This window comes from Buteo buteo, chromosome 2 (assembly GCF_964188355.1).
Source record: "Buteo buteo chromosome 2, bButBut1.hap1.1, whole genome shotgun sequence".
NCBI classification, from domain to species: Eukaryota; Metazoa; Chordata; class Aves; order Accipitriformes; family Accipitridae; genus Buteo; species Buteo buteo.
Window position 1 is genome coordinate 38290467 of NC_134172.1, and position 540087 is coordinate 38830553.

Below are 540087 nucleotides of genomic sequence, written 5' to 3' on the forward strand. Positions count from 1 at the left end.
AAAAGAGAAAGGTGTCTTTGGATTGGGAAGATCTGTCCTCACGAGGTTCAAGGACAGAGCTATTACTCTTCAGGTAGCTGCACAGACAGGCAGTGATGCTAGCCTCCAGCCCCAATAGGGTAAGCCAGAGTGTTGAGAGCTGTACTTATAAACCAGCCACATTACTAATAGTTCAGTTAAATAAACTTTTATATGAGACAACTTTGAGAATAGGCTGTGCTGTTTGGCATATTCTAAGTTTAATGTGGAGTTTCAGTTTTGCAGTGTATTTCTGAGACTTCTGCTTAAGACAGCAGAAATCTCACAAAGTCCATTTTTACTGAAGGACATTAGGGGCACCTAATCTGAACCAGAAAATATGATTCAGAACTGGACCAGTACCAGTTGATTCATACCTGAAGGTTTGCAGGTGAAATGTCTTAGCTCTCTAAAACACAGCTGAAACTGGGTTTGAAGTTTTGGCTTTGACCAATCTCTTTCTAAATGGCTCTTTTGGTGATGTAAATTATTTGGGGAGTACAGAGGCAATAATACTGAGTTATAGACCGTATTTATAACTTCTGAGCTCTCAAACAAAGCCATAAATGTGCATTCCATAGTTCCCAGACAAAAATAAACAGAGCCTGCTATTTCTAATCCATTCCTCCTTTCCCTTGGTGCTGATTAGATTGCATATCCCGAAAGGGATGAATTCAGGCTCTTCTGAAGTTATTTCTTAGAGGTTCATTTGTGATTTAACGCAAATGTTTTGTAGATTTGAAAGATATATAGCACAGCTGTTCCTTCTGCATATGACAACTTTTGCCTAAGCTCTTCTGAAGGAAAAAAATCAGCTCACAGATATTCTTTTGCCACGGGATGCTGTAGCCTTCTTAAAGCCTGAAGATCATCTTCTCATTCCAGAGTCTCAGATAGGGGATGATTTTGACCATCACTTATCTGACACTAATTCCATGTTTAGAATACTGAAGGCTGGTATGTTTTTATCTTCTCTCTTAAGAAAGGAAAGACATTTCCTTGGCCAAAATGAAATATCTTGTAATGAATTCTGATAAGCCTAGAGTAACTAAATAAATTTCAAGACTTTACAAGTAATTCAAGTATCAGTGTTGCAAATAAAACAACGTGTAAGAATTTGTTTCCGCAAAAATAAATTCCCCATGTGACTTAGCTGAACCCATGCTACTGGCAACTGTCCATATTTTCCCCTTAGATGTTACATTTGTCCTTCAAAACCAAGTGGTTAACACCAAGTTCTCTGGCTTTCTCTTTGTACTGCTGTCAGCCTATTCACATGTAAAACAGTACCCCACTGCTTAATCCTTAATCTGCATTGAAATCCAGAGTAGCCATTTCAGGTTTAATGTTTATGGGTCATCTTTACCTTGGTAAAGCTGTGGGTGGTGCCTCCACAGCATCTTTCCTCTCAGTAGACCACTGCTAAAAGACTAGCTTATTAATGACTAGAGAAGTTTTATAAAGGCCAGTGCTCCCAGCAACCTCCTTTGCCATCAGTGATCTGCCTGACTCATAGGAAACATGAGCATTTTGGATTTTGCTGTTGGGAACCAATATAGGCTAGATTGAAGGACAAAAGCATGCCACAGCATCAAATCCCATTAAATAATATATGTTTTCAAATCACTGAATACATTATGGGAGTGACAAAAGCCTGAGGCTAATATGTTATGCATACAAAGGCCCCTACCTCTTCTTATTCCACACTTCCTCTCTGATTAGACCTTCAAGGCCAAAAAAATGTTAGAATTCAGTGACATTTAAAAACATGCATTGATAATACAAGAGCATTATGGTTGTGCTGTAATTGCCCCAAACCTGATCATTACAAACCCAGGTTATTCATGGTTAAATTGTGCTTCAAAGCAATGCAAACACGTAAAGATGTGGAAATACAAATCTAAGTAAGAGCAGATCTGCTCTTTCCTACCAGTAACATGATGGAATAAAGAAAGTTAGGAGGAAGACAGATTTGTGTTTTCAGTCCCAGATAGATTAAACTGATTTGTGGTGACGTTTTTCAGACACCTCTCTGTTCTTGGAAGGAGCAGAATGACAGGTTGTGGTATTTAACAGCATGCATCCACAAGAATTACTTGAAATGTTAACCTGATGCTATTGTCCCTTTTGAAACTGTAACAGTTACCTGAAGTAATCATTGATAACAATAAGTTTCCTCCAAATGTAGCCTGTTCTGATGATTTATATTAATTTGAACTGTATTGGAAGTTTAAGGTATCTGCACTATTTTGCTGTTATGACCTTTGAGGTTAAAAATACCCTACAGATATTCCAGCTTTTACTGATTTATTTCACTGCCAATTAGCAATTGATTAAAACATCTGTTTGAAAATTATAACAAAATCATCCTGTTTCTAGTGTTAATATTACCACAAATGGAGGGAGGCCAACAGCTGAGATTCATCGTGAACAGGAGGGAGTGGATTCTTTCTTGGATGATATAGCTGCATCCTGCCTTACTGCAAATAAGTAGCTACTCCAGACTATTTGTTCTTTGCCTGTGACGATATTTTTCCTCATTTTCCTAGGCCCTGCTGTATACCAGGGAAATACCCCCTCCTCTCAAAGTAAACCTTTCTTTTTTAAAAAAACTATTTTTTTGAGACAAGAAACTCAAAACAGAGGGAGCTGCAAGTATCATGCTGGTATTTTTGGGGAGGTCTGTACCGTGTTGATAGTGAGTAGCATTCTTTTTCTGACGTCTCCAAAAGCAACTGTATTATTAAAAGGCAAGTGTTAGAAAGAGGAGGATATCTGAGCTCAGAGGGAAACAAAGAAGAGCTGTCTCCATACTGCCTTCTCTCAGCAGCATGGAGGGACACAGCTCCCATGAGCTCTCATGAGCTCTACACTTCCTTGCGTTCACTGGAAGCAAAGAAACAGACAAAATGAGTTTGAGGTTCTGGCCAAACATCAGGAAACACTTTTCGACTGTGAGAGTGACTGAGCAATGGCACAGGTTGCCCGGGGGATTGTGGCATTTGCCTCCTTGAAGATATTTGAAAACCATCTGGACATGGTCCTGGGCAACTGGCCGTAGGCGACCCTGATTGAGCAGGGGGGTTGGACTGGATGAACGCCAGGGGTGCCTACCAACTTCAGCCATTCTGTGAGAAGATTTTGGCACACGTGCACTTATTTTACACAGGTCTAATTCAAGATTTCATTCCTGCCTTACAAAAATCACCTTAATTTTGAGAACAATCAATCATTTTAATCTGAAAGTTATTTTATCTTCTAAACTGGATGTTTAATCTTCTTTTTGTTAAAACGTTCAACATCAAAATTAAAGAATAAACGTGAAGTTACGGCAAATGCCTCTTGCACAGAGAGTGGATATATGGACCTGAAAGTTTTTTACACAAGCAATATTTTGACTTCCATCTTTGAGTGCTGCTGGGTTAATGCTCATGGACTGCGATGGAATCATGCATATCATTCACAGCAGGGTAGATGCTGGCAGCAAGATCCACTCCAATAAATCATCTGAATGCATTTTATGTCTCTGATGGTTCAAAAGGAGCCACTATAGTATTACAAACACTGACTGCACAGAAAAAAACAGATTCTGGACCTTAGGTCAGCTTTTCTGGGTAAAGAAATTAAGAAAACACAAACCCAAAGAAAAATTACAATAATTTACATGGGACAAGAACGTGAAAAAGTCTGGGCTACATATACACCAAGGGTCTTGATTTCAGCTGGTCTTAGCTTGTTCCAGCATTTCTTCCACGTGTTTTAGTTATTGCACTCTAATTGACCTAGCCAAATGCTGAAAGAACAGTTCACACAGCTCAAAATTAGTCTTATTCTTTCTTCTTCACAAGCCAGAGGATGAACAGAATAATTGTAGAGGCTTAATCCTGTGGAACTGTACTCCATTAGATTCCAGCATTAGGAAATAGCTGGGAAAAATTCCCATACTGACATGTGAATAGTGCAAAAGCATGAGTTTTATTAATACAATCTAATTACATTATTCACCCCTTATCTATGTAGTAAGTCAAAATCACTCTTATGCTCCACAAAGGCAAGAGTCTTAATAAAAACCAAATATTAGAAGCGTTGTTTGACAAGATGCAGCTTATGACAGAAAATGTTTTCCTTTCCTTGAAGAGCATGTCATTATGACCATGTTCACTGATGATTAATTGTAATTATTGTGTTTTGTTTCACTTAATTCCCCCTAGATAGTTTCATTGGATTTCTGCTTTGTATATGTGTGTGTGAATGTATATGTGTGTGTGAATGTATTTTTTACTGGACCCCTCACTCAAATATGAACAAGGAAAATCTTGTATGGATCTGTTTGGAAATGGTAGCCAGCTTTGTTGAAATGCAGAACATTACCCAGCTGGCATAGTGAAAGCAAATGACACTCAAGCTTCAGAGTCTTTGCGAGTATGCTTGAAAATAATTTCCTTTACATTTTTTAATGCTTCACAGCATTGCCTCTAATCATAACTAACGCTTACTTTGTGCCTAATGGTGCAAATATCATGTATGATGGCATTTTATCTGAGGTGGCATAAAAACAGTGCAAGAAATCATTAGAGAAAATGCTAAGCAAATGTGAAAAATCAGCAAAGTTTAAAATGAAATGTTCTCTCTTGACTTCATACATTCCTGGCATAATAATACTGTAGCATATCATTATCATTAGTTGTGCTGCTTGAATTAAGGTTATATAAACCAGTTGGGTATACCCTTGTGTTAGAAGGCGTTCTTGGCAGTCTGATTCCAGCACAGCTGTCTTAGCTGCACTTTTATAAGAAGCCCTGGAATGAAAGACAATATATCTAACCACCAGTTTGACCCTTTCTTCATTTTGGGTATGGGTTTGCTACATAAAAAGTTGGAGAGAAAACTTGCATTTCCACAGCTTTCCAAACAGAGGCCAGAAATGGTAAGAAATACACAAGTAGCAAGAGATGATTCAGAGGCAGCCTGAAAGGATCTGAAACCTAGTTTCAAACACTGTCCCAGGTAGCTGGGTGTTGTAGTCAAAATAGCACTTCTAGTTGGGAAAGGAAATACTTAATCATGATGACTTTCAGGTTTGTTCCCCCTCCAGTTCCAAATAGTGCTGAACTCTCACTTGAAATCAATATAGTCACAGGGAGCAACTGGCAGGATTGTGGCTTTGTGCATCTATTTTACCCTTGCAAACCATGACCGAAAGAATAATGTACAGGCTAAATCATATTTGCCCCTCTTCTCTTTCCTCTTCTCTCCCCTGAAAATAATTAGAAATTTGTGCTTGTGTCCATAACACTGTTTCATTCCATTCAGCCATTCCATAAAGCAGACATAGATAGTTGAGCTACTTTGAGTCCAGAGCTAAAATTCTTATCTTCTGACAACAATCCATATCCCATCCTCATATAAGCATTACAAACTTAGTCTTGCATGTTATATACAAATTTAGTACAGTTATAAGGGTAGAAAGATGTATATTACTACAAGAAAACAAAAACTCCATCCTAACAGGCAAATGGTACCATGCTTTTAAATTGAAGGTGCTATATTATTTGCGTTGTCAGCATGTCACAAAAACGCTCTTCTGAGGCTGGACACTGATTTGCACTCAGATTAAAATGTATAGAACCACCCAGTATACGAATATTTCCTGTCACTCTTCCACATACAGAGATTGGACATGTGCACAGATTAACGCTCACCAGGTGTCACATGCACTTTGACAACATCACTTGAGATAATTCTAAGTTTGGTGCAGGATGTCTGAAAGAACACTGCATTATTATGTTTCAAAACAGTTTGCTCACATTTCACTGCATCTGCTGCACTTACTGAACCTGCTGGCCTAAGCATAACTAAGCAGTGAGATGCTGATCGTGGTGTCTCAGAATCAGATCAACAAGACAGCCGTAACGATTAGCCTGACAAGCCATATAGTTATAGTGTAAATACATACACAGCGCAAGTATTTGGGAAGCAAACGTCAGTCATTCATTTGATGTTTGTGTATACCAATATATTTCTAATTCTTCATTTCTGTTTCACAGCATTGGACTACATGGCAGAGAGAGAATTGAAGTAAACTGAGTCATGCCTTCCGATGGAGGCATCCTTGAAATGCAAGCTATGGTTTTAAATGGCATTTGTAGTCTAAGTGAGGCAAGAGAATGTTCAAAAGAAACAGAGCTTTATTAAAAACCTCTATTTGTTTTGCAGGGAAATTTTATAACAAACAGCAAAGCCATTTTCTTTTTGTGGTAACAATATACATTACAAAGTTTTCAGAGCTGGAGTGGTGAAGAACAAGGAGATAGAGAGGAAACAGAACCTTCAAATACATTTCCTTCCTGCACACTTTCTGCTGAACTGAATTTTAATTTTATGTGGAAAATACTTGCGCCATATCTATATTCTCTTATATTCCCAGGCATTCTCTCAAAAGGAAAACCAACAGCACAATGCAAATTTTTATGCACCTAAGTGATATGTGCTCAGAATAGTGATTGGCCCCCTGTGGTATACGGAAAAAATGAAAATCTTTGCTAATTAGGCACCTTTATAATAAGGAAATTTAATGGTTACTGTTATGCAATCAAGAATGAGAATTTCTTCCATTACAAAGAGCTATTCTTCACTACTGTGCCAGCGCAACCACTAATTTTATTTTCAGATCAATAGTTTGTATGTTGAGTTAATAAATGTGAAATGTTAATGCAGTATCAAACAGCAATTTAGGCCTCTGGGTCCTAGTAACATCCCTTCTAATCAGCACACTCTGCAGTGATATATAGGGCTATCTATAGGGACAGATGAATCATACAATACAGAGAGCTGCTGTTAGCTCTTGTAATGATTCCAAGCTGGACAGGCCTCTCCAAAGAGGAGCTGACCATACATGCTTTTTTATCTTGTTTGTCTAATAAAATCTGTATAATTGTAAAACTTGTTTTCTCAAGAGATATAATGCATATTTAATATCTGTCTCAGGCCAGTTGAGCTAATAATGATTGCAATCAATAAGAAGGTCTTTCATCAGTATAGTTTTCTAATAGACACTTTAAGGGTCCCCAGCTATCAGATGAACCTACTTACAACTTGCGGGTAATTCACCAGAGACATCTTGTGAAAATTACTTAGAGGAGTTAACACTTATTTTCATTTGAAGCTTGTGAAAACCCTGCGAGATCAAGGCAAAATAAAAATATTTTATCTCTGCATTAGAATGGTAACTAGCAGGTTCAGTTTTCAAAGGCCCCTCTTCACAGCCTCTGAAATTACACAAGGAATTGTTTGCATGCCAGCTTTCACATGCAACTCAACTCAAAAACATGAGTTTTACACAGGCCAAAAATTTTTCTATGAAAACCAGGCATGCAATATTGCATTAAAAGTTAAGAGAACACATTTGAAAATTTGCCCCTAATTGTCTAGTGTGCTGTGCTTGCAAATGGATTCACTGCCAAGGTATATTTATGGGACACGTGAAAGTCATTGTTATTCTCTTTTTGTTCCTCTTGCCTCTTTAGTCATTTGGGTTCTCTAACATTTTCCATATGCAAGCGATGGTAGCAGAAGGCCTTGATGTGAGGCTGTGTGAGTGTCTGTAGCTCTTCTTGACAACCAGGCTTCTCCTCGGGGCTAAGCAGCGCTCAACAAACTCTTTGGCCGCATGAAGCCCAGGCTAGCAAGTTGTATTCTAGATTAAGCAAGTCTATGTAACCGTTTGATGGACCACAGGGTGGCCAGCTTTCCTGACTATACCGTGATTCCTGTAATGTTTTAATTTTTATTTCAAGCCCCAGGTCCTAGGACCAAGACGATCCTGGCTTTTCATCAAAGAAAATGAGTTTCCAGTCCTCTTCTTTGTGAGGGAAAGCTTGAAATTCTAACTGAAAGGGAAACATGGAGTGTGGAGCTTAAGACTAGAACTTTTGGTCTTTAAATACCCTGATTTCTAAACAAATTTTTTAATTTTTAAGGTCCAACTCCCAATTTTGGAATTGTATGCAACAGTGATACTGCAAGCTCTACCAAGCACATCATTCCTATTACCTTGCTGTTGTTATTTTTTTGAATAATGGTGTTTCTATCTCAATGGTTATTTTAAAGTGATGCTTGAAGGCCAGCCAAGGTGAAGTTTGTTCACATTAGATTTTGTTTAAACAGTTGCAAACACTAATCTGTCTAAAATGTATTACAAAGATATTATCTAGAATTTCTCATGCAGAAACCTATGTTACTTTTTACTGAAAGGTGACAGTTAAAAATGTTGATAAACTGAACCAAAGGTGCCAACATTAAACCTTCATGTGTTGTTGCTGAATGTTTTTCCCCTTACTCCATGGACAAAAAGGTAAAAAGCATCTTACATCCTTCACACAGAGGACTTGTCTTTGCAGAACTAGAGTAATTGTAAAACCATTTGGCCCGTTTCCATTCAAATTATAAGCATGTGTTTAAGATCCAGTGGAATGGCGCACACTTCACTATGTACAGCATAGTATGCGATAGCTGAATTACCATGGAAAAAAGTTAATGCTAAAAAGTTTTATTGATATGGAGCTTTAAATTTTAAATATGAACAGACAGATATTACATCATGGTATAGACCAAGTTAGATGAAAACAGAATTGTTCTGAATATTTGCCATTCTTTTCCTAACCTGGGTAGCAGGCAAAACAAGTACTAAGGAGAGAGAATCTTCTATGTTAAATACAGTGAATATAAAGCATGTGTATCTTCACATCAGTAAAGATACATGCAGAGAAGGATCATTTCAGATAAATGAAAACAAATTAGATTCTAAGTACCAAGCACCACTGCAAATTCAGTATCAGCTTTGTAAATGAATACAATTCTAGCTTTGCTACCAAAATGGTACGCGGTTTGCCTGTGGATTATCTATACAGAGATTGTTAGGACCTTGCAATATCTATAATGGAAGATTCAGTCAATAGTATAACTTTCCCATCTGATTGACTTTATGAGTAGTCATGCAGAGATCAGAGGTCAAATTCGAGACTTCATGGCAAATTTGAGAAAAATTACCTTTCATTTTAAGACTCCAGGAGGAATCCAGCCATTGTAATAGTCATTTAGAATGCAGCAGATACATTGTTATTATGCTAAAATATAAACTAATGACAAATTTTAAAAGACAGGAAAGAAATCAGCAATACAAATTCTGGTTAGCAAAAAGTTATTACAAATTATCCATGGAGATCTGAGGCAAGTATTGCCTCTGAGCATGCTTGTCCATGCAAAATGAGTCTTCACATGAAGCAATGATTCTTGGTTATTTACCCACTTAAAAATAACACTAATCTGCAGCAGAGCTGTACAGGAAAATATTCTAGTATGTAGTGCCTTAGACTACACCAATAGCCACTCTGTAGGTACTCCTTCTCCTTACACCCTTTAGACTCATATTTTAAGATCTTTTGCATGCCTAACATCAAACAGTGAAATGTGAGTCCTGGGTGAGATCTTGCTGCTTAGCTTAACTTTCCCTCCAAAAGCCTTCAGACTTACCTGCTTCTCACTGCTGACATAGTGATATAGGCAACTTAGGCTCTTATTTTAGATGGTCTATATTTTATTGTGTGTGAGAAAGATACTTGAATGCAAGTAAGATGCTGGTTAGGTAGACTCCAACCCAAAATATTTTTCCTGCTTTTACACGAAGACCTAGGTGCTGACAGACCATACCACTGCTAAATATTAATTAAACACTGATGTATAATTAGATAGAAGAGTAATTGAAAAAAGTGATTTATTATTTATGAATTATGGCATTTTAATTACACCTAGACAACTCCTAATAGTTCCTTTGAAAGCCTCTGCACTTTACATATGTGGAAATAAGCATTCAAAGATGACTTTCTATCACAGGTCCTTCTGTTTAATCATTTTAAATACTGGCACAGTTTTTCATGGCAGTAATCTACATTAGATTTTGCAATGTCTGGGTTCAGTTGAGAACTTTTGGGACCTTGCTTGCATCCCCTGTGAGAACAAGACATTTGTAATTTGAGGACTATAACACTTAGCATCATGTTGAGTGTAAATCAGCTTGCTACCTAGCAAATACTCCTGAGTATCTGCTATATGAAAATATTCCTTAAAAAGAACATTTTATAAAAAAGATCATTAAGATGTCATTGGACTTGCAGAACTAAGGTCACTTGTACAATGATTGATAAAAGGTGTGAATAACTTTTCAGACTCTGAAATAATAGCAGTCTTACAGACTGATCCTCAGAAAAGGTTAGCTGATTTTTGGACTGGAAAGGATGTAGTCTGGGGACTGGCTGCTAAGGGGCTATCGCTTGGGAGGGTTTCCCAAGATCTGTTTAACACTTTGCTAAGGAAATGCTCTTTTGACTACCTTGGGCAGGAGTGTGGCACGCCAATTTTCCACCCAGTGTTGCCAGTTCTCTGAGTGACTTCTCCAACTTCATTGGGCTGTTTGTGAAACCACTCAACGGCTTCTGCCTGTAAATACACAGTCAGAGAGCAGGGAGGAAGGAGCGTCCCACCAGACAAGGATCAGGAGCAATTACAAAACATGTGACTGGGGGCTAAAGAAGGACAAGCTAGCTCACATTCCTTGTATGCTGTGTTTTGTTAAGGGCAGACATTCCCTCTTTAGAAAAAAGCATCATTCTAAAGCCCGCCCTCCTGATGCAGTCACATCTGGGAATCCATAGATGCATACTCTTTATCACCATTTTAAAGACAGTGCTGAGGTTAAATTTCTAAAAGTAAAGTTTGACCAAGAAAGGAAAAAGAAAACTGTTTTTTCTGTACTAGCTGGAAGGAGAAATGGACCAACCTTATGACTAGTTTATCGTAAAATGTGGAACTTCTTGCTGAGATGCTAATGTTGGCAAAATTTTCCTCTGCCTTCTCTCCTTTGATATATTTGTAGGAAAATATTTACAATGAAAATACTGTCTATTCAGTAAACTGTAATTTCACAACAAGAACAAAGCTGCAGCAATTACTTTCCTATCAAGTAATTCTGTGGATTTATACTATCATTTAGCAGGTGGCCTGTTGACCTTCAGCCACTGGATAGTTCTATGTGTTGTGAAGTGGCTGTCCTTAAAATATAACATTTACCTGCTGAGAACAACATTATACTATTTATGAAACCATATAATTTCAATAGCCAAACTCAGCAAGATTTTATTGCTCTCTTCACCTGTAATTGTGGAACAGCTGACTCATCAGTCCATAATCATCACTTACCAATGAACAGCTTCACTAAAGCTCTCAAAGTTACTTGTTTTCTCATCATTCCTGCAAGCACAGCCTCTCCCCCTCGCCTCCCTCACTTTCATGGACAGTAAAAGAGCCGTCTCAAAAGGTTATAATTAATTACAGTTCAGATTAATACCAGGGAAACATTCATGCAACAAACTTTTCACTGCCTTGCTGAAAGAAAGACGTATACTTTACTAACATGAAGATAAAATAAAATTCATTAATATCTTAAAAAATTGTATGTATTTTAGCAGTCAGTTTACCTTTTGTCTAAGATGTATTAAAGTAAATATTCCTTCAAGAATGGAGACCATTTCCTCTGTTTTTCCTTATTCACTACCATAGAATACTTCTTAACAAGCTTTCATCTACCTAAGAACTTTTCCCCTTTAAATCTTTTGACAACAGACATAATTCACTATGGTCTGCAGTATTTGTTAAGGAATCAAACATCTGTGAAGCCAAAAATTTTCCTGTTTATTCCATTCCATTTTTAGTCCAGGGACAGGGGAGAAATCTTTGTATTTGTAATAGCTGAAGCTCTATATTAATATATGACTGTAGTCAAGTCATGCTTCAGGGTTTTAGTGAATTAGTTGCAAGGACCAGGAAGGAATACCCGGCCCTTTGGTATGCAACTGGAATTTGAATTTGGTTTTTTTTCCTCCTGTTTAGGCGTATGGTCTTGCAAGAGCTGGGGTTGTATCACTAGGCAGGATGGCACAGCACCCTGAGCCTCTTTTCTCAGGTGCTTCCTGGTACATGATGTTATGACTTATTCAGAGTCAGACCATTGACCAGAGTTGGAGTGAGGGAAGGTCTGGCAGGAACCCCGTTTTTTGCAACATAGAATATAGGTCACCTGTCAGAATAATCTGAATCTAACAAATTCCCTGCCCTGCAGCAAGACGAACTGTTAAACTAAAGAGCATGGTCACATCTGCAGAGCAGTAAATTAATGCTCTTCAGTGGATAGATGGTTGGAGAGTTCACCATAAATACCTCAGACTACCTGTTTTCTACTAATGGCATACAATCAGTGTATGACTGACAAACTGAAATACTTCAGGTTCACCTAAGTCATTGAATTCAATCTGTCAACAACTGTACTAAACTGCCTGGCTTGTGCTCTGCAAAAGGTCAGGCTGAACAATGTGAAAAATACCCCATGGCAAGAGGCTCTGCGAGTCTGGGGGATTTGTGCAATAGAATTTTAATCTCTCACTTATGTTTGCAAGGGAAGAATGATAGCATCATAGGGACCAAAGAAATGCTGCAGTAGAGCTCAGCATGGATGACTCAGTAAATCCAGGATCCAGGCTTCAAGAAGGACTCCTGATGTCAGAGCAGGTGGTCCTCTTCATCTCTTTTTTTTTAATTTCAGTAGAGCATGTAGCTGTTGTACCTAATCAGGTGGTCATGACAGGTATCTGTCACTACACTCAAAGTAAGTGTTGGTTATTACTCTGAAGAGACTTACCTTTCCAGGTTGTTTCCAAAACTCCTACTACAACAACATTTACTCAGAAACCTTTCCATTGTTCTTTCAATAGCATTGCTGGGGGAGATTGGGCTTTTCAGATAAGCAGTATCCTTCATTGGCAGAGCATGTGAAAGGGCAGGGCTGTCCAGAGCAGAGCTCCTCTCTGTGAATTCCTTGGCACACCCTTGGCTCTGAACTGCATGCCTAAATCACAGCAGTTTCCCAACAGCTCTATTCTATGTCAAAGTGACATCCATAGTCATTATTGTATTTTCCATGCTCCTGCCTCCTCCATCCCCTCTTTCTTTTGCTAAGGGGGAGGTCATATTTGACTTTTATAATTGTCTTGCCAATATTTCTTTGAAAAGCAAACATTTTTTTATGCCCCTTGCAAAGTGACTTACATTTCTGTGATACTGGCTTGTGGCACGCTGTTCAGATAAACCAAGAGGAATTTTATTTGAATCATAGCTGTATCTGAAGTGCTAAGAGGCGCCTAAAGGAAAAAAAAAAAAGATGGAAAATACAGACAGGGTCAGATTCTCAGCAACTAAAAACTGTTATAGTCTCACTGCTTTTGAGTGACTTTGCACCAGCTGAAGATTTGACCCATGCATTAAAAATGTTGGGAAAGACAGTTTATTAGTCATCTCAGGTAAATGGAAAGAATGCTCAGAAATGAAAGATTACGCCCTTTATTTGACTTCTTCAAAACATTTTTAGGTTTTATTGTTAATAAGATTAAAAAGGAGATGAGCAATAAAGATATTGGACCCAAGTTTATTATGAGAAAAAGTACATTTCAGGAAGAGTGCTCTCCCACCACTTAGACTGAGAGTTTGTGTACACATCCTTCCATTCACGTTTTTTTATTGCTGTTTGCCTAGGAGAAAAAAAAAAGTCCCTGTTAAAAGAATGTGAGCGGGAGTGCATTGCCTCCCCTTTCCAGGTTGCTCTGTTGTACTGATCCATGTATTTCCCATAACTGTGTAACTTTCTGCCAGTCATGATTGTAGATCCTTCAGTGGGTGAAACAGAATACTTCCCTTGAAAATAAAGCAAGTCATCCGACAAACTGCGTTCCTCCTGCCTTTTGTGGGCCATTCAGCGACTTTATTTTACTGAGGAACAAGGGGAAGTTTATAATAGGATCAGTTTTGTTTGCAATTTGTTTCTAATAGATGCCAATAAGCCGGTTAACTAGGCTCTAGTTAATGGAAATTTTATTGTTTTTCCCCCTGCAGTGCACATGACCTTTTCTTACAAGAGTTTGTGATTCTTGAAAACATGTATCTGCTGCCTTGCCTCGGGGTCTGCTTACAACAGCAGGGATATGACCATAGGCTCTTCTGAACTTGTTCACCAGCCCTCTGCTTTGAGTAGACCGAAATACTTTGATCATCCTGTCACTGGCAAATTTACAGCAACATACTGGCTTTTGTTCCATGTGTATTTCTCCAAATATAATATCTCCCTCAAGAAATCAATGATAAGCTGTTAAACTAAAGAGCATGGTAACATCCACAGAGCAGTAAATTAATGGTCTTTTGTGGATAGATGGTTACAGATTTCATCATAAAAAATGGATAAAAGATTACATATCACACAGAGCGAAACTTTTAATAACTCAACATGACTTTTCTTAATGGGTTTTATTCATTTTAATCATTATAGTGTCAATGATGATTATAGCCTTATTAGATTCTGGTGATTGAGGAGCGTGTTTATGAGATATTGAAAATCTTAGTCTGTTCGGAAGTGTAGTTGCAGTCTGTGTAGGTTTGATGTGTAACTTCATCTGCAGAAGTAGGGCTTGCCAGAAGAGTTTCAATTAATACTTTTACTAAATTGCTCCTGTCTGTAGTGACCTAGGTCACAGATGACTTAAGGATTCCACAACATCGGCTTCTCAAAACAGTAGACCAGCAAGAGTGTAAATCAAAGAGAGCTGAGGGACGAAAAAAAAAGGAAAAAAAGAAGTGGGGGTGGGAATCATACGGCAAAAGAAACCAATCTGCTTTCCTCTCTAGCAGCCACATAAGAATCTAGCCTTAAGTTATCACTCTAGGCTAGGTCTTCCTTCGTAATGATGGAGCTTTTCACATAGACTTAAGCATATATGAACACTCACAATTAGAATGGCTCTTAATATTATCTGGAACGTGAACAGAATAAACAAAGCTCTTGGAACAACACTGTGTAATTATCTTTGCATTCTGAGGGAGAATTATTGTATCACTTTTTAAGAACTGTTTTTAAAAATGCATATCTATGCTAATTCCTTTTAATGTGGACAAGAATACACCAGACCACCTTTTTTTTTTTTGGCTCTTGTTTAAAGTTTTTTTAAAGAATCCTTTTCCTTGTGAGGCCACAGATACAATCTAAACACTACAAAATGAAAATGATGCTGTAAGTTTGTTTATAATTAAAAAGGAATATTTTTAGTAATCACATGTAGCGCTCTCAGGAGTGCCAGCTTCCCCTTGCAAATCAACAGCGTTATGCACTATAAAAGGTTTAGATCAGAGCCACAGAAATCTATCTAAATCATCCCGGATTAATTAATCTTTTGGGTTCTGAAAACCTGAGGAATGCTTCAGATGCATCCTACTTCTTAGCCTCGTTCTGCCCTGTGGCCTATCCCTACAAAGGACAGGCTAGCTGGGTCTCTGCAGGTGCTAGCAGGACGCTTGTCCCAGTCACTTCTGCCTGCCCTCAAGTACTACAGGAGCTGGGAGCTCCTCCTATGCTAGGGGAATTGGCAGGACATCTTCAGAGCTGCCCATGTCCTTCCTCCTCCCCCCCATACTGCTTTGCTGGGTATGTTCCAGGTGCAGCAATAGCCAAATCTATAGCACCTTCATCTCCTTGTCTAGCAACTGCTTCTGGGCAGTGTCATGTCTCTTTCAGAACTCAGGCAAAATTCAGGGTAATCCCCAGAATCCTTTATCCTGAATAAGGATGTCAGGATTTGTCCTGCTAAGGATTCAATTAGACCTTGCAGTGCCGCTGGCTGTATTCTTTTTTGCTTCTTTTCAGCTCTAAAGCAATGCTAGCAATCTTCAAATATGTAAAAGACAGTTCAAACAGAAAGGAAATAAGCTTTTCTGTGTCTGCTGGGGATAAAACAGCAAGTGTTGGGTTTAAATTGCAGCAAAGGAGGTTTAGACTAGACATCAAGAAAAAGCACTATAGATGGCTAAAGGTACAGATAGGTACAGATTGCTGTTGGTCATCTAGGGAAGTTGTGGAAACATCATCTCTGGAAGTTTTTTTAAGCTGTCAGGAGAACTAGACAATTTTCATAGCCCATTTTAGCCCAGTTTTTTGATGATTTCTAAGATTCTCCTCCCTGTTCAGAAGTTTACACTAGTTTTGGTTGGTTTTTTTTTAAAGTTCTGGGTGGTCAAACAGTTTCTAATTTACTTCAACTTACTCCAGACTTGAGTTCTTCAATGTGAGTTTTTCAGGTACTGCATATTCTTTTCTAACCATTCAGATTGTACCAACCATCATGAACTGGCTATCAACATTTTCTTTCTTAAATCACCGTATTTGTTACTGAATAACCATACTTACAATAAAGGATTACAATAAAAATCTCATCATTATTACAGTGGCACAAATGGCCGCCAGAGGAAACCAACATGAATAAAAAAGTCTGGCAAAAATGCTTTGACTCAGTCAACATGAAGTCATAGTTCCATACAATAGCCATGTAGATCTGTTTGCTATTCTTGAGTCACTCTTCTATTATTCCATTTGCATTGCAGACAGAATGCTCCAACTGCAGACCAAGACAATAAGTGAATGAGCACTTGCTGTGTTCTTACAGATATATCTGGCAGATGACAAAATACAGACTAAAAGCCCACTGATGCTCATGTTCCTTTTCAGCATGCCAGGTATCATGTATTGCTTCAGAGGGTTTAAGAAAATGTCGTTCTTATATTGCTATGTTAGGCAACACACATGTATACAATCAAGGTAAGGGAACAGGCCTTCAGAATTACCATTCCTACAGCTCATTCACTTGATTCCTCTTTTCTTGCTAAGCCTATTGGAAAGGTAACAAATATCTCAAAGAAGGGGGAGAAAGGACAAAGCATGTTTGTTTTAGAAATGTCTGGGGATTTTTTTTAATTAATATGCCAATCACTCAGTAAGCTGCAGGGCAGACTCAGTAGCTGGGACAATCCAAATAAAGCCCACATGCTCCTGTTTCAGTCACCTCCCTTTCCTCAGGGCAGGCTTATTAACTCAGAAATGGGAGACCAGGGTTTAAAGTAGTGCTACACACTTAGAAGCAGAAATCTTTCTAGCTCTGTGTTGATGAAAAGTTGGGAATCAACCTCTCTCCCTCTCGATGTCTCTATCTGAACCATCTTGTAGCTTCTTAACTATCCTCATGTCTCTCTCGCTCTCTCCTATTTGCTATTATTTTGCAGGAAAGCTGTTGCATGCTTTCAGAAAGGACCAGCAAATATGGCCTGGGGTTTGCCATGCCCCCTGTGCCCCCAAAAAGGGGCAAACAGGTTTTGAGCCTTGAGGTGTTGCACGACTCCGTCTAGATGGATTTGGCTCTGCCCTGGTCCTCGCCAGAGAGCGAGCTCCTCCGAAAACAAAGCTGAAGAGCTGCTCTCAGCTGCTCTGCCCCGGGAGTCAGGGAACGACGCTTTCGTCTGCGGTTCTCCCATTAATCAGAGAGCAAAGCAGACTGCTCCTGGCCCAGATCACCAGTAAATTACTTCCCGCTGCGTGCTGGGGTGGGGGGAGCGGAGGGCTGGAGGTCTGCCGGCTCCCTGGCAGCCTGCTCTGCCCGTCAGGCACAGACAGGGGATGCGCAGGGGCCACCCAGAGAGACTTACGCTTCCTTATTGCCTGGCATGGGTGCGTGGGGCAGCCTTGCCCTGTATTCGCAGGAAACGCTCAGCAAATACGCCGAAAGCACCAAGGCAGAAACTTGCAAACCGCAGTCTCTTTATCCTTATGGGAAAGGCTGATAGCATTTAATAGAAAGCAAATACCTTTCTGACCTCTCCTATCAAGTTTCATAGGGATTGCTACAGACCCGGCTTTGCAGACAAGCATGGAGATGAGCATGGCTACAGGACTCTTCGGAGCAGCGTGAAATCCAGCTATCCTCCTGCTCAGCTTTAGTCATCTAATGAGCTCTCTAGCTTTTGTCTCTATCAAACATTATGAGATACTGCAAAACTTCACATCATTCCATCGGAAGATGGACCAAGTTTCTCTAGTGCCGACAAACATTACATTAGTATGTGCAGGATTTGGCCAAGCATGCTCAAGTCTGCATATGTTACCACCTAGTGACTATTCAGGGTACATTGCAGCATGTTCTGCACAACGTGATGATGTATTAGGAGAGTTGTAATGCAAGCAAATAAATGATGATTTATCAAAGTGACTGATCAATGCTATTAAATTAATATAGAACAGTATCAGCAGTAAATCGGGCAATTAAAAAAAAAAGTGCCCTGATTTCCTTAGAGAGATACACCGAAAATACCTTCTGCAAATATTTGGGTTTTCTTCATTAAGGTCGAGCAGACTATCCTATTTCCTGGAATTTGGCTGGTAGGTTCACCATCCCATCTTTTCTTCTTTTATTGAGGTAATAACTAATCGTTTCTGCTCCATACCTTTGTCATACGTAATTGCCATTTTATTGTTCCCTAAGGTCAATTTTACTAAGACTTTTAAAAAGCTGAATTTAAAATGACTAATGCCGATTAAAAGTAGGAATTCAAGGTTGCAAAGCCTATCACAGCCTTATGCCATTTCCTGTGGCTGTATTTTAAGGTAATTAAGAGCAGATCTCCCTGTAGTGCATCTTTGTAAAGTAACTGCAAGTGTATTAAGGCGCAGACCTACCTAGTAAATATGCACGCTTGTTTGTGAGGTGGGAAGATTTTCCCAAGCGTTTTTCTAAATTCTTCTTCACTTCTGCATGTGTACCAATAAAGTTCTTCCAGTTGGCTATTACCAGAATTACTTTAAACTGCTTCCCCCTGCCAAAGTCAAATCCAGGGATGGTAGCATGTCATATAGCAGTGGCTTAATCCTACCATATCTTACTCACCTGAGCAAGGCTGATACAGCTTCTGGTGGGGCTGACAATGGCTCAGGATGGCATCTCCAATCCAGAGCTTCCTTATCCAGCAGGAGAGGATTACCTTCAAACTAAAATCTCAGGTATTTCTTTGGGTCTGTCAGTGCCAGCATCTTTGGAAATCAGGGCTACTAGCTTATAAAGTTAGTGAGAAATTTTGCACTTTTGAAGTTCTTAAACCATGAAAAAGTAGGCTGTCAGTAAGCCCGATGGAGTTAATGAGCCCGGTCGCTGGGTGTGGAACTCTTAGCAAAGGTAAGGAGTTTTACCTTTCAGCAGAGCTTGCCAGATTTAGTCTATTTCTGCTTTTACTCCAAGGGTTTTACTTCTCAACCCGAAATTCACAGCTGAGAAAAATAAAGGTACATGCTAAAAGTTTCTGGAAAGACACTACTCAGCCTGTGAAAGAAAGTTGGCTAAAGTATGATATAGAGGAAATATTTTTATCGTAATTATTATGATTTTTTTTGCAGTTCTATGATGCCTCTTTTTAAAGGTACTATAAACATTATTCGAACCAGGTTCCCATTACTAGGAAAGGTCAAATCTTACAGTAGACTCACAAAGTCAGGCTAGCCATTAGTAAATAAGAGTTTATGGAAAACTCATAAAGCACCTAAAGTGCCAGCTTATGTAATGTATCTAATATAATAAACACTCTGAGGGGAGTCTAGGAGTGGAAAAAATGCAGTTTCTTATTATAAAATATTTGAACACAGTCAAGACTTTAGAAATTGATCAAACTGCGTGAGCTAGAAGGCTTTGTCACGAAGCCTGAAAATTCAGGAGACCTTTAGCTTGCTGAGAGGAAGCATTTTAGCAGACCCTACAGGGTGAATCGTTAATACAAACTTATATCCACAGTGCTCTCAGAAGTTGTGTAGGAGAGTTATCTGGCACAGCCATTGTTAGAGTCACATTACACTAACTACTGTACAAACAACTGCCTGGTTTGGGGTTACAACAACTATAATGTAGTGCCAGTAAGACCAAGTAATGCGGGAGGAATGGAGCATATCGCTCATTTCTGTTGCATAGATGCCTTTTAAAGGGAGTCGCTGAGAAAGCCGGTCATTGATGGCTGGTTGGCACTGAGTTAGACTGTTTTCCTGAGCAAGGATATTCCCACAACAGTTATAGTCACCTGGTATTGTACAAACTACCTGCACAGAGGCGTTTGATTTGACACTCCATCGTTGTGCTATTTTTGGCACGCTCCTTCCTAATTTGTGATTAACAAGGATTAGGTTGTTTTCACTTTGTAAGGGCTATTTATAGTTCAATAGGAGATTTCCCCCCACCCCTTCCCAGTCCTACAGTGCATCAATGGCACGATTTTAGTCTTAACATGTGACCACAATTATACAGTCATGTTAAGTAATTAAAAAAAAGAGCTGATTATGAAATACAACGGACTAACTAGAAACATATGAACAATGCACTGCATTTATGCAACATATTTTCTTCTAGGAGAACTAGATCCTGACAAGACTTTGTGTGATGCTTTCACAACTAGCATGCCTCCTTCAAGTGGACTATGCTGTTTAGCAGTTCCGAAACACAACAAAATCATGAGGGACAGAAACTGTAGAATAAACCTGAACTTGAAATAATAGCAGGATTCAATGACCCAATCTTTCTGCCCCTGAACACAATGGGAGTTTTAAGACTGAATTCAGTGGGAGCAGGAACAAGTCTGGAAAATAGTTATCTAAGAAGAAATTTGACTGAGGCAACAGGGCTATGATGCATTTGTAAATTCACAAGAGAGATCAATGTGACATAGGACTGTTCCCATAACAAATTAGCTGTGGGGTATTCTAAGTGGCCAGTATATAATCTTGATTTAGGATGAAGTTATTAAAAGGACTGAATGCTGGAAGAGCTGTGGTCCCACTAATGCCAGTAGCTAAAAAAAATAAATTTTGAAACTTTTTAGTAATTATTTTAAATGCTGAATGTTTGTGAATCTTCAGATAGGGACAGAAAAAGGGATTTAACCTGCCTTCATCTATATTGCAGACCCTTCAAAATAACACAGCCATGTGAGAGGCAGCAGGCAAATGGCTCTACCCAGAAATTACTGCAATACACAGGGGTCATCTACACTGATTACTGTTAGCAGTACTTTCCAACAGACAACAGTTGTATCAGGTTGAGGCAGATAGCAAGTGCACATGCGAACAGCCAGAAGAAACTGTTGTGGATTCAAAAAAAGGTATTGTATGTAATGGATCTGAATAAGCATAGTAGTCTTCCCAAGTAAAAGTGCTTTCAAAGTAACTTGGCTGGGTGATGCAAGGTGGGAGATATGTGACAGAGATGTTGGCCATAGGTCCAGGAGAATGGCCAGTAGCAGGCTGCTGATATCAGTGGTCTTGACCTCTTTGACAGGACACATGTATGTACTAAGGGTGGGATCCAAGCCCTGTACTGTCACCTATCTAAAAAAATGAGGTTCCTAGTCCAAGCTAGCCACTGAGAGAAGGAGGGTTTTCACCCCATTGTAAGACAAGAGTGAGAAGAGCTGTGATGAAATCTTCTCTGGAGGAGCTTGTCTCCTTCCAGACACAACTGCAGGAGTCTAGACAGCCAAGATGCCAAGCTTTTGGACTGCTCATGGTGCATGAGATGCAACTAATGTCAATGGCTGCAAAATACCTGCCTGGAATCTCCCTTCTCCCTTGCTATGTATGTTTGCCTACTCTGATGCAGCCATATGTTGTTAATGGGTAACTAGAGCCTGAACAGCTAGAGAGCTGGATCTGTACTTGCCTGCTTAGTTCCCTGGCTTTGTTTGCTTTCCTGGTTGTGCTCTCTTCATGCCCATTTAACTGATGCATGCAATCCATTATGCTTGCCCTACTGAGCCAAACCTGTGCTGTTCTGTTGCAATTCTCATTTACTCTTCCTCTGGTTGTCTGTCAGCAGATGGGTGCATTACCAAAGTGTTGTTTGTGCTGTTGTCAGATAGCCTCTTTCCCTATCGTTGCTCCATATAGGGTTGTAGCATGCTTTGCTGGAGCTGTATGTCTTTGCTGAGCCCCAGGAGTGCACTTAGAATAAGCACTGGGACATCAGAGTGCAAAAATCTGGTGGAGAGCCCTACATGCAATTGGCAGTTTCCAGTTCCGCATCTCCCTTGAGCAGGTCTCTCAGTTCAGCCCTCCCTTTCTTCCTCTGGGCTTTCCTCCCACACTGTACTGCCTGCCTGCCAGCCTTCAATCCAGCCCACTTTCTGCCTCAGGGTCTTCTACTAGTGACAGTTAATACTCTAAAAAATTGTGGCCCAGAAAAGTTAGTAGCAGGCTGCAGCCAATAGTAAAATGACCACCCTTTTCATCTATTACAAACCTATCCCCTACTTGCTCCCTCTCTGTTTTGTCCTCTTACTAGATACAGCCTTTGGTGCAGAGATGCAAATCTCAGCTAGCTTTGATGTCATGAATACAAATGTTGTTTTTATTAACCTTCCAAATGACTGCCACTCTGGGCCACATCCTGCTTTTAGTTAGTCAAATGCAAGTAATGTTTCTGCTTGATTTCTTTTCTGTTTTCCAGATACTTGTATGGCTTTGATATAATTTTACACAACAGTGTTCTTATTTTCTTATGCCTTTTTGATTAGTTGGTCACTTACATATTATTCTCCTTCGTTGATAATTCCTTCACCTTTATAATATAGTTTCCTACCTTTACTAAAAAGTGGAACAGGAATAAGAGCCATTAAGCATAACCAAATATAACGCAATGTACTTTAGGAAGTCATTACACTTGTTCATTTGCATTCTTTATTGCTTGTTTTTCTTATAAAGTATCAGGAAACATGCAGATTACCATTTGGTTTTATTACTTAAGAGCTCCAGCCATCCTTACTTAAGATTAAAGTCATTGTTGCCACAACAGCTCTTCCATTTCATCGCAAAGGATTGAGCTTGCAGAGAAACACATTTAGTACAAATGGCTTCTGCTGGATCTCCAAGACTCCTGCCTAGATTAGGGCAGGTTTTTAAGTTGGAAATGACATATCTGAGCTGTGATCAGTTGTGCTATCCAGGCAAGTCTATTTAAAAGCACTTTCCATTTTAAATATAGCAATAAAATACCACACTAGCAAACCTTCTTGATAAGGGTAAAAGCAATACATCCAAATCCAATCTAAATTTGACATTGCCTAGAACAAGAATTCACATTGATAAGTCAGGACTCATTTACAAGGCCATAAATGGGTGGGTAGCTATAATTTGGGTATTAAACTTGTAAAATATATTGATGGCATGCAAGGGCTAAATAAATAATTTACTACAAGAAAATTGGAAATCTTTACACAGTACTTAATTGGCCAGCCGCTCTCCTATGTTCTTGATAGCTTCCTATTTTGCATTTTTTTTTTATTTTTCACACAGTGAAATTTTCCCCATGTGTATTTTTTTCCAACTTCAGTGAATGTTCATAAGTTGCTATATTTCTGTAGACATACATGTTTCCATCTTTGTTTCGTCAATTACATTCTTTTTGACATTTTAATTTGTTTGTTTAAAAGCATGAATGAATCAAATGTCTTTTCAGGGCACGGCTCAGCTGGTGTTATTCTTAAAACTAAAATGAAATTGCCTCAGTGATCAGCCTAACTTTGAATGTTAGTTAAATCCATTTCCAGTGCAAAGCAGACCGAGATATTGTAGTTAATGGGTATTCCAGTGATCACAGTAAGAGTGGGATTGGCAGCTTTATACAAGCTGGTAAAAATCCTTATAACCACCTCACTGTCCAGTGTAACTGAGGGTAGTTGCAGTAAGGCCAATGCATTTTGGCTTTAAAGGAGTTTTGCCATTCACAGTTATTGAAAATCTGGTTCTGAGATTCCATACAGGCCCTTGGTTGACCCTGGCCTCCAAAGCACCCCGTGAGTCATGAATCAGACCTACTAAATGTATAAGATTTTATTTTTAAATCATCACACTTGCTTTTTGTTAGATTTCTCCTCTGAAAACAGACTTCCAGGGTACACTCCCACCACCTTTTCCTGTGACCCGAGGAAGAGAAGTGGGGGCTTCCACCCACCTCTCCAGCTATTGTAATTTCTTTGGGTGACCATGGCACTACTGTACCTGCTTGTATCCCTTTGATGCTCACGTGTACTCTCTATCTCTCTGATGGAGCAGTAACAGGACAAAAATGTGCCTTTCTTTTCCCCATTAGGGGTGCTGTGGTTTCTCTGTGCAGTGTCTTTCACTGATTAAAGAGTTCAACTAGAATCATAGAATACTTTGGGTCGGAAGGGACCTTTAAAGGTCACCTAGTCCAACCCCCCTGCAATGAGCAAGGACATCAACAACTAGATCAGGTTGCTCAGAGCCCCGTCCAACCTGACCTTGAATGTTTCCAGGGATGGGGCATCTACCACCTCTCTGGGCAACCTGTTCCTGTTGCACCTTCATTGTAAAAAATCTCTTCCGTATACCTAGTCTGAATCTACCCTCTTTTAGTCTCAAACCATTACCCCTTGTCCTATTGCAACAGGCCCTACTAAAATGTCTGTCCCCATCTTTCTTATAAGCCCCCTTTAAGCATTGAAAGGCTGGACTAAGGTCTCCCTGGAGCCTTCTCTTCTCCAGGCAGAACAATCCCAAATCTCTCTGCCTTTCTTTATAGGAAGGGAAGGTGCATTTGAATTCAGGTTCCTCCTAGCCTGTTTTGGTTCATTCTCATCTTTAGCCATCCACAGCAACCTACTGTGCAAAGACATGCTCTAGACAGGCAGCAGTGGTGCTTCCTGATACACACATCCTCGGACAGCTTCCCACTGAAAGCTCATGCTACCAGCAGTGTTATTTTGCTGGTACAGTCTGTACAAGTTTCCCAGGAGACACAAGGTAGAGCACCAGAGGACTTTGCAGACATTAGTGCTTCCCTGTGAGGGTTTTTTTGCCAGGGTGAAATGCCATGACGAAACACATGCCATACCACCCCAAGTCATATACCAGACCCAAGGTAAGCACCATAGAGGTAAAGGAGCAAACCTGGAGGGAGTACGGCAAATTTGGGGTAAGCAAAGGGAGAGCTTCACTCCAGCTGCTCTGGGCCACTGCCATCAGCTTCCCTATTGTTACAGGCACCCTGAGACTGCCATCTAATTCCACTTTCCAGCTGCCCTCCCCAATAAATTCCTTTTAAAATGGTAGTTATTTTTGCTCAAAATATTTCCATTGTTTCCTGAGGAATGTCACCCCCCTCCCAGCTGGGACCCTGCCCCATGGGCCGGATTGACAGCACTTTGCTTAGCAGCCACATGACCACTTTGGAGCCCAGCCCTAGCTTCAGAGTAGAATATTTTGGGGGTGAGGGTAAAGTCCAGTACTCCTTGGGTGGTGATAGAGTGGGATGTGGGTTAGGGTTTTTAAGCAATGGTTGTTGTACCCAAATTCAGACATAAAACAGTCTCTTGACTGTAGGAGAAAGGGTACATGCTGGTGGAACTTACATGCAAGGGAGACAGAAGAAAGAAAAACTCAATGCTCTGCTTTACATGTGTGTAGTACGCTGCTGCCTGAGGGAGTAAGAACCCACTTACAACCCCGCATGGATTACCCTGGCTTTGTCCAGGTGCATGAAACAAGCAGGGCCACACATCTGCTTATTTCCTCTCTGGGGATTAGAAATTGGAGGGTGGGAAATGAGTAGAGCCTGGGGTCCATTCGCACTTGCCAGCTCAGCTGAGCTGGTGAGTGCTTGAGGGGGCTGGGGGAGGAAGGGTGGAATATTATTTTATTTCTGGCTTAGGCCAGAGGTAAATGACTGCCCGAGGGAATAGGAGAGGAGAAGGTGTGCCGCTGAGTTACAGTGCCTCGGGGGGCTCCTGCTGCAATGGCACAGCTATGTAACGTGCTCCCTGGGGGATTGCATCTGAAATAAAACGTAGCCTGTTACTTATTGGCATTAATGTTCACTTACTAACGTCTTTTATTGCTTAACTCTTCTATTTTGGCGCCTGGGTAACTACTTAGGCTCTTTTAAATTCACTGGACCAAATTCAGAGATCACATATCCAGAGATCTACATAGAGTTCACAACTGGCAGAGTGGTGTGGATTGAAAGCAGTAAATTAAGAAAGTCTAGGGAGAGAGTCGTAATGAAGAAAAGGATTATGGTAGATAAGATTCCTGCCCCCACCCCCATTTACTTTCAGTCAGCTTAGCTTGAATAGGATCTTCTGTCTCCCTTAAATACTACAAATTATTTCTGAATCTGAGGTGTCTCTCAATGAAAAAGGATGCTGATTCAGAGACAGGAGTTGCTTGTGGACTCCTAGCACACTCAAGAAACCTTTGTGCAATACTTGGTATTATAACATGGAGGTCTTAGCTCTCCAGTAATACAAAGTATACAGGCAAAACAACATCATGATAACCTTATATGAGGCTTTCCATGAACTATCCCACCAGTAAACCTGTCCTCAACATGAAAAGAACACCCAATATTCAGTATATTTCCCTCTACCCTTTATTTCCTTATTTAATTACCATGAAGCACGTCACTACCCTGTCTGCGCTCTAGTCCATAACTCAGACACTATTTTTTTAGTGGGCGTTTCTCTGGGTCATTGCATCCTGGCTACATGCAGAGAAAAAAAACTAAGAAACAGTCTTTCTCATCCAGCTCTCGTGACAGTTATGGCAGCGGCATTGGTTCAAGCCCAAACACTCCCTATGCACAGCATGGGTATGGATGTCAGGGGAGGACTGTTTTGTTTTCTAGCCTTGGCTATCAGACTCATGGCTGGTTGTTGGCCATTAAGAATGCTGCTGTCAGGTTGCTTTTCTCAGCCCACCACTTGGTGCCTGTCATGCTTTTCCATGTCACCTCTCACTCATGCCATGTCTGCATTTTCAGGCCCCCTCACATCATGTGCTCACTCTCTTTCACATCCCTTTCTAGTACTTCTAGCTCCCACTTCCCATCAGTATGCATTCCCCCCAAATAGTCTGTGCTTTCTCATCTATTTTCCTTCAGATACTGAAGGTACATCCCTAAATCCTTACCAAACGACCTCATTATCTGCAGTCAAATGGTGTCTCGAAGCTCTGCTCTGCCACACTGCCCTTGAAAAAGCCATCGGACCCATTGCCTACAGTGGGCACCCCTGCTCCCCCATTAGCATCTACCCATCTGTCGTTTCCTGTCTTTTAAGAGAGAGAAAAGTCTATCTTTTTACTGTTTGTACAGCTCCTAGCACCCTGGGACCGATCTTATTGCTCTAGCCATACAAAATGCATGTAACAGTATCTTCCCCAAAAGCCATGGCCATCTTCCATAAGATTTCAAATTACATGTCAGCCCAAGGGTCCTCCCATGCTACTGAGCCATCACACAGCAGCTGGGAAGGAGAAGGAGGGAAAGGGGTCTATACAGAGTTCCTCAGTAAGGCGGGGGGAGGAGAAGAACCAGCTCTGTGTATTTAGTTACAGTTAATTATAAGTTTATGACCTTATGATGCAATTGTTGTAACTCTTGCTCAATATACTTTTCAGGCAGAGCGTGCTGAACATACAGAGGGGGTGTATTTTATGGCTGCAGTGTTTGCTTGGGCTGTGCAGATAAGAGAGCTGTAGAGAGGTCTCCACGCAGGGTGAAGCGGAGCCATTTTGGCCGAGTAGTATTGGCAGGGTCTGAGCGTCTCTGCCAAAAGAGCTTATGAAGTATAGGTGTAAGTCACACTGATCTGTCGTCCTCTGCTTTCTCTGGCAGCAGGGGTTCTTGCACTTTGAGAGGAGAGGAAAGCTAAGGGAGGGAGTAGCTGTCATAAACATGCAAGGGAAACTAGAAGAGGATTTTTTTTTTTTAAGAGAGGCAGCTTTGGAATTTGGCATTTGTTTCACCCAAAGATTTCCAAATGCCGCACAATTTTTTTTCACACAGTTCATATATATTATGCCCATTTTATGGATAAGCTAACTGATTCAGAAAGTGAACAGCAAATAGAGTGTCATTTGCAGGTCTATGAATAGATTCAGAGACCCTTGAAACCTTAATCCACTTGATCCCACTTAATGCCTTCAAGATGCATTAACAGGACAAAAAGAACTTTAATCGAAGCTCATCAAACTCAGTTTAGGCACTGTAACCCTTCTGCTTACAAGGGTAGCTACATAAAGAAAAGTAAGGAAGCGTTAGCTTGCATTTCCCTGAAAAATAAGTAAGCAGGAACGTATGCCACATCCTGCCTGGCATTTTAATCTCATCAAAGCGGAGCTTTAAAAATGGCTGTTCTTTCCCTACTGTGCTTTCCAAGATGCACAGCACAAATGTGCTCTGAACACAACAGAACTAATTGAACAATCACAGCAAAGGAGGTCAAAACCCAACAAACAGTGTAGCATCTAAAATGACTCTGGAGGATTTTAACAGATGGACACTTGTAAATCTAACAGGATTTCCTACTGGTGAGAATGCCTTAGGTAAAATTCAGAATGTCTCATTAAATTGTCAGCCAGCTATAAGGCATTGCTCATGTGAATACGAACAGCTATGCAGCTTTACTGTAAATACACACAGCCATGTATTAACATAGGCCTGAAAAGCGACATTTGGATGCGAGTTTGGTTAGAAAACCCTTTCAAAATTGAAGGAGGATCAGATGTAATGTTTCTGGCTGGGATCCATTAGAGATACAGAAGGGAAATTAAGCTGGGGGTCAGGCTTTTTCTCTCCCCATTCTCAAAGTCGTATGATTTTGCCTGCATGTTCACTTCCATGCAAATTTGCAAATCAGTTTGGTTTAGACTTCTCTAATCCATTTGCTATTGCTTTCTTGTAACCTTGCGTGTTCTTAGGCTGTTGATGAAATGCATCAACAGACTCAACACAGGTATAATAGTGCTCTGTGTCTCCCAAGTAGATGCTCTCGTGCCAAGAATTTGAATGTAGGTTAGCACAATGCAACAACACAGTGGTTGCACGTTTCCACTTTTACACGTTTGTTTTACATAGTGCCAGTGATCTGGATAAGGGCAATTAGTCTGTTTCTCACCAAAATGCTGTGTGTGCCCCTTTACCTCCTCCAGCAACCCTACTGCTTATGAGATCTGTGAGCCTGTTGTTCAAATCCACATTCCTGTACAGTCCCACTTTCTTGGTAAGAAATAGTCTCTGCTGGGTTTATTGGCATTTCTCACAGTATCTGAGTTCAAAGAAAATGATTACAAGTTAAGACAGAGCTCTGTTCTTTAAAGCACCACAGTGTATAGATCTGTTGAGTGATATATAACATAGAACAACTTCCAACTGAGGAAAGCTTAACACAGCTCGGGCTAGCTTGCTGATAGCTGCTCAGCTCCTAGAATTACTGCTTACAAACCATAAAGGCCCCAGCTTGAGTTTCATGGGGCGGGGGGGGCAATGTGTGTTGTGCACACCGCAAGTACAGCCACAGGGCGGGTAACCTGCCAACTCCCTAACCTCAGCCAAAAAATCTGGCCACTGCCTGACAGGCAGGGTATGTGTATTCGCTGTCTATCAGTGGCAGCAAAACAACTTAAAGTCAAAAAAGAATCGTGTGAAACCACCGAGTTCAGTCGCGGGAGAATAAACGTGCCAAATCGACAGGCTTGGTATCTGTTAAAACTGCCCTTCATTTCTGTGATATTTTTGGCAAGGAAACAGCCCGTAAATATAAACAGATCACTTCCCTCCTTACTGAAAAGCAGGCACCTCGGAGGGAGGAAGCACACTGCATGTTTATCAGAGTCATAAATTCTGCACAAGATTTTAGAACCAGCACGCAGGGGCAAATTTCATGATCGAGCTAAGAGACTCAAGGAAGGACAAGTTAACTGTGAGAGAAAAACACATGCAGTGTATCCCCCAAACCACAGAACACACCTCTGTTGGGGACTGTTTGCACTTACTGTGAGTAGGGGAATTGTACTGGGACAGGACACAGGGGTCTGTGATTACTGACCAAATCCTTTAGCGGAGAACAAGCCCAGCACTCCAGGCTGGAATAGTAACCATGGAGTTGTATTCCCATCCAGCATCTGGCTGGAGAGCCCTCATCTCCCCAACACCCCTCTCCCACTCCCAAGGCTCTTGTAGTCTGGCTGGCACTGGAGAAAGAGCATTGGATGTGTATGCATGAAAATGGGTTATGGTAAGATGCCCACACTGGTACAAAAATTGTGCTTGGTGTCACTGTAATTTAAAAGTAAATAGTGCACAGCGCATTGTTACACTAAATAAAGAAAATGCAATCTTCATTAAGAGTTTTAACAACAACAACAAAAAGATAGACCACCCACGCCAGGCAAGATACCTCAATACTATATTATATGTATACTTTATATTTACTGTGGTTGATCAGAAGTGTAAATTACTTTTAATGGAAAATTGTAGGGCAGCATATATTGTGATACTTAAAAAAAATAAGGATTTTGATTAAAAATGAAGAAGTTATTAAAAATCTATTGTTTAAAGACTATTTTCTGTAGAGGTTACTATTTCTTTTTCAAGTTTAAATTTTCTTCATTTTTCCCATCTAATTTTCCCCATCTTAACTGCCCGCCTTTGTTTGAATTCTGCCATCATCAAGCATATACTAGTACATTATTACTTTATGAGAAACTTAATGATACACACACTCCCTTTTATCTTTCAGCATCTTTCTCCTTTCTTCATACTTAAAAGTGTCTTTCTTTTAACTTGTTTCTAAATTGAGTGTGAAGGAGAGAAGAAGGAAAATTACTAGAGTATTAATGATGGAAGATACGCTAAACCTTCAAAACAAGAAGACCATGAAAACCGACATAAAGGTGGAGTTCCTATACTCTTTTATCCATGCCCAGTGTGTGTTAGAATTCTTTACCAGGACAAAAAAACCCTTGAAACTTTATCTTTTGCACTGGAGCAATCCTGGTTTGTGGTTATGGAGTTGCACTAGTGAAGCAAGGGAGAATCGGGCACCAAATCTCTACAGTGGGACAAACCGCTCCAACAGCCCTCAGAGCTGCAGTGGTATCCTGCTCCAGCATGCTGCTGTCCTGAGCACGCTTGGCAAGTGACTGAGTAATGTGCTGTTCTCCTACACTTTGGCAAATCAAAGAACTCTAAAAGATTTGTGAGATGTGACTCGTTGACAAAAGCCTTGTTGATTCTTCCCTGTTACAGCACATTTATCTATATAGCTACTAGCTCTCTTCTCTGCTATAATCTCTACCAGGGTGCATGGCAGAGAAGTCAGATGAACTGATCTGTAATTCCCATAATGCCCCCAGGAGTCCTTTTTGATATGACCTTTGCTACTTTATATTCATCTGGTATTAAGGTATATTTGATCAGTAAGTTACCTGTACCACAATTAATAAAGCATTTTCATACTTAAGTTCGTTTAGACATCTTGTGTGAATATTGCCTGACTCTGGCAATTTCTTATTGTTCTGTGTACTGAGTTATCCTACAGACTGTATTATTAACACTAAAATGTGAAAATGATCCTTAGATTCATAGAATCATAGCATCACAGAATGGTTTGGGTTGGAAGGGACCTTTAAATGTCCAGTTAATGGTCATCCGCTCTGCAGTGAGCAGGGACATCTTCAACTAGATCAGGTTGTTCAGAGCCCCGTCCAACCTGACCTTGAATGTTTCCAGGGATGGGGCACCTACCACCTCTCTGTAGATTCATCCCTTTAAAGAACAGCTCTATTGTAAGAACCTTGCTGAGGTCCTCTTAGTGAGCACAAATGCAAAGGGTTCAATTAGATTATCAGTAACAGTTTTATCTTTCCTAACTGTTCCTTTTATATTTTGTTAATATTTTCACCATACCAGGTCTCTGGAAGGCATCCTATTTCCGATGAGTTTGTTATTATTAGTTTTTATGGCTGTAGCATAAAATCTGAATCCAGATTTGAACTTTCCCAGATTTTAGAGGTTCAGATTTGGACTATTATAAAAATGGGATCAAGATGTGGAGCCTGAGGCATGGCTTTGAGCCTAACATTGCTTGCAAATATGGCTATGCCCTTGCAAGGTGACTCAGTAAAATATCATGGTAGGGTTCCAGGTGCTCATTTTCAGCTCATTTATTCCACATTGGACTGCTCACAAGAAAAAATACATTGTTCATGCTGTGCAAATGAGACACAGGGACTTGGTTATTTTCTCTTCAGGTGTAAACATCATCAGAGCTGCACAAAACCCCTACAGAGTACAAGGTAGTCTGGAAGTTCTTCCCTGCTAATGATCACATAGGAGAAGAAAAAGACCCACCTGTGAGACAAAGCCTGTATGTTTATCTTTTACAAGTCTATTGGCCAACAAACGTTGGATCATCAAGAGGGAGCACCTACATTTTTGCTCTGTTGTGTTATGAGCCACAGCCAGCTTGCTGCAACCAACTTCTGAGCTGACTACCAGCCACATAGCCATAAGGAGGGTAGTGACCTAGCTAATGAAACCCTTCTGAGAGACAGCTACATTACCACCCAGTCGGGGTGACACAGCTTTTAGCTAACTTGTGGTGTAGGCTTACACCTGTTGGGATTCTACCATTTAGTATATTCTGGAGACAGATTTATTGGACCCACCTGGAGGAACGTGGCTGGCTGACTTCTGAGCCTCTCCTCCAACCCAGCAGCCTCACTTCAGTTTTCTATGAGCTGCTAAGAGTAAAAGATGACCTCTTAGACAAGTAAGTGTTCATCTTTTTTATTTGCCATCTTCTCCTTTTGTATATCCCATGTGTTTGCTGTATGTCAGCCCTCATTATAACTTCATATTCTGTCATTGAAACAAGACACACAGGTGAATAAAGATATTAAAATGACAGTGGTGTGTTTGTGAAATGTAGTAACACCATTTCACATAAGGCAGGCAAGTAAGGAGAAATTAGATTTGCTTCTAGGAAGATTAGTTTGATAAAAATAAAAGTGGTGGGGAAGGTTAAATTTTGATGAGCTGTTTTTTAATTCCTAACCACATACCTCAGCTCTGTAAACAGTAAATAAACTCAACAACAAACTCTCACTGTGTGATTTTTACCTTACTTGTACTATTATTAATTGTCAGAAAGATAAGAGAGAAGCGAAGAAAGGAAGACAGAAACTAGCCCAAAAGGCTTATTTTTTTTGGGGGGGGAGGGGATCCTAATGTGCAACTTCTGCTCATACATTACCTTTTCCCTGAAAACTCATGGCTTAATATTAAGTACAGCAGTACCAAGTAGCTGATGTACTCTGCACATCAAATACAGCAAATAACTCTCCCACGTAAAGAAGAGAAAGCTTTTCTGTAATTGAGCTCTCACCAAGAAGAAAGGGGAGAAGGCAGGGGAAGACACAACTCCTGATATTATTCACTTGTTATATGCAAATTTAAAAGATTATCCGGACAGCTAAAGAACCATGGGTTTTTTTGTCTTTTTGTGGAAAAATTAGTCATTTTTTTTGGTGGTAAAGATTCATGTATAAAGAGGTAAACTCTGAAGAAATTGATTGCACTTTTCAGTGATCATATGTCTGACAATTTGTTAAAGACAGAAAGCTTTATCTTCTGTCATATTATTAAAAAGTCATAATACTCTGATAGACTTTTTTTCTGTTTTTTAATCCAAGCAAGCAGTGTGTCTGTTCTCTTTACTCATCCAATGCTTTGTCAGCAAGACAAGGAAGAATTTAGATTGTATTTCTAAGATGAATGCAGTTGTAAGGGATGCATACCACGTTCACAAAGCAAAATCATCTCACTTGGCTCTCCCTGGCTAGGGAGCATTCTCCTGAGGAGGCTGATCCTTACAGAGTTGGAAAGCCAAGAGCAGTGCCAGGTGTCCTGAACCTCCTCCCTACAATGTGTCTTGAATACACTGAGAAAATGTAGGTGCAGGGAGGAGTTGCATCTCCTTGCCACACTTCTCAGTGGGCAAAGGCTTCCAGCTGCTGTCAAGCCGGTGCTAATGTGCATGTTAAGCAGGTCCATGCAGGTACATGGTGGCAGCATACCTTTTTTCTCTGAGTATTCCAGGAGTTATTGTCTCATTGGAACAACTGTGCCAGCAAAGTGTCCCTCCATGGCAATCGTAAGGAAGGCATGCAGTAGAAATTTGTAACAAAAATATTTTGGCATTCCATTCATGCTTGTAATAATCCTTCCAGATGGCACTAGTGGGAGAAGACTTGATGCTATCTCGCTCTGTAGGCCAACCTGGCTCTCTAACTGAATCCAGGAACAGCAGAAAATAAAATGCAGTGAGACCATGTTGGCTTCAACAGTTTTTGGGCCTTGAATTAGGTGAGCTCAGCTAGGACCCAGGACTGGGAACCAGTGCAAAATCCTAGCATCCTCAAGGCTACGAAGTGTCCCAAATTAAAGATTAGTTAAAAATTCTTGGAGAACTTTTAGTTTTCCAGGTCAATTCAGTGCCCTATCTGTAGTCTCCAAATAGGCGGGTATTATAATGCCTAATGTTTAGGCATACGCCCGCAGTGCCTGAGTGTGTCTTGTGCAGCTGGCAAGGGCTGCCAATGCCATGATGTGCCCTTTTGCTCAGGAACCCAGCAATTAGGGCTTTCCTCTGGGATATGAAAGACCTGGGACCAAACCGTTCTTCTACCTCCTGGGACATGCACGCACAACCTCTTTGAAAAGCCCCGTTGCCTCAGGTGATGTGGGAAGTTAGATTCAACCACTTCGGCTGAAGCTGCTCTGCTACATGTAGGATAGTTAAATATTCAGGGTGAGGAAGGAAGGAGAAAGAACAGCCTCCAGCTGGTTGGGCCCATAGAGGGACAAGCAGCAGTACTAGTGTACCCTGTGCTACCCGCTCCCCACAAGGTCACCATTCTCTCCTCTTCCTGGAGGTCCTTCTCTGGCCCCTGACAGTGAGCGATAACTGATGCTGGGATCTCCAGGGGATCACTGGAGTGGAGAGGCAGGCGTGGGATGTGCTGCAGATGGGTGGGCAGCAGCCGGGGGAAGAAAGATTCTCCAGATGCTGCAAGCCCTTTATTTTTGCCCTGACTGGATGGCCTCACCACCCCAAGATCTCTACAGGCGATCACAACATTTATTCTAAAGAATATTTAAGTCAAACACAAAGTGACTAAACTTCAGTAGGAGAAAGGAAGGCTTTCCCACCCCAGAACTCTGTAAGAGCTAATGGACAGACAGAGCACGCCCTTGTACAATATGTATTCAGATTCCCTTGGGCTTGAGGGAGCAAAGGCACTTAATGTGATGGTGGCACCTAAGTCCTCTTGCAGAACCAGCTGTAATTCCCTACTAGCTAAGAAACAATCCCATTTACAGTAATTATACATGTGTTTACAGCATCCAGAGGGAAAACAAATAAAGCAATTAATGTAAATTGCAAAAACAAAGTGACTACTCCACATTAGGAATGACTCACATGACAAAAAATATTTTCTGAAGCAATCAATTTTTTAACAGTTCAGAAATCTTGGAAATAAAGAAGTAATTAATGATTTTTTTTTAATTTTAAAGAAATAATTAGTGAATGTTCTTTTATTTTAAAAAAGGGTGTAAAATTACTTAATCTCATTAAGATAACAAAGATTCTTCCAATAAAACTACATGCTTTCTACTGTAGGAAGATTTTGCCTTAAGAGATTTTGAAGTCCCTGAAATAAGTACACACTATAGCACATCCAAGTTCTGTGGGCTGTGGCATGTGCATCTACAATAGCTACCGCACACAATGCATGTATAGGATCTTATACGGTAATCTTGCATCAAGGGAAATAGTCTCTTTGACTTCAGTGGGAATCAGAGAGGCCCTTAAGGATTAGAAGAGTATACCATAACAGAAACAAAGCTTAGTTTAGATGTGAATCACAATGCTGCCATTGAGTTTATGCTCAGTTTAACCTATTAAACAATGTGAGATGAGCAAAAATTACTCATTTCCATACTGCTGATTTTGCAGACTTCAGAAACTCTGAGTATGAAATAAATAACTTGCTCTTAATAACTTTCAGCATGGATAATATATTTAAATGTAGGAAGATGTAAATGGTGTATTTTTATTGCATTGCTGGTTACCTCTCTGTATCAATTCAGATAAATGCGGAAGTTTAAAATTACAAAGAACTGCCTAAAAAGATTTGTCTGTTCATCACAAGTAAGACAGTTGGTAGACCATGCTATTGTGGAAGGTTCTGAAGATTGACTCAACTATATCAATATAATTAGTACTGTATTTCCTGAATGACTGGCCTGATTGTATAGCTATGTCTGTATCATAAAAATGCAATGACAAAATTGCATAGAGGAAAAGACTGGAAGTCACTGTACACAAATCTAAGTAATATTCCTCACCTTTCTTCTTCGTTAGATGGATTTCCTGTGTCAATATACCGTGTTCATTCGTAAAGACAGCACTCTGAAAAGACAAGATCATTCTAAAGGGCTCTTATCACTTGAGAAGTGTGTAGCTGCTGGGTGTTGGTTTTTTTTTTAAATAAATAAAACGAAAGTTTCTTAGAACCAATGCTTTGGGAGTTTAAAAGGTAAATTATTCATATTGCAAGACAGGATGTATAAGAACTAATTTATCTGACATATTAGGGATTGGCACGGAAATTGTTGATTATGAAATTTGTTTGGTTTTCTGCTGGCTAATTTGCTGATATGATAAATTTTTAGTAAATTGTCCTCATGCTTGGTAGGTAAAGCTGTGGTCACTTTCTGCATAGCTGCTTACATTTGTGAAGTCTTTTCATCTGTCTTTTTCTACTGGATCTAGTCCATGACCCTTTTCCCCATCAAATCTTAATTCCACATACAAAACTGAACAAATAGTAAAACACATAAAACCCTCTAATCTCTTGTAATACCTTCCATGAGCCTTAGTTTGTCTGTTTTCTCCCCTTTACTACCTTTTCACTCCAGCTTTCTTTTCCTGTATCTCTTTTTTTCTTGCCATGACCACAAAGAATTGAAACACAAGGATGTGCTCACTACCTGCAGACATATAATTTCTATGCAGAGCTGAGTCCCTTGTACTCATAACCACCTTGCCCTGGACTCTTTCCTTTGCAACATTCCCTGTGAGTGTAGCCTCCTCAGTATAGCAGAAATGGGTTGTCAAATTCTAAGGAAGCACAAACAGTCCAGGGTATCAGGTGACTATGAGTATTACTGGGGAGCATTAAAATGCATGAGACTATAACTCGATGGTCCTCTGAAGATCTCTCATGCTTAGAAATGGAGCTGCAGCATTTGCACAAGTTTCCACGTAACTTCTTTCTGAAATTCCACTTTCCACTGGTCATATATTCCTTCCTCCTGAGCTTCTGCATGATTAGACCTTTATCTGTTTTGTGGTTTGTTCTCTTTGGCTCTGCCTTACTAGAAAAATGAGTCATGTTTAAGAACAGGAGTGGGCAACCTCCAACAGTGCTTTTGCCTCTGTGAGTGGAGACAGAGACTTCAAACTTGATGGGTACACAAAATCCATCCGTGAGACATTGGACACCACCAGTTTCATGTGGGTCAAAACCCTTTTGGGTGAACTGTGACTTCCAGAGCTTTGAAAGTATTTAACTTCTTCTGAAGTCACAGCGTAGCAATCCCCTGAGCTGAAGATGATCTGTCCCTGGACATGAGCTTCTGCAGTGCCCTGCTGTTGTGCAGCAGCTGAGTGCATGCATAGTAACTCATCCTGCATGACCTATTATTTCTGAAAGAGTCAATGTACAGAGAGCTGAGATAAAAATCACAACTGATAAACAGCCAAGTGAAAAAATACTTAACGTGTTTCTAGGATTTGGGTTTTAAGTCTCACTGCAAGTGAGAGAGAAAAAGGGAGACAGGAACAAAGAGATGGAGGGAGGAAATCTTTCCAAGTCTACAAGAATAAATGTCCTCCTGAACTTTCAAAATCTCCTGTCTCAATGTGACTTCATTATCCTATTTACAATAAAAATACTGTATTATGACATATACCAACCTATAAACATAACATATATCATACATGGGCCACTTTATACCCAATCCAATTATCTGGATCTGTGCTGTAATCCATTTGGGTAAGGACCCAATTGTTTGGGAAACAGATGTTGATTTTATTTCAGATACAGTTCTGGGATTATTGTTCCCTGTCTGTTTAAAAATATTAAGTTAAATTAGATTTTAAGATATAGCATGCTTCATTGTGATTTCCACTGTAAATCCTGTTGAATACATGTTAACTTCCTGCCTTCTTACTAGGAGGGAGAGAAAATAAAACTTTTCAATATAGAATTTTTTTTCTGTGTGTGATTTTATAGCAGCATGTATGAATGAAATTTGGAACCACCTTTCAAAATAAGCTGGTAAACTTATAATTAAACAGATGACAACAAATTTGCAAAAGTCTCTCTGGAGACATGCTCAATAAGACTGCAAACTATATATGGTTTTTTATTAGTAGTGACTAATTTTTTTGGAATGGTTGAAGATCAGACTTGCAGCAATTAAACTCATAAGAGATAAAACCTCATTAAGCAAGTTTGTATACAAAGAATACTGTGCTTTAACTGTTGCTTTCCTAAAGTTAATTTTGTTTTCCATCTGCTTCTTATCTGATCAGCAAGCATATAATGAGACTGGTTGTATGAAAGGCCTGTAGCAAAAAATGTCTCTACCCCAGTGAAAAGACACAGTAAATTGGGCCAAGTGTTAAGGGCTCACTTTAAAATTTTTCATAATTCTCCATTGTTGCTTTCAAAATAATTGTTTCCAAATTCTCACTTTTCTTAGCCACTCTTCTCTCCTAAATTACTTTTCTGAATGTTGGGTGCCAAAGCTGTAAGTTGTTTCAGCCTGATCACAATATCAAATCAGTTTTAGCTCTAAGTGATTGTGATCTCCAATAGGCCCACTGTCCTGGTTTTGGCTGGAATAAAGTTAATTTTCTTCTTAGTAGCTGGTATAGTGCTGTATTTTGGATTTAGGATGAGAATAATGTTGATAACACACTGATGTTTTAGTTGTTGCTAAGCAGTGTTTGTATTAAGCCAAGGACTTTTCAGCTTTTCTTACTGCCCTGCCAGTGGAGGCTGGGAGTGCACAAGAAACTGGGAGGGGACACAGCAAAGACAGCTGACTCAAACAAGCCAAAGGTATATTCCATACCATATGATGTCATGCCCAGTATATAAACTGGGAGCAGTTGGCCGGAGGGGCACTGCGGCTCAGGGGTTGGCTGGGCATCGGCCAGCGGGTGGTGAGCAATTGTATTGTGCATCACTTCTTTTGTATATTCTATTATTATTATTATTATTATCCCTTCATTTTCTGTCCTATTAAACTGTCTTTATCTCAGCCTATGAGTTTTACTTTTTTTCCCCCTGATTCTCTCCCCCATCCCACTGGGGTGGGGGGGAGTGAGAGAGCGGCTGCACGGTGCTTAATTGCCAGCTGAGGTTAAACCACAACACCAACCAAATAATTTTCATTCCCCATTCTTAAAAAAAACCAACAAATGTTTCCAGAGATCTTTGAATGTTACTTTTAAACAGAGGTGATTCTGTTTAGTAAGACCAAACAAAGTTTTGTTCACAGTAAGTGTCAAGAAACTCAAGACATGGCCTCATATATTTCCTACTGTAGCGACCCCATTAATATGCCACCTTAATGGCCATGTACGTAATGATGCTCCTCTGGCCAGGATTAACAAGCCTTTCTTTCCACATGTTGTTTGAAGCATGTTCCTGCCATGACCTATTTGGTACGGAGGTGGGAGGGCTAGCGGCAACCTGAAGCATGAGACCATTCACCGCTGCCACTGTGGCTGGGGGGTGGGCCTGTGGTCTGTCTGCCAGCCAATTTTGGCTCTCACCGACATAAAAAAGAGGACTCCTGTGGCACTTTAGGCTCCAGAGGCTGACTGGAGAAAATATCTCACCTTGTCATGTCTGTCAGACAAAGAAGCTCTTCTTTCGGTTTCTTTCAGGCTAAGCCCCAGTTGATTCTATTCTCAAACCTAAATCCTGAATCCTTTCACTGGGCCATCAGGGAGGACTATGGTTAAGAGCATGGAGGCTGCTCCCATCCTGCCACTAGCACAGGTGCTACGAAGCTCCTTGTGAGGCTCACAACAGCTCCCGTTTCAGAAAGGACAGTGGTTGCTTTCCTGAGGTGATTCATGGAGCCAGGCAGATGCTGGCTTTACCCGTCACTAAAACAATTGTCATAAACCACCTGAGGAATGAAATAAAGAGGGCGAAAATACCTACCAGAGCAAAGGTACTGCATAAGGCAAAATTCCGCATGTTCCATAGTCTGAGGTAATAATACTTTCAACTTGGTCTTGATCTCTTACACAGAAGGGTTAAACCTCAGAGTGTGAAAGAGCGGGACTAGACATCACAGGGTTACCAGGTATACTAATTCTTTACATTATTTTAATGTAACCCAATATGTACATTTACACTTTATATACAAATCTGCTTTGTTTACTAGATATTTGAAAATCTCTTCATGCTACCAGTCATTTATTTTTTTCTCAAGGTGAAGCAGATGAGATTTTAAAGAGGAAAGTTGCATCCAGCAGCCAAAGATAGAGTTCTCTGGAGTAACAACCCATAATGCTTCCTGCTGCTGCAATTGCCATAGAAACAGAAATGCCACTTAGACTGCTCTCCCTTGTCTGTAATGAAATATTGCCACTTGAGGGGATTTAGAGGGTCGCATGCAAAGACCTTGATCCTGTGAGGTGCTGAACACACCTGGTGAGGTGCTGGGACCCTTGCTCCCATGGTATTTCCATGTATCACATCTGTTGATTTTCAAAACCAAAGGAAGGTGGGTGTAAAAAGACTTCTGAGCATGTGAGCCCTGTGTGCCTTTTAATTCTTGCTGAAAGGGCTGAGGGTTTAGGACTTAACTCATTTCCCAATGCTACTGCCTGGGACTTCTGCTGTTTAAACAGTAATAGCTCTGGTCCCTTCACAAGTCTGCTTGGTATTTATCTGAGGTTAGAATGGGTCACAGAAGGCAACCTCTGATGCAGCACAGACAGATGCCAGCACAGCACTAAGCACGTTGGTTTAAATTGCCCAGTTCTTACTATTTTCATATCCTTATTTCAATCCTATCCAGTCAGGTGGCTGAAGCATGATATATTCCTTATTTACTGCTGAAGGTACCAGAAACTATCCAGAGCAAGCAGCCAGAGAACTGTCTACAACTTAAATAAAATTTGGGTTTTTTTAGCTCCACAAAGGGATCTCATTTTTTACAGGAAAAGCAAACTGGGGCAATAATAATCAAAGTAATATTTACCCCTTAATAACTGCCTATTTTTATACTGGTGCTAAAGGTTAATAGCACTGTTATTTACTCCTCTGCCAAAAAGTACTGAAGGATAAGAAATGTAGCAGTCAATAAAGCTGAGCCGTCAGATAAATAACATTCATATTACTCTCTGACAAATTCTTTTGCTACACAGGGATATAAATAACACTAAGAAAGCAGTTCCTACATTACAAGTTTACTGATGTGTAAAATGTAATTTTAAAAAGAGCCCAAAGCACCAGGAGCACGACTCGCTGTAACATGATATAGAAAGAGATATATGGCATATCTAACACCTGTAAGGAGGAGAAACTGGGAGAGTGAGACATCTTTGTGAAGGTGGGATGCAGCACTAAAGTGGAAAAAATGGAAAGAGCAACTCCCATTCAGAGAAGCGATGATAGCTTTATGCTCTGAATGAAGCTTCAAAACAATGATGATAATGTTTCTGTTTCCACAGTCCTCAGAGGGATGGATTGGCCAGGAACAGGCTGGGTCTCATAGCAAAATTGCATTGTGTTTATGTTCAGAAAACACGAGCTCCTGATGCGACACAGGAGATTTATCTCTGAGAGTTTTCTTTTCCATAAGCACCCAGTATGGACCAGGTTGCATCTCTCCTGCAGCTAACAGCCACAAAAACAGTGCCCTTTTGGCCAAATTGTCTAGCCTTAGAATAGCACTTCGTCGGTTCAGGCCCTTGAAAGTGAAAAAGAGCACTGTTTCCATTTTTACATTGGGTTTTGGAGTGACTCAGTAAGAAGACACATATAGGTAGGCAGGCAGATAGATAGATAGACAGACAGAGGAATGTGTTTCCTAAACTAAACAGGTATAAAATATTGGCATTAGAAAAAAACGGATGTGGAAAATGGCAGCATGCATGAAATGAGTGTTGGGGGCAAGAAAGAAATGTGGAAATGTTCTTCAGTGTTGTCGATGCTTCATACAGACACGTGTCCCTTTGTAGTGTGTGTGGTGGAGAAAGAAGGAATCGCTTCATCCAGGAGAATTGTACGATTTCTTTTAATTGATCTGCCTCCAGTTTCTCTATTGCTCGCTCTTTCAGAAGGCTTTCTTTGTGATGCTTTGGCTACCAAACTATGTTGTCTGAGCTACTTATGTGGAGAACTTTGAAAATCAGTGAAATTCTCAGCTTCATCTAACAGAGATCATTAAAATTACATTCATACCATTACTACGGAGAGGCCCTGCAGCCCTTCCTGCACTCTCCTTTGCCTTCAGTCCCTGGCTGGGGGGAGCTGGTGCTGGGCAGGAGGCAGGAGTCCTCCTCAGACCCGGCTCTGCCTTGCTGGGGAGAGCTGAGCTGTGACAGTCCCATAGCTCCTGAAGGGCTCGGGGCGGGGGGCTGTGTGGCCCTGATCAAAGTGCTGTGTAACACCATCCTTTGGATGACTGCTTCCAACAGGTTTTATTTTGGAGCTTATTGAATAATTACACACACACACACCCAGTCTGAGGTGGGTATTTACAGGAGCTCTTGTCCTGCAAACTGCTGTGTGCTGTGTTTTCTGCTGTTTTGCATCATTAAAGAGAATTTCTGCATCATGTTACCTATCAATATGTACAAATTCTAAAACTTCCAATTTCCTGAAAATCTGATTTGGGAAAATGTCAGTCTTGCCTATTGTTTGGTGCAATGAACAAGCCTCTCTCTTATCACCCATCAAAGACCCCAGTGACATCTGCTCAGTGCCTGTCTTTTGTAGTGGGGAGAGAGAGGTGAAAGAAGGACAGCGAGAAAAAAGAAGGGTGGACTGTAAGCTAGTGACCTTACAGCTGAGCTTGGCTATTGCTGAGGTGGATGACTGTTCTTGAACAGTCCTGGATTTTGCTTTTTTATGAGACATAATAAAAAGATAATTTAGGTTTATTGTCCATGATATTAGTATTTTGAAATTTCTTGGAAATATTATGTTGATATTTTAAGTTCTATGTTTCCAGAACAATTGTATCTCCTCTTGCTGAATTCCAAATGATCATCCTCAGAGCATTAATAAGCACACAAAGAAATGAGAATAGGAAAGCCATTTCTAAAATGCCAGAAATGTCTTTGTTCAGCTAAGAAAATTTGTAGCACAAACCAGGAGAGGCAGAGTATTTAAACCGTAGCAGCATAATGACAAGAATAAGCAAGTGTACTGATGGTTTGGACTAAATATGTAAGTAATACATTTCAATCAGATCTTGACACTGTGGGATTATTTAGATGCAAGTGGAAAGATGTCCCTTCAGACTTTTCCATACTAATGGCAAAAGCATTTTGTAATCCAAACAACTTCTTCCAAAAAAATAAAGAAATGACTCAAATTTAAATTAATTAAGTATATATGGGGAAGTACTTCTGCAGCAGAGGAGTGAGACCTCTCTAATTTCTTTTAAAATGTGTTTCAGACATGGTAGCTGCCATAATCAAAAGGATAAATTTTGCAAACACTATGAACATATCCATTTGGGAAGTCAAAACAAATATGATGTAGACCCGTCTTTTGTCATAGATAAATAGTTCTTTTTCTAGCAAGCCCTGGAGTATTTAGAGCAACCCAGCAAAGTCCAATGAAGTGTCAACTCAAGCCAGGAGCATTATTATTTATTGTCAGTTAGGACCTTCATCACTTACCGACATCACTGGAAATATTACTGGTGATTGATACTGATGGCAATGATGATTACTCTTGCAATAAGCTTAATTAAAATAATGAAGTACTGTTGCACAGAACTTGGTTGTTGCCCAGGCAGGATAATGTATAAGCAGCACAAGGAAGTCATCAGCTCAGAGAGTGCTTCATATTTCAAGTGTGACATCGTTAGGGAAGCAAAGAGGCATTGTGTACCATTTCTCTACTATTCCTGCTCCATCTCCTACATGTGTGCATATACAAATAATTGCTGGAGTAGACACAGCAGCTATTGCCTCTTAGATATTAATCCTGACTCTCTACCATAATGAAGTGTATATTGGTCATGGTGGTGGTATTGCTGTTTTTATAAGATGCAAGTCTCCGAGAAACTTTTTCATGTCATTATTCTTCAGGGAGCTCTTCTCTGACTATTTGGTTGTGACAATTTAATTGATCTTCATCTGCCACAGTGCATAACCCATGCAGTCAAAGGTTGTAAGGGACCTGGAGGGAGGAGAGTAATTTCTGACCTCTCTTGTTCTAGGTAGCCAATGCCAGAAAAAACCCCAGGCGCTATGGTGTAACATCATCTCATTATTCTTGGGAAGTCAACTTAAGCTATTAGCTGTGCACTTAAATGCTCAGAATATAGATGTAAACTCTGAACCATCCAGGCTCGCTGAACTTGTCTCAGACCCAGGTCTCCCATAGCATGGGAAGCAGCTATAAAGACCATGGGCAGTTCCAATCTCAGAACAGGAAGATCTGCATTTATAAAGGAGAATACTGTCCCCTTATTCTAGCTTTTTTGGATCGCGTTAATTAAGACAGTAAGCTGTATAAACATTTAAGGGCAAGCTGATTATAAGGGTTTTCATAACAAGATTTGTATTTCTGGCTGGTGTGGCTTAATGATTCAAAGTGAAGCAGGGATCATTTAAAAATCATTTAAAGAATCATGCATCTGTCATTAGGTAAGACACGGACACTCATTTAGGAGGAAATTTCATAAGAGCTTGGGAAAAAGCCTCTTCTGAGCAGGTAAAACACAACTGTTAAATCAAATTAGGAGCTAAGTCTAGAGTTGCGACCACATTGTGCCATTGAGATGGTCTAATTTTGGATATTCTGTCACTTGTCCTTCCCTATTTCTAGGTCAAAGATTGATGATGTTTAATGTTATTTTGCCTGGAAGCTTACACCTTGTCCCTTTGCCTGTCCATAGCTCATGAAACATGCCAAGTATTTGTTTTGCTTCCCTGCTACTTCCCACTTTAATTCACTGAGCACTTCCCTTTGCACTCACACCAAAATTTTGAATATAACCTTCCTCTTGAATGAGAAAATACTGTAAAGCTAAGCAGTATTTTGTATAAATTACACACTCTGCAAGTGAAAAGAAAGAGACAGATGATGTCCAGATGAAGGAGAAAGGGCACAGCATAGGTACTGGTGTTACTCATACAGACCTGCAGACTCCTCCGGTATAGCTGAGGATGCACCCTCACCAGCACCATTCCAGTTGTCCCAGCTACCACTGTTCCAGTACCACCAGTGTCGTCTCGATTTATGCCAATAAATAATTTTGCCTGAATAAACTACCTTTTCTCATTAAGCCTGTATCCTATCTCTGTTAAGGGGAAGGGAACTACAAAAGAGATATGCAATCAGCTAAACAATGGTGGTTGTAAAACTGGTTTCACATAAGATGATATCAGGGTTTGAATTTTCTCGTGCATACCAAGAAAGTATACTTGCCTTTGCAATGAGATGTTTTGCTAGTTAAACACCACACAAAGTGCCAACTGCAGAGTGGGAAACCACCTGAATCGTCTCTTACAGTCATTACAGGCAATCATACAAATTGAGGTCTAATATTTCTTAAAGAAGGGAGAAATAGTTCAACTAATACAGATGCGTTTGGCTACGCATCCTGTTCTCAGTAGAGGATGGCATTTTCAGAAGATACATTTGACCCAATTTTGTAGCGCAATAAAATCTCGGTGGCTTTGTGTCTTGATATACCACCAAGAAACTGAGAAAAAGGTTGCCCCATTTAGGCCATTTGACAAACTTACAGGGAAATGCATTCAGCCGTAGTTTCTAAAGAATTGTGTCAGGAGTGGAGCAGCAGAGAGACACCAAAGGGGAAAGAGGAGAGGTGTGTGTGTCTGTTCCCTGAGAGAAGTCTTGTCAAGGAGAATTACTCAGAGGACAGGCACAAGAGAGTTTCAGCAAAGCAGGAATAAGAAGTACATTTGGTGAAAATAAAGAAAATCTGTTGTGTTAACCAAAACTTAAAGGTTAACTTGAGCTAGTATGGGGAAGGAATGGGGAAAAAAACAAATTAGTATAAAGCAACTTAGTGCTCAAGACTAGAAATATGGGGGTGATACAAAACAAGACAGCTTTACTTACAAAGCAGACAGGTGCTCAATTTTAAGTAAATGTGCTTAAGTGCTTTATTGAAAAAGAAGAAAATAGGCAACGTTTAATGCATTTCTACACAGGACAGTGGTGCATGTTATAAAAATAAAGGCTTCAAAGAGTTTCCACAGAAAAAGTAGTCCTTCCTTCAAACGATCCAAACAGAGAAAGGCTGTAAATTTTCCTTTCGGACCCCAAAAGGGTCTATGCAGACATGCTATTTATAACCTGAAGTCATCCCTTTCAATATTTGTTCACCAGTTTTGCTTCTAATATAGTGAAGCAAGGAGTCTCAAAATGCACCATCATACCTCAGAAAGAGATCCTGGTGCAAGGTCAAATATGTGGGCCAGCTAGGGAGTTAAGAAGAGAAATTAGAGCATTTCAACTATAAGTCCCAGAAGGCACCACAGAAATGTTCCTCTTTAATTGTTTTTTGAAATGCAAGTTTTCAGTTCTGCTGAACTTTTTTTCATTGTGAAAAAGAAGACTGTTCAGTAGAAAAATCTGACGACAATCACTTTTTCCTATGTTTGTCAAGCTTTTGAAAGGACAAATTAATACCAACTCTTTTCTGTCCTAATATTTTTTTTTTTTTAGGCCCAGATGCAGAACATACACATTTCATGCAAGCAGGTCATTAAAAACTGTATCTTACTGTTAAAAATTACCTAACTGTTATATCTCAAAACATAATTATAAATGCAAAGTCATGAATATGTGAGAGTATTTCTAGTGGGGCTCTGTGGAGACTGGTTCTGTGCTAAAAAAAAATATTAATCATCTTGTATTGAAAGTAAAAGTTATGAAGCATGTCTGATAAGGATGGAGGAAGTGGTTAAATAATGATGAGGATAGATCAGGTATTATAATCCTTGTAATGTGATGAACTGGAAACAGTCAAACAATATGCATTTTAACATAATTTAACAGTTTTTCCCCTGTATTTGGCACTGGTGAGGCCGCACATCGAGTACTGTGTTCAGTTTTGGGCCCTTCACTACAGGAAAGACATTGAGGTGCTGGAGTGTGTCCAGAGAAGGGCAACGAAGCTGGTGAGGGGCCTGGAGCACAAGTCTTATGAGGAGCGGCTGAGGGGGCTGGGGCTGTTTAGTCTGGAGAAAAGGAGGCTGAGGGGAGACCTTATCGCTCTCTACAACAACAGGGTGCTAGTCTCTTCTGTCAGGTGGCTGGAGATAGGACGAGAGGAAATGGCCTCAAGTTGCGGCAAGGGAAATTTAGGTTGGATATTAGGAAAAATTTCTTTACTGAGAGGGTTGTCAGACATTGGAATAGGCTGCCCAGGGAAGTGGTTGAGTCACCATCCCTGGAGGTATTCAAAAAGCACGTAGACGGGGTACTCCATAACATGGTTTGGTGGGCATGGATGATGGTTGGACTCGATGATCTTGAAGGTCTTTTGCAACCTAAATGATTCTATGATTCTATGATTCTATAATAATTTACAAGGTCATATAGGTAGGAAAAAATCAGGTAGAGAGAATGTATACTACCAACACTGGGAAAGAAGTGAATTTGGAAAGGACTGAGAGGTCACAGCAGACAGACTAGTAAATATGATTTCTCAGTGTAAAACTATGGCCAAAAGGGTTATGTGATGTTTTGATATATAACTGAGGATAAGAGGGTGATATTGTCTATAAATACAGTATCAGTTAATTCACTAGTAGAATGCTGTTGCTCTTTTTTAGTGTCCTTCCTCAATAAGGATATCAAACCATTGGTTGAGAAAAGATCTATAAGAATAATACGAGGCCTAGAAAGTTTGCCTTATGAAAGAAATTCTGTATATTTAGCTTATGAAGGTGAAATTTAAAAGCTAAATTAATTCTGGTTTATAAACATCCACCCAAAGAAAGAAGTTCTCAGTAACTCTGATGCTTCTCAATCAACAAATGCATAGCATGATCCAGGCAGCAGAAACCAAAAGCAGAAGAACTGAAACTAGAAACATGCAGGTTTTAAGGCAAACAAGGCAGATCTTAAAACAGACTGATGATAGAGGAAGAAGTTTTCCACAGCCTCATGTTTTTAAATTAAGATCAGGTTATCCACTAGTATTTGTGCTGTAGTTGAACTAAAAGCCGATATCAGCAGCTGAGCATCTGCAGTCTATGCAAACAGTCTGTTAAGATGATGTTTATTGCTCCATATAGTCTTCGCTGATTATCAATATATCGGAAGAGGACCACTGTACACGACACATCATGGTACAGGATGCCCCAGCATGTATCTGAGGAAGCAGATTTTATCAAGTACAGAAACCAAAGATAAGGTAGAAGGCCACATTTCCCTACAGACAGCATTATACAGAGGGAGAGGGAGAATAATCGTCACTGTAAGAGTGGATAGTGAAGTAGCAATGCTGCAGAGAAGGCAAAATGGTTTAGGAACTTGAGGTAGGGTCCTATCCAAATTATGTGAAAGAGCAGTATGTTGATATTAATTCTAACTGATAAATAGAAATTAATCCATACTGGAAAGATTAATTTGAACTATCCGATCATATCTGGTTCTGATCTCACTATAGCTACTCTGCAATCACCTGTCAGCACCACCTGAAATAGCAAAAAAACCACCCCCAAAACAATTAAATAAAGAAAAGAACACAGACTAAGCCAGGGACTATTATAATGGCATGATATAAATCTTACCAGGATTCTTTTGTTTTCCTATCTCAAAGATGACATAACAGAAATTGGAGAGCTTGGAAACAGCTAAGGATGATAAGGATTATGTAAATGCTTCTTATTTTGAGAGGATTTACATTAGGGAGAACACAAATTTAGCAGCTAATAATAGGATACAGTGTCATGTCTAGTATAAAGATGGGACACTGCACTTTTGGTTACCCTCTATCTTAATTAAAAAATGAAAGACAGTCAATATAATTAAAGAGCAACTTTTTAAAAAATGAAAGACAGTCAATATAATTAAAGAGCAACTTTTTTTTTTTTTAACAGTGCCTAACCAGTGCGACACAGACCCTCATTTTAGCCAAGTACTTAACAGGACTGAAAAAGGTAAGACTGTTGCCTAAAAGAATGGCTAGCAGTATCTTAAACTGAATTTTAAAAAGAGTTTTCCTAAGCATGCAAATAAACCCTCATGCCTGAGGACAAAAGCCAGCCACCAGACGACAGAGGGCTAACGAGCAGCTTCCCTAACGGAGCAGTTACTCCAGAAGGCCCCAGCTCAGCAGTTCTTCACTGGTTAGGAAAGCATGTTGAGTGGAAATGTTCAAAGGGGTAGAGAACAATTAGGTGTGCAACTTCCATCTAAAGCAGGGGGAGGAGGAGAGGTGAATGCCAGACTTCCACCAGGCTGTTGAAAATCTTCCCATGCCTGAAGTTAAGCATGTGCTTAAACACCTTGGGCTTTCACGGTAGAAATGGGACCCTGGATTAGAGGACTCATGGAGTGGATCAAGCATGGGGAGCCCTATGCTGCTGTACAATAAAGCTGAAGTGTCTTTTCCTGTTGTTAATCTCTTTCCTGTCTGTTAGCCTCAAGGCACAGTGAAGAGTTAATTGATTTTCATCCAGGAAAAGAGGACTTCGCTGAAAAGTGCAGTCATGGAATTTTTTATTTTATTTTAAGCACCAGGCACACCTGCCAGGCCTCCAATTATTCCTCAGGAGGAGAAAGTCTACTGTTTTTCCTGTGAGGAAACCCTCTGATCCAAGCACTTGTCAGAGGTTTGTACTTCATCTATGCACTGTGTTAATCTTTCTTCCCTTTTAAAACCTGGCCGCTGGTGGAGGTTTGGGAATGCCTATCCTTTTGTATAGGTGTTTAGTGGTTAGGGCGTTTAACCAGAGAAAGAGAAAGCCAGGGCTACTTTCCTCATCAGCGCAGGAAAATGTCCCCTGCAGCCCTGCTGGCTGCCCAGCAATGAGGGAGATGAGGTTTTTTGAGCACCTTGGGCTGAGGTGGCCATCCAACCTGGTCCCATCATTCCTGGGGGCTAGCCCATTGCAGAAAAGGGGAGATTCCTCCATGTAGCATCTTTTAGAAAAAAACATTCTGTGTGGGACCTCACCCTGCTGCTGAATGCTGGGGGTCTGGAAATGCTCATCAGGTCATGCCTCCTTGTTGACTTAGGGAGCCAAGTTGGTGCAAACACCACCTTAGGCCAGAGCTAACCTCAGAGTTGTGCTGCTTTTCGGAGAAGAATTGTAATATGATAATTAGGAAGCACCATTAGGAACCAGGAGGTGAAGAGAGTCGTTTTGCACCATTTTGTGCAGTGGCATTAGGTGTGAGGCTGCATGTTGAAATGTAATGCAAACATGGCTGTTGAAGCTGCATGAGGGTGCTGCCTCATTGCAAAATCTGGACCAGTTTGGGTGAAACCAAACTGCAAGATCTTCTCTGGGAGAGCACAGAACTCTCCAGTCACTCATGGACATCTACTGGTGCTGGTCTGAAAGCTCCTCAATTTGTCCTCAGCCCTAACACAGACAATATGGACATTGGATCCTCAGTACCAAACATTTCCCTCTACAGATCCACTCCTGTTGCATCACTTTACATGCAGATGAAGCCTTAAATGTACAAAATCAGTCTAATTCTTATTTGAGGTACCTCTGCCCTTTTTTAAATGGTTTTCATCAGTCATGTTTTGAACCACTGCTGCAGTACTCTGCCAGAATAGTTTTTATAGTACTACATGGGGAAATGAGACCCGCTTTGCTAAGGTTTGAAATAAAAACAAAAAAAAACCCCAAACTGAAAAGCAAAAAGCAAGAAAGATTTGTCTTACATTCAAACTTGCACAGGAGGCTATAATGGCTCTACATTTTTTCAAATACCAGCACGAGTTCTGTTGTGTGTCTTGTACCCACTAATGGATTTTAACTTTATTACTATCCAGTTTTATTGGAACTAATCAGAAGACTGTAGGAATGAAAGGACTCCCAGATTACTGAAACAGTTAATTTTTTTAAAGCCAGGCTACTGAAGTGCAAGTTAAAAGGGAGGAGCAGATCAAATCCATGTGCGGGTCATTTAAGAGCTCAGTCTCATTTTTGAAATATAGATTATCCAGGATAACATGAATTCAGCATTTCTGTGTAATGTTGGTTCATTGATTGATCCCTTAGGCCAACAGGACTCGGCTGTAGATAGATACCTAAAAACAAGTTTTAAAACTTTACCATCTTTTTATATTTTATAACCTGTCAAACAAAAACCCCAAACCAGTTAGAGGCTCTGCCTTTTCTCAAGTTCTGATTATCACAGCAGCAGATCTTCAGCAGAAATAATTTTTTCATACAACTAAATGGTAGTTGCCACGAAAGCACACGTCGAGTCATGACTCCGGAGAAATTCCTGGGTGAACAGTAGCAAAGGTGAAACAAATGGCTAACACCTGCCAAAACCTGCATGGAGAGTGCTGATGTCATCAGCAGTGCCATCACTTCGCAGGCAAAGCCTCCACTCAGGTCTTGACAGGTAAGGGTAGGAGGCTATGACCTTCAAATAGTCTATTTTAAGATGCATTTTCTGTGTGGTCTTTTTAAGTCTCACTGAAGCCTGGGCAGGACCCAGCCTTTTACTCATCAGGTCCTTATTTATGTTTATTTATAAGCTTTTCCATGGAGGTCATCCTGGTACTATGTGAGTGCATTATGTATATTAATGGCCTTGTCCTCAAGCTATGCTAGGAGTGATGAAAGTGCGATTCCTCCCTCTGACAACGGGGAACTGATGCAAAGAGGGGTGAGGTGATGGGCCAAGGTCATGCACAGAGTCTGAGGCAGAATCTCCTGTGCCCCAGCCTCAGTCTTAACTACTGCTCTTGTTTTTGGTTAAGTTATAGCTATTTACTTCAGTGGGAGCTGAAGCTTCCACGACACTTCCCAGGGTCAAGTCTGAAATGATGTATCAGTAATGTGATAGACAGACAGTCAGACGGATACACATATACACAAACTTCAGGACTAAAGCTTCATGAGCCGTTTCACAGACATCCCTGGAGCTCCGCTGGGCCCTTTCTGTGAGCAATATGGAGCTGGAGGATGAATTTCTGGCTCCACCATGGGCTCAGCATGGGAGTATTGGCAATTTATTTAACTTTGCTGCAGTGTACTGTAAAACAGACATTCTGACGCTAGAGCAACCCTGCCAAAGCCTTTTTGAACAAAACACTCAGATCAAAAGCAGTTGTTCAGATTTTGATATCCTTCATGAAACAATTGACTTTTCAAACCTTGTTACCCTAAAAATACAATACTGTACCCTAAGAAACTGTCCACTGAAGCACAGGGAAGGGGAATACCCGGTCAGTATCACAATGATGCTTAATACAGTTAATAGCAGCAGCAGCAACAATAACAAAGTATAGTATTTGCCCACTTGCCAAGGCCACTGTTTGGAACAAAACTGCACATGGAACTAGTTAACCTGTGTGATAGTAAAATACTAGCAATCTGTATTATGTTGACATTTAATAACCAGTTAAGAAAGATGAGAAAACACAGAGGAAATTGCAGTCCATCCTGAGGTATGCTGAAAAGAAAAACAGATTACTCTCATCTCTTAAAAGACTACCATGCTGTAGCATCAGAAATGATAGTCCAGGCTAAATGGCAATGGATTTAAGGTTTTGGGACACACAGCAGCTGAAATTGAAAGTAATGTGGATGAAGGTGATGTGTTTAGCCTCAGGAAGCATGGAATTAAACTGTCTGCTGGTAGGAGGTGAGAGGGGAAAAAGCTGGAAACGCAGCAGTCCCTTGTTTCAGCAACAGCAACACACAGGAAGGTGGGAGGGGGAAGGAAAGAGGGGGATGAAACCACAGCAAGTTTTCCCTTCAGTGTACCTAGCAGGAGATTAACAAAGAATATGCTTAATTATCGCTTCCTGCCCACCTGCCTAGCTCCTTCAAGAACCAGAGCTCACTCAAATAACATTCACTCCCTTGGCAAATGCAGTCCTAATGGAAGTGGTTACAAATTAACCAAGTCAGTTTGCTTCTTTTACCTAGAAGGAATTGCAATTATTTTCCTCTACCTTTTTTTCAGACCTGCTGGTGAACTTTCAGTTTTCAAGGATCAAAATCTGGATGTCACAATGGGGTAAATCAGCATAACTTCTGTTCAAGGCAGTGATATTATCTGCATTTACACCAGTCAGTCATCCATCACTTCTGGATGATCAAATTCACTGTCCTATTTACTGCCTTCAGTAATTCTGTGTTATCCTAGCCGGTGCTAGATTTATTTTGTTAATAATTCATGGGCTGCCTTCAACTTATGACTCTCTGTGCTACACAAATGATATGGAGTAATTAAACTACCTTTAAAGCACCTTGAGTGCTGTTGGCAGGAACAACAGCAAGTATTTAAAAGAATATTTAATACTGTGCACTGCCGGCATGCATGCTGGGAAACAAGCTCACATCCCAGAGCCTACCCTGGGCCAATCACAAGAGAATGGCTTAATTGGTTAATCATATAAATTACAGTCACTTAATCATTTTAATCACCATCAGCCAATTAGCTCGGAGTTATGGGCTCTGAGGTAACAGTTATGCAAATGTTTGTTCCACTGCAAGCTATTAACAGCCATATTTTCTATATCAAGCTGACAGTGACTGATGTGAAGAGGGAAGTGAAGAAAGTGAGCATTTATTTAGTTTAAACTTCTCTCCTTCTGATCAGAATGAAGCAAATTATAGGAATAGCGTTAAAATAGAGCAGTTATCTTTTTTATCATAGAAATTATCCTCCATCAGTTATGCTAGTGTGGGCACACTGAGGTGCTCTCCTACATGTTTTTGCAGAATACTACCATTGCCCCAGTGCCGCAGCATTCCTGTTGCTATTAATGAACTGTTTCACTAGTAGGATAGGAATAAATGTTAGCATTCAATTACTGGAAATCTGCAATAGTGAATGAATGCTAGTTGGTTATAGTTGATCAATGGTGGATAATTTCCTGGAACGCATGTGCAAAACCTTTTCTGTGTAACTTTGGGTCTTACCTGCTCTGTTTCTGTCAAAATCACCCTGAATTTTCATCTCCATGACCATTGTGTCATTGTGCTGGCTTAAATGACACTTACTACTCACAGCAAGGATCAGAATTTAGCCACAGGTCTTTCTCATAGGTGAAAGGGAATGGATAAGATTTTTCAATATCCTATGTTTCATTTACATTGCTTGGGTAAAATGGGGCAGCACAGCAAAAACCCAGACATAGGAAACACAGAGCAGCAGAAGCGTCATTGGTACAGTAAGACTTATGGGTGCATTGGAGCTGGGATATACAAGAGTTTTGTGTGATCAGATATCCTTTGGTATTAGCTCTGTTCAGGAAATACATTGTTCTGCCCCATCACCAACTCAGTCTCTCTTGATAGGCATACACAAGTTTCAGAGCTTCATTCCTATAATAAACCTGCTATGGAAAAAAAAAGTGTGTGTGTTACATTTGTTAACATTACTCTTTTATAGTATATGTTTATCAGTCAAAAATACACTTAGATATCTAGTAGATATAGTAGATAAAGAGGACGTGACTGCCATGATTCTTTGGCGCGTTCAGAAGTTTGTCACTAAAGGAGTGACACAGCTCTCAGAGAAACACTTTGGAGTTACAAAGCCTCACATAGAAAATGCACTTGTTATATTTGGTGTGAGAAGCCACAGATTGCCCATTCTCAAAAATGCCTCACTACCATCAAGAATCTGAGTTAAAAGGTTTCCACAAAACTCCACTAGCTTCGTAATATTTTACCTTGATTTTTCTTTGTGTGTTGTTGTTTTAAAACATTTGGAGTTGCAAAGATCCATATTTGAGGCACTAAGAGGTGTGATTACATATACACACATGTCACTGTCATCAGAGCTATGTATTATGGCTTGAATTAAGTGTGCCTACTAAGGACATCAGTAGAAAGAATAATACACGGTTTTAAGCCATGGTTATTTGAAACCAATTAACCTGTTGGACTCTATAATACTCAATTAACAAATTATTACAACATCTATTAACCATTTATTAGTCCTTTATCAGTTACTCATAAATAGAACCTTTAAGGTAAAGCATGATCATTTTGGCTATTTAAATTAGCAGGCAGTTTGGGACGATGATGTATGGATTAAAAGTAACTTCTTTCAGGACAGAGGGGCTGATCTTGTCAGGTAGAGCAGAAAAATAAAACCTCTCACTATGTATTAACCAACAGAGAAACAACTTGCAGCTGAAAAGGCTGTTCACAAAGCGTTTCCTCTTTTTGGTGCAGGGGAGGAGGAAAGAAATATATTTCCAAGTTTCAGCTCAGTATCAGTGATGCCATGAATAAATGCGCTATGTACGTATTCTAAGTACCTTAATGAACAAAGAGCTACAAATAGGTTGCCACCTCTGAAATGCAAATTTACCTGGCAAAGCTGGCGAAAAAATTGCTGCTACAGCTGCAGATGGGTCCGTACATGCAAAGTAACTCTGATGCCAACCAGTAAAGTCTATAATAAAGGCAGCCAAGTTGAATGGCAACTGCCCAGAGGGCAATCCCATTCATAACAGGTCTGTGAGCTAGGAAAATATTTGCATACAAATTTTATGGAGGAAACTGAAATTGAGATTAGAGCCTTGATCTTATAAAAAGACTAGACCAAGCAGTGCTCTGTGCCTACAGAGACAGGATCTGTCCGCGGCACACCACATAAGCACAGTGCCATGCCCGCATGGACGGCACGGCCCTGAATGGCTTGTGGATCAGTGCCATGGCTGCAGGAAAACCCAGACCTGAGGCTCAATCCCAAATAAGAAGACCAGGCCAGGAATGACATGTCCTCTCCTTGTAAAGAAATGAAATGCCTCATTTCACAGTCCCAGTGCCCCAGTGCTCTTGCATCTTCTGATGACCTCATTTGGGAGAAATCCTGAAAAATACTGAAGTGATACTTTTAAATTTCTGCCTTTAGGCAATACCTTACCTTTCTGTAGCACCAAGGAAGCTACCGTAGAGTAGCGGCATCTTTCATCTGTGTTGACAGGGTCCCCTGGTCTTTGCCGTGCCCTCAGCAGAGATACTTATGCCTGGTAAGCACTGCTTCTTCTGTCAAGGTCGTTCCGCAGCTTCACAGACATGCTTTGCCTGAAATAAATTAATAATGGAGCACACCTATCAATATTTATTACAATTACTCAAGCAGAATGTAAAACAAAGGCTTCATCCATCATCAGCGTGCAGTCAGACCATTGCAATGACCCCAGGACCAGGCCCCCAAAACCTTCACCCCCTGTTAATGGTGTTATGTCCTGTCAGAAGTGAGGGTTGGAGCTGCTCTTTGCTTCTGCAAGGAAGATGGAGCCAGGTAAAGACTCCAAACAAGAGGAGATCTTCCTGCAGAGGAGGGAGAAAGCTGCTAGGGCTCTAATTAGGCTTCCACTAAAATATTTCCCTGTGCCAAAGAGGAAAGGTGTTGTCTAGAATATTCATTTATTCTATTCGGCTGAAACCCTCCAAAATCCTTCTATGACCCACATGCCAGAGGATGTCTTTAAGATGGTGGTTGTGCAGAACTAAGCGGTCATATTATAGCCTGTTGCTTTTCATCTTTAAAAAAATAAATGCAGCTGTGATTTTGTATGTGTGTGTGTGCACTCTTTAAAAGCCTTTAGGGGAAGAAAAACATTATTTTCTTACTAGTTTATTGAACGACCACCAATTGTCATATTTTGCATCTGCTACTGAAAAAAAAGTTTTGTGGATGTTTAAAAAGGTGCATTAATGTCAGGTTTTCTTAATTTCTTTACTAGTGTTATTGTTTTCCTATCCCTACATTCACTTCAACTAAGCAGTGTGCGAGGAATGCCAGATCAGGCTTCCTGAAAATTAGGCTCAATTAAGCCAGGTGGCCTTTGATTGTTAACAATTGATTAGAAAGCAAAAGACAGATTTACAGCAAATTAGTCAATAACTGAACTTTTTTCTTTTTTTGGTAAAAGAGGTCTCCTTTCTGCCTGTTGTTATTTGTAGTATTTCAGTAAGATGCCTGTATTTATGTTACCATGTCTTGATAGAAAGGCTTTTTTTATTCTATTGACAAACCTGTCACTTAGAAAAGAACATAATGCCACTGCTGTTTTTACTGATTAGTGATAGCGTCGACTATATTAAATACGATAATGATCTTAATATATTGCCATTTAGGTACACGATGGTGCTTGTTTTCTGCTTGTAGGGAGGTCACACTGTACCACGCTATTTGTTTTCATTAGTGTGTTGAGGGCGGAGAGGTACATTGGTGCATAACCCCAGACCAGGAGCAATCTCCACTTGGGAACAGTGCTGTGCAAATGTTTTTCTCTCTGATATTTCTAACCTTACAATGAGCATGATGAATCTTTGACCTGCCTTAAGCAACAGTGTGCCTAAGGAGCGGCTTGCATCACAAACTCGATCAATATTTGTTTCAGGCATTTTAGTCCAGACAGGCAAGTTGTCTGAGGTTGTGAATACCAGCAAACACAAGTAGATGGCTAGAGTTAAATTCAAGAAAGGGCCGTGGCAGCGAAGTGCAGCTCCAGTGGAAGTTTAGGCACCTCAAGGAGCAGCATCTGAACAGTGGCTTTCTGAATCTCAGTTTTGGCCTGAATATCTGTTTGAACTGAAGTTTGGATGCTGGTACGTCCACTAGCTGCAATACCAATTACAGCTTAGTAGCAAGGTAACTCTGAGAAAGATTGTAGCCACTTCTTGTTTGAGAGGCCTAAATATTTTTGGAAATCTGGCTCCATAATCAGCTGCACAGAGAAGCATCTCAACAGCCCATCACCAAAGCACAGGCAGCCAACATGAACAAGATTTTCTGTCATTCTTCCTCCCCATCTCCCTGTCTCTGACATCTTCACCAGGCTGCAGGAGAAAATGAGCAGGTGAATGATATGCAAACCTGAGAGATGGGTGCATGGAAGAAGGCTCATCCTTGTGTGGCCTGCAGTTTGAAAGCAGATACCAAAATCAGGAAGGAAAACAGTTGGACCCTGTTTTTCCATGACAGTCAAGTTAAGAAAACCCATGACTCTCCTTCAAGCACCAGTATAGCTGGGTGAGGCTTGTCTTGGGCATGTCAAGGCATTGAGTGCACTCAACAGCTATTCCACTTTGGTACAGGGCATGTTTTCCCCACTGCCAATGCAAAGGCAATGGATGACTGCAGATTTCTTGAAGGCACAGGGAACTGCAAACTCCCCTTTGACATTCTCTCTTTGCAATGATTGCATGTATGGACTCGAAAGATGTTTAAGGGCCACAGGGAAATTAAGACAACATCACAGCTGTACTGCTTAAGAAATGTAGGAATAGAAAGGACATGGTTAAATTAATAGGGGTGTTCTGTTGTTCAGATCTGGGAACATGGAATACAAGCCAGGTCTGGCCAGTGAATGTTAAAGCAGCAGTAAAATGGGCAACATTAAAAGTATAAAAGGACTATTATAAACTCCTGATTTAGCCTTCTTAATAAAAACTGAAAGCTGGCATTGCTTCCAGTAAGGGCTACTGAAAGTGTGACTGTGTTAGTACAGGTGGGGCCAGGGGGAGGGAAAGGAAGAGAAAACAGAGCATCGGGAGAAAGTATGCTTTTATTGTCTGATTTTGGGTTTTAATAGCAAAGTTTGTAATGAAAAAAGTGTAGCTGGGTTGCTCCACTTTATGTAGTGAAGGAGAGCCTGAAGAGTCCCCACAGAGAAAGAAGAGAAGGAACTCATCTTTTTAACATGTTCCATTTTCCATCTTTAAATCCAGAGATTTCAGGCCCCATGAAGCAGCCAAGGCAGAAGTCAAACTAAGGAGAAGACAGAAGATTTTACTTTCTTCTTTTTGCACTGGCCATAAGTCAGAGGTCATTTGACTTCTCTTAAAGCTCTTTTATTGTGTATTGAGGTAAGTCAAATGACCTTGCACTGGCTATGGGCTAAAAAAAGCCAACTACTTCTAGCCCACAAGAAATCTGACTGATCATCTGGAGGGTTCCCTATCTTTGTCTCTGTTGACTGCACAAAGGCCTTCATCAGCTGTTCTTCCTCACTGAAGTCCCTTAGCTACATGCCGAACTAAGGTGCCATGAACCTGGGGATACTGTGGGACAAAACAGGACCTATCAGGTTACTGTGAGTAGCTCTTGTCAGTGTCACTTCCACCAAAACCAACCACCTCTTCTCCACACACTTTAGACTTCTAGCAACGTGTCACCAGTCAGAAACCCAAAGCGCTGATGGCCTGACCCTACCCTGGACATTGGCTAGAGACTTTATTATTAGCTTATGACCAAGAAAACTCTGTTCTGTTTGTTCTTTTTTCATACACCATATATTGAATTAACGGATGAATTTTCCCCTGAAGAACTCTGTGTTCTTCCCATCGCTCTTTCTCCTTTAACTCTTAAGGATAGCATCTAAAATAATTGAGAACTAGAGTTAAAATAGCTAAAAATGAAACAGTTGTTGACCCTGATCTTTCAACTGTTCCTTTCAATTTTAGTTACTCTTGTAAAGACTTTTAATGAGGGACACAGAGTATTTTTATTATCTTAACTAATTCCAATTATTTTCTCAGTTGTGTCACGCAATATGCTACTATTGATTAAGTTAATGCAGATTTTTTTTTTCTTAGAAAGAAGTAGGTTAGATCTATTTGTGGCTGACCAAGGCATTTGGTTTATTCTTGCCATCTCTAATTGACATAAATCAGAGTAAAATAGACAAATAATTGAAAGACCATTTCCCACCAGTTTTGAATTGGTAATGGATTTAGATTAACCTAAGTCTGCAGTAACGCAGGTGTGAATGAGGATCATTGAGTATAATTAATTTCTGCTTCCTCAGTGAACAGTACAACATATTTATCTGTATGAATGTCTGTATTTACAGGATAGGGCTTCATGAATGATTTGTCAGATCAGCTTCAGAGAAATGGTGTGATCTGATGATGTAAAGAATAAGGTAGGTGGTGTACTGAGTACCTGCCCTCCCACACAGAGTGTTCAGCATCTTGCAGGACTAATCCCTAACTGAGGGCTGTTATGATTCACATTTATAACAACCAGCTCACCCTAATAAGAAAGGAGCTACATTTCAAACTTTGATCCAAACGTAAATTGGCTGCTGGTCAATTAAACAGAAATTAGATCATCACTCACTAGGCCAAAGGCATCAACGATATGTTGATGTATTTCTCAATAGCAATTTCTCGAAATCATTCTGCAGCTGTAATCAGAGAAGGCAACAGAGGTTTGTTTCTCTGCTTTCTTGTAGCTCTGTCCCTTTTGGGTCTAAGAGGAGGCAGCTGCAGTCGTGCTCTGGTGTATGGAAGCTCTGGAGATGTGATGAAAGGAATCAGGTGACAATCTGCAAACTGTGGTGTCTGATGCTGCACTCCTAACTTGAGCAGAGTCTCATGCCTCCCGTGCTGGGTGGAAAAGTCTATTTTAGAGAGCTAGATGAAACCCCATCACTAACTGAGAGGTAGGTATGGACAAGAGTAGGAATTTCCATAGATTTAGACCCCCGAAGATAAAAAAAAGTGTGGTAAGATATAGGACAAACTGTCCCAATCACTCCTTGAATTTTAACAGAAGAAATTATGCAAAGAGGTGAGGAATCAGCATCAAGTGAGATACTAGTGCAGTAAATACAGTAATTGTTCACCAAGAATAGTATATCAGGAACGCTTTGTAAAAGGCAGGAAAAGCAGCTGTTTGATCCTATGTTCATCAGTAATATATGTCTTAAAGTCCGTGATTATTTACTATGCATCATGTTCCTGTATTTCCATTTCTATTTTATTCCAGATAATTATAAATGGCTAATATTCCCAAAAGTACAAAGCTACAATGATGTATTTTCATCTCCTTCTGAGGACTTCATGTCATTTTAAGAATAAGAAAACCTCCCCTAACTAGATCAAGTGTTTACTCCAGACCAAAAACATATTCACAACTGTAAAAGACTATAAGAGTGTCTCCCAGTCCAAAGGGTGTCTGTAGATTCCTGTCAAAGATCAAAGGACTGTGTGAAGGGCCGTGTGTATGTGGGAATCTGTGCACAGTTTATGCACTCTGCTGGATAAGAAATGCTGTGAGCATGGCTGCAAAAAAAATTAAAGAGTCCCTTTTGATTGTGTTAACCTGGTTTGTACCACCATTATCGTCATTTAACCTTTGTTTTGAATGAAAGTGTCAAGGATTATAGATAGAAAAATAATACTGGAGGACTGTTAAAATGGACAATTTTCCATGAGGTATCCATTTCCAGTGGCCTAGCAACTGCCATGAAGACTCAACAACCATATACTATATATCACCTTATTTCCAAAAAAATTCTACCTCTGCTCTGGTCTGAGTCAGGTACCAAGCTAAGGGCAAAGGTTAAGCCAGGTCATTTCAGCAACAGAAACTATCCTTTCTGACTTTAACGAAGAGGAAAGGACAGGAGATGTGGGGAAGATGGACCAATAGCTTTAATACACAGAATTTGACACTGGAGGCTGGCGAGGAAACATGGAAAAGTAGAAGTGAAGGCAAGACAGGCAGAAGGCAACTAGCTGGGTGAAGAGGGAGGATTTGGAGACTGAGAAGGAACTGTGGGATGGGAGAAAGGAGACAGACTGCATCAGAGGCACCACTGAGGTTACCAGGCTGTGCAACAGAAGCGTGCCTGAAGGGACCAGGTGGGTCGCACAAGGCGCTGAGCGGGGAGGCTCAGTCTGACTGACCAAGGAGACAAGAAAGAAGAGTCCAGATATGGGGCAGGATTGAATGGTGAACATGAGGAAGAGGGGCTGCCCAGCTCAGTGAGGAAGGGCAGTGGGGTGGTAGGATACTGCACTCTGACAGAAAGGCTGTAGGAGACCCAGCAAAGGGTTGTGCTTGAGAAGGAGAGAGGAAGAGGAAGATCTTTCCAGAACTGGAAATGGTAGCTGAGATCCCCAACCTGAGTCTTACTATTCCTCTGTCAACAAATAACTATGAAAACTGGTAAACATTTCTAGTACTAATCTCCCAAGATGATGACAGCTTAGCACTATTATTGGTTACTCCATTAACTCACCTACTAGAGGTCCAAAGGTCCGGCTCTGCTGATGACCTGTAGGAGTGTCAGTGTGATGCCATGTGATGCAGTTTGTTTTTCCATATGCTTTCCTGAAAGCCCTAGGAAATTACTCTCACAAAAGCATATTAAAAGGACTTTATTAATATAACACAGTTAATCAGAATATAAGCTAGGAAATGCCAGAAGTGCCACAACCAGCCAACTGTTACTTCTCTGGGGTGTTGCAGTCCCCACTAATAAAATATCACAACCAAAATTATAACAAAAAAGCAAACAGATTTTTGGGGGTCAATCATGCTGTGCTCACTTTGAAAATGACTGCATGGTAAGGCGAGATTTTAAAAGTTCCAAACAGAAGCAATTAAGTTGGTGAAAGAAAATATAGCTATTTGCAAATATGCCTTCTCCTCCTTCACTCTCCAGTGCAACACTACTCCTAAGGGACCAGTTAATTTCTGCATGTGTATGTACTGTTCTTTAGGTCACAGTACAGCAGACTGAGACACAGAAGTTCAAGCCAAAATTGTTTTGCAATTAAGAAAGTGTTGCAAGGTGAAGTTGTGAGGGGAAATAATAAAAAAGGAGGTCTTTAGTATCATAATTTTTTTTTTTTTCACTTCAATGGGTCTGAAGTATATGTTTTAATCTAAGGTACATGCTTGGGAAATATTGTTTTGAATTAAGTCAGACTTAGATGTTTAAGAGAATCCATGAATGAGGGGCAAAGCTATATACACTGCACATTGTGTAATGTTTTGGTTTAAAGGTCTCTGGTTATCAGAGAATAAAACTGACCTAAATCATGTTAGTCACATACATTAAGAATAAAACCTGAGAAAGGACTGACATACTTTAAGCAGCCCACATTGCGAGCACCTTACGGCTAATGGAGTCCTGCCTTACAGCAAGGAATTCCTGCCTTACAGCAAGGAATTACTTTCCAGCAGGCCAGTGAGATACCAGCATAAATTAAGACTTTTCCACTGTCACAAAGAACACTTTGGATTGAACCAGGGTCTCCTGAGTCTTAGCCCAACCTTCACAGCCCTAAGCAGTTGTATGTAAACCCCTTCACACTAACTAAAAATAGGCTAAATATATTTTAAATGGCAAGCTTTTGAGAATTGTATTTTCTCAACAACCAGCCATGGAATACAGAACAAAGCAGAGCCCAAGTGTTAATTGCTCCAACCCCATAATTAAATGCAGACATACTGTACTCTGACTGTGATTCTTGAAAGCTTGCCCACTTGTTTTTTTTTCAGTCCAATAAAAAAGAACACCATCAATTTTTTGTTTGAGTAAATGCAGTTTGCAAGAGCTGACGTGACAATAGGTCATTGGCATAATTACGATCAGAAATGCCTTCATGCATTAGCTACAAGCAAAAAAAAAAAAAAAAAAAAAGGCAGTAGTCAAGCCACTGCAAATTATTCTGCTTATTAACATCCGGTAAGCTTTAGAAAGCAGTGAACACGCATGTGTTTATTTTGCGGTTCTGTCGGGGAATGGCCCTGGAATCAGATTTAATGCATGCCTGCCTGGATGAGCCCCTGCTCTTAGTTGGACAGATGCAAGCCTGTTTGGCCCAGAAGGCAAACACTCACATCAGCACAGTACCATGAGCAACGTAATGTGCATTGCTTTGCTAGTATGTCTTCATAGCTCTGGACCAAAGGCCAACCTACATACATTCAGACCAAAGCGTTTGCAGCTAGAGCCAGTGTCACTCTTCCTGCATTCATGTCTCATGATCTAAGCCAACACTAACAGTTTTCACCTGACCCACAGCATGTAGGGCCTGCTATCCCTCTCCAAGTCTGACCTTCACTGCTAGCTCTATTTAGGAACTAAATGCAAGTTGAATATTTATGATTCAGATGTGCCAAGATCAGGCCTTTACTTCCCAATTTAATTCAAGTGGTTGGTTTAATAAACAAGAAATCCCTTCCAAAAATGGAATCAACACATTATATGCCTTCAGGGCTCGGACGCCTAGGCTATCTTCTGTTTCTGTTTTATTCGCATCCTGCACATTTGCTTTGAAAGTGAGTGTCTAGGTCTGCAAACAAAACCAAAGGTGAGATTTTCATATGATTACTTGTGGATGCTTCAACTGAACACCAAATTTAATAGGCCACTGTAACATATAAGCAATAATTTTCATTTCCTTTAGCGGGTGGGCACCATTAGGGCATTGCTCTCGTCACCACCTGTACGTCGGTGAGGTCCCCTCACATGGGTAGGAAGGCTGGGGTGTTGTTGCTCTCACTGGGGGGGGTCCCCTCTGAGGAAGCCTTGCTCATGTGCTTGCACTTTGGAAGTGCACTGAACCAAAATGCAGGTTACCCCGTGCACTCAGTCCACCTCCTTCCTCCTCGGCACCACCTATCCATTGGGCATTTACCATCTGTCTCCAGATTCCCACGCAGAGAGGGGTTGAAACCATTGCTACGCTTACATCCTACACTCAACGGACTTTGTACCACAATGGTTTCTGCTGTGCCCCAGCAGTACTGGCTGGTAATTTGAAAGGTGCTTTATGATCCCTGCAGAGTGAAATAAACTTGTATGTGAGAGGTAAAGCCTTGAGCCTGAATAGTGCTATAAAGCTGTTTAACTTTAGCAAGTTAGACAATCTCAAATAATATCCCCTTCGGGGCTGAGTAAATTCTTGTGGGAGAGGAGGATCAAGATATGGTGAGGGAAACGCTTGGTAGATGCTGTACTGCTGGCGGTGTCAGGGCTTTTGCCTGCAACACAGACCATGCACCCATTGTTCCTCCATCCGCAGGCCACTAGCCTATGCACCCACCTGTGAAGGAGCTCTCTGAGGCTGCAAAGAGGTCTTCTGACTCTCATTTGAACCTCCAAAGTATCTCTAAATCTGATCTGATGATTTCCTGAAAAGGTATACCTGGGGTTTTTTTCCTCCTTTGGTACCCAAATATAATACAGCTAGTGAATTAATCAATGTATTTTTTTCCTTCCATATCAGTACTGTATCCTGCTGTCACATTTGCATTCTGCTTTACATATTTCCTTATAAATAAGACACTAAACCTGAGGAAGCTGTGGTTGATTTAGGGAATCTCTGACACAATTCAAACGTCTTCCTGGAAAAATGTAAATCGTTCCTTTCTAAATTTGTCCTATGGTTTCGAACCAGAAATATAATTCTTCTGAAGCTGTTAAATATGGTGCAATTATTAAAAGGCTGTGGCGTGCTGAACCAAGAGGCAATAACATCACTTCAAACAGGTAAACCATCCTGTAAACTGTCTTAGAGATCCTTATTAATAACAGTAAATAATTACTATTAGTTCTATAACCAAACTGTTTTAGGCCCATGGGAATGCAGGGAGAGAGCTGACTTCTCCAGTGAGAACTGCAGCCATTATTTTGGCAGCATTGAACCTAGATTTATGGTATTCCATTAAGAAGGAATGCATTAACTCTACAACTGTCACCACTGCATTGATGTCAAAGGAAGTGCTCTGCCTGGCTTTGCTGACTTGATTGATGGAAAATAGTATATCAGTCTGGTTGCTCTCTCTCTGATGAGAAAGGCAAGTATCCTGGATCCCTGAAGCTATAGCAAAACTCCATTTTTTTTCTACTCTTGGCTAATTTTCCTGCATTCTTTGGCCCTGGTCATGGAAAAGGAAAAACAAGACAGTTGACTTTTTTACATTGCCCAGAGAGGAAGCGAACCAACAGGCAGAGAGTAATGAAGTTGAATCCTTCTCGCCTTCCACTCCAGTTCAGTTTCAAGCTTGAACTTTGCACAAACGCTATCACCACAGTGGGCCAAACTTAAACAGCGAATTCAAACAACTACAGATTTGGAGATCACTGCAGATTGAAACCCAGTCAAAATCTTGATTGCGGGATAAAGATTTCTTACCATGGATCCACTCTCCCAGCAGACTGCAAAAATGTTGGATTCATCTCTGGTGAATACTTAAAATAGCACCTATTCCTGTAGCACATTAAAAAGGCACTTATTTTTTGCAAAGCAGGGAAGTGCTGCTATTGCTCTTGAACAGACAGAGAACTGAGACACACAGGAAATGTCTAGTAAGTAAAATAACCAGGGACCATGGTCTGGCCCCGAGGCCAGGCAGCACAGCGTGGCTCAGCTCTACATACCATAGTCTCTTCTTTCCCTTCCCCACCCCCTCAGACCCAGGGTATTTGAGTCGAAATTGCCTGCTGGGAACGGTCCCTGGCACATGCTCTCCCCTGAAGCGTGTCTGTGTGTTGTCTGGAAGAACAGCAATCAGCACAGCCAGGACTGTGCTGGGGAGTGTGCTAGCAATTAAAGAGCATGGACAACTGCCGGCCTCTGCTGCCGCCCTGCTCTGCCTGTCAGGGTAGACGCAGCAAAGGGAGCTGTGTGTCCTTCCACGGACCCATAAAGGGCTCGGCGGAACACAAGCATTCAAGCCCATAAACATGATCCTTGAAACTCTCATCTAAACCTATTGGCATTTCAATTTTTAACAGCAAGCTGAACCAGATGGGTAACATTCTGCATCTGCCTATGTCCCCAGCAGCTTCAGTTGTGGCGACCCAGGATATTTGCCTTTCTGCCCTGAAAGACTTTGACCAGATCAGGGAGGGCACTATTCTTGTCAGTCAAGTCAGGAATGTAACATAAGGAAAAGACGGGATCCATGATCAGGTTCATTAAATTTGCAAATGAGATTCCCGAATGCACGCGTGCACGCACAGACAGAGCTGTGCCCATGCACACACATGCATGCACGGTCCAAGAGACAGTGCCTAGTAAAACTTTTCAGAGCCATATATGCAGCGGACAGGATCTGCAAAAAACAGTGCCTAAGTCTCTTCATGAACCAAGTGATGTCCCCATAGTCACACTGGGGTCTTAATCCTTCCCGTGTCTGATCCTGCTCCTGTCTGTGGAAGGCACAGTGGACCAAGGACTTGAAAAATCTGAATTCCTCAAAAACCAAAAGGACAGGACCACAGCTAAATTACACACCATACATAAGAGATGGAGAAATCAATAAAACATATTTTTCTGAGTTTTGTTTTCACTTTAGGTCAAGAAGTAAATTCAGATTATGGAAGATACCATTTTATCAACTTCTTGCCCATACACATTGATGGTTTTGATTCTCTGTCTTAAAAAAAAATTATAAATTTAGGATGCTTTCTGTTAGTTTTCTTCCTGTTTTATTATTAGAAATCGTCCCTGTAGACTTAAAACTAATGTTCTCTTCACAGAAATAATCTCTATTATTCATAATATTTTTGGCCTGAAATTAGTCCTTCCACAAAGCCTTCCCATCTCAGCTGAAAGATTAGTCTCTTTACCGTCTTGTTTCACTGCCCTCTTCTGTTACTCATCTGCTCATACTTCATCTCATCCAAAGCTTTTGCAAAAGCAAGGGGCTTACAATGAACTCATTAATCAGCGTTTCTGGAGTAAAGATGTGGGGAAGTCTCACCCCTGCACATCCTCTCATCATTGCTGTGCTTATCATCATCTTAAATTGGTTTGTCAGCCAGCCGCTCACCTCAGTTGCAGTTTCTTGATATGCCAGCATCACACTCCCTATAAGAAAACATAAATTATGGCATGTAGCGAGGTTCATATACCATTGAGCCAAAATAATCACTCAGAATTTTGTTACTGACATTTCCCTCACAGCCTCTTGCACAAATGGTGTTTCTAATTCAAGTTTTTACATTTTCTTACTGCCCGTTTTCATTCAAGTCTCATATTTTTATTAAATGTGAGCTATTGAACTAACTCAGTTCACTGAGTTATTTCACAAATGATTAACACAGATTATTCCAGAAACCATCATCCTATAATACTTTACCTTCTAAAATGTATTTACATATTAGGTTTCTCTAAATTGCCGCCATGTAAGAATTGAGACTGCAGCATTCTGGTGGTGCTGCTTGAAGACTACTGGTATTCACTGCATGAGAAATTCAATGTAAGCCATACAGAGAGATCATAAACATAGCTGTGTACAGAGCAGTTTGAAAACTGGTCTTTTCCACAATAGGGAGCATTTTTTTCTCCCTATTTGCTTGACCACCATCTTGCCCTTTCTAACACACTTAATCATCACTGTTTCAGAGTACCAGGCAATGTGATTCAGCAATCTTCAGGCAAAACATAGTACAGATGTGTTTGGTCAGTCTGCTGGCTAATTGATAATATATCAGCTGACAGCCTGTGGGGGAACTAGCTGCAGATGTCTCTTGTTGAGAGCCATGTAGCTGTGATGACCATTATGAGTGCATTAAGCTTCAAATTTTGTATTTTTGTAAAGAACTGACAAACTGATGGCCATTTAAATATTCCGAAATAAATATGCTAAGCATATTCCTGACTACCAGATTTTATTATCAAAATCTGCAGTTGCCAGGGTCTTCTTTTTCATATATTCATGGAAGGTATAGATGGAAAGAGGCAGCATAAGCTTTATTCGATAATATATATTTTTAATTGTTTGCATAAACCCTGGTAGGAAAGAACTCTGTGCAGCAACCTAACAAACACTCTCATCTTTCTGTTTGATTGCAGACTTCCAAATAACCATTGGCAGGACTAGCAGAACACAACAAGCATATGTGTCTCTGCTTCAGTTTCTATTGCCACGACAATTATATGTATGAAACCGGTTCTTTACGATAATAGTGCACTACCATAACAGACCCAGTCAGTTTGGTATGACTCTTCAGAGGATTTAACTTTTTATTATATTGAATCAAAAAGAAAGAAGCAATCTGACTGAATAGCTGACTCTTAAGCTAAAACATGTTTTATCCATTCATTTTTCAACAAGCTTTCAAGACTGTACTGCATAAAGTTTATTTTAGCTATCAAAAAAACTATCAAGATGTGTTACTCATTTTAAACAAATGTTCCTATTGTAGTGTCAGATTTACATGTTTTTCTGGCTCTGACTCAGATGGATTCTTCATGGGGATCAAAGTGATAAAGTTCATTACATCAGGAAACTCACTTACATCAACTTAGAGTACTTCAATGAAAGTGAGTTTCCTTTGCTGGAACAACTTAAAGTACATGCATACATTTTGATGTTCCTGGTCCCAGTCTTGTGATGTTCTCAGCCCAAATACTCTCCTTGGCTCCAGAGACACAGAAAAGGTCATGCAAGTATTCCAAGTTTATACCCATTATACACAGGACACAATGTTGAAAGTTGTAGCTTTAACAGAAACCGTAATTATTTAACTCTACCACGAGCCTGATGCATCATTCAGGAAGATTTTTACTGTCTTCTGTGCGTTCATGATTTTGTCAGCAGGCAAACACAGATTAGACTGCATATTTAAGGAGCTATATAATATTTAGTCTATTACTGCCAGCTTCTCCTACAGAATATTGTCCTAGTGTCTGAACAGTAACATTCCTTTACACCTACTCACCTCTTCATGAAAATGAAAGTAAGATCAGGTAAAGAATGTTTTAAACCATTTTTAACGGAAAAATGCAGATCCATGCATCAGAACATTTTGTCAGAAGATGTCATTTACATAAATAGTACAAAGGTTCGGGGGATCTAGAATGGAATGGCTGGTCAGAGGGAACAGGGTAAGTTGTGAACACACAGGGTCAAGTTCCCAAACACATTTGCTATGTTTGCCTCAACTATTGAAATGCTGGGTCTTCTGAACTGGAATTTTTTTCTTTCCTTTAAAACTAGTTTAGCTTGAGGCTTTATTGCGTTGCAAGATAAAAGTGAATGTCAAACACTGGGATTTTTTTTCCAGAACAGAATTCTTGTTTTCCAGCCACCCCTACCTAAGTGAGTAAAACTGGTGATGCCATCTTTTATTTGCATGAGCTTTCTGATTTCATGCCACATTATTTTGTTCGACAATATTTGCTCCTGAGCTGATTCCTGTAGCTCAAAATTACTAGTCAACTGTGTTTTCAAATGGTTAAATATTTCCACCAACAGTTGCTTATCACAAATGTAGATTATTATACAGCTGTCTAAGTTATCCCCAGATTAGCTTTTTCCACCACATGGTCTTTAATCTCTAGAGGGAAATTTTCTTTCACATGCCCACCTGGATGGAGCCCCTTTTACAGTTACCAGTTAGCAAGTACTTCCATTCTGTCCCAAAACAGATCCTACAATAAATGGAGGACATGAGGCAAAGACAGACTTGAAGCATGCAAATTGTTTTATGCCATGATTACAGACAATGTCAATCTACCACTATATTGCCCAGACAAGTACTTCCAGCCTGTGTGACAGAAATGTGCTGACCTCCACAAAGATAAGTACTCAGCAAAATGGATTATTGCAGAGTTAGAAAGTGATGGGTTGAAGGCATGTGTTTCCATGGGTTCCCAAAGTGCTAACTGTGAATATTTGTAAATGATGCGTGGATAGTTTAGATCTAAGCCTAAGTGCTGCCTAAGTACCTACACAGTTTTGCTTACCAAGTGGCTCTGAATAATGACCAGCGAAGACTTGCAGAGTTATGCTAAATACAGAGCAGTAAAGCCACATGATATTCTATAACACTTTCCTCTCTCTCTCTCCTTCCAAACCTATTTCTATGTCTGGCATTAGAACCAAACTCCAATGAGACTACCAAGCATGAACCCTTGCCATCCAGGTCTTAGCATTAAGTCATAATCAAAGACTTAAATCCAGTCCCTCCGCTGCCTTGTCTTTCACAACCTGGGGAGAAGGATCCTCTTTGAAGATGAGGGCAAATATGAGAATCACAGGAGAACAGGTGATTTTCACAATGTTGAGATGAAATCTTGCTGGAGACCCTTATGGGATTTCCCTGCCATTAAGCCAGAATCTGAAACTTAGCCAAGGTTTAGCCTTTAACTTGAAACCAAAACCCTGATTTAAAACTGATCTTGACCCACATCTGGCCAACATCTTCTGAATTTACGTGCTAAAGAAACCTCAGGCTGGTTTTGTTCTTTTTAAAGGTCATGGGCTCCTGTTTGAAAGGTGAAGAAGAGAGTGTTTTCATTTTATTAATATAGCAACTTATGTTTATATAGTATTTTTTTATTCCCCAAATCCTAAAGTTTTAGAAACCATACAAAAGGATCTCTTAATCCACTTCTGAAATACAGCTCTTAATGCAATACCATATAGCAGCTTAGTAGAGGATGTATGCCAGAAGTCTTTAATGACCACAAACAGATGGGACCTTGGTTTTAAGTTTCACCCAAAACACAGTAGCTTCATCAGCATGGTCTCTTAAACTCCAGACTGGGTTGGCAGTTCAATTCCTACTCTGAAGAGAGATTGCCACCTACTAAATCACGGATGTCACTTACGGCAGCACCAACACATTCCTCAGAGCCCTTCTGCTCAAGCCCTTGTCAGCCACAAATCTGCTCCAACCAGTGAGATGCAATATGCCTATGCTGGAAAGTGTAAGAAAGAGTGGTAAAGGGGGGAAGAATATGAGAGAAAAAACCTTGCCACCTAATCTACACTTTCTTCTTCCAAAATACAATCTACCTGTCAGATCTACTTTCAGTTATCATCTTGTTTATAAAAACCACATACAGGAACTTGCTTAAAACATAATACCACTGAGACATAGAAGTCAAGCTATCAAGACATTAAGCTTGATCAATAAATTACTTTAATCATGTATTGATCACATCATCTATTTTAAAAATAAGCGTAACAGCCCCTCTGGTAATATAAAACACGAACAAAAAGAGTATACATTTCAAATAATACCTGAATTATACCTCTCCCCAGAAATCCTAGACTCATCCAATAACATTGGCAATTCACAGAGGCTGTCTATTTTTCACAGAGTACATCAGCAACAATAAATTTCTGAATCAACCTGAATATTTTTGATGACAAATTATCTAAAAAAGTCTTTTTGCATTGTGGTAAAACTTAGACTTAGGTCCTTAACTTTTTAAATATTAACCTTTTAAAAAATATGTAGAGATGAAATACAATCCTTATGATATTTATATGGTTTATATGTATACGAGTCTGATTATGTAAGAGCAAAAAGTGAAAAAAAGATTTGTCGTAAGGGCAGATGAGACCAGCAAACAAGACCAAAATATGTTTCAAAAGACAAGGCTTGCAATTGCTAAAGCTGAAGGCTAAGTTTTTCAAGACTGACTAGCAAGTTGGGAAGCCTCATTTTTTGTATGTCCTGTAGATACACCTCTAATTTTCACTAGAGGTCTTGGCTTTGGCACTCCAAATTGCAAATGCTGTTCGAATATTTTATCTGGAAAGTGGAATTAAAGGCCAGAAAGAATGAATGAGTTTTGTCGATTTTATCTATGGTGAGCAAGTCGAAGGAGCAGACAAAACTGCATGTTGCAAGTTTTGAACTCAGCCATTTTCATCTTCCGAGTAGAAGGCCATAAGAATAATACAGGAGTTGGGTCCACTTGCATGAAACTGGAAAGCTATGACCACCATACCAGGCTAAGGCAGCTGCAGAGAAAGAGTCCCAGGCGATAAGCAAGATTAATGCTGCAATGCAAGAGCTAATGAATCTAGTCTCATTTAATTCCCTTCAACTTGATCATATACTTTGCCTGTAAAGTAGTTTCTGAAGAGCTTAGCTTGGCCCAGAAAAATTAAGAATACTGTGCCAAAATAGGAGAAACAATATCAAGTCAGCTTTTTGCTTAGTAAACTATGCAAAACCTTACTGTACAATTAAGGTACACAATCCAATTACTAAAATATGTAAAATTTAAATAATAAACTTGTAGTTTGATTAGATGAGGATATAAAAGCTGTGGTAGTAAAGTCAACATTTGAATCCATCAAGTTTATGAAAATTATACTAGCAGACCATGCATATATTACTTAAGCATGCAAGCATTACTAAAGTATTCAACATTTATTAGGGAAAATAGTGGAAGTGTTGTTTTCATCCAAAATCATATCACATATAAGCATGACCTCTGTCACCTCTGTAGTGCTAAATAAGTGAGCTTATCATGCTTAGTGGCAAATGACTTTTCAGTAATTTTCATTGTTTACTAGTTCCCGTTAAAGAAACTTTCAGGACATTATTTTTCATGCTGCAATGTATTAAAAGAATCATAATTTTACTCATGCAAACAATGACCAGCATTTTTTTCACACAGAAAGTGCAAAAGAAGGTCCACCATGCCAGTCTGCCTAACTCATGCTGAACACAGAAATGTTGTTTCTGAGCTATGAATGCCTGGTTCTATGAGAGAATGTTTCTAAGTGAAGCTATTCAGGTTTCTGCCCTGAAGCTTTCTCAGTTTGCAGACTTCAGCCTTTACTGGTTGCAATAGAAAAAGGAAATGCAAAATCAAAATTTCAGATTAGTCTTTGTATTCCATTTGTAAAAATGCATTCAGAAAAATATCTATTTTGAATCCGAATGCACCAAAACAGATGGAGTATGGATAATTTTCTCCCATGTGCTCACGTTTCTATCACAAGATTGTTTCATATACACAAAAGCAAAGGGTCATATATTATGCAAATGGCGAATAAGAAGAAATGCAGTATCAAGTCTGAGAACCCATCATGTGTAACAACACCTTGAGGGCCACTGTCAATTGCTAAAAGAAAAAAAGGTGGCTGCTGCCTAGGGATGCATATCTGCTCTATTTATGGCCCTTCTGCTTCCTTTATTATCCCAAATTGACACATTTTCCTTGATCTCTTTCTCTTGCTCCAGAGATCCATTCAAAGGTTATTTTCCCAATGAGGAAGCAAGGCTTTAGGCAGGTTTGTTATCCTGAGTTTAGCAACTGTAAGGCTAATTCATCCCTCCACTTGGAGGGGAGATATCTGCTCATCTGCTGACCACCTTAGTGTTTTTTTCAAGCCTTCCCTGTGGCCTTTGGCAACAGATTTCTGTCTCCTGTTTTCATATCAGGCAAGTTAGGCTATCTCCTCTAAACCCTGACAAGCAATGTCCAATTGCTTGAGGGTTTAAAACAGTTAAGAAAGACATTGTTTCTTTTTTTTTTTCTTTCTTTCTTCTTAGTTGCTGCTATTAGCCTTACCCTCATGTTTCAGTGAGTTTTCTCCCAGCAGGGAAACTGCCTGCTGCAGGGTGCTTTGTTGCTTTCATAAATCTCTAATTAGGTCCCTATCTGATTTAACAAGAAGTCAATCTTGTCCCCAGTCATCTTGAAAGCTTTACAAATCTTTGCTTTTTGAAGATCCCAGTGAGAAAACAGCCTCCTACCTATCCCACAACTAATCTTTTCCACTTGCTTTGAAGGTGTGTCCCAATACCCTAACCTCCTCTCTAAATAAAATCAGAGCAATTAAATAGGAAAACATTGTAACATACATTTCCATGCTCAGAGGATGTCTGCCAGAGGGTTAGGAATGGTTCCTCGCTGAGGATAAGACCCCTTACTGGCAGCAACAGGGTTCATTAAAGCAGGTACAGCTCCATGATGCTTTGGCAATATCAGGATATTATTTGAATTTCAGAACCTTTGGGGTTTTGTTGGGATTTTTTTGTTTGGTTGGTTTTGTTTTTTCAAAGGGTTAATTTACTTTAATGTTATCCAGCAAGAACAATTCTAGGCTTGACAAAAGAGGGCCACCAGTGGAATTTGCTAACATTTTCTTCACTCAGGTGTTGGTCTCTTCTTGCTTAGTGGGTATAGGAGGAAAATGGAAGAAGCAGCTGTTTAAAAGTTGGAAACACAGTCTGGAAATCGAGACCAGTAGAATACAAGCATTGATTGTGCACTTGAGTTCCCCCCTTGGGCTTTTAAAAGGAAATGTAACATTTCCAGAGTCTGAAGAGAGTATTTCTGTACATGTAACACAAGTGGGATTAAAAACAAGCCATTTCCCTGATAGCAAAAATTGAAACAGTCATACTCATGTTACACCCCTCCACAACTTACATGACCACTTCTTTTGTGGATTTTGTCCCCAAGGGAAGCCCATCTTAACCCAGTGGTTGGCCATGAGGCCCATCTTTCTCTGAAGCTTTCAGGTCAAGTGCCAGGGATCTGACAAGATTAATACGTCTTTCATGAAGTCATGCAAAGCACACTGTGAGAGGTGCTGCGTGCCCTCCACTCACTGGATCAGGCCAGTAGGAAACTAGAAAAAAGTGTACAAAACAGCAAGAGAGCAAGACAGCAGACTGGAGAAATTTCATGGTGTGCTTTCCTTGTTGTCACACTCTTCTCTCCACATCCATCACTTACTGCTGTGTATGACAGGAGGGAGAGCTATATGGTCAGACCTGACCTGGTGCTTTTCTATTTTTACACAAGACTATAGCTCAAAGAAAACTATTTCACAGGAATTGTTTCACTGCATACATATGAGCAGACAGTCACATAGGAAACAAATCACAGCATTTACTAACAGCCATATTAACATGAGGTGCAAACTTCGAATTTTTAAAGATTTCTTCTCCAAGCAATTCTACAAGCACTGTTGAGTCTGAACAGGGAGGAAGGAAGGGCGGGAGACACAGCTGAGAACATAATTCATGTCAATAAGAACTTTGGTTCTTGACATCATTGAGACAATAGACCCAGAAGTAACTTCTATTGCTATGACATAGCAGTAAGTGCCAAAATCCATCAGAAATGCACCTGTATCTCACATTTAGCTATCACCAGGAATTAGTACTACAAATCATTAGTACAAAAAGCTAAAAAACCCACCTGAAATCATGAAGGACAAATGTATTGAATGGTAATCACTGCATCTTTACAAGGCCAGAGCCTCTGTTTAATACTGAATGCAAAGAAGACGACAAAGATCCAAAGATGCTGTCACACAGCCTGTAGTGATCCCGACTGTGAAAGCCAGTATCTGGGTGACTGAGCTTGAATATGTTTGTTAAAAGTATTCTCAAGGTTGAATTTTCACTTTTTCTTGTGAACTGTTTGACAATTAATTACTGTTGCTGTCAGCAAACAGCACTTTTATTTCCCTCACTTGAATATTTCAGTCTTCAGTGTTGAACATTGGAAGGGAGCTGGAGCTTGCATCTCTGCTGCGCTAAAGGGCTGGCCAGTCTCGGACATGTTCTCCCATCATAACCAGGTCTGCTCTTCTCCTCCTCTTTGGAAAGTCAGCTGGCTCATGCTTCCTCAGCATTGTTCTTCAGGCACGTTTTCCACTCACCAAGACCACACTTGTGCAGCAGGATGCCACTGGCATGGTTAGGCCAGGCAGGGTGGGAGAGAGAGGTGTCTTTGGCCAACATAGCAGCACTGGCAGAACCTACCAAAGTAGGTGATGCTCCAGCAATAAAATTACACTTCTGCTGGTGTAATGTGTCTATAGCTGTCCAAAGCAGAGCTTTGCCTGTGACAGTGTGTGCATGTAATGAGTGCTTTCCAGGTTGTAGTTTTTACCAGTATCACTAACATACGCCCCATGCAGTTGGCCAAAACACTCATGGAACTTTATCCAGGATCACATCCAGCTTTTTTATGTGCGCATATCTCTAAATATCAAAGCTAGCCACCTTCTTCTAAAAGTAACACTTGGGACATCACCAGTGCTAAGGAGGAGCAATTAGGATATTGATGTGCAAATGAGCGGACTGACTAAAATCTCAGGTTAACTCTAATTTAAAAGCTACTTGGTAGAGAAATTGTCAGACACAGCAGGTCACTTCTTTGGAGCTTGGTTTTGCATGTCAATACACAGCATGCTCCCTCCTTAAAGGTAGATGGTAACTGAAGAAGGAACATAAGGTAGCCAGGGGCTCTTTTGAGGAAGGTCTTTATGAGAACAGAGATTTAATTTGGGGGGGTATAAGGTCTGTGAGTAAAGACTTTGGAAAATTCCTACATATTGAACATGCAGACTAACAGTGGAATAAAAATGAGATTTGTCACCCAGCACTGTTGTGGAAGCGCATCAAGTGTATTGCAAGGGGCTCACCCATGTGCAAGACATTCTTTTGATCTAAATCAGAAGAAGCAAAGTATAAAACCAGCTCATCAGCACACTAAAGGGTCAGGAATCCTGTGGAAAGAACTGTAGACACATTCACACATTATAGCAATACTGATGTCATGTGTGACAGTGATGAGCTATAAAGAAGGCGTTGGAGGGATGCACCCATTTGTGATCCCACATACAAAAACCCTATGAATGAAAAAACCCAGGAAATCTATTAAGATATATTGGATCTGTTAAAAAACTTGCATTCCACAATAAGATAACAACAGAAAACTGACATTTCTGCTGCCTGGCTCTTACCTCCTGTTAGGTACATTGTATTGTTTCCAAGCAGTGACAAACAAAATTGAACATTTCTCCAAAGGTCACGTCTATCACAGTTTTTATTTTCTCATTTGATTTAGTGTTTTAGGGTCTTGTTATTTATTCTATTTTACCTATTCGGTGAAGTAAATCATTCCTCCTCTGGATAGAAACCAAATGTTATTTATAGAGTTGAGTGAATATTTCACAGCAAATAGCCTATCAAGTCAATTCAAATTTTCCTTCTGTTCATTATTTGTTTATGATCAGCTTGCTATTTGTTATGTCAAATTAAGGATAGTAGTGCAGCCTAGATCAATGGAAGGTTTAGGCTGTCATGCACAAAATCATCATACTTCATCAAGTTACAGCAAATGAAATTATTGCCAGTTGAATTCTAAGTATATTCTGCTGCCCATTAGCACAAAAGTTTTCAAATAGGACATTGCCACTACATTCAGGGTGGCCTGGCAAAGTTTGCCTTTCACCTTGATTAAGACTATCACGACTCACAGGGCCCCCTACTAAGGGAAACACATATTTGTAGCACCCAGTACGGTGTCAGACATCAGCTCTTTCCCACAGTAAAAAGCATTAACATTTAACGACTCTGCATGCTAGGAAGAATTTCTGACTTAGACCCCTAACTATTTTCAGTCTGGCTCCTTCTACGCAGCTGGTTTGGCCACCAGAACAGATCTTTCACCCAGAGCCTGTTTTTTGCTGGTTCTGGTTACTATAGCATGAATAGAAGAAAGTTTTATTTTAGAAAGGATAGTTTACTCTTTCACTGAGGACCCGGGCATCTCTACAGTTGTGAAGTGGTCCCTTTGTGGGCAGAACGCTACAGTGAAGCCACAGGTTTCTAACCTCACCACAGGGTAGAGGAGCATGAAGCCATCTCATTGCAGGCCAGCATGCTTGGGTGTCTGTGGGAAACACCTTGGTAGAGGATGCACAGAGAACCAGAGCTTGGTCCCTGTCCCTCCCCAGAGAAGCTCTGCCCTCAGGAATTATGCTAACATGTGCTTTTGTACATGACAAAAAAACCATACTGCGAAGAGTCCAACAAGGGGCCATGGAGATGATGAAGGGACTAGAGCATCTCTCCTTGTAAGGAAAGGCTGAGTGAGCTGGGACTGCTCAGCCTGGAGTGGGGGCTGAGTGAGGATCTTATAAATATATATGAATACCTGAAGGGAGCATGCAAAGAGGATGGAGCTTCTGGGCTCTTTTCAGTGGTGCCCAGTGACAGGACCAGAGGCAATGGGCACCAACTGAAACACAGGAGGCTCTGTCTGAAAATCAGGAAAACTGAGCACAGGCACAGGTTGCCCAGGGATTGGAGTCTCCGTCCTTGGAAATACTCAAAAGCCATCTGGACATGGTCCTGGGCAACTGGCCCATTCTGGGATTCTGTGGTTCTTCCACACACCTGAGGTGGATTCTTCCACACAGGGGTGGCAGACAGCTACTCGGCATAGTGGTGGCTTCAAATTTCAGCAATGGGTTGTCCTTGTTTACCTCTTCATCTATGACAATGTTAAATAGACCAGGTTCCTAATTGTGACCCTGTAATTCCTGACTTCTAGCTATTTAATATTTGGCTACCTTTCATCAACAAATTTGTTGATCTTAACTCAACTTTCAAGTCCAGACAATTTGACTCTCTGTTAATTTTTGAGAGATCCTATCAAACAGTAATACAATTCAGAAGTCAGCTATACTCTTCATATTCACTATTTCTTGCAGAATTCTTTGGTTTAATGATACAATCTGATTTTTATAAAACACCTGACACTTTTTGTAACTTGAAGAGCCACATTCCAATTTGAATTGTGCCACAAAAATTAATGTGGGAGAAAAAGTCCCATCCTACTGAAACAAATGGTAAAATTTCCATTGACTCCAGAAGCACTCAGATTTATTTACTTGCTTAAGGTAGAACCATGTCCACCTGGCACAACTCAAGTCAAAGATGGAAATAAAGATATGTGCATGTATCAAGAATATCCACTGCAGTTTTTCTCCTTCATATTCATAAAAGTACAATACTTTGCAGGTCTGCCATACAGCACAGCTGATGAACATGCCTATGCTATGTTAATTCTTCCCATAGAGGTAAGGAAGTCCACAGGAAATAGAATTACCTTCAATATCATATGCTTTTTAGTAAATACTTCAGCAACATTCTTTTAGTACAGTACAATTTGTTAGCCTTTATGGCATGCAGTAAATTAATAAGACCTACACACTGATTTTTATTACTTTAGGTAGAAAGATCACAGCCCTCTCAATGTAACTGAGCAACTGTAAATTACTGTTAACAACTACATGAGAGAGAAGGAAGTAGAAAAGTCACCTCCACATTGATGATTGTTTCCCATTTTTCCTTTGTGGGTTTTAGGAAGGGAAGCTTTCAAATAAAATAAAGAAATAAAACAAAGGGGAGAGTAATGGGTTGGAAACCCTGTATCTCTACCAAAGCTGCTGGGGACTTTGTAGCTCACCATCAAAGGAATTCCTTACAACTAGCAGGATTGTCAGCCATTATGTTGTTAAAATACATTTTTCATGAATGTAAATGTATTTTGAAATCTTTTAAAACCCAAGGTCATAAAAACAAGCCCTCACAGAGAGCAGTTTTTAAATCAAGTTAATATATCTTGTTGCCAGAATAGTAACCTGGTTAGCTCCATAAGAATACAAAGCTAACTGAGTATTGCAACTCCTGTATCAGAAAAACAACTATTTAGGCCAGTATCAGTATGCTTCCCAGAGTGAGCATTTACAATATGCAGAATATGGTCACAGACATGACATTTCACCAAACAGAAAATACATTTCAGTATGGATCTCACTTCGGATGACATAAAGACAATCCCCACAGAAGTCCATGAATGTGCTTGGATACAAAATCAATGTCAGTAAGAAGAGGATCAGCTCCACACTGCTGGAAGGCTAAGGCTTGCGATCTCACACTGATCTGATATGGCACAGGTAGAATAACAAACAGAGGTTTACAGAGCAGTGAAAAATCAGCTCCTCTGAAAGAACATACAAGATCTGTCTACACCAGCAGCACAGTAGGAGCAAATCTGGAAAGCTACACAGTTGGTTTTGAGGAGCCAGTGCCCACGCTGCATGTGTTTTGTATCTGGACCTTTCTCCAGACCAGCTGCAGCCTGGTCCTGTGCACAGAAGGCCCATGAGCAAGTCAGAATGCCAGAGACAGACCTGGAGCACCATCCTGCTCTGTAGCTTCATCCGAACAAAAACCCACTCACTTACTCTGGAATCGCTCTGCAATGTGAATCCAAGTATGGTAAATATGGTCAGAAAATATGCTGTAATGCAGGTTCCTGCTCTGGACTACATCACTGGTTTAGGCACAGCCTTAGAGACTGATATTGGTGCAGCTGTTTTTGAAGTATGAGTGAGAGAACACTTGATGCAAACTTAGTCAAAAAGTCAAAAAGCCAATTCAGGGAGCAGGAGCAAGGTACAAGATGTTAAAACAAGAGTGAATGTGGTGACATAAAATCCAACCTCCTTAATGACTTGACTACACAGTGTGTATAACACCTGTGTGAGTATTAGGGGTTGCAAAGGTGCAAGAGAAAAAAATGTGGTTCAAACGGAGCAGGAGAGCCAAGGGAGACAAAACACACTAGTTAACAAGGAAAAATAAAATCATAGTAATGGCTGGGGCGGAACCATATGCTGCCTTTAGGGATGAGAATGATGTGTCTCTGTGGATGATGTTTTGGGACAGAGAAAGACAAGCACATTCAGGTGTGATGGAAGAAGTGAGGAGGAGACCACATGGCAGAGTGGCTATGGGAGGAGGCAAATGAGAGACACTTTGTACAGACTGTGATCTGGAGGCAACAAGCAAAAGAGAACTGTCAGAGAGGGAGAACTGAGAACCAGCAGCAAAAGAACCAACAGAAAGGTCAGGTTTATACAGACTAAACTGAAGACGTTTCTTTGTCCACCTTGGAGGTGCCATGAACCAATATGAGCAGATATAGGCACCTAAGAAGTGGCTGAAGATGGAAGAGAGTTCTAGAAAGCTCAGAAAGGTGCAGGTACTGCTGGACATGTGGGACAGCTGATGTGTGAAGGCATGCAGGTCCCTGAGCCCACTGCCACCCGTGGTTGGACTCTGGTCATTGATAGGAGTTGGGCTGGCAGAGAAGGAGGCAGCAGCTGTAGAGCTGAGGGGTCAGGCACAGCAATAGAGGATGTCCCGCCTTGGATCACAACTTTGTCCCACCGGGTTCCACTCTTCACCTGCAGCCATACTCAGTACCCAGGGCATCAGAAAAGCAAGCCTCGCAGTGCTTTGCAATGCATGTTTGAATAGATGTGGTCTAAAGTGGCTAGAGACGAAATAATTTTCTGCCTGCTATTTATATCCTTAAGCATAAGATTTTATTATGGCTTGTTGAATAGCTACACATTTTACCGAGCCCTTTAAAATAATTCCAAGAATTTGACACACTGGTTTCCAAGAAGAGAGCAAAGAATTCCAAAAGGTGTTTTACATGCTGTGAAATTGCAGGTTCTTTCCTTTGTTCTAAATTTACTAGTAATTAATTTCCTCTAGCAATCCCATATTTGAATCTTGGCACTATAAAACTGAGGGGCTGAACACAAGCCTTCAAAGGTAGACGGCTGACGGGCTGATGCAGAGTGCCCTGTAATAATGCAGATTTTATTTTTTGAGGAAGTGTTTGGGTAATGTTCTCATGATAGCCTAAGTGAAAAACTAGCATCTGACTGATGAAATAAATAAAAGAAAACCAAACAGGGATTTACAGGGAAGAGTTTCTAACTATATTTAGCCTGTCCACGGAAATGATATGTATTTTCCTCAGTTCAGCCTTCCACCCTATATTTTCAGGCACAAAGACACTAACCTAAGTTTACTTTCCAAGCAAAAGGGGACACAAAATGGAAATAGTGTAAGCAGTGAAAAAAACAGATTCATAACATTTTTCACTGTTACTAGGGTAAGGCAGAACTACACGATTAACTTCCCTGTGTCTAACACCGGTATTCTGTTTTAAAACACACATACCTACGTTATACCCTTATTTATATACCTGTCCCCCCAAAGTTTGTGAGATCTTTAATATAGAAAGAATCTAGTCTATCGCTTTTAAGACCTTTCCAGCTGCAGCAGGCTTGCGCTGAAACGGCTCACACTGGTTTCAGCAATACTTAGTGGTTTTTTCCCCTTTTGATATTTCTGTCTCCCCATCAGAAATAAGTTGCAGTTTTGCTGCTTGCTTGATTCAGAAGAAAAGCAAACCATTGGCCAGGCTGAAATCAGCTGAGAAGTAACGCACTCTAAAATGTGAAAGCCACTGAAGTACTATAGCTCTTCTATACTCTAGGGTGAATCTCACCATCTGCTATGTTTGTGGCTGAGACTGACCTCCCTTTGTATTAGACAAAAGTAATTGTGGGGATCAAAAGAAGTTTAAACAGGGAAAAATGCCAAGTGCCAACTTTGCAGGCTGCACACAATTTCTGCACACAAACCAGCAAGCATCCATGAGGCATTTATTTTTATTCAAAGGCGATGAGTATTTTACAGCCTAGCGAAATCCTCTTCACTGAACACTTCAGCTCTGGGATCCTTCTCCCGCAGATACAAGCGTCTGCTTCCCAATTCTCTCCCATGTACGCTCTTTATCCAGCCAAGGATGAAAGCCACCAACGAGCAGAGAGAAGTAACTCTTCTCCAAATTTCCAAGTATGAACTATTTTTCTAATTCCCACACTCCGGCACTAAAGAGGCTCAGCAAACATGCCAGACTGCCAGTCACCAATTGCCTGTTAACATCTATGCAGAGGAAGGGCACTATTTCCAAACCAGGATCCTGCCCCTTCTCGCAAAGCAATTTTCTACTGAGATTTCTTACTAAGAGGAACCCAGTAGCTTTCCTGCAAGTAAATAGCTCGTTAAGGCTGGGAGTAGGGTTTGTGTGCAAAGACTGTCCTATGCAAATCAGAGCTGATGAGCACTTAACTAATCTGTTTACAGACCAGAGCTGCTGGGCAGGCCTCAGCGATTTTCTATCAAAGCAAGGAACCATTCTTTATGGGCATCTGGTTGTCCCTGAATTGGTAGTTTAAGCATATACCCTTGCTTCAAAGAAAGATCAAAGGATTTATTACTTCTAAATGAGTGCATTATTTCCACTTACTACTTTCTTGTTTGCAATGTGTTATTAACAGCACCATGGCAGGGTTACCTTAAGACTCGAGTTTCTCATAGATTCCTGAACGTGATTCTAGATATTACACGTAGGCTATAATACGCAGGCTGTTATATAGATGGAGAAGGAAGCAAAATACCAGCAAACAGATTAGAACACCCACTTGTGGAAAATGGATTTAAAAAAACCAACAGAGCAAACCAGCTATATTTTAATACAAGGAAATTACTATCTTTCATTTTTCCTGTAAATGTAAACAATGAGTCTGTTTCAAAATGACAGCCATAGATCAGTGGACAGAGCCAGTTTTGGCTCCTCTTCATATGAAAAGAAACACACATCGCTCCTACTCTCAGAAAAAGCTGAGATACCACAGTCATGAAGTAGCACAACGACCAGTTCAATGAACAAATTCTTATTACCCCATAAATGCCTGCCATCCCCATCCTTTTGGCTTACTGTTTATAGCTCCGTTTACTTATTAAGTCTGGAAGAAACAAGGGAGACACATTCATTATGTGCTTTCTGGCACTATTGGGAGCACATGGAAAGCAAGAAAGACCTAACATCTTATTTGCACGCTCACTGAAAGCCTACAGTCAGCTCGGGCACAGCACTGGAAAAGGAATTTTCGGGCGGAAGCGCAGAAGTAGATTCCAGGCAGCCAGGGCCAAGGCAGACAAAGCTGCCAAAACTAGAGCCACAAGCAGCCCCAGGGAGAATTTGGAGAGGCTGGTGTGATGTTTATTGCTCAGACAGCAGAGCTGGGTGGTGCGATGTGGGACAGGAACTGCATTCTGCTGGCTGTGACTTTAGCGGTGGTATCTAAAGATGCATGCGGACTCAGTGTCTCTGTCTTTATCGTGGTGCTGGAGGGAGTAGATTGCGGTTTCCTTATCTGTTTTACAAGGAACCACCTTCCCCTGATAGACTAGTAGGTCGCACAGCACAAGATGTTGCCTGCTTCTCCTCTTTTATTAAACACTGACTCCGTTTGCATCCACATAAGCTAACACAGTTATCTACCCAGGGACAAGCAAAGGAAAAAAGTCATAGTAATAGGAGGTAGGGACTGGATCCAATGGCTTTCCACTGAGAGTAACATGTTGGCATCAGGTCCTGTGACCTACCGATCTCCATTTGCTTAGCAGTGTTTTTCTTCCCTTCTCCTGACAGGGACCAAAAATTGCCTATTTTTGAGCATGAACAGCAAATGTAGCTGTAACACAGCCAAATGCAGGAAAAAAATTACCAATTGCCATACTGTGGGCTTTTGGTGCCATGCAATATATAGGTTCAAACAAGGTAGAGCTTGTATGAAAACCTTGTAGTAGAAATGGAGAGGAATCCAAGAATATCTTAAATCCATGTGTCTGAAGCTCCAGCTTCAATCACCAGTGAGTGATTGAAGTTAGTCTTTTTTGTGGACTGCAGACTGACGGCTGCGTGACACAATTACACAACACCAAGGGGACTGACTTGTTCTAGGCATTGTACAAATGGAGGAAGAGAAAAACGGCACAGACTGCCATGATGATGCTGTAGAACAGCTAACAGCTACAACGTCCAATGCATTAGTCTACTAAATATTGGTCATTGAAAGCTTCCGGGCTCTATAGCCATGGAATAACATGACTGGAAATGAAAAATGGCCTACTATTGCTGGCCACAAACTAGCCAGTTTAGGTACTAGAAACAGCCTGTCTACAGAGCACTGCTGCCCCAGTATTTACCCAGCTTCCCAGGAAGCCTCTGGGACTAGAGAGCTGTGCATATACAAACAAGCTAGCTTACAGCTGGCGCAGGTATGCCTGCAACCAGTGATTACAGCCCAGTTAACACTGTTAAATCATTTGGAAGAAAGCACTCAGAACAAAGTAGGCAGCTCAGAGATTTTAAGAAGTATACCTTAAGTTACTTCCCATATCACTTGCTTCCCTACAGCTGTTAGTGCTGTAAGTAGCCTGCATAAATCCAAGCTAGTTTTGTCATGCATCTCAAACTGGAAGACAGACAGCAGCAACACTTGATTTTGGCCAAATAATGCTTACATCTGACCACATTTGAAGGCTATTACTTTTGTTTTACTTGTCTGATTACACCTTTGAATTTCAACAAGGCAAAATACAATTCATTTCTTTTATAAAAATATTATAGGGACTGAAATGTATTGTAACAATATTTGCAGTTCTTTCCGGGGTAGCTGCATTACAGGTACGTGCAAACTTATCTTTTTATCAGTTGTATTTCAGTTGGTTTTGTCCAGCGCTCCAAGTCTTTTTGAAATCAGTGAACTTCATAAAACATATGCTAGCACATTTATTATCTCCATATACAGCATTTACTTTAACAAACAGAACACTGTCATCATTAATGGAGGCTCAGTAAAACTAAATGAAGAAACAGACTGAGTTACCTCTGACCTCAAATGAAAATCCCGACCTCATCTCAGGGTCAAGGTCAAAAGGAAGAGTTGGGTGTAAATGCAGAAAGAGCCAGACGGCTTTTAATTATACAGTAGTTATTATGAGACATTTAGTACTTTAGAAAGGTTTATCCACCTGTTTCAATTTACCCCAAGTGCTCACAATCCATGATGAATGCCAAAACAAAAAAAAAAATCACTGCCATACGGATGCCTAGTTCCATGTCATACATCTATTGAACACACCAACCATAAAAATATTAATTCTTTGTCCACCTAAGAAAACTTTGTAACTGTTGCTATTATTCTTATTGGAAAAAAATTAATGTGTAACTGTGCCAGCAGGCAGGACGGGTTGTGACAGATCACATATAGAAAGCAACACATCTTAAGAATACCAGCAGCCTTTAAAGACCATACATCCATTATGCTGTTGCACAGAATGGCAAAGACATCCTTGCTACTGAAAGCCTGAGCTTTTCAAAAGCACCATTTATTCTAATTTGTAGACATTGAACTGAACTTCTCCCACTACTGAAATACAATTTTTTGGTTTTGCAAGGCTTGCAGTAAGAGCTCTAAGAACTTGATACTGAAGTCAGAAAAAAGGCTTCCCCTCTGCAAGTCCCCTAAACTTTAAGAGGGTCTTGCCAAACCTTAACTCTGAAATACTGCAGAGAACCCTAGCTCCACCTGTTGTGTCAGTGCACAAAGAAAACGCAACAGAGGTTTCTGAAGTGCTTCAAAGTTTCCACAACTTATTAGGCAGCCTTGTAAAGACAGACAATATTCTCAACTTTTCTTGAGAAAAGCTGAACTATATTTTTATATGAAGGAGGAGAAGACAGTGAGGATGATGTAAAGCCAAACTGAAAGCAACAGATATCACTACCGTCAAGTTAGTACCCTCAGAGTTGTGCCTGGATAGATCTGGTCTTACAAATCAATCTGGTGGACTAAAACCATAGAAAGACATCCATTGCATAAATACAGTAGCCCTTGTACGATGCTAGCCCTTCTCTGCTTGCTCCAGGGGCGGCCCCAGTCTTTCTGCTCCATAAACTGTTTAATAAAATCCTCTTGTGGCAAAGAGCCAGAAGATTTAAACAGCTGAAAAGACAGGTAGCTCTGTTCTCAGGGAGGCAGGGACAGCAGCTATTCTGACCACCTCAGCATCTCTCTCATCTGCTGTGGGACAAGGCTGGGATGGAAACTGGCAATATCAACTTCAGCAGCTCGTGCTGGCTCCTTCCTCTCACAGCCACCACCCCATCTTCTCATAATCCTGATGCCAGTAATGTGGCACAATCCCTACCAGAGGGATGTGCTTGAGCTCCTCTGGAGCTGCATCTTGGCCACATCTGCACTGGAATCACATGGGCATTCAACACACACTGTGAAATCTTGGCAGTATTGTACTTATGGCAAAATTCCCATTGATTAAAGCAGAGCCAGAATATCACATATAATACTTTTACTTGGTCAGAATACCTCCTCTTCCTCCCGAGGCTTGTAAGAACCATAAATAAAGTTAAAGCAATATAGTACTCAGCAGTTTTAATAGAAGGCCTCCTCTGTTAAACGACCACCAAAAATAGTTGCTGAAGACGGGTTACACTGAATCATAAATGAGAGAAGGCTGCTTAGGATTTTTTTTAAAACCATCACTACTTTTATTGGTTGTCAATGTTTTCCTGTTAGTCAATAAATGCATTTGATATAGGTGAGTTTCCAAAGTAAGCATGATGGGAGGGCTAGTTTAACATTCAAACTCATTTAAAAAGACGTTACCTCAAGTTTCCCTTTGGGACATTTACAAAATATGCAGTTAATTTGTTGCACCTAATTTGTGTGTATGCACTGGGAGGTAATTAGTGTAGAAATTCAAACAATTTTACAATCTTTCTGTTCAACTCAACAAATTACAGTTTTCAGCACCTGTTTCTGGCAGTGACAATAGTTTTAGTACTTGCTTAATTTCCACAGACCAGAAGTATTCCCCAAGCAAGACACAGTATATACATATGCACATGCAGAATAGCCATAGCTATCATGAATACCACCACCATTATATGTATCCAGTCACATAATATTCCACTGCAGAATTAGAAAAAAAAAATATGTATTCTAATATAAATCGTATTACTGGCTTCAGGTATTGGACATCATTAAAGGTTTCAAGGCACTTTCCATAATAAGACTTATTTTAAAAGTTGTTTCTAACTTTGCCAAACTAACTGCTTGTTCTAAAACTTTACATGCTGGCTGTCTGCCCTGAAGCTGGGGTTTTGGGGTTTTTTTGTTTGTTTTTAATTTCAGCCAAAATCCTCCTCCAAGAAGGAGACCACAGAATATTTTGTTGGTTTGCCAAAATAGCATTCTGGCAGCCTTTCCTCCAACTTGAGCACCCTATGCTTTGGAGTAGGAATTTAAAATTTGATCAGAGGTTGTGGGGGAGGAGAAATGAACCCCAGGAAACCTAAGCTACAAGCCTTTGGGAGAAACATAAAAATAACAGCGAAGTTTCCACATGCTTAACAGAGACTTTATGATTTCAGAAGCTAAAAGCTTCAAAGAGTGTGTGTCTGAGCATATTCTCTTCCCTCATGGCTCCTAACATTTATGTGTGCATATAATGTCTTCAGAAAATGATTACACTTCCTGTAAGCCCAGGGTTACAGGTAAACCCAGGGTTACCAGCAAACGCATTCATAGCAAACACTGCTACAGGCTGGGGTGGACAGTAGAAGGAAGCATCTCTCAGCAGTCCTGCTGATGCCAGCCAGATCTCCAAGTCAAATACAGAGGAGACAAACTTAATGAGGACTCTCCTACAATTCCTCACTTAATCCATTATAAAACTTCCAAATGAACAAGGATCCTACTGGCAAAAACATCCTTCACTGCTTTACCCCAAATTCATTACCAAATTAGATCCATCCTTTGTATTATGTGAAGCAGGAGTCCCATAAGAAAAAATGTTATAGTATGTGATCTTGTTATCACAGGTCGAACCACACATCTGCAACTATGGTTCCACGTTTCTGTGTCTTCCAGCACTTGAGTGGTTGACTGTGCAATTTTAATAGTTTCTACTGAAGGTAGTTTTGTGCCTAATTTCTGAATGAATGCAATCCTGTAGAAACAGTAGTTTTATCAAAAGAGAAACAATTTTTTTAAAAGTAAGATTGCTCCCAGTAGTCCTACACTCATATATAACATTAACGAGCCCCAAATCCCTGAATAACCTAGAATGTCAGTTTTCAAAGAAAACTGAAAGGAGAACAGATCAACCAGTACTGTTTAAATTACTTTTGTATGTTACTAATGTGTTAAAACATAATCTCCAAGTTCTCAGAAGATTATTCAGAGACTCGAGCTAATTCAAGCACACAATTTTGTTACCCAAATGTGCATATATAAAAGGATTTGTCATACAACCAAAGTAGGAATGTAAATGCACATACTGACGATTAAGCCTAGAGCCTGCAAATAAGTCTGAATGTGAATAGTTCTAGCGAAATCAACATGAGTATTTGTATTCATAAAGCCAAGCGTGCACCTGTACTTCTGCAAGACCAAGGAGATGGTGAATGGTTAAGGCAATACATATGCAAATATATTACCATCTGCATTTCATGACAAGAGCTCTTGAAAAGCTTGGTTTTGCAAGATAATCTGTAGAAAACCAAGCAAATTGTAAAATAGGACCACAAGTTTTTGCTTAATTGTGTGCGTACAAGAATGCATCAAAACAAAAAGCAAATAATCATACAGCAATTATTTACCAGTATAGATTTTTATTTCTTTTCAAAATAATGGCATTTGTTTAGATTTAAAATACTTCAGTAATTACCTAAAACAAATGTACACTTTGTTAGAACTTCTGGCAAGTGCTGTTCTTGAGTTCTGAAAATGTGTGACAGAATACAAGAAAATATAAAATTGGGTTAGCAAAATACAATAATGGAGCTTTACAAGAGGGACACACATTCTATGTTATTTTAACTAAGTCTATCAGGTAAACATGCTGTAACAGCTCTCCACTTAGAAACGCGTGCCTATAAACTTAAGCTGCAACCTGAATCCCAGGAAAAACTCAGTACTGATCAACTCAAGGCTAGTAGGTCCAAGGAAAAAAAAAATCCATCTCAAGCTGTGTTTCTTCATTGAACAAATCTTCCCTTTTTCCATAAGTATTAATTTTTAATTTTAATAGATGGCTATATATCATAAAATCACTATATAACATTCTCTTACTATTCAAGATTCACCTAAGTTTGTAGCCATAATGTAAGTTATTTTTATATGCAGTTAAGTATTTCATAAAAAATATTTACTTATTGCATCTAGTGAAAAAAAACCTTGTATGCTTCTTAAAAAAAAAGAAATCACTGTATGGCTAATTGCCAAACAATCCTTTCCTCTGGCTTGCTTTTTCAAGAATTATGAAAAAACCCTGGAGTTCATTGTGATCTAGACAACCAAAGAAGATTAGTCTGTATGGGATCAGGATGCACAGTATTTGATTACACCCACATACTTCTCAAACAAGCTATAAGGATTAAAAAAATGTGGTTTTTTTATTGTGTCCATTTCCAAAGGACAGCTCACAAGGTTTCCTCCTCACGTAAAAACTGGAACACAGCTGAGAAGTCTTTCAGGGCATAGCCTTTTGCACACATCATCCTGTAGATCTGATGTGCCTGAGATCCCAAAGGAACTGGCGTCTTTGTGTTGGTGGCAGAAATCTGGGCCAAGCCAAGATCCTGTGAGGAGGGAGAAGAGGGAGGAAGAGGGCAGAGGGGAAGAACAGAAGGAAACAAAAAGAGAAAAAGTCAGGGGAGAAACAAGGATATAAATAGTCATGTACATATTATAGGTTATTTGGCTTCCATTGTGAAGAGAACTCTGCTGCCAACAAATACAATACTCCAGCCTTAAAATTTCAGTCCTGGAAGAAGGAAGTCTTGTTTAGTTTTTAATTTTAAAAACAGTAACTCAATGTTATTCAACAGAAAAACCTCAAACTTTGCAAGGCAGGCAACCTCCTTCAGGACAGGAGGAATTTTAAGATTCTGGATCACTATATAACCTGGTAGCAAGACTCAGACTCTTTTTTCCCACTTTGTTATGTCATCTCCAAAAATAAAATTTCCCTAGCTATTCACTTAAGCATTTCACATAGTTTCTAATGGTATCATTTTCTTGTTCGGGCAAGACAACATCTTGCTTTCTAAAAACAGGTTAAAAATCAAGCAGGAGGGATTTGAATAACAACAAAATTGAAGAAACTTAGCATACATACATTTACTGTAATGTGACCAGTTAATAGCAAAATGAGAGGCATAGGCCACTTTCTGAATATGAATGGTTTGCAGCCTAACTGGAAGGATGTATTAAAGAATTCCTTAGGGGACTCTCTGGGGTCTGCTACAACCCAAGGTTTTCTTTAATGACTGAAGATAAAGGGATACAGAGAATAATTCTACTGCATTTTTAAACACTAAATTTGGGGCAAAAAAAGGAGGAGTGGTTGCAAAGAGGATGAAGTTGAAACCTGTCCTCCAAGAGTCCTTGGTCAACTACAGCTATAATCTGAAATAAACAGGACTGAACTCAAAGGCAGGTACCAGGTACTATGACTAACTATAGTTAGCTAGAAATAGTCAGCTGCACACATGCTGGACAGAAATGACAAGCTAGGCTGGAGGATGTCTTGAATTCTGTGCTGAATTAGACATAAAACAAACCAAAGAAGGAAAAGCTAACAAGGGCCTGGATATATAAACAGATCTCTTGTTTAAGTATGAAAGTAGTGTCTGCACTCAAGGTTGCCTTCATAAAGTCTTGCTAATGAAATCGATTTTGCAGTCCACATTTCAAGAAAGTTGCAAAAAAACCTCTCAAGTGTTACTAGGAAATGTCTGGATTTTCTGCCCATCCAGGACTATGGTGGTTTATGGAATTTGCTGTGGTTTTATTTTTTTTTAAATAACAAATCTTTGATACAGAAGAACTGAGAGACTGTAGTGCTGCTGAGAGCACCTTTGGCTTCTAAGGGATGACTTACAAGACAGGTCTTTACTTTCTGTGTGTCTGGATTTGAATTAGCACACGGAAATTCAAGATCTTACCCTACTCTCTAAATGTCACTTTGATCTGTAAATCGGCTCTATAAAGGTCATTCTGATACAAATCAGAATTATAGTTACTTTTCCTATTACCCTTGAATGACTTCAAGATCTAGGAAAATGGGAAAAACATACGTATCGGATGTCACAGGATCCAAAATATTCTTCATCTGCATCAGGGCAGATCATTCCTTCTTGTCTAGCAATTCTGTTGAAAGACTGATGACCTGACAAATCTACTAACAGTTGCTTTAACCTCACTTACAATAAGATATTCCATGACATATTCCTAGCCCTCTTCTCCTAGGTTTAGAAGAACCCTCCTTGTGCAACCTGTTGCCATATTATCCATTTTATTCAACAAAGCTTAAATCATGTCATGGAACAGTAGAATGGCAAAATCATCTAACTCCAAACTAGTGAAGGTGCTTGGTTTTGTAGTGGTGACTGTGAGCTGTTTCTCTCTGAAGGGGCATTCACAGAAGCAATCCCTGAAAATTCTGAATAGAATGCTAGCACAAATACAATTTCATAAAGCAGGTCTATTCACTTTAATAATGAAACTCTGGCTCCAAGATGGTTGAAACATCAGACATCTCCTCATTAACTGAATGGACGAGGACTTCTGACTCCAAAGTGCGGGAAGTTTGTTTTGGTTTTTTAAATCCCATTCCATATATTAGAGCTTTGAAGAAAAAAAAAATACAAAATGCAAGTAAAGCTTATCTTTAGCTTCAGGTTGTGAAGTATTCTGCACCTTTTCCCTTAAGGTTGGAGATTCTTCAAGTGAAATAGTACAAAACAGCTCTGAAAGAAATTTGCTCTTTGCTGACCTTTTTGGAAAAGTAAAAATCAGTCCATAGCTTATGGCTCCTCTCATACTCTTTGGAACCGACAACATCTTCCAGATGTCTCACTGTACTGCCTATTCTAACCACTTTTTTCTCAGCTTGGAATCGGGAAACAGATTCTCTTTCAGAATCTGCTTTCAATGCTCATTTTGGAAATACCTGGTTCCTTACATTTATTTTGCAGTTCACGTAAATGAAACTGCCATTTGGAATAAAGCCCAATGGCTGTCTTGACATGAGTCAAGAATAGTATGATATAAATCTAGCTCTTCCCAGGATTCAAAGAAGACATTTAATTAGCAACTGTGCTGTGAATGAAAGATGGAACTTCTGTCCTGCAATGCCTCGGACACAAAGATGGCAAGGGGAAGTAAACTAGATCTTTTAAATGCAAAATCTTTAGAGCAGGTTTCACATTAAGTTGACTAAATTCTATGTTTCAACATCAGATTTCAGGACTGAAGAGCTTTCCAGAGGTGTCTGACAATCTTTTCTGTCCCAAACACTAAATAACAATCCTCTGGTTTTGTTTAGGAGATCCATTCCTGACAAAATATTTTTAAGAAAGCCTTTGACTTCTACCATATCTGATATGTGAGCAGTAATTTGAAGTTTAGTAACTGTGTTTAGTGACTGTGTTACTGAGTCACTCTTAGATATTTTCATTGTAGAGTACTTTCTTCTCAACCTCAGGGTTGTACCTACCTCTTTCTCCCCTGAATATAGCTTTTCTTTTTTCTTGAGTGGCAAAAGCGTGCTCCGTATTTCCCAGAAAAAAAGTTCCCACCTCAAACAGTTCATAAACTGCATGATATGTCACATACCAGGATGAAATGGATAGTAGCAAAAGTCTGTCCACAAACTAAGGAGCAGCGTCTTAAAAGATGTCACCACTGCACCAAATAATACCCTGAACATGATCACCTGTCTTGGCTACTTACTCATTCAAGTAATTTTCTGTCTATGTAGAATAACATAGCATTGTTCAACAGGCACAAAAGGAATTCAGTGTCTTTCCTTCTTACTGAAGATTCCAGCCTAAAGAAGGCACTCTTCAGGATGGGCAGGAGAGGCATAGTCAGAAGAGGTGAACAGCAATTACAAACCTCTCTGAGGAACTCTCCTCTTAGTTATCACTGACGCTTTATAACCAAAAGCTGGCACTTTCAACAGGCACAAGCCAGGCTGCTATTCCTCCAGTGAAAGGAAGATCTTTCAAGGCAGCTTCCAGAGGAGATGAAGGTCCCTCTTAGAAGCAGACCAAAAGAAAAAAACCCTTTACAAAGAAATTTAAAAGGGAGGGAAGGAAATATGTGCCCCATCACATTTATACAATGAGGTTATTTGGGACAAGAGTAAGAGTTATGAACCATGAGTACAGAGACTGCAGTGTGAAACAGGGCACAATAGCCAGAACAGATTCTGAAAACAGCATACAAGATGGAAACAAGAGTTTGAGGCAGGGCCAAGATCAGGTTGCTTATTTCTAATCAATAGCCCTTGCAAACGCCAAACAATAACCTAAGAAGTTTTATAAATCAATAATTTAAATAACACTTTATTGTCTCCTATGTTCAATGATGTGAACATGACATAAAAACTGCTGCTTTACAATATTTTAACACATCCCTCAAAGAAATGAAAGCTCCTGGTTGTTGGTCCATAAATGTAAAATGTCGCAGGCCAACCACTGAGGGGTTTTGGGCCATGCAGCACTAGCAAAATTTTTTGGTGCTACCATATGCAAAACACTCTGGACAGAATTTCACTAATTCCACTAAATGTACAAACGCACCAATTGACATAAATCAACTGCAAAACGACAAGAACAGTATCAGTAGGCAGGTATTATGTACAGGAACTCCAGCACTGTGGAGATTTGCATGACAATATCTGAGTTTGATCACCAGCTCTGAGAAAGTTATTTTAGTTTTAAGTGCTTAATTTCCACTGTATGTGGAAGAGCTGAAAATGGCCAGAATGCCTAACCCGTTGGGAGTGCTCATAAACTGTTATGCCTAAAACCTGTCCTGTATGAACTCAAATGCATCCCTCAGGACAATAACCCCAGGAAACTAATATTCAGTATGAAATTATTTCCTGCACTTACATGCTTAGATGAGAAATCTCTTCCAGGGATGGAATAGGCAATCATTGTGCTAAATATTTGCAGAAGTAGTTCAAGAGTCAAGAGTTCTATAGCTCCTTCCTCCAACTGTGTGTCCTCATCAGTGGGACACAGAGCCTTGACCTCCTTGCCGACTTTCCTCTGGCCTCTAAGAGCTTTGTTTTCCTGACCACAGAGTGACTCAGGACAGTGCTTCTCCTAGAACAGCCAAGAGCATGGCAGTAAGTGCACTCTCCTGGGATGGGACAGCTGTAGGTTACAACTTCCTCACGCTGAGAGGGACCTAAACCCAGATCTCCCACTTTCTGGACAAGTGATTTAGATTACTAGGTTATTACTCATAACAAGCACTACTTCTGCCACCCACAAAGACAATTCAGGAGAGCTCACAGCATGGTGCAGATACCTGCAAAAAAAGTCTGCTGGGGTGTGGGTTGAAACCTGTCTGCTTTCTGCATTCTTAATGGCCTTAGGCAGTAAGACAAGCACATAAGCAGTTGGCTTAGCAAGAGAAGGGATGCTAGAGGCCATGTCCAATAGCACAGTTTAAGGTATATGGAAGAGATTGAGCCCAAAGTCTTAGAAGCTTATGCCATTATTCACACCTAATTAGGTCACCTGCATTTCCCCAAACTGCTCTCTTGAGCTTAGGCTCCTAAATTCTAAAGCAGTCACGCAAGAGGCACCTAAATGGCTTGCTGAGCGCTTGCCATACATGCAAGTCAATCAGGACTCCTGGATTAAGGCAGAACTCAAAAAGACAGTGTGTATAATTTCATTGAGTGGCTCAGCATTAATAGTAGCTAGAAATAGGCTGCAGGCTAAGGAAAAGCCCCCTACACAACTCATTAATTCAGAGCTACAGTAAGAGGTTGGGTTCTCCTTTGTTCATGCACACATATTTCCCTGTAACCGTAAATTTTCACTGAGAAAAACATTTGCTAGAAGCCCAGAGAGAAGCAACTTCACGTGCAAATGTTACGTACCTTAGCCATGAGTGTTGTTCCAAAGCCTCCTTGATAATTATTAGCAGATGGTACACCTTCCATCACTCCAGGAACAGGGTTGTACGTGTCGCTTGACCAACAGCGACCTGAGCTCATATTCAGGATTTTGGCCAGCAGCTTTGGGTCAAGGCCTAATCTGTCAAAGGTCAAGGAAGAGAAGTGTTAATGTCAAAATGCACAAGACATGGGTGACTTGCTTTATATCTTAGGACCCTACCATCATTCCTCTCCCTTTATTATAAGTCATGAAAAATGACAGAGTATTGATATTGGGGGTAGGGATGCTGTATCTTAAATTAAAGAGCATCAATCCACCATTTAAGCAGTAGGTTTTCAGAGCTTTTTTCCTTTTGCACTAAGCAAATCCCCTTCACCTAGCAATTTTGAAAGTGCGAGCGAAATAAAGGTCCTCTGAGACAGCAGTTCCCTTGTATTTCAATTACTAAAAGGCATTCACGTTCTGCTACCTACTAGGTCACATGCTTGTTTTTCATATCGAAATTATATTCTCTAAAGCTGAACAAAGCAAAAAAATCACAAGCAAGTGCGGCAGTGTGAAAGTACTTGTGCGATGTGTTTATACGTGAATGCTTGTGCATTTTTGATGTAAGCAAGATAATGCAAATGATCCTGCTCTAATAATGTGAACAAAAATGCTACACTTCTCCAAAAATATTACTGTTGTATACATCTGCACATTCTGTGCTTTGCTATTATTAAATCTTCATTACATACTCCTGCTTATGAGGCAAGTCTGCCTCTCACTGTGACATGTTATCTATTCACAAACATACATTATAGTTCTGGGTCAACTGTTGATAAGGTTACTGATCCTGATAAAACAAAGCTTGTCCAAGTAGAAATGTCTTATGTTCTATCATGGAGCTGACGGCATAAACTGTTGCTCAGTGTAGATGCTGAAAGTTCTTCAATATTATAGGAAATTAACCCTCTTATGAATTCACATTTATGCTGATACTAAGTTGCAAGTGTAATTTTACACCAATAGCATTTACACCAACGACGAGGAGCAGCAGCAGTTTATCTGGCCCTGTACAAATGTTCAGTTACGCTCATGACAGAAAAGAAAGTAAGGGAGTTATATCCAAGATGAGGAAAGGACATTTTAAAAGGGATATATCACAACCTTCTGTAAAGGTTTTTTATAGAAGTCAACACTCTTTACATTAGCTCTTATACCACAGACTTTTTGCAGATCTCCATAGCCATGGCAATCCTAACACTGCTTCCAGGTGCTGTAGCACCCAAGGTTTTAATTTGTAGATGAGAAAAGCTCATGACCAATGGAATAGTTGCTAAAATTTATGTCTATTTATTCCAGCAAGCATTTTGTATTTGAAAAACTATATTTAAGACAGCGGGCCCTGCAGCATGGTTTCTGTTCTCATAATGGCATGTGTCTCCTGCAATTCTGCCCTCCCTATGCAAAGCCAGATCTCTTTCTGTACCGCAAAGGTAGCTTTTTAGCACTACTGCTGTGCACTCTTATTTATGAATTGCTGCAGCAGTCCCTGGAATTCAAAGGAAAGTCCCCTGCTGGACTGAATGGGATCAACCTTTATTCTCCTCCCCATTTTTTTCCAACCTTCTGACTCAACTGAATGCTTTCAAGAGCCATTTGTTTAAAAAAAATATGTATTTTCCAGCACCGATATGTTTTCACAGTATTTGCATTGTACTTTTAACTTGCATAGTGCATCAAAGTCTTCATCAACAGCCACTGTGAATAACTGCTTTAATTGTTGTCATTCAAAAAACCCACATTGGGAGCAGACAACGCCTGAGCTTTGAGATACACAGAGGTTGCTTTTTTGACCAAAACAAATCTCTTGGCTTGTTTGTTTCCTTATCATTGTTACATCCAGATCAGTATTTTTAGCAATATAGTGCCTGCTTGTGCCATATCTAGCTGCATGCACAGGCCCGTAATTACAGCTGTGAGTACACCGCAAGACAGAGAGCTTATTATTTCAAAATGCATATAATCCTCCCACAGAATGCTCTTCTTACAGTGTTCCAACTACCCCTCTGTGAAAGTATACTTTAAAAGATATGTGTGTGTCATACAGATATGGAGAATATTGTCTGCACTAGGTCTGGCAAATTTTTGCTCTAGGAAAAGAAAAAGGAAGACAGTGTCAGTTTAAATCCCTGCTTCTTCAAATTTCACTGCTCTTAAACACCATGCAGATTCTCTTCAGGAGACCTGAACCTATTTTTTTTCTCCTTTGCAGCAAGTGTATCATTAATAAGAGCAAGTTAGAAGTGCTTTGCATTTCATCTTTCTGAGGATTCATTCACTGGTGCATATATAACTGACAGTTAAAATTAGACATATATTAAAGTCAGTTACTGAAGAAGTCCTCTGTCTTCCACTGTGCCCAAAGCTTGTAATGGTCTGAAACCAGCTAGAATATACAGTAATTGTCATTCAGTGAGAGTCTATCCTAGAAAGTCATGCTTCAGTGGAGAAGACTGAGTTTCCATTTGAAATCAACAAATTAATCCAAGACAGGTATCTGAAAGGGCAAGTTTAATAGGAAGCAGCTACTGGGCTCTCAACCATGATAAAATGTTATTGCTGTTTCCCTGTAAATTGGCTGGGAACATATGATACTCTCTGCATAAAAGCTCCATTGCTGTTCAAGAGATATACTGCTCAAGCTATCAAAATGATGACAGTCTGCCAGTCCCCATAACAACTTGCCATTGGATGTGGCAAGAGCTTGTGCATGCCCGTGTGAATTTACAATTACCAAAATGTTCTTCTCCTTTATACGCAGAAAAGAAGCCCGTGTATTAACTGTACTTATAATAGAGCAAAAACAATTGCTTCCCTCAAATCAATGCTTCTTCAATAACATTCCTAATGAACTGAACAGCAGAAACTCAGCAATGGACACACATACAAAAAAAAAAGGTTAAAATAGGATCCCTTTGAGCCGCTCCTCAAAACTCAAGTTTTGCTGAGCTTTGATAAAACCATGTACTGAAATTTTCATACACTCCACCAAGAGTTCAGTCTGGAACAGACAGAAAAATTGAAATGGCATCTCACAAAAAAGACACATCCTGTCTGATTTTAAGGTGTAACAGCTGAAGTAGCTGAACTGTTGAGAGTTTCCCATCTCAAGGTACTTCGGATAAATACCATATGAAGTTGCAAATATTCAAGCAGAACCTTAGGACCCTTCTACCACAGCTAAAAATGACTTTGTCGTTGGCGTTTTAAACAAGGTAAGTGCTTTCAAGTGTCATTACTAATCTTCACAAGACTCAGCTATAGCCCCATGCCAAAGCAGAGCCACAGTGCTCTTGGAGGAATTATTTTTCACGGTGCTCTTTCTAAAATTTGCAGTGGAGGTGTGCCTGGGTCTAATCATCCCTCAGCCTGCAGCATAAGCTCCTCTTTATGCTGTTGACTCCCATTTCTGCTCATGTCTTCCACCTACAGCCCAGGGGTGCTCAAAGAAGCCAGATCTAGAGACTGAAACTACATTTAGACTCAGCATCAGAGGGCAAAGTTCTTTTACCGTCTTTTCACTTTATGCATTTAAAGAGCAAGCAGGCACAAATCCATATACAGTAAAATTCCTTAGGAAAGAGCTGTATTTGCAGCTTTTGGCATAAATCTGGGTGCCACTGCAGTCCCTTCTCATAGAGACAACTTTCTCTGCTGTTGGAAGTACGAAAATGATTTTGCAGTGAGGTTATTGCCACAGAGTCCTTATTGCTCTCCTGGTCCCTTATATCCCAACCATATTAAGCAATCTTGCCCTGTCTTGTGTCACCACATAACCCTTCCCTGAGTCTGTGCAGGCAGCTTCTGAAGGGACCGCAAACAACTTCCATCTGACCTAAACACAAACCAGGTATCAGCAGTATTTCATTTCTGAACTTTATTTTGCTAGTATTAGACATTGTTTCACTGGAACTCAGGGCCTAGTAAAAGAAAGTCACTGACACTGAGATGATCGGCAAAAAGAAAAAGAATAATAGTCTCTGGCTGTCGACAGCATCACTTTATGTTTTTATTTCTTATTTGTGAAGTTTACATGTACTCTGTGTGTTGGTTTGACACAGTAAGTCACTACAGTATTTTGCAATATGCACATTATCCATAAAACCATATAGCAAAATCTGCTCAAGATTTTTCTACTGACAAGTTGCACTGTCATGCTAGAAAAAAAGAAAATACAAATGACAATGTGAATTCATTTCCAGAATGTCTGCCACACCTTCTAACTTTTAGTAGCAACATTCCTAAAGCATCAGGAAATTAATGACAAAAACAAAACATAACAAAACAGGCATTTCAGTGATCAGAACTCAGGATGGATTATTTTTTTAAAATTAGTTACAGAATCTAAACCAAATCACTTCTAGTGAAAATGGACACCTTCATTAGTAAATTAAGATGATTAGTAAACAAATATGATGTTAAAGTAAAGTAGAAAAGCAAGTGAAATATAAATGCAGAAATTACATAGCAATATTGCCTATTTTTCTGGGAGTTTATTGTGGAATTTTTGCTCTTTAATGTCAGTTTTCCTTCCTCATCACCACATTCTATTTGCTACTTACGCTGAAGTTTGGAAAAATTCTATAATTTCAAATATAAAATAAATAAAACAATAGCAAATGCAATTTAAAAATCTGAAATTAATAAAACAGTAACTCTCTGCTTCAGAAAATGAAAATTTAGGCTGCATGGTTTATGAAAAAATTAGAGAAGAAGTGGTTTATAAATAGATTAATATCACCCTGTTTTGAAGACTTAGGCTCAGAGTATATATTGGTTTCTGGAAGGTGCTGTAATATGACTTTCTAGTTACATCTCGTTCAGTCAGCAATATTTTGAATAATTAATTATCCAAAGTCCCTAAAACTCAAGATTTAAATGATGTAGCAGATATACACAATGCATGACATCAAGATATTTTATATTCTATCTAAAAGTTAAGAACATGTCTAAGCTCCACAATTCCTATTATGAATTTTTTATATTTGCAGTGTCCTTTACCATTATTAGGTCAGACTCAGACTTTCTTCACCAGATACGCATCAATCTAATAAATCAAGTTCAGCTTCCTACTCTCTCCAGACTAGGCAGCCACACTATCCTTTCAGTTTTAGACTTGAAAGAAAACCTAGTAAATTTATTAATATAGCAAAATTCTAATAATTAGAATTACAACTGTTAACTTGTACATTAGAAATTTGTACACATCAAAAGTGGAAAGCTCTTATTCTAGTTACAAGCAGAAGTCATCTTCTCCATGATTTAAATAACAGCACATTAAAATCAATGCAAAGGGTTCTAAATTACTTCATAAAGCTTTAAATTACTGCCTCTGTCTTAAACCTCATGCAGTTTCAGACTAAATGAGATTCTGCACTTAGTACAATTTGGGTTACAATCAGCAGGTTTCTTGTACAATAAGTACAGTTCCTTCTTGATTATCATGATTGTAGGGTAGGAGGGTTTGTATATTGCTACCTTCACACTGTAATTTTGCTTACAAATGCTGAATACAAATTCAGCCAAAATTTAAACTGGAAAAGGACAAAATGAAAAATGAAAATTCTAAACACCTTCAAGCTACAGTGACTGCAGACATCAACTCATTCTGCACAGGGCTTACATGCACAGAATATCTGTTTTCCAAACCTCTTGATTTTATCTTCAATTTTAACTCTAATCATTCATACAAATGTAGATAAAAATATAATGAAAAATCAGTTGCATATGCTTTATTAAGTGAACCATGACTTAAAACAGAACCTGATGAAAGCTTTACACTACACTGGATTACAATAGTTGTAAACAATGCTACTGTTTCTATTATGGCTTGATGCAGACATGCTTCAGTATCTTACAGACTCTCAATTTTAAAATGTAAATGGTACAGGATATTGATAAACCAATTAGCACTGATGCAAAGCAAATTCCTCTTTTATCTCAATTACAACATGACAACTTAATAGGTCAAGATAGTCTAACATCTGAGACAAGGGCAATTCAATAAAACAACTGCATCTTGATATGGTAATTAAGAGGAAATGTGAATCCATTACATTGCCTCGTGTATGTGCGCATATGTAGGCATTCTTTTTTATTTATTTAAACATTTGATGCCCTCTTGCTGTTTTTATAGTGTATCAAATCCACATGAACACACGGTCTAAAGCCCAGTTGATAAGTATCTACAATATCTGTAGTTTCAGCAGGCCAATTTTAAGGATGCAACTGTGCAGATAAATAATTCATGAAGAGCCCTTAAAAGATACACAATTGCAAGATAATCTCTTCAAATATAGGACTTTTCTGTCTATAAATTTGCAAATGATTTAGATCTGGCTAAAATAATTTATGAAAGGTTCAAATACTGTGATACTGAACTGCTACTTGCATGCACTCTATTAGAAAACAAAATCTCAAAGACGACAGCAAAATAAATAGGTTACAACTGGAAAAGAAAAATAATTTTGTTTGAATATGCTGCCACTTACAAGTCAGATGTATCACCTGCTAGAAAAGAAATGGTACTCTTAGCATTGACAAGAGTGTAGTGGAGCATACTCCAGCTTTTTGACAAAGTAGGAGTTTTGGCAGTTAGGACAAACTGCATTGATAAAGTTGAACAGAAAGGTAGATGTTCTTTTTTATGCTTTGATCTTAATTTGATATACACACTGTGCTAGAAGTTTTACTTTACAATATATTTTGGAACAATTTAACAAAGTAAACAAAGCCAACAAGGGCCATATGGGAGTATAACACTCTGAATACACTGTACATTAGCTTAGAATACAAACAAAAAGTTACCTCTATATTACCTCTGCATGTTTATAATGCAAGACAAACATTATTGTACATTGCACTACAGCAGAACAAATAAACTCTTAACTTCAGATGCAGAATGCAACAACCTATACAGCCAATACAAGAGAATATTCCAGTTCTGAAGAGCCCTACTTTAGTTAAATAACCCCTTTAGCATGTTAATGACTTTATAAGATAACTTCTGGCAAAAGTTTATCTATGCCACCTAATCATCATCTCAGTGAAAATCAACTGTAAAACACAAAAACTGTTAACACAGAAAAAATGCTTCAATCCAATACAAAAATCAAACAAACCTGATTCCAAGATTCATAGTCTCAGCAGTTCCAATCATACTGATGGCCAAAAGCATGTTGTTGCAGATCTTTGCAGCCTGAAAATAAGTTAAACCATCAATTAGTTTCTGCATTTTCATAGATGCAACGTGTAGGAATCTTCTTTAACTAGGTCCGGGACAGTATGATCAAATATGTTCTGACAGCTCTCTTCTAAAGGTAGCACCAGTGAGCACAGATCTACGATAGTATGAAGTTAGTGAAAGCTACCCTATGGTTCCTTCAGAGATTAGGAAATACTTTTTTTCTTAGTACAGTAGCTCAGTTAGTATACGTGGCATGTAGGGGCTCCTTGTCCTTCTGAACATTCAGTAAATCTAAATTCAGAAGAAACAAAATCAAAATCTTTGTCATGTGAGAAGTACATTCTCAACAAGTTCATGTGGAGAAGCACCAGGACAGACAGCCATACAACATGCTGGAGAAGAGTGCCATGAGGTTATTTTATAAACACTTGGTTGAAGACAAGTAAACAAGCAAACAAGTATGAAGATATATTATCATGCATTTAGTTCTGGAATAAAAGAGTAGGTATCATTAAAGAAAAAAAGCAACAAAAATAAAAGACTGAGACAACTTGTAACCCCTCAGGAAGCATTACCTGTCCAGTTCCAACCTCTCCACAGTAGACGACATTAGAACCCATGCACGTCAGCAACTCTTTGGCAGCATCAAATTCTTGTTCCACTCCACCAACCATGAAAGTAAGGTTTCCAGCTCGAGCAGCTCCAACACCTGCATCAAGACAACATGGGATTTAATATCACTGTTTTAAAAAAAACTTAAGTAGTTTACCTTACCAGTAAGGATCTGATGATGTAAAATTTATGTGCTTAATACTTCACTTATGACGAACCTCTTGAAGTCTATGTAAAAGTAAGCTTACAGTTCCAGTACTTACAAGATCAGAGATCTTAATTTTCAAACATTTGATGAAGATAAAGCCACCTTATCTTTCAGGCATACTGGCAGATAAACAATTCAGAAGACTTACAGAAAACTGGCAATGTCACTCTTTACAGTTTCACATGAAGAAACAATCAACCCTTCCTGCAATTTTGCACCCCACAAAATTCACCGTATCTGAATTACTAAATAAAATTTCTGTTTTGTTAAACTAGTCTTCACATACGACTACTGACAAACTATTGCTCAAAGTTAACTCTGCTTTTACGAGCTTTTTCCAAATCTAGGCTAATTTTTAACAATGCTTCCTGATTTTCGTAATTGAACATCTAAAAGTCACAGGCATATAAAACCAAGCCTTCTGAATCTCTGCAGTTTATTATGTTTCTAGTCTGAAGCAAAATTCTACTTAATCTGAGAAACTTTGAGTTTGTTTCCTACACATAACACATATACAATGATGTAAAGAACTATGTAAAAAACAATGTAAAACTGATTCACACACAAATAAACACATTACTCCCAGTTTTATTCCTGTAAGTCTGTCCTGTCTTTACCACAGGTCAGTAAGCACACACCATAGTTCTTTGATTAGACAGTCCCTAAGCACAAAACCAGCAAATTTTTCCTGTGATATTTATCATCTCCATGAAATACTCTATTCCTTAAAAGAAGCCTAATTCTAATATGAATTACTCATACATCCTTAATCTCCTCATCCCCAACATTTAATGGGTAGAACTGCTAGGAAAATTTGGCCCAAACTGATGAACACATCAGCTTCCTCACTATTTTTGACTTCAGCAAGAAGCATAGCCACTATAAATTTTCTGTGCTATGCATCCAACTTTGGTATGTTAGGATGTACAGCTACAGATAATGACCTACTTTCAAATTAAACATGCTCAACTAGGTACAGTGTTCTTACAGAATGCCCAAGTGAAACAGTTTGTTCTTCCTCCACGTGGCGGACTATTTTGTTTCTATAGTAAGTCAGGCTGCTCTCCAGCTCACAGTTCTTTGTCACCAGAACAGCTCAATGTTCTTTGTCACCAAGTAGCTACCATAATAAACATTAATAAATGTTTCTATTGAAATAGTTTCCAGAGTGTAACCGGAGCTGCCTTCACTGATCTAGATGTTGTGTAGCAACAAATGAAAATGCACTCTTAAAAAGCTTATCAGTTGAAGACAGAGCTTTTTTAAAAAACAAACAAACAAACAAATCTAATCCCAAAGAGCAAAAAAGTTATTCTGTTAGAAATATATCTCACTTAAACAGGACATTTCTGTTTTCCATGTTCCCCATTAACAAATGAAATTATGCAATAAAAAACAATAGAAAGAGAAAAAAAATAAGGCCACAACTAAGCCACCATGGCAACCAAGTTTGTGCACTAAAAGTTCTGATAAAGTGGGCAACCACAGCAGGCTAATCAGAGCTTCTCTCAACTTAAAGCCTTAAGACCATGTACGTGTTGTATCACAGCTAAAGAATGAAGTGGTCAGTAGTGAACTTTGCTTCTGACATCAAGGATAGTTACACTGCAGCTCCTCACACTGAAGAATTTGAAGAATTTTTGTTTGCTTTCCCATAAAAATTTCAATTGATGCAGTCTCTGTGCAACTGCTCTGTGTGACTATGTCTAGAAATGCCCCTTTTTGCATCTATCAAGTATTTATTTCCCCCATCCTGCCTTCCAACATGCATCATCTTTTGAAGTTACCGAAGAATTTCAGACAAATTTGACAGATCAAGGTCTCAAAAATAGTAAATACCTATCAATTATGTGAAAATAGGCAACAGAGTAGAGGAAAGAGGCTCCCACTGATGAAGTAGCTGCTCAACCTATATTACAACATAGAATCACAGGATTGCTGGGGTTGGAAGGGACTGCTGAAGATCCTATATTTCAACCCCCTTGCTCGAGCAGCGTCAGCTGGAGCAGGTTGCCCAGGACCATTTCCAGTCAGCTTTTGAGTCTCTCCAAGGATGGAGACTCCACAGCCTCTCTAGGCAACTTCTTCCAGTGTTTGACTACCTCACAGTAAAAAAGTGTTTTCTTGTGTTTCAGATGGAATTTTATGTGTTTTAATTTGTGCCAATTGCCTCCTGTACTGTCAATGGGCACTACTGAGAAGAGTGTTACTCCCTCTTCTTCATTCTCTCCCATCAGGTTTTTATAAACTTTGATAAGATCCCCCCTGAGCCTTCTCTTCGTGCTAAACAGTCTCAGCTCTCTCAGCCTCTCCTCATATGAAAGATGCTCCAGTCCCCTCATCATCTTCATGGCCCTTAGCTGGACTCACTCCAGTAAATCTGTATCTTTCTTGTACTGGTGAGTCCAGAACTGAAGCATCCAGAAGAACTCAGTCAGATCCGCATCTTAAAAAAAAAAAAAATCAGTCTATATATACAACACTGTTGACGTATTGAAATATCTACAGTGGTAAAGATCTTCCTGCTCAGGTTGAGAGACACCCTATTTGCAGCCAATCCTTAAATCTCACTTGAACAACTCCTTCCTGGGCAATTCACAGGAACTGGGCTAAGAGCAAAGCCTAGGTTTAGAGCTAACACAAACAGGTCATTGTCATCTTGTTGGCTACCAGTTTACTATGTACATGACCGCAAAGATTGCTACATTAATAAACACAATGATTTTCATTCCATTCCTCTAGCTATTTTTATTCAAACCACATAATGGCCTTTACCACTAATCCTGTGATCTGACCTGCAGCAAATTAAGTAGACAATTTAAGTCAAAGCTTACAAACAAAATCCAGTACTATCCATCATAGGTCAATAGCCTTGTATCTAGATTACAGACTGCTAAATAGCTTCAGAGAGTCATTTATTAGAGCAAAATTAATGCTGACAATAGTTTTCAGCTGGTTAATCTTCTGACAGCTGCACTCTCTCACTTGTTCAAACACTTACATTTCAAGTAGAAAAAAATAAATTAGTTAAGTAGAAAAAAAAGAGCAATTTGTTGTATAATGCAGAAGGCTTGGAAAATTCTCTTTTTAAAAACAAACCCCTGTTTACTTCATGGTAAATTTTATCATCTAGGGTCCATGCCAACTATCAGCTATTTTATCAGAGTTCAACAAGCAATGCAGCAAATCTATAACACTGGCAATTTAAAAAAATTTGGCAGGGAGTCTAGCAGTGCAAGAACTGTAACTTCAGCTAAAAATAGAAATAAAAAAATCATTAGACAAGAATGCACAGCTTTATTTCACAATCACAGATTCCATACCAACAACCCTAGCCAGAAAAGTATTATCAGCTTCTAACAGTAAAGAGAGCAATAGAGAAAGTAGAGCAGTTAGTATAATTTTTCATCTTTTGACTTTTTTAAAGATCTCTTACCACCTAAGATAGTGCTTTATGTACCACTGCTGATTAGGGTCAAAAGTCCTTCAGAATCTATTTGTTCTTTCCAAAATACAAGAAGCTTCTTCTCATCCTCAGGGAATGGTTTTCTGAGAAACTGTATTTGTGATTAGTGTGTGTAAGATTTCCTCCGCTGCAAAGCAAGACTGCTGGAGCCCACGGCTGCAGTCCTACACGTGGCTTCTCTAGGATGATCCCCCCACACCTGAGGGCAGAATCCTTTAAGGAGGTCACACTAGCAGATCCCACAGAGTAGCTCAACCCCAGGTCAGTAGGTCATAACACCATCAGTTTTTCCCAGAGATATAAACTGACAGGAACAGGTTTGCAGATAAATATGATAAGAGATGTAGCTAGTGAGGGGGCATGAAAAAAAATTAATCTGGGAAAATGCATGGTGAGAAGTTATAGAGTAGCATTGCAGTATGGCATAGCCACCTGGAGATGGGTTTCCCACTCTGGTACTAGAAGGTTTTGGACTAAGATCTGAAAATTTTTTTTTTTTTTTTATCAGAAGAGGTTTACAAAGAACAGCTCTTCAAAGCATCCTGTCGCATCTGACTGAGTTACTTGTGGGGCAAGGATTAGTTCAATCCATGTGCTTCTCACTTTGATTGCCAACGGATTGCTCAGTGAACCTGATGCAGAGCAGTTCCTGAGTTCAAAATTTTAGATGAAAACGTGAGTGGAGGCTTAGAAGCCCTCATATGACAGTAGCAACTGGTTGCAGCTATCCTGGGACAGTTTGGACATGACCTCAAGTTTTAGCCTCCAGGCCAGGCAGCCTAGCTCAGTAGCCACCCTGCCCTTCCATATTCACTTTTCTGTGCTTATTACAACAGTATTTAACATGTTGAAAAAAGTCTTGTAATTTGCCACTGATGTTTCCAGTTAAAAAAAAAAAAAAAAAAAAAAGGCTTATCTCTATAGCTACATCATTAAAGCAGCTAGGTTTCAGTCAGTTTGCTTATTAAGAATACAATTTGCTAGAAAAAAGATGTTAACGTAAAGATGTTACATGATAGTATCTGCTTTTGGTTTCAGTTTTATTACATATCCGTAAGAAGGGCAGAGTGCAGATGAGTTAAAACAAGCGGTACTATAAGGCTACACATTATAGCACCATCACAGTGGTGATGCTGAAAACTGTTACACTGCTGAAAACACAGAGCACCCAAGCATATCCCTGGATCAAAATATTTAAACCACTGTTGTGTTGCTGACAAAGTTGAGAAGAAAAACTGAAACAATGTGAATATAGCTGCTTCAGAGACTCCAAAGGACAAGCTGGAGATGAGAGCTGTAACATCAAGATGCTTAGGCAAAAAAAAAAAAAAAAAAAATATCTATTTTGTCACTTTTCTATTCAACATGTAGTCTATTGAGCAATTTTAACAACTAATTTTGTGACCTAAACTGGATAAAAAAAAATAAACAAGAAAAACAATGCTAGAGTTTTAGTCCTCTCTCCTGTTTTACAATGTTGCACCCTCAAATGTGAGTTGAGGCTTTGCCTGTTAGGCTTTTGGAAGTGCAAAGAACACTGGTCCTTTATTCTGATATTTTTGCAAAAATGCAGCTTAAGCAACTGTAGTTGCCTCAAACAAGCAGTTTCTTGTCATGTTTGCTCTCTTTCAGATAGGCTGAACTTGAGAGCCTGCATCTGTGTATCTTATGTGTGTGCGTTTTTAAGGGTTAAGCAGTTCTTTTTAAGTACCTGCCAGCTCACATGAAATACTTTCTCTTTTGCAACTCACAAAAAGTTAAACCAAGATACACACAGAAAGATTAACTGAAAAAGTTACTATTGTTTTGCTACATATATAAATCCAAAACCAATTAAAAGGCACGTATAGGCAAAATCAGCTACAAATCCCAACTGGAAATAAAAGCAGAACATTTTAAATCATACTATAAATTTAAAATAACCACGAGGAGACTAGTTATTTTATAAAATATAAATAGGGTATCAATTTTTTCTACTTGCTTCGTAGACAATGTCTGCCATCCTCAATCTATTTCCAGGAAACAAGTAAATGGTACAGTCTTAGAAAAAAGAACCCACAACACACTACCACTCAAAGGGCTTGTGTTTCTCTCTATTATAAAAATCAGCATCAAAGCTAGACCTATGAAGCTATTCTGCTGCCGTATAACTAAAACACAGTAAATCACTTAATTTGCTCAAAAGAACTTAAATGTTTTAACCAGTCTGCCATCAGCAGAGATAAAGAAGAGGGCCGATGGGACCGGGCTGCAATGTGAGCCGTCTTTAAAATGCAATTGTTCTAATCATTTTCTACAGATGCAGCCTCACAAGGGGCTGCTGTCACAGGGACCATTTACGACTTGTTATGGTGTCTCTATTGTTTACCAGCGACATTCGCTAAAAAGGCGACAGCTGGGATGGAAAGCTGCTCCTCAACGAACAATATAATCCCGTGAAAGTAATCAACAAATTTAAGGGTGTTAATTAACTTTACACTTTATCATGTTCAATTAGTTGTCCTTTCTCGAAAAGATTGCCGTGCACAATCGGTTTAGAGCGTGCCATGTTTGATTTGTAAGTGATCACTGTTTCTGTTTCAAAGTCCATGTCAGATGTTCTCTTGGGTTTTGGTGACACAGATGAATGGCTCTGCACATGTTAGGGGGTGATCTGGTTTAACATAAACCAGCATAACATAACCCCTTGTTAACGTACCGCTGGCCTTTCAAGAGCAAGAACAGAAACACCCGTGCACACGGACGCACACATACATGCACAAAACCCCTGCGGCAGCATCACAGACAACGAGTCAAAGTTTCGTTTTTGCTGAAACGCAAAGACACAAATAAATGGGCAATTTTTCATCATTATATCTCAAAGCAAGACTTGTCTTTTAGGGGCACGCTTGGGATCATTTCTTCCCAGCAAGATCCCTAGTTCTGGCGCATTATGCACTATGCACAAGCGCCTTCGTACATTTTACATAATACACGCTGCCTTTTCTAATGGCAGCTGAGCAAACACTGGGTAGATGCGCTAAGTTCTTGTGTATATCAAATTTTGTGGTGGCTCTTAAATGCCTGTACTGCATTTATAATGGCAAGGATTCTAGAATAAAGTTGAATTAATCTATTATTAAAATTTGCCAGTTTCCCTTTAATGCACTGTTCCTGCTTGCTAATGGGACAAGGCAAAGCTCATGATGAAGAGACAACATACTTGGAAGTACACCTTAATGAAAGTCATTGCTGCTTCTCTCCTCATAAATACAGCTTTGCATCACCGTACCTCATAAACTACTGATGTTTGAACAAAAATGGAGATGGAGGTTCAGGTCAGTGCTTTGAAGATTTATACAACGAGCACTCAGTATTACTCCAGACAAAAGCATGCTTAAGAAAGTAGAAGCATCTCTTTTACAGCATAATCCAATTATACATTAGATTATGGCTGTACAAAGAAAAAAGCCTAGTGGATTTTTATTCTGCAGCAACAGGCAAATTAAATACACATTATCATCATTATTTTAAGCAGTTACATTGTACATAAAAACAAACTGCAAAAAAACCCACCCACAAAACAAAACAAAATAAAAATGCAAAGAAAGCCCAATGGAAAAGTTGTTAACTCTGAAAGCTAATAATGAACTAGGTTAAATATTTAAGAGGAAATTATAGACTATATCAGAAATAGCTGAAACCACAAAACAAAGCAGTAGAAAACATTAGTTTTCTGCTAGGAAGAAGATCTGCAGGGAGAAGGGAAGCGGTCGATAGATCCTTAAATTGGACGCAATAGCTGTTCTTCTATCCCAAGTTGGCAGCTGCTACATTTGCAGACCCGGTTCATTATTTACCCATAATGACCATCAAGCTCCAGTCAAAGTCAGATCACAACAACTGTCAGCAGCTCTTTTAATTAGCCTTGTTTGAATTCAGATAAATATCACAATGGCCCAGCTTCTGCTGAAAAAGCAACAGAAGACTGCAAGGAATAAGCTGTTCTGACTTCCTAACAAACAGTATTGTGAAAAAATCCAGAGAACAAAAGTGTGGGATTTTTTTTTTAATTGAGGAAGTGATGGTGATGTGCATATTATTATTTTTCCCTCACATGATATTCATACCACAACCTACAATTCCTGTTTAGGGGCAAATTTGTGCATTTCAAATGCCAATCCAAAGCCTTACTCCACAATCTAAAAGGTAAACTTTAAGAGATGGTTTACAGGTACTAATTAAATCTCTAACCTCTGTGAAATCATATGTTTTGAAAAACTGAATCAGAATTAAGGAATGCACATATTAACAGGATTATCCTCTCTCCTAATTTATCTCCTTCTGTTTGTTTATCCTCAGGGAACATAATCTTCTGTTGCATCAAGCCACTCTCATTCTCTCTGTGTCAGCAGCAGAATAATAATTCCCTCCTCCTCCTCCACCCCCCCTCCCACAAGCACAGGCAAGAATGAAGACGAGTGGATCAGACTGTATGCATCAGCATTAATGCTCCATGCAGCTATTTTCCTAGCAGTAGCAGAGACTGAAAGAAAGATGCAAGAGAGGTGCACAATATGCTACCTGCTCTGGGCAGCCCAGCATGAGAGGGAGTAATTAAACAGATTTTGCCTCCTAGAATAATATGAAGGTAGAAGATGCAGCCAGAGACTGCTTTAATAGCCTTTCTTTAGAACTTCCCTTGCTGTCATGGTTGGGTCCCTATTTTGCTATGTGCTGTCTGAAGACAAAAGACAGTACCAAACTCTCCAGTCCCACATGCCAATCTGAGAAGTGCTGCTGTACATGCAAGGATCTTTGGGGAACTCAAGGAGAACATACTTAGGGATTTACAGGAATCATGAGGATACATGTATATAAACAATAAGTACATACATGTGTTATAGTAGCAGAGGATATCCCTTTTGGGCACAGAAAAAATCATGTAAACATCACGAGGAACTGAAAGTAGAAAGTAGCATAGAGGGAAGGATAAAGAACTGATTAAACAAAATAGGCAAAATGGTAATGAGAAGCTTTATGCTTTTAAAGGAAGCCCCAAGTGGAATTGCATAGGGATTAGTAGTTGAACTTGGCCATGGATGCTGGAATAAAATCTTCAATCTGATTTAGATGTATTACAGAAGGACACCAAAACACAGAAAAGAATATGTCCTCTCAATAAATCATGCAAAAATTGAGTAAAAGCTGTTGTTAAGTCAGTTTAATATGAGCGGAATGCACCAGGAAAATTTTACAAGACAGTATTAAGTAGCAACTGATGCCTCCAAAAGGATTAGCCAAAGAAAATAAGTTGCAAAAGGCAAATACACACAAAAAGATACTTCAACTTTTTCAAGAGAAGTACAAGCTGAAAGGCCTCATGAGATCATTCTGTCTGCAGTTTTTTTTAAAGCATTACTTTTAGTTCTAGTCATTGTAATGTCAAAGAGAAATATCAAAGCACCTGAAAAGTTACCAAGTAAAAAGGTTAACAGCACTGCAATAAGAAAGGAAATAAAGTACAATTGGTTAAACTATTTGCTTATTTTTAATACCCAAAATACTGTATCAAAAACATTTAAAAACAGTAGTTCATGCCAGTCATCTTTCCTGTTCTCTCCCTTTAATCCATACTCCACCATTAAAGCCCTAGACAACAGAAAAAGCCCTTAGGTGTTCTTGCTGGAGTACCAGATTTAGCTTCTCCTTTACTCATCCCTAATAATCTAGATACATGGTCTAAATCTCATTTGGGGCTGCAGTCCTATGCAGAAATATTAAAACTTAACAACAATTGCAAGTACCTACTGTTGTGGACAGCAAAACTAACTGCATAGAGCTTAGCACAGTTCAAAACAAGTATTTCATTCTTTATCTGAACATCAGCAAGAGGGCTGGACAGCCAGTGAAGAACAGGAGCAGTATATTCCATATATCCAAGATACCAAAGTTTCAAAGCAGACTTCATGACAGTCCAAACGTAAAGCACATGGCACTCAGCTATCTGGTTAACCATTGCTAGGTTCTGAGTAAGTGCAGTATCAAATACAATAGAAATATCAAATACGAGAGAAACAAAGAAAATAACTCATCATCTTCTTGCCCCACACTACTGTTTGAATTTCTAGTCTTTTAGGGGAAGTCCAAAAATGAAACATGAACATGCACACAGCTTCTCAACTACGTGGGCTAGTGTTAACCCTCCACACAACTAAAATTCAGCAGACAGGCTCTAGTACAATTGCCCTCTTGCCCGGATAAGGCTTCAAGTCCTAGAAATAAAACTTCATCTCAATCACACAGTGCAAAAACAAGAATAAATTTTGTCTGGCATTAGAAAGGTGACAGAGCTGCATGTTTAACACCCACTGAGGTCATCACAACCCCACTTTCTTTAGAAGTTTCCACTCTATGCAGAAGAAAATAGACTGTTATGGGACTATTGGAGAAATGTCCCCTTAGAAAAAGAGAAGGTAAAATCCCAGAAGAGCTATTCTATCTAACTAGAATCCACAGACAATACCAAAATGAACAACATCAAAACCTCAAAAGCTTAATGTTTGTGTGGGATAGCAAAAGCTACGAATAGACCCAACAGTCCACCTTGGCATCACAGCTTTTCATCTCATCTGTTTTGACCGAGCAACATGCACGCAAATTCATGACCAACAAAACCAGATGTGCGGCCAACCTTGCTGAGCTCTGTAAATTACAAAAAGCAGTTAGCCATATACCACCACATTTGCAGATTTTGCTAGTTGGACTTGAATGTCTCTGTCTGGAAAGTATGAAATACGCATGCATTCTACCTTAACTCCATAGCAAAATGCAAGTATGTATATACAGCACTGTGGAATAGATATATAATAGCTGAAACCCTTTTATTATAACACAAACCCAAGAATCTTTGAAGGAAAAATAAACCACAATTTTTTAATACTATTGTTTACATATTTCTCCCGTATTAATACAACCATAACAAGATATTAATCCCCTTTTACAAAAACAAAATACTTGAAACACTTTAGTCCTTTATGATTTTCATTACCATGTTACCCTCACATAGGGCCCCCAAAGCAACAAAACACTGAAGCATGTTTTTTTGCTGAATAATGAAGGCATTAAGCACATTGCTAAAATAAATAAATAATCACACTGAGGTACACATTTAAACGGCACTGCTCAACAGGTACGAGTTCAAGTGTTCTTCTTAATAAAAGGATTGCTTCTTAGAAAGCCAGCTGCAGAAGCCTAAAGTCATGCAGGTAAATTTCTGTTGATGCATTCATTAGTCCTTTCCTGTTACGTAAGAAAATAAAAACATTGTAAACACAGAAAAATAAAACAAAAAGCATTAAAATGGGGTGTAGCAGCATAGCATACCTCTTCCTAAGCATTTCTGGTTTATCCAGGAGCTGAAGATGTAGCAATGCCATACGCCAATTCCAAGCAGTAGGGGCATATTTACATTCATGACATTTAAAAAGTATCTAGTATTTAATAGCAGGAATCTAAAAAAATTTTAAAATAAAAGAGCAACGTATAGCCAGAAAGAAGTGTCAGGCAGGTAATTTTAAAATAAATTCATCTCCAGTATTTTCTGCTAGAGAGTTGCCCAGCCGTGGGTTTTAATTTTACCTGGTTTGGGTACAGTCTGACAGGACAACTGATATAGCTTTACCAACTGAAATCGGAAAGAAATGCTTAAAAAATAGGACTGAAGACTGCATTGCACATTTTGGAATGAACTTTTGAACCTTGTCCTTTAAAGTGTCATTAGTGGTATGAGACCAAGAATTTTTTTTTGATAATCTGAACCACCATCAGAGTACATTGCTTCAGTATGTCTGTCCTTTCTGCAAGTGCTTCAGCATTGAATCTTGCCTCCGGATACAGTAAACAGCCCACACAGTCTATCTTTCAGCTTCTCCTTTAAAAGATATGCTTATTTTAAAGCACGCCTAACTCTACATCCATAAAGTAACAAAGCATTTTCTGCTGCCCAGTTTCAGCATATTCACAGTTAATTCTCAAAGCTTTTATTTGGCACTGAAAAGTCAAACCAGTATAATAATGCAAGATGACAACAACTGCTAGAAAAGCAGCCTAAATTGGAAAGATACAGAGCTTCCATTTAAGGAATCCCTTCGTTATAAGGCCTTTCCCAGTTCTATTTCCTGTTTAAGGATCCTCTGCACATAATTCTATTATTACTCCTCTGCAAAACAGATAGTGTATCTCTTTCAGAGAACTAGATTTAGCATTGCCCTCCAGCCTAAAATGCAATGTACTTTTCAGTGTTCTCAAATGTACTTGATGCAACTTATCCAATGAGTTCAAACCCTTGTAACTTAATTAAAAGTCATACTTATGTATGAACTAATTCTAAGTTTAGTATGGAATTATTTTTAAAAAAGAGATACTATTTTTATTATTACTTTTATTGTTTCAGGATGAGCAAATATGCAATCATATGGTTTAAATTTACAAATCTTTACATGCTCCAAATGCTGCACTTTCATGAAACAAAACACATTTTCACATTTAACTGTACTGAATGACACCTTAAGGAGACCCACTACAAAATAATTCGTGTACCTCTTTTTCCCCCATTAATTGTAACTATTCCAACACTACAACTTAAGCAATTTTGCACAAAAACAAATTAACCTTTTTTCTTTAATGTAAAGGTATCTAAAGTCAATACTTGCCCTGGTCATCCATTTAAAAAAAAGAGTGCATTTTGCCTATGAGCAGAATCAAGAGGGTAACAAAGTTAATTATTTCTCATAATCAGTAATTATGATTAGATAAGAGAGTCTTTGGTAATGAACTGCTCTAATGATGGAGGACCTCCATCCTAAGAAATATAATAGTACATTAACATAACTGTGTATGCAAAGTACATAGAACTGCTGCCACAGTTAACTTGTCATTGAATGATTAAATAGGAATTCATAATTAGAAAAATCCACAGTGTAATTTATTGGCCTTCCTGACAGTTCTGGTTCATTAGAAGTTGATTACCAAACAGTGACCTCTAGTGGCCTACTGTTTTTTCATGCTACCTTGTTTCTCTTGGCAGTTTTAGCTGCTCTTCAATCTGAAAAAAAAAGTCAGTTTGAGGAATTTAAAATGTTTCCCTCCAAAATTCCTTTTTTTAAATTTCTCTTAACATATATAGTGTGCTAACTGCTTCAGAAAAAGGTTTCCCTTTCTGTAACCATTTATATAAAAGTATAAAAATGTACATATATGTGAAAAAAACCCCCACTTCTTAGTTTTAAAGTTAACACTGAGGTTAACACGGTTCTCATGCTAATTAATATTTATATAATGATTAAACATAATGTCTTCTAGAAAAAATATATAATATATTTTTAAAAAATCACTTCTCTAGTGTCAGTTACAAAGACCTTGAGAAGCTCATACTTCAAGTAAGCCTTTGTATCTTAAAGTGAAGTGCCTCTAAGCATTGCCTTTGAACGAAAGTCACTTTTGCACTAAAACAAATTATAGTGGCTCAGATGGAAGTGGCAGAGGACAAGAAGGGAGAACAGTCCTCAATTTGCTGCTCCAGGTAGGAGAAAAAAAGCCCAACATTTCATATTAATTGCTAAACACATGCCCTGCAATACTCAAATTTCATTTTTAAAGAACACAAATTTAAGTAAGACTTCAGTTTAACTGTAAAATCTTTTAAGCATTAGTGAGTGGAGACAGTCTTCTATTTTAAAATTTTCCATTATGATAGATACGCTTTTTCTTGCACTAGGACAGTGGCTAATATTATTTTTTAAAGTATGAATGTTTTTAACAGGAAGTAGCACATCTGAAACTAATACAGAAGCCCCTGAAACACAGTATTAAATAAAAATCCACACTCAATGAATACAAGCAATTTAGATTTCAGTTGTTTTCGTTCTGCATCTTGTTCTTTCTCCAACGCTAACATTTTATAAATGATGCATATGCATTTTTCTTTGCTTTTGTCTAACACAGAACTGGCTACAAAAATTATGACCCTTTATCAGAGAGAAGCTAGAAAATAAACCACATAATCCTGTTTCACACATAAACAGATTTTTCTGAGAGAACTATTCCAGTCTCCCAAATGGGGAGAAGTCCATCATTCTCGTATGCTGGAAACAGCTTTAACAATTGCTATAACCAGAGAAATGGATAGCTACAGGATAGAGATCCCCACCCTGATTTTCATGTATGCGTGTGCCGATGCGTGCATGCACACACACAGAATTCTAGCTGTTTGTGGCGATGATTTAATATAGTGACTGGATAATGAGCTGTGCTCCCCGCAGCAAGTGAATCACCATTTAATGCTATTATCAACAGTTCATGACCCACCGGCATGAAATGTCAGCCTGATTAATCTGAACACTACTGACCTCAGAGAGGAAAAGCTACCTTATTGTCAGAATTTAAAATATAATAAAACCATACACAGAATATAAATACCAGATCAAGCAAAGCCATTAAGAGAACCTACTTTATTTTGCTCTACTGTTTCTTTTAAACTTGCTAAGGCACTTTTTTTTTTTTAAATAAATACTTTTGTCTAGTCAAGCAGGAAGCAATCCATTAGGACCTATTATTTTGATGTACAGTGAAACATTTCAAAATGGCTGTCCAAATACAAACCCCAGGTTGATACAAATAAGAAAAAAAATTAGAATATGCTAGTGTAGGACTTGCTACTGTCAATTCATATCAGGAAATGATCAGAAATTATTGCTTTTCTAAGGTCAATGAGGCAATAAAAATACCGATCTGTAAACAGGAAACAGTTTATATGAGTGATGCTGCACAGCTCATAGAAGAAATCTACCTTAACTTAGTAAGACCAATACACTTCAAGAAGATTAGAAACTTGTGCCAGCTATATTCATGAATACAAGGGGAACAGCCCCCCCCCCATTTTATCACTTTTACAGTGAAAATTTTTTCTTTTGTAATTCAGTATCATGATTCAGCCCCACTCAACACAATTTTTATAAATATATCTATTCTCTGTGGAGAATAAACCATGAAAACAAGAAACAACACACCTTTTACCAGTCACAATGAGGGTAGTACAATTTTGCTGTATCTTGTCCACATCTCTTTTTAATTTAACCTGGCTAGGAGCCTTATAAAAAATGCAGAACTTTTAAGCCAGCTTTTCAGGATTCTGTACATCACAGTATATAAATAACCCAGGCTGAAGCTGGTAGGACTACACGGCATTTATCTGTCAAACTATATTAACTGACACAAGCATAGTAACTACTATGGTTTATTGTTAAAACACAGTACTGCAAAATAGCTGAAAACTGCTGCAGTTATTTTTAAAATGAAAACCACAATGGTTTTACCCTCACTTTGTATCATTGTCACCTGGCACTGAAAAGGTTAAGGGATTTTCAGGACAAGGGACTGGAAAAGAACTGAGTGAAATCCCCAAAACTGCCGACATATGAACGGAATGACCATGGGTGAGACGAGAATGATCACTCCAAGTATTGACTTATAACCACTGGCAGCCAAGGGAAGAACATGTCAAACTGACTTGACTAAAACTTGGACAAAACATGAACCGTGATGTCTGAACTCCCAGTTCAGAGCTCTGCTGGAAATGTGAAGAAGGAATAAAGGAATTCTGGACACTTACACAGGAAAGTAATTCATGCTGCCAGCACAGACATATGTTTAAGCTTTGCTTTTCCATTCAGAAACCAAACAAGTTCTTGTATGCCAGTTGACTAATAAGTGTTGGCTTGTTTTGCAAAGGCTGTCTTATGTAGCTGCAAATACTGCTAGCTGCAGTGTGCCCAAACGGCTAACAGTATCTGACAGCAGTTTAAAACCTCTCCTGCACCCCTCCTCTGACCTTACAGAGGGAAAGAGGGATTTGCCATACAGTAGCACAGCCATGGCGCGCTCACTCTTGTAAACATCAGACCTAGTAATAAGAAGCGTTAACACAGAGAGGCTGTATTTAGGTGTCCATCAAGCACAAACTGTACACCTGTCTGCTAGGATGCCCCAAATCCTTTCTATGTAACTGATGACCACCTTCATGATCATGGTGCCCTCTTACTCTATTGCAGATTGGCTCACCTATGAGTCTTGCAGTTAGATTGTATCTTCTGCTCTCACAAAGCTGTGTAGCACTCTTTTGCTACGCAAAGCTGCTTTGCCTCTGTCGTTCCTCACTGTCCACCCATTCTACGAGCCCTTTTAGAGACTCTGTTTGCCATAGTCATTTTTGTTCTGTTTGAGTATATCGCTTTTCACCACTTTTGCCTCCTGGAGAGGAAGAGGAACAAGGGAGTGGGGGCTTGTTCTTCCCCTTTCTGAACAGCTCCTTGACACAACCAAAGTCCAGCAACAGAGCAGTCCATTCAGACTAAGGTCACAACCCTCCACTGTCTTGACTGCGTTGGGTAGATGCTACAAGTCACATCAAGTGGCAAATTCTGCATACAAACACAGTGTCAAAGATACAACATGTATTAAATAACAGTTTAACCACAATTCCTATGTTGGACAGACAGATTCCCAAACCATCTTAGAAATATCTTGAAGGAAGGCAGTAGTGGCTTACCACAACAGTGGCAACATGGAAGACAGCTTCGATGCTGAACTTAGAGAAAAAAGAGACCTGCCATTCTTGCCTAAAGGCAGGCAGATGACAATCAAATAAATCCAATTTTCCAAACCCTGTGTAGTTCAGTCCACTTTATTTACCTGTTGTGTTATTTTCTTTGGCTTCTACTCTTCCTCATCATGTAAGAGGGGCATATAAGAGAACAAAACAACCAAAATGTGATAGAAAGATGTTATTTGTAACTCAAGCATTATAAATAAACTCAGTAAAATTGCAGGTATCAACTCTAGAGTGGACGTGCATGTAGTAATAATCAAGGAAAGATATAACTAGGGTTTGCAAGGTGGAGAGGCAAGGATGGAGGACAGAACTGCATCCTGTCTAGGAATACAGTTGAAAGGAAGGACCAAAACTGAAGTAGAGAACCTACATGATTTATACACTAGAAGGAAAGAAACAGCCATCCTTAAGCGTAAAGAATTTTCTCATCTTGAGCCACATTTATTTTCTATTTTCAAAATTTTTGATATAGAAAAATCAGATTGCATTAGAAATGCACTGAATCATATGTACTGAAGAGACATAATTATTGTTAATACTGAAGAAAGAAGTCAGAGAGTAGCCCAAAACTTCCTGTTTTCAAGTATTCTCTAGAATATTTTGGCATGCATGTAATTAGTTCAATAGATTTGGACCGTTTTTTCCTCCTCACTCGCAAAAAAATAATGAGGAAGCAAGAACCTGGAATAAACAATGTAATTTGGCATGTTTTCTACCTGGTTTATAGCTATCTATAAAATGCCCAAGATCATTCTGAAATGTTAGCAAAAGAGAAAACAGTGGCTAGAATAATTTTTTAAAGTATGCTTTTAAGAGCTCTTAAATGAAAAGAAAAAAATACATTTGCTTCATAAGGGGATAACATTACAGTTTCAAATTAACTTTTTAAGTACACAGGAGTGTAGATGAAGAAAGAAAGCACTTGCTTGATATAAACACAGAAAATAAATTTTTAAAGAGGTTATCCTGCAATCTTTCTGTGCTTACTCTGGTCTTACATTATGTAATTAGGAAGCATTCTTTTTTTTGCCCCCAAATGTAGCCCAGTCAGAGATTTGGGCTTTCATTCATAAAGAATGATAAGGAAACAAGGAAGGATAAGTGAACTACAGCAATTTATTTCAGAATACAGATTTAATTCTAGTAAACACTCTCAAGCAGCAAAGTTTTCCTAATTTTTTTATTGTCTCTTCTCTTAGATTAAAGGGGGAATCATGTACATGAAGTATGGCTCTGGCTCCTGCTGTATCCCTTATTCATCAAGATACTACAGTTCATTGGGGGCTTTAATAAGGAAAATATAGAAATATGATCAGGTCAGTACTTAATATAAACTTTTTTGGCTACCTATCCAGAGTGTCAGCAGGAAGTCAATCTGTGTTCTCTATACTCAGAAACCTCAAAAAAGAGGCTTTGATGACACCTGCATATCCCTTTTCCTGAAGAGTGAGCAAAAGAAGGAAGAGAGAAGAGTTGTTTATTGAGAAACTTACAAAGCCTGTTTAATTCTATATAATTTTAAATAAATAACTGCTCCAAATTTGAATTTAATATTCAAAATGACATCAGAAATTAAATGCCTGAACCAGTTAGTGAGCAACTGGCATAGAAGTAAAGCATCTATACCAGAAATTACTAAAATTGGCACAGACTATACACAAACAGTAATCAGATCTGCTAAACACAGCCTTAACATTATGCTCTTATCAGGGAAGGTAATCATACCTGCTACAACATTTGAAATACCAGCCTCTTAATCACTATTGGCTAAACATATGAGGTGCATTTTGACATTTCAACAATTCAATTTGCTGTGTGTACAGTACAGTTTTTCAGACTACGTTCCCTGTCTCTGTGCCGCCTCTACATATTTATATCAAGTACAACTCCTCACTTCCTTTGTGCAAAATCCACACACTAAAAAAAAAAAAGGGATCAGAATCACGTACAGGAAGCAAAGATGCAGCACTTACTTTTAAAAAAGCTGTTTTCTATCTTGTGTCAAGGGTTAACTAGAACTCAATATAGGAAACAGTAAAATGATTATGTAAGCATCTCCAAATGTTGCCAAGTCTCCCTTCTTGAGGTAGCTGTTCAATGTTTTGATTAGAGATTTGCACCATTGTTCCAGGAGAGATGGGTTGGTCAATGGTATTTCTCAACAATATTACACTTCAATCCATGCAAAAAAATTTAAAATGACAGGTTAATGTCCTAAAAGGACATTTCCAGAATCACATGAAGTGCACTCAAAAGGTTTTTGCTTATTTAGCATATGGACTTACAGGGATTATATATACATCAGACTTAAAATATTTCCCCACCCCAAAACAATATATGTAACAAAAATTCAGGGTGGCAAGGGAAGAGTTTTGTCAAGTATGTTCTCTACATGCCTACTTTTTTAATCTGATGGACACAAACCAGTGATTTGCTCAGTCATCATTGCTGTTTGAACAGAAATGCTTTGAGGTTCCCATTCTACAAGCCAAATCTTGTGAGTTTTATATTGCAGCATCACAGGACTCAACAAAACTTGTAACTTGTTAGTTCAGCCTTCTTTGATGAATAGACATAAAAATTAATTAAAAGGTTTAATGGCATTATTCCACTTCTTTCAAAGTGGAACTTTTTGTAAATCACTTATTGCATGCTAAGCATTTATTACAGTCAATAAGAAAAAACCCAAGTAAAAATGTCTAAAGGCTATAAAACAATCAAAGTGGTCTTTATTTTCACAATTTCTCTTATTCATTCTCCATTCATATGGAGTTCTTTTAAAAGAGAGAACCCTTTCTGGACAGTCTCTGAGTTGGTTATCAAAATGCTCTTGATAAAAAGAAACCCACCCATCCCTCCAAATTGTGAAGTTTTTGGTCTTACTTTAACAGTCTAATCTGTCTCTTCTTGACACACAAGGGAACTCATATATCCTGCAACAGAACAAGATGGATTAAACAGATAAATTACAATACAGTTGATTCCAGACAGTGCCAGAGGGGCACCAGCCTGTCAAATCCATGTGCAGTAGTTCAGGCAGGGAATTCGAGCCATCTTACAGAGAAATGGAATAGGGACCCAGCATTAAATTAGCGTGCTAGAGCGGACTCAAAGACTGAATCAACGGGATGTTTTGTGAGGCTGTTTCACACTGATCTCACCAATACAGAGTCCTCTGTGCATAGGAAGGCCTTTGCTGCTACCAAGTATCCTGAACTTAGTTGGGTACAACATACTCCTTCATCAAAAAAAGACTCCAGCCTGAATATAGCCAGGGTGCAGAAGTCCAGGCAGGGAATCCCAGCCCACCTGCAGAGATATGAACCATTAAATTACAGGGTCCCTCTGCTACCTTCAAATTACAAAATGGGTAGAGGAGAGCCTACAGCTAGGTTGCCCTGACTTGAGAGTGGTAACAGAGCAGGGCTACAGTAGAATTAGGCATGACTGTTAAAGGTACCCAAGCTCTCAGATGTGGAAGGTAGGGACTAGATAAAGGTTGTGATAAGAAGAATCATAATCATAAGTGACAGGACTAACCAAGTGAGGAAGGCAGATAAACCTGGTGGCAGAATCGACTGGTCAGGTTTACAAAGGCTGAATGCTACTTGCCAGAAAGAAAGAGAACACAATAAGAAGAAAGGGACTAATGTTCAACTTTGACATAGAATTTTTTAGAAAAAAGGTAAAAGTTAGGGCTACTGATTTGATGGAAGTCTGTGGATGACTACCCCATAGGAACAATCCAGACACTGATGCCTGAAGAACAGTAGAAAACAGGTCTCTCCTCCAGCCTCCCCAAAATAAAGTAAATTAATAAACTCAGCGAAGCAAGAAGATCCTTAAGAAATTAGGATGGCTAGGGATACTACATCCAATAAAAAAACTATTCTTAGTTCCCTCAGTTTGTGGGGGTTTGCATACATCAAAAAAGGGACTGCCCAAATCAGTAGCCTGCAAGTTAGACAGCAGGCATCTACTTGTTTTGACTACATCAACTTGTAAACAGGAAAAAGTAACTTCAATGAGGACAGAAATAATAAGCAGATGAGAGTATGTAACTCCCGTTAGTGGTTTTATTACTGTTTTCGGAGTGGAATGACCAGGATTCTAAACTCCTGGTGAACAGGAACTTTCCTAAGTTTGGGAGGGGCAACAAAGTTTAAATCTATCAACTTAATGCTTAGTGTCTGGGGCTCAGGGATCTTAGGACCAAGCAACTTGGAAGAAGAGAGGGATAGACCTAATTTTTCACATCACTTCTTGGAGCATGATAGAGGAAGAGATTTCTAGTATTACGCATATTCTTTTCCTACCTATACAGAATATTTGCACGCACTAGCCAGGTAAAATAGTTGTTGCCTCAATTGTTACTTACACTTTCCTTCACAGTGTATTTCCATGAACTGCTCTGCTTAACAAAACCTGCTGAATTTAGGATACAGCAATATTAGTATCCATGGAAGGGATACAGGGAAAAAAGCTCTAGTACTTTGTCTTACAAAAGTATTAAGTGCATAAAAAGGCATTTCTGTCACTGACTGGGCATGCTTGGTTAGATGCAGAAATATAGGTATTGAAACTAAGCATGTAGAAACTAACACCAAGTGATAGATTTCCAAACAAAATGCTGGAGAACAGGTTAGTCCTGTCCTTGTTAAAGGATGGAAAAAGCTTTCAGAAGGTTCACTCTCAGTGGTAAAGCAGCAGCTATTTAACAGAAGCAGGTTTCTGAAGCATCTTAACAACTCTCACTGGTGACTTGTTACATCTTACCACTGGTCCCTGCAGGTCCTGTACCCTGACAGGCAGAATGAAAAGATTCTCTAACGGGGCCACTGGCTGTCAGAAGCCACCAGCTGGCCTGCCAGGGCTTTGCAATTGCAGAGGCCAGCTGACAGTCTGGGTGTTGCTGACCATGCTGAGAAACGTGCCACCCAGCTGCTGTGTGGTCACGTCCATCTGGAGATCTCCAGCCAGACAAATCTCTGGGCCTGTCAGATCTCTTCAGCAAGCCTTGTTATGCAAATTCAATTACTCAAGTGTGCCCTATTACTGCTGGCTAACTGCTCCTAGAACCAATCTCACACTGACAGTCAGCTCACATTTTTACCCACCAAAAGTACCTCATTTATTCTTGCTCAACTATTCCCTTGTATCATTAAGGCAGAACAGACAGAGTCCATAGTACTGTAACCTCTCTGCAGTGGGTTACTATTCCTTGCAAAGAGCTTAGAGAGAAATTAATTTAAAAACATACAGCATCTAATCAAACATGAGTTAAAGCCACACTATCTACATAATTTACCACTAGAAACAGGAATTATAAAACTTTGACAGAATTCTAGCTCATGTGATGAGTATTTTAAAAAGCAAACAAATAAACATGAAACACAATATTCAGGAAAGCAGTGAATTGTGCTTGAGGTATTTGCTTTAACACAGGGCTACAGGTAATGAAAAGCAAGATTTCTCATTTTATCTAGCACACTGATGTTTAGGTTTTTTCAACTAACAGGACTGCTGCAGCAATAACCACCTACTTCTTTCACATGTTTATTTATTGAATCTAATTTAGATGTAGTCTGAGCTATTATTTAGTTTTCCCTGATGTAGAGATACGAAAGATTTTATTTAGAGCATTCATCATGTAAATGCAACAATGTATAATAGAAAAGTTTGGTGAAGATTTAGAAAGGAAGAGTTAAGCATCATATTGTTGATTTGCTCAGTATATAAATAAAGGTTTCCGCTCAAAACATCATTGTGAAATTGCATGCCTTCATTTTGAAAAGTTATTCAAAAGCTGACATAGGAAGCATTAGCAGATAAAACACTGTTAGCTAGAACAAACTAGTGTAAGTATCTATATCTAGCATATAAGCCAAATTTAAAGTATTTGTGTATTTTCAGTATTTGTGTGTTTACTTTCAAGTAAAATAAATATTGTTAGTGAACAAGAATACTGGAGAGGTTTTCTAAAGCAACGAATGCAGCTATATTGAGTACAAGGCTACAGCATGGTAACTTAGCTAGATCAATATGCAGTGTGTTTTAAAACCAATTCAGGTCTCAGGGCAGATGATAACAAACCAATCCAAGTCTTCCTAACCTAGTTCTCTTTCCCTTCACAGGAATGAAGTTGCCTTTCCAAGTGTTGATTCATCTTTTCAACTCCTTTCAACAGTGAGTTTCGGTAAAGTGAAAAGGTTTGGGGGGAGATTTACTTAAAAACCTTATCATTTACCCTCAAAAGGTTTTATCTTCAGAAATGGCTGCTAAACAAACTTTTTAAAAACCACTGTTGGAAGACTGTGGGGAAAAATATTAAGATGCAATCGTAAGTCTATGAGTTGATTAATGCCTAGGAATCTGAGCTGTTGTGAAGGAAGATATGAGTCAAGCTTTGGGAGAAACTGGAAAAATGGCACAGCACACCGTGCTGGCAGAACACTTGGCATGAGCAAGGGAGATGGGAAGAAAGATACATTTGAGAGAGAGGCATTGCTGTGTTAATTCTTGAAAGGGGAAGACGCACAATGCAGACAGAGATCAGAAACCAGAAGAAGGATTCCAGGAACATACTTTCAGCAGACTGCAAGAAATGAAGACTTTAGGTGAAAGATAATAGCAGGGATACAAAGAATCATGAGAGGCCAAGGAGAAGTTAAAATACACAATATGCCAAGGCCTGAGATGACTGGGTCATGGACCAGGGCCATACCAATAGTACGGGAAGATTCTCAAACAAATCTAAGTGAAATGTCTGCAGTATTTAGAACACACCCAAGTTCTTGGAAAAAGAGAAACAAAAGTCAAATATGATAGTAGGACTGGAGTTTGAAAGAGAAAAGGACTAGTGATGGGGAGGGACACAGCTGACTAAAACTGTACAACAGCAAAACCTTTCTCAGATTGTAAAATAGTGGGAGGGAGATGGAAAGATGTTTTTGCAAAACAGAGCACATGGTAAAGAAAATAAGACACATCTGCAAGTACACCAGAAAATGGATGTTTGAATTCAGAACAAAACTTTTACAGACAGAAAAAGTGGTTTTTGAAACAGCCTCATGTTTATTCTTAAATTTTTATAAAGGTACCCAAATTCAATTGAGCAAGGTAACTCAAGTAAAAACTTAACATCCTTACTGATGGATCCTAAGAACTGGTGTAAACAACCCCAAAGAAGTCAGGAAAATTACCATTCCCAAAGAAAACTATTTTTGTTGAATTGGGCAGGGGTAGATGGGAAAAAGAACGAAAGAAAAGTATAATGGAAATGCACACTATTGGCACATCTGGTTTTGATTTAGGAGCACTGCTTTTGAAGGAGCTTTAAGAGCCTCATTCCTAATGAAGCCAAACACATTCTTGTGAAAATCAACTGAGGGATGAGCATGGAACTCACACCCCTCTCCCTATCCTCTCCTTCTTAAGGAGGTGGCATGAAAAAGCATTTTCTAAAAAAAAAAAAAAAAGGGAATCTGAGAGAATACCAGATCTAAAATGAGTTTCATTCTACTTTCTATCCACATAAACCACAGTATCCCTATTCAGGGACAAATTAGCACTCTGGGAAAGTTTTCTTTCATTGAAGTAATCTTGAATGACACCTTCCAGGCAAAACAATATGGACAGCTCTGATGACACCATCCTCAGGCTATTGGTGTCTGACAAAACCAAGTCAAGTTTGCTACAAAATTTCTGTAACAATAATGCAAATATTGTTGTCAGACTCAGGCTATTCTTCTCTATTTATGTGACATTAACATTTATTTATTACAAATCAAGATACAACTTTTAAAATGGAAATTAAAGAAGCAATACTGATCCATATTCCATTGGCAAAAAAGACATGGACAGATAATCCAAAAATAGTTATTTCAATAAAACGGAGAAAATCTAATGTCAGCTAACTCGGTCACCTGAGAAGTACCCTTAAGATGATAGGATTCCATCACTTGGTATTATCCAGTACTGATCCAATCCTAACTATATCAACTAGTAATTTCACTTTCTGTATTCCTTAGTCACAGAACTAACAGACAAGCTCCTAATAGTTCAGTTTCTTGCTAAAAAAAAGGGCATAACTATTTCCCACCAAGAGAATGAATGCAAGTAGACATTAGAGAAATAGCTCCTTTTGTTGACTCTTTTATTCCAATCTCTTGTTCCTAACCAGAAGTAACAAGAGGTGCACTGCACAGGTAGTTCTACACCAAGCTATAAAACCACTGTGGTTTTCCTCCAAAAAATGCCAAAGAAATCAGAATGTCTGTTCATGCAATTCTCACAGAAAATTTTATTCCTGCATTATGCAGTATTCTGCACTGATGTTTCACATGAAACACCAGCTTTAAAGCTCACATTGTCAAAGGTTCTCATTAAAACTGGTTGAACAGCTTAGTCTCCCACACACATACATTCAAAAATTCCACAGTCAACAAGAGTCAGGGGGTTCTTTTTTTTGATCTGAAAGGCTGAAATCCTACATGAGAATAACATGAAAATTATTTATTCTTAACTTCTGTCATTTCCTAGGTGCCTGATGCAGTGAAGTATGAAAATGTATATGCCTCCTAGATTTTTGTTTAATCATGTCTAATGAAGCTGTGGGTGTTCTTGGTAGATATTTATACTGATTTAATTCTTTACTTTAATCCTAACAAGCTTCTGCCCTAAATGATAACTTATGTTAGTGCATTCATTTCATAGATTAATACTGCACAGCATTAGAAAAAAATTGAGTGCTAGTTTTTAGTTTGTTGCCTTAGAATTTGGTTGATTTCCCCTTTGTCATTATACTTTGAGAAAAGCCAAACATGGACAGGCTTTTTATTCAATCTGCACTGTGCCAGTGTATACTTCCACCACTACCTACTTTCAGAGATTTAATTTTTAAAAGGAAACTATTGTTATTTTCATAATTTTCCTTTGTTTCAAATTCCATTTCAACAGTCTGAAAGTCTCCCCATTTTAGGTGCATCCTTGTGAAAGCAGTACAACTAGAATATGTTAGCCATAAAGCTGTGTGTCACATCCCTCATTTCTATAATGGATTTACATTTTAGTATTATTTTTTCAGACCTGCTTCTTCTATACTCTTAACATTTATTTGTTTGGTATGCTGATCCATATTAAACAGAAGCTTTCACTAATTAGCATACGAGGATATACAGTGAGTGGCTTTAAAAAAAGAAAATGTCTTAAGTGCATTCAGCTAACTCAAAATCAGGAGCAATGAGGAGTTAATCAAGTGTTTTTTCCTTAGTGAGTACCGTTTTATATTTATCAACACTGAACTGTATTTGACTCCATGCTGCTTGATCATGTATCTTAATTTGTTGCCTTACAAATTAACTGAATGTACTTTCATCATCATATCTCCCAAACCCCAATGTATCTTGGTCTTTTCTACTCTCAAGTGACCAAAATAATTTTGAATGACTTGTAAAAGATGAAACTCTTTTCCTCTTTTTTCCCAGATAACTAGTTCACAATGTGGAGATTAAATTGTTGGGGTGGGAAGGAACTCTACCACCCATAATATTTCTAGATTCACAGAGTGGCAGCAGGTAGTGAAAAGTGCAGAACAGAAAGGAAGAATAAGATAGCTGTAGTTTTCCTGATCTGAAAGCAGAGGCAGAGCTCAGAGAGATTAGAGAAGTAAATCTCTCATTAGATCAGAATCGGTTCACTTAGGGCCACTGCCACTGATTAAAGGGCATTTTAAAGGGTTAAAAGGAGCAACCTTTATGTCTAGCAAGAGCTTCCATTCATCTGGACTGCCAGAAAACATTTGGTCCTCTCCTTTTGTAATGATTCACTTTGGCTACCTAGCCTGTCACATCCAGTCACCTTACTGATGGCAGCCAGGGTTTTTCCTGGGCTCACTGGAATACTGTTGAGACAGAAGAGATCCTTTGCACTGAAGGTGGCTTCCGCATGGTGTTGGGATCCTTTCAACAGCAGCTGTTGGGTATCTGCTGTACCTCTCCCACATTCCCAGCAACCACCATGCTTCTTCTCAGAGCCTGTTCTCATAAAGGAATTAAGAATAGTCCCAATCTATATACATATATTAAGAGCAGACATCAAATGGGCCCAGAAGAAGAGAGTATCTGTGTGGGCCTGAATGCAATTCTTTCAGTGTTTAATTTGGTGCAAAAACCTAGCTCATTTGCTTTTACACAATTTTAAACCTTTCTATCAAAACACAAGCCAAAGGAAGAAGATAACAAAGTAGGAACACGTTATGTTCCCTGCCTCAGCTCATTATGAGCAGAGTGCTGAATGTTTTCTGTGAAAACCATTCCTTTATGTACGTGAGATTAATAATGGAGTCTGTAAGGTCATTCTTCAGCAATTTTCAAGTTCTCTGAAAACTGAAGTGGTCAAGTCAGAAATATAATCAAGGCAGAAACAGAAGGATGTCTATGACAAGTGTTCACCTTGTAAAGACACTATGACAAGTAATTTATTCCAAAACAGATGGGAGCCGTTATTTCCATATAGCAAGATTCCATTCAACCTGCACTAAAACCCACAGATACAGTTAATCTGCAAGATTTTAACCCATGTGATCCAAGCACAAGAATAAATAATAAACACTTCCCAACATTTCACAGAACTTGCCCAAAGATGAACTGTAGACTTAAGACTTTGGAAAGAAAAAAAAAATAATTGCAGACATAGGCAAGGACATGGCCTAACAGAGGCATTTGTAAAGAGGTTGCAATGGACAAAAATAATTTCGACACTGCAATTAAGAAAACAAAACCAAATTTTACAGTGGCTCCCTCCAAAAGATATACAAATCTCTAACATGCAAAAGAATCAGGAGTTGCTCCCTCCTTTATCATTAGGTGAACATTCAGGGACAGATTTTTTTTCTCCATAAAATTTGATATTTTCACTTACCTTCCATTCCGCCTATCTAAAAAGAACATTTAAAAAGACTAAAACACAGGGGCACAAGAACATTTACTACAGATGTATCTCTGCAAATTGTTCTGCAGATACAGACTGTATTACAATAACGACTACTTAATAAAAATGCATTCTACTGATGTAGATCTGCCTCATGAAATTCTGAACTTGACTTATTTTTGTTCCAAACTTTTATTTGTACAATTTTGACAAAACATTAGTGCACCACTACTGCAGCTTTATTACTTTGTAAAAGGAAGTCTGGGCAAGAAATACACAAGTTCACTCTGTACACAGACTTTTCATTTCTTCCAGCTCTGCCCTTGATTTTACATTTAAATATTATCAAAACTGGGTAATAAAAAATCCATAATCATACTGAATTATTTTCCAGTTTTTAACCTTGTGCCAGTGTCACTAGATTTCTGCACTGAGCATGTCTACAGCACAATCTGCACTTCTTGTCGGACAAACAAGCCAACTACAAAACAAGCTAACTCACAAACTCAAAATGTACAACCAGAGCAACATAAAGTTCCAGTCCCTTTTTAGAGCTCAGGTATTTATGTAGTACAACATAGTCTGACATATAAGCACAACTTCAGACACTACCAATAATGCAATCAACCCCAAAAGCCTTTAGTTTCCTTCTGAAAAGAATGCTCTTGAGAAAATTGTAATTCTGATCAAGATATAAACCACAGAAGAACAGACATCCAGGGATATGGGAGCATTCTTGGGAGCAACAAGTATGATTACTACCTTGATGAAAAAAGGACAAATGATATATCACCCAGTTGTGAGGCTGATGCCAATTACAAATACATCTTTTCAATTTCAGTCATGTTCTCTGGCACAACAATTCCTTCAGAGTCTCTGAGGTCTCATATGAAAAAATGTTTATGCTAACTAAATCTAAGAAATCTGGATTTAGCATTTTTGTTGTTTGAGCAAAAACTACAAGTCACACTTTCCTCTGCAAGGTTGCTTTGGCCAAACAGGCTGTTATCTGCGATTTGTATTTTTAACCATTTAATGGGCAGCATTAAGTAGAAAGATTTAAATGAAGGCACTATCGGTATACTTCCCAGTCCAGACAAGCCATATCTTCTTTATGGCAAAGGAAACTCTTAAGTTTCTCCACTGCTCCCAGCATCCACTACTGAACTTTGATGAACTGTAGAAAAGAAGTTACGAGTCACAAAACCTATGAGTGAGGAGACAAACATGGAAAAAAATCTGCAATATCAGGAATAAAAGATGATGGCAAACTACAGAAATGGCTTGAAGCATATTTGCAAATAGGAGACTGGGAGGAGAAAATGCAGAGTCACAATGAGACCCAGGAGACCTCAGTCACAAATAGGAGACCCAAGGAGATCAAGGAGAGAGATTTATACTATCTGAAGTTTTTCTTGCATGGGAGAAGCACTTTCCCTTGAAACACTTCACTGAAGGAAGCTGAGATGACACCATATGGCCACCTGGTCAAGGCAAGGAAGAGTGGGCCAACAGAGGGCTATCATTAAAGAAGTCAAGAGACATGTACAAAAAAACCGTCAAAGTGACAGCTATACCACAGATAAGATAACTCACTAGGGAAAAAAAAAGGACAGTGGATCAGAAAATTTAATCTTGTGGAATGACAGGCAGGAACTTTTTAGTCACAATTTTCAATCATTCTAGATAAAGGAAGCTTCATGCTGGCCCCTTGAATGGCTTCTTTGCTATTTGTTTTGTCACATGTTACATGCAGTTTTTCTACTCTGGCTGCTTCCATTCTGCTGTGGAGTACAGCTTCCTGCATCAGTTTCCAAACAAATTGAAATCCTACAGCAGGCTCATCTTAGCTTCAAAGCAGGAAGCACTGTATTAAATTTCTTGCCACTTACTACACTGCCTTTTAAGGTTCTGCTGAACACACAGTCTGTGGGTCATAGGTTTGGGACAGCAGTACCATGCAACAAACCATGTGCCAGCCTCCTGCAATTCTCCCCAAACCTCTACTGCAACAAGCCCACCATAATGGTGGTTTGATATTACCCCTTTCACTAGAGCAGCCATGTCCTCCTTTTTGTCCTGTCATTCTGTCATCCTGTTTATGTTGATCAAGTCTCTGCTCTAGCTGTATTAGCTGAGGGATCTATTCAAACGAATAGCTGCTCTGGCCAGCCCCCTGCCAGCCACACTGGATACTCTAATAATTGCAGCAAGTGCAAGAGGATAATAATCATTAGAATAAACGCTATCCTGCAGTCCTAGCAAGGACAGAGATGGAAATGGACATTTTATTAATTACCTATTTCCCTTTGTTCTCAAGAGCAACATTCCAAATCTGCTCTCATACTGCATCCATTTCTCTCATGTTTAATGACTCAAAGTTGATAGTGCTGGTCTTGGTGATAAAATAGAGCCACTGTCAAAAATGGAACCCACAGGAGCATTTCTATAAACATCTCGCCAGCCACCAGAGAAGGGAGTAGATGAACTTCGGTAAAGTCACCTTAGCTGTTACAGTAAAATTGCATGAGTTACATAAAGAAGGATGCTTGTGCTCTAGGTACTCTGGAAATACTGTGAAACCTCAGGTACCAGAACTGGAGGCTATCTCAGGAGGAATGAATTGAAATATTCCTTAAGATTCATCACTCCAGTGAGTCACAACATTCACTCAAGCAGTACTTCTCCAGCAAGAGTGTAATAGTGACCCACTGCATTACTCTCGGTGATCTAAGCTGATTTCACAATATTTACCATTTTTTCTAGAGATGTTCCTAATTATGGATCTAGCTATACAAGAGATTCCCTTCCATTGACAAATATAGCCTCCAACAAATACCATCTACCATATTAATCTACCAACAGCAGATTTATGTATGCAAGTTATGGAAACTGTATGGCAGTTACTCCAAGATTATGGATTTCAATCCTGTGAAAAGAAAATTAAAGAAAAGAATATGAAGTCACCCACTAACTACAATGCATTCCAAGCTAAAACAGATCATGTGGTTTTCCCCAATTATAAATAAAAATAATTCCTTATAAACTAAGCAAGCTCCAAATGAAGACTTTTATTATATTTTCTGCTTTAAAAATAAAGCAGAAGCAGCTCAATTATTATGGGAAGGAAAGAGGACTTCTGTAACACTGAAATTCAGGTATAAAGATTTACAGCTCACGTATTGTTCATAGTCAGAAAGGGGTTGACTATGTGACCTGTAGCAAAATACATTGGTACTGCTGGTAAGACTTATAACAAATGCATGTGTGCTGCAGCCAGTGCTTCTGCTATGCATTTTTCAAAAGAGGTTCTTATAATCTTTTAGCTCTAGTTCAGTCAGAAATTAAAAGAAATTAATTTCTGAGACCCTATTAGAAGTTCTTCCAGATAGTATTTTTTAAAAATATTATTTTTATTATTTTTATCCAACTTTCATCAATTACTCGTGCACCAGTTCATGAGAAAAAGTTATTCCTTTGTTCATCCATTCATAGAATACCTTAAGGTCAAAGATTCAGTAGCAATAGCTTACTTGCATTCTGGCAGGCCTCCAGGACAGTGTTTTTGCTTTATCTGGCCACTTACTATCTTCTAACAGTTAAAAGGGTCTTCAACAGAAGTTACTTTGCATTTCCACATGATATTGTCAGGAATGCAAGGACGCTTCTTTTAAATATCATGTATAATTAGATGAAAAGCATTACAGAATAACACAATTTGATCTCATTACACTTGCTGCCAGACAGAAAAAAAACCAAAAATGCAGCAAACTAAATTTCTAGGGAGAGATAAGAGAGCATATTTCTTAATATCCTCATGTTAAGAGGGTTACTGAAGTATCCCTCAACACATGTAAAAATGTGGTCACAGTGCCATAAATTCAGAATGTGGGAAGTGTTGGTACTAATTACTGGTATAGAACCTTGACATTAGACACTGCAAAAACCAAGCATCAACTAGACTAGCTCTTTGACAGCAAAGAGGTAATTATTAGGCTTCCACTCTTAAGGAATTCCCAGCACTTATTAATGCTAGCACACAAAAAAAACCCTGATCAGAGAAGAATAGAAGCTTTTTTTCACTGTGATAACATGACCCACCTCTAAGAAAAAGATTACATATAATCAGACAACAGAAGACCCACTTAACAACTTTGTCATGGGTTTGCTATAGATGACCTAATCATATAAGCATTTTTCATTTTCACAGAAGCATCCAAGGAGGTGATTGACTAAAGTTAACAGTTTCTTGAAGGCTGCAGAGTTAGAAAAAGAACTATATATTGCCTATTTACTTTCCTTTGGCTTTGTCACAATCTATCCAGGCAAAGACAAGCCACCAAATTTGTGACTGAATCCATGCAGCAAAAACCACATGCTCAAAGAAATTATAGGATCATGTATCAACTTGTCTGAATTCTGGATCCCAAACACAACTTGACATGCAAAGCCTATTTTCAAAACTACTTAGATAATGAGAATCTTAAATCCAGCTGGCACTGTTTATTATTTTAAGACCAATTCTGAGACTCTCAGAACTGTTATGTTTAAAATTCCAACAACATGTCTAAGTTATAGTGTTTATGAAACAAGACACAGAATTTTCAGATCTGGCACACCTCAAAAATATCAGGACTGACTAGAAAAGTACACCTACAAAGAGATTTCATTCTTCCATGTGCTTCTCTTCCCTAGTATTTTCGGATATAACTCTGGCATCTGTATCTGACCTCTGCACACTGGCTACAAAACCTCTTCACTGAGAGAGGACTTTGGCACTGAACCTGGTTAACCAGATAAAGGTGGTGGAAACTTCATCCTTGAAGGTTTTCAAGACTTAACAGAAGAAAGCCAAAGCCTACCTCATCCAATCTTGGCAACAGTCTTGCTTCAAGGGGGAGGCTGGACTAGATGACCTCCAGAAGTCCCTATAAATCAGGACTTCTCTGAAAATGAGACACCAGGACAGTATGTTGGTATTTCTTTCCCAGTGAGTGACAGAAAACATCCCCCTTAAACAGGCCAGATTTCAGAACACCCCTGGCATGCAAGAAGTAGTCTGGGATGTGCTAACCAATATTGCTTTCTATATTTTCTAGTTTTGCAATGGTTTCTCTGGTCGTTTGTGCTCAGGGCTCAAAGCCTTGAGGAAATCAAATTCATCCAACAGGTCCGTAGTTTTTCTATTAGCCAAAGCAAGCTTAAGATTAACAAAGCTATTCCTTTATGATATAATATACTCATTCGGACAAACTACTCCCACAAAAACAAGACGTAAGAGCTTCCCATTCTTCATTTGGAGAGAGACACAAACCCTTGGCACTTTGTGTTCATCAGTACAGAATTCTCCAAGCCAGCACCCATATGCATACAGTCCCCTCTCTTCCCTGTGACCCCCTTTCCTGGTTCCAGTTAGTAACTCTGGATCTGTCTTACCTATGTGGATGACACTTCAGCTTTTTCTTGGGCAGTCCGCAGTCCAGCAGTGTCACATTCTCACCCCAATACTCATTACAGCATTTTCTACTTAGATATTTTTCTTCAGAGCCCACCTGTCTAGGAGAGCTGCATGCTTCAGAGACTACATGAAGAAAACGACAGATGAAGCAAAGCAGCATCTTCAGCATGCTGCTCTCACTTTTAGAAAAAATTTCCCCCAAAAAAGTCAAGCATCCCCTGCTCGCCAAGAAATTTTAGAAGAAAATTTTAAGCTAAACTAAGATTTCTAGGACAGTCTTATTTCTCCTCGCCTTTTGACTTCCTGCCTTTAGAGAACGTTCTTCCTCCAAAACAGTCTCCAGCACCTTACTTGCCTGTCCATTTTTACTGGGGCGTACATACCTTTCCCTCCTCGCTTTCTTTCACCATACACATCCATGCCCTCAGTCATTCAAATTGGCCTGTCAGTAGAAGAAAACCACATTGTTCAGTAGTTCATTGTCATTCAGTATCTACAGCTCTCAACTGCTGTCTTCTAGTTGCTTCCCATGCATACCCTGGATAAAGTACTGATTACTCCTACTGTTTGATACTCTTACTGTTGATTACTCTCACTGTTACTCCATTGGTCTTCAAAGGATACAGGTTATTTTCATAATACAGGACACAAGTGTGTCACTGGAAAAATAAAGTTAACAGAGGAACACAGACACATAGTTGATACTATGTTTAGAACTCAACCCCCCCCATTCAACAGACTGTGTGGAACTGACACAGAATATCAGTTTTGCAAAAAATGGTTAACAAATATTTTTTCCACTGTCTAATCATATTAATCTGAGTTTCCTATAATACGATACATTACATATATAATAAAAATGTTATTTAAATATAATTTCAAAGCTATCTCAGTCTTGTGAGGCATTGCAGTGTTGCAACTTTTAACCATTTTAACAATTAAAATGATTTTACACAGACACAAAGTTTGAGATCACAACATAATTAAGTTACTGACAAACTGAAAATCTATCAATTCTCGTTTCTATAAAATTTTTATAGTAGCAACAAAAATTATTTCACTAGATAATCATTAATGCAACAGAAATAATTCAGCAAGAAGGTAAGGTGTATGCTACGACAATTACTGTCATTTTATGGCTTCAATACATATTTGTGTGGAAGGCTGAATGCAGTAAACACATCAGAGAACATCTTATTACCCAATAATGCACACAGTCAGCTACCTCTTTGGCATTATAAAATGGTTATTTTAGGTTCTTGTTGTTGTAAGGAAATTGTACACTTTTTGTTGTTCATTTTATTGGGTCATTTCTGGTATGTAAGGTAGGGCACTGTAAGATAAGAGAAAAGAACACGGATATAAATGCACACATGCATGCTATTTAACATGTCCTATCTACTAGCACCTAAAAAGTATATAGTCCATAGGTGAGAACTTTAAACAGTTTATGTACACTATTACTTGCTTGAAACATTATTTCTGAAGTCATGAAAAAAAGTCAAATTAGGAACAAGCAATGATGTACTTAAAATTTCAAGATCAAATGTTCTCAGCTTACTAGTTGTCACTTTATTTAATAGGTGTTTTATTTTTAAGACAACAAAAAAAATCCAGAAGTATTTATATCAGCGACATTGTTCACAAGCCAGCAAAGGACAGAAATGCATGCTTTTCCAGGACGCGTATTATTCCTCCACGAAAGGAAACGCCTTGCTTTTTGGACTAATGAGCGGAGTATTTTTAGTTTTTTCAACACAGTAATAATCTGAATCAGACATCGAAACACACACACACAAGATGTTCTCTGACACCTTCTCTTCCCTCTTTCTTGTCAAATGAAGTAGGCCACAAGACCATAAAAGAATTAAGATTTTATATTCCAGTTGCTCTTGAATGGTTTTTACTCCAATAGCCACGTTTCCCTCACTGTTCAACACTGCAACCACTTGTTTCACAAACACTCCAACCAACACCCCACTACCACACAGAATAGTTTTTGTTATTAGAGTTACTCGGTGTCCTGGGAGGTGGAAGTTCTGCAATCTCACCACACTTTATCTGGTCAGGCATAGCCCTGAGCAAAGGTACAGGAAAGTGTAACTATGGGAGAAAGACTTTCGAAATGAGTAACAGGACTGACCTTTGAAAAGTTACTGTACTTCTTGAAGACACTGTTCCTAACTGTTCTCAGTCCTGCTCCATTATCCAACATAAGCCAGCTGTGAATTCTGCTTCTAAAGCAGATTCTGCAGATTCCAGTTTTGAAACTTGCTGGGGCTTCTAAGGTTTTTACCTTATAATCTCTTTACTTATCTATTTTACATCCAATTTACAAAATTATAATTCTCTAATCCCAGAAAATGGTGAAAACAATGGTCCTGGCAATCTACTTGAGAAGTTTCAGGGTGTTTTCTACCGAAGCAGCTTTAATTTCTTCCTCTACATTTACTTCCAAGCAGATATGAGCTGGAGGATAAACCAGAGGTTAGCAGTTTCATATGTTATCACTAGTGTGGTATCTTTACTTTGCCACTAACTAGTGTTTTGTTTAAAAAATAAAATGAAATAAAAAATTTGATTTTGTTTTATTTTACTAGTGGGATTCCAGTACATCTGCTACAAATTGAGAGTCTTTGGGAACATGAAGACTTTTTTTTCCCCTTTAAGAAAAGGCCTTTCTGTACTTTTTGAAATTGCATGTAGGGTTAAAACAAAATATTACTAGGAACATCAACTGCAAAAAATCATATGCATAGACACAACCTTTGCATACATGTAGATGTATCTTAAAAACCCCAAACTTTTGACAATAAAGTAGCCAAACATTTTTCAGATTTTCTGAAGAACACATGCTGCATATTTAAGCATTTCCATTTTTACTGACCCAAGCCAAAAAAATTTACAAACAGAAGGATGAAAAAAAATTAGAAGTGTCTATGTAGGAAATAACTCTTGTAAAGTTTAAAGCAGTAAGTACACAAATACTATAAAATCCAGCCACTCTAAAATGACTGTAGCTTAACTGATTGTAGTAGTTAAACATTCCCATTAGACACTTATACTGAATTTTCTATTTTAAAAAATATGTTTCTCAAACCACCTTAAAAATGGGCAAAGCAATACACAACACTGCTTAGTTTTGACACATGTGTACACACATGTATGACCCAAGTCTAATGAAAAGTCAAAGAAAATTCTGTTTTCTGAAGTCATTAAAAGACATTTTAGTACTTTGTTCTTCCCCTTTCTTCCCCCCACTCCCCAATTTTTATCTAGCCAGCTCAAGCAATGTATCAGATCTTAAATGGATACTACTCTTATTTTTTTTTCCTTTATCCAGACATTCTTGTTTATCATCTCTGTGCTTTGAATCCCATAGCAGCTCTCCACAGCAGTGGTGTCACACTGAACTGAAGCGGTACACAAGGAATCAAAACTGTGTTATGGTTAAACAGGTCTATAAGCAAACCACTTCAACTTACAGAGATTCTTTCCTCAGCAACCATTATTTTTAATGAGGCCAGTTTACTTTTGGAATCTTGGCAAAAAACAGTCATTTACTCTAGTCCTAGAGCAATGACTGCAAACTGGGCAAACATAAAGATTACATGCAATGTAAAATCTGCATGTGCATATCATTACACAAAAAACCCATGATGTGCTGGGAAAGAGGCCTGTCAAGCTATCGTGTTTGTTAATGAAAAGAACAGTTTTATTCCAAACCAGTCTACTGTATCAGATTTGATAGAACAAGTGTTAACTAAATGTCGTGCTTAAAAGCTTTGATGAGAAAATCTAACACGTTAAACTAAGAAACAGTTCAAGGACAGCAGGAGGCAATTCCAGAACACAGGCGCAATCTATAAAGGCAAACTACCACAGCTTTTTGATGTTAAGTAAGTAGTAATATCAGTATACAACAAAGCTTAGAGGCAGACCGTTGTATCAAGTTTAAAAGTTTAATATCCAGGGTCAAAAGCCTCAATTACCTATTCTACTACTACTTTTCTTAGTGAGGAAATCAATGTTAAAGTATGATTTGCTGAAAGCATTACTTAAATTATCACATGGGGGTTTTTTTATTCCCTTGGTATCTGAATTTTTAGTATTTTGGTTATGCTGCATCTCAGATACTCAGGCTACAGCAAAACATATAAGTTTGGAATTCAACAAGGTGGGAGGTCAGAGACACTTACTTTGAAAACATATACATTTCTTAAAACAGGTTATGCCCATTAAGTGTCCTAAGAAAAAGGGCAACAGCACAAGAGGAGTGGCACTTAGTAGAACTGCTGATAAATTACTGCAGTAGCACTTCAAATTCATCCATTTCAGGAGAAAGTATAAAGGTACACATGCAAAAAATACAAAACTGGGGGAAAAAATCCGCTCTTACTCAAAATAAAGATTTACTACGTTTTTGACTACGTTATTGTATTAAATTTGTCAAACAATCTACGCAACATGTTACTGGCTATTTACTAATTTAGTTAATTGGTGAAATATGATTTTCTAGTTATTTTTTATGGGTATGTGCTTTCTTTTGTCCATTTATAAAAGAATATGGAGGGTATGATTAAATGGTAATTGGAAATGGAGGAAAGATATCTTTTTAAGGCAAAAGAGGAAAGAAGCCCAACTTCATAATTGTACTTTTTCATCTCTATTTTGAATATTACCAAGATATCTTTGCACTCAACACAGAAAACCACACAGATTCTTCTATGTATTCTATGCCACTCCACAGCTTTTAAGAAATTATTGTGACCGTCACTCTGGATGAATCTAAGCTCATTCATTAAGTTAAAAAAGAAATAATGCTGTTGCTACTACCTTACCAAAGCAAAAAAAGTTTAGCCAATACCCTGACATGGCAATAACACTTTTTACCTTTGTAAACAAAATATAGAATTAAATCACTTTGGTTTTTAGCAATATTAATCATCAGTATCAGATATTCTAAACTAAGCCCTAAAAGTTAGAGAAAATGAATGGGGTAGAGGGGAGAAATGCCTTCTGTACAAATCTTTATGAATTACCAGTTGCCTATTTTGAGCAGGCTGGGCTGCAATGCCACCTGGTGGCTTAGAAAAAATAACAGGTTTCTGTTTGAACAGTGCTTAATGGCTTGGAAAATATGCAATATTCTATAAAAATACCAAACATGGCAACAATGTTTAAGTTAATCATTTGCATTTCTTAGCTAACAAGTCTTTTTTCATTCTGTTGCTCCTAGTGTGCAGTATTTTGAGTTTTAAAGTTCACATGTCCGGATCTAACTTCAGCTGGAATTTTACAATTGTTTTCAATTGTGAGTTGAACTTGCCGATGAGTATATTATACTGTAAACAGTTGTACACATACACACAGAGTCTAATTCACACAATTAATGCCAAAAGTCGAATTTTTCCCCATTTGAGGAAAAATCAAATACCGCAGAAGTCTAAAAGGAGGGTTACTGAAATGCTTTGTAAAATTACACTGTATAATTAATTCCATAGTAAGAACGTTTTTATGGTGTGTGTTGGTGACCTTTTATTACCATCAAGTTCACAATGCTGGTGGGCTGCCTTTTAATCCCTCTGCAGACAAAGGCCCTAAATAAACACAGATCCCTTCCTGGGAAAAAGTCCTCTCTGGTTAAATGGTAAGGAAATGAGTAAATCATTAGTAATCTTTAAAGCCAAAGCTATAAACTCAAGTTACCTTAAGTTAAAATGAAAGTGTCCTGCAAGAGTTTCAAAGTTCTGTCACAGATAGAAATCTCCAGCTCTTGACTCCAGACTAGGCGCCAGCTGATAAACAAACAATTTAAGTCAAGAGCTGGAGAATTCCCAGCTTTTTCATTTAATGGCTTTGGCCAAGAGTATTTATTGCCTCCAGTTTTATTCTCACTTAGCTCTAAGAGGAAATTTAAACTCATCATTATCTTAAAGCCCCATATGGGCCACAGTCGACTCACCTGATAGAGCTCCTTTTACTCTGCATAAGTTCTACTCCCCACTAGAAGTGATGTAATAGTGTAAACTAATTAAATGTAGTTTTAGGCTGACTTTTTAATAGGCTAAATAAATTTTGTTCAATATGGTTTATATTCCCACTTGGGGCAGTAATGATTCCAAAAAATTTAACTTTACAGTTTCCAGCCTAAACTATTAGTAGTTTACTCCATAAAGGACAATTGAAACAAACGAACAAACAAACAAACAAAGAGTCTTCAGAACAAGAGCATCCAACTGTAAAAATCAACTGCGTTGAAAATTCTTTGCCATAAACTGATTCATTGGCACCAAAAGGTACACAGAATTGTGAAAAAGCAGACTGCGTGACAATTCCAATACTTCAAACAAAACATTTCAAGAATGCAGGGACATACATGCAATTAAAATTTGGTGTTTAGTATTTGTTCTGGTTTTAGAACGAAAATAAGCAAAGCTACGGAGCTGGAAATTAAATATTAACTAAGCATCTGTGGTTAAGCCAAGGTGTTGAATGTGGTGAGCAAGTCCAGCATGGAAATATTTTATCCTAGCTCAACAGGAAGATAGCATCATCCTGTGCCGCAGATACCACCTTCCTCCTTCTTCTGTTCTAAAAGTATATACTAGGAGGAGGTTAGATTTCTTTAATACAGATTCTAATGCTTATTTCCCCTCAGAGATTATTCAGTCCATCACAATTTAGATTCAGCACTTGCATCTCATCTCAGGCATCTCCCCTTAATAAAACATATTTGTCCTGTATATTAATAGTTTAGAATCTTTTCACTTAAGAAATAAATTTCACAAATGTCAGAGATGGAGAACTGTGCTTAGCAAAACGTCTGACTACCATTCCTAAAGGGTTAATAGAACTTAAACTTGAAACCAGGAGGTTGTATTCCCCTCCCACCCGGCCCCCTCCCCACAAAATACTTTCCTAACCTGACTTGGCTGAAAAAGCCAATTAATTGTTCCAGTGTCTGCCAAGACTTCTTACTCCTTTAAAAATGCGGATAGTGTTTGAGACAGCTGGCTATTCCAAACCCAGGTAACACCCCTAAATGTGGAAAGAATGAGGGAACATGAATTATGATTAGTATTTTAAATGGATTTATAATGAAACTGACAGACAGATATCTTAAACCTACCGTATTTCCAGCATATATTATTTAAAAGGAAAAACACAGTGTCTAGATGTCTCTGCTGCTCCACTGAGTATATGGAAGCAGTTTAATGCAAATTGTGCTAAAATACGTGGAAGTAGTTTTTCTATCTTTGTTAGGAACTGATAGTACAGACACTATGATATCATGTAAAACACACACACACAAAGCAACCACCAAGTGACAGGCAAGAACCTTTCTGAGCCTGAGCCATTGCAAACCCTGCAGAAACTAGTCATTTTAGGTCAAGTTAAGGTCATTGGAAGGCAGAGAAAAGAAACACTTATGACAAGTTGTATGCCAAGTATCTGGCTTAGCATTGAATGGAGAACTGCAATTAAATCCTTAATTACTTTTTTAAATGAATAAGAGGTCTAAAATGTACTACAGTGCTAGGGAAAGCGACAAAAAAAGACCATAAAACGTTTTGCAACATCTCTGCTGATTACGAAGCTCATACTAAGAAATTGCTGCTGAGCTGTACATGAATTCAGTGTAAAGGCGAAGGAGAAAATGCAACATTTATTAACAAATATTAACTGTTAATAACTAAAACACTAATTCATATAAAGTCATATGCTTTTACTGTGTTGTAATAACGTGAGTTACTCTCTTACAATCTCTTACCTTTTAGAAGGGGTAGCAGTTATTTATATTTGTTCATAGCATTTCCACTATCATCAATTAATACACCAGATTTATTGTATGTCTTTCCTGTAACTTCAGATTTAAGCCACACATTTTATTTTTTGAAATAATCTCCCATATGAGTTAACAGGAACACTTGAATGGAATATACTTTGTGCACTTTTGAAAATCCTTCTACAGTGACCATGTACACTAAAACACAAGTAACTGTGAGCCAATATTGACAATTTCTGAATACTGGGAAAAATTACAGAAGTTTCCACAAATATATGAAAATTAACACAAGAAAAGAAAATCAGGGACTGTTTGTTTGGGAGCACGTTTACATCTTTCTGGCTATTTTCAGTTTGTTTGCTTTTTTTTTTTTAAGGAAAAATGTTGAGAGCCTATGTGCAACACTTACAAATAGGGCCTTCATGCCTGAACTGTGACTCCTCCAGCTTAATTTTCCCCCTCCCTAAGCTTAATTTCCATGCAGTTTATTTAAATACATAAAAACTACAGAGTTCTATCTCATCATAGTGAGTACTTATTCATAGAGACAATTAAATTTGTTGCCTTTCATAGGAACTATCTGATTAGGGAGGAAAAGTAATGATGGGCTGCGCAAATTAGCTCCAGAGTTCTAAAGTATCCAAGTTGTATTGCCCTCTGAAAACACATCCACAGCTTGGGAAGTTCAGATCCAGTTGAAGGAACACACACAGGTGACCAAGAGTAGGTAGATACCTTCCTAGTGAACATTGTCAGTACAGATACATAGTCTAATAACACTTGGCAAAGTTGCAGACAAAGTTCAGTGGTTTCAGCAACCTATATGAGCATTAGGAACAGTTAAAACTCCACCCTAAAGCCACGCACTAATAAAAGAAACACTTCTCCAGTCTATGCCAGGTACTTACAGGCAAGTACCTTTCAGCTAATAAACCTTCTCCAGTTCTCTCTTCCAGTTCTCTCTTCCAGGGCAACAACTGGAATTTAGAAAATGTGTTTTATTTCATCAGCCAGTGTAGAAGATACTCAAGCTGTTATAGAATAAATTGATAGAAATTCAAGAATGTTCATTCCCAGCTGTGACCTCATAAGAAACAGCAATATACCTACTAGAGTGGATGAAGGGAGAGGAAAAATGGACATTATTTCTGCTTCAATTAGAGAGTTAGGAAGTGAGGGACATAATTTAAAGTGAGTCAGTCATTGCTGTGCTGAAGAGACATAAATAGAGTAGTAACGAAACATAACAACTTGCAAAGCCTAAATACATAGTTCTGCTCCAAGGTCATGTCTGCAGGAGATACTACTTTGAAAATAAGCATAAGACATTCTAACCCAATGCATCCCATTTCCAAGAAAGGCAGAAAGGAGTATAAGTCATTGTGCTACGTTGTATTTCAACAAGGTTTAAATAATATATCAATAAGGTTAGATGTTCAAAATAGCAAACAACAAATCCTTGAACTTAGGTGACAACAAATAATAAGTCCTCTATGTTTAGTTTGGGATGAAGGGTATTTCCAAATAATTAAAACAATTAGCTTATAGCTGCATGAAAAGTCCAGCCAAATCATTCCCTGGATGTCAGCTCCACATACTGCTTTGAAATAACTTGTTTCAAAGATAGTAACTCAGTAGTTTAAAACAGACAGATTACCCCACAGACACTTAACAGACACTGAGGACACACCTCTTCAATTTGCACTAAATTCCCATCAAAATGGATAGATTAAGTAGATGCTTAAGTGTTTTATGCTGAATTGGAGCTTTATAGATGTGCTCTATTAAGGCATTTCTAATGATTTTTTTTCCCATGACTGCATATAGTTTAAATTTCTTGATCCTTAGCAATAAAGGGATACCAGTGAAAATGTTATTAAAACAAAAGTTTTGATAGTGATGAACTAATCATGTGTCTTGTGACATTTGCCGTTTCTGTAAACTTCTTTTTCCAGAGTCCAAGGCTGAAAATAGCAGGTTTTAATATATACTGAAGTTTTTGCCTTCAGTGCTTTTAAATATTAATGCCAACAAACTAAAAATAAACTAATAAAATTTAAAATGAGTTGTCTCTAAAACATTCAAGATTTGGAATGTTTGACCTATGAATTCATTAACATCTGGAATTAGGAAAGAAAAAGCAAGATGGAGAAGACTTTCAAATGCTTCAATGGGATCTAATGCCCTATGGTTCAATAAACTGTTGGTATCTGCCAATATAATTAATTATACTCATGCTTCCCTTCTCCCTCTTGTTAATAAAACAGAAGACAAAATACAAAGTAGTTTTATTACTTGTTTGTCCAATCAGTAATCTGCATGAACCACCTGAAAAAAGAAGACCTCAAAATGATGAGTACACAAGAAGCTGCCAAGCCACATATCCTCTCCCCACTTTGTTTTCCATTGAGTAGCTTTTTCTTGTGGGTAATTCAATAGCAAAGAAAAAAAGCTATTGTACTTTACTGCTTCTTGCACAATGTGATGAAAGATCTCACTCAGAAACTTGTTTTCTATTTTCAGCTGTACTATTTGGTCTAATAAAAGCTTCTACCTCTCTGTACACAATTTCCCTTCTTTGTATTCTTAAACCACGATGTAAAAGATCATTGGTACTGTGTTACTATGATTAGTACTGAAACATTATAGATACGCATTACTCGTGTGGGAAGAATTTAATTAGCATAATAATACAGTACTATGGCAAGAATTTATGACTAAAAAAAAAGAGTTGGAATTCCTCTGTGGTTCAGCATTCAGGAGCAAGGGAAAATGGCAACTGACACCATTTTTACACTCCAAGGATTACTGCACCCGAGCAGTAATTTACACACATACCACAAGAAATGGCAGAGCCATAGGAAATGCCACTCTTAACCACATAGGGTTACATTTGACTGACAACTGCATTCGGCCTGTCTTTTTCCAATTAAGCTCCAGTCTGTTTCCTTGGTTGGACTGGCTGGCTTGAGGCCTCTCAACAGAACATTCACTGTATGTTATTGCATCCACTCTCCCCCAAAACCTTTTGCTGCCAGAAGCCAGGGGATGCTTCCTCAAAGTGTGTCATTGGGTAGGGGCAGGCGAGACAGGTGGGTAGGTGGGAGTAGATGTGTGGCATGTGAGTTTTGGGAGCAACCTGAAAAAGCATGGGTTTAGTAACTTTGACACACCCAAGGAAGGGTTAAGTACCTACAAAATAAAATAAAAAGCACCATTTTTCTTTCATTATATAGTCTGACCAAAAAGCTTCTGAAACCAAAATTAAATAGTGTGTTCCCTTCCACACCCCAACATACACACTCTAAAACAAATAATGGCCAAACTGATTTAAATGAAATTCTGTAGAAGAATTTGTGCTTGGATGAAAATGGCACATTTCAGCCTGAAGCAAAAGTAAAACCGCCAAGTTATAAACCTCTCAAAGGGAAAGTTTATAATGGAAATGCCAACAGACCCTTAACTATAGTGGAGCTGTTAGGTGCCAACATATAAATAATTTTAGTTTTTGTGGTCACTTACGATAAATTAGATACAGTGCAAGTGGAAACAGTAGGTTTCTCATTCAGTAAACAGTAACGGCCAAGAGTGCATGTTTGGATTTTTAGACAAGTATAGCATAGATTTGATGCTGGCTCTGAAATGGTGTCTATAAGGGACGTTTGGACTTTTTAAAGTAGTAAGCAAGCCATATTCTGAATTCTTGAGGGCTTGTAAAATAAAAACTCCTTAACAAGCTTTGCTGCCTACTGTTTCAATCTTCTAAGAATCCTTTAACCCAGTTACCAAAAAATGCTCCATTCAAGATTGGTATAATTGTCTACTAAGTAAAACAATATACTAAGTAAGTAAGTGCATATAGTCACATTTAGTGTTAAGAATTGCTAAGCATACTAATACAGTGGGGAAAAAAGTGCCAGTGACCAAACAGTAACAGATTAATCACCTCCTTCTTTATTAGGTGTGCCAGTTGCTGCACCACAAATAGAAATGCCTTCCTATAGTCCAGTTCATTCTAGCACAGGAATGATGCATTTAGGTGATCGGGTATGTTCATTTTGGCCCTGGGAGGCATTTATTGCATTGTTTCACAGCAGTCAAGCCCCACGCCTTAGCATGATATGTTGAAGCAGTGAGGGATGCTATTAGTGCTCCCTGCAGGAACTTCCATCTTGGAAAGGGTGGGAGCCCTCAGAGGCAGCCACGATTCACGCTGAGGCTGCTAAGAGGATGCTCCATCTCAGGAAACTCTCCTGCTTGCCAAATGCACATCAGCTTCTCATTTAGCGCCTCCGCTGCAAAACCTTCCCACTGCCCCAGCATCACTCCTAACTCACCACTAATATAAATTCTAAGATGAGTATCTCCAGAAATAGGAAAGCTATATGCACTCATAGTTTAACTAGAGCTCTATTACAACAATGTTTCACATGCTGATAATGCTACCGAAAACTCCTTTCTCCAATTGTCCTCCAACTTTTAAAAGAGAGAGGAAATCTCTATTCTTCCAGCATACTCGATGTAAAATGCCTTATTCAAGACAAAAAGCATTTAGCTGCTCCCAAATACTGCGTTCGGACTACTAGCAATTGTAGCAATTCTGGGAAATAGTTTAATCAGAAAATGTTGGACATCAGAAATCAACCAAGTTTGAAGAGCTAACTATGTATAGTCATATACCTGAACAGATTATCTAACAAGTTACTTTTATATTGATTCCTGAAAAGTCATGATTTTAAGCAAAACCAGGAAATCTAACACAAATGAAACACAAGTAGTACACTGCTCAGCCAGAGCTAAAAGTCAACATGACTTTCTCTGTACTCCCACTGGCAAATATACTAAGAGCCACGAGCCACACATTCCCACCATACATTCTCAGAAAGCAAAGAAAACACAAGATTGAAAACAAAATTACAGCAAAATATGTTGTTTCTGACACATATGGTTAAACTATATAGTTACCGAGTAACTAGGATCTTACACAGTTTCCAGCAACTCATATCAAATAAAGCAAATGGATAATGATTACATGTCAGCTTAGTATTGTTGCCAATGACCTAAAGTACACATTAAAAAAAAAACACATTAGTTTACCAACAGTTAAACAACATAAAGGGATACTATCAAATTATTATGTGGATTTATTTAAAATATGTAAAGATTTTAATAAAGTGTTACACAGTGTTTCACACTTCCCCCTCTCCTCCCTCTTCCATTTTACTGCAGACAAGTTTAACATTCTTCCACAATACTGAATAATTAAAATATAACTGCTTACAGAACCAGGAATAGAAACTGAAGGGTCAGCATTATGGTGACACTTCCATGCGTTATTCTATTCCTGTCAAGCCACCCTTTAACTCTTCTCATGAACAGATACAGGTTAAAGCTGTCTAAGGTCTATGAAATTCCATGCACTGTGTCCCAGCAAAACTACAGGAATGAAAATGATGACTAAGTTTTAAGGGTTAAAGCTGTAGGTCAAATACAGTGCAGTAAGTAATTTGTTTTCACTTCAGGTCCCTGGGTTTAACCCCAGCCAGCAACTAAGCCACGCAGCTGCTTGCTCACTCCCCCTGCACCCACTGGGATGGGGGAGAGAATCAAAAAAAGTAAAACTCATGGGCTGAGATAAAGAGAGTTTAATAGGACAGAAAGGAAGAAAATAATAAAAATTATAATAATGATAATAATAAAACTGACTATAATAATAAGAAAACAATTAGAATACACAAAACAAGTGATGCACAATGCAACGCTCACCACTCACTAACTGATACCCAGTTAGTTCCCAAGCAGCGATCTGCCCCTCCCTGGCCAACTCCCCCCAGTTTATATACTGGGCATGACATCATATGGTATGGAATACCCCTTTGGCCAGTTTGGGTCAGCTGTCCTGGCTGTGCTCCTTCTCAACTTCTTGTGCCACTCCAGTGTTCTTGCTGGCTGGGCATAAGAAGCTGAAAAATCCTTGACTTAGTATAAACACTACTTAGCAACAACTGAAAACATCAGTGTGTTATCAATGTTATTAACGTTATTCTCATACTAAATCGAAAATATAACACTATACCAGCTACTAGGAAGAAAATTAACTGTATCCCAGCTGAAACCAGGACAGTCCCATGTTGTGCTTGGCATAAAGAGAACTGTAGTTAAAAACTTTTCCGTCAGCTCTGGAACTGCATGACTCTCCTCTGTCCTCTGCATTTCAGTAGATCAAAAGGGTGAGCCAACAGGACTAAATACCGTTGGACAAACTGAAAGGTGAATGTTTACATAGTTTATATGCTCACAGCTGAATCTAAATTCTTATCAACAGTAAAAGGCAATACTGTTTCCCTTATGCTTTTAATCATATAAATCATGTTTTTTTAAAATGTGGTTGGAGGAGGAAGAATTGGGAAATCTTGATATTTTTATGCACTCTCTGTGGATTAACCAGGAGCAGTCCTGCTAAGGACAAAAGCCCAAGCTATTGAATTCACTCACAATTGGCAATACTACAGTAAGCACTATAAAGATGGAGTAATTTTCAGGTGCTTGTTTAAAGCACAGAGGGAGTACTTCTGCTAGAACATTCCCCCCTTTTTTATTAGCACAACTTAAGAGACTTGTCAAAACAAAAGGTGCCCTCCACTACAAGAGAACTTTCTGCAATGAAGCAGTGACTTAGAATGGCTCCGGATCGTCACACATAAATCCCATCCTTGCCCAACTCATCACCATGACTTTAAAAAGGAAACACAAGCAACCCAGAATACTAGCATCATTCAGATGGGGGTCAATAGAAGATAAGCATTCATTCTTACCAGTCCTGAATTCAGCCATTTAGAGGATCAACAAACAATTTAATTTCAAAGGCCTGCACTACAAGACAAGGGCAGTTGTCCCTGCCTGCAAAGTTCCCCCCATTTGGGTTTTGTTTTGTTTTGGTTTTTTTTACTTCTTTAAAATTGTTTAAGTAAGTGTTTAATGGGCCTACAAAGGAGTCTTCTTCAACACAGAGTAGTTTGCATGAATGTGTCCTAAGACTTTGGTTCAGGTACTTAGGATGTTAATGTTTCTTCTCAGGTGTCTAGTGTAAGATTGGCAGATGTCCCTTACTGAATAATAGACAAAATTAAGTCTTCAGTGGCCCAATCTACCTAAGTAAGTCAGGTTTCTCTGGACTGTTTTGTTTTTAAACAACAGGAATTGCACCCGCAGACTGAAAAAGTCTGTTTAAGGCAACACTGAACTGCAAGTACAACTGCTTTGCATGAAGATTCAGAATAAGTTGCCTTTTCTCCAGTGATACCTCCAATGCTTGTAGCTGGTGGGGGCTGTCCCCACACTGAAGGCTGCTGTGCAGGCACAGTGTACTCCCAGTTCTACTCTGTGCTGCGCCTTCCAGTTTGTACTTCCTGCTCTGGTGTGCATGGTGCTGAGCTCGGTGCTGACACGTGTGCCATCCACATTTAGCATAGTGTGGGATTAGGACTCAGGAGGAGTCAGGGCATTATTAAGGTCTGGTGCTCATCATCCCCACTATCCCAAACATGGGAGTCACACTAGGTTTTTTGACTAAATGAAAAATACACAGTGTGAACAAGAGGCTCTGTTTAAAGAGCAAAAAGAGAGAAAAAGAAGCCTATGAACATTTAAAACCAAAACAAACTTTGTAGAAAGCTTCAAAGTCATCACTGCATTCCAGAAACATTTCCAAACACCACCTGCAACTCCTTAACTTTAAAAGTTCTCCAGAAAAAGCAATCAAAATTCAGAAAATGAAATAAATTAATTTTTATTCCCTAGGACTTACGATAGGCTGAAATTTGAAAATCTTTCTTACTCTGTGTATCTCAGAACACTTGACAGGATGAGCCAGATACTAGCATTAAAGTAACCACAAGCAAACAGAGCAGCTATTAGGAATGCAGTAACAGCTCACATACAGCCGTGGATATTAGAACCAGTTTTACTGAGATGAGGAATGTTGGCTCTAATTCTGCAGTTATCCCTTACTCTTTTTCAAAGAGTGCCACAGGGATTTTTAACTTCCATCTGGACAGTTTTCCTTTAACTGTTTTTGAACACCATGTGTGAGAACACAACAGAATTGTAGACATTAGAGATGGAAAAGACCTATTAGATCATGTAGCCATCCTCCTGCCAGTTAAAGATTTTTCCCTACAGAATAGTTCCTAGCACTTTGCCCAGTACAGTTTAAAGCATGTCAAGATACTTGGCTTCAACCATCTCCTTTGGAAAAATTATTCCACAGTGTATGAAGAATGTCATTAGGAAGTTTTTCCTGGTAGACACAGCATGCATTTTTCTTTCCTTAATAATTTCCAGCCTATTATTCCTGGTTATATCCCACTGGGCTAGCCTGAATAACTCATCTTTACACCTTCGAATAAATGGAGACAGATATGTTTCCCTACACATTGGTCACAAGTTGGCCAGACTACACACAATTTTATAGCCAAAATATACACTATACTTTAATAAAATCAGTCATTCCACCCTTTTAGTCATTGTAGGATAATTGCCTCCACCCCAGTGAACATTTTTAGATGATACTCTCAACAAATTTGTTTATTCTTCCTTGCCTTCGCTACCTTTTGCATTCTCCATAAAATAAAATAAAAAGCATAATAGACTCACAGAAGAAAAATACCCTTGCAAAGTCAGCACACCAGTAAATGTGCGATCTAACTCTTCTGCAACAGCAGCTGCTGCCAACCATTGTGATTGCTGCACAGGGTTTGTACTTCCTCCCTCTCCAGTGTCAAAATATGCATTTTGCCAATGTGCAACATTTTCAACACCTTCATTCCTTTCCATCTTCTCTCCAACAGAAAGTGTCTATTAAACTAGCTTTATTTTGAGAAACATAAGTATTGTTAAATAGTTTAAAATGTAAGTTATTAGGAATCAGAAGCTTTTTAAGCATCTCAGATTTCTAAGTATTTCTCTGTCCTCATTTCAGCTTCCTTAAATCAGTTCACCCAATTCTTCCCTTTTTTGTTATCAGTTACTTCCTGCATTACTTCTACCTCATTTAAATTTCAGAATAACTCAATAACATTTTTCATACTAACTTTAACATTAAGGTTGTACTTTGTAATTTCTAGTAGCATCCCTGGATCATAAATTTTGCAAAAAAATTAGTATGATCAGATGCATTCAACAAAAATAGAAACAGAGAAATTAAGAAACATGTCAGGAAAGAAAAGATTAGACAAGACATGGAGTGACTGAGGAAGAGCAGAAGAAGTAGTGAGGTGATAAATGCTATGCTCAATATGAGGGTCAACCCATCACATCAGCACAGAGAACATTGTGGCCATTCTGAGTATACACATTCAGGCTTTAAAAATAAAGCATAAAAGCATAAATCCAGAAATAACAATGGAGCAAATATTGCTATGCCTTTAGATCTTTTCCTCATCAACAAGAACACCTGCCATTGAGGAGGATAGATCAGAATTATTGGTTCTAAATTCATGAACCTGCTTTGTCTTGACAGTGTTTCAAGGATCCTAACAGATACTCCGATCATTGCATTAGCAGTCCGAAAAGCCAAAACCAAACAAAACCTCTATACCACTGAATACAGGAGATTCCTTATTTCATGCCTTCTGTTTATTAAAAAAGTACATAATCTCTCAAATTAGAGACGTTGACTCAACCAACCAACTCTTCCACTCCCCTGAAGTCGTAAGATTACATTTCTCTAAAAATGCACAAAGCTAAAGAGACAAAGTAAGCACAACCTAGGAAAGCCAGTTAAAAAGTAGCTCTACGAAGGCTCTCCAACAAAACAGAGGTCTATTAAAGCAGCTTTACTCTGGCAAACATATCAATGATGCTACCTTATTACAGTAGAACTTACAAGCTAAGAGATGCAATGTTTGAACCACTCTACTATTTTTTATTATCTAGTCTAGTCTTACAACATCTTTCAAATCATCTTTGCAAGCATTAGCGTGCACAGACATAGTCTTACTCTTCCGCAAGGCCCTCTCCTCTGCTTCCCTTGGAAAAGATGCTGCACTAAACCTTCAACATTCAAATAAGAGAAACACATTCACCAGTTATTCTGTCTGGCCTATTTAATCTCAGCTATCAGTCTGATCATGCCATTGAAATGCATTCACTTCTCCAGTTCCGAGATGTCCTCTTTTTTTTTTTTTTTTTTTTTTTTAAGCTGGAATCATGAAATATATTGCTCTTTGAAAGGAAATCAACAAAAAGATCTACACAGTATTTCTAAACAATCTTTTTCTTTGCTCCATGTTAAGCACAGATCTGGCCATACAGGGAATAAGTCTGCAATTCACCCTTCAAGGAGTCACATTTTAGTTTACATTACCAGAGAGCTGAAGCCTCAATTTGTCAGTGTTACTACTAATATTCTTTCCATCACTTAATGGTTAGCTGGAGCTTATGGAAGCAGTACTATAGGATGAAACAGTTTGAAATGACAGCTGGAATAGAAACTCTAACCTTTTCTAACCAGCTCCAACCTGGCAGGGGGGTTGGAATTAGATGATCTTTAAGGTCCCTTCCAACCCAAACCATTCTATGATTCTAGCATGACAACAGTTCTCTACATGACAGCTCTTATTAACAATTAGCAATCTGACTTTTTTTTCTGTGACTATCTTGGCTAAGGGGGAAAGATCAACCTAAGTTTCATTATTGGATCTAAAGAACCATACTTATAAAAGAATTGAAAACAGTTTATCTGTACTTCCAAAACAGAAAAGCAAATCAAGCTGTCACACCTTTTTCTGAAGTTCCAGCAGAATGCAGTACAACGCATTTTGAGCAGAAGAGGAGCTGATACAATGTCAAGAGTCAGTGGAAGGGAAAACAAGTTGAAAGGTAGTATCTGAACACTAACAACGCTTACAATGAAGAAAGCATCACATGAGAGATAAAAAGAACATTTCACCCACTGTACTCCAGACAATGCATATTTTGTATACTGAATTAAAAAAAGAAATGTTACAGCAGCAGCAGTGAAACCACCAGTAAAGTTTGCTCTGGATTGCAAGGTGAGAATCTGTATCATACTTTCAGTGAAACCAGCGGGAGGACAAACTCGAGACCATTCTTAAAGGCTAAATTTATATCCCTTACTCAGCCAGAAGTGTCTTCAGCGCCAACATAAGTCGGTTTTAAATATGCTTCTGTGATAATATATGCTTAAAAATCCTTTTATACATACAAAGATGCAGAATCCAATCTTCGCAAAAAGATAAATTTACTCCTCTAGATTAAAAAAAAATAGATTAAATAAACACGGATTTTGAAGATGTTTCCTCATTTGTCATATGCTCACGAATCAGGGCAGCACTGGGAACTGTGACACAACTTTCTCATGGGACCTGCAAGAGATCCTAATCCCAGGGTAAAGCAATTGCTATCTCTAGACAGCATTAGCAGCATAATCTGCATGCAACTACTGGGATGAGAAGTATTTTCAAAAGTCAGTTAATACAAAATAACACTATAGTAACTTGGTGCATCAACTTCACTTAATGGGTCCTGACTGTAAGCTGCAAGTAATGCTGTAGTTCAATCATATGAAGAAGATGGCAAAACTACATTGGGCTCTGAAAAAGATGAAGGGGAAGAACCTTTCAGGGGTAAAGCTGCAAACAAGCCACTAAAATCTGGCACTAATGCTAGGCCTTAAGATACTTCATTCACAATGTCAGGACAGGATTAAAATCACCACTATTTCTCCATAAGGTTTATAGACCAAGCAATTTTCAAAATATAATTTTGTTTGTGAAATAACTTGTTCACAGTGCAGATGAACTTAACATCCATCAGGCAACACCCAAATACCTAAAAACACAAGTGGAATTGTCTGCCAACAACAGCTAGTAAACAGACAGGTCTAAAGAGGACAGTTCAGGCACGCTGCTCTCTCTTCCTCCTCACTGCATCCCACAAATGCCCTCCCTTACACTCCTGCCAAGCCTATTGCATTGCACAGCAACAGAATAATGCCTGCCAATTTCTAGAGAGCTGAGCATACTTCTCCATTTAGTGTTTTGTCTAAAGGCCAACAATGCAGTCAGGATGTACAAAAATACCCCAAAGACTTGATGTGTTAGGTCTTGAAAGATGGAAAGAACAAAGAATAACAATAAAGCTTTTTCCAATATACTTAACTTCTCCACGTTTCTAGCAACTGCCCACTTTAACCATGATTTGTACAGAGTGCTCCTTGGCATTCATAAACACATTAGGTACTAGAAAGCTAAGTCTCCGTTCTTCCCCCCCTCCTTCAGAATATCACTCAATCTGTAACTGACATTAAACACCAAATAACTGTATTTAGATAAACGACTAACACCAAAAAAGCCATCTGTAGTCAACTGTATGTTATCATATTAACCTAGTCTTAGCATCACCATTTTCTCAAGGAACAAAAACCCTCAAAACAGCTAGGGTTGTTTTGGAATCAAACTTTTCTTTCTTTCTTTCTTTGTAGTTATAGCATAGTCAACCTTAAATCAAAAACTTACGGGTAGAAACAAATTAAAGACATTTCTAAAGGATAAATAATTCCCTCAGGTAAACAACATATTTGGGGGAAAGTGATTGAAGGGAACTACATAGAAGATGTCAGAATTGCCCAACTGATAGGTAGAAGGCCATCTTGTGTTTAGAAAAGCATCGGGTAGATATATAATCTACCCCCAACGTATTTTTTTCTGTGGTTTTTATTCCCAGGCTGACAAGTTATCTAACTTTATAAAACAAGGACTAATATTCTGGCTGGGAAGCAAGAATCTTGTCTTCTCCATTATATTCTTCAATATCACCTACCTGGGTCTTTCTACTTTCTGTTCACACTAGAATTTGGACGAAAATTTTGGCTTCTAGTGTGTAGCCAAATCCTGTCTTAGTTTTCAGTTGAAAATTAAAAAGATGGTTAGTTTTTGCTCCTCACTCACACTCATCTTCATGACCTGAAATTCAGGCTATGCTCTTTCTAGCTTGTGCATCATACCTTTTACAAATTCTGTAAGGCCAAATTCTCTCCTACCCTTTGCATTTTTATTCTCTTTCAGGTATAACTGTCTTAATTACCTCATTAAAGACAAGAAAATAAAGCATTCTCACGACGCCACTTGGATTAATTTTTAGAGTGCATTGTAAAAAACCCAAGATTTTCCCACACAAAATGGGTTTTCCTCACCTTCTAATTCTAGGGGTTTTAGAGAAGAATTCAATAATCATCTATGGTTCTGTTTTCAAAATATTAATTTTATGCTTCTGCTCTCCTCTGTACACAAAATAAAGATTTCCCTTCTCTATATTATTTCTTAAAAGAGATGAAATACTCAAGAGATCAATAGTTAGCAACTTTCAAGAATAGACAAGTATCACCCACATTCTTCAACTGTTATAAAACCAGAGGAAAGCTCTGTTTTTTCTTGACAATGAAATTCTTTATTCCCCCCTTCATTCTCTCCTTTTTAATTAATGAAAAAGCAGCAGAACTGCTTAATGGTAACCAAACAGTCTTTCCCTAACGGAATGAGAGATGGAGAGTAAAGAGATGTGAATACCTGCATAAAAATACAACTTTATGAAAGAAGTTAAATTAAAAGGACCACTGTACCATACCATGGGAAAGCTCAGTTTCTCCAGGTCTAACACAAAAGCATATTCCTAAACCTTAAAAATATTCCTAAAATAACATACATTTCTTCAATGTAACGGAACAAAAAAAAGAATACTGTATATATAGCAAAGAAAAGCAACTTGTACCAACAAGGGTACAAACTCATGGCTGAGATTGCAAACAAAGAGACATGTCCAATATGAGGTAAACTGTTAATGAAGACTTACCTCCAGAAACTGGGGCATCCATGAAGACAGCTCCCATTTTTTCAACTGCTTTGGCTAATTCTTTTGAAACTGCAGGGTCTATAGTACTGGAATCTATTAGCAATGAGCCTTTCTTCACTTTCCTAAAATAAAGATTAATTATTAAGTATTTGTTGCACAAGACATCTGCAGCTATTACCATGGCACTGGCTTTCCTCAGCAGGATAAATGTACAGACACTTTTTGGTACACTAATAAACACGAAGTTTTAAACTCTATTGAGCAAGACCTGCTCATATATACTGCTGAGTATATATACTGCTGAGTATATATATGACACAGTTTTGAAGGAATTAAACCACAATAAAACCTGAACACAAAAAGGGATGTTCTTCCTAAACACTATTATAAAGAAATTACACAAAAAGGGTGCACTAGAAAAACCTGCCATCATGCAAGCTTGAGCAGTATATCATATAGAGATCATATAAGATGCATTCTAAGCAACTGAACTAAATGTTGATACAGCCTAAAATTTCATATATAACAATACAATTTTCTTTCTCTCTATATACAATATCTTAAGTTCTTATCAGAATAGCCTGACTGCATTCTTCTAATTATTGCTACGATTTATTCTACATAAAGATCATACCTAACACCACAAAAGCCCACTGGAGATTTAAAGCAAAGCACGGAGAAAAACATTAAGTCTTCCCACTGATAGCTAGTAAATTTAGGCAGAAGAATTGCATCCCAAACTGTAGAACACAGAGCGTTGTATATGTGTTTAAAAAAATGCATTTAAGGTAAAATTTTTTAATGCCCTCAACAATAAAAAATTTATTATCTTTTTATCCCTCTTTCCATTTAATTGCACCATGATTTCATGTCCACTGGCCCAGCAAACACCATGAAATCAAACAACGTAATTTTTCAGTCATAAAAAGGTGAGTAATTTAAAGCTACATATGACAGGTGAAGAGCTTTGCTGCACCTTGCATGCTGTTGGCCGTACAGTGAATTTCACTAAATTGAATTACCTAGATTGCTGGAAATAGTCTGTCAATATATATGTACAGTTATGGACCCCCCTGTAGCTCCAGACTCAAACAGTGACCCATACACAGAACTTGTCCTTTTTTACAGAAGGGATGAGCTGCTACAGTTAGTTTGGACACATGCAAATGATAACCAGCATGGCAGATACAGTACTACCTCATCTCTCCTTACGTTCAGAACAAGAAGCAGTGGCACAGGCTCCTTGGTAACACAGCAACATGACTAAGTTAACCCTTCAACACTGCAGACCATCAATGTTTTCTTCAGTAAAGCTTAAAAAGCTTCAGAAAATGATCAAAGTCAAACCACTCACCAAGGACCAGGTCACTCAAAGCGACAATTAACCACTACTGCCATATTACACTTCCTTCTCTTGAATACGGAGGCTGAGAAACTGCAGCAGCACAGGACTGCTTTCCACATCCCCTGTTCCCTGCAGTATTTTCCACATCTAAGTAGTCAAAAGATTAACTGGCTGTATTATACCTGTAAGTACTGCCAATCGGTCTTCAAAGCACCACCATCCTGGATACAGTTCTCCCACAGCTGTTTGCCCAGCTTTGTGGGACTGATCCAATTACCCTTCTTCCCTGAAGGGTCTAAGCTACAGATACTTAGATCTGCTCAGTCCTACTTTGTGAGGAATTAAATTACGGACAGTAAGTATAGGAAGCAACTATTATTTCCTATATTGCAAGGAGAACAGAAATCTCTCTCCTCTATTTCATTTTCTTATCACTGCACTTTAATATCGCCTACAATCAATAGCTAAAAAAGATGTCATCGGTTTTAGACAATCTGCTGTACTTTTGTCTTCTGTATGTTTCTTCCTTTACATTATTAACCTGGATAGCAGTAAGATCCTACATGATCCTCAGAGGTATTGAGTAGCCTTAGTCAGCCTGCCAGGAGCAGTGCACATGTGTCCAGAAGAGCCTTTTAAATACTATTTATTTTTTAATTTGGCAAGTCCAAAAACTCTGAGTATTAGAATTCTGCAAACTACGGATTTTAGGCTCAGTGGAAATCCCTCCACAAAAGTTAAAAAAACCTGTTTCACATTAAACAAACTCTTTAGATATTTTCTTGTGTAATAAACAGACAATAAGAGTAGAAATCAATAAAGCTTTGTCAGCTATTCTACGTTAACGCACTTTATTACCATGAGATACAATGGCATCTCTTCAGAATATTTCATTTATAGGATTTCAAGTTAAAGAAAGAAGTATTTGAGCAAATAATTGTTGCCAGCAAATATTTTAGTTATACTTGTCTGTAGTACATTACATTATGGTAAACGAAACACACAACTGAGAAGAAAGATAATAGTCAGTTAAGTTGCCTCAAATTCACATAAATTATTATTCTACTGAAAATAAATTTAAGACTCTAGCCAAAACCCATTCAAAAGCAAGCACAGTTTAAGAGAACTCGTGTAATCAGAATATCATTAGTGACAAAACAGAGGAGAACATCAAGTTAAGTGCCCTGAAGGCACAGCAAGAGTTACACCAACAGCAATCATTTGACAAACACTGTAATACAGCCTTGAGTAGGAGTGGGAATTCTCCAAACTACAAAAAATTCTTACTTTAGAATTCCATTTGCTCCTGTGTAAACTTCTTTCGCATTTGGACTAGAAGGCAGCATGGTAATAATTCTGTCTGCTCTTTCTGCTACATCTGCTGGGGAATCTGTTACCTTTTAAAGAAAAAAAAATTATGTAAGCTTACAATTCTTGAAAAAGAGATATCAAACATGTTTGCTCAGTTTGTTTTTAGTATTCGCAGGTCACCAGTCACAACTAAGCTAGGTAAAAATTTAGAACACAAGAAAAACTGCCCTCCTAATGAAAATGTTAATTGGATCTAGTAACAGAAAAATAAAACAAATTGAAAAGGATGTCCTATCGCAGAAGTTCCTCCAGAACATCCATCAATGGGGATGCTTGCATCCCATCAACCCATTCATGAATCTTCAATTCACAATAAACCATGCATCTATACAAAATATTGCTGTATATTTCTAAGGAGGGACAACATGAAGGACCACAAAAATCTCACTTTTTTTCTTGTCTTATATACAGTATTGGAAGAGAGAAGACTGAGTAAAAAAGAAAAAGTTACTTAATGCACCTCTGAGCCTCACATTAAAAAAAAACAGATAAACTAACTGATGTTTCTCACAATATTACAGTTAACATTTTTAAAAAGGAAAATTACCAGCTCAAGCATCCTTCACCAAAAAGATCTGAACAAGTTTCAAAATATATTGTTAGGTATTGGCTGTTAAATAAAAATACTGAACTTTAAAGGTATATTACCTTCCCCAGTTCATTTTCAGAGGCAGGCAGTACGGTGTTTAAGATACATACACAACAAGTGAAATACTGACAGCTGATGTAGTGAGTTTTATAGAGAAAGCATTTACCGCTAAGATTTTTGTCCAATACTAGTTTTAAATAATTCATTTATTTAAAAAATGCATTGTTAACATATTCATAGCTCAGGGAAAACAGCAACAAAAAAATACAGCTTATTCTTTTATCTTTAGCCCACGAGGATCAAATCTGATTTCACTCATTTGGGTAGTTTTACTGGAAAGAATTAAGTTCCAAGCAGGAAACAAGATGAGCAGAAATTAGATTTTGTTTGTGGATAGGGCTTATAGTATTTATTTTGCAGTTATTTTTGCTGAATGACGAATAATGTTGCAATGATGTATTCTGCTAGGTATATTATACGCCTTGGGTTTTTAAACTTTATGAAATATCTTCAGCAAAATTCTATATGCACTTCTTACTTAGTGTTCATTAATTAGAATTTCCATATCACATGGCTTTAGGGTTAAAGGAATTGCAGTTTAACAGCTACCTGAAAATTTCGTTCCTTTCCATAATGTAGACAAATCAACAAATTGATGACCTCATTTCACCATTCCTTATCTATTCATAACTACAGGTATTTGTTATCATTTTTGTTAGTTTTGATACAAAAGGCCTTATGTAAATATATTCTCTTTTTATATACAATGTGTTCATAAGGTCTCAGCATCAAAGAAATCATGTTATATACATTTTTAAGAAATGCTGAATAACATCTTGAAGGATTTCTGGGGTACAGAATAAGAAACTTCTTGATTTCTATTTGAATTATAAAATAAGTAAGAGTAGGGAAGACTAGATACATTCACTGAACAAAGCTCTCAAAAAAAAAGTAAAGGAACTGACACAGATGGGACTTAGAAACATGCAGGTTTTGTTTTGAAAGAATACTACACAAAACATCTGGTATACCACACAGTTATAAAAGAAAACACACCCTAGTCTAAAGAACAAAGGTTAGGAGGAATAAATGAGGCAATTATAAGCAGAAAAGCTTCTATATCTGATTAGTTAATTTTATGACTTGCTTCCCTGGAGACCGGAGAGCCTAGCTCTTTATATGGGAGTATGACACCTTTGTCTTTAGTTCTGAGTATCTCTAGTTTGGTTCAGTCCCAATGTGTATTATTAGAGGAGGAGAGAGGAAGTGTGTAATTGGAACCTGAATTTATATACGTCTTCTTATTTGAAACTATTATCTCCAGTATTCTTAGAGGTTTGCAAGTTATCAGCCGACGACTCTGTGGCCCATTTTCATCTTTCAACCAGGAGCTGAAAAACATACTATATTGGGCACACAAAAACTACATCAGCCTCACATTTCCACTTGGCTATGTAGATAGGATATAGCTGGATTTTGGTTACAGGTTTAAACAATTCTTAAGCAACATAGACATACAGAAGACATAGCACAGTAGTCATCTACGCAGAAGTTAACATCCATGTCTTTCAAAATACTAACATGCCTTTTACATGAAGAAAATGAGATTAAAAATGTACACAGACTGGGACAGTACTTCCACAACCACACAAAGGATAATAATTTTGCTACCTTGAAGTAAGTAGCAAAAAAAGTGGGCATTGAAGTGGGAATTGTCATTCTTGGCTTTTTGGCTGTTAACAAATATGATTAATAATCCCAGAGAAAACCTACATACCTGGTTCAACAAGCAGCATACAGAATATTTTTTTTTTATTTGGGTCTTCCTGTCTCAGAAATAAAGTTGAATGATTTGAAAGCTATTAAGAAACATTAAGCATTTGAAATCATTCAGAATATGCATGTAACTTTAAAAACATACCAAATACTATTTGCCGATTACTAACATAGACCATACTGTCTCAGAGTAGAAGCCCACCAAGTTCCATACATGTTCTGATACTTGCCAGTTCAAGCAAACTTTTGCAGTACGCAACTGGATCAGGGAGACTTTTCTTCATACTGGTCATTGGTTTATGCCCTTCAATATGCGCATCTGCTTATATTTGTTCCAAAATTATTTCCTATTTTTTCTTTATATTTACAATAAGTCAATTAATAACTCTGCTTTCCCAAAATGCCATTCTTACTGAATACACCAAAGTAAGCTCTATTTTTATGCTGCTTTATGCATCAGATGACTTCAGTCATGCTCTCAAACTTCCAAATCTGAGATAAGATTCAAAGATATGTAAACTGAAGCAAAATAACTGTGCGACACATATGCATTCTGCTGTGTGAGAAAGAAAGTGATGACTATGTGGAAGGGGAAAGACAGTAGAGTGTGGAGGCAGCCTGCTTGCTCACAGCACTGTTCAGTCTTCTCCCTTGTTTGTAGTCTTGCAACTTTCTCCAAGTTTCACCCCAAGTGGTTTCAGATAGGATGAATCATAGAATGGTTTGGGTTGGAAAGACCTTAAAAATCATCTAGTTCCAACCCCGCTGCCATGGGCAGAGACACCTTCCACTAGACCAGGTTGCTCAAAGCCCCATTCAACCTGGCCTTGAACACTTCCAGGGAGGGGGCATCCACAACTTCTCTGGGCAACCTGTTCTAGTGTCTCACCACACAGAGCTGCTCCTGCTCAGCCAGTTTTCCCCTTATTAATCACCATGAGCAGGCAGGTGGCTGCCTCCAGACATATACTACCTCCCAGTTCTTTACTTCAGAGGCTAAAGAAAGTGGAGTCACAGACTATGCAGGCTTATGATCAAACATCCCTCATTCTCCATATACCTTGGTAGTAGCACTGACTTTAAACAATGGACATTTGACAACATTTACTGTCTCTTGGTGGGCATCTTTTCACCTCTGTAACACTCCTGATGGTTTTACCCTACCAGCCAGACCAAAGAGAAAGCAGCCCTTTGAGCCCAGTGTTTCTTCTATAGCAGTTTCTACAAGCCCCCCTGGACCCACAAGTTTCCAAATGCTGAAAAAAATGTTGGGGTAGGATTTACACCTATAGATCAAGAAGAAGAAGTTATGTTCACTTATTTTCTTTAAGTGTGTTTTATTTGCATTTAAGCCTACCCATGTATTCTCTTCGTGATTTATGATCTTAAAACATAATTTGGTCTTTATTTTTAAAAGCATTATAGTTCACCTTTAATATCATGTTAAGTCTTGCAGTGGATGCCAAGGATTCTATTACTATGGCAATAAACTATCCAAATGGGCAGCCACAGCAAAAAGATCCTACTGGAGAACATGAATTAAAATACAACCAATTGTTCAAAACAGACTTCCTTTCCACTTGCCCAGCCTCTTACTCAAGACAGGTCTGGTTCAGGCCTGAGGGTCTCAGCTGCTTTAACAATATAAAAACAGTAGCTAGGAAAAGAAGCTGAAAAGCTTACTTCGCCGCTTAAGGCCTAGATTCTGTAATTATTCAAGGGGAGCTGCAATTAATTATCAACAGGTGCACTTTATCATTTTATCTTTTGGGAATCTTGATGTTACCTCATTATTTAAAACAGCTCCAATTAGCTCCAACAGTTTAGACTTTCAAGGCATACGGTTCCTCTGCCTAGATCTACCTACAATTTCCTTGCCACTGCTGGAAAATTCCTTCCTATCCTCTACACTGTCACATCAGAGTATTATTTTTGCATTGTTTTTTCCTTACTTGAGTACATTCTTTTGTTTCAGTGTTTTATGCACCTATCCATCCACCCACAACTATCTAAACTGCTATACCTTAGAAGTATGTAAAAAACATTCAGATATGATTCAGACACTTAGAAATGACCCAACCATCTGAGAGACTGAATGGGCTTCTGGGTGTATTAATGGATCAACAAAAGCAATAGCACTGACTGGAACAGGGCCAACATTTTGCAGGGTATGTGGCAGGAAGGTAAACCTCCTTAATGTGATCAATTTCCTTCCCTCTTTTTTCCTTTTCATTCCTTCCTCTTCTCTCACCGTAACCTTCCTCACCTCCAAGAGAATAAGCACTTAAATAATTAGATTTTTCCCCTGCCCCTGAGGACTGCACCTTGAAGCAGCAGGAAAGCTCATATGTCCCTATAACCCTTACAGCTATGCCAGCAGGAATTTTTAACTAGGGTCATTTAACCTGAAAAGGTCAAAGTAGGAACCAGATGAAAAGCAGCCCACTGGCCATCTAGACCTGGGGGAGGAGGAAGCAGGAGAAAAGGAGGTGAAAGAACAGGCCATCAACCTACTCTCATAAAAAGGGCGAAAAAAACAGCTAGAGAAGTCCAACTAGGTAGCAATTCTGGCTAACAGCATGAGAAGTCCAACAAGGTAGCAATTCTGGCTAACAGCATGAAAATTGCTTAGGGTAGAATCACGTCTTTGTCCAGATGAAACCTCCCAGATTCAGATGTTTTAGTTCCGATTGTGATCTTAACCAAGAAAAAACCCAGATTATTTAATTGCATTGCATGCAAGAACCATTCAACACTTACAGTTATTGTTGGAATAAAGAAAGTTTATTACTATACCTGAGCACCCAAGTCTTGAAATTCTTTGCAAGCTTCTGGGAACACATCATATGCAATAACTGGATATCCATGTTTTACCAGGTTTTTTGCCATTGGATTTCCCATGTTACCCAGCCCAATGAATCCAACTGGGGTTTTGGAAGCCATTGCCCTAGAACACACTGATTTCAAAACAATAAATATCAATATATTTGTATTTTAGAGTAATGCGTAACAATGATGTAATAAAAGCTAGCATGTAATCTGTTTTCATTGATTTAAACAACTTTACTGCTTAAAAATCATGAATCTTATTCTACATAATTTAAACCATAAATTATAGCTCACATTGGGCCACATATACCATCCCAGAATGATTTTTCTACATATCAAAGAAAAATATTTTAATTAGGAAAATGTGGGTGTTTCAAAAAGTATAGTAATAATCAAACTTCAGCAGCATCCCTGAAAGCTAAGGTCTGAGAAGAGCTCAAAATATGCAGCCTTGTCTGTATTTTATTATTTGTCTAAAACGTAAACTGGATATGCAAAATCAAATTTTATACGTATTTTACAGCCTCCTTATTTACAACTTTGGTTGCAGCCTTGGGATACAGTACCTGTTCTCTAGAAACGGACTGAGGCTGCCACTTTACTTCATGCAGCCCCTCACAGATAATAACTCGACTCTTCTGATCCTGCACTCAGATACAAGCCACTAACCTAAAGGCGAAAGTCTCCATAATAAATCATTGCAAATCCTTTGAGCCATGTAATCACAGTTCAAAAGCAAATACTGAAAACCAGACAAACTATAGTGTAAATACAAAATTATGAAGTCTTTACAGAAATAACCCCTATATTCTATTTGCTGTACTACCAAGACAGAAATATAAAGCATAGCCCACAATCTGTGGAAAACAGTACAGTTTCAGTCCGTTACTTTTTACAAGTAGTTAGCGAGTATCAAATGCTGGACAGTAAGTAGCATTGCAGGCATTCATCTAATGCAATCACTGTCTCATCACTCTAAACACTCCTAATCCAAGAGCAGCACAATTTGGCAGTGCCGAGATTTCTTTGCCAATTACACAAAATAATTTCTCCTTTACGACAAAGGAAAAAGTTATGCAGAAAAAACACTAAGGCATGTGGCAACTAAGCAGCCAGAAACAAGGCTAACTAACTACGGAACTGCTGTAACTCTGAAGTGCACTTACAGAAAATGTGCCTAAGCTGGATCGAGACTCTAAGAGGTCTCAATGCTTAGCAAAGAATCCTCTCTAGGCCAATAACACTTGATTAATCATTTTAAAGTCTTTCTGACTTTAAGCTCCTTCTTAGCCAGCAGTGGTCATGCTCTTTCATCTGCAGCGCTATTTTGGAAGTGCCACATTTAATAAATCAGGTTTGTTGAGAGAACTTTGGTCTGAGACAGTTTCCACAGATGCCTGCAGCAATTACATAGCTAGAGAAGTAGCACAATTTAAAAGAAAACTGCACTGGGAAAATGCTTAGTGCAAACTGAGATAAGTCAGGAAAAGAGCACATTGCTTTTTTAAGAAGTGCTACATGTCAAATCTAGGGAACAAATGAACAAAGAGCCTAAAACACCATCATCAGCCATAGTAATCATCTTGGAGTCTTTTCTTCTCATAGTTTCTATGAGTCAGTCTTCCCCAGTACACCACTTAGGCTAATCTAAAATTGTTCGTTTTGTTAGCCCGAAGCTTCCCGCCTCCTGAGAAGGTTCAAGTCCTGGTTTTCAGCATCTTTGTTTCTCTACCCCTTAATAGACCCAGTGGGTCTTATTTACCTTGACTTCAGTAAAGCTTCCAAAACAGCCCCCTCTAGTATCCCAGCAGCGAAATGGGTAAAGTATCCACTGGACTGCACTGCAAGACTGCCTGATGGAAAAAATACCGTCTGGACTGTTGGGCTTAAACAACAGTGATCAGTTGTTCAAAGACTAGCAACAGTCAGTCATGCATGGTCTTCCTCACAGGTCAATACTGGGGCTGCTGCTGCTTAAAAATGTCATCAGTGACTTTGATGATGGGGCATAAGCACCCTCAGGAAGATCATGTGTGAGACCAAACCAGAAGGAATGGCTGAAAAACTGCTGGGCAGGGCTGCCATTAAGAAAGACGGGAGAAACAGGCCTCAAGAAGTTCAACAAAGACAAATACAGTGTCCTGTACTCGGGGCAGGAGACATCATTGCAGGCTGAGGACTGGCTAGACGTGTTGCAGCTCTGCAGAACCTGTGGATTCCCACAGACAACAAGTTAAGCATGAGTCAGTAGCGCATCCTTGCAGCAAAAGGTTAATGACATACTGCGCTATATTAGCAAGAGCATACCCAACAAGTCAAAGAAATTGGTGATTCCACTCTACACAACACAATACACAAGAGATGTGGCTGCAGCCAGCCCAGCAGACATCAAGTAATATGACTGAAGAGCTGGAGAATACGGCGTATGAGCAGAGGCTAAGGGAACTTTGTTTAGCTTGGACAAGCAAAGGCTAATCGCAGTCTTCTACCACCTGTGGAGTGGGAGGGAAGAAGAGTTACAGAGCAAATGAAGCCAGATTCTTCACAGACGTGCACAATAGGACATGGGGCAATGGCCAAAAGCTGCAGAAAGGGAAATTCTGGTTGGAAATAAGAAAAGCATCCCTGATGAAGAGAAAGGTTCTGCCCTGGAACAGGCTGCACAGAGAAGTGGTGGAACCTCCATCCTTGGACCACCCTGAGCAACCTGATCTAGCTTTAAACTTAGCCTTGCTTGCAAACCTCAGTTTTCGTTGTTTCTGTGAATTCCAAGTAACCTCGCCAGAAGCATAAAACTGGCTACCATGTCTAGGCTCATTCTTGTAGACTCTTCACTTTTATCCCGATCTCTTCTTTTCTCATACTAGCTCATGGACATCTAACCATCACCTCAAACTAAACATCAAGAAATCTCTTAATCATCTTCAGAAAACTTTCTTGATACCTTTTTAAACATCAAGAAATCTCTTAATCATCTTCAGAAAACTTTCTTGATACCTTTTTTCTGTATCAGTGCTGACACCAGCAATGATGCCTGTCACTTATACCTACAGCCTATAAGACCCACCCATGATCTGCTTAAATCTCACTGATTCTTCCTTCATATCATATCTGAGATCTCAGCTACTTCAGAACCTGGCCACCTGCCTCAACTTAACAGACATGATCTTGCCTTGATCTTTATGGAAATATTGGGAATTGAGAAGGACATTTTGCCCATGCTACTTTCTGTCACTCCTCCTCTGCATTCTGCCTTACTTTTCTCTACCATGTCACTTAAGACTGCTTTGCTTTGACTACCTTTCATGGCTATCATCACATCTTACTATTAAGACATCAACTGGTAATTGGGACTGCAATGACAGGCCTATTGCCAACAAGCATTTCTATTACTTCTCTAAGGCAGCTCTTCACAATGTAAATATCCATGAAACTAACTCATTCTTCTACTATAAGGCCTTCCTTAAAAATCTTCATTTTGCAATATCCCCAGAAGCCATAGCAACAGTTAGGCTAGAATACGAGGCAACATGCTGATCAGTATTATGAGGTTTGTGTCACTGTATTCTATTATTTTGTCTGTCTCTGTTGATTTTCTCCTGTCTTAGTTCACGAATCAGGGAAAATTTTCTGTTCTGTGCTAACTACAACATATTCAAATCCACAGGAGTTGGGACCTGTTAGAGAAATAGTCCAATTCCTGACTCAGTTTCTGACTTCTTAGTTTGGTTTAACTTTTCACAGCCCAGTGTTAAATTAGCCACTTTAAAATGATATAATTTGATTAACAGCTTTGAAAAACCTCCAGATCCCCCAGGTACTCAAATACAGGAAAACTGTTTTAAAGTACTCATGAAATTAGCTAACAGAAATACCTAATAGAGCTGATTTCAATTAAATTTGAATCAACTGCATTTAGAATCATGGCATATTTTTTAATGACTATATAAGACAGTGGGGGTTTGCCAAACAGAGGATATTTAAGAAGACACACATCTTCATATTAAATGAAACTCCACGGGTGCTATCATGGAAAGTGATGTCCAGCTTGAATATCCAGGCACTGTTTACCATTTGATACATGGCACAGGCTCAGTTTTGAAATAACTGTATAATTCACACATCTAAGGATTGATATTCTGCAAACCCACATACACGTACGCTTAACTAATCCCATCAATTGTATAAGCATTTGCAGAAACTGTCCCTGTGGTATTGAGTCCATTTTACTTCAGCCATAAAATCTACAGTAACCTGCTGCCATCACATGGCTGGAAAAATGCCCAGTCCACTTTCAATTTCTAACAGAGGGCAGAGCATCAGAAGTAGGAGCAATAGAAGCTACTTTTAAAATAATCACTAATATCATGTGCAACTAATCCTCCTTCACTGGGAACAGAACCAGGAGCATAGGTTAATCTATAGATCAAGTTAATTGTGAGCAAAACCAGCTACAGCTACACTGACTCCAAAGAATTTGTGCCTTTCCAAGGAGATTCTTCATTATTCTCTTGAGGGAACATGTGCTTGCAGAGCCCTGTGCCTATGAAGACTCCATTGATGAGGAGGATCAACTTATGACGCTCTTGCCATCTTGAGGGCTTACAGACAATACAGATAAAAATTACTTGCTTTGAAAAGTCAGCCTACAATAGAAACACTTGACCTAATCTACAATTTCACAAGAATTTTACTTTTAAAATAATTTGATTAAAAAATCAGCAAGAGTTTATGAATCTCTCAATGACTTTTCTTGAACAAAATACATTCATCAAGAGAGTAAATTCAGAAATGCACAGATTGCAGTCCTGTCTTTGGAATACCTGCCCTGTCAATGACCTACTGAAAGCAATTTTCTTTTTAACCTCAATGATGACAGTTACAAGTTTAGATCATTTCAAATGTTTACATTTCAGTTTACCTCCCAAAGTAATGACTCTCACAGTTTCAAGAAAGAATTTCAGCTCCAGTGGTGCCTTGAATTCACTGCAAATACTAGACTGCACAGACACTATAATATGCAGTGCAGAGGACATCTCTTTGTATTCAAATAAAAAGGAACTAATAGCTGGATAGGACCATGGACAGTAGAGCTGGAAAAGGTCAAATATGCTTGTACTCTGAGGGAAAGCACAGTCCAACTGGCCAAGAACAGGACTGAGAAACCAGTAACTCTCAAATTGTAATCTCAACTATATTACTTACTTTTTGCCTTTATAAAACCTATTTTGAACAATGTTCAACAAAATGTCTCGTTCCTAGGATGGAATCCCTAGCTCCACAGTCAAATGCAACTGATAAATCTGGCACAAGGGATAATAGCCCACATGTTCCTGTCCCATATGAATTTCCTAATCAGAGTGGTTGCAAGTCATATTAATATTCTTGATCTCTCTGGATCGGTGAATCTTAAGCTCTTTTCCAACCCAGTAGATGAGATTTAACAGGACGATGGGAAGATGCCCAGAGGAAGCTCAACTACTAAAGTTGCTGGGTTTGCTCAGGGCTTTATGAGAGAGTACAGTTGCATATGAAGTAACCTGACAAGGAGAGGGAAACATGATGACAATTCATTATGAGCCACTAAATGAAGGATTTTACCACTGACTTAGCATCTTAAGTTCTGGTTCAAGCACAACAGAAGACACCAGCCCTTTTCTCCTTCCTGCTTTGAAAGAAAGGATCAGAGACAGCTTCTGTGTTTTGTGCAGACTTCTCTATGGAAACTCATAAAACCTGTACTGAACTAGATCCTGGAGGGAACTAGATGGAGAAACATAGAAGTTAGAGAGGCAAGCTGTACATGGGCAGAATCAGGTCTTTCTGCTCCTAGAAGCTTTGCCAATGGAATTTAAATTGCCCCAGGGTCACAGGCTTTTAAAGGTTATGCAATGATTTTGAGAATTGCACTCTGCCAAAATCATAATTTAAGAAGATTACAAGACCCTAAATTTGGCCAGCTTTACATTGAAAGCATCCCACTTGCTCTTCCTTGCCTCTGTAAAGGTCTGCTGATGAAAAACAGACATTCTATCTTATAGCAGTCTTCTTACCTCATTTTTCTTATCTGTAGCCATACCTCATTAAATGTTTGCTAATACATTAAAGACAAAAACATGTATTAAGTACTTTTCATCTAAAAGAGTATCAAGTGTGCACTTGATCCCTTAATTAAGTAATGTGCTGGACTTCCGAGCAGCAGGTCTTTCTGTCATAATCCTTGCTTAGTAATTAATGCTGCTCTGCAGCAGCGCATGGAATCATTCGACAGTTCAAACACAGCTCCTGCATCAACAAAAGTACTATTTAACTAGTAACTGAATGGGAGCCTACTACTCATCCAAAACTATTTGTACAGACATTATCATTCTCCAGCAGTGTACTGTCTTCTTTGATGAACAGCTCCCTCAGCTGATGAATCTTCATTCACCAGAAAATCTTCCTTTCTCAGCCACGATACCTCATTAACCCCCCCTTCATCCCCCCTAGCAGTCCCCAGGAAGGATCTCTCCACATCCATCAAAAATGTATTTTTAAGGTCATACACACTCTCCATGAAGCACCTTCGCCAGCGACTGCCAGCTGCAGATCACAAGACTACATGGTCTGTATCCAACTTGCTAATACACAAACATACATACCCAAGATGCTCCTCCAAAATATTCCCTCGGCTATTTTCCTCCTAGATGATTTAACAGTCTCTGGTATAAACATACAGAAGAAACAATCCACCATGGTCTGCACCAGCTGCAAAGAGCAACTGACCAAGGAACTACGGAGCATTCAATAAGTGAACGAAGACAGCCTGCTCATTACCGAGCTGTGGTGTTGGACAGCTCTCAGAGCTGGCAGTTCCTTCACTAGAATGGCATTTCACTCAGAGCGACAGTTGATGAAATCACTACTCAAAAGACAACTTTTAGACTACTCAAAACTAAAGAAAAGGATGGCAAACCTAATAAACACATTAGAGATGGGGAAACCTCAACGTATAACTAAGCAGTAGAGCTTAGCAGTTAAGAAGGCTTAATGCTTAGACCTTCATCCCATAAACACTTCTCAGAGTCAATAGGACTTTCAGCGCAGTCACTACTGACCAAGTAAATCAGAGCTTAAATGCTGTAGGTGAAATTCTGTTCTATGGAAGTTTCTTGGGAGAATCACAATTTCTCCTTAGACTTAGTCACAGTTTCTCGTTCAGGTCTTCAGGCACAGACAAACTATATTTTTCAACTTTAAGGGCCAGTGGAGTGTTTTGGGTTGCTTTTCACACCTGTGCTCACCCTGCAATTTCCCTGCAAGGGAAATGAGATCCCTTCCATCTTCTCTACATTAAACATGACCGTTGGAATATTGACCAAGACAGCGGATTTCAAAGCTCTTACAGAAATATCTGACAGCTACCATGCACAGAGAGTTCAAAATACATTGAAAGTTACTGCTTTCAACTGTGGTATCACAAAAGGTACTAAATACACAAACAGGTCTCCTGTATTTAATTTTACTAGCATGTGACCAATATGCCTGCTGCACCTGAGCTACTATTTAGCACAACACCAGAGCTGCCACTATAAAAAAAATTATGCATTAGTGGAAAAGAGACAGTCAAGGAAAAATAACACTGAAAGCTAATTTCAAAATTAAGTCTCAAACACTTTTTGTTGATCAGTTTAAATGAGGTTTAAAGGGGAATTACAAATTTTTAAAAGTTACTTACTTAAAAGTAATTGAGTAATTCCTGAAACACTTTGTGAAATGCCAAGATTTAAGAACCATATGCCATTTAAAATAATATATTTCTTCCACTTTGCTACTTGAAAAACCTGCACCTATTTGTCGGGAGCCTAACTATACAGTGACATACATAAGCTCAGACTGCTATCAAAATGACATTGAAAAGACTGCTGAAGGTATATTTTCAATTATCTACTTCAGCAGCTAAACTACTTGGAAACAGCAGCGTGATTTTCAGGACTCTGAAAAGGGAGAAAGTCTAGGGCCAGTTCTGGAAATACATTCTTCCTTCACTTGCACCAACAGGACATTCAAAGGTGTTTTTGCTCCTTCCACTGCCCATGAATCCACCATATGTGCGAGTGAGTGCCTGCGGAGCTGGAACAGGAGGAAGTGCTGCTGGATTTACCTTCGGTGTAAGGAAAATAATAGGATACAATGATCGAGAGGGTTGAACGGCCCAAATCTAGGTAACAGGTACTGCCAACATGTCACTGGTGCCACAGGAAGCACTTGTGGGCTCCGATAATTTCCAGGCACGCTACTTTAAGCAAACGAGTGAAACCACTTATTGAGCTAAGCCACTCCGACGCGCAAGCACGGCCCCAGATAACGCGGCAGCGGGAGCCGCTTCGCGGGAGCGCGCCCCGCCCGCGATGGCCCCCCCAGCGCTTCCCCGGGGGGTCCCTCGGCGGGGGCGCCGCACGGCGAGGCGGCTCCGGGGCCCGCCAGGCGCGGGGCCGGCCGCTGCACCGGGCCCGTCGGGCGCGGAGGGCCCGCGGCCGCCAAGGGCAGCGCGGCAGCAGCAGCGCTCCCCGGCCGAGCCCCTGGAGAGGCCCGGCCTTTCCCCGCCCGGCAACGACCGCCCGGCGGTCAGAGCCGAGCCGCTCGAGCCGAGGGGAGGGGCAGGTCCTTACCCATCGCCGCACGGGCGGCACGCACCCGCCGGTGCCAGCGCCACCAGCCCGCAGGTCCCCCGAGCACCACAGCCGCGGCCATGCTGCGCCCCCGCGCCGAGTGACCTCCGGCCGGCCGCCACCCGCCCCGGCACCTCCCCGCCCACCGCCCCCGCGGCGTGAGCGGCAGCCGGCGCAGCCAACCACAGGCGCCCTTCGGCGGGACCCAGCCACTGGGAGCGCAAAGCCTCCGCCCCGCGGCCGGCCGGCCCCGCCCGCCGCCCCGTGACGGACGGGGCCGGCCCCGCTCCCCGCGTCCGGAGCGCGGAGCGGGGCGGGGCGGGGGCCGGGCAGGCGCTGGGGCATCTTATTGGGGCAGCGGAGCTGGCGGCGGGGCGGTGGGTAACTGTGTCCCGCTGCCCGCGGCTCGCCCGGAGGAGGTGTTTCTTGCCGGCCCTCCTTCTTGCTTGCGCCTGCCCGCTGTGGCCTCCCCTTCCTGCGCCGCCGCCGGCAGGGAGGCTCGGCCGGGGGGAGGGCTGGGCCGAGTGTTTGGCGGAGGCGGTTTGCGGCGCGAGGCGGTGGGGACGCGCGGCCCCGGCCGCGTGAGGGCCGAGGTGCCCGCAGCGGGGCGTAAACGGCGCCCTCGGGCTGAGGGAAAAGGCCGCCTTGCACTGTGTTTGCCTAGTCAGATAGCAGATAAGCGTTGGAGTTTATGACTGGCTTCGTCGTTGTGGTGGGTTGACCCTGGCTGGATGCTGAGTGCCCGCCAAGGCCGCCCTATCGCTCCCCTCCTCAGATGGACAGGGGAGAGAAAAATACAACAGAAGGCTCGTGGGTCGAGAAAAGGACAGGGAGATCACTCAGCAATTACTGTCACAGGCAAAACAGACTTGACTTGGGGAAAAAATAAATTTAATTTATTACCAGTCAAATCAGCATAGGGTAATGAGAAATAAGAACTAAGTCTTAAAGCACCTTCCCCCCACACCTCCCTTCTTCCCAGGCACAGCTTCACTCCTGGATTCTCTACCTACACCCCCCAGCAGCGCAGGGGGACGGGGAATGGGGGTTTTGGTCAGTCCATCACATGTTGTTTCTGCTGCTCCTTCCTCCTCAGGGGCAGGGCTCCTCATGCTCTTCCCCTGCTCCAGCGTGGGGCTTCTCCCACAGGAGACAGTCCTCCATGAACTTCTCCAGCAGGAGTCCTTCCCACGAGCTGCAGTTCTTCATGAACTGCTCCAGAGTGGGTCCCTTGCACAGGCTGCAGTCCTTCAGGAACAGACTGATCCAGCGTGGGTCCCCCGTGGGGTCACAAGTCCTGCCAGCAAACCTGCTCCAGCTTGGGCTCCTCTCTCCACGAGTCCACAGGTCCTGCCGGGAGCCTGCTCCAGCATGGGCTTCCCATGGGGTGCACCCACCTGCTCCAGCATGAGGTCCTCCACGGGCTGCAGGTGGATATCTGCTCCACTGTGGACCTCCATGGGCTGCAGGGGGACAGCCTGCCTCACCACCTCACCATGGTCTTCACCACGGGCTGCAGGGGAATCTCTGCTCCGGCACCTGGAGGACCTCCTCCTCCTCCTTCTTCACTGACCTTGGTGTCTGCAGGGTTGTTTCTCTCACATATTCTCACTCCTCTTTCCCAGCTGCAGTTGTGCAGGGTTTTATTTTCCCTTCTTAAATACATTATCCCAGAGGCACTACCACTGTCGGTGATGGGCTTGGCCTTGGCCAGCAGTGGGTCCAACTTGGAGCTGGCTGGCATTGGCTGTCGGACAATGGGGGAAGCTTCTAGCAGCTACTCACAGAAGCCACCCCGGTTGCCCCCCCTGCTACCAAAACCCTGCCATGCAAACCCAATACAATTGTGCCCAGAGCGTAGATCCCAAAGGCCTAACACAGGGTTTATCAACATCAATAAGATTTGTATTTGAACAAGCTAGCAAAAGCTGTGCTGCTCACCTGCGGCCCAGAGTCTGACAGGGCTTGGAGACCTTGCTGGCAATATGGGGAGAGCTTCAGGCCCCTCAGTGGTGTGAGGGAGCAGGCCAGGCTCTGAGGGAGGGCAGGCTGGAGGCAGCTGAATGCTGCCTCCTCGGAGCAAGGCTTCAGCTCTAGTCCTGCAACTGCCACGTTCATCTCTCTTGAACAAAATAGTTAACTTCTTTTCCTGACAGAAAAACTTGCCTTAGTTTGTTGTGGAGGAATGCTGGGTACTCCCTCAGTCATTGGGTTACCCTTGTTAGGTGAGAGCTTTTTTTGTAGCTGTTATGTAGTATCATTCACAGACTTCTGGGAGAATGTAGTCATCAGGAATAGATCTCAGGTCTCACAAAGACAGCTATTCCCTCAGTTATATGTTAGCACAGAAAGAATAGGCTTAATATATGAGCTTGGCTCTTCTGTCATGACCATAATATATTTTTTTTATATTTGCCCCTATAAAGCAATGGATGATACACAGTTAAATTAACCCAGCTCATCATAAAGGAATTTTGTGGGCAGCGAAGAAGGCTGTTGTTATATAGTAGATTTACTCTGGCATGTGTGAGTGCTGCCACTCAACAGGCTGATCTCATACCTTTACCTAGTTGCTTCCTTCTCTCATTGCCTCTCAGCTGAGCACTGAGACAGAGTGTGACTTGAGAAGAAAAAAGATCCCTGCAGCTAAGGCAGTGGAAAGAGACACACAAAACCAGAAACTCTTTAATTTGCTAGCACTTTACAAAACATCTGAAGCCCCAGAGACTCATATATACCAATATTTTCATAAGCTTACTTGTCTCTTCCACCGTGCCATTTGACGAGTGCTAAGTGAATGAAGCTACTGAGCTATGTTTACTTTTCTCCTCAGTGGTGACAAGGGTGACGACCATCTTGAACACAAATTTTGTTGGGATGAGAAGAGGTGTGATTCTTCATTGAGGCAGCTATGCTGGCAGAAACCTGTACTGAGGTGTAGTCCAAATAAGGTCTTTGGAAGTCATTAAAACCTGAATTTTACATGTAATCACACAGAACTTTGAAAACATGGGGGGGTTGCCTTCCAGCCTGATTCTTCACTGCCTTACATTTTCAGAGTCATTGACCCTTTTCCAACTCTCTGTAGACTCCTATCGAGTCTGAACTGAGTTAGAAAAGTGATTAATTTTATTGGGGGGGGTTTAAGAACAGACAGGTGGTTCAAGTGAAGAGTCTAATGCAACACTCAGTGTGGTCCTTGCATTCAGATTTTTAACTCTCATTACAAGATGCAGCTTTACCTGCATAGCTGCCTCTTTCTCCAGACCTTTATCATGTCTAAGAGGGTTTTATTTGTGTAGGTATAAATAAAACATTCTTCGTTTAAAAAGTGTATGAGGAGAATTTTACTTTGTACCAGCACAATAAAAATACACTATAATCAATTCCAAACAAAGCATGAGAAACTGGGAAAAGGAGACTCCTATTGATAAAAGTGTAGTAGACTTATTTTACTTTGCCAACACACCTGTGAATAAACTTAGACATAAATATAGACTTGTCCACTGTTATCTTACTGTAGTTTTTAAACTGCTTTTGTATGGAACATGCTTTTGCAGACACATGAAATTCCTTGAGATTAGATTAAATGGAATCTCTGCTCATGTAATGAACCCTGATACAACTGATATTAGTAGTTTAGTACTTCTAAGGTAGCCAGTATGAAAAGGAAGCATCTGCAGGACGAGGTGGTACTGGGCTACTGTATTGCAGAGCATTTGCAGAAGGGAGAAAATTAATAGTTTGCTGGGGTTTTTTTCTCCAAAATGCCCTCTAGTGATGTTTGAACTTTTAGTAGGCTTAAAGTAAAGTTAGCTCATTTTGTTAAAAATAATTTTGCCTTTCATAAAAGTTGATCTCACTATAAATTAAGCCATCCTAGTTAATTTTGTTTTGTGTGTTTATTTCTTTGCCAACCTAATCACATTCTTTCCACACAAAATGAAGAAAAAAGCTTTGTTAACTTAAAAATAATCTTGTTTTAAGTAAATACTCATGAAAGCTTTTACTGATATTAAAACGTAGGATAAAAATGTTATGGTTTTTTCCAGCAAAGCAGCAGTATCTCCTTACTCACACCTAGTAAGATACAGTTTCATAAAGATTTGCATGTGATGATTTCTGAAATTGTTAACTAGTTAAAATGCAAATAAACTATTATTTGTATAGCTTGGTTCTACAATTCATTATTTTTTCCTGGTGTTAAGAATGGGGATACATACCTCATCTGAGTGCATACAACCTCTACTTCTTAAAGTAAAATGCTTTAATGTAGTAAAGTCTAAAATTGTCTGTAAAAATAAATCCATTAGATATTTTAAAATATCTTGAAGTGCCAAAAAAGCTTTCCAGAAATCGGTGATTACGCTGCAAACATGGCACAAAGGCAAACTGTTAACAAGTGTGCCTTTGCCAATAGTAGGAAGATTGCCAACATTTAATTGGCTTTAAAGTTTTGTTCTATCAATGGTGTATTGTATCTTAAAAGCAGTAATGCCAACCTTATGATTTAGGCATGAAGTGGGACCTCAAAATATCTGACTGATTATGGCAGGAAGGAACTATTTTCTGAAGGAAAATTTGCTAGCATATTTGTTGCTCTAGTGTACATAGAGTTTGGTTTTTACAACACATCAAAAGGAACAGTATAAAAATTGTATATGAGAATGACAAGTAGTAAATATATACCTGGTACATATCTGTTTTCATCGGTAGCTCTTACAGTGCTTTACAAAAAATACTATAGATGTCATTATAAGAACTGATCTTATAGATGCCAAACCCATTTAAGTCATTGTTACTCCCCAAACCTAGGTATACCTGGAGCTCCCTCCAGTCAGTCCAGTCAGTTCAGTTGCTTTTTGACAGCTTTCTATGCTGGACCTGTGAAATGAGTAGGATTTTTAAAAAATCCCCACTGCTTTTGTCCCAGCTGCTCATCCCTGTCCTTGCATTACAATTTACAGCCCTCTCAGGTATGCCAATATAACTGCTGTTAACCCACATCCTTACACTCACCTGTTTTACAGTCTACCCCCACAAACGCTTGCACTGGCACACTGGTCCTTACTCTCGAGGGACTGAATGGGCCAAGCTGGAATGAATGAGTGGGACAGAAAACTCTGAATCAGCTCCTAAACTACTGGGTATTGGTAATGTAAAACCAAATTCATGGTCATGGGAAGACTAATGAGGTTCCCAGCATCATACAACACGTCAGTGACAGAAAAGGGAAAGAAAATGCAACTTTCTTGACTCTCATCATATAACCATGTCATACCCATTACCATTATTGCCATGTTTATTAAGCCACATTGCCTTGCTAGTATTAACACATAGTTACCATATCGTCTTGCTTTGTAGCCTGCTGCTGGCACATTTCCGCAGGATCTGAGAAATGTGGGGAAAAAGATACAGTACCTTTATACTGCATGGTCCTGTATCCCTGTATCCCAGTTTGCTAGATCACCTAAAACCTGTGTATATTTACTTGCATCATACCCAATGAATGCTTAGTGTTGTTGTAAATCTCGACCTTTGTGTTTAAGTGACTGAAATTTATTGTCTTAGCCTGTAAGAACTACGTGGAGGCCTTAGGTGTGCTCCATAACATTTGTGATGTTGTAAGATGCATATTAAAACATGAGAACTTGTCAGAGCACTCATAATACAGAAAGCAGCTGCTATTGATGTACTACAGAAGTTTTCTACCTGTTGGTACATTGTGCCCACTAAGTTCCAGGATATGTAAAGAAACATAAACAAACATGTAAATAAACAGAAAATAATGTAAAGAAGGGTCCTCTTTTCATTCTTAGTGATGAAAATGTGGCCATCTTAGTTTGCTTTAAAGGTCTCACATAAAAAGACAAAAAAAAAAGAATTAAAAAACTGCCTACAAACACAGAAAATTTATAGTATTTTTTGTCAATTTGCATTTTCTTAGATTTAAGGAATTTTTTTCCCTTAATAAGGAACCACTGAAAGCAAAGGGAAATATACACACTCTGTCAAATTATGCTAAGGGTATCTGGATTCACTTTCAGAGCCTCCCCCTGACTTTAACTCTATTGATGCAGGATATTTACATTTGATCAGGTTTTTTTAAAATTGTCCAATTCTTTTGGGAGATTTCCTTTTCAAGACATGGAGTTTTACAGTCTGGCTTGATAACTAAGCACAATTTTCACTGAATTTAGTGAGAGTTACAGGCATATGACACCTGTAAAATGGGACTCTTATTGCAGAGTGATATTTAAATTTGACATTAACCCTACTTAGTGTAGCCAAAAGAAACTACAGTGGATGCAACAGCACATTTGAGACTTGAATCGAAATTAATTGGCAGCCAAGCCTACAGTGTTTCATTCCTCCTTCTAACCTTTCATCTTGCATTTGTTGTGTTTACTTCTCTGCATTGGAGAGCTTTCATAATGTTTGTAAAATGCAATAAAAGTGCAGTGGAGCTGCTCAGGAATCCCTGAACTGCAAACAGTTGGAGCTGGGAGAGCATTCCAGAGAAATATCCTTGCATATTTCCTCACTGACTGGTCACTGCTGGAGACAGACTACTGGGCTAGAGGGACCTTGAGTTCAATATAATATGACATTCTTCACGATTGTAAATATTCAAATTGGGATCTCAGGGCAGCATTCATTTCCTAGCTGTGTGCACTTTGCTAGATAACTAACTGGAATGTATAAGCAGCAATACAAGTGGTTATTTTTGCCTACAGAAAAAAAACCCTTGTGTAATTTGAACTGCTTTATTTCTTGCTGAATTGTATGATATATTCTGCAGCAGTATGTAATTTAGTAATAAACCATGAGCTGAATATGTGTGATATTTGGAATATTGCGTATACTTAAGGGAAAGCAAATTCCAGGCTTCTGTATGAATGTAGCGCCCTGGGGGAACATAGAAACTTTGTTTTGGTGTGAAGACTTACTGCCTGTTTTGTCAGAAGCATTTGTGCTGTAGTTTGGAAAACAGTTGCACCTCACTGGGACATCAGGTCGATCTTAGAACAGGCACATTACTACAGGGTACCAGTGCGTATGTATTTGTGCTAATTGATACCAAGTTCAGTTAAGCACTAGAGTTTTTGCCCTCTTTTTAGCTCTCATAAATCCCATTAGGATGTTTAGGCTAGACTGTGCTGACTGGGTTCCTCAGAAGAGCTGAAAAGATTCAAGTACCAATTTCCTGGAAGAATTCAATCATCCTCTTCAAGTTCTCTTCAAAATCCCACCCAAGTAGAATGCAGTAGAGATACTTTATCTAGCTGAATTTCATGGAAAATACTGTGGTTTTCATCCAAAGAACCAGTCCTTTTAATCACAGCATTTTTCTAAATGGAATGGTTGCAGTTCTGGTTATGAGGAACTTCAATCACTACTATCTTTTACAAATAAGTAGGATGTTGTATGTGGGTGACTGCATACAGGTTGTACCATGAACAATATAGAGCTGTTCCATTTGGAGAATTGACACCAAAAAAAAAATTAAAGTGTAAGGACAGTTACTTGTATAACATCTGCACTGGTTTTGGCTGGGTTAGAGTTTATTTTCTTCACAGTAGCTACTATGGGCTATGTTCTGGATTTGTGCTAAAAATAATGTTGATAACACAGGGATGTTTTCGTTACTGCTGAGCAGTGCTTACACAGAGCCAAGGCCTTTTCTGCTCCTCACCCCACCCCACCAGCGAGGAGGCTGGGGGGGCACAAGGAGTTGGGAGAGGACACAGCTGGGACAGCTGACCCCAACTGACCACAGGGATGTTCCGGACCATACGGCATCATGCTCAGCATATACAGCTGGGGGAAGAAGAAGGAAGGGGGGGACATTCGGAGTGATGGCCTTTGTCTTCCCAGGTAACCATTTCTCACTTCTACTCTTCCGATTCTCTTCCCCATCCCACTGGAGGAGGGGAGAGAGTGAGTGGCTGCATGGTGCTTAGATACTGGCTGGGGTTAAAACATGACAGCATCTCATAGCAATTTGGGGTTGGTTTCATTTTTGTATTTCAACTGAAAAATATGTTTAAGATTATTTTAATGGATTTAAAATCTGTCAATGTTTGTGTACAATAGCTTATTTTCACATGCTTATTTCACATGACATAGAAATGCAAAGAGGAGGATGACTTTGGTTCAGATTTAGATGAACAGCTTTTGTAAAAGCAACAGAAGAAGGAAACAAATTCCAGAAGAAGTATTGCTACATATGATAAATATTTGGTATCAGTCATAGTAATTTTATTTTTACTTCTACCTGCAGTGCACTACATATTGAACATACTGATGGGTGTGGGAATTGCACAAAACAGTCACACAGAAAAGAAAATGAACATGGTAGGGCAACAGGGAAAAGCAATGTGGAAAAGCTACATGGTAAGTTGATCTCAAACTTAAGTAGTCGAAGTAAGGATGAGGTAATTGTTGCCCAGGAAAAGATGCATGCATATAAGCCACAGAAAAAACAGTTACATTTTTCCCAACCAACATATGTATACCAGTCTAAAAGCATCAACCTCACATTACTCTGATAAAATCCTGAACTAACCTCCTTATGATATAGAAAGAGGCATCGTGGCACTAACTCAGTCCTTGGGTTTTCCTACACCAAAGGGTAAAGCACATTGCTTCAGAAACATTTTCTTTGTGTGGCATGCTCCTGAGCAAAGTCTTGGCTTTGCCAAAATGGGAGGTGATCTTGCTCCTATTGACATTCTTAAGAGTTTGTTCCTGATTTTAAAGGAAGCAACCTAAGGCCCCTGGAGAAGCAAGGTGCATTAGGGGATATTCCTTATCACTGGCTTGCCAGAAGAATTAATACCCAGGAACATAACTGTCCTGGTTTCAGCTGGGATAGAGTTAATTGTCTTCCTAGTAGCTGGTACAGTGCTACATTTTGAGTTCAGTATGAGAAGAATGTTGATAACACACTGATGTTTTCAGTTGTTGCTAAGTAGTGTTTAGTCTAAAGTCAAGGATTTTTCAGCTTCTCATGCCCAGCCAGCGAGAAAGCTGGAGGGGCACAAGAAGTTGGCACAGGACACAGCCAGGGCAGCTGACCCAAACTGGCCAAAGGGGTATTCCATACCATGTGACATCATGTCCAGTACATAAACTGGGGGGAGTGGAGGCGGGGGAATTGCCGCTCGGGGACTAACTGGGTGTCGGTCGGCGGGTGGTGAGCAATTGCACTGTGCATCATTTGTACATTCCAATCCTTTCATTACTACTGTTGTCATTTTATTAGTGTTATCATTATCATTATTAGTTTCTTCTTTTCTGTTCTATTAAACCGTTCTTATCTCAACCCACGAGTTTTGCTTCTTTTCCCGATTTTCTTCCCCATCCCAGTGGGTGGGGGGGGAGTGAGTGAGCAGCTGCGTGGTGCTTAGTTGCTGGCTGGGGTTAAACCATGACAATAACGTACTGCAGATAGAGAGAGTGATTAATTAACTTTTGACAAAGAGACACTGTTACTGAAGTAATATAATTCAATATAAAAGAACCAGCTTTTATTTTCTATACTTGGTTGCAAAATTTTGACTCAATTTTATATATTTTGTGCATGCAATTAATAATAAATTTAATTCCTTTGGAATTTTAGCTATATAGAGGATATAGGAAACAAAAGGACAGAGAAGGCCTTTACAAGAGCAGCACACAAATCAATGTGGATCAGAATATCTCCTCTATTCCACACAAAGACAAAACTACTGCCATTATTGTGGTCCTGTATTGTCTGTATTGCCTGCATTGCCTAGACTGTCTTGTCCATTGAAAGATTTTTGAAAGGAATTTGTAGTAAAAAGATTTTGAATGTATACCACCATGAGGCAATTAGTTGCAGAATCTTTATTTTAACAAATCTCCGGTTCTGCCCTATTGAAAATTTAAGATGAATACACTTTGTGTAACATTTAAGAGCTCTAAATACAAACCACACATTTAGTTTTAAGTCTAGCACTGTAATTTCACTATCTAGCATGCAGACCTATGGAATAGCTTGTTTATTATTAATTTTGTTTGAAATCTCTGTTATATATGAATGCATTTCCCTACTGCAGACTATTTTTATAGGTTACTTTTAACTAACAGCACTTAAGTAATAGTTGCAGTGAAAAAATTGCAGAAGAAAATATCAAATAACAACACTTTTTAGAAGGAATATTCTGCTTGTTCATAAAAAATGATCCATGTTTCATCTGTGCTAACTATGATATGAATTCTAGTAGAGCAGAGCCACTAGGGTATTGGTCACTGAAACAATAGGATCATTTGTAAAGGTCAGCATTACAGTATAAGAGCTCTACCAAAACAACAACAACAACAACAACAAAAGGGGGTGAGATGCAGTAATTTGCTTTCGTAAAATAAGAAAAGGCTAACCTTTTGTTAATGTACAACTTACTGAAGTTAAGAAGTAATTTGATTCTTGTTTTCTGAGCTGGGAGATAAATTAAGAGCTTACATTACACAGAGAGAGATGTTGTTTACACTAAAAGTAATCAATTAAATCTAATTAAGAAACACATTTAAGAGTCCCCTAAAAGCACATAATACTAAACTAAGATGTGGCTATGATTTTAAGCCTAATGCTACAAGTAATAATCATTAGTACCACTAGTAATAATAAAAATAACAATAGCACCACTAATAACAAATGAATTTACTCTGGACCCCTTGAATATAACGCAGTATAACTGAAATGCAAATCTGGTCTATTGTGCCTGCCTTTTGATACCTGACAAATTCTAGGAAAAAATGCACAAGAAAAAGACATCATGACAAGCTCCCAAAATCCAGAGTTGTTGATTTAGGAAAACCAGTTTTCTGAGTCAGACTTCCTCATTATTATTAGTTCTGTAAAACTTACATAGTATGGCTGCTCATGTATACAAACTGATGCTTTGATTTACAAATAAGATGGAATAAAAAATATTTTCCATGACTGATTTGTCTGAAAGAAAAATACTTTTTGAATGTTTTTTTTTTTCTCCCAGTAACACACTGTCTTCACTGAACATGAAATCAAACTTTGGTTTGTTACTATTAAAAACGAACATAAATGTATCATTATCACTAGAGTAATATAATCCTATTATCATTTTATTAGATAAGCAGTGACAATGTTGTGTTTGTAATAGCCTCTAGAGATACAATAAATCTAGCAGGGGAATGTCAGCCTGGTCCAAGACAGATTAAATGTAGAGAACTGGAATATAGTTCCCAGTAAACAAACACTTTAAGGTCAGGAGGTCGTACTTGCTCAGCTGTTCTTCATAAGCCCTATTGGAAATAACTTTCATACCATCACTGAGTGTATTTCATGCTACCTAATAATGCTGAGGGCCAAGTACAGTTGTGATATAAATGATTTCTAAGTGAAGTATTGAGTGTAAAATGATCAAAAAGCAATATGTAAATGGCAAATCAGGATGATGTTAGACATCCAATGGGTGCAATTTGTAAGATCTGCTCTTCTGTGGGGAAAAATTCATCCCAATTGGAAGCTTGTGCAAATTCACATTGACACATGAGCTGAATTGGCCCCAGCAACTCTGTGATTAATACAACAAAAACTAAGGCTAACTATGTTTGAATTTAGAAGAGCACTAGGAAGAATATTCAGCCAATGAACTCTCCCTTGGTGGTAGACTAATTGCAGCACAATGGGGACCACAAGTCAACAAAGGTCTGGGAAGGAGAGAGAGAACTACAGACTGAATTTGCTTTTGGCATCTCTTCTAACAGAGAAAAATTCTTGGATTCCGGGAATGCTAAAATAAATATATATAAATGTGCAGTTTATTATGGGTAAAGTTCTCAAAAACTGTTACGATAACTTGGTGTCTATCACCCAATTCTAAGGAAATGCTGCACTACTTACAGACAATATTAGTAACAGATATTGTTGACAAGACCAGTCAGGTCTCAGTGGTAGGATTTTAGCAGGCAGTTTCATAAAGCCTTAAAAAGTCTCCTTCAGCACAAACATGGTATATTCAAAATATGCAGATATACAGACCAAATGCTGCCTACTGACATATCCCAGTAACGATCACTGAAATGCACACTGTAAAAACAGATTCTAACTACGGTGTTTGTGTACAAAACACTTATTACAGGCCCAATATATCCCTTGCCATGTAGTGAACTGAAGCCATATGTCATGGCTGTGACATTACTGTGTTTGTAAAACAGTAAGAGTTGTTACCCATTTTAATATTGTAATTTATATTTTGATTGAATGATTCCAGTTCTAAAACACAACAACATGCAATCACACTTTGGACAATATTGCTAACTTTGCTACATTATAATGTAAAATATTTATTAGCAAATGGGAAAGCCATTTATTAAATGTTTCTTTTTGTAGAAAGTTGTAGACATGTAAGAAATGTAATAGTCCAGTATTCTGCCTTTTAAAAATACTCCTTATACAAGGAAATTAATTTGTAAAATAAGAAAAGGTATGAAAGTTTTACAAAAAATGATAGGATATATGTGGTAAAAATATAGTTTGCATATCTAAGTGGTACTGATCAAATAAAATCAGAAAGACTGCATTACTTTCTGTATGTAAACTAGCACAGCAAATGCAACATACTCTTTCCTGTACAATGTTAGGAGACACAATAGAATAACAAATAATCAGGGGATGAATCAAAGACAAATTTTAATTTTAGCACTGTGCTTCCTAGTAATTGATTTGTACGTAATGTATGTAACAATATGGTTATTATTTTTTCATAGAATTTAAGAACTCATAATGTAGAAGTTTCAGAACTCAAGCAGTAAGAGAAGGTGAGAACCTAGACTCAAGATCTGTTGACTGAGAAGTTTTCTATACAAATAGCAACACAAGCAGTTTAGACCCCTCTCTGAGCTGAATGTGGGGCGATGGGGAAAAGCAGTGTGAGTTGCGCTCTGTCTCAAGTCCCAGCCCAAGCACAACCTCTCACAAGTGTGCTGCATGAACTGAGAGCCCTTCTCCTCGGTGCTGAGTCAAGTGTGAACACGAACTCCTGCACCAGTTGGGTGGTACTGGCTTCGGCAGGGAGTTGTGGAGCAGCACCAAGCTCCCCAGTTCGAGCACATGATGAGATAGATGCAGCTGCTCAGGGAGCCAAGGAGTGAGAAAAACTAGAAAGTGGCAGAGACACAAGAACTGCTAGAGCCAGGATAGGGGAGCAGGAGACAGCATTAGTATGAGGACTCCGACATCTTTGGATCCTTTGAGAAAAATATCTACCATTATGAGAAAATAGGAAAGCTGCCAAGCTTGCAGATACAGTATACAGGCACTTCTGTGCTCTGTCAGCGGTGGCAGCCAGTGCTGGAGGGGGACCCAGAAGGGGATACAAGAAGCACGCTGTAGGTAGCTGTGGAAAGTGTCTTTCTACTTTCAATCCCTCAGGGTTAAGCACTGTGCCCTGAGGTACAAGAACTTTGAAATCTCATTGCTTGTTTGTTTCCTGCCACATGCAGTTTTCCTGCCTCTGAAAACAAAATGTTGGTCATTTGGGAGCTTCCTATTACCTTCAGATAGCAAAGATAAAAGACTGGGAGAAACAGTAAATCCACCAAAGCATACCATACAAAGGTATTTACCTGTTCTATATCTGCTAAGATTTAAGTGACACCTACTCAGTGGTCATTTACATGCAGTTCTGTGTATGCCAGTAAGAGGTATGCTAGACGGAAAAAAAATGCTTGCAAACATCATAAATAAGAAATGAAACACTCCCCCAGACCTGGGTCTCCAGTGCACATATATTAATTACACACCAGAGAGTAAAGCCTCAGTATGTGCAAGCATTTAATTCATTATTTGCATTTATTAAAAACATTCCTTTTCACTTTAACAATACAGTAACCCAACGGTGAAATAACAGCAATTCAAATGCGGTCATTTACAGACATGCGGTTTCTTATGCCCATTGTACAGTGCAGCGCTGCCAAGTCTCACACCTTAGGAGTAAGCTCTTGCTCTCTCCTCTGTCACACACGTACATGCACACACATACAAAATTTACATGTCTGCTCTCACCTATACTCTTTTGGGAAAACCCACAAATTTCATCAATCACACTCATACAGATTTAAAAATCCTGGCAGCTTTTGAATAGCTTTTCTTCATCAGCTGCAATTAAGTGTTGGAAAAGAAATCCAAAATATACAGAGAGAGACTTTCTCCTTAATAGGAAATGCTAGCAATAGTATGTGATTTCTAATATGTTCCAAAGTTTTGCCACGCCATCTTACTGGAAGGCAAAGTCTGCATGCCCTGTGATTAGATTTCCTTAAATGCTGGGCAATTCAGTGTTGTCAGCCATAATATAAAACATTATTTATAACTATTTAACTGTTTTAAGAGTATAGTTAAATAGCTTTCTGTAACGTGATCTTAAAGCAGTTGATTAAGTGTGCTTTACAACATGACCAGAAAGAGCTTCCGATTAGTGACATCGATACATATATTTTACATCTCACATGGCCTATACTTTTAAAAGTTGGGAGTGTTGAAATAGGAGTCAAACCAAAATGAAATCAAATCATTAGAACCGAAGCATTTCCTTACCACACTTCATCAATATCATCATGTCACACCAATAGATTGAATATGCACAACATAAAATACCTTTCTCTGGTAATAAAACCTAGAAATATATAATTTTTCTGTCACTCATACAAAGCAAAGATGGGCCTCAGGGGGAGAATTCAGGGTTGGATCCAAAACTCATCATGGCTTTGGTTCAGGCTGTAACACAGAAAGTAAACAGAAAAAATGTTAGGCTCTGGATCTGAATAAAAGTTCAAATATATCCGAGGTTAAACAGATGTGACGGGGACTTATTTCTAATTTCAAGGCTATAAATTGCTAAAGGAGCTCACAGGTTTAAAAAGACAGTGTAGTTACGAAAATAGTAAATGTTTTCCAAATATGCAAGACTGTTCCCTGGGAGCCTGTAATTGCCCCACACTTCCTTTGGCAATTCCGGTTAGCTGCTTACACTCTTTATTCCTCGTTCATCTTGTGCCTGAAGAGGGACTAGTCTCATCCTGGCAAAGAAAGTCCCAGTATAATTACAAAGCAGGGGAATTTTTACATCCCAGACTGAATTTCAAACTTCTTTGAAATCTAGTAATGTTCAAAACCAGTGACTGCATTCACATACATTTTTACCTTATTTAATATTTCTATCAAAACCACAATTGTAATTTGCCATTGTATATTTTTCCTCATATTTATGCACTTCAGAAATTGAGATACTAAGAAAAGGGTTCAGCAAGCTTTTTATTTCCAAATAAATACTTCAGTGAAATGTATTTTGCCAACAAAATGAGACATGTATTATTTGGGAATTGTACATATAGATACAAAGAGACAGAGAGAACTGATTTTTTTCAGCCTTAAGAAGAGAAGGCCACAGGGAGACCCTACTGCGACCTACAGCCCGCTAAGCAGCGGGTGTAGAAAAGATGGAACCAAACTCTTTTCAGAGGTGTACAGTGAAAGGACAAGAGGCAAGAGACAAAACTGGAACATGGGAAATTCCAATTTGATATCAAGAAACTTTTTTACAATGAATATTTTCAACCACTGGAAGAGGTCCTCTAAGTGACGGTGGAATCTCCACCCTTGGAGACATTCAAAACGTGGCCGGGCAAGGCCCTGAGCAACATGCTCTCCTTTGACCTTCTCTGCAGGTCCCTTCCAACTTCCATGGTTCTGATTCTATGACATACATAGGGAGAACTGAATCAAAAAGATACTTGACATTCACCATTTTTTCCTTAAAAAACCACCCAAATATTGCCTAAACACTGATTCTACATGCTTAGAGTACAATTCCGGTATACATGAAAAGTATACAATTTGTTGTAAAATACTGGCTTGGATGAAAACAGTTTCCAGTTACTGAAATCAGTGGGGTTGAAAAGGTGAAAATCCAGTCAGAAGGAGATGGGATTATTGCCATCATACCTGTAATAAGCTTTTCTAACTGAATTAGTGTATTAGTGTTAGTGAGTCTGACAAGACTAGGTATTCACTAGAAATGCTGATATCAAACTTCTTTTTTATTTTGCAATTTTAAATATTTGGTGGAGTGTCGGGGGATGCAACGAGCCTACGGAATTCCTGACAGTTCGAGAACAGTGCGACCTTGAGCAGCTTGTAGTGTATCCTTGAGAGTCTGGAAAGATCCAAGAAGACCAGTACAAAAACAAGATAGTGATAAGAAGAACCGTCCTAACGAACTCACCAATCATGAGTTGTTAGTTACTAACCAAACCAATCATATACTAACACATACTCAAAAGAAGGGTATAAAAAGGTGTGTTAGAACAATAAAGTAGCCATTTTGCATGATCTATTACTTGTCGTGTCCGTCTCTACCGCGACAAATGGTGACCCCGATGCGTCTGAGTGAACAGATCATTTAAAGGCAATAAATCCAGCACTAGCAAGAAGTATACCGGCGGCGACGAGCGCTGCGAAAGAGTATACGGGCAGCGAGACAAGCTGCGGAGACGGAGCCCGGTGAAGCTGAGAGCAGTGGAATCTGCCTGGTCCGGACCTGAGCCTAGACACCTAATAAGGTGAGCCACCGGGGACAAAACTGTTAGAATGGGGCAGCAATTAACACAAGAAAAGGAGACGATTTTGTCTACCTGGAAAGCTCTATTAAAAAGAAAAGGGGTTAAAACCCCAGAACAAAGCTTGAAAAGGATTTTAATATGGTGTAAGATGCAAGGCTTTCAAGCCACAACAGTTACTGCATTCAGTGTGGGTGTGTGGCAAGCAGTGGGATGGAAAATGTTTGGTGAAATCTCTAAAGGACAGAAAGAGCTGTGTATGTTGGCGATCGTATGGTGTCTATTACGCGAGACCCTGAAGGAATGGACAGCAGAATGTGATGCGAAAGATCAGCAAAAGAAAGCTGAGGACTCTGACAATGTTAGCAATGAAAAAGTTTCTGCTCAAGTAACAGCTGCAGCCAATGCTGCAATCTCAGCAGTTGCGGGCAGAAAACCCCTCATGGGCAAAATCAGATCATACCCTTATTCACCTCCTCCTCCTCCTACGCCATTAATTACTCTACCGGGCGATGAGGGGCCCTCCTCACCTACTGGTGCGGCGGCAGAAGGGGTGACTCCATCAGCCCCCGCCGAGGAGAATGATGTGGCGATTAACACCGAGCCGGACAGTGTGGGCCGTACTGAAATTGAGGGCCGAAAGGACGGTGAGAGTCAAACTGAGTGTGAGGGCCGAACGGAAAGTGAGAGCCAAAATGAAACTGAGGCAGAAAAATCTCTAACTGACACTATGCGATCTCTGCAGCTCACAGATAAAACCATACCGAAGGAACCCCTGCTGGGGGCTCTCCCTCCATCCACAATAACTGTGGTCCTGAGATCCCCTGATCAGTTCTGGGAGGGAGTTAGAAAATATGCTGCCGACTCTGGCAACTGGGATCTAGTAGAACGCCTCAGCCCGTGCTCTCTAACACCGGCGTTTCTAAAGCCTCTAGATAAAGCAGCAGAGGCTCCTGTTACATTTCCTGTTTTCAGAGCTGCTCCAGGCACAAACCGGCACGATGAGCACAATCCAATCGGCTGGAGAGTAGTGCAGGATTTGCAGAATAGAGTACAAAAATACGGAATCAGTTCTCCTGAGGTGATGCAACTTATTCGTATAATCAGCACAGATCTGCTGTGTCCTTATGACGTTATGCATCTAGCACTCGTGCTGTTTCAGCCCATACAATTGCACGTATTTCAATCTACTTGGAGGCAGATGGCACGCACAGCAGCACAGCAAAATTTACGACTGCTACAGGGTGACCTGAGATTAGGCCTTGGAGAGGATGCTTTGCTTGGTGAAGGGCAGTATAGTAGCCCTCAGCTGCAGGCTACATGGCCTCCGATGGCTCTCGAACAAGCACAAAATATAGGCCTTATGGCAATGAAGCGAACCATGGACATGGCAGCTCCGAAGCAAAAATATGCCACTATCTGCCAAGGCCCCACAGAACCCTTTTTACAATTTGTAGAAAAAATATCTGCCGCCCTGGAAAAACAGGTAGAAGATGAGGTCTTAAGGCAGATTCTATGCAAACAGTTGGCAAGAGATAATGCTGATGAGGACTGTCAAAAGATCATACAGGCTTTACCAGGAGATCCTTCTGTCCCTGACATGGTAGCTGCATGTTCTAAAGCTGGGACACTGGAACACACGGTGACCACCATAGCCAATGCTATGAGAAATTCTGGAAAGTGCTGTGGGTGTGGCAGTGAAGGGCATATCAATGTAACTTCTCCACACAAAACATCACCAGGTCACATTTGTGCGATGGTTTCGACCCCCTACCCACCAGTGACAATCCCTAAAGGTACTCGTATTGCTCAATTTGTTCCTTTTTCGAGTTCTATTTCAAGAGCAGGACAGCAACTGCGATGCGATGGAGGCTTCGGCTCTACGGGACCCCCTCAGTTCTGCTGGTCTCAGACTGTCTCGTCATCCCGACCATGTATGACGTGCACGCTGTCGAATCACGGAAGATCGCCGACTACAGTAAGGCTTGCAGGGCTCCTGGACACCGGAGCCAATGTGACTATTACTGCCGATTGTCTGTGGCTGTCCACCTGGCCCACAGAGGAGGCTGGTATGGGAGTAGTGGGGCTGGGAGGCTCTGCGCAAGCAAAGACGGCAGACACACCAGTTCTGATTACCGATCCTGAGGGCCAACAAGCAGTTATTAAACCATATGTGACGGCAGCTCCCCGCAATTTATGGGGGAGGGATTGCTTGTCGCAGTGGGGGGTGAGAATTACCACGGATTTTTAACGGGGGCCACTGTGCTGCAGGGTGTTAGACAACCCATGCTTGTTTTAACCTGGTTAACAAATAACCCTGTGTGGGTGGATCAGTGGCCCCTACCAATTGAAGAATTAAAGGCCCTGCAAGAATTGGTAGCAGAACAACTAGCTGCCAGACACATTGAACCATCTCACAGCCCATGGAATACTCCAGTGTTTGTGATAAAACAGAAATCAGGTAAATGGTGATTTTTGCATGACCTGCGGTAAGTCAATGCTGTCATGGCCATGATGGGGGCTCTGCAACCAGGCATGCCTTCACCTGCCATGATCCCTCAAGATTGGGAAATCATTGTCATGAACCTTAAGGATTGTTTTTTTACAATTCCATTAGCTTCTCAAGATGAAAAAAAATTTGCATTTTCTGTGCCTTCTATCAATCATGCGGAACAAGCAAAAAGATATCAATGGAGAGTTCTGTCGCAGGGCATGAAAAATTCACCAACCATTTGTCAATGGTTTGTTGCACAAGCTCTGTCACCTGTAAGGGAAAAATTCCCCACTAGTTATTGTTATTACTATATGGATGACATTCTGTTAGCATCAGACAACAAGGAGCAGTTGAATGACATGAAAAATTTGGCCACAAATTCGCTACGACAATATGGGTTGGTTATTGCCCCTGGAAAAGTGCAAGAAATAGCACCCTGGAAATATTTGGGAATGGCAATTACAAACATGCAGGTTGTGCCCCAACCTGTGAAACTTAATCTTGCGGTTAAGACACTCAATGATGTACAGAAATTAATGGGATCCTTGGACTGGATCAGGCCCTATCTTGGACTGACCAATTCGCAGTTACAACCTCTATTGGACTTATTAAAACATTCCAATGATCCAACAGAACCCAGAATATTGAATACGGAAGCGTTAAATGTAATTCACATGGTGGAACAATGTATATACTAGAAATTTGTTTCTCGAATTGATCTGTCTTGATTGGTACAATTCTTTGTGCTAATTGCCAAAACTGTGCCATTTGGTGCTTTGGTGCAGTGGAATTCTGAGTGGGATGACCCATTACGTAATTTAGAATGGATGTTTTTGTCATTCCAGCCATGAAATACTGCTCCTGGCTTGTTTGAACTTATTGCTGATGTAATCATAAAAGCCAGAAAACGCTGTGTAGAACTAATAGGACGTGATCCAGCTACGATTGTTTTACCTGTTCAAAATTGGTACTTTGAATGGTGTCTGGCAAACAATTATGAGCTGCAAGCAGCTATGGCGGGTTTTCAAGGACAGATTTCGTATCATCTACCGTCGTGCCCGCTCCTGAAATTTGCTCAAGAAATACCATTTGGTCAGAAAAACTTAAGCCAGTTGGAACCTGTGAAAGGCCCTACTGTCTTCACAGATGGTTCTGGAATAACGGGTAAAGCAGCAGTAGTATGGTATGAAAACAACAACCTGGAACAGCAAAGTAGTGCATCAAAATGGTTCTCCACAAGTGGTAGAGCTGCGTGCAATGGCTGTTGCTTTTTCTATTTTTTCTACTCCTGTAAATATTGTAACTGACTCAGCATATGTAGCTAATTTAGTTTCTCGACTAGACAAAGTGGCTTTGACCATGTCAGACAATCAATTATTATTTGATGTGCTTTTAGAACTCTGGAAAAGTATTCAACTACGAACAGAACCTTATTTTATCATGCATATCTGGAGTCATACCACTTCACCAGGTTTTTATACGGAAGGTAATGCCAGAATAAAAAAAAACCAAAAAAACAAAAAGGGGGAATGGTTGGGGAACTACCATAGGCATGCTTAGATAAAGCAGTTTATGTTCTTAACTTTCTCCGTTATGGGGACAATTCTTCCCTACCTCCTCTTTCTCAACACTTCTCTCTTTTCAACACAGAATTTACAAAAGGGTATCAAAGTACATGTTAAAGATTTAGTTACTGGTCAGTGGAATTGACCATGTGAGCTATTAACCTGGGGGCGAGGTTATGCTTGTGTTTCCACAGATACAGGCCCACAATGGACTCCCGCTCGATTTGTGTGACTGTCATCATCTGGAACATCCCAGAAGGTGCGGCAATATAAATACCACCTCAACCAAAAAACTAAGTGTAGGTCACCTTGGCCAATATAACAGGTCAAGATTCTCTCTGTATTGCAACCGCACCACAAAGCCCATGAACCAATAGACAGGATGGCTATGACTCGTGCAGCGCGCCTGGCCAGCGAGCGCATGCGTCATAGGTTGCAACTGAGGCGGATTTTGGCACCCGCTGGCCACGTGTGTTGAAATCCGTTCCTCTGCAAATGTATAAATACCGGGATTTTCCGAAGAGCATCGGGCTGGTGTACAGCAAGGCCATCGTTGCCTCCGTGGGGACGCCCACGCAAAGCTGGCACCTACCGATTGCTGGGCTGAGTTCGCAGAGCAAGACAGCACAAGAATGTACAGATGGTTCATCTACCTCACAGTCCTCAGATGGACGTAGTCATGGATACCGCCGCAAACCAAAGAAAACATCTGGATGACCCTGGCTGATGTGACCGGACAAGATTGCTTATACCTTAGTACAGTAACACCAAGCAATCCTTTTTTTGCAGGTTTAATAGGGGGTTACACTGACATCAACAGAGTTTAAGAACTTATTGATGGAGACCCCTGTGCAGCAGGTCATGGACTCAATGGATGGGAATGCCTGGTTTCCACGAATCGGGCATTCACCCTCATTGCCACCCCAGGAATCACAAATTCTGGGGTCCCTGAATACAGACTGGTGTAGTATTATCTGATTTACTGCTAGACTTTGATAGTGTCAGACATGCTACACTACAAAATAGAGCTACAATTGATTTCTTGCTTTTAGCACAAGGACATGGTTGTGATGAGTTTGAAGGGATGTGTTGTATGAATTTATCCGATCACTCAGAATCCATTTTCAGTAGTATTCAACAATTAAAGAAGGGAGTCAGTAAGCTGACAGAAAGCGATGAATTAGATTGGCTGACGAAGATGTTCGAGGGTTGGGGATTGTCTGGATGGTTGATATCTCTGCTCAAGACTGTGGGGGTAGTGATCTTGGTTGTGATAACTATGCTCCTGATGTTACCCTGTCTTTTCAGCCTTCTGCAAAGGGCCCTGCAGAGGGCAGCCGGGACAATATCTTTAGCACAAATACAAAAAGGGGGAATTGTCGGGGGATGCAACGAGCCTACGGAATTCCTGACAGTTCGAGAACAGTGCGACCTTGAGCAGCTTGTAGTGTATCCTTGAGAGTCTGGAAAGATCCGAGAAGACCAGTACAAAAACAAGATAGTGATAAGAAGAACCGTCCTAACGAACTCACCAATCATGAGTTGTTAGTTACTAACCAAACCAATCATATACTAACACATACTCAAAAGAAGGGTATAAAAAGGTGTGTTAGAACAATAAAGTAGCCATTTTGCATGATCTATTACTTGTCGTGTCCGTCTCTACCGCGACAGTGGAGAATGTAGGCAAAGATAGAAAAATAGTAGGTTTTTTTCTACTCAAGAGCAAGTTTTCCAAAAGATTTATATCACATGGATACTATCATGAGATACTATCTCATGATACCTTCTTAGAAAATTCAGGCTGACTAGGGGACTCAACCATTAATTCTCAGAGCAAGTGCAAGTTTCACCAGTTACAATCACATATTTCTTGATTCAAATCTTTGTACCAGTGCAAGCATATTGATTGTTGATCCTAGGATCACAGTGCATAACTTGTCCATTTGGATAAAGTCCTTCATTTCTCAAAGGAACAATAACAAAATGAGAAAAGGTTCTGCACCATCTTTGTGTAGAATAGCTATAAGTTCTAGAGCGGTAAGATTGGCATCTAAACTTAGGATACATATACATACATGAGAACACTTATTAAATCATACATTTATTTCAGTAAGAAATGTTTTTAATTTGAATAATTGAAGAAATATTTTTATATTATATATATTATAACCACTATATATGTGTGGTTAAGATACAGAGTTTAAAAATACATTTTTTTCCTGAAAATTGTGGACATAAGTACAAGAAAAGACAAGATTATTCTTAATTTATTTTTCCTAATATTTACACTGTACATGTGACAACCAGCAATAGTAGTTTGTTTTACCTCTTACATATTCATTTAGCAGTAGAAATAATAACTTAATACTGAATTATGACTAAACCATAACTAACTCTTTTGACTGAATGAACTAAGCACAGAAATACCTCAAGTTTCTTAAATAATAATAATAATTTTTTTTTAAATTAGGAAACAGAGTTTTTTTCCAGGCAATCACTGTAAAAACTGTTAGCTGCCAAAGAACATCTTTATTTCAAACTTCCTATTATATTCCCATAAACCAGCATTATAATGGTGTTAAATGAAAGCAAAACTACTTAGTCTCACAACATTGATGCTCCCCAGCTAGTGACTGTAAACCCCGAGTTCTTCCCAAGTCCCAGCCCACATGAGAACAGCGTCTTGTGACCCTTAGACAGCTCTTTATCAGGTCATACAGAGCAAAGAGCAGCGAGGAGAAGAAATGGAGGATAGAGATAAGAACAAATAGCTCTCCCCACCTCCTTAGAAATATTTATTGCTTCTCTGATTAATGTACTAGTTTCATTTTCCACTACAAAAGTTGATATGGTCTTAAAGGAGAGGGTGCTGCACATACATTTCTTCCAAAATGATCTGTTAGTACAATGCAGGGAATGTATTGCTTTCCAGGAAAAATGGAATATATGGGTGATATAGGACATCATTAATTGTGTGTACAGATCAAAGGATTACTTATTAACCTGTGATACACCTGAAGACATAAGATTGTTTTCAGAAACAAGAAGCACAAACCAGAAGCAAGTACAATGAATAACCTTAATTACTTAAAAGGACAGTTTCTATGCTCCTGCTTAGTTTCATTTCTGTTAGGACTGACCATGAAAAAGCTGGCGAACTTGTCAAAAACCTAAGTCAATAATTCTAATAATTAATTCTATAATATAATATTAATTCTAATAATAATATTATGTCACTCCACATAATCAGTTTGCTGAGAATACACATGAAAACATTTAAGAAACAGTAGGAGCAAAGAGGTAAAGGTGGTCTTGGAAGACAGTCTGTGGTAGTACCCAGCGCTGGCTGTACTGGGAGAAGCCTCGCATACCGACGTTACTCAGCCCCGTTACTCTGGTAAGTGATCTGTGACTCGACTTTGGGTGAAAATCAAGTAGAGTCAGCGTACTGATGATGTAATGTGCTTTCACAGAGATCCACCAGTGTACGCAGGCAGGAGAGCTGTGTGTAAGCATTTACGGTCACTCTCCTCTCACCCCTCTGCTTGGGAAGACCTGTGAAGGCTGGGAGATTAATGGTGGCGACTTACAAGGTGCAAGCACGCCTGTGTTTTGGAAGTGGGACCGAGGAGGAGATGATTAAATTAGGGTATGTGAGTATTGCAGAGGTGATGTTGTAATAACGAACGTGAAGGGTGGGAACTGTGGTAGGGGGCAGGTGCACTTTATGGAGGTAACAGCTGCACGGCTCTACACGCTCCGGCAACGCAGCGCTGCTCGGGCCCTCAGGCCTCCTGACGGCGTGTGCCGCTAGGAGGGCGCGAAGGCCCGAGGGGCCTCAAGCCGAGCGGGGCGGGCCTCGCCGTCCCCCGCGGCCGGCGCCGGCTCCAGCCGGTTCTGGGCGGGCGGCCCGCCCCCGCGCGGGCAGGGCCGGGGCTGGAAGTGACGCGAGTGGGCGGGGCTGTGAGGCGCTGATGGCGGAGGCCCCATGTTGATGTCCCTGGCGCCCTCTGCGTCCGTCTAGGTAAGGGGCCCTCCCGGGCCTGGCTGGGGGGGGACGCGCAGGTCTGACACCCTCTTTCCTGTCGGCCTCCGGCACCCACTGGGGCGGGCGGCGCCGTTAGGCCGCGGGCCTCCGTCCTGCGCCACCGGGACGCCGCCCCCCCCCGTTCCCCCAGCTGTCTTAGGCCGGTCGTAGCCGGGAGGGGAGAAAGGGAGGGGCGGCGGCGGCGGCGGTGGCGGCCGTTGCGGGGGGAGCGGGGCCCGTGCGGGCGTGCTGTGGGAGGCGGCGGGGCTCCCCTCCCCGCCGCGGCGGCGAGCGCGTTGCGGAGGGCCGGAGCAAAGGTGATCCGCGGCGGGCAGGTGAGGCCGCGCCGGCCGCTGACGGGGTAGGGGGCGGCAGGGAAGGGGTGAGAGGCGACAAGCCGCAGGCCGGCCCCGCGGAGCGGGGGAAGGCAGGACAGGTAGAGGCCGGGGCTGTCAGGTGCGCCCCGTCCTGCTGGAACGGCAGCTGGAGGACTCTGGTAAGAGCTGGCTGGGGCGGTGCGGCTCGTTCTGCTTTTGTTTTTCCTGCCTGACGAGCTTTTCCTCCTTCCGTCCTTTTCGGTGCGTAAAACCGAACACGTCGTTCAGCCTCCCAGAGGGAATCGCTTGTCATGTCAGTAATGAAGCCTAAGCGTAGCTCTTCCGCCTTCTCCTCCTCCTCTCCTATTTCCCGACCGGTAGCTGTAAGCTAAGTAAGCAAGCACCCAGCATCCCCTAAACTATCCTTGAACTGTAAGTAGATCTCAGCTTCACCTAAGCTCCGGGGATTTTCCTGCTGGGGAACAGTAATCCCAGATGATTCTGCTGGTCTGTACAAATTCAGATTTGTGAATAGTTCTGCTTTGAGCTTGGAAACCAGCATCTCTTTACTGGTTTCACTAAGGCTAGTACTCAGCCGTGGTAGCTGGCAACCAGTGTGCAGAAATGAATGTTTGGGGTTTTTTATTGGTGTGGGGGTTTTTTTGTTGTTTTTTTTTTTTTTTTTTTTAATATGTGCTTAGAATAAACTACCCAATTTTTAAAGCAGACTTATTTAAAAAAGTTGAGGGTTTTTTGTTATTAATACTCTGTTTGCTCTTTTTGTGCTTATCATGGGTAATGAAAACTGAAACAGTCTGTTTCATGTCAATATTATTTGGCTTCAGGTACTTCTAAATTACTAAAAAGGAATGAATTTTGTGGCACTCAAAAAAAAAATTAAGGCTATTCTGTTTCTTTTAGAATTGTAGAAACTGCTGCTTCATACCATGAGAACTATCTTAAATGTAATCCTCTGTTTTAAGAGGTGTGGGAGTTTTCAGGGTTTTACTATGCCGTAAAATTTCCTATGCTCTTCTGGACTCTGAAGCTAGATAACAGATAGGATTTATGTGTACCCTATTGTGACTCAAAAGTTGTCTTTTGATCTTTACTGAGTTTGTTGCTTGTAGAAGTTCTTGTTTTTGTCCTTCATATCTGTTAATCTTTGCAAGCTTGGCATTTTATCTTATTACTTGTGTTGTTCAGGGTACAAACCTGCTTTTTATTTAACATCTGATACATAAAAATAATGTCATGGCTGCCTATGTGTACTTCATATGTTACACTAAATTGGGCGGTAATATGCTTAAGCCTAAAAAGCCTGTTTACCTTTTCCTTGTTGTGAATGGTGAATACCTGTTTACTTCAGAGTGCATTTTATTTCAGAAAACATGAGCTCTTTGCTACTTACTTTTTAACTGGTGAAGAGAAATTTTAAAAGGCTGTGGCAAATACACAGACAGCCTTTAGTCTTTGAATTTCCTGAGCTTTGCAGTGGCCCATCCCTTTTTGGGATTGGTTTCCACATGTATCTTCAATAAAAGTAATATATTACGTCACACACTTGGCAGTTACCTCATTCAAGGTGTGAATTTGCTTGGTCAGTATAAAATTACTTTTAATAGCAATTGCAAGATTAGGATGGCTCATTTTTCTAGAAATGTGTTACATATTTAAGGCCCCAATCCTTCTAATGTCAAATGTTTTGACAAACCTGTGATAGTATGTTGAAATCAAACACTTGAAACTTCTCAGTTGTCCACCTTATATTTTTGGCAGATATTGCCAAATCTGAGGAAGGGACGTTCTTCTTCTGATTGTGAAGCATCTTGCATTGCTGTAATTTTTAGCACTATGTATCCTGAATGAAGTGGTGAATGGAAAGCATGTTTAAATGCTTTTGCAGTCCAACTGATTAGTGTTAATCCATCAAACTGCATGCATACCTGTCCTGGTTTCAGCTGGGATAGAGTTAACTGTCTTCCTAGTAGCTGGTACAGTGCTACGTTTTGAGTTCAGTATGAGAAGAATGTTGATAACACACTGATGTTTTCAGTTGTTGCTCAGTAGTGTTTAGACTAAAGTCAAGGATTTTTCAGCTTCTCATGCCCAGCCAGCGAGAAAGCTGGAGGGGCACAAGAAGTTGGCACAGGACACAGCCAGGGCAGCTGACCCAAACTGGCCAACGGTGTATTCCATACCATGGGACGTCCCGTCCAGTATAGGAACTGGGAAGTGGGGGCGGGGAATCGCCGCTCCGGGTCTAACTGGGTGTTGGTCAGCGGGTGGTGAGCAATTGCACTGTGCATCATTTATACATTCCAATCCTTTTATTATTACTGTTGTCATTTTATTAGTGTTATCATTATTAGTTTCTTCTTTTCTGTTCTATTAAACCGTTCTTATCTTAACCCACGAGTTTTACTTCGTTTCCTGATTTTCTTCCCCATCCCAGTGGGTGGGGGGGGAGTGAGTGAGCAGCTGCGTGGTGCTTAGTTGCTGGCTGGGGTTAAACCATGACAATACCTAAATGTTCCTGCTATCATTGAAGTCCATTGTTTATGGTAATGAAGCTAAACATGTAGGGCTGAGAGCATATGTGTTACAGTGAGAACAGTAAAAGATGCCCACAGACAGCTAAACAGAGGCAAGAGAACTCTTGAAGAAGAAGAAAAAAAACCAAACCCCAAACAAACCCCTTCTGTTTAGATAAACTTTGTTTTTTAAAAATGTCTTAAAATGGAACTTTGTTGCTTTTACTGAGAGGGGAAGAAAAACTTTGTGTATAAAAATGCTGTGAAAAGCACTGAGCAGTACAGATTTTGAGAAAAGTTTAAAGTAGGGAAAATTATGGAGCTTTGTTTCTCCTTCCCTGCCAAATCCAGAACCATTAAGAACATTTCATTAAGTTAGAACCCTGCTTTGTTTTCACACCACCGCTTTTATTTCCCACTTTCTGCTGCTGTATCTGAGATAAAATACTGGGGGCATTCAGCTAAGCAATCCTTTCTCTCCATCTTGATGTCATCACTGAAATGACTGCCCTTTTATTCTGAGAGGTGATTGTTTAGGAGTGATGCTGAGGCAGTGCACTTTGGTGGACCTAGCCTATAGCCATCTGTTTTTTGAACAGAGGAACTAATTGTTAGGTTTCTCTGTCTTGTATATTTCAAATAGATGAATTTTTCTAACTTATTTTTCCACTATATTGAAGTAGCAATTTCTACAATTTTGTTACAGATCAATCATGACATCCTTTCAAGAAGTTCTGTCTTCAGCTAACACTTTGCAGACTTCCAATTTTGCACATGTGATTTTTCAAAATGTGGCAAAAAGTTATCTTCCAAATACACATCTTGAATGTCACTACACTCTGACTCAGTTTATCCATCCTCATCAGAAAGACTGGGTTGGTATTTTCAAGGTAAGTAAAGCTGCTTCTATTGCTATTTCTCAAATGTTTACTGTCTTCTCTCTTAGCAGTTAAAAAAAAAATTAAAAAAATTCCCTACAACAGTAAAAGCTCTCTCATAAACTTAAGTGGAACATCACTTAAGTGATGTATTGGTTCCTGCTACTAGACTGTTAGTTTTGTAACAAAGATCAAACTGGAGATCAAAACTAGAGGAATGAGTACATTTAAAGTCTGCTGGAGTAAAGGGAAGGTGTGATGCAGTGGTGTCATGCAGAATTAAATGAAGGTGATTTGAGAAGAGATGCCTGGGCATAGAGTGATGTTGTGAACAGGACTGTATGAAGAGTGTGAGCCAGAGTAAGTGTGAAATGTGTGTGGAAAGAACAAAACCTAAGCTAGACATATCCTGAGCCGCATCCCTGACTCATTTTTGTTGCTAGAACAGGCTGAACAGTATAGATCACCAAAATTATTCGAAACAGACCCTTGAAAAAAGGAGGAGGAGTGAGGCCACATCTAAGTTATTTGGAGTTATTTGTAAAGGTTAATAAAATTTCACTTATGGGATTAGAAATTGATTATTTCTTACATCTGCCTCTATTTAAGACCTTAATCTATGTTTCTTTGTCAATATAACTCTAGTAGATGATGCTTAAATTCCTTACTTGAATGGTTAACAGAAGTTTTGATTCGGACTTTAAAGAAGTGATGCTTTGGCAGTGGGAGAGGGGGTAACAGCCTATCTTGGTACTGGAAGACCTTTCCCTTAGAACTGTCTGCTGTTTAAGAATGTAAATGCTTGACTTCATTGTAATCTGCAGATCACCATTGGATTGTTAGTCTTTATTCAAGATGAATTACTCCTCTGCAGAATAGAAGTACTGTGCTCTGTAACAAAGCTGAAGCATTTTTAATACTATATGCAGTGATTATACGGTCACGAAATTGTGTGAGGAAGGCAATAACGTATAAACAGGCACATTTCTCTAGTTGGAAGTTTTTAAGAATATGTGTGTAGGTATCTTGAGCTGCAAAGTTTTGACAGTGTAACTGAGCACACTTGAATGTTTAGTTGATGACATTAATGAAACTAAAGAAAATCTTTATCAGAACTTTAAAGGGTGCTGTTCATATTACATGTATGCATTTTGAAATTATTTAGATGTAACTGGAGGAGCGAATGTTGTGGTTTTGTTGATCTAAATGAGGGAGGCAATCAGACAAGACCCTAAAAATACTAATTAGGAAAATTAAAAAAAAAAGTGTGAAAGATTTTTTTCTGTGACTACATGAAATGCTGTGTACAATGTATAGGTAACTTTTTGATTTCATCTTGACTTAATTTTGAAATCTATCGTGATGATGGATTTCATAAACTGTTGAGGTATGAGTTTTTATTCTGCTTTAGCAGCGGCAGGTAATACAACTTTGGCAGTCTTTAAGGAACATGTTGAGCTGGCATGAGGTAGTATTACTGCTGAAAGAAACATCTCCTCCTTTTACACAGGGTGGCTTATTTCTTGTGCTTTCTCTACTTTATGTGGAACAAGCTCCTGTGTGATGAATCAAATCAGGGAATTGATTGAGGTTCAGACCAACATTTTGGGACTGGATTTTTTTAAATGGAATTCCCCAACTGAATTTCCAGTTCATCTGATTCTCATCAACACAAGGGAAGGAAGCATTATGAGATGGGGAAAAGGATGAAAATTGTTTTCTTTTTGTGACTACGTCAGCTTATACTGAATGTTATGAATATACTGTCTTAGTATAGTTATAGTACAGTGAGTTAAATGGAGCCAGCTGTCCAACTGTATCTGCGTCTACAAATATGTATGTGTATGAGTAATGTTTACGGTAAAATGAATTGTGAAAATACAGTCATCTTGGGATAGATAATAGACAGAAGTTGTACTATACTGTGATCTGAGTGTAAAAATGAGTGAGTTGTAGAGAACTCATTGTTCCTGGACAGTCAACAAACCACGTGGAAGTAGTTTGAAAACTGGTGAAACAGGCAGGGGTTTTATCATTTACCTTTCTAAAACATAAGAGGAATGTGAAGGTTGTGATGTGAAGGTAAAGTGATTTTCAGCATTAAAAAAAAAAAAAAGGCAAATCTTGACTGATAATGAGAATAATTAACGGCCTTCTGTATTGGCCTAGTATGCAAGGAAGGTGAGGCTTCTGTGAGAAAACTCAAACCATCGATTCACTGACTTTATGTAGCAGGTATAGAAGTCCACCCTGTCTTTCTGAGGTGAATAAATTGCTTAGCAAACAAACCTGTTTAAGCTGGTGTAATTTAACCTTTGCCTGGAATTGCACAGAAAGATACTAGTGTTGTAGTAGTGAATACTGAACAGGGGAAAGAGGCACCTAGTTTAAAAACAAACAAATAACTCCCAGCCAAAAAAAACTAGTGATAATTTCCGATTAGTATAGAAAATAAGTATGGAATAAGATTTCCCCCCCCGCCCCAGGAACATTGTGTTGTTTTTGTTTCTAATGTTGACTTTTGTTCCATTTCAGGGGGCAGTGGCTTCAACTGTATTGTCTTGTGTTTGCTCAACCAGTTAGCTAAGAATTTTTTTATTGAACTGAACAAAGAACCTTTTTAAGTGAATGGTTTTCACTTAGGTTGCAAGTGCAAGTACGTTTCTTCAGCAGCAATGATGTCTTGAGTAGATATTGGTTATTTATATCCTTATATTATCCTGTTTGGTTTGCTAGTCCAGCTGTTTGTGCAGCTGCACAGTGAAATGGATCAGGGAAGCAATCTGCCAGAAAAATACAGCTGCTTCTCCCCCAGCTTTTACCATTTTATTTCACAGCTGGTTTGGTTCTTCAGCTTGATCACTGTGTGATGCAATGGGCAACTGTGCTGGCATCACTGTGACGGAAACAAGTGGACTAGGAAGGTGTGTGGGAGAAGGGCTGCACCTACTGTATTGGCATGGGTGCCTAATGTGGAATGACAATTGAAGCTTCTTTTCAAATCTTTATTGAGGTCTGTTCTGAAGAGCAGCTTTTAAGGGTTTGGCTTGTCAGTTTGTTTCCTTTTTAGATGGAAATGGAACTAATGGTTCCAGAAGCAAAACTCGATTTCATATACTGACTCTTTAATTTCTAGCTTGTGAGTTTTTTAAATGTTTCCATACTATGCACTACATGTCTAATAGACTCTTTTTATTCCATGTACATTTGCATTTGTGATTGTTGTAGTTGCCATCAGTGCTGTGCAGCATACATGAAAAAGTGATGTTAGAAATGGAATCCTTGGTAGAAGCAGTAAATTGCTTAGGGTTTCTTTCTGTGTGTCTCATCGTGGTTATTTATTAATTTATGTGTTTATTCCAGAACTTCATTTTGCTTTTCATTGTATCAATCTTTTCCACCTGATATACATTCTTGTTCACTTGCTAGGCTTAATGCTTCTGAGTTCCGCCCCCCCCCCCCAGGAATGTTTCCAATTTTCTGTGTCACTGATTATTGGCTTCTGTTTTGTACTATGAAAAGATAATGGCTTCAATGAAAGGTACCACAGCAGGTTCCTTCATGTTTGCAGTTGTTTATTTACAGATATCTTCTCAAGGATAGTTTACAAAGCAACTTAAAATAAGGAGCCAAGGCAAGATAAAGTACTGCCTCCCTGTTCTCCATCAGAGGCATCAGAAAGGTCTTGTTGGTAGGTAGAATAGGTCTAGAACTTCAGACCTGAGCTAGGGGTTTGTGGCATACAGCGTTATGACAAAGGACTAAAATTGGCAAACAAATAACAGTTCCTCTAAAACTTAACAGATTCTACCAGCTTCTCTGCATATGCTGTAGATGAAACATGTCGTTTGTTGTTCTCAGCATGATTTAAGTTGCTAAATGTTGAACTCTTTTAATGCTGAGTGTAAGACACTTTGTGGTGGTGGTAGTAGTTTAAAACTGTTCCTGAGAAAGTTGTTTTCTATTGTTCAGAAAAATGCGAACCCAGTGTTCATAAACCGAAAGGGTAATGTTGCATATAGGAGAATTATTCCAAATATACTAGTTTTCTTACAAACTAGGTGTATCTAAAGGCATACACTACTTTTGGGATTGGACCTTTGGCAAAAACTTGAAGGGGTGGGAAGTACAATAATGAAGATGATGCCACCCTTCACAGCAGAAGTTCTGAATATGCAGCATTTGTGTTCTTTTTGCATATATTCATCCTTCTTTTTTCTTCCTTGTCCCCTACAGGAGGCTTAAAACCAGGTTTTGACTCTATCTTCGAATCTGTTGTCTTTCATTGCTGCTATTTCTTTTGGCTTTTGTGACATTCTGGAGGGTCATCTGTAATCAAGTGCCAAAAGATCTTCATCAGTTATGTCCTTGCTTGTTAACCAGAAAAAGAAAAGGCAGTTTTGCAGATAAGTACTGGTATAGCACTTTGCATGGACATCCTGAGCCCAAGTCCCTCTTTGTACAGTTTTATGGGAACTAGAATTTGAGATCGGCTTTCCCTCTATTGAGAGTTTCTGTGCAGAAGAACCTGGTTGTTCCTTGTGTGGAGTCAAAGGGGAGAAAGCTTATCATCCTTGATAGATTTCATAGGAGATATGTATTCCCAGAATGATCCAAGACCAGTGTCCCCTCTTTATTCTTGTCTGCTTATCTCTGATTAATCAAAATCTGGAGAGGCCCTTAAAGTAGTCCAAATCTAAGCCTTTGAAATGAGGAAAAATAATTAATATGTGCACTACATCTGGTTGCAGAAATGGCCTTTCTGGTAGGTAGTCCTAATCTCTGGATGGGGAAGTCTACATTTTGTGACTTCATTTCACAGGAAAGTGAAGTAATCGTATGGCCATGTGATATTTTTTTGCATTATTAATGTATAATGTCCATATTTGCAGAAGTACTTGAAAAAACTGATTGGCTTTTAGGAAGCAATGCTTACCCCTCTGTCTAGGGCATGTGTGTGCAAATAGGACTGACAGGTGTTAAGTATACAAGGGAGGCAGGTTTACTATACGTCTCAAAGGCACAAGGAAAGAATGTTACGGGCATAATAAAGATACTGCTTTAAGAGAGTAGTGTTAAAGGTGTGGGTGTTTGTGGGGTTTATCATAATGCTTTCTGAGGATTTAATTTTGCTGAGGCCAGCATGCTGGAAAGACCTGCGATACCAGCAGGTAATCTTACATATGTTAAGCTAGTAGTTTTGGTCTTGCTGTGTCATTAACTAATTACTCTGTCAAAACTTTTCTGTTCCTCAATTCTAGTTGGTATATTTTTCTAAGTAAGCTACATTACCATTCTTCTAGGGTGTCAATATAAGTTATAGACATGCTTTGGTATTGAGTGCCTCAGTGTACTCCTAGAGAAGAAAAGGAAATCTTTTATTTCTTAATGTCCATATTTTTAATATCCACAACTTAAAAATGGTGATCTGATGTTGTGGTAACTTAACATATGGAAAAACTGAATAACCAGGATTGGGAAGATCTTAGTAATTTACCTGAATGCAAGATGTGTCTGCTTGCTCTGAGAGAGTACTCAGTATTTAGGAGGTCACAGCTGAGCTAGTGTTTGTGCATCAGTGCAGTACCTGTATTTACATGTAACTTAATTTCTGCTTTCCAATGTACTGATTTATAGCAAACCTCAGAATTAACTTGTCTGTGGTCAAAAACTTCTGTAACAGAATTTAACAGTGGATTTGATGGACACCTAAGAAAAAGCTTGGTGGTTGTGTTTTATCAAGACAATATAGATATGTTTTTGTATAGTGCTGTGGGTTATTTCGTTTCCTTTGGACTACAAAGTACAACTTGTGTGAGTCATTTCAATGTCCTGATTTTGTTGTAGATTGATTATTTTTTTTAAGATGTCACTCACTCACATATGTACAGACGATGTTCTGAAGTATAGCGCAACAGGTGGATGTGTTGTTGACCACAGGCATACAGAAATATTTCTGGCATGGAATTGTCATTGCACAGCAGGGTATGATAGATACAGGAATGTGTAGTGGACAGTATGTCCTGTTGTTAAAATAATTTGGAATAGAATTACTGGAATTCAGGATGTTTTGAGAATTGCTATATCCACAAATTAGAGTGTTTCTGTTGGTTTCTGATTTACCTTCTTCAGAAAGACATGTTGTAAATAACTGAGATCAGTCCATGGCAACGTTGTTTGCTGTTTCTATACTAGATAAAGAGGATAATCTGGGTTTATGTGATGTTACCTTTGACAAGAAATTTTAATGTTTAATTCCAAGCGTCATTAATTTTCTAAAAATATTTGTATAGATAGGTAAAACACTCTTAATGCAGCAGAATGAATACTGCTGTTCTTCCAGTTGCGTAACAGCTTTCTGAGGCCAGGGAAGAAAATGCCAAGTGAGTTTCCCTTAGAGTGGTGTTTCTTTAAAGCACTCTCTCTCAAGATTGAGTTGACTGACTTTACCAAGGCATTTTAAAAGGACAAAAAATGAAGAAAATAGAAGAACAGAAGTGTTTATTTTCCACGTTCATCTGAAAGTCAAGAAATTAAAAATGAAGTTTGAAATAATTTTTACACTGCAAACACTGTGCAATTGTAAGGCAGAGCTTTCTTCTTAGAAAAGCTTATGTTCCTTGTAAGATGAATCAGATGAGAGTTAAAGGAGACACAGCAAAATAAAATCGTTACTATTTTTCCTCAGTAGTATATTTAGTAACTTATTATTGGCATACAGACAGGCACACAAATTGCGTTCCTCCCCTGTTCCCCCATTTATTTTTCTAGTCAGCTAATTTTCTTCTAGCTATTTTGTGGAAGTGTACTGTGGGGGAAATGTAAATATGGGAAAGCTAATCCCACTATGTGGCATTGTAGTAAGAAAGGGGCTTGTATCTGTGGGGCGACATAGAAGAAGAAAAAACTTCCATTATGACTACATGCCTATTTATTAGTAGAAGGAAAACCTGTCTGGTATGAGTATTGCGGACAGTTGAGTTGTCCCTACTTGCCCAGCCAAATTGCGAAGTACTTGGTGTTAGACATCTTAACCTTTACCAGACTTCAACATTTCCACTGTGACTACAGAGTTGATTTATATGACTAAAAAGTAGCTTATGATGTCCTAAATTGAAATAAGCCTTCTTCCTCAAAAGTAGGAAATAGGAATATAGTGAATGGATTACTCTGTAATGACCTATTAAAGCTTTCTATTTTATGGAGGGAGAATTAAATAAAGTGAGGTTTGTTTAACATGTTGTTTGTACGTAATAACATAATCTGGATGTGATGTTTTTGTAGGAGACGTTTAGTCATGTTTTTGGTTTAAAAACCTGGGTTGAGAAGATGAAAGTAGGATTTGGTTTCTGGATTATTAATCTGTTGGTTAACATCTGGAAAGCAAGAGGGTTGGAATTTATGCACAGCTTTCTAATTTAAAAATGGATTTCTGAGTGGAGTTTTTGAGAATTAAATGTAGAGAAATAGAGAAGATAGAAGAACATGTTGAATACCAGGTTAGTAGAGACTTTATTTCTAATTCTGATTATAACAAGGAATTTTTTTTTCCTGTTGGTTTAGGGAAGTTGCATCATCTAACTCTTATGTGCTCTTCTACCTAAGAAATACGGGTGTTAATATTTTTTGAGTTTTTAAATCTGAGCAAAATGTTTTCATAGTTTTCAATGAATTCCTTAAAAACTAATGGTATCAGCACAGCCAGTCAATGCATCAGATGATGGACTTAAATTCAGAGTTCACAAGTCTTCTGTGTTGTTTGACAAGTCATTCTCCTTTTTCCCCCCTCTGAACTTCAGCAGATTTTGTGCTGGACTTCTTGTGTAATTTGTAATGTTTGTGTGCTTGAATGTGGATATTGTAATGTCTGCCATTACACGTGCCAAGTTTTTAAATGAGACTAGTAAACTCTGCCTCTTGTATTCCTCCTGGCTTACACAAAGTTTCACAGTGTGTCCCACTGAAATTTCTCATGTATTTGAGATTTCTGATGGTAAGAAAGTACTAGTGTGCGTTTGTTTCAGCTTTAGCACTTTGATTGGAACTTGGTTTTGTGTTAGTTGACAATACTTTTTGTTTGGTGTGTGGTTTGTTTTTTTTTTTAAATTGGTATGTGAAGTTATTTTCATTAAAGGAATTCCAACTGAGTTTTTGTACAGCAACAAAGTCTGTAGCTGTTTTGATCCAGATGCTGTTTCACTTGAGTTGCTTTCATTTTGAGACTCTTACTCTAATTTTTTAGTGCTTCTGAGTCAAATGCTTTTTCAGTTAAAAGTGTCAATTATAAAGGAAAAAGTATGTTATAAAAGTATTTGTATCTGGGTTCTTTGTATGCCTTTGTAGTTAGCATTCTAATGAAAGTGTGGCTTTTTTAATGTTGGTTTCGCATTTTAGTACACTAGAATATATTCTTCATTGCAAAATTGGACTGTAACTTCGCATGAGGCCTAAACAGGAATTAAGTGTGGATTTCCACATGTTTTCCCTAATTTCCAGTTTTTTAACAGCTTTTAAGTTCTAATTTTTAATGTAAATAAATACACTTGCAGCTTGAGTAGTTAGATCATAAGTTTTTAGAACTTGGTCTGTAAATGAAGGAAACAAATAATTAAACAATGTAATTGAAGACTTGATTTTAAATATATTTTTATAATGGATATAATTTCTCTCAGTGACTACTTTTTTCATTGTTACTGAAGGTCAAATACAGAAATGAAATTTGTGAATCTTTCTTACAAGCATTTGTGTGTTTGGTTTATTTTTAATGTTTTCATGAATACAGGTGCTCACTGTTAGTCTTATCAGCTGTTTTGGCAGTTGAAATGGTCAAACTCATGTTCTTACAGGCCTGAAGATTTTTCTCTGATAACAGTAAATTACTTTGCACTTTGTCTGCCCTTGTTTTCTGATGCTTTGTGCTGGTGTTATTTTTTCATTTTCTTATTTTTTTGAATAGAAATAATACTGCAAGATGCTAGTAAATTAAATACTTAACCACTTATTTCCATTTTCTACTTTAGTGTAAAATTGTTAGGGTTTTGTTCATTTGTTTTAAACTTTGAGACAACTAGAATTTGAATGATGTGAAAAATGGAAGACTTAATAGATAAAAATTTGTGGTAAAAGTTCTATGGAGCATTTAAATAGTATTTAAATAGCATCTGCATTTACTTTTTAACATGCGTTCATGTTCCAGTACAGTATTAGAGAGAGTCTGGTCACAAACAGCCCTGCTTCCTTCTATTTTCATGCTGAGGGCTTCTAAACATTGGAGAATTTCTCTGCTTCTTCTTCTTATGTTAGAGTTGGAAATTAAAGTCTGCGTGTGAAATTTTTCTTCTACTCTGTTACTGTTCTGGGATTTTCCTGGAGACTCCTGCATAGATAAGCTTGGAGATGTGAATAATCAAAGTAGATTAGGATTGGATTTTTTTCCACAGAGTAGATTCTTGTGTTCCTGCTGTTGCAGAGCAAGTGCAGTGGGGTCAAAGGAGCCCCCTCACCCCAAGAATTGGACCATCAGCTGCAAAAGGTTTTGCGAGGTGGCAGGATATCCTTTCTCTGCTACTTGAACATTATTCTATGAAGAAAATATTTCTGAAAATGAAAGATTAGGATTAATTTATCTGCTTTTAGTTTCACAAAACTTACCTTTGAGTTTTCAAAGTATGAAATTAAGGAATATGCTGGCTAGGGAACTCTTTTTAGTCTGTGCTCAGTTATTGCTACCTCTGAATTCTATAGCTTTCACAGAAAGTGGCATTTAAGAAACTAGGGGTATGCAATAAGTAAATACATTTATTTTTTAAAATGTTCTTTCATGTTTTCTCCAGTGTACAATACTGATTGATACTATTTACCCTATGCTAACTGTATTTAACAACACCTACCTGTTGAATCATCCAATTTTTTGAATCCTGCACCATTACCAGGAAGATACAAATTCTTATGTTTATGAGAAAAGCTTCAACTTGCCTTTTTTCAGTATGTCCCAAGCAGAATTGTATGGGCCAGTTGCTGTAATGGTCTTAATTAAAAAAAAAACCCCAAAACCAAAACCCAAAACACAACAAAGAAACAACAAAAAAAGACAACAAAACCACCTTACATGGACATTTGCCTTAAATAGCAATTTTAATTCTGTCAATGTAGTCCAGATAAGCCCTTCACAATAAATGGGTTCTTGTGGGGGATCTGGACTCTTATCCCTCTCTGGAGACTAACCTGGAAGATAAGTCTATATTAATTATAGCAAGTTTTGTTGCTTTGATCAGCAGTCAGAGAATTCTCTGATTTCTTTCATTAAAATGAATATAGGAACATGAAAATATTTTCCCACGCCAATATGCCTGATGATGATGCTGTTAATTTTGCTTCCAGAGGTACAGTGTTTCGGTTTTCGCATAAAATCACTGTGGGTTTTGTGACAAGTATTTCCATCTTCCTCTTCATCATTTTCACTCTTCGTTGATTTCCTCTGTAGCTTTTACCACTACTTTTAGTTTATCTCAACTTTTATTTCCTTTCCCTTGAGCAATCTTAAAATTTCTTTATATAGTTTTAACCCTATTTTTAGGCAACTATTGGTTTTCCTTCTGAGCTGAAAGAAATATATTTGTCAAAGGTCGCATTTAGGTCATTGCTGAGCCATTCAATGTATGTTTATAGTGTTGTATCTGTGATAGCATTATCTGTTGCCATAGAGAAGGCTATGACTGTGTAAGAGTATTTTGTATTTCTGAACTACTGTGCACTTCATACTAGGCTTATTAAAGAGAATATTGTTGAAAGATACAAAATACTAAAATAAAAAAACCTGTTGATAGTTTGGGGTTTTGTGGTGTGGGGTGTTGGTGGTTTTTTTTGTTGTTTATTTTTTTTTTTTACGATCTAGATCCTGGACCTAAAACATCCATTACTTAATTTTGTATTTATTTTCTTCTCAGCATATCATTGCTTTGGTTTTGCTTCTTGTTTCTGTCATCTAAGAAATAATCCTATGGAAGTTAATGATAATTATTAAGTAGGAAAGGCGATGAATAATTTTACTATGTTAACTTGCTTTGCTGCAGAATACACAAACTTCCCCTTCTTAAATGCGTGCAACTGCGAGGAAGTAGATATTTGTTCATATTTCCTTCTCTGCGTTGTCACTTTTTGACGTCTGCAACCTGTAGCAGGGAAGAAAGACCCTCATCTTCTGAAATCCTGTGCAGTGAAAAGATCTGTTGGGTAGCCCACACCCACTGATAACTTGTGTATACCCCATTAAGAAATAAGTGGATTCTCAGGATCATAAGTGTGTAAGATCGAGAGCTTTGGCAGAGGAAGCAGATGATGGGTGACAAGAAATAGGGGGAATCGCTGGAGAAAATACATGTGGGGTAAACTTCCCGGGGTATTGCCCACTAGCTTGTCATGTGTACGCTTTACTAGTAGCCCATAGATTAGTCACACTTGAAAATATGGCACCTTCTGAGAAACAGGCCAGGAGAGTTATTTGTTGTCTACACAGTTACTTTTTTTGTTTCTATCGGTATGACTAAAGGTTTAAATGACCTTAAAAATATTCCTTGAGTAGATTACTGTTACAGGTAAAGTATTCATAAAAATAACTTTTGGTTTCAGAATAGATTATTAAATTTGCAAATCAACATGTGGTATCTAAAAAACAATAAAAATGCTACAATCCCAGAGACAAACTGAATCAGAAGTTGAGTTGATCTCCTGGTGGGAGCATTTTTGTTTTTATATTCACTGGATTTTGCTCCTTCTCTCTACATTTTCCGAAGTGTTAATTATCAGAAAGAAGGATGTTATTTTACTTGGAAAATAGGATCAGAATCAGAGTGTGTATGTTTGGGTTTTTTTTAACCAGTAGGATGAAAAGATTACTTCAATTCTGTACAGTATTTGGTCTGGATGTAATAATTCAGTTTCCCTTCTGAAATTAGATAGAGCAAGATGGGGACTTGTCACTCATTGGGAACTACATTTAAAAACTTATCTTCTTTCTTTATTTAGGGCAACAAGTACTGGTATATGCTTCCCTTTTCTGAGGTATAAGCAGGTTCAGCAAAAAAAGGGGTATTAACATCCGAGTTGGATATGAAGACATGGCTAATGTGAAAATTTGCAAAACATTTTTCCTGTGAACTTTTGTCAAGAAAAAATTGCTTTTACTCCCCCTTCAAGTTACTGGAAGAGCTTTACTTGTTATTTCTCAGATATTTAACAGCGTGGGAGTGACACTCTGAGGAAATGTCATTTCACTGACATCTTTAAAAGCTCTTTGATATGAGATATCATAGAAATATTCAAAATTTTGGCTAAGAATAGGCTTAAGATGTAGTAGGTGATTCCGTTGTGGTGGGTGCGTCAAGAGTCTGCACTGCTTTTCTCTAATGAATGTTGCCTTAAAGAAGTGACTGTAGTTAGCAAAATCAAAATTTCATCTGGTTTTGGTGCTGTTCATCCTTGTTTTTTAAGAATATAAAGAAGGCCTGATCATCTTGGACCAGTTCTTTTTTTCCAAACATGAGCTTTTCGCCACACCTTTTAAGGCAAAGTGAAGAAATATAATGGACATCTGTGGAATAATCTATTTTTTTTTACTAATGCTAATAATTAATTTTCATACATGAAATGTATGCCTGTATACATGTATAATTGCTATTTGATTACTTTCAGTTCTGCTGTTCTCTTTGCTTATCTAAACGTTTTCTTTTTTTTTTTAATGCTGACAACTTAAAAAAAATCAGTTCTTAATGCTTTTAAAATACACTATTGAAGTGTATCCTTTGTAAAGGAGGATTTGGTATGAACTTGAAGTTTAGAAGTCTTGTCTGTTGAAGTAATAGAAATCATGATTGGTAGCTTCACTGTTTTTGGTGATCGGGTTTTTTTTTTGTGTTTTTTTTTTTTTTTCTTTCCTCTTGAAGCATACTGTCTTACTTGATAAAAATTGGTAAACAATTTGTCCCCTTTTCTCTTCTTAACTCTTCCAAGACAGTATACCCAATTACTTATAAATCATACTACACGTAGCTTTTGGCAAGGTGGGGTTTTTTTGGGTTTTTTTTTGGTCAGTGCATTAACATGGATATATTTCTTCTCCTTTACAGTTACACTGTTATTAATATACAGCGCTTTACAGGGTTTCAGGTTTAGATGCATGTATTTCAAGCTTGTTGGAATATGTTTCTTCAGAGGATAACATTTCTTACTGTACAGAACTGCGCTCTTATGAAAAGTCTGAAAGCAGATGTTGCAGTTAGTGGGAAGACTGTACCAACTTAGCTGAGTTAGGTTTTCATGCAAATTTTTTTTTTTTTCCTTGCAGACATAGCATGTATGGGAGAATTAGCATTCCAGTAAAATGCTAGTCTTTAATATTGCAGAAGTTGTCCAAAATGTGCTAGTTTATCCCTGTCAAATTTGGCCTTTTCAGTAGAAGAGTGGTATTTTTTCTTTCCTCGTTTTTGTTTTCTGATGAACCTGCTGGACTGTGGATACAAAATAGCATTGGCAGAATTTACACTAAGAAAATCTCACTATAAATTTCAGAATTAATCTTTTTTTTTTTTAATTTTTAATGTAGTAATGTGTATCTTTATAAAAAAAAAAAAGTACCAAATAGTAGTTTAACGTATAGAGAAAACTGTCTGGTGTTTTAATTTATATAGACCCTTTTATTGCCTTAGACCCATTTATTGCCTTAAGTAACAAGCTTAATAAAATTCATGCTAAATCTTTGACATGCTTGTTAAAATATTCCTGATTTGTAAACATTGTTAAGTATCTTTTTATTGCATGTTGAAGCAGAAATATGTATATTACAGTATGTTGTAAAGGCCAGACCATGATACCTTAACTATGTATAACAAATTCTTCTGCTTAATGTTTTCTCTTTCTTTTTTTGTTGTGGTTTATTTTATTTTAGGTTGGTTGGAGTACTGCAAGAGATTATTACACATTTCTTTGGTCACCTATGCCAGAAAATTATGTGGAAGGATCAACTGTTAACTGTGTGCTGACTTTTCAAGGTGAATGTAAAGCAGTATCTACCTGTATTTTCCAGCCTACACAGCTTTTTAAATGCTTATCTGTTCGTTACAATGCTGAGGGTTGTTGTCATGGTTTAACCGAACCAAATAAATTAACTGTTCTAGACTTTTACAAACATAAATTGGAGGAGAATTTTCCACACTTCACTGTGTAAAGTTCAGTTTTATTTTAGATGTCAAGGAAATTTTAAGGGGAAGCATGTGACTTAGTATGTTTTTACATAGTAATGGACAATATTCATGACTGATAGAGAGAGAAGCTGTGCTGGAAACTATTAAAATACAGAAAGCGACTGTTTAATCATCAGCAAGGTTTTTTAACCTTGGCATCTTAATGCATTGTGTGTTTACATTGTCTTTAGTCTCTGGACTTGAAACATCATTCTCAATGTAAAGTGATTCTTTTCAAAGAATAAATAATGTAGGTGATGGTTTGGTAAAGGTTCAGAGTAATCGAACGGTTGCAGAGGACCTTTTGACAGTGAGGAATTGGTGAAAATGGCTGTAGTTTTTAAGAAAAGAATAAATAACAAAATGTTGCACCACTGTACAAATCTATAGTATAACTGCATTTTCAACACTGGGTAGAGATCAGATACTCTCCCTCCCCTTTGCAATCTCAGAAAAGATCTAGTAGAACAAATGAACAAAGCGCAACACGGAAGGTGAAAGTTAAGAAATAGCTTCTGTATAAAGGCGTGGAGTTACGAAGAGGAGAGCCACACTCTTCTTATTAAATATAAAAAGGGACAGTGGCCATGGATTGTGGCCTGTGAGGTTTATGTCTGCCATTAGGAACTACTTATTTACCAAGAGGGAGTAGTACAGTGCTTGGAACAGGTATCCCTGGTTTGGAAGGATGGGAATTCCACACAGTTGCTTAGACACAGCCATGGTAGTCTCAAACTGGTGCTGACAACAGTCTCTTGAGTGGGAAATTGGACTAGGTGACCTTCAGAACTCCATTCTGCCAGGTTTTTCAGCCTGGGAAAGGGAAATAATGGGAAGCGACTGATGTCTCTAAAATCAGCTACCCATGGCATGAGTGGATTATCCATTGTTCATATTTAAAGAAGTAGGAGCCATTGATGTAAGCTACCAAGTGACAGGTTCAAAACGATGATAGAAATGATACTTGTATAACACAGTCGATATGCAGAACTTCTTGCCACAGGACATTATGAATGTCAAAAATCTACACACATTCAAAGCTGCATGTAAAAAGAGCACCTCCATTACACTTGTTTAATGCTTTTCTGCTGACTAGCAGAATTTTACGTACCATCTTATATTCTTTTTTTGCTTCCCAGAGTTGGTTTTAGTCTTTGTGTGTGTGTGTATTTATTGCTTAAAATACATAGAAAAAAATAATAATTGAAGTCCTGAAATGACTAATGCATTAGCTTGTTGTCTTGTTAAAGCTGCAAATAGTAGCTGCAAATAGTGATAGCTTGGATGAGTTCACTGTTCTTTCTCTTACGCCAAGTCATTTTTTCTGATGCGTTTGATGATCATATCCACGTGATCTGACACTTTTAAAACCTTGAAATCTTTGAAAAGTACGTGTGCTCTGTAGGAACTGGAAGTAAGTCATTAGTTTCTTTTACGGTTACCAGAATTCATTGAATGAATGAAATTGGGTTGGACTGAAACTGAAAGTGACCTAGAAACCTAGGACTCTACATGCCATTATTAGTCCTTTGTACTTAGAAATTTTGCCACACATGAAGAGACCAGGTAACTGTCCCATCTGTTACATTCCGTGCTGACAGTCCTCTACTTTTACAGAGCTGCCAGATTTAATCTCTATTCAGATAGTCTCCCATTTGGCAAGATATTTTAGTGCTGCTGAGATGAGATCATTAGAGCTTACAGGAGCTTAATTAACTGAGATAAATAGTAGATGTTGTGCAGCATGCTTTAAATATTTATTTCCTTTTTTTTAAATTATCAAGTAGGTGTACTGGAAGAAAATAATCAGGAATCTGTTCTCTCCAGTACATGTTAGATACAAGAAAGAAGACGTTAACTAGTTTTAAAATCACTTTGAACCAATATTAAAACTTGCTGGAGCTGCAAAGTAGATTGTTCTGAATTTGTTTCTGCATAGTGTCACCTTATTTAAGCATTGAATCATGTAAACGGAACTGCAGCGCTATATAGGAAAGTGTAGTCAGGTCCAAAAGCACAGAATCCTGAGGTTTTGTGATTTGTAAGACAAGTAGCTAAGAGTGCTGGGAATAGTCTTCCAGGAATCTGGAATAAAAGTTGATTAATAGAAATTAATCATAAAGTTAGAAAGGGAGCAGGTTGAATTGTGGTGAACTATGAACAGAAATGGGTGACATCACCTGCTGGATTGAACAGTGGGTGAGGACTTAGTATGCTAGTATCATACTCAAGCTGGCTAGGGTATCTGATAATTAAGTGTTCTGAATAAAACCAGTTGGTTTTCTTACCGTTAAACTGGGTAAGGTGTGGTTTCCTGCATTTACTAATAAAGGTAAAAATCTCATTAGTTCTGGAAATGATTGTTTAACATCCACAAATATTACCATGTGAATCTAGGCGATGTGAGAGGCTTGATGTTAAAGCTTTAGTGGGCAACAGTTCAGGTGAATAGTCACGCAGAAATTCTTCTGAAATGATACGTTAGCAGCATGCAGTATTACATAGCTACAAGAAAGATGACTTATTCTTACCTTGCAAAGTCTAGAACATAATTTTTTTTTCATTTTAAAAAAATAAGCTCTTTGTTAAACTCTCCTGCCCCCAGCTCCCCCCCCACCCCCCAGCACTTGTATCATCCGTTCAGTGTTCCTGTGCTTTGGCATTTAAAAATAGCAAAAGTAAATTGTGGTTGGTGCACAAAAAACATGCAAAGAATTGAACCCGGTAAAACTGCAGATGTCTTGTCATTGCATGTTATTCTTTGTTGTCTTTGGTTGTATAGATATTCCAAGGCCAAAAAATCGCTTACTCTTTGTTCTGTGATTGTACAACAGTTACATAGTAATGTGGCCCTGATCCAGCTTCAGGGCATCTGATTGCTAATGATTCTGTTTCATAAATATATAAACAGCAGCTATTACCTAATGTATGTAAGGTGATGTGTACATACAGCACCTATTACCTGCTACTGTTTTGGTGTTTGTTTTAAAAGCTAGAAGAAATTGTTGGGGGATGAAAGTTACTAAATAGAATGAGTTTTGCTTTCTGCTGTTTTGATGATTTATCTGTGCCTTACTAAGGTAATGAGCATAAAATTCCTAAGTCAAACGTGATCTGATAATCTATTTCCAGATGGAGACTTGTATGTTTGTGTAGAATGTTTCTTCAAATATGAATTTATTTTGATAGGATATTATCTACCAAATGATGATGGAGAATTTTACCAGTTCTGTTATGTGACTCATAAAGGAGAAATCCGTGGAGCAAGCACACCTTTCCAGTTTCGTACCTCTTCCCCTGTTGAAGAATTGCTCACCATGGAAGATGAAGGAAACTCTGATATGTTAGTGGTGACCACAAAAGCTGGACTTCTGGAGGTTTGATTCAACAATTCTTAAAATGTTATCTTCTTATTTATTTTTTTTATATATACATACATACATTCACAGGTATTGAAGAACAAACCAGGAGGAAGAAGCCTACATATGTATGTGTAATGTATACATTTCTGGCTTGTTCTCCAGTATTTGATTGGAGTTCAGAACATCTGCAGATTAAATGAGTAAAGATTTTAAACTGGTCACAGGCATGGTATAGCACTAGGCATAGACTGGGAAGCCGTAAGAGAGTAGTTGTCCATCTCTCACAGTTGTACTCTCCAACTAACTAGAGGGGGGAAGATACCCTTTGTGTGAAGTGGTGCTTGTTGTAAGTAAAAAAAATTACAGAATTAGTATACTTTTATTTGTGCGCAAGTGAAGGGCCCTGGAAACTAAGCTGAATAATGGCAGGTGCCCAAATATATTAGAATAGCTCTTGTTCTGTTTAAAGCAGTGTTATGTGTGTCATGTTCTTTGTTAGATGGATGTGGTTAGACTTCTATGCTTACATCCAGAGTCAAGATGTTTCCATTTGCTTGTTGATATTTTGTAGGCTGAGAACTACTTAAACCCAACCAAACAACAAATAACAAAAAACCCAAACCAAACCCAACAAAAACCAAAACCAAACCAATCTGATTGTATGAGTTGCATGTTAGAAAACTGCTCGCTACAGTTTCCTTATCTTGCCATCAAACATTTTATCCTTTTCTCAGTTGCATCTAGGCACGTACATGCATATATTTGATTTACAGATCTCAAAATTTAGGGATAAGAGACTTAGTACGGAGATACATCTGGGATATTTTTGCTTTTCAGATATGTACTCATAGTGCTAAAATTAAAGAAAAAAAATTTCAAGTGTTTTTGATTATCTTTGTTCATAGAATCATAGAATGTTTGGGGTTGGAAGGGACCTTTAAAGGTCATCTAGTCCAACCCCCCTGCAGTGAGCAGGGACATCTTCAACTAGATCAGATTGCTCCGAGCCCTGTCCAGCCTGACCCTGAATGTTTTCAGGGATGGAGCATCTACCACATCTCTGGGCAACCTGTTCCAGTCTTCCACCACCATCATCATAAAATATTTATTCCTTATATCTACTCTGAATCTATCCTTTTTTAGTTTAAAACCATTACCCTCTGTCCTGTCACTACAGGCCCTACTAAAGTCTGTCCCCATCTTTCTTGTAAGCCCCCTTTAAGTACTGAAAGGCTGCAATTCATGGGCCAGTCCTTACTTTTGGCTATGTGTGTGTGTGTGTGTTCATTTTTTTGGTGAAATTCCTCAAACATTGCTTTAGAGTGTGCGTGTGTGTCTACACTCAGCAGCCATTTTTTCACCAAGCTGTTGTCGTCATAATTAGCTCCTCCATAGTTGCTGTCACTTGGGAACAGTAAAGGCGCTTCACTTAAGGAGGGAAAACTTGAATGTAGATCAAGACACTGCAAAGTGTGCTGTCTAATGGTAATGTAGCACTACTCAGTTAAAGCAGTGAAACTTCAGAAATTTGGGAGTAAAGGGAAAACTGTAAAATAACAGCCAGAGGGGACACATTTGTGCTTCCGTTCAAACACTGGACTAATTTGTTACCACTTATTTGATAGGAATGAAGGGGAGAAGAATTACCAAAACTGAATGTTTTTGTTTTTACAGTTTAGAATTGAAAAAATAGTAAAAGAAAAAGAAGAGCTGTTAAAGGTAACTTCTGTTCTGGAAAAGGAAACGGCACAACTCAGAGATCAGGTTGAAAGACTGGAAAAAGAACTTAACCATGAAAAGCAGAGATGTGACCAACTGCAAACAGAGCAAAAGGTTAGTTGTTTAACTGATTAAAGCTGACTCATAATGTCTGTAATTCTCCTTTTTCAAGAACCAGTTAAACTGTGTGAAAATCAGCTATCAAAACTCCTCAGCAGTTAGATAGACATTTACACTGGAATAGGTCAGTTCCTATTAACCTTCTGCCACTATTCCTTTTATGTCGTAAAATGGTTAAAATATTTAAGGCTTTTGGTACCAGGCTTGGTAAGATAATCGATGACAACTGTTACCAGATGTTTGACATTTAACTGTGGAATTCGTAGTGGAAAGTAGTTGATAGTTTAAAGTTGGCTTACATTAACTTAAAATGGAGTTAAAAAACTCCTATTAAGGAATAACTACATAGAACATAGGGTATCGAAAATGGTAAAAAATTTTGCTATTAAAAGCAAAGATCAAGACTTAGCAGAGAATACTACTGCCAGGGCATACAAAGAGTAAAAAGTAAGTAGTCACTTCTTCAGAAGGCTTCAGAAAGGTCTGAAGATTTTCAAAGGGAAAAGAAGCACAAACCTAAAAATCAATTTAGAGTGTTAATTGATAGTGAAAATATAAATCTAGCTTAAACCAAAGCAAGCTTAATTTGGAATTCTACATATGGTAAGGAGGAAATCTAATATTATAAAAAAGGCACAAAAAAGTTGGACCTAATCTATTTTTAAGCTGCTGCTTTTTAAAAAACAACTTTTAGGAGAAGATTAAAAACATGTGGGAGGGAGGTGGTGACATGGACAAATTTGAAGTAATGAAGCCTATATAATTCAGCTGTGGACAGCAGTTAATAGGCTATTTCTTATTACTAGTATGTATATGTCAACAGTTCTGTGTGATACACCTTTAATGGGAATTTGAAACTGTTGAAACTTTGTAGTTTACTTTTGAACAGTCATAGTGAAATGTACTAGAGTGTTGGGTAAGGAAAAAAGAAAGGATAAGATCTTGGTTAGAGAAAATTTTTCCTAGAAAAGAATGATTTTAATTTCAGGTACATGGGAGAACTAGCTTAAATCGATGAGATGAGAATTAAATACTTAAAAGTATGCATTTCATAGATTTGCAGAATCATAAGCTTGGTCGATAAATCTGAATGAGCTACATAGATACCCTTCATTGGTACTTGAGGGTATCACTTAAAAAAAAGTTTGAAAGTAAACTGTCAGTTTTAATCCACATTAGCTTTACAATGCTGTATTAGAACAATTTGTCATATTGTATTTTTATGGCTGTCCAGCAAGGGTACAGTTAGACTGTATAGGAACAAAAATGTCTTGATACTTTCTCGCATTTTACTGTGAATTTCTATAATAAAAAATAGTTTTGACTTTAAAATACTAGAACTTAGCAATTAGAATTTAATTTCAGGATTTATTTTTTTTTGGCCTTGTATTTTGTTGAAGTGATGATGCAGTGTGAAGAACTTCTCACTTGTATTTAGCTGAGCTATAAGTAGACATCTAATCTGAGGCTGATGCAGCTCTTCACCTGTCTAGAATACTAGTTTTCTAACTCATGCAGTTATTTTTTGTCTCTTAAGTCTCTGACACTGTCTTGTTTTACATATTTTATGTTCTATTCTGTTTTTCACTTTTTTTACAAAAAGAAACAAATCTGCTGAGTTGAAAAACCTTTCATTTGTTTATATTCATAAGCAGAATATAAATTGAGTGTTACTTTTGAAAATTAAACAAGCATCTACTAAATTAGATGCAATAAGTTAACTTTTTCATCATTGGAAAGTTTAATAAACAATACTTTATATGTGGCTTTCTCTCTAAACTTTCCAGTCTTAAAGATGATTTCCCTTCTTGCTCTCCTTGCCCCCCTACCCCAATACATGAAATACAGCAGTGATTCAAGGGATTATATGATTTATCTTTGCTGGCAACATGTATAGTGTGTTAATGGATTGATTTAAAGATTCCCAAGCAGCAGTTACGCAGCACTCAGTTGGATTACAGTACTTAGGTTTTATTTTCCTTGTAGTTTGTTTAAAAACAAACAAAACCAAACCCCCTCAAAAACCCTAAACAAAACAACACCCCCTCCAAAAACCACCAAAACAAACCCTCCAAACCCCCCCCCCAATCCCTCAGCTAATCTAGTCAGCTTCATATGATGTAAATAATTATTATTGGCAATAACCTAAACAATGCATTCACTTTGATGTTTTTTTCTGTAAGACTACGAGGGATAACCTTGAAATGCTAAGTAATCAAAATGTATTTGTATTTTATGTAATGGCAGAATGTTCTGCTGTACTTAGTATGAGCTAGGTTGTTTTGGCTTGGCTTGCTGGGTTTTTTTGCCTTTAAGTTACAGAATGGTTACCCTTAACTAAGTAATTCCATGGGTTTTTATTTTCTTCTTTTATTCCTAGTGCTCTTTTGTCATGTACAGCTGGATTTTTAGTTATGCTCTAAACTTTTGATACATAAATAGATAAAAAGTGGAGTTGATGAATTTAAAATTTGTATTTCTTAAAATGTTTAACTTAAGTAAAGGTTTAACTATTTGGAGGTCTGTTAAAAAATTCTTACAGTATACTTTAGAGCATATTAGGCTAAAGAAAATTAATAAAGCAAAATAGCCCATATAAGAAAATATAATGATTGTAAACACTACATATCATTAACTTTGTAGTTTGAAGAAGCTATAAGTAATAGAAATCTTTATTTCTATTGAAGCTAAGGCACATTTAACCCATCTACAGTCTCCTAAGAACTTACTAATTTTTTTTCCTTTTTGCAAGTACTTCCATCAAGAAGTGCACAGGTAATGCTTCTGCTTGTCTGAAGAGCCCTCTAGAAAACCACAGTAGTACAAAGTACTGTATTTAACAAGCAGCAATTTGCATGAGCAAAAGAAGTGGATACGTCTGTACAGAAACATACATTTGATTCTAATTGATTGCAGAGCTCTTTATGCTGCTAATGTATTGGCAACTACTATTTGTTTATTACCATTTGTATTGTGATAAGGGGGTCCTGGAGTTACAAAAACCTTTAGCCAAAATACTTGTCAGTCTGCCCTTTTCCTAAAAATCTTACTCAGTTTCTTCAGAGCACATAATATAAGTATCTAAGCTTGTGTCTTTGTCTTGTGATCAAATACATTATTAAGCTACCTTACATTTTTATAATTGAATTGAACAGAATGTGGATGTTAGGGGTCATAGTACGTAAGTTACCTTACTGTGATACAGTGTAACAAATAGAAGGTAGACTAATGATGGAAAAGCTCTGAGTTCATAGTATGAGAATGTTTTGTTAAAACACAGTTCTTTTATCGCCTTTTTATTCATGTTTATTTGTATGCCTACTTTCCTCTTTTTGGTATTGATTTTTCAGGTCTTTGCACAAATAGCTCAGGAGTAGTTTGGATCATTGAGAAATGTCTGTAGAAATACTGATTTCTTAACATAGACAGGATAGTTGTTGACAGATGGTGTCACAACTATATCCCAATTAGTGTTTTCCTTCCACTCTTGATTATTTGATCTCTCTTCCCCACCTAGTTACTCTCATAGAATTCAGGGCAGTGGAACTATTGTCTTCCTGTCTGCATTTTGTCTAGTTGGGATGCTTTGTAAGCAGTCTTTTAGAGGCTCTTTGGCGAACATATTAGGAAGAAACAAGCTAAAAGTAGATCAATCTTTTAAGAACATAGCATACTAAACAATCTCTTCAGGTGTAATACAATCAGTGTTCCACAAAGTTTGAATATTGGGCTCTATGCATGTTTTTAAGTGGTGAAAAGATTCCCATTTCTTGAGTTTTAAAAACAGGTGAGTTCCTGTCTTTGTAGCACTTCAGACTGTAATGGCCACAACAAACTACAGATTTCAGTTTCCTAACAGTGCCCATAGTCTTTGGAGATACAGAGTTATTTGTTGCCTTCTTATGAGGTAACCATCTCATTTCCTACCAAAGATAGGAGGAACAAATGGATTCAAGACATAAAGTGATAATGTGCTATTAGAGTTGTTGAAACATAGCTTCTGATGCATGTTACAGTGCTCTAAGTCACTGCTTGACTCCAAAGGCTTCTATTTTTTTAAGGTTTGGGTTTGTGGGTTTTTTTTTTTTTTTTTTATTTTATCACATTTGAGTAAAAATACCTGTATTTTTAGTTTGTATTCAACACATTAATGGTTCTGCAGACAGTTCTCTCGGGTTGTCATCGCTGCCATCACAGAAAGAGTATTTGCAAGACACGCAGTTCTGTGCTAGTCGGTGTTTGCACTCAGAGGGAACAAGCTCTCCAGCCCCACTGTTCTTTAGTGCACATTTCATATGTTATGATTATTACCATTAAGTTGTATGAACTATCCTGCCCTGCCAAAGCTTAAGATATTGTAGAACTTGGACAAATCAATTCTTTACTTCTTTTGGGTTGATCTTTTTCTCTTCTCTTATGCAATGGCTGCATAACACAGTATATAGTTGTTCTGACAAGGTCAGTTTAGGGAGGGGATAAGTGATTCTTTCCTGTTCTCTCCTTTCTTCTCCTGTCCCTCAATATGTACACTCTTTTTAGTCTTCTGAAAAGGGCTGTATTTTCAGTTACAGGAAAACATAGTATTCCTTTGCAGCATTTTTCATGCCAGTTAAACCATTCCTAGACTTTTTTTTTCCCCCAGATGACATTAAATTAGCTCTTATAGAGTCTGAAGGTTTAATTTAATCTGTTACTACTCTGTGTGGGAATTCAGAGTAAATGTGAAGTTATTGGAAATGTTTCAGAAATGCCAAATCTTTTCCTTTTAACCTTCTGTTAGTGTTTCAGAGTTAATTAGTTTTTACTAGGATGATGTTCCCCGATAACATACTTTTATTTAGTATTGTATATACAGCTTGCAACTCTACTAATATAACACTGTTAAATTAATGATGTAATTACTCGCTATGATTATTTTACTTTAGAAGATGACACATGATACATAGTCACCAGAACTGTTTCAGGTTGCTCTCACGTTTCAACTGTTCCTTTGGTTTCCTACTGCAAACTTGTTCAGTGGTATATACTCATGTATGTTGAGTCCCATTAGCTGCTTTTATATGAATATATTGTATTTTTTGAAACATTGAAGAACATTGAATCAAAACCTGAGTGTTTATATCTAGTTTTTTCTAGTCTATATCTTACGCATTATGAATATAAAAATATATACCTGTGTAAATAAAAAGAATGCATGCTTTTTGGTCTTTGTAGTCCCAGTTTTGTGTGTACTTAAACTGTGTGTAAGCTTGCCGGCAGCAGTGTATTTACCTACTGTTTTAGGATTTAATATTACTGTGCTGAACAAGAGAAACATGCAGCAGTCATTGTGTCAAGCTTTCATTGGTTGCTCTTCTGACACTGCCACCATTCAATTTTGTGAAGACAGGTTTTGTAGTTTCTGTAGAGAGCAGACCTTGCAAATGAAGCTTTTGCAATCATTTGTCTCCCTCTAGTGGGAAAAGAGTATTTCTGAACTGATTTCTTTAACGTTAGAGTGGTGACAAGTCTTACTCCTGTGGCAGTAGTTTCCATAGATGTTTAACTTGAGTCAGAAGCAACAGATTTGCAGATTAACAACTCATTCTTTGATCCTGTGAACATCTGAATAGTGTTTCTGTTACGACATTGGCATAAATTGAGGCAGAATTTAATTTATTGACTTGATAAACTTGTTCTTTCATGCTTTTTGAAAGTTTGGTTCATTTAACTTTTAAGAAGTGGGCTAATTCATGTATCTGATGGGGAGTTTTAATAGGACATCCATCTGAATCCACATTCTACTGAGAGGTTCTACCTGCACAGTAGCTTTATTCATTGGAGAATTTTATTCAAATATCAGGGATTCATTTAAGCTGGCTTTTGATGCCATTTTATAGGGAGAGTTTCTCTGGTTAGATAGTGACAAAATGCTGTTGTGCAGTGTGGTATGTCAGCAGTACAAGTGCTCAGTTCAGACTGCATGCATAAAAGTAAGTGAATCCAGTGTTTTTTCAGTGCCTCTTTAAATCAAGCTATGTTGATATTGTTTATGTATGCTGCATGTGTGAAAATTTGGTGATCAGGGAGATGCATTGTTTTTTTTTTTTTTTAAAAAACCCAAACAAACCGCAAAATAAAAAGCCACCCAAAAAGCAAAAACCCAAACAACAACCAAAAAAAAACCCCCTAACCCAAAAAGCAAAACCACAACCCCCCCCCCCCCCCAAACTCCATCTAAATAATGGAGTAATTTTATATAGTTATATAAAATAATTTATATCTACAAATTTATATATACAAATTAAACACTCAAAATTGCTCAGATTGGCACCAGCAGTTATAGCACCCTTGGGTGCTGTAAACATCCTATGAAGAGAAGACCCTGTTTTATTGGTTTAGTGACTGTTCTGTCTATGAATCTTTCTTGAACTGGTTAATTGAAATTTATTTCACTGGATGATTGAACAGATTCATTTGAGATATTCTGTACTTCAAGTTATGTATTCATGAGAGTGACCCTTTGCAAAAGTCTTAGCTTATAGTGAAATTATAACATGTTTTAAGAAATTAACATTTTGAAATGTAAATGCATGCTGCAAAACTGTAGGGTATATAAATACTTCAGCTTCCTCCTGCAAAAAACTTGCACATCTGTAGTCTTTGTGACAGTAATTGGGTGACTGATGTTACTTCGATATTTTTTGATCTGCTTAACAATGTTAGTTGAAGAGATTAACACAATTGAATTACCACTGCAATATCTTAGGTTTTGGAATAGAGAGACTTCAGTGTTTTTTAGAGCAGTATTTCTATTGCCAATCATAGTTACAAACATAAAGCTTAATATCATTGAGTTTATTTGGAATTGATTTACTGTTTTACATTACTGAATGCTTAAGTTTTATTTAGAAAGAAAAATTACAACTTGAGGTTTCCTTTCAGTACATTCAGGCCCTGTGTTATGAGCACACTCAGATTTTTGCAGTGTCTGCAATGGTGCTATGTTGTGCTCATCATTTCTTCTCTGAGGTCCTTTAAAAAGATAATGATGTTAGGCAAGTGTTTTACACGGTTCTGTTGGAGCTGCTATGATGTAAATGGGATAAACAAAAGGTTCCTGCAGATAATTCATCTAGATCGCCTAAATTCTCTACAGGGTATGAAGCATAATGGTTCCCCTGACATCAAATTACATCCAGATAAATCAATCCAGCTGAAAGGTGCTACTGCTTTTTTTTTTTTCTTGTTTTGTTTTAAATAAATTGCCTTGTATTTGGTGAATTGACTTCTTTGGTTTCTGAGTTGCATAGCTAATTTTTTAACCTTTCATTCTTCTTTTTCATTACAATGTATGCATTCTGTAAAAAGTAAAATAAAGATTGCAGGTATTAGCTATTAATCAAAGGTGAATGCTTTAGGTGTGGAATGGCTTTTAAAAAGTGGGTAGGGAGTTTTACATGTTAAGGGAAGATGAAGCATTAAAAAAAAACCTGCCTGTTGCGATACTGCAAGATGTCACAGCTGGAAATAGTCTTGGGTTTTATTTTTTAAGTGTTCTATTCTGTCTGTTGGATCTCTCTCTGACTTAAGTAGGTTTGAAGAATGCGTTGCGTATGTTGATTCACAGGAAGGGATGTCTGTACCACCTTGCTTCCATTAACCAGGCTATACTCTGAATTATCTTACTGGTGTTGCATTAGAAGAAAGAAGTATGTAGGTAAAGCATGTTGTTCTTCATTGTTGAACATACAGGTTTTTGCTATAGTTTTCTGCTATAAAAATAAGAATCTATAAACTTTACGGCTATTCTACTCTTAAATGAAAGATTAGTCCTTTTGCAGCAGAAGTTTAATAAATGGATTTTAAACATGTTTCGAAGAAGAGCACAGGCATGATCTTTGCATATTCTTTAGATAGAACTTATAATAGCTTTATGAGGTTTCCATCAGTGTATTTACAATTAGGTTACACAAACCTAAAGCAACTGATCCGTAATTTAGAACTTCTTGATGCAAAAACTCTGTTCTTTCAGCAGCTGTTTGTAATGCACCGTAAACAAGTCAGGTTTTGTGTAATGGCACTTCTTTGCAGGGGGGAGGACAGTGTTTTATATGATTACAATAAAATTATTTTTAAAATAATCAGTCTTAAATCTTTTGCCATTTTAGAATAGCAATAAAGATTTTGGTGCCCCCATCTTTCTTCTTGTTCCCTATTTGAAGGTACATAAAAAATTTCAAAGTAGAATTTTGATAATGGGGAAAATAAATGCACGTGACAACTACATTAAATCTTCTTTGTTTCATTTCACTAGTGAGACTCCTAGTAGTTGTAGGAATTTTTGTTTTGCTAGCTTTTTGTTTTGCAGCAGTGAGGCTCACTTAAGTAATTTTTGGCTGCTTATTCTGGCCTTTGTGGTGCAGTTTGCTTACCCCCTCCACCCATAGGGTTGTTGCAGCTCTAGGGAGTGGGGACAGGGGAAGCTGCATTTGTAACTGGATTAAAAATACAATTCAGAGTAAAAATAACCTTGAAATTGTTGGGTGTTTTTAAACTAGTCCATTAAAATGATTCATGCTGTTGCTGTGCTTTTTCTTTCTGTTAAGAAAATGGGAAGAAAAGATATAATATTTGTAGATATACCAGATAAATTGAGAGAAATTAAGTAAACAATAATCACAGAAAGTAATTATCTTATTTGTAATAGAGGTTGTACATGTAGTTGATGTGTTTATTATATTCTTCCCCTTTAGACTCCTCCTAAAACACAGTCAACTTTTACCTGTAAAATAGTCTTAAGAGCACTTATTTTAAATTTTACAGGCTCTGAAACTGCTGTAACCAGAGTGTATGGGACTAGGATTGCAGCATCTAAATTGAATTGCTAAGAATTCTGTAAAATAACAAGTCGTCTCTAAAAATTAATCCTTTTTTTTCTTTCAAAACTGTAAGCTTTAGTTGTATCTAAACAAGTTTATTAGGTGAGAATCTGTTAAGTATGGAACTTTTACATTTTAATACCATGTCCCTTTAGAATAACTAGCAAAGCAGCATCAATTGTAATGCTGTTTGTGGAGTGAATTTTTTTCAGGCTATTAATTCCTTTTAATATATGTTACCTTTGGCAGCCTGTTTGAACTGTTTGTACAGTTTGTATATATAATGTATCAGATTAAATTCTTTTGAAGGCACTTGGGTTACAACAGTTACAGTTATACCAAAGTGGTGTTTAGAGAAAACACAGATATGCATTGAAATAGACTTTTTACTATACTAGACTTTCAAAACAGGGGCAAGTAATTAGTCTCCACTGCACTAGGGAAGGACAAGCAGTTATAATGTTTGTTGTTGCTGCTGGTTATATAGCAAGTTTTACTTGGAATACTGACTTTAATTAAAATATCCTGCCTTCATTACACCAAGTACATATATTTCTGGCTGCAGAAAACTGATAGCTCTTCAAAAATAAAGACCTTAGGAAAATTGTGGGTCATCTTCTCCAATGCTGTTTTCAAGAAAGATGGTACATTCATGACCCCTTGAAATTCTTTATTATATTAAGGCATATAATAAAGCCGTTTAGAGTTCAAATATTTGTAATGTATTAGTCCTCTTTTTTTTTTTATAATAGCATATGTAAGAAAAATAAAAATCTACTTTATGTGCTGGTATAGTGTTTAGGAAGTGGTTGAGTCATCAGTTACATTTGCCACCCCTCATAATTCAACACCTCCTCCCCCCCCCCCCCCAAAATCATAATGCCCAAACTTCTGTTTGGTCGCTTGTAAAAGTGGGGCTCAATTACACTTGCAAACAGTGTATTTTGACAATTAATGAGTAAAACCAGTCCTCATTATATTTTATTGTACTTAAAACATTGTTAGTTAGGTTGGAATCTGGCCAGTAGGGGTTCTCTGTAAACTCTGCCTGATGTGTTTCTCTTGATGTAACAGTACAGTCTTGTTGTTTCAGGGCATTAAGCTTTGTTTAAAAACTAATAGATGAACTAGTGCTTTAATCTTCTAAATGTAGAGCAGAAAGACAACTTGTACCGTAGTATCTGCACGAACACTAAGTCATGCTGTAGTCAGGCATGTTGGTCAGTCTGTCTTGACCTTGTTTACAGTTTGATTCATACCACTGTCATGGTCAATACTAAGATGAGCTTTATTGAATTTTGATATCAGAATTAGTAGCATATTATCTCAATATGTGTGTTCTACTTTAGTGTTATTAATTTCTTAAGAAAATAGTATTGGGTTATTTAAGGTGACTTGACTTTAAATGGCCATTTTTCTGTGGTGGAGATGACATTTAGCTGTCCATCGCCTTAGAGTGATGTGGATGTTACTGTAACTAGATAATTAATGCAATACTTAAAAGCGGCTTCCCATCTTGTGTCTGTCAGTTTTCTGACAAAGGAATCTGTTTTTGGTGTTGTAATCATCCTCTGTCTCAGCTTCCAATATCCAAGACATAAATCCTGCATTGTTTCATGAGCTTCCGTGAGCTTTGTGAGACCTTCCGTGTGTTCTAGCTAGGAGAATGTAGTGTAGTAGCTAGCTCTTCATCAGGAGTTCTTCCCTTTTTTTTTTCTCCTTTTGCCTGCAGTTGTCTTTACTGTGGTGTAACTGTCGAGTCAAATGCAAGCTCTCCTTCTTAAGTAAAAGAAAGTACAAAGAAAAATAGAGGTTGTTCATTTTTTCTAAGCTAGGCAGTCAATGGTTAGTTTGCAGAAAGGAGATGGGCAAAAGATATGAAATATAGCTTTGTCCTATACTCTGAAGTCTTTGGTAGTCTCTGTGTAACTGAATGCTTGCGCCAAAACCAGCTCCTTATTGACTCCTTATTAATATATTAACTGTGCATAGCAAGTTTAATGTATTTTTATATATTCAATATATGTATTTATATAGACTTGAAATGGGCTTGTCGTACATTATAAGGAAGAGAAGAAATCTAATGGCCATGTTTTAGCATTAATTCAAATAGCATGTTGTAGTTCTGAAGATATGCATTCTTAAATAACATCTGTTTGCAATTTTTTTTAAAGAATAATGTTCAAGCATCAGAAGCTCTTAAAACTGAAGTTGATGATTTGAAGAAGAAGCATGATGAGGCTGCTTCAAAAGTTCTCCAGCTCGAAGAAGATATCATGACTGTTACTCAAAAAGCCATTGCAAAAGAAACTGAGTTAGACAGGTATTTAGTAATTTTGTTGCTACCTTATTCTACTGTTTCATTCCATAGGTGTTTTTTCAAACTAACAATTTTAATGTATGCATTGTTTTTCTATATTAATAGTTCTGTACTATTAATTTGTCAATGTCTTAGTCTGAAGGACAAACTGAAGAAAGTGATGCTTGAGAAGGAGCAACTTGAATGTGGGTTAAAGACAGAAAAGGATGAAAAAGAACTTTATAAGGTAACTTTATTCCTTGTACCTGTATGCACTGAAATGAAGTGGTTTGAAATAAAGGTAATAACGTTTTATGGAGAAGTCTGATAAATTGAATTTATTAAGGAAAAAAGGAGATGGGTAACTTCTGTGAACAGATTTTTAAGACAGTTATAGATGTTCTCATATAAAAATGAATGAGGAAAATAGCATCTGAATTCATTCCATGACATAAAAAGGTCTCTAAGAAGGAGAATGGATCACCAATTTGTTAAAATGCAGGCATAGTAACAAAAAATAATAGATGCTAGTGAGGAAGTTCTTCAGTTATACAGTGCGTCACCCAGTAACCGGTTTTTTTAACACGCTTTTTTATAAGTAAATTACTTTTTACTCTTCTAAGTTCTTGCTCCAGACTATGTTTTCTAGATCCCTATTCTTGAGTCTTGTGCATAACTCTGAGAAGCTTTAGTAGGAGCTATATTGCATTGATTTTTACTAGCATAGCTGATTGCTTTTTTGCTGGCATTGAGATACACCCATATTTAAAATAAAATATAGTGCCCACCTCAAAGGCAAAAAAAAAAGTTTTTATATGCCAAAATAATGAAATCCTTAGGTTGTATGAGACAAGTCAAGTGTATTTAAAAGTTTATTTTTGTTCATAGGAAAATGTCATTATATGGCAGACAGTATTAGATATATACCAGAAGTAATAAAATCTCAAAACATCTTTCACAGGCATGGAATCTCTCTATAAATAAGCAACACAAATCATCTAGTCTGAGTGGACAGCACTTGAATGCAACAGTTGTCCTTTATTAGGCATAATGTGATAGACTCGATAACATGTTAAAAACAGCTCTAGAGTTGTTAAAGTAGTTTACTGTCTTTGGAAATGAATATTGCTGATATAATCCTGTTTGCTTATATGATTGCAGGTAGATACTACTAGAAGTTTAATTTCTCTCTAGTTTTCTTCAAGTAATTTCTTTTTTGCTTGTCCTTGGTTGTCTAGCATTTGTGAACAGGAAGAATTCTGAACAGCTTAATTTGATGTGGACAGAAGTCAGGGCCTTAACTTCTAGCTGTAGACTGGAGCTGTTGTTACATGATCCAGCTGAAAGAATTCTAGCCAGAAAATTTGTGCTGGAGGGCAGTGATATTATCAAATGTTTAATTTTTCTCTTTACCTGTTCTAATCCGTCTCGGAGATGAGTTAGAATTTAGTGAACACTTAAATGGACAGGTGAACAGTAGTTTTCATAACGTGGAAGAAGAGTTTGACGTTTTTTAGCATCATTACAGATACACTTGAAGAATACAGAAATAGAAAACACCAAACTAGTAAAAGAAATCCAGACGTTTAAGAATTTGGATGCAAACAAAGAAAACATGATATCGTATTATAAAGAGGAGGTTGGCAGATTACAGCTATTTATAGCTGAAAAAGAAAATATGAAGAAAGCTTTTTTGGTCTCCTCGTCAAACAAGGTAAGCATTGCTAATATAATTGGCCTGGTTTAAAATAAACATATCTAAGGTTGTATGTGTTTGACAAGACAAAGGAAGAGGTTGAAGATATCACCAGGGTATAGGCTGAGAGGCAAGAGGATTATGGTTTTCTCAGTATATGCAGAAAATGAGCAAAAGAGTGAATTTGGGTTTAGTTTTGCAAATTCTGAGCTTGGTGAGATCTCTCACGTGATGAACTGTGAGATGAACTATACATGAAAAAGGAATTTGTGAGTTCAGTAAAAGTGCATCAGTAAAAGTGGTGCACTCCTCTGAGTTGCTTTTAACTTCATTTAGAAGGAAGGAGATTGAGGAAAAGAGAAAAGTTAATAACGTAGCTATGTTGAGACTGCAGAGGTTGATGGAGGAGAAAAGAGGAGACATCGAAAGATGTGCTGAAGGAATTGTTAAGTAAATGTACTGTCAAGATATAATGATGTAAAACCTGAGAAAAGATAACATACCATATAAGTAGACTAAATTGACTTGAGAACTCAGCAATAAGAGTGCCAGTAGGACTTCTAAGGAAGAGGTGACTTTTGCTACACAGTGTGGTAGCAGTGTGGTTAGCAAGCAGTGTGCTATAGTAGGAAAGTGAAATTGCTGAAGAACTGGTATCTATGCTGCCAATGGTCTGGGTGGGGTTACTTCAGACTAGTTTTAGTGTGGTGCTGTGGATAGATGTATTGGGTTTCTGTGGCAAGGTTTTGGTAGCAGGGGGGCTACAGGGGTGGCTTCTATGAGAAGCTGCTAGAAGCTTCCCCTATGTCCGACAGAACCAGTGCCAGCTGGCTCCAAGACAGACCTGCCGCTGGCCAAGGCTGAGCCCATCACCGACGATGGTAGTGCCTCTTGTGATAAAATATTTAAGAACAGAAAAACCCCAACTGGGCAAGAGCGGTTGCAGCTGGAGAGAGGACTGAGAATATGTGAGAGAAGCAACTCTGCAGACACCAAGGTCAGTGAAGAAGGAGGGGGAGGAGATGCTCCAGGTGCTGGAGCAGAAATTCCCCTGCAGCCTGTGGTGAAGACCATGGTGAGGCAGGCTGTCCCCCTGCAGCCTGTGGAGGTTAACGGTGGAGCGGATACTCACGTGCAGCCTGTGGAGGACTCCATGTTGAAGCAGGTGGATACTTGAAGGAGGCTGTGACCCCATGGGAATCCCACGCTGGAGCAGGCTTCTGGCCGGACCTGTGCAGAAAGAATATCCCATGCTGGAGCAGGCTTGCTGGCAGGACTTGTGACCTTGCAGGGGACCCACGCTGGAGCAGTCTGTTCCTGAAGAACTGCACCCTGTGGAAAGGACCCATGCTGGAGCAGTTCATGGAGGACTGTCTCCCGTGGGAGGGACCCTGCGCTGGAGCAGGGGAAGAGTGTGAGGAGTCCTCCTCCTGAGGAGGAAGGAGCAGCAGAGACAGTGTGTGATGAATTGATGGAAACCCCCACTCCCCATCCCCCTGTGCCACTGAGAGAAAATCAGGAGTAAATTTAAGCCTGGGAAGAAGGAAGGGGTTGGGGGGAGGGTGTTTTTAAGATTTGGTTTTTTTCTCATTATCCTACTCTGATTTGATTGGTAATAAATTAAATTTTTTCCCCAAGTCAAGTCTGTTTGCCTATGATGGTAATTGCTGAATGATTTCTCCTTGCCCTTGTCTCGACCCATGAGCCTTTTGTTATATTTTTCTCTCCTCTGTCCATTTGAGGAGGGGAGTGATACAGTGGCTTTGGTAGGCACTTGGCATCCAGCCAGGGTCAACCCACCACAATAGAATACCTAGTAGGTGTTTGCTCCTGATGTACGTCTTCCTGTTCCGTTTCATCCAAAAGGAATGCAGTTTCTGTGCCCTGAGACTGTTCTGTCCTGTGATCTACAGTGTGATAGGCAATAATGGAATTTACTGGGAGTTTTGCTTCACAGATGACTTGATCCAAACTGGAGAGTTAATTTAGACACAGCCTTTGAGGCCAGCATGGAAAAGTCAGATTGACTTTCTAAGTGACACTATCTTGTGTATCTTGCCAGTCTTCTCACAGAAGAAGCAATCTAGATCTTGAAAGGATAGAAGTTGCATTAATGTGAGTTATGAATGTAAAATTTAAGTAGAAAAGTAGTGCTGTTGAGAATGGAAATAGCAAGAGGACAAAAAGGACATGCTATCTTGCTTTAAGATACATCTTATCTTGTTTTAGTCTCTTGACTGCTTTGCAGTTTTGTTTCTGAATGTGTTAAACTACTACTGTATTTTACTTTGAAGTAAAAACATGTAGGGGGTGTGTGTGTGTGCCAGTACCGAAGCAACCAAACATTTATGCCATTTATTAATCTTGGAAGTGCTTGTGATGTTTCTGGTGGGATCATTAACATTGTTTTACATATTTCAGTAAATATCAGCAGTTTTACAGTGTAACTGATCCATCATGTGCTGTAAAAATAGCTAAGGGACAGGACTTTGGGCCATTTCCTAGTCCATCTTCATAAATGTTTACAAAGTATATTAGTGTTCCTCTGGACTTGCTATGCTAAGTGATTATTAAAAAATTAACAAATAATGGACTAGAGATACCTGAATTTATGTCTAGACTCAAGAATATGAGATGCTTATGTCTTCAGGAAGACCAGAGGCTGCGAGTAGTTTATAGTAGCTTTAAAATTTTTAAAATTTTTTTTTTGGTGATCCTGAGCTTCTCCGATGAATGAGAGGCCAGTAGTGCAGCTTGATCAGTTGGCCCTTGGACTGCCCTGTGGAGCTGCAGCAGTGCTGAGAGTCTTAGTGGTGCATGCTGCAGCTTGCTCTTCATTACTTTTTGTTCTCGGTTCCTTCTGAAAAGCTTGTTGTGCAAGATCTTGGGAAATGGAGCCATGAGAAAAATACCCCAAAGCTGCTTTACAGTGTCTTACGTCAACTAATTGTAGGCATTGTAAGACTTCCTACTCTGTTGTTACCTGCAGTGTGTTACTGTGGGATGAACTTTGGTTTTGAAGCTGGATGACCGTTTGTGCCTGTCAAGAGTTCTATGGTGATAAGAACAAAGATATTCTGGAAAACAGACTTTTTTTGGTGTATGGTTAAAACTAAAGCTGAAAATAAAAATCTAGTATAGATAAAATAATAATAATATTTAAATTTGCCTTTATGTCATAGTGAAAAAAGTTTGCACACCATTGTTAGCAAAGAAGGCAAATGGGGAAAATGGTACTTTGTGTACTAACTTCTTGATTTAGTGGTTTTGCTAAAGTCACCAGGAAAACTTGGTTTTTCTTTCAAATGTTTGTAATCCCTCTACCAACATTTATTTAAGCTTTGAATTAAAAAATGATGGATTCTCTTCCCTCTCTTCTCTTTCCTAGGAGGATGCAAGTATTTTAAAAGAACAGCTTCGGAAGGCTGAAGATCAGATTCAGGCTAGAAAACAAGAAGCTGTCCTAATGTCAAAAGAGCTGAGCGATGCAGTAAATGTGCGAGATAAGACGATGGCCGATCTTCACAGTGCACGTCTGGAAAATGAAAAATTGAAAAAGCAGCTTGCTGATGCTTTAGCTGAACTGAAAAAAATCACAGCTTTGAAAAATGAACAGGTAAATCATCCGTACTTAGTACTGAAATTTATCTGTATTTATAAAATCTGACAGAGTTAGCTTTGCCAAGGTTGGGGAATAAAATATATTTCTGGATGATTAGTACAAATTATTATCAAATTCTCTTTTGGCACTTAAATGAAGTGCACGTTAGCTGATTTGGAAGGTTGGTAAGAAAGAAGATTTCTGCTACTACTTACAGCAGCTCCCCTCCACCACGTTATTTTCACAGAATAATACAGTATTTATCTGTGTTACTTTGAATCCTCTCCCTTTCTTAATTCTTTTATGTGAGCCATAGTAGCATTAACGTTTTATTCAGATAAGAAAAATGATTGGTAGAATTTTTTTTCATAATGTTCTTTCCTCATTGATGGATTCTTTCTTGATTCTTACGAGTCCTTCCAATATTTGTGGTCAAAGTTAATTTGCTTTAGTATTTATCAGTATAAAAATATTAATGTAGTGGAAACTGTCCTGACTTTCTTTGTCTTGGATAAAAATCTAATGAGGTAATGTAAGTTTCATCATTCTGACTTAAGTGAGCTTTGTACTGGATCTTCTGTGTCTGCAACTGCATTGGATTAATTGGCTACTAGGATTACTGTAATGATGTAGCAGTTTGAAAAAATATATTGAGCTGAACAGTAATTAAAATAGTGCAGTAAATATGAAATGAATAGTACAACCATCAAAAGAACTATTATATTGAAAATATCCAAGAATTACATATTTTCTAAGAATTTCAGTTATATACAATGTCTTTGAAATGCATCCTGAAAGAAGTAGCAGATCATCTGAGTGACTCAAGTTACCAGAAAGTATCCGAATACAGCATATATCCAGTTGGTAAATGTAGTCTGCTTAGCTTGTGTATCAATGTTACAGCTCAATTGAACCACTTCCAGTAGAAACATAGTGAGCGTGATGGAATACAGTTGTGGTCTGTCCATTTTTGCCACATGGTTATACTTGGCTGTAAGATAGCTAGAACACCTTCTGGAAGGTGTTCAGACTTTTGGTATACGTTCAGACTTTTGGTATACATTAATCAGCCTATTAGAATAAGAATCCTTTTCACCTGCTTCTGGTATTATCCCAGTGCCTATTTAATCCCTCAGTGTGTCCTGCTAGGAATGAAGTTCAGCACAGATGCTGCCTCTCTCTGCTGTACTACTGTATTCATTTCCTTCCCACAAATAAAGTAGGAACTTCTTCTGTACTTACATAGAGCATTATGCTTTCTTTAATTGAAAAAAGGCTTTTTGGGAAATAGTGGTATTTGAACAAAAGGGAGAATAGTTTCTAATTTTTTTTTAAGGAAACTTCAAACACAGTGGAGCATGAACTGCGCAGAGAAGTTGAAGATCTGAAGCTTCGCCTGCAAATGGCTGCTGACCATTACAAGGAAAAATTCAAAGAATGTCAAAAACTTCAAAAACAAGTAAACAAATTTACAGAACAGGCAGTAAGTAGAATGGGAGAAATTACACTTGCTTTTTGTAACTTTTCAGCAACTATTTAATTTCCTTCTGCAAAACCCAGTGCTTTTAAAAGGATCAAAACATGCAGTAAGCAATGGCTGTTGAATTTACCATTTTCTTCCATAAAGCTAAATTACTTCTATGATTCTTTTTACATAGTTGTTGAAACCAAGCATAGGATTTATAGTAGCTGGTGTATGTAGAAAGCTAACAGAGTTTGGCTGAACCTGTAAGTGTAACATTGTTCAAGGAAGAGTTTTGAAACCGAAGCAGGGAAAAATCAATAATTACTACCTCTGTTCAGTACCACTACCACCATAAAAAACACGCCCAAACCCGAGACCCAAAAGTGGGGCAAATGGAGAACTTGGAGGATTTCAAAGTGAAGTGGGATGAAAGCTTCCACAACACAGTATATAGTTGTATTCCATATGTATTTTGTATTCTTACCTCTGTTCTAAACTTTGTTCCATAAATAAATGGGGCTTTTGCAATGATGATGTGAGTCTTATGCCACCTAGTAACTGAACCTGTTAGTGAATTTCAAACAGGTTAGAGAGCAGAGCTCTGTAGAATTTTGTGAAAATTAGTGACTTTGAGTTGGAGAGGAGCTTAAATGGGGAAAAGGCATATGAGCAATAGCAAGATGTACAAATGTGAATTCTTAAGAAAAACAGACTTAAGCATTTCTGCTGTCCACAGAACAAATGGGGTAGTTACCCAGCTTTGATCCACAGATTGCTTTAAAAAGTTGTCTTCTCATCCAGAAGGTCAATGGTGAATGAGGTGTCATATCAGAACGCCTGTGGCTTTTCCTTAAAAATCTTCCACATCTTTGGCTATGTTGTACATCTGATCACAAACACCAGAAGTCCAGCACTCTTTAGTAATGCAGACTCCATTTTCTAATGGAGTATTAAAGTTGATGGATTTAAGTGTAACTTTTTCTCTAGAAAATGAGATTTTTCTAATAATTTGCTTAGAAATTACTGCTTCTAGGGAAAAATAATTTTATAAGGTAAGATTATAAAAATCACAGTCTGAGGCAATTTCAGTGTTAGTAGAATTAAGTATGTTTCCATATTATTATTATTACCTCCTGTTTTAATGAGCAATTCCATCTAGTCCAATTCTGGAGGAGATGATAGTGCAAGATACATGTTACTTTGTGCTTTGGCTTTCATTTAATTAAATACCAAAACAAAATTTCTTTTCACAAAGAAAATTGCAGGGCATCAACAGAAACTGACAGATGCATCTAACATTGAGACAGCTACTGCCGTTGTTACAGACAAAAAGTTGTCTGCATCTCCAGGTATCAACAGCTTAAATTTTGTCTATTTGTATCAGCCTGAAAGTGTTGTCTAATAGTATTTATAGTATAAAGTAGGTGGACTTGTTCTGTTTTAGCTAAAGCAGCGATTAGAAATGTGAAAATTCATCTAAAAATCTTGTGTCTTTTTTCAAGTGGTAACATTCCTAAATAGCTTCATGTATCTTTTTAAAACAGTTCAGTTGATATTTGTTAATGTCTGTAGGACTGAACTCTCAACTTTTTGTTTGATAGTTAACACAGAGTTGGTTTTGCCAAGCTAATAAACAATTAGTTAAAAAAAAAATCCTCCCCAAATTTGCAAGTTGTGTACAATAGCATGGTAATTTTGAAGGCATGTTATAATGTCTATCCACTGTAGCATTCTACTGTAAAATGAAATCTACTGAAAGGTTCTGATTATTTGATGGCAAGGTCAAGTCTATAGACTATTCTCATGATTTATAGGCAGCAGTGGTTTATTAGAAAACGTTTAACTAGGTTATAACTTTTATGAACTATTAAGTTCTTAAAAAACTGATCTTCTAAAACATAAACATATAATAGGTTAAAACTAAGCCTGGCTTATTATGCAGTTTAAATTGATAAATGCCAGTAAATGCTGACTAATTTTGTTTGTGTTTACTTTATAATTCACACATTCTTTCTGTCTATAGAGACTATGGGTTGTAATTTCTGTCAGTTTCCTCTTGTCTTAAGTAAATACAAGTGTTCCCTAAAACAAATGAAATCCCAGCAAGCTCAGTTACAGTATGTGATAGGTTGAAGTAGATTGCTGGGGTACTTCATGTTTTTACAGAAGAATAAAATATCTAGCATGATATCATAAGGCACATATTCGGGTGTTTACTTGGGAGCTAAGGGGAGAGGTGTCGGTCTGGTTTTGTTTGTGTCTTTTGGTTTGTGGTTTTTTTTTTTTTTACATTGACCTTTGTAGTATGTATGTGTATATTTATGTTCATCTTCAGTGTGTGAGAGAACTGAACACAGACTTGTCAGTGTGACTGCTGATCTTATGTATCACTAGCCACATGATACTGATTGTCTGTGATTAACTATTTGCTTAGATAACATGGAGTGCTCTGTTCTTATTGCACTGTCAAATTTGGCTTGTCATCTCTCTTATACAAACTGTATTTGTGGAACAAAAAATCAATTTTCTTGTTTTTTCTTCAATGTTCACAGTTAGCCCCATTTCATCTGACATAGTTTCGGAATTCATGGTAAAGGAGCAAGTACGTGAAATGAATAAAGAAATTGCTGAGAAAACAGAGAAGTATAAGAAATGCAAGCAAATGTTGGCAGTAAGTAAATGGCTGCTTCGGAAAGTTGAACAGAAAGTAGCTGTAAGTGCTAAGTCTTAAAACCCACAAAGCCTACCGAGCTGAGTTGCCTTGCTTGTTTTTGTGATAGACTGCGATTATGGTAGAAATCTTAACGTTAGAAAACACATTTTTATGAAGTCAGCTCTCGATTACCTGTGGTGTTAGAGAGTCCAGACAAGGACCCCTCAGGAAAACCTAGCTGTAGTAAAACAAATGAACAAAACTACTACTATTTCTGTACTTAAGGTTTTGAATACTTTTTTTTGTTGTTGTGTTATATTTTAAGAGTAGTTGCTTTTATAAATCAAATATAGCATGTTGCTATAAGTCAGGTGATGTCTGGAACAAGTAAAGCAGTGTTTATCTGATATGCTGTTCAAGTGTAATAACTGCTCCATATCTGACTGTCCTCGCCTTTTACAGTGTTTTGATGTCCAAGTGGGTGCTGCCTACTACCATGGGCTCAGTCATACATAAAGGCATTTATATGGTTCTCTGGACCGAAGTTGGTACCAGTAGTGCTGTAGCCACAATAGTAATTCCCTCTCTGTCAGTTCTAATTTGATTTTCATTTAACCAGTTTGGATGTATGTTGATGATGGAGCATTGCATCAGTGGTGCTGGTGAAAAGTTGACTGTTGTGGAATTGTTTAAGAAATGCTTTCTGGATGTCGTCTTGTCTCTGTTCATCTTGTTTTTCTTACTTATCACAATGAGATTATTCTATTTTAATGTGCTCTCTAATTCTGCTCATTACCCTGTCTATGGAGAGCCTGTGTTAGCTTCTGCAGGCTATTTCTTCTATAGTGATGCTTGAGGAAAACTTTGCCTTTGACCTTCTGGATGAAAGATACTTAGGTTGTAAAAGGTGCATGAGAAAAGGTTTTGTATTGAAGTGAGACACTTGGAAGGATAATCGTGATTACAGTGTAGTATTAGGATACTAAGAAACCATGAAGCTAAAGAGGAATATCAGCTTGTTGAAAACTCAGGCAAGGAAAAAATATGTATTGAACATCACTTACGCAGTGTTCAGTGGTCCTGTACTCTTCAAAGTCTTGAGTCAGGCTTGGTTTCTTGCGGAAGCCATTTGTAAATGGTCTCGTTCTAAAAGCATGGAGTTATACCATGTCATTGTTGGGGGTGGGAGGGGAAATCTCTTAAAATTGTAAATATTTCATGCCATGGTATAAACTACTTTAGGACGAGAAGATGAAATGCAGTGTTTATGCTGATGAACTGGCTAAACTGGAGCTGAAGTGGAAAGAACAAGTGAAGATCAATGAGGGTATAAAATTACAGCTAGCAGCAATGGAGGATCAGTATAAAGTAAGTTCCAGATTTTGTTTATGACAGTGAATGGTATTCTGTTCTTAATGTAGTTACTCATTTCTAATAGTTCAAGTAATGAAGAGTTTTAATGGGAAAAAACCACTAAATGTGTTTTTGCTGTAAATAGAAATTCTGTTTTGCACTTTTAGAAACAACAGTCTTGTAATGCTGCTTTTAAGTTAAGACAGATCTGCTAAGTATATTACCAAGTGGCTGTCAGTCTTCTAATATTGTGGCTTTAGACAAACCTCTAAATGACGTTAATCTTGTATTACAGGAAAAAAAGGACTAGAGAGTTCTAATTACCTGTTGCTTACTATAATACTAACAGGAATATTGATTGGCGTGTTTGTCTAAAATCTGCATGCTGCATTACCAGTGTAGTAATGTCTAATGCATTTTATCTGAATTAACTAGAGAGATACATGATGAGTGATATGTTGTTTTTAAAATTATCATGAGAGAATTACTTTAATTTGGAGCATCTCAACTGTAGTCTTAGTAGAGTGATGTAACACATGCACCAGAAAGACAAGCATAATGGGCAGCTTTAGCTTACAAGGGGCCTTAATCTTTGAGTTTGTGATAGTAGTACATATGCTGAAGTGGCTTTTTAGGTCAACAAGGACAAGATAAGAGCAACACATTTCCATAAGACCAGCTTTTATGCTTGTTCTCTGTCTAATGGTGATAGTGCAGTTGACAGGATAGAATACTCTGTTGCCCATTTTTGCCTATTGTGATGAACAGGGATTAAATTGAACTGTGACTATATCAGTTCTAGTAGGAACCCCCTTCCATTAGAAATTACAGCACTTTTTCTTTATGAAATACTGAATTATCTACAGCTCATTTCAACACTCTAGGCTGTCCTTTTTTGACACTTTTCAAAGCTCTAATTTCAATTTTATAAAATGTATGAGACTTTCCAATTTATTTAGTTTTACTAATTAGCAGTGATCAATTGCCATGCATGATTTAATGTAAAATAAGTTTGTTCTTAACTTCTCAACAGCAGGAGTAATAAATAATTGGTTCTAAAATTGAAAGCATTTTGACTGCAGTTCAAAACTTGTTATCATACAGGAGGGTGCAGGTGGTGGAGAAAAAGGTCAGCTTTTCTTCCCAGTCAGTAGATTTCTCTCTGTTGACCTAAACTAGGAGAGGGAATTTCAGAATAGAAAAAAAATTGATACATAACTGTGCAGAGCATTGAGCTTATATGCTAGAAAAACCAAGTGGAGAGGCAGTCTCCAAAGTAACCAGAATCCAAGTAAAACAGCCCTTTGTAGAGAAGATTATTTAAAAAATCATTTTGAAGCAAGGAGGAAGCCTGGAAGAATTGTGTAGTATGTCAGTTGCATCTCCTCCCAGAGGACCCAACACAAGGTAGGTGTTCGTGAAACAAATTTAGGTAGGAGGAGGTTTTGGTTCTCTCAGTTCTGTGGTGGGACATAAGAGCTGGAGAGAAGTGAATGAAGTTACTGAAATGCCAGTGGAATCCTTCAGAAATACTGAGATGAGGCTTGCAAACCTTCAACTGTTTCTGGGCAGTGGTGTCCCTCCTGCCATTAGTATCACTGATACTACTTGTTTTTAACCCAGGATTTTATCATTTCACAACTGTTTTCTGAAAACCAGCAAGAAAAGGCTGCTAATGTACTGCTATTATCCAGTAGATAAACTTAGGGAGAATTGTTGGTTTTTATTTGTAGTAGTGCTAGATGTTAGATGTAACTACAGTAGACAAAATGATTTCCATCTGAAAGATGAATTTAATCACTGAACTTTGTTTTCACAATATAACATGCAGGGAAATAGTTTCTATTCACTAATACAAGAACCTTCTTTTCATTTAGGTTCAGCTGGCAGAAAAAGAGAGACGAATAAAGGAACTGGCATCACAGTTGGAACTCTTTACCAGTGAGAAGGTATTGTCAGGATTCCTGTTAAATTTTATACATTAACACTTGTGAGGCTCTTTGGTTTGAGGAATTGGAATTTATTTTTAAGTGAGAATTTGTTTACTCTTTAAACATACTTTACCATATTTGGATGTTTTGCCAAAATGAAGTAGTATTTTAAGTTAAAAGTTCTGTTAATAATAGTAATACATTTTTTAAAAAATGTATGACATAGTATACCAACTTGCCAAAACTGACTCAGCCTTTGAAAATAGTCATTTATTGTTCTGTAACAGTGTTCTACAATATTTTCTACATATAATCTAACAAAAATATTACAGTGTCAAAAATTATTTCTTTGTTCCTGTCTAGAATGATATTCCATCCAGGATCTAAAATAATTATTTCTGTTTGCAGATAGGGATTACTCTGTGTAAATTAATAAACTGAGATTGCAGCTAGCTACATGGTTCACAGAGCATAGGAATTCCTACCAGTTTTTGTTCTATATTCCTCTCTAATCTCGGCAACATCCCTGTTTTTCTGCGTTTTCAGTGGACTTCCAAACTCCTTCCTGCTTTACTCCTTTTATCTCTTAGTGAAAAGAGGTTCAACCCTGTTGTGTCTAGAGGCTGATACCAGCTTAGTGCATGTGCTGCTTGGCCAAACAGAAAAGATTATTACGGAGTTCATGCTGCAGCCTTTCTGTCCTCTAAGGGAGCATCAGTTAACAAAACTTGCAGGAATTTAATTTCTTTGAGACAGACTTTCTCCCTGATACTTCCAGGAGTTACTGGCTGACAGGCAGCACAATTAGTAAACCTTAGTCCCTTTGGAATCCTGGCATAAGACATGAATGGTACATACCTAGCTTGACAGTTTATTTTTTCCATCACTGGATAGGATTATTTTTGCTTTTATCCAGTGTTGTCCTATAACTAGAAATGTAGACATTTTAGCAGTATAATCTCCAGGTTTTTCATGATGTGTGCATACAACCAAATCCTTTTGACATCTGCAGTTCTCTTATTGACTGCTTGTAATAATAAGAGCAGCTTGACATGTGACAGTAGTGACTTCAGTAAACTACAACTGGAAAAATGTCTTTATCAGAAAAGAAAGATACACAAACAGTACTCGGATTTTTAAATATGTGATAGAAAATGGACTGCTACTTTCGAGAGTTCACTGTCTAATCAAATTCATTACCATTACTGTTAAACCAGACATTCTGAAATATTAATGTTAATGTTCTAATGTTGGAAGTACCTCTAAGGTATTATATGGCAATTAATCAAAGCTAGGTTTTACTGAAAAGTGAAATAATAAAATGTCTTTATTACATTCAGATAGTATTGCATGATATTGTGGAAAAGTTAGGATTGTTCACATTACTTAAAATCCAGTATGAACAGATACTTAGTAAAAACAGGAATTTGTGTACTGATAAATTGAAATTAAACTAATTTCAGATTAAGCTAGTTAAGTGTTTTGTAAAATTCTAGATTCTCAAGTAGTTGGTATTTAAATTATCTTTTTTTTTTTTAAACCAAAGATGTAATTTTCAATAGATCTGTCTCATTTTTCTAATTCAGAAGAAAGCAAAATAAAAGCTGAGTTTTGATGAATCTAGTTTAACTGGAGGGAGTAATTTTAAACACCACACAGAAGATGGAGAACAACTGTAGTAATAATGTATGGAGCTTATAAAAGCTTGGAACTTTGTCTACCAAATTTATATTTCTTACAAAGAAGAATCAAAGTGCCTTGCTAGACAGGAACCATGATTTAAAAGGTTAAGCACAGTATAGTAAACAGCTTTTCAATTTATACGCCATTATCAGTGTTTGTTTATAAGTGTCACCAAACATAGCATGCTAAAAATGTTCATTTGCTGTGTCTTCAAACCTATAAGATTACTTGGTTTCTATTTTACTTACACACTTACATAGACTTTAATTTTAAAAATTTTTTTAAAAATCAGTCTCTATACTAGCTATCCAACTTCTGGCTAAAGCTATTTTACAGCACCTTTTTACAGTCACTTTGATCTACATTCTGTTTTAATCTTATGTTATGCTAAAATTAAGAGGCAGTGGCATTAATATTTTATTTCTAAACTGCTTCCATATTGCAGAAGAAATTGATTTTAAAAAGGAAAATCTTAATTTCACTGATAATGAATAGTTCCTGCTTTGTATTGAGTAATGATGAATTATTTAGATTTTACATGCTCACTAAAACTTTAAGATGTAATCCTAACCATTTAACCTTAACCATTTCAATCATATGTGCAATTTAGTCTGTAAATCTTCAAGTAACACTAATGTAGTTTTACATCATATCTATAGGAGCATATTTTACTTGGAGGATGTTAGGCAGAAATTGTGTTATCCTGTATTAGAAGGTTTTTCTAAAAGAAAATAAATAGCATGCTGTTTACAGCCAGTGCTCCAGAAAAAGATAACTTTCTGTAAGCTGCCTTACCATTTGTAGATAATTTTTTCCTGTTTGAAAATGACTTTATGATGTTGCAGTTGGAGTCTAAACCTTTTATGTCTGAAACCTGATAGTACATATATAACAGTAAATTTATAATTTCCATCTTTTTTCATTTGAGTGGTGTTTTGTTTTCAGAATAGTTATTGCTACTTGATTTTTTGCATTTTTGTGTTCTAGAGTTTAGGCTGAAGTTTACCTGTTTATAAGAAAAATATATTGAGTTGTGCCTTTTAATAACTGAGACATTTTACTTGGTAGCTGAAGTCTTGGTTTTAAGATTCAATTTAAAGTCTTTTGGCGAAAAGGCACGTTTCCATCTTTTGAAGTTTTTGTTAACATTACGTTAGCAAATATGAACCCAGAAGAAAGTGCTAACCAGAAAGAACAAAATGATTGGAAAGCCTATCTCTCTTAATCTCTATTTTTTAATGATTATTTTCATTTTTACTTCTCAGAATTTTTTGCTTTGTTCTGAATTGTAAATGGCATATTCATTTTGGATATTCTTGGCATACATGCTCTCTCCCTTTAACCCATTTTAGTAAATGGAAGGATAAGAAAGACTTTTCTTTGGATAAATTACAGCTGATGCACTGACTGCGTTTATGTCACTTTAATTACTGTCTTTTAACATACATATTGGCTTACAGTTTTAACGGTTTATAAGTTATAAAAACCCTTTAGTAGTTATGATCTTTATGGATTATATGCAAGAGTCTAGAATTCTAAGTATATTAATTTTTTTGAAGAGTTCTGTTTTGAGCTTTTTTCTGAAAGAAGTTCTGATACAAATATTTAAAGATCAGAATTAAATAAGGCCATTTAAGCCCCTCAATAAATTCAGCGATTTTATATTTTGGATGAAAACACTGAATTTTGAAGTAAGCTACACATAAACCCTTGCTACACTGTAAATATATAAAATAGGTGAGGTTATAAAGAAGGAGGAAGAAGGATGAATTAGACCACCTTTGCTCATTAAGTTCATAAAGGGCAAATTATTTTTCACAGGAAGTGTAATCTTTGAAATCTGTGTATGAAAACACAACTTCTCATGGATTTAGAATTTACTCATTTTGTAATTAGACAGGTGCAGTTTTGTTCCATATGATGCTTGTAGTATAAATATTATTTGAAATAAGTAATCTAATCTGCTTTACTTTTGTGAAAAATAGCACTAACTTCTGTTTGTTAATGTAAATAGAAAATACCAACCTTGAGTAATAGTTTTACTTCCTAGAATCTACTGTCTGAATTTTATCAAAGATAGTCAGTTAGTCTAGCAGTTAATGCTGAATTTACATATATATTCATGGGCCTCTTCATGATTGCTACTGTTGTGACCACGATACCTAGGTTATAGTATACAGAATGACAGAGCAAATTATTTTCAATCTGACCCATTTTTAAATTTATGTTATCCCAGTGTTTACCTAAATTCTGTTGATGTAAAGTATCTGTAATGTGGTCTCCTCCAGCTGTCCATCAAGTTAAAAATCTTACTTGGAATTTCAATAGAATTGTCACACCTGCTGTAGCCTATTCTGGCCTTGATGGGAGAAACCTTTTCTCACTTGTTTTCATTCAGAAGGTGGTGTAGGATACACAGCATTTTCCTAGCCCATTGTTTTGCCTGTCAGCCTCCACTGCATTTATCAGGAGTTACTTGTTATGCTTTCAGGATCCTTTCCAGATCTTTCATGACCTACCATTGTCTATCTTCTTTCCTCCCCTATTCAAATATCATTAATTGATCTGTAAGACCATGCTTCATCATTTTTCTGTTACGTTTTCAAATGTGCATACTTGTGCACTTTTTTTCCATGCTATTTTGTTATGTTTTGGAAAGAGATTTCCACTGAGTAACAATATTTTCTTCAGGGTGCTCCTGCAAACTACCCTTTCCCTCACGCCCACTAAGTAGGTGACGACTTCGTGCTATTGATGCAGAAACCACTGCTTAACACATTGACCAGTCTCATTGCTTTATTGTTTTCTTTTTTCCCCTCTCACTTTGATTTACATTTAGATTGTAATTTTTTTTATAGAGTACAGTCTGTCTTTTTTGAATGTAAGAACAAAATGGTACTAACTGGATTGTTAAGTCTGCTTTACAGTGAAGCTCAAAAGTGTTTTCATATCTTCAGTCATTGCAAGCCACAAACTGCTTGTCAGCATTGTAGATAATATTATATATTAATTGAAAAAAACTAAACATTCCTTTTGTTTCTTTCTGCTCACAAAAAGGAGAAACATGCAAAAATTTCAGCTGTGTTAGCAGTGACTAGGACAAGGAAGTTTTTGGCTATACTTGGTATAATGATAATAGAAATGTTTTGACATAATGACAACTAAAAAAACCCTTAATAATTAAAAAGTGGAACATGGTCAGCAAACAGAATCACAAGCAAGGACAAAATTGTTTCAACTGGTTTAACATATTTCTTCACACTTAAAAATCGATTTTTAAAGGAACTGAGAATGAGGAAAAGTAATGGATCTTTGCCTCTGTAGGTATAGTTTTAGGTGAATGCGTTGGATAGGATATCTGCATTTGAACAAAATAATTCTCTTCTAGTTTTAAACACAGCTACATCTAGTGCATCTGCAAATAATGTATGGAGCTTAACATGCATACATGACTGTGCGTGCAAGTAAGGGTAACTAAGGAAGTTACATGAGACTGTTTCTAATGTCTCTGTGCTGGTTTCTCTCCCTGTGTGTGTGCATGTGAAGGACATTGAGCAAAAGTTTGTTCTAACATTCTTTGTTTCCTACTGAAAGTGACAGCCTTGAGCTCAGCTTAGCTAGTGTTAAGTTAAGCTTCATGTAGGTCTATGTTCTGCTGTTAGATATTGGAAAGGATCCAGTGCAATGTACTTAATAGTTCTTAAAATACCTGCCACTCACAAATGCATAGGGAATTATGTCAAGTATGTATATACATGCACTTCACATACTAAAATGGTATATTCTTGAATGGTATGGTATGATATCAAAAAAAGAATTATTTTATTTTTAATTGTAACTTTAAAAAACTTTTCTCACTGTGCATCATCTTCAGTTGTTATTGTTAATCCACCCATTCTTTACCTATTTAACTGATTTTTCTTCATTGTAAAAAGGATGCAGATATTTCTTGAAGAATGTGGCAGTTCTGTTTATGTAATTTGAATTAACTGATGATGGAACAAGAGAAAAAAAAATTTCTTTAAAGTATCTTCTTTGTATTTTCTGTCATTCATTGACTATTTTTGGTATGTATGGTATATTTGGCACTAGATCAAGGTGAAAGTGGGAAGGTTACCAGATGTATTTTTAAAAACAAATCTAAGTATGTCATTAAAATTTCAAACTTTGCTAGGACTCTGTAGGTTAATTACATTTTAACCTTTGAATTATTTAGGAACTTGGAAGGACACCAGGAAATCAAGCGGGAAGGATGATGGAAGGACAGATTTCACAACAGACATTACATTTTCGCAACCCATATTCAGAGGAAAATGGACCAGTTCCTGCAGTGCCAAGCAGACTACCAGTATTGCAGTATGGAAACCCTTATGCAATTCAAGAAAGAAGAGGTAAGTAAATTGCAAAATTCCACCCCCCCACCCCCCAGTATAATTTCTCTCTGACCGTTTCAAAGGCAATGGCTCATTTAATGCAGGTTAAGTACCAACAATCTTTATACTGGTGCACAGAGCCTTTATTGATTGATGAGAATCAATAAGGTAAACAAAGTTTCAAAGAAACAACTTTTGAAAGAGGTGATTTCTCTTGTTTTATATTATCTAAACCAAAAACGTGTTTAAGTCTTGGTTTTTAAATGTGAGGTAGCACATCTGTAATCTCAAAATACGAACTCTACTGAACAAAGATGCTCTAATTAATTTTTCTTCAGATGGAGCAGATGGCGCTTTTAATCCTGATGAGATCCAAAGACCACCTGTTAGAACTTCCTTTTGGGAGCTAGAAGATGATGTAGTGTGTAGTCAGCCTTCACGCAATCTTAGCCGGCCTGATGGTTTAGAAGATCCTGAGGATAGCAATGCAAGTTACCTTTTTTATTATTTTTTTCCCTTGATATGTTTACTAATGAGTAATCAAGAGTTGCACATAGGTTTTCAGTATCTGATAAGCCTGATTTATTGTTATGTAAATCCGGAATGGATTTTTCTTTTCCCTGAACAATGTTTTAGGAGAAAACTCTGCACATCAATTGAGGATAATATACTTGTTCCCGTAATCTCTTGAGTTACTGACAGCTTGATTTTGGTATTAGGACAGTAGCTTCTTAATCTTTTTAAACACTAAAGTAGAAAAATCCAAGTAATCCCAACTCATTCTGATTTTTCTCTCCTATGTGGTAGAATGAGGGCCTAAAATGTAGCCATGCCTTACTCATTTTATAATTTCTATGTAGGAACTAAATTGTAACAGAACAGATAAAAAGTTAAAGGATTCTGATACCAGTATTTTCAGTTAAATGCGGAATGAAAATTTGCATTGTATTACATACTTTATTCTAATGTATTAATCTTTTTTCTGTCTTTTGCAAATCTGCATTTATTAATTTCTATTTTGAATGTTTTTTGCTGTTAGACATATATTTGGAAGAGCTAATTGACTATTATCTAAAGCTGATTAAACTGAAAGTGACAGATTCTCACTGATTTCTTTTTTAGGGCCTTGTATGTTTTAAGTGGAAACTGGTTAGCTTTTCTTTTTAATACAGTTAACTTGCATGTTCTGGTATAAAAAATGGTTTTAGTAAATTGGCTTCTGTAATAAACTGGACTGTATGTCTTTGAACAGGAACAAACTTATTACTCTTTATTATTCTAACTACTCTTGCACCTTCAAAAATATTAAAGAAACACCTTTCTGCAAAGTATTGTGCTCTTTGCAAGTACAGTGGTATCATGACCTGTTTCTCATTTAGTCTAGTTTGCCACATTTAATTGCTATTAACCTTTGCAGAAACTGATCAGTGTTCAGACAGGCATGGTTTCAGCCCTGGTGCTCAGCACCTATAATAGAGAGAAATGTATTTCTCCCTCCTACCTTTTGCCCCCAGTGTCCATTACTGTGAATAATTAGAGAAACTGTCAGAACTTTTGCAGCCTGTTCAAGATCTAGAATGTGAGCTTAATGCTGTTGCCCACCTTTACTTTACACTTTGCATATTTAATCTGATCATTCTTGACGTAGGTATTACATATGACAAGCTCTTCTCTTCTTTAGTCATCTGCTTCAGTTTAATTAGCAGGGTGTTCTTTCTGATCTATGTGCTTTGCCCTCTTGCAAACCCAAGAGAAACAGTGCTAGAGTCTTGTGCTCATTTGCTGACATAACTTGGATTTTTGTAATGAGATGGAATGTAACAGGCTTAAATAAAGTTCAACTTGACAAAAGGTGCCTTTAAATCAAATAATTTGTATCTTTATTTTTTTACTTTCAAATGAGAATCAGTTGTTTGCTCTTCCCAAAAATAGACTTTATGTGTAGTGTAGAAATTTACATGGAAATGAGTAGTTGCAAGAATCTTTCTAGACACTTGGTAATATGCCAAAGATAAAACAATTCTAATGCAGTATTTAAAATACAAAACAGGGAAAAATACCATATATGTAGGCAATTCATTATAAAGGAGAGCCTGTTGTTTATGCAGAAGAAACAGCAAGTATAAAATGATAAATATGAAGAGATTACCATTTGTTGTACGTTTTTTTAAAATAAGCTGTTTAAGATGTAGTTCTCTGCATTTTTAAACCATTAAGATGTGGAGCCTTTTGTTGGAGGAGGATTCCCTCCCAGAAGAAAAGGATTGGTAGTCTTGCTACTTTGTTTAAAATATTACCATTGTATGGACTTCTGTCATTTTCCTCTCCACATTCTTATTACTACATGTTATATTAGTTTAAGACCTTGAGGGTGTTCTAGTCAATTCCACCACTTCATGGCTGTTTTGGTGGTGGTTTACCTATGATAGTGTTGACTTTTGGAACTCTCAGGCCAGTTAAACCATGATTTCTGAGAGCAGTAAGCTGGTCTGTGTTAATCATGAGCACGCACACCATGGTGATTTTGTGTAGAATAGTTGACTTGCCATGAGTTCCTGCTGTCATCTACTCGGCACTAACTTTCCATTTGCTCATGCTCCCATAATTGACCAAAATGTAATCATTTGGAGCAAATAATTTCTAGAAGCAGGCATGTACAGGAGAGATCCATAAACAAAACATACATATATTTTTAATACTAAAGTGTGAGTTTTAGAAATGTAGTCCTGATTACAGTTGGCAGTAAGCCCAGAATAACTGTCCTGAGACTCTTAAACAATGTTGTTAGTCACCATAATTTTGTGGGGGAAAGAGAGTGTAACTTTTGGCAACTGACAACCAGGTCAGGATATTTTTTGAGATGAATCCAAAATGGCCTTTCTTCTAGCAAAAAACCCTACTACACTTTATTAGACCCTGGCAGCCAATTACTATCTTTTGTATAGGATAGACATAAAAGGAGTAGTTGGCATCCAGATACCTCTTGGGAGACCAGACTGCTTGCAGAGAGGTAGAGAAACCTAAAAGAGTTTGTTTGATTTCACTCCTGCAGCAGAGCTGAATTACAGAAAGAAAATACATGTACTCTTCTTTCCAGTCTACCCTCACTATACGTTAGCAGTGTGTCCATTTATTGTTCAAAGCTTAGGATGGGTATCGGTTCACTTACTGTTGCATGTTAAAATGATCTGTAGAAATCAGACAGGGATTGTTCAAGCCTGTGGGTTTTGTACAGTATCATGTGGCTTTGTTTCAAATTTCTGTTTGGCAATCTTGGAACTGCTTACAGTTGTAATTATGAAAGCAGTACGTGAGGCAAGATTGGTTAGTTTTACCAAAACAAGGTTAGTTGCGCTTGTTTTTGACAGTTAATGTCTGGCTTTCTGTTCTTGCTCTTGTAGTGACAAACCCCCTCTTTCTTTTACTGTGCTTTATTGTATAATGCTATATATTTATCTTTATGATTCCTATAATTTGTGGAAGTCATTGTGGTAATTTTAAAGAGTCAGAGTTACAGTCCAATGATAATAGTTAAGTCATGATGTTAAAGGCATCCTTTATAATATGTTAACTTAATTATCCAAACTTCAGATTCAGAAGGCTTGGCACTTATTATGCTACATGATCACAGTGCCAGCCTGTGGGCACATGATATCAGACTCTTTTTGTAAGGCCATAAGGCCACATATCAACTGTGTTACATGGCTGCAGGGCACTGTAGAGCACTTGGACTAAGTATGTGCAGCCATGTCCCTAGTTATCAGTCTGGAGTGCAAGAAAGCTGGCTCTCTGTCTACATGAAGGGCAGATTAAACTGTCTCTTTCTCAAAATACAGAGTATGGGCTTCCGTCCAAATAACCTGGATGATGCGACCATGGGGTCTTGAGAGTAAGCTGATGCCTATGCTTAAAATACAGTATAGGCCAAGCCATTGAGGCCTGGCCTCCGGCAATTATTGTCAAACTCTTTCTGTGAAGCAGCTTCAACTAACCTTCTCATTTCGGCTTTGGAGTCTTCAGGGGATGGTTTGTTTTACCATGGGAGAATGACTGGTTTCTAAATGTCAGGCTGAAAAGCGTACGTACATTCTTTATTCTTATAAATGATGTTATCATTGGTTATACTAGCTGGAAGAAACTGGGCACTAAGTGATTGTGAACCAAGATGAGTAAGATCTGTCCTCCCTTTGTACAGTTCTCTGTTTTACAGGGTACACTTCAGGAGTTTTGTCCATCTGAAATGACAGAAATAGCTGTCAGAGCCCAATACAATGGGACATTTTCTGTGTTTTCCAGAAGTTCCAAGTTACCACAGGGTATTGCACGAGAGTTTTTAGTTATTGGTGATTGTATACTGTTCACTGTAACTTGTAATTAGAATAGCTGTGAAATAATCTCAGACCAAGATAAAGTTCTCATTGTTACTGTTTGACCATTCTTTAAGTATCCAGTAATCTCTGTAATATGCACTTTGAGGTATGCTCAATATAGATTTGCATTCTTATTGTTTGGGTTAAGCATAACAAAAGGTTAAGAACTGATCTTTCTTTATATACTTGGCCAAGAGCAAAAGTATACTGAAGAGACAGACCTTCCGTATCTTACCAGCATAATATCAGTACATATTTAGTATTGCCATTCTTACATGGTGTGCAGGTCAGAAGCTACTATAAGGAACACACAGTATGATTTTTACAATTAACTGAACTGGATCGTGAGAAATCTATATCCTTAGGACATACCAAACTTAATGTTACTTTGACATCAGAAAAGCCTTTTTCTTTTTTTTTTATTTTTTATTTTAAACTGTTAATAACTTTTGCTTGCCTTTTGTTGAAGCTAGTGTCTACAAGGCAGCAATGCAGGATAGTGCGTGTGTGCCAATGTAGAGGAAAGCATCATATTCCTCAAATCAGTTTTTCAAAAAGCAATGAGGAGGAATGTTTTATTGTTATACAGTAGGGTATCACACTTGTTGTAAACAATTTTATCTTACCAGGTGACTAGCACTTGGGGGCAAAATACTGAACAAATAACTAAATTAACTAGAGTAAATAATGTGAAAAACCCACCCAAAACAAACTAAAAAACCCTACCCAACCTATTAACGCTTTATATAAGGTGGCCAGGCAGTGCTGATATTTTAACAATAAATTTTAAAATGGCAAACCTTTGTATAAATCAGTTTGCATTTTGTTGATTCTAATTAAAATCACTGGTTTCCCAAGGACTGTGGTAGTGGAGTAGAAATATGCATGTGGGGAAGCTGATGCTAAAGCAGTTTACTTCTGCTGACACAGCTAATATAAATGGATGGAGGGCATTGGTAAGATCACTTCTACTTGAATAATGTGTTATAGGAACATATTTCATTTGCCATTCATTTGCCACATTTTAATCTTTGTGTAATGCATGCATAAAGACTGAGAGGTTTCCTTTTCTGATAGGGAAACTAAAATTTCTGTGGTATTCTAACATTTGTATGGAAGATGGATTCCTTCAGGAATGATGAGTTCTGTGTTCTGTTACAGTTGGGCATTCAGGTCAGTGGTTTCCTTCAGGTCTGTGTAAAGACTCTTTCTAAAAGTTGGGTTTTGTTGAATGCATTAATAATTTTGGGAAAAGAGACCCATTTTTATCATAATTTACATAATTTAGGTTAATGCCCTTATATACAAAGTTAGTACTTAGCATTGGTAAATCCTGACTCCTTGGTCAACTAAAATTAATAACCCTTAATATAATGAATAACCTATGCATTTGTCATTGGGTCTGCTAATCTGTCCTAAACAAAGCTTACTTAGGGAATTTGAGGCTGAAGAGCCCTTTCACCAGAGAAGTACCTCATTCACTTTGTCATTTTTAACCAAGTATTAATAAGTGCTGTGACAAAAATTCAGCAGTAACTGAATGACAAACAGTGAAGAATTATGAGAAAGTATTTTCTAGGGATTTAAATGTTAATTAGGCCTGTGTTTGTAGTGAGGCTATTTTTCTGAAGGAAGATGCACATTCATTTTCTCAGGTAAGTCCTGGTCTACTTACAGTCTGGTATTCAGGAAATTTGTCATGGTTTTGGCACTACCTGTACCATTGTAGCACAAGAGTACTTTAAATAGCTTTTCTTCTTTAATACACACATCCTATCTCTTTTGTGACAAAAGGAACAAATAACATTTAAAAACCCATAGGCCCTTTTTACTGCAGGTGCAAAGCAAGCTAGACTGGAAAATACGTCTGTTGCTAGCATCTGTCACAGCAAGCCCCACTGTCTGCCTAATGGAAATGTTAAATGGTTGAAATTAAACAGCTGTTGTCAGGAGAAGAAAAATATTGAGGGAATCTTCCCTTCTTACTCTGTTTCCATTAACTCTTCATAAGGACAAAGTATGTTAGCTTAAAAATGAAATATGTTTGAATATACATATTAGTTGTCTGTATAAAACATACAGCATGTCTACTGTTATATATGGTCCCTTGCACATCCATTTTTGAAGATCAGCAAAATAATTAATAATTCTTGCATGTAAGGCATGTTTGAGATGAAAAGGGAAGTGATGTAGGAGTTGGAGTTTCAAAAATCTTGCTGAATTTACCTGTATTCCCACCTTAAAATGAGTAGATTTTGTGCTGCATTATCTAATTGCAGAATGGAACCGAGATGCTGTATAATGAATGGTTTGATGCTGCATAAAGAATGGGTTTACAAACACAGTTCTGATTTTCTTCCTTCTCCTTCAATTTATTTTCCTTCAGTGCTGTTTTCTTCCCCTAATTGCGTTTGCTTACATCACTGTGTTTATTTATATCTTAATTTGTAATAGTATCATCATGGAATTAAAAAAACCCACCCCCAAACCCTCAAAATGTAAGTGCTCTGACCCCTTGCTTGTCAGAAGGTAACTCTCAGAATCCAGTCACTGTAGGTATTCTTCTTTTTTCTGCTTGAGAATTTCCCATTGCAGGCAGATTTCTTCCTCCTTTTGTGAGAAGTGAGGAGCAGCATATTCCCTAGAGGCTGACCTGCCTTCCTAACCTGATAGAAGCTCTGAGGCAAACCTGCTTGTCCATCAGTAGAGCGATCCTCATCAGTGCCTGCTGCAGCTATTTATGTGCTGTTAGTGTCCATGAAGGGAGAGCACAACTGACAGAGCTGATGAGAGGAAGCAGCCGAACAGGGCAATTTAGCTGATGTGCCTGACGGCAGCGTGAAATGTGTGACATGCTTGGCTGGTGAGAGCAGCATAGGCAGATCACTCAAAACTGACCGTTTGGGAGGCAAGCACGTGAATCAAAATCAATGTCTTTTCTCTCCTTGCTGAAATTTAAATTGACAGATTCTTAAAGTCTGACTTGACGTTCTATTGTCTAGAATTTATTTTTGAGTTTTAGCTCTCAATAAAATGCTATTACGGTTTGCAGTCTGATGCCCTGCGTTCAGTTCAACACAGGTTTTTCTGTTCCGACTTAGCCCCCGGGTGTTAACAGTGAGGTGACCTGCATTTCCTTAGTTACTGTGTTAGTAGAAGCATTCTAGCAGCACCGACACAGGTCTCTGCTCTAGGTACGTGGTCAAAGGGCAGTCAGTGTTTAGCTTTTCATGTTCATTAACTGTGCCTCTTTTGTACACTAAAGTAAAACTTATGCTGCAGGGATTATAAAATGAAGGGTCAATTTCATCCATGTTTATGCCTGATTACAAAAATGCATATGAAAGAGAAAAAAAACCAAAGCAGCTGCTTCTAGTGGGTATTATTTAACATACTTTCTTTTTGTAATAGGATGATGACAACACTGTACCTTCTGCTCCTGATCCTCCAAGTCTTCTCTTGCATGAACGTGGAACAGGTTTCTGCTTTGATTCCAGGTAAATGTTACTTTTTATTGGTCTTTAATGGCATGGATACGTTTCTATATAACTGGATTTTTTTTATTCGGGTGGGGGGTGGAGATGAAAAACTATTAAGCGTTTTCAATGCACGTTTGGTTTACAATTAATGATCAGAGAATATGCTGTGAGACTGGGAAGACTATTTGTGCTATACCTTATTTTGGTGGAATTTGGACAATTTTTTTAGTAAATGAATGAATAACTTTTGTTTTTTTTCCCTCTCTTTCCAACTTAATTGTGAACTTAAGTTTAGAGCTTTTATAAAGTGTTATGTTTGCTAAGAGCAAGCATTTATGAGCAGAGTGAGTGGTTTCCCATGAAACTGCTTGGCCATTAAGACATTCAATAGATTTGTATTCAGTGGTAGCTGGAATTATGTCAAAATTATGTTGCTTTTAAAATGCCAGGTTATTTTGGAACTCCTCTGTAAAACTATTTTAACTGTATTGAGCACTTTCAGTGAAGACATTTAAATTAACTGTACGATACTTGCTTAGATACAATGTGTGCTCAAATTTAAGTTTGTAGTAAAGCTGTTAACATTGGTGGCAGCAGGATCCTACTCTTCAATTTTCTTTTGCAGTAACACATTAAACACTGTTTCCTCTTTTTCTTTCTCTCCGCCTCCTCATGAAGCTTTGATGTGCACAAGAAATGCCCTCTTTGCGATGTGATGTTTCCACCTAACTATGATCAGAGCAAGTTTGAGGAACACGTTGAGAGTCACTGGAAGGTGTGCCCCATGTGCAGTGAGCAGTTCCCACCTGACTATGATCAGCAAGGGTTTGAGAGGCATGTGCAGACGCACTTCGATCAGAACGTATTAAATTTTGATTAAATACTTTGTTTTGCAGTGTAGCTTAAAAAACCCTAACTTTGAGTAGTTCACCTATGGAACAAAAACAGTGCAGCTTTTCTGTAACAGTGCAGACTTCTGATTAAAAGCTAATGTAATGGGAGCCTTGATAAATCATGGCTGTAAGCTGCTATTGGGTTATCCCCTCTCTCTACCTAACATTATACTAAAAAACGCCTCCCAAACCCCACCTGGTTGTGTATGTAGCTATTTATTCCCCTACTTAGTGGAATTTGTAAGGACACAGGAATGACTTAGCCTCAGAAAAAATGAGACCAGCTTCATGATGCTCTTCAGCTATGTAAAAAAAAAAAAAAAAAGCCACCAAAACACCTGTGGTTCCTCTTGACCATGATAACTGAGGCATGATTAAAAAATGTAATAAACAGATGTTTCTCCTAGCAAATTTGTGCAGTTTTTCAAGTAACAGTTAAATCAGAAAATTACATTACTTGCCCTATGAAAATATAGTTTTCTAGTACATTTCTGCAATGTAGATGCATGTACTGTGAGATTACATGCTTGCAACAAAAGGAATGGCAAATATGTCAGTCTTACATAGAGAATGTTTGCGTTAAGGGATAATGTTAAATTAAGTATGTTATACCTTAAGGCAGTATTTTTGAGTTTAAAGAAACTGCTGTGCTTAAATGCCTAAAAATAATTGTTTTAAAAAAAATCATTGCTCTTGCGTTGCAGTTGCATTCAGTAGAAAATATTGTTAAATTTTCACAACAGTGAATTGTGTTCCTTTTGGCTTAGGGCTTTTAAAACTGTCTGCATTTTAACTCTATGTATTTCTTTCCAGTAAGTAAAAACATGTGTGTATATCTAAACATTTTATATTTACTTTAACTGATTAAGTAAGTAAATTTTGCTTTCCACTTGTTGTACAGTAGTCTTGTTACATTAAAAGCAAAATTACTCATGGAGTCAGTGGTCCTTTTTTTCCTGTTGCTCGTTTTGAAATAAAACAGAGTTTAGGCTTTACGTGCTTACAGTAAATGATGTTTCAGCTTCCTATGACAAAGAAACTGTTGCTCACATGTATTTATGTTCTTTGTTTGAGAGAGAGAGAGAGACTCGGGGATTAAGGTTTTGAGTAGTTTCTGTTGTCTAGAGTTCTCTTGTGAACATGTGCAATATCCTGCTCAATGCAGGATTTATTAAAAACTGCATGACATAGATAAATCGCAGTGTCTTGGGTAGCAGCTACTGTATCAGTCCTTGTGTTCCATTTTAAGTCTTAGATTTTTTTTTTTTTTAAAACTGTGAACTTCATGTCAAGAGATGGTCTGAGGTAAGGCACGGAAGTACCGAAAGAATATTTTGTAAATTTTTTGCTTACCATAACTCAACAGCATATGAAAATGGTTAGAACAGGCTCTAAAACCAAAATATTATTAAGTTATCATATTATTAAAGACTTGTGAAGTCTCACACAGGCAGGACAATCTCAAAACCTGAGTGTGCCAAAGCAGTGACTGCTCTTAGATGTGTGTGTATATACAGGGAATTACTGAAAGAGTTTCCCTGTTAAATAGCCACTCTTGACACAGCTGCTTACAGTAAGTTTGCAGGTACATGACAGAAGCCAAATACCTCTACCACAACCTCACTGAATTACAGGTGTGATGATTTCTCCTTTCATGGTGATGGCCACTTCATTTCTGAAAACCTTCAGAAGAAAGGTAACCCATATCCTACCATTAAAAGGGGGCTTCTGTAGCATCAGTCCAAATTTTATCTGGTGATGTTCAAAGGGAACAGCCTGTGAAATCTGAAGTCCTTTTGACTGCTTAAATCAAAATACTCTTTTTTTTTTTTTTCTCCAGGCTGTAGCATTCTGTGTAATTTTATGCATTAGTGGTGTAGTGCTTAAGCTCCTTCAGGTGTTTATTGAATACAGAGTTTGATGATACCAAAGTAAAATACACAAATAAAAGACTGTATACAGCCCAAGAACTTAACTCCTGAGGGTAGTAACAAGTAAAGAGCAGTTGTCTTGGGTCAGAGGCAGTTTATTTTAAATGTGATTTGATTTACATTTATAAGCAGCTTTCTTGACAGGAATTCTTTAAGTAAGTTGCCTTCAGTTCTAAAACAAACCTCTGTCACTTTCAAACTTAAAGTACTTTGTCCCCAACAAAACATATGAAAATATAATTTAAAGCACACTTTTCACAGACACAGTACAATACATTCACTATACACAGTATAACAAAATAGTCCCATCTTTACCTGTTTAATAATACTGTCACAATGAATAGGTAAATAGAAACTGGAATTTCATTTTTATAGTTCAAAGGAATTTACATGCAACAATGACGTTTTATGACTGTTTAGCTGTTGAACGAACTTACCCAGCCTGTAGTTTCTTGCACTAGGAGCAGAGCCAGAAGGTATTTGTTGGCCAGATCTGTTGCCAAAACTGCAGAAGGTGGGAAGCGGCCACCTGGGGCCCCTTGTGTACCAGTAACTCTCATGTCTGGATCATCCTCTAAACCTGGCTGACAGCACTGCACAAGGCAAGGGCTGTCACCTCTCCAGGATCTGAAAAAGTGGCGTTTCCTTTGAAATGCTTATTCATTAGGATGATTCCTACGTGTTTTAATGGGACTTTTACTCTGCTGGAGAATAGGCAATTGTCATCCTTACAAAGTTTTCCTTTAAAGCTTTGGAAAAAAACAGAGGGAAAGCTCATTCCTCCTTTATTTGAGCTTTCTTTTGCACTTCCATAAAAGAACAGGAACCAAGCAAAGGCAGTTAGTTACTGTGTTTAACACAGCGAGTTCCTCCCTAACCCTCACCATGTGAGAAATGGTGCTGGGCTGGGGGGGTGCCCACCTCCCCTCCTGGCCAGCTGAACTCCAAGAATAGCACTTGTGAGAGAAGAACGCTCAAGGCAGGATGGTAAGCAACAAATGTTCAGGTATGGTCCAGACACGAAGCGCTCTCATGTTGGCTTTTGTTTTAAGTCAGTCTCTGACCACCTGCTGCAAGAAGCACTTAATCTTCAATAAGGCTCATATGTCATATTTCAGCAAAATGAATCGTAAAGCTAAACAGACACTTCCCAATGGAATGCAGTGACCTACAATGAGAAGCAAAAAAATGCACAAAGAAAATCTCAAAATACAATGAATGTGAGGGAGAGGCATTAGAAACTCCCTTAGCACAAATAATGGACCTCCTTAAACCAGGCGTAGAATTTTAATTTTTATTTGCAACCACAGGCACATGCTCGTACAGTAGTTGCAAGAATTGGCAACACATAAAACATTAAATCTGTTGGCAATAGAGAACTACAAAGTGCTTTAAAACTTCATCTGAGATGAAGATAATTGTTTCTCACACACACATAAATTTGCACTTAAGTATTTCCAAGTGTCTTTCTAACAGATAGTTCGGGGTAAATATTTAGTTGGACTGGGATATTGGTCCTCAAAAGTTTGATGGGCATGAACATAGTATGATGTCTTGTACAAAAAAAAAAAGTAGTAATTTCTAACACTAAAGTGATTGTTTACTAGTTTGAATGGCAAGATTTTCAGCATTCAAGAGGGAGAAAAAAAAGATTTGCAAGATAATATAAAATACAGCAAGCACACCTTTTTATGTATGTTATTTAAGTATGAAAATATTTTTAGCATATTATGTTAAACATTCTCTTATTTATATTTCCATTACCTAAAAGACTTGCTACTCCACTGATAACTCCATTATGTAAGGCATGTTAACTATAGTTTGACAAGGGTGGTATCGTTTTGGTTTTGCACACACATTGACAGATGCATTGAAAGTCTTCATCACATTACAATCTTGAAAGGATGTCAGTGCCAAGCTCTCCTCCTCTCCTATTCAACACTTCAGTACAACTAAATACGCAATGCCCCCCTAATTTTTTTGTTGTTGTTTTGGAGAAAAATGTTCTGAAGAACCTATAGCTTTTATAGCACCTTATCTCAAAGTAATGAAAATGGGTATGATGATTACATGTGCAAATGTACAAAATCATTAACTCTACAAAGATACATCATTCCAAAATTACAGAAAATTTTAAAGCATGCATTTTATTTTTTTAAAGGGTTGCTGAGTGCTTCCCCTGAAAAAGGTGGCTGTTCTCAAAATCAGCAACTGCTGGTGAGGATTTCTTGGCACATTTGTGACCAGCATGTTATTGCTGCATCTTCCTGATAATCTCAGCAGACACGGGGGGATGGAAATTGATTGTGTGGTGCCGCAGGCCCTGAGCTGTCTTGTAACTCTTTCCACAGCGACATTTGAATGGTTTGCGTACGCGGATTTGTGTTCTGTGGCCGTTCTTGGCATGGTACTTTATACCGTTCACATTCTGTGAGTGAGAAAGTAAAATGTTAGTGGTCAAGTGGTCTGATAATGGCTTAGCTTTCAGTTAAAAAACAAAAATTGATTAATCTTGTGGGCAAAAATCACACAAATTGCTAGGAACTCCCACTAGGTGTTATGCATGTGTTGTGTTTTCAAGATACGAGGTGGGACAAGAAGGAGAATAATCTGTGCCGTTCTAACACATGGAACGTATCTACCTGGGTAATTCTGATTTTTATCTCCCAATGTATGGCACTTTCCAAAAAATGCTATTTAATGGGCTCACACATGGATGTTCTTTGCTTCCTGACATTTTTTCATAGAGCATTGACAAATTTTATTCAGAGGTTCATTTACAAGCAAACAAAGAATTGGCATGGGGACTTGAGTCACGCTTCTTCAAAAAGCTGAATCTTCCCCCCATGGTATGTTTGTTCTGTTTTGTGTCATTGTTTCTAGATATGTCTTTAGGCACCAGCAAATTCTGATAGTTTGCACATTGTCTCCAAAGAATTAACTGCAGGGAACACTTAACTCAAAGAGTTACACAGGGGCACTAGAAAATAATCCAGAGAAGCTGTCTTCAAAATAGCTATTGTTTGGGAATATTCTACAGCTAAAACTAGATAACTGATCTCCACTAGTTTGGACAGAAAGAGCAAAAGACAGCACCACAACACACCCTTACACTGCCAAGGTCAGGGAACAGGCAACACTTTTTCTAGATTAATCAAGAACCTTGACATAAATCAAAATCATACCCCTGTCCTCCTTTTCACATATGTCTGGCAAAAATGGAAGAAGCTGTTGTGGTCTCAACAGCTGTTGTGAAACTGCTTTATGTAGGGTTTGTCTTACTGGAGTCTGTCTTATCTGCTTCCACTAAAAGAGCTTGGATTTTTGGAAAAATAAGGACAGTCAAACTGTCTTTCATTAGAGCTTCTCCTAGGAAGAAACCAAAGAAGATGCCAAGACAATTTGTGACAAAAAGATACAGCTCCAAGGTTCTACTGTGTCCTCTCTAAAGCTTCCAGATACGTATCTCAGACTTAAGTCCTAGAATCAATTAACAGCCTGGATATTAATTAACCCACTAAATTAAGCTTCAGGGATTTTGTCTTTCCTGGCCCACTGCCTCGTGTTACATGTAATAAAAAGTCCCCATGGCTCTTCAGGCAACCAGTTTTATCAACGTGCAGCTTACAGTAAGTGAAAGCTCCAGCTTGGAACTCACAGCAATTTGTTTTTAAACAAAAAGGAAAAAGCCTTCAGTAAACAACAGAGCTACAACTCCTAAAACTTCAGAAGACTCTATATACATCAGAAAGCAAACCCCAGAAAGGCACAAGGTTAACACCTTCAATACCACACCCCTCCTGCCAACGCTTCCTGTTCTCCTCTCCTACCTCCTAATCCAATTTACTCCGAGTCAGAATCTCAAGTGTTATGTCCCACTCCTGAGAGAGACAGTCCCTGCGCGTGCTGCCCTCCACTGCCCTGCTCTAACCACAGCTCACAACAGCAAAGGAGAAGTATAAGGAACTTAGAAGGAAAGTAGGGAGGAGTGTAATTGCAAGAGAAGCCGCCCAGTCTCCCAGATAGCTATGTGTTCTCACCTTACAACATAAAATGCTGGTCCTTATTATTACACGTTAGCTGTGCCATGGCAGCAATATATTTTTAATCTTTAAGCAAAAACAGTTCTCCGGTTTCAATCATAAAGTTGAGCGCGGTACTGTTCTCACCAGAGCTCATAACGCCCAAAGTAATCTGTACCACTGAAGTGGCATTTTAGGGCCAGGGCAGCCTGGGTGTCTGGAGAGGTTGATTTGTGGAAATCCTTTAGAAGGAAAAACAGCCTAAAATATCCACCCTGGAAAAAGGCTATGGGACAAGACTCCAAGCAATTGCTCTGCCCAGAAATTCATGCTTCTCTAGAGCATCCAGGCACTGAATCCTCACTTGAAGCTGCAAATCCAGCCCCCAAATTGTCCTTTACATCCTTAAAAATACTGGATGACAACTGCACAGCTGTCATCTGAGATGTGGGAGACGAGAATCTTTAAGTCTTCAATACAAACCAGACAGAAGGATATGAGCCGTTAGTGCAGGTTACTTCTGGGTGAAGAGCATTCTGAGGAGGTAGAAGGCCGTACCACCGACGCAGTTGAGAGCACATCAAACCTACAACTCGTCCTCAAGAGCAGTCAAGTGAATTCCCTGCAAGTTATCTGAGATCCTGAGGCAGATTTTGGATGGTTTTGCACATAGTTACAACCTTCAGCACCTGCAGGACTGTTGAGGTGAGGGGGTCGGGGATGTCACTGGATGGCATGAGGACTGTCATAAGGCCTCTGTGAACATCTAAGTACCATTAAGAACCTGCACCTCCAAAGAGGTTTGGAAACTACAGAAACCTGTTTAGACCTTAAATTTTGTAAGAAATCACTTTAACATACTTGTAAATGAGTATCAAATGCTACAGATGCCATAAATCTGCAATCACAAATATACCCCCTATTCCATGCCAGTGGTACTCTCCTGATCCAGATTTTTTAATGATCCACTCAGCCTCTAGTATAGAGTACACCACACGCTTTGATGAAGAGGGAAAAGTACTTTCAGGCAGAAAAAATTAAGGAAATGCTAAAGCAGAAGCCTATGTGGAATGAATTGGGCCATGGAAGGTTTGAAAAATAGTAAACCACGCAGAGTATGAGGAGCTAGTATGACATGAAATTTGACCTGTACTCCTAAAAGAAAACTGTTGTTAGAATTACAGTCCACTCTTCAGCACTTTTTCCACTGCTGTAATGTAAACACTTTGTTGTACGTCTGGGTTGAGTTTGTTGAGGTATGGCAAAACCCACTGCCAAACTCGTAGATCATTTTTATTGCTCCAGTTACTTAGATTGCTCATTATTTACTCTCACAAATGATTGAGGAAGAAGATGGCAGTATAGAAGGGCACTCTAAAACAGGAGGAAACAATTATTAACCTGGGACCAAATCAGGAGGAGATACGGAAGTTTAGACTGGCACTACCTGGTTTGCATGGACACAAGGGCACTTGCTGTGCAGGGCCCGTGCACGGCAGTACTCATGAGGCCACTACACTGCAGAAGGTGCGAGAGCTTGCCACCCACTTCATGTAGAAACACAGACATCAAGGATGGTTTGGGAGGATTTCTTGTTTCAGGACTTGGACATCATACATGTTTTTATATCTCTTGGCTATTCCCCCCAAAGTTTTCTTTGTGGGTCCAGTTCCTCTTTGCTCAACTTGCAAGCTCTGGCTTGCTCCTTTCTTTTAATTAAATTCCCTTCTTTCCCTCTCTCACTTCAATATTCTCCCTCCCTAAGCTCTGCTGAGTGTCACTGCTCTTACATCAGCCTTCCTGGGGGGTTTGCCCACACAACAAGCCTAGGACCTTCATCCCATTATCTGCCAGAAAGACAAGCCCAATGCCTCAGCATTCTTGGAAGGTACCACTTCTCCACCTGCCCAAGGCCAAAAGCAGTTATGCATGTAAGCTACATTTTATATGTACGGTAATCTATTATTCTTGTGTTATTGTATTTGCACAAACTAGAAAAATTATGACAAATATTCCTGTATTTTCTCTATAATAGTACATATGCATTATGCGTGTGGGGGGGGGTGGGGTTGGTATCTATTATCTATCAAACTTCATTTGCCCTTTGGAAGTTGCCCAAGTAAGTTTATGTACAGCATATACGCCTTTTGAATGTCTTTCTCCAGAGCTAAAGATCAAATAACTGACACACATAGGTGGTATTGAATAAAATACCAAAATTGCCAGCTTCATAAATCCACACTTTAGCTCCTACAGGTGGCATTTTGCAAAGCACATTAACAACTCAATACCCACAGACTTCTGGACAGGTCATCTAAATGTGGATGTAAAGCCAAAATTTGGTGAGGGTGAACTCCAAAGAAACAAGACTAAGATCTTTGGGTTCCTTTAAATCACACAGATGATCTTTTAAAAAATCAAATACAAATCATATGAGCAAAAAAAAAAAAAAATCCATAAATGGAAAACTATAAAATACTTATGAATTTGTTCTCTAGGTCAGCAACCATAATTAGAGAAGAAGCAAGCAAGCTTGAGAAATTAGTTCAGAGGCTTCTGTTTTAAGCATCTAGAAGTCAGAATGCTCCAGATTAATGTAGCTGTTTCCAACTATCCCACAAACAAATTTACAAATAATTAAAAAAGCACTCCCCCCCCCCGCCCCAAACCTTCAGCTTCTCATTAAAATCTGTGCCATACTATATAGGGGGCTTAGTACCTATAAATATTTTAAGCAAGCAATTTTATTTCTTAAAAAAAAGAAGTTCCCAAAGAACAACTAAATGTTTATGACTCACTTCTGCACTGCTTATGGGAGACTGCCAAGAGATAGCAGCTGGGCAGGAGGCCAGTAGGGTTTTCTGATACTCATCTGGGCTTGTGTATAAACACGTTCTCACTAGTTTCCGTTGTCCACCCCAGCCCATTCCTTGGGAGTATTTGTTGTACTCATTCTTGTCTTATTTACCTTTCCCTAATGACTTTTCAGTGCAGAGGCCATCTTTTATCCTTGTACATTGTTTGCAAAAAGGAGCCCCATCCCTACTGCGTCCTTTAAGCAGTACTGTAATACAAATAACACATCTAAAAATAATGTTTCTGCTTCTCAAATGTACGTCACCTAAGGCCAGACAAAAGAAAACTGTATATCCTCCTTTCCTCCTCGCTCCCTAAGGAATGCACCCTTTCTCAGCCGTAAAGTGAGCCTGGCAATTACTGTATGTGCATGTCCGTGTTCCTGTTTGGAGCTCTATAATTGTTTTACAGCCCTGCCTGTGATTATCCAGTACCCACCAGAAAATCCCAGTGCTTTGATCACAAGACTCCCTACCCAGACTCCACAAATAATTCATCAGAGGAGGGGGTTAAGCAGAAGGAAGATGAAGAGGAAACAAGAAACACAGCTGACACAAAGCTAAAAGGAAGGAAACAAAAGATAAAAATGTAAAGAGAAAAAAAATCAGGCTGAAAAGAAAAAAGGGAGGAAACAGAGCCCACAGAAAAGAGAAATGAGGTGAGGCAGAGTTTAAGGACATGTGTTTTCCTATCAGGACTAAACAGAGGTGAGTCTCTTAGGAAAACATGGTACTTTTTATTTGCTGCTGCTCTCTGTCTGTCAGCCTCTCTAAGGGTCGTTAATTTGTTCCCTGTCTGACTGTTCTATCGTTAATGGTGTACAAGATACCCCTTAGACAGTCCTCATGCATTTGAGATGAAGGTAGTGAGATAGCAGAAGCAGGCAGAAACAGCTTGCTTATTTGGGCAATAAAAAGACAGAGGGCTGGCAGTCAAACAGAGAACAGACAGGATATAGCAAATTACAGGGTTCTCCTTCTAGCCTTTGCCATTAAGTGAATGTTTTCTGCAATGCATAGATGCCCTGTGGGCACAGTGACTTCTAACAATCACCATGGCTTGTTTGCTTCCTGAGCTAGGGATTTAGCTTTTATACTATACCCTTCATCTAGCACAGCTTCTACCACACGCAAGAAAAGTCTTAATCTTGAATAACGTGGGTATATCTGCAACGTAATACTTGCAAATAGTCTGAAAACATCTTTCCCTGTGCCCTGCGCCTGGAGATGGTGTTCAGTTTTTCCTCAACTGAAGAGAATAACCATTACATAATTAAGGCTAATCTCTGCAAAAAAAAGACTTGTATGTCACTAAGGAATGAGCACACTGCTTTCCTGCTCATGTTTTAAGTAAGCATTGTCAGTATTAATTATCTGTATATGAATCTGAGTCTTGTGATTTGCTGCCATGGGAGCTGCCGCAGTCCAGAACAGCTGCAGCATCACTGAAACACATTTTCATCCACTACGTGGCTTCAGACACAGTTTATTCATTCTTGTCACAACTGTTTTATCTCAAATATTATTGGTCTTCCTATATTTTTCTTTCATATTTCTGTTCTAAGTCCCTACTTTTCAGTTATTTAAAGGAGAAGACATAAAATAAAACTAGTATAAAACCAATGCAACCAGCACTGCTTTTTCTAGGGTATAGGTCAGTGGTTGAATTTTCCAGTACTTCATGCAAAGACTTTAGGAAATGATTTAGAGGAACTGTGCCAACATGCTATTTCTGTTCCCAAATGTCAATGACTATAGAATACCATACTGAAGGCCAAGCTGTTCAATGCAATTTCATCTGCCTCTGCACCAGTTCACGTGAAGCAATACTCCTGTCCTCGCAACATCACGGCATGTTCTATACCAGCCATCTCAAGGTTCAAATTAACTCCCATAAACAGACAAAAATGTCTCGTGATCGAGGGTAATTAAAAAGGGGGTGGTGGTGGGGAATTGTTTCCCAGCATGTCACGCAGAGGGATGCAAGCCCTGCAGGTGGGGCCAGACACACTGACGGCTGTGCAGACAGGTCACGGGGACCTGGACCCAGGACAGAATGATGCCAGAACTTCTCCAAGGCTCTGCCTTCCCGAGGTGACCTCTGACTTGCAAAACATTAACCACCACCCTCCTTCCGCACATCACCTTTATCAAGAAAAGTACCCTGGGCATAGTCTCACTAAAAGGAGAGGCAGCATCTCTAGCAGTTAAGCAGAAGGAATTCACTGTCTCTGGAAGGAATTAGTGTCTCTGAAAGGGACCCAAGAGATTATTTTGCTGGTAGTACCTCCTGCATTCTGCAGTTAGTTTGTCTAAATAATAGAAAGCTAGTTAAAATGTGTAAAGCAAAAGAGTCACTATACATAATCTCTCTTGACAGAGAGGGATGCAAAAGGCTACATCCTTTGTAAAACTGGTAACTTGGCTGTGCTTGAGAGGAAACGTGTCAATAAAATATGTACTCTGCTAAAATACCACAAAAATAAATGTGGAAAGTCTATTAAACAAGAAAGGTAAAAATTGATTTTAGAGGCTCCCCCCTCCCATGGGAAATAAGGTAGGTCTGCACTACTGCTTACCTTATATCTTTTTTTACATCCAGGAACAGGACAGGCAAAAGGTTTCTCATCCCCTCCATTCATGCACATTGAACTAAGGATAGCTTCAGAGCTGATAGCACTTTCTGTAGTCCAGGACTCATCACTGTCTGATTCTTCATAGTCTACTTCCTCCTCATCATATTCACTACCTAGAAAAGCAGGGTTGTGAGATAAAACAAGAATAAATAAGAGCACAGCCAGATAACACATTCTGCATTTATTACATCAGTTACAATGACTTGTAATATCCCCACTTTTGTCTTTGCTGGAAGACAGTTATTTTTAATTTTCTAAACCTATCTTTCTTATAGTTATTTATTCCTTCATAAAGACACCAGTGGTTCTTTTTCTAATAACCAGGACAGGCATTATTAAAATATCTCCATAAACTGTTAACTGTGTGACATAGAAAGTTCGAAGGACTGATTTTAAAATACAATTTCATTACTCCTCAAGCACCAGAATCCTTCCATCTTTCCTAGTGCCCAAAGAGAAAATGTGGTGTCCACCCCTCCCCACAATTAAAGCTACTTTTAAGGCTTTTCTTTAGGCAATACAATACTGAAGAGCGTAATTCTACAGATCATAAACAGTGTAAAATAATATGTTGACAAGTCCTAATGCATTTACTAGCCCTTTGGAATTAATAGGAATTATAGCAGAACATTAATAAGAATTATATTGTAGCAATTATAGTTGTGAAATTCATTCCCTCAGGTGTGGGGATAAATTGCATTGTGTGGCTGCCCTGAACAGACCGCATTATGTTCCAGATATGCTACGACAGCCATTTGAGCAGCTGGTGCTGAGTTTATTTACTATTTTTAATTGCAATAACTATTAATGAAATCCTCTGAAGAAGTTAAATGTGAAACAAGAGAAATTAGGAAAGCAGAATTCCAACTATAAAAATACAGTTAAAAAAAAAAAAAGAGCAGGGGAGGGAAGAACCCCAGCTGATTAAAAAGAAAATATATGCACAGAGGGAGAGAGAGGGAAAGCTGAGGGAAACTTCTGTGGTGTCAGCAGGAGGTGGTGCTGTGTTTCCCCTCCCCTTTCGTCTTTCCCATTCCCAGCTCTGCTAAATTTTATCCTTTCTGCTGAAAGACAATTTGGCTCCGAGTGCTGGAATAACTCCTGTTATTAAAGACAGTTATGTGACACTTGCATGGCTCTATTTGGTTCCCTCATATGCCCTTTAAGTGCATGCCTCTAAGCAGCTCTACACGCGGAGAAGAAAATGCAGACAGATGCCTCATGGCACTTTAAAAAAGAAACGTCCTGACTTCACAGAGAAAACCCATGCTGCAATGTACAATGAGGTCTTTGGGGTTTTTCTGCTTACACACCTATCATCTCAGATTTTTCCCTTCGGATTCCCCCTCCCCCAGTACTCTCACTTAGACTCGGCACCTCTCCATCACTGAGTAAAAACGCATGTTAACTGGTAGCTGCAAGTACTCGGGGCTCCTGAGCTTTAATCAGATACTGTAAGTTCACTTACAGATGTCAGGCTATCCACGTTTCTTTCCTGTGGTTTTCATCCATACAGGGTGGTGCGCAGATGAGGAAAGATGGATGGTTTCCCACCGTCAACAACTGTCGACATGTGCGCACGCACACACGCTCTGCAGCACATCTGGAAAACTCTGCCCTGCTGACTGAGACTCCTTATCCCACACCGAATGAGCGAAAGCCAAAGAAAGCATTATTGACCTCTTAAAATATTTCTGAACTCTAGGAACAGTTAACCTAAAATGAAGTTAAGAGTTGTTATAGTTTAATTAACTAATAAAAAAATGGAGGCAAAACCACAACTCTGCTTCTACGATTTCCTGCCCTTGATTGTATCTTGATGGAAAAAATTCCTCAAGCTGTTCCTTTCAAACTTTTTAGCTCAGTGGGTTTTTTTTTAAGCAAATGCAACAGAAAACCCTATTGTAAATACACATATGCACTCTAGGATGAGAAAATACACAATTCTAAACACTAATACCAACAATTTCTGCCATTATAGTCAACCCCCTTGTAAGCCTCCTTAAGAGGGGGTGATTTCCTCCCAAAGAAAACATTATTTGAGACTGTAAGACATCTACTAATGATATCACTACTTTTAGTGGTAACAGGGAGCATGCTTTTATAAAACAACAATTGGTGCTCTATAAAACTTAATATGCAATATGGTATATAAGGGAAAAGATACACAGAACAGTGGGGAGAAGCAGCAATCATTGAAATTATGTATTTCCATAGGTTTTCCTGTATTTTCAGGGCATCCTTTTAAATTTTCTAATAACTTTGTACAGTGAGACCCAATTCTGTAACAACTTTTGCTCATGCTTTTGCTCATGCTTTCAGGTAGACACATTGAAGCAGAGAGACAGAAGAAACCAAACCACGTGCGTAAGCATCTGTGAGATCAGACCATCGTTATGGTTTTCTTTTAATTAGCTTACCTGCACAAAAATGCAAGATTTTGTCGAGTGTAGTCAAGAGTCATTTAAACTATAAGCAATATAAGCAGTATAATGTATATAATATTATATAATATATATAATATATTGCAGTATAAGCAATGCTCTGTTGTCTTAAGTTTTTAAAACCAGACTTGTCACTATGGATTTTACAAATATGATGAGCATTTTCAAGTATGAATAACCATATAAATACATATTCTTGCAAAAAACAGTCAGACTAATGGTGCCAAGTACCTGAAAGGCATATTACTTTGTATAAAGCTGGAACTGCAGTCTATCACTGCTTTTATCTAACAGTATCCTACTGAATTCAACTGCTTGTACTGTTTTAAAAAAAATATAATTAAAAATCCCAAAATGTATTTAAAAGGGTCTTGGTATAAACAAAATGCAAAAAACTTACTGTCTTGAAAAAAATTCATTAGCAATAAAAATTTATCCTTTAAATAATTATGTTGTTTCAGTTGCCATAGAAAAACAACACTGATTTAGTCAGGCCTTTAACTGATTCTGCCTCAGAATTTCATTTCCTCAGTTGTCAGTGTCTAAGAGCAGCAACCCATGCGGTGCCTCACTGATTGCATGCAACACATTGGGGGGGGAGGAGAGAACAAAAAGCACAACACACAGGTTGGCGCTGCCATAATAAACAGCCCCTAGATGAGGTATTTTAATTAAGTACTGTAAGGCCGAAGACGGTGGCTTTGCAAAGCCGTTCCCACGCCAAGCAGGAGTCCCTGGCCCTCAGCTACACGTCAGGTGTAGAAACTGCAACCTGAGCTGCCGGCGGCCGCTGACTCCTCCGGGCAGCTTGCCAGGGTACTGGCAGTGCGCTGAAGGGGAAGTGCACAGCAGTGCACTTTGATCAAGATATAGCTTGCTTGCTTGCTTTTTTTAAACTTGGTTGGCATTTCACAATAATAATTGTAAATATTTACTTTTTAAAAGGGGAAAAAAAAAATTAAGCACCTTCGCATCTAACCTATGGCCTGTTCCAGGGCGTACCAACCGCATGACTTGGACAAGTAGTTGCAATAACTCTCAAGAGAGCTCTGAGAGAGCTGGCTCACTGATCTCCACTTGGACATGGCCATGCACGTGGAAAATGGGATGCTCTGCTGGGGCACGCTGCCCTTCCGGGGGACTGAGCAGAGACATTCCTGTAGCACATGCGCTTATGGCCTAACCGTTTTTTCATCATGGTTGGGAGGCAGACTGATCATTCCCCCCCATCAGTACTCAAAGGAAAAATACCAGAATTATGTTTCAGAAGTCTGAATATTAAAAAGTCCCCCCAAACTCAACAATACACATTTCTCGAAGATGAAGAGTCTAAATATCTGTCGGGGAAAGGCTGATAGAGAAGCACGTGCTTTCAGCAAGGCAGTGTACAAATACACAATATTATTACCGTAACTAAATACTAGTTTTACAATAGCAAGAAAACTGCCTTCTTGCTGTAGCTTGCAGTGCTCTCCTCTGGCAATGCTCTTTCCAAGGCTCCTTGCTAGCTCGTTGCTTTTTAACATATCCAGTTTCATCATCTGGCTTTCATTCAGAGACTCTGCATAGTTCTACCTCAGCCTAACCTAAACCCACTGCTTTATTATCCAAATGACTCAGTAACATCTTCGTAATATTGCCCCCACCCTCACATGCAATATTCCTTCAGCCCTGGCGCACAAAGCCGTTTCCCCCTTCCTCACTCCAGTAGCCTTGCCAAAAGGCTCACTTCATCTGTGCTGCCCCCAGCAGATTAAAAAAGTGAAACAAAACAAAACAAAAGCAAGGAAAGAATGCCAGTTTGTTTGTTTGGTTTTTTTTTTTCCTGGAATTTTCCATGCTGAGACAATGCTACTGCTCCTCAAAGAGGAGGTGGATGCCACTAGGCACACCTCACATAGTATGCCATATCAGACCCAGGTATTATATAAAATTACTAGTTATGAAAAGACAGAAAACATACAGGATCACAAAGTCTTCTGGCAAGTTATTTCTCTTTTAATTTTTATGCTGCATTTAAACACAACCCATCACAAACGAGAAGGCTGGCTGCATCACAGCAGTTTATTTGCCAAAAGTAAACACATACACAAAAAGGGATTATGATTATTGCCTGCATGGTAAGAAGTCTTTGTAGTGTGATGAAAAGCAAAGTTGCACCATAAAGGCTTGCTCTATCTCTTCTTTCAGTCAGTTTTGCTATTGAAATCAGCAAGAGAATCACTTAATCCTACAGCAAAGATCTCACCTCTTGAATGCCCATCTACTACTTTTTCCAGAAGATGAAGTCAGTAATTTAAATAGCTCAGAAACATTTTGCAGATAGTTAATAATTTGACATTCTGGAATAGACAACATCCCAGCTACACTGGTGAAAATCTGGAGCCTTATCTTTTATGTTTCTGGGGTTTACTCGGTATTCACATCACTGTAGCCAAGATAAATTCTGCCTTTTGCGTGAGTGAATTCATTCCACCATGAGGTTTACAAAGGATTTTGCCCCTCAACTTTCAATGAATCTTGGTTCTAAGCAGGTGCACTTCATTTGTAAGTTATGTCACTTTTAAAATCTAAAGACTTCTATACTGTGCCTTGAAATATAAAAAAAGACAAAGCTGATTAAAACCAGCACAAGCTTGACCTCGGATCAAGAACATTACAAGTTCTTCCTTTCTCCTCCCATGAAGAAAAACAAACCCAAAACATCCTTGCCAATTATTTTTGTGACCAGAAAGCACACATTTAAGTATACAATGAATAACTATGAGCAAATAGCTTACTGCAGTGGGAACCAACATTGCTAGTGTCACTGAAAGTTCATGGTAATTCCAATGATCTCTCATAAAAATTCAGCTTCACACTTTGTCCAGTGCGGGACTTGCAGTTTGTATTTCATAGAAACAGTTTTATGAAAGCACTTCTTATGTTAAGAAGTTGCATTCCCACATACTCTGACAGCTTCCTTGATAAAAAAAAAAAAGAATTACTAATATTATGTGAATTTTGGTCTAACACTAAAGCACATTTATGAATTTGTCAAACTTCTTCCCTCTGTGCCCATGGATGCAGTCTCCTCCACGCTCACCAGCAGGGAGAATGTTCCCACAGCTGATACTCATTGCTGATCTAAAGACATATCAAGTCATTCAAAATGAAATATTCTTCCTTTATATAAAGCACAGGAAATAAATGCTAGGAGCAACGAAATACAAAACAGTTAAAGAACATGCGTCATGGCTGCTATGCAAGTCTTTAGTTTAGAAGCTGTAGCACTCTCTTGCCTGCAAGCTGGTATCGGTGGCACAATCCATTGGCTCTGCAAACTCAGGCAACAAATTTCAGACACTGGATCATCCAAACAGACTAAGCTAGGGTTTTTCCTTTGCTTGCTTGCTTATTTTGGGGGCAGGAGGAAAAGGGGACTCAGAGGACAGAAAGTGTTTTTCAGCTTTTGTGAAAGGTCCATTCAGATTAGTTTCTTGTATTTTCAAAAATACTATTATCATTCACGTCCACGAAGATGATGTAAACACATATGTAATACAACTGAAGAAATCCCAGGGTAGTTTAAACAGAGCACTGTGTAGCGCTACAGACACTGATATTTTAGATTGCAAGTGCAATTCCAGTGTTTGGATTAAGCACCTATATAAAGCGAGCACCAGCTTCACCATGGTGAAGGCTGGAGCCTTTCTTCAGCCAACGGGCGCAAGCACTGCAGTTGAAAGTTTTCTCTCTTATCCCAGTAAATATCTCTGAACCTCGTTCTTGGGAGAGGAGAGGCAAATTTGTTCTCAAAGCCAACTGCATGCTTGGCAGCTCCGCTGTCACTCAAGGGAGCTGCTCGAGATGGTTATGGTTTGTCAAATGGGCACTTGCCAAGGCTGGCAGAGACCTCCATCCCTCTGCACGATCACAAAAGAGCCATCAAAATAGCAATTACAACTTATTATTGACTTGGCCGCGTGCCGAACGGGGGGGGGCGGGGGGGCAGGACATGTCCTGCTGGCCGCTGCCAGCCCCCCCGCAGCGGGTCCCACGGGCTGTGTGGTCTGCGGCGGTCGCTGCCGGGCTGCTCTCACACACGCTTACGCCAGGAGCACGTCCCTCGTCTTGCACTTCAGCTGTCGCCACTGCCAGCATCCTACGCCTCCTCATGACACTAGTCAGAGCAGGACTGGGCCAGAAAAATGTCTTCTGGAGAGACCACCCTTCCTTCCAGTCCTCTCCTAGCTCAGATCAAGTATCAAGCGCTAAATAACGAGCTGTTTAGGAAGTATTACTACTCAGAAGAACTAATTATCTATTGTCTCTGGCTGAAGCAAGGCTCAGCGAAGAAGCACCAAGAGAATTTAAAAAATGCACCTCATGTAATGATGTGAATATGGATTCAAATACAAAAAACAATATGGTTTTTAACATTATTGTTATGCACGAGGTACTTAAAAGCACTAGAGAAAATAAGTTAGACAAAAAAAAAACCAAAACTTTTTCTTGTTTGTTTGCATCATTTGAAAAGTAGCTTTCAGCCAATAGGGTCTGCTGTACCAAAGGAGGGAACATTTAAGCAAGCAAGGATATAGGTAGATGTTTCTGGAAACCCTCTACCCTCTCTCACAGTCACCACAGAAATGGCAACTGTAACTTGCATAGTCACAGAAAGGGTCTGAAAAGATACTTTCCACAATCATTTTGGAGGGTGGTACCTCAAACAGGACAAACTCACAAGCAGTTACGCAGTCAACCCACGCATAACCTGAGTATTTTAAATGGAATGGTAGATAGGTCGATTCCAACATTTCAAATCACCTTTAGTTTTCATTTAAATGCTCAGTGTAAGCTCATGCTGAATTTTAAGTGACTGAAAATGTATTCAATTACAAGGTTTGAATCCACTTTGGAAAGCATGCAAACACTTCAGATCCTATAGGTAAAACACAGAATCAAATATACTGTATTTTGGAATAGAATGATTTCACCTGAGCTAGTTTACATGGGAAATCACCCTAAAATCCTGGAGGTAAAGCTAAAATGATAAAGGTAAAAATAAACATAAAGTTTTTTATTTATTTTTATATATTCTTATTCACTATCGGTAAAATTGGAAACAATTTACACATGAGATCTGCTCACCATTTTGAGCTACAAGAGAAACAGAACTAGCAACAGGTTAAAAAAAATAGTCCTCCAGAGCCAATACAGGGGTTGGTGCAGCAGCTGGACTCTTATCTGGCCTTAGGAGCAATTGTGTGCCATTTTCTATCTTGATACATCTCTATCTTTATATTGGTATATCAAAGAACAGTCTTTAAAACTAAAAGACAGAAAATCCCAATCCAGAGATTATAAATTCACTAAAAGTAGCTTGCACAACTATATAAGCAGATCTATTACAACTTATTGAATTTATAAATGTATGCAAATAAAACATACACGTAATAAGCTAAATAAGAAAAAAATTTTCTGCACTTCCAATTACTTGTGAAACAGCAACTAATCACAAAAACATGCATGTAAAGAACCAATTCTGGAAAAAACAGTCAACTGATACCATGGCATGTGTTTTGTAGAACAGGACTTTCTGAGAATGCTGCAGAGGTGCTAAAGCAAATTGTTATAATGTCACTGCACAATGTGCTGTTGAGGTTTTATGGTCACACTGCGCCAATAGTCTCGGGAAGTTATTTTGCATTCTTATATAAACTTTTTTTCCCAATCCTGTTTTCCACAAAAAAGGGCTTTCAATAATGTACAATCTTCTGTTTATACATAGTACAGGAAAAACATGATAAACCCAAGAACACAATCTCTACTTTAAACATATCTTAAAACTAGATTTCTACAACTTCATGTAAACAAGAATAAGCTGTTAAACGCTCACCAAAAAAGAGCATAACCTTCCTGTAATTAAACGGCAGTGTTTTACACAGCACTTTTTTAAAATCATGAAAATAAAAAAAGTAAATAAATAAATCAATCCAGCAGACCCCTCCCAACTTGAGGCTTAACCTGCAAATTAATGTAACAGTAATAAAACCTATGCCAGCTGGAATCCTTTCTTTTTCTGGCTTTGGCATGAGCAGCAAGAGCAGGTATATGTTTGAAGAAAAACAAAGTAGGACATTTTCCACCTTTAGTCACAGGATGTTAATTGAACTCTGGCAAATGTTTAAAGATATTCTCAAAATGTTCAAGAAAGAATTAAAACCAGTTGGGGCTGAGAAAAAGAAACAATCCATCCTTCCTCCCCCTTCCTCTCCCCCCAAACATCTGTTCCAAACTTATACTCCAAAAACCACAGCGAAGAACAGTCATAATTAATGTTATTTTGGCTTTTTAGTTGCTAGGCCTGCATTCTGAGGTTAGAAATACAAAAATACAAGTTCAGGGCACTATTACTGTACTTAAGGACTCTCTTGATGCACATAACAAAAAGGCAGTTTTTCTTTTCTCTTCTTTTCCCCCTTTTTCATAAAAAAGAAGGAGAAACCAGAAACGGTATCAGGAAACAGTTTCATGTTTAAGATAAAGGATTACAATAAAAAGTACCTACATAAATGAACTACAGTTTATGAACCTATGAAAATACATTTGAGATGTATTTTATAACATTGGGTTAAACATGCTTTACAGCTGTACAAAAGCTATTCAGCCACTTACAGTACAGGCCATAAAACTGCTAATGCACACAATCCTTATCCACCCCAATGGCTGTGTGCTTTGCCTTCATCAGCGCACAAACCCAGCAAGGACGCACCGAACTACAACTACAACCAGGCTCCAATCCAAGGAATGGCTATCACTGTGCAGGTAGCACTCACTACACGAGGAGCACCACTGATTTCAGCAGGATTCAGCTACATGGGGGTTTCCAAGATGCTTCTGGACCGGACCTTAGACCCTTACATGTGAACGGGCTGAATCATGGCAAAGGGATCCTGTGGCAGGCTGCCCATGGAGGACCAGGGTGTGGCGGAGCTGTGGAGACCCAGGGCAGCTCAGCGTTCTGTCAGCAGCTTCGGGCCAAGGGAATTTCATGCTTATGAGCCCCAGGAGGGTTACAAACCCCCGACCAGCAACAAGGGAGGCAATGGCAGATTCTCCACTTCAATGCACTGAAGGGCAGGAGGATTAATTTTGCATGAAAATATACTTAACGCTTCTCTCTGTCTGCTTTTAAATGCTCTGACCATCTAGATTTAAGAAACTCCATCGGTATAATTTGAAAGATAGCCCTAATGACAATACTTGGAATTACGAGTAAGGACTAAAATGGCTATTGATTACTGAGCCAGAATCAAGGCTTTTGTCATCCTGCCTACCCAGAAAATCTACAGGAAAGATCTGTTATGTTTTTTAATTAATTCTACTTTGTGTTTCTGAGAAAGACAAGGCCAAACATAAGAACACATTCAGTGGGCAGTCGTGTCCCCTCCCTCTTTTTAAAAAAAAAGATTCTGATAAAATAAAATCTGCACTGGGCCTAGCATACTGTCACAAACCTTTCCTTGAGGCTATCACTGTTTCAATCAGGTGTACAAAACATGTTAGCAGGTGTGAGTTGTTTCAGATGATATATCACTGGGCTGAAGTTGAAAAGAAAGTACTTTTCAAGTTGTTATTTTCCGTTGCTCCTTGGCTTCTTGTATCCCTTTGGCATCAGAGGCAAAAGTGCTGAGAAACTGCTGTGAATGATGCTGTCTGACTATATATGGAAAAACCTTACAAGAGGGAGCCTATGCTAGCATGGACAAAGCACCAGCCTTCATCTTCAGCAAGAATTAGGGTGGTGTCTTTCACCTGCTAGGCCACAAGTGCTAAAAAGACAAGAGAATATGTAGTTTTGGGGGTCAGCAAATGTTTCATAGCCTATAGCTCACTTGGTAATACCTGAGAGCTACAAACAACCCTGTTTTTCCTAGAATTTTACATCATTTTGATGATCATGTACTGGGTCACATCGACTCACAATACACCATTTCCCCTGTGAAATAAACCTCTCTGTGTTTTAAGTCATTGAGTGTGAAATGGCATGTTAGTCCTTGCTTTTTTTCTGCTTCTGATTTGCTTTGGCTACGGTGCAAGGAAAACTCAAACATTTGCTTAAGTTTCACCATCTTCAGCACACTGAAGTGCTGGCCTAAATAAGTATGCTTTTTTTTCTGCTAGGCACTGTAAAAACTCTTTGAAAACCGTAACTGCTTTCAGTATGCAGACATACAGTGCTAGTATAGCTAAAATGATTTTTTCAGTTCTTGAGGCACTACAATGGTACAACCGAATCCCGTTTAATCTCACAGTGTAATATTTTTTTATATATATATATGTGCATATATGTATACACAATTTAAATAAGCACCTAGAAGTTCCATGTGCCCAACTACAGTTTCCACCTTTCTGAAAAACATTTGTGCTTTCAGTTAGTAATTTTCAAGGTAATTAGCAGATTACTTATAAAGTTAAACAGTAAAAAAAATAAAATAAAAAAATCCTTCCACCAATTGGCCCTTGCAGTATAAACACACAAACATGAATGCCGTCATTGTTACCCAGAACCACTGAAGTTCCTTTTTGAGTGTCAAGCTATTCCTACATTAAACCAGTTATGCCACAAGCTGTGAAAGGCAGGCACAATGTGCTTTCTAAAAAATGTGTATTTTTTGCACATTTGGAGGAAGACAGGTCCATGTACACTGGGTGCGTTTCTACACTAAAAAAACATATCACAAATTAACACAGAGATAATCTTTACTTTAACCTTATTGTACGTTTTTTGTTCTTGACCCTGTTAAAAATGGTTTGCCAGGTTAGACTACTACGATGGGGATTATAAAACAGTTCCTGTGCTTGGAAGTACTTTAAATCTACAAGCCATGTTTCTATTGCTGCTTTGTAGCTCAAAAACCAAAACTAGTGATGATTTTATGAGTTGCTATAGTCTAGACAACTCGGTTACTTTTCAATGAAATTGTTCCTTGGGGAGAGTACTGTGAAAATTCCCATACAATTAATTACAGGTATGTGCAGCTACAATGCAATTCTACAGCACAGTAGCTTTACAATTGCCAGTGCAATTTATGTCTGTATCAAACAAGAATGCTCTGAAGGGGCTGGGACGATGAAGTACAACAAACAGGAGGTTGCGTGTAAAGCCACCTGTAGTGAGTGAGATGAAATGAGATGAGATGAGATAAATAAAATGAAATATTACATTTTTTATATGCCTTCTCCTCTGGCAAGATTCAGAGTTCTACTGGCAAGCACAAAATCTGACAACCAAGTCAATCTCCCCAGAACATATTATTATAGCAAACTGGGCTCAACACATTTTTACTGCCAAGTTAAAGAGCAAATGAGAAATTTAACAGAATTATAAGGGAAATGCACCCAATAAAGCATGAAAAGGAAGAACAACAGAAAATGCAGAGGAAAGCTACGAGAAGAAAAAAAAAGCCTTCACGTATTTTCCCCTCACAGCACAGCCCTTTTTTCCCCCATCAGCTATTTTTACCTGTCTTACTTTCCTCTATATACACTTACAAACGGTCTTTAAATTTTAAAAGTAATTTCAATTGATACAAGCACCACTTAAAAATATTTAATTTTGTGAATGTAGTATAGGCCTTTTTGTACTTAGGTTATAAGTTAGTTTAGGATGGAGTTAAAAAAAGGACTAAGCAGGGGAGGTTATCGTGATATGTGTCCTTGTGAAAACCATAGAAAAGGTTAGTTAAAGGAAAATCCCCATCATTTTGCTCCATCTTTACAAGGTAACAGCCTTGGTCAGTGGGAACGCCAAACTCCTGAAAAAGTAAGATGCTCATGCGTTGTGTTAGCTTGTCTAGCACAGCCCTGCAGGAATACTCCAGGATCCGTAACCCAAAGCTACAGGACTTTGAAAGAACTGTAGTCACACGCTGGGGGCCCTGTGCTCCTTGCAAACACTGAACCAACACTCCTCCCTCACCTGGTCTATCCACACTGAAAGAGGTGGCCTTTGGGGAGTCCCAAACCCACTGTAAAACAAACCAGATAACTCCCGTAAAGCAAACAGGGGCTGGGTTTGCAGAGTCCCTAAAGACTCCAGTTTTGCCTAGGAGACAAAAAAAAAGGGCACCATGGCCTCCCTTGTAAGAGAAATAGCCATCAAGCCTGGGCCAACTCTCATCCTTCTTTTAGGGTCCAGCCAAACTGCAGAGCAGGTACCCAGGTAATCACACACCTAGATTTCAAGAAATGGCATGTAACAAAATGGTACAAAGGAGGAAAACCAAGATAGTCTTTGGTAGATCAAAGATAAAAATGAAATAACTTAAGTAGAAAAGTTCTGTCTGTAAACACTGGTCCTGTTTAGATTTCTTAGGCAAAATCTCTCTCCCTTTTCCTTTCTGCACACCTGTTCCACTTCCCCTCCTGACCCTCAGCAACACCTTGGTGCTAGAGTCCCCTCCACGCTCCTACAGGACGTTATTGTTTATCTCCAATGGTAAATATGAGAAACTAATCTGTCACTGGAAGTTACTTTTACTTATTGCCACTTCTTTATCAGAATTCCGTGAAGACTGATCAAGAAAACAGGAGCAACGGGAGTTACAGCAGTCTGTCTGTGGTCCCTCAGCAGAAGAGGCCTCCAGCCGCTTCAGGAGATCAAGGCACAGCTGCTTCCATACAATCTATGTGTACTTGGAAATCACTGAGCCACCAATTTGTGCAGGTTTGACTAAGATAAGGTTCTTGATCTTCATGATAATTTCAAGCTGTTTGATTTGGGGCTGTAAGTTAGTAATTACTATTTGCCATGCAGTCAGGCCCTAGATATGACAACAGCACTGTTGCTGCGCATGCAACATGAGATCATCTTTGCTCCACAGATCCTCCAAGCTTAAGTTTCAGTATGTTCTGGGAATGTAATTCTTTTGGTTTGGTTTGGTTTTGTCTATGAGTGACCAATATAATACATACTCTTGGTTCTCTAAGGAACCCAGACGGCCACTTAACAGCAGATGACTGCTAGAAAAAAGAGATCCATTTCTGAAGCACTTAGCCAAGCACAGTGACGAGCACTTGAGCATTTTTCACTCTGGATTACCAGAAGAAAGAGCTGAATATGTATGAGGTTAAAGCCTGGCTCCCTAGAAGGGGAATGTGGCATCTAGCTCTGAAAAAACAATGTCTTTTAGCTGTTGCTGGGAAGAAATCCCACCTGTGCTAAGAAAACCCCTATAGGAAATAATTGCACTTTTACTTATTATTTTTCATTGTTATTGGAAACCACCTACTATAGCTTTATTCCTTAAGGCAGAAACTAGAAACTACCACAGATTTTACTTATTATTCATGCTCAGTCACGACCTCAGCCAAAAGCTCATGTTAAAATCTCATACCATGTCTAAGCACACACATATATTATAGTTAACTCATATGTTGATCAACTGTTTTGCACAATGCCATTCATTATTTTTTTAATTATTATTTATGTATTTATTTTTTACAAGAACACCCATAAGGCTGTGTTAGAATAGGTGCCTCAGACTGCTAAATGCTGGGCAAACATATGTCTATATTAATTAGCATGCGGGATTAATATAGGCCCCCAAACCTGCAATTAGATGAAACCCTTTTGGCTCCAGCAATTATAAAGAAAGTTCTCTTTCGTCATCTGCACAGAAATGTGAAATCCTGGCACCACTGAAGTCCCTCAGAGGCAAGTTTTGCCACAGACCACAATACAGTTGCCTCAAGATATTTTATCATAGATTTTATCGTACCTTGCAGGCCTGAAGTATCGAATGCATTCAGACAAACTTTCATTATGTTGGAGAACAGAATTTGGTCTTCATTTTGTTGAGTATGGCTTAGTTATTTGCCCATACTGTTTATACAAGAGTGGGTCTATATATCTAATTTTTAATAAAAACATAGCATACAAGTTCTTCAGTCTCTGCACAGGCAATTAAGCAAGTAGAAACTTCTGTCAATCTGAACAACTAATGAGATGGTTCCTCAGACATCTGAAAGTGTGTTTTTTCAAGCTGCAGTAGAACTTGGGTTGATTCGTGCTTTACTATGCTAGACACCCCATAAGTCAAACACACAAAAATGTAGCACTCTCAGGCTACTTCTCAGCAACGATTTAATAAAAAAGCCCTGGGATTTGATTTGATATTTCTACTTTTCATTATTTGTTCAATTGCATCTGCATGATACTACGCTACATTAACATAAGGTGTAATAACTAAACCTGAGCATTTACAATATATTAACGCAGGTGAAGAGTTTTTGAAGTGAATGGCTTAATTTAGGCTTTTGTGCATGCATACATTCTCAAGCTTGCAACTCTGCCAAGTGCAGAATACTTCATTCCAGTCTGACAAAAGACTTGTTATGTTCTCAAAGTCAGGCGTTCACCTCCTCAGTATTAGGTGCTTAACATTAATCATGTGCTTAAGTGCACATGACCTGAATTTGTAGTGTGATTTTCAAAAAGCCATCGTGTACTTGTTTCCACTGACTTGTCCTGACTCCCAAGTCTAATTTCAAGCACTTTAAAATCTTAATCAAAGAATATTTTGCAGTGCACTACCCTTAAAAAAAGAATCCCGCCACGAAAGAGCAAGCTCTCTCTAGCCATAGCAGTACTGAGCCAATCTACATTGCCCAATGAAAAAGCTGTTGCAGATTATCAAATGAATAGCAGATTTAATGGTTCATAGTCTACTCTGATTCAATCCAACATAGAGTTCAGAAATGCCACCTGGTGACAGAAGTGAAAGAGATTCTGATATAAATAGCAGTTCTGCTACAAATTCAGAGCAATTTGGCTACGTAATAATAGCATATCCATAAACAAAAAAAGTTTGAGCACCTAAACTCCTTCTCTCAGTCCTCATTCATTTGGGAGGGGGCACATCCTGTTATTTTACATTTCTACTGTCCACTTTAAACTTACAAAGTAGCTTAGCTGAGCAGATCTCTTTTTCTTGCTGGATTCTGTTTAACATGCTGCTACAGCACTCTGCATAACAGCTGTCTGTGCCATATGATTACTTCATTGTTGAAAGCATAACATATGGAAACTGTACTGAAATGTTAGCTGCTTTGATACCTACGAAGAGGAATAAGCTTTTGCATTACAACAAGACAACGCATTTTTTAAACAACTTATAGTAACAAAAATTAAACACACATTTAGAATCTAAACCATACTAGTTTCCAGCATGACTGTTACTCTATTTCAATGCCCAATTCCAATGGCTGGTTACTATTGTGTTTTTGATTGCTATTACCAGCAAACAATGGGTGGTTTTCTTTCAACTTTTGCATTCTTGGGAAAAAAAGGGAATAGACTCAAGAGAAGGCCCTTGGGATTCCTTCAGGAGTTATCCATAAAGGCAAATGCTATACAGCAGAATTATAAGAACGATATCTCATGTCATTGACATAACATGACTTGGGATAACAAGGTTTATTGGCAAAACTCATAAACTGCCATACCGTGCTTTGCTTCCCAAAACCAAACCAGAGAAGTCCTTAATGGACCAGAAGCAAGGTGGATCCTTACAGATTCATTTCCAAGTCCCAACTGCCTTTGGCAGGAGCAGAAAGGAGATCTTCAGCAGACTTCCCACCCCTGTAAATTAGTCACCCATAGAGGGAACAATGAAGCTCTAAATTATTTCATCAGTAGCAAGAACCCTTGTTAACACAAGAACGAAGCTGTAATTTTTCGGTCACTGTTTGCCAGTAGTTGCACTTGAATCCTGAACAAAATCCAGCTGAATAAGGTTAATAGTCTGAGTTATAAGAATCTATTAATTTTATTGAATAAAAGTGTACATATATATGATTTTAATCTTAGAAGATACTCCCTAATAACGTAAATGGGATACAATTCTCTCTAATTTAGTTAACTAAACCTACAACATATACAAATATATTTAAAATCATTGGAGATATTTAAGAATGCAGTCACACTAGGTATCAAAAGTACTTCTAATTATACCAGGCTCTGAAAATACACACTAGGTGAAGACTGATTTTTTTTGACTGAAAATATATTGAATTTCACCTTGTCTTTAAATCACATATTATATAAAGTCATGGTGCACCACTAGTATGACTTATTAGAAAAAAATTGGCCCATTTCACATGATATGTTCTAACTGGTTGAAACAGTGCAGCTTTATGAATACTGACACAGCTACAAAGTGGTCTAGACTTCAGTTCAAGAATACACTCTATGTATCTAAAAAAACTACTCAGTCACTATAGATCTACTAGATCATCATTCAAATAGTATCCTCAGATGGTAAATGTAATGGTTTCTACATCAATAGTACTAACTTGAAAGCCTCAGTCATAGTTTTTTTTAAAGTCTTATAATATTGCTGTACTGAATTTTTAGCTATATTTGATTACAGTATCACTGTTTAGATCTTAGATTCCTTAAAGGTTAAAGCCAATCCTGCACAGTATTTTTTAGTCCAAATTAAAATTAATTATTACTTTCATGTTTTACTAGAAAGAAAAAAAAAAGAGACTGAAAAGTCAGGTATTTTCTATGGGTAGAAAATGGGGTCACTTCTGTAAATATTGAGACTGGGCTAGTGGAAATTTCAAGGAAGTTTGCCATATTAAGGAAAGGTAAAATCTTTCAAATGTAGTCAATCAAAAATGACCGCACAAATATGACTCCCCAGAAAGGCATTTATCCTAGTTAATAAGATAAACCAACAGTTAGTCACCTACTTAAATGACAGCTGCAAATCAAAATGGGACTTGCCAATTCTCTCATGGGGTCAGCTACGACCACCCATGAGAACTTCCCTCTTTCATCTCTTTTACAAGTGGAAGGACTGACAGAAGGCCACAGCTATTCCAGCCAACCATAGCATCCTCAATGCTCACTGCCAGGACTGGCTGCCATCCGCTGCCCAACACGATCAGGCAGTAAGTAGGTTTATAAACCTATTAAAACAGCATAAATGTTATAACTTATAATCTATTAAAATCAAAATAAACAGGAAAGGAAGTCTGAGCCAGTTTCTTCAGTGCAAAATGTAATGCTAATTATGAGGTTTTAAAATATTTCAGCTTTTTTTGGGGGGTGGGCAAGATTTAGGGTTGAGCCATTAAAAAACCAGTTGGTAGTATTAAACTCTTGCTTTAGGATTTATAAGAAGGGCAAAAATTCATTCCAGGCTGAAATTTACTATCCCAGGCCTGGAATCATTAAAAAAAAAAAAAAAAAAAAGGTCATAAATATGGAAGAAAAAACAAACAAACACAAAACAGTGGTTTCAGATTATTTTTGGCACTCCTTCAATGCAAAAGTGGCTTTACTTTTTTTAATTTGTTTTTAAAGTCTGAGACTTATTACTATGAATTACTTCTGTAACTAAAATTGGAACCAGGTTATTTTAATAATGAATTACCAATAAGTTACTATCACTGAATCTTTTTTAAAGCTTTTCAGTATGAAGAGATATCATAGTTTTCAAAGGAATGTCAATGCTCTGACTTACACTCAAAAGCCAGGAAGTTAGGAGTGGAAATTTCATCTGTGAGCCACACAGATGTATGAAAACATTTAAAAAATTAACAGCGTATGTTAAAGATGCAATGTCAGCCCCATTTTTATCCATAACTAGACTTCATTAGTTCTGTGGGTTTAAAATTGACATTCAAAAATAAAGGCAACAGAAGTTTTTGTGACTTAATTGAGTGCTCCTTAAATAAAGAGATATTTCAATGTTTGCAGACTGTTAACATCTTTCCAAAATAAGCTATGTGTTGGTGCTACTTAGCTATACTTCCCTATCACTCTAAGGAGTCTGTATTGCTGATGGAAGCCATTTCTTTTGCTAAATCCTGCCTGCGAACTCTAAGAAGAGCATTTAAGACTACTAAACAAAGTCTCCCAGGAGACACCATTGTTAAAACAAAAACTGGAATAAATTTTTAAAGTGAAATTTCTGCAATCACTAGAGGATGCAGGTCTTAAGAAGAAGAGAAAACTTGTTATAGGAGAGGGAACAAAAAGCCAAATGTAAGCAGAGAGCACATGCCAGTCACCCCTGAGGGAACAGAGGAGAGGTATAGAAAATTAATTGCTGCATTTCTACTTCCCACCAAAACCACAAATGGGCCGTTTCAGGGGACTAACACATACAGAGTCTGCAGATAAATACATGTCTACCTCATTACCTGAGAAGAGCCTTAAAGAGCACACTTCTTTGCTGAATATTTCTGCTTCTACATAAATAATCTCATTTACGCAGAAGAAGGTGCTATATATATATGCATGCAACATTTGCAGCATGTATGTGTGTCAGCTTGGAAGCTGCTCAGCTCTGTCTGTGAATTTGGCCTGTAGTCTTTTGGCACAGATTTTTACTGCAAAACTTAACAAACATTCTCTGCAGCCAAACCACCATGAACTGTTTCTTATCAAATTTCACAAGCTAAGTGGGTTTGAGTCTGGTCAATACATGGATGAGAGATCATTATATGAAATTACACTCTGTTGAAAAATGAAATTAAAAATGAAAAACAGTAGCTTAACAGCATCAGGAAATGGAAGGACTTAGCTGTAAGGATGTGCACAAAGGTGACTGGGATTCAGGTAGCTGCTAGCTTCACCCAAGATAAGACTACCACACCTAGGAAAGCCAAGATGAGCAGCATACCTAATAGGAGGACACTACATGGAAAATAGGACCCAAAAGATTAGTGAGGTTCCTGCTTTCCACCTTGAACAAGAATGGCAAACAGCCATATAGCACAGACACTCTCTGCTGAGGGACATGCATATTTGTATGCCATCTCAGCAGCCTGTAAGGCATGCTTTCTCTCTGGCATCTAAAGCATCACCATCTTGGAGTTACACCTTGTGCAGCAACAGTAATGCCAGGCACACTGCTTATGTTTGGTACCCTAACAAACTATCAAACAACTGAGATGGGTGTTAATAAAAGAGAAACTGCCATTCTGAATTTATTAATAGATTGGGTCAAAGCAATCCCATTTTATTTTTGACAAAGTATAGGTCTAAAGGAGGATGAGGACAATGATTGCATTTGGATTATAACAAATACTTAACATCAACCCAGATGATGCCCTTTCAGGCAACCTAAGGAAAAACAGCCTCTTTGTTTTCTTAAGTTACCACAACATACATGTTTACCTGTATTCAAAGACGAGTTAACAAGAGTTTGCTCGGAGTACAAATCAAACAGGATCGCACAGAAGGAATACAGCAATATTCTTCATTCTCACTGGATGCAGTGGTGGGTATGCCTGTAGGGCTTGAAAGTTGTGTAGGCACTGCGAGGCTGAAATGCAGGACGATTTACATACTCTAAATTGTCTCCCTGAAACAGATCTTGCCTAACTACCCTTGGTTTTATCATCTTGTTAGTCAATTGCCATATATACTTGCACTTGAGGGAAAAAGATGTGCGTTAGCCAATAACAGACATGTGAGCTGCCTATCTAAATTTAGTCTGCTGGCCTTCCTGGGCTCCCTCTGCAGGCACTGCACGACAGAAAGAGAAACTCAGCCACGGCGTGACTCTGAGCACCTCATCTATGTAAGTTAATTTTGTAGTTATCAGAAAAATCTCAATGCTTATTTTAGGTCCAGAAAACCATTTAAGATGACAAAAATGGAAATTCTGGGCTGAGGCTGCTGAAATGCAATTCAGTTGATAGTTAATAAAAAAAACCAAACAAACCAAAAACTTCAAGAAAGAATATATATTTTTTGCTACCAGGCTATTACAAACCCTAACCTTGGAACAGGGCTCCACCGAGGAACTTGGAACAGAGGGTGGAGAAAGTGGAAGCTGGTATTATTTATAACCTGCCAGCCAGGACTCCCAGAAACTCAAGTTAGCCAAAACAGGCTCATTCTCCTAACTACAGGTAAAACAGCATTCTGAGTAACTTAAAAAGTTTGAAAAATATATAAATAATAAAAATTTATAAAGTATTTCAGTAGACAGATGCTGGCTTTTTTTCTTTAGTATTTGATGGAACAGGTTTCAGAGTACATCACTAACCAGTGTCGCTTACAGATGTGCAAAGTTATACTACCTGACCACATCATGAATTAGCTTTATCAGGAGAAGCTGTACAAAAAGTAAACCAAAAGAAAGCAGAAATTCTTTGACATCTGTAGGATGTCAAGGAAATGAATCAATTTCTTTCAAATAGGAGATAATTAAGAAAATCTTCTAAAATTTTGTGAATTACATTAGGACTTATCATTTAACTGTTTTCAACATGCTTCCATTTTTCATATTCAGGGACATACTAAACAACCAATTCATTTCAGAACTCCCAGAGTGTCGCAAGGACCGCTACAACTTTTCCATTTAATCATTAATACTAAAACATTAAATAGCTTATATAAAACACATGGCATAACAGTTTTATCAAGACAGGGATGCTCATGTGATTTCCTATTAAGAACGTTATGTTGAGCCTATTTATTACAGAAGAGAATAGATGTATTATACGCATTTAGCTTTTTAGAAGGAAATATTGGTATTTAATCTGAAGTGTATCAGAATTATCTGACAAGATCTCTTTCTAATGTAAACCAGACTGACTTGGGCCAAGAGATCTGGTTCAGCACAGGAAGCAATTTTCAGTTTCTCTAATCAGTGCAAAAAAATTCCCAGGAATTTTATACCTGGGAAAACCACTGGAACACTTGTTTTTGAAGAAAACACAGATCACTTTTTTCACACGTTACTGGTTTTGAACATAGTTTCTTAATGAAAGTCATGTCTACATGATGACAGAAGCTGAACATTCCTCCCTGTCCACTCATTTATCTATAAATTCAACCCCCCTCACCCCCCACCCCCACCCCCCCAAAAAAAGGGGCTGACATATCTTAAACTTGCACTGTACCATGTGCAGAACTCTCCTGATACATCAGGGCTCTTTTGCACATCTGGTATTTCTGGTAAGGTCAGTTTCTTCATGTAATAATTTCAGCTACGATTTTTAAAGTTATTGTCTTTCTCTGCTTCAGCAAAGCGTTTGGAAACAAATGCCCAAACACATTTTAGAGATTGCAAACCAAATGCAAATAAAAGAGCCCAAAGCTTTTCTGTTTTATTTTTAGGGGTTCTTCTTCCCAATGCCTCAGTATGTCTATTGTTCTCCAAATGTCATGTAGCAAAATTGCTAGTTTATTTGGGATAAACCAAACAGTTGGTGCTTACCTGTAGGAGTACTACTGCGAAATGAAGAGGAGGGAGTGATTGGAGGGGTGACTGGAGGAGTAAGGCTTCCACTGCTGTGGCGAGGTGGAGTAGATACATTCCCACGGGACACTGTGCTTGACAAAGTCAAAGAGAGTTTTGGCTGAATCTTTTTCTTCAAAGACTCCTGCTCACGTCGAGCTGCATCAGTCATAAATCTAGAACAAGGACAATCATGAGGATGAGAGGCTTGAAACGCTGTCCACAAGCAAGCTTTAGGTAAAGATAAAGTAAGTATTTTTCACGCTCGGTGACCAAATGGAGTTTCAAACTCAGCCACGACAAGTTTCTCTGCAACACACAGATTTCAAGAATACAAACTTCTCTGATAGAGAAGCTTTATTCCAGTATTCAAGATCTGGGCCATTCAGTTCTGATTTCAATAGAACTTACATTAGACATTTACATCATGTGCAAACACACAATTTTTTTTTTAAACTCCAACTAGAGATCAGCATTGAACACAGTATTATAATAGTTATACTCGCACCTTTACAATAACTACACTCAATCCTTCTGTGAAAAAGTAGCTGAGTAGCTGGAATGGAGAAAAATGTTAGGGGCAAATGTATTGAATCTGAAGGTCAAAGGGATAGTATGAATTACACTGTGTATATACAGCATTTCCAACTTAGGATAATCACATCCTTTTTCTAAAGGTTTTAGACAATGTTGCCTGACATAAAAGATATCCAATTAAATTGCAATTACTCACTGGAGTTCCTAACTCTTGAAAACCAAATGAGGTCTCTCTGTAGAGCTTTGGTACATATTGCTGAAGGCCTAATACAACTGCAGGTTCATCTCTGCAGGATGCTGAGAGGAAATTCCACCAGCACAGCGCAAGGAGTGCACCAGTAGTGCAGTAATTCAAGCACTGCAACTTTTTGCATGGGATCTCCCACCTGGAATAATTTATTCTGATTCCTTCCAAAAAAAGAACAATTGACTTGAAAAAGACCACCTTCATTCCAAGTGCCTATGCAGAGTTACACCAGAACACCTGATACTGCACTATGCTGACATGCAAAGCATCACTGCTGGCACCTGTATCAATCCTCACTTGAAAGGACTGGGGTTCCCCCCGCAACGGGATCTCTGCAACTCAGACTTCATGCGCTTAGCATTCAAGCGATATTTTAATCCTTTGCCTTTCCCCTCCACTGCATAAGGAGCCATCTTGAAGGATTCCTGAGAAGACAGGCTAAAATAAATCACCTTGTCCATACAGTCCTCTGTCCTTCATTTTAAAGTACAAACTACGCCTGTCAGTAAATAAAACAATACGCACTAGCATGTGATACAGAATAAAAAGTGAAGTTACACCCAGACATTCGTCTGACCAGGTTAGACAAAGTAAACCAGGTTTTAGCCAAGACACAAGCTCTACATGATGAGCTCTTGCAACCTTGGCAAGCCATGAAGAGCACATTCAGAGAAGTGAGAACACAGTGCAGCCAGTACCCTGCACTTGCCTTGGAGCCAGCTGTCGCCCAGAAACTCACATTTGCAATCCAGTAAGGAAACAGAATGACAAAAATTACCAGCAATTATTTGTATTGGACTAAGTGAGGGTGACCTGGCTTTCTTTCAATAGTCACACTCTCCTCAGAGGAGCCTAGGAAAGAGAAAGAGACAGACTCAGGGATAGAAGCAGCCACAGAGAACAAGCCTGTGGAGGAAATAATGAAGATACTGAGTTGTTGTACTGGGTGTAGGTGGCAGGTTTTTGTAGTGGTGGGGGCTGCAGGGCAAGAAGAGGTCAGGGGCTGCCTCACGCCAGTCACAGCTGGTTTCAGCCAGGTCCACAGTGGACCTACCACATGACACAGCCGAGCCCATCAGTGAAGCTGGTGGCATCTCAGTGGAAACATATTTAAGGAGGGGTAGAAAACGCTGGAGGGAGAGAGGAAGAGGGAACAGAGGAGGAAACAACAGAGGGAATCAGAAAAATAACACAGTCAGAGGCGTAGAAGGTGCTGCATGGTGGAGAGCTGGTACACCCCTGGAGGCAGTGCAGCCCACGGGTGACCAACATCAGAGCACAGGAAAAGAGTGACAAACAAGGGGCAGCAGAGAGAAAGCACTACAACCCAACCCCAACCCCGGCACCACTTGCTGCCTCACTGAAAGAACAGCAGTAGCAGGCAGGGAGAGATGTCTGGAGTGAAATGAGCCTGGGAAAGAGGGAGGAAAGATGGCTTTTTCCCCTCCAAGTGTTTAGGGTTTTTGTTTTGTTTCTCAGTAACCAATACCTGACTCAGTAATTAAGTATTTACGCCAGTTGGCAATAAATTAAGTTAAATTCCCCGGGTGAAGTCTGTTTTGCCTGTGACAGTACTTGGTAAGTGATTCCTTTTATTTCAGCCCATGAGTTTTCTCGCTTCTGCTCCTCCTGTTTTCTCCTGCATCCTGCTGGGGTTGGAGGTGGGCGGGTGAGTGAGCAAGCAGCTATGTGGGCACTTGGCAGATAGGCAGGGCCAACCCATCAGTCTACCAAATTTCTTGTCATGTGACAACGATATTTGCTATGTGACCAAACTGCCTGTCGTGTGGTTTGATGTTCCTTATCAAATGAGAAGACACGGAAGCAAGCCCTGGCGAACGTCCAGAATCCACTAGAAGACTGGGAGATCCACCTTCAGCTTCTGAGGAAGAGCAGCAGACCCTGAGGAGAGGGAGGCAGAGGGAATACCGCCACATCAGTCATCTGGTTCACAGTTTATATCCTGCCATCGTAAGAAGGATCTGGCCACAGGCTGGCTGCACAAACTGATTCTGCAGATCGTAGTACCACAACAAATTGCACTGAACATGATCATCTGGTCACACTGGGTCTCAGAGCAATACATAATATGTGCCACAGCATCTGCAACATGGTGCTAGAGGACAGCCCAGTTTCTCCTCTGGGCCTCAACCAGCAGTTTAAATTAATATGAATCACTATATTCGTTTAGGCTCCACAGAAACCCAACATTTTGTGACTGCTTGCAAAACATGGGCTGTTTGGGTGGAAGCTGGGTAGATTCTACTGGCCGTGAGTCCGGACCTGACTGCACTTATGGAAAGACCTCTGAGAAAAAACACTCTTGTTTAACAGTAAGGGGTGCATAGGGAAGGGAGAAAGAAAAAAATGGGGGTTTAGGCATCTGTGCCAAATATGAAAGAAAAATTTGGCCTAGGTATCAAAAAACCAGCTCTTTTTCAAAAGAGATTTGTGTACTTTAACGCAGCCTCAAAATACTGTGGCATAACATTTTAAGTACCATTAGAGCAATAAAGATGTATCCTGTCCATCCATACCATGAAGGCATTAATAAGTGGATCTTTGCTACAATATGTAACACCAACACACAATCCGCAGACATTAATAAACAGGTATATGACATGAGAGCTTATCTTCTTTGAACAGAGACAATACATCATGTCAAACCCAGATATGGCATTTTTATGAAGTTAATATTTTAAAAGCAGATATCCATAGTAACAGTTCAGTTTTAAATTCCTCTTCTCTAAACAAGGGTGCAGATATTATTGATAACACAGTCCTCAAATAGAAGTCTAAATTTCATTCAAGAAAAAAAGAAGTAAAAGGATCTTAATAAAATCAGCATTCGAGTACATGTTTGCTTTCCTTTAACTAGGAAACATCTAGTTCACTATATTTGGAATTTGTACTATGATGTATGCTTGCTTCTGGATAGAAAGCCTTATTCCTTAAGATGATGTTACGGCAGCATTATAAAACCTTGAAAACTTGGAAGATAACCTCAAGTGTGAGATATTAAAAGCAGCAGCATGAACGCTGCTATTTAATAAACTCGGCCACCAATAACAATGTTAAAATAATATTGAGGTTTAACCAGTCTGGTTGAAGTCCATAAAAATCAGGAAAATTTGAAGTTATAGCTGAAACCTCTCCCTGTCCTGTTAACTCGCTCGCATTTAGGCTAAGCATGTTTGATATATTCCAAAACGTCATTTGTTGTCTACACTGTGAACCTGAGAGAAAAGGAAGGCAGAGTCTGTTGAGTAGTTCAGTTCCTGATATCTCAAGCATGGAATTAACCTTTTCAGATCCAAATCGTCCCATACATGTTTGCTGAAGCACTGGCAGTGCTATGGTTTTGAAAAAGAACCTTGTCTAAATGGATTAAAATAAAACATTTTTCAGCATTTTAATTGAAATGCAGTATTATACTTGTGCCTAACTACGGTGGTGTTCTTCAAAGCTTACAATAATAGCGTTTTAATGATGGGTATAGAATGGCATTTCCAACTGAGGCTTTAATTTTCATGTTGAAAGTACATTATGGTTGCAACATCAAGTGCTCAGAAATGAAACATGCTGGAATTAGGGTTGAATACTGGTCTCTAAATTACATGATTGCATATAATTTTCCGTGCCTCATTTAAATGCACAAGATGTGTGGGAAACAGAAAATGAACTGTAACTAACAAAGGCTGCTCTAAGATCGCTTGGGTTAAATCCTATCTCCTTGCTTAATAGTCTCTCTCATCACCTTCAGATCCATCTCCTTGCTGAACAAATCTACCTCTGCTATTTTCAACTCTTAACTCCATAACCCTGCTCTCCAGTTCCACCACTACGCAGATTTTAGTCATCTTCCCTGTTGCACAGGATTGTGTTTACACCTCATAAGCCCCTCTCTTCAAATCCAATATACCACATAGGCACAGCGAAACAAGGAGAATCATTCAGTTCCCAGCCGTTCATTGACCCTGTTTTAACAAGCATGGGGTTTGTGTGCACTTTCCTGCAGATGGTTCATAACGTTAGGGAGGAGCCCACTCCTTAGGAAGAAATCTCTCCCACCCCCATTTTTTCTTTCCTCACCCTTTCACCTCCCTAATAATTCAACTCCCTGCTCCAAAACACGTAGGTGCAATGATTTCTGAATCAAGTGCTTGCAGCAACTTTATTAAACATGAGCAAAATGTAGTATTTCCCCCTCCTCTCATTCCCTGGAATGGTTCAAGTATTTTTATTGAAACTTTCCCAAGAAATTCAGCCTGAAGGAGACACCCAGCATGGAAAATTTCAGCCCAAACAGCTGAATGTTGGCAACATAATAAGCAACTGAAACAGTCTTATAATGGAAAGTGTTGCACAACCTTCCATATAGGTGGCAATATAATACAGCCAGCGTTAGCTGTTGTTACCAACATAAAAAGTCACAAAAAAGCAGAGGCGATGTTCAAATGAAAAAAAGCCTTTCCAGATCAAATCTTTGCAATGTTTTATAAGTCCCGTTGCCCCCCAAAAGCTTTGGAATCAAGAATGAACAGAAGCAGAACACACTCGACCCGAAATTTCCTTGAGCTATTAGTATGTAGTGACTGTTTCAGGATCATGCCCCAGTATAACTCACAGCATGATGTCAGAGTTAGTTTATCATAAAACTTACTACACACAATTCTAAGACAGTTTAAGAGTTCTGGACTCATACACCCAGACTGAGGGTAAGGGTAGTTACAAAAGTGAGTTGCAAATAAACTGAAAAATTTTACTTGAGATCTCACTTGAACAGGAAAAAACCAAAAAGTTGCCCTTTAGAATATATCTTCTTAATAATGATCATAAGGGTATGAGGGACCCTTTCGTCCTCTTCCTCGCTGTTGCAGCTTACTGATGCAGGAAGTTAGCCCTGCTTGGACCAGATCTGTTTCTATGTCAACAGACAGTGGAAAGGTGCATCAGAGCTACCTTGTGGGATCTGAATATTAATTTGCTACATTTGGTTTCTTCATGATTTAGACTATAAAACATACGCAAACAGAGGAGATGATGCAATCACAAGTCTATCGTTCTCCAGTTACTGCATATGCACTCAAGAAAGGGAAGGGGGATTATTCTGAGCTTGTAAAACAAGCAGATGACACTGCGGAGATGCTCAGGCCCAGGACTGCTCCACAACACTGTCCAGTTGCACACCAGCTTAAAAAAAAATGACAGTACTACCTGACAATAACACATATACCTTGTCCTGTGTGTCACCACTGACAAGCTGCATTAAACCGCAACAGGAAAAGTAGCAGAACCGAATTAGTTCTGACCTTTTCTCATTATCACACAGAAAATTATGGAAAAACATTCATAGCAACACACATCTCATATTCACCTTTGCCTAATTTGGCTAACCTGTACTAGGAAAAGCCCGTCACCTTTCCCAGTACATAAGAAACCACGCTGCTGAGCTTCCATCACTTGTATTTCAGCAGATTGCTCCTTAACCCAACACTCGGTCAACTTCAAGACTGATTGCAAACAGGAGAAAAAAATCCATGGTGCTTTATAGCAGATTTGTGCTATCTTTTGGTTGCATCATATTTAGATCAAAGGTAGTCAAACGTGCTTGACAGATGGGGCATGCACTAGCTTAACTACATACTGAAAGCCCCACATTAATTCTCCTGCTACTCTGCATACCTGTCAGTGCAAGGTGCTGGTTATATCTGCTTTTCCCCTCAATCTTTCCCAGTTTTGTCTCAAGATGTTTATGCAGTTCTTTCTCAGTGCTGTACGAACAGAAATAAGGAGGTGGGAATGGTAATTTTAGCTCCCAGTCTTCCTCATCACATTAGCAATGTTCAGGAAAAAAAAGACTAGGATGGAAAGCACCTCTAGTTATACAGTATTTTAAAACTTCAGGAGACCTCTACTTTGAAGAGGGATTAGGAGGATCCACTTCTCAAGGCAGGACCCCATTTCAGTAGGGTGGGACTCTGTGGACCCTGAAACGCACTACTGAACCCCTTAGTCACGAACTGTCCTCCACACCTTTTGCTGCCTTTACAAGCAAAGACAAAGCAACATGGTTTGGTTTAGCTACTGCTGGGAGGAGAAGACAACTGTTGAGTTGAACTATTATTAGGTTAAGGAGAAATCTGGAGAAATCTAAGTGGTAGGAGTTCAGCAGTAGGCTGTCTTGTCTGCTGGGAAGGATGAAAGGCTTTTCTCAGTTGAACTTCAAAAAACTGGGCCAAAGCAAAGACAGTCAATGTCCCCAGTAATGCCTTGCCACACTCCTTATGTGATAATGAGGGAATAAATATATGAGCAAGTTTCATACCATCCATTAACTCAAATTATTTGATGAACACCCTCAAGCACTCTCACACACCATTCTTTGTAGTGTGGGGAAAACAAGTATTCTGCAGCTCTGTACCAACCTCTCTTGCTTCACAGAAGCTATCAAGCATTTTTTTTCTTTAGAGATCTTCCATTACAGTTTTAGCAAAACCTTAAAAAGAAATATCAGTGTGAAAAAGCCCCATTAAGATGTGTGCATAATCATACCCGTTCCTCCTCACTATTCAGATTGCAGAGTATTCGCATAGTGTTAAAACATATGATTTAACAAAACTCCCTTTTGCTTGTCTTGGTTTTTTCTGATTTCACAAAAAACCATCAAAAATGGGGAAGAAACAGCACAAAATAATAATCCCCTCTCAATTACTCCCCTAAACCTGTATCACATTTGACAACAGGCCCTAACCAGATCAAACAAATCATTAAAAAGCATTTCTAAGTTTCTGGAAACAGCAGTTTCAGTGCAGCATATATTGTAGAAACACCACACATCTAAGTTGGACTTCAACATGCACATTCATTTGAGATCAGGTCTTACAAAGGAATTCAGTGTTCATTCCTAGTACTAGTTGTACTCAAACTCATCTATTGAAAGCTTTCTGTATGTCTTAAATAAAGAATATTTATGACAACCTGATGAGTATCTTAGGGCAGAATTAGATTTCTTTTTATTATTAGTCTTAGGAATAATTTATTGCTAGTACAATTCTTTCAGTTCCATTATTCAACCTGTTTTCAAGATGTAAAAATATTATCACTATATATTGAATGTATTATCTTCTGAATACGTGCATCTTCAACAGATGTAGTAGAGATTATTAGGATGCACATGTACCTTAAAAAAAAAAAAGAAGTTAAAAGCAGACTTTGCATTGCATTTCTGCCTCATCACTGAAAAGACTCAAACACAACATGTAGTCATACTCATATTGTTGTCAGTAGACTCAAGGCTACAACCTTAGGAAATCTGTTCAATATGAGCAAGAGATCAGTGGGTTTACTTTAATTGCCTGCTCTTCACACGTTCTTAAAAGATACAATAAGACACAATAAAATATCCACTGAGTAGATATTTTGTGCTTCTAGCATGGAAAACTGATTCAGAAGATTGAGTAATTTCGTATCTAAACATATGCAAGTGGAGCTAATGGATGGTGATATACCAAATAATCTACTATCACTCAAACAGAATAAAAGCAAACCATCCCAAACCATATACTTGCCTACAGCAAAACACGTTTTTTCACTCTTGATCGATACAAGCAGTGTTAAAAGTCCTGGAAAGGAATTTAGTATCTCTCTTGATTTTGGGAATATACAGACAAAAAAGTCACTGTGAATTACATTTCATATTTAGGTTAACATAAATCCCAAACACTGGACATAAGTCCTACCTTCCCATTTTGTATTTATTTAATATATTATATATTTATTATATATATTTAATGTATTTATTTTAGTATTTTCTGTTTTGGAAAGAGTTCTGTGGTTTTGGTTTGGTTTGGTTCCCCCCCCTTCTTTATTCTGTTAGTACCAGGCTTACACTTATTGTACTGTATCTACTTTTTGCAGAGCATCAAAGTAATCTTTAATTTAAAATTTAAAAAATAAAAATAAAAAATTAAATTAGTGTTGTATGTTCCCCCCACTATAAAAACAGCTGTTACTTAGAAATGAATGTTCTGTTCTGAATCTTCCAAAGAAGGATTTTTTTTTTTTTATTTTAGGTTTTTGTTTGTTTCTTAAACAACACGGTATTTTGGCCTTTTCTTTCTTGAATTTGTGTAGGTTATGCAGCAAATGCAAAATCCAGACTGCATTTTATTTTATTTTATTTTTTAAATTGACAGAAAAAAAGCACACTGGATAGATAACATTAGAACAGTAACGTAATCAGGACAGATGCAGTCTTATTTTAGATATTTCATTCATAATGAAAATTCATTACTTATCCCCTAGACTGATGATGGGGACTGAAGGAGAAGCCCACATCGCCTTTCTGCCATTGTTAAAATAAACAAGTGACATTTTTGTGTTTAAAAGGAACAAAATTAGAGCTCATGGAAATCAACTTGAGAGAAACAGTGAGTTCCAAAACATTAGAAACATATTGCTAGTTCTGTTCCTTTCCCCTCCCACTCCTTCCTCAGTTTTTTCCACCCTATTTTGAAGTAAATGAGCAAGATTCAGAAGGAGCTACAACTCATCCACAACTTCAAAATTCTGTAATTTCCATGGAGTGAGAGGCAATAGTTAAGCAAAAGAGATACTTCAAGGAGTTCATTAGTAGGAAGGCAACTGCTGTTTGGCATGATATTGTCACCTCTGTTACAAATAAATAAGAGTTTAAAAAGTTGTAAAAACCCTCTCAAGCACAACTGATCAAAGTGCTCGCTATGCTGTGCTTTGTCTCGACATCAACTTATTTCTTATCAAACTAATTCCAGAGTTTTGCCATTGGCAAAAAAGGAGCAATTGGATGGTGTAGAACACTTGCAGACTTTCTTGCAGTTGGGATAGATTTTCAAAATGCTGCAGCAAACCCCTGCCTTTACTGTAATGTAGCAGTCATTATTTCAGAAATCATCCTCCCTGCATTTACTAACAGGCTTATTAGGACGTTCATCAGCCTTGGATTTGCTTACAGCCATTAACGAACAAACCAGTCATCGCCTGCTGCTAAAAAACAGATACTTTATGGATTATTGCTTTATTAATTTTTGTATATAACTTCATGAATTCTTACATTTCAGTTCATATCCTTGTTAATATACAAGAATAATGTAATGTCACACAGCCGTAAAATGTTACAGGGACCAAAACGAGAATCTTAGCAGACATCAGTAACATGAAATACAAAGGAGTATTTGTACATTTAAAGTATTTTTTGAAACACATGATTTTAACAATGCACACTGATAGTTTTTAAATTTGCATCACATATACAAACGCCCCAAATTAATTTTCTTAGTATGAAGTTACTATAATGACTAAAGACAGTCTCACATGAAAGAGTACTGATGGCATCTTTTCAGTAATACTCTAACTTAACCTATCAATTATTGAATTTAAATATTTTAAATATTTTTATTTCACATTTTATGACTTATTAGACTACTCTATGCTTTCACATGAATGAAGTGCAAAATTCTTGAAGGCAGAGTAAAAATTTAACTTTTATTTCAGTGGGAGGAAAGTGCAGGGGAGTTAAATTGTATTTGCCTTTTTATTTGTAGAAACTGTAAACTTTAATAAATTTCCAATCTCCTTGGAGAAGATGGAATTAAGCTGCTCATAGAATAAAAATAAGGGGTCTTTATCTCCTAAGTTTGACTCAAATCTCAAAATAGTTCTTATGTGGGACTAAGTACTGTACCAGCCCTGCTCTGGCTCTCTGCACAGGCTCCAGTATTGTCAAATTGCCTAGTTGCAGTAGGATGTTTTACTTTCAGATGTGCTTAACCTAAAATGTAATATTTTTTTCCATTACTGGTCCACCCTCTTTCCTTCTTTAAGAGCTTATTATAACTATTTACGTAAAAACAATTTCTTGCAGTCAACCCTACATAGAAATAGATCTGTGTACGCATGACATGCACTTTTACTATTGGACTTGGTTTGGTTTTATTGATGCCTCAAGGACTTTTAGCTTTAAGAAGCAGGGAGCTGAAATGTCAGATATTTTATTCCTGTAATGTTCCATTTATGTCTGTGTATTCTGGTGTCATTTCACACCAAGTTCTTCTGAGCATTCAAGTCAACACCCAAAGACAGATTCATCAAGCAATAATTTAAAAATAGATGTTATCACAAAGCATTTCTTATTAGCTATAAGGATGTCTAATATCAATCTGCATAAATAAGCCAATCTTCAGTATTTTACACAGTAGTAGTCAAACACATTAACCAACACATTTTTCAGTCTTTCAGAAATGTATCACATACTGTCTGCAGTGGCTCCTCCAGCAGCATTGATACAGTAAGCAATCCGAAATACCCATTCAACAAAAATACAGTAAAAAGAAACTGTGGTAATAAGCTGCATAATAAACTAATTCTTAAAACCTATAGATGCTGATTTTCTTTCAAATACAAAGACACCAAAGTCACTTACAATGCATTCACTGTTTAATTTTATTTTTAAAGAAACACTAAATCTGTTTGGGAGAACACCGATGCAGCATATGATCCTCCTATTGAAACAGAGCATTCAGCTCAAAAGATGCTCTCCCAAGCTTAAAATGTAAGTGAAGATTTAGATGGAGAAGCATTTTTTAAAACTCATTTATAAATCTGTATTCAGAGGACTGGGTGGGGTAAAGCTTATAATGGAAAATTGCAGCAATCTTAACATTAGGAATGTGAAATGTCTGGTCTTAATAAACCAAATTTTCAGGCATCGTGAGTTGTTTGGAAGGACGATAGCAACTTACAAGCAACCCAGCCCCACTAAAATGGCAAACTGAACATTCCCAATCCTTCAGACTCTGCTGCAATGAGTCACACATCCATAAAATAGCTGACAGGAAAGATTCCTCCTAAAAGGCAAGAAAGTTCAGGTGAAGGTAGACAAGGGAAAGTGGAGGAGGAAGATAACCATCATACGTGTTTTTGCTCTTCCGTACAAAAGGAAGAACTAACTCTCGTTTCTGTAATTATGTGCTATTTTAAAAATGTACCTTTCTACGCTTCAAGCTGATTTGCCTGGAGGAACATATGACTGACGAAGTTAACAGTTCATTATGTAATCACTCTATTAGTAGCTTTTTTTGGGGGGAAGTACCTAAGAATCAAGAATAACTCCTGAGGTCCCATTATTCAGCTGTGAGGCATAAAAGCAGAACACTGATTTGCATTTTGAAATTTTGTCCCCATTAGTTTCGGGGTGTGCTATTGTGCCAGACCCAGGCACGTACGTGAGAGCAGTAAATCCCCCAGTTTCGCTCCATCTAACAGAAACCATTCCCTCGCATCCCTCGCCGGCAGCCACCCTCCCACCTCCAGCTCGGAGTGATCTGATGAAACCAGCGAAACCCTGCTAGGACGCGGAAGAAAAGGACTGACATCTGAATAACTAACAATGCGCTGCCTCTCAGGCAGACAGCAGGGAAGTTCCTTCAGCGCTGTTTGATCTGCTTCGCCGGCGTTATTGCAGAAAGCCGGTTTTTCATTAGGTAGGGAAAAAAACCCCAAAGTTGCGATGCAGTCTGCTAAGTGAGATTACAAATGCACCGTAACACAATGATTGAAGAGAAAATAGATGGTGTAATACAGAAAGGCCTAAGACTTGCAAGTGGAAAAAAGTATAAATGACTATTTTAATTAATTTCCTAATGTAAAACACAGCTGTAGTAATGTTGGCAAATATCACCTGCCTGTTTTAAGTTTGTTAAATGAAATCATGCTCTTTAATTGGGTCTTAATGTACAAAAGTATGTTTTATTTACTTTTTATGACAATATCAGTATTTTAACTTTCAGTTTGCTTGTGCAAAAGCTTTATAAATTACTTGAATCACTTAAATCTGAATACTATAATCTGCAGTTACAATGTACCAGTTTGAGTTTCAACAATTAAATGCCTTTTTTGTGGACTCCCGCTGCTATGTGAACTAGCTGTAGGCTATTAAAATAATGAGTCCGGACTGAGTCATCTGATCTCAGCCTTGGTGCAAAGCCTGAGGAAAAGGACTTAGCCCACAATTCCTAGTCTGTTTACCAGACTAAGACCAGACTGTTGGAAGCATTACCCCCGCGCTCCCTTCCCCCCTCCCGCCGCCGCCTGCACTTTGCCCGGGGAAACGCGGTGTCACAGAGCCCTCTGCAGGCGGGAGGGCGACGCACCGCCGCCACCCCGCCCCGTCCCGCCTCGCCGCTCCCCCTCACAGCCGCCGCCCCGCCGCCGGCCCCGCCGCTCGCCCTCACAGCCGCCGGCCCGCCTCGCCGCCGCCCCCCCACCTTACCGCCGCCGGCCCGCCTGGCCTCGCCGCTCGCCCTCACAGCCGCCGGCCCGCCGCCGCCCCGCCGGACCCAAAACAAGCCGCCCGCTTACTCGCCCATCGTCAAGAGTCGCCTCTTCCAGAGGGGTCCGGAAGGGCCTGTAGGGCCACGTAAGGCGGGAGAGCACTTGTCGCGGAAAGTCTGAGACGCCCCGAAGATCTCGCTTTTTCGAAGCGTGGTTTTATGAATCCTGGTGACGTGAGGAAAGGGGATGTGGTGGCCTGGGAGATCCCCGACAGGCCCCTTGTGCCACGGCTCCTAACCGTGATCAGCTTGTGTGACACAAAAATACCACAGTAGATTTGGACACCCCAAGGATGCTTTGGATAGTTTGGCCTCATGCAGCTCCAACAATGTGTTGGAAACTCTGTCACTAACAGTCACGAGGAACAAAACCTAAAATCTTCACCTACTTCACCTTCAGAAACATCACCAGCAGCACCCATCACAAAGGGAACAGCAAAAACGTCCAACCTCTCGCATCCTCCAGAGGAATCCAAAAGCACCGGCACTCACTTTTTTCAACAACACAAAATAAGTCTTCTTACAATGTCAGTGTATAAAATGCATACACGCACACAGCCTGTGCACATGGTGCTGCCTAAAGCAGTACCTATCTCAGCTCAAACTCCACCTGGTATCCAGGGACTGATACGTTCTATATGATGTTTAAGCTGGTTCGTGTGCCAAGACGTATCATTTATCTACTTCCTTGATCTTTCCACAGTTTTTGATGCTGTATGAATACATAAAGGGAAGATACTTAATCAGAGAGCTTTCTCTAACAAATCTTCGCAGCTTTTTTTGGTAGATTTGCCATCATCAGTTCCACTTACCACTCTTCTGGAAAAGATCAGAGCTCTACCTTTTACACTTCTTTCTTTACACTCCAATTACATTTACATATATTATCAATTCCTACCTGCATTTCTGCCTTGTTCTCCAACAACTCTGCTACACCCAAGTGATGTGCATACTCTATGCATTATCAACGTCATTCCACCACTCCTTTTTACTTAGGGTCCTTTTGATCTCAGCCCTCTCTGTTTCACACCTCTGCTCCGGTTTAGGTCTTCTGCCCTGATTAAAAATCCATGTCCCAAATTTAAGTAGCACTGTATTGTTGCTTGTATATGTGTTCACATATATACATATACACACATATGAACACACACATATATACATGTATACACATACACACTATTACATGCATACATATGAATTAAATATTTGTTTATTAAACATGGACGTATATTCTTTTTTCATTTTAACAGCCAAGTGAAATCACTGCTTTTGAGGGCCAAAATAAACAATGAACTTTAAAAAATTTGTGGCCAAGATAATATGGCTTTTGGAAAGCTCTTACTCATGCAGCACATCCCTAATAGGATTCAGCACACACAGAATTACCAACTTCTGTGATTCCTGATGGTTCTCTAAGGTAAGCCCTGATGAAAGAACCTGTTTTGAGAAGAGGACCACAGCATTTATATAAAGAAGGGAAATGTTCTAACCCCTGTAGTTTTAGAATTATTTAACGTGGTTTAAACTCTAGAAGAGTTTGCAAATATACTTTGAGAGCGTCTTAAAAGCTCACAAACCAGGAAGTAAGAAAAGAGAAACTTAACTATTACTCAAATATTGAAATACTGTAATAAACTATGATCAGGTCTGACCTGATTTTTAAATTTCTGAGGTTGTCAAAAATGAGACACGATACCACACATGCAAAACATTCCCCTGCATCCCTTTCTGCTTCTGGAAAGGCTGGCAAACAGAGGGAATGTGGCAGAGAAAATTCAGAAACAGCCTCAAAACCCACTACCACTGTCTCCATTCTTCAGTCAGTGCCCAAGTTGTTACACCGTGGTATCTTCCAATGCATATTCAAATTCCTGTTTTATTTCAACTACCTGCAAAAAGCTAGTCTAATAAAATGCTTTAAATGCAAATTTCTGCTCATCCTAAACCACACCAGCAATCTCTGTGCAAACATGAGCCATGTTTAATAGCTGACCTGACCAACTACAGGGAATTGAAACCTCTGGCCGTCTCAGCTAGCACAGCCGTTACCACAAGCGTATGCTTAGTGGTTCCTTGATGGTCTACAAAATTATATTAAACATCACTTCATTAGAAGCCAGAGGGTAAAATTTGGTGCATTATGGTCTGAGAAAATATTGAGTGTTGACTCTGGTCTGCTGAACTGCTACACTTGGAGAACCACTGTCCTGGTCAAAAGGCACAGGGCCAGGGTTTTCTCCTGCTTCTGCCCCAAGCATCATGCATGAACCTCTGTGAGGGCATTTCTCAGCTGCTCATCTCACCCAAACCCCTGACCTGGACCAAGTGGCCCTCAGTGAAGGGCAGTCCTCTCACGTCAGCGACATCACATAGAAAGAGTTAAAAGGCAGACAACAAAATAGCTTCTTGTTGCTTGCTTGTCACAAGTATTTCATAAACTTTGCTTTACATATTAACATAGTATTCTCTTTGGAGATGGGAGGACTTCTTTTTTATTATTATTTTTTTAAATCTTTGGGATATTGATTTTCAGATTTAATTTCATTCACTGGGGCTAAAAATCTATTAAACCTCCCCACTCCCCTTCCCACTCTGTCCACCTTACAAGTCTGCTCTGGCACATTCCTACCACATAAACTACCCACCAAATACTGAGAGACTGGAGAGATACGTGTCCTTTTCTTTTTTCCCCAAAACCTATGTCAAGCACCAGAGGAGTCATTTTACAGCCTACAGGCCTGGAAAACAACCTATGGACTGCTGTCAATATAAGTCAATAATAGCTATCCCTAATGCTTTTCATTAATCGATCAACATCTATGGTAAAAAACTTAACACTTTTAGTATACTGCACTGACAAAAAACCACTTTGTTTTTTGCAAATCTTTAAGCAAGAGCTCTTAATCTTCAAATGATTTAATTCAAGTCCTCAGAAATGTTTTAGCTGTTTCTAAGGCCAGCTCCTTAAAATAGATTTTTTTTTTCCATTTCTGTATTTATCAATCAAAAAATTCTAAAGCCTGTTCTATTAATAGGACAGTAGAGCTCAGATCATGGTTCAGAATGGATTTTTAAACCCTGTTTTCTACACAAATGGTAAAATACAATGATAATAAATATTTCAGAATTTTTCTTTACTTCCTAGAAATTCTTGAAAGACATCAGTTCTAATCAGTCTTTCACAAGTAGAGGGGGACAAAGAAACATTTCAAAGAAGGAAGAAGGATTTTTTTTTTTAAGACCTGCAAATGCAAAAGTTGTATAATGAACTGTCTTCCCTTAATGATTATCTTTTTCCTTCAGTGCTAGTGTCCTTTTTTCTGTCCAAACTGATTTTATAAAACAGTTCTTCATTCATGGAAGCCGATTTTCACCTGAACTGCCACATCTTTATAATAAACTGTCAGCATGACTAAACAATATAGGAACAGTGCTTTGCAACAAATTTTACACAGGAACTTTTAAAGCTACTGGGATTTTCTGGCTCAGATAGGCTTGCCCCTTGACGCAGACCCCTTTCTATAAAGGGAAGAACTCTGAAATTGCCTTTATAGTATTTTCTTATGTGAGTTGTATGTGATCGCTCACATATAATCAACTAGAATACTTAAAGTCCTCTCTACCCCCATAATAAATCATGTCTATTATGCTGCATAATTGAGAGGAAAGAGTAACAAAATCCCATATGCGGGGTCCATACCTTTTGTTAAAGGGAAGGCTCGTAAAGGTCTGATTTTTTTCAGGCAAAATATGAATGTAATAATAATATGAATTTTAATGACAACTATAACAATAAGATTAATAGAAGTTATTAATTTAAATAAAAAAATCTTACATTGATTTTGATATTTGTCCAAATGCCCTATTTGTACCTTAAAACCAAACAGATTCAGTGAATTTTTCAATAGCTGTGGAGTAATTACTGCAAAGCTGTCAAACACTTGACCCTACTTTGATAACCCTAAATGAGACTTTCAGATAAAATGTGTAAGAATTAAGCTGGATATTGTTGAACATACTCCTAAGCAGGAGCATTCTTTACCATAGTGGCATCAAAAGACTAGATGTAATACTTTTATTTGCTTTTGCTTCAAATTATTGTAAAGCACTGTAGTCTACCAAAATAAAAAGTAAAAAAAATTGAGAAATGTGTATTTGTGGTAAAAACTGTGACACTTAGCACCAAAAGTTAACCCCCACAAGCTAACTCCTTCCCTCTTAGGTAATAAACTTCACAGTGATACAGGCTGATCTGTTTTCAGGGGCAACATAGCAGCAACTTGCTGGAGCTGCTCAGCACCATTTTTAACCTCGTCTCCCACTGACACTGGAGTAATTGAAAACACTTGCACGAGGTGCTCAGTAACCTGCAAAATCAAATACAAGCACTAGCAAGTTTCAGTGCTGCTCGAATCCTGCATGCAGCAGAATGAAACCATCAGGGTCACCACAGCACTTGAGCGGGAGCCAAGGTAAGTAGAATAAGATGGGAGTGCTACCACAGGAGGACTCAATACTGGGGGTGTTCGCATTCTTGTGAGGAGTGACTCAAAACAGCATATGGCACCCTGATGGGACAAGACACTGCAAAGGCGACTTAAAATATGCAGAACTGGGCAGGATAGAGAAGTTAGGAGTAGTTAAGGTGGGTGTTTCACTTACAGTAGTCCCATGATAACAGAAGAAGAGGGTTGGTTAAAACTCAACTACCACAATGGAAGCTCAGTGTTAAGAAATATATGATAAAATGACATTCTCATTCCAAACAGCTAGCCTAAATCATCAAGATTAGTTAAGACATTGTCCAATTCTCTAGTCAAAAACAACAGTGTGTCCATGTATGTCCATGAACTCACTGAGAAAACCCTCTCTAGATCACGATCATTCAACTCTCCCAGTAACTTCCCAACTGGAAGGGACCATCACCCTTGCTTAGTCTGATCTGACACTGCACAACTGGAGAAGCAGTTTAATACACCACATGCCTCAGTGTACCAGACTGCCAAGAGAATGGGAGCTGCATAAGAGCTGGCACAGTTTATGGGGTTAAAGTCCCAGCAACATCTACAGACTGCTCCCCCATCCTCCCAGGGGTATTGCTGCTAACTCTCATGGGCCAGAGCGTAATTTCAACACCACCAATGCTTTCCTCATTCAGAATATGGGAGAGGACAGGTGATGAGGATTAAGAGAAAATAAAATTTTAATATCTTCAGCATAACGGAGGAAAACCACACCACAGTGTCATGATTTAATGGCAGAAACATGAACACAAAAAGCATAAAATTTAAAGCAAACTCTGACAGAAAATAATCAAAACCCCTGAATGATAACCCTCCTGTCCCCCAACCCACACAACTAACGTAGGGGTGGAGGAGGGAAGCTACTCGGAGTAATATGGGCAGTAATGAGCAGATGAGAGCTAATGGAAGAAACAGAACAGTTCAATCAGCCATGACATCAGGCTATCAAAAACAATCTGGCCATTATCACCTTAAAAATCCATTCAAGTAAACAAAACAAAAATAGAGATGAGAGCAGAAAGCTCAAGACTCACTTTACCAATGGACTAATGACTATCATTAGCTGGTAACACTCTAAAATTTAAACAATCTATGCAAGCTCAACGTTATTATCCGTATTAATTGGTTTACTACTGAGAATGCTGCACCTCTGCCAAAATCTGGTGGTAAACCAGATAGACATGTTCTGCTGATTTCCTTTCCAAGAGTTGATGCAGTGGTTGACTTGTCTTCTTAAGCCTTTGGCTATCACAGCAAGTTAGAAATTGGAAAATAACTCTTCATAATTTTTACCCATTAAAAAAAGGAGTCTTCTCCAGAGCACACAAACACCACAACAGCCACAGAACAAAGTCTGAAAATTTATTTTAGATTAACATCTTAAAAAGCTCTTAACTTTTCAAAGAATAACTTAATGATCCATTCACTGTGGCTTATAAACATACATAAAGGCCCTTACATTTAAATTAACAGAGGGATAACATTATCTAATGGATGGGAGTTGGAAACATTCTGACTTCAAATTAAAAAAAACCCACCTAGTTAACAGTAAGGAAGATTTACCAAGTGAAACGAAGTTTGTCATTTGGCTTCAAACCAATATTGGATGTTTTTCCAAAATGTATGCTCTACTTCAAATCACAAGTTAGAGACTTCGGGCTACACTCACTTATGCCGCAGAAGAGTACAACTCCTTTGCAGAAGTGGTGAGGAAAATTCCTTGCCTGTGTTACACCTGAAGTAAGGCTAGGTAAACATAAGGATCCACCCTGTACTATCAAAAGCTTTGTAAACCTTGATAGAAATAATTGATCAGGGGCCTGTTCACAGCTTTTAATTGTGAATATCTCTCTAGAGCGATTTGAAAGAGCTGCTACTCCATGAGATAAGCAGGAAACCACTGTTGTGAGGTTGAGAAGAACCTCCTTCATTAGCTGCCGAGATCAAGTTAATCTTTCCAAGTCCCCACCAACTCATCTCCATGCAATACACATAAACCTCCTAATCTACCTCTCCAGCCCACTGTACTTCAGTCACCTAATCTTGCTTGGTTACTCCAATTCACTGAAACTGCCCCTGATGCAGAGAGAAGGGCTTATTTTGGCTAGTCTGAACTATCTCCTTGAGAAGCATCTCTCTCTTCCACTGATTAACAAGGGAGGCAGTTCAGCCTTCCCTGGGGAGTCTAATCCCTAGTTTCTGTAAACACCTTCTAAATCTCAACTACCAGGCACTGATCAAGAGGATACAACTGACCAGATACGCAATCTTTCATATCACAGTTCATTTCACCCTTGACATTAGCAGGTTCCTCCCCCTCCAGTTTTTATTAAAAAACTCTGAATCAATTTGCCAGGGAAATTACACAGAAGAGGTAAGGTAGGAAAGAGAAACCTGAACCTTCCAAATAATTTTTCAGGTAAAGTATACATAAGACAAGCAGTGAGTGTCACCACTCTTAAGAGCCTACAGAGTTGGCCTCTGAACTATATGTTGCTTGAATACAGCTTATCCCATGAGGCCACCAGTAAAAACTACCTTCCTGCTATCAGATACTTAGGAAAAAGTCCTTACATAACTGTAAAAGATGAGGCCACATGTTTGCACTTTAGGTAAATTTCAGAGAGCTTCCTCTAGCACAGAAGACATAGAGTAAGAGTTTTCATTCCAAAACGCTAAACTACAGACTATAAAAGATGTATAGCATCAATACTACAGGTGCCTTCACATGGTGGTTCTCTGTTGCCATTGTAAGACTCTGTTGTCATCATAAGAACTTAATTTAACAGGTAAACAAAACAGATGTTTTGATGTACAAAACCTAGCCTTTTAAGAAACATGAAGAATTGTTGCTTCTGTGGTGGTTCTGTTTCTTTTTTCTTTTTTCTGAAAACTTGGGGATAATCAAGACAATCAGCACAAAGAGCCATAAAGATTGAGCTCTCTACATGTCTTACTTATTTCGACTTTGGAACAAAGTGCTTTCAAATATTCTGGCTATTTCACCACTGTTGTTCTTGGTTTTGCAATTCTTAGTCAAGGAAACGAACATCACTAAGAAACTAGTAACTACATGTGGGAATAAACAGCTGAATCAGAACGTACTTTTCTCATTCCTCTATCATGATCATCCAGGAACTGACGAAAGAGCACACAACTGGTTTCTCTGTTGGGATAATCATCACTTCTGGGTTCATAAGATACTATCTCATTTTTTCTTTTAAAAAACAAAACAACATTAAATAATTAAAACCAGGACATGTAGGACTTTGATAAGAGAAGGCAGGGGGGAAAGGACTAGTTTGAAATTTGGCAAATTCTGAGTTTCTTCTTGCATACACCAGTGGAAGAGAGGCACACCTCTTACACTGTGAGAGATGCCAGTTCAGAGAAAGAAACAACTAACTTCATGTTCGCTGTTGTTATTTCAAGCAAAACTAGCTTCTATTTTACTTACTTACAGGTGAAACTGCAATACAAGAAAGCATCGAAATCTCTCTTTCTTACCTGTTGAACTCGGCTGGGGAATGCCCTCTAACTGCCCTGCAGAAACATGTCAGAGGAAGGCAACACTACATTAAGACAAGCAACCCCAACCAACCTCTTGGATGACTTGCCCACTATTTTGTTCATTTTTTTCAGTAATAATCCATTCAGTTGTGGGTTTGGGTGTAGCTGCTAGCCCAACATACACACCTGTGTACTTTTGTATTGCCTTCATACAACCAGATGCGTTTTCCTCACTTATTTATACAGTTCTAGGTTTCCTCTGGCTCCTCAGTAGAGCACTTCTTATCTAGAAACCCACTACCATTCACTTCTAAAAGCCAAGAAGACAAAGTCTACACCAAAGAACTCACCACCTTCAATGGCAACAAACTTACTGCACAAATAACAAGCTCTTTCAGGAAATTCCTTGGCTTTCAAGTCACAACTTGCATTATACAAACAGTTTCTGCAGTGCTTAAAATCATGCATTTTATTGCAAGGTCATAACAGAATCTGAAAAGAATTATTTGATTTCTCTTTCTAATGTTAATGGGATTATTTATCTATTTAACAGTTACATGGCTTTTCTTCAGGTCTTTTCTAAGTTTAAGGCTATCTGTTTTCACTTAAGGAACAGTCTTCTGCCAATATTTTTTGGTACATTTGCAACTGCTGAACAATGAAGTGAAAATATAATTGCTAACGTGGCTTAAGTCTAGAATAAACACACAATTAATAATATTTTATTTAGGTTTAGCCATATTTTTCTTAACCTTTTTAGAAATCTTGACTCATGGTGTATTAATGAATTTTATTAGATTTCACAAGTTGCAGAAGATGTCTTTTATCAAACTAACTCCAAATTTATTGCTGACAATCCTTTGCAATTTACACTCTAATGAGAAATAAAACATAATTCTAACAGGGGCTGCTCTTAGTACCTTTTAGCCTAATCCACTACAACAGATTTTATTTGGCTCTTAAGTATTGAGCTTCCCGTTTAGAACCCCTCAGCTATTTACACCAACAATGGATTTCTGTAAAGAATGCAAGGGGACCTCTTGTTCTACTTTTACCCTCTGAGGACTTGATTATTCTCCTATGTTATAAGTTGCATCTGGAACTAGGCAACGGTATATCCATTTTCAGATCCCAAGTTCCTTCTCTACTTGTTCACGTGGTCCTCAACTTACCCAAAAGCATGGCAGGGCTCTCACCACTGCTCAGGCAATTGGGCTGGCTAAACCAAAACTGATTTTAAAAAAACAAAACCATTTCTCTTTAAAGATTCCCAGGCTACTTCTAGGGAAAATAAGAATAAACAGCTTTACAGGGCAAGTTATACATTCCTTATGTAAACTCCCTCAGCCAGGGCACATAACAACGCAACACAGGAAAGGTAAGAGCACAGCCTCAGACTGTCTCTGTCCTCCCCATTTTCCTCTCTCAAGGGCATCTTATAAGCACATAATGACCCCCCAGCTTTCAGATAGTTCTGAACAGTCTTTGTGCAATTTCAAGGGTAAATCTGAAAAAAAACCATATCAAACGAAGCTACTTTTATGCACTATGTTACTTTTACTGTTTTTTCATTCTTCAGTATCTTTATTACCAGCCAAGGCCTTGTGATAACTGGCATTCTGCTTTGCAAATGAGATGAATGCTTGCAAAATGTCGCTCAAGAAGAGCTGAAAACAGGGTACAGGTTTCTGCACCCAGTCTTAACTTTTTCCGTGTTGCCCTTCAGAAAGAAAATTGCAAAATTACACGCCCTTGTAAGTTATTCTTACACTGTAACTCTGTCTTTCCATAAGTTTAAACTGTGGAAATTCAGGATTTTACTAATGCCTCCCATCAGATGGACCTGCTATTTTTCCATAATGAAGCAGACAAAACTAATGACATTTTTAACAACATCAGGTCCTAAACTCAGTCCCTGCAGATGCAGTGTCACTGTAACATGGGGCTGTTCCTCAGGAAGCATCAAGCCAAAAGAAATCTCTCCCACGTGAGGATAACGTCCACTACCTGATCGTTGCCCCACCAGTAACCGGTGCATTATCACAAGCGGAAGACAGACATCTGTACCCGACCAGCACCTCATATGGGTGTGGAAATATAGGATGAGTAACACTAACTGAAGTAAGTGTTCTGCTAGTATCTTGCTTTACCACAGTTCAGTCTTTGTATTTTGGCTGCTGACATTAAACACCATGGAGCACTTCTCCATGATGTATTTGGGATTCCAAATATGATGAAGCTAAGTCTGCTTGCCTGCATTTCAAAGCTAATGCTGAATTTAATATGTTTATCTTTTCGGAAAAGTCAGTCTCATTGTCAAGTATGCCTTGGATCCAGGTAAGACATAACGTCTGGAGTTTTACTTATTTTTCCTGGAGATCACCTATTTCAAACTAGTTAATCTTAGTAAAAACTAAAAGAAGTCTCTGTCTAATGCCTGCTGGTAATCCTATATGTATGTTCCAAGTGTCTTTTATCCAGCTCCCACACCCTCCCTGGCACTGTGGTTTACACGAGGTGCTCAGCTCCCAGGACAAGGAGTGTCTTTTAATATAGGCTTGTACACCCAAGCGCAATGGTCCTAAATCTTAAAGGAGTGCTCTAATAGGACCCAGTAAAAAAAAGGAAAAAAGAAGAAAGAAAAATACAGAGAGAGGCGAAAAAAGGCCCAGTATTATGTTATCAATATTAAATGTCAAAAGTTGATGACACTATAATTACTGAATAATTATTGAAAAATAAATAATTTCAGTGACACAACATGTTATTTTAATGGTTCTGAGAAGTCCTTAAAAACATTATTCCTGATTATTGCTCTTTACCAGACCTCCCCAGATGCAGCCTCTGACTCCCCCTGCCCCTGTGGAGGTGACAATTTCGCAATCCCCCTGGCTGGCATAACTCCCCACTGCTGTCAGGTGAGGCAGAGGGTTCCACCTTTCTTTCCACACCAACCTGCCTGTTCTCACCACTGTGTCTTCCCAGCAGAAGCGTTTGCGCGCTTATGGGCAAGCTGGAACATGGGCCTTGTCCAAGTGAAAGCTAACCCAACCAAAACCACGTCAGATGCACAAAGACAGCACACAGAGAACAGGCATCCCGAGCAGGGAGAGGCAATCATCCCTTTCTGCAGCAGCACTGACTTATGCCAAACGAAAGCGATGACAACTTCAGACTGACTTGCCTCATCACAGACTCTCTCCAAATATTCCTCAAATAAATTTTTCTGCACGACAAGTCTTTCCATTGCCTGTTCTTGTATACTAATCCAGACACTGGGCTGGATGTACATCATGGGAGCAATTTCTGAGATACACTGGAGAAAAAGAAAGGACTTCAACTGTGCAAAAACCTAAAAGCTATTTGTCACCACGTCATTCCCCAATTGTGAGTCCACTACCCATCCAGCTTAAATGAAAAAGTTATGTAAAGAACAGAACTGCTGAAGCTGGCTTTCCTAAGGACATGCAAACCACTTCCTTCAACTTCCTACTGCAATAAACACCAGCTCCTTCTGTGTCTTCTGCAATTCCTTCCTCTCATTTTCCTCTGTGACCCATTTCCCTCCACATTTAGGCCCAGATCCTCTTTCACAGTGTTTACAACTGTTTCACCCATGACTGGAACCTCAGACAAATCTCTGAATATTCACTGTACCCCACTGACTTTCAACAGCTACATGTTCTCTGAAAATGAGGCCCATGCAAAAGCACCTACAGTTGGGTTCTTCAAACTGCTAGTCACTTAGAAATCCTCATACAAACCCCCTGACTCTTGGTATTGAGCCCCAAACTCCCACCCATGTCAGCCAGTACCCCCAGGAAACCTTCTGAGGATGGGCTGGGGTTTGCACTCAAGCCAGACCGTGGGTCTCATCCCGGCCGCAGGTAGCAAACAGTGCAGGTATGGCAGCAGGCAACTTTGAACCCACGGCAGGGAGGGAAAAGTTCAAACCTGTGCAACTTTCACATGCAGAACTCAAGTGTGACCTACCTATAAGGCATGGGCGAGGTGGTCAAGACATACCATGCTTTAGTCCCCTTCCATGTACTGCACCTGTGATGGAGCACAATCAAATGGTCTATGCAGGACAGAAAAGTCCAACTGGAATCTTTCTTTGAAGAAGCTGACCTTGCACAGCCTTGAAGCCAAGCAGATATGTAGGATGACCGAACACTCACTGCCCCTCCAGCAGGGTGCATGTGCCGCTCCTCAAAAACATGCATTTTACAGGTTGTGAATTTGTAGACACCAGGGCACATAGAGAAGGCTGTGGCTTAGCCACACTGTACCACACACCACGTCTACACATCATCATGGAGGATGCTGTCCGTTTCTCTGCCTTGTTAAGCTTTTCAGGTGCTGCTGAAGTGATATTAAATAACCAAACCCAGTAACTAATTTTAATGATATATTCTTATTGACATGTAGGTGTCGAATCCTTATACTGGTTAGATAACAAAGTGTTGTGGTTTAACCCCAGCTGGCAACTAAGCACCACGCAGCCGCTCATTGCTCCCTGCCCCCCCAGTGGGAGGGGGAGAGAATAAAATAAAAGTAAAACTTGTGGGTTGAGATGAAGAGAGTTTAATAGGACAGAAAAGAAGAAAATTATGATGATGATAATAATAATATACTATAACAATAAGAAAAGAATTAGAATATACAAAACAAGTGATGCACAATGCAATTGCTCACCACTCGCCGACCAATGCCCAGTTAGTTGCCAAGCAGTGATCAGCCCCCCCCCCCCCCCCAACTCCCCTCAGTTTATATATTGGGCATGATGTCATATACTATGGAATATTCCTTTGGCCTGTTTGGGTCAGCTGCCCTAGCTGTGTCCCCTCCCAACTTCTTGTGCCCCTCCAGCCTTCTTGCTGGCTGGGCATGAGAAGCTGAAAAATCTTTGACTTAGTATGAACACTACTTAGCAAAAACTGAAAACATCAGTGTGTTATCAACATTCTTCTCATGCTAAATCCAAAACATAACACTATATCAGCTACTAGAAAGAAAATTAACTCTATCCCAGCTGAAACCAGGACACAAAATGATAAAAAAAACCCAACTTTTTTACCAATTTGTTATTTAAAAAGATTTTTCCAGGGTTAAAAAAAAAAAATCACCGTTACATTTTAATACATACTATGTAACATGCAATTTCAAGGGCAAATTTTTTAATGGAGCATTTAAGATGCTTTCTTAAGAAGTGTAGGTCTTTGATATCAAATTTATGACCAGTCATTGCTTGACAATTGTAATTAATATGCTGGGTGATTTTCTGACTTGCTCTTCCAAGAGACATTATTATTTGTAGTCTGTCAGTGTAACACATAAATTATGAGCCATGTTCACCTGTAATAGACTGAAATGAAACTTCAAAATTGACATTTATGAAGAAAAATGAAAAAGTCCTTTCCACCATGAGAATGGGCATAGCACACAGTCTGCAGTAGGCTCAGAACTGAAGAAAGTTTAAGTTATGTATTTTGAAATACCTGCCTGCCAAAAATAATTACATGCTTAAAAACAGATTACTCTTTAGTCGCAAGATCTCATAAGCTGGGCAATGTCATGCATGATCAAGAAAGAGTTTTACACACACCATAATTTTTTCTTGCATACTGACCACTAGTATGCAGTCATTTTTCAAGACAGTCATGAATATTAGTGCATAAAGAAAGATCTCTTAAAGGAATGAAAAAAAATTACCTCCCTGAAATGGAGCATGAACTATTCATAAGAAAATCCCCATACATATACAAGGTTTCATCTTTTTCTAAAAAAAAAAAAAAAAAAAAAAAAAGTATTCTACCTAATCTTGTGTTTCCACATTAGAAAGCTATGCTGAAGTTAAATTTTTCAATCTTGTGTAACATGAAATTTCAAACCAAAATGAATCAAGACAAAAACAGAAGCTATTTAAACCAGACACACACCAACCATGCATCTTGATGATCTAGATATGAAAAGCATTGCGTGGAAGAACACGCCCAAACATTCAGTAGATATTAATTTGCAAATTTGAAACAACCGAACATTCTTTCAAAGCTGTTGACCATTATGTCTACCAAAAAAAATGTGTGCACATGCTCGGTAAATGTGTTTAGAAAGCCTAAACCTTCACGGGCTTTTACTCCATAAATGGAGAATATGCAATATGAACTTTGCCAGGTAAAAAGCAAAGAACTTTTATTAGGAAAAAAAAAGGCATCAAAACAAAAAAACACAAATGAAACAGCTGAAGTTAAGTGCCATGAATCTGTGTTACTGGAAATGTCTAGGCATGCTAAGCATCCCTGTATTGCCCTAACTTCAGGTGGGAATCTAGAGGAAGCAACTACAGCTCCGAGTACCTCTGCAGAGCACCCATGCTAGTGCAGAAAATGCTCTGGAGTCCAGGCATCCCAAGCCCTAACACACATGCTAGAAGGGCAGATGAGAGAAACAGAAGCAACTAAGCTAAGCATAAACTATCAGGTCATAGGGAAAGGCATGCTTTAAAGCAAAGAGTGAATCCTGGTTTCCCACCCTAATGGGCTCAAGCAGGTAAACTGTGTGGATCAGCAGGAGTTTTGGTCTTGAGCTAAAGTATAGATATACTTAATCACTATGTGCACCCTTAGGTGTAATGTAATAGCATAATGTTTTCAATTTCTGGGAAAACAATCCTTAACATGGATCAGAGAAAACCTACAGTTTTAGACAGACCTAGGCAATTCAGAACACCTTTAACTTATACAAGTATTCAAAATCTGATAGCTTAAAAAACCTTAAACCACAAACCTAAGCTGAGAAGATCAAAGTGAAAACTAAACCAAATTTTGTCCTTTTCCATACTTCAGCCTAAAATAAATGAAAACATAAAAGTTTAGCTTTTAAGTTTTGTGCCAATTTTTGGTTTGCTCCTGTAAGAAAACTTAACTTTAATACTTCCAAGTTTTAAACTAATCAGAACATTTTGACAATTTTAGTTTGGAAAATATGAGGCATACACAGTTCCAGTGAATAACGCTGCAGGGCTTTTTTGTTTTTCTTTTGGTTGTGCAACCAACTTTGCCTCAGGCATTTATGTCAGAGTTTGCAGTAAGGGAGTATGGTTTAAGATTATCTGTCACTGCTATCCCTCCCTGTCTATACATTACTCTTTTCCTCGCTCCTCATGTGCAACCCACAGAACATAGGTACAAAGCAAAAATATCCACCTCAAAGAGAGTTCTGAGCTAACTGCACACTGAACCAACAGAATCTCTCCTCTTAATTCCTGTAGTGTTCTTTGCTAGCCCACAATCCTGGGGTTACATTAGTTGCCCAGGTTGTAGAGACTAAAATAGGAGCGATAAAACCCCTGAAGTTACAGATGCCGAAAGAATTACTGTAAATACAGGGGCAGTAAAAGTCTAACCAAATGGTCTCAGATTAACAAATATGTCTGCAGCTTACTACGACTGATAGCATTATTGGTACTGTAACTATGTAATTATTTTCCCCTGGTTTTAAAAGGTTTAGTCTTTGAATTAGTACAGTCAATGCATTCAGCCTACAAAAACACGTCTGTCCAGATTGAGGATATTTTTTTGCACACTTGTGGACAAGATGTTGGCTTCATTTTACAACCAACATCTTGTCCACATCAGGGGAACGTTCTCACACAGACATGCATACCATGTGGGCTACCTGCTGAGTTTTGGCAAGCTTGGCAGGCTGCAGAACATAAAGGGTAGGCAGTTGTAGTGGAAAAAACCTTCATGGGAATTTTTTTTTATGTTGTGAAAAAAGAAAAAGGAAAAAAAAGCAAACTGTTTCCCAATGAACCACACTGTGAGCTGGCATAAGGAAGATAAGGGCAGGAAATTGGATGTAAAACTTGTGCATAGGTCCTTTAACAGAGGAGGCACTCTGCAAGTTGCCAATGTGACATACACATTTCTTTTCTAAAATTCAGCCACTTTTTTCTTTTTAATTAGCCATATGGAAAGTTGAAAGACTTGTGAACTTACAGCATCAATCCCACATGTTGAGCTTAATTTCTGAGAGGTTTTACTCAATCTTGTGTCTTTAATTTATTTTTATACTCACATTTATACACCGTTAGACAAAATAACACACGTAGAACAAGATATGCCTTATGTTATGAGCATAGTTCAGTATTACTTAGTTCTTATATAAAGGTGCTAAAGTGTTTCAAATTAGGAAATGAAGTGCACCCTACAAGTGGTTATGTTTTAGTGTTCCACCTTGGTAAATTTTACAAATATTGGTGTAGCCAACCTTAGTTTCCTAGTATGATCTAGAAAGCAAAGCAGAATAAAAACAATTGAAGCTCTAAAAACAGAACAGCTGAAAGCAAAAAAATGCAACAGCACCACCTAAGGCCCATCTAAGACAGTGCAAAACGTCATCTGAGATGTTACATATTCCTTATTCATATTTATACAGCTGTAACATGCATTATAAAATTGTAGCATGGTATTTCTTCATGGCTTGAGTGTTGGCTAACCAAATCCTGATACATATTTATTCACATTTAGATTTCCATACAGCTCATGGTACTGTATGAATCAAAGGGCGTAGGTTCAACTGCTAAATACATTTATACTCCTGATTTTTCCACTCTGAAATTAAGTGATACTGTATTTCAAACACATTATGCGCAAGAGAATTTTTTACAGCATTTTAAACTATTGTGACAAATCATCTAGCCTAGTCACTGGTGGCAAAGTTTCGGAGCACACAAGTGCCCACAATGCAGAATTTCTATTTTCTAAAATAACTGAAGTATCAAGGTCGCTACAACTCTTAAAATGAAGAACTTTCTTCCAGTTTCCAGCCTCAGTAGATCCATGAACAAATTTATAACCACTTGCTCTGCTAGCTACATGATTCTTTACTTCAGATAGTTCCCTTCTCTGCTCATTTACTCATGTAACATTTATAAAAACTAAGCTGTTCTCTCCTAGCCTTGGTTAGCCTCTAAAGGAGACCTAATCTTCTCTTACACGACTTTATTCCCTTCATTATACTTTGCCACCCTACACCCCACCCCAAATGAGTCCCAATGCTCACTGCAACAGCACTGGTCTCACCTTACTTTGACTGGAAATAACTCTTCCAATGCATCACATTTGGTCTTTTATGAGTTGCACATTTACATCAATCGCTATACTGTGGGACAACTGAATAGTGTTCAATAATACGATTAAAGTCTGTTCCTAGTGAGGAACGCAAGCATGCTTGAGTTGCTTTTTATTTTATTCTCCTATTATTTTATAAGGAATTAATTTGTCATAACATATGGTATCATGTAAGTTTAAGACTTCATCAATTAATCAGTGCAAGACCACTACAGAAGACAGACAAATGTTATCTCTTCCTCTGACCTTTTTCCTTCCTTGTCTGTAAATTAACATGATACTAACAAAACCAAGCAACCTTTCTGACAAACATGCATATAAATGATGTAACCTGTTTCAGAGAGTTCTGCTAATGTAAGAGTTGTATTACTAATAATCACAATGAAAACGGAGGTTGATACCGCATCTTCTGCCAATATTTGTGCAGGAGAGGCTATGCTGTCGCTCAGCTTGTCAGCTGCAAAACCTCATGTTGTTAGAAACAGCTCCTGCAGGGAAGATGGCTGTATGCAGAAAGCAGCATCACTGTGGGTATTTGTCCACACCACTGCCAAGGTAGGTGTACTCAGTCCACTGCAACGCCAGTTACGGGCCACTGGGAAGAGACGACAGCTCTAGGGGCTGTGTGGATGGGGAGAGAGGGGTCCTTAAAAAGATGCCCAAGAGACAGATGTTTAGATCAAGCAAGTCCGACCTAATATGCTCTCTTCATTGCCCAGGCCCTCAGTACCCTTCTCTGCCTGCCCCCCTTTATCCTTACCTGACAGATACACACCCAGGAATCAGCAGTCCAGAGGTTCTGCAGGGTGCAGAGCTGCCAGGCTTCCAGGGAGTGGCCTCCTTTCTTTTTCCTATTTTATTCCAGGCCCAACTCCAGCCACTGTCCCTTGTACTTAGACTATGAAAGGAACTATTTGAAACCAAATTCCTAAATAATACCCTCTGAGCAGATGTGATTCCCAACCTGCCTGCAAACACAGCTCTTTCACTGTGCATAATTTAAGCTCGCACCTTCCCAGGATTTGTTTACATTATTAACACAAAATTAGCAATACATTAACAAAGTTAATTTGAAAACTCTACCGCAGACTTGGGCAGGGTAGACTGTTGGGTCCATAAAAGCTGTGTCTTAGGTTAGTGGTCCTCAGCCCTCAACGCCCAATGGCAATAGTAACAACTACTTACATGCTGCGGTCAACGTAGTGCTCTGCTCTCCCCGTTGCCCTTGATTTTAGCTTTAATATCCTGTGGCCCAAGCATTAGAGCCTCACACACGGTGTGTTGTTCCCACAAGCAAAAGGCTGAATGCTATAGTGATAGAAACTTCTGCTCCCTGTTACTCAAGTAGGGTAGCGGGCCACTTCATTACCTAGAAAATAATCTTAAATAGTAATAAAATAATGATGATGGGAATGTCTTTCTGGCAGTCATACAAATAACGTAAAAGGGTTAACTTGTTCACTGGTTACAATCAGATATTTCAAAAGATTAAAGACTAAAGCTTTCTATAAATATAGCAAAAGAGTTGGTGGCATAGAAGTTTTATTTCAAGTGCCTGCCATGAGAGACTTTCATGACAAAAAAGAGATTCAAGTGCTTTACTCTCCACAAACAAGATACTTTGTTATTGATGCATCTACCAAAATTCATCTTTTTCATAACTTCAAGGGGAAACATTTTTTCTAACTATGCCTTAGAGTCAATATTGAGGAATTCTGCAATTCCTGATCCAAAAGCTATGTTCTCACACAGTAACACAAACACCTCCCTTGCTCTCTCCCTAAGACAAAGGCAGAATACCTCTTGAAAAAACAGTCACGCATATCTATTTAGAAGACAATCTATGCTCGAAGGTTATGAAAGACTTCTAATAATTGAAAATTATCTACCTGCTTTCTGGAACTGAAATAATATTTCAACATATTTTAAATTTCCTACAGTTACCCTTAAAATGTATATATTACTAAGATTTTATAACATATTGCTTTTTAAAGTATCATTTATCCATGCTTCATTCTCTCAATTTTACCTGAGGGAATTTCACGGTAATTAGTGCTCTCCTTAAGCAGATGATTACTAGAGTCCTCGTTACAAAAAAGGACCACAAACTCTGTTTGCAGAACCAAAATAATGAGTTAACCACAAATGCTTGCCAACAGAAAAGTGGAAACATCAGCCACTCTACATGAAATATTCAATCCCACAAAGCAAATAAAAAAGGACTCTAAAATGCAAAGCTGCTAATCTCAAAACACATTTTTTCAGCTGAGCAGAGTTGACAGTATTCAGCTGTAGACTTTTCGGTAATAACAAACTACTTATTTAAAGAGTTCTTACAGAGACAAATAGTAAGTTAAGATCTTATAGAAGAAAAGGAAAGCAATGTAGCAAATAGTACACATCATCTAAAAATGGCTGCTAAAGGTGCTTTGTACTGCTATAGAGGTATGAGATACCTAACTAGGAAACCATATTCTATAGGCAGCTACTGCATTTCAGCATCTCTTGAAATTTCTCTTTGAATACAACATACATCTATTAATTATTCATCTTTGCACTAGCTTTTTTCAAGAAAACATACTATGTTCATAAATGCTATGTTGTCATTTGATTTTGCACCCTTAAGAAGCTATAGGTGAATATGGAAGTGCTGAATCCTTAACATAATGGTTTCGTAAATGGTTTTCAAAAACATTTTTCAAAGTTGCATATTTTAATAAATGGGCTTCTTTAATTAAATGAAAGTGCCATAAACTGTCCATGTGTGAATCAAAAACAAGAGCTGTGTTAAATTAAAAGTGCAGTATCTTACTAATGCTAACAAATTAGGTCTGCCTTCATAATAGACTATTTCTCTCTTTAATGTGTCAAATTATTATGGTGGTGATAGGAATGGAACAGTCATGCTAAATCAGCTTTTCAAAATTAATATTTCTTTGCAATCAATTAGGAATGAAATTTAAAATTTAAACAGATACTGAGTACGGACACTCCTGCACAGCATTATCTTCTTTCATAAATAAGCTCATTTTAGAGACATGATCTTTTTGCCAATATTACATGAAATTAGCATGGTAAATATTGAAATAAAATGCTTCTTAAGTACTACTTGGCCTAATTTTTTTTGCAAGGCCGCACTTAATCTTTATTCTTCCATAATCAGTATTTATTGTGTGACCCTGACAGCTTGCTACTGCTGTGATAAATTATCTGACTCAAGTCAGATTAAAAATGCAACCCTGAATCCTAATTATCTCGGCAGATCCGCTTAGTAATAGCGTTTCTTGTCAATTCTGGAATCACAGCATGGGTGTCAATTGCAACAAATGCCCAGGCCCCTCTCCGAAGCAGGCTCCCCAGAACGCTTTCTTATCTGCCATATGTAAATCTCAGATGCTCTGTACCCTTGGTGACCTTTTATTAGCAAACTGACAAAATGATAAAGCTAGTCACGGCAAAACTCCCACTACTAGACAATTATCCACTACAGTTCCAGTCCATGGGAGATCAAGAAGACATTGTTAATTGTGATGCATTTTATTGACTTCCCCTGCTAACATACCCTACAGGTCATCCGAACTGGTAGGGTTAGGCATTTATTTCACATCAGAAGGGGATAGCAATGTAATTTTGACCCACAGAAGGACAGTTTCCATCCTTTGTCTTTCCTCTTCAATATGATGCCTGTCATTTGTTTTTTTTTAAAAAATTGTGAAATAATTTAGATACTTTTTTAACATATATATAAAAAATGCAAGCGTTGGGAAAGAATGATCTGCTTCAATAACTTAGAAAACTGAGATACTCTCCACAGAAAAGCATCAATCAGATTGAAACCACACAGAACTCCCTCCCATTGCCTCACCATACTGTAAACCTTAATGAAAACTGAAACCGTTCAGGTGAGAACTGGATTCAGACTCCAGGACATCCATCCTTGGCAACTTATTGAGGCAGACAAAAAGAACACAGGTGAGTACCAAAAGCATGAAAACGAAATAACCCTTTCACCCACAAAGACTAACAGGATTAGGATTCTGCAAAATGGTTCTGCCCTTGCATACAGGTATTTTGTAGATAAATACAGCTCAGTCTCCAGAACTATCCTGCAAACTCATGACATCTCACAGTGCCTCCATTAAAATGTTATACACATACAAGGCTAACAAGTAAGGTAGAGAGAGAAACAAGTTGAAAATTGTTCAGCACAGTTCAATCTTCCTGCTCCCTCAGAGCTTTCCAGGGACCCCTATACCAGAATATCATCCAAGAAGTTTACAACACACCCCTAGAGGTTACACTAGAGATTTAAAATTGGAAAAGTCTGCTCTGATTTTGGCGCTAGTCCCTCCATTCCAGCTACCTTCTGGCTGGCTGCAGTTGATAAAAGCATCAGGCTCTGCAGGACACAGTATCAGTCAAAACACTGTCATTTAAGAAACCGATGTTTATTTGCTTTGCAATACAGTTTTTTTCTGAAAGCACAACTTGGCCACTAAAATTACTTTGGATTTTCTTAATTGCACGCAATGAGATATTTGGAAAATGCACACTGAGCTACAACTCCTACAGTCTTGTTATCAAGGATATGGCTGTTTAAACAGTATGAGAAAGAACTACACTATGATGATGTGTTGCATTTTGGGAAGATATTCTTATGTGACTCTGACAACCAGCACTCCCATGCCATTAGCTCCTCCAAAAGAGGTGTGTGCACCAAGGACAAGAGAAACATAGGAAGAGGAAAAGAAATGTTTCAGTTCAATCAATTCCCAATATGCATTTGCTACTTGGAAGTGGATAAGATTTCTATCTTCCTGAAAAAAGCGAAAGATTGATGAATTATTGGGACTGATTTCAAAGTGAATGATAAAGAGGTAAACTATGATGTATTTTCTTACCATAAACAGAAGCAAGCAAGAGAAAAAGAAAGCTTACAGGGCAGAGAGGAAACCTATGAAGCACATGAGAAAAACAGATAGCCAGAAGGTGGACACTGAATACTTCAGCTAAGATGTGGGCTTAAGAAAAACCCCTGACATACAAAAAAAGCCTTTTGCTACAGTTTTGTCCACAGCCATATTTGTGGTGGTCACTATGTCCAAGGTAGTTCTCATTAATCCAGCTGTGCCCTCTATCTGTGTTGTTCTTTCATTGTTCAATTTTGAGCCTACAAAACACTTACAGTATCAGCAACTGCAGGATTTAAGACCATAATGGACTGACAACCAACATTAATACTCATGAAGCAAAACTAAAATACTGCCCAGTCTCGCACGCTATTTTATAGGTTAAGTTCCTTGCTCAGTTAAATGATTCCAAATGCTGAGAAACAAGTCTATCTCACTATATATGAAAAAGTTGAGAAGGTTGTGTCAGTTTATAAATCAAGAAGATGGAACAGATTCAAATGTCTATATCAAGTTGCATAACATTCTTCCAATAACATATCCTCTGAAACAGTCCCACAGCAGAGAGGAGTATTTGGTTCAGACACGATGGTTCTCTTAAGTGAAGTAAGGAGATTGCAATCCCAGCTGCAAATGGAATGAAATAACTCCAAAAACTTTGAAAAAAAATATAAAAAGCTTTGAAAGAAGATATTTCAGCACAGAATTATTTCTTCTTTCATAAGCGAGTTCAGTGTAAGGACCTGATCTTTGTGCCAATAGTATGTCAAATTAGTACAGCAAATACTGAAATCAAGTGTTTCACAAGTTCTACATGGACGGATTTTCTTTCAGGCTTTAAACTTTAGCAATCATCCTTTAAAAGTACTCTTTGTTTCCCTATAAAGAAAAATATTCTTGATTGCTCTTTAATGGTTGTCTAATTGCTTTCTTTGCTGAACTACTAGCTGTAGCTTTAGAGGTGTGCAAGCACATCTGACTTAAAACCAGAATTTCTCTTTGTTCTTTGGAAGCTGAACTAGTTACTGTGATACTACTATAGAACTTCCATATATTCCAGTATAGCTGACCCAAGAATATTAGGTAGCATAAATCCATTCAGTATGAAAGAAATAAAAAAGTCGTATAACTAGGCATCTTTCACACTCTTGTTGAAAGTATACAAATCTGGAAGTTTAGCATCAAAGATTAGACTAAACATACTATGCTGTTCCCTTTTCTCTTGTGCTTACACACGTTCAAAAGGAATAATGAAAATGCTCTTGATTCACACCCACACACAGCATAGAGAAGAATTGTGCAGCAAACTGTAGCTGCGTCAATTAAAATACTCTACTGTCAGGCTACGCTCAAATCAGGTTTCAATTTGTACTCCTTAAATATGAGATTACTGTAACCATGTTTGGCATCCAGAAGTGCAGATCTGTCCAGAAAATACCATGCTGTTCCCCTCGCTGCTTGATTTATTTTTCATATACAATATACTGCATACATCCAACATGGTTTGTATTCCACAAAATGCATCTCAGGCAATGAAATCTACAGTGTCAGCTCTGCAGGATGGGTTCTTCATTTAGACTTCAACCCTATTAGCACAGCTCCACTGGCTCTCTAATACGGCATCTGTGCTCTTATATGAGAAGCGGAGAAGGGAGGAGAATTCCTCAGCTGCAGAAGGGGAAACAAAAAAAAACCAGCCAGTACTGAAGGAAGGCAGTCCTTTCTGGTTTACTGCTTCCTTTCCCCTCAGTAGCACAGTGCATATATAAAAGTTTGCCTTTGACCCGACTCCTCCCATACTGTTGTAAGACCACACACCCTTGCCTGTAGCCTGTGGATCTGCTGTATAGAATCATGCTTCTGCCAAATGATGGAGTGGCTACATACAAAAAAAAGAAAAAAAAATTATAGAAAACATTGCATTTGTTAAGTTCACATGCCTGGGAGAACATATTGCCCTTAATCCTTCATGTTTTTTTGAACTATGAGTGATATACTTATTAAAATACTTAGTGGTTTTATCTGTAATTGAGATAGATTTCGCTGAAGACATAACCTCGGTTACCCGAGCTGTTCTTATAGCAAACTCTCAGAGGCACACTACCCTAAGAAAAATTCCTCATGCAAACATGGGTTAGTCAGCAACTAAATATTTGGTGACTGATATTCCAGCTTCTGGTGTTTAACAACCAGCCACGTACAACAGACAACTAGTCATCTATACCTGTTTGAGCTCCCTCTTTTATTGTTTTGGAAGTACAGCACTGCTACTAGTGACAACTGTGCAGCCAGTAAGGTCTTAGGAAATACTACCTCCTAGCAAAGAACTGGTGATGCAGGAGAAGCATCTTAGCCCTCTGCAAGTGACAATGTTCTCCTCCTTTCAAAGAAAATAACCACAGCCCTGCAGCAGCAATCTCCAGCTCTCACAGTCTTTATGGCTGCTAAGTACAGGACATCATCTTGAAAATGACAGGAGAGCGTCAATTTCTCCCACTGACCACTTATAAAGCCACAGCTTTCCTTTTGCAATGTTCTGCTGTCTGCAGCATTCCCCTGGAGATCTGGAAAAAGCCACAGCTAGTGGAGTCCTTCTGCAGCACCGCCAGAGCATGGGTACTTTTAATAAATCTCTATCAAGCACTCTCACACAGTCCTAACCTCAGATTCCACTGAAGGGCATGCTTTCTTCTAAAAGAGACTGCCCTTCTCACTGATCCCAGCAGGTTTCTCAGGTGGCAAAAAACACTGCCAAGTCTTGTATCCTGGACAGAATAGCCCTATCCTGAGGTACAGGCTGTGGACTAACTGGATGAACAGCAGCTCTTCAGCAAAGCACCTGGGGATTCTGGTGGTCAAGGAGCAGAAAATGAGCCAGCAGTGCGTCATGGCAGCAATGCAGGCTAGTCATGGCCTGTGTCACATTTAGTATGATGGCAGCCAGCAGGTTGAGTGAAGCCATGGCTTCCTTCTATGTAGCACTCATGAGGACAGATCTGGGAGAGTACATCCACTTCTGCAACCCCAGCAAAGAGGGAAAGTCATAAATGGGAGCCAGTTCAGCAGGGAAGCACTAAGATGGTTGAGGCTAGACCATGCAAGATGTGAAGAAGCTGAGCAAGCTGGCTGGTTTTGTCTAGCTAGGAGGTTGAACCAGGCTCTCCTCAGAGGTGTGCACACATCAAAAAAGCCAAAGTCAATGGACAGAAGTTTTAGCACAGAAAATGTCAATTTCTGAAAAAGGCTGCCCAAAGAGACAAGATCCTGATCAACCTCATCTAACTTTAAGGTTAACCCTGCTTGGGGCAAGGGACGACTACAAAACGTCTTGGGATCCTTTCCAACCTAAATTATTCAGTGTCTAAAAAAGGACAGATATCCTTCCTTCCCTAGAGGAAAGAGATTGTCTTAGCATCTCCCCCCAGTAACAACATTTATTTATATTCAATGCTGGATCTCATCTTAAAACCAAGCTATTAAAACTCAATACCTGAAATACAGATCTGTGATTAAAGAATAGTCCTAGAAAAACTACTTGAAAACTTCCACTGTATTCTTCAGTATGTCAAGAGCCCCAGCTTCCTGCTAAGGTCTGGGAAATAGGATTACCCAGGCTCTATCAATTACTCTATCAAAACAGAGCTCCTCTTTGATGTTAAGTACTTTAAGATCCCCATATGGAAGGCAAAAAAAGTTTAGCCCACTCTGCTACATGTAAAATGTTACCTAGTGAGAGACTAGTGTACATTATTTTCTTAGCACTGTACTTCTCCTCTGCGGTTTCATTATGTGACATTTTCATTCATTCCAATATAAAGTAAGTTTCAGAGTATTCAGAGTTGTAACACACAGACACATTAATCACCAGCCTAATACATGTCCTGTATAGTAGCTTTATTATCTTTTCAAAGCAGAGCTGTAAAAATAGAGAAACTGTGATCTTTTATGCTATCCTTTAATAAAGTTATTTTTAAAATGCTATAAAAATGGTTTCAGTTTTTTTTCCAAGCTACAGCTTAATGCAACTAACTCTTGTACATCCAAAACAGTAAAGTCTGAATAAGTAGTTTTAAAAGTCCCTGTGGACTTGTAATCTAGCAAGAGTGAAGAACTCTAACCACTAGAGATGGAAATGGGAAGGAATCCTGAGTTTCAAGTTACAAAACATGCCTGTACTTTTGTCATTCTGACAGGGCACCGCCTTGCAAAGTACTCTCACTTCTGTGATAAATTGTAAATGTATTCCTGTATGCCAATATTTATCTATTTAGGGCAAGAGGGGGTTGGTTTTTTTTCCCCTTATTCTTCCTCAGGTTCAGTATCAGCCTAACTCCTCATCCACTTAAATTAATCAGCATTTTACCTTGGCAAGACTGTGTCAATGTAACACAGCCTTAGTAGGCTTGTGTCCTCTTTCATGCAAGGCATGAAGTGGATCAGCCATCAAGGGTGAGCATCTTGTCCTCTGTCAAGGGAATTGGCAGGGACTCGAACAGCAGAGCACCTTGCACTTCACGAAGCAAATGTGCTTCCAGCAATACAGATTGATGCTGTTCCCTTCCCTCCCTGCTCCTTCTTCTGCAGATGGAGGAGGGCACATTCACACATTTATGGCTCTCAAAAAAATACCACTTTCAAAGACCTGAAAGCTCAACTCAATTTGGAACAAAGCCAAAGTGTTAAAAAAATCCATGCCAGTAATAAGAATAGCAATTGACAGACGGCTTCAAATGTGGTCTGGTCATTACATGCCACTGTTTGTCCTAGTCTCCTCAGGTGGTAGCAATGCACATTAATTGAAGAGAAAATAATGTACTTGATTTACATGCAACTTGTACACCTATGCCTTGGGCAACCTAGCACTTCTGGACAGAAATCTGCCACAACTGTGCAATTCCCCTGATGGGAGATGCAGTTGGGATATTTGCATGAACTGAAGTCAGGCTGGAAGAAAAGTTTTTCTAACTAGAGATGATTCATTGGTATAAAACCAGTATTATTGCAACAGACTTTTACCAGTCCAGCAGGAAAACTGCCCATCAGCTCTGTATGAAACAACCACGCACCCACTCCCAGTGTCACAGGGTAGGGCTCTGGCTGGCACACTGGTGGGCTTTGTGTGGCCACTAACCCAAAGCACTAACTCTCCCATTTTCTGAAGATTCTCAAAATTTCTCAACTTTTTCCTCCAATGAAAACTAAAAGTAGAACAGCAAAACCAGAATAAAACTTGCATCTCATCAAGTATAATTTTAAATCCATCATTCAATGGGTCTCTCTCTCAATATCCAGAAATTTCACCCTGGGCTCGAGAAGTTTCCTTCCAGAAGGTTCAATAGGAAATCACAGGCTTTTGTAATAAGTTTTGGGGTGGGCAAACCAGGGTCTTCCTAAGAAACAGATGTAGGTGAAAAATGTCTATAATCTTTCTCAGGGAACACAATGACACACATTACCCTGAAGCAACTACACCTCTGACAAGGCCCCTGGCCTGAATTAACCACTCGGAAGCATTTCGAGACAGATGTGATCAACACCCTACCACAGCCTGCAACCAAACCCTTCTAAATGGTGGTCAAAATGGTGGTCAAATGGAGATGGTGACTGTTTTCTTATGGTACTCCGCTGTACAAAGTGAGTGTTCCTCTGAAATCACCAAGGAGCTGAGGTTGTTCGGCATACTGGAAGGCAGCAGTTCTCATGTTAGTTAACAGTCATGAGGCAGATCCCCCTTCCTCTCTATCTCCCCTCTTAATTTAAATTTTTTTTTTCTTTTTTTTTTTTGTAAATCAGAGCTATTCTGGACTTTCAAAAATGAAAACAATTTCTCAAAACAAGGACAAAATTTAACTCATACTTTATTGAACCCTTTAATTGGGGGGAAAAAAGATTAATTCATTCACTTTTATTTTTACATCTGGTAAAAAGTATGGAATTCAGGTACTTTGTGCCAAGTTTTGACTAGAAATGAATTTTTACATCCAAGTAATAGATGACTAGGGAAATGGAGTGGCTTAAAATGCAAATGTGGGGATATTAATTATTGTTGTTATTGGGACATTTACAAGAATAGCGTGGCACTATTTTAGAACCAGTAATGTCTAATCTTTTAAAACTACTGTAACAAAAATAGAACTAGAATAAAAACAAGCATTAAAAAGTGAATTCCCATAATGTTTTAGTTTGTTTTGTCTGAAAATTTATTTGAAGTCTGGAAATGCCTGGTGCATGTATTCAGTATTTTGTAACTTAATTTGTTCAACAAGAACGGCAGTATTTTAACAAGGTGAAACAATTTCATGATTAAAGCTCTGCCTGCTTCATCAGTACTAAAGAGCTAATGGAAAAATATCTGATCTTTGTAACGCAGAGACTCATAATTTAACTGCCGAGAACAAATGAAAAGTGTAATTCTTTTTTTGCTGCTTTAGTGGTAGCATGTGGCGATAGCAAAGTATTAGCATAAGCCAGAACTTGCTCCCACTTTTCTTTCCAGACATGTAACAAATATCTGATGGCTATGCAAATTTCACCCAAAGCAAAGTTGTCCCAGCTGGCAAGCCATACATTAAAAGGTAAATTACACAAAGCTGAGGCCATCTGGACTAAAATATTCTCCTGTCAGTAGGATTTCAAGCTCACTAATTCCACAGAACTAAGGACAATATATTAAGTGGGGACAATGGTATTTTGAGGTGTGGGCTTTTTACCAATCACCATTTAAAAAAAGAAATTAAAAGATGAGAATGGACTAGAAACTAGCTTTGGTATTTTCTTGGAATATAATTTTTGAAGCTTACATAGCCTAATTTTAGTTGTACTGTATACATACCATATATCAAAGTTCATAAATGCCCATTTTTTTGACAAATGGCAAGTTCAGGGAGCCAACAGATCTAAGCTATTACATGAATGCCAAGCACAAAGAATTTTAAATTTGAAAGAAGTCTCCCAGCATATACATTTTCACACAGCTGTCAGTACCGCATGTTTCTGTGCAGTCTTTTACTGGAAAGCAACCCTTGACAGAGCACCTTGATAGTTTTGTTTCTTGTTTAAACCAGACTACCAAAGCAGAAGATATGTGTAGGAAAATGAACAGTTGAGGGCAGAAAAAACTAACCAAACCTTTATAAACCGCAGCACAGTCTCCACTTATGTTAGTGGAAATTTCTGCATTTAATTCACATTAAATTGCCCATCTTGTCCAGTCTTGAAAAACTAATCTCTATGTTACGTATTATGGAATTTAAAGTAACATCTGTTTCATTGAAATTAAATTAACATATTTCTATTTGATTAGCTTATTAACTGTAATTCTCAATATGCTGCAGGAACAGACAGCAACTAGAGAGATGCAGTTGACAACACCACCTGTCTGATATAAAGTACTTTTTATCACAGACATGGAGGGATCTGTCAACAGTCAGCCAAAGCATCAGACAGATTAGGAGGTGACACGGGCAGAAAGATTACTTGCCTCAGATTGCGAAGCAGGTAACTGATGGGATGGGGAACAGAACCTGTGCATCTTGACTCACAGCTTCATACCTTTGCTAATGGCTTTCCCAAAAATCAAATGATGCAAAGAAAGAGCAGTTTGTAACTTGTGCTACATTAACAGAGACAGTATTTGAGGAAATACAACATTTCGGTATTTTACATGCTACTGGGTGTATTTATTATGCTCGTCCTCTAATTTCCATAGAAACCACTTCCCATTTCATCCTCACGTGAGGTAAACATAAGAATTGAAAGTGTACCTTCATCTTAACTTGGCTACTGTCAGTAATTTTCAACAGTCTTCAGCAAAAGAGGTACAACAGAAGGGATTTCATTAAAACACCTCCCTTGTCTGCAGCTCATCTAGCAGTGTTTGAAAAATACATATTCTTAGGCTCAAAGTTATAATGCATGAACAGGGGTAAAGAGCGAATATGGCCTTCTTGTAAACCCCATTCTTCTCCTTTCACTCTTTTTTGCTATCTGGTGAGATCCTATGCTCCTCCTCACAGCAATGAGCCTTTGATATCCTATCACCACCTCTTAATCTACATGACACTTCTTAGATCACACAGCATCTCACCAAATCAAATCTAAGTCATCAGCTCTGTCCCTATTGTTTCAATGCACTGAGAACTAGAGATGCTCTAAAGTTATTCAGGGAAAAAAACACCACAGAGGCATGGTCTGAATTGCATTAATTTCATCTTCACAGGAAATCAGGAGGGGAAAAAAGAGAACACAAATACGCAGCCAGGCAGCAAGAGCTACAAGGTTAACGGTGGCCAGTTCTTACAACTCTGAGCTGCTTTGGCTGAACGGCTCCTCAGGGACTATCCGGTTTTGTTCTCCTCAAAGCTGTATCACAGACATGATCATGAAAATGCTGCTTTCTGTGAACTGTTGCTCTCATGTAAAAGTCTTGCCAGTATACCCTCTTTCTGTCTGTACAGTTTTTAGGTTTGATACCCAAAAGTAAATGTTAACATAATTATCTAGCCAAGTCTTCAGCATCTGTCACTTGAAAACCAGGGTTATAGTTCAGATACTGTGGACTAGTTGTTGAAAGTTAGCAGAAAACTGGCTATAAATGAAGTAAGCACACAGATCCATCTGAAGACCTACTGTTCAAGACCGATAGCATTCATCCCTTTAGATACCACTTTCTGTCATGGCCACCACAGGATCCCAGTCCCAATTTCAGCTTCACAGACTTTGCCTGTCTTTGGCTGCAGTGCACAGTATATTCAGAAAGACAGGTGCCAAAGAGACATAACTGGAAGATTTAATTTGGGCGATTTCTTGGATATCTGGGTGATTATTCTTATAATAAGTTCCTCCTAGAACTGTTCCTACCTTACGCTGTTCTTTACAACTCCCACTGATCCAAAGCCAGCATTATAGCAAGGCACTTAATTTCTTATAGATGTTTAGTGAATTCCCCAAGGACTAACCAGTAGTTCTAGGAAGTACTGCAAGAAATGTTTGAGTGCCAAACAGAAGGCCACAGAGAGTTTTCCATTATATGATATGGACAGAAAACAAATTGCCTATGACCAGCAAAAATGATGGAAACCTGCTTTCTCTAAGCTCCTACGTGCCAAGGCTACTCCAGGGCTGCATTGCCAGACAGCATTTAGCAGCTGAGTCCTTTCCCTCAGTACCCAGAGCATTCACTTGGGTCTTTCTTGCCCAGCCAACAACTTATTAGATGAAGATTAGATTAATTTATCTAGCTTTTAAGACCTCTACCCTACTGTTAAGCTTCGTAAAAAATGGCCAGTAGGTTCCACAACTCTGATTGGCATGAAGTATGGTGGGTTCCCAGAAACCAGGCTTCCTACATATGTTTTGGGAGATCACTTTTTATTTATTAGAGAATTTTCTTTTGCCAAATACATTTCCATATACTTTGGAACTAAAACCAAAGTTTAGCAGCTTCAAGTGCTAGCTAATTTGATTTCAGCATTGTTGACAGAGAAATAAAGAGGGAACTATTTGTTAGTGGCATTACCTCAGAAGAATGATACTAAGTCCTAAATATTCAAACATGCATCCATGAGACTTCTCCTGTGACAGTGCTCACAAGGGAGAGCTGCAAGCACCAGTATCAGCAAATATCTTCTGAGGATGAGGAAACAAAGTTTTTAAGTGATGCCCAGCAGTGAAAAAATTATATTTACTAGAGCCAATTCAAAATAGAAAGCTTTCCTTTTACATCTACTCATCAGGATCTAGAAACAACCCTTCAATGAGAAATTTAGTGCCTCCCTTCTCTAACTGCGAAAATGAGATACTGGCCCCCACCCATCACACTGAAGGATTCTCCCTGGGCTCTGGCTGTGTTTCCTCTCCCTTGAATTCTCCTTTCTTTATATGTTTCAGTCATCCTATGTAACTCAGCTGATCCAGTCTTTTATTCCCCACAAATACTCATATCCCACAATTAAAATTTCTCTCTCATTTTCCCCTGACTAGAAGAAATCCTCCACAAAGCTGCCATGTTTGTACCTGCAAGGGGAAGCTATCCTCACTTTTGCTCATCAGTCTTTCCCTGTCCTCTCTTCTCTGTCAACAAAACCCCCACCTTGCATGTATGGTCCAATCCTGACACTTGTGCTGCAGCCCAATAATGACCAAGTAGGAGCTTCTCAAGTGTGATGAGAGATCCTGCCTACTCCTGCCTTTTATCTTTGTGCTTTTGGGAGCACAGAAGTCTCTTGCTTTCTGTCTCCTTCCTACCTGGTGATACTGTCAAACCACTCACCACACCTGACTTTCTAAATCACTTTACACAAGCCTCAGTTTACTTCCACTGGAGTTTGAGCAAGCAATGTCCAGCTTTTACTGAAGTCACCAGTAGTGTGAAATGACTGAAGGCTGAAACCATATGAAACCAATACATTTCTTGTGGTTCTTTCAATGCACAGTAAGTGAGCACAGATTGGCTGCAAATTCAACCCAGACTTAAAAACCTCAGCAAATGTTCTTGTGAACTTGATCCAACCTTCAGGTTTGTTTCATCCAGTTTCAGGTTTCATTGTGAAAGTTTCACTGTGCCCTACATGCTGCCCCAATAAACGATGTCTCAGACAAAATGAGGACATCAGCAAAAATGAAGAACTCTTCAGATAGCAATGTTTTAGTTTTATACCATATGTAAGAACATGCATTGACAAGCAGTATGCAATTACTGCTGTTACAAATCAAAAATTGTTCACGGTTAATGGACTTCTACTTTATTACAATTTTTGCCAAGGAACTATTTTCAAGAAATGTGGATGGAATACCTCTGTGCCATAGTTCTTTTCTTTCTCCATCATAATCATTTATGAAGAAACTGTAAGCCTTTTCATCACAACACATGCACAAAACCCCCAGCATGATTTTTAGACATTTGGGATGTGAAATAACTAAGCCCAACTTTACTGAAGCAGTATTTTCTGCCTGCATATACCACCACTGAGGTAGCAAAGGGAAAGGAAAAACATAATGAGGAAACTGAACATCTTTTATGCATCACATGAATACAAAGCCAAAATGCACTTAATTGCCTAGCTCATTGAACATATGACATCTTTTCCTATAAAGCTTGTACTACTGGCAATGTTTCCTTACTTCTCAATCATATTAAAAGAATAATTAAAATAAAAAATCCCTAGACTTACTATACTTTTGGGAAAGGATGTAGGTTGTTATTTTAGATTGCATATCATGTAAGCAAAATCTTGTAAATTTTGTAGTCTGAAATAAAAACTAAATCTGTGTTACATTCAGTTTGGGGAATGTTTAATCCCTGCACAAAAATACTGTTAAAGAAAAAATAAGCTTCATAATATTAATGGTCCAAGTCATGTAGGAAGGTAGTCAACTCCAATCTCTCACAAGCAACACGCTGCTGAGATGAGTGAAGTTAGTCCTGACTTATGCAGATGTGATTTGTAAAACAAGTCATTAGAAACTGCAACAGGAGGTTTCCCATAACAGATTTTGAGGTGGATACACTTGAAGTCAATGTACCATTCCAGTCAAGGGCCCTTACTGGACTGGCCCTAAGTCTAAAGGGAAATCACTATTAACTGAAAGGGATGTATGCTGGTTTCCAGTAGAGCAGTGGTACTGTCTACAATTTCCAGCCTAGCTGTGCTGAGTTACACTGTTTTAACTGAACCAGATTTCACAGGCCCTTAAAATCTATGATGCAAATGACCAGTTATGTGCACAGAACCTTAGGTGTCAATAAGAATAAATGAGGTTGCACTACACAGCACATTAAAAGAAAAATTAAGAGTTTTTACCTATTGATTGTATGTTTCTTCTACTAGCAAAAAGAAGAATAAATTAATTTTATATAACTGCACTACAGGTTTCTACAAACCCTTTTTCCAGCTTTCTACATTAAATGGCAAACAACAACAAGGGCAACCTCCAGGTGCATAATGACTAAGAACTGTGAAAGAGAAATCAGTAGAAAAACTATAAAAAATAAAGGGATATGTTTTACATGGGAAAATTAATGGGAACAGGAAACCTAAGTACTCCCCTGCATGTATGTGAAATCCCCCACAAAATGTAATTTTTACAGTCTATTTAGCAAATTATGAGAATTACATTTAGCAAGAGGCATTTTTTCATTATTGAAAATGGTAACACTCTTGGTTTTCTTTTTATTAAAGAGTTGCTATATAGCACTGGGTGCAAATTCATGGCATTTCTAAGATCTCAACATAGGTAACAGATAGTATTTCTGTAGTTGGTCAGATCCCAAAGATCCCATTAAAAGCATAAGCTCAAAGTTTCAGTGCTGGAAATATTCAAAACAGGCTCTTATATTTAAGCTCTGTGGTTATAAAGTCAGCATCAACCCTGCTAGTCCTCTGTATAGAAGACAGAAACTGTTCAGCTGTCTCTTGCAAATAGTATTGCCCAACTGACCTGGTCTAAACTGCTTAACAACTTTTCGTAAATACTGACCTTTTAGAAATGGCATGCGAGCAAATGAAATAAGAAATAATAGAAAAGGAAGTCGCACATAAATGCATAGATTCAGCTTGAAAAGAGGGATGTTTTGTAATGTTTTGGGTTTTTAACCCTTTATTAAAGATGTTTCACATTGGAAGTTAGTGCAGGTAAGGAAACTACTTTCAAAAACCCCTCTGGTTTTGTTGAAATTACTTTACATTGCGTGTAGCAGCAGGGGAACTTACTACCACAAATTGTCAAGGAATGCGCTAGCACCACAGGAGCTATGGGTGAACTGGATGTTAACAGGAATTGTCCTACTATCTATACTACAAATGCAAGTAATAAAACCAACCTGTTCCCAGCTCAAGAGTTCTGGTGAAAAGTTACTGATTCAATGCACACGGTCAGTCCCCAACACTGATGGTGGCAAATGTGAAATATTACTTATATGCAACTGTGGAACAACCTGCCTCTTCTGCACCTCCATCCAGAGTGCCCCTTCATCAGCTTGTAAGGATGCACCAAGATTATATGCCCTCCTCAAGGCCAATAAACTGCTAGCATTGCCCAGCCAGCAACAGAGGGGGACATAAAAGACAGTGGCAGAAGCCTGAAGAGGCTGAGGGCAGCAAGAAAAGCACAGAAGAAAGTAGGAGCAGAAGCCAGCTTAGTGATCCTTGAGGCTGCAGGCCTTGTTATGACAGTTTCATTAGAAGTATAGATTAACACACCTGACACATTAAGAAAGGCCATTAGATGGAAGAGAAGCTGGAAGAACAAACAACACATCAAAAACCCGAGATTCAGTAATCTCAGTCTAATGGCATTAAAAGAAAGTCAGAGGAAAATTACTCCAATCTTCACTATTCCCTGTAGTACACCACAGCAGCAGCTACCAAAGAAATAATGGTATATTGAAAAAAGAAGGACATACTATTACAGGGGAAAGAGTTGAACATGGACTGTCATGCAAACTTAGGATGATGAGGCTAGTCTCACCGAAATACCTCTCCACGTTGGTACAGGTGGTAGTGCCAAGCCTGTAGAGCACACACCTCTATCCATAGCTACTTCCCTCTCTGTTATGGTATCTTTCGCATCTGTTACAAAAGCCACTCTAATTAGAAATGATGCAATATTAAACAACATGCAAGGAAACCCACAATTCCTCTGCAAATGAAGGACAAATCAGCAGTGTCTACCCCTGTGGACCATCTACACCTATAGATGGAATTATTGTTGTAATTATTTCCTGCCTGTATCCTCATACCCCACTTGTGGGAAGAAGATGTGCTCGATTTAAAAAAAAACCCAACAAACAAACCCCCAACAATAACAAAGAAAGAAAACCTTTCTCAGTTCTCTGGGAAATTAGAACAAGAAATCTAATGTCAGCAAACGGACTGCTTCAGGGAAATCAAAACTCAGAAAGTATTAAACCAGCCTGAGTAATTGTACTATAACTGAGCCAAATTATTGAATAAAGCCTCCCTTCAATAGCATTTGTTTGCTGAACCAAGCAAGCTTTTTGACTGTTTCAGTCCACCTTAGTCCAACACAGGTCACGAACAACGTGTAATGCAGAGGTACCCAACAACTATTGCTAAAATGCATTGGATTAGACTTTAGAGCTAGACTTTCAGAAATCAAAGGTATGTAACTGTCCACCTGTATTCACAAACATGTACAAACAGCTGTGTATCAGAAGTAGCCCATGCATGTGCACCAGTTTCAGGGTTTTATTTCTATTTCATCATGCAAATTCTCACTTTTACAGCCTTGTAAATTGTCTTCACTTTCTGAGGTGGGGACAAGAAATTTCAGAAAAAATCAGGGACAAGATCGGAGCAATCTATCCTCTGTTTTTGCTTTCACAACAACAACAAAAAAGGTAGTCCCAGGATACACACGAACCTTTTCTTCTTATTTCTGTTTTGATCATATTTTAAGTTCCTTTACTATATAATATCGGCTCACAATCAAGGCAGTCAAGCTTCACTAATTCCTTGTCATAATACATAACTTCATTGCTCTCTTTGACTCATGTTTTGTATCCACCAGTTGCTTTCAGTTGACTTCAGTTTTAAACTTCATTTTGTTTTGCATTTCCACAGCATGAAGCCTAGTCGGGATTCCAGTGCACAACACAGGTTCCTTCCAGCTCTGTATTGAAGGTGCTTGGCGACTGTTATAACCTGTGTTATTCTAGTCATAGATCTCAGAGAACTATCTTCCAAGAGCATTTTGCTGATGGACTGCAAAACTCCCTTGCTGGCCTGGTGAACTCACCCACAGCCTCATTAAGAACATAAGGGAAGAAGCCAACTCCGTCAAGCTCTCCACCTGGTCTCCATTTCTTGGGACACGGGAGTATTGCAGAGGAAGTGGTAGGATAATGAACGCATCCTTGCAGGAGATACAAACTTTCTCTCTGGCTCAAAATCAAACTGAGGGGTCAACCCAACCACAAAAACATTTAACAAAAATTAAGGCTGAGTCTAACACTTTGGGGCAGATTTTACGTAGCGGAACATGACATCAATATTCTTTCCTCATGAGCCAAGCTCACCAGCACTAAGCATATTCTCTCATCTGCACTTAATCTGTAGACTAGGCTATAGACTGTCCTAAAGCATGACCTGGACAGCCTCTGTATGCAACCTCCAAATTGCAGCCCTACTTCTGAACCTCTACAACAGGATACAAAGACATACTTTGTGCTGCAACTCTATTTTGTTACGTGGCCTTTATGCTCACAGTTCCCATCCCTCATTGAATACTAGCAAGACTTTGCAAATGATATGTGAGAGTCCTTAGCTGGAAGCGTTACATGCAAAAATGAGAATGAGGGAGAAGGGAGGGGAACACCAAGTGCCCCACAGACACTTCAGGAATTATTCCAGAAAGTAGTTTGTTACATTTTAATAAATTACAAATTAGTGGGATATTCATTACTGGAAGGAATCTAAGAATACGCAATGTACTAAAATATCTAAAAGCTAATATAAGGGGGAAAAAAAGTAATGCAATAATTTGCATTTTGAACTACTAAATTTATTTGAAAAAGTATCATTTTTAGTCTTGCTGTAGATTAATCCTAAGCATGCCTTTTTGCAACAAATCTAAATGGGTAGCATTACCACGAAGTACTGTTATTTTTTTAAAAATCAGTAAAGTTAGAAAAAGAAGCACAACTACTTTTGTACAAAAGACCAATGATAAGTAAACTTCAGATTTAAAAAAAATCAGCCCACAGTCAATGAGTATTACCAGCAGCTGGTCTGGACTGCCCTGGGATTCCAGGGATGGTAAGCTTGCCAATTTGGAAGTCATCACATGTAGCTCAGATGGTCACGACAAGCTTTTAGCAAAACACTGGACAGCAAGGACCTTTCCTAGAAAGTTATCTACTCTGCCTGTAATTTTCTCTTGTGCATATGTTTTTTTGCTGTTGTTGATGGCGATTTAAAGAAAAAAACATATCAGGATAGCAGGTAACTAGCTGTATACAGCAGCCATTTCTGTGAGTGGTAAAGAACAGCCACTGTTTTCAGCCATTTTATCTCAGATTGTACTTGAAAGAAAACTAATGCACAAATGTAAAATTTTTGCTCATCCTTCACTCTGAAATCAAAGCATAATAGAGTTTTCACAAATTCTTATCTCTGCAGAGGATCTAAACCTGGCATATTAGTGTGTTTTTCAAATAGCTTTGTGAGAATGTTAAATAACTGTAACATAAAGAACGAATGTATGTTATTACTGGAGTCTAAGAAGAATAAGGGTCTCGTGCTACCACACACAGAAACAGATACAGAGAGCGCTGTTATCCCACATAGTTGTCAATGAAATAAATATCGGAATACAATTTTTTCATACAGCAAACACAGTCCTTCTGAAAGCACTACTACTGCTTATGATCAAATTCAAACATCACAGAAAAGAAACTGAAGAATTTCTCCCCTCCCTCCCCAAAATGAAGTGACCTGTGCAAGAGTAAATGGAAAATACATGCAGAAAGCTGGGAACTGGAACAGGACTGGCCAAGACAAAAATTAGTACCAGAAAGCCAAGATGATTTTTTCATCAATTTTGGCATACCACAGGGACAAAAGATGAAGAAATACCGATAAAGACAAGAATCCTGAAAGTCTTGAGGATTTATACTGGTGGCTCGAGTGTTTGCTCACTAACTACACACACAGAGGTGTGCATACACACACTTGCAAGGAACGATGCTGACTTGGCAATGCTTCTGTTACTTGAGATTCACGAGATGGAATTTTTTCTGTCCCTGAGTCTTTCATATGAGCATTGCCAAAAGAAAGCTAATTACCTCTCAATTAAAAACAGAAAAACAACCCCACAACTAAACCACATTCTTTCAGTGTCCTACATGTTTTAATTCATCACATAATTTTTATTTCAGGGCATGGCATTAGGGCTTTTCCTTAAAATGCCAATCTTCTTTTTGATCTTTACTGCTGACATGAAATAAAAGAGCTGTACATTATATAAATCTTCAGTTTCACTTAGCTTGAAACTGATAAAAAGAGAAAACAAAACCAACTGCATAAATCCTTCCAAACCAAAAGGCATTCCCCTTACCCTAACATTCATTTCTGCACATCTTGTTTGAATTATCATCTGAAGTTTGTCTTGTTCCATCTCCAGAACAAGTCAAATAGCAGGGCATAAAGATATGGCTACATGAATAAAAACACATGATCTACTTGGTCACTGCAAACCTAAAAATAAGCTCAGACAGAAAAATATTATCTGGCAATTGACATGCTACTTTGATCCCTTCGTTTCTGTATTCTGTCACATGCATTCAATGCAGCAGCTACTGGAAGCATTGGCATGCACCTTCAACATGATGAGAATCAATAGCCTGAGGGAATCGCTGCACTTTTAGAGACGTGATATTCAATTCAAATAAGACAGTATCACATTGCAGAAAGGAAAAGTTAAATTTGAAGACAAAGGGAAAGAACTTTGGTATGAGGCACTATAAAATGTAGCAAGTCTGAACAGGTGGCACAGCAGTAGTTTATCAGATTCACCGGCTCAGATTTTCTTGTGCAGAAAAACTGATCTCCAGTAGGATTCCTAAAATAGAAAAGTCTTTCTTGTCACTACCCTTTTGCTTCTGAATCATGACATAAGAATGAAGACAGTGTATGCTGTATTGAAAAAAAGTTAGGATGGTTTTCTTCTACTTTTTTTTTTAATTTATTTTGTTTTTTTCATTCAAAAAGTCAAATTAACTATTTTGAGATTAAAAATCAGTTTTTAAGGGTTTTTATATGTTTCTTTGTAGCATGCCTCAATTAATCTATAACGTACTACCAATAATACACCTTCAAAGTTGAAATCTCAGGCCTGAGTTAGAAAGATTTGAAGTCTGATCTTCTGCTTATCAGGTGAATGCTGCAATGAATACTTATTTTAGAGGAAAATGCTCACTGTTTCAGGATTGTTCCATTTTGCATATGCCTTCTGAAAAAGCATCCATTAAGAAAGCAAGCAATGAGAAACAAACTCACTTCTCTCCAGCCTCATGACTTTAAGTTTAATTCCAAACTGTGTCCCAACAGACATTCCAATGATGGTACACAGAAATCAAGAGGCAAATAGGAGAAATGTGAAAGAGGAGAAATGAGGTCCTACCCCAAGCCAGTTAACAGTCTTATGATTAAAACACTCCTAAGGGATCAGAGAGGAGGAAACTGAATCTTGGTCTTCCACACGTTATACAAACAACTTAATGCTCACACTCTTAGGAAAAAGGAAGCAACAGGAATTGCACTGCTTCTGAGAAAATGTTCTATAGAACTTTTTGGTGGCATATCCAGTTATTGGGTATGACCTCTGAGAGGCTACAGTCTTTCATTAGCTTCTTATTTAACTGCTGCTGATAGCTTAACCCCTGGAAAACCTGTCATAGCAGGACCACAGGAAAAAGTGCAATGTGTTGCAAAAGCTGTGGATGCTGCTAGGTAGCTTTAACGTAAATTGCTACACTTACTGAAAGCATGTTTAACTCCTGTAACTAAATGCATACGCAGAACCAACTGTCAGTGGAAATCCACTGAACACACAGCAGAAGATATCCCCAGTGATAAAGAGCAAATCTGAATGGAAGTGGCCAGGGGCAAGAGTGAACCTCCTGTATAGAATGGACTAAGAACTTTAAATTTCTATCCAGCACTGAGCATAGTACCTTAAAAAAAAAAAAAGTTAAGGTAAAATAAATAGAGGACCAGCATCCTGTGGCTTGGATGCTCTGCTAAGAAACTACACAGAAGTAGTCAAAGGGCACTGCCTCCAAATCCAAAACATTCTTCTTGTTATTGCATTAGTAACATAGTGCATACTAAATATATCACTACCTAAAGACTTAACACTTTTAAAAATAATTTTCAAATTATCATTAAATCCTACGGTGTTAGCTGTTAATTTTAATCTCAGAAAAAATAGGTAATAGCAGTAGAACCTGAATTAGTAAACTGGACAAGATACAGGGACAGTTTGCAGTGGTTAGAACTTTACATACAATTAATTCCTTTCACAAATTCATATGCTCACAGAAATGACTGATTTTACTTCTAGTGGTATTAAAAAAGGAAGCAGAGTAGGGAAATTTGTTCTTGAGGAGTCAATGACCATTGAAAGGAAAGGGAAATGGGGGGAGAAGCCTGGAGCCTGCAGGAATTTATAATGGTAACAGTGAGGCAAAATCTTGCTAGTTAAAAATAAAATCTGGAGGGAGGAGCAAAAATGTTAGGACTGGCTCAGAGACGTACAAGGACAATCTTGGACTATTCACCCAAGAATGCCATCCAGTTTTGATCACAGGCTTCATTTGTGCTACCAGTTGTGCACAAGAGTAAACTTTACAGACATTCAATAGCCTGCCCACAGGCATCACTGGAAACATTCACCCCAGTGTGCTGTAACTACTTGCAAGATTGATGCTTAAAACGTATTTTATTATGTAAGCTTTCTTGTATGATCTCAATTATCAGTAGAAAACCACTATTAAAAAAGAACCTAGGATTAATGTAATTAAAAGTATTTTGGTAGCTTTTTAAAGATTTTAAGATTACAACAGTCTTTGCTTTCAACATTTCCCTAATAGAGCTATTATGTGATTGCAGTAGAAACACTATGTAGTTAAGGCAGCTTAGTTTGAGTTGTAAGTGCATTCTGGTTTCCTTTTTTCCCCATCATGATGAAAATTTTTTAATCAAAGCAATTTCTGTATCTAAGGAAAATGTATTTTATAGATACTGTATTAAATCCACATTTAATAGTTCTTTTTGCAGCATATGCTTCCAATAATACAAGTTACTATAGCACTTCCCACCTTCTATTTTCAAGGTGAAATAAATTATGCTTTCCTCCCATTTCTGGTAGTTACCATCTCAAAGTTGAAATACCTTCTTTAAAACTTAATTGTAAAGGATTTTTCTTTCATTAAGTTTTGGAATAAAAGCTCTTTATTTTTAGCACTATTTTTTTTTAGCATTAACTTTTTCGCCAGAGGATGTATATGTATGCCTCTGTTGCCTTCTCACTTGTGCTAATAATGCTGGGATGTTTGTTTTGTTTTTTTAAAAAAACCCAAATCATTCCCACAACAGCTGCTTTCATCACTAACAGGTAACCAGCAGCATTCATATTAAACAAATTTTCAAATATGCAAATACTGAGGAGTCTCTCTCCATTAGAGTGCACAAGCCTAAAGGACTTGACAGTATGCTGCAACCCCAGGGCTTCACATTCCATGGTAATACAGCAATCTCGAGAACCATCGCCTCCAAAGTCCCAGACTAACAGACTCAGAGGCACAAACAGCACTACGTAGGTCCCAATAAACACCAAGCAAAATTCATAGTCATGTTAATGAACTTAAAGCTATAAATACTGTATCTAAGTAGTAGTATAAGCAATATTATTGCTGCTAATCACTGCATTTCAATGCAATACAAAATATAAAAGTGACTTGACCCCTATACAAAGGGAATACCTCTAGAAAGTACTGGAGGATGTTGGCCCAAGTGCTCATTTGCAACTACTCCTGACAGATCACAGCCAGTATCCCATTCATGTAGTAGCACCGTTGAGCTCCTTGCAGACAAACCACTCCTGTATTTATAGGATGGAAGTAGATGAACTGCATCTGCTTTGGCAGCAGAGTGTCTTACTGACTCCAGTTTTGACTTCTAAGAAAGCAAACTAAAATTTAGTAGGGAACAATCATCAATACTGGGGACTGCATTAAGGCTACGCTAAACTTTGTCTGAGAAAAGGATTTGCAGCAATTCAGTCAGTGCCTGGTGCAAGTGTTTGATGTTGTGATAATAAACCATTATGACCTATAATTTATACCTTGTCCACTGGTTTTAAAAGGAACGTTATCTGTCTACATGAGGATCACACACTATGGAAGCTGCATCTGTGTGTAGTTACTGAAAGCTGTAATAGCAGTAAATCTCCAGCAGAGAAAGAGACAGAGCCTTATAGATTCAGACATCCACAATCTGAAGGTTGTTTCAAAACTTAAGAGCACATACAATATTGCTGTATTTATAAGCCTGAGAAAATAACAAGCAGTAGAAGGGAAATGGAAACAAGAGTATGTTTCAGGTTGGAAGCAAAGACTCCTGTACCCTTCTGTCTCTACTATCTGCTTTACTGATACTTTATCCTCCCACCTATCAAAGCAGACAACCCAGATTTATGTTTTGTTTTGTTTTAGCTTATAATGGCCACCATACAACAGGGCAATGGGCAGAGCATAAAGCACACCACTTAATCTTTCTACCACAACATATATTAAGTGTACATCTTATCATACAATTTTGACAGTCCCTGAGAATCAAAAGTCCCTATTTTCCCAGGCTCGACAAGAGTGTATGGCCCACACAGAACATATTGAATATACAAACCTGCAGAGGAAGATTGTTTTAAGGTCTGGAACTCACAGCAGGAACTGAGCTAAGTTCAGTTCCACTTGGAAGCCATAAAAGCATGGGTTTAAAAAAAGTGCAGCAGTATCTGGTGTTTGATATCTAACAGTATGCAACATGTTTATGACATGTATTAGGCTACAAAATCTGAGTTCATAGCCTGGGACAACAAAGCAGAACTCGGCTCTGGCATATGTAGTGGGAAATAGAAAGGCATGTCTCATAGTGTAATGGATATTGCTTGTCCCTCAAGAGCTTGAGCTGCATAGAGCAGGTGGTTCAATGAAAGACATCAGCACTTTGGAAAAAATTAAAATACAATTAAAAGAGCAATTAAATAGCAGCTGGTTTAAATAAGAGTAAATTCAGATTGGATTTTACTATAAGAACAACTCAATTCAGTTCTGCAGAATTATTTCTCAGAATTGAAAGGGTAAGAAAGTTTGGACAAAATATGTAGTGAGTAACTAAAATTGTCTCAGTCACACAGAACTCAGTTAAAAAGGGTACCAAAATCATGAACTCTAGATGAGGTATCACTTTCAAACTACTTTAAAAGTAGTCTGATTCCAAATCAGACAATCAAGTCCCATGGCATTTTCTGTGGTCTTAAAGCAGCTTTTCCCCAATTTGAAAAACAAAAATTCCCTCTCCATCACATTAAGTACAATAACCACAGAAGCAACAAAAGAAAACGCCCAACTATATAATGGAAATAAGAAAACATACGAACATATACGACAACATACCAAGCCTACATATTGGGAAAAAAAGAAAAAAAAGTTTTATACATTAAATGAGATCAACACAAGTAAGTGTTAAAAGGGTCATGGATAATTTCAAAATATGCTTTAAAGGGTAGGACCGTCTCCAGGAAGAACAGGATTTACTTGCCAAGTAGGAAATCATGTCAATACCAGCTATTCTTAATCATCATAGTCTCATGTGGTGGAGAAAATTTAGTCATTTCACCAAGTGAACACCACTTCTTACTTTCATACTTCCAAGTCTTCTCCCCCCCCAACAATGACACCCTTTCTCTACAGCAAATATTATACAAAGCCAAACGGTGGATTCTGTGTTTGAAAAAGTTTGTTGGATTTCTTTTTTTTTCTTCTTTTTTAACATGAAGTAGAATTCGAAAAAAAAAATTTGCATTATGTATGACCAATTAGAGTTTGAATCAACTCACTCTATCTTGAATTAAATTTTGGGTTAATCTTCCAGGCTTGTGAGTTTGTATCTCAACCCCTAGACAGGAAGAATACAAAAGGAAACTGGTGTCCCATGTATAAAAACCGATAATCCCATACAGAATATCTTCCAAGAAATGCATTTCCCAAATCAACTAACTGGAACTTTCAACCACAGTACACCTGATCAAAAAAGATCAGTATGATGTAAAAGAAGGCAAAATAATCCCAGAATAGCAGCATGTTGATTTACCTAGCACAGGAAAAAGGGTTTTAAATGAGGAATTACACTTCCTGTACAGTGTTCATTTAGGATTAGAAGACAGCTTGGCAAACACAGTGAAAAAGGGGCACTGCAACTGCACAAAATCTTGCCATCTCTCCCTTCCATGCAGCATGCTCCATGGGTCACTTTCCTCCCAGAAGAAAAGTAATCTGAGCTACCTTCATTTAATTCTGAGATGTGCTTAGGTGAGAGGGAAGATAAGGAGCAGCTCTCAGGCTGCTCTTTACCATGACACAGCCTGAGACACAAGCAGCCCTTCCATTCCTCCATGCTGGAATATTCTGGAGGTTTCAGTTCTGCCATCAGTCAATAAGTGAAAAGCCAAGGCTCTGTTATTTAGATAAATGCTTTAAAAATTAGTTTAATTTCTTAAATTTTTCAAATTTGGTGTTATATAGGGCTGGTAAGCAAGATTTTTAAAGATGTACACTGTGGTTGAAAAACTTCTGAAGCACAGTAAAAAGTTCTCTTACATATTGAGCTATTATCAGTTAAATTTCACTTTTGATTGACAAAAAAAAAAAATTTCTTTCTCCACTCACTTGTGCAGAGTACAAGAAAGCAGAAGAGTAAGCAAAGACAAATTATCTTGTTTTGCACAAGATTTAGCTTAAACATAAAAGGCTAAAACCTTGTCCTGTAGGCATTTGTGCAGTGCAGCTGAAGGGCTGCTTGTGCCCTATATAAAAGTGATAAAAAGTTTAATTAAATTTTAATTCAACTGTCTTTCCAAAACAGGTGTTAGCATAGTGTCATATAACATGAAAGAAAACAGAGTGCATACATAAGCATACCATTTTGGCATATGCATATATACATATATTGTGCAAACAAAGATCAGTTATACCTGAAAAATAACCACACTTACCTGTTAATGTAACTTAGAGCAACATAGGTTGGCTGTTGAAGTTCTTGTTTCTCTAATACACGTGGGTCTGTATCTGGAATAAAAAATACATACACTGAATTGAGTATCTACACTGAAACATATGGGATTGTATACTCCAAAGTAACATAAGTGAAGACAAGAGATACAAAATAGCTCAACCCAGTTTAGCCACATAGAGTATGCTTAGCACAGCACAATCATTCGTTCATTCATTCATAAACACAGTATTGCATTACTTTACACAAGAATTTGAAACATCAACAGTGATGTAATTTCCAACTGTCACACAAGCTTTCACAATCCCCCTCATAAATATTAGTTTTCACTGCTTTCCATGATTTACGGTGTTAAAAGATTCAAGCTTTCTTCTTTTTTAATGTAGCTATTTCTAAATATGGTTGACACATTTTGGGATGTTTCAATAGCGATTAGATCTCTTCAGCTGGGACTTGATACTTTTCTTCTGCATCTCTTGAGTTTTGCTTTCTCCCTTCTCTACAGCTTATTTTCTGAAGCTCTCAATCAGAGGTCATACAAAAATGCACTTGAAGCAAATGCTTGCCATACAGCATTGCCCACCAAAAGCCCTGAAGCAAACACAATCCAATTCCCTCAAGTGCTAACTTTCTCACTCAAATGAAAGAATATGTTTTCAATCACTGTTTTCATTGTCCTTTTCAGTTAAGTTTTGCTTTCATCTAACGAAGAAGTAGTCTTGGTTTAATTTTCTGAAACCAAAACCAAGGGAGTATGCCCATAGTTTATGTAGTTTTCTTATATAAAAAATAGGATTATATTGAGGTTTCAAATACAGCCTTGCCCTACATTGTAGAAGTGCACCTTTAGGAGCTGAGCATAAACAGTCTTTCAGAAGTTCCCAATGGAAAATGTGCATCATGCCTGTGCAGATTACTACATAGTCATTAACAACATATTTTATGCATTACTTTAAAAGCAATTCTGGGTGCAACTTCTGCATTTTAACTATAAAGAATATAAACTGCTTTTACTAAATGGCTCCCCATAGCACTGCTGCCATCCATCTTTTATTTCTGAGAAGCATCTACTTTGTCTTGGGGGGAGGGGGGGACAAGGGAAAGAGGAACCCCAAGCAAAAAATGTATTTTGGATTGTTCTTGCTTTGTCCTACAACTTTAAGCATTCTTAATTTTTAAAAGCTTATTATCTTGATAGCCACATTTGTTTGACCTGATCAGTTGCTTCTGGTGGTTTTTGTGGGTTTTGTTTTTAAAACATGATAAAATTATTTTGAAATCTGTCTCTGCTGCTCTACCTTAAGGAAGATTTTTGACTGAACTGAATGGGGACTCTGTTTGAGGTAGGTGCATTTGTCACACCACTGCCCAAAGCAGATAATGTCTTTATTCAGTGAGCAGGGAATCCCCTGTCCATTCTTCCCAAAGCTCAAACTGATCCTAATTTTTCTTCCTACATTTGCTCCTGCAAAGCTCAGGCTCCAGGATTTGCTAACATGCTTTTATCAATATGTCCCTAAAGAGAAAAATACCTTTAAGGAAGTTCAGAGAAGAGGGATAAAAGCACAAGTGCCAATCCAACCAGCAATCCCAAGCCCGTTACCCTTAAAAGGAGCAGATCTTGCTGGTGCCAGCAGAAATTCAGTAAGTACCAGCACACTGTGCTAACCAAAGACAGCAACACATCAGCTGTCTTTCATGTTATCTTTACAATTCACTTCTCTGAGGAAGTTAGGTTCATGCAACACATACAGATCTTTCACTTGCCTTTGTTTCTACAAAACCCACACTTATTTAGCAGGCCAAGCATACAACTGCTGTCATGGTGAGCTCTGTTAGATTTACACCTTGGTGGTGCATGGCCTGCCATGAAACTGTCTTGATCCATAATGTTTGCAGAGCATTAATCCCAGCTGTAGCATTCGCTACATATCAAGGTGCCACGCTTAGATCACTGGTCGGCCCAGACCAGGGAAAGAGACAGATAACACACACAGTGTGAGCGCCAACTTCCGCCTTTTATTGCGCAGTTAATTCCTTTTATACTAACAAGGGGAGGTGGGGTTACAGGTACATCACAAGGCTGCGACTAACCCTCTAACTTACCATGACATCGCGAGATCTTCCGAACGCCGACCCCTACACCCAGCCAGGACTATTTGAGAACTGCCTCAACCCAAATTTAGGCATCTGTGGTTAAATGACTACATCTTTGCTAATCCAGTTCTTAAATGGGATTAACCTCCACCTACAAACAATGGTTTCTGTGACTGAAGGAGACAAAATTGGGGCTGGTTTACCTCAGAGTGCTGCATGTATCTGTGGGAGAGGACAAGGGAAAGCTCTAATGAAGAGTCCACCACCCTTCTGCTGCTCGCCAGCAGCTCACCATAACACCAGCTGAAGATGAAAATGCGAAGACAAAAAACAAAAGCCCCCTAACTTTTGTAGGACCGTGTTATCAAAGCACACAGAAATTTGCCTGCTGGCACGTGCACAAAGTGGAGTCCCATCTATCAGTACGTGCTGCCTGACACACAAGAAATGCACTGCTCGCAGTCCCTATTCAGTGTATCTATCCCTTCCCCCTCCACGTATCAGACTTCACATGTATTTCAAGTCTATTGTGTTGTATAACCCGATTCCACCAAAAAATAATCCAGGAGGTGGTCAAGAAAATCTTGTATGAATTTAGCACTCAAAATGCTTGACACATTTTTATTCCTCTTGCAACCAGCTGCTGAGTTGCCAGTCACGAGAACGTTGCATTCACTTCTGCACTGTAGCAGGAACCATACGTAACACTGTTGGATATTATTTCTCTTCCCCAGCTATAACAACAGAAGACAAAAAGAAAGCACAGAAACTTGCGCTGGGGCCACTGCATGGCCTTCAGAGAAGAGCAGAAAAGGGCAAAGACCAGGCCAGCTGTGCCACGGGTGCCAGCAGCCATGTGGCTCCGGCACAGCCCTTCCCTAGGTGGAAGGGCACGAAAGCCACACTGGCAGCCCTGCTGCACCCACCTAAGACCTGCGCAGCCTTGCTATCCAGGGCACACATACAGTTCACCCACCACTGCCAGCTTTTTTGTCACTGTCTTAAAATGCCACCGATCCATTCCTTCCCGCCTCCATTCCCTCTTCCTCATCCTCTGCCCAACCTCAGCCAGTGCCTTCCTCTCTCCTGCCCCTTCCTAACCCCAGTTCTTGCTACTCATCCTGCCTCCCATCGTTCTCTCCTGCCCTCGCTGTCACGCTGCCCACTCCTCCCCCCTCAAAATGTCCTAACCTACAAACAAGTCAAAAATCACATGGAGATATCTATAACCACTTGCTCACTCTTGTATCACAGGACTAGACATACATAAACTCTTTCTCTGTATTGCCTCTCCCCTGCAGCCTCTGACTCCATGTCCGCCCCTGCCCCCCTCCCTTATTGTGTCTTACTTCCAATTTAGCCAGTCTCGACTTACTTTCCTGATGTTAATTAGTACACTTTTGAGCACAGGGTGAATATATATTATTGTTAACAACTACAAAAAGACCACAACCATCCCAGGCTTGCTTAAAAGAAAAAAAAAAAAAAAAAAGACAATAATTAGCTGCTTTTTTTTTTTTTTTTTAAGACAGCAAACACAGCTACAATGAGATTAAGTAGCAGTATTCCTTGATGCTGAACATTCAAGCCTGGAATACCAGTGCTCTGCTTCTCTCACACCTAAGGACATTCATACAGACACTAGCACCATTTTATAACACCATTCATGCTGCTGAAAGCCACAGTCTCCAAACACGTGTTACTCCACCGACCAGGACGTTATGTATCAGCCAACACTCTCAACTATCTGACTCAGGGATGAGGAGCAGAGGAGGCAAAAATCTGTTGTCAATCTCACAAAATGGCCCTGTATAGTGTTAAATGTTTAGTCAATGTTTCTTCAAACATGCATAGGCTGGTCAAAGTCAGCCAAAAGTAGCCTAAATAGTTTCCAAACAGACACCTATAATGCATTAAACATTCACAGATGACAAATCTTTTTCTTGAAAAGTATTTAAGCAGTACAACCTGGGACTGGTCCAAGCTCCCTTTCTTATAAGAAAAATATCCTCACAGTACACACACAAAACCAACTACAGAATTTGAAGGGAATGGTTGATTAGCATTACTTTAACTAGTTACCCTTGTTTCTTGAATTAACATGGGCTATCGGAGACTTGCCACTTCATCAGTTTTGCTGTAACGCTTTAAATCTGGTAGAACAAATTGCCACCCGCTGTACGTTGGCTGCCTTCATTACTTGTCTCTTCTCATAAGCATTATGTTCCACTGATTTCATTCCACAGCAGGAAGAAGAAAAGCACTATGTACTTTCTGTAATGCCGTAGGTTTTTTTTAACAATGTTCTCTTATTTTACTATGGTGTTAAATTTTGGAAACCCTGTTTTTTTCTCTTTTTCTTTAATGAAAGTTATTAAAATGAAATTTTCATTTCATATGAACTACCCCAGGATTTTGTTATGGGTCCCACCACCTCAGTATTAGAAGACTGAAGTGTGGGTGCTAACATCCACGAGAGAGAGTTACTCCACTGATCACCTATAGGATTAGACACCTCCAATTTCTCACATCCACAACCTGTTTCATACTGGGCAACCAGACACGTACTACGAGTATGTAATTAAGGCTAAGACCATAAATTGCACTGCGCCATCTTTGAACTGCTCAGATGAAGCCAGGCATTTTCTATGGAGCATGTTCTAACAAAATGAATCACTGACTACTGAACCAAGCCATGACAGGTGGGGGGGTGTCCATAACTTAAAAAGACTTAGGTTTGAAAAACATGTCTTCTATCAGCCATGCCATTACTTAAGCCGAATAGTTGCAACAAAAGCAAAAAGACAAAACTCCCCTTTCCAGCCCAAGGGTGTTACTGCTGTTTAATCTCAAAAAAAGTAACAAAATGCCTCTAAATGTTAAGAAAATAACGGTCCTGCAAAGGATTTTAAAAGCACTAAAACTCATCTTTACAAGGACCAAGGACTTACAGTATGATCTATCTCCCAAGTGACTCGGAGATGTTTATAACAACCTCACCTTTTTGTGCAAGATCACGCTGAGGTGAACTGCCCACGCAGAGGTCTCCCAGACTCACAACTGGCTTTGTCAGAACATCCGTACACACGTTCCGCTCGCCCACCACCACGTTCACAGAGTGCCTGTCTTGTATTTCACTTGGCCTTGAAACTGGCTGATATAAGTCAGCTCAGCTAGTTAATTAAAACCTACACTTCCCTTGAAACTAGCTCTCTTCACTAATGATGCCAAGGCAAACATTTCTGTTGGCTTCCTCCAAAGTCCACAATTGTTCTTACGTGGATATAGCTCAAAAGGCCAGAAACAGATAAATTCAATGTTACTGGAAAGTGTTCCCCATCCAAAACCTCCATTACAAGGAAGCCATTATGAAATTCACAGTTTCAATTCCAAATGCAGTGTTATTCAGGTCTTCTCATGAATTTAAAGAATAAGATCACAGACAACTATGATTTTACAGATATTAACATGGTCCCCTTATTATATATTTAATAGAAAAAAATTTTCCCTCTACACTTCAAAGATGGAACATTGGACGATAAATACCATGATTCTGCAAGAGTTTTAAACCTACCTGACTTCAAGAACACCTTTAATATTTACGCACGAGTTTAAGTTCTTTCCAAGATCAAGGTGTTAAATGCCACAGAGATGGGTTTATCAAACTGTGAAATAGATTAGATACCAAACGCTTCCACATTTCCAGATCAAACTCTAATTAAATAGATGACTAAGAAAGCTACATTCAGGCAAGTACAAACAAGAAAACACTATTTATTTCAACTTTCACAGTTTCAGTGATCACTAGAGGCTCCAGGATATTTTTTTATTACAAAATCCTGCCTGTTTGATCTATCCTGGAGTTGCAAAAATTTCTCAGTTAGCTGCAAACAGTTTATTTCCCCTGTCAAATTGCTCGTAAGTGCATGAAGCTGTGAAAAAAAACCCTAAAAGACACAGGCCACATAAATATTACAAGAAGGTCATGAAACTGCAGTCTTTTTGGCCCGCTGGGAGACAGCTCTGTCAGGCTGACTGCTCTGCTGGCACTCTGCTGCTGCTCAAACAAGGCCTGCGTACTTTCCACTCAGCAACTGATTGATTGTAATTGCTGCATTACCGCAGAAGGATAACGGAGTCCAAAGCCAAGGTAAAGCATCATAGGTCACATACCAAATTTTAAACTACTGTGGACTTCTCCTAAAGCCTGCAAGCACAAAAAAGCTAGCGTTAATCTTAACAACTGCAAATTACATATTAGACATGTAGGCAAGAAGTTAGCAAAAAGAATTATCAAACAGAAGGTTTATTTGAATGAAGGCTGCCTCAGGAAAAAAAGCCAACAAGTATACATTGAGAATGCACACGTAGGCAGCTGGAAGGCACTGAAAGCAGCATCTGCTGACTTAACACCCTGGTTTAGCACACAGTAGCCTCTTCACATAGGTGCCCCTCACAGGGAAGCGAGGCAGTCTTCATGGAAGTTCCTGAAGAAAATGGGACTTTATAATAACTGCCTCTTCATAGGAAATGCACCCAGATCCCAGGGACACCACTCTAGCATTTTACCTTCGCTGGGTGTTATGAATGCAGAACCAGTCAGAGGACATCACTGCAAGAGGGACCGTATAAAAAAGGTGGTCACAGAAGTTAAAAAACAGCCTGCTGAAAATTAAAGCACAAAACCTCCAAGAACACCACAATCAACACCATCCATTCACTGCTGCAGATCAGCACATGTGAAACTCCATTTTATAACACAAATTCTGTGAGACACAAGAGCTCGGAGCTTTGTTGTACGAGAAAATGGTATCTTGCCAGGTGATAAGGTAATACACGGTATTTCAGATACGCTACACAGAAACAAATCTGTGCTTTGGTCTTACAGCAAACATAAGACCAGAGCATTTTTTTATACAAGCAAACAGAAGATTAGAATATATTTTTTTTATATAATGCTATTACTGAGCAATCTTGTTTCATCCTTGCAACCTGCCACTATTTAATTCAGACTGTGAACTGTTAGAAGTAATGGCCATCCCTTACATCCCATTGCCCAGCCAAATAGGGTTCATGTTACAGCTTTACATGTACTAATTTAATGCATAATTACTAAAAGGATTTCAGGTTAAAATGGTAGCTCAGCAACACAACTGAGTAGATCATTTGACATTTTCAATTTTTAATTTAAAAACCAAATAGCCAAGTAAACATAAACACAAGGATTTGCAAATCATATGAAAAGTATCTTCCATTAAAAAAAATATAATTGTGATATAACCACATGTAATAAAAAGATATTTCAGATACGGAAAACAGAAAAGAAAAAGAATGCATTGAGTCCAATCATGGATCCTGAATCCTTAAAATGTTCTAATTTCTGCAATTAAGTTAATTATTTCACACTAGTAAGTGATCACAGTGCTCCTCAGTTGCTGAAAGCAACCTTTGGATCTGCCATGCTGTCTTTAAATAGGCAATTAATGTGAAAAATGAGAGTGTGCATAACTTTCCAGTGCCATATATTATATATAAATAACACAACACACAAATAAGAACAGGACGGAAGTTCTCAACCCAAACACTTGATCAACTTAGTCATGTCTTCATCTGTTTATTTGAAAATATATTACTTTGCTACTCTTGTGGCCCTTATTACAGACAATCTACTGCCTTAAGAAGAGTTTTCCCTTGCCAGAAATTACAAGAACTTTTCATTCCTCTGTCCCCAAAATAATTTGCATTAACCAAGGTTGGACAGTATCAAAAGTGCTAGGAAAACTGAGGTAGTGGACAGATCCAAGCAACTGATCTGTTCCTTCGTTCCTCAGTGGGGCAATCTGGTTGACCAGAACTTGCCTGCAGTTGCCTAAGAGTTGCTTTCTTGCTTTATATCTATTTACAGTACTGTAAACCAAGAGCAGAATTTGTGAAATTCTTTATTTAAAAGATTAGAAGAAAAAGAAAAAGCATCAATATCCTGTAAGCGTTCTTAGTGGGAAGCTTGAAGGTCACATGCAGCATGTGAGGAACAACATCACAGCTCCCTTCCCATCCTCACAAGGTGTGCAACGTCTCCGTGTACCGTCCTGCATTCCTATTGCTTTCCCAAACACCCTTGCTCCGGCAGGGAGCATCCTCTACATCTAGCATCCTTTCTTAACAGAGAAATTCAAACTGTGGCCTTTCCTGGTTCCATTAGATGCAGTGCTGAATAGAGATAGAGCCTGGTCCACGTGGGCCTCCTCAGCTCTCCGGCACAGCTAAACAACAGGCTACCACTTTACCGCCTGCAGTTGCCTCTGGCAGAAGGGATGGCACCTGATCAACCAGTTTTTAAGCCATCTTCCATGCACCCCCTCCTCCAAAAACCCAACCAAAACTCCAGCAGCAACTACAAAGCAGGGAGCTGTGTAGGAGGGTACAACCATAATTCATTAAGAGAATATTACTGTGCACTGTGATTGCAGACATTCTCATAATATTCTCGGTAGCTCATGTCTCAGAATATAAAAAGAAATGCTGTAAATCAGATACTTCATTTCTATTCAAACAGAACGTAATTGCTGGTAACTAGTTGCAGAGCTACAAATGTCAAAAAGGCATCTCACGATCTTTCAGATGTAGCGAACTGCAAGCACACTTCATGTGCCATGATGCTTTTCCACTTATTATGTTAATTAGTTTTTATTTGAAACATACAATTATTGTTGCAACCAAATGCAATAATTAACAGTTACTTTTAATAGGTAAAATTTTCATTAATCAAATCAACAGGAGATCAGCAGAGTGCTGGAAAGGTCCCTTAGAGAAGCGGGGGAAAAAAAATGTCTGCTGCTATTTTATTTTACTTTTTAAGTTGTGAGATGTATTCAATTTTTAAGCATTTGAAATGTTAACTTCTTGCAACTTTTAAGTGCAGATATACTTAATGAAGCTTGAAGTAGAGAAAAATTAGAATGCCATTTTCACAGAATTTCCCAACATTTAATTCAAGTCAAATAATCTCATGAGGTGCCACTGGAGAGTATTAAAATAAAAGGTCCATTTGCACTTAACAGTCAAGCACACAGGATATAACATATATTATTAGTAATCTCTACAATGATCCCATTTCAGTAATTAAATGACTATTTTTATTCCTTACCACACTATGATGTTTCTTTTGTCTGAGAGTTTTAAAAATTCATATACTGTGGAAAGGCACTCACCTTTAATTCACCCGAATTGGGGAAGGTCCCCAAAATTAATTAAAAGTCCAAAATTTAGGGATATTATTCTATACTGAAACAATGATAAAACCACCTTCATGGCATGCAGCACTGCCCCCAAACACACACACCAGCATGATGGTCTTTTTAATCACTTTTGCAGGCCCCAACTACACTTGGTGCCCTCTGCACAAGTGGTAACGCCACAGCTACGCTGGCAGAGCCCTCTAACAGGGACACAGCAAGAACACATAAAAAGGACTTCTCTTGTTCACATAGTTTTATCACCACCCCAGATGACATACGAGGCCAATAAAAACACTCTGCCTGCATAGCTGTGACCGCCTCCCACCCCCGGAGGCAAGCTGGTATGAGGATGCCCATTGGGGAAAGTGTTTTTCATTCCCTGCGCTGACAGGCTGGAGAGAAAGTAGGAAAAGGGCTGGAGGGTGCTTTCCAATGCAGACCCAGTCCTGCATGCAGATTTTCTAGGTGTTCAGTCAAAACCCCATTTCCAAAATTCACACATTTCTCTACTCTTTAAGGTCATACTCATCATTACCCATTACATCTGGAAACTGACAAAAAAGAAAAATGAGGAGCATTCATCTTGCATTTTGCCAAAATTACGAGGAGATAATTTTTGGAGTTGGCAATGGATTGATTGAGGGTTGAGTTTAGTGGGTTTCTATGAGAACCCAGGGCTGGCCTGGGCAAATCTATTGGGAGGTTTGGCCTTCTTTGGGCAAAACTTGATAACTAGTAGTGGAAGAGCAATCTTTACATAAACCACAAGTCTGTGCTTTTTCAAATCAAGCATGTGAAGTGAGTACATGCTTAAATCCATGTTTTAGGATAAACAGTTTTGCATAAAGCAAGCAGTTATTTCAAAACAGCTAGTTTTCCTATTAAAAAAATTGAAAATTTATAGGTTTCTGTTTTGCCTTTTTATTATTATTACTCAAATACTCAAATCCTTGTTCTCATCTAGTTTTAATAATGAAAACCTGGCTAAACATTCCAAAATAAATAAAACCTAGTATTACTTTAAATAAAAGTTCAAAATATATATCTTGACAGTTCTGATGCTTGAGGGTTTTATTTCCCAAAGTAGTAATGATCTCCAGGAGTTAAAATAATATGATTATATCCCAACTCCATGGCCAGCTAAACCACAACTGAACTGCAGTGGCACATATTTCATTTGCAATGTCAGAAGATCTCCATTTCAGACTATCAACATAGCACTAAATTTTCAAGTGCCATTGAAAACAGGCCACTTCTAATTTTGGCTGGAAACACTAAAACGAACCACTATAGGCAGCACAGCTAGTATTTCATAAGTTAAACTTCTTCATCTTTACCAGGAATCAAAAAGGAAAACTTTTTTTACTGCAAGTTATTTACTGTGTCTTCACTCTTCCGCAAACAGTGGTTGCGGGATTTTTTGGTTTATTTTGAGGGAAGGCTGAATTAGAAGGAAATAATACATATTTTTCCTGTGAGTCACTAAAATTGCTATAAGAAGCTTATCTTCTGAGCTACTACTTTGCACAGTCTTGTAGGAGACAGACTGGATTCCTAATCTTCACTTCCTGCTGACAGGAACAGAGAGTGCACAAAACTAAGCAATTACTTGTGAGGAAGAAGGAAATGGCATCATTACTTAGCGTTACTCAAGAGAACCTCCCTCCAGAAGATGGCAACCATGCCCAGTGGAGCCAGAGGCTGGTGGAGCAAGGACAGGAACCAGCTGTGTAAGAATGCCAGATGCTCAGATAACCTTTATTTCCTGAAATGTCTTTTCCAAAATTCATTTGGACATACTGTGTTGTTCACAATTTTATTATTTTATCTCACTGGAAATAATTTCACTACCAATACGCCTTATCCAAGACTGTGAGCAACTCCACATTTGTCACCAGTGCTACACATGAAACATCCAGCAACAAGCCCACCCCACAGGGAACAAGAAACACACACATACACATATCATATATCGGTACATTTCTTGCAGGGAGTGGGGTGGGGTGTCCCTCTCTCTAAGAGGAAAACATCATCACTGAAAACCGTGCACAAATGTGAACCTAACATTGTGAGATGAAAAATCTACTTCTCTGCAAACAAATTGACAATAAACCTAAATAAAAATAGTTATCCAAATCTGCACCTTTCAAAAGTCTAACACTCAATCATTGGGTTAACAAGGACGGTATGGAAGAAATTTTTAAAGTGCTGTTAGCCATCATCCTTGAGCAACAGGACTATTTTGTTTGCCCTTAAGTCCTTTGTCTGCCCTAACAGAGGAGCACATCCTCTGCACTTCTCTACCTTTGATATCTGTTCTTGAAAGAGAATTTCAAATTATCTTCTCTTGAGAACTAGTAAAGTGAAATAGATTATTGCACGCACTAAAGTTACCACTTCAGTTCCAGTATCTCCAGCTGTTGGAAGCCAAGTGTGGCAAGTGGTTTGGTGCCGTCCACTGAATGACGTGTGGCTACCTCAGTCCAGCTCCTACAGGACAGGAGTTTGCAGAGGAGGGAAGAGGTGAAGTCTCACAGCTTGATCGAAACGGAATCCTGTCATTTGCAACGGTCTGAACTGATACAACACTAAGATAAAACCGAGGTTTTACCCTCACCCAACCACTCACGAACTGAGGCTTGCGAAGGGATAAGAGGAGACATTTTCTCTCCCGGGGAATGCTGTGCCAGTTTTCTTGGTAAGAAAACTTCCAAGTTTTTGGCATGGCCCGATGACATTTTCCTCATCATTAAGCCCAGGCCAGATTTCCACACGCTGACTCACCCCGGTGTGTCATCCGCGGGAGGGGAGGAAAACTGTAACGCACAGAAAGTCGCTTTTAACTCTTAACCCCACCAGCCAGGGAGGGGAAACACCCTTCCCACAGCGGGCAGCGTCGGCCACTCCTTCACGGGGAGACACAAGGGCAAAGAAACGCCTCGTACCAGTCCTTAGTAGAAGATAAAAGACAAACGAGACACTCAGCTCTGGCGCGAAAAGACGCGCCACCGGCGGCGGGTCGCTAAAGCGAGGAGGATCGGTTTGCACTGGATTTACCACAGCCGTTGCAAACCTCCCGTGCGCTTCCATGCGGGGACGAGCACGGCCTGCCCCGCCCGCCCGCGCAGCCGGCAGAGACCGACACGCACCGACAGGGCGCTGCCACCCGCCCGGCTCCGCCGAGCTCGGAGGCCGCAGCCCCGAGGAGAGCCAGGCCCGCCGCGCCCCCTCGTGGCGGCGCCCGCAGCGCCGTTCGCCCGCCGCCATTTCCCTTCCCCTCCCGGCGCAGCTGAGGTGCGGAGCGGCCGGCGGCTGCCGTTTGACGGACGTTATTTCACCTGCCGTAACAGGAGGGGGTTTCGAGCCGTTTCACCGTCTGAGTTTTCTCCTCACAAGACACCGGCGGCAGCCGCGGTGTTTCCCGTCATTTCTGGCAGGCACGTAGCCCCCTCAGGTGCTCTGCGCCAGTGGTGATGGGAAGGATGGTCGGGGAGGTACCTCATTTAATACCAGCAGCAACAAGATAACAATAACAACAATAATAATAATAACAATATGTGTTCTGTGAGGGGAAGCCAGAGCTGTCAGAGCAAGCAACTGAGAGGAAACGGGAGCATGACAACCTGCCACCGAAACACGGGGCACTGCGAGTGCCACATGGAGGCCCCAGCTCTGTGACTGCGGGCCACTGTGTTTTGAAACAGGTACACAAAACGGCTCCCCTGATGAACACGCCCGATACGCTGGTTCACCACAGAAAAGAGGGGCATGCAGCAGCCTCGGCCTTTATTGCCACTCAGTACCATTAAAAATTTCTGTTAGAACTTAAAATATTATCCGCTGCTTAAATACTAAGTGTATCACTCCTCTTCAGCTATTTCTTTCCAGTAATTTCTTCAAAACAGAAAGGTACAGAGATACTTTTTCTACTTCAAATAGCTCTGATATAGAAAAAAACCAAATCAGATTGAATTAAGCGAAGCCTCAATGTCTCTGAAAGACAAAACTTAAGGGGGGGGGGATAAAAAAAGGTGAATGATCAGTTTAAAATAGAAAATAAATTCAGATAAGCCTAAAAATGCTGACATTAAGTAGAGATTTAAGGAAATCAATGCGCTTAATAATCGATGATGTTTTAAGGCCAAGGCATGTTCTTACACATTCTATTTTTACTTTATTATCCCAATGAAAAACATGCTGTGTTCAACAAATAAAAATGAATTTCCCAGTGTGAACACAAAGGAAATGTAATAATTTACCAATTCCTTTAAAATTCTAATACTCTCTTTACCGTCACATAGAATTTGAATATAGAATTATTAAACAAATAGTCACAATAATGAATACAAAGTTAGCTTACCATAATTAAAAAAACATATTTCCAATTAAGACAACAGGAAGACTATTCACTAAAAAAAGCTCAAAAAACATTACATACAATTCTTTGGCTCCTACAGTTTTTGCCTGACATTCATGTAAGCTGAAGTGTCTGTACTTCCTTAATGTTTGTTTCACATAATAAAAAGCAACAGAACGGCACTGCACTTTTGGCAGGTAAAAGTGATGCTCCAGGTTCAGAGAAGTCAAGCTCAGGAAGGCTTCTCAGCAGAGAAAGCTCATTTTCTGCTCATGAACACCTAAGAGTATCAAGCAATCTAATAAATACACTGGTACCTCCAAAACCTGTTTTAATCAAGTTAGGGTAAGATAAAAGATACAAAAGAGACAATCTCCTACAAACAAAAAACTCCTTGCATTGAATTATGTATGAAGAAAATCCGTTCACTCATTTTTGCATGTGAGCTTGAAATGTTGTGTATTTCTAATGTCTTGTAAGAATGTATCAAGTGATGCCTCACTCCTAGTTCAGTACAACTTCAAAAGGCAGTACTGCTCTGTTTCAAAACAGTGTTAAATTTACTGTATTTATAAGTCTGTAGCCATTTGAAAACAGGATTATCCAGAATCACCAAAACATCAGTTATTTTGCTCTTCTTATGTATTTTAAGTAATGAGAATTCAAGAACTTGGAAACAGGTAGGGGAGAAAGGAGGACATCAGTGATGTTGAAAACTCAAGCAAGGCCTTCTCAGATCATGATATCTAAATATCTACAGTATATATACACCTTTCCTGGTATCTCGAATAAAAGATGCACATTCCTCTAAACAATCCAACTGCTAATTTTACATTTAATTACTGCCAAAAAAATTTACTTCCTAAAGTGATGGTTTAGTACCTTCTAAATTCTACTATTGTTACTACTAAAGAGCAATTAACTGTTAGAAGTTGATAGCATTATCCATTATTACAGCAATAAATCTTAATATTTTTTTTATTCTGCACTGTTCCTACCCTGATCAACAGCCAATTATGAAATAAGAAGCACAGCGTACATTTATCAAAATTATTTAAGGGATATGATAAAATGGAGACACTTAGTAGATAAAGGTTCTGATGCCAAATTTAAGGACAATTTAAACTCTGATGAATTTTGCTCAATGTTTATTCAGCTATGCTGTTACTTTGTTGGAATTATTTTTAAACACAGTTTTTTTAAATTCCCTAAAAAGCATTAAATAATTTGGCCCCCAAATACTACCAGTTTATAGAAAGACACTTTCAGCTTTAAAAATAATAGTTCTTTCTCAAAACATATTTCAATAATCATCTTACAAATGTAATTGCACAGAGTATTAGAAAAATAACGTCACCTTTCCAAGTATGCTATTACATCCAACAGCAGATGGTTTCCCATTTGTAGTCTGTTTCTCTCTTCTCAAGAAATAGCTTAAAAAGTTTAACCAAACTCTTTAAAATGTTTCCATCAAACACTTATTTAAAAAGGTATGACCTATTAAAAGGTATTTGTTCAGAGGAAGAGCTTGTTTGGTTTGCTGTTTCTAAACAAACTAATAAAAGAATCCAACTGGCAACAAAATCTTTCTCCAGGTTCAACAGACACCTGCATATCAGCGTCAGGACAATGTAACTGCATTCCTGCCCTGAAGTTGCTTTGAACTCTCCTTGTATTCAAGACTAACATGGAGTAAGTAAGTGTGATAGTTGGATTACAAGAGAAATGAAGACCACCAGCAAGAATACTCCCCTCCTCCAAAGCATTTCCCCTGCCCCACCCAATAAGCCTTTTCTATTCCCTGTTTCTAAATACATCTACTAAGGCTAAGTGAAATATCTCCCTCTCAGTTTGGATTTTAGCAGCTTTTAATATTCATTTCTTAATGCAGTGTCAGTGTGTTCATCCCTTGTTCTACAGAGTGGTATTGATTTGCAGAGAGAAGCAGAGAAATGCCTAGTAACTCCTCTGTAATTTATTCTAGCTGTAAAGCTTTCCACTACAGTCAGTAGACTACCTAATAGCCTAGTCAAAATGAAGACAAACATCTTCTATGACAGCAAACTGTGGGGATGGTGGCATGAATTAAAAGAGTATGGAAATAAACACCTTAAACAAACCACCTCACTGGGAGACTGACATTGCCTGTCTGCCAATGAACTGCAGACAAGATGCTTAGAAAAGCCCCATAACAAAGAAAAAGCTGCATATTGTTCGAGGGTTCCCATGTCAGCACCACCGCTGAAGCCAAAAACATTAATAACTTTTCTTTTGCTTTTCTCCTTTCCTGGGGAGGAGAAGGGAGCTGAAATCAAAACAAACACACACAACTACCTAAAGAAGATTGCTTTTACTGCTAGTTGAAATTTGTCCATGCCAAATACTAATGTAAAATGCTGGGGTTGAAGGTTTCTTGTTTTGTTTTGAAAGGGGTAACAGAGTCTCACAATTTGGCTGAATTGTAAAAAGCTTCAGACACTCCTTACCAGAGGCTCTCCACTGCATCAGCTCAGAAGCCAAGCTTGCCAATTTGATGAGGTAATCAGCCTTACTTCTTTTCCTAATTAGACCTACCTTTTTCTCCTTTACGTACTTGGAAAACACTTTACTAAATTTAGTAACAATGAAATGTACCCGACTGACAGCTGTCAAAAAATGCCCTCCGTATTGCCTTGGTAAGCAGAATTTCAATATGAATATTTCAATAAGCAGTCAAAATACAAGTTTTTCTATTGTTATATCACTGGGGTAAACACTTTTCAGCTTCCAAGTCTGAAGGTGTGTACTGGCATATCATTCCAACATAGCATGAGACCTAAATACTCCAACAACCCTTTGCAATCTGACTTCCAACACAAAGAAATCTGGTGGAGTGGGCTGTGGAAGGAAGGCACAGAAAGGTACAACATGCTCTAACATTCCTCAGTCTAAATCATCAGTGAACTAGGACAGAGGTGGATGACAGGAGGCAGACTGCACTACAGTCATGATGCAGCCTGAGGTAGCGTCTGCTGGAAAGACAATAGTCCATTCTCCATGTCCACACAATAAATGGCCTTCTCTCTGCAGCTACCAGCTAAGATTATAAATCAGCATGTTTTGTAATATTAAAAGCTGCTCCAGCTGCAAAGGAACCAAGATCATAAATTATTTTCAATGCACCTTTGAACAGCATCAGGCAGTAGCGAGGCTTTCCTGAGAACGTTAGACAGCTGTAAAATAGCTGCTTCAAATTTAGTTTCTATTACAGGAGATAGAAAAGACCTGTATGAAGTATTTAATTAACAGATCAAGCCAGTAAAGACCCATGAGGAAAAAATTCAGCTCTTAGCAAAAGGTTTTAACTCTGTTTCTTAAAAAGATTACATTTTATATTGTGTGCTGTTTTTTAATTGAATTAAGACAAAAACCTGGGTTGAAGAACATCTCCAGATATCATCTCCTCATTGCTATTAATGCATGTCAAGTTAACAGGGGGAATACAGTTTGAGGTATTTGTCAAAAGTATCAGCATGCTAACTAAAGGTCTGGGGAATCCATACACTAGCTCTTCCTCACATAGGCATGAAAAAGGTCATTACTAATCAGTTTCTTTTCTCATATGAAGTCAAGTGGCTTTTAATCTCCAGCTGATCACTTAATTTACCAAAAAGGAAAGTAGACTACTTTTTCTACAACTCAACGGCAGCTATGCAAATTAGTTACCTATGCAAATTGCATTTCTGCTGTACACTAGACCTAGTTATTTAAGAGCAGATTTGGAGTGGAAGGGGAAAGGAACATCGTAGTATCTGCCATGACCATTAAAGGATCCTTGAATTCTCTGGCTAACGATGATCAATAGCTGCAATTACTGCTCAACGCTTTCACTGAGACTTGGACTCTGAATGTGAGAAGCAGAGTATATTACGAAATCTGAATGGATGCCATCAGTAAAAGAACCACAGTTACTTTTCTTTAAGTTCAGTTATGCTCAACATGAACCAAGAAGGGAGCCTACTAACTAGCACATTGGCTGGAATAGTGGACATAGAGACGGTAACAAGCTACGCCATGTATCTCTTAAGACAGGACCCCTAAGAAGTGAAGCAGATGTGAGAGTTTCATGGATGCTGTTGAACAAATTCAGAGATGACATAGAATATTATACCCTTTTCTGCTTCTTTCAGCAAGTTCAGACACAGTCCTATTCTCCAGCATAACCAAGACATTCTAGATCTCATTTTCTGTCCAGGTATAAAGATCTTCATGTAACAAGGAGCAGTTTCATTCCTCCACGTTAAAAGCAAAGATGAAAAAGAATTGTTGTGATGCAACTGGAAAAATATTACATGTGAAGTATTGTTTTAGCCCACCACCACTAATGGTAAAGCTTATCTTAAAGAAAATTATTAAGTACCAAAGTTAATTTTGGTCCAAATTTTAAACAACTAAATGAATGTTCTGCACTGGCTAGGATCAAAGGCTACAAGTTCCATTTCCAGCTCAGCCACAGACTGCTTCACAGTCCTGACAAACTAATTTCTTTGCTCAACTCACCTTTCTTTTTTTTTTTTTTTTTTTTTGCCTTAATCCTTCTTCTGTTTGCTGTGGATAAAATTAAATGAGATTCCTTATATTACTCAGTTATACCAGCAAATATAATGTATCTGCAGTAGGATGTGAGCATAACTACTTAAAAATCTTGCCATAAACACATCTTTTCACAATTCCAACAAAAACAAAATCCCACCTGCCTACATTACCAGTAGTATTAAGACAGTCATACTTTACAGTGTAGCACTGTAAATAAAGACACAAAGAGCTCAAGCTGTAAGCTACAACTTTGAGGAGAAAATGCAAGAGATTCTGTCCTGTCCATGTATATAACACTAGTCACTGCCTGCATCCAAACACTCAAGTGCTTGGAGCCACCAAAACAGAGTGATCAGGGTGGGCGGGGAGGATGACACCTAAAACGAACACTACCAGTGCGAAAATCAAAAAGAAGCACTCAGTTTGAGTTCATTGTCATATTCCTGGCAAAATGTCTGCTGAAGCACTGCAGAGAATTTTATAGACCTAGAGGAGACATTGAAGAAATACAAACAAATCAATGAATACCAGCAGTGAGAGATAAACAGTTTCAAATACTTCATACAACTAGAATCACTTTGCAGCCAGATTCACTGCCAAGATGAAGACTTGGAAGGCTTCTGTCAGACTATCTCCAATTACAGTGCTTTATGGAAACACACGGGATACAGTATGCCTTGATGAGAAAAAACAGTGTATATATAGGCTCATCATCCTCCAGCAGAAAGTACTGAGGTAAGTACTAGTTGTTATGGATACGTCTGCATAACTAATGGGCGTTATTGCATCTAACCTTCAGTTTTCATTTATTTTGTATTGCAGGGTGTGGGCGTGTGCATAGAGATTTATGTTTTATGTTAATGAACTTTAAGCTGCCACAAAATCCTAAGTGTTCTTACATTGTGTGACTGAAAAAACACCTTCAAGCAATGAATTTAATGTAAAACCAGAGGAATCAAATATGATATTTAGAAGACTTTAGAAGACTTTGAAAAATGCACTGCTGATTGTTCTTTTAATCAGTTTGTGTATCGCTCAGAAGTCTTAAAAACTGTTCCTTGATAAACAATGAATATAAGCTGTTTCTCACTGCGTACACACAATTAAATGTGACTAGTTTTCAAGACAGAACAGATACACAACGCACTTGTGTGTTCCTTTTGTCAACTGACCTCTTATGCTAAGAACTGTTTTTCTGGTGACTGATGCTGTATAGTGGGGGGAAAAAAAACCCCAACCTTTATTGATGACCTCACAGTTACTACATGAGGCGCACACACAAGCTAGAAATACTGTCACACGCTGCAAGTTTTCCTTTGTATGCATAAAAGATAGGAGAAAGATTCTAAGGACCAGAAGAATCCACTATCAGGCAAAACTCTAAATCAGTTTTGGTATTGATACCTGGTAATATAAGATACACATCTAAAACCAGGTGCGTGGGTTTGTTTGGGTTTTTTTTTGTTTGGGTTGGGTTGAGGTTTTTTTAAGTTAATTTTAATTTCAGTAAGAAAACTCATAGTTACTAATAAGAGATAGTCTGTGTTCTAAGCCTTTCTGTTAGACAGGTAAATCTGACAGCTCCATATAATGCTGGCTTACGTGTTTTGTATTTTTAAATAGGAAACACAGGTTTCTTTGTCCTATTTAGGTAATAATTTTTTTTAAAAAATAAAGTATATGGACCCCAGTTTGCCAAATCTAGAAATCAGTCAAGTGAAAAATCAGACTCCTAAATTTTTATTCCAGTGAAGCCAACTTCATAAGTCTGACCTATCAAGACTGCGGATAGAGTTTGGAAGCTATGGGCCTACAAAGCTCAAAGATGATGATTTGAAAAGCACGATATTAAATTAAAACCTTGGCTTGTTTCCATGGACCTCCATTGTCTTTTACAGTCAAGCTTGAAAAACTTTTCCTCCTCTCCTTCTCTCCTCACCTGTCAGCAGTCCATAACGGTAGTTTGTGCTTACATGCGTGTTTTGGTCAGCTGAAAACAGAGAAACAAGAGAGAAAGCCTTCAGTTCTCTCTTCCAATACTTGGAGCCCAAGAGACTCCAGTGGCCTCCAAGAAGAGTTGCAAGGACGTCATCTTTCAACCTCTTCAACAAACAGCCTTTGTGAAACTCAAAAGAATTTTTAGAAAATTTGCTCCTTTACAATTTCTTAACAAACATCTACTAGGCTAAAACAACAAACTATTTTCACAGACCTGTAACTTGACCAAATTTAAACAGTTTTCATTAAAAAAAGTCCTTTTTGCCCTCTGTTAAATTCTAAAACTTGCTCCAAAACAGAGATACAGATCATCTGAATGAAATGGGTATTGTTTCTTCAACATTAGGAAAACATAGTTTTTCCTAATTTTCTTTAAAAATCACATGGAACTTTTTATTAAAAATTACAAACAAAGAATGTGTCCAAAAGCAGACATGGAACACAGAAACGTCAGTCCAAATCGTTTAGATGTGGAAAGGATATAATTAAAAACCTTTTTGAAATAGAAAATTAAAGTTCATTGAGAGGTCTTACCACAATTTCTTTACAGATCTCAGGTGGTTATCTGCTGAACAGGTATAGAAGAAGGAACTGTCATCAACAAATAGCCATACTGATAAAACAAGAGCATCTTGACAATATGAACATAGAAGGAGATACTATCTAGCAAAACCTTTCTTTCTTCTGCTCTTCTAAATATTTCTTTAACACCTCTCCTTTACTTTGAAACAAGTGTGGAGAGAATAACCTGCCAGATAACTTTGCACCTTCTCTGTTTAATAGAAGCCAATCTCTGAAGGGGAAAACAAAACCCTTCCCAGTTCAGAATTTCCCAGCTTGGTTTGTGCCAGCCTCTGGCACCATCAGCATTTATTTCTTGTTCTATTTTTCGAAATTAACTTTTTGACTGCTCCCTGAGCTTGTTTTTTGCAAGACCCATAATTTCTGCTACCATGCACGCACCATCTGAAACATGTTTTGGAGTTGACAAAGTGTATCAGTTCAGACCAAAAGGACAGCAACTTCTTAGATACACGTATTTTCTGACCTTATCTGATGTTTATTTTGTCAGCACAATCAGCTGCACTACTACTACTTCCGCAATAGCAGGATCAACTGAACTCCTTTTAATACAAGTCCTGCTGTTTTTAAAGCTTTAATGAGGTTCCCAAATAATTTGCTACAGAACAGAATTTATCACCATCTACCTATATAGGGGAAGGATGACTGAAATGAAAGTAATGAAGGAAAATGGGGAGGAGGGAGGGGGGGAGATATAAAAACCAGACTAATATAAGTAGTGTTTTGAATAGGATTTTTGGCTGCATGAAGAGATTTATCTAGGAGCTATATTATATCTGTAATTCCAAAATTAGGGCACATTCTTCAGAAAAGTACTCAGCTTCAATACACCATGTAAGTCAGCCAGCCAGAAGTCAGTAGCAAAATAAGGTTTTTGTTGTTGCAAAAATCGTTGCTACAGTTAAAAAAGAATGCTTCTAACAGTTAGTTTAGTTGTGTATTTTAACAGTTTATTTATTTGTATATTTTGACCACACACACACAAAACTCTTAAAAAAATATCCTGAAAATGCATGCACTCCTAAAGCTACCTTAAAAGCATCAAGAAATTTTAAGCTAGGAATGTCAGCCTACTGAAACAAACAGAACTCCTGAAAACACTAGTCCCAGAAGACTGTTGCATCTTCCAGGTGGCAGTAAATTCTTTAACTCTCACCATGGTGAATAACATGGAGGTCCTCCTATGTTCTCAGCAATATCAGGCCATAAGGAATTTTTCACTCCATTGGATAAGCAGCAGCATTTCTTCCTCCCTGCCCCCAGCCACATCTCACAATTGTTTCTGGGAGAACTCCCAGTTTCAGGAACTGGTACATTCAGTGTGACTGCTGCAGTCTCACTATGCCTGGAACTTCATGAACCTGATGAGCTACTGGCATTTGGCTCCGAACTCAACAAGAAAATACTGCTGTACGTGAGAACTACTATAACTCTTGTTTATTTTACCCATTCTAATGTGTTCTCTCTCTCTCTTTCTCCCCACTCCAACCTGCTTATAGCAGCTATGCAGCAATTTTTTAACTTCAGAGGAAATCTGAGGACCAACAAAAAATGATTTCCAATAACAAAATTCAGGTCTGTATTTGACCTGCCAAATGAACAGGTACTTTCACCAAAAGACAAGCCAGACGTGAACTCTCAAATACTGCCAGGACAGTGAGCAGTTTGCCTGTTCAGATGAGCAAGCACTCTTTTGAGACCTCAGAGATAAACCAGACAAAATGTTGGACAGGAACAAAAGGTACAGTAACAGTGTGGGAGAGCTGGAGCCTAGGATAAGAACACAAACAGGGGGAAAAAAAGGCTTTCTGAATTTAATAATTTTGCAAAGCCAAATTTAACTCATAAAGTAAGCAATTTGAAGCCGAGCATAAGATTTTATCCTTCATTCCCCTTGACTTCTGGAAATCACAGAGTACATCATACCAACTCAAAACTGCAGAACAAATTATGGAAAAACTGTTCATACTTTGATACTTTCCCCATCATGAGTTTGGAAAGAACGTAACTATGCAAATTCAATTTACAGCATGCTATAGACAGGGAAAAATTTCTGCATTTCTCTCTCATCTTTGTTGCTGTTTCCTGCCTGAGATGTGAGAGAGTAAGCAATACTATTCAAAACCAAAATTAACTCGGAAAATGATATAAGAAAGGAGCAGGTATTTACAAAACATTTTCCCAGGTATTTCAGACAGTTACTAGGATTGATTTGTTTTATATGCTATAGCCTCTGGCATAAGCTTAGAAGAACAAATAGCTTGCTCCTGCAACCCTTCTGCACACAGCTTAATCTTACTGCCTTTGAGGAGTAATGTACAGAAGAGGGTAAACAATGGAGGCCCTGAGATCAAATAACTCATATAGACAGATACCAAAGTGAAAATAGTGTTAGAAGAACTGAGTCTAACTGGTTAAGAACTAGGTGCAAATAAGACTGAAGACACTTGTTTTTATAATTCTTGTGATGCATTACATTCATCTTTTGGGCTGTCAGGCCACGATGACAGCAGTGGCAGCAGAACACAGAAGATGAAGTTGGAGAACAGTCTTATCAGATACTTCTACCCTCTGCAATAACCATGGCAGTAGCGGCAGACAGAGGTAGGCTACCCTGTGAAATCAGGTATTGCCTTCCACAAACTGCAAGCCAGGCAGCACCATAGCATATTGGTAACAGTGTAGTGAAAATTCAACTCTTGAAATAGCTGCCATAGTGGAAAGTAGGTAGACTGCACTGGGCCACAGCTACAGAAACAGAGCAGAGATTTTACTTTTCAAAATATTACTGCTGTCATGCAAAAGGACTCTGGGGTCAGACCTCTCCAGTGAAGCAGTCAAAAATGGAAGCAATTAATTTGTCATTACTAAGTTTATCAGCCAGGATAAAATGAAGCGTGCAGGAACTGTACCCTACCAAGCCTCAGATAAATGGTAATTTGCTCTGTGAAAAGTTCATGAGGGAAAAACAAGACCTCTGATACATAATACATTGTGGCTAAGAGAGGACAAGGGTGACAGTGCCTCAGATAACAAGCTTCCTTCTGAGTCAGAACTCACTCAAAGTTTCAACTAAGATAAAAGTTCAAATCTTTACGTCTGCTTACATTTATGCTAAGTGACTGCACAGTGAAAGGTGATGCAGATGAGATCTTGCAAGAAAATGAGAGCATGTCATTATTAAGGAACAGAAAACCAGTAGCCCAAAAAATAATGTCAAGGAGCTGACCATCAGGGACAAGAGTGGGCCAATACAAGCACTGAAATATACGAGTATGCCTGTAAATCTTGTGAGCTCACCAGCTATCACGACCTTGATTTTTGTACAGTGTTAAGTTTTGTCCCGCTTTCATACTTTCCCCTCATTTTCCACTTCCTAGCTATTCAACAGAATCTCTTCTGTGGAAATGAGAAAGTCTATATATTCGATCCCTCCATGTGGTCCACGATAGCAGGCCACAGCTGCCTGAACTCCTGCCATGGCCTTACACCTTTCAGTACAGGATTATGATGTCTTTCAGCAAAGCATTTTTGAGTTTAAATGGTTTGTCTAAAGGCTCTCAGTAGAAACTGCAGGGTTTCATGAATCATTGCAAAGATGGAAATACCTGCTGTCAACAAACAATCAGACTGCAACTGTTTCACATAAAACCAGAGGACAGATGTATCCGGAGTGGTCCCACTTTGCATTGCTTTACCAGTGGCTCAGAAAACAAGCAGATGTAGAAGTCACAAGACCACACACCCTAGATGAATAAAGTGTTTTCACTGCGATTGCTTATGTTCTTTTCAGAAAGGTTCATTACTGGAATTTTCACTATTGGGGGCACTGATCTGATTTCCATTAGACATCTTGCTCTGTATATCCCACTCCACATCCACATGACACACGCTTGACTTCCACATAAGCAAAAAATGCCATATAAACAATACCTCATTTCAGCTTGTTTGTTTTCTTTATGAGCATACTGCAAATGGGTAGGGTTCCAGCAATCTCTCTTTGCACTGTACATTGTGTGGGAGACTGGAGAGCGCCAAAGCAGTGGCACTCCTTGGAGACCACCAGCAAGGATGTCTTCATGGTGACAGCGTGTTTTAGATGTGTTAAACATGATGACTACATAGTATTTTAGAAGGATGAAGATAAATACATCCTCAAGATAGGGAGACAGCAATGAGGTATTTCAATGATTTTTACCACGTTTAATAATACATACTAACTTGACAGTGCTAAGGATGAATATGAACCCAACTGATACAAAGTGTCTTCAACCACAGAAGTAGTTGAGGAGCACCAGAAAAAAAATGCACTTCCAGTTTTCATGGGATTACCAATGGAATCTGGTTATGAAGTTTTGACAACATAAGCATTTAGGTGCTTTGCTGATCAGCTTTTGAAACATGGACTTAACACTTTGGAGCAAAAAATTGTTTTAACAAAAACACAGCAAAATGAGATGAAGATTGTTCAAGTGATTAACCATTTTTCTTTGTTATATTTCAAAAGGCAGATCTGTGATACAGACCTGGAGTTGCTAGAGTATATCCCACAGGTAACTTCTTTAGGAAAACGTAATGTTTCAAGGAGTAAGTGACAAAATTTTGAGATATGTTAACAGAAAATGTCAGATACTACTCCATGCAGCTGGTCATTTTTTTCTGGATTTTATTTTCACACTCTTCCCCCTCCTTTCCCCACATATATTCGTAGCATTTAATTTTCTTTTACAGTTCACATGCTAAGCCCCTACAAAAGTCTCAAAATTATAGTCAAAACTCTGAATTCTAGTGTAACGCAAAAGACTATTGAGAAAAAAAGTTGATCTGTAGTTCCTTTTAACTTGTGATTTTATACACATATTTGTAAGTTTTACATATGAAAGAACTTCATTAACCTTCTCCAAAGTCATCTATAAGTAATACCACATGAAATAGTTTTTCTCTTTTATAGGGTTTCTTTTAAGATTAATACCTCAAATATCTGATTTGGAGAATTTAGCAATGAGCAAACACAACCAGTTCTACAAACACCATCCGCTCTCCTTCTTAGGAATGAGAAAACCTTTTAGGATGCTCGACAGACTTCATTTTTAAGAATCATGACGTAGAGATAACCCACCATCTGTACAAGACATTCTTAGGGGGAGCCAAATAATCTGTTCTACACAGATTACAGAGAAATGCACGTTATAAACCACATAGTTGTAATTTATTGGAGCTAGGAGCCACATCACAGACACAACATGATGCTTCTCAGTACATGTATAAAGGAACTATGGTTTAATCTCTGACAGAAGAATACAGTTACATAAATACATTATATGGTGCCCAAATGAAAATTATCTCAATTTCCAAAGTAGTCACATTCTCAGACAAAAAGTTGTAACTTTCTTGCCAGCATTTCTTTCCAAAACATTGCTCTACATCAGAGCTCAACACTCCAAATTGAATCAGGGCAGACAATTATTAAAAGGACACAAGGCAAGACAGACAAATGAGAAATCAAATTAAGACATCTGCTGTACAAGTCACAGAAAGAGACAACAACAAAAACTTCTGTCTTTCACTCCCAGATCCCTTTGTTCACTCCCCTCTCCTCGTCCACTAGCATTACAACACTTCATGTTTTCAGGTTGAGTTGTAGCACGCTCAAGACAACCATTATACTACTAAAGGTATATATTTTATTCTGACGTATTACATGACACAGGATAGAATAATACAAACATTTATTTTCCAGAGAAGATGTTACAGGAGTAAAGCTATGATAACAGATGAGTAAGGTCTCCGTTTCCAGTCTAGGTAATCTCACACCTGTTACCATGACACACACAAAAATGCTTAGCAAAGCTATCGGCTAAAAAATAAACTCTCCCACAGCAGTCTGGTTTGGAACTCAAAGTCAGCAAGTGCTTTTTTATCAGCTTGGGATCATGCCTCAGGAGACTTACATAGTTATTAAGTCTCTCTTCAGGTGCCCAAGGAAGTTAGAAATTCAAACGGAGTTTCAAGAAGAACAAACACATACTCCAAAACTATTAAAACAATTTAGGGAGCACTAAATACAGTAATTCCCTGCTGCAATTATATTAATGATGGTGCAAGGGAACTTCACATCAAGAAGCCTCAGAGAAGTCTAATGAGTAGTTAAACACCTGGGAAGGCTATTAAAGGAAATCTGCATTTATTTTATTTAAACTGACTGCATAAAAGTTCTGAAGGAATAAGATACAGTTATTACCATAAGCAAAGCTAAAAGTTGCTCAGATTCAATTTGTAGTCATTTTAAACTGAAAAACCTGCACTCAAGAGCCAAATAGAAGATGTAATTATCACAGCTCAGTTTTACTTATTTAAAGTCATCCAACATTCCTCTGAAAGTTAACATTTTTAAAGAAAATATTTTCAAGTAAAACATTAACATATTTTTCCCCAAGAGTAAAACAATTAGCACAGCAGGTTTTAATCAAGTGGTTTACATTCCCCTACCCTGAACTCTCCACTACAAGCATCACAAATAGTATCTCTTTTCAGATATCAACAGGCTAAGAAATGCCAGTTGTAGTTACAAATTTTATGATGTTGACAAATGCATTCATAGAAATAACTCCTCCTTGCCCCCATGAAATCTCATAAACCTGGGCTAGACCTAATACATTCAGCTCTTCTGTAACCATACTCTAGCATTTCTCAAGAGACTGTTTTGCAAATTCTCTCATACAAAACTAATTAAACAGCATCAGTCTAGCAAGATACTTGTAGTCTAGAGATTCTACAGGAATTTGAACGAGGGAACTGTAAATCAAAAAGTAATATCTCTATTACTGATTTAAGAAAGACTGTAACCAGTAACCTCACTTTGCAGACCTCCAGCAATTATATAGGAAGAACACCATGACTTGTTTCCAAGTACTGTGTCAAACCTGAGTAGCATAGTTGTATCCCTCAACAGCAGAATTTCACAGCACTTTAAATTCAATAAATATCCCCCACTTATTGCTTCAGAGACCAAATTATGCATTCATTCATCATTATCTCTCAAAAGCACCTCCACAGGTACTTCTAGAGTGGTCTTTCTAGAATAAAACTTCTCTGACCTGAACCCACATGACTTTATCCCAAAACTCAGCTTAGAAAATCAACTGTTTTATGAACATGGGGAAAAGCCAAACCAGTTTCCATTAGCTTGGTTGTATGTCATTTCTACCTTCTGTCTCCACTTCAGTGGCCACCCCACCTTCCACAGTACTACCTCCACTGTCCTCAGGCTCCTCCCTGCCAGTGCCAATGCATGCACTCTAAATCCTATGTATGCTATCCTCAGCTTCCTTCCACACATATCCCCAGGACATCCCACTGCTTGAAAAATGCAAGCCTATGCTTGTTACCTGGCCAGGCAGAAACAGCCCTGTTTGAGCTCCATGCACTTCAACTGACTGCCAAATAAAGGGAAACTCAACAGTTCTCCCTGCCACTTACTCTGCAGAGGCAATTATCTCCCCCATCCCCTAAAGTCTGCATGAAATTTCTGGAAACATACTATCTTTGAGATTTCAACCCCACAGTTGAATTGCAGTGTACACCTGCCAACACATTCAAAAGCTATTGAAAGGAGATACAGTAGTCTTTAAATTTTGTTCCTAGTGAACATAAGAAAGTAACCAACTGCTGTCATCTTCCAGAAAGTGCATACATTTTACTAAAAAAAAAAAAAAAAAAAAAGAAAGAAAGAAAAAAAAGAAATTGTTTAGCATGTTACCACCTCCATGGTTTATTAACTCCTCTAGCCATCAGCTTTGCAGAGAATGTAGAAGCAATGGCGACTTGACCTTGACGTGGCTTCCCCTCTATTCCCCCATGACCTATTGCAGCATAACTATAAAGACAAAAGGAGCAACATTCAAAACCCTAAAACCATCAATAGCCTGCTCTGGCAGCCTCTTCTTTACTAAGCATCTTTGCAGCAGCATGACTGCTATCCTGGGGATGCTTTTCCGTATGTTTGCTGTACTGTGGAAGCCTCCATTGCTAGCAGCGCGCACATAGGAGCGTTTCATGCCTTAGCATGATGCAAATGCAGCAAGAGCACTCTTCCTGTTAAAGGCAAACAACAGAATGTTCAGCCACACTAAAATTGAGAAATTGTTCCAGCTATTATCTATTTTGAGTCACTTTCTCTCGCTGTCCTCATACACCAGATCCACTTCCTATCTAATGACAAAACTGCTACTTGTTGCAAATCACTTGTAATAATTCAGCCTTTTGGTGCTGGAATGTGAAACTGCTGATGGGGGACAAACGCTCATGACACATGTGCCAAGGTTATGAAGCTGCATATGATTCCTAATAGTCCTGGCATGCTTCCAGCTGTGTTAGGCTACAGAATGACATGGGAAGCCACCAGATTGTTACTGAGACACCAAACAGAACAATTTCAAAATAGACTTGGGGAAAGGGCGGAAGCTGAACACCTAGACTGTGTGAAAGGTGATAGGGTATTTATGATACAAGCCATAACAGGTTTTTTCCATCTCACTTCTCTCGCTTAACACTTCAGCTTTAGGAGCAATACACTAAGGAAAAAATACCAATCTCTTTTTCATACCCTTAAATAAATGATGAAAGCTGTGGGAGAAGAGGGATCATGACTCAAGTTTTAAAATTCAGGTCTTGTCTATTCTAGCAGACCACAGTGACAAAGAACTAGTGAAACAATGAAACTGCAATATGAAGAAGCAGCAGAGTGAATTATAATTAAGCTCTGTTTCACTGCTTTCTTCTTCTTTCCAAATCTAATACCTAATCAACATTTTGGGAAAGCAATCTGTGTTAATGGTTCAACAATTCAGACCTTGAGGTTAAGTACAAGACCTCACAGTCAAAATTTGAGTCCCATAAAAGGCTCTCCATTAGAACTCTACCTAATATCATACCACCAGCACCATATGAGGCAGCAAAAGCAATTAAATTTAAAATAAAATTACCTGGAAGAATAATGATTCCACCTAACTCTTAAGGCAAACTCCTTTATGTTCTGAATTAAGAACCCGAGGCAGAGAACAATTAAAACTATGTTCAATTGTTTCTTTAACACAGAATACTTCAAGATCTACAACAGGTACTACAGTTTTAAGTGATTTTTAAACAAACTATTCAGAACAAATCAGGGTTTTCTGCATCTTACGGTGTTTTGCTATATACTGATTTCTGCACTGCTGTTCAATAGCAAAGTGTGCAAGAAGACCATTGCAGAGAACCACTCCACCGTGCAATACACGTGAATGAACACTCTATGGCTTTCATTAGAAATCTGATTAAAGCATATTTAATTTTGATGATTTATTACATTCTTCCACAGGATTTTTCCGGTCAGAACTACTGATGAGTAGTTGTTTGCCAAGCACTGAAGCTTTAAATTAGTTAGTTCATCAGAGATGCTCCAGCTCCTTCTAGCAACCTCACTCCCATAGTGTAAATAAACCTTTATGTTTTTGGCTAGTGTCAAACAAAATCCAGCCTTGTGGTCTATGTAAGTCTGTTTAGGACAAAGACTAATGGCCTCTTCCATGTCTGGTCAATTAAGTCACTCTCCTGAGTCTGTAAACAACAATACATAGACAGTAAAGTCTCTTAGCTGGGGTGAAATGACCTTTTATAAATCATAAATGATGCAATCCTCATCATTACCTTCTCTCAGCATAATGCAAAATAAGGATGTCAGCATGAAAGAAAGTACAACAGTATAAAGAAGATAAGAAAAAGACCATCCAGTGAGACAGGACTAGTGTGGAAATTAGAAGACCACAGTTCAACCTTAATCTGTCCATTCTAAACAGCTAGAACAAAATTCTTGTATTTGCCCTACCTCAAAAAGGTCGTAAATGATAGCTATCCCATTCAAAATGACCTTAATTTATCAGAGGGTGGAGTGAGACCATATTATAGAAGAAAATGCTATTATGAGCCAAAAAATATTAGTTCAACTTTGCTGAACTGCTGGCACTACTGGCTGTATCCTCAGGGCATAGTATTTTTACATATAACATGCTCACATTTTCCCTCAGAAAAAGGGAGAACAGGACACAGCAGAGCTACTGAATAGAGAGTATGCAGAGAGCAGAGAGATCAAATGAGGTCTCCTCGTAGTGCCCTCTAACCTGCTCTGTGACAGAACAGCAGGCTAGCTCTTTTCCTTTTAAATGCAGATAAACCTGGAGATTATTCAACAGGAAATGCAATACCAGTTTAAGCATCAGCAGTACCCAAATCCTTAATTTTCCCTTTAGCCCTAAAGGAATTCTGATCAAGTTTAGAAGCAGCATCAACAGCCATAGGAGGACAAAGCTCTGTTTATTAATGCAGTAAAAATAGACTAACTCTGCATGTCACGCTGCAGTAATGGGCACTGAAATACTATTTTGCTACCTAAAAAAAGTGCTCACTCTCAGCACTACTGACAGCATTCATAGGCAACAGAAAACACTGCAGCCTCTTCACCACTTACTTCACATACCAAAGAACACATCTCTATCACTTTTGCATACATTCTTCCAAATCACCCTAAGTTGTCACTCTGTTTAATACATGAGAAAGCAACCATCCCTTTAAGTAGTGGGACAGAAACACTTATTTATAATGTGCAGCCTAAATAGTCCATTTCTCCTTTTTTGTACTGAACTTCTGCTACCAATGATACTTTCACTTGAAACCCAGTATCAAAAGCATGATCTTTACAGTCTGAATTATTCTCAGGCACTGCACAGAACTTTCTCAAAGTGAAACTGGTGAGGATGTTATTTGGAGGGGCTACCCAGAAGACATTGCTCATACTAGCACTGTAACAGCAGCCATAAGGAAAATACAAATGCAAAGCTCAAGCACTTCAGTGAACACTAGAAGTAAAAGAAGAATCCCCAATTCCTTTGTACCAAAGGGACTTTTCTCCCCTCGGATTCTCTCGTATACAGTTAGGCTTATGCCACTATTTTTTCTTTTCTCCTATAGTCTTTTCATCCAGAAAAAACAGTATCTCTCTCCTTTATCTGCCCCCCCCCCCCAAATTTAAAATTTAAAATGCAACTTAAGGGAATGATACATCTCTGATATCTCTACTCTTGAATCAGGGTTGGTTGAAAACAGCCAATACATTTAAAAGTTGGAACTGGAAGAGAAAAACGGGTGATAAAGCATGTGATTTGCCTTGGTTCCTAAAAAACAGAAAACAAACAAAACCAAGAGAACACAAACAGTCAGCTAATGTCATCCTGGCCAAAATAGGGGGGAAAAAAGTTGGAACAGGCTTCTCAAAAAATACAGCAAGGAAGAACTAAGATGAGAAAGTTCTGTTCTTGTACAGCCATAAATTAGCTAAACCCAAATTAGTTTGTGTTTTTCTAACTTCAAACTGTTGAGCTGCATGTTTCCAAGAGGGGAAGAGGGTCATCTTGTTCCCGGAGATGAGCTGCTGATGTTATCAACCTTCAGCAATGAAGGCAAATTTGCACTACTTACAACATCCCAGTCCAAGTGCTAGAGCTTTCACATGATCTGCCTTATATGCCAGAAAGTCTGGGATTCAAAAATTGCATGGAGTGGATGGGGCCAAAAAACCTGAAGGACTATCATGCTTACCTATCTCATATCCTTTTGAAAAGGGCAGATCAACTTTGACTAAGGCAAATAAGCAAGAACACACAAAAGTGGTCTTTTTGACCACTGCTACTGAAAATAACCAGACCAAACCATTAGTTCTGGACTTCCATGTCCAATTTAATCTAAAAGCCAATGTGAAGATGGTTGTGACTACTCTGCAGGTAAAATATAATTTACTCAGCTTTGTTCTACACTTCTGCAGCCTGTGCCCAGCCACATGCTGACATGCATAGACTGCTGTTACTACACTTGAGCTGAGCACATCTAAAGCTACCTGAACTTTATTACATGCTACTATCACTCCACTGTAGCAAACTCCATTCCCCTTTCCCCATCACTTCTTTGCACCCCTGCCACCTTGTTAGTTCAGCAATAGCTTCACAGCAGAGACAGGATATCTTGGGTGAAACTCATTTCACAGGGTGACCAATAAATCCTGTAACAGGGGACATGGGGTTTCTTTGCACCTCAGTTTGTACAGGGTACAACTTCTCCCACCAAGCACAGCAATAAGAAGATGCAATGGGTAGAAGTACTGCAACTGAGATTATGTGAAGTGTTAGTCTAAGGGCAAAATTCACAGTTGGTTGCTTTTGTCCAGGAAAAAAAGCAAAATTTCATTCACTGGGGACATTATGCTTGGCAATCTGTGTTAGCAAGCACAGTTTCAGTGCCGGTTTGCAAAACATTTTGAAATGTTTTTATCTGTAGTGCAACCAGGTTTTTTTATAACATTGTTTTAATCAGAAAGCCATACTTCTGCATACTAATTGTTATTGCCAGTTTCACTTACATGCATAAAACAAAAACGCCACCAAAACCCAATGAAAACATGTATGAAATTTCCCTATGAAGGTCATTGTGCAATGAAAAAGGGTTATAAATGACACAGTCCATCAATATTTAAAGCCTGCAAATAAGAACAATTAAGATCAGCTACAAAAGGGAAGTTAAACAAAAATCACAGGGAAAGGAATCACACCTTCAATTGATTTAAAAGGGCAGTAGAAACCCTGGCATGTGATTTACTGGCAGAAACTAAACACTCTAGTGTGAGCTAGTTGTAAAGAAAAAATATTGTCATTTTTTTTTCCAGTTTGAAGTCTAGTGCGCTGAATCTTAAGAAAGTACAGGTTCACCCAAAGTGCAAGCTTCTTTTGATGTTAAAGGGAAAAAAATTAACCTCCTCCATATCTTCTATATTAAAAAAGTTCATTAATGAAAGACTAAATGTTTAATTCACTGGGATGGTTCTGGTTTTTGTCATTTTTGCATAGTTAACAAGATCATAATTCAAATAGGTCACACATTGTAAATATCCTCACTATATTGTTTTCCTTTCCTCTATAATTAGACCACCTTTTGTTACCAAGAATCCTATAAACTGTTTAACTGTGAATGGTTGTAAACGGCTCGTATTAAAAATTAGGCATCTCCTCCTCCCAGCTTTGTACAATGGGAACTGCATCCAAAAAAAAGAAGCCAACTATGGCACATAAAATCAACATTACATCTCTGACACCTCTTTCTGCAGGGGTTTGACCTACATTACATCACCCGCATGCTTTATACAGCTTCTGTCTTTTTCTCCATCCACACAAATTACTCTTGCCTAGCCATCTACCAACAAAGGGAGACATACAAGCTCACTGACAGCAGAGCAGATTCAAACAGTCCAGCTGCCGTGGAAAATAAAATCACTCGATCTTCACCAGAGCTGCAGGAAGAGCAGCGTAGCAGCTACTCCAGGAGCTCCTTGGAGGCAAATGCAAAAGGTGCCCAAGACCTGCTTGCTTGGGCCAGCACACAGCAGCAGTTAGGGAGCCCAAGAGAAAATACAAGGTTTCCCAAGAGCCAAAACATCTCAATGTTGCACCATTCTTCATTCTTCTATTTATTTTTTTTTTAAATTAAGGTGCTTTCTGTACACTATGGCTAGACAAAAAGGTAGTCCTTAGGGTAACTATGGCCCCATTACTGAATGAACTGCTGCCCCCACAGGTATTTCCAAGGTTTTATTCAGTGTGTTTACTTCCTGCTTAAACTTCTTGCCATCCCTGTACCCTTTGAAATCAAACAGCAGCAGCAGCAACAGTATTCCACGTTCTTTTGTATTACAAGTTACATTACATATTTATTGGAATAAGTAGGGTCATGAGATTTAGGCAGAATTATCTTAGTGTATGGGTATTAAAACCCCATGAACTGACAAGGTTCACCGAAGTCATTAGTAGGATTAATGGTTCCTACCAACAGATTTTTAAACAGCCTCCTTATGAAGAAGGGTACAGTCCTCCTAAATACACAGATTTTACTGAAACGACAGTTTGAACTGCTTAACCAGAGATGTCATAATCTGAACTGTTTTCTACAGCATTAGTGGTTTGATCAATAAGGTACAGCAAAATGCTCACAAAAATTCTCAGAAACACACCATGCTTATTCTCAGGCCAAATGGATCAGAATGGGGAATATACATATCTAGGTTTTAGGAAAAACAGCATTTCCAGGTTATTTTTTTCCTACCTCATCTGAAAAGAAAAGAGAAAGGGAAGAAATTGTGGAAGGAACCTGTGTGAGTGATGCCATCATTCACCCATCTGTGGGAGATTAGATTATTTTCCTGAGATTAAACATAGGTTTGGTGGTTGTGGTTTTTTTAATTGCGATTTTGACAACTGCTGTTTGACATACTCTGCATAAATTCTGATACTGCAAGTAACTGTTTTGCAAAAGCACATAGTGAACTCTCATCCACCATTCATTAGTAGTCTAAAAAACCCCACATTTTTTCCTGAAAAGATGGATTTTGAATTGACAAAGCATAGCCATTATATTCCACAGAAAAGCACACTTGCAAAAGTAACTTCAGCTCTCTCACATTTTGGGTCATTTGGTCAGAGAAAGAGATCATGGATTTCCATAGCTCCCAGGAAGAGCTGCAGGCTTGCAGTTTGCTTTTCTTCCTAGTGGCACTGTTAGTGCTACAGCTAAGGAGGCTATAAAGGAAAGTGAAGACAGACAGGACTGTACAATGGAAGACAGACAGGATTGTACAATGGAAGACAGATCTGAATTCCCATAGTTAGGCAGGGGGGAAACCAACCAAAACCACCCAAACCTGAAGGACTTACTTCAGATGAAACAGTAAAATTATTCAGAAGTAGAATGTACTAGAATGGAAAAGAGTATTAATAGATTAAAAAAGATGCTAAATCCTTGAGGGCATTATAGTCTCAATTAAGAACTATAGAAAAAGATAGCATAATTTTTCAGTAAGTACATCTAAGCACAGAGGAAAAAGCCACGGAGATTTGCAGTGCAGTTCACTGGCTGCTTCCCAGCACATTCCGCTGAAGGGGTCAAACAGCTCGTGTGACCATCATGGGTGCAAATACCAGACAACACATCCCCAGCACTAACAAAGGTATTTTAAAAAGGTGCCAAAATGTTGCCTTTCATGATATCCCAAAACAAGTGTGAAGCTCAGTCCAACATTCATTTGTAAACTTCAAAGAATATTTTTAAAGCATTTCATTATCTAACAGAAATTCTGAGGTTTCCCTCTTCCTATTCTCTACCATTTTTCAGAGTTAAAAAAAAAAGGAGAAAAAAAGCTCCTATAAAAATAAAATGGTATTTGATGCACTACCATCATTACAATAACTAAAAGAAAACTAAATCTCTCTATTGCAAACTACTTTCCACTTGCAATAAAAAGCTGGGTTTTCTCCTTTTAACCCCCATTAAAAGATCAGAGGGAATGCTGACATACAAGATTTGGCAGGCACTCAAGAAAGAGTGGGTACCCCATCAGACATCTCTTGTTCTTAAACACTAGACATCAAGTAAAAATGAATCTTGGCCTGATATCAAACCTTAATAGTAATCTATGGTAATTTAGCTGTTCATAAACGAAAACGTTCAACCTTTTTAAATTTTACCTTCAGGAGAAGTGAAGAGAAAGGGAAGAGTAATTTAATATTGAAAAACAGCTTGCTAAATGGGTAATTTCATTATTAGACTCCTTTAATCTTGTTCAGAGCACCAATACAGTTTATGGATAAGGAACCTGTATTTGGATATGGTGATTTACATAAATCTCTGAATTACCAATACTTCCCTTGAATCTTGGTTCATATCCCATTTTCCACTTCCATTGTTTTGCCAGGGTTTCTTTCCTGGTACTACTGGTCTCCTCTTTCTTTTAAGAGAGAAATATTTGCTAATGATAAATATGACTCACCCTAGTCTGTCATAGAATATGAAATATTTCTTGCATAATCAGAAAAAACATCCTAACTAGAAGCTGGTAAATCACCTTTACCTTTGGTATAGTGCAAAGCTTAATACCAATACTGTAAATCATGTCAACATTGAAAGATGGCTAGCTTGCTAGCGTGATTAACAATGGTCACATATTACAAGCCTTGGAAATGTAAATTATTCCAAATTCACATTCAAGTTAGTTTCATTAAATCTCTAGACTTTGCCTAATGCCGTGCTCTTTACTTCTTCTGATATAAAAAAAAAACCAACCACCAAACAAACCAGGAACTGTGAAGTTAAATAACAGCACTCACAATCGCTTTGGCCCTAGACAACAACTGGCTTCTGCCGGCAGAATACCAACAATGCATTTCCTTAATGGTTTGGAAGTCTAAGGTCTTAATTGATTCAAGAAGAGAATCTGTGATCGTTCCCATGCAAGTAAAAGATACAGTCTTGAGCTTTTTCCAAGCCATTGCACCATACTAGCTGTGAATTCATAGCATCTAGGTATCTTAGACGACGTCCTCCTCTCACATGGAGATGTGTGCCTTACATGCTCAGGTAGCTGTATGGATAGCTCTGCAGGGAATCCAAACTGACAAAAAATAATTATTTTTTCCCAGCAGTAAGTGCAAAGACAAAACCAAGATGTTATTTATATACAGAATCCAGCTGGCTAGACTTAAGGCTGGAAGTCACTGCTGAACAAACGTAACAGTTCTATCTCCCCCACAGAGAAGTCCCTAACTTCTTAAAAATGTATGCAAATACTGACGCATTGAATGTATCACAACCCTGCAATAATCATAAAAGCTTTGTTTGGCAGGTAATCCTAGAAAGACTTGTCTGTTATCTCCAGAAACATTTTAATATAAAGTGGACCTTCCTCTTTCAGTACTGTAAAAAATGTGGATCATTTGACAATTATTCCAGTTCTAGAATCAACAATGGCAAAATATAGATCGTCAATAAGGTTGCTCAATTTAAAAAGAAATCACTACAGTGGTATTAAACGTGCCCCATTCTTATACATGGGATTACCATACTGTGTAAAAGTGCTACCATGCATTCCTTTGCAAAGCATGTACAGAATGGGAGTGTTTATTGTGGACATTTTCAAGGGCACAACACTAATTAAATTCCGAAGACTCAATAAAATCAACAAGAATTGACATTTAGGTACCATGTATATCTCAAAAATAGTCATCCATCACAATGTCAACTTGGGAAAGATAGTAACTTGAAGTATTACCACCAATTTAATATAGCATTAATTAGCTACCAATGTTGTTTGCCATAATTGAAATTTTCTTTCCATGATGAAAGACAGATTTTTATCTTTTGCACGGTCTTCATAAGAGATTGCTGCTACTGCAAAAAAAAAAAAAAAATCTAAAAGGTTCATCTATTAAAGATTCAAACACAGCTTTTTAGCAAGTATTTTTAACAAGCTTGGTTAGACAGCAAATCACAAAAAATTCATAGAATAAAGACTGGATGGAAATGCCTTAACAACTTAAATATATTAATCTTGAAAAGGTATTTTTCTACTGTAGCAGTTCTAAAACCTTAGCATTCCTACTGTGAATTTGACTTTCCATATACTAAAAAAACACAAGCAAACAAGAACTTAGTACAATTTGTACTGTAATTGTGTAATTTTGTTACTATATAACATACTAGAGGGTCAAACAAAGAAGAAACTGAGGAGGTGAGGACATTAAGGAATACAACAGAAGTTAAACGCATGTTTCTACCTATCCCCCCCCCCCCCCCCCCCCCGGACATAACAAGGACACTCCTTGAAATCAAAAAGCAACATATTTCATTATAAATTTTATTTTAAAAATGAATTTATGAAAAAAATCAGCATCTGAAGTTGGAGCAGCTGTAATAATACAAAAACAGCCAACAGTTGTTGATGTCAAACATACAATGACTACTCAGTGTTGGACAACTATATACAGTGTGGGAGTTTTACAGTTCCTGTGGGGAAAAGGGAGATTTCACCAGTTAGAAACACACTTTTTAGAATAAAATACTGTACAGAAACAGACATTCACTTTTCTTTGAATACAGAAAATAGCATGAGTAAAGTACATCATGTAAATAGACCTACCATTAAAAAAAATAATCATCTAATAAATGTTAATGCTCCATTAAAATACTGTTGATAATTTCAGAGCAAAGGAGAAAATCTTAAAAATGAAAGAATTAACACTTATTGAATCTGGGCTCACACATGGCACACCATAAAAGGCAAAATAGCAATTAAAAAAAAAATCTTATTTTAGGTTATACATCTGAAAACATTGTCCTACTAAAGTTGTGCTGACTTCAGCGGAAGAATTCACTCCCTGTATGTTAACTCTATTGGATCAAAACAGAGGGGCTATTCTAGTGGGGACTCCCCTGCTGATATGACAGCTCGTATTTTCAATTGCTTCTCTTCACTCTGATCAGTGTACCAATGCCTCAAAATAGTCCCAGCAACTGCAGTGGAACAGAATAAATAAATTACTTCTCAGTATGTAAAAACCAGAATATTAGAAAAACATCAGAACATTACTCTATTTCTACTTAAATCCTTGGGTCATCCACCATACATAAAATAAACCCCAAACACTTAGTATGTTCAGAGTATGTTATTAGTATATGCTGTGACTTGAAAGTAAATAAATTGATTCAACTTCTAATACAATTTTTTCCTCTTCAGAATTAGCGGAGACTTCATTTTCCAAAACTGCAAGAAAAATTCTTAGCTGGGAAACTCTCAGCTATAGGGACAGTGAGCTAACAGGCATGATGGGGTTACTGAAACAATTAAAAAACCTGACAATAATTAGATTTTGCAAACCCTGCCCAAATTTAGAACATATGGACAGAAGCAGTAAGTGTTACTAAGTTATACTATGAAGAGCAAGAAACTATGTTCTGTTTGCTAAATACCTACAAGCACAACAGTGAAGCATGTATTGTGCATATAAAAGAGTATTTTCTCTGATTCGAGGTCTAATTTTCCTTCAAAGCATTAAGGAGGGAGATTCCAACCAGCCAGCCCACAGAGTTCAGTTGAAAATATCATATAACTAAGGGAGGTGTTCTACAAGGAGGGAATATGCTGCTTCTCGTGAGTAGGAGAATTATCCCAAGACATGCATGCTTTATTTATTTTGGGCAAAACTCACCCTAAATCACAAGTGTAGACATGTTTAATGCTTCCCTTCTTCCCCCTTTAACACTGCATACTAGAAAGCTACAAAGTGTACCTGAGAAACTTTTAATGGGGTACTACTGTAATATGGGGTTCCACACCCTGCCCTACTGCAGATGTTAGCACTCGTATTACTTTCTACAGACTTAAAATAGCTGTTAATTAACTATAGTCAGAAGGTGGATCTTCCCAGGATCCATGTAAGGGCTCACTGTTTTTACCTCTTACAACACAGATCAGCTAGTAAAGAAAGGCATGGGATATCCTGCCTTGAAAGAACATCACAGCTCCTATCACTCCAGCCCATAACAGGGGATGGATTTGCTTGGTATTTCAAATATCACAGTTATCCATGTACTGACAGTATCCAGGAAAGCGCAGGAAGGGAGGGAATTTCCTTCTACAACTAGAGTACAGCAAGCTAGGAGCAGTTGCACCGCATTTACAGACACAGTGAAATGGAGGAGGAATTTGAACTATTTGGCAGTCTCTGCTCAAGAAAGAGCCAAAACGAGAGAATAAAAGTAGTATTTTGCAAGGCTCAGGTACAGTTGCAGCATAAAAGAAGAAACCTGCAAGAACTCATTTTGTACTTACATTGTTAAGCTTAAAGGTAGTATTTCAAGTAAATATTTATGTTACAGAGAAACATTAGAAGTGCTAAAGATTACAACAAGTATTACAGGCTTGAACATTAGGTATCTAACGTATACAGAAATTATAATTGGTTTAGACATGTTACACAAGAAGTTGCTGTAATGTTTCAAACCCAAGTGAACTCACAAAAGAAAAATCAGCCTACAAATTGCAGAGGTCTTTATAATCATTGCAGCTGTAAACAGTATTAAAATAATGTGATGAAATTACCAAGGTCCTCAAATATGACCTCCTGCACATGACCTCTGCTAATGGGAATGAAAAAACCAGGGGGGGATTATTTAGAAACACTAATGCAAAAAGGGTTGCAAATGCTGCTAAATTTTTGGCTTGCAGGCTAACAGAAAATTCCTCCTCTCAAGATAGCACAAGTGGAAGTACACTACAAGTACCAAGAGATTCATACTTAAAATAGTAATAGGATTAAGTTTGGGTGGTGTATGAAATAAGAGGCACAAAACAAGCACACACAGAGAAAAAAATACCAAAAATATCTTCACCAACTAATGCCAAGGAAAACTTGAACAATTATTTGTCTGTGTTTTAGCTACTTAAAGTACATTTATTTCTGGCTGGCTGTATATAAAAAAGTGTATCTTTTGGTCATCTGTCAGCAGGAAAACAAAGAAATAAAAACCCCACCAACCCATATATACATTATATTTATTTTTTTTAATACTATCTATCTATAATACATTTTTTAAAAAAAATCAAGGAAAATACATCTGGAATTTCAGCTATGCAAACAGTTTCTAAATATTTAGCAAAATATCTGAGCAACAGTGATTTCTGCTATTACCTTTGTGTGAACAATCAAAGACAGATTTTACACCAGCCTAACTTAACTCCCTACAAATTCAGATCACAACTTTCTTTCAGTGGCACTTGTTAAACCTATGTTTAATTTATTTTCAGTAAACGAGCACCTTCTTTTTCATGGCTGTTATGGCATTTACACCACCAAGCACTGTGGAGATACAAAATACCAAACACTAAGTAAGAAATACCTGTAACAGAAGGATGGTCTTGAAATTCCATTTGCTTGTTTTTGAAAACATTACTGGTCTCTATGAGAGTTCACAAATAAGTCCACTATCACTATCAGCTCATGCACTCTGACTAAAATTTAGTCTTTAACGTGGTGATTTTGTCAGGAAAAGGAAAAAAAAGAATCATAAAAGACAGACTCACTTCTCAGCAGACAAGAAACAATATACAAATTCGCAGTATTTTAAAGTAAAATGGAAAGACAGTGAAAAACCAAGACCTTATCCCCTTCATCTTCTACCTTCTTTAGCTTTTTATAATCTTTTTGAAGCTCTTATGCAGAAAAAAAAACCTGTGCCCCTTCTCTTTAGGCATAAACTGGACTGGCAAGCAGAGTTACCTTGACCTACTCTTCCTTCATCAAATTATTTTTTTTTCTGGTTAAGAGCAATTAATTTCTTCTGCACAAGATAACTGGCACATTGATGCTTATCAGATTAATTTTGCATCCATATTTTGGTGCATAAAAAATCACCATGCTCATTTTTTCAGAGCTCAGTCAAACCAAAATCCACCCATATTTCTCCAGGCAAAACTTGGCAAAAAAACCTCCAGCATTGTACTTTTATTTCTGCCATTAGTCCTCTTTCTCCAGTGGGTTCAAATGAAGCTCTATCACCTCCTGTTTCCCACGACCCACTCAGTCAACTTCTTTTTTCCCTTTGTAGTCACTATACAGTTCAGAATAAAATGTTACAGTTTTTTGCTATCTACTTGTCCATCTCTGTACATGAAAGTTTATGCTTATATACTTGTTAATATGATCAAACTATACCAGAGTTAAAATTAACGCAAAACTTTAACTTTTTTTTTGGAGGGGTGTGTGTAAGTGTCGTGGTTTAACCCCAGCCAGCAACTAAGCACCACGCAGCCGCTCACTCACACTGCCCCCCCCCACCCAGTGGGATGGGGGAGAAAATCGGGAAAAGAAGTAAAACTCGTGGGTTGAGATAAGAACGGTTTAATAGAACAGAAAAGAAGAAACTAATAATGATAACGCTAATAAAATGACAACAGTAATAATAAAAGGATTGGAATGTATAAATGATGCACAGTGCGATTGCTCACCACCCGCCTCCACTCCCCCCAGTTTATATACTGGGCATGACGCCACATGGTATGGAATACCCCTTTGGCCACTTTGGGTCAGCTGCCCTGGCTGTGTCCTGTGCCAACTTCTTGTGCCCCTCCAGCTTTCTTGCTGGCTGGGCATGAGAAGCTGAAAAATCCTTGACTTCAGACTAAACACTACTTAGCACCAACTGAAAACATTGGTGTTATCAACATTCTTGGCATACTGAACTGAAAACATAGCACTGTACCAGCTACTAGGAAGACAATCAACTCTATCTCAGCTGAAACCAGGACAGTAAGTCAAGCCATATTATGGTTAGAGTGATTCTTAGAAGGAAATTCAATGGGAACTCCAAGTGCTTATCACCTCAAGGAAAAGGAAAAAAATATCACTCCAAGTTTAACACATTCTCAAGATTCCTTCTCCCCCATAATATCTAGTCAATCTAACCTCAGCTTTCCAATCCTAAATCCCACCACAACAGGATAGATGTCTTTAATTGTTTAGGGAATGTTGTGCCCATGTATTTTGTAGTACTTTGCATGTTATTCAGATAAATCCAGCAATTTAGAGCTGCAGTGTAGGCTTTCCTTCAAGTGATGGATTTCTCTTAAGTCCTTATCTGCATATAGATGTTTATTTATGACCCTATTACCTATGAAATTGTGACCAGCGCTTTTCAAATATTCCTCAGGGTTTCAATTGTGAGAGTTAACAGGCAAGAATAAAAGCAGCATGTAAAATAGCCTGTGTTGAAATTTCATGCTTACTATGAATTGCTGTTGAAGAAGTGCCCCAAAACTAATCAGGAAAAGAACGTTCATCTGAGGTGCAAAACTGTGTCCAGAGAAAAAGCAGCCCCCCGACCCTGAGTCCTTCACCCCACAGTCCCTGTCAACCAGCATGGCAGCTTCCCCTGTGATAATATATGAACAGGAAACTTCAAAGCAATGTCACAGCTTTGAAACCGTAGTTCAAGGGTAAAAGATGATTCCTTAGAAGGACCAGTAGTTTTCTGTAGTACTACCAGACGGAACAATAGATTCAGGTACTGCAATACAATCTTGGCAATATTTAAGTGCTAACCAGCTGACAAATACTAAAACCAAGTAGCACCACACACATCCACACACAATTTAATTCAAAATTCTAAGCGATCTTATAATTTCACCTGAATAAATACACCTTCTTAAAAGAAGCAGAAACCTCCTGTCCATATCCACCATTTTATCTTTCTTCCTGTCTGAAGAGGTGAAAGTGGATGGATGAAACCAAGGAAGAAGCCAGCTATTCCAAAGCGGACAAAGTCAGCTGGTATACATATTGTTACTATTTAAATATAAAAGGCTATCACAGCTCATTTTTGTCTAAAAGAGACATGATGCAGTGATGTAACAACCAAGCAGTTCAACAGGAGGTTGCTTTATTAGCGAAGTGTAACGTTCAGGATGCTGTATTCATTCAACAGAAGAAAACCCAATCACCTAATGACCTATTTATCCTCCCAGAGTATTTTTCAAATTAATATGTAAATAAATGTTTTTACAATAGAGGTAAATTATGACAGCAAGTATCTATGTTTTTAGTGAAGGTTTCACAACTTGAAAATATCTTTTCCTTTTCCATCAGAGAACTTTATCCCCAAGCAAAAGCTACCAGTAAATTCTGCACAAGAGATGACAGTACTTACTTCCTTTTCTTTTTTTCCATTTCTTTTTCTGCTAGAATGTTTACCAAAGGTTCTCACAAAGGGCAAATCATATTTTGCAGCAATTTGGAGTATTTGCTTACAGATCACATACCAATGGTCTCCCACAAAAGCACATGTCCACACAGGTTTGTGAAAGACCTTATACATTTATCTCCATATAATCTATTTTTGGAGTTACACCAATGTACATGCTTTTTATTGCCTTGAAGGTTATCTTTCCTTCTGAATTTCTTTCAAGTGTCTTTATCAGTTCAATGCATCTTGGCAAGCCTGCTACTTCCTGATATTTTGAAATAACTTTGGAGTTTGAAGACTCTTAAGAGATTTTTATAACTAACAAAGGAGCATGTCTTTAATTAATGCCTATCTTTTGGTAACTGGAGTAAACTTTGCTATGGATAATGTACTTCTCTGCACTCTAATTTTTAAATTGGTTTCACAACAGTTTTCACAAAATTAATGCCTTAAGCTTTTTGAGTGACATCTATCAACACCACACATCTCCTTAACCTAAACACATTGCCAATATCCCAATATGTCTTTTTTTAACCCACCTACTGTATATACTTCTTCTGATATTTTCATTGCTTATTCTAGGTTGAAGTTTACCTTGAAACCCTTTTGTTTTTCAAATAGGAGACTGCTAGGCACTGATTGATAATGTTTCGGTACCTTCCTGCAGAAAAGCTATTATTTGGTACCATTACCCGATCTCCTCTTGAAATGCTAAAAAAAGCTGTCAAGAAAAACATTTTCCAGAAAGTCTTTGAGCCATCTCAGCTATCGAACATTGTTTCCAGTGAGGCATCCTCTAAACTACCACGTACTCCAATTCCATCTGATCCCACCCAGTTTACTGATAGTAGTGTTAATTCTTCTCTAGCACGGAACACAACAAGAAAGTAAATTAAAAATATATCATCTCATGTTCTTACTAACAGCCTCCCTACCAATTGGAGATGCTGGGTAAAAAGGAAAACATGATACACCTAAGCTTATCTGACTTTTAGCTTTATTATTTTAATTGGTTTATTAACTGATCCTGCTCAGTGATACCTTGTTTTTGATCCCTGGCACTTTACACACAAAATAACTGTCATGTTTTTGACTTGAATATGGGTCTTTGCTTGGAAATATCAGTACGTCTCTCCTATTCAGCTCTCTACTACTACCTTCCCTGCTTCCTCTCCCCTGTAACTCACAAGCTCCTCTGCCTGCCCCATAGTCAGGGTGCTCCTCTTTCAGTCCAAAGGAGCATTTTCCACCTAAAAAAGGTCAGCTCTTATCCACTGGAGCAGAGTTCCACGTGCTCATGTGAGATATGTGGCAAAGGTACACAACACAAGCCTTCTCTTGTTCTGCTCAGAGAGAAGAGAAAAGAAGATAAATATTGAAACTCTCAAAATGGAAATGCTTGAGGGACCTTAATAAGCCACACTGAATCATCATCTATACATATTCCAATAGGAACTTCTCCTACCATAAAGATCAGTATTTGCAGTCAGCTACATGCACGAGAACACAGACACTCCCCTATGTTTTGAAGTCCACATTGGTCTTAAAGGGTCAGTATAACTGATGGATTGTCTCTTCATAAATACACATGCATACACTACCCCTGAGGCTGGTAAGCATGAAAAGGTTGCATGCAAGAACATATCATCAGTCCAAAATTTGAAAGACTTCTTTATTATCTTTCCTGAAGTTAAAACTAAAAATACTCACTGTAGATTAGACCCTGTAACCCCCCCCCAAAGAAAATCACAAAAAAACCAAACCAAAAGACATGTCAACCTGTAGATTATAAAGCATAATAGTCTTATATCTTTTTTTCATAAGAGTAACACTGACAGCAATATTTCCCTATGGGACTTCCTGCATTTGCTTGTTTTAAATAACAGAATAAGAACCATAATTTCATGTTTTAACAGTCTGCTAAAAGTTACTGCTGCTGGATTTAGGTTTTGTTTCTTAGGCTTGTACTGATCTTATTTTTATTATCTATTTATTTATTATTCACCTAATTTAATTCTCTTACTGGTGTACCACTGATAAGAATACATGCCTGGTCTTCTGACTTATACACTTCATTTTGATAGCTCATCTAATTACTCTTGTGGTAAAACCAAGTCTCAAAGTAACAGCAACAGCTAAGCCAAACAAAACTACAGACCTTGCTACCTGGTCTTACAGAAAAATCTCAATCATTTACTACTGTTCCAAAAGAAGGTTGTGATTTTTTATTTTTGGCTTTTTTTGAACAATAAATAAAGGGTACTTATTCTAAGAGTGAACAGGCATTGACAGAGACTATGCAGAAATCTTTGTTTGGCTTAATTCAGGAGAATTTTAAACTGCTATCAGGGAGAGAACATGATTCCACAATTTAAATGATATGAATTCAAGACTCGGAGACTTTCAAGAGGTCAAAACTCTCTGACTCTTGAATAGGTATCATTTAAAGAAGTTTCTGGAGAGGTTACTTCAGAAATCCAGGAACTGAAAACTCATTGGATGTTCAGGCGGCTACTAAGTTGCCAACTTTCATTTATCTGAGGTAGGGGGCAAAAAAACCAACACAGAAATTCCTCCTTTATGCACACCAGCAGTTGCCTTCAATGTGTGATGGCACAGTCTGTACCCAGGCTCGCTGAATGCAGCTACAAGCTTCATTTGTTTTTGTTGTGCATGGTATATCATAGCTGAAGATGGTTATTCTAGTTTTCGAGACACCAAGTTAAGCCTATGGGCACTGTGTTCCACTTAACTTGCACTGATGAATGAAGTAAACTCCTTGTTTATCCAGCCAGCAAGCAGAAAGGCTTCCAGTATGATCTCATATGATCATATTCTTATATCATACCCTGGCTGTATTCTCTGTCTCGGTGCCCCATATATACAGGTAGATATAAACCACTGAATATCACACTACAGACCAGGTAGCAAATTCTGCGTGTGCAGATATATATACATATGTATATGTACACATACACTACATTTGTGTATATATTACATACACATATACAGACAAGAGACACAGATATATTTACACACACCCACACGTGCATGCACACATTCATTCATAGGTAAATGACCACTTCATAAGCCCCATGTTTTCAGGACACCATTAAGAGAATTACAGGAACTCAGATGGCACTTTAGGCATGAGGACATAGCATTCCTGTGGCATGGGAAGCAGAACAAAGGGCATAATGGAAATGTGGAACCTTAGAAAATAGAGACTGGGGATTTTTATCTTCAGCATTTCAATAACTTCCAGCTTTTGTAGAGGTACCATAAAACTGAACTTACAGTTCAAACATTGCATAGGTATGTGTGTGGAGGAAAGTCAATACATTAGATACTACAGTTCCAGAGACATAGCTCAAAGTAGTATTAAAGAGAAGGGCTGGCACATTTCATCAAGGTCTGGCTGCCCCGCAAATACTAAATCACTAGTGCTTGTACTGCAGATGGTTAAGTCAAGCTATGCAACAGCACGAGCAGAGAGTTACCTAGCACTGTTGTGCACAAAGCATAAGGCACAGTCAGATTTTCTGCTACTGCAGAAAAGGCAATGTTAAATGTTACATAAAGCTATTCCCTATATATCCTCCATAAAATATAGTTACTGCTTAGACCGTATTAAGTGCTGTTAAATTCAGCAAAAGGATTAAAGAGAGGACAGTTAACCATTTCACATGCAGGCATGCGTGTCAGACACGAACCATCCCTAGTACGAGAGTAAAACCCTGTACTAGCAATCACCTCCTGACTGATACTAGGCAAACAACTACCCTATGCCATATATCATATTCAGCAAGGAAGGGACCTTCTGTTTTCCTATCTTAACTTGCTAAAAAGGCACAGAGGGCTGCCTCCTCTGACACCCTCCTCCTTTCTGCCACTCAGGAAAACATCCCATCTCTGCATCAGACAAGCAGCAGTTTGGCAACCACCTCTCTGCTATACAGTTTCTGCTGAGAAAGAGTTATGACAGCAGACCCTGAGTATATTTCTCTGCAGAGCTCCAACACTTTATTTGCTTTGGAGTGTGGAAGAACTGATAACTTGACATGTCAAAGCTACTTCTACTTCTCTGCTGCTTCCAAATACTTTTCCTGCAATTCCTTTCCTCTTTTTGTGCCCTCCTGCACTGCAAATATTCTAATCCACAGTGACAGCACTTAGGGCTGATTAAAGTGTTTGCAAGTGATGACAAAAATATGCTCAAGCAGCAGATGGCTTGCAAGAACAGATCTGCAACAGAGAAGGAAAATAATTTATGAGCAGAACCTGTTTTACATTTGCAGTAGAATCATTACCTTCATCATCCTCAATGCATCAGGAAAGCAAATAATTGTAATTACAGACAGGACATAGCTCTTGCATATTTAAAATACTTAGTAATTACTGGAGTGAAGGAAGTCAAATGCAGTAAGTAATTTTTTTTCTTCCACAAAAATGAAACAGATTTAATATTACCCTTGCCTAAAATTCATCCAATTTTTAATATTTGTTTAAATGATATTTAAAAAGTAATAAAAACCTGACTCCTCCGCTTTAAAAAAATAATTGCTTTAGGGAGATGTAACAAACTTTTAATACATACTGTTTTTTTAAATGGGAGACTGATAGCACTTTTTCTATCTAGGCACTGTGCCTGTGGGCAATGTGCTGGCTTCATCAATTCTCCAGCTACTACAGTCTCCTGTTAGGCACTGCACCAGACAATGCCTTATCCGGAAGAACTAAAAATGGGCTACTGACTACACTTGTAGTCTCTTGCCCAAGGTAGGCTCACAGTACTGGTTTCAAGACAATGCTGTGGCACAGCCTGACACACAGCTCTTAAAAAGGACAGGCTCTCCGCAATGAGAAGCAAACAAGCCATGCTTCATGAGCTCCAGTGAGGCTCAAAAACTTCCCATGAACACACCTCCGGTGGCAGAAGAAATTTTGACTGAGATGAAAACATGAAAGAACACCAGAGGATTAGTATGAAGAGGAACATTTCTTAGGAAGTCCATTCTTTGATATTTAACAGAGCATTAATTCCTCCTGAATACTTCCATGTGCTTACAGCACTCCTCGCCTCTTCATCACACCAGATGACAAAATAAGGTGACAGGTCACCACATAGCCTTTCCATCACCTAAGGGCATAAAAGAAATATTTCTCCAGGAAATTTAATAGGAACACCACCTCTCTGACATCTTCATCCCAATGGCAAACTCGGTTACAACTGGCTGAAAGATGAGACCAAAAAAGATGAGAGGGGACCTCAGGTGCTTAACTAGTCCACTCATCTGCCAAAAGGATCAGCTATGTAATTCCTAGCATTTCCCTGAATAACCTCCAGAAACAGAGATACCAGTCTCAAACTATTTCCATCACACCAAAATCTTTCTTACTGCAAATTCAGGTGGTCACTTTTTGACCAAGTACACATTTGGGGGGGTCAATAGGACAAAAATTTCTCCCTGATTCTTACAGAGCATCAGGTCTGACCCACTGAGAGCTTCTCTGGGAGCTGGGACTAAGCTCAGCTGGCCCACTTTTGTTGACTCAAAACTGGACTTAACCATTTCAGCTCTGGCCTTCCCAGTACCACTAACAGCAGTAAAGCACAGACTCTGCTCTGCATTTCAGATGGAGGGGAAAAAGGCCAGACACCACCAGAAAGGGTCAAGAATCAGTCACCAGCAGCAGGAAAGGCAGCAGCAGGAACTAGTGGCAGAGAGGAGTTTATTGATTCGCTCCCTGTACTAACTCACATTCTCTCCAGAACTTAGTCTGCCCATCACCGCATGCTTGGAGCCAATTCCCTTCTAGTTTGGCATTCCTCTTACAGTACATTTGTCTACACCATGGTGCTCTCATAAGAAGCTGAGTGAAAAGGCTTAGCACAGACAAGACAAGGGAGAAGGAAGAGATAGATGCTCCCTGTGCAGAAGAAGCAGACATCAGCCAAGAACAAACACCACAGTTTGTTGCTACTCTCTATTATTCAATGATTTGTCCCAGTATCTTCTGAGGAACAAAAATTAAGATAACCAGTCTGTAATTCCTCCTTTCAGCCTTTTAAGAGGTAGGCAGTAAACTGGGCTTTTTTCTAGTTTCCATATACGTATATAAAAATTCCTGAAATGGGTGACAGTTACTTAGAAAGCACAAAGCACTTCCCTTTCCAACTCACTACATAAAGAACCAAGCCTTGGAAATGTCCTTATCCAGTAAGTTATGAATACAATTAAAGAGTTTTCATACTAAGCAATCATAACTCATAATAAGATAATTATATACTTTTAAGCCACTAATGCCATTGATTTATCTAAAGATACAGCAAAACACAAATTGGTCTATCAAACCCCACACAAACTAAGTTCACTCTCTATTCCCTTCCCCATCTTCACCTGAAAAACTGGAATTTACCTGGGAAGGCATCAGAGCAGAGTTGTTACTTTTTCGTTCTTTTAGGTAAACCTTGAAAGTCAGACTATGCAAAAGACCATCCCATCTACCCCCAAAACCCAACCAATGAAAAAAACCCCAAAACCCTAATATACAGAGTTTACCAAAACCCTCTTTTCATTATCTACTTTTGTTACCTTCTTTGCAACCTAGTGAGGCTCAAAACAGGCAACTGAGCCACTTTAACAACAAAGGAGAAGCAGGGAAACAAATGAAACATCCAGCTGAGGAGTATCCCTCAGGGAAGCATTAATTCCAGTGAAGTCAACCCTAACACTCAGCAACGGAGGAAGCAACAAGCAACCTTGAAAATCCTAATTAAACAAAGGAGAAGAAAAAAAAAGATGCGCCTACAAGTTTTCCAACCCTTTGCTTTTAGTATCAATGAATCACATCCAGTTTTTAAACTAACTCAAGCTAAGTCTTCAGTAAAGATAGTACCTTATTGTAGCACTGCTTGCTTTCTAGGATTTTTTCTACATACTTCATGTGTTGTGATCTGTACTGATGTTCCCTTTTCTTTTGCCAGCGAAATCTGGAAAACCTAGTGATGAACTGCTTATGAATTTACCTAATCTAGGGTTTATGTAAAGGCATAGGCACTTCTGACATTTCAAAATGCATTTTAAGCCTTAATTTGACAATAAAAGCTTTGAACTACGAGCATTAACAACGTCATAAAGACGAAGCTAACAGATAAAATAACAGTGAGTTGGTAAGGAATGGGAGTATCTCTCCTAGTATTAAAAAAAAAAAAACAAACAAAAAACAAAAAAAAACAACCAACCAAAAAAAAACCCCACCCTCAGTTAATGTGTGGGAATGACAGATTAGCTCCAACTAGAAAGACAAAGCTGACGTGCTTGAAGTACATGTTTAGGATTCTAGACTTGGCTTAACTCAAACAGCTTTGATTGGATGGGCTCCCTCAACAGTATTAAAACTGCTCTAATTGCATTCTTCAAGCCAGCTGAAGGCTGACAGCTTCCGCCCTCCCACCCGCTATCAGAGCACATCAAGGACTTCTGTTATGAGAGGAGCACCTGGTCCAAATTTATTTCAACGGCCCAGAGCAAAATGGGAAGGTGCTTAATGTTCAGCTACAATGGTGACATTTTTACGATACATCCAAAGTTCAGAAACAAACAAATGAAGGATTTGAAAGGCGCACGAACAGAAACGGTGACAATAAAAATTCAACATTAATATATCAATTTTAAAACATATACCACCCATATTCTTGAGGGTAAGGCCAAAAGTTCAAGGCAGAGAAAAGAAGAAATCTGTGTAGCTAGCTTGGAACTAACAACAACAAAAAAAGTCCCTATAACTTTTTGAAAGAAATGCTGACCTTTTACTAAAAATGACTTATTTAATTTCATGCTATGTTAGATGACTACAAGTAGTACCACTCATTCCACCCAAAAGTGGTGGCACATTTCAGCTTTAGCAGAATAACAAGTGATATGAACATAAAGTTTTTCTACTTTTTATGTTAACTTGTCTGGTTTTTGCCCCTCCCCCCACCCCAATGTTAAAAATCAAATTAACTGGAGGGGCAGTGGGAGATGCACACAGGCTAATATTATAAAATATTCAGATCAGTAGTGAGAGATGAGTGAATAATTGTTGAGAAATGTATTACAGTGTTAAAGTGGCTTCAATAGTTTTTTTCAATTTCTTTGAAAAATACCATTGCTATTTTTAATTGAACCTTTATGAATGTGGCACTCTTGTTCAACTAAAAAATAGGGCAAGTTTATTTCTGCAGCTACCACTAAATTAAAATTACAGTCATTATGTAAATTTATAGAAAATTGCTCATGTACAGAATGACTGAAGATTAGACAGTACACTAAGCTATTATTTTTTTTATTTTAGAAATTGAAACACTGAAATTGCTTCACAGTAACCAATGCATATCCACACAGTAAAGCAAAGACTACAGAAAAACTCACAACTATGCAATGACATAGGAAGTGTCAATTAACCTTTATAAATAACGACATTTAGGAACAATGTTAAATGTGTGTCACAAAAACAAGAAACAAGTTTTTCTACATTAAGCAATTCCATACTATTTATAATAAAGATCCAAGTTCTACACCTTGGAAATTTCTATTTAGGTATAAGAATATACTGAAAAAGAGAAAGTAAATTCTTTCATCAGTATACTGGCTTTTGTACTGCAGTAGAAAGCATCTATTTCCTCCTACTTGGCAATTACTGGTTTACTTTCTAATCAGTATGCATGACCAGATTTGCTGCCTCATATGAAGTTATTAGCATGCACACATGTGGTATATTTCTTTACCAAATAGATAAAAGTGTAATTTACTAACTGACTGAGAGAACCTGCAGTACAATCTAAACTACTGAAAAAAGACCTCATTCAAGAAAGACTGAAATACATTAACTATATAGGTAAAAAATACACCATCTTTAAAAATGAATCCCAAGTAACTTATGGAACAGTTAATACTGCAATTTCTTGTAATCTTAAGCTCCAACTCTGCCTTATCATGCAATTTCCCCTCTATTCTGCATGGTGAATTAGAGAACAATGCCCAAGCACAGGCTTTTCTTGATGTCATCTGCTGATACCAATCATTAGTATTGTCATGATTATTGCGCTTGATCAGCAGCATACTTCTCAGAAATATTTTCCCTGTGCGTGCTTCCTATTAACTGGGACAAGCTTCCTTACGGTCCTTCTGAAGAACAGCCTGACTTTAAGAAACATCATGTTTCCTTATTTTACCTACATAACACTTACATTGACATTTTTCAGATAGAAATTTTTAGTGTACTAAGAAATGTCTTCTTTTCACTGAACAAGCAATGATTGTTATTAAGAAGCGTCATGTAACAGCATTTGAAGTTCTTTAAAAATCCATAACTCAACCCCACTTTTCCCCAAAGACTCTAATGAAATAAACAGTTTTTAAAATAAGAAAAAAAAAAAAATCTCATGAAGAAAGAGGGAAGATGTGTCAGGAGAAATAGATGGATAGTGGAAGAAAGAGTTAACAAAAACTGCAGTACACCTCAAAATGAGCTATAAAAGTTCCATAATGAACCTTGTAGTCCTGAACTATCTCTCAGGCGCATTCACTTATATTTCTTTATGCTGCCATCTCTCACTGCAAGTATAACAAGAAAGTTAAAATGTAATTTTACATGTAGGTATATCACCTCAAATTAGCAACATAAAATTACTGACATTTATTCTAAAGAAAGCCCTACTGGCTAGAGGTAAAATGCTGAACTAGCATCTGTCAGTACTGCTAATTGAGGTAAGGTTGGGAACTATAAAGTACTATTAAAGGAGTAAAATAATACCAAATGGAAATGCTGAGAAGGTACACTACCCTTCTGACACTCTAAATTATTATCCCGATTAAAGTAGCTAGTATGTTTGACTCTTAAAAGTGCCATGAACAGTAATGTGCTTCAGAATTGCAAGGAACATTCTTATGGGCCACAGTACCTGAAAAAACACATTCACAAATTCTTGCAATATAATACCTATATGTTTGATGTGTTTTTAATGACGTGTTCCATCTTCTGTATTTTTAAAAAGCATCTGTCTTTTTTAGAAGAAAGCACCAATGCCACATTTTCACCTCCAGCTTCAGCAGTTCCACCTGGTCCTCCAGCCTCAGTTTTGAGCAGATCTTTGGACAACAAGCTACTTGCAAGATTCTTGCCATCGTCTTGCAAACGATGACAACAAAATAAAATCCGACACTGGACGCAAAGGAAAAACTAGAGGAGTATTAACAAAACTTATCTAACTTTATGTTTTTTTTCTTGTTTGGCATATCTACCCCTTTGACACCACAGCATGACAAAACCTGTAGAGCTCTGTCTGTTCATTTGGGACCACACAGCAAATTTTACTGTGGCATCTATTAAGTCTTCTAAATAAATTCAGTTTATCAAACAGACATTCCTTCTTCCTTTTTCAGGAGGAACAGCAGGGGAAGAAAATCAAAGACTATTCGGATCTTCATAAGTCTGACCTATGCCTACAGTTTGTTGCTAGCCACAGGTTTTAGAAACTTCAGACTTACAAAACACCAGTAGCCATGGTACAAAATAAAGGCAATACGAAGAACACTCAAAGATGAGAAGGACTGTATTTCATTTACTTCTGTGTGACTAAGCATGGTAGGTCAATTTATCAGCAGCTACCCGCTCCTTGAGCAAAATGCTGAAACCTGAGGGTAACGCAGTCACAATAGTGTGTCTACTCTGCTTGAAAATATTAAGCTGTATCAGTTTAAAAGCAAACATTTATGGCCAGATCCTATGGGATATACTTTTGTACAGACTGCTTGCATAAGAAAAAAAAATACAGTATACATTTCTGACTTGCTAAAAACTTTCATAATACCACTCGTTAACAAAGAAAAAGTCCGTGCCTTCCCCTTTACCCCCAAATAAACTGAAAAAATTAAACTGGTTTAACATTTGAACATACTAAAATGAAGCCAAATAGAGCATACTTTATAGCTGAGCCTGGAAATCATTTTCAGCTTATGAAACTTATGTGAGTTGTTCACAGAATCCTTAACCTCATGAAGTTCAACAAGGAGAAGTGCAAAGTCCTGCACCTTGGGAGGAACAACCCCAGGCATCAATATATGCTGGAGGCAACTCAGCTGGAAAGCAGCTTGGCAGAAAAGGACTTAAGGGCCCTGGTGGACACCAAGTTGAACATGAGCCAGCAATATGTCCTAGTGGCAAAGAAGGCAAATGGTATTCTGGGCCGCATTAGGCAAAGTATTGCCAGCAGGGCTGAGTAGAGGTCCTTCCCCTGGTGGTGTGGGGGTGAGGCCACACCTGGAGTGCTGTGTCCAGTGCTGGGCTTCCCAGTAAAAGAGAGACATGGACACACTGAAGAGAGTCTGACAAAGGTCCACCAAGATGATGAAGGGACTGGAGAATCTCTCCTAAGAGGACTGGCTGAGAGAGCTGGGACTATTCATCCTGGACAGGAGAAGGCTCAGGAGAGTCTCATCAACATGTATAAACACCTGAAGGGAGTGTGCCAAGAGGACGGAGCCAGACTCTTTCCAGTGGTGCCCAGTGACAAGACTAATGGCAATGGGCACAAAAATGAAACACAGGAGGCTCTGTCTGAACATCAAGAAACACTTTTTGACTGTGGGGATGACCAAGCACTGGCACAGGTTGCCCATGAAGGTTGTGGAGTCTCCATCCCTGCTGTCCTGGTTCCAGCTGGGATGGAGTTGATTGTCTTCCTAGTAGCTGGTACGGTGCTATGATTTGAGTTCAGTAGGTAACACTGATGTTTTCAGTTGGTGCTAAGTAGTGTTTAGTCTGAAGTCAAGGATTTTTCAGCTTCTCATGCCCAGCCAACAAGAAGGCTGGAGGGGCACAAGAAGTTGGCACAGGACACAGCCAGGGCACCTGACCCAAAGTGGCCAACAGTGTAGTCCATACCATGTGATGTCCCGTCTAGTATAGGAACTGAGAAGTGGGGGCGGGGAATCGCCACTCCGGGTCTAACTGGGTGTTGGTCAGCGGGTGGTGAGCAATCGCACTGTGCATCATTTGTACATTCCAATCCTTTTATTATTACTGTTGTCATTTTATTAGCGTTATCATTATTAGTTTCTTCTTTTCTGTTCTATTAAACCGTTCTTATCTCAACCCACGAGTTTTACTTCTTTTCCCAATTTTCTCCCCCATCCCACTAGGGGGTGGTGGTGGTGAGTGAGCAGCTGCATGGTGCTTAGTTGTTGGCTGGGATTAAACCAGGACACTTGCAGATATTCAAAAGCTGTCTGGACATGGTCCTGGGCAGCCTGCTCTAGATGACACTGCTTGAGCAGGGGGGTTGGACCAGATGACCTGCAGAGATCCCTTCCAACCTCAACCATTCTGTGATTCTGTCAAAGAAGCTTCAGAATTTTTATGTGCACTTTACAGTCACCAAAGAAGTATCTTCTATATTCTAAATGATCTGAAAGTCAGTTTTCATATGGAGACTGCATGTATGCACACATGCATGTACATATACACACAAACATTCTCAATCCTTTTAAAGGACAGATGATCAGTATTTAATTCTTCCACCATCTCAAGAATTCCACATCCCAAGGCCTTCCAAAAAAATACCTAGCTTGAAAAGTCATAGTGAATCTACTGCATATGAACAGTTTTTGAGAAGGGGAAAGGACACAGTTATTCTTGAGTTAAGAATGTCAGAATAGTCCATCAGGCCAATGAAGGAGTTACCTGCTGTAAAAAGTCTCCGATTTCACAAAAAGAATAAAGAAAAGCCTCAAAAGCCACCGAAGTTCTCCCCTGCATTTTGTCAGCATTCAAGTGACATCAGTACTTCAGAATTAACAGAAATGCACCAGTTAACTGGGGCATTAAAGCAACTTCCACAGAGCTGGACAGTTTGTAAAGTTCATTAGCACCCAGATTACCTTCTACAGACTCTGTGAGCCCCTTGCAATCATCTGAAAGATCATTAGATTCTGACACATTGTTCTTATATATCTAAATGACCTTTCAGATATGCTCTTCAGGTTCTCACTGTTAACACTGCATGCCAAATGTCACTGAAATTTTTTGAAGTTAAGTGTCACCAAAAGACATTTTGACAGGCCATTTTGTTGCTAGATACAGCAACAGAATTATGTTACGCTGGGGGTGAGGGACTGAAAGAGAGAAAAAGCATCTGATCCCTACTCGGGTACACCATTATTTCTGGTATCTTGCATAGTTGTCAGCATATACACTGAGCCTTATGGATGAAGGAGAGGCCACTACTCCAAGTAGCTCAAGGCTCCTGGCATCCTCAATTACACAGTGCATTTTAAAGACATCAAGGTACCTGGAGAAAATAGGCAGCATGGGCTGCATTAGAGGGCAGTTCCCCAGCCTTAAGTACCACCTAGGTTCCCAAACAAGGCCGGCTTTTCTCAGAGTGACCAGTTTCAACAAATGCAGACTGGTACACTGTTTTCCCAGACCTCATACATACCTTGGCATATGACCACTGAATAATCTTGCCTTTTCTGAGGAGCAGGCTCAGCTTACACTCCATCACATGACCAAAAAACAGGCCACACACCACGTAGTGCTCTGAGATAGGTCACACTGCCAGAAGGAATATAACCACTCCTTCCTGCAATCCCGCTATACCTCTAGGTGCAAAGAAAGCAGACACACTAATACTTTAATAGGATTAGGGAAGACAGGAGGGAGGGTCAGGGGACCCATTTTTATTGGAGAAGGGGAAACATGCATCGCTTCATCTGTACCAGTCTGAGTGGCCTTCTTTTGACTTGCTAGACTTTCCTTTCCAAAGAACTTCATGGCAATGAGATGACCCAGTTCAAACAAACATCAGAAAAAGTCTGTCACATTTTCTCAATCAGTGGAAATGAAAACCATGAGAAACTGGGTGTGAATAAGCAAACAAGCATCAAAAGACAGGAGCTCATACAGCTTCAACTTCACAGGGACAGCCGAGAACAATTTTCAACAAAAGGAGTTCCCAGTAACTTCCAGAAAACTGAAATATTTCTAAGAATTATTCAGCAACTGGAAGAGTAGGAGACCGTGGGTCAGAATCACTTTCTAATGCATGTCCCTTTTCCCTTTGAAATCGTTGTCTTTTATCAGCATTATCTAGGGCACCATGAGCACCCAAGGACCATGGGCTTACACAGCAGGAGATGAAAAGGTTTCCCCATCCTCAGGAGCATGGCTGCACATTCAAACATGCTTCAGTGACATTTAAAGACAGTTCTGGTCTTTAAAGGTCTGACTACCACCAACATTACAGAATGCTCATTGCACTAAAATGGTGTTAGAAGAACTTGAAATTCCAGAGAAGTCAGACTTGTCAGAGCCATACAACTTACAATGTTAATTTGCTATTAGACAAAGAACTTACCAATGGAATTTTAATGAACAGGTAATGAACGATTGTGACTAAGCTGCTGGACAAGCAACATAAAACAATCTTTTTATGCAAACAAGCGACTTATAATTAGGACTTGCATGAAATTTCACATCACACACACTGAACACATAAAACTAGACAACGATGCGTACGTGTGTGTGTCTACTCTACATGCTACCTGTCAAAGCAGGCCGCCTACAGCTTAGTCAGGAGGAGACTTTAAAAACCTTGTGAAAATACAGATGATAAAAGGAACTGAGAGGGTGGTACAAAGTAACTAGCTTCTCCAAATAAATATTCTCCACAGCTGTAAACTAGATTTTGAGTTCCTGGGGAAACAGGAACAAATCCTCAGATAAGAACCACATCTACTTAATGAATAGATATGTGGGAGCAAAGGAAGGCTGACATTTCTATAGCAACAAAGTTAATGGTGCATGCAAGTATTTAATTCCACATTTTCAATTAAATTTTCTGGCTTTCACTGTTTGTGAATACCACTACTTAGGATATTCATCAGGGTTTGGGAGTACACAGATTTGAGAACTCTGAAGCAAAAATGTAAGTGTAAGTCAGCAAAACTGGGCTGATTCCGTCTACAAGCTTTACCCACCCAGAAAAGTTTCCAGAAAAACAAGCTGAACCTTGAAGTTTGTTAGATGCTTTTTCCCAGGCCTTTATAAACCAAAAGCAATAAAACATTGGAGGCAAAGCATTCTGATCTTGAGACACCATGTACAGTACTTAGAACAACCACCCTATGGAAGTCTTGTTATTACTGCCTATTAAAAAAAGGAATCTGAAAACCAGAAAGCTAAAGCCTTGCTGCTGTGGAGTAAAAGAATGGCCTTTTTATGGTGTGCTACTGCTGCCTTAAGGGGTAAGTCCTGTTTAGGGCAAACCCCAGAAACAAAAAAGCCCAGCATCATTGTTGTATTAAACAGATCCCTCTTTTTGCTGATTTTATGACACACGTAGAGCCAAAAACCTCCTTATCAGAACAAATACTCAACTACTTACTTTGGAGCCAATTAAAAAGGATTGTAAGATGACTTTTAAATTAAGGCTTTCAAGATATCCAACCAGTCAAGTAAACTGTGAGAGCCGGATGCCCACCCTCAAAAGGTTTAGTGCTAGCGTCCCACCACCCACTCCCTCTTCTTTCATAAATAAAGTTATTTAAGATTCCAGGTTCCTTCTTTGATATATGCAAGCTGCTTTTTGGGAGGACTGGTCTTTTTATTTGCAGATGGGGCAGGGGTAGGGGAGGAGGGAGGGAGAGAGAGAAGAGAATCAAAGCTACACAGCTTCAATTTGTATTACAAATAGAAAAATTGTAGGCTCCTAAAAATCACAGTCATGCTGGAAATTACATGCCAAAAACCCAACAGTGAACAAACTGTAGAGCTAATGTCAGTTAAAGAAATGAAAGTATCCATCTAAAGTTAACTTGGATCTTTAACAAAAAAAAAAAAAAAGCTAAGCTTGATTCTTTATCAAAAGCTGTAATATTTCAAAGCAGCAGGACTTTTAGTAATGGAAACAACCATCATCTCAGACTCATCTAGATTTTTTTAAAAGGTGTTTAGGTACTTAGAGAAAGAAGTATCTTTTAATGGATTCCTCCTCAGCTATTTCTACCTATAATTCATAAAAATGACAGCTAACTAGACATGTTAATTTTGTTTTAACCAGCAATGGGAAAGAACGGGGGAAAGAAGTAATGAAATTTTCCTTCTCTTTTTCAGTAGCCCTTGAAAAGCAGTTACATGCACAGTAAGAAAGGATTAATAAAACTTAAGACACATTAACTAATTATATGGTAATGGGTCAATTTTATACTACTTGTAAATACATTCCCCTTGGGAAGACGTGTCGCATATTAAGGTCCAATCATTATGTACCATATCACCAGCTTTCAATATGGAAACACCATTCTGGTATGTTACATATACTGTTTTCAGTTTTCTTTGAAATCCAAACACTAGCTTTACAATGTGTAAAAGCAAGGAAAAAACCTCCAAACCACAAATGTGTATTTTAAAAAACCCCAAAACACAAAAAAAATTTAATATTGAAGTAATGACTACAAAAGACTATTTAAAAGCATTCAAAACTCCACTGTAATTTAAGAAAATTCACATCTTACAGTGCTGTTTACCAGCAACAGCACAGAAACCTCTCCAGGACTGTTCTACTACATTAGACAAAAGAAACACAAAACATTACTAAAGTAAAACCTCTAGCAGGTAATCATAAAGTATTAAAAACAGAAAATTTTTTTAAGATAATACATTAGAGCCTGTTTAAAATTAGCTTTTAAAAAATTAATCCTTTAAAAAAGATCACACATGGGATCAGTGATATTTTGCTAGTAGAAGTCTATATACATTTACTGAAGTTAACTTTGCCCAGGTGAGGATCACAGCCACATCCCTGTATTTAACTGAATATGTTTTTAATGCTTTTCCCCCTGACCTTCACACTCCATTGCAGCAATTATATTTTATCTATAAATTGGTGTTTAGTGTTGGTTTATGTTGTGGATAAAAACTTCAAGGTATTAACACTACAAGAATTTTTTTTTTTTAAAGTTATTGCACACTTACTATGTTTTAAAAATGTTTAGGACAGAAGTAGATACATATATGTATGTGTCTACATATAGACACCCACACAGAGCCCAACTTCCACTAGGGAGCAAAAGGTAGCAACCTTTCATCTCAAAACCAGCATAATTTCTCAGCTACAGAAATACCACATACAGATGAAAAAATTAGCAAGTCTGGGATTTTTGCCTTTGTTCAACTGATCTTTTTGTAGTATATCTGTATTTTAAATGACTTGCTTACCGTCTAGAAGCCTATGGTATAAATTTCATCCCAGAGTGAATTTTTATGATGGAGTTATAAACCCCTAAAGAAACAGGGTTTACAATGGAAGTGCTGACATAACTAACTATAGCAGCACTAGCAGTGCCTCTGTAATCAAGGCACATTATATTTATGAGGTAGGTAAAAGTCTGTAACCATCAATCACTGGAATCATATTGACAGATTCTAAGTTTGAGGTCCACAAGAATTAATGTATTCAGCTTCTCACACCATCGATATGAAGGGGAGAATTTGCAGGCACTTTTATGGGCTTAGGCTTTGACATCTTTACAGAAATCAGTGAGGGGCTGTCTTGCTGAAACATTTCATTAATCTGCTGCCTCAGCATTTCTAGGTTTTGCACCAACCTTTTGCAAAATGCTAGAGAAGTAGCTTGTCCAGAAACCAAATGTGACCTTATTCATGTACGTATGCTTCATGAGCTGGTCATTACAAACATTAATTCTACGTATATCTACCAGACATTTAAAATTATACCGAAGAATGATTAATCACCCAAAGAATATCCAACTCCTAAATTATAACTCAACATCCCTATATAAAACAATCTAAAATGTCAGCACCTCAGTCTTTATGATATCACACCGTTCCAATAATTCTGTTTTACAAGTAAATTCCTATTATACATTAATAAGTGCTGTTGGTGGCTAAACTTCATGCCTTTGAGTAATGACCAGGTTGAAGGCAATTAGGCCAGCCAGGTGCAGCTGGGTTAGGTACTAATAAAAAGTTTTTAAATTTTACTATTTCCGTTTGGATTTTGGGGATGCATTCCAATCTGCCCAAATTAGGGAGGAAATTGTTTCCATGTTTTCAGCTGTTCCATGGTCTGACTATTACCGACTGATAACCTGCATAGATTTATTTTTTTTTTTACTTACACACAAACACACACACACGCTCTCACTCACAGAACCCAATGTCTTTATTTTCCAACTTTTCAGAGCAGTACAATAGGAAAGCTATGAAACTATTATATAAGTTTGCAGAAAGAGTTTTCAATTCAGCCAAAGAGTTAGCTGGGTTTGTGTGAAACGTCTCTGAAAACAGAAAATCTGTGTCGGTTTTCACAGTCTGTATCTATACATAAATGCAGACTAAGAATTGAAATGCAGCCATGTCATCCTCCCTGCCTCTGAAAGTCCAGACAGACTGTTGTGAAAGTGTTTTCTGTAACATGTGAATATCTTTTAAGAATTACCTGAAAACCTTTTTTTTTAAAAAAATCAAGCTGACTTAACACCATTTACACTAACTTGAAAAGCCACATTTTTATTAAAGTGTATGCAGAATGTGCAAAGTGCTGCCAATGCCTGTGGTTTAGGTCACAGGAGGAAGGCTTTCTGAAGTGACACCACTGCCGCCAGCCCGCAGGAGTCTTCTGCGTGTGTGTACACGTGCACACTGATGTACACCTTCCTGCCCTCTTGCCCTCATACACGTTTTCATGTGTGAATCTTACTCAAGCACAGCCTGAAGTTGAGCATGGAGAACATCACACAGTCTGTGGCCAGAGGCATCAGGAAACAACACGTCTTCTCACCAGAATTTTCTCAGAAGGCAAAGCTGTTGCCAGGGTCCCGAGGAGCTCGGGGACAGAAGAGCTATCCTGTTCCCCACAGATGAGTCCTGAAACCTTGTACGGCCCCCAGCTTCTCCACTGCTTTATAAAGTCACTCTCTCACGTGAGGCTTTACTTCTGGAAAATGGAAACTGGAGGCATGGGTTCTTTCTAGGTACGCACAAAGCATTTGTTAATCTTCACTTTCTACCTGTAAACCATATGGAGATGCCACCTTGGCTCAGGCAGGCCTTGAGCCACAATTTGCAAGTGACTGGGAGAATACTCTCCAGCAGGACCCACACAACTTCCCCCATCCCTATTGCCCAGCAAGGCATGCTCAATGAAGCCTGTGCCAAAATGCCGCTTAACAGGGACCTTAGGTCTGACTGACTACAGCCACCTCTGCATGAAAGCTCACAGCAAAGCGGCCGTGCCAAGAACACATCACACCAGTGGGTGGGTGGGTGACTGTAGAGACACATTTTTCTCCTTCCCAATGCTCCAAGTTCAGCGTAACAGGCTCTTTGATAAACAGATTTGTATTCTGAAGTCCCAGTCAGAAATTCAACCTAGGAAATCTATGAAGGTCCAGCAGCATTAACAGGAAGGCATCACTGAAATAGACAGGATTTAGCCACGACTAAACTGCAACCTCTGCTGCTTTTGCACAGAGTTGAGCCTAGGGGGAAAAAAACCACAAACCCATGGATTTTTGAAACCAGAAAGAAAAGTATAACTCTGTGTGCCAATTAAAAAAGCCATCATTAATTCCTTTGACTCTATAATCTGAAATTAAACATGGCATATATTTACTTTTTCTGAAGGCATTACTTTGCAGGCAAAATGAAATAGTGCAGCATGCAGATATGGGCATAAACGGAGCTCAGAGAAAATTACCTGCTTTGCTTTCCCACAATCGAGCAGGGCCCTGTGGAGGGCAGCATGTAGGCACATATTTAAATATGCAGAAAACTGTTCTGAACCGCATGCTTTGCTAAAACTGCCTCGCCTTTCAAGGGATTAGTTAAGTACCACACACACAGTCAAACATCATCATAAAATGTAGGTAGAAAGACAGCAGGATATTAAACCAAAGCTCACTAAAAAATGCCAAAGCCCTTGCTTTCATGAGTATTAACAGAAACACATTCTTAGTATCTGTAATATCTCAGAATTTCCTCACACTAAAGCGTTGCCAGTCCAATTTTAAATGTGCTTAACTGAACCAACCAACTGAACCAACTGTTCAAGAAACAGATCGTCTAATACTGATTACACAAGTAAAATGGGAACAATTATCAAAATCTGCAAAAACATATATAATTTTAAAATAGGATCCAATTTTAAAACAATTATATTTAGTTTTCGGGTAAGTCAGTTTGATAACGCAAGTGATATAATACATGTGATCCCCAAAACCCTCCCTCGAAAACTCTGCACATTTTAAAACTCAATTTCATAGTCAGACTTGGTCAGCAAATTTCACGAAAATAAATAAAGTTTAAAATAATTTGCAAAAATAAATAAAAGTTTGCAGCTTCCAGCCAGTTTTCTTAATTACTTTACTAAATCTCCAATTCAGTCACGTTGTCCTAAACGTTGCAGGAAGGAATATGGTTTCCAGTTACAAAGTTTCTCAAAAGTGGCTGCAATGCTTAGAGAAAGCCAGATTACAGACAAACACACCATACATTTGCTCCGTTCATAAATAAAACCGGAGGCAGTGCTTTTAATATGGCATCGTAACTGCCCAGGCTGTCTTTTCCTACCAGCTGTGTTTTTGTCAGCGGCCTCAAGATTGAGAATTCAAGGCGATAAATAAGAGTGGACTGCAAACAGAGAAGTTTTTAACAATCAATTACAAATCACTCCTTGAAGCTTCCCCAAAACTTGAGATCTGGAAGTATGGGTAGTACCAGCGCCGAACCAGCCTCGCAATTACCCAGGAGAGAGCTGACACGTTTACGGCCCGGAGCGGCCGTCGGCATTCGAAGAGCCAACTGCGGAGCCGGCAGCAGAAGGAAGAGGCTGGGGGAGCACCGGGAGCCGCAATCCGCGGCCTTGCAGCGCCCCCTGGTGCCGATGGTGCGGAAGCGCCGCCGCCCGCCGCCGCCCGCCGCTCCCAGCGAGGGGGCTCAAGGCGGGGGTCCGTCAGCCCCTCGCCGAAAAAAACCCACCGCCGCGGAGTCACACGCGCACGGGTGTAATGGGAAGAGGGGGACTGCGGGGAAAGCGCCGAGTCGCGCATGAGCGTCACTTGAACGAAATCCCACGAGGAAATAGAAACCTACAACACAACTGTTCCCTGAAAAAGGAGCATCCAGAGAATTATTCCAGAACATAAAAATATACAAGGAGGGAAGGCCAGAATTATACTGCCACCTGTTCACAAAACTCCAGGTCCCGTATTTCTTACGGTTTTTGGAAGCTATAAAGAACGCAATCCCCTTCCTCCCAGCTAAAAGATCAATAAACACCCATAACCTCAACCACAGAAATTTAGGAATGCCTTATTTCAATGCCCGTCATGGTGTGATTCCACTCTCCCCCCCCCCCCCCCAAAAAAAAAAAACCAAACAGCAAACATTTTAAATGAGCAATACGGACAGATGGATGCTTTCAGCAGGATACTCTCACGACAACAAGAGATGCTTTCTAACCAACACAAAAGGGCAATAAGAAATTGCACTTAGCTCCAAATCAAAAACACCATCAAAGCTCCTTCTCCTGAAGACCCTTCAGAGCAGTTTGGAAAGACTCAATTAAACAGCCTACATGCAGTACGCTTCCCCCACCCACACACGGCGGCTATCTCGGTTTGGTTTGCTTTGCCTTTTTACTCCACAGGCACACGCCACATCTCGAGGTAAAAATCCAGACGTGGCTCAGCAGCGCCAGGCGCCCATTTCCCCAGTGGAAGCACCTCCAGCTCCCCAGGAGGGAGGCACCAGCTCAGCGCTGCTGCAGACAAGCTGCTCACACTGAGCTGAGCACCTCCACAGTGCAACGCAGAGCGGCGAGCACTGGTGTGTCACTCCTTAAAGTCAAGGGCAATATTGTCGCTAGCACGAGGATGCAGAGCTGTACAATCCCCAGATCCTGCAGGCGAGATGAAGTCAGCCCAAGTGAGCGTGGCAACACATCCTGCCAGATAAAGCTTTGGCTCAGGATTGCTACTGAGAACCTCCTCCACCCCCCTCAACAAACAGGGAAGGTCAGGAGCATTTTGGGCCCCTCACTGCAAGAAAGACATGGAGGTGCTGGAGCGTGTCCAGAGAAGGGCAACGAAGCTGGTGCAAAAGGGTCTAACAGCACAAGTGTTATGAGGAGCGGCTGAGGGAACTGGGGTTGTTTAGCCTGGAGAAAAGGAGGCTGAGAGGAGACCTTATCTATCACTCTCAACAAACTACCTGAAAGGAGGTTGTAGCGAGGTGGTTGTCAGTCTCTTTTCCCAGGTAACAAGTGATAAGACAAGAGGAAACGGCCTCAAGTTGCACCAGGGGAGGTTTAGATTGGATTTTAGGAAAGATTTCTTCACTCAAAGGGCTGTCAAGCATTGGAACAGGCTGCCCAGGGAGTGGTGGAGTCACCATCCCTGGGGGTATTTAAAAGACATGTAGATGTGGTGCTTAGGGACTTGGTTTAGTGGTGGACTTGGCAGTGTTAGGTTTATAGCCAGACTCAATCTTAAGGGGTTTTTCCAACCTAAATGATTCTATGAACATTCAAAGCAACCATTTAAAAAAAAAAAAAAAAGCCTAACAACTTTCTTCTTGTGTATCTCAAGTTTTCAGCAGCTCCATGGGAAGGTCATATATTTTTCCAACATTACGCCATGTTTTGCTACCAATGCTGGAGCAGAGACATTGGCCACTAATCATTAACTGTTGTTACAATTGACTTCAGAAGGCTAAGCTTATTGCATCAAACAAACATTTAAATAAAAAGAATAGTACTTCTAAATTTAGTTACGCCAGAAGATTCTCAAATCACAAATTATATGCACTTGAAGCTGCAAGCAGTGGCAGGCATGGGTATTTAAGGTGTCGGGAATAATCAAACTGCTCAACCTGAATTGAAATAGTTAAGTTATCTCTTAATAGTAATTTTCTTCCTACACTGAACAAAAACATACTTCCTTTCCTTTCCTAAGCTGTGTGCACCTACTGAAACACAAAAAACATCTTTCAATTACTGCTACAAGTACTTCCATTAAATGCCTTTTCCACTTCAGTGAAAGATGTTCCAGTATTCTCAAATGTTTCTTCCTCTTACAATAATTCTTTTCAATTGCATTATTTCAGTGTTTCTTCAGAATTCCAGACAGCAAAACATGACAAGTTCTTTGTAAAACAGACAATAAAACTGCTAGTAATGTCAGATGAATTGCAGTCACTGTATTTGTGTTTTATAACTGTGAACATCCAGGCAGTCCAATAATGGAAGAAAAAAAGGGAAAAAAAAGAAACAAAAAAGGATCACTTTCCAAAATGATCATTAATGAATTGTAAAGAATGCTATTAACTTTGGTGGGTCGCTGAAAAGAAACAAAAAAAGTAAAATACAAGAATCCATCATTGATGTGACAGAGCGCACACATTTTAACATGAGGCACTAAAATGCATGTTTTTAAGACGCCACTTCGCAGAACTGTGCAAAAAGTCCCCCTTCTGAGCAACACGGCATAACATCCAGCTTATTGGTAGGGGTCACCAACCCAGGCTAAGCAAAGCAATAGCCTGAAGAGGAAGGCAATGATTGAAGAGACGTAGTCATACTTCACCGAAACACATTTTCCTAGAAAACGCAGGAAGAGATTTTTCTGCATCTTCCCCAGAGAATAATAAATGTGGGAAAGCAGCCCAGCATGATAATTCCTTTTCTTCTCTCCCATCAAGCTGAGCCTGTAAGCTACACATGAAGACAGTACATTACACGTGAAGAATAATCATCTCAAAAGTAGGAGCTGCAAGCAGTGCTCTTAAACTTTTAAGTAAATAAAACTAACGCTATGGTAACCACAACCATTAAAGTAGGAATTTCTTTAGAATAAGTCTCAGTGACTAACTGTAGCTTGAAATATAAAAGCTGAGAACCGACAGATTATTCTCCATTGCTCAGAGGATGACTATCAGGAAGACTAGCAAACACTTGCACTTTCAGCACTATCTGTTCTTTGGCATTTTTCTATCCCACCTTTTACTCAAAGTTACTGTTAAGGTATTTGGGCAAGAGTTTCACTTTTTTCCCCTTTTCCATTTCTTTAAGACAGTAAAAACTTGGAAGCAGTCTTCTCAAGTTTAAAAATAGAATAATTAAAAAACTAAAACAAAACCCCAAACCAAACCCGCAACAGGCAAGACGTTTCTCACGTAATTTTAAGTACATCAGCCTGCAACTCATGGAAGAAGTCATTCAAAGATAGCCATATGGTTGTACGGTAAAGTTTTACCACCAAGTGTCTTTCCCTCTCTATCTTCAAAGTTGCTGTAACTTTGCTAAGAAGAGAATTAAGTGCAGTGGAATGAGAGCAAAAATAAAACCAGTGTTATGTTTCATTTAAAATAATTTATTTAAAAAAAAAAAGCATCACATGTATCACTGACCCCTAACACCTATGTCCACTGCATGAACGTGAGAGCTAGCCAGCTGTCACTACAGTTACGTGGGCCATCAGAGGTGCGATTGCAAGGTATGTGGACACAGCCAAGCAAAGAGTGACCTTGCCAGCTGGGGTAGCAAGAGTCATGAAATGGCAGAGGTGCCAGCCTCAGCCATGCCTGAGAAGGTCCCAAAAGCGCCCGGAGGACTTACTGCACAGAAGTAACTTCCTCCACAGCACTGGCAGTTTTGATACCAAAGAAGGATGGATTAAAACTCTACTTGGCTACGTTACCGCACAATACTATTTACCTCCTGATTCCATTAGATTTTGAAACTACACCAAATGGTCCAAAACACAGATGCCCAGTATTTCAACCCCCAAAACTCTACAGCTGCGTACTGCAGGGTAGTTCCCCCCACCTCTGCAAAACAGAAAAGTTCTGCCTTTGGAAATGAAGCTGTTCAAAGACTAACTGGAAGTATACTTCAAAGAGCACTTTAAAGTACGAACATGGTACAAGTTTATCTAAGACACTCTTTCTAGACTGTTCAGGAGGAAAATGGAAATCTTTATTCCCACACGCTGCCCTAAAGAGCAAATACACAAGTTGAGGAGACAAAGCACTGATTCTTCACCTGCTTTTAAACACCTTAACTACCTGCAGAGCTTCTCCTCCCTGGGCAGCACACATCTTCTAAAATCACCTACCTGACCTTCATCATGTCTTGAGCTCTAACAACAGGGCACTCTATGCTCTACAGCTTAAAAATTAAGTACTGCACTGAGATGAACTTTGAATCCACCACCATCAGACTGAAGTTTAAGCTGGTAAAAAACAAAGGCTTTTCATTGCATCCAACACTCCAACTGAAAACTGGGATTTTTTTCTAGTTGCAAGTGTAAATCGAGGAGCTGGATCTACTTGTTATTATAATAGGCCCGTTACTGGTTTATATGTATCTGCTAGACCAAGTGCAGCAGAGCATCTACTTTGACAGTATTTAGGGGCAAAATGATGGAAACAAACATCCCAAGGAAGTTGTAGAAAATAGGGAGACGGAGATGGGGGAAGGAGGTAAAAAGGTAGTGTGGCAATTCAAATAAGTTTGTATCTTTCAAAATATCATGAGCCTTTCACAATACTTCATGATTATCAAAACAGTAGCAACCAAAGATGAAACAGAATTTAAAAAAAAAAAAAACAGAGAGAAAACCCACCACTTTTTAACTGTCATAGCCTTTCATTTTGCTGCTGACTTAAAAGAACGTGCCCAATATCTGTTCACAGGATTACTTTTTTTTTAAATGAAAATTATAAATCCCTCTAACAGAAGTTTTAAAAGAAATTCGTAACATTTTAAAATCTTCAAATGGCAATAGGGCAAAACCTGAAACAGGAAAAAGTCTTCATACAAATCCCTTTGCAAATCAGCTGCTGGTCTTCTAGGGCAAAGTTATTTGGTTTTGTGGTTGTTTTTTTTTTTTTTAAGAATGCATGTGAATTTCTTAAGGATTAAAAACATTTAACAGTGACAGAGAAATTAGTCTTACTATTAGTAATAAAATTCCATTAGGGATGGTATTTTGAAGTTTCTTGTTTAAACATAATGTTAGGACTAGCCAAGCCATTTCACAGGTCTTTAGTATGCATGACATCTGTTAGTATAAATAAATTAAAAAGACATTCATCCTAATTTAGTTGAACAATACATAATCTTCAAGTATTTTCAGAAAGTTGTGAGTACATCTCTGCCTGGGGCTACAGAAGGGACCTACATCAGTGTAAAGAGCATCTATTCCACCTGGCAGGTCAAGGAGAAAGTTCTTGACTACCTGCTTAATTTTCGCAGCTACAATAAGATTTTGCCTATAGGACACATGGCTGCTTATAACTCTGCATTTAGAAACATGAACCAATTTTAAAACCATGCCTTCTCAAAGCTGACAAACACAGTAACAGTCTCTTTGGTCTCTAATGCTGCACACAAAACACTGCAAAGCATTCATCATCTTCATCACCAATATGAAGTGAGGAAGTAGGATTTCATTCACGTTAGGAAATGGTGAGCACAGACAGCAGTGCACAGGCCACAGAGTGACTGCCAATCCCTGTTCAGACCAGCATGCCACACCGCATCAGGTATTAAACCTGAAGTTAAGGAGCAGAGTGACCACCCCACATGGCCCCTGACCCAAGTGAGAGCCTTCTCCTGTTGTATCAACACACATGGGTATCGCACATGTGTGGTGGAAACTCTGCTGAAAGCCATGGAAACGCATTTTAGAAATACTCTTCTCCAACATAGTCTTCAGGAAATTTCTTTTGGAAACTCTCCTAATTGCTCCTGATACAGCAGCTGTATTCATTGGAGGCATGGAATGAATCAAGACTGCAGCAACACCTCAAGCCTTTTCTCAATGTCTGCTCATGGAACTTCTTTTCAACAAGTCAAAGAACACAGGAAAAAAGTTTCAGAAAATTTTAAAGAAAACATTTAAAGGGTAACACATGTAATTAACATGTTAACCTGACACTGACAGTGACTAAAGCAGCATTCTATATGTAAAGATATAAAGGAAGAGAATATAATTAATGCCAATCACGATAGACGTGCAGAAAAACGATCAAGTCCAACTACTGAATAGCTTTCTCACTGCTTTGACAAAGTTAAATTTCTTGTTGATAAAGTCGGTAGTATTTAAGTCACAAGTGAAACTCCACAGTAGGTTCTTCTGTTGATATCCAGTGATGCGCAAGATTGGGGGAAAGGAAGGACAAAAAGAAAACCAGCAACCCCCCAAAAGTATCCTCCAACCACAGCCTTGGCCCTAAAGACTGTGGACTGAAGTAGCACATCTCCCACAGCTCTCTGCCTGGGCAAACAGCAGTGAAGATCTGGTGGCACAGGGATAGTCCTAAGCCAGACATACCAAGCATTACAGCAGCCAAAATAGTCTTCCTCCATACAAGTAGTGCCCAAGCAGCCTGCACAAGTCTAACACCACCAGAACAGTCGCCTGTTGGCTAAGTGCCTGAACACCAAATACAATCTCTTCCACAGCTACAACCTGCGTGTCCCATCCTCCTCCCCATGGGTTGGGGATGGACTGCAGTTCTTTTATACGAGGAACCAGTGAGACCGGACTCACCGATTCCCTTCTTGTGCATGAAGCACAGTGGCTGCTCTCCTTGACAGCAACTAAAGCAGGGATGGACAACCTGAGCCAAGGGGCTGACTACTCTGCCTCCTTCCTTGACTTGTCACAGCCAAGCCAGGCACAGACATCCAATACAGCCACAAGCTCCTGGCCACCACCAGGGCAGGACACAGCCGCTGAGGGCTCTGCTCCACACACCAGTACAGAGGGGAGGGGAACAGAGCTCTTCTTGGGTGAGGAACAGAAACCACATTATCTCTCTATCGATGAGACGTAAGGTGCAGTGCTGGTGTCAGCCTTCAATTCTTCACTCTCATTCTCTCTCTCTCTCTCTCCCCACCAGCCCCCCATTTGGAGATGCTGGTTACTCAGCTAACATCTTACCACAGCACTATCTAAATTTTTTAACAGAGTTCTAAACCTCCACTTCGCTAACTGAATAAACTGAAGACCAGCTGCAAGTCTGAAAAGTTTCTTGTAACTGAGAAGTCATCACAAGCAGATGAGCTTCTAGCAGTATCACTGCTACACTAGTTCTTAGACCCTTACTATGCAACTTTTTAAACTTTATGTTATTAAGCAAGCTACAACTGACATGTTTGCCAAGGAGACAAATCCTGAGATACAGAGAGAAACTGCAGAAAGTTGCTCATGGGAATCAGGATGAAGGAAGCCAAAATTGGCCCATGTGTCAGAAGTCACCTTGAGAACACCTGCAACATTAACAACATGGTGGAGAGGTGATGTCTGCCTGGTAAACATTTGTTTTGAAAAGACTAGGGAATCAAGGTGGATAGCTACTGGGCAGTAGGGTGGGAAGGCTGTAACAAAAAGATTGCAAACTTTAATTCACAGCAGTCCAAATTCCTAATAAAGCACAAGTTTTTAGTACTGTAAGAGCTTACCAAGTATTACGATGACTGGATACTAGAAATGTTAAGCTCAAGATGAGAGAGGATACATGCTTTCAGAAAAGTATTAGGGCGAAGAAGTCCTGTAATCAGTGCTGTGCAAGAGGCTCAGAGCAGATCAACGCAGTGAAGTTTCCTGGTCTGCAAACCAAATTTTGATAGCAGTGTTTTGTTGGGTTTTTTAAAAATAAAATTTTCAAACTCAAAACAGCCGCTGCACAACAGACAGCTGGCTAATACTTGGTCTCGAAGCCTAAACATAAATCAGAGTTGTACACATTCACTTTTATCTGTGCCTCTGAGCCAGGATTATCCATAGAAGCACATCGAACAGAGCTAAAACTCCTGCTGCTCAAACACACTATCAAGTCCAGGAAATTCTTAGCCCACAACTCATTTCTCTGGAGCATGGGGTCAGCCCTGGAAGACCTGAGGCTTTCCTTATGCAACAGGAATCCAAAACCAATAAATAAATAAATAAATATTTTGCTATTTTAAAGCAAACCTGACAGACTGGGGAATCCCATTGAAAAGCGCAATATTACTTGTCTACCACTTGCAACATGCAACGTTTTCTCTCAATGTGAGACATCACCACAACAAAAACAGTCAGAAGAACCCACATCACACAGGCATGAACCTCTTCCTCCCTCACCCTAAACAGGCAAAACCCACCCAACCTCACCACACTTCTGGACCCTTCTCATGTCACTGATGACACATGAATGTCTGCACACAAGAAAGCAAGTACTTGACTGGGACTAAAATCCGTTGCAAGTATTTATCTTTCCACTTGTGCACCCACACATACCCAAGCTGTCTGCAGAGTGTTTATACCTCTTTCCCTTCCCCAGAAGTCATCTCACTCCCACAAATTTGGTCCTTTGAGAGAAATTAAAGCTCCAGACAGAACCTACCTGACATGCATGTCAAGACATTCAAGCCTATTGTTTGCTCAAAATCAAGAATGGTTTTCTTTAATATACTGTAAAGCTTTGCCAATCTTTATTAAGTGGGGTGAAAAGATTGCTAGCAGCTCAGTTTTGTCACAGTGAAAAACCTAAACCAGTAAAAAGGGGAAGTCCACCACAGATGTACCTTTGCTCGTTCACTTTGACAGCTGTCATAGAAGCCAGAGGTGGAAACCTTGCTCATTTTTGTACCAGGTTATGCACACGAAGAAAGTCCCAAAGCAGCATCTAATACCTAGCAAAGTTTGAGGTCTAGCTAATGTTTGTACAGAAGACTACTCCAAGACGGAACATGGCAAACCTGGAGTCTTTACACACACTGTGACCACATCCAGAGGTCTTCTGGGCACTGACTCTTCCCCTATTCCTGTTTGGAGCAGAGTTATCACCCACTCCTCTTGCCAGTCCAGTAACAACCTTTGGTAATCTTGCCTATGCAAGAAATTTAGGAGGAGCAAGCCGTTCTCAAATCTTTAGCCAAAGACAGAGTAACAGAAAACAAGGCATTAACTTGGCCTCTGAAAAAAGGCTTCAGGTTAAGAAAAGACTTTTTATTACTGTCTGGACCTACTAGATAAACTAAGACCACCACCAAGGTTTGCTTTAAGACATTCTTCTTGAGATTAAAGCCATGACACTGACTCTCACCAATACTCCTTTGAAGTTACATTATTGCCAGCTGAATTTGTCATATCGACAACCAGTTTAGGTAATCCAAATGAGCATCACTACCTAGAGCATATGTGAATTCGTTTTTTCTCCAAACAAGTGACTGTGGAGTTCTAAGAACATATACTTAAAATATTACGACTGGCATAAAATAATCGTTCAAATACAAGAGTCACATGCAAAATGCAACATAGAACACCAAAAACAATGTTGTTCTTTGTACCAAATAAAGAATACTGATCATGGAGAAGAGAAAGTGGTTTTTTTGTGTGCATACACTAAAAACACTTCTGGTACCCACAGTCACGACACTTCTTACCCCGGGCTTCCAAGGAAATGCTCATTGGCAGCATTCCATCTGATGCACGAGACATGGATGCCAACCAAACGTCTGACTCAGAGTAACTAAACTGAAACCTTTGACAGCTACACTTCAACAGGAGCCTGGCACATGCCTGAATGCACAAGAAAATGCAGTCTGTGGGTGTACCTGGGTATTTTCAGTTACCCAAAAGCAAAGCAAGAAGCTAAATAGAATTGAGAGACACCACATTGCTAACACAGAACAGAAATTATCTAGAAGGACTACATGGCTTACAAAGTACAGACCTGAGAAAGGTTTGCTGCTTCAACACCAACGGTCATGAACAGTTGCATCAATGTACCAACTTAGCTCTTTGGTAATGGTGTTGATTAGGAACAGAACTGGATATGGGAAAGGCTGAAAAATAGGCATGGCCACTGCCAGTTCTTGCAGCAAGGCATAAAAAATTAGCAACTGTTTCAGGTGATAAGACTAATGAAAAACACTGACACTGTTCTCTACATAAAAAAACCCCAACCTCGGAAGACACAGTTCAAAGAGCTGAAGCACTGTAAAGGGCAGAAAAGGAAGCAGAAATAAAGGCCAATGAAGTCTGGCGTTATTCATGCTTGCACATACAGTAGATCACCTTGTTGCAACTGAGGGAGCTTTTGAAATCCTACCAAATCCCAGCTAGCTGTTTCCTCTATAACCAGGCAAGAACAAGAAACAGCAGCTGGTAAGGAGGAGGAGGGAGCGGGGGGGGAGGAAGAAACTTTTAACCTACACCTGGGGGAATCGAGCCTAAGAATCTTAATTGACTCAATTAAATCTGCAGAGAACAGAGATACTGTAAATACTAGAACTGGCTTGGAAAAAGGAAGGGAAAAACCCTCCAAGGCAAAACATTCTTTTATTCTATGATCTCCGTTGTGCCATGCAATTCAGAAGACAGAGGTTTGCCCCAGGGCTATATTAGGGGTTATGCTTTGTGGTTTACAATTTTGATATGCCATTTCTGAGGCTTCTCAGGATATCTCATGAGAAAGCAGGATTATGGCATATGACAGAAACACTTGTTCTATTACAGAAGTTCAAATCTGGGGAACAATCCAATATAATATACCGAACTGTCAATTCAACTGCCTATTTCTTCCTATAAAGGAAACACAGGAAAGCAGAGCCTTTACTTGTTGGTTTTTTTTTAAGCTATTAAACAGATTTGCAACATATAAATGGAAAACTATGTAATGCCTTTCTCCTTAGGATGTTATCACCGTAACTGAAGAACTAGGGGATAGGGGTGGTGGTATCAGTTTTTATGGTAGTACCGTAGCCGCATAAACCCTACCACAATGGTGGTACTTGGCCTCCTGACCAAGTATCTGAAAGGGAAACGCTTCACATGACACAGCATCACAGCCACAGCAGACAGAAAGCAGTAACGGACGGAGCAATCTCATTATAAAGTGCATCCTCACCCCCACGCGTCAGCTGGGGAATTCTGACATTTCAGCTCCAAAAATACACACTAAAGCCACGACAGAGCATAGAAATATGCCAATAAATATTGCATGCGTCGGTCCACTCAACAACAAAATGAAAGACCTGAGTTTAAAGAAAGGGGTTTAAAACCCGTGTGTAGTTTATGAACTATACAGTGAAAGTTTAGCCTCAAAAAACCATTATCTAAACCAGATGTTGGCTTCACAACACTCGAGTTTATGATAAATTGTTTTAATATTTATACCTCGCACAGGCGCTGTAATAAATCAGACAAAGGCAAAATATAACGAGCATTCTGAACTAAAGAAATTACACGCTCCCACTTTGTAAAACCAGTTTGTTTGGAAAGCACGGGGAATAAATCTCACAGTGGCTTAATGATGTTTTTCTTCACCTGCCATGTCACGAACTCCAAAGCCAAGAGAGAAAAGCCGAAAAATAAATTACTATCAACAACAGCTAAATGCTGGCTTACCAACCCCCCTCCCCCGGGCAGGAGGGAGATGAGCCGAGCCCTCCCACCCCCCCGCGCCTGCCCCGGGGCCGGGCCGGGCCGGGCGGTGCGGCCGCCGGCGGAGCGGGGTCACGGGGCGCTGCCCGCCGCCGCCACGCGGGGGCGCCCGCCGCCCGCGCCGCGGCCGCCGCGGCCTCCGCCACAGCAGCGCCCTCGGAAAACCGGTGTTAAAAAGAAAGCAAGCGGGGCGGGGGAGGCGGTAAGTGAGGGAGGTGAGCGCGATCATCGCGACACGCGGTTTTAAAGGCGCGTTGCCGTGTGGCACGGTAAGTTACTGAAGAGCCACGCGTGAATTTCTCGGCTACTAACGTCGTTCCTAGTACTGCTACCGATGGCGGCCTGGCGGTCGAGCAAGGCTTACTGAGTTCAAGTAAGAAGTGAGCCTCTTGCTGCCAGCTTACGGCTCTCCTCCTCAAAATACCAAGGGAGATTTAGGCTTTGGCAAGGGGGGGCAGAAAGTTCAATAACCTATATTCAGGTTCAAAACGTAATAATGCATCAAATCAAGAGAGATGGGAACCAAGTACTTCTGATCAAAAACTATCCAACATCGTCTCTGAAAAGTAAGGGGCAGTTGGGCGCAGCGATGCACGCAGGCACGCGCGGGGCCCAGAGGGGAGATGTACCACTTCACGCTGCTCCAGAGCAAACCGAACATGAAGATTTTGCCCACAAGAACAGCTGTTTGCTGTCACAACATTTTAGTTCAGCGCCCTACTAAGTCATGGTGTCAGCCCATTTATGTCAGGAACAGACATCGGAAGGCTAACTTCTTCCCCCATAAAACTATCTGTTTTAAGCATGTTTTCTTGTCAAGAGGCTTCACCTTCATCCCCTTCCTCACCTCCCAAAAAAAGTTCAGATGCTGCCACAAAGTGTCAAGTGGCAGCTTTGGCACCACACGCTGCAGGGAGAAAATGCAGTTATGGATTCATGCAGGTTAAATAACATAAGCCGCAAAGAATAAAAGAGTTTTGTTATACTGTATTTAAAAGATGCAAAATATCAGCTTCTGCCTGAAACATCTCGCTGATAGAGAGGGCAGGTACTGAAGCAGGACGGCAGACTCATCACCTCCCCAGACTGAAGGGGACCTGCATTTTTTCAGATCTGGGAATAAAGGGTGCCATAACTGTACTGAATTGTTGTTTCCAGCCCAGCTGGACTTAAGGCTTTCCATGCTACCCTACTGGGCACAGAGGGTCAGAAAAAAGCAATGGAAAGTAATGAGAAGAGAATGGAGAAAATAGCTTGAGTGGGCTTCAGATCCCAACAGTAATTTGAAGAAGTTCCTCACTTTTCAGTAGTGTCATAATCCTGGGGGGGGGGCAAGCCAGCTCTGCTTCAGTAAGTGGTTTATAGTGGACACCTCACACTTACTTTATGGAGCATTTGCAACATGACCAACAGTCCAGGCAGCTAGGGAGCTCCTACTTAGTAGGGCGGGATCTCCTAGCTCTTAAATTTAGTAAATTGTTTCGTTTTTGCAGTTCCCTTTCAACAGATTTCTACTAGCAATATTCTGCAATCAGCTTAAAAAAAAAACAAAAACAAAAAAAACAAAAAAACAAAACCAAACCAAACCAAAACAAACAAAAAAAACCCAACAGAACAACATCACCATCACCCCCAACAAAAAAAGGCTTATACACGGTTGGAAGCCACAGTGAAAAGCAGGGCTTTGATGTTCTAAGGTGCAATTTGCAGTGGCCTTTCTCAGTGACAACCCAGATCAGTGCAGAAAGATCAGAATAAAAGTAGCAGTTAAGTCAGAGCACTGATGAATCCCCTGCAGTTCACTTTGTTCCAGCCCACTTGCATGGTTTTGCAACTCTTCTCATCATTCCTACTCTACATGAGTGGCAGCAACACTGACCCATCAATTAGTTTTGTGTGTTACTGGACATTTGAATGAATTAGAGCAGTAATCCAGAACTGAAGTCTTTTGGCTCTATTCATATATATTAAAAAAAATTAAGTCTATATTCCATTTGCTATCTGTGACATTTAATTACTGAGGATTCCCCATTAAAGGGCAGTGTTTTACTGACAAGCCTGTGCTACCAGGTAACATTTGCTGCTCAGCAGCAGAGCAACTCAGTCCAATACACGAGCAGCCTGACTGAGGAAGCAGAGATACCACAGATGACATGCCACCTTGATACCCACTGTCTGCAGGTGCGATGGGGACCGGAGAGGGCACTGCACTTCTGGCTGCTTTTGGGACTGCCATGGGTACAACTGAGATCCTCTCCCAAAAATCAAAACATAGACACCAGGCACGGGAGACTACTGCCAGAATGAAGTCAGAAAAAAAGGATCTCTCAGTCTAAATGCAAAACCTGTTCAAGTAAGTAATCCTGAGGAAACTGCAGGTGTTGCTATATTACATTAACTTTATTTGCTAGAGCAAGCAGGCAGTACATTTTGTGCCAGGCTGCCACCAGTTTGAAGAACACTGTGCAGTTTAGGACAAAAAGAGCTGACAAGGCTGGTTTCAAAGCATGGGAACTCCTTGGGTCTGGGATTTTGCTTCTGCATTCAGAATCAGCAGCAAAAGGCAGTCCCAGGTACAGACATAGAGAGGACTGAGGGATACATTTTAAGGCAAGAGGTACAATGCACTAACAAGATTATCTCAGCCAATTTAGACAGCTACTTAAGTTTGGATGCTACCATAATAACCTCGCCTGAACTCAGTGTTCCCTTTGAGGGAGGTTGGACTACATGAATTCACAAGGTCCCTTCCAACCTGAAGGACTGAGCGATCTTAGTAACTTATGAAGATCCAGTGGGGACAGCTTAAAGGAGAGGCAGCTGATGTATTTCCCCAACATCAGACAACAGGAGATACAGCCAATCCTCACAGGTTCCCAATCTTCTAAATGCTTTAGGGTTTAGCTGTCCCCTTCCAGGCACGGCACAGGCCAAGAAGCCATACCAGCTTAGCAGATACTTTTCTTGCCTTCAGAAGATGCAGAAGTTGGTTCCCAGAGGTAGCAAGCAGTGCAAGGAGATGTCATCCTGGCTCTGAAATCTTGGATGCAATCAGCCTTGAAGGGGCTAGAAGTGGTATCTGTGCCAAAGACTTGAAGGTTGCAAAGGTCTGGCCCAGAGAAGGTGCAGAGACTTGGGTCAGGAGAGAGGATGCAGACTAGCAAGCTCCACCACCAGCTTCCTGGGGGCACTCTTTTGGCAGACAAGCAGCTTTAAGTGCCGCTTTAGGGCACCTGGCTGATCTTTTAGAATGGGCTGGTGGCTTTTTTTCTGGGCTGAAGCAGAATTTTTTGAGAGTTAGTCCAGAAGTAAACACCATCAAGTACAAGAGGGGATACTTTGACAGGACTGTTATTCTCTTTGAAGCTTGAGGCCCCAGCTAGCTCTGCTTCATAGGGAGTTCATACACATGGCAGAGCTGGCAGTTTAGCAGATACTCTTCTTAAACTTTTGAAAACCAGCCCAAGGAGGGACGAATTTATGTGGCTAGTTGAGGGTCTGAAAGTGATGGTGCCAACTCAGAAGACTCCTACACGTCTGAGATCAGGGTCTCCTACATATTCACATACATAAGAATTAGACTCCAGAGTGAGGACTGTTTGAGTTTTTCTGCTGGGCTGGAGATGGAAGGAGCCTGGACAACTGAGTAGTTGAAATGTCATTGACACTGGAGTTCTGTCAGCTCCAAGGCCAACTATTTCAGTTGTCCTCTCTTTTCCAGTTCATGCAGGAGGCACACAACACAAGTAGTTGGTTCAATATACATGTTGTTTTGTGCTGGCCTCAGAAAAAGCAGTGCAGAAGGCAGGAGAGCTTGGTTGGGTCTTCTGGCAAAATCCCATGCCTGTGGCGCAGTAACAAAGGCAGCAACTTACAGCTGTTGCTGCAGCCTGTGGGTTATCCAGAACAGCCAGACATCAACACGTAGTTGTTAAAGAAGAACAACATGAGAATTCTTTCTGGTATGGAAATAAAATGGAAAATTGTGGTCTTGCATCCTTTTTCACATTGTCCATTAAGCTGCTGAAGTAGGCGTGCCACTCCTTCATCTACCTGAAGCTCATCACATCCTGCATGACGTCCAATTACAAGGTTTTAAGAGAGGGTACAGCTATGAAGAAAATTAGTTGAATAATAATTCCACGGGGGAATAAAAAGGCCCAAGAAAAGTGGTCTCCATATACCAGAGAAAGCATGTGAAAACAGGCTAGAGGGAACAAAAAACCCTGACTCATCATCACACTAACCAAGCATTAGAAAAGTGAGGCAGTACAGTCACGAGATGATGTCAGACACAGTGCTGGAGTCCAGCTCATTTCCACAGCAAAGACCAGAAGAAAAACATTAAACAATCTTTGTCTCAATAGCGCAGTAGTATGCATTGAAACACAGGGAGCAGCCAGTCCAGAATCCAGAAGGAATATACAGGAGACAAGCTGCTGGACTATGCCTACCCCATGGTGCAAACAAACCTTCTGCTCCTCAAGTGATCGTCATAGTTAACTGGACACTGTATCAGGGCCTCCAGCCATGGAGTCATATAGCACAAGTCCCTCCCTCCAGCCCTGGACAGCCTCTATTGCATATATAGGGATATACATTCTGTGAACGAGTTGTGGTTTGCCATTCACTCTCACACTTCACATTTCTGCCATCCTTTCACACATCAGGACCAACTCTGCAAGTCAAGTGCCTGAGCAAGGTAGGAGGGACAGGGAACTGTCCCTCTCCACTGACACAGAGGTGGAGGAGGCAGCAGCCCTCCGCATGTGAGAGTGGCTAGAGCTCCCAAAACAGCAGGTAATTGAAAAGGCTGCCTTTTCTGCTACGTGGGTATGAAAATACAATTCTGTCTCCCTTACACATAGACTAGGGAGTGTTTCACCTTTACAGTATGCCTTCCGACAGCCTCATACTGAAATTGGATATAAAAATACTGTTAAATAGCCATTTTCATACCAGGGTGCCAAAATCACTCTCTTGGCAATACAGCAAGAGAATGACATAAGTAATGATTTAGCAAAATCAAGTTCAACAACCAGCTCTACCTCTTCATTCCTCTAATAAAAGAAGTTCAGATTATAGTTAGAGCTCCTACAAAGAAACAAATATAATGATGCTGACTTAACATAATGTTATGTCATAACACACACACGTCTATGCATTAAAACATAAGTTGGCAGAATACGCTTTTGAATGAAGCTGGAAAAACTAAGTTTTGAAAAATATCTTAGGAAGGCAAAACCAAATACACATCAATGTTTGAATACAGCAAACACCTGATGAACAGTATATTGTGACATCATAAAAAGAGGAAAGACAGAACAAAAAAGTCATCTTTCTGTCTCCTGCTCCCTCCTTTTTTAAGCCTATTCTCAGTACCTACTTACAAATTATCAACCATTTTCAAGAACTCGTGCTGCCTTCTGAAGAAGAAGCTGCAGAGTCACAAGAAGCCCAAGCAGATTATTAAAAACTATCAACTGAACATCACTAGAACTGGTATAATTTTGCTTCTCATCTCATCCACACATGAAATTTCATCATTACAGTGGAGCCAATATACCTGCCTTCAATAATCAGACTTCCTCCTCTTCTGTAAATTGAAGACCTTGGTCAAACACAACCTGCCCTTAATATTAATAGTACACAAGAGCTTTGGAAAGGTCAGCTCTGACCAAGAATCAGCTACAGGCTTTACCGAGATTTAAAGTTTTGTTCTTTCCTTTCTGTGCACCTTGAAGTACCCATGGAGCTGAGTTTTACAGACTTCTGTTTCAAACAGAAATATTGATGTTGCCACATCACAGTTAGGAAGGGTAGACTGTGCCTTTTATACCCATTAAGCTGCAACATTTTATGGGGAAGGAAGTTGGAAATCCTTTTACTTTCCTGTTAGACTATACTTTCTACGTTGCAGCGATTCAAACAAAATATGCTGGTTATCTCAAGCTGTACACAGGTCCATGATACATTTAAATTGCTGTTAACAATTAATCTATCACCAAGAAGGATGACTATCCGCTTTTAGGGCTATGCAATCATGCTTACCTCCTGTGAAGAGGCTTAACACAAAGGAATACACTGATGAGATACAAAGATTGCATACTCATTTAAAAAAGAAAAAAATTACTTCCCCCACATTTGAAGTACTGTTATAATAAATCCAGTAGGTCATTACTCTTAAAAATCTGACTACTGCAGTAAACATTCAAGACTCTAAGTAATTTTTTCAATTGTATTAGGAGTCCTCTTTGGCTGTCCACTGATGCTGTGCTTTTATTGGTTCTGTGGAAGGATACCCACAAAGAAATCAGCCTTACTAAAATCATGTAAGCTCCTACCTGCCAGCAGCTAGCAACAGTACCATCACTGGAAAATCGCATGAAGGAGGTGCATACAAACACCTGGAAATTTAACACAATGAAAACAACTATACAGAAAGCACAGGGAGAAAGTAAATCCGTTAGCATCACTTGACAGTAAGCAACCTCAATAATAATTGTAGCAATGGAAACTAATCAGTGAGATAGAGGAATAACAAGGAGAGTTCTCTGAAGCTAAAACAAAGCAGCAAGTAATAAACCGAATGGCTCTACAAGCATATAATAATATACAGCTAGTAAACCACTGAAGGATCAGCACAACTAAGAACACGTACCAAGTCCTGGGCTTCCTTCCTGAAGATGAAGATAAAACACAGTGAATGCATGAGTGAATAAGCAGTGCTGTATACCCAGGAAAACAACTACAAAGAGGTTCAGAGATGGTACTGAGATCAATTTAAAAAAAAAAAAAATATTGAACAGGGATATTTTATTACCCATAATGAAAATTAAGAGGTGAACAAGTAAATTCACCTACTTAAAGAGACTCTGCTAGGTCAAGAAACCTTTCTAAAGAAGAGGAGTATAACGCAAGTTGCATTTGTGCATCCATCTTTAGGTTATCCTCCCCTTTCCCAGAAAAGGGGTGGGCAACGGACAAATTCAAGTACGACAAAAAATTCAATCCAGGACTCAGAATAGAAGTTTAGCATACAGAATTAATCAGGTAAGAACATTTTTTGTGCATCTTCATGCTTGTAAAATCAGACAGTGTTTCAATCTCTAGTACAATACTGTCCAGGAAAAACCAAAACACCCCCCCACCACCACCTGTTCTGTATTGCAGTCACTGTTCCAGGGTCTCCTGGTTCCAGCTGGGATGGAGTTGATTGTCTTCCTAGTAGCTGGTACAGTGCTATGTTTTGAGTTCAGTATGCCAAGAATGTTGATAACACTGATGTTTTCATCAGATAACACTTTCAGTTGGTGCTAAGTAGTGTTTAGACTAAAGTCAAGGATTTTTCAGCTTCTCATGCCCAGCCAGCAAGAAAGCTGGAGGGGCACAAGAAGTTGGCACAGGACACAGCCAGGGCACCTGACCCAAACTGGCCAAAGGGGTATTCCATACCATGTGATGTCCCATCTAGTATAGGAACTGGGGGGAGTGGGGGCAGGGGGATCAACGCTCAGGGACTAACTGGGTGTCAATTGGCGGGTGGTGAACAATCGCACTGTGCATCATTTGTATATTCTAATCCTTTTATTATTACTGTTGTCATTTTATTAGCATTATCATTATCATTATTAGTTTCTTCTTTTCTGTTCTATTAAATTGTTCTTATCTGAACCTATGAGTTTTACTTCTTTTCCCAATTTTCTCCCCCATCCCACTGGGGGGGGGTGGGGGGGGGAGGAGGGAGTGAGCGGCTGCATGATGCTTAGTTGCTGGCTGGGGTTAAACCATGACACAGGAGGAAAACAACAGCAACAGGTAACAGAAGTTCTAAAGGATTTGTAAGCATCCAGTTAGCACAAGCTAGCAGTACACTGTGATCTTGCACTACATAACACAGATGTAGTATCAATGGCCAGTATCCCAAAAGGCAACTGCATATGCTATTTGAACATTTCACATAAAACATGGGAGCAGTGGAAGGTATTAAAGTTTGTTGGAAAATAACAGTCACTTAAAGTGATACTTAAACAGAACTACTAGACAGCTTTGCTAAGTGATAGCTCCTGTCTTATTACGCATCCCACCTAAGACCCTGTCCATACCTTAAGGCTGTAAGGCTTCAATGTATAAAAAAAAGGTAATTTCTATATGAAGATAGCCATTTACATGAAGTTTTATGTAGATGCAGTTGACATCTGAAAGTGCATTCTGTCTCCACCAAGATTTCATACTGAGAAAGCTAAATGAAGTTATGTCTTGAAGAGAGAAGAGGCACAAGCGAGACACACAAGTTCCCACCCAGGCATGCACACATGCTATACCCCACTCTCCACAGTGAAGTCCTCAATATTTTGCTCAAATTTGCTCAGTTAGTTTTCAGCCTGAGCATGTTACAAGGCTGTTTACAAAGCATCTCGGTAAAGCATCTGAATTCTCTTAGCTCAAGTTACTAGGAATTGCTCCACGTAAGCATGGGGTTTTGTTCTTCCTTTTGCTGTTGTATGAACAAGAACTCTTTCTGTTACGTTGATGTGCAGATATACTCTTTCTTTGTTCTTCCTTTACCTTCTTCCACCAAGTTAATCCATGTTCCCTCCATAAATGCAGCTCTCAGCTGCTCCATGGTGGAGCTCAAGCTATATAGCTCATATGCCTTTCTTCCTGGAGACAGAGGCTCCGAAAGCCACTGAACTGCATGTTCACAGCTATCAACATGTAAAAATTAGGAGTATGCAAATGAGAATTAGCTGCCTGAGTTTTCTTTCCAACCACACTGCACCACTGAGGCCAAGTTGTTTTTTTTTGTTTTGGTTTGGTTTTTTTAAAGACAAATAAAATGAGTAGTGAGAAAAAGCTATTTTAATCAGTATTTTCCAGTAAGGAATGCAACAGGTGCTAAGAGCTGAAGGAAACCCACATCTGCTCCACTGCGATGGTAGGCCCTGCCTGATCAGATTTTATATTACATATTTTGCACATGCATGGATTACTCAGAATCTGAGGAATGCAGCCCATACCGCTGGGAGACCATAAAAATATAAGGAATCCACAGTCTTTCCTGCAGCAGGGATCTGGAATGCCTGTACTGTTTACGCAGCGTTACAATAATAGTAGCCCCAAAAATACTGTCAATATGATTAAAGCCAGTAGTACTCCTAGCCCCAGCCAGAAAGCTGCCAGGTTTACACATTACACGAAGACTTGAATCCTTTTAGTTCTGCACGGGAAGTAGAAGCCCATCTGCCCACTTCACTTGACCATGAAGATGGAAAGATAAGAATTACCGCTGCTTTCGGAAGGGATTAAAAAGGGCTAATACCAGGACAGCCCTCTTCCCTGGTCTGCAGAAGTTTGGGTGCCCAGGGATGCTCATAAGCTATTTATGTGTGAATAACAGCTGCTATCTTTGCCTATAGAGTCACCGTACCACTAGCCTCTGACTAACTGTCTTGTAAAAAGCTTTGGTGTACATGAAGCGAGGACAGTGTATCTACAGCAAAAGTGTATTCTATTTGGTTCGGTGGGGGGAGGCAAGAGAGTCTGTATTTGGCCTTGTAAGGAGCCACATTCCTTCAACTGCCTTGTAACAAGTTTCAGGGGATAGCCACATTTATATGCACCACACAGATAATGCACTTGAAATGCTTTGGGACTGATATGAATAGGAACTATTCTTCCCTTTAATTAGCATTTTTGCCAGATGAACACTGCTGCGAAGTGCCAAGCTGTGGAGTCCTCCTGCAAGTTCCAAGAGATACACAACTGACAGCCAGAGCATACCCAGAATCGGAAGATTTCCTTTTGCAGCTACAGTTTGTTTTGCCCTCTTGAATGAAAATTATGCAATTATCAAAATGATCACCCGGGATAAGGACAAAACCAAGTCTACTACACAAACTCCAAGAAGTCACACACAAAACTCAGCTGAATTCTTGCATAGCTGTATGATGTTCTTTGAATGGTAACTAACATTATAAACATTGACCATGAAAAAAGGAAATGCACTACTATACTTCCAAAAAGATAGCTTATCATAAAAACATCCAGAATTTATGTTTTTTTTAAACAAGTCAAACAGCTGATCCTACCCATGATCACACACACAAAAAGTAGTTATAGATGACTATTAGACCATTTACAAGCATATTTCTCCAAAACTTCACCTTAAGTTCTGACCAGTAGGAAAACTATGCATCTAGAAATGTAGTAAAGACATTAGTTATACTGTCTGAGTGTTGGTGTTCTTGTATTACCAGATGAATTGCCAATTAAATAGAAAGACAGTATGGATTAAGAAAAAAAAATACAAAAACATTGGCTTGTTTCCTAGCAACAGCTCAGCTAAAATTACTTAACATTTCTACTCAATCAAATGTAAATTTGACTATGTTATCCCTTAAATGTTGATTATAACAGTCCTTTTCAAATGCAAATTCAATGTGTAAAGTGAATGTAAACGTTGACAAAGCTGATATGAAAATCTCCTGATTAACATCATTTGCATGTACACAGCAACATTATTACAAACCTTCTAAAGCCATAAGAAAATGGAAATTGGATAGAGAATCACCTTCATCATCATCTCCTTCCTTCCCGCTTTGTTTAAGAGCAACACAGACAAAAATATAAAGCCTTTTGGACTGCATGCAAAATTCCAACATTGTAAAAGTGCAGTGCATGAGCTGTATCTGAATGCCACACCTTGTGTTGTTAGCAAATACAATGGAGTGAAAAATTCTGTTTTATTCCTTAGTCCCTGAACTTGCCAATTATAGGAAATACATATAGCACACGGGAGACTGTAAAGTTTATACTACTGTGTAACCAGTGACAGCTTGCAAGTTTTCTTGCCTCTTTCAGCTGCAATTGTTGCATGAAAAAACAAGAGGTACAGGGGGAAATGAGTACACATTACTCTCAAAGTCTAAAAGTTTGTCCTTTGCACAGTTAATCAAATGCGGGATTCAAACACACTTAGGTATGTATTCACTCAAGGCCAGATTATTTTTCCCTAAGACATACAGGAGATGCTTCAAAAGGGATGTGAAAACATTTCTTCTTGTTGCAGCATTCCACAGTAAGGGCATTAAAATACATTGTTTTACAATATTTGCATTACATCAGGCTGATTTACTGCTACTTAACCAAGTAGATGCAGTGTATTTTCAGCACAAAGCAAGTACTCAGAATTAACCTCTTCAGCTGAGAGTATTTTATAGTAGAAAACACCACCCTTCCTTCTTAATCATCTCAAGAAGGACACTAGGCTCAAACACAAGATTTACATCTACAGATATCACACAGACTTGTGTTTGGCAATAGGGTGAGATTTTATTTTCCATACTGATGCAGGCAGATGCCTTGATAGCTCACAGTGACATGCATGTGCTAGTCCAGCACATTTACAAGATCAGGATTTGCACAGCATCAGCTACATCAGTGCAAAATGGATAATTTAGCATACATCAGCCATCTTCTAATGTTTTATGTTGCTACGTTTTTTAAGAAAAACAGGAGCACATTTTTCCTCCACTGCACAGTTTTTTAATATAGTTATTACAAGTCTGTTGAGGGTTACCTTTTCTATCCCAGATTAGAGTTGCTACTCTAAGTATTTTAGACAGGACAATCCCCTCCCTTCTACAGCCCCAGGCTGCAAAATTTAGTGATGTCAAATCCTAAAAGCTGAAGTAGAAGACTTCCTAACAAATAGATGAGCACAACAGATGAGTATTGAGAATGCACGATCAGTAAAAAACGTTTACGTCCATATTAAGCACAAATCATCCTCTTCTCAAAAAGCCAGTCCCACCTCAAAATCATGGGTCTGGGACAGAGCTGAAAGTGAGGTTTGGGCTTCACCAAGAACTGGGAAAGGAGGGAAGCCCAAGATGACACACGCAAGAATATTTCATCCTCCCATGCCAGCTCCTGCCTGCTCCCCCACTGCTTACAAACTTCCTATACGTGCCAGGCAAGGATTAGCCATAGTCCAGTTTCAAAGGTATAGCTCATGTCTGGAGATGCATCCTGATCACATACGAGCTGGTCTTCTTCAGCAAAGCCTGAAGCAGCAGGAGCTCTAGACCTTATTTCACTGATCCTTCATCCTTATGCTGCACATTTGCTGCTCCATCCCAATCTAGCTTCTGGTAGGAGAAACCAAGAAAGTAATGCAGACTTTTATGAAAATCTTGAGATACTCTATTTCATTTTTGTTTGGGAGTTTTCCAGAAACCCTTTTAGTATAGTATATACAGATGAAAATTAATACTGTTCTCTCCTTCTTAATACATTTTTTCAAGTGACTTCTACAGTCTGAAAGCAAAGGTCGGTCACACTGTTCCAACAATCCACTGCACTTAAAAAGTAACTTTATTTGACCATATGGTACTATAATTAAACACATAGCAAAATACTCTTTGATCTTACAACTCTCTCTGCCTAAATGGCTAACAACCAGATTCTTCCAAACTATGTTTTTAGCTGGAACCATTAAAAAAAATAATAATCTGAAAGACCTACATAATTGACTGCATGATTTACCATTAAATATACCATTGGCGTATGTGATATGACAGCTGTGTGTTGAAAGATCATTAACTAACTGGACTCTCACCTCAAGACCATGACATAACGGGTCAGGAGCTCATACCCACGACAGTGACTGAAAGAGATAAAGCAGTAGTTGTTGAACCAGCAGGACATTTGCATTTGGGAAATAAAATAAGTGACTCTTACGCAGCATACAAAGTTCCTGGAGAAAAGGCGCATTTACAAGTAACATGAGAAACATTTGCTACAGAACAAAATTATGTAAACAAAACAAAGGCAAGACATGCACAAAAAGTTATCCTACACCATATGGACTATCACTGCCAAGAAAGCTCCAGAGATGAAGATTTTAAACAACTGAAACTTAGAAATCAGCAGAAATTAGTTGAATGCAGACAGGGAACCAACAACCAACCATTATTTCTGTATAGAGACTTTAATAGAAAGAAATAGTCTCACAGAAATAGTCTCAAAGGAATTGTTCAGCCTCAGGTGAGGTGCTGTGGGGACTCCCAAAAATTGCAAGTACACTTATTCAAACTGCATGATGCACTACGGTCCCCAGCTTCGAGAAAATTAAAATGCCTTAAATTAACCAGTGGCCCAAGAGGAAAAAAAAAAGTTTTATTCTGAATAGAACACACTTGAAGTCCACAGCTGTACATATGACTGCCTCTCACATATCCTTAGTGCCAGCATTCAATTCAGTACACTTACAACAATGACAGATGTCAAAGTTAATTTGAAAAAGATTTTATTACCACTCATCACACTCTTAAGGACCAGAGCAAGTCAAGTTCAATGCTCCTCCTTGAGTATCATATGTCACACAGAAGAGCGCAAAACGTGGTATGCTCGACACTGAAATAGGAAAGAGGAAAACTATAAAAAGAAAGACCAGAATAAGAACTAGCCCAGATTTAGACAGGAAATTTGAGTAAGATTTGTGAACATAAGAGAAAATTAGTCTTTAACACTTTGTATTCTTAATGGTAGGCCATATCAGAATGTGTTTAAAACAGAAGATAAAACACTTATAAACAAGATTATGAGACACAATTGCCTGTGCACTTTGATGATCAAGAAGACCTCATTCAGACCTGTGCAGAATAAGGCACAATCTGAGACACAAAAGGCTGAAGGACAGACCAATGCAAGAGCAGCTAAGGGTGGGGAGCAGCAAACTCAGAGAAGGGAGGAAAAAAAAAAAAAAAAAAAGACTGACAAATATTAACACGAGTTCCTAACTCTCCTAGTGAATTATAGAATAAAACAGTTCCATTGTAAGCACCTACAGTCAACAGAATCAAAACAAAACCCTGTTCTCATCTGGGAGGTAAATACAGTCAAGGTAATGCAACTTTCACTCTAGCCCTCTAATACCAGGGGCAACATTTACCTTTAACATGACCTAACAGTCAGAAGAAAACCTTCTTTTGGTCTTTGGATATTAGTGTTCATGTGAAAGAAGTGACATGGATTGAGGAAGGTCACAACTGGAGTTTTTATATAAACTTGGTTATAACCACACACATTTTTAAATTACCCTGGCAAGTCCTTTTATCTTGCAGGCAAACCTCTCCAGATTTAAGAGAGGGGGAAGGAAAAAACAAAAACAAAAAAACAAAAACAAAAAAACCAAAACAAAAAACAAACCACATGCCTGTGACTGTACGTGCTGCTTGAGAACAGAATGGAGACCCAGAAGCATTGCCCTGCCTCATGATGAAGACCACCTCAGACAGTCACCATTCACAATCCTGATAGAAGGCAAGAGTGTGGGGGAAGGCAGGAGAGAAAATAAATACGAGCAGTCTTCATAGCAGTTTCAGACTCTACAAGACGGCCTTAGGCCAGACCACAATATGGTTTTGATTCATAGAAAGAAAAACTACGGTACATCCAGAGCCTGTGATTTCTGCCACAGCTTGTTTCATGGGCAGTAGATAAACTACCTGATTTAGTAAGTAGCTTCAGTAAGCATCTTTAAATTAACTGAGTATCACAGGCACACTCCTGTCTAAGAAAGGCTAAGGCAGGATAAGCACACCAAGACAGTATAAGGATGAGACAAGTGACACTCTTAAGGGACAAGCTGCTCATCAGCACCCACTTTGATCTTTGGTGACTTCACAACTTAACACTACTTTCTGGGTGAAAAGGCAATCTTTCAGGAATCTTTTAATACAGCTCTGTTTTAAAAGAACTAGTTAATCTGTTCTTACTAGCAAATGTAATCCATTAGCGCAGCATCACAGACTCCATTTAGCTCAATTCTTGAAGTTTATAAAGAATGGAGAGGATACATAAGGCATGAAAAATAAAAACAAAATAGAAGAGAGGAAGAAGGTTTGCTAACTGCAGGAAAGAGCACTCCTACAATCTCAGTCCAACCACTGCTTACATTTTATTCATCAATTCTTTCTTCCAATTTTTCTCTTTCTGCAAAGACAGCCTGGCAGCACCACGTTTTTGTTACTCAATATAAAGTCAAATACAATCCCAGATCATTAAAAAAAGAGATAAAGTACTCCTCCAACTCTAGCAAGAGAGTCAGAAACAGTACCTTGTTACCTGTCTAGGGTCTCCATCTCTCCCTCACATTCCTAGGGCTATTTTTGGCAGTGTCCTGGTCCAAGCACACACAATGGAGACACGATCCCATCACTTCACAGAAGGAAAAATGGAGGCAGACATGAGGAGATTTCCCTTTGCTGATGTCATTTTTGCACTCCTCTGACAACCCATCATCCCCCTTGAAACGGTGCGTTGCTGCCTTCAGCACACCCCTGCCTACTCTGCCAGTGTCAAGAGCTTTACTCACTACACGCCATACTCTGCTGGTCTTCACAGTGCCGATGCGCTGTAACTTCTCTCTCATACTCACCATCTTTTTTTTTTTTTTTCTCCCCAAGCCCAGTTCAAGTACTACTAATACACATCTTACAGCACCTTCTGGTTATCAACGTCAAAAAGTCAATGAATCATTGCCAGATCCATAGAGCTACAAGTAAGAATGTATAAGAGAGTCATTAAGTCCCACCGTAGTCAGATGATGTATAGTAAGGTTGTTCAACATTTGCCACATCAAAAGCTCTAACCAGATAAACTTCAGAATAGGAAAATCAAAAAAGAAAGAAAAAAAATCAACAACATAAGACATATGTCATAAGACAGCAAGAAATAAATAGAGCAACTAATAAAAAGTCCTTAATAAACCTTGGATTCAGAAATGGTCTCTCAGACACTGCTCTGAAATTAAAGCTCACAGACACAACACGAAGCTTAAAAGTTAAAATACTTGGCTGCTGGGATAAATATTTATGGTTCACCTCACCTGCCCACATATTTGGACCATTTAAGATTTTCTCCTTCACAACCAACTGAGAGGAGATATTTATCAAAGCCTCAGCAACACGATTTGTGTGATAGAGAAAACCAATGGCAAGTGTATAGTTACTGTGAACATCTGTTTAAAAAAAAAAAGGCAATCAAAATAGGAAGTATTTATCTACTCTCTAGAGTAAAACCCATTTTGAATTCTGTGATCTTGCCTCCTTGAAAGGGAAACTGGACTTCAGTTTCCTACCCAAAACAAAACCAATCTATCTATTTACATGTAACATATTTACCGGTAGACAAAGGAAGTGTAAACATCCTTCATGCATGTACATATTTGGTTTTATATATTTATGTATAGGCTTATTTATGAGCCTACGTCTCTTGATATGCTCATTGGGATCCTTTCAGCAGAGAAATCATCCATGTGCAATCCAAAAGCATCAGGGATCATCAAAAGGTTTTGCTTTTGAGAGGTACAAATGACCTCTTTATGTCCTCGGTGCACAAATCCATCCTGCCCATGCACCTCCCTGGCATCTCACAATTCCTGTAAAGAGGTGAAGACCCAGCCCTGCCACCAGCCCAGGACTGATTCCATCTTCCCAGGTTGGTTCTCCTCCTCTGTGATTTGCTGAGCCATGTAATCCTTGCAGTCACTTCTAAATGGAAAAGACACATTGCCAAACATTCATGTTTATTATTACAGTCAGTCAATTGAACTATAGTTCTACCATTGTTATCCACCAACACCTTTCCTGCTTAAATGCAATGTATGTTTACTTTATTACTGAGGAGCTCAAATGTTTTCTTTCATAATAAAGTATTCCCTTCCTCCTCCCACCTAAATCAAGGTGAATCCTCATGAATCAGACCAAGATGTGGAACAATGTTTTCACTTCTACAGTGATATGGCCAGATGCAGGAAAGCTGAGAATTAGGATTTTCACCAGTTTTAAGATCAGTTGAAGGATTTCACAACACCCAACACCACCACACAGAGTTGGCATTTTATTATTTTCTCTTTTACAATATTACTGCTGAAAGAAAAGTTCAAGATCTATTACACCAAATGAAATAGCCATGAAGGAGATCAGATGGCAAAACAAGTAACACAAATCTTATAAAACCCCAGACCTATTAGCACTGTGTAGACAAAAGTAGTTTGGATCTTACTCCAATCTGCTTTGCAAAGGGCCTTCCTATTTCCCTCACCTTGCTAGACAGAATCTGCACCAGTAATGCTGGTCACAGTTACATAAAGTCACAAACATGCAAATTCCACTTCTACACTGTATTTATTAAACAGATTCATTTCCTCTGTGGTCCATATATACACAGGAAAGTATTGGCTATCTCTTAAAAGCAATGCTTTATCTGTTCACCTATAGTCAGCTAAAGCAGTGGGAAATGGCAAAGAAAAATACAGGACTCCAAATCCTTGATCCAGATCAACTAACTTTAAAGCTGGGTGCAAAGAAATGATGGAAGTCGGAAACAACACAGAAATCCCTATCTAGTGGTAAGGCATTGGTGATTTTTAGAAGTCATCTTTGGCATGTTCAGTTCTTTGGGAACACTAGATCTATGCTGAAATGCAAAACTTAATCCCAACACCTTGTACTCACAGCTAGCTATGGAGTGCAGTGCTGGTAACCCATGCTCAGGAAACAAAGAGCACTGTTTTCATTTTCCTATACCCAGTTCAAAATAGTATCATTAAGCTGACACCACAAGTGTACATCAGCAGGAAAAGATTGTACTTATCTGAAAATCTTTACTCCTCATCAGAAGACCTCTGTATAAGCTACTTCCTCAAAACTGGAGCTGATAAAAATCGGCCAACCACATACACGCACACACTCAGCATAAGACCTGCAGATCACAAAACATGTAGGAACTTGTTCCTTCTTAGGAAATGCCCACAATTGATCCTCAAATTCAAGGCCCAAACAAACATTAAAATACCGCAAGCCACTATGCCATTTATCTAACTCCTTAAACTGTGACCATCACTGCAGTTATCTGAGCACTTGAACACAACTGACAAACGTGCAGTTAACAACATATCTCATTATTAATACATTTTTGTGGCAGGCAAACATAAAGGCTTTTTTCTGTTCTCCAACTAAGATATCTGCTAAAGTCTGCATCTCCCCAAGCCAGCCAATATGTTGTTATTCAAGCCATTCTCATAAGGTCACGTCATCGTTACTGGATGTCTTTCATATTACAACACATCCTAAGCAATAGAAACAAAATTATGGCTAAACAAGTTCCTACTATATTAACAAGTCCATCAAATCACTAGAAATGCAATGTTCTCAAATCTGTGCTACAGCACAGAAACAGCTCTGTGCTCTCCCCTGCCACCATGTCCAGAAACAGCAACCAAGAAGGGAGGATGGAGTTGCCTCTACACAGATCTACCTCTCCCTACCATGTCTTCTCTTTCCTCAGGCCATCAGGTAGGAAAAGCTGCCAAGCTCGGTTTAGCCTGTATAAGTACTACAGGTTTTCCACATAACAATCCATCAGTTTTGTTTAACTAAACCATATAGTCAATTTTAAAAAGCACTCAGTACCAAAAGGAGACACTGCAAAAGACCATCAGTTTTCAGAGGGTAAACAGCTCAGCACTTTCTAAATATCAACCCCTCCAGAAAAGTATCTTACGCTGATTATGCAAAAGCTAGGATACATGTTGTCATCCCCCTAATCACTAGCTCTCCGCTCTCAAAAGTAAAGAAAACTCAGAGTGTATCTATGTATATACTCAGAGTATATCTATGGATATATAGCAGTCAAAGTGTTAGAAATAGAGCAAGATCCCAGTTGTGCTTTCCTCTGGGATGCACAGCCCCGCCATCACCTATGCAACCAGAGGCACCAAACAGTGCATGTGTCTCAGCATCAGCCAGCAAGTGACATTCTATAACATACAGGCAAGCTCCTGTTTTGTTTAACTCACATGGATATATGCTTGACTAGAAGTGGCAGTATGTTGTTCTGCTCAAGTAAACTCATACTGCTTAGGACATGATTACTCACTAGCTGTTTTGTTTGCAGGAATTCTCTTCCACATCCTACTGCACAGCCATGACACCACAGCATCAACTAGTAGAGAGCAAGAAGACAGGAGGACTGTGAGACTTCAGCTTCATCTTCCTAACAACCAACATATGATACTCCACTGCCCAACAAGGACACCAACAGAGAAGGCAGATCTCCTTTGCCATGCTGTAAGACACTTTGGGGCTCAAAATATACAACACAGAGCAGTTCAACTTGGTGCATTGTTTTAAAATAGGAGACAGCCAATTTGCTGTCTCAGATGATTGTAAGATAGAAGTCTGTCTTGGAAAGGAATCCAAATCAGATTTGTATCTACCCAAATACAAACATGAAACCTTCTGGTAACAGTCTTCATGCTTGTATTCTGCTCTTAGTAAAAAGTCAGGGGAAAAAAAACCAACCCAACCAACAAACTAACAAGCTTGCTTTCTTGAGTGCTTGTCATTAGCCCTATCTACTGGATTCTAAAAACTGCCATCATGCAAGATTGCTTAACTTCAGAGGTTCAAAGGTGGGAAGCTGCAATGGGCTCATGGCGAGTAAATCAGAGAACAAATCAGGAGAGGAGGTCCACAAAAACAATCTCAAAATTAGCTGCATACACCTGCCAGAGAAGCTATTATTAAGTCTGTTCTACTAAGCCACCTACCCACAACAACAAGGTAGAACGCAACCAAAGGGTACCCAGAAGGGAAGGCCTTCAGGATCTTGAAAAGAGATCTGTTCTGCTGTGGAACTACTGGGAGAGGAAAGGGGAAGAAAAAAATAAAAGAAAGAAAGAAAGAAGAAAAGCAGTTCTGCTACAACAGCAACACAATGTTTGTTTAGGAGGGATGGGTCACCAGCCCAATCTTTAACAAATCCAAGGACTCCAAACAGGATGGCTTTAAAACTGACCTTAAGAGAAAGTCTACTGTATTCTTGGAAGAACAGGAAGAGGATATGTCATATCTGAGGAGGAGATTGCTTATTTCTTCACCTGGAATACTTCAGCATACACAATCACTTACTAAGAACCAGTGCTTTGAACCCTGCCCTTTGGATGGATTGAGCATTCAGTTCTCAGCATCCTGAGCAGCAAAGCCAAGCAAAAAATTTCATGTCTCAGTTATGTGAAGTTCTGCTTCAAAATAAAAATATGGAGGGGAGTTATCTACATCCAGATCATTAAGACTGCTCTTAAGGAGAGTGATCTATATAAAATGAATTAAAAAAACAGCACCACGACAGGTCACCTGCAGAGGGGGGAAATTCAGAATACTAAGAGGAATTAGGACAGCTTGAAAAGGTAGCTACAATAACCTATAGAAAGGTTCAAATATGAGGAGGTGTTTAGTAATATGAACAAGAGAGGTTTTCAAGATAGATTAGATGAGGACTTTGCGGGCAGCATAACTGAGGATACTTTTGGCATCCATTAAGAGCTCTGAATCTCATCAAGTACGTGCCTCAAGCAGACTGCATGAACAACCCCAAGCATTCAACCCCAAATGGGTTAGGAGAAAGTGGGTGGCCTGTATACTTGCTCCTGAATTAGGGAGCTCCACTCATCTGTGCAGCAACAGGAGAAGATAACAGAACGAACAGTCAGAAGGGTCAGCACTAGGTGAGCACAAGACACCAGCTGGAGATTTTTTTTTTAAAGGCAGTAACAGAACAGTAGGCAATTTCTGATTTCCCTAAAAAGCCTAAACCAGGTACCCACCAACTCTACCACAGAATGCACGTGTAACACCTTTCTACATGGATACTTACTATGCAAAGGGCAAACCACTTTGGGGCACCCATAACTAAAGTCTGTGATCTCTGTGTGTGTAGTAGAATGCTCTGCTGAACATAACTGCTTATCAAAAGCTAAACACCACCGGAGCAGAGTTTCCTCCATGGACAGTAACAGGTAGGTATGGAATTTATAATCCCTTTCCTTCCACCACCAGTCAGGGCTTGACAGATAAGAAGAAAGGTGGCAGGTGATGAGGGGAGTTGAATTTTCCTGGTTTAGGAAGCAAAGCTAGGACAGAACAGAAGAAAGAAAAGATGTAAAGGTCTGTCTTTGTTCCACAGGTCAACACAGATGAGAAGAAAAAAAAAATTAATTCCATCCCCCCAATTTGTACGTTGTTTTTTTGGTCGCAACAGGATGACTAATCCCATGCATCTGTCTTCCCAAAATACAGATACTGGAAGGTTTTTTTTCTTCTTACCCCTGAAGTTTACTATCTTGTGTCAATTTGCCAAAACAAACTAAATATTTGAGCTCCTCCTAACCACATCTCTTCAGTTCTCCCTTCTTATCGTAACCACCTGCATCTCTGCAGGCTTCTGAAAGAAACATTTACTTGGTCTTCAATTACAATTAACATTTTAAAATTACACATACATAAAGATCAGCATGAATTATTGTTCCTAATTATCAATATAGCAAGTCTAATGGAATACTGCATAATAAATTTTAAATTATTACACCACAGAAGTTAACAACACTTTCTAGAAAACTCTGTACTCAATTCCATGCCATGGTTCTAGCCACACACCACCACTAGAGATTATAAACAAAACTAACAGGCCTTCAATATTTATGCACACCTGCTACTACAGAGCAAGCAATTGCAAAATTATGTGTTTGGGCTCAATCTTGAATTCATGAGGTACCAAGTATCTTTAGCAGCTACTTACACCATTACAGGCAAAACTCCACTCCTTTCCAACATTAAAGGGTTTGGGGGGCAGAGCAAGGGGATTTGCTTTCCAAATGCAAATGCTATGGCTTCCATACAGGCAGGGTCAGTGAAGAGGCATTCCTTCGCTTCCAGAGCACTCAGTGGTAGTAAGCAATCCTGCGGCTGGCACACTGTGCTGTTTGCAAGAACATAAGGGGTCACTAGCTGTACATCCACCATGTTTCAGAGGTCAGTGGAATAAAGTAGAATTCGAGTGATACTACTACAGAGTAGTAATTAGAGTGATACTACTACAGTACTACTAACTGTACTTTTTATTTAAAAAAGAAAGGAAAAAATCAGGTCGCCACTGAGGAAAAAAAAAAACAAATGCAGTTATCAATTAACCCAGTATATCTCCAGAACATTCATTAAGCTTAGAAATTAATGTTCATTTCTGTTATATTTGTTTCAATATTTGAAATGCACTTGAGGCCATACATACAGTTCAGGTATAGCAAGAGCAGATATAGAATTTCTCACCCATCTCTTTCATGATAATTTCTAACTCAGAGATATGAAAATTGCTACAGAACTAAAATTCGTCAGGTAAAGGCTGTTCAAAGGCAATTTTGGTGTTTGTTTTCTTTTTTAATTAAAATCCAACCACTTAATATTAAAATACAAGAATGCAATGAAAAATATCCACAGAAGGTAACAGCAACAAATACCTTTTCCCCATCCTGGGCATTCAGTTATTGTCACATACCTGAACAAGCTCTTGATATTTACCCTGGCTCTGGAAGCAGGTTGAGCGAGCCACTAAAACTCACTGACATATAACCATGTTCCAGATCACAGTGTCCAACACAGACTTTATCTCCCTGCTGAATCTGGTCTAAAGAGAGCCCTGGGTAATTGCACCAAGGTAACTGTCAGCAAAGACAGGGTATTTGCTCTGTTCTGAAGACAGGCTCTTCATAATCTCACAAAAAACTTGTCAGTGAGAAAGGGGTTATTCTGGATAGCTGAAACAAGACAAAATATTAGGTACAGGTGGCTAACTCTCTGGATAGCTGCCCTAGGACAGAGACCAAAATTTGCAACCACTGTTAAACATGGCTGCTGAAGATAAAGCATGAGGACCAACACAGCTACAGTGTCGGCACTTCCCATCTATAAGAGCATTTACATAGTTCAGGAGTATTTAGTCAATTTAAGAGATTTTCTGAGATGTAAGGAAAATGCAATTATTACCAATGCTAGGACTGTGTGGAAAGAGTCCTACAGCCCAGCTACAAAGTCCTTCTAAAGTATAGCAAGTGCTTACACTGTGCCTGGGAAAAGGAAGATTCCCTAGCATAGACCTGTGAAATGAAAGTGTGTACAAAAAAAGCCATGTAACATTATCTTCCCACCCTCCACAACCACACCACTACCTTGCCCCATGTCTTCCCAGGAGCATAGAGCACTTTAACTACAGTAGACCACCCTAGATCAATCTAGTTCCTCCCTGGAAGGCTGTGCAAGCATGGGATTTTATTTTAAACACCTTTTAGCTTTCTTTTTCCCTCAAAATACCATAGTAGTTCTAAGCAATTTTTAGTGAATTTTACTGTCAATGAAGCTGTCAACTGCCTGGTCCACGCTGCCACATCCATGGTACTCTGCATTTGGATGAATAACCCCCAGACTGAGTGCACAAAGCAGCATACTCCTGAGCTTCTTCCCTCTTCTGTGCTGTCATTGCTACAGAGATTTTTCACTTCCCTTCCACAAATCCATCTTTCTCACATTAGCATACTCATAAAGTGAGTCAGGAAGCTCTTGCAATATGGCCCAAACAAATTTATGGGGAAAACTGGTTCTTTGGGTTTTTCCTTAGATTCCACTTATCTTTCCCCTCCCTCTATGCAAAAAAAAAAAAAAAAAAAAAAAGTTCAAATAATGAAGACCTGACACCTCGGTAGGAAGGCTCTGCAGGCATCCCAAGTGCTTAACAGGATAAACAGGAAGAAAAGCTCCCTGGCCCCAAACTGAAATAGAGATGAGTATATGAGTAGTTCATTGTTACTTTTTGCATCAAAACTGGGATCTTAACAACTCTCACATCACCCAGTTATCCCAGTACAACCATCAATGATGATGCCTGCAAGGTAGCAGACACTTCTCTACTCAACAGCAAGTCAGAGAAGTTGCAACACTTCTCCAACAGATTGCTAGAAAAAAACATGTAAACTTCCAGGGTTTCCCTAAAAGTTTGTCACCAAATTTACTTGGATCAACGTCAGTCCTTTGATCTGAAGACAAAGGAAGCAAGGGTAGACCTCAGTAATTTGGTTTGCAGCTTTCACCTGCAAGCAGGCAAGCATCTGAAGTCTACACAAAGCCTTTAAATGAATTTTGAGGTCACTCCCGTAACACTAATACACACACTCTCTGATGAAGATACACAGCAGGATTGCATCAAAATAAATGACTGAATAATGACATAGTGTTATTTTCTTCACTGAATGCCACTGTCATCTACCACGTAAGGGGCTGAGTTCACATTCATGTACCCATACCAACCTCATACAGCACCGAAATTGGATCTCTTGCCTCTTAAATGTACTACCTCCCAGTTTCTGGGTTACAGCTCTACTTGCTTCTATTGGGATAATTCCAAGAAAGTAAGATGGTGACTGCATTACACACTGCTGAAGAAGTAAGTGATACTTTACATCTATTTCTTCCTTTCCACAGCATACTCAGATATTCAGCAGTTCTATTTTTATTCAATGAATATTTACTATCTGTCAAAATATGCTGAGGAAAAAAATGAATTTCCAGAAAGAACAGAAACGTTTGCAGCTTACTGAAGTTTGACAAAGTAGTCTTGGAGGAAATAAAAAAAGCAAGAAAAAGGGGGGGGAATCTCAGAAGTGTCCAAATATTTTCTAAATTAAAAAAACATTTTCTTGGAGCAGTTTCAGCAATGCCAACATTTCAAAATGAAAGTGCTCGGCTTTTCATAAAAAAACTCTTAAAAAATAAGATGGCCTCTATTAGCATGCAGTGAAGTCTTTCTCAAAATCAGAAAAAGTGTTTCAAAATTCACCCACAATGAAATTCTAATCTTTTTGGCCATAGAGAACTGACCAGCTTGGCTTCAAAACCCCACTCAATTTTGTTTCCCTTAAACTGATAAATTTCTTCTTCTATGTCTACTCCATCCTTTGTAACACAAGATGAAACATTAAAAAGATATAACTACCTGTATTTAAGTCAATTAATTCTTTAATGAATTACAGTATCTTAAATGAAACTGCACAGTAGTAATGTACTCCATCCTGGGCACTCATCAGAGACACAAACAGCACCACAGTGTCATCAGCATCTCTGGTGAAGAAATCCATTCTCCTTGTTTATCTTAGCACAAAGTTAAGAAGGAGCCTCCTAAGAATTCAGGGTGAACAAAAGCAAATATTAATAGCAAAGAAAAATCATTAAACCATAAACTGGAATATTTCTTCTATTCTACAGATCAGAATATTGTTCCAGCCTCTTGTAACTAAAGAAAAGTATAATAAACCATATGTACTCCCCTAAAGCATTTCCAAAAGTCTCAAGGTAGAATTCCACACCGAGTAACAGGAACTGGTTGTTTAATTTTAATTGTGAAATTATTCACTGAGAAAGTCCCTTAAAACCAAGGATTCTTTTTTGTTAAACACAGCTGATTTATCAAATCAATTTTCTAATTGCTGCCATTTCAAATTAACACTAAAGTCTTTGCCTCTGCCTTTCTCAAAGTGTATATAGCCACTATTTACTTAGATGTTTATCATCCAACTTCTGAATTACTGCTGCTTACTAGAGACAAATAAAATTAATTCTCAGTGAAATACAGCTTATTCAAGAAAAATAATTATAAATATAGGAAAAAAAAGCGCACATTCAGGAGCAACATAAAGAGTACACTGGAAGCAGCTGGCCTCCAGTGCTTACTTCTTTTGCATTAAAGTATTCTGCAACTTGACACAAAATATTTCTGATTATTTGTTTGTATTTGCATTATATTATATAAGAGGAAGGAATGGTAGGTAAGATTATCTCCAGATTGAACACATAAGTTTCTTCATCTTCTAGCATCGCCTCTTCTTCAAATTATCTTTTATTATACAATTCCTGGTCTTTTCACATTCCCCAAGAAATGATGAAGTGAAAAAAAGGTAAGTTGACTGGCAGCCACCTGATTATTTTACAATTCTCATAAGGACTGCAGGTTAGCTACAAAAACATCTTCTCACACCCTGAAGAGTAGACATGATAATCACTGTAAGTTTCCCCCCAAAAGTAAGTATGCCCTACACAAGTGAAGTATAACACTACTGCTACAAGTTACCTGATGTTTCTTCAGTTTTTCATTTTGACTCATATTTGCGTAGATCTGTTGGTGTACAAGCAGAGCAATCCCTGCCGATGGTAGGGACGCAGCCCAGCAGCAGGCCTCACCCAAAGTCACTCAAGTTGGCAGAGGAAAAAGGAAAGATCCCTCCCCTAGCTTTATGTGAGGCCTTCAATCTTTAAAAGGAAAAATCAGTTTGCAGCATGTTCACAGGTGTTTGCTTTCAGCCCCTTCCTCCTAGAACATACACCACTCAAGCTTTACGCCGTTAAGACACTTTATGCCTTAGCCTCGACGTACTTGGTAACCTCAGAACAAGAACAAATTTCACAGCACAGAAGTATAAAAAAAAAAATATCATGTTTTAGTTAAAGTTTAATGGCAATTCCATTTACCTCCATATGATTAATATAACCTAGCATTTGTTACAAATGTTGCACTTACATTTTAACACAATTTAAATTCAAACCCAAAGAGCAAAGGAAACCAGACTTGGAACTGGAAAGTAATCCAAATACCTGCTCTGCTCAAAATTACAAGTGGGGAAAAAAGTGCTGATTAGAACTGTTACTCAAAAGAGAGTCTATCTGATAGAAAAGCCTTCCTGAAACAGAAGAGCCTTCCTCACCACACCAACTTGCAAAGCAAATAACCAACATCCTTGGAACACACATCCTTCCACATCACTGTGAAATGCTTTTTCAATAAATAACAAAAATTACAGCTGTAGAAGTACTGGGCAGAGGATGAACTTAAGATAAATGTAGCCATAAATGTAGTAAGATGCTTTCCATGAACAATAATTAGTACTACTGCTGCGGTAAACACACATAATTGATCTTTTATTTTGCAAGGCCACACGTTCACGCACATTACCGGCAACTAAGCATGGGTCTGTCCTCCGATTTCCAGACACTGAACACAGCATCCCATATACCTAGTTGCCACATCACTCACAGTGTAACAAGCCTTGGGTTAAGATCTATCACCTCTTCAAAACAGCCAGCCTCAACTCAAAATGTTAAATTACACATTGAGCAAGTGCTAAAAGAGAGTTACATGATGGTAACCCCTTAAATGATGTTCACACTCTCCTGAAGAGCTCAGCTTTAAGCAAACAAAATCTTTCATACAGACTTAAGTTTGCTAGGCCTTCCATAAATGCTCGTGTGTAGCCCCTCACCCTCATCTTTAGCAACATAAAAGGTTTGCATCTTTTTATGCTTGTTTTGCACAACATACCAGGGGCTCCAATATATAGAAGCTGTCATCTATGTCATATTGCACTTTATCCAACATACTCGTGGAATTTTGGGCAACACAGGAGAGTGGAGTGACACACACATTTTAGCAATACCACATGCCATTTTGGCATGTGCTCACAGCTGGCTTGTAATTCAATACCTTTTACTATCAAAGTGAGGATACAGCACAACCGTTATTAGCATTTCTGCGAAAATACTGAAAGGGCCAACTTTAAGGAAGCTGCATGCATTCAGCCAGTGGATTATTAAACCACTCGAGCTCTTTGCTGTGGAATCTGGCCCCTTGACTGCCTAATACTAAATAAGAACTGAAGTCACTGAAGGTAGCAGATGTCAAAGTTACCACCAGAGGCAGAATTTCAAAAGCTTCTTTCCCCCTCCACATGACCTAAACTTTGCAGATGAGTAGTATTTTATACGTAAGATTTTGGTCTGTCTTCCGCAACTATTCTCTTATTGAAGAAGTTTTATTTTTCCTGCTAATCCTGTCACTTAGGAAAGCAGCTGCCTCTGCTCCCACAGCAAGTACTGTTCTGTTACAGGACCCATCCTAATATTTGGGAATCGGTCAACTTTGATGAGAAGCATCATAGCTCCCAGTTCCAACAGCAATATAACACAAATACCTCACTGGAAGCTATCCAACACCAGGACTTCCTACAAAGTTATGATGAAATGTTCACCAACAGTAGATCATCTTAGTTTGTGTAATTACTGTGTAAGCAGATAGTCGTCTTTTTTTTCCTTCAAATTCTTCTAGCAGTTTCAGTGCAATACAATTAACAAATTCTACTTCCACTAAGATAGAAGTGTCTTCAGATTTATCTTATATATCTCTTCCTATCCACTCCTCTATCTCTTTGGGCCCCCCACTGTATGTTCAGACACTCATTTCATTCACATCCATTTCCTCAATGCTTGATGAGTCTCAGAAGCAGGACTGCTCACATCAGCCACACAGCTACACACGTGCCTATGGCATGTCAGTACTTATCATGAACCAAGTGAGCACGTAGTGGCTCATACAAGCAACCACCTCATCTGCACACACGATTAAAAATATTCTTCAACTAGAAATACATAGCAAAAATTAAAATAAATACAACAATGTTGTCAAATCTGATTAAGAAATTCAGTTTAAATATTGGCTCTTCAGTATCAGAGTAAACTTTGTATCAGCAACTAGCTTTAAGGAGCTACTTGTCCCCACACTAAAGGATGCAGTTCAACCATGGGTAGATTAAGGAAGAATCAAATCACAGGGGGGAAGCGCCCCCAGAAAGCGCAGAAACCAAAGTGTGTGACCCTCTGGACTTCCATGCACAGCTGAAAATACCCCAGAAGATTAATTATACCAAGTTAAGACTTAAATGTAATTTCAGAAACACTCTGTGGAACTAAAGGTGCCATTCCTAACATCACAGCTGAAGATACTACCAGGACTGCAGAAGTGCAATAAAATTTGCCACGTTGCCACAGCTGAATACCCAGTAGTTCAGGGTTGGGACTTTTTTTTGGGGGGGGGGGGGGTTCTCCTCTCTTGACAGTACGCTGGGGAATTGACAGGATTAAGTCCATTCCATTCTATAGTGTGAACCTAACAAATAGCAGTAAATTAGGCCTTTTGCTCCCAGACTAGAGACATCAGAAAAGTCAACGTGCAAGGGATCAGAGCAGCCAAATCCAAGGGGCAGGGAGATGGCCTAGCAAGGCAGACTAAAAGCACGCCTTCTCGGCACACCTGCAGAGAAGATAACAGCAGCACTTCAGGTTGCTTGGACAACACATTGGTAGGAAAAGCTCACAGAGAAGTATTTATTAATCAGCAGTTTTAAATCAATGTCTATTTTCAGATGTGAGCCACAGAAAATGTGAATATGTTGTTTGATAGTATTGCTACAGACTTAAGAGTTCCCCCTGCAGAACATGGTCTCATTGCAGAGGACACCAGTAGGGCCTTATGAAAGACCCCAGAGCATTGCTCCTGAGCTAGCCTAATTCTTCACAAGTCTTCAATACATAAATGCAAAACCCAGAAAGCAGGTGATATGCTGATGGGCATGTAGCACCACCTCAGAGTTGAATATTTCATCCAATGGGCACAACTCTCCCAGGTTATCTGCACTGATACTTTTTCAAGTAACTGGTAATTTATCAGGAGGCCACCAAGATGTAAAAGAAAAAAACCAAACCACTGTACACTGAATTATTTCATTACCATATGATTATTCATGAGTGTTAGGAGTAAGGAAAGCAACTACAGAATGCCTCAGAAACCAAATATATTCTGTCCCCAGAATGCCGCAACAGTGTTTCCTTACACTAAGATGAGCTTTATTTGCAAGGCTGACCAAAAAAGATCCCTCGATAAGTATTTGTTCCCACTTTTTCAGAGACATAATACAGCTCTGAAAAACCAGCAAATTCTTACCAGCACTCCACTGATGATGTGAACGATTATCAACCCATCCTGTGAAATGTGGCAGAGCAGCAGCATTGCAGCAGCCAGACCATCAAGAGCCCATGCCATACACACCTCCCCACATTGAGCTGTTTGCAGCATCAAGTTTGTTATCTGTGCTGTAACACTGTCTGCCCAGCAATCGCCCACTTCAGTTTAAACTAATAATGGAATATAACTCAATCAAGTTTTCTTCATTCCTGCAGCACACACAGAATGTCCAAAGCAATGTGTTTATTATATAGCATGTTACTCTTCAGTCAATATGCCAAAAACTACAGTCAATTTTTCAAAGCAACAAATTTCAGTACACATTTCTAGACCTGTATGACAGCAAAAATTGGACGCCGTTTGCATCAGACCTACTGAGAAAGCAATTCCAACATAAGCTCCTATTCAGACGTTTACTCCTTTGTGTCCCAGCTGCCTTTGGAAAGGTTAATCACCTCTTGGCTGAGCGCTGATCTGGTGAGCTTTCATAGATTCTCATCCTTCAGGCTGCACCTGGAGCCCCTCACACACCAAACCATACAGCTGAGCCTCCACGTGAGAACTGGGATCCCTACTCGGTGTCACTGGTGCAACTCCTTACTGATTTTTCCAGTGTTTGATAGAGGTGAGTCACATAACATACCTGCACCTTGTATTCACAAGCAGGTCAAGTTTAACCTGCCATCACACTGAGGTGAAACATTAAAGATAAAGCACGAGCAGCAACCTTACATCACTCTCCACCAGTTTCTACTCAATCAGCTGCATGTGTGACATCATATGTGCAAAGTTTCAGTTGTGTCTTGCAAGTCTTGGCAAATGACACGCTTGATTAAATGTATGCATGTTCAATCTGTAGTACTTTGAGATAAGAAAAAAATAATGAATAGTGGCTACAGAATTAAATACACAATGATACAGTATTTCAGCATGAAGTTCTCCTCTCTGCAGAAGAGTCTTAGAGCCGCTGATCGGGGATTAAACAGCAATGCACAGACCGCATGGGCTGGACCGTATCTTTTCTGACACCCTGTGGGCTGTGGCTCCTAGGGGCTGATAATCTACTTGAGGGACACACAAAATGACTTATGAACTTTCATTTTGGGAAACTGTTTCCCCTAAGCTTTTCGGGTGTAACGTGATGCACGGTGTAGAAAAAGCCAAGAACCTTAGATTCAAAAAAAACCCCAACTATCACAACAGTATGCTTGCACGACATCAAGTCATAAATTACACAGGTTTGCGGTATGTGTGGTTTTGTTACCTCATACTAGGCATCGTGATAATTATGAGAACCACACCTTCCATCTCGCTGACCTATAACATTACGTTAATGTAACATTACACTCGCGATTTAAGCTTCAGTGATTTTTTTTCGGGTATCCAGGCCTGCCTATTAAAACTTAATAAACTGAAATGCACACTAGCTTCATCGTTTTGCAGCAGCATGTTGTTTCCTCATCCTTCCAGTGAAACAGGGGAGTCTCCAGTCCCTGGATGCTGAAAAACTCCTTTCCGCGCCCCCTCCCCGCCCCGATTTTAAAACTTGGTCTGCTTCAAAGAGTTAGCTCAATTTTTGACAGTTTAAGCACCGTATTTTATTAGCAGAAAGTCGGAAAGTTTCGGAGGGGAAGCAGCCTAGAAGCCAAGGCAGCACACCTGCCGAGGCCGCAGAGCGAAGGTGCGGGGCGGCGGCAGCCCAGCGGCGGGGCCGAGCCCAGCTGGGGACGGCGCAGGGACGAGATGCTTTGCTAGAAGCCGGGGCGGGCGGCGCGCTGCCGGCCGGCAGACCCTCCACGCCGGCACGCCTCAGGCCCGGCCGGGCGCGGGCAGGCCGGTCCCGCCGGAGGCGGGGGGGGGGGGGGGAAGGAAAGTTGGCGCCCGCGGCCGGCCGGGAGCCGCGCCGCCCCCTCCTCCCCTGGGCGCCGCCCGCGCTGCCGAGGGGCGGCCCCGGCGGCCCCTGCGCACGCTCCCGCCCGCCGCCCATGAGGCGCCCTCGCCGGGAAGGCACTGACGAGTCATCGCCCCGCCGCCCGCAGGCCCGGCGGCGTCCCCGCCCCCGCGCCCCTGGCGGGACGGAAGGCTGAGGGGAGCGGGGGGCGGCGGCCGTTGCGCGGCACGGGGCGAGCCTACAGGTGATGATCCAGCGCGGCCTGGCCTGGGCTCCGCGGCTAAGGGCAGCGGGTCGCAGCGCGGCCGCCTTCGCCTCCCGCCCGCCCGGCCCCGGGGGCTGCACCGGCGGCGCAGGTCGCCGGCCCCGCCGTTGCCGCCGCCCGGCCTCCCTCCCCGCCCGCCCGCCGCCGGGCCCTCCCTCCACGCCCACCGCGCCGCCGACCCCGGCCTCCCTCACGCCGTCCCTCCGCCGAGAGGCGCCTCCCGCGCTGCGGCGGCCGGTGCGGCCGGAGCGCGACCCGTCCTCCCCACCACACCTAGCAACAGCGCTGACAGGACGCAGTGGCGGCGGCGGCGGGAGGAGGAGGAGGAGGAGGAAGCGGAATGGCTGCCGCGGCGGCGGCTCCCTCCCCGGAGCCCTGACAGCCAGAGCCGGGGCGGAAGCAGCAGGCGGCGTGCTGTGCCTGTCCTCCTCCCTCCTCCACCGCCTCCTCTGGGCTTCTGCGCTCCCTCCTGCCAATGCAAACTAACTCCCCCTCGCCAGGGCCGGCGGGCTGCACGCCTCCCCCGCACCCACCCATGCCGCGCCGCACGCCGCCTCCCCGAGGAGCCCTCCACGTCGCCCGCAGGACCGCTCCCGCCGCTCCTCGCCCGCCGACCTCCCTCCCCCGGCGGCCGCCACCGCCGCCGCGCCCCAGCTCCCACTGCACCTTGTGCCCCCCACCCCGCCCCGCGCCGCCGCCTCACACGCGGCCCCCACGCCCCCCGCGCCGGCCGCCGCGGGGCGCCCCCGCCGCCCGCCCTGCCTTGCCCTGCCCTACCCTGCCCCGGCCGCGGCCCCTGCCCCGGCCCCGCCGGGCACTCACCGATGTGGTTGTCCTCGATGTGCTCGATGAGCTCCGCCAGGGTTGGGAAGTGGAGCCCGCAGCCCCCGAACCTGCAGGCGTTGGAGAAAAAGGAGGCGGCGGCGATGCCTGTCATGGTGTTACATCGAGATCCCCCTGCGGTGCCTGCTCTGCCAGGGCCGGCGGCGGCAGGGCGGGGAGAGGCGGGGGCAGGGGGGAACGGGACGGAGAGAGAGATGGGGAGCGAGAGAGAGAGAGGGTGGGGGTGGGGAGGAGGAGGTGGCGGCCGCGGCGGCGGCGGCGGCAGCAGCAGCAGCAGCGTCGGGAGCGGCGGAGGGGAGGGACGGGCTGGGTGGGGGGAGATGAGGCAGCCGCAGCTGGGAGGAGGGACCAGCGCGGCTCTGTAACAGCTGTGCTGCCCCGGCGGCGGCCGCCGGCAGCGGGAGGAGCAGGGCACCCGGGCCGCCCTCCGCGCCCGCCGCCGCCGGGGGACACCCGCGCCTCCCTCGCCGCGGGGGCGGCGGAAGCTGCCGTCCGGCACCGCGCGGGGGTGGGGAGGGGAGGAGGGCGCGCCCCGCCGCTAACTTTCCCCCTCAGCCTCTCGCGGGCGGCTGCGGGGCCGGGGGCTGCAGTAGCGGCCGGCGGGGCGAGGGGATCTGCTCCTGGGGTAGGTGCTGGGGCCGGGACGGCGGCGCTCGTCCCGGGGGGGCTCTGCCGGCCGCCGGGAGTTGGCTCCTAACGCGCCCGTCGCCTCCACCGTACTGGGGGGAAGCAGCCAGCCCTCGCCGAGGTCGCTAAACCGAGGGGCGGTCGTTCCTTCCCCGAGGGGAGCCGCAGGCCGCCAGACCCAACCCTCACCTGCCCGGCGACGAGCCGGAGGCCCGGGGCACCTGTGCCCCCTACGGCCGGCCAGGCCTCGGGGGTAGGGGGACTCTCCCCGCCGCCAGGTGGGGGGCGTGGGGGGGTCCCGCCCGAGCAGCCGGTTACGGCCCGCGGGCCGGATCCTTCCCGCCTTCGCCCGGCGGCCGCCAACATGCCCGCTGAGGCGGGGCAGGGGTGTGAGGCGGCGGCCCTGGGGGGGGGTAGTTAGCAGGAGTCGCGCACACACCTCGCTCCCAAACCCTATTTTGACTTTTTGTCTCCAGAAAGCTATTCAGCAGAGAGGCTGATTAATTGATTTTAATGAAGGTCTCCCTAGGCTCAAATTCGCAGACAGCTTTATTTAAAATTAAAAGGGGGAAAAAAAAAAAGTGAGAGATTGCTTGTCAGGAAGGCTCTTCTCCACACACACACCCCCACCCCTCACCCCCGTTTTATAGTCATCTCTCTTTTTTCCATATTTATATGGTTCTACAATATTATTAATGATTTTGAGCAGAAGTGTGACTAGAAAAAGCCTCAAAATCTGTATGAGGCTCTCCTAATCATACAGGCATAAGTGATGCCACTGATCCCGCTGATGGATAACAGTCCCAGGCTGTTCTCACCCCTGTAAAATTAAGCATGTGCATAAGAATAAGCAGAGCCCTTGCCTGTTTTATTAACTGTATGGCAAGTGGGAATGATCCTAGCATTGGTGTGGGAGCCAAAGAATAGCAAAGCTGAAAAAATGCGGTAGAATGGTTAGTGAATGGAAAGACGAATATTTGCCCATTTGCTTAAAGCATGAAAAATCTTAGAGCTAGTTCCTGGTGTCTGTCCTGTATATCAGAGAACCTATTGTTTGTGGTGAGAAAACAAGCTTTATCTTGCAGGTCGTTTCAGTCATTTTCTTACACATTCACTTTAATACTTTTCTGATGTTCTACCTTCATCCAGTTGTATTTTTCTTGATGTATGAATCCACTCCATTTAGTTTGTATCAAAGTAAACAAAGCAAGCACAACCCCTACTTTCCAGAAAAATACCATGTGAAGAAGCCTTCTCTTACTGCAACACGTAGAGTTTGTAAATAGAATTTGCATAGCCATGAGATGCTGTAACAATATTGTAGATTTTACACTTTAAAACAAAATGGTAGCATGGGCACACGGTAGTTGACAGTACATTTTCAGGGCTGACTGTGGTCACCCTGTAGTCTAGAGGGTTGGGGAACTGCTGCTGTTAGGCGTTTCATGAAAATGTGTAATTCTTTTGAATAATACAGATGGCTTTGCTATCTGACATCTTGTCATTTGATCCACCTGTTTCAAGCATAGCTACTTCACAGGTTACTATTCTTCTAATGTCTCCACTGTCTTTCTGATGTTATTGGAGGAACTTGCTCACTGTGAGTTGACTCAGCAAAGGAGGAGTTGTTCCTGCTTAAGACCATGATCCTGGAAACTCATGCCACACAAGCTGCCGCTGCGAATAAAGCCACAAAATCAGGTATGTGCAAGTGCCTGTGTGATCAAGACATAAAGCAGTAAGTAGCGAATGGGGAAGAGGACTAAGATGGTAAGATAAGAATCTTCTCTAATAAATTGCAGTTTGGAGACTGATTTGTGCAGTCAAACACACAGGCCTTTTTAAAGCTATAGTGGTTTTGGTAAGCGTGAATCCTCAGCACCGTTAACAATATCAGGACTGTAGATTTTACATTTTTGTTTGCATATGAGTAGGCACTGTCTCAGTGTCAATCTCCTGCATAATTCAAATGGAAAATTTCTAGGGCAGGAAATCAAGATTAATCAGAATAAGTATTAAATATAAGAATTTCATGTGGCTTATCTATCAAGGTCAACAGATGCGTGGTTTAGTCTATTTGTTATGAAACAAAACTGTGATGGACATTGGCTTGATACCAATAACTTTTAATAGCTATTAACAAAGAACGCTGGTCACCTACAAAGCAATCAAAGTAGTTTTGTAGCTGTCAAGTAATAAACATTCATGGTCAACCACCTGCTAGTAATTGACAATGTAATGATTGCTTTCTGATGTGTGAACTTGTTCAGTTAGCTGCAGGTCTCTTTTCATTGTTAAATTCTCTGGATTTTTGAGACCTTTTGAGCTAGGGAGAGCACTTAACTCTTGCAGCAGTCAGGAAGAACTGGAAAATCAGGAGTTATTTAGTGTCCCATAGTGTAAGGATTCAGGTCAGTGTCTTTTTATGAAGTTACTCCTCCTACTCTGTAGGGCCTGATTTTGTAGATACTCAGCTTTGATGGCTTCACTAGAAGTTAGGATAGTTAAACCACTTCATATTTTTTTCTCTATGAGTTAAGCACTTGGAATAGTCTCCCTGTTCGTTTTTTTTAATTCCGTAGAGTCAGGAGGGTTTTCTTCCCAGCATAGTTAAAGGCCTTCTCTCCCTGGTTTTGGTGTCAGGGCAAGGGACCAGGTTCATGACAGACAGGTGTGAAGAAACCCAGTGAAGAATGCCCCAAACTTAACTCTTCTCATCCCTGATTCACCATTGTTGTTGTGTTACCATCTGTGCATTACAGACAAAATACATTATGCCCTGGTAATAAGTGGTGTTTGCAGAAAGAACACGTACTCTTCCCCATCTATTTGTTGTTCTTTCCTCAAGTATCTGGGAGACGGAGTAATTTTATCAAGCTTCTTATCAGTGGTTTACCCGATCCAATATATTTTGAAGTTATTTGTTATGAATGATCATTTTCTTATTCAAGCTTTACTAGGATGGAGAACTAGGATATCTGTATGACAAACTGGCAAACTAAGAGAAAGTGCTCAGAAGTTGCCCCTGTCGTTTTGTTCTGTGGGAGAAATGAATGGAAATTACACCCAACTGATTTGTCAAGCCATTCCTAGTTGCTGAGTAGACCCATTTCAGAGGTGATAATAGCTATCTTAAAGGATACTTCAAATAAATGGAGCTGAGAAAAAGCTCAAATGGCTGGTAGGCCCTGTTTTATTTGTTTTTGAAGAAGTTGTTTTGAAGGCCCCTTAGACCCTTAGTTTAACAAGCATTTCATCTTAAGCAGGCTCTTAGGCACAACTGAGAGCAGGACTGCACGTGAGAAGAAGGACATGCTGCTATTCAGACCTCAGTACAAGGCTGAGGGCTGATTAACTGAGTAGATTTCTAGATCGTCTGATTATCTGCTTATAAATGCATATGTTAGGACTGCATCTTTTCTTCACTAACTTCATATCTTTGTGCCTCATTTTAAGTCCATTTTGATAAAGAAACAAACATGTTTAGAGTAATTTTAATTAATTTCTTCCTCAAACTGATGGTTTATGGTCTTGGATCCTTAATCTCCTTGGATGGCCTGGCTCTTAGACATTTTTCAATGACTTTTGACTACTAGCCTTTCTAATAACCGATCTTTACTAATAAGTTAGTAGTTATATTGTGGTGATTAACTTCTCTAACTGCTGGGCCTTATCTGAGGATAGATTGCTACCAGCCACTCATACTGTTCTGGATTCCCAAAAGCTGATTATTCTGTCCTAATGCTCCCTGGAAGGCTAGAGGTCTGAATTTGAAAAACTTAGTAGTTGCTGCCCTTGGTGCTTTGAGGGTGATAAGGCTTTTATGGAAGATACCACCTTTCTGTCAAATAGTAGGGAAGAGCCAAAACTTGCTTCAGAGTCCTTTTTAAAGCATACTTGTTTTCAGCTGCATTTATAATAGTGGAGCGTTACTAAGAAGGTTGTTATGACTCTTGCACAAGGATGACATGAATCTGTGAAACTCTTCGAAATTACAGTCTTACCACAGTTCTGATTTTTACATTATTGAAGTCATACTTGAAAATATCTACTTATGTTTGTTCTAAAGAAAAAATAAACCAAGGATAATTGGATATTACAAAGAAATAGTTAGCAACACCTTCCCCCCCCAAATTTTCTGATTCATTTTTCAATAACAATTTTAATAATTTTATTTCTGCTTGCCTCTGCATACTGGCCATATAAGAAATGTCGCACAATTTGGGAAGATTTCATAACAGAGACATGTCACTGCTGCAAAGTAATTATACAAGTAAAACATATTTATGCAGTTTGTGTCACGAGAATCCTATTTTTAATTTATACTGCTGAATTAGTTTTCTCTTGGCAGTGCACTGTGTAGCTTCAGGGTGCAATGGAAAAACAAAATGTTAAGCTGGGAAAGCACTGTATTCCCCACTAGTTCCAGATGCCCCAAAACAATAGATAGAAATCCTGCTTAGTTGAACTTTTTGAGACACTTCCACATTTTCAGTAGGACAAAGCTTCAGCTAAACAGGAGATCAAAGCTACCTCTGTATTTCCAGTTACCTGTAGCCTAGAGAAAAGAAATTGTTTTGACTACTTCAGGAAATTTGGAGCTAACATGATGTTATAGCATAAACCACTGTTACAGTGTTAGTCTGCCTTGGAATTATAAAATGCAAGCTGTTTCAGTGGTCTCTTGTAAGAACCTGCAATTACATAGGTATTGAATAACGCTATTCTTAATATGGGTTATAGTGGAATACTTTACTAAAACCTTTTGTGTTGTTTCACTCAGACAATCGGAGATAATTAATGTATACTTTTTAAAATAACTGGCTAGAAAAATAACATGATTGTGTAGGTTTATCTCAATGAAAGGTAAACTTGTTCTTTAATGAAGGTTAATAATATAGAGTGAAACTTTCAGTTTAATAGCTTTTACAGCATCTCAGAAATGCAGAAGTCTATAATTCTGAAATTTTTGCCTTTTCCACTTTCACTTCCTGAGTACCCAACTTGTAACTGGATTTCGTGGCATCTACAGACATAATAATTCATGAAGGCAGTTAAAAAAGGCAAATTAATTCCAAAATCTATTGAGATTATAGTATCATTTTAACAAAAATAAATCCTAAATTAGAATGAGCACTTCCTAGTTTTCTTTGTTTGGAGCAGAACTGTCATCACAAATGCCAGCATGTCAAGCTCTCTTATCCTCTGACCCTGAAGATCATTTAGGATGCTGTAGTTACAGGGTGATTTAAAGCAATCCTAAGGCAGCTCTAACTTACATCAGTGATCTGGAGTGCAAAGACATGGGACACAAGTCCAGTGTGGTTTTGTGCCATCTCATTTTCCTTCCTATTTGCCTATTCCTCTGCCCCAAATAAAAATTAACCACGGAAAATCCAGGTCCTTCATTTCTGGATTTCCCAGTCACAGGGACCTGTGTATTTTAGAGCTTGCAAATTCAGAACAGACTCTCTTCTGTTTAGTCTGAGAATTTGCCATGTAAAAATTCTTCACTGAGCCAAGAATACCGGTGACAGGGAGAATTCTGCACTGAGGCATAGATGCCAGCAAAAATCCACTAGCTAAATCATATGTAGGGATGGAGAATCCCCAGTGTTCAAGCAGGCAATTACACAGGGAATTCTTCCTGTTCTTAAGAGTGTGAGAAAGGCATGTCTTTTAAGTTAGGTTAGGGAGAAGGCGGCTTTGGCATAAAGTTAACTTACAACACTAGGGATGCTTTGCAGTCTCTAAGAAAAGGAAATCAGGTAACTTAACAGGAGGCTTGGCAATCATTGACTGTGGAGCCTGACATCATTGGAAAGGAGATCCACAGTTCAGAATAAGATCCATTTGCAAATGAAAGAAACCCCCACCTTAGTAAATCTCTCAAATGATCTTCTGTGGCAAGTGAACTGACAGAAGCTCAGCTGCAAGAATATTGCAAATCACTTGCAATCACCACCGAGGGTGGTTTGTCAAATAAACATGTATTTCTAGTGACAGCTTAAATTGGAGATACAAATAACATGCCTGTTATCATGACACGGATCGTGAGGACTGAATATGGCCACTACAATTCTGAACAAAGGAACAGAAGAACATCAACTAGTGAAAATTTATGTAGTTCTTCAGTAGCAGCTGAGGACCTGTGGAGAGACTCCACCCTCCACTGAGCAGATTGCTACACATGGTTTACTTGGAATCACCTGTTCAAATCCACAAATACATTGCATCATCGGAAGTAGATATTGAGCAGGAATAAAAGAGGCAAAATCTGTGGAATACTGAAATGGAATATTAAAATGGTGCTGTGCAAAAAATCCAAAATGAGGAAACTTGCAGGTGAATAGCACAGTAGTAAGAAAAAATAAAAAGCAATGCGGACAAAATAGTAAACGGTTATCTGAGAGAAACATGGGAGAGGACAGATGATCAAGAAAGGGGATCTAACACTTCCACAAAGACAGTATTTTGCTGTCTGCCATCCTAGGCAAGGGATGCAACTCTGCATCATAGAAAATACGAATGCCTGCTGGAGAAAAGTGCCAAGGTGACCCAAAGGCTCCCTTGTTTCCTCCAGAGGAATGCATAGTTGTGAGGGCTTCAAGCATTCTTCTGATACCTTTCAATGTGTATTACATCATAAATCTTACATTAAAAAAAAAAAAAGTTGGCATGTTTCCACAAAATTTATCCTTTTCCTCATCTGCATAACAATGTATAAGGGTTGGAAGCTGCAAGATACATGATTACTTGAAACCCCCACTCATTTTGTGTATATTCTGACTTTCATATACCCACTGACTTCAGTGTGATTTTAGGTATTCAGCGCTTTGCAGAATTTCATCTGTAAACAGCTGCAGAAGCTCCTGCTTTACATAAAAAACTACTCATCATAGTCTCAAAGTCATGGGTCTGCTTTATAAACAAACAAACAAAACTGTCTATGCATAATGCAATATTTGGAAACAAACTTGGACATTAGTCACTCTTCAGAACATCTGATTTAGTTATCTTTTATGAAACAAAAGAAGGTAACATGCTTCTACATTAGATGCCAGGAACTCCTAGTGAGGGAAGGCATGCAATAAAGGAGGATAGATTTGTGGTATTTTAATAAGGTATTATAAAGCACTGCTAGAATGCTAAAGTGTCTTACTTCTGATTTCCAGCTTTTATATCTGCATCCTGCAAATTCACCATATTTCAACCTAAACAAATTACTGTCAAACAACTTTTTCAAACTACAGTATGTAGAAGAAAAAACAATGTTCTGTGGGCATAGAGATACTTAATGTTACAGAAGAAAAAAAAGGGTGTATCCTATGCCTTACTCATTTTCAGTTTCTTTCTTACACAACTCTTAATGGAAATATATCTTTGTAATAGTGTCCATGTATATCTACGGAAAAAAATCACATCATCTTCAGTTATTTTTCCTGCTTCTGTCTTTATATTGTAACTATACCATGGCCAGCCCCACAAACGTATCAAAGGACGAAGTGAAGCAAGAATCCTTATCCCTGCTTTTCTCCTGTACATGGACCAGACAGAATAGGTATTATTTGCAAGAGCTCACTCACTTCTTTTTGCTCTTGTTTGGAGTTCAGATTACTTGTGCTTAATTCATTCTCTGTACCAATCCATCTTCCAGTATATACTTTGAACACCCAAAATTGTACCAGAAAAAAGACTTGGGGAGCTTAATAAACAAAAAACTTGCTTAGCTTTTCTCTGAAAGAGGTTCACCAATGCATACATATGATGATTTTTTTTGTTCTACATTTATTTTTATTACTTCATTTTGTAAAGTTTTGAGGTATACAGATGTGTGAATCTATCAAAGACTAGCATTAGAAGCTTCATATGTGTTTAACATATGTGACTCCTTGAGATGATAGTAAAAATGTACTCAGAAGCATTGGCAGGTTCACACTTTGCCTTCAACTGGTTTATGTGGCGCATTTCCAGCTTAGCTGTAGCTTGAGAAACTGCATGTTCACATTGTGCTGTCTTGGAAATACACACAAATACTGCCTCTTAAATTTTAAACCTGAAATGATTCTTTGATGTACAAACATAGAAAAAAATATAATTTAATTAAAAACTCTTAGTATGTAACAATATTTTCTTTCTATCTCCTCATTGGATTAGTAGTCAGATGTTGCTGGTTGGCCTTTTTTGGTAATTGCTTTGTCCTTTGAGCATTGTCACAATAATTTTTATATGGATAAAAGAATAATTAAATCTTTAAACTTAGTGTATTATTAGATTAGAAGGACTCTTTCAGCTGAAGTAAACTAATACAGATTCATAGAAGTTGTTGGAGCTTTCATTTGGGGTAGGGTTCCAGAGAAGAGTGTAGATCAGACTATGCAATAAGGAACCCTGGCCATAGCCTAACCTCCACACTGCAGGTTTTCCACCGCTGATTTAGGCCCTGATCGTAGGAAGCAGATGGATTCCTTTCCCCTGTCCCTTAACTAACCCCAGCTGAAGTCGGAGGGGTTCCACACCTACATGGTTTTACATGCAGTTCACAGCTGCTTTGCAGCATTAATGTTTTCTGAGTACAGTTCTTCTCTCTGATCTGCAGTGTCAAAACTAACAAGATTGGCAGTGGGGAATTTATGATTCACTTTGTTTTGGTTTTGTTCTGATTTCTTTTGTTTCTGCTGTCTGGGAAAGCAGGAGCCAAATACTTTTTCCTTCTTCCTCTGGGATGTTGATATGTTTGATAAACATATTAAAAGGGCTATTAGTACTCAGGCAATATCCTTGATTCTGCAGTGACTGTCTTGTGCACCTTTGATGTTACAGAACAGTGATGATGATGGCTCAACCTGACTCTTGAGAGCATGATTTCCTTCGTGAAGGGATGGTGATGAGCCCTGAGAAGGGTCTGTACACTGTATTCCCCCACCTCCCAGCTCCAACAGTGTGTCTGAGAGAAAAAAAAAGAATGATCTCTGGAGGGCCACAGGAGGCTAGTGTAGGTGACTATTTCTCTAACTGCTGCAAGTGTGGCACCTTAATAAGCCAGGACAAATCAAAACTAGAAAGAAGGGCAGTTTATTGGTCTACAAGAAATGTAGACAGTTTGGTCAAGTGGAAGAAAATGGCCTTTATTTTACCACTGTTTAAGTTCCAGGTGGGAGCATTCGACATGGTAGTGAGTTTTAAGGACCTGTCTTAAGGACCTTAGTGAATCTAAGGATTATTTATCCCTGAAAACTACCGTTATTATTGATTTAAGTGTGTTTCCAGTGCCCCTCTTCATTTTACAAAGTAGACTTGTGCTTGTGCAGGCTATTTTCAGGTGAGAGGTCTATTTCATAGAAAGCACCAGGCTAAATCTATTTCTGGAGTCATCAGGCCAAACTTCTCATGCTTAAGAAATGGGGAAGTTTATGCTCTCACCACAGTATCTGCATAATCATAATCAGCAGATTTGATTTTGCTGGACAGGTTAAGTAAGTCCAGACCAGCATTGCTCATCCAAATTCTTTGAATATCCTTCACTGCAAGAAAACTGCCTCTTACTTTGTGAGCAATGCTGCTCAATTCTGTCAGAACTGTTCATTTGCAGGGGAGGAGTAGAAGTGCAAAGAGGACGACATCCTCATTGCCAGCATTTTTCACTGGAATAATAGAAGTTTTGGGGGGCATTTCTAATTCCCTCTTATGTTTGAGACTTATCTCCTTTTTACTTCTGGAAGTGTATGGGGAAGTGCTGGGTTCCATAGTGACAGTAGTTGTCAGTGCTTCTTTAAGGACCATAAACTCTCGACTTGAAGAAGCACACAGTTTCCTTACTGTCTAGTGATAATCTATCGCTAATTATTACCTAATACTATACTTATTACCAGATGTTACCTTGTGTTTTTCCATTTCAGTTTTGAGGCTGTATGGGGACAGTTAACATACTGTCTTTTGGCCACAGTGCTGCCTGACCCATGTCACTTTGGTGAGTGGTGAATAGAATAGAGACACACTGGCATCTCCTCCTGGAGATGGGTTAAGATCTATGCTGATAGTATTAGCCTCTCACTGCCTTGGAGCACAAAACAGTTTTTTCTCATTTGCTGCTAAGAATGGATGAGGTACCCTTTGAATGGTGGTATTCTCACATTACTGAGCATTTCCAATGGTCAAAGATTGTCGCCTCACTGTACATACAGTGTACGTACTGTTCCATACAGTACCTGCTTGTTTCTCCTCATTTAATGCATATAAGCGGTCATTTGAGCGTACACATTCTGTGTCTTTTGTACCCCATTTCCACACTCAGCAACCAAGCTGGCTCTATTAGTAGCAGGAGAAAGAGGTTGGGATGGTTAAGGACCAGCAGTTGTGACTCAGTCAAGGCAAGAGCAAGGCAGTGCAACAACTGGAAGAGATAATAATGGTTTCTGTCACATTGATTTCAGGAGGTCCTGGACTACCCTGTTAGACACCTTGCTGCTGCTCATTCTTTCCTCTCTTGTCAGCAGGGATAGAAGCTGCCTGTTCAAGGATGGCAAGGCTCTGCTTTTTTTTTGGAGGGGTGATCAATCTCATTCAATTTTGAGACATGATGCCATGGGACAGAGGACCCAGTGCAAAGGGGAGCAGACAAGTAGTATAAAGAAGATTGCGAGGGCGTCGTAAATCAGTAGAACAGTACAGTTCTGTAATCTGTTATATATGCTGGTCATTTTCCTGTAGACTACTCTGTTAGAAGACTTCATCTCAAACAAATTGGAGCCACTGCAGAAAAAATCAGTCATTTGCTTATTAAGCAGCATCTGTTTCCCAGCTACATTGCAAGTCTTCCTTATGGTCTGCATTGTCTGCCTTCTGGTTTCTGGACTCATTTTTAGCAGTTGGTTGTGATCTGTAAAACCATAAATGACCAGAGTTCTACTTAGCTGTGATATTTACTCCAACTCTATGATACACTAACGCGCCTGAGGCCAGCTGAGGTGCATGGCTTGAAACCCATCGGTTTTTAGTGTTTGCAGATCCCTTAAAGCTTTTTTAACAGAGGCACAGATAAAGGCCTTGTTTTTTCTTTGGACTCATCAAAAGTAGCACAAGGATTCTCTGGCATCCCTAAATTTAAAGTAGGTTAAGAGTGAATGGTCTAAGGAAAGAGTTGTGACAAGCCGGTCGTCTGTAGGGCCCTGGGCCATTGGATCTTCTTTCCTTCGTTTGTAGTAGACCAAGCTTCTTATATTTCAGGACTACCTTTTCTCCCTTGCTTGTAGAAGCTGAGTGTTGCTTGAGCAGGGATTTGAGGTTTGGGATTACTGGAATTGTTCACGAAGACTGGTTTTTTATATTGTTTTTATACACACGCACACCCATTCTTATATATGTACACATATATATGCCTATACATATATATGTGTAAAAATATGCACATATACACACACACATATATGCTTACATTATTTGTGATAGGCTTTTGATAGGTATGCTTATTTGTTTAGTGGAGGACTTGGGTTTTCTGACAGCATGGTGTTCCAAGAATGAAACTGCCATTTAACCTAACAGGGAGAGGGGATCATAGTTTGCAGTTCTGGGCTACAGAATGGTGCCTTGCTCCTTCTCACAGCACTAACTAGAGAGTCAAGAAATAATCCTATTAGAAGGCCTCAATAATGCCAGAGACTAGGAGAAGTTGAAAAAAAAAAGATACAGTGGTTCTATACAGCAAAAAGTAGGGGGGCAAAGCTTATAAAATACGTAATTATTAACAAGTCTGTCTAAAATACTACAAATGTATTTTGTTGAGTTAGGTTTATATGTTGCCTAATAGAGATGAAACACACCTTGGTCATTGGCTCTCTGAGAACCTATTTTTTTCTTTTAGTAATTAAAAAATTCCTTCAGCAAGATCCCAAACCCTTAAACAAGAAGCCAAAATCACTAAATCTCTGCAAACAGGAATTTAGTTCACCTACAGCTGAAGCTGTTCCTTTCAACTCAAACAAAAGAAAAGCAATCAGGTTGCATGCTCATGAAGGAATTGGTTACAGCTGTACAGCTTCAGTAGTAGGAAGAGGTGCTTACTTCCAAATATGATGCTTCCTTCTCTGAAAATAAAACTAGGTGGGGGGAATTTGCCAGGCCTGATTTACTCAGAAATGCAACTGGGTTTCTTAAAATTAACTTTTGTTATTTTAGCACAAGTTTTTTTGTTGACGCTGCTTTTTTCAGTAAAGTATTTAAAGTTTATATAGCTAAAGATTTAAGATTATCTAAAAGTTTCCAACCAGGAATTTGTACTGACCTAAATACATTGTGGTGTTGGGTTTTTTTAAAAACCCATTTAACTCAAGCCAATGCAACTTCTTTGTACAAACAATCTTTGTATAATCACTGAACAAGAACAGGCATTAATAAGTACCCAGACAAGGTGCAATATCCTTTAGAAGTCTTTTCCTTCTTATCCTTGTAAAATGAACAGAGGCTAGATTACTAGTGTGATCAGAAAGAGAAAAAGGCATTAGAGAAATAAAATAATGAATACATGCAGAAGCCAGAATTCTGCCTACAGAAAATGCTTATAGTACTATCTCAAGCACCTCTGCAAATATTTGCATTATTCTGGCTCCATTTAAATCACTGGAAGTGAGCATGGATGATAAACAAAAAAGAACAAAGATGTATCTTCAAATAAAACCTCTGGAAGCTTCTCGGCTCTTTCAAAAAGGCAGTATTAAGAGTGTCCTGATTCATTGCTAAGCTGAATGATAATAGCAAAAAAAAAAAAAAAAAAAGAAAATTAGAGCAAAATAGTGATTTCCCCCATAATGCAACCCCCTCCCCAACCATTTCTATTATTATTCCACTATGTAAAGGTTTACATAAGTTTAGCCTGCTGTATTGTATCCACCCCAAACTGCTCTGCTTAGGTTATGCAATTGCAAACCTCTACAAAGGGACTTTATTTGGTTTAGAAATGGCTTGGTCTCCATTTGGTTAAAGCAGTTGATGTAACAGAAACTGAAATAAGGACCAGAATAAGACTGTCCTCACCACTTTTTGCACAAGGTAATTTATATCACTTAAGAAAAGAGTTCCCCCTCACAGTTGGGATAATAATTCTTGGAAGTAGATTAACCACAAAATTGAAAGCAAGCTCTTTGGACAGACCTCATCTGCAGTCTGCAGAGGCAAGAAGCCATCCTATCTTAGAAGGAAGTAGACTTCAGAAAGGGCCTTCGCTCTGCAGGGGAATGCTCTAGCTTGTCACTGCCAGCCCACATTACTGAACATTGGTGGTTTTTTGGTTTCGTTTGTTATGTGTGGTAACTGTATGAACATTCACTGTGTGTGTTCTGGAATAATGGTGTGGTTAATGCTAATTTCCCAAACACTTAATGGTTTTTTAAATAATTTGAGCATTTTCAGAGTTTGGCCTCTACCTTTCTGCCTTCACCAGGGAAAAGCAACTACAGTGTGTATGATTTTTCACCCAGAATTAAATGTCCCTGCAGTTTTAAGACCCATAGATACTGACTTCTTTTTGCTCAGGTACGATCAATTATTTAAATGAAAATTAAATATAATTAAATTTAAATTTACAGTGAAAATAATTGACGTAATGAGGGCCTAAAAATGAAAGTCTAATCAAAAGACAATACTACTTTGGAATGCAAAGTATTTTTGCCTTTCTGCTCTCTCTCTCTCTGCTTATACATGTATGCATATGTAGTGCGTGTGCGGTATAGCATATATAATAACCTGTACTTGTTACTTGTGAGTTTTGGACTCTCCAGTATAAGGACACTGACATACTGTAGTGGGTCCAGTGGAGGGCAAGAAGATGATCAGGGACTGGTGCACATGATGTACAGGGAGAGACATTCTTCAGCCTGCAGAAGAGAAAGCTAAGAGAGGATCTTATTACTCTCACAACCCACCTAATGGGACGGTGCAGAGAAGACAGAGCCGGACCCTCCTCAGAGGTGTACAGTGACAGGAAAAGTGACAACAGATGCAAATCAGATTGTGGGAAATGCCAATTAGATATTAGGAAAAATATTTTTCACCACAAGGGTGGTAAAACATTAGAACAGGTGCCCAGAGAGGGTGAGCAATCTCTGTCCTTGAAGAGAGCTCAAACTTGGCTGGAGAAGGCTCCAAGAAACCTATTCTCAGGAGGCATTGGGCTAGGCAGAGATCCCTTCTGATCTAAATTATTCTGTGATTTTGTGGTTTTAGTGATGCATGACATACTGCTCTAAGCAAATTCTAAGCCTGAATAATTAGGCAGTCCTACCCACCTCCTCTCTCCCTGAAAAGTTTTTTTAAAATCTCAAAAACTGCAAAGAAGATTGTGATTCTTCTCTGTACAGTAAAGCTGACCCAGGAAAAATTACGAACAGTAGTTTACAACATACAGCATGCAGTTATTATTTTAAAAAGTCCTGTTATGAGTTGCAACTACTAAAGTAACTTTTATCAGTCTGTTACTGAGACAGGTGATGGCAACCTTTAAGTTATTTGGGCAAGGGTTCTTTCAAGAAGTACTATTTTCTTTCAGAAAAATCTTTTTTTCCTTCCAATGGAAAAGCTGGCCTATGGAATTTTATTTGAGATGTCTGCTGAAATAGTACATTCAGTATACTTCACATTCCTTAAGTGTTGTTCATGCTTGTAGCCCCTGGAAACCTTGGGAGTTTGGGTTGCAATATGGCCTAAGAATATCAGTTTGAACATTTTGTAAGCATAGATTCTTGCCTTTTATATTTTCACTGCAAGTACCAGTTAAAACTAAAATCCTGGCAGGTTTTCTAAAGACTATTTCTTGTGGCATATGTATCTTTGAATGAGCTTCTGTAATATGGAAGCTGGACTATAAATGTATTGAGTAAAGCCCTATTTATGTTCAGTATTTGCCAAATGGCTATGCTGGATTTCATAGACCAGTACCTTTTACCTCCCTCATTTCTTCATCTAGGAATGACAGTATGACTGAAGTAAAAACTGTAATTTACTGTAAATAAGCTATATAAATTTTTCAGAGCATTCAAGGCCCATGGGAGCCTTTGTGTTAGGGTACATTTTAGATTCTTAGGGTCTTAAGTTTTTTACTTTGCTTTGTTTTTTGCTGGGGCTTAAATGCGGCTCCATTTTTATGCCTGAGGTTTTGCAGATAACTGCTGATCCATACATTTTTCTGTGAACCATTTCATTGCTGTTTTGTGGATTTGCAAATAAACTGCATATAGCAAACTTAATCTTTACTTTGAAAAGACTGCAGCTTTACTGCTGAAGCAGATAGTCCATTCTTGCTGCAAGATAGGTGAAAAGAATAGGTCAGGAAAATGGACTGATGTCATCTATGCACATGAGACAACTTAAGCATATTCAATGTTGGAGGGGCAACAGCAGATAATATGGGAACAACCATTATTCAATGGATTTCTCAAAGACAGCAGGGGATACTGCAAACTCAGACTTGTCTGGGTGAATAAATATATGTGGCCCAGAGCAAAAAAAGTTTTAATGTTGCAGAGGACTGTTCTTCTGTGGGCTTAAGTCTGTTGCAGAGGACTGTTCTTCTGTGGGCTTAAGTCCATCTTAACTAGAGTTGGTGAAGGTATCAAATCCCTGGAAAATATTGTCATCTATTTATTTGCAGGACAGCTGTTGCACTAAGCTTCCTGTACTGGCTGCCTGGACAGCATGCCTGAACCTTCTATGAGAACGGTTTAATCTCTGCAGAACTTTGGCCTCTCTGCTGAATATGTCAGAGAGTTCAAAACTTCGTCCGTTAAGTAAGTCTCTGTTTTGGCTTCTCCAACTATCATATCTCCTAGGTGGAACAGAAAGGACCAAATTAATAAAGTAGGCTTGTTGTTCTGGCTTTACTCGGATTAGTAAATTATACCTCACTTGCAGTACTTAACACGTAACACCCAAAAGCAAATGCTAACTTCATTCTCTCTGCATTGCTTTCTTGAAATACAGGTTTATTAAATCAAGCTTCACCTTTTTATTTGTGTTTACAAAATCCACCTCGTGGATATATAACCAAGACCTTGTAAAATAATTCTGTCTTCTGTAAATTGTTTGTACAATCAGGTGTCCCATGTTATTCTTAAAGGGATGGATTGCATATATGTGATATGAAATTACTTATAAAAATAATAAAATTAAAAGCTCAACAAGATAGTATATTCAGTATTCATTATATAGTATATTAATTATTCAGTATATGCTTCACTGTAACTTCAAAAAGGAAGGCTACATAAAAAATAGAAATCTAAACAGAAAGTTTCCACTGAAAAATTGCTAACCAAGGTACACCCAAACAGTTTAATGACAGAATTAAATTTAATTTGGTTCTGACTCTAGCTCTGCTGGAATCTCCTTTAGAATTGTAGGAAAGCACTGCATCATCTTGTTTTTCCTTTTATTCGTACATCAAGAATACAAGCTGTCTGACATGAGAGATCATGCACTTCAGTTCCAATTTTCACTTTGTTTCACAGCTCAATGTAAGTTATAATTCATGAACTTTTAAAGAAGCATGATGTGTTTTGTAGGTTTTTTTTAATTCCTGAAGATGTTCTTTCATAACTTAAGTGATAAAAAAGACCATTTTTAACACTCTGGGTAAGGTTGTTATAAATTGTTGTAAGTTACACTTTCAACCGGAGATAAATTAGTCTTCTGATTGTCACACAGTAATTTGCCATAGCTTTGTATATTAATTATAAGATTGGATTCCTACAGGCAAACTACTTGCCTTAATTCGCAGGGGAGTAACAATTAAAATTCATGGATGGTGAGGGAGAAGGTGGTGTGTCCCATGACCATTACCTGAGGGCTTTTGTGTGTAAGTTGTGTGGAGCTCAAGAGGTGTAGGTAGATAAGTGATTGCACTACAAATTGCATAACAATGATTTTCTCAGCAGGATCTTGCATGGATGTTTCCTCTGTACTAAGAAAAGTCCCTGGGCTGGAAGGATTTTCTGTGATCAGTGGGTCAAGGTATACAACCTACCCCCTAGAGCAAGATTTCTTCACCTTATGAATGAGGGACTTCAAGCAGTCTTGAAGTCAGAGACAATGCAGAATCACAGTGATTCATTCTCATCTCACCTCCGTTTGGGAAAAAAATCTTTTCTAGTTGTATCAAATACAAAAAAAGAAAGCAATGATAGGAATACAGGAAACAATAGGAAACAATAGGAAAGCAGCAATATTTCTTTTTTTTTTTCTTTGAAGGTACTCTCTACAAATAGCTACTGTACTGCACAAAGCTAAACTAATTCTATCTATACATAAGAATTTGTAGGAAATGGCTGCCCTGATTGCTTCAGAGGTGAAGCAGGTAAAGAGACAGTGGCTTGGGGTCAAGCCCAGCCATCTACAAACCTTGTAGGCAAAACCCCTGACAACATACAAAGAAACATTAAAATGTTAAGCTTTCAAAATCAAGTTTGCCTCATTCAGTAAACATCAAAATTAAGGCTACAACAAGCTTAAGTCAATCCTGAAGTACCATGCTTTTTAACTTGTGGTCTGTAAACTACTGATGGACTATAAGGCTTGCAAAACTATTCACCCATATTCCTGTACACAACAAAGCAAGTAAAATGGCCAAAACCAAACTTAGAATGTTTAGCCATTTACTTAGATGAAACAATCATGGAAGTGCTGCAAAAGGTGGTCCCAGGATTTTTTCAAGAAGCTTAGGTCGTCCTTTGACTAAACCACAGAAAAGCACCTTCATGATGATATTTCATATAACATCTTTGTGGCAGAGTTAGGGAGAGAAACAGATCTACTGGAACCGGTCCAGTGCCTTAGAAAGAGTAGCTTACTGTTTGCCCAATGCAATAAATGAATTACAGAAAAAATATTATGTGATAGCCTGTTTTCTGCTATACATAGAGGGTCAGAGTTGATTCTGACATTTTTAGTATTTATTACACAGGCAACTTAATTAACATTGTTTTGACTGCAGTAGAATTATGAATAAGTGAAAGCAGAAATTTGAAACAGAATATTAGAGTTATGTATAAACTTGTTTGTCACAGCCCTGCATGAAAAAAGAAAGAAAAAGCTACCTGATGTAGCTGTTCAGTTAGTAAACTACATTTACCACCCCACTGATATCCCATAACTTGGAATGGATCCAAATCTTAGTTCAATTCCTGAACTAAATCATGTATGATCAGCTAAGAAGAGACCACGTGCCAGTCTTTTCCCCAGCTTTCTTTTTCTGTCAGTTTTGGATGGAGGATCAGAAGTTATGATGTTTTTTCTGTACTGCTTGAGAGAGAGAGAGATCTGTGGATCCTTCCCACTTAGGAAGTGCTCTGTGTGGGAGCAGAGCACCGTGGCTGGGATTCCCAAGGGCTCTACTAACTTGTGGAAAAATTATGTGTCAGCAAGGCATGAGGAGCAACATCCCAAGGAGCTCTTGCTTTTGTTCTGCTAGCATTTAGACAAGCTCAACTATCTCAGGTTCCTTAGCTCCTCCATTACCCTATAATATATACAATTATTTAACCTAGCTTTCTTCATCAGTTCCATCAGAGATGCCACTGTGATAGTCCCTGAAATTTCAGATCCTCTGGCATGGATCATTTGAGTGTGGAAATCAGCAGTCCCGGGTTTTCTATGTCGCCCCATGTGTAGATCTCAAATCTTACTTGAGGAGGCTATCTATAAGGTTATCCATTTAGAAGTGCTAATCTGAAACTTAATAAAAACTTAAGGTGTGGTGGTATTTTTGTCAGATATCTGCTAACAGCTGAGCTAGCAGGCTCATTTTACAGAGATCATGAGATAGTTGTGGGCTAATAAGTGGTTTGATCATACTTACCTAGGCTAGACTGGAACAAGCAGCTGAGAGATGAAGTGTCTCAGGTCCCATCACCCATAGCATAAAGGCTTCATTCCACTGGTTGCTGTGTTTTTGTATGTGACATTAGGAATACATTGTATAAGCATCTTTTTATAAAGGACTAAAATGCATTACATTCTGAAATTTTCTGTGTCAAAGTCGACTCTTGATTAAGTCAATATATACCTAATGAAATGAAAGCTGTTGATTTAAAACATTATAAACCAGGGAAGAATCCAGCTTTCAGCTTCTAGAGTGTTTACAATCTCATTTTCAGATCTGTATATATAACAGACACCACACACTTCTGATGAGGATACTTCCCATTTTTACACCTGGTACAAGCTCTTCCAGATAATTTGTCTGCAGATTTTGTTATTAGCACAGTTGCTGCCATAAGCTGTGCCATGCTGAGAGTATTTGTATAGTTCAGGGCACACAACCTTCATGTTGTCACCTGTGTAGCAGTGTGAACTGATGTCAAGACATGGGGGGTTTAATCTGACTAAATGTTTTTTTTTCTTAAACATTATCTCTTTTGCAATCGGATCTCTCCCCTCTGAAGTCAGCAGAAAAGTCTTGTGAATTAAAGCAGAACTTGGACTGAAGCTTTAGCATAGGCCTGTGTTTCTTCCTTATTGTATGTCTTTAAGATTGAAGGGGGAATAAGTATAAAAATAAAAAAGACAGTACAGTGAGCGTTAAAAAAAAAAGGAACCTTTGAAATTAGAAGTTTTACCAATTATTCAAATACATTTATAATAAGCTACATATCAGATAGGAAATGTGATTGGGAAGTTTTTGTAATGTTTTAATGTGGAGAACATAACCATGTTTAATGAAACATCAACAGTCTGCATTTGGTAGAAGTGGCAGCTGGTGGTTTTAGGCTTTTCTAGTCAAGGACCCTGGAAATAGCTAAGCAGGTGTCTAACCTACATCTTTCAGGTTATAAACTGAGCCTACTCTTTATTTTCCACGTCATAGTACCAACCAATTTGGCAACATAGCTTGTGTCCTGCCAGTTTGCCTTAGTAGGAAAGCTGCAGGTCCAGACCATTTCCCAGAGTAAAGCACTGGTGGGAACTGGCATGATCCCAGCTGCTATGTCCCAAAGCTGAGTGTCCCCTAGAGAATTCAAAATCTGAAAGGGCCTGATCCAGAGCTCAAGCATATTAAAGAAAGCAAAAAGATGCAAAAAAACTTCCTGTACAGCAATTGACTGGCCCTCTAGGAATAAAGTAAATAAAGGTGAGTGGTACACTGTGGAAGTAAGGGAGTGCTTTAACATAGACTTCAAGAAGGCCACGGTGTTGTCTGTGAGTGAAGAAAGGCTCTGTGAGCATATGGTCCCAGCTATGTATGTCTTAATCCTGCAAGTAATCCCTTCCCTAACTAGTCTCCTTCCAAATGGTTAGGTTCCTGTGACTTTCTATGTGAATAAAGACTTGGCCTATCATTTGAGCTCTGATTTCATTGCTGGTGAGTATTTAAAAGTCTTTGTCACAAGACCAAGGATTTAATTGTCACTTTGTTTGCCAGTCCTTCCAGAGAGGCTAAAGCGTGTGGGAGCAAAGGTGTGTATGTCAGTCGTTCCCATGGATAACTGGAGGACCTCCAAATCTCCATAACCATTGATATAACACTGTTCAGCTACTAAAAATTCCACAGTCTTTAAGTGGAAAAAGTAGAATTCCCTTCATGCTCCTAACTTGTCATATTCTGCATAAAAGACTTGTTTCCCCAGATGAGGTTTCTCTTAAGAGATAGGACACCTTCCCTTTTTTCCCTTCTGTATTAAATCATTTCATCATCCATTATGTAGTCCATCTGCCCTCTTGTGGTTTCCTTTTTGATCTTTCCACTTTTACTTTGCATTTTTCAGAGACTTCTTGACAATTTTATATTTCCTGTTCTCGAAATGTGGGATGAGCTCACGAGTCAAGTTTCACCTCACAATGTATTTTCCTAGTCTGAGTAATTCTGAAATCCATTTTTAGTGTTTGATGAGGCTGGGAATTAGTTGCAGCCCTGGAAAGACATCCAGTGTCATGAACAATATGGTCAGTTCTCTTAGGAGTTTTCCCAGTTGTTCTGACAGTCTGAGGGGAAAGTCCTTTCTCTTAATTATAGAAGTTCTCTGTTCCAAGTGGACTTTTAAGCTGTTTCTCAGCTGACTCGTCTCTTTTGGGGGGTGGCAAATGAGTTTTGAGGGGTGCAGTTCCGAGAGAAGTGAAACAGTGGAATTAGAGAAAGATGCACAGCAGATGTACAGCAGTCCTAACACTTTCTATTGGAAATAGAGCCTTTACCTAAGAAATAGGTGTAATGATCTCTTAGCCTGCATTACTCTTAGCCTGATGAGTACTATATCCTATGCATTAATATTATTGATGTCAATAGAGCTATTTGTTAAAAAATGCTTTTTAAGAGTGGCTTTACATTCACCTTGGCAAATCAAGCTGTAGGGCAATAGGAGGACTTTGTGGTGTGTGATTGTATCATGTGACGCAGGGATGCTCATTGTATCAGTTAGTGATAAGGGGGAAGAAGTGCCTTCTTCCTCATTATCCTTTGTTCTTCAAACAGAGTAATTACTAAATCTCAAATGCTGCCATCATCACAAAAGGATGTATTTGAGAAGAAAAGTGCCTCCCAGTGCAGTGCTATCTGGTCCCGAACATGGATCACTGAAAAGAAATCAAGGATTTGATTGCTGGTTGTTTGCAGTTTTGATCTTTTAAAAATGCTTTTCAGATCTGTCCCCCCCAAAATGGTGCAGCTGAGGTGTGTGCAGGACGTGGTTGGCAGGAGAGAGCCAGGGGATGTTCTGCAGCTCTTCAGAAGGGACAAGGTCTCTCACTGGTTCTCTTCCAAATACTGCATTGTACAAGCTTTTTTTTAAAACCACTAGAGCTGGCTGAGGTGTGTGCCAGAATTTGCTGAATGACATACTAAGACTTAACTAATTTGACATTTATTTTCTTCATATTTTGGTTTCTAGGAGTCTTTTGCTGTGATCTACTTCTGACCTCCCTGTTCCACAAAAAAGGTGCACAATGCCATGAGCCCCTCCCATTCTTTATGGCTCCTTTGAGACTCACAAAGTGACCCTGTGTCTCAATGACACTTGTGAAGTGTGTGTGTAGGGGAAGTTCAGTGCTGAAAATGCCAAGTGTTTGTCAAACATTCGCAGGACAGAGCATAGAAAGTGAGGGAAATAAGAATGGACCACTGCTACATTTCCTTAGCTTGAAAAGAATAACTAAATATCATTGCTAAAAGTACCCCATAGGCATTTCTAAGCCTATATGAGCTCTGAAAATTGAGGAAGCTGGAAGCTGCTTCTAGAAAGCCTCAGGGTATGTCTATATAGAGAGTTGAAGACAGACGGAGGGTGCTCATCCCACACTCTAAGTTTACTGGCTGCAAGCCAGCTGTGAGCAAGGGCCAGGTATAGCTATTTTAGCATAGTCCTGGGCTTCAGCTAGCATGCCATCTGCCTCTGGGACAACAGGCTCTTGTGTGAAAAGAGAATTGTTTCCTTTCAGAAGTTCCTCCTTTTGAGATGCTATTCTCACAGCCACTGAAAATTAAATTCTCACCACTTGTTACCGTATCACAAATCCAGACCGTTTCTTTCCTTCTTAGAATTTGTGGTAAATGCAGTAAAAATGTAATTTAGACTTCTTTATAACTGTGGCAGAAAGCAAAACTGCAACAGCTCTTCACTGCTGATCGCTTGCACACTGAAATCCACTCTGGCTTCTCTAAACATATCTCAAAGTATATGTCAGATAACAGAAGAGTAGGATCTCTTCTTCATTCGAATAAGAAGTTTACTTACTGCAGGGTTTCTCACTCACCAGGCTATTTGAGTGTTGAATTGTGATTTAACACAGAACTTCTGAAACTAGAGAAATAATAAAGAAATAATTGTATTGTATTTGCATTTATCCCTTGCTCTATTAATAAAGCCAGATTCTTGTCAACCAAACAAAAAACAATTCCCCAAAAGACGGTGCCTGGCCTTACAAGGACTGGCATGAGCACTAGCGGACATACACTGCCATGCCTCAAATTTAGTTTAAATTCAGTAAATGATAGGTGTCTGCTATCTGTGATTGTTCATTGTTCAGGATGAGGAGTTATATATTGAGACTCAGAAGGAGAGAACATAGTTATTACTCTTCCACAAAGCAAAAATAAACGTATGGCATCAGGGTGATACACCCTTCTAAATGGAGCTCCTCTGATGTGAGCTGTAAAGTGCAGCCAATTCTACCTACAGACAGATGCTTGAATTGCATAGGTGTAGGGAAAGAAGTGTACTATCTGTGGAACAAGCAAACAAAACCAAACCAAAACCCTATCCTGCAGACTCTCAGAAGGTAATTGTTATCTTAAAGCTTAGTTGTTTCCCTCAGAAGTTAGGGGATAGAGGGAACCAGAAGAAAGTAATTTCATTTTTTCAATCTGTTCTGAAAGTCTCTGTAACTTAAAGTTTGAAAGAAGTAGAGGATTTTCCTGTTCATTTTAGGCCAAAACTCCAGTTTTATGTCCCAGATCTTGCCTCCAAAATATGGCATCAGTTGATATTCTAAACTTTTTCTAATAATGAGATTTTACACTTAACCAGAATATTAGAAGCCTTGCAGAGGTTTCAGCATTCATGAGTATAAATTTGGTCAGCAAGAGTTACTTAATTCTACAAAAAAGTTACTGTAATAATTAGAAATGCTGGGCTAAATTCTGTGTTGAAGTAACTGGCACAGTTCTAGTAAATTCTGTGAAAACTCACTGGTGGTAACTACCATGAAAACCTATCCTGATTTTATTTTTTTTAAAACAACAATCTTCATGTGGCTTCTGTGAAATGTAACACTTTTTTCTAAGCAAAAGTGAATTGTAGTAAAATTTAATCTGTCAGTCTGTTGGCTAAGCCTGTGGTTACATAGATTGTATAACACTTACATTTAGTTACTAAAAGGTTGGTTTTCCTAAGTCATTGCAGAGGAGTAAACCGGGATTCCAGGTATAGGCTGTGTTTTTTTAAGAAATGCCCAAGGAAAAAAAAAAAGTATGATAAAGCAGGGCAATTTATTGTTCTGCATTGTGCTTGGGACTGTGTATGAAAAATTAAAGGCTTTTGAACTATTTATACTATGGCTTTGGTTTTCAACTGCAATATTTCTGAGTTTAAGCAGAAGTAATATTTACTAAGAAAATGCGAGTGGCAAAAGGTTCTGTTGTGTTGCTTATTATACTCATGTCAAATATTATGACATAATATCATAGTTCAAGATAGTTTAGGGTTATATTTCTGCTGCTTTTCTGACTGGTGATACAAAGAGTTGATGATTGTGGTGTGCAGAAATGGTCGTGTTCAGTTAATGCACACGAGTGTCATTACTCATTATTAGGTTTTTCAAATACTGATAGAGCAGAATCATAAGATTATTACAGAATTAATATGATCTGCTAATAGCAGAAGCCTTGCCCTCATAAGGCATATGTATGGAAACAAGAAGTCCTGTTTCTGAAGTCAGGCTATACAAGTATACCTGGAGTTTAGCTGACCTTGAGATAGGAAAACCACAAACAGCCTAACCAACAGTGGCAGTGACAATTCATTTGGTAGTCCAAGAAGCAGCAGAGTGTGGTCAGTTTTCATTGGCTTGCACTATTAAGAATGTTAAAGGCTCTATTATCTGATAGCCTAAATTGGTATTACTGACTTTGGCAGGACTGCAATAATGTACATCAGACCTTTAAATTTAGCTGGCATCTAACCTATATCAAGTACTGTTCTTTAAACTAGCTCATGTGAAATTGTAAGCTAACCAAATGTTGAAAACTGCTGTTTTTTCAGAGAAACTGGACTATGTCAGTGCTCATGTTCAGTGTAGTTTTATACATTTTCGTAATAATAGATGGAAATTTAAAAATAGCTAACAGGAGAGGGTATGAGCTGTGGCTTTGTGGTTTTTTTTTGCTTATTGAGATTCAAAACCACCTTGAAGACAACAATCAAAAGGCAGGTAGCTTAAAAACAAAATGTATTTTCTTTTTGAGAGTTTTGTGTGATTTCTAATAGTATAAAAAATAACTCTGCTTGCTAAGAGGAACTGAGTTATATACCTTGTAAAACAACCAGTTGAGCCTTCTGCTTGTGGTTTGAGTTCATCTTGCTCTGAGGCTGATCATATGATGGCCTGTAATAAAAACAAAAAGGTTCCCACATATCACCCTTTTCTCTTCCATTTCTTTGAGACACTTCAGAACTCCCAGCACTTCTCAGAAGTTCATTCTTCCATCCCACCTCCTCATAACCTTTCAGTTCTCCTAAAGGACTCATTCCTTCCTTAGTCCGAGGCTGAGGGACAAAGCAGGACCTTCTAGACCCTTACTGGATGGGCTGATCAAGTTATTAGGATATTTAATATTTTCAGCTCAGCTCTGTCATACCTATTCAGATGATCCTGGAACAATTCCAGAAGATTGGCAATGGAATGGTTAAATTATACTTAGTCTGTTTTCAATAAGTTTTAGAACAAGTGATGTATTGAAACCAAATATTTTCATTAAGGTAATTTTTAAATCTCACTATTTGAAGATGCACAGGTACCGTAACAGCAAAGTTAGTGCAAATGCATTTCTGCAGTAGCTTTTTTCACTACCACTGTAGCGTTTTGGTTTCCCCCTTCTGTTCACAGATTTCAAAGGTTGGCAGTAGGGCTTCTTGTAAGTGCATTAAAAACATAGGTGAAACCATTAAGATGATGTTATCAAACCTTCTTGTCCAATTGAGAAATAACATCCTCAGTGCTAAGTAAGGCATAGCTGTAACAGTGTTGCTAGTTTGTCCTTTTCAAGTGGTCAGAATATTAAAGAGAAATATGAAAAACATCCCCTTACACTCTAACCTCACAGGTTAGGCTGGGTGCAACCCCTTTGGCAATAACTGCTGTGGTCCTAGGGACTTAAACCAGAAAAGCAGGTCCTCTCTCTCTAACCTTCTCCAAATGCATGGCCAGCACTGTTGAAAGATCCGTGTCTCATCTGCATAGGCAACATAACCTCTGCCACATTCATTTTGCTTTCTATCTTTGTTTTTGAGGTCACTGAAGTTACAAGCTGATACAGCATTTGCTACATTGGGTTAACTTGACTAAGTTGATAAGATCCCCAGAAAAGTCTAAAACCACCAGACGAGCAACAGTAAACTAAAGGATACCAGAGAACATTAGTCTTGTAAATTCTAGAGCACAGAGGTGTCCTTGTGTCATGGTTTAACCCCAGATGGCAACCAAGCACCACGCAGCCGCTCGCTCACCTCCCTCACAGTGGGGTGGGGGAGAGAATCAGAAGGGTAAAAGTGAGAAAAACTCATGGGCTGAGATAAACATATTTTAGTAGGTAAAGCAAAAGCCACGCACGCAAGCAAAGCAAAACAAGAAATTCATTCACCACTTCCCATTGTCAGGCAGGTGTTCAGCCATCTCCAGGAAAGCAGGGCTCCATCACGCGTAACGGTTACTTGGGAAGACAAACACCATCACTCTGAATGTCCCCTCCCTTCCTTCTTCTTCCCCCAGCTTTATATACTAAGCATGATGTCATATGGTCTGGAATAACCCTTTGGTCAGTTGGGGTCAGCTTTCCCAGCTATGCCCCCTCCCAACTTCTTGTGCACCCTCAGCTCCCTCGCTGGTGGGGTGGGGTGAGGAGCAGAAAAGGCCTTGGCTCTGTGTGAGCACTGCTCAGCAGTAACGAAAACATCCCTGTGTTATCAACACTGTTTTCAGCACAAATCCAAAACGTAGCCCCATACTAGCTACTATGAAGAAAGTTAACTCTATCCCAGCCAAAACCAGCACACCTTGGAAAAGCCATCCTGAAGGGGAGCATGGCTGCTAGCAGTTTCAGCAGAGAAATCAAACATGGAATGGGCCTCATAAAAACGTTCTTTCATCACAGTTTGAGTTCAGGTCATGGCTAAAGTAGATTGGAAAGGAAGGGAGAGTTTTCCTTGTGCCATCCCAAGAGGAACCACTGGAAAACTTTGCCTTCAGAGAGAGGAGAGGAGCACGTATCTGTCTCATGCAAACGAATAAGAATGGCATTTCTTTTTCTATGAACAATTTTAATTCTTGTAGTAGAATGTGGTCATATTGGCAGTGCAGCAAAACAAACCTCTTTATATGACCATGCTTTTCTTTCCTGGCATCTGTAGTCTCAAGAACACCAGTCAAAAACTTTCTCCAGCTGCTACATTCACACAAAGAAGCAGTATAAAGGAAAGTGTTATTGCTGCCAATCATCAGACCCTCTGAAGGAGCTTCTGTCCTCTCTGAATACTGTGGGGCGCAAACATTGGTCACTATTGAGTATTGTATTTTTAATGTTTACCACTGTACATGCCACAATTTTGAATAGATAAAGACAAGTAGCGTAGTAACAACTGGACTAGGTACATCAAAAATGTCCTAATTTTTATAAACATGTACCCCTTTTGTATTTGATATTGTGCCACCACCTCCAATGGGGAAGACTGATACACCTCTTTCACTTGGGCTGATTCCAAATTATTTTTCACACTTCCTAAGAAGATCTGACTGAGGTCTCACTCCTGTGGATCTCCCTTGGGCAGTCTTTGCCCAGTAGTGAAGTCAGTCAGCAAAAGGCCATCTCAGGACCAGATTCAATGCGAAGTAAGAAGAAAGGGCAACCTGGGTGAAGGAGCCCAATCTAACACAACAGTTCACACTACCTCTGTCTCTCTTACAGCCATTAGCTTCCTCCCCTTATCTTCTCTGAGGAGCCTCATGATCTTTGAGCAGCCTAATCACTTCAGACAGGTTGGGCTGGGAGTGGGTATGCTTATGTAGACGCACCTCTGTTTCCTTAAAGAATATGTCAGCAACTTGGTGCTATTTAACTAAATCACCATACTGATTTCCAAAACCTGCTCATGTATGCTTCAGTGTGGTCAAACAGTAAACATTCCAGTATAGTGTTGCATACCTCATTCATCAGCTCTTACAGTACAGCTTTTCTTCCATCACAAGAGGTATGGTTGAACTTCCAACATCCCTAACAAATGCTGCATCAACACACGCCATTGTTTCATTACAGAAAGGGACAGATTTTGACAAATCCACAGAATAGTGTAGAGGCTGCAGAGGATCACATCTGAATGAAGATCTTGCTTCATTATGAGTCATTCAAATAGGAGGAGTGGAGGCACTGTACTACCTCTCAGGTGAAGCAGCATAAGCTTCAAATCACTGCAACCGCATATCTAAACATGGGTAGTTCCCAACTGCTCTTTTCTTTCAGTTGTACCCAGAAGCATTAAAGTACAGCCTGATGTTCCAGGTGCAAGAGCATCATTGGCCACCATTTGGAAACCATTGAAGGAAATTCTACCTGAAAAAACTTTGGGTTTACTGTATTTATCTTCTGTCCTCCTACATCAGAGACAGTTGAATATCTACTGTCCTGTTTCACACGAGACTTTACAAGAAGCTTAAAAGGTGTACATGGCTCCTGGCTGAATGCAAGTGTGATCTAGGGCTCTCAGCAGCATATTTACTTGAAGTTACTGCTTATTAAATCACTTTACCTTAAGAATGTATTTCTAGAAAAAAACAGATTTTAGTGCTTTTTAACAGCTTTGCAAAATCAATACAGAGGTCTTGATTGTATGTGTTTACTACCACTCATTTGAGTCAGACTGTGCAATATGCCCAAAGGATAATAGCCTTCAAAACTAAGCATGTAAATCTTCAGTGACCTGGTCACTGTTTGTCATACCTCCAGCTGGAATTGATACTGCTTCAATAAAGTCAATCTGTGGACTGGTCTTGAATATCAAATATAGTTGTGATTTTAAATGACCTAAGTCTACCACCTGAATTAGTCTCAGTCCAACTAGATTTGACCCTTCCTCCCTCCCTGTAAAAATGTCTGAAAGAAGATTTCTGCTATAATTGGCAGGATCCTCTATGATACAAGCCATTGCTACGATTCATGTGTGGAAAGACATTTAAAGGACACAACACAGCCCCTGTGCCTCCACGTCCACTTGCTGCCCTCCCTGCTGTCCATGTGCAGTTCCATCCAGAAACATGGACAGCATTTTTCCTGGCTGTCACAGGTGTGTTCTAAACTGAATATGCCCCAGTGTCCCTGAAAGAACAGGTAAAGGTCCAGCCTTGGTGAACTTTGCCTTTCCTGGTGAACAGGAGAGCCCACGTGAGATGTGTGGCCAAGCCTGCTGGAGTCGCTTGCTCTCTGTGATGGAAACGCATCCCACCACTTGGCATCGTGATAAGGAAGAGAGCAAAGAGGTGGAAAGCGTGAGGCATGCTTGCAGAATAATATTCACGAGGCACCATTTGTAGGCAAACTTAGCAGATAGTATGCAGCTCACTTGGACGGCAGATCAGAAGAGGCTCTGGAAAGAAGTTCAGATGCAGGGGCCTAATGCCCATCCTTGGGGAGTCGTTTTGTAGAGGTGGTTGAAGACCTCTTTGCCAGAGCTCTCAGGGCAAGGAGAGAAGGAATAAGACAGCTCTTGCCTCTGGGAGAACTTTTTTTTATATAACTGAAGATATCCATGTTGAATTCTTTGAACCACATTTTGACTAGCTGATCTGTCTCCAGTTGATTTAATGTAGGATTTTGACAAAAGTGTGACTGAAAAAGTAAAGCTTTGTTAGTGGCTTACCTCAGTGGGATGGATATTAGAAACTAACAGAAGTCAGAGAACTGCGGATATCTTTAAAGAGTTCATCTTACATATTTTAAGAAAATCTAATGATTTAAGAAATCTCCTAAATAGGATTTTTAAAATTAATGTTTTACTTTAGGAAAAGTAAAGAAAGAAAAACAAAGACAGAATTTGAATTTGCTAAGATTCAAAGATAGGAAGACTTGAAAAAAGTATTTTCAATCCTTATCAAAATTTAATCTATCTTTTAATCCTTTGGCCACCAGTGTGAAGCGCTGTGCAGTCTTCTGAATAGAAAATGTAAAATTCACTCCCTTCGCATAGGTCTGCAAATTGTAATGTGTCATCCATTGTGAGATATTCACATCTCACAAGCTGTCAAAATACTGATGGGAGATACTGACCCCCCCCCCCGTCCCCTGCTGGGAAAAAAAATGTTGCAACTAAATGTCTGTGCTATAAATAGTTAAAGCTGGCAATATTTCTGCAAGAGGGCTCTTGCTGGCTGTCGGTGAGCTGCCTTAGAACAACATTTCAGACAATGTGCATTTCCTGCTCCAGTGCCAGCAGGGAGGAGGCCAGGGGCCAGTTGAGTCCCACCAAAAGAGGATTACCACCAGCTGGCACACCTTGGGGTGTGCAGGGAAATGCCTTTGTTGCCATCACTGGAGAGACAGAATTTATCATCTGGAGAAATATAGGTGTCAGAAATTTGCTGCTATTGTTTGCTCAGGTGTTCTACAAAGCTAAACGTTTAATCAACAAGCTGCCATGCATTCTTTTAAAGGAAGCTTATTTTTAAAAGGCATGCCCTTTTATGGAGTGTATTAACTTAAAAAAAAATAGAAGTAACACCAAACTATAAAGACTACAAGTGCCCAAGCCCAGAACAATCACTGACAACCTAAGTTAATTTGTATTGTCTTTCCCCTCCTCCCGTTTCAATGCCATAACAATCCAGAACTGGGTCTAATGTGGGACAAGGCACCCAAATTATATGGGCATTCATACATGTGTTATATGGCTTTCTTGGCAGTGAAGCTGTTTCTGTCTTGAGTGTTGAGGGAAGCAAAAGAGTTTCTCCTGCTGTTGAGTTCATGTGCTTCCTACCTCCCATACACTACAGTCAGAGATATTAGTGCAGTCTGAATTTTACAGATCTAGGAATGAACTTTTGCACCTAAAAAGACACTAGAGAGTAAGGGTAGACTTGCGAGGCACTGGATCAGGGCTCAGATATCCTTGTTCAGATCTTAGCTTTATTGCAATCTTTTTATTTCCTACACTGGGCAAGTCACTGAGAATAGGTATACTTCTATCTGGAGGTGTAATTACAGCTTGGATTTACTGATGTGGGCTAACTTTAAATTAGCTCAATCAGTCATAACTGTTGAGAATCACAGCAAGAACTTCAGTGCACTGCCATAAACCCTTTGGGTCTGTGAATAGACATTCAGTAGGTAACATTTGTGATTTAAGTGTTGTGCCCCTATTTAAATATGATGAGCCACAACCCAAGCAAGCTAATTTAAAGTTTTGACCTGGTGTAGGTTGTAATGTGAATAGTATTTTAGGACTACAATGCATTCCATCAGTTAGTGCTGCAGTTCCCAACTGTGTTAGGGAAATAAATATTATTCTTGCCCAAGCTTTTGTCTGTCTCGTCTACTTAAATTGTGACCTCTTTGGGGCAGGAAATGTCTTATTTTATGTTTATACAGCAAATAAGGCTTGGATCTTCATTGTGATTTGGAATAGTTATTGAGGTTATGGAGCCATTTCATGTCTACATCTGATAGTATGTTGTTTCATGAGTCTGTTGCATGAAGCCTTCAATGGGACATACTGCTGAACTCCCTTCTGCATGGAGGAGATCCAGCCAAAGGGAAACCATCCACAGGTTTCTCAGGTTACTTGTGTGCTCTTGCTCATTCTCTTCTCTTTTGTGTAGCTCTGAAGCAGTGCTTTGAACTGTAGGGAAAAGCATTCAGATATCCCTTTAATATGGCAAAGAATATTGCTCTGTTTATATTTGGTTGTATTGGTTTTATGTGGCAAGGTTTTGGTAGTGGGGGGGGGGTTACAGGGGTGGCTTCTGTAAGAAGCTGCTGGAAGCTTCCCCTGTGTTCGAGAGAGAGCGAGCCCATACCAGTCGGCTCTAAGACGGACCCGCCGCCAGCCAAGGCCGAGCCCATCAGTGATAGTGGTAACGCCTCTGTGATAACATTTTTAAGAAGGAAAAAAAGTTGACACAGTGAGAAACAGCCGCCGGAGAGAGGAGTGAGAACATGTAAGAGAAACAAGCCTGCGGACACCAAGGTCAGTGAAGAAGGAGGGGGAGGAGATGCTCCAGGCGCCGGAGCGAAGATTCCCCTGCAGCCCGTGGTGAAGACCCTGGTGAGGCAGGCTGTCCCCCTGCAGCCAATGGAGGTCCACGGTGGAGCAGATATCCACCTGCAGCCCGTGGAGGACCCCACGCCGGAGCAGGTGGGTTCCCGAAGGAGGCTGTGACCCCGTGGGAACCCCGCGCTGGAGCAGGTTCCTGGCAGGACCTGCGGATCTGCGGAGAGAGGAGCCCGTGGAGCAGGTTTTCTGGCAGGACTTGTGACCCCGTGGGGGACCCGTGCTGGAGCAGTGTGCTCCTGAAGGACTGCACACCGTGGAAAGGACCCATGCTCTAGCAGTTCGTGAAGAACTGCAGCCCGTGGGAATGGCCCACGTTGGAGACGTTCGTGGAGGACTGTCTCCCGTGGGTGGGACCCCACGCTGGAGCGGGGGAAGAGTGTGATGAGCCCTCACCCTGAGGAGGTGAAGCGGCAGAAAATAATGTGTGATGACCGTAAACCCCATCCCTGTCCCCCTTGTGCCGCTGGGGGGGCTTGGTGGAGAAATCCGGGAGTGAAGTTGTGCCCAGGAAGAAGGGAGGGGTGGTGGGAAGGTGTTCTGAGATTTCGTTTTATTTCTCATTACCTTACTCTGGCTGATTTGTAATAAATTGAGCTAATTTTCCCTAAGCTGAGTCTGTTTTGCCCGTGACAGTAATTAGTGAATGATCTCTCCTGTCCTTATCTCAACCCGCAAGTTTTTGTTATATTTTTCTCTCCCCTGTCCAGCTGAGGATGGGGGAGTGATAGAACGGCTTTGGTGGGCACCTGGCGTCCAGCCAGGGTCAACCCATCACATTGGTGTTCCAGGAAAAATTAATAGTTTGCATCTCCTTGAAACCACACTCAATGGATAATGACCACTGTCTCCAATTCCCAACCTCTCATAACATAGCCCTTGTTTTATCATAATCATTAAGTGATATCTGCATCTAATCAGACAGTACCTACACAGTTAACTGTCTGCTTTCTATTTCAATTAAAAGAAAAAGGTTTATAGTCTGAAACAAAAATGCATGCTATTCTGAATAGGTCCTGGTTATTTACCAGTTCAGATATTCTTTGTACATATTAGTGTTGTTAACTCTGGTAGAAAAGAAAAATTAAGTAAGAAGTTTCCATTTCCACTATTCATGAGAAAAGGGATTCAAAAGTATTAGTGTCATAAATCACCTGAGGCAAGTGAAATGTGTTATTCAGTACATTATAATGTTGTAACTTTGCCATTGGAAACAGTTGCCTAGCTAGGAACTGAAATCTGGGTGGGCCACAGGTTATGGTAGATGGGCAATGACAAAAGGTCTGACTTTACAGCAGATCATTTGTATTGCAAATGATTTAGAGCAGACTTAGGGTTGGACAGGCTTGGGTCAAATTGAATGAGCTGGTGTCCACCCATGGCTGCACCTTTTGTTAGAAGGACTGGTGAGCACAAACTTATAATAAAATGTTTCAGATGAAGCTACTATCCAAAGCAGTGGAAAATTTGCCAGGTACAACACATTTCAGCTTCATGAAAAAGCTCAAGCTTATGCATAGATTTAGGATGTATGTAAGGACCTGGATATCAAAAGTCAGCACAGCTGTTGGTATCAGTGTCAGTCTATGCTTGCTCACTGTAGTTGCTCCGTGCATGTAATGTGCTGGACATTAATTTTGCACAGAGTTGGTGTTTGGTGCTTATAGGGATTTCCTTTTCCCAAGGATTTGTAAGGGATCTATGAACCAGCGTTTGGACTGCAGAGTAGTCCAAGACAATGTCTTGCAGGAAAGACAAAACAACATATTTTTTATTTCTGAGGATTTTAGAAGAGCAAGATAAAGCTCAGGACTGGCCATCTCTAGAGTTTTATGAATTTTCTTTGTTTGCTTTGTGCTATTACTTTCAGCTCATTAGTTCTGTAACTTGATTTGCACTGACAGATTCAGCAACACCATCCTTGTATTAATCTTTGGGCATAATATTTTAAATTAAATTCTAGAATGGGAGGCCTTACTCAATGGCCGGTTCTCTTGATTACCTCTACTGTTGTTTGCTGTTTAAGGAACTCTAGAAATGAGAAAATTATACTGTAATATGTTAATGCTGCTGGAAACGGGCATGAAGATTACTCACCAGGAGTATATGTTGCAGCATTCTTCAGATGATAAAGTCTGAGCTTGCTGTGTTCTCTCTACTTTCTCAACTACTTAATAGGATGTCCTTATTACTTTTAACAGCTTATTAAGTTTGTTATGGTATTTCAAAATAGACAGAATGAATGCATCTGAAGAACATCCATAATTTTGAATATTTTTTTTCCTGTACTTAAAACATCTAAATTAAACATTTTGTTACACAAGGCTATAGAATTGTTACAAAATTATGACTTTGTGCTAAGTCCTTGACTCTCCTTAAAATATTGAAACAAATTATTTGCAAAATCTGTTTTGTGATGTTGTCCTCTGTGTAAAGCAAAGTAGCAAATTCTTTATTTTTCGTTTGTGCTTGCATTTACAAGTCTGAAGCCAGCAGTACTCTTTTTTTTCTGTCATTCCTTTTGTCCTTTGTTTATTCCTGAAACTCAACCTAGAATACCGAATAAAAAAATGTTAAAGTAGAAGGAAATATTTCACATCCAGGTTTTGCCAAAACATGAAAAATTTCAGAGAAATTTTAAAGAAAATGTTATCCCAGCAGAATTATTACTTAAATTATTTATTTATTAAATGTATCTGTGCCATATTGGTCTTAATCACAGCACTGCTATGAAGTTGCTATTAAAACTGACAGGCACTGTTACCTTAGATGAAGCTTATCTGCAAAGCAGAAACAGAACTTGTAGGAATTTCATAGTCTCCTCCACTGATGATGACCCAAATTAACCTGTTTTACTCTTCACTGAGAAGACTGAGCATTCATGCTGTCAGGTCCTGTGTCTCAGGAAGCAGTAACCTTCTGCTGAAAGGCAGTAATTAACAGGTAAATGGAATAGCTTCATACATTGTTCCAAGTCATGTCACAGGTCTCCTAGTCTGCCTTGCATTTTGCTGACTGCAGCTTGCTGGGGAAAATGGTGTTGACAACATGTAAACAAAGGAATAGTCTGACTATTACATTATAGAACCTTTTCTAAAAAAGAAAGTGGGCTTTTTTGTTTGTTTGTTTGTTCTTAAATAAAGCTCCTGGTAATGATGCAACCCTTCATATGATCTTGTATGTCATGACATATGCCAGTGAGTGTATTGAACAAACAAAACCCAAAAACTGAAAAAAAAAAAAAGGCAAAACACTCTTGTAGAGGAAAGTAGTGCTTTATTTTGTACATTACTACTGTGTGTTTATTGCAGTTTATTGAAACAAGTTCACACAGGAAGACTTGAGACTTGCAATGCAAGCAAATGCCACTGCCCTGTAAAAATAATGTGTCATTACTTTACATGTGCAGATTACGTTGAAAGTCAAAGAAGTAGGATTGAATGCTTGTTACTAACCTCTACCCTATTGTGTACATACCTTGCTATTTATTCTCCTGTTTCTCAAATCTATGATCAAGGTAACCTGTTATCAAGCCCCAGTTGAGTTTGACTGATTGTCCTTCTGTGTACTCCAAGACCACAGCAGATGCAAGGTAACATGCCTATTGAGAACTAAACTAAGCTGCATTATGCTACGTTGGCTGTGGACTAGGAGTGAGCATGAATTACTTTTTTTTGTTTGTTTCTGTGTTTAGGAAGATAAGTGTTGCACTTTTAAACCATGTATGCATAACTATATAACATAACTATATCAACATTAAACTATCTTCAAAGTATAAATTTTATAATTCACATATAGAAAGGTGGCATCAGTGTTGCCTACTGATTCTGTAATCTTTTTTTGTCTATGACTAATTGTGCAAGATTAATGTTATTTTTTTTCAAAAAAGAAAATAGGCTTCTAATACCTGAACAGCACTGGTCAGTCGTCTGCTGGAAAGAGGATACAACAAAAATCCAAATGTCCATTTGTGTTTCTTGCCTTAACCCATCCTGTGCCTTTCACAGAAAGTAATCATGAGACAGCCTTTGAAAGGTGCCTGTGTCCCACGCAGAGACAATATTGCTTCTCTGCATAGATGGTCTGCTAAGGCATCTAACTAAGCAGCTCACTAAAAATGCTCTGTACTATGGCCATGGAGCTTAGCTGAAGTCTGCATCCTCTTTAGTCATTAATTACATCATCTTTTGATATACGTCTGAAGTATTTACAGTTTTTGCATGATCAAATGTTTTCAGGCTTAACAAAACCCACACTCCTCTGTAGTGTCTATGGCTTGTCCAGGTCTAACATTTCAAAGGTTTGCAAGATTCTCTCCTTATGTCTGAAAGGATATAAATAGCATTCACTTTAATTAACATCAGCAAAGGCATGTTGCAAATAGATTTGCTCTGTTACTGGCTTTCTCAATTTCTTAATTTCAAAATGTTAAGCTTTCCAAAATAAATGTATCCATTTTTTTCAGGAGGAGAGGAGAAACTTCTTGTTTCTCACTAGAGAGGAACTGTTTCAATTCAAATATTCATTTTACTGGTGAGAAAGTAGTGAGGAAGTGAAGTTATTGCTGTGATGGACTAAGGATATAAGGCAGGTGAGATTGTGTGAAGGGTAAATTAGCAGCTGGTATAATACAATTACCATATTTCCCTGCAAACTTCCCTGTTTGTTTCCTTTTGTAGCACCATTTAGTGGAGAAAAGTGGAAAAAAAAAAATCACAATTCTTGAGCCTGTTGGCATGTCTGAAGACCTTGCAGTACAACAGTGAGAGTGTAGCTCAAGACAGAAGGCTGGGCAATCTTGAGTCTGGCTACAGTAAATGCCAGGCCAAATCTCATCATAATTAAAACCATTTTGGAAGCTGTTTCCATTTAAGGCAGCTGCCATTGGACCATGTTCCTCTCCTTACCCACACCCCCTCCTGGTCACGGAGGAGCAGGGTTGTCACTGGAGCAGCTCCACGCACTCCCACAAAACACTTCTGCTGCGGCCATCTTCACGCAGCATGGGAGGAAGCTTTCTCCAGTGGGTGAAGAACAGAGCCCATAGCTGTAATCGGGATTGCAACCGAAAGGTTACTTAGGAGGCAAGTGCTCCGGTTTCCCAAAAGCAGGCTTAAAAGGCTGTAGGGTATATTTTCAAAGCACTGTGCAGGATTTCAGCCATGTGACTCATTAATGTCAATGGGAATCATGTTGTTAAAACTTTGTGCAGTGCTTTGAAAATGTATCCCTATATGTCAGTTTTCTTTCCTAGGCAAAATTATCAAAAACAGACCTTGTAGGCCATTTTTTTTAAAAGAAGGCTTTTTCAGTATTATATGCTAATAAATCAATGGTTTAGCAGGCTTGATCTGCTCTTGTTCCTTCCTCCTCCATCTCCACTTTCCATTTTATCATTGACTTTGATTTTATGCAGAGCTATAGTAACATATAGTTTTTGCAGACATCACCTGGAGGAAGATAACTGCAAAATCTCAGAGACTGGATTGCAAATTGTGTGAAAAGCAACAATTGTGATATAGAGGGATAATAATATTTGTTGCATCATTTCAGCTATAAAGCAGAATCAGTAAGGAAAAAATAATTTAGACTTTTTAAATTACTGTTTTCATTAGCAAATTGCAACAAATCAACCCTTACTTATATATATAAAAAAAAATTAGTTTGAAGGAGTTGCAATTACCTTTTCAGGGTAACTCTGGGATCTGCTAATAACAAAATATCAGATGACAGGAGTATGTGCAAAAAACCAAACTAATACAATGAGATCTCTGGTTTCCCAGGAAGAAGTTTACTTCCTCTGATTCCATTGAATACAAAGAGAATTAGCCTGAAATGCTTGTAAGCTCTGAACTCCAACAGAGGGGTGAATTGTGTATTCCTATTAGCTGCATTTTGTATTTGGTCAGAACACGCTGCTACGCTTTTGTTCCTTCCTCCAGAAGTCAGAGACATCTCCAACATATAGTTTATTACTTGTGCAGCAAAAAGGCGCATCATTTCTATAAGCTCCAAAACTTTTCACCTTTAGATCACCAGTTCATGTCCGTCCTGGGAACCATATCTTAATTTGAATTAATCCCTGGAATAAAATGATTGCTGTCTGTATGGATAGCATATCATATGCTTCTGTAGTTCCATTTCTCAGCCGGCAGCTGTTTCATTCAGTAATTGCTCTTTTACAAGTCTCAGCAAAGACAGAAGACCAGAATTACAGCCTCTTTTTCTCTTGAAAGTCACTGTTGTGGAACAGTTTTGGAATAGTGTTGTTAAGGAAACTTGTATGCTGCTGCTTTGTGACTGTACATGGCAACTGGTAGTCAATCAGAGCAGGAATGTCTCTTAGATAATCCGAGTTGAAAAGAAAACAGATCTGTCTTCATGATTACTAAATAAGAGAATAAGAAACTGCCAGAATTCTCCAGCTAACTAGACAAAGGTAGATGGAAGTACTCCTGGAGAGGATAAAGAAAGTGCACCCATCACTTACCTGCTTATTTTTATCTTCACTCTTCCTTTCCAGAAAGAAATCACATTTTTGTCCAGTCTGCTGTGTTCCTTAGCTTTCTGACAATATTGGGTGTTAGCTTATGTTATGGCCTAACTTAAAAGAGTAGAATCATTTTATTTAATAATACTGTGTAATGATGTCCTCCTATGTTCCAAGAGCCCACTATTTATATAGCTTAAAACATGCTCCCTCTTGTGACTTCACAGAAGATGGCATAGTGCCACTGAAAAGTGGGTATGTGGATAACACCAAATGTAAGGATGCCACAAGGGTTACTTTGAGAAAGACAAGTTCCAGCACATTTTCCAGTAGTCACATTTCTTCCTTTTTTATTTATAACACTTTTTTTTTTTCCCCTGGCATGCAAAAGCTTTTTAATATGCTTCCCCTGAAGTATTAGGGAAAGTCTACCTTCTGGACTATCTTGCAGTGTCATACTGGTTTGGGGGAAGACAGCTGTTAGAGAGTGAGTCAAAGAATATAAGGTGGTCAGTGAAAAATTTGGAACTCTGTTCTGCACCTGATAGCCAGTAGTCATCCAAAGTGTAATGCTTAGGAAAAACCTGAGAGAAAATTTTGTTTGTTTTGTTGTTTTGTCTGATGTAAAGTATGGCCAGCAGCAGTTATTTCAATGGAAACAGTAAAAATGAGAGAGAAGGTGAGTGATGCCTGGAGATTCAGCATGAGCAGCCCTATGAAAACTTGAAACTCAGCTCAGGCTCAACAAAGAAGGACTCTTATGCCTTTTTCCCATCATTGTCTTGTTATTGATAGGGTAATAATTTCTGTTTCCATAATAAATCTTCTCTGTAAAGCTCAAAGCACTCTAGAAAATGTGCTCTATAAGCTCTTTATGCAGGTAGAAAAACTGGCACATGGAGGGGTCTGTCTTCTGATATGCTGCCCTGAAATCCCACCTTTCCCTGGTGCCATAATTAGTGTCAAGGTTCTTACCCTTCCTCTACTCGCAAGGTGTCCGTTTTGTTCTCTGCAGAACACTGAAAGCTCCTGCAGAGAGATTTTAAATGTCTATTGTGTTTGGATACTATAGTGATAAATGTAATATAAAACTGCAGTGAGAGAAAGAGTGCTAAGTTTCTAAAAGTTAGGGTTTGGGGTTTTTTTAAGGTGCAAACAAAAAAAATTGTAATACATTCCTATACACAAGGGTGGTAAAGTCACTTTTCTATACTAAGTTGATGTACTGTGAATCTCATTACAATCATTACCATTATGATTAAGTAATCTTACTAAAATACTTCCCACACTGAGAATGGGGGAATTCTATTTATATGATGGTAACGCTAGTTACTTTCAACTATATGCTTTTGGTGGCAACACAACAAGGAAACTCTAGAAATGATAACAAGATGTATATTTTGTGACTGCAGAAGTGATTTTAAAACATGAACCCTGTTATCCAGTAGATCTTCATTCTTTCACCAGGTGGACACGCTGCCTCATTGCCTCCTTTCCCAAAGATGTGTCAGTTTAGCCTTTAACACTCGAGGTAAAGCAAAATCTGTGAATCCATAGTGAAATCCTAGGCCAGCCATATTCTGTCTAATTAAGCCTAGTTCAGAAAATCAATAAAATACATAGTTTCCTTAGTCTTTCCAGGGGTTAATGGTTTGCTGCTTCTCATATGCTCTTCCTCTGACATAACACAGAAGTATGTAACTTCTGTTGTATTTATTGTTTATGTAACTTCAGATTATATTTTGGGTTTGTCCTCCACTTTTCTCTCTGTTGGAGGAAGCAAAACATCTTTTGTGTTTATCCTCTGAGTTTAAAAACTTCTTTCCTACCAACCTCTGAAAGCACACTGACAACTCATTCTCTGTTGATTATACTGTTTTCCCTTGGATCTGTGTATGTTACAACCAACTTACCCCAAACAATACACGACTGGGCTGATACAGAAATTGAGTAAAAGGGTTGAGGACCACCACAGTGTGGTAGCCCAAGTACTTGCTATATCATACCTGTACAAGTCATTAACCTGCCCCTGGCTCCTCTTTTTGGAGTGTAGTTGGAGAGTGGACACTAGGCCTATGATCACTGGGTTGACAGAAGGAGATTTGTGCACTGGATCCATTACATGAATTGCTTTGGAGGTCTCAAGATTGTCTTCGAACAACTGAATTGCTCACATAGGTGCAGCAGTTTGAACGGGAGATGCCAGCTAGGCTACCAGTTTGATCAAAAGCATGACTGAACCGGGTACCAGAGCAGCAGGTGGAAAGAGTGACACAAAACTTTTTAGTGATTATCCATAGATTCTGTATTCTAACCTATTATGGAAAGAATTATAATAGGTGCTGAGTTAAGTCAACTTGTTTATAGAGAAAATAACCAAAAGGGAAAAATAGCTCAAGATCAGTCAGCCCTTTGGCAAATTCAGTTTACCCTCAATTAATGGAAAACCTGGGAAAGCATGAAGTGCTCCCACACCTTGAAGCTTTGCACCCCACAGACTCATGGGTCTGCCAAAGTTTGGCACTTTGCCTGGGCTAATAAACTCTGTCAAGCAGGAGCATTGGGGATCTGTGTGCCGAGATACCCTTGTGGCTCATGTCTGGCAGAGCTTAATGATTCAGGTTCAGCATCGTGTGAGAGCAGCTGCACTGCTGCTGGACCTGGTCCCAGAGCTGGCTCAAAGTTTCTCAGCAGCATAATGACTCAGTCTTGCAGTGGTGGGTGAGAAATTCTGGAGCAGGTAAAGGACAGTGGGGGAGGGAAGGGGGATTTGGAACAGTTATTAGGGTTTTTGTAGCACTGTTCATGGAGGGGCTACAAAATTTTGCATCATGATTTTGCTGAGGGAACGGACTGGGTGGAGTTAGTAATGTTTTGAGTGGAGGAGTCCATCAGAGAGCTGACAGATTTGGGGGTTTACAAGAAGCTTTCTCTTTCCATCTGTAATTCTGGAACCACCTTTCAGTTTTATTTCCGGAGTGGGAGACTCCTCCTCTGTAGCCCGTATTCTGCAAGGATCGTGGACGGTCTCTTCTCTCCTCTAATGCAGTCACCTGCTCTGAGCCCACTCTGCACAGGCAACCACTTCTCCTCTGGGGTGGGAAGGCGGCCAGGAAAGACGCTAAGGGAAAGCAAGTCTTGTTTTTCAAGCCATTGCTGAGGGCCTGGAAAAGCCCTGGGAGCCCTGCCAGGCCACAGACCCTGCTGATCCTGACCCCCACCTGTGGGTGGACATCCTGGTCCAGCCTCAGCCTGTCCCGGTCCCCAGGGAGGTGCCCCATGCCCCAGGCTGAGGCTGTCCCCACTGCCACCCAGCTGCCCCGCTCCTGGCTGGGGCAGTGGGATGGGAGTAAACAAGCTGCAGTCATTTACCACTTGGGCTGCTTGTTCTTATCCCTCCATAACTGCAAGGTAACTCAAGATTGTATGCCTTGCATTGATCGAAAATTTTTTTTACATGCCAACAAATCAATTTTAAAGCATTTTCCTAAATCAAGCTGGAAAATTTATGGAGTCAGATTCAGGATTATCTCAGATTTCAGTAGCTACAATATTTATCATATTTCTAGACACTCGTGAAATCAGACATTGTTGCCTTATATTTTTTCTTGTGTCATATTTTATTTTTCTTTTAGTTTCCACAGCACTTTGTGTCTTTCTTCCATATTTTGCTTTTTGTGCAAGATTTCTTTCCCTCCCATAATCTTAATTTATTTCTGTTCACCTAGTTTTCATTGAGTGTGTGTATGTGTGTTCATTCTTCTGCAAATGTTTTTAATTTGTATTTTTGAACAGTTTTCTCTAGTTATATTTTTTTTTCTTTCAATAGTAAGTTAGGAAGAGAAATAAGGGTGGGGAACAAGTCCTGTAGCAAAAATGGTTTCAGTATTTGATGAAAAAGTTGCAAGTAATTAGCGTTGTTGCAAAATTTTGTTAAGCAAACTTCAGAGTCCTTGTAGCTGTAGAGCATGGTGCATGAAACTGAACCCTTTGGGAAAGGTGAGCACAAGGTCAATGGGCCATGGAAATCCCTCTCTGACTTCAAAAAATGGAGTTTAAGATGAAATGTCACTTCATCTGTAGATATTATATTAGTTTCTCCTTTTTTATGTCTTCTGCTTGTGTTGCTGTCTCCTTTGTTTCTTCTCACTTTCTTCCATTTCCTATTTCTTGTACTGTTTGCTCCTTTGTTCCACCTGCTGTCTTTCTCCACCTTGCTCTCCTGGCTGATCAGTGCTAGAGATAAAGGCCCACATGATGCTTGCTGCAAGCACAAAGGAGCATTGACTTTGTTATTAGTCACTAAGGTACAAATAGATTCCAGTCCTCATGAAGACAGTTTTCACACATCTAACTCACTGGGGGACGACTCTGCAAGTACTTGAAATAATGAAGGTTTTGGTCCAGTTGCTGTGCGAATTGAGCTGCATAATTACATTTATTTTATTTGCTATTCCAGTTCTTCTCTGTGTGTGTGAGTGTGTGTGTGTGTGTTAATTTTACCAATCTGTTTTTGTTTCAGGTGCCTCCAAGTAGTGTTTTCACTAATGGTGTTATTACATTTAAGTTCTTTCCCCATATTTCATGAAAACTACCAGCCAAAAGATCAAAAGCTTTTCTGTGCAAAACAGATTGTTTAAACAGCTGAAATACTTCTTACATGTGTCTGCGTCTACTGTAGATTTCTATGAAGTACTAAGTATCACACATTTAGGCATCTGCCATCTTCGAAGTGATTTCTGAGTAATGGATGTGAACAAGTCAGCTCTTCAGATGGCAACTTTCCATAACTGTATTCAATTTTGGGAGTGCCGTTATTTGATATTGCTTCCTTTTCTGGTAAATTTTATTTCCAAATTTCATTTTCATTATATTTCTTTTTATACCATTTCCATTATCTATCCCAAGGGATAAACCAAGACAAGTACTTTTGAAATAATAATAACACAGAAACTACATTTGTATTCTTTTAAAGTTGGGATTTATATCCTCTCTCACAAATCATGGAAATTCATAACAATAGGCTCATCTGAGTTCAAGATGAATGGAAGAACATTCCATTGACTTCAGAAAGTTTTGAGCTGGGACTTGTACTGTGTTCTTTGGAGTATCAAGGAAGCATTTGTGCTTTAAAATATTTCTATACATTTTTTGTCTTTCCATTTTCTTTCTGAATTTTTGGCTTCAGAAGGTTCTGCAGATGAATTATGCATGGAGAAAGTCCACTTCAGCAGTTTTACATTTACTACCTTATGTTTTTTCACTGATTGCCTACTTAGTTATGTATAATGTAAATTAATGTTTATATTCTTTTTGTTTTCTAGATGACTGGTATTTTCTTATGATGGCTTGTAGTTAGTTTTCTCTTTGAAGCAGACAACTCCAACATTTTCAAGTTCTTTTTCTATAAGATCTTTCTTCATTTCCTTTTTCACTTCCAGTTCTTAATTCCATCTAATTTTGCAGTACCTTTATTATGATAGCGTTCATAGTACCAACTGTATTTGCAGAGGAGCATGAACTCCTGATATAAATAATGGCATCATTCATATGGCAACATTTCTCACCCCTCCTTTTTTGTGCCCTCTTACCTTTTGTTTGCTCTTTTTGACCTTATCTGGGCATTGAAGTGACTTGGCTGTCCAGGGCAATGTCTGGGTCCCTCTCTTTAAATAAAACTGTCAATTTAGAACCCAGTAGTCTTTAGGGAATTATTTTTAAATCTGCCTACCCACGGATGGTGGGCTGTCTTCCAAAATTTCTTGATTGTTCTTTTATTTACTGCTTAAGAGGCTTCATAATAGTTTTAATGTTTCTCACAATGACTAGTTAATAAACCTCCTGAGCTGGTGGGAAGAACTTACTCCATAGAGAGGAAGAATGTTTTATTCTCTGTAGGTTAAGAAGTTTTCTCTCAGCATTATGTATGAGGGTGCTAGTGCTGTACTCAGCTCTAATTCAGTATACTGTTCTCAGATGTTAAAATAAAGGTTGGTTTAGGTCAGCAATAGCTCATTTGCAAAGTAAAACATTCAGGTTATTGCTTTGCTGTGTAACTGTTAATTACAAAATTATGATTTTTTTTTTTTTAAGGTTGCTTGCAGTGGGGGAGGGAAAGAAGAAAAGACACCTGGATTTGCAGATCTTCATGTGTGCATAAATATCTCTAATTAAAATAGAACAGAGAAAGTATTTTTTAGTTTTTTTCCAGAATATGGGGGAAACAAATTCTGTCCAGCTGAAAGCACAGTAACTGAACTGCATTCCTGGAGGGAATTTCTATTCCCAATGCTTAATATTAGAGTAACACACCAATCCCCTCTCCTAAGGCAGGAATTTTGTCATTCACATTTTTTTTTGGGGGGGGGGGGAGGACAAACTCCTTTGTTATGTACATGTTTGCTTACTCAGTTCCTCTAAGGATTAACAACTGTCCTCAGTGCTAATGTCGAGACTTTTCTTGATACTAGTGGTGTTTGGCGATGCTCTTTGAATTGTTCAACATTATTGTACATTTTGTAAAGGCAAAGTAAAGAGTAAATTGCTGAACCTTTCCAATAGTGTGGGATCAAACTGGGCTGATGAAGAGTTGTGCTTGCTGACTTTAGGGGCCAAATTCTGATCTCAGTGAAATCACTTTAAATTTTCCCTGAAAGTAGGTCAGCTATTTCAGATTTACACCAATGTAGCAGAGCAGATTTTGGCTGCAGGTCTGAATTTGGCTGATGTACTGTAATGTAATTAGTTACTGAAATTCTAAAAATAATAACAGATGCTTTACCATGTCTTTAACCAATAGATTCTGGGACGCAGGTTTCTTTAAGAACAAATAATTTGAAACTTCTTAGAAACTCATTCATCTTATCTGGCAGAAAAAAATCCATAGCATTTTAGCTTGGATCTGCTATTAGTGACTGATGGGTCGGCTTCATTTAAAGACTGGGATTGCCTAGCTTCTTATAACTTGGCCATAGGTTTTGGAGGACATCTGCAAATCATTGAATGAATCAGAAAAGTACAAATCCACGACAGCTCTACTCTCTTGAGTTGCGTTTGATATTTCCTGTTTTTAAAGTTTCCTTGGTATCTAACACATAGGCTGCTAAACACCAGCTGCTCCCAGTGACTCAGATCTGCAGACCTTTGATCAATTTATCTTGTCATGATTAACCAATTTCTATACTGGAGGGAGGATGTTACCATTTTTTGTGAGTATAAATATTGAGCAAACAACCTTTGTATTTCTGTGCAGTACAAATCCCAGTCTTCAGTATGTCCTGTATTGTAACTGCAGGTCCCTTTCTCTCCATTAACCCAAATCTTATCAAGGACACTCTTGGCAAAATTTTATTCTGAACCTAAGGTATTGTCCATAATGGACTTGAGTTGCAGCTCTGTGACTAAACTGGGCTGCTTTTTTTTTTTTTTTTTTTTTTTTTTTGAGTACCCATTTTCTTCCAAGTAATTTTATTTAAATATTTTGATTTATTCTCTGGAAAGAACAACACCAAAGGGGAAAATATAAAAATGAAACTGTTGTGCCATGGTGAATTCAACCTGTTTCTGTTTACAAAGCAAGACAACTTACTGGTTGTTCGTCAGTTCTCTCAGTGGAGGGGTTTCAACTTTTTTGATTTGTAGACCTGCAAATGTTGCTAACAAACATGGAGACCCCTGTACAATTCCAGTACGGATTTCCTTCAGAACCTTTTGAAACCTCAGGGCTCTGTGGGTCATAAGCAAGAAACACTTCTATGAAGGATGATATGTATGAGACAGGTAGTCTATGGTTGCTTCATATGGATATATAAATATATATCTCCATATGTATATATGCATATTTAGTCTATCTGTTAATCATTTTGTTTGTCACCAGGTAAATTCCAAAAGAATCCTGAAATTTGAAAGGGTTACAGGTACTAGAGGTAACAGTATGCATGTTAAACCTGTTCCTCCCCCAGGCCTACACACATGTTCATTTCAGTTGTTGAAATAATTGATTCAGTTGGAATCATTCTGTTTCTCTGCCATAGATCTAGTTATCTGCATTCACACTTAGCTGAGATAAAGGTAGCCAATTTACCTTGTCATGTTTTAAAGTCCCCTAATACCAATATAGACTGGTGCATACTTTCCTGGCTGTGTGTATCTATCCAGTGTCTCTCTCTTTCTAGGTGATCCTATGGACTCTCTTATTTTAGTCTTTTTATTGAGCATGCTTGGTATGTAATAATCCAATAATCACATTATATGAAAAAAAATTCTAATCTTTTCTTCAAACCAGCAATGCACTAGTACCCACATCACTCCAAATACCAAATTTAAAAACATGACCGTTTTATACAGTCCCACGATGAAACTTTTTTTTTTCATTTTGAAAGTTTTTGCAGCCATTCTGCTTTTTTTTTAAATTTTATTTTAACAAACTATGCCCCAGAATGGGCATTAGCCCAAAATGTGAAGGTTTCAAAAAGTTAAGAAAACACAGGATTATGCTGGAAATCCAGTCTATAGAAGATGTTATTGAATGACTGTGATGTGTTAGCGGCACCAAAGCTTTCAAAGTGCACGGGTCATATCTGGGACACTAGCTTGATCCATGATGCATGCCATAATTATAAACTAAGCTTTGATTCCATTGGGAGTTCAGCTCCCAGGTAACAGGCTCGGCTCCCAATGTGATGGAGGAATCCTCTGTTCCTTCCCCCTCTCTGTCCCAGAACTGGGTCACTGAACAGCAATCTTCCTGCTTCCCAGTCATTACAACATCCCACATGGGTATGACACCAGAAGTCCTCTTTGCTTAGAAGCCTGTGATCTAGTCTGTTAATGTGTTGTCTGTTCACAACAAACTATTATTTATGTATCTATAAATATCTGCAGAAAAAGAAGGCTAAATCAACTGATTCTTAGTAAATCTTATTTTTCATTGTAAAGGCTGATGAATTCTACTTAGCTCATATATTGTCCCTTCTGTCTAGCAAACATTATCTTAGTGGTTGTTAGCTTTTTCCACACATGATTCTTTTTTCTCTAGGCTTTTTTATTTATTTAAATTTTTATTTTGTTGGGATATTGTCTTAGGACTAAGACATACAGATGGTATATGGAGAGGGTATTTTCCAATAAATGTTTTTCTCCTGCTATTCTTAAGTATCATTGTGTTTCTTATAGAACATATGATGTCTCCAGCCATCCATGGCTTTGTCTCCTGTTTTCTTCTCACAGTGACACTTTCTGATGTAGGTCCATGTAGGCAAGCAGGTGAGTAATAAGGGATTGTTAGAATATTCATTATAAACTAGTGGAGAGATTTCCTTTATTCCTCAGTTCTCCCCTTTTCCTTCTTCCCTTTATCTTTCTGCAGAGAAAAGAACAAAGCACGGTTGGTTCTTTAGGGAATTCCTGTGTCTTCATCCCTACTTAAGGTATCTGCTGCTGTCTTCATATGACTTTTGTCATGGGAAAATGTTTCTCTAGGTTTAACAGAACCTTTCTCAGAGCTTCCGTCAGGTCCTACAAAAGCTTTACCACTTAGTGGGGTCCCCTTACTACATCTAGTTTATTATTCTTGCATGTTTTATTGCAGGGTGCATGCAGTCAAAGAGATAACATATTAGTACACAGTTTTTGATAATACCTGGACATATTGCTAAATGAAAGGGCTTTTTTTTCCATTTCTAGTTTAGTGTTGACTTCTTTCCATTCCATCATTGGGATAATCTGCTTCTGTTGTTTTATTGCTCTTCATCCATTAAATCAGCCCTGCATTTGAACAATTCTGCAATATTAGGTTTTTCCTTTCCCTGAGATTGGCTAAAATAATCAAATATATCAACATACCCCAAGACAAATCCCCCCATCCCTTTCAAAAGGTCCAGATGTTGAAAAGTAGCTGAAGAAACCTTGTGTTCAAAGTATAAAACCAGGAAACTGGGAAAAGCTACACATGTTCTAAACGCCGATAGCAGTCTGGCTAGAGTGTCCAACAACCTTTTGGATTGTAATTCTGGTCCCTACCCCACAGCAGCATGAGTTGCACATCAGCACTCTGCTCATGCTCATCCACTCAAAGGCTGATAATCCCACCCACATGGGCACCTGCAGCTTTGGTGATGTGCACCAACTTTTATTGTGAGTTGATCTGCAAATCCAACATCACTTGAAATTCTTGTCTAATTAGCAGATAATCTGTCAATTCTTGATTAGCACATAGGGTCCTGTTTCCAGCCTGTGAGAATTGACTCAGCAGGGCTGCTGTGCAGCTCTGATGTTTTTGCTTGCTTTTCGCCTTTTTTTTTTTTTTTTTTAATTTGTGCTTTGCATCCCTGTATTCTGAGAAAAGACATCCTGGGTCAACTATATGAGTCTGAAGGAAGGTGAAGCATCTTCACCTGCTTCCTTCTGCTCAAAAAAGCAATTTTTCAAGAGATGCCCAAGTTTCATGAAGTCCTCTTCCCCCTTCAGGAATACTTCCCTGACTTCTCATAGTAAAAGATCTGTCAGTTGTTTCTTCAGTTTGATGAAGAAAGGACCACTATTCAGCTCTTTCTAAAACACAGTTATTGCAAAATATATATGTCTTTCCATAATAAAACAATTTCCAATGAAACACTGTCTGCTTACCTTGACAGCAATATAGAGGTGATCTTGGACTTATTTTTTTTTTTTTAGTATCTATACCATAATCAGGAATTTTAAAAGAAAGGATTGGGAATATCTTTGAAAATTGCTCATAACTGACTTGCTGGTTTCTGTCAATGGTCTTATGATATTGTCAACTCATCATTCTTTTGTATATATGATCATGTTGTTAGATCCAAATGAGGTAACTTCTAGTACAAATTAATGGGAAAAAAGGCAGCACAACACAAATTTCTTATGGTTGGTAGATATCAAATATACTACTTTGTTCTCATCCATAGTTTCTTAAGGTCTTTGGCACTAAAAATGTAAATGAGACTTGCCCTGATACTAAGACTTGTCAATAGCCAGATACCAAAAGACTGTAAAACAAACTCCCATGAGAGCAGCACTTTCACAGAAACATGACAGCCATGTGTATGAATACTTCATCCAAGTGTATTAGGCAACTATTAATTTTTTCCACACATTAGCTTATTTAAAAAACCCCAAGTTCTAATTTTAGTCTATCGGTCTTACTCTCATTTTTTAAAGCATCGCGAAAGCTGATGGGAAGCAAGACCTCTAAGAACTGAATATCCAGGCTTTTGAATATCAGTACAGGCTTTTTGTACTTCACTTTGCTGGGTCATATTAATTCACTTTAGATTTTGTTACATTATAATAGTCTTCAGGATTTTTTTTCTAAAATTAGACCTGCAAGAAATATTTGATGTGAAATTGCTTAGATTTGAATATGAAAAGTATCTGCAAATCAGCACATTTTGGACAATGTTCTGCAATGTCTGTGAAAAAGGCTGTCAGAGCTGGGTATGAGTATCATTTTGCATTGTCTGGAAGTCTGGAAACATTTATAAGTAGATTATAAGGATGCATTTGACTTTGAGTGTTTGGCCAGGGAGTGGACAATTGAAAAAAATTGCAAGCCTCAAACTATACGTTATCCATTTCAAGTCTAGCCTGCTCTCAAATGGTGGCCAAAGATTATTTGGCTTCTTTTCTCCATGGAAATAGTGTCTTGGGTTTTTTGTGATCTAATCAACAAAAATAAGCAAAGAACTACTTTTTTCTAGGTGGTAGGGACTACAATATTTTTAAGAGTTGTTCAAAGAATTGTGTAGGATCCATTACCTAGATGTCAGTCATTCTGCATTAGAAAAATCAAGACAGTGTTGTTTTGCTTTCTGCTGTAATGTATCTACTGATGAAACTCAAAGACAGGGATGGAGGGAGGGAGAGAATTGGCCTGCTCTTGACACAAATGAGTTAGAATGGATAAACTGAATCTGTTCCGTTGTTTGAGGACTTTCAGCACAAGCTATCACTGATGGGGATGGATGAGAACAAGGAAACCTTGGGGGATAAGGCACAATATTCCAGTCTGAGACTTTGGAGATACATATAAATATTTAGATTTTTTTTCCCAAAATAATCTTTGAGCCCTTTGGACTTTTATCTTATTCATACACATAGATTAGCATAAGTGAAGCTGTTCTGCAAAACGCTCAGCATGTCTTTAAGGCCAAATACTTCTTGCACTGTGAAGAAGTGGAACACGAAAGCAACACATTTGGGGATTCAGGGCAGAGGAAACTGGAGACAGCATTTTAAGAAAAAGACTTACGTAAAATCTGCCTTCCCTCCTGCTTCTACTCCCTGGGTCTTCTCAAAGGAGCATATGACTTCTGTGAATGGACAGGTCACGCACTGAGTAATGTTTTGGCTCAGTATTTACAATAGAGGTAATGGATGCTGGCAGGGGAGCACGCTGGGAGATCTGTCCCATCTGTTAAGATCTGCTACGGACTCCGTTGGAGATAGCTCAGTGTATTATCTTTCTATGAATCATCATTGCTCCTCTAACAGTGTGCAGAATTCAGTTCAGCATAGCTGGTAATGCTTTGGGTACATGTTAGGTAAGAAAGCTATTTTCTACAGTTCCTGCTCTGTGCTGCTGTCTTATGAGTCTTTCTTACTTTTTAAATTCACTCTTACATTATTCTTCTCATCTGAGAGCTGCTGCTATGTTAACCTTCTAGAGGAGACTCGCAGCAGCAGACTGTGTTTGTAGCAGTTTAAGGACCTGCAATGTAATATGTTTTCTTTCTTTTTGTTCTAGTTTTACTTGTTTCTGAGCAAATAGAGTCATTCTGAGTGACTTTTTCCCAAGTTTGTACATACCAGGGGTGAATTTGGCCTGAAGACAGAATGTAATATAATGGACAGAATGTGAATTATTAACTTGGAGGTTAATGAAATCTAAATGACCAGTGGAGTTTCTCCAAACACACTTTTTAAATATAAAAAGTGAGTTCTTGCTCTCTTTAATCAGATTATTGGCTAAGGTTCAGGAATCATTTGGCGAAATTATGTAGCTTATTCAAGCTAGGTTTACATAATAGTTCATAATGGAGGAAAACCTTGTATCGTGATCAACCTTCAAAATCACCACCAGCCTTCAAAATTCCAAACTAAAGTATAAGAACCACAGAAACAGATATAGCAGTGCCCAGAGAAATACCTTTATTCCCAAATAGCTCAGCTGTAATAAGCAGAACTCATTGTTTTAAATAAAATATTTTAACCTTTAGAAGACCATGTTTTTAATAAGCAACATTCATCCCGTTTTGCCTTTGTATAATCTGGTTCTTTTCCTAAGAAAGTTACATTTTTGATAGGTAAATATTAATATATATTGATTTACAATTAAAGATTGCTTTTATGCTTCATATATTATCGCTTTTTGCTAACCAGCAGAATGCTTTATTTTCATATGTAAGTGAAGATAGAACTTGCCATTTAAAACTTAAGGAAAATTCCTTGACATTATTGTGTTAAAAAATAGTAAATGATAGCTCTTATTTACTGCAATACTTGTGTATACATTGTTGCATAGAAATGCCTTTGGATAGAAAGAGAAATTCAAGTTACAGTGCAGAAAAACAGCTTTCTGAAAACAATCTGATCTGCCAAAAAAAAAAAAAAAAAAAGAAAGAAAAAAGTATGTGGAATGTGCTGGATGCATAGAAAAAATATGATTAATTTAAAACTGATTTACTTTAAAGAAATTTTACCAATAAATGGCCAACTTGTTATTTCTGGTCATTCAGTCCTTCAGAATTTTAGAACTAGCACATTGAAGCCCCTCAGACCATTTAGTTGTAGCCTGGAAAAGGAAAACAAATTTTCCTACTATTCAAATCCAAATCAGTTTTTCAGTTTGAATGAACTTATTATTGACTTGGCAAGACTGAGTAAATAGAAATGAGGAGGATGTTCTCTCTGGAGATGTGAAAGAGACTATATTGGTCATGAGTTTATCCCTTAACATACTCTGTTTCCACGGGGTAAGGAGAAGATTCCTCCAACTCAGTACTTGGTATCTGTTTAAAAAAAGTTTCGGCAGCAAATGTGTATTTCTTTATTATGATTATTTTAAAAGGAATTTTAAGAATCTGAATTTAAAAGAGATAAGTAGGTGACCATAATTTTAAATTAAGCCGCTAAAATTTTTAAAAAAGAGCACTAAATACAAACCAGATTTATATGGCAGAAGCATGTTTGCTATTTTTTCCAAAACTTTTATTGACTTTGATAATAAGCAAGTGCTCAGAAATTGTGTCGATGGGCTTGTGTCCAACAGCCACTTGGAAACTCACTAAAACTTGCAAACTGTCCATGAGGATACACCCTGATTCTAGAAATGGGCAGGCAGGGGGGCATTCAGTATTTTTGTATTAAAAGGAATTAACAGCTTGTGCATTAGGTGTCACTGCTGCCTAATCACTTGGGATGAAACCTTCTGCGTAATGAGCTAAGGCATCGCGTGGTGGGATAGACAGAGATGCTGTGGGTGAGCTGTGGATAGACCTTGTCCCTTTCCTCCTTTTGTCAAAGCTCCTCTGGGCAGCTCTTTCTCAACTGGGGTTTATTTATGTTGGTCTAGTAATTTCCCTCAGCTAGCAGCCCTGGGATAAGGGTATCTAAAGTGTGATGCTCAATAAAGCCTTTGGAGAGAGACAGAGCCTGATCGCCATGGCCTGTGAGGTTTGGGCAGAGCTGCATGACTAACCTGAGGTTTTATGCAAGAGGGAAAGCATCCTGACGAGTCAAAAGTTCCTACACCCTGTTGAGGAGGCTTACATTTTGCAAGCAAATAAATCACACTAACACAAATAACACAAATAACTGATTAGAACATTCAGTTCCAAAGTAAAATGGGTATTTAAGGCCATTGGGTTGGGCTGCAGAAAGGGATGGCTACATATAGGAATAGTATAGTATTGGAGGGTAAATGCTGGGGGGGGGGGGGGGAGAGCAGGAAGGTTTTCTGGGTTTGTCCATGAAGTATTAAAGCATTCCTAGATGTTTTCATTGAAGCATGTAGCAGTCTCATAACTCGTGGGTTTGAAGCTGTTTAAAGTCATACTCTTTTATTTGTTCAGGAGTGAAAATCAGAATCCGGGTTGCAGTTTGGGCTGTAGCTCTTTTGCCTGATAATCCAGATAAAAGCTACTGTCCTTTGTGCCAAAAGCATGTCATTACCTCCCCACAGTTCCTCCAGAGTTGTATTTTCCTGACCTCATTCTTTTTCTTTGACTACATGTACATCCATTGGGTGATTGAGTCTGTGCAATCTTCTGCGTTTCTATGTAGCTCTTAAGTGGAGATGGCTTTGAGGAATCTTCCTCCCAGCATGCTGCTGATTAACCAGCAGCTCTTGCCTAGGTTCAGGTGGGCTTCTGAAGGTTACGCACTAATTACTGCAAATGGGGAAGACCAGCCTAAAATCAGCATGTCTGCTAGAGTATCTTTAAGAAGTTGGAAGCAGAGGTGGCTTTGATAGATATTAGTTCAGTGCAGGGAAAGAACAAAAATACCCTGTGGAATATGCGTGTTTAAAAACAAAATATTTTTTAATTTATTTCTTTATTCTGGCTAAATCAGAGACTGAACATTTTGGCCCAGGAAAGTATGATTAAACCATACAAAATGACAAGAATAGTACCTTCCTTATTCTTTCAGTACTAAAAAATACTAAATCCTAAAGGAAAAAAAGATTTGCCAGGGTTTTAGATAAGAACACCTTCCCACAAAATTATGTAGGCCAATATCTCTCAGAAAGGTTAAAGTCACCAATGAGCTGTGAAAGTTTTATCCCACAACTGAAGCACATTTTATATCCTGTATAAACACGGCCCATTGGCGTGGAGTCCCAGAGGAGTTGCACAGCTTGGTTTCAGCTGGACAAGCTGATGTGACAGTGATAGCAGCAGTGGGCTATTTTTACAATTTGGAAGAGTTGTCATCGCCTGGTTGTGCTTGGAGCATGGATCCAAGTGTTCCAGGTCTGAAAATGACCAACCTTTCCACCACACCAGTGTAACCTCCAATCACTTGTTTTTCAAAGCATGTATTATGGCAGTCTGTTGGCACCGTCCATGCCAACATATGGCTCTGGTTACACTTTTTCTTTCCTCCAGGCTGTGGTTGCCAAAATCATCCCCCCCACCTGGCCCCAGGAAAAGGTTTTTTGTCCAGCATGGTCAAGTCCCTGGTCCTTGTGGCCTCATGGAGGTTAGCTCTGGTGCAGAGAGGGGATGGCTAATAGGGGTGCAGGGTTAGTTTCTGCCATAGCCTGAGGGAAGAGTAAAAGCACTAGGTTTGTCCTTGGGAGCTGAATGGCAGAGGACGTGTCAGGGACACCCAGCAGCCGTGCCCAGTGCATGGCCACCAAGGGCAGGGACAGGGCCCTGGGCCTCCTGGGCACAGGGACTGCCTTGGGGCCAGCACCCCAAAGGCCTTCCTCCGAGGGATGCTGGGCAGAGGGGCGGCAGACGGGGCTGCGGTGGGTGGGGCTGCAGGGGGTCCTGTCACCCTGAGATCACAGTGCCACCACCCGCCAACGCAGCAGTCACAATGCCCCGGGGCAGGATAAAAGGGGCATCTTCCCGTGTCCTGCTGCCAGTCTGCCCGGCTTCGCCAGCAGGACAGAGCTGCCCTGGGGGCGGCCTGAAGACATCCGAGAGGAACTCCTTGAGCAGCTGGTGGAATTACTCGGAGGGGGCTGACGGAGGAAGACTTGAGGCTGGATGAGACTGCTGGAGGTTCTCCGCTGCAGTTCCAACTCCTAGTGGGGCCATACTCAAAGCTCATCTGACGGGTGGAAATCCTGCTTCAGCCTTTGGGGAACAGATGCAAGCTCCTCAGGAGATGAGAAGAACCACCAACGCCTGGAGGTGCCCGAGGGTCTCAGGCTTTTTCAGCTGGATAGCGGTGGCAAGACCAAGGGAATGCATTCTTGGCACTCAAGGAGCACTGAAGAGCTCACCATCCATCCTCATCCCCTGCGGAGCCAGTGGCAGTAGCTGTGAGAAATGGGATGCACAGATGTGCCAGTGCTTTGGAGCATCCGCTGGTGTCCTGCCAGGCACGGGAAGGTTTCTTGCCCCCCAAAGGTCGATCAGGCTGGGGGCATTTTGCTACTCTTGGAAGCCCCTGAGATGGCTCCAGGTTGAGGGAGGAAAGGTGACGGGCAGTGCTAGTGTCTCCTGGGAGGCGTGACCAGCCTGTGGGACGAGGAAGCAGGTCTTGCTCACATGCTCAGGGAATAGCCGATCGCCAGCTCTGGTGTCAGGAAGGAATTTTCCCCCGGGGCAGATGGGCACTGGTCCCTGGGGGTTTTTTGCCTTCCTCTGCAGCACTGAGCAGGACCACTTGTCAGGGCTCCTCTGGTCCATTTTGGCTGGGTTACTGCCTGCTGCTCATGCACCTCTTGTGCCCTGCAGCTGGGGGGAGGAAGGCTTTTTTTCCCCCCACGGTGGGCTAGCAAGTGGCTCCGGGGGTTTTTTGCCTTCCTCTGCAGCACTGAGCGCAGCCCCTTGTCAGGGCTCCTTTGGGCCATTTTGGCTAGGTGCCTGCTGCTCATGCTCCACAAAGGTGGCCCTCATGCCCCGCATCCGGGGCGAGGAAGCTTTCTAGACGCCCAGGGTGGGCCCCAAGGGTGGCCCCCGGGGTTTTCATCTTTTCCCCTGTAGCACTGAGCACAGCCCCTTGTCAGGGCTCATCTGGGCCATTTTGGCTAGGTTCTTCACTGCTGCTCTTTCACCACCAAGGCACCACTAGTGCCCTGGCTCGCTCTGGCTTTCTTTCCCATTGCAAGTTTGTAGCGGGAGCGAGCTCTGCTCTTCCCTTGGCTCCATTTTCCCAGGTGTTCTTGCTCGTGCAAAACCCCCTGTCCTTGGAAGGGCTCCAGGCTTGCTGCACCATCAGGAGCTGCCACTTTCCAGCTCTCCCTGCATGCGATACAAGCGCCGGGCAGGCACGAGAGCACTTTTCGTGCATTGCTGGCCAAGAAGCACAGCGGAGGAATTTTTTGAAGGCAAAAAAGTGCAATTGTCATCAGTTGGTGTCATACTTTTGAAAATACTCCACGGTGCCACACTCCTCCTCTTCTTTTGTGTAGGATTGGTACCGATCCTCATTCTTCAAATTCTCACTCTTCAGGAAACAGGGACTGCTTGGGCTGTACTCCTGCTGCTACTTTCCGTAGCTCTGTGGCTTTCCTTTGCCAGACTGCAAGGGATGTTTTTTCAAGCTAGACTGAAGCTGAACATCAGCCTGCTCCTGGCTACACATGCACATTGTGTTAATGCTTGTGAGCATTGGCTCTGAAACAGATTCAGAAAAATAGAATAAAACAAAATGAAACAAAATGAAATGAAATGAAACAAAATGAAATGAAATTAAACAAAACAAAACTAAATAAAATAAAATAAAATCCTGTTACCATTTGTAACTTTTCTGATGTGTGTCCTTGAAAGTGTTTTTGGAGCTGAAAAAGCCCTGGCATTTCAGGCAAATAACAGTTTCATCATTATTGGACTCATTGTGAGTGCAAGGCAGAGAAGAGAGAAGAGAAGAGAAGAGAAGAGAAGAGAAGAGAAGAGAAGAGAAGAGAAGAGAAGAGAAGAGAAGAGAAGAGAAGAGAAGAGAAGAGAAAGAAGAGAAGAGAAGAGAAGGGTTGTGCTATGTTATGCACATAGTTACGCATGACAAGCTATGACCGAGGTCTGAGGGGTCCATCCAGGTGAGTGGCTATCTGCAGTGCAGTCCCAGGCCCATCCAGGAGACAGGGTGAGAGATGGGCACACCTTCAACATGGCTCAGGCAGGGACTGAAGGCTGCAGGCTGAGCTGAGACACGACCCTGGGATCTTGGCAGGGGGTGGTGTGGGTGGGGGTCCCAGGGAAGGCCAGTCCCAGCCTTTGAGGCCTGTGAGCACCCCCAAATCCTGACAGAGCTGCACTGCTTGTCTATTCTCCTTTAGACATTTATGGTTGGCCACTTTGGAGACAGAGTATTGGGCCAGATGGACCTTCGCTCTGATGGAGTACTGTTGTGCTCAGGCTCTTGTGTTTTGTTCCGTTTTTCCAAGGGAAACAGCTCAGGCATCAGTGGATGAAGGGGAGGCAGTAGATGTAGCTTTTCTGGATTTTAGTAAGCCTTTTGATACTGTCCCTCACAGCATCCTTCTGAACAAGTTGTCCAACTGTGAGATGAGCAGGTAGACGGTGTGCTGGGTGAGGAACTGGCTGAATGGCAGGGCTCAAAGGGTTGTAGTGAATGGGGCTACATCTGGCTGGCGACCGGTCACCAGCGGTGTTTCTCAGGGCTCAATTCTAGGGCCAGTTCTGTTCAATATATTTATCAATGATCTGGATGCAGGAGTTGAATGCACCATTAGCAAGTTTGCAGATGATACCAAACTGTGAGATGCTGTTGACTCTCTCGAGGGGCAAGAGGTCTTCCAGAGGGATCTAGATAGACTGGAGCATTGGGCTATCCTAAATGGCATGAAATTGAACAAGACCAAACACCAAATTCTGCACCTGGGACAGAGTAACGCTGAGCACAAGTATAAATTGGGAGAGGAGTGGCTGGAGAGCAGCCCTGCAGAAAGGGATCTGGGGGTGCTGGTTGACAGCAGGCTCAATGTGAGTCAGCAGTGCGCCCTGGCAGCCCAGAGGGCAAACCGCGTCTGGGGGGCATCAAACACAGCGTAACCAGCCAGTCAAAAGAGGGGGTTATCCCACTGTCGTGGTGTAACCCCAGCCAGCAACTAAGCACCACGCAGCCGCTCACTCACTCCCCCCACCACCCAGTGGGATGGGGGAGAGAATCGGAAAAAAATTAAAACTCCTGGGTTGAGACAAGAACAGTTTAATAGAACAGAAAGAAAGAAACTAATAATGATAATAATAACAATAATAAAATTACAACACTAATAAAAGGATTGGAATACATAAAACAAGTGATGCACAATGCAATTGCTCACCACTTGCTGACCAATGCCTGTTAGCTCCTGAGCAGCGATCCCCCCAGCCCCACTCCACCCCAGTTTATGTACTGGACATGACGTCACATGGTATGGAATACCCCGTTGGCCACTTTGGGTCAGCTGCCCTGGCTGTGTCCCCTCCCAACTTCTTGTGCCCCTCCAGCCTTCTCGCTGGCTGGGCATAAGAAGCTGAAAAATCCTTGACTAGACTAAACACTACTTAGCAACAACTGAAAACATCCATGTGTTATCAACATTCTTCTCATAGCGAACCCAAAACATAGCAGTATACCAGCTACTAGGAAGACAATCAATCAACTCCATGCCAGCTGAAACCAGGACACCCACTGTATTCAGCAATGGTGCAGCCTCACCTTGAGTATTTTCTGCAGTTCTGGGCCCCACAATTTAAGAAGAATGTGGAGGTCCCTGAATGCGTCCAGAGGAGGGCAACAAAGCTGGTGAAGGGGCTGGAAGGACACTGGTCCTGTGAGGAGCGGCTGAGGACACTGGGTTTGTCTAGTTTCGAGAGAAGGAGGCTGAGGGGCGACCACACTGCTCTCTACAGCTTCCTGAGGAGGGGAAGTGAAGAGGGAGCTGCTGATCTCTTCTCCTTGGGATCCAGCGATAGGACATGTTGTGGGAATGGTTCAAAGCTGCACCAGGGGAGGTTTAAACTGGACATTAGGAAGCATTTCTTTACCAAGAGGGTGGTCAAACTGGAACAGGCTTCCTAGAGAGGTGGTCGATGCCCCAAGCCTGTCAGTGTTTGAGAGGCATTTGGACAATGCCCTTAACAACACACTTTAACTTTTGGTCAGGCCTGAAGTGGTCAGGCAATTGGACTAGGTGATCGTTGTAGGTGCTTTCCAACTCAACTATTCTATATCTAATGCTGTACATCTCACCTGATTTAAGATGTCTACTTTCAGATGAGAGGAACTGTGCCCTAAAAGTGCCTCTTTATTCCCAGTGAAAGTTCAAGCCCTTTAAACTCAGATGTAGATACATATCAGAGTTGATCAGAGGAATCCCATACTTGGTAATCTGAATCACCAGTTTTAACAATGATATAAGCAGTAAGTTTCTATTTTTAAAATAGTGATGCTTATACTTGTTCTGCACTTTTTTTTCTTACTGCCTTTCCTATAAAAGGTTCATTTGCGTTGGTTAGAAAAGCAATTAAAACAAATGAACACTTCATGCTCAGTCCGGTACTTGCAAGGTTTTTTTGGCCAAAAAGGACACAATACTTCTAGAAATATTTATTTAAGCAATTTAATAGTTTAATGTTTATCCAGATTCTCCATGTTTACATTTCCTCATCTTAAGAAATAGCAAATGAAGCATTTCTCATTTGCTGAATTGTAGTTTTTACTGGGGATTTTATCAAGCTGTATTTAGGTGGAAACTGTAACTTGACTGTTACTGGTCAAAAGCTAAGATTAATTTTAGTAATTTACTTGTCAGAAAGTATGGAGTAAATAAGAAGATAACTTATGAAATCATTGTTTTACATGTGAAATTAATAAAGCTAATGACTCTATGAAAGAAGCTCTGTGCACCACAGGCATGGTATCTAAGAGTCATGTAAGGTAATCTCTGTCCTCAGAAGGATTTCAGGAAGTGCCCAGCTAGCTCAGTGCCCAGCCGCTTTCATAGTAATCAATGAGGGATGAAGTCAATGGGAGTCACACCCTCTGAGAACTTTGTCTTCTCATGCCTTTGAAAAGTGGGTGCCTTTTCTCCAAGACCTGATCCTGATGAAGGATATACTCTGTTCAATGATTTCAACAGGGAAATCAATTTTCTTGCTTTTTTTTCAACTGTCTCATACTTCTCTCAGCAGTGCAAATGCAGTAAAGATTCTTCCTGCTCCTGTGAGCTAACTTAAATGCTCAGGGCAAATTCAGGCAAACTTTTTTTTTTTTTAATGTACAACCCTGTCTGAAAGTGCCTTCAGTCAGGAGAAATGTAAATATCAGAACTTACTCAATTGCAAAGACTGAAAATAATGTAAATATTTAATGTAGTGCATGACTTCGCAACATATTTATAAGGTGAGCTGACCTCAAAAGTTTCCTTAACTACATATAACTAAAGAATAGCACCTTTTATCTCATTGGAGTTTAAGGAGAGCTCATTGATTCAGAATATTTTTAAAGTGTACGTAAACAGTTTTCAGGTATTAAATCTTGGCCTTAATGTAGGGTGTTATAAAATCAAATGTAACTTTAAGCAGGCCTATTTTTTTTATAATAAAAATATGTTTAAATGGGAAAAAATACTAGCTGCTATAAAGCAGCAAATGTTATCCGTCCTGTTAGAATTGTTTAAAAATGCATTGGTTTTATAGGTTATTTTGGCTCATGTAAATTAAAATTTATCAGGCTGGCTGAAGCTGGTGATCCCAATAGCCTGTGTCATTCCGTCCAGGGGACTAAAGGTCTAGTAGTTAGACGGTGAGTTTGGTGTGGGCGTTTCAAGTGTGGAGACTGATCGAGTTGAAATCCTTAGACAGAGAGACCGTTTGTTGCCTTGGCCAGGAAAATAAGAAAGCATTGTGGGATCTGATAGACTAGCCATGAAAAGCAGAGGCTGTTTCCTTGACTCCCAGGGGATCAGAATCCCATCTTCTCGGCAGGGGGTGGTTGACCAGGTTGGAAACCAACCCACATCTTCATTTGAAGAACAACGAAATGCCTTGTGAGAGTCCTGGTGGCTTGTGGAAGCAGGTAGGTGCAAGAGCCTACCTGTGCATTGTTTCTGTGACTGTGGCTTGCCTCTTCTGCCTATGTTCCCTGCCATCCAAACACATCCTCACCACTTTCTCCCCCCTCATTCATCTGCAGGGAGCAGCCTGGGCAGCAAGTGATGCAGCAGCATCAGCCAGGGGCTCTCCGAGATCTGCATGAAGCAGGCAGGAGAGGTATGTAGAGTGGAGAAGAGGATGTGTGGGTCATGGAGAAATCTACCACCAGCTCACAAGTCCTTTACACAGCAGAAGCAGCATTGGTAGCACCTAACACAGCTCAGTCACACTTGTCCCCGTGAAGCTTGATTCACCTTTTACACTGCTAATGCAACAGCAGGTGAGTAAATGTCCAAAAGGAAGTGACAGACTCAAGCTGAGTTGTTCAACAACCTCCCAGTCTTCTCTTGAGCTGCAGTATCAGTTGGGGCTTCACTCTGGGAAACGTATTTCCTTGGGAAAGGCCAAGAAGATTGTTATGTCTGAAGAAAATACTGCTTTTCTTTGCAGACATTTCTCTTTAAGAGAAAGGTGTTTCGAAGAAAAATTAAAACTCAGCATATTAAGCCTGCCTCAAATGGATGTGTCACTTTTATTGGAATTCTAATTAAATGTAGACTCATAAAAAAGCATACCTTCCCAATTTAAATATTGCTGGCTCTTATGCCTATGTGATTCCAAAACTTATGACGACAGATTAATGACTAGGCTGAAAGTCTGTCATAACCTGGTAGGATAAAGCTAATCCAAATCGACTATATGCCATGATTTTATGACACAAAGTTATTGAAAAGTACAAGAATAATTAAGTGGAAATATAATAGAGGAAGCATTTTCTGAGCGCTGGCACTGTGGCAGAGCCTGCCACCTGATATGGTTGGTTAGAATAGCAGGTCTAGAGTAGTAACACATTTTTATGCTACTTTTTAAAGAAACTGTGGCTCAAGTAGTCCATCACTGAAATTCATTCTGAAAAAAAGCATGACAGCTTTGGCAGTTATAAAACAGAGGTGCCTTGTTTAACTGGGTGACACTAATTATAGGTAAGAGTTCTATAAACACACTCCTTTGTTCTCTGGAAGCTGGACAACATATAATAAAACTCTGGCATAACAAAAATGTCATCTATAAATAAATAGAAAATAACTGCACTTGTTTAATTGAACACAGATAAGAAAATAAGTTAGGAGCACTTAAGCTTATTTTTGAGGCTTTGTTTTCCTTTCAACAATGCTATTGAAATGGTCTTTGGAGTACCTCCATCCGTGGCTTTCTGTGGTGTTACTTATAGACAGGATCAGCTGTGCACTGATCCAAGCTAGTCAGCTTCGTAGACTCGAGGTAGGAATTTTGGTCCAAATCTCTATGTCTACTTCAGACTGCCTACAGGTACGGTGCAGATGTTTGGTCTAATGAAGACCAAAATCAGAGATGGCATAGTCATGTCAGCATTATGTTCTGCCTAAGCCTATACATCCTAGTAAGAGGCTGAACTCACAGCATACATTTGGTTTTAAGACAGAGCTAGGATCCTTGCACAGGTTCTGTACCCGCCCCCCCTGCAGACATACCAGCTTAGTTAATGCTAGCTGGATTTGCATGCCTTGTGCCTTTCCACTGTGCATATGCTAAGTGATTTCGCTTTCTTACTTGGCAGGGAGAGTGGCCAAGTACAGCTGTCTATTGGTGTAGAGAGATCAGACTTTAAGGAACAGATTAGTTAATTGCAAGTATTATATAAACTACAGGTGAGATTCAGCTCGACTATCCTCTAAGTCTGAAACCCACACAAAGCTCATCTATGCTATTTATCCAGACTTCTCCGTAGTTGGTGGAGGGAGTGGTGCTCTTCCAGAGGATGAATTACCACACGAGTAGTAGACACCTATGCTGTGTTGTGTTGCTATTACAGAACAGATTTTTTAGTTACTTGAAAATTCCTCAAGTATTGTAAGTACAACATGCTTTGTCATTATGCTACACACCGTTTATGACATCAGGCCTTAATATATTTCAGATACTTTAGTACAAATAATATTTTAAGTACTGCCATACTGAGTATGACTGTAGAACCAAAGAAACAATCTAAAACTTAGAGGTGTTCTGCTTTGTGATTAGGAATATGTATTCTGTATAGGTGAAGTATGTTTGGGACAAGTGAGAGAAATGCACACAGCGGAGGTCAGGGTGGTGGATGAGGCTCCCTTGGCAGGTGCTGAGGCACTGCGGTGCTTAGCACAGCGCGAGCACCCCTAGAGCAGGCTGGACTTTGCCCGTGAAGCCAACGTTTCATCACCCAAATGCGGAGTGAGGGAAGAGATATGCTGCTCCCGTTCACCCTTGAAAGCCTGAGCTTAAGCCATTTCTTACCACTTCTGCAGAAGGGCCAACTCCAAGCCACTGTGAAACACCTCCCTCCCTCCCTCCCTCCCTCCCTCAAATCCACCTCTCGTTTCACGGTGTTTTGGAAATCCGTCTGCTGATCTCTGTGGCGGTGGTGGTGAAGAAACATGCCAGCAGGGAGTGGGCTCCTCGGACACAGTGGGTTTTAAGAGTGTGAAGAAAGGTGGCTGTGGGCTATGTTTGTGAAGTTTTTGCGGTCTACCTCCAGGGCTGGTTGATTGAGGGTGGTTTTCACGTGTCCTTTGATTCCAAACCCCCTCCTATAGGCCAAGCTGTATTTTAATAATCTGGGGCAACGTGTTGTAACTGCTCTCTTGTAAACAGCACGAGCCCCGCTGATCCGGCTACCTTCACAAGTGGTACTGGCATAGCCAGAATTCGGCAACAGCACAGCTGTGCCGCTGACACGGCCGCGGACAAGGGGAGCGATGTGCTTTCCTTCAGCTTCTCCTGTCTGCCTTCCCCATCGAACCTGCGGTGGCTTCTTTCCCTCTGCGTTGCGCTGAGGAGCCGAGACCCGAGCCCGGCGGTGCGGGGGGAAGCGGCGGCCGTGCAGGGGGGAGCGGCGGCGGTGCGGGAGCGGCAGTGCGGGAGTGGCGGTGCAGGAGCGGCGGCGGTGCGGGGGGAAGCGGCGGCGGTGCGGGGGGAAGCGGCAGCGGTGCGGAGGGAAGCGGCGGCGCCGCCGCCGCCGGCGGGGCCGGGCCCCTCTAGAGGGAGCCCTCCGCTGAGGAATGGCCCGGGAGGCAGGGCAGAGCCCAACGCGCGTTTGCTCGGCTTTCCTGCCGCCCCTAAAGGCGCCCGAGCCCCGCGGCGAGCCTGCCCCGACCTAACAGGAATAGATGGCCTGGCGGTGCCGTCCTCAGCGCGGAGCAGTGTTGCCGACGCACCCGAAACGTCCCCAAATCGGGGTTATCGCCGTGACTTTAGTTCTTTGCCAGAGAGTGCGATACCTCGGCGCACGCCGCGGAAGGGCTGCTCGGAGGCGACAGCTCCGTGGAAATATTACCTGCGGGATTTCAGTGCTAGAGCAGATGGGTCATAGGTAGCGTTAGCGAGGAAATGCGGGGGGGGGGGCGTTGCAGCTTATACATCTTGCACGTTTGGAGCGTGAGGCGTAAGGTCAAAGGCCGAGTGGGTTTAATTACCATTGCAGGAGTACAGCTGGCAGCCTGAGTGCTTTCCTGGGATCAGGAAACACGCTTGTATTATTAGGGATGAGGGAAGAATAGAGACCAAAGTATTTAATAAGTTAGTTTAAAAAACATAAAAATGTATACTGAGCGGGGTTTCATGCCTTTGGAATTACGGTACTTAAATTGCCAGATAGAGCTCTCCTTTCAGCAGACACTTTACTAAGTTCTCAAATAATATTTACTGATACTTAGTTTCTTTCAAACTACTTACTGCAGAGGAATAACAACATTTTAGGATAACTTCATTACAAAACAAAGCCAAACTAGGTAGCTTACTCTTAGAAAAGGTGAAATAACTGAAGTACTGGAGCTAAGCAGCTTGCAAAAAGTGTGCTAGTTAGAGCTTTGCAACATGGAAATAAAAATGAAGTTTTATGTGCCTTTCCTATATTATTGAGCAGTATATTTTAAAACTCCGGTTTGCCCTGGAGTTGTGAAGAACATGAAATATGTTGCCAATTGGAAATATGACTGTTTACTTTAAGTGGGACCTGTAAATTAAAAATTAAATAGAAAATCAAACTGAAAAGAGAAATTCATTAAATTGATATAAGCCTGAGTGAATAAATGCAATATTTCACTCAAATGAAAAAGCATAGGGCAAGAGCTTGTTTGCTGGAGACTTTTTTGCCTCCCTATGTAGTTTTTAGTCCGACATTTCTAAATGGTATAAATACTTAAAAGTTCTGGGTATTTTCAATTACTATTGTTAGACAGAAAACAAGCTCCAGTTTCTTCAAACCTTATTTCGTTGAATGTGTCTGAGTCATAGGAAAAGTCATTCCATCATGTCTAGAAACTGTTTTTATTCAGAGCACTTGTCAGGAAAGAAAATAAACAAGTATTAGTTCCTGCCACCATTCATTTCAGAACAGTTACAACCAATATAATTAGGTCTCAGGGTTTTTTTTAAAAAAAGGTCTGAATGAAAAGATATAAGATTATATGTGTCAGTTGCTGAGCATTTGGCATGAACAGCTTTTCCAACACTTGCTCTGGTTATTATAAGGTTTGAGTTGTAAATGACTGCATTCAGCAGCAAACCCGTCAGGTTGGAGAGCTTTTCATTAAATGTTTGATCTAGAAATTTTTAATCAGTGCACAAATAAAACAAATTATTAAAGCACTACATCAGCTGCAGTATATGTAATTGGGATGAACGGGGTGATGTAACTGGTGGGGAACAGCACAGGCATTCTTGACAGAAGGCCTGGAGCTACAGAACTTGTTACCACTGGAGATGAAACAGAGCCTGAGTCTTAACCTGTATCTTGAAAATGGTAAGATGCACCTATTAAAGACATTCCCAAATAACCTGGTGATAAATCATGTATGTTGTACAGTTTTACTGGAGAAGTTGGGGAGGGATCGCCTTCTAGAATACCTTGTGTTTGTGAAATAACGCTGGGATGGCGCATGTGCTGAAAGCACAGCAGATTTTATTTATGAAAGGAAAAATGAGCAGTTTATATTCTCAAGTTTTTGCTGCTGTTCCGTGTCCTAGATGAAGTTAAGTCTGTAAGATCTACTTTAGGAAGTTGTCTGATGAAAACTATTTTGTGACTTCAGTACATTGATCAGGGGTAGTAGTTATAATTGTGCTGAAATCAATGGACCTACTCTGACTTCTGTAGTTGAGGGTCTGATACAAGTATTATTAACATTTTAGCTTCAAAACAGCAGGTTTTTTAGCCAGTCTGTTAGTGAAATTTCTGAAAATGTCAGCAACAAGATGTTGCAACTAGGCTAACAATTAAAATGGGGGCTCATTTACATAGACCACATACCACATAACAATCAGACACAGTGTTACACTGCACTTCCTAGCAGATTTTTTAGGGTGGGTTTTTTGATATTTATATCTAGGCTAAGATACAAAATTTCTGTTTTTTTAAAAATTTTTGTTTCCTGTCTTTGAAGAAATTAACTTAGGAATGCTAATACAAAAATGGGGAGTTACATTTTGCTCTGAAGGCTGCGATAAAGCTAGTGTTTCATGGCCGAAAAGGCTGCTTTATGTCACTCTGTAAGTAGCTGAGAATGAGACTGTTGCCAGCAGGTTTGTGTGCTTGAAGTCTGCAGCTGACGTAGGTCAGTGAGTACTGCCTTCGTCAAGCTCAGGGGTGAAATCTTACCCCCATCCGAATCACCAGAAATTTTACTGCTGTTTTCAGAGGAGGCAGAGCTTCACTTTAAAACATTAGATTTGGCAGCAGCAAGGGATCCCAGCCAGCCGTGTATCACAGGGGCTACATGCCAACCAAACGCCTGTCGGCTTCGTGGTGGGCTGCGCATACAAACTTTTGCACATTTTCATCTTCAATCCCAGATATGGCAGAGGTAGAGAAACTCAAGCTCTGCTGCTGATCCAGAGCCTCACAAGCTCTGAAACAACAGGAGGAGAAATATGTCTTGAAAATGCAGGATCTGTCAAGGTTAAACACAATCCTCGTGACAAAAACTCAGTGCAACAAACAGATCTGGCTCCTGGTCTCTAGACACATATGTTAGCTAATGTTCACCACACGGGAAGGCACCAAAGATAATGGAAAGCAATTTTCGCTCAAAAATCTTTCAACTCCCAAACTTTAATTCTGTTATAGCTGCCAGGCTTTGGTGGTGCCTCCCTGCAGGCTGCAGGACCTGGAGGCATTGGAGCGCCGGCCATGGGGGCAGGAATGGTTCCGGGGGGCTATTTTTAGGTGTCTTTGGCAAATGTGCCTTGAGTGCTCTCTAGGATAAGGGGATTCAGAGGTTTTATTAATTGCTTTAAGATGGAAGCTGTTTCGATCATGGTGCCCTGGGCCACAGGCAGCCCCACATGTAGCTGCGCAGCCTCAGCTGGCTCTGCGGCTCCCATCCCCAACAGAGGTGCTGTGTCTCCCTCCTGCTGTGCCTTTCTGGACCTCTGTGGGGACAGAGAACATGACTAATATAATTTTGCCTCCCTTTTAGTCTTTACTGCTGCCGTACCTTTAAAGTAAAATGTTTCTTTCCTTTTTTTTTTTTTGCTTCAATTTTTTAAATTTTATCCCTTGCCTTTCGAACAGCGATTTATATCCTGTGTGCCTTATCTCAGGTAAGATAAAAATAGTGGCTTCACTCCAGCAGCGTAATCAGTTGTGTTAATATCTCTGATTGTAGGCTTGGCTCAGAGTTTACATTACCCCATACGGGCTGTGTCTGTGCAGGCACAGTCTATAGATACTTTTAAAAACTACCACACATTTAAAAAAAAAATAAAATCCACATGATGAGATAGTAATTGTTAAGAGCTGTTTTAAAACAAAAAATTAAAGATGTTTTCCTTCATCTTACAACTTATCTCAAATTGAACAAGTTAGCATATTTTGTCTCATTTCTGTATTGCTTTTTAAGCACACTCTAACAAAGTACAAGCTAGTGCTTATATGCACTGAAAAAACTTCTCAGCTACAGATTGTGAAAAGTTGTCATGTGTTTCTCTATATATGGTAAACAAAAATATAATTAGGTGCTAGCATTCGCTGTCTTTGAAGAAGGATGACTTTGGTACAGCCAAGTATCTAATAATATCCCTGTAAGTTCTGATCAGTTGTATTTCTTCTCTGCTTCCCTGAAGATGTCCCCACATACTACATCTCATGGTTTGCCTCGCTATTTTCGGCTCCACTTTCAAGCCCAATGCTTCCAAAAGAAATTAAACTCCTTAGGAAATGCTTAGCTCCCCGTTCCAAAATTACTCTTGTCCAGAGTCTTTCTCTTCTAGAAATATTTAACAGTGACAGACTTCTAGACAAACTTTCTCTTTGTAATTTCATTCCTGAGTCATCGACGGCCTCGGCATTTATCTGTGTGTATATTTTAGTAACTCACAGCACTTCTTCACCGTCTCCGATCATCTTACCTGATGTGTCCTGTATGTCCTCCCAAGTGGGGAAAAACTGGGATGTAAACACTGAGTCAGCAATTCATAGTAAAACTTGTATGAGCATCACCGAGTCTAGGATTTCAGCATAAGTCTTTTTCCCCTTGCATTTCCAGCAGGCTTTTTGCCATCTCTTAGGGCTTTCCACAAACAAATTGATGTCTCAATCAGTTGCAACTGCGTTCTTTTGTTCTACTCTCTTGCACACAAATAAGCTGTTACATTTCTGTATTTTCCCAGGTATTTTTGCAAAAGAAAAACAGCTCTGTCGCTGTCTGGCCATTTAATTTCCATTCTAACCCTGTGATCTTTACAGCGCTGTTTATTTCATACTACCTTGTGCTGAGTGTCATCGGATCTTCTGGCAAGGGTTGTGTTGGTTTTCTCTCCTGACATTAGCTATTTATCTTCACTACTAAAACAATACTTGAAACTGTTTAGAATTACAGCTTCAGGAAAACAAGTTCCTTCTTTTTTCCATGATGCAGCTGTATTTCCTAAAGGTGTTTCTAGTCAACCTTGCTATAGTTGAATGATTTTTAGTGGTGCTGTTTGCTTAAAGGAGCTAGGTAATCCATCCTGGATATTTAAGTGTATTCATCTTTTCTAGCAGCAGAGAATACGAAAAGCTGTTTTATTCCCCATTCTGATTTCTCTTCAAACTCCGATATGTCCATTCCAGCTATACAAGTGGGGACGATGGGTGCTCTGTGCCTGGTTCATATGGCGGTTATTATTCAGGTAAAATTCCCTTGAATTTAAGGTGGGCTTTTATTGAGCCAGAAGGATGAGATTTAATTTCTATGCTTCCCTGTTATTTGCTCATGTAGAGCCCCCATCCACCCATGCTTCCTTGTAATTTATTGATGAGGCGTTGAGAGACTTTTATGATGAAAAATATACTGGGAATTTACTTTTATTGTTGCTCTTATGAATGAAATACAACACTTTCAAAAGAAGGAGTTAATTTACTGTATCATTCTGTATCAGGTAAGACTGAATTAGAATTTCTTGTTTATTTACATAACATGTTAATTTGCTTGCTAGCATTGCTATTAGCTAAAGTTCAACTATGTCTGAATAAGTGTCTTATTTGTAACTTTTTGTAATACGTAAGAAAAACCTCTCCATGGAGCTTTCACTGCATTTCATGTACCTTGTATTTTAAAAACCCTTTTTAATTTGATCGTTTTGAATATTGCATTGCAAATATAACTGTCTTTGGAGCATACAGTGTGTTGCTTGGTATGTGAGAGGAGGGGAGAAGAGGAAATCAGGGTTCATGTTATGTTGTCCCACTTCTCGATTTTCTGTCACTTTCATATGTCATTTCTTCTTTTTCATACTACTATGCTGAAGTTTGGAGACAAACTTAATGCATTGCAAAATAAAATACATGAATTGCAAATATTTATGCGTCTTATTTTCTTGTATTAGCATCTAAGAGTAATGAATGTCTCCATTTCGGAACTGAAGATATTTGAATGTTTCTCCTTCTCAACCAAAGAACAAAATGTGCAAAAGAAACTTGCAAAAGTAACAAGTGAATCATTGAGAAAGAGAGAGTTAAAACTGATGTATTTTTTAATGTCAAATATGGAACATTCTTCGAAAATCCAATCTGGAAGTCACCTACGTACGAGTTTTGTAAATGTTTTTCTAGGAGTAACTAGGAGAGGCATTAATGCCCAAGTCTCAAGTCTCCAAAATATTTGCAAACTACTCCAAGTATTTTGCTGTAATTTTTTTCCAATGTAGTCACTCCTTGGACTCTGCTACATTTTAGTGATTGATTACAGGCATGGGATGAAATGTTGGCCCCACTGAATCCATGGGAGTTTTCCTATTGACTTCAGTGAAGCGAGGATTTTACCCATGGATTTACAGCAGCAAAATGCAACAAACCTGATTCTGTACTTCAGCTAAAATAAAACCCACGACACATTCTGTGTTACAAGAATGAAAGCAAAGCTATAGCCTTTCTAAAAATGGTTTTGTGCATCTATAAGCTTTTGATTAAATGAATGTTTTTGCACCTGTTGGGGTAAAAGTAATAAAAAGTCAAACTCCTGTTGTTGTTTTGGTTTGTGTATCTAATTTCATAATACATACTGCAGTAGTTCATCCTAAATTAAAAAACTGGAAGTTGAAAGATTTTTTCATACACTAGTAATATAATCTCTGTGTCACATGTGAAAGTACCGTGTAATTTATATAGTCATGATGTTAGCAGTATATTATGTAAGTTCTTAGTGGCAGATGAGGTTTAGTACCGCAGACTGATTTTTGTTTTACTTCATGTGATTTTTAGTAATTTTCTTCTCAAAAAAAGTATTTTAACCCTTGGGTCGCTATGGCTTTTTATTTCTTCCTGATAGGGCAGCTCTTTACATATGTCTAAACCAAATTGCACTAAAAAGGCATTATTAACTTTCTTTACTGATGTTTGTGTGAAATGCTGGCAGCGCTGCATGGTAGCAAACACTTTACTTCTCCTGCTGTACTGTCACAATTATGAACTTTGCAATTACATGGGAACTGCTGGAGTTAGTCCTCGTCATCACCTTCTCAGCTTTTCAGCTAGAAAATAAGGCAGAAATTTGACTCTCCCTACACAAAGCCTAACTAAGCAGGCTATGCAGAGAACTTTAAGAGGGGTTATAAATCCACTAACTGTGGGGAGGCTCCATTACAACCCCTCTGCAGCCCTCACCTGTGGGCTAGAAAATGAGGCCCTGACAATCTACACCTTTACCCTTGATCAACATAACTTGAATTTCTGTGGGACGTCTTTGTTAGGACAGTTCGTGTATTTCTCCTCGTCTCTTGGGTTTTTAAGCATATTGATGTGACAGTGGTAGTAGAAGTATTTGAAATAGAGTACCTGCAGATTCTCATGCAAAATATTTTCTCCCCTTCTGTTTCGAGCAGCAAAAAATTTGAAATGAGTCATACGAAGGTGTGAATGAGCCATCTTTATAGCACATTTAAAGGAGGAAGAGCAACCTTTGTATCTCTGACATTCCTGACATCCCCAAGAAGAGAACTGGTAACAGAGAGTCTGTTAAAAAAAAAGTTAATTGCACTTATAATATCTGTAAGATCTTTTTGCCACATGACCCCACGATTTTTATGCATAAATACAGCTGTTATGTTATGCCAGTCCATTAATAATCAGAGATGTGACCAAATAAGGCAGATTAGAATTTGTAGAAGAATCTGCATTCTTTCCTTCTTGCTTAAATACGGTTTCTATATTAGACTCTCAGAAACGTACAAAAATGTCATCTCTTTCACATCTTATTTCTCATTCTGCTACTAAGACTAAAAAACCCAACAACCCAGACAAGAAAAACCAGACTCCAAAGCCCAATCAAACAGCAAAAATCTATATAAACCTCCATATGTGTCTGACTGGAGCTATACTATCCAATAAATGTGGATCAAATCAGTCTTCCATATTCATGCATTGAACAATTAAATTATAACTAGGAGTATTCCAACAAGCATAACATCAAAAAAGGTAAATTAAATATAAAAGAAGTCATGCAGGAGCTCTATGGGGGAATAATAATGTGAATAATTTTATGACCTCATCCCAAAAAAGCATGAAATAATGGTGTCTGAGTATGGAGGAAACAAACTGTTCTTTGAATTGTTGTGGATACAGAAGGAAATACAAAGTCTCTCTTTTCTGTCTCCCTGGAATAGACCACATGGCACTCAGCTACGATGAAGAGAGTGTTCGGGTATCTGAGGTCAGACCCACCTGGAGAACCATTGCGTACCCACTGGTGCACAAAAGGTGAGGAGTTAAAAGACATTGTGTGTCAGAGCTGAGAGAACATGCGTGCTCAGCACAGGCATCGAGAACAAATGTATGCTGAGGTCTGAAGGAGGGGAGGTTGGACAAACACAGTGTGCTTCCTGACATACTGGGATCCCTCATGAGTGGAGCAAGAGAAACGCTGAAGAAAAGAGGAGAGACAACCCTCCATCTTGCAGTTCTGGGCCTTGTGTGCACCGTGGCTGTTCTCACTGGGTTGAGGAGGCCAGCACACACCTTTCTGCATGGATTAGCTTCCCTCTGGGTCTTATCTGTGGGAAGGACTGTGCCTCTCCATTCTCCGGCCCATTGTTTTTACAGGGCACAAGCAGAACCCATGGCATCTTTTAAGTTTACCAAGAATAAGGAGAAACATGGAATAAGACTGATTTTGAGTAAACTGGGAAGAGCTAAAAGCCATCATTTTGAGTGTTGCTTAAAGCTCAGCTAGATGTACCCAATCAACACATCTTTAACGTTGGTTAAAAGCCTGCAGGTCTAGAGTGAGCCTCCTTGTACCAGCTAGCTCTATTGCTTCTCAGTAGTAATGCACACTGATTTTGTCCTACAGACACTCAGCAGTTTAGGCCAGACAGGGGAGTTTGGCATTAAGCGATTTGATACTTCACAGGTAACCTGCCAGGAAACGGAAAATAAATGGCAGCATTTCTGGGCTGTGGCTTCTGCAGCATAGATGTGGCGAAACACAGATAGTTCCTGTTTGGCTCACCCAAGTTCGAGTCACTTTGCCTTTGCAGATAAGCACTGTCAAAGAGAACACGAATCCCTTACTAGATCCATTTTCAGTGTCACACAGTATCTGTAAGAGTGCCAGGGTCTAGGACATCATTCAGAAGTAGGAGCGAATTAAGATTTTGGTTTGACAGGAGGTACTACTAGGCATCTTTATTTCCAGAAAACGTAGAACTGTGGCAATTAATACTGTTATGGGACCAAATATGCTCCCATGTAAATCCATACTATAGGCGTATGCAGAAGAAACAGGACCCTTTAGCCTTCTTTTGCAAGCATTTTTTTGCATTGCACATGCTCCTGCTGAGACATGGCTCCCTTTATGTCACCTGCTTAAGACAGAGGAATGTCATTAAGTAAAGGTGAATCCATCAGATGAACGGGTAAGATGTACTTAGAGCAAAGAAACGCAGATATGACTTGCTTTGTATCCCACAAGACTGTTTCACATCCCTGTGATGTATCACACTTCCTTTCCTCTCCAGCCCACTGAAGAAATGACATGGTTGAACTGGACCACTGCTTACCATTTATATTTCAGCTAATAGAAGGGTTTTTTTAATGTTGAATACTATTTAACTTCTGGTTAACTCTACTTATTCTCCAATTTCTGTCTCAGTTTTAAGACTAATCTGGTACTTCCTAGTGAGCCCCTGAAACCATAGAGAGTACTTGGTTCCCTTTGCCCATATCCCTTTCAGTCTGTTACTAAAATAAGTAGAGATGAGATTTGAACAGAGATGTAATAATTAAGGAATCAAGTGTTGCATAAAACCACCAGATTTACATTTGTTCAGGATATCACTAGGATTATTATACATTAAACAGCATAATTTGTACCCCCTTTTAAAATGCCTTTTACTGTCACCATGGATTAAAGCATATGTTAAGATCTAGAAATCGTTTTTTCCCCTTACCATTTTATTTCTAAGGCTTCACTTCTGTGTCACTAGTATAGATCTTTACTAAAGAGAAAAGAGTGCTGAATGACTTTTTTTTTACTTTTTGCAGGTAGTTTCACATGATAAATGTGGAGATCTGAAGTTTTAGTAGCATGGAAGGAGGTGAATAAATTACTGTTCGATTAGACTAAAAGATATTGCTGAAAAGTACTTGTAACGAGATAATTGCAAGTGCCAAAGCTGAGAGTAACACTCAACACTGGCAGCAGCTTAGTTAAACATGTGGTTAATGATGTTATAGGAAGAACGGGTATGTAAAATATTAAACTGTGCCAGCAGTAAATATTAATTTTATGTGACAGCAATAGTGTCTTACTGAGACTGATATTTGACATACAAAACTCCTATAATTATTTTAATATCTTTACTTCCCAATGATTTTAATGACATGACAAAGATTTTAGGTGTTTGCTGAAACAGCACTACTGTCTTTTACTATCAATCAAACAAAATGTCATTCTAACTCATTTCACTGCAAAAGTCTGAGCAGTTTTCCTACCAATTAAGCTACTGCTCTAAAGAGTACGTTCTTCTTTTGGGGTTTTATACTTAAAGAATAAAAATGACAAAGACCTATCTGGATAACATTTATTAGAACATATAATACAGAAAAGTATTTAAGTAGGGATTTTGCCATCAGAAGAAAGCAGCTTTATAAAAGCCTGAGTATAAAAATAGAAAGGCAGCATCTGACTTTCTACCTTTAACTTAATTATGAAACAACATTACAGATAAAACAGGTAGTGCCTCATGTAGTTGATTGCTCAGTACTTTTCATTATAAGTTTCTTCAATCACTGAAAAACATTGCCAAGTTTTGAACCATTCAGGATGGAGTTTTTCATGCCAGGTGCCTGCCCTAGGCGGGAGTATTTTGGAAAGCTGCTTCCAAAATTCAATCATTCCAGAAACAATATTCCAGAAAAGGTAAGGTTCCTTGCCTATCATTATCCCATATCTCACAAGGTTTTTTTTTTGCTGGGAACATATAGTGCTTTTGGAGCAGGAACCTGAAGTTCTGCAGAATGATCGTCTCACTGTCACAAGAGGTGCCTTTGATTAGCCTCTAAGATTTGCCCAAATTTGTCCCCCATATAGAGCACGTTCTCAAGTTACAGCTTGTCAGCTGAGCTGTGGTAACTGACTCTGTATACATTCCTCATTTGCTGAGTTGAATATGCTAATCTAAACCACCTGTATAGGAGTTCATATTAAAGAGTTGTTCTTCACAGTGACAACACACAAGCAGACATCAGCTCAGCTTGAAAGCAGCAGCTTTGCAGGCAGGGGAGTTCCTCTTGTCCTATCATCATCCTGCAGTTTGCATCAAGAAAGAACTCAGCAATTACATTTTCTTGATGTCGCTTCTCTGCTCAGTGTCCTCAGGCTGGAGAGATCGACACATTTTGTCCTCTGTGAACTGCTCAACCACCAGGCACCGAAGTGAACGTAGAACAAAACAAAGCTGCATCTCTCAGTGCTCCTTTTCACATCCCCATTCAGAGATCAGAGTGGTTGCCTTAGGAAGGAAGGAAGGAAGGTTGGTAACAGGCGAGAGGAAAGTGGAAATAGAGA

General features: G+C 39.2%; 3 protein-coding genes and 1 long non-coding RNA gene across 10 annotated transcripts; 2 read left to right on the plus strand and 2 right to left on the minus strand.

Annotated features, from left to right (window-relative positions):
• Positions 1-90040: 90040 nt before the first annotated feature.
• HIBADH (3-hydroxyisobutyrate dehydrogenase) lies at positions 90041-175279 on the minus strand. 2 transcript variants are annotated; one of them, XM_075051337.1, is made up of 8 exons: positions 175154-175279; positions 166470-166630; positions 161225-161334; positions 158593-158714; positions 104185-104318; positions 103545-103621; positions 96360-96516; positions 90041-91029 (listed from the first exon to the last, which is right to left on the minus strand). In XM_075051337.1, the coding sequence occupies exons 1-8, from the start codon at positions 175233-175235 to the stop codon at positions 90871-90873; spliced, it is 1002 nt and encodes a 333-aa protein (XP_074907438.1). In that variant the 5' UTR covers positions 175236-175279; the 3' UTR covers positions 90041-90870. The 2 variants fall into 2 exon arrangements, with proteins under 2 accessions (XP_074907438.1, XP_074907449.1); XM_075051348.1 differs by lacking the exon at positions 166470-166630 and having other exon boundaries at positions 175154-175277.
• A 7617-nt stretch (positions 175280-182896) lies between these two features.
• LOC142042018 (uncharacterized) lies at positions 182897-184962 on the plus strand. Its single transcript, XR_012653603.1, has 3 exons — positions 182897-183031; positions 183438-183550; positions 184779-184962. It is a non-coding gene; the product is annotated as an uncharacterized LOC142042018 (long non-coding RNA).
• Positions 184963-199764: 14802 nt separating this feature from the next.
• Positions 199765-262626, plus strand: TAX1BP1 (Tax1 binding protein 1). 6 transcript variants are annotated; one of them, XM_075051399.1, is made up of 19 exons: positions 199823-199862; positions 200471-200614; positions 203423-203606; positions 217537-217639; positions 221021-221208; positions 222868-223026; positions 234068-234216; positions 234319-234439; positions 235721-235906; positions 239277-239504; positions 240826-240972; positions 242210-242303; positions 243507-243625; positions 244850-244975; positions 246838-246909; positions 252791-252965; positions 253286-253434; positions 260729-260814; positions 261475-262626. In XM_075051399.1, the coding sequence occupies exons 3-19, from the start codon at positions 203430-203432 to the stop codon at positions 261674-261676; spliced, it is 2481 nt and encodes an 826-aa protein (XP_074907500.1). In that variant the 5' UTR covers positions 199823-199862; positions 200471-200614; positions 203423-203429; the 3' UTR covers positions 261677-262626. The 6 variants fall into 6 exon arrangements, with proteins under 6 accessions (XP_074907492.1, XP_074907511.1, XP_074907521.1 ...); XM_075051391.1 differs by lacking the exon at positions 200471-200614 and having other exon boundaries at positions 199765-199862; XM_075051410.1 differs by lacking the exon at positions 200471-200614 and having other exon boundaries at positions 199765-199862; positions 234349-234439.
• A 1078-nt stretch (positions 262627-263704) lies between these two features.
• JAZF1 (JAZF zinc finger 1) lies at positions 263705-463824 on the minus strand. Its single transcript, XM_075051455.1, has 5 exons — positions 463596-463824; positions 353865-353937; positions 294816-295012; positions 273077-273246; positions 263705-266048 (listed from the first exon to the last, which is right to left on the minus strand). The coding sequence occupies exons 1-5, from the start codon at positions 463708-463710 to the stop codon at positions 265872-265874; spliced, it is 732 nt and encodes a 243-aa protein (XP_074907556.1). The 5' UTR covers positions 463711-463824; the 3' UTR covers positions 263705-265871.
• Positions 463825-540087: the final 76263 nt, after the last annotated feature.

Coding starts and splice junctions, on each gene's coding strand:
- HIBADH (XM_075051337.1), bottom strand. CDS start 175,235: ATGGCCGCGGCTGTGGTGCTCGGGGGACCTGCGGGCTGGTGGCGCTGG. Junction 161,335..166,469: donor TTCAAGACTTGGGTGCTCAG/GTATAGTAATAA, acceptor TTTCTTTAAAAG/GTAACAGATTCCCCAGCAGA. Junction 91,030..96,359: donor GAACAACACTCATGGCTAAG/GTACGTAACATT, acceptor CCCTCCTCACAG/GATCTTGGCTTGGCCCAGAT.
- TAX1BP1 (XM_075051391.1), top strand. CDS start 203,430: ATGACATCCTTTCAAGAAGTTCTGTCTTCAGCTAACACTTTGCAGACT. Junction 240,973..242,209: donor ACAAATTTACAGAACAGGCA/GTAAGTAGAATG, acceptor CTTTTCACAAAG/AAAATTGCAGGGCATCAACA. Junction 260,815..261,474: donor GGTTTCTGCTTTGATTCCAG/GTAAATGTTACT, acceptor CTCCTCATGAAG/CTTTGATGTGCACAAGAAAT.
- JAZF1 (XM_075051455.1), bottom strand. CDS start 463,710: ATGACAGGCATCGCCGCCGCCTCCTTTTTCTCCAACGCCTGCAGGTTC. Junction 295,013..353,864: donor GCTCTAAGTTACATTAACAG/GTAAGTGTGGTT, acceptor TCCTTGTTCTAG/ATTTATGACTGATGCAGCTC. Junction 273,247..294,815: donor TCGCAGTAGTACTCCTACAG/GTAAGCACCAAC, acceptor CTGCTTTTCTAG/GTAGTGAATATGATGAGGAG.